At 53.5% G+C, this 521,918-nt stretch overlaps 20 protein-coding genes and 2 non-coding genes across 50 annotated transcripts; 11 read left to right on the forward strand and 11 right to left on the reverse strand.

The window, feature by feature from the left end:
- Positions 1 to 12,188: 12,188 nt before the first annotated feature.
- LOC102453535 (uncharacterized) lies at positions 12,189 to 44,317 on the forward strand. Its single transcript, XR_012896276.2, has 2 exons — positions 12,189 to 12,303; positions 43,850 to 44,317. It is a non-coding gene; the product is annotated as an uncharacterized LOC102453535 (transcript).
- PFDN1 (prefoldin subunit 1) lies at positions 25,876 to 92,280 on the reverse strand. Of its 2 annotated transcripts, none has more exons than XM_089769558.1 (4): positions 92,155 to 92,280; positions 90,760 to 90,926; positions 72,915 to 72,999; positions 25,876 to 28,983 (listed from the first exon to the last, which is right to left on the reverse strand). In XM_089769558.1, the coding sequence occupies exons 1-4, from the start codon at positions 92,185 to 92,187 to the stop codon at positions 28,855 to 28,857; spliced, it is 414 nt and encodes a 137-aa protein (XP_089625684.1). In that variant the 5' UTR covers positions 92,188 to 92,280; the 3' UTR covers positions 25,876 to 28,854. The 2 variants fall into 2 exon arrangements, with proteins under 2 accessions (XP_089625684.1, XP_075756210.1); XM_075900095.2 differs by lacking the exon at positions 25,876 to 28,983 and adding an exon at positions 48,637 to 48,908.
- Positions 92,281 to 102,071: 9,791 nt separating this feature from the next.
- HBEGF (heparin binding EGF like growth factor) lies at positions 102,072 to 114,153 on the reverse strand. The gene is made up of 6 exons (XM_075900093.2): positions 113,984 to 114,153; positions 113,549 to 113,728; positions 109,080 to 109,257; positions 105,028 to 105,183; positions 104,406 to 104,498; positions 102,072 to 103,290 (listed from the first exon to the last, which is right to left on the reverse strand). The coding sequence occupies exons 1-5, from the start codon at positions 114,024 to 114,026 to the stop codon at positions 104,426 to 104,428; spliced, it is 630 nt and encodes a 209-aa protein (XP_075756208.1). The 5' UTR covers positions 114,027 to 114,153; the 3' UTR covers positions 102,072 to 103,290; positions 104,406 to 104,425.
- Positions 114,154 to 127,067: 12,914 nt separating this feature from the next.
- Positions 127,068 to 160,880, forward strand: SLC4A9 (solute carrier family 4 member 9). Of its 3 annotated transcripts, XM_075900090.2 has the most exons (22): positions 127,068 to 127,387; positions 128,369 to 128,529; positions 129,961 to 130,116; positions 132,069 to 132,130; positions 132,292 to 132,449; positions 134,032 to 134,119; positions 134,527 to 134,681; positions 135,642 to 135,758; positions 136,558 to 136,732; positions 137,361 to 137,494; positions 138,460 to 138,731; positions 144,375 to 144,412; positions 144,892 to 145,083; positions 146,098 to 146,211; positions 148,223 to 148,384; positions 150,234 to 150,412; positions 151,749 to 151,821; positions 153,062 to 153,130; positions 156,265 to 156,438; positions 156,726 to 156,875; positions 158,505 to 158,590; positions 159,863 to 160,880. In XM_075900090.2, exons 1-21 carry the CDS (start codon positions 127,092 to 127,094, stop codon positions 158,556 to 158,558), a joined length of 2,979 nt encoding a protein of 992 aa, XP_075756205.2. In that variant the 5' UTR covers positions 127,068 to 127,091; the 3' UTR covers positions 158,559 to 158,590; positions 159,863 to 160,880. The 3 variants fall into 3 exon arrangements, with proteins under 3 accessions (XP_075756205.2, XP_075756206.2, XP_089625685.1); XM_075900091.2 differs by lacking the exons at positions 156,726 to 156,875; positions 158,505 to 158,590; positions 159,863 to 160,880 and adding an exon at positions 148,849 to 148,891 and having other exon boundaries at positions 156,265 to 156,401; XM_089769559.1 differs by lacking the exons at positions 151,749 to 151,821; positions 153,062 to 153,130; positions 156,265 to 156,438; ... (1 more) ...; positions 158,505 to 158,590; positions 159,863 to 160,880 and having other exon boundaries at positions 148,849 to 150,376.
- Positions 160,881 to 167,978: 7,098 nt separating this feature from the next.
- On the forward strand, positions 167,979 to 309,444 carry ANKHD1 (ankyrin repeat and KH domain containing 1). Of its 17 annotated transcripts, none has more exons than XM_089769560.1 (37): positions 167,980 to 168,496; positions 188,374 to 188,527; positions 212,789 to 212,945; positions 216,565 to 216,712; positions 218,392 to 218,539; positions 221,563 to 221,796; positions 223,317 to 223,411; positions 229,469 to 229,706; positions 229,992 to 230,183; positions 232,015 to 232,124; positions 242,915 to 242,974; positions 249,441 to 249,528; positions 250,240 to 250,367; positions 250,592 to 250,735; positions 252,139 to 252,241; positions 261,423 to 262,172; positions 271,848 to 271,993; positions 272,145 to 272,256; positions 274,212 to 274,357; positions 275,136 to 275,278; positions 276,466 to 276,679; positions 278,119 to 278,294; positions 278,661 to 278,823; positions 280,686 to 280,781; positions 282,316 to 282,432; positions 283,715 to 283,889; positions 285,897 to 286,353; positions 289,043 to 289,189; positions 290,674 to 290,784; positions 292,329 to 292,478; positions 292,771 to 294,377; positions 301,825 to 302,013; positions 303,424 to 303,675; positions 304,127 to 304,189; positions 305,778 to 305,950; positions 308,332 to 308,496; positions 308,945 to 309,444. In XM_089769560.1, the coding sequence occupies exons 1-37, from the start codon at positions 168,221 to 168,223 to the stop codon at positions 309,002 to 309,004; spliced, it is 7,887 nt and encodes a 2,628-aa protein (XP_089625686.1). In that variant the 5' UTR covers positions 167,980 to 168,220; the 3' UTR covers positions 309,005 to 309,444. The 17 variants fall into 17 exon arrangements, with proteins under 17 accessions (XP_089625694.1, XP_089625695.1, XP_089625686.1 ...); XM_075900076.2 differs by having other exon boundaries at positions 167,982 to 168,496; positions 305,775 to 305,950; XM_089769562.1 differs by having other exon boundaries at positions 167,982 to 168,496; positions 303,445 to 303,675; positions 305,775 to 305,950.
- Positions 309,445 to 311,647: 2,203 nt separating this feature from the next.
- EIF4EBP3 (eukaryotic translation initiation factor 4E binding protein 3) lies at positions 311,648 to 315,731 on the forward strand. Its single transcript, XM_089769575.1, has 3 exons — positions 311,648 to 311,839; positions 314,767 to 314,940; positions 315,461 to 315,731. The coding sequence occupies exons 1-3, from the start codon at positions 311,725 to 311,727 to the stop codon at positions 315,487 to 315,489; spliced, it is 318 nt and encodes a 105-aa protein (XP_089625701.1). The 5' UTR covers positions 311,648 to 311,724; the 3' UTR covers positions 315,490 to 315,731.
- Positions 315,732 to 317,906: 2,175 nt separating this feature from the next.
- SRA1 (steroid receptor RNA activator 1) lies at positions 317,907 to 321,056 on the reverse strand. Of its 3 annotated transcripts, none has more exons than XM_089769574.1 (6): positions 320,988 to 321,056; positions 320,905 to 320,952; positions 320,135 to 320,254; positions 319,027 to 319,226; positions 318,628 to 318,736; positions 317,907 to 318,423 (listed from the first exon to the last, which is right to left on the reverse strand). In XM_089769574.1, exons 2-6 carry the CDS (start codon positions 320,927 to 320,929, stop codon positions 318,167 to 318,169), a joined length of 711 nt encoding a protein of 236 aa, XP_089625700.1. In that variant the 5' UTR covers positions 320,930 to 320,952; positions 320,988 to 321,056; the 3' UTR covers positions 317,907 to 318,166. The 3 variants fall into 3 exon arrangements, with proteins under 3 accessions (XP_089625700.1, XP_089625699.1, XP_089625698.1); XM_089769573.1 differs by having other exon boundaries at positions 317,907 to 318,175; positions 318,224 to 318,423; positions 320,905 to 321,052; XM_089769572.1 differs by having other exon boundaries at positions 320,905 to 321,053.
- Positions 321,057 to 322,123: 1,067 nt separating this feature from the next.
- APBB3 (amyloid beta precursor protein binding family B member 3) lies at positions 322,124 to 339,413 on the reverse strand. Of its 2 annotated transcripts, XM_075900064.2 has the most exons (12): positions 336,965 to 339,413; positions 331,362 to 331,552; positions 331,105 to 331,181; positions 330,033 to 330,093; positions 329,576 to 329,722; positions 328,052 to 328,179; positions 327,518 to 327,632; positions 327,135 to 327,213; positions 326,370 to 326,453; positions 324,931 to 325,046; positions 324,142 to 324,327; positions 322,124 to 323,453 (listed from the first exon to the last, which is right to left on the reverse strand). In XM_075900064.2, exons 1-12 carry the CDS (start codon positions 337,011 to 337,013, stop codon positions 323,235 to 323,237), a joined length of 1,452 nt encoding a protein of 483 aa, XP_075756179.2. In that variant the 5' UTR covers positions 337,014 to 339,413; the 3' UTR covers positions 322,124 to 323,234. The 2 variants fall into 2 exon arrangements, with proteins under 2 accessions (XP_075756179.2, XP_089625702.1); XM_089769576.1 differs by lacking the exon at positions 329,576 to 329,722.
- A 47-nt stretch (positions 339,414 to 339,460) lies between these two features.
- Positions 339,461 to 340,688, forward strand: SURMIR (SLC35A4 uORF mitochondrial inner membrane regulator). The gene is made up of 3 exons (XM_006110359.5): positions 339,461 to 339,615; positions 340,110 to 340,208; positions 340,491 to 340,688. The coding sequence occupies exons 1-3, from the start codon at positions 339,601 to 339,603 to the stop codon at positions 340,686 to 340,688; spliced, it is 312 nt and encodes a 103-aa protein (XP_006110421.2). The 5' UTR covers positions 339,461 to 339,600.
- Positions 340,689 to 341,337: 649 nt separating this feature from the next.
- On the forward strand, positions 341,338 to 344,160 carry SLC35A4 (solute carrier family 35 member A4). The gene has a single exon (XM_014578003.3). The coding sequence runs from the start codon at positions 341,338 to 341,340 to the stop codon at positions 342,313 to 342,315; it is 978 nt and encodes a 325-aa protein (XP_014433489.2). The 3' UTR covers positions 342,316 to 344,160.
- LOC142818695 (uncharacterized) lies at positions 343,832 to 363,359 on the reverse strand. 3 transcript variants are annotated; one of them, XM_075900057.2, is made up of 17 exons: positions 362,605 to 363,359; positions 362,409 to 362,460; positions 361,468 to 361,553; positions 361,183 to 361,230; positions 359,681 to 359,821; positions 356,156 to 356,233; positions 355,176 to 355,258; positions 352,700 to 352,834; positions 351,949 to 352,062; positions 351,136 to 351,266; positions 350,018 to 350,235; positions 348,497 to 348,580; positions 347,710 to 347,830; positions 347,261 to 347,409; positions 345,773 to 345,919; positions 344,893 to 345,042; positions 343,832 to 344,026 (listed from the first exon to the last, which is right to left on the reverse strand). In XM_075900057.2, the coding sequence occupies exons 1-17, from the start codon at positions 362,707 to 362,709 to the stop codon at positions 343,832 to 343,834; spliced, it is 2,037 nt and encodes a 678-aa protein (XP_075756172.2). In that variant the 5' UTR covers positions 362,710 to 363,359. The 3 variants fall into 3 exon arrangements, with proteins under 3 accessions (XP_075756172.2, XP_075756170.2, XP_075756176.2); XM_075900055.2 differs by having other exon boundaries at positions 362,409 to 363,359; XM_075900061.2 differs by lacking the exons at positions 343,832 to 344,026; positions 347,710 to 347,830 and having other exon boundaries at positions 344,906 to 345,042; positions 362,409 to 363,359.
- Positions 363,360 to 368,953: 5,594 nt separating this feature from the next.
- On the reverse strand, positions 368,954 to 374,164 carry CD14 (CD14 molecule). The gene is made up of 2 exons (XM_025188077.3): positions 373,070 to 374,164; positions 368,954 to 371,446 (listed from the first exon to the last, which is right to left on the reverse strand). The coding sequence occupies exon 2, from the start codon at positions 371,434 to 371,436 to the stop codon at positions 370,090 to 370,092; it is 1,347 nt and encodes a 448-aa protein (XP_025043862.2). The 5' UTR covers positions 371,437 to 371,446; positions 373,070 to 374,164; the 3' UTR covers positions 368,954 to 370,089.
- A 3,171-nt stretch (positions 374,165 to 377,335) lies between these two features.
- TMCO6 (transmembrane and coiled-coil domains 6) lies at positions 377,336 to 388,239 on the forward strand. 2 transcript variants are annotated; one of them, XM_075900048.2, is made up of 12 exons: positions 377,336 to 377,491; positions 378,841 to 378,965; positions 379,252 to 379,361; positions 380,702 to 380,885; positions 382,373 to 382,477; positions 383,362 to 383,447; positions 384,145 to 384,261; positions 385,450 to 385,561; positions 385,662 to 385,842; positions 386,523 to 386,617; positions 387,361 to 387,528; positions 387,970 to 388,239. In XM_075900048.2, the coding sequence occupies exons 1-12, from the start codon at positions 377,398 to 377,400 to the stop codon at positions 388,135 to 388,137; spliced, it is 1,545 nt and encodes a 514-aa protein (XP_075756163.1). In that variant the 5' UTR covers positions 377,336 to 377,397; the 3' UTR covers positions 388,138 to 388,239. The 2 variants fall into 2 exon arrangements, with proteins under 2 accessions (XP_075756163.1, XP_075756164.1); XM_075900049.2 differs by having other exon boundaries at positions 380,747 to 380,885.
- Positions 388,240 to 388,624: 385 nt separating this feature from the next.
- Positions 388,625 to 390,699, reverse strand: NDUFA2 (NADH:ubiquinone oxidoreductase subunit A2). The gene is made up of 3 exons (XM_075900054.2): positions 390,561 to 390,699; positions 389,782 to 389,888; positions 388,625 to 388,833 (listed from the first exon to the last, which is right to left on the reverse strand). Exons 1-3 carry the CDS (start codon positions 390,665 to 390,667, stop codon positions 388,742 to 388,744), a joined length of 306 nt encoding a protein of 101 aa, XP_075756169.2. The 5' UTR covers positions 390,668 to 390,699; the 3' UTR covers positions 388,625 to 388,741.
- A 78-nt stretch (positions 390,700 to 390,777) lies between these two features.
- IK (IK cytokine) lies at positions 390,778 to 400,787 on the forward strand. The gene is made up of 20 exons (XM_089769577.1): positions 390,778 to 390,924; positions 392,032 to 392,098; positions 392,567 to 392,659; positions 393,075 to 393,134; positions 393,739 to 393,906; positions 393,992 to 394,106; positions 394,528 to 394,598; positions 394,705 to 394,751; positions 395,009 to 395,172; positions 395,300 to 395,408; positions 395,932 to 395,971; positions 396,480 to 396,705; positions 397,354 to 397,372; positions 397,936 to 398,013; positions 398,328 to 398,409; positions 398,655 to 398,712; positions 399,314 to 399,402; positions 399,644 to 399,752; positions 400,045 to 400,079; positions 400,494 to 400,787. The coding sequence occupies exons 1-20, from the start codon at positions 390,909 to 390,911 to the stop codon at positions 400,519 to 400,521; spliced, it is 1,674 nt and encodes a 557-aa protein (XP_089625703.1). The 5' UTR covers positions 390,778 to 390,908; the 3' UTR covers positions 400,522 to 400,787.
- A 2,986-nt stretch (positions 400,788 to 403,773) lies between these two features.
- WDR55 (WD repeat domain 55) lies at positions 403,774 to 414,074 on the forward strand. Of its 3 annotated transcripts, none has more exons than XM_075900051.2 (9): positions 403,774 to 403,841; positions 408,884 to 408,937; positions 409,111 to 409,262; positions 410,207 to 410,307; positions 410,704 to 410,791; positions 411,439 to 411,618; positions 411,995 to 412,094; positions 412,430 to 412,599; positions 413,247 to 414,074. In XM_075900051.2, the coding sequence occupies exons 2-9, from the start codon at positions 408,932 to 408,934 to the stop codon at positions 413,554 to 413,556; spliced, it is 1,107 nt and encodes a 368-aa protein (XP_075756166.2). In that variant the 5' UTR covers positions 403,774 to 403,841; positions 408,884 to 408,931; the 3' UTR covers positions 413,557 to 414,074. The 3 variants fall into 3 exon arrangements, with proteins under 3 accessions (XP_075756166.2, XP_075756165.2, XP_089625704.1); XM_075900050.2 differs by lacking the exon at positions 403,774 to 403,841 and adding an exon at positions 407,193 to 407,326; XM_089769578.1 differs by lacking the exon at positions 403,774 to 403,841 and adding an exon at positions 407,565 to 407,667.
- A 1,646-nt stretch (positions 414,075 to 415,720) lies between these two features.
- TRNAL-CAG (transfer RNA leucine (anticodon CAG)) lies at positions 415,721 to 415,803 on the reverse strand. Its single transcript has one exon. It is a non-coding gene; the product is annotated as a tRNA-Leu (tRNA).
- A 1,768-nt stretch (positions 415,804 to 417,571) lies between these two features.
- On the reverse strand, positions 417,572 to 422,444 carry DND1 (DND microRNA-mediated repression inhibitor 1). The gene is made up of 5 exons (XM_075900053.2): positions 422,253 to 422,444; positions 420,477 to 420,594; positions 419,121 to 419,582; positions 418,242 to 418,661; positions 417,572 to 417,806 (listed from the first exon to the last, which is right to left on the reverse strand). The coding sequence occupies exons 1-5, from the start codon at positions 422,274 to 422,276 to the stop codon at positions 417,790 to 417,792; spliced, it is 1,041 nt and encodes a 346-aa protein (XP_075756168.1). The 5' UTR covers positions 422,277 to 422,444; the 3' UTR covers positions 417,572 to 417,789.
- A 2,773-nt stretch (positions 422,445 to 425,217) lies between these two features.
- On the reverse strand, positions 425,218 to 437,453 carry HARS1 (histidyl-tRNA synthetase 1). The gene is made up of 13 exons (XM_075900045.2): positions 437,212 to 437,453; positions 436,916 to 437,005; positions 435,340 to 435,459; positions 434,932 to 435,027; positions 433,845 to 433,970; positions 433,351 to 433,458; positions 431,142 to 431,240; positions 428,884 to 428,977; positions 428,432 to 428,559; positions 428,099 to 428,341; positions 427,297 to 427,413; positions 426,433 to 426,579; positions 425,218 to 425,740 (listed from the first exon to the last, which is right to left on the reverse strand). The coding sequence occupies exons 1-13, from the start codon at positions 437,302 to 437,304 to the stop codon at positions 425,681 to 425,683; spliced, it is 1,521 nt and encodes a 506-aa protein (XP_075756160.1). The 5' UTR covers positions 437,305 to 437,453; the 3' UTR covers positions 425,218 to 425,680.
- A 1,312-nt stretch (positions 437,454 to 438,765) lies between these two features.
- On the reverse strand, positions 438,766 to 450,130 carry LOC102457549 (histidine--tRNA ligase, cytoplasmic-like). Of its 2 annotated transcripts, none has more exons than XM_075900044.2 (13): positions 449,995 to 450,130; positions 448,777 to 448,866; positions 447,252 to 447,371; positions 446,886 to 446,981; positions 445,802 to 445,927; positions 443,917 to 444,024; positions 443,578 to 443,676; positions 443,301 to 443,394; positions 442,849 to 442,976; positions 442,516 to 442,758; positions 441,811 to 441,927; positions 440,912 to 441,058; positions 438,766 to 439,750 (listed from the first exon to the last, which is right to left on the reverse strand). In XM_075900044.2, the coding sequence occupies exons 1-13, from the start codon at positions 449,995 to 449,997 to the stop codon at positions 439,667 to 439,669; spliced, it is 1,455 nt and encodes a 484-aa protein (XP_075756159.1). In that variant the 5' UTR covers positions 449,998 to 450,130; the 3' UTR covers positions 438,766 to 439,666. The 2 variants fall into 2 exon arrangements, with proteins under 2 accessions (XP_075756159.1, XP_075756158.1); XM_075900043.2 differs by lacking the exon at positions 449,995 to 450,130 and adding an exon at positions 449,758 to 449,986.
- Positions 450,131 to 450,176: 46 nt separating this feature from the next.
- Positions 450,177 to 468,892, forward strand: ZMAT2 (zinc finger matrin-type 2). Its single transcript, XM_075900046.2, has 6 exons — positions 450,177 to 450,314; positions 459,864 to 459,957; positions 460,428 to 460,551; positions 461,206 to 461,279; positions 465,642 to 465,787; positions 467,826 to 468,892. The coding sequence occupies exons 1-6, from the start codon at positions 450,231 to 450,233 to the stop codon at positions 467,967 to 467,969; spliced, it is 666 nt and encodes a 221-aa protein (XP_075756161.2). The 5' UTR covers positions 450,177 to 450,230; the 3' UTR covers positions 467,970 to 468,892.
- A 21,008-nt stretch (positions 468,893 to 489,900) lies between these two features.
- LOC102448446 (protocadherin alpha-C2-like) lies at positions 489,901 to 497,914 on the forward strand. Its single transcript, XM_089769579.1, has 4 exons — positions 489,901 to 493,110; positions 495,708 to 495,766; positions 495,864 to 495,952; positions 496,305 to 497,914. The coding sequence occupies exons 1-4, from the start codon at positions 490,609 to 490,611 to the stop codon at positions 496,553 to 496,555; spliced, it is 2,901 nt and encodes a 966-aa protein (XP_089625705.1). The 5' UTR covers positions 489,901 to 490,608; the 3' UTR covers positions 496,556 to 497,914.
- The last annotated feature ends 24,004 nt before the right edge of the window (positions 497,915 to 521,918 follow it).

Here is a 521,918-nt window from a genome sequence, read left to right on the forward strand (position 1 = left end):
TGGATTCAGTTTCCTTGTCTCCTTGACCCTCGATGGGGCTTGGACTCCTGCCTGGCGAATGTCCCACTAGCATATGAGGGAGGGCTGAGAGCATGCGCCCGCGTTTCCCTCGAGTGCAGTGCTTGGCAGAGCCGCTGAGCCGAGCCTGCCCTCGGTGTTTGGTCGCCCCCAACCCAGCCAAGACAAAACTAGGCAGCTGCAGAAGCCGCCCTGACAGCCTGCTCAGGAGCGCTCAGCCCAGCTATAACCACGTTGCCTGCCCTTGGATCTTTCCAACGCACAGACAGAGCAATGGCTTCCACCTGGCAGTCAGGCTGCACCGCCAGGACGGGGCCAATCCTGCCCCCCTTGGGTTTTCAGGTGGGGGAAGGCGTGTGTGATAGGCTCTGGGGGCGGAGCCAGAGCAGGGGGCGGGGCCTGCTGGGAGAGGCAATTGTGGGGCCTCAGCAGATATTGACAGCGATCACCCAGCTGGGTGGCCTGTGAGGTGAGCCGGGGGGGAGGTGGCACTTCCTTCCTACCCCCCATGAGGGTGGCACGAGCCGCCTGGCATCCCACTTGCTCCCCCCGCAAATGTTCTGCCCCACAGATTGAAAAGCTCTGCTCTAACCGTTCACTCGAGCCAGGATGTGAGCCCGCCCCCTGCTGGACGCCACAGAACCGGCTCCATTCATCCCAGGGCCCTATTGGTTCAGAGCGGTGGATCCCAGGTTCGCGCCCCGCTTGCTCCCACTGTGCCGGGTGCAACTGTCTGTTCAGAAGAGTGATTTGTGATGGTTTTTTCTCTGGCCACGAGGGCTGCAGCCCGTTCCTTGCTGCACACCGAAGGCGAAGCCCAGGAGCGGGCGGGGTGAAAACGGGCATGGAGCCAGGCTACTACACGCCTGCTCGGCCTGTCTCCGGGGGTGGCGGCTCCGGCCCAGTGAGACCGCACGCGTCAGTGGGCACAGCGCCGGCTTCGCTTCGCATGAGCCAGCACCAGAGTGGGTCACTGGAGCCCAAGTTTATTGCCGCCACGGGGCCATGCGGTAGGCCGAGCTTGCCTTGCGATACGAGCCACAGAGGGCCTGTCGCCACTGGAGAGAGCCTGCCCTCGCACCCGCTGCCATGGCTCGCCGCTACTCAACTGCGGCGCCGTTACTGTAGGTTTGACTTTAATATCACGAGTGCTGCAGCTTTTCCTTCCACCGTGAGCCTGGGGGCTGGAGAACGGCAAAGAGCAGAGGCGAGGGTGCGTCTCCTTCTCCTCTAGCCTGGTGGGCCCGGTTCAGGCCCACTCCCTCCCCTCGCAAGCCTGTGCCCCTGCTTAGCCCATGCCACGGGGCGGCGGGGACAGCTCAGCTATCGGTCCCGCTTGGCCTGCCCTCTAGCATTGGACTCAGATAGGGGCCAGGGTGCGAGGGTTGCCAGGTGTCCGGTATGTTCGCCTCCTGTCGAGTAAAAAAATTCAGAAAATACCAGACACCTAAAATATCCAGTACTTCCTGATTGCTTTTTCCCTGCCCAGGAGGCGAAAATGCCGGAGACAGCCTGGCCACCCTAGTGCTTACCGAGTTCCTATCTGGGAGCAGGGAGCTGTCCGGCCCCGTGCAGGGAGGCAAGATGGCGGGTGGCCACTGGCAGCCTGTTAGGGCCAAAAGGCCTCACCACATGGTTTTTAAGGGGCCACGGTTAGGGCCGACTATCCATTAAGCACAGTGCCTAGGGCCCACGATACTTTTAGGGGCCCACGAAAATGTTTTAATTTCTTTTAAAATCAGAAGAAAAAAAAGTTTTAATTTTTTTCTCACGTCAGGAAAAAATGAAACTTTTAGGGCCCACGAAAATCTATTACATTTTGCCTAAAAGGGAAAAAAGAAGTTGAAGTATTTAAAGTTATATAAAAAATAATTGTTAATATTGATATTATGGTGGGAGGGGCCCACGAAGGCAAAAGTGCCTAGGGCCCACGAAAGTCAGAATGCGGCCCTGGCCACGGTGGGTTTTTTTGTTTGTTTTTTATTTTGCTCAACAAACTTTTTCCTGGCGTGGGGTTTTTTTTTGGTTCGGTATTTTTTCTGAAACGATCTGGTAACCCTACCGGGGGGCGCTGAGAACAGGACTATTTCAGCTCACGTGTTGATTCCACAGGCCCAGGTGGAATCCCGTGGAGCTAGACTCTGCTCCCTTAGCGCTCGGCCGTGGCTGCTCACACGGGGTCCCCCACTGACTCCCCCAAGCATGCGACCCCCCCCTGCCTGCGAGTCCCAGTTCTCCTGCACGGAGGGGAGCGCATCCCCGCATTTCTTTGGTCTCCTGCGCCCCCTGCTGCCTACACAACAAGCTGAGCAGAGGGAGCTCTGGGTTTGTGATTCATCTTCCCTTCCTGTGTGTTCAGAGAACGCGCTCGTGGGCCCTCTTGTCCCACCTCCTGCCTTCACGGGACACGTCTGTGAAAGGCAGCTCCCACCTGCGCCTCATGATGCACGTGGCTGGGGGTTAGATCCTGCCCGACTCCTGCAGTTCCCGCTCTGTGCCCAGATGCATGAGAGGGGTTGGCTGATTAACGTCTCGGAGCGGTCGCCGTGTTCGTCCGCCTCTGCACAAACAACGAGGAGTCCCGGGGCACCTTGCAGACCAACGGAATTATCTGGGCATCTGGGCTGGCCGGTGGTTTTCATTACACCCAGTCGAAAGCACCGCAGGCTGATGTTTGATTTCAAGCTGTGATTCTCTTGCCCAGCCAGCCTAGTTTAGATTTTAGCAGGAGCGAGCCCAGAGATTGGTGCCTCTACCCGTGGGCTCGTCAGTCTCACGGAGAAAGGGCTACGCCATGCAGCGCTGGAGTTACACCAGCTCAGGCCGGTACATTTCTAGCAGCGAGCGTAAGGAGCCGCTGGAACAATTTACGAAGGGGCCGTGGTGAGGTCATACCCACTAACAATCTTCTGGCCAAGACTAGCTGTTTTTCTGAAATCTTGGCGCTGATCAGTGGTCCCATCTGCTGGACCTATGGCCCCTTCCTTTTTATTCTTATGTGCGAGAGAGAAAGAGGGTGCACACGCACATGCTCCCATGCCCCAACTTCCCTTTTCAGCCCACCATGCCTGCCGGCCCCATTCGTTCCCAGAGAGCAAGAAGAACGCACTTCGCCACCCTCGGCTTGAAAGTGGCTCTGGAATTTCAGGCTTGAGCTATTCAGTATTTCATTTTAGTGGTGTGGTTCTTTGCAGCCTATGGAATTTGGCTTTATCTGTAAAGTGGCCTCCTTTCTCCCTCACGTGCTCACCCTGGTACAACACTCTCTGGTCCAACAACCTTCGTGGTCCAGCATGATTTGAGTGAGCCGGATGTCCTCTTATCATGGGTGTAGCCGGGTTTCCTGCCATCCCATCAAGTTTGTTTACAGCCACCAGTCCTGGCTCTGTGTCCGGCGCTGTTACTGAGCTCTAACTTACCCCACATGTCTTCTCAGAGTCCAGTAAGCAGTGGCAGTGCTGGTAACGCTGCAAGACAATACTGACCTCCCGTGGTTTGGTAAATTCTCTCGCTCGGCACCAGTCAGGTCCTGAGGGTGCCGGACTAGAAAGGTTCAAGCTATAGTCAATGTGCTAGATTTCCAGGTCTGTGTATGCAAAAACGATGCATTCATTTTCACACTTGATCTGCCAGCACCATTACCACGACGGCACTCGTGAATTGCAATCGCCACACAACCAGCTGCCCTGCCAGGAGTCTTCCTGGTCACGTGCCCCATCACAGTCCCTGTGTGCACAAAGCAGGCTCCCGGGGCATGTGCACTTCCGGGTGGAGCTCTGTAAACCTCGGCAAAACGCACAGCCAATCCGAAGCTGGAATTCCAACTGTCATCGAGTCTGCAAGTTACCCTGCGAACAGACACGGGTAAGTGGCCTCGAACACACTCTCTGCCCCCTCTTGACGTGAGGAGTGGCAGCTCTGGCCAATGTGCCGGCTCATGCAGCCTGGCCAGGTTTCGTGGGGGGCGGTGTGTGGAGAGTCCAGTCGGCAGCGCCGTGGAGCCCAGCAATCAGCAGTCGGGCCTGTCGCCGGCAAAGGCCCCACCCACATCCGAAAGCAGAGTCCTGGGTGGGCCGCACACTTCAGGCTCCATCCTTTGAGTCCTGCCTGTGGTGGGCAAATTCAAAGCCTAAACCCAGCACGGGCAGGCCAAGAACTGGCGCCGCAGGGCAGGGGAGCTGGAGCAGAAAGCCAGCCTGTTTCCCTTCATTGCAGGGGAGGCTTGGCTCCAGGCTGCTCCTCCAAAGGGTGGGCCAGCGGCTCGGCAAAGGGAGAGGCAGCTGTTATGGGGCAGCCGACTCATGCAGAAGGAGAGCTGGCCCTCTAGGCTGCTGAGTGTGATGTGTGGATTGCGGAGGGACCAGCCACGCGGAGATGGAGGGGGGAGAAATGGAGCCCCCGAGCAGTTCAATCCCCACAGGACGGAGCCTGCTTCCAGAGCCGCCGTCAGTAGAGTGCGATAGGAGTGACTTTCCCTGGACCCCGATACTACGGATGAACACAGTGCGGCTCCCAGACACATGGCCCTGAGCCTGCCCCGGCGCGAGCGAGGCACAGACGGTAACCCTGCCGCCTGCGCAGCCCTGGGGAGCCAGGTCGCTCTGCCTTTCCCTGCCCGTGAGCGGCAGGGACCAGCCCGGCAAGCCAGGGCCGCGGCGGCACTGCAGGGATCTAGCCGGCAGAATCCCCCTCCGGGGCCTGGAGCCATGTCAGGTGACAAACGGGTCTGGTTCAAGCAGTGGCGGCCCGCCCATAGGCGCGAACTAGGTGGTCGCTTAGGGCACCAAATTAAACGGCCGTTGAGGGGTTGGAGGCGGGGGCGCCGATCGCGCGTTTGGCCTAGGGCACCAGTTCCCGGCAGCTCGTCTAGGGCCGCTCCTGGGTTCAAGGCAGGCCCTGGCTTGTAGGGAAGAGAGGCCGGGGGGGGGCACAGGAGGAAAAGAGCTCCAGGACTGGCGTGAGGCCGAAGAGCACGATGAGAGAAGGGGCTGCAGAGGCCTTCCGTTTTGGGAAGAACCTTGTTGCCAGCCCCAGTGGAGCCGGGCAAAGGGAATTTGAAGGGGCCAGTTGGATACCCCAAAAGGGGTTTAAACTCTCATAGTGACCAGCCAGGGGGCTAAACCATGTCAATCACTGAGGGAGATGGGGAAACTGAGGCAGGAGTGCCGCGGCGCTGCCCTACACCACCAGGGGGTGCTTGGGGGCAATGTAACCTGTCACTTCCATAAAGCAGATCAACCCAGATGTGGACCAATTCGCCTTTCAGCTGCTCTGGTGTAAATCTCGTGTAACTCCACTGATCCTGACTGAGTTCCTCTCAATTTGCAGCGGTTTGAATAAAATCAGAATCTGGCCGTACTGTCTTCTAGCTCCAGCTGGCCATGCCCCCTTTCCTTGAAGCTGGGCCTCATTATGCACGTGGCTGCCAGTAATGCCAGCCCCAAGGGCTGTGTGCTCTGAATCATCCACAGCGCCCAGCCATTACCCTGGTTCCAACAGCTCCCCAAACCAACCCAAAGTGCCAGCTACCAGAAGCATGGTGGGGGCGCTGCACTATTGTAACACCGCCCGGCCTTCCCCCACCGGTGGCAAGATCCTTCGGGAGTATTTATTTCCTTCCTGCAGTGCGTGGGAGACATTCTGGGTGGCCCGTCTGTCGTCAGCTCACCCCAACCGAAAGTGCGGGCAGAGGACAAAGGTTTGTGCTCACTATCCGCTTGCAGGTGCAATCTCTTACAAATCGGTCCCTCTGGGGGTGGGGGATCAGACCACTCCAGGGAGCTTAAAGAGGAGACCCAAAGGCCTGAGGGCACAAGGAGAGTAGTGCCCTTCCAGTAGTTTTATTCCGTGTATATATCACCAGCCAGAGAGAAGAGCACTTGCATGTAATGTGAGAGATTCTATTCCCCTTTCCGAGCATCCAACGTCCTGACCAGGTGGCCAGCCCTGATAGGAGCTGGAAGAGGCTGGAGATCTGGCGGTGCAGGCGCTGTCCCGGCCTCTGTTGCTTCGTCTCCACGGCTGCCCCAGCGTGAAGGACCCTTGCACACTTCTAATCCGTAGCTCTGTCTGGCTCACTGAGGAACTGCTGTGTACAGCTTTCCTCCGAAACAGCTGCCAAGGACTTTCCTCTGGGTGTCACGCCTGAGCCGTGCTTGTCCCATGGCCACTTTGCACAATTGGGTCTCCTGCTGTTTTGCCTCTTTGCCTTTAGCCTCTGCTGTCCACTCCACAATCACACCCCATCCACACCTATTCTTAATCATTCTTACCCCGACAGGTCATTGGAATCAATACATAGCTCAATAAAGTGTGTGTGAATCCTCCCACTCCCTACAGCACAGGCAGCTGCAAGATTGCTGGGAACTGTTGCTGAGAGGAAACCAGGCCAGGGACAGGAACCCAAAGCAACCCACGAGAGGGCAGTGCAGGCTGGAAAAGCAACCCGGCTCTGCGCAATCTCATGGGCAGCGAACTGGAGCATGGAAGGGGCAGGTGCAGGAAGAACCATTCACGTGGACGGGCTCAGGGTCTGCTCAGGACAGACACTGGACGTGACTGGGAGACTGTCTGGGCTGCTTCCTCATGGGTAAGACACTGACGTGGAAGTGGAGTGAATGAAGGAGGCCAAAGCAGCCTGTGAAGAGCTGCGAAAAGATCTCACCCAATTGAGTGGGCAACAAAATGGCAAATGAAATTTCATGTTGATAAATGTAAAGTAATGCACATTGGAAAAAATAATCCCCACTATACACACAATGTGATAGGGACTAATTCGGCTACAACTGCTCGCGAGAGAGATCTTGGAGTTGCTGGGGGTAGTTCTCTGAAAACACCCACTCCGTGTGCAGCGGCAGTCAAAAAAGCAAACAGAATGGTAGGAGTCATTAAAAAAGGGATAGAGAACACGACAGAGAATATCTTATTGCCTCTGTATAAATCCATGGGACACCCACATCTTGAATACTGCGTACAGATGGGGTCGCCTCAGCTGAAAAAAGATCTCCTGGCATTGGAAAAGGTTCAAAAAAGGGCAACAAAAATGCTGAGGGGTTTGGAACGGGTCCTGTATGAAGAGAGATTAAAAAGACTTGGACTTTTCAGCTTAGAAAAGAGGGGGGATATGATAGAGGTCTATAAAATCATGACTGGGGTGAAAAGTGAATAAGGAAAAGTTATTTACTTATTCCCACAACAGAAGAACTAGGGGGTCACCAAATGAAATTAATAGGTAGCAGATTAAAAATAAACAAAAGGAAGCTTTTCTTCACTCAGGGCACAGTCAACCTGTGGAACTCCTTGCCAGAGGATGTTGTGAAGACCAGGACTTTAACAGAGTTCCAAAAGAGCTAGATAGATTCATGGAGATTAGGTCCATCAATGGCCATTAGCCAGGCGGGGTAGGAATGGTGTCGCTGGCCTCTGTTTGTCTGGAGGTGGGAGACGGGGGAGGGATCACATGAGGATTCCCTGTTCTGATCCCTGCCTGTGGGAGCCACTGCCAGAAGACAGGATACTGGGCTAGATGGACCTTTGGTCTGACCCCGTCTGGCTGCTCTTATGTTCACACAGGCTACTGGCCTTGTGCCCCTACCGCATGGCCACCTCACTGCACAGCCTCCTGGGAGCAGGGATGGCTACCCACCTTCTCACCCAGGGGCGCCCAAAGGGAAGAGAACTGGGGGCTCAGTCCACGCAGCCACTTTTTTGCAACAGGCTTCCAAGCGATCTGTCCAGATCTGCTTTCCCTCGAGTTGTGGGGGAGCTGACACCGCCGTGCCTGCCTCGCTTCCCAGTGTCCTGACCTGCTCCCACGTTCCCCCCGGAGGAGGAAGCCCTCGGAAGATGCTGCCAGGGCCTTGTCAGCCTGGGGATTTGCCCCAATTTCAGCCAGCAGGCTCGGCCGCCCACTGATGTCACTGTCCTGAGCAAGCAGGAAGGACAGGCCAGGTAAGCCACTCCGCCATGGAGTGCATGGGGACAACATGCACTGGGGCAGAGTTTGCACCAGGGCTGCGAAAGCAGGGACTCCCCAACAGGCAGACTCAGGGTGGATCCCAGCAAGGACAAGGCTGGGGACCACTGGGGTTTGTTCCCAGAGAAGGGGCTTGAGGAAAGGGGATAAAGCAGCTGTAGCCAGGAGATGTCCACCCTGCTGGGCTGCTCCTGTGCTTGAGTTCTCATTAGCATCTCTGAAAACCCATCTCCTTACCCAGGAAGGGACAGCAGAGTGGTCTAGTGATCAGGGCAAGGGCTTGGCCAGGGGATGGGTTGGAGGGTGAAGGTAGGGCTGCGGGAACCTCTACCCAGGCCCCTCCTCCCTGGGAGCCAAGCCCCTATTATACCCACCACCCAGTCTGGACCTGGCCTGCTTTGTGTCCTTGGAGCGGTCGCTCTCTGCACATTGAGGGAGCTGGTCTGATCATGCCCACCTACCTCCTAGGCAGTTTGGGACTGTGGCTTAGGACCGGCCCCCTTAGACCTCAGCAACATGGTATCTGAGGGCCCCTTGGAGTGTGAACAGCACAGCCCCAGGGCAAGGCAAAGCCTTTAAAGGGGATGATCTGAAATGGGAGCAGGTGGCACGGAACATTGTACCAGACAGTGGTACTCAGCACGTCAGCGTGGCAGGGGTGATACAGATAGGGAGCAAGTCTGGGAGTCAGCATCACACCCAAACCAGCCCAGCACTGTGCGGTTAGCCTGTGTCACAGCCTGACTGCCCAGCTGTGGCTCGGGGTGGGGGAGGGAACAGAAATGCAGAGGGATCAAAGACTGTATCTCGCCTGCAGGGGCAGAATGCTGCTGGTGGGACAGAAATTCATGCACAGCCTGAGTCTTCCAAACCCCCAACCCAGGGCTCAGCGGTGTTCGTGCTGTAAAGTTTGGAACCCCTGGCTGGAAGGGGCTGGCTTCCCTTCACTTACTAGTAAGTTATCCTAGGACAGGCCCCAGGGCCCACGCAATAATGACAACCCTAAATCATCAGCAGAGCAAATGATGCCAAATAAAATCAGGCTCCCAGGAGGACAGCTGTTAAACAAGGGCTTCCACAGCATGTGGGCGTGCCCTCTTCAGGCTGGTACCTCCCACGTCTCAGCCACGTTCCATGTCAGGTAGTCGCAGCAATCCCCGCAGGACCCAGGATTCTTCTTCGCTGCCAGGCCTGGGTGGCTCCGTGGAGCAGTTGGGTCCCACCCCAGAAACAACTAATTTCAGCCAGGAGTGAAACGAGCCCTGCCAATATCCAGCGCAGTGGCGGTGCTGGGAAGCTTGATTAATGTATGGAGATTTGGACAGCACCCCAAGATCCGTGGGCGGAAAGGTTCTTAAGTGCAAAGTGCTGAATCTATTGCCTGTTCGCTCTCGTCTGCCTTCCATGAGCTGGTTGCTCTGCGGTTCTGGCCGTGGGCATCTACACATCCAGAATTCTCTGAAGGATAATAATTTGCATCCAGGCCTGCAACCTTCCTCTCCACCCCCTACCCCTGCAATAATTGTTTCTTATCGGGCCTTGGAAGTACCCAGACACCTGAAATCTCTTAGCTCAGTGCCACTTTGCACCAACTTCTGGCCCCAGACAGTAACTACATGTGGGTACTAACGTTCCTCCCCACACACGGTCCTGGGAGTAGTGTGTGTAACACACCACAGGAAACAAAGGCATGGGAGAGCTGTGGTTGCCAATCTTCCCCCACTGAGACCCTGACCCAGGCCCTGATCCCCACGCTGAGATCCAGCCCACATAGGGCAGCACAGGTGCCAGGGCAAAGGGCCATCAGTAGGGGCCAGTCCTGCCATAGATCCTCATTTAGGGTTGCCCTGCAGCTCCACCAGTTAGTGCTGCCCAGCTAGCGGCAATCCAAGGGGACATGCTGGCCCAGGGCCGGGCAGGGAGGGAAGAGCGGCACAAGCCCTGCGGTTCCCGCAAAGGGCGCTGCACTGGTCCAAGGGGTTGGACTTTGCCTGGCCAGCGAGGGCTCAGCCCCCCCCCACAACTGGGCCCCATGTGTACAAGCCACACAAGCCTGGGGTGTACCAAGTCAGCACGTTGTGTGTCTGCGCCTCAATTTGGAAGAGGAAATGCCACTCCAGGCTTGCGGTTCTGGCTGCTGCGTTCCCTGCTTGCAGGCGGGGTGTGCCGGGGCAGGCAGGGGACACACGCTGAACATGTTCCCAAGCATGTACGGACAGCTCAGCACCATTCTCTTTAAAGGGCAATGTTTTCCCTCCAGGGCTATGTCTACACTGGCCGGTTAGTGCACAAGAACGGCCGTTCTTCCGCAGAGCATCCACACCGCCCACCCTCTCTTGCGGAAGAAGATTTACAGTATGGCGGTGTGGTAAAAGAGGGCTTCTTGTGCAAAAGCGCCCCTCTTTGTTAACAGGTGTAAGCCCTCTTGCACAGGAGCTCTTGCACAAGAGGGCAGTGTGGACGCTCAGCAGGGATTTCTTGCACAAGAGAGCGTCCACACTGCCATGGGCACTTGCACAAAAGTACAGCTCGCACGTGGCAGTGTGGATGTGTTCTTGTGCAAGAAGCCGCCAGTGCAGAGGTAGCAGGTGCTACGGGGAGCAGGGGCTATCCGCCACCCTGCCACACAGAGTCAGAGCAGAGAGCAGGGGCTCGCACCCTGTGCCCACACACGTGCAGACACGGCCAGGAGTGCGGAGCGGAGCCAGAGTGAGCCATAACCGCACAGCCCCTGGCCTGAGGAATGCCTCCCCCCCCCCATAACCGCACAGCCCCCGGCCTGAGGAATGCCTCCCCCCCCCCATAACCGCACAGCCCCTGGCCTGAGGAATGCCTCCCCCCCCCATAACCGCACAGCCCCTGGCCTGAGGAATGCCCCCCCCCCCCCATAACCGCACAGCCCCTGGCCTGAGGAATGCGTCCCCCCCCCCCCATAACCGCACAGCCCCCGGCCTGAGGAATGCCTCCCCCCCCCCATAACCGCACAGCCCCTGGCCTGAGGAATGCCTCCCCCCCCCATAACCGCACAGCCCCCGGCCTGAGGAATGCCTCCCCCCCCCCATAACCGCACAGCCCCTGGCCTGAGGAATGCCTCCCCCCCCCCATAACCCCCCCCCCATAACCGCACAGCCCCTGGCCTGAGGAATGCCTCCCCCCCCCCATAACCGCACAGCCCCTGGCCTGAGGAATGCCTCCCCCCCCCCCCCCCCCCATAACCGCACAGCCCCTGGCCTGAGGAATGCCTCCCCCCCCCCCATAACCGCACAGCCCCTGGCCTGAGGAATGCCTCCCCCCCCCCCACAGCCCCCGGCCTGAGGAATGCCTCCCCCCCCCCATAACCGCACAGCCCCTGGCCTGAGGAATGCCTCCCCCCCCCCATAACCGCACAGCCCCTGGCCTGAGGAATGCCTCCCCCCCCCCATAACCGCACAGCCCCTGGCCTGAGGAATGCCTCCCCCCCCATAACCGCACAGCCCCTGGCCTGAGGAATGCCTCCCCCCCCCCATAACCGCACAGCCCCTGGCCTGAGGAATGCCTCCCCCCCCCCATAACCGCACAGCCCCTGGCCTGAGGAATGCCTCCCCCCCCCCATAACCGCACAGCCCCTGGCCTGAGGAATGCCTCCCCCCCCCCATAACCGCACAGCCCCTGGCCTGAGGAATGCCTCCCCCCCCCCATAACCGCACAGCCCCTGGCCTGAGGAATGCCTCCCCCCCCCCCATAACCGCACAGCCCCTGGCCTGAGGAATGCCTCCCCCCCCCCATAACCGCACAGCCCCTGGCCTGAGGAATGCCTCCCCCCCCCCATAACCGCACAGCCCCTGGCCTGAGGAATGCCTCCCCCCCCCCCATAACCGCACAGCCCCTGGCCTGAGGAATGCCGCCTCCCCCCCCCCCCAGTGGCAGGGCCCCCCCCCATAACCGCACAGCCCCTGGCCTGAGGAATGCCTCCCCCCCCCCATAACCGCACAGCCCCCGGCCTGAGGAATGCCCCCCCCCACCCCTCCCCCCCGCTCTGACCTAGGGAGCTGGGCAGCGCGGCCGGCCCGGGGAGCGCACGAGGGCAGCTGTGCAGCGGGGGGTGCACGCGCGCCCCCCCGGGCTGGACACGCGCGGGGCGGGGCGGGGCGCTGCACCAGGCCGGGGCGGCTCGCGCCCTCCCTCCAATCCCCTGCTGTGACGCAGTCGCCTCCAGCCCCCTCGCTTCCAGGCAGTCAGGTGACTCCACCCCCCTTGTGACGTCAGCTCAGCTGCAGCGTCTGTGGCAGGTGGCGAGAGGGCGAGTGAGAGCGAGGCGGCCGGACGCGCAGGTACCGCGGGGGCGAGGTGGGGGGTCTGGGGGAGGGCGGAGACTCTGGGGGAGCGCGGGGCAGGGGGGGGGGAGCTGGGGGAGGGGCGAGGTGGGGGGATGGGGGAGCGTGGGGGAGGGGGGGGTGGGGGGAGCTGGGGGAGGGGCGAGGTGGGGGAGGGGGGGAGGGCGGAGGCTGTGGGGGAGGGGAGGGGTGGATTGGGTCTGGGGGAGCCATGGGCAGAGGGGTGGGGTGGATCTGGGGGAACTGTGGGCGGTGGGGCAGGGTGAGCCCCGGGGAGGGCAGGGCGGGGTGGGATGCAGGAGTTACTGGCTGAGTGTCTGGCAGGGAGTGGGTCTTTTCTGGGAAATCATTCTGGTGGCTTCTCCCTATCCTGGTAGTAAGCTGGGCGGCATTCCTGGGAAGAGGGGCTCCTCAGGGCTGGTGGGAGTCCCTCTGCCTGTCAGGAGTGGGGCAGAGAAAACAAAACCCATCTGGATGAAATATCACAGAAAACTTTATAGCTCTAGCAGCCGCTCAGCAGTGGATCTTGCTCCCTCAGGACACTGGTGTCACGATTCTGGAGATCTCAGACCAGTGTAGACCCTTCTTAGTTGGGGTGCCTTAATCAAATAAAGGGTGCCATGAGGGAAGGCGGGGGGGTTACTGGTCTCAGAAATCCTATGATTGGTCTGCCTCATCTTCCAGCTTTAGTTATTTACATGCTTTACCATATTTACGCCTTTCCTGTGTGGGGAGACACCCTATGGCATCACTTCACTATTTCTTTGTGCTGTGGTATGTTCTGTCAGGGTTAATAGCATTTATCTCAAATGCATTTGTTTGTGTATATATATGGCAGACACCATGCAAATGAATTACTAGAGAAGCAATGTATCTTAGACACCTGTTATATGCACATTAGCATTGTCTGAGTTAACATAAATAAATAGGCTCCTGAACTTTTGTGGGTAAAACCCACTTCATCAGATGAGTTGGGGTAGAAATAACTTAATCCAAGGTATATATTTCTACTCCAACTTATCTGAGGTCTGTGAATCTCTAAGGTGCAACTGGCCTACTTAATTGTCTTTAAAGTTACAGACTAACACAGCTGCCCCTCTGAGTTAACAGAGACATTCATACCATATCACGTGAGAGGCCAGCAGAATAAGTCCTGGATGTATGTCCCTTGTCTCTAACCGTCCAGATGAGGAATTTACTTGTTTTAAATGTTTTAGTATTATATGGAGACACTTGGAGAAAGGGGACTTCCTACTGACACTTCAGTCCTGATTTCAGTTTCTGTAGTGAAGAGTTTCTGCTTTATGCACATCTGGCTAAACCCTAAATATCCATTTTATATGTTCCCAAATTGATGTCTAGCTTTGTATCTTAAATTCAGTTAGAAACCAAAATTAATTGTTTGCATATCCCCATTTTTATAAAGGCTTCTGTTGTGCTATCGACAGCTGTGTAAATTATAGGTTTGTATTTGTTTAAACACTGTACATCTTCACAGCCAGCATAATAAATCTAGGTATGTTAGAAATACTTTTCCAAGCAACTGCTCACTGAGGCTGCATAGAGGTGAGGTGAGAGGAGGAGGAGGTGGTCTTATCTTGTAAAACTCATAAATAATGACTTCACTTTTTAGAGAAATGGCTAGCACGGAATGTCTGTGATGGGTTGATAACTTTTATGTTATATTTTATGCAGTAAAACTTGTAGAAGGTACTAAGTTTTTTGGTACACCAATCTCTTGAATTAATAGTCTGCAACAAAATGTCTCTAAATCTCTACTGAATTATGCCTCTACTTCAGCTTTATTAAAAGATCATCTGTATTAAGCAACTGATTTTGTCAGTTTCTTTAGTGAGTTTTAACTGACATTGAAAATCGTACGTAACCTATAAATGTTAATGTAGTGTTTCCATTATGATATCCATGGATATTTCATAGTATCCCTGCCTAACATGGAAGATGTTGTAAACCTACATTCCAATGCAGTTGATTCATTATTTACTATTGTGTTGAAACTGTTTTGCTGAAAATTTAGAGAGAGATCGATTTGATAGGCTAGAGAGTCATAGGGACTCTTTTGTAAATAGTTAAATGTCTTGTTTGCTGCTGGAGAAACAAAGTGGGTGAGGTAATATCTTTTGTTTGATGTTTGTAGACTTGTTCTAATTCAGATAAAATAAAATAAATTACTTAATGCTATGCCTCTTGTGGAGCATAACTGTTCCTGTGTGTAGAGTTTTGGGGTTTAACTGATTGTCCAGTATTATTTGCATCTTGTCTGTCTTTTTGTTGTGCTATAAACCCCACTTTAAACAGGCTATATACTTGCCCAATCTGCCTTGTTCAATATAATGATTCCAGTCTATGTAAAAGAGTGATACTGGAGTTAGGCGCTTACATGAGATTGTTTCCATGTGTGTTTTGGAAATGAACAAATGACTCTATATGGTCAGTGAGAGGAAAGGAAATTTCTTTGTCCAGGGAAATGGAGCAAGATACCAAAGCAAAAGTGAAACTGGATTCGAATAAATGGTATTGTTAGGGTCAGGGTTTGGGGCCATGACTTCGAGTCGTGTGCTCATTTGGAACAGACACTGGTTCATTAGGAGGAAGGCTCTGAGGGCTCATCATGTGATGAGAGAGATCACTTCCTCTAAGGCTTTAGATTTAATTAAGATCCACTTCATCTGCGTAAACAAAAGTAAAATTTTAGTATGAGCATAACTGTTAAAAATGTGACTAAAGGTCAGTATTAGAGATTCTGTGGTAGTTGTACGTCCTAACGACAGCATTGTAACATTAGCAATGTACTTCACCACATATCCATCAGTTCAACTGATACAGCATTAGATGGCAAATTGTGAGATTCAAAATCAGATATAAACTTTGGCAGTTTCCATACCACAGGGCTGAATGTTGGACTAAGCTGCCGGCTTTGTCAGTTTCATTCGTTATGTTGGATGTAGGAATTGTTACAATATTGTTACTATGGATTTACCTGCACTCCTATGCCATGTGACTTCCTGAGGTGGTTTAGCAGAGGAATCTTGTGTCCTTCTCTGAGCTGCAGATAAGACACATGTTGCAACTGATGAGATTTAAGAAATAGTAACAGGAAAGCAAGGGGCAGGAAATTCCATTCCAGTGGTCAACCTGACAAGGAAATTCTGCTTTAAGGAATGTGAGTCCACAAAGATGGAGAGAAAAGTCATTGCAAAGACATGTCCTATGCAAATGTCTTTCGTTGTGTGCAGTTGGCCTTAGGTTAGGGCTATGTGCTAACCACATTTACTGCCATGAGAATTCCATTGTACACCTACAGCAGTAAATCATCCCAGCAAAGCTTCAGTGTTACTCACTGATATGCATGCTGCTGCTCTGTGCCAGGGGATGCTCTCAGGTTGTTGTATAAGTAATAAGCAGCATATTTCCTTGTATTTTTAAAAGGATTTGTAGTTAACTTATATGTCAACATATCACCTCATCAGCTTGATCAATATGGCTGTTCAAGTCAGTTTTACTCGTATCATTAGTCTTAGATTCTGGTTTTCATGCACTGTTTGGGGTTGCATGTGAATTTGGAAATTCAAATCCTAGACGGTTTTAAACAAAACCGGAATTTTAGGCTCCAGCTTCTCAAGTGTGTAATGTGGGAGCTTGCAACATGAATATAGTGCAAGTGTCTTTGTAAAAGAAAGCATTAAAACACAAAAGTTCTGCAGAAACAAACAAAATTATGTTCAGGCCACAATTTTTCAACGAGCCCCACACAAGTGTAGGGTCTGCCTTTCGCTCCTTGGCAGGGTTGTGGTAGAAGTATGTTCCATTTTAGAGACTGATGTCAGTGGAGCTGTGCGTTTTCACTGGCTGACAGTCTGCTCCTGTGACTTTTCTTGTATCAGTGACTTTGATGTCCCTGGTAGCTAGCCCCTTTTGGTTTATAAAACATACAGCATGTCGGAGGAACTTGAGTTTTTTATATGATTGCAGGTTAGATATAATTACAACACACTGGATGTAATTTACCTTGATTCAGCAACGCTTTTCCTATGGGAACCACATACCACAGCTTTCCAGCATCTAGCTCTTGTTTGTGTGAACAGAGACAAACCATAGAGGCTCTTGAGAGGTCATCAAGTCCAGTCCCCTGCCCTCATGGCAGCACCATCGTTCTAGATCATTGCTGATGTTTGTCTAACCTGTTCTTTAAATATCTCCAGTGATGGTGGTTCCATAACCCCTCTAGGCAGTTTATTCCAGTGTTTAATCATCCCAACAGTTAGGAAGTTTTCCCTAATGTCCAACCTAAACCTCCCTTCCTGCCATTTAGGCCCATTGCTTCTTGTCCTAACATCAGTCGTTAAGGAGAATTTTTCTCCTTCCTCCTTGTAAACACCCTTTTAAGTACTTGAAAACTGCTTTCATGTCCCCTCTCAGTCTTCTCTTTTCCAAACTAAAGAAACCCAGTTTCTTCAGTCTTCCCTCCTAGGTTGTGTTTTCTAGACCTTTAATCATTTCTACACATCTTTCTTGAAATGTGGTGCCCAGGCCTGGTCACAGTACTCCAGCTGAGGCCTAATCAGCGCAGAGTAGAGCGGAAGAATGACTTGTGTGTCTTCCTTACAACACTCCTGTTAATGCATCATGTTTGCTTTTTTTGCAGTGGCGTCACATTGTGATGACTCATCTGTAGTTTGTGGTCCACTCTGACCCCTAGGTCCCTTTCTGCAGTATCCTTCCTAGACAGTCACTTCCCATTTTGTATGCTGGGGAACAGATAGCCAGCAGTGGGAATTAATAGTGCAGCCTTAAACTAAGGGAAAGTAACAAGGGGGAAGTGGAATGTGCTTTGGGTCGTCTTGTGATTGTGTTCTCTGCTGACCCAGAGGAAGCTGAAGTTGCCTTATGAATTCCAGCAATGGAGCCCAGGAGCTTGTGGGGGTGTATTGTGAAGTCTAGAGCAGCAAGCTCAGCCTCTGCAAATGTGCCATGCTTCACAAATGGGAAGGGCATGATCCATGTGACTTCAGTAGAGCTGGCCAGAATATTTTCAGCATCACTTCCTTCCAGTGACATGTACCATTCCCTTGCAACTGCCACCTTTCATGGACAGTTACTGGTTTGGGGGCATGGGAGGGGCTCAGGGTCCCAGATCGGGGAGCACTTATCTCTGGTGGCCCCCCACAAGCAGCTTCCCACCCCTACCCCTCCTGGCAGAGGTGCAGCCAAAGGCTGTACTGCAGGCAGACACATGGCTTCCATCTGTACGTGCTGCCCCCCTGCAGCTCCCATTGGCTGTAGTTCCCAGCTGATGGGCTGGGAGCCACGGAGTCAGCACTTGGGGAGGGGGATGGAGGTAGCATGCCTGCAGACTCGCCTTGTGACACCTCCACCACTGACAGCAGGGTTGGGGAGCCGCTCGTGAGGACTGTCGGAGGTGAGCGGCACTCCAAGCCACGCTCCTGGACCCAAACTCCCTCCTCTTCCTTCCCCTCCCCTGCCCTCACTTCCACTCCCACACCGCTGGTCCATCCAGCCCAGCGTCCTGTCTGCCCACAGCGGCCAATGCCAGATGCCCCAGAGGGAGGGAACGCAGCAGGTAATCCTCATGTGATCCCTCCCCTGTCACCCATTTCCAGACAGAGAGGTTAGGGACACTATTCCTACCCACCCTGGCTAATGGCCACTGAGGGACCTGACCTCTGTGAATCTAATAACTTGGTGATGAGATATTGAATTGATCATCATCCGCTCATTCCTGTCTCCTAGGTATGCTCTTTGGACAATTCCATGCATGTTAGCAAAGTTCTTTAATCACCACAACTGCCATGAATCGTGAATTGTATCCAGAATGGTTGAGAAGCCCAGCATGACTAAAATGGCCTGCTGTCCCCAGAAGATCTTTCATGGCACTTACGGGTGTAGTACTGAAGCTTCAGGTGATAGCCGAGTTAGTCTGTACAGGAAAAAACAACAAAGGGTCTGGTAGCACTTTATAGACTAACAAAACGTGTCAATGGGATCAGGTTTTGTGGGCACAGCCCACTTCTAGTCCTGACATGGAAGGAAGACTGAAGCCGTTGAGCATATCAGTAGCTTGTCTTCTCAATTGACTTCTCTAGATCACAGACCTGTAGGACTGGCCTAGACCTCAGTAGCTCTCGAGGAGTTCTGAGTCTGCAGAGTCACTGGCAGACACGTCAGAGTTACGGGACGGCTTCTTCAGGAAGAAACCGATCCTTTGCTTGTTCAAGAGTGGTTAACGCTCTCTGTTTGCTAAGTGAGGCCAGAGCTTTGTGGCCACTGCCTAGGCTCGAGCTCCCTTCTGCACCGCCTGCCTCCTCCTCCCCCAATTCGTTGCTGGCCCCTCCTGCCCTGTGGTCAGACCTCCCCACACCTGGGCTCTATGGTCCAGGTAGGACCACAGATGTTGCTGGACTAGAGAGTCCCGGTTAAGGGAGGTACAACTTGTACTTCCTTTTGTTTGTTTTAAACCTGCTACCTATTAATTTCATTTGATACCTAGTCCTGTGGCACCTCACAGACTAACCGTTTTATTGGACCATAAGCTTTTGTGGGCAAAGACCTACTTCGTCAGATGCATGTGGTCTTTGCCCACGAAAGCTTATGCTCCAATAAATCTGTTAGTCTACAAGGTGCCACAGGACTCCTCGTCGCTTTTGCAGATTCAGACTAACACGGCTAGCTCTCTGATATTTGACACCTAATTCTTGTGTTATGAGAAGGAGTAAATAACACTTCCCTGTTTACTTTCTCCAGGCATGATTGTATAGACCTTGGTCATATCCACTCTTTTCCAAGCTAAAAAAGTCCCAGTCTTTTTAATCTCTCCTCATAGGTAAGTTGTTCTGTATCCTTTATGCTCTTTTTTTGAATCTTTTCTAATTCCAGTATATCTTTTTTGAGATGGTGTGACCACATCTGCATGCTTTAAGGTGGTCTTTTGCATATTTGTAGGGGCAGACAGCTTATCTGGTGTACAATTTAGTACGGAAGGTACCGATTCTTTGTGGCTTATCACTGTTGTCCTGAAATGTAATGAGGTTCAAGGCCCAGGCCCAGACAACAGTTAGATATGTAAGGGGCAAATGATCTCACACTAATGACAGTATTGGGGCTGACTGGGAAGTCTTGACATTTCAATGAGCTTCATGAAAATCTGTTCACGAAAACGTTAGAATCCAAACCCCATGGTAGGGAGTGTCTAGGCAGAGCCGACCACAGCTGCCTCTGGGCTTTGTGTGGAAGGGATATGCAGACTGTTGTCTTCCTCTCGCACAGGGCTAGAAATGATGCTGTGGAGTATCCTGGAGGAGAGCATCTGTGAGAGTTAAGTGCAGAATGGTGGCTCTTCACCTCACTTCTCCGTAGTCCTCCTCTGCCTGTCAGACTGGGCCCAGCTGTAAAACTGCATGGAACATTGCTGCGAATAAGAAAAACGTAGAAGCCATGAGGGCGGGGACTGGACTAGCTGACTCCCTTCCAGTCCTAGGACTCTGAGTGCCATTTAGAAAGCAGACCCTGTGTGTTAATTTCCTGGAGATACTGGGAGACACAATCTGAGTGGAACATAATTTAAATTCTAGGCGTGTTGCCAAGAGCTGGGATGTGTTGATGCTAAGTGCACTTTCCATCAGAGCGCTCTACTGGAAAGCTGTCTCCTTGTGCCATCGGCATTGGCGAGTGCTGCTTTGCTACAGTGGGGTGCTCCAGTTGCCGCTCGGAGGACCCACGTATCTCAGAACGCTCTGCTCCATCTTGATCTGTGGGAAGGCCCATTTCTGTGGCACATCGCGTAGAGAGAGCTACATCTCCTGCTGATTGCACTAGCCTGTCTGTAGTGCAGAGGCAGCGCTCTGCGCTGCGTATCCAGACTGGGTGTGGTATGTCGCCTCCTAGCCGACATTGCTATCTGGGAAAAGGCTGGGTCCCCTTGCTTAGTCATTTTTACTGATCCATAGAACCTCTTCCGACCCACCCTCTTCTCCCCTCCCCTTTCATTCCCAAAGAGCTGGCTGTGATGTTTCTTATCGCTGTCTTCTGTGCAGTCGGAGTTTTCATCCTGACTCCGCACGCCAAGTGATTCCCGTTTAAACAGACATAGGAAAAAGGATAACAGTGGGGGTGGAGACAGGCTGTGAGCATTTCTTCATTGAATGGGAGGAGGGAGGAAAGTCTTTGACTTGCCAGACCGCATCTGATTATTTTGCTTTTCATCTTTAGGAAGCTAGATTGGAAGCTGTACATCCTCCCCATTAATAATGTATCTCGCTCACTCATGTTCATGTTCTTTAATGCTTTCTCTTTGGCTGAGGTGGCGGGGGCTGCCTAGTCTTGCCAAAGCGTGAGGGCTAACTCATGCTGATTTCTAGTCTATCAAGGAGAAAAACCTGCTGATGTCAAAGAACAACTTGTGATAGGCCTGCTTTGCGGGAGTCCCCCAGGGAGAAGCGGCTCTGGAAAGTTGAGTGCTTGCTTGGCAGGTGTTGCTGGCAGGATGAGGAGGCTGCTTTCACTGGGTTTTCATCATGAATCCCCTTAATTGAACCAAAGACGGGATCGTCACTTTTTCTCACCTCAAGTCTTCCCCTCTGTTCATTCCTCCTTTTCCTTCCTTTCTTGCACTTCCCTTCGCTTATTTCCCCATCGTCAGTTTATTTTTCTTCTTCCTCTCAGACCAGAATTTCATGTGCAGATGCTCTGGGGTCCAGCCTCAGTGCAGAAATCTGGTGTGTTGAAATCCCACAATTGTTGATAGCTCTGTTGTGCTGCAGCCAGCCTCCTGTTCTCATGTGATTCACTAAGAGATTTGGCTGTAGGAAACATCAATGAACATTACGACACAATGTGAAGTGCCAGATCTTGACCACCATGCAGCCCAAGCAGAGTTAATAAACATTGCTTTAAATAGCTAGTTTTTGGTGTGCTTTGATTGGCTAACGTGTCTGGGACCCAACCATGCTTAAATATAGTTCTACCAAACAGTGTTAAAATTGATTAGCTCGATCAGTGTCTCTTCATAGATATTAATACAGACCTCGTTGCTGTAGTAGAATCCCTGTGCTTTTAAACACTGATTCCCAGCTTGGTTTGAAGGTTTGTTCAGCTAGGCTTTGGATTTAAAGGAGAGAACATCTCAACCTATTTATCAAAGTACTGCAACTCCTGTTTTGATGCAGGTGAAACAGAAATATCCTCCAGAATGAATATACAGTAGAACTTCAGAGTTACAAACACCCTGGGAACAAAGGTTGTTTTTTACCTTGAACAAAACAAAGTTCACAACTGAACATTGACTTAATACAGCTTTGAAACTTAACTATGCAGAAGAAAAATGTTGCTTTTAACCATCTTCATTTAAATGAAACAGGCATAGAAATAGTTTCCATAGCTTGTCAAATCTTTTTTTTAAACTTTCTTTTTCTTTCTCTTTAGTAGTTGACATATAACACAGTACTGCATTTGATTTTCATCTCTGCTGCTTCCTGATTGCGTACATCCAGTTCCAGACGACGTGTGTCGTTAACTAGTTAGATAGTAACATGGTGTTCATAACACTGAGATTCTACTGTATTCTCGGGGCCTTAAGAGAAGCATATCTCTTCTGGCTTCATGGCCTTGGCCAGTTTTGTTCTTAAACAATCTCTTACCAACGGACACTTAAAATCCAAGGAGGAGGAATCCACCAATGCTTATTAAACAAAGAAGCCCACAGCTAGCTAGTAATGGGTAGCCGTGCGTTATGTACCGTTGAGGTCGATGTGGAAGTCTCCCTCCTCTTCCTTGGGGAGAGGCAATAAGAACATATTTTGATGGTGGTTTCTGTCGGGTGCATGAGTAACATTTCTGTTCTTTACAGCAAATTCCAACTAAAAAGACAAGGCAATAGCTCAAGGGAACAATCCAAGCTTTTGTGATCCTAGGAGTAGTTTGGAGACCTTAGCGAGTGTGGTATTGGCTGAAAGGTCAGAGAAGGTGGGGGCAGGAGAAGAGGAAGCTTTCTTTGGATACAGAAATCCTCTCCTCGTTCCTCACTCAGTGAAAGTGGACTCCATGCTGCCTTATGGGCAACATCACTGTAAGACTGGCTCCATTACCGAATGTAATGGGTAAATAAGACCAGGTAGAACTTCCCACCGCTGTCTGTTTACTTATGAAAATCAACAGTATGAACATATTGTTGCCATCACAACAGAAGAATCCATGTACACTTAATAAAGGGCCTGGATTAAAAATCACAGTTCACTTTTAAAAAACAGCTAGGCTCCCATATCTGTGTCACAGATGACACTGCACATCATTAAAATAGGAAAACCCAGAAAAATCTCACCTTAAGTGGAGACAATTAAATATGCATGTCCTCAACTTTGGATGGTGAAATAGACCAAAACTCCACATGGGTTTCTATTTTTCTTTGTTTCATGCCTTAGCACTTTTGTGCAATGTTTGTATAATTTAAAAACTATTATGAAATCTATATCAATAGATGCTGAACAATCTTTTCTTGGCAACCTAAATTCAGTGCCTAAACTACTTGTGTCCCTTTTATATATCAAACCTAGCAACATTTCATAAGCAAATTTTACTTTTGTTTGAGAGATAGGACAACCATCATGCTTTATTGACTCTTTCAAAAGGGAACCATTTCCGAAGTAAAGCAAAAAGTGACGTCACGACAAAAAGCCCTTACATTTTTGTTTTTGATATTATACAAATTCAGAAGGTACTAGCTGGGAAACCCAAACAAGATACAGTATATGTATGAAGTTAAAATCATGTCGCTCTTTAAATGATCTTGCATTCTGGCTGCAGCTAGAATGAAATGATTGGTCATAATGAGGTGGCAGCATGTAGTGCCTACCCTGACAAGTCAAAGCTTTAAATTCCTAATGGCTAGGTTCTCAAAGGAAAGGGGGTTTGTAGGATGGCATCTGTTACTGAGAAGTACCTGCTTAGTTAACGAAAGCTCCAACCCTGCTAACACCTGGCTTAGCTTAGAAATATAAAGCGTGTTCTCTCTCCAAACCACCCCATAACTATTAACTCAGCAGAAAAGAGAGCATAGCAAAATAGCACTGCTGAAACCTGAGTCAAATTACTGTTTATTACAGGTGATGTAATGGCTCATTTGGAGTAGGTGCTTTTAAAAGCTGGTTTGCCTCAATGGCAGGGTTTTAAAATAGCCAAATACAACTGCAGGATAAGATCAGATCAGTGCACTGCCCTGACACAATACCCATCTCAGGGTGGATAAGACAAGAATGCCCCAAAATTGCCTTTTGCAAAGCCTGAATCAATCTCTGTGGCCTGCATGGCAAAGTAGGTGTTGGAATGAGTTCTCAGATGTAAGAAGCCGCTACTGTAGTCTGGCTCCCCCAGTCCTTCCCACCCACTGAGAGCCCAAGGCTTTCCAGCGCTGTGGTAGGTGGGATTTGAAGCGCAGTATCTCGGGGATCACATTTCTGACATTGTTTGGGGGTTGGTGCTGCAGAGAAATGAAGCAGGGTAAGCTGGGACTCCATCAGCATGTGTATGGAAACTAATATTGTACTGATTGGTACCCAGGTACGGGTAACCTGTAAATAAGCAGAGGAGCCGGGGACCAAGCCTTGGGGAATGCCGCACGTGTTCTATCTCTGAGATGATGAAATACTGGTGATGTAAACAGCCCTGGTTGTTTCTGGTTTGCTCTGTCAGGCTCACAACAATTAAACAGACAAGCAAGGAAACACAGTGTTTATGGTCTCTTCACCTGCATGCTGTTCTGGCAGGGGCTGGTTCCCCATTGCTTGCTCGCTCAGATTACCCTGAATACAGTTTACTTTGGTAAATATTATTTCAGCTGCTGTTAAATATAACCTGCAAGCTCTTTCATCCGCTTGCTGTGTGCTCTCAGACAAGTAATTTCACTTTGCTGCATAGGTAAAATGGGAGTGATGCTCACCTCCTTTTTAAAGCACTTGGAAGCTGTCTGTGAGATGTGCCAAGCACGGTGTAAATGTAATTTAGATTATACATAAAAGTATTTCTAGTTTAGATCAGTGTGGTGTATAGATGGGGCCCCTTGGAGCAGGGGGGTAGGTAGGGCATTGGCTTAGCCAACAGGAGATCGGAGTTACCTGCTCTATGAGCGTGGGGAAGTCAGTTCTCTGCTGTAGTCTAATACGAGTTATGGGGCTTCATAGAATTTCATCCAGTTAACTCTATATGGTCTGTCATGCACCTGTCCCCAGACTGGACCATCTAGTGGTCTCTTAGCCTCAGCTCTCCAAGTCAGTGAAATCTGGTGCATAATATTGAGCATGCACCTTCGTGTTTTTATCCATCCTCCATCTCTTCCCTTTGCCAGGCCCCCAGGGAGAGAATCTTGGAAGTTTAACGTCAGTCAGTAGTCCAATCACATTTCTGTGGTGCCAGCAGCAATTCTCAGTTAATTAATCATATAGCAGAGAAACGCCAGGAGCCGGTGGCATGTGGGTATGAGGAGACGCCTAGGACGAGAGTGGTGAAATTCCTGCTGTCCTCTGTTAAAAAGGCAGTGTCAAGGGAAAAATCCCTTTGGGAATGTGGGATGACTTTCATGCACAATCCTAAGAACGCTTTTTGGATTTCTGAAACTGGGGGAAGTTTCCACACTCTAACTTTACGCCATTTCTGCTGTTGACTTTTCGCACGCCCCTCACACTACTCTGATTTCATTTTCTGATCAACATGTGCCAGTCTAACGAGGCATCATGTTTGAAGTACATCCTTCAGTTATGGTAATCAGAAAGAGGCTGGTCAAAGTCCAGTGGCAACTGCTGTGTAATAAAACAATGAGATACCGTTTGTGAACTTTTAGCCCTCTTTAGTGATGTGTCTGTATGTGGCCTAAAACCCAAGGTGTGATCATTTGTGATCCAAGGGTGTGTTTCGGAAGAGTAGGTTTGTTTAAACACTGCAGTGTGACCAAATCTCAACAACACTTTCTTCTTCTGCCTCTGTGTCTGTAGAACTTCACCGTGCTAAGGGTGTTCACAGGAGGAGTGAAAATGTAGTTTTGCTGTGTTCCTCCCCCGAAATGGCTGAATTTCAGTGAGAGATGAAGTGACCCTTTGTTATCCATTCTCGTACATACTTGAGGCTTAGCATTAATAACCAATGGGGGAGTACTTTGGGTGTTCTAGAAAAAAAACTGATAAAGTGCAAAGTAATATTGGTAATGGTTTTGTTGTGATTGGTTAATCACATCAACGGAGGTTTCTCCGATTACTGTCCGAGCAGATTACGTTTCTGTAAGGATGACTTTGGGGCCAAAGCATGGTTCTAGGGAATCTGAGTTCATTCCCAGCTCTGCCCGGTCTTATGGTGACCTTAAACAACTTCCTCGTTAGCCTCTGTAAATGATTACCCGGTGCCTGGGAAGTATTAGAGGGGAGAAGCCTGGCTGTCTGATTTGAGTTTTGTGCACCGTGCTGGTAAGAAACTCAACCGTCACAAGCAGAATAATGTCTTTGCTTTTTTCTCTCCCTTTAGGAAAAATTTTGCATCCCACATGAATTACGAAAATCCTCCACCATATCCAGGCCCAGGTCCAACTGCCCCATACCCACCATATACACAACAACCAGGTGGTCCTCCAGGCCCCACCCCGTACCCTGGCTACCCGCCAGGGCCTGCTGGGCCGTATCAACCAGGCCAGCCGGGTTATCAGGGCTATCCACAGTATGGATGGCAGAATGCACCCCCACCTCCTGGACCAGTGTACGCAGATGGACCGAAAAACACAGGTACGCTAAGCAGCATGGTGCCTTAACCGCATTCTACTGCCGCACTCTGTTTTGCAAGTTAATTACTTGGTAACGTGCTTGTATGTTTGAAATGAATAAGCCTGTTCATCCTGGAGAGAGGGGGAGCGCTCTTCTCTGGCCTGTAACCCTGCTAAGGGGGTAGGTGAAGCTGGGGACTTCTGGAGGGGAACTGCTGGTTTTGGTTTCAGCTCCAATGGCGGCTGTCATTTTCAAACTGTTTGTTTTTTCTGCTGCAGCTTCTGTTCATGGCTCATTTTCTGACCAGAGACTTGTGCAGTGTCCCTAAGCAGCCTCGCTGGGGGCTCCTGAGAGGACTGCTTCTAACAAGGCATGTTCACAGCCCTTTTCTGCTGAGCGTTAGCCTCTGTTCCACCTTTTTTCATTTTTCCTCGCTTACCAGCCAGGCAGGGCTAGGCTGAGACTTTTAAAGCCTCCTAGGGGATTTAGATGCACAGTTCTATTGAAACAGTCGGAGTTGTGCATGTAAATCTCCTCAGCAGCTTTGAAAACTTTAGCCCCAGCGTTCTCCTCCATGTGGCTCTGGGTGACTTTCTAGCCCATTAATCTCCTTGGGCAGTCACCACTGTATTTCCCAGTATGACTCCTGAGGGAATTGTGCACCACTGCGCATGTGCTGAATGCATGCTCCTCCCCCAGATTTCTGTGCTTCCCTGCAGAAAAATAACCCTCCCCCAGTTTGTTTTGGGTGCCCAGGACAGCTGGCACTGAGAGAAACCGCTGTGCGTAGGACTGGGGAAGACCTTGCTGGTGGTTCCTACCCTACTCTGGGCTCATCTGCTAGTCCTGTCTGGGCTTGGAGGACAAGCCTCTTTTCCTGCATGGCATCTGGAGCCCGGTCAGGTCCGCCTCAGACTTCTCCCCCAGGTCCAGGGAGCTCTGCGAACCCTCCCTGCCTCCTACACCCGTCGTTCCTCAGCTGCAGGGGAGGGATCCCTGTAGAGGGAGCTACTCCCCACCCGCCCCGAGCATCCAGACTCTCTCGGCCCTAAACCCTTCTGCCGAGCCTCACTGCCCCCAATGAGCCCATCTCCCACTGAGTCCCAACCTGCTGCACCTGGATCCCCGGTCCTCCAGGCGTTGGACCCCTCACCAAGCCCCCTGCCGAGCTCTTCCCCTCCAGACCCGCCTCCTTCCCACTGCCTTTACCTGGACCTCTCTGCAGAGCCCCGTTACCATGGCACCCAGAAATCCCCTAAGCCCCCCGATCTCCTCACTGAGCCATCCCCAGCGGATTACCTTGCACAGCCTCAAACCTCTCAACCCCCGTCTGGATCCCGCCATACTGTCAGTGTGTGTACAGGCAGGTCCAGCACCGCCTGCCTCCTCCCGGAAAGACTCTTAGGGGCTTGGGATTGTTTCATCTGTTCCTTCAGCCTTTTCCAGCGCACGAGCGTGTTAACAGTCCTGTGCCGGAAAAGGAAGCCCTCTTCTGCTACTTGCATGGCCAAACCCGGCAAGTTTGGCACGAGCTGGTGAAATCGTTTGCAGCTATAGTTCCCTGGAAGCGTTTTTACAGATTGCCTTACAATTACAAAGTGATTAGACCGAGCAGGGTTTGAGAGAGCAATTCTCTCCTGCAGCGAGCATCTCCGCTGCTACCACGATAGAGAGGTTGGCCCAAAAGCAGAGCTTAATGTTTCCCAGTTGTAGGCGATGGGGCAGTTTTGTTCTTCTGCAGTGCTGGGAAGGCCCCAGAAAACACAAGACTCTGGGGAAATGGTATTTGCTCATCGTTTGTTATGAGACGATGAAAATATCAGAGTCTAATCTCTGTGGACCAAACAGTGGAAAATCTGGCAAGTGAATAGGAGTCAGTGGATAAGCTAGTGAAACCTGGAACCTCGTTTTGGCCATAATGTATCTTGTAAATCGAAGTCCTGGAAGAAGTCCTGCTGCCAGACATGTCTAGAGGATATAGCACAGTTTGGATGCTTTTTAATAACTCTCGCCCTCTGACAAGATACCTAAGCTAGTTTCCTGAAAACCCTTGGGTTGTAGGTGCTAGAGCGCCACGGAACTGAAAGGATGTGCGTGTGCTACAGCTCCCAGGGACTGAAGCGGATATCGATGTGCTTTGCTTAGGCCTAGAACGCAGCGGTGACCTGTGTCCTGGAGCTGTTGCGGGATTGTTGTGTGTCCAGCTGTTCAGATTGCTGTTGCTGTCTTTGGGCTCACATAGAAGCGGCGTTACTGCTTGTGTTGCTTTAGCCTAGAAATGCTCTTTGCCGGTGCGGATTAGCGGATGAATGTTCTCATTAGTGAGGCCTGCAGTTTTACTTGGATAAGTGGCCAGTGCCGTAAGTGCCCACGTACTGCGGACTGCTGGGAACCCCCCTGCTCTGTGTGAGCACAGAGGCTTCTTGTTAAATCCCCACGGCAGTCCTGGCTCCCAAGCTGCTACTGCCACACAAGAGCCAGGAGGGGGGCTCTGTCCCCCAGGGCTGGGGATGGGGAGAGACTATCAGTGGGACAGAGGGTAGGGTACTGGGGTCCCTCGGCACCGTCAGAGGGCTGGAGTGTCAGTATCTTTGTGTGTGTCGATGTAACAAGCCCCCCCCTTTACAGGACCGCGTCAGCCCTGTTCCCCCCGCTGGGGCCTGCGTTCATGCGTTCCCCGTTCGAGTGGCCAGATGCAGGCTGGCTCCACTCAAGCTCACGTGCTAAAAATAGCTCCGGTGAGCCGGCCGATGGGTGACGCCATTCCGGTGAGACTTACTCACGCTGCCGTTTTAGTCACAGGCGATGAAAACAGCATCTGGAGGTTTGCTCTGCCCTGTGATTTCCCAGCAGGTGGGGGACCTGTTCTGTACATTTCCCAGTGTCCGGATAGCCAGAGGTTACTGACCTAAGGAACAAAAGATCCAAAGAAGCGGCTAAGGCGTTGCAAAAGTGCCAGACCCACGCCTCGAAGAGGAGGGAGGGGAGCGGCTTTGAGGGTTAGGCTCCCGGAAGAAGGGGAATTGGAGTGACCCAGAGGGGCCCATGCGTTGGGCTGGCGCCGGAAGCAGTGTAGTACTGCAGGGCAGTCAAGTATGAGAGCAGTCGTTGCTCTCACATTGTTACACATTTCAAAGTAGCCTTCCTTCAGCACCTGTGAAACTGCAGGGAATGGTGATGAGGGTGCCCGGCCGCAGCAAGAGGCGTTACCCGACGCTGGGCAGGTTGGTCTAGCCTTTGTGAGCGTTCTGGTTTCATTTTAAACTAAATCTTTGCAAAGCTCCTCCTCCTCCTGACTCTCTGGTACAATAAATCTTGTCCTCTCGCCCTGTCTGATTTCCAGTCTGATGGAAGTGTGATTTGAGCAGGACGACTGGACCGGGCGGCCTCCCACTTCCCAGGTGGGCGCCTTAACCCCTGGACTAAAGAGGCATTCCCGCTCTCCAGCCCGGTCACTCTTGCATGATTTATACACAGTGTAACAGCTTCCACAGGAGAGGCCGAGGCAGCCCCACACCAGAATACCCCATAGCTCAGTGGTAAAAGCACCCCTCTTCCGATCCTTTCTCCCCCCTACTAGAGAGGTGGGAATTCCCAAGCATAGAACAGGCTATTTCACAGTGTTTACCGTATGTATATTTAATACCTGCTGTATTACTGAGGGATGTTGTGACAGTCTTGTTCCAGTAAAGACAATCTGCCTTTCAGAGAATGTGGCCTTTCAGGAACTGGCAGTCAAGAAAGATTGCAAGACAATGGCATTTTGCAACTCAAATTCATTTCACCAAGTCTCGTGACCTGCCTGTAGGACAGTAAGGGTACGTCTAGACTACGTGGCTCCGTCGACAGAGCCATGTAGATTTGTTGTTTTGGCAAAAGCAAATGAAGCCGCGATTTAAATGATCGCAGCTTCATTTACATTTACATGGCTGCCGCGCTGAGCCGACAAACAGCTGATCAGCTGTTTGTCGGCTCGCGCGCTAGTCTGAACGTTACCCCTGTCGACATGAAAGCCCTTTGTCGGCAGCCCCGGTAAACCTCATTCCACGAGGAATAACGGGGCTGCCGACAAAGGGCTTTGATGTCGGCAGGGGAGCGTCCAGACTAGCATGCGAGCCGACAAACAGCTGATCAGCTGTTTGTCGGCTCAGCGCGGCAGCCATGTAAATGTAAATGAAGCCGCGATCATTTAAATCGCGGCTTCATTTGCCTTTGCCTATGTGTCTAATCTACATGCCTCTGCCGACAGAGGCATGTAGTCTAGACACAGCCTAATAGAAGTAGCCTGGAAACTAGGAAGGCTTTAGTATTGCTGTTAGACAAAACTCCTGCTTGGCTCTCTGTGGCTGGGACTTGTGGACGCGAAACTGCTGGCTTAGGAAACAGAAAAATGTACGGCTCACTACACTACTCTTCTGGCCTGTGCTACTGAATGGCTAGTAAAAGCCCCTGGAAAACCATTACGTCACTGAGAAGTCCTTAATGTCAGCCCCTCAAATAATATTGCCACCCACCACATCCGCTTTCAGTAGCATCACTTCGGTCTACGTGTAAGAAGAACGAATAACAGGAATAGCAAGTGGGTTGTGCCCACGAAAGCTCACGATTCCATCTACATGTTCTGTTAGTCGTTAAGGTGCTGCTAGACCGTTTGTTGTGTTTGAAGTTTTTCCAGGTATTATAGTCATGTTCATGGTCAGCAGAACAAGATTCACACTTCCTCTAGGGATAGAAATTAAGAAAAAATATAACCCTGCAACTGAGCGTGTGCGGCGGGGGGTGCATAAGAATTGGGCAGGACAGCAGGATGTCATCTTGCAACATGTAAGAATGCCGATGACACCAGATGGGAATCCTCAGTGATGTTCACGTTTCATCCTTGCTGCGTCAGCCTCCAGAGGTGAGGTAATGCTGGTGAAAATCACTACAGCCAAAAATTCTACCATAGACCTTGCTCATCCCCCAAGTACCCATAATTTCATATCAACAACTGCTATTCGTGAGAGTAAAATATTGTTGTTTCTTGGCCTTCCCAGCTCATCAGCTTTCACCCTGAACCAGGAAGGGTGTTATCCGTGAGCTGTCTGAGTTAACCTCCTAGCCCAGTGCAGTAGCTTAGGTTATCTGTTCACATCTATCTCTTGTCCCTCTTCAAGATCCCCCTAGACCAGTGGTGCTTAACCTTTTTTAATTCACGACCCCCGGGGGATGGACACTCTTTTTTTGAGCAAAAAAACCACCAGGAACATTTTTTGCAGTCCCTTTAATTTAAAGCGCCGGTACTCTCCCCTGCAACATCCCCCACCACGCATATGTAGGGCTCTGAGCTGGGAAAACAAAATGGCAGCCAACCCGTCGCCGTGAACCCCCAGGAAGACACGGATTGCGCACCGCTGCCCTAGACCGTCTGTCTCAAGGATTTTCCATTCTGGGGAATTTCATAAGCACTGCAGGTTTCCTTTTACCTTCATAAGGACACTGTGCCACTGGCAACTGTAAGACCATGGGATACTTGGGACAGTTACAGATAGAAAAACCTGGCTAGGTCAGTGTGGCTGTAAGAGATGCTGGAGCAAATCTAGAACAGCTGCCGGGAACAGAACATAGGCAATGTGTAGTGAGACCTATGAGCCACACGATAACGCTTCAGGAGGAAAACGTTTCCCTCTCTTTTCCTCAGGACTAGCTCGCAGGGTCCGTGGGAGCACAAAGTAGAAGTGCCTGCACTGATTAGTTAACAGACATCTTGTCAGGACTGCCGATGAATTGCCGTTGAAATACAAAGAGATCCCGCTGTCTCAAACTGAGCGAGACCAGCCAAAGTACAAAGTGCCGTACGGATGTCGAAAGTGCTGGCTGATACTGGCCACTTGGTCTGCTCCAGTAACTTGCCTCCGTCCGAACATAGGGACATCCTGGGTCAGACCACAGCGTAGCAGAACTCGTGTCCGGCAGTGGCCGAAACATCAGAGGAAAGCAAATAAAGCTCTGTGGTGAACGTAGGCACGTAGGCAATGCTGTGCGAAAGGGCGGATTTCCTTCCGTGTGTTCTTATCTTAGCCTGCATATCTACCAATACTAGTCATGAACTGCTCCCGCCCTCCTTTGCAGGTCCAGTGATTGCGTTTATCTGGCCACTTGCAGGAATGAGAGCAGCTTTGTGTTATGCAACTTGTGCACTGACCACGTGATACATGTGGCTCTATTCTACACTCCCAGGCTGCAGAGATTGTATTGAAGCTAAGTGGCCTGCCTTTTCTTCTCACCGGGTGCTCGTTGTTATGGGGCAGGATGAAAAGACCAATCCAATTCCTTTCCGGACTAAGTAATCAGGTCTTCTGAAGCTCTTTATGTAAAACCCATTGTGACGGCGTGTTGAATAGAGGGAGTTTATTGCTTCTCCAGGGTACAGCACAGCACAGATGTAATCTGGTTACAGGAACTGGGGCTAGGAGGCCTCAGTGCCCCCCCTTGAGATGGGGGGTGGCTGGGCCCTACAATCCCAGCCCCCTCCCTAGCTCCTTCTCCCCTGCTTCCCAAACCGAAACTAACTCTCTTCCAGCCCTGCCCCCCAGCCAGGGGCTGCATTCCACCTTCCTTTGTTTCTCTCCCTGGGGGGTAGCTGGTCGGACAGGTTGAGAGACCCTTTCCTAGTGACTCATCCCGTCCTGCTGGGCCGTGCTACAGACAGCAGCCAGTGGAGGTCACCCACAGCCCACTGCCCAGCATAGCAACCAGCAAGGTACCCCCCACTGTGTCACACCCACCATGCTGCTAATTATGTTTGTTGCCTTTTTATGAGCCTCTCTGATCTGTTGGAACTTTTTTCAGTTGTGGAAACTGGAATCGGACTGTGTTCTCCAAACCAGCATTTTTCAGTAGGTTTCATTTTCTGCTCTATATTTTATCACCTTCTCAGTGTCCACTAGCATGTTATTTACTTTAACTGCTTCTTCGTATCAGCTCTTCAAGACTGTGCAACTCCAGAGACAATCAGCACTTCGGCAAATGTCCATTATCTCCTATTTATCATCGCTAAATGCCAACTATCCTCTACATTCCTAGCCGGCGTTAATCTAACTAGGGAGGGGGTTAGTTTTCCACAGTTACGAACCAAAGCCTTTGAATATTATTGGCTAATTTCAGTTTGCTCAATAAATAACTGGTTATTTGTTCACTAAAGAACAGTACTCGTCCCAGTGCTGCCTTGTGGGGCTTGCCCGAGGATGGAATACTCTTCCCGCGGAAGGGCTAGACAGCAGAGGGGAGTGAAACAGAAAGCCTGTCATGTTAAAACAAGCCTGGCTCCGACCAATAGTGACTGAAAGTTACCATCCAGTGGCTGTTTGGTGGCCTGTTTGGAGTACGGTACGGACGTGTGGCCGCCACAGAAGGGGCAGTGCTTGACTCTGGAGGCCAGTCTTCATGACCCAGAGTTAGGGCCTACCAGATTCATGGCCATGCAAGACATGTCCTGCACTGTGAAGTCTGGTCTTTTGGTGTGCTTTTGCCCCATACTGGACCGATTTCATGGGGGGGGTGTGAGGAGGAGAGACGAGAGTTTCTCAGTTTGGAGGTCCTGACCCAAAAGGTAGTTGCGGGGGGAGGGGTTCCAAGATTATTTTATGGGGGATCCTGGTGATTGCCGCCTTCAGAGCCGGACAACCAGAGAGCGGCAGCTGCAGACCCAGGGCCCCGAATGCACATTATGTAACCTGGGGCTACTCCACTTTGGAAGCCCCGGGGGCCACAATGATACTCACAGCACATGCCGAAGGCCGCAACTAAACATCTGTGCAAATATATGCAAATAGCTGCTTTTACACGGACGGGCATGAATACAAAGATTAAGGCACAACTACACAACACGCAGGCCCCATTTGAGTCGGTTCTGCTGATATTAATCAAATGCAGTATTTACCCGATTGCTACCCATTCATGAGCAGTGACAAGCCAGAAATTGAACTACTAAAATGCACATCAACAGAAGACCAGTCTATTGACTCCTTTTTTGGTTTGGCTCCCGCCCGTGGGCCGCATGTTGAGCCCCATGTAAACCCAAACCGCACCGTGGGCTGCAAACAAATGGGCCACGTGTTGAGTAGCCCTGATGTAACCCTTCTAAAACAGCGCCTGGCTCTTCCAGCACATACGGAAAACTTCTTAATTAGAGCCGGTCGTATTGCTTACAGCAGGGTTTCCAAGCATCTTCAGATAGAGCCCCTATAAGGTCCTGCAAATTTAATTCAATGGGGACCCAAATAAATAGACAAAGCTTTGAATTCTATTTTTATTTCTTGTGTATTTCTTATGCATTCTTTCAAAAAAAAGAAAACGATCAGAAAGTTAGTAACAAAATAGCAGGGTCATATCACTATCATTAATATTTTCTCACAGCGCCTCTGGACCCATCGCGTGTACACTTTGAAAACCCTGCTTCAAGTTTTAGTGTTGCTTGACTGGAGAAGGCCCGTCTGTAACTGCTAAAGGAACTCGAGGTAGTAATTCTCACTGACTGCTTACTGTGTGCCTGTTATAGCCACACACTGTTGTCACAAAGAGGATTTTCAAAGGTTTGGGAAATTATGCTTCAGTGCCTTGGGCTTTCCAAGCAGTTATTTCTGCATTTCAGAAATAAGCCCAGCCAGTTCGAAACAGATTCAGATTTACTAAATGTTTCTCTGAAAACAACTTTTGAAATGCTCCTATTTCCAGTTCCCCCCAGTGGGAGAGCTGACTTTCTCCATCTTAGCGATGGTGCCTTCCTGTTTGAGCCCCTGGCTTTACCGTAGGATGTAAAGCCAAGTTTAATGTGGGTGGCTAGAAGGCTGCTTGCAGAGGTGCTGAACACCCGCATCTGCTATTGACATCAACAGGAGGTTTGGATGTTCTGCTCTTCTGAAAGCCTGGGAAATCGTGCATTCGGAAATGACGTACTTTGAACTTGAATAGCATGTGCCATGCAAGGGCCTCGGTAAACTTGTTACCTGAGCTTCCTACAGCTCCTGTGAGACAGGGAAGTATCATTCTGCACCAGGATACAAGCCTGCAGCGGAAGGGGACCCAATGAATGGGGAAGACTCTGCTACTGACTTGCAGTTCATTTCCCTAACCCATAAGTAAGACGGTCGTTTGTATTTATCAGCTGTTTGGAATAGGAAGAGAGACCTGAAGCCACGGAAGTGTCTCGGGAAATCATGCTCCAAGTCTTGGCACAGGTAGTGGGAGATGGGTCCCTTCTCCTTCACAAGCCAGGAGTGACTGTGGGGAATGGCGTATTTGGGAGTGAAATTAGCTGGCGCTGCGTTTCACTGGCCATTTGCATGCACAAATCCTTGCATTGCCCAGGTTGTCATAGTAACTGCACTGGTCCGTGAGGCGGGTGATTGCAGATCCACATTTCACAGTTGTGTGAGCTGAGTGGTGGGGCACCTCCTCACCCTTTTCCTTCAGATGAGGTCAGTGTACATCCACCCGGCCTGCTCTGCCTTGATGTCTGCACCCTCCTGGGGGGTCTAGCCAAGTAACGTGTGGGTGGATTGTTGCCTTCCGAAGCAAATCTGAGCTGGTCCCTTCCTCACTTGGAGTTGACATCTCCCAGTTCCCCCAGCACGTCGTATCAGTGATACTCAGTGCAGAGAGCTGAACCTGACAGCCGGTGTCCGCCTCACCAGAGCCTCGTGGTCTTTGTCAAAATACAGCCTGTGGCCTGATCCAGCCCTCCACGATCCTCTGGGCTGGACTGCCACGGCACTCCCACCGCACCGCTCCTGCCTGACCCAGGGAACCACCCAGACCCTCTGCATTCCCTCCTGCACCGCCGGCCCTCCCAGCCCCCGCACTCCCTCCTACATGGCTTCCTCAGACCCGAATCCTCTCTACCCAAGCCCCCTCTGACACCCCAGTTCCTTGGTACAGGACACAACCCCCTCCTGCCCCTGGTCCCCTAACCTGAGCTCCTTTCTCCACCCCAGCGCTGTCCCGGCCCCCGCAGCCCCTCCATTAGTATCACAAAAAGGTGCGCCCTTTGGCCACTTACCCAGGTGTTGGAGTGGCCCCTCCCTTTAAAAGCGATTGCCTGCCCCTGGAGTAGACACCCAAGCCTGCCCCAAACGCTACCTTTTCCCAGTCAGGGCAAGGCCATGACGAGAGTCGGTCACTTCTCTGCTCCATCCCCACTCCCAGGGTGATGCCCCCCCGGTGTTTTAGGATTCGTGTCTCTCCCGATTGCACTGAAGGGTCCTGTGGTGTGTTGGCCTCTCGCTCTTGGGGGACTCTGGCCATGATGGAGACCGATGCTTCGTTCTCCTCACCTGCCTCGGGGCCTAGCTCTGTTCTGGGTCTGTTTGCGGCTCTGTCTGACCTGCGTCAGGGGAGAGTTGAGGTCCATGCTACAGTTTACCTAGCGGTTGGATGCGAACCTTGTATTCCCATTAACCGTGATGCCGGGGTTCACTTCCTTCTACTTCCCTAGAAGCAGCTCAGAGCTATCAAAACACCGTTTCCTCCTTAAGAGCAATCCTGCAAACTGTGAAGATTTTGGCTTCTTGCCGGGTTGTTAGTGCATGTCTCGCGCTCCAGCTCCCCGTTGTGTCTCGGGTGTGGGAGAAGCGCCATGTTGCATTGCACGGTATCCTTGTTGTTTCTGTCCTTTCTGTTGCCACGCCTGGGCTGTTGGGGACTAGAAAGCTAGCGCTGGGAGGGACCCTTTTCCCCGGGGTAAAAGTTCAACTTGAACTGAGAAGTCGGTTTGTGTGTGTGCCTAGCTGTGGTTCTGTAAAACGCCACCAGTATGGGAACTCGTCCCAGGGGCAGTCCTCATTAGATTATCTTTCTGGCCAAGCCCCGTTCCTCTTCCTTTTTCTCTTAGCTGGACGTCAACTCCCCTTGCCTCTTGGGAGCCTTTTTGGAGCCTGCGAGAAGGCTGTAACGTCAGCTGGCGAGACTGAGGTGCTGTTCCACGTTCCCAGTCTGCAGGCAAAAGAAAAAATACTGAGTGGTCTGCTCTGCTTGTCATGCCGCCTCCCTCTGAAATCGCAGGAGTTACTGGGATGTTGACAGCCATAGGAAGGGGGTGTCTGTTCATGCCGGTCCCTAGTCCTGTCTTCGTGCTAGGGCAGGAAGCCAGTGTCCCTCAGGCAGTGAGAGCTGCTGTGTCACTGCTTCCCAGAAGAAATCCAGCCTGGGGTAAGATCACAACAATCTCCCCTCTGTTGTTGTGACCCAAGTGGGAATCTGACCTGCCAGAAGAGATGTGGCCTGCTCTGAGTCCACCTCCAGGAGTTTGGGCCTCTCTGCTCTTGTCTATAGTCTTCTCGAGATCCTGTTGTCTCCGATACTTTCTTTTCAGATAGCCAGGAACCAGCGTAGCGCCCACAGCTGGGAATCCCGCCGGGACTGCATATTTGTAGTGCAGAGAGGACCGCTTGCCTGTAACTGTTCTCTGCAGATACACACACTATTGAGTCCAAGGCAGATTTACAGTAGTCACATTTCAGTACTGCTAGTCAAGGTAATAGAACATTCCTGCGATGTCTCTTAATCAAAATATGACCGATTTACTCAGCTAAAGGTGCATTTTTATTTCTTGCTTGATAGGTACATATGCTAAACTGCCTCCGCCAAACTGTCTGAGGAAGGACCTGGCCCCACTGGCTTAGAACTGATCTGTGGGAGCTCCATGGGGATTTAATTAGGGCAGATTTACACTTACCAGGAGATCTGCAGTGCAGCGATCAATCCTTTGGGAGTTGATTTAGCACGTCTAGTAAAGACCCAGTAAATCAACTGCCGATCACTCGCTTGTTGACACTGGTACTGCACCGGAACGAGGAGCATAAGGGAAGTCAATGGGAGAGTTTCTCCTATACCTCGACCTACAGTACATCGACTCCAGCTTTGCTATTCATGGAGCTGGAGTTGTGTATCTTGGGCCGACATTGCCCTATAGTGTAGACCTGCCCTTAGTTTCTGTAAGTTACCTTCAGAGGACAGATAAGTACCAGTGCCCTAATGCTACATGCTGTTGTTTCCAAGACATTTATTAGGTATAGTATAGCCAGCCTGTCCACAGCCTGAGTGTGCTAGTGGGCTGTCATCCGTTCGGATTCGACTACAAAGATTGAGCCCATCCCAATTTTTAATGTTAGTGTCGTAACACCAGTTGTAGCGCTGAAGCAGGGGAAAGGTTCTGAATACTGTGCATAAAGCCATTTCTCCATGGAGTTAATCAGCAACACATGAATCGAGCAGAAACCAAATGTGTGTGCTTAAGATAAAGGCCGTTTTAAATAAAAGGTGATGTAGTATTTGCTTTTAGAACAATACGATATTGACTGTTGTTTGCGCTGGATTGTACTGACTGGTACTTCATGCGATTAAGAACACCAAGATAATATAAAATCATGGTCCACTTTGTCCTACTGCTGAGTACTTGGAGAATAAACTAGATCTTACAGTTGATCAGAAAAAGTCTTTTTTGTGGAAAACGTTAGGTTTTTATCTCCGCAGACGCTGTCGTACGACAATTCAGCGAAAAGCTGCTATTTCGACTCTCACATGCTGCCATAATGCTCACTGGGATTTGTCGTTCTGGTGGCTCATGTTCCCGTTCTCCTCCATGGGCCAGGCGCACGCTCATGCTTTATGGTGTCCCTCTGTGAGGAGGAAAGTCGTTTTGTCCTTGGCCATGATCTATCCCGGGACTCTGGGGATGTTGAAGTAAACTGACAAAGTTTCCACATAAGAATGTTGACCAGCCCTACTGGATCTATTGACAAATCTCCCACTCTTGTGCAGATTGGGATAACGCACATTTGGTTAGTGAGATTCCACCCAATGAATGATTCGGCACATTTACAGTAGTCCCATTTCAGTACTGCTAGTCAAGGCTCTTCGGTAATACAACATTTCAGACACCTGGGATGCTCTAGATGGTGCTGGGTCCTGCCGTGAGGGCAGGGGACTGGACTCAATGACCTCTCAAGGTCCCTTCCAGTTCTAGTGCTCCGTGATTCTATGGTTGTACTTGTACTTAACCAACCTGTTTTCACCCAAGCAGTCATTTGCAAGAAACACGGTGAATTGGATGTGCATTCCTGCCCGCTACATTTAATGGGTTCCTTTAAGAGTTTGTTGTTTTATTTGTTAGGAAAAATACTGATGCCCTGTTCCGAGACAGTAATGGACAGTCATCAGTGTGCTTATAATATTTACGATGATTAGTTTTCCTGTATTTTTTCCTTTGTTTGACAGTAATTACAAAGCTTTAAATTAATAAAGGATCGAGACCATAAATTGATAGGAGATGATCTGACAACTTCACGAATAGATACTTTTTCAAGAATGCTTTTAAGTTATGATCACATTTTGTTGTAATATTTTTGCCTACCATTCAAAAGTTAGACGTAAGTTACTAGTACTGGGAAGAAATTAGAGAACATATTTTTGTCTTCTGAGTCTGTTTACTCTGTGCACTGGAATAGCTCTGTTAAATAGTCCCTCGCTTTGTCGCCTTGGACTCAGTTTCCCATAGCATGTGTGGGCCATCTCCCCTGAGAGAGGGAGAAGTGGTGTTCTAAGGATTAACACACAGCCAGGCCGTAAACGCTCACAATGGCAGCATGTCAGATGTCAATTGCAGAGCGAAGCTTATCGTAAAATTGGCTTATCTTCGTATTGAAACTCTTTACAACCCAATATTTAAAATCCGTTCTTGTACCACTCATCTGCCTTAGGCCCAATGCGGCTCCCTTGGAGTCAGTGGCAGCTGGGTTGCATCCCATAATCCTGAATTCAACCCTTTTGGATTGATTTCCCCACAGTGCTGACCTACCATCCACCTAGGACAGCTGTCCTGGCTGCACTGTTCGGGCCATTGTCTCTGGTTGCTGAGTCAGTCCACGAACCTGAGCCTCTGAGAGTAAGCAAAGGAGGCGCTGGCCTTTCGGAACGGCATCTAGAATGTATTTGTACGAGAATCCGTGCAGGTTCCCCGGGACTGATCAGACCTGGATACCTTTCCAAGATCCCCTTCCCAGGCCTCTCTGACTAGTGCTTCCCATGCTAAGGCTAGGGGCTCCTGAAAAATGACCCTGTGATATTTGTGTTTTGTTTCTTTGAATCCCAGTAGTCTCCGGTTCAGTTCTGCTTTATTTTCCATCAGCTTTGCAGAGGAAGGTCCAATGGAAGAGAGCGTCTCGGCGCCTTAGGGTTTCAGCTTCCCAGTGTTTGAAACCAACATATGTTAGGCTTAAAAATGTCAGTTGGATCAGGGTTAAACAGTCACATGCCTCGTTCTGAGCTGCCACCCGGGGGTGACATGGGCGTCAGGGAGCCGCTTACCCAGTGCACTAAGGGATGGTTCTACCATCCACGCACCCCCTTCCCCGGCGCGCCACAGGAGACGAACCTCCGGGGCTGGTATTTCAGCAAGGGAATGACTAGGCCAGCGTGATCTGTCCTGCATGCGCCGGTCCCACGGTAATATGTGGCGCACGGTGCTCTGGGGGGTCTCCAGTTCTGCTCGCCGCATGACCCGCCGCGCCTGACATCACCGTTCACTTGCAAGCAAAGCCCCCTCCAGTGGACTTTGCAGGGAAACTCGTGGTCATTTAACAGGCTGCCACACAAGGGGTGCAGCCAGCGCCCGGCTGTGTCTCCGTGGGTCAGCAGCCGGGGCCGTTGCTTTCTCTGTGCTTCCCGGGGCGGGGAATGAACCCTCAGAGCTTGGTACCAGTGTAGCAGAGACAAACACCGATTCTTCAGGCTCCGTAGGCCACTTCCCCTTGGCAATAACAGACAGTTGTTCTGGTCTTCATCTATTCGCCGCTGCTTCCTGAATGGTCTCACAGCCCTGCCTTTCTGTAGCACCAGCCTGGGTCTCTGTTGTCTCCCTCTCCCTTGAGCAGGCCTAGGGAGGGAGATGGGCCAGTACGTGGGCCTAGAGGCACAGCTGTTTGCAGATAGACGGACCCGGCTACCCCTCAAGTTAGGTGGGGGAGGGGTAACACCTTTCAGTGGACTGACTTCTGTTCAGGCCCAAGTGCAGCGTCCAGTGCGCACGGCGCTGTGCTGCGTACTGTCTCGTACCGGGTGTCCGCTCCTGGCTCGCTCTCCCCTTCAGAGTTGGGTTTCCTAAGAGAGGCTGCAGCTTATCTAAGGGTGGTTTTGTAATGTCCGGTGTGGGGGAAGCTTTGGGTGTTGCTGTAAACTCCGTTGTGGGAGCCAAGCACTTCTCTCCATCCAGGGAGGGTCGGTATTATTAGCGCCATCTGACCGATGGAGAAACTGAGGCACGCTGGTTGTGACTTTGGCAAGGGCTCCTAGGAAACTCTGTCACAGGACTGGGAGTCAAACCAAGGTTCTCTGATGGCCAGTCCTGTGCCTGCTGCAAGACGATCCTCCCTCCTGCTTGTGAAGCGCTTCACAAGTGCTGCTCAGACTGACGTTTGCTAAGCAGGGGGAGAACGAAAAGCAGCAGGGGGGATGTGCTCCCACAAAGAGAGGGAGCAACCCCAATCCCCGGGTAGCAATTGGGCTTTCTTGGGGTGCCCTGGCCTCCCGGGGGTCGGGGAAAGCGAAGCCGTGCAGGGGTTGGTGTGTTCTCGGTGCAGAGGGAAACTCGCCTGCTGGTAATGCCTGTGAAAATCTGGGGAAACGTGAACCCCTCTGGGCACAATCGCTCCGGTGCTGTGTGAGCAGCTGGGACAGGGCAGCACCTTGGGAAGGGTCCGCGCGGCCCCTGGCTGGGTTGCACTGAAAGCATGTGACGGGCAGGCCCGTTCCACTGGCCGGGGTAACGTTACACGCGCACCAAGGGGAGCGGGCTATTTCTGGGGCTGGGCGGGGTGTAGGGTTTCTGACCGGCTGCGGAGAGTTGGATGGGACTCCGTCCAGCGAAATAGTTCACCATTTAGTTGGCAACGTGTGCTGATCACTTGGCCCTCTTGGGAGAGAGCCCTCTGCCGGGTGTGCTCCTGGGCGGCGGGGCTAGATCCAGCGGGCGCGAGGACCCAGGGAGAAGGCCGGGCGCCGTGCGCACCGCTGCAGAACGCCAGATGCAGCCGGGGAGCTGGCGCCGGCCAATAAGGCGGCCAGGAGGGGGGTGGAACAACCCACTGGACAGATAGGGCCAGCGACACAAATTATTTGCATATTCATCATTTGCTTAATGAATATGCAAATAAATGTTACCAGTCCTCCAAAAGCTTGTGAATGGGTTTACTGGTCCCCAGTATGAAAAAGATTGGGAAGCAGTGCCCTAAGCCAAGCCCGTGGCCTGCTCCCACGGCAGCGCTCCCCTCCGTGGATGGCATTGTGGAGACCAGCAGCTGTTTTTAACCCGTGCCCCTCTGCGCTGACGCGCGGATACCGACCCTGGGCTGTTTCCTCCCGCACAGGCTAGCCAGGCAGCGCGTCTGCCTCGCTCCCCGCCGTTTGTGGGGGCGACAGCTGGCCAGAGGGCGCGGAGCATGGGTGAGCCGGCCCACGCAGGGGGGTGTCTCTGCACTGCTGCTGCCCTGCCCTGTGAGACCGGCTCCCGCTAGCCTCTGGCTCTGGGTTCCAGCTCCGGGCCCTGCGGCTAGCAGCAGGCGGGGGCCGTCCCGCGAGGACTGGCGCTAAGCCGAGGGAGTTCTTACGCTCTTCCCTCCCCGCAGGAAGAGCCCCTCCCCCGTTTCCTGTCCTGTGCACCCTAACCCGCAGCGGGGGGGGGGAGTTTTGAACTGGCCCCCCGGGCGCTTGCGAGACACTGGCCCCTGTTCTCAGTGGGGCTCAGCCCATTAGGTGGTCCCGGCTGGAGGCGGAGGGCAGGCTCCGCCAGTCGAGTGCCAGCAGCACAGCCCCCCGCGAGGGCGGCTCCATCCACACCCTGCTCTCGGCACCGGGGGAGCCAGGATCAGGCGCCTGCGGCCGCATTAGAATTGGGCTGGAATCGGAGCATCAGTAAAAGCTCATCTCCCAAGGCACCGTTCAGCCGGGACACGCTGCGTGTGGCACGGGCCAAATGGCCGTGCCGAGCTAGCTGGCGAGCAGCGTGCCCTGCACGTGGCCCTGCCCCGTGAGCTCCATGTGAAAGCTGCGGCCTGGGAGGGTGGGGTCTGTGTTTTCCCCACACAGAGCAGCCGATGTAGCAGTCCCTGTGTGTGGCTAAACAGCAGTGATGTTTACTCAACTCTCCACCTGGCTGGGCAAAGCAGAGTCCTGCTGCATTCCTGCTAAGCCAGTTTTCTTGCTCAATTAGTGTAACGAGAGACCGGCCCTGGCTGGTCGGCGCCTGCTGCCCCTTGGCTTCAGAGCCGGGATGTTGGTAAAGGGGCTCGAGGAAGCTGAGTCTGTGTGGCTGGGGCGCAGTGCTGCTCCGGGGCCAGTGGGGCTGGGCCGAGGGGCCTTGGGAGGAGGATGGAGGCCAGGTTCTGGTCCGGATGCTGCTGCGGCGAGTCGCTCACCACCAGGCTGCCCGAGAGATGCCGGCTTGGTGTGAAGGAGCAAGTCTCCACGTTCCTCCCGCAGGTGCCGCACTCTGACCCTCACGGTGCGACGGGGAGCCCCGTAACGAGCCCCGCCCTCGCGGATGCGGCCCTGCCAAGCGTCTCCCCGGGGCGGGGGGTTGGGTGTGCGGAGGGCTTCGCGTCAGAGCCTGCCCCTGCTGTGCCCGCCCGCGTGACGGAGGCCAGAGCTAACTGGCGGGTCTGGCCGAGATCTCGGCCCTTGGCCAGGCGATCTGCTGCCCAGCCCGCACTCAGCCCTTCTGACCCTCCTCCTTTTCCCCGCAGTGTACGTGGTGGAGGAGCGGCGAAGGGACAACACGGGGGAGAGTACCTGCCTGACGGCGTGCTGGACCGCTCTGTGCTGCTGCTGCCTTTGGGACATGCTGACCTGAGCTCCGGGGAAGGCCCCGCTGCCAGCACCTCCCTCAGGGCGCCCTGCGTTCTCTGTCCTCTCGCGCTGCCGCCCCTCACCATGTAATCAATGAGCCGCTTTGCACAGCCGCCAGCCCCTCGCGGGGGTCGCGCCCCTCGCCGTAGGGGAGGGAGTCCCTTGTCACGTCTCTCCCATTTGTATTCTATTTTAAAGAATGTGCTGAATGATACTTTTGGCCGAAGGCTCCCTTCTTACCCCGGTGTGTGTATCCTTTTCCGTTTCACCTTTCCTGGTCATGGAGAAATATGCAATAATTCAAGCCAATGACTGATTTTCCTTTGCTAGCTCCCACTTCTGGTTCAATAAATTTGTCAGATACAGCTGGGGTGTGTGTCAGGTACGTGGCCTGTTTTCTTTTTGTTCCCCAGGACCCCTAGCGCCTGCTCTGGGAATCCACCATGGCTAAGCTCCCAGGAGCGCCTGCTGCAGGAACTAGTAATTGTCTCCCTCGTGGCGGAGCCGAGTTCTAGGGCGTGAGATCCGCAGAGACACAATTACCGCGGCACCGCGCCCACTCCCGGCAGCAGCATGGCTGTTGTGTACGTAGGACGGCTCAGCGCTTCCGCGGCCGCTTGGAAGACTCCTGGCCGCTGGTCCCAGCAAAGCTGGGGAGGGGGAGGCGCGGAGAGGGAGCTGGGAGATGCTGTGAAGCTGCCTGATACGACACCATACAGATTCCGTTCCCGTCGGGCCTCTTTGCGGGAGGCTGGGATGGAGGCATCTCCCACTGCTGGATGGGCCCTGGAGACAGCCGAAATCCACGCAAGCTGTCTATACTGCGCTCTCTTGCATCAGAAAATATGCAAATGAGGGAAGCGGTGAATATTGCTGTGCCTAATTTCATACTTAATGAGCTGCTATTTTGTGCAAGGGGCTTTTGCGCAAGAGCTGTTCTACTGCTTTTTCCAGGCAGAACGGCTCTTGCACAAGAGGGGGGTTTTGTCCAAAAAAGGAGCTGTGTAGATGGCTTTTTGCACAGAAGCCCCTTGTGCAAAATGGTGGCTCATTATGTATGCAAACGAGGAGTAGCCATATTTACCACTTTGCCTCATTTGCATATTTTCTTGCACAAGTGAGTGCAGTATGGATGTAGCCCCCATGTCACCCGGCCTGGGGGAGGCTTGAGAGCCACAAGCATGCTGCTAGATCTGCCCTGGGGAATTCTCCCCCGTGTCCTTCCCCCAGCACTGAATTCACCCAGCGACTGTTCGCCCAGCTGCCCTGTTCCCCCTGCATGGAATTAAATCACCAGCCCCAAGAGCAGCGCCTACGGATGCAGCAGCCGCTCACAGACCCCTGGTTCGCTGCCCTGTGTCCTCCGCTCCTTGTAAGTGGAATTGAGTCAAATTCCTGAAGACTTTGTGCGGCAACATCCTTACTAGAAACTGACTGGTGAGGGTGAAGTGGCAGAGACTTGTAGAGGGAACAGATCGGTGCTTTGAACCCTCCTGTGTCAGCCCCCTGGGCATGGCTTCCCTGCTGCTGCCTCTCGCGGGCCTGTCCCTATCCACTCCTTGCAGCTCAGGAGGCTGTAGAAACCCACGGCTGGCTCAGCCTGAGCCTTGGGAGCTAAAGAGCCTCTAATTGCAGGGTGATGGTCAGAAGGGGGGTGGGGGGGGTCAGGAATCTAGGACCTCGTGAGGTGGAAGGATCTCAGAGCTCAGGCTCCCTGAATATCTCCACCTGGTGCCCCTAGACTGAGCCTGCGGGTGTAGCGTAGCGTAGGGCAGACAGACCCTTCCTGCCACGTTGGCTGGGGGCCTAGCGCAGCGGGTTCCAGAGCAGGGCTGGGTACTCCCACAATACAGACGAGGCCTGTTTAAAGAAGCTGTCACCTGATGCTTGGAGAACAGGTCATCTCCACCTGGCCCACCGGACTCCTTGCTGCTCTGGGTCTGAGTAGCGATGAAAGCCTGTAACCTCCCCTGGGGAGGCTGCACTTGGCCCCGATTCGCACCTTGAGCCAATGTCCCCGACAAGACTGTTAATCGTTCCCCGGCCGGGCAGGGTCGGGCCGGGTTAGCGGGACCCGGGGAGCCGACCTGCCCCAGCCGGGGGCCGTGCCTGGCGGTTCAGTTCTGCTCCCGGGCAGCCCAAAGGAAACTCCCCAGCACAGACGCGGTCCGAGCACAAGCGACGGGGCCAGAGGCGGCGCTGAAAGGCCCCGAAGCCAGGCCCGGGCCCCGCTCCGAGGGGTGCGAAGCTGCCTTCGCTTCCTGCCGCCCGCGTTTACCGGCCAGGCCCCCGGCTGCGGGCGCGCTGGGTCCAGCCTGCAGCGCGAGGCATGTGGGCGGGGGGGGGGGTCTATTTATAGCCCCCCCCGACCCGCGTGGGCAGCCCCCCCCCCGGCGGACACGGGCGGACACGGGCCCGGGGCCGCGGCGGGAGGGGGCGACCCGGGAAAGCCGGGCCCGGCTCCCGCAGGGTCCGCAGGGTCCGCAGGCTGCAGCCGGGGGCGGGGCCTGCCGGCATTGCCCCGCCCCCGCCGAGCCTGCGCGATTCATCCCCGCGGGCCAATCAGGCGCGGCTGCTCTGCCGAGCCGGCCAATAGGGGCCCAGCAGGACGAACCGGGGCTCGGGGCTGGCAGCCCCCTGGCACCGCCCCCGGGGGGGGGGGGGGGGGGGGGCAGCCCGGGCTGGAGCAGCGGGGGGGCCGGTGGCTGCGGGAGCCCAGCGCGAGCACCCGCCGCTGCTGCCGCCACGCGTGGGCGGGGGGGGGGGGGGCGCGCGCTGGGTCCCGCCTCGAGCCACAGCCCCTCCCCCCAGCTCACTGGGCCCGGCCCTGCAAACAGCCAGTCACCCCCCCCACGCCCCAGGGCCCGCTCTGCTCCCCGGGGGGGGGGGGGGGGGGAGGAGACGCCTCCCGTGGCCTCGCGGCTGGTGCCGGCCTTTGGGCGCGAGGGGCCCGGCCAGCGCCCGACCGACCCAGGCCATTGGGCCCCCCCCGGCAGTAGCAGCGCCAGCTGGGGCCGCGCACGCTCGTGCCTCCCTCCAGCTCTCAAGCCACAACCCGGCAGCTCAGGCTCCTTAGTGCCCAGCTGCCAGCCGGGCCCGCCGCGCCACTGGTCGAGCAGCGACTCCCGCCCCTCTGCCCGGGGCGGGACCCCCGTGGGGCCGGGTTAGTGTGCGGGAGCCTGCGTGGTCAGACCGGACACTGCCAAGGCACGAGGCGAGTTAGCAATCGCCTGGCTCCCCCCAGCCCTGGGCCGCTGGGCACCGCTGCCGAGCAAGGGCCGGCGCACCCCGGACAACGCCCTTAGCTCTGCTCCCATCCTGCCCCACTGGCCTAGGGGTCCCTTCGCCGCGGCTCGGTAGCTTTCCGGTTATAGCTCCAGGGCCCACCCAAGGGGCTGTCGTGTGTCAGCCGCTCCTGGGAGGAGGCACCAGCATATCCAGCACCTTAACCTGCCCCGCCCGCCCGCCGGGCACTGCCAGGTGAGGCGAGACAGGAGCCAGGAGGAGCAGGGAATGGAACCCACAGGAACTCCCATCCCCGTGCCCCGCCCTCGCGTCTCTCAGGCGTGACAGGCCCGGGGCCAGGCAGGCCACGCAGGGGGAGCAGAGCCGGGGACTGCAGCCATGGAAGCAGCGCCCTGGAGTAACACAGCCCCAGGGTTTTGCTTTGGCAGAGTGGGGTGCATCCTTACACACGTTATCCACAAGGGGGCACCAGCCCCGCACTCTAGTGCAGCTAGTGGCTAGAAGTCCAGAGAGCCGGGCCCTGTGGCTCAGCTCAGACGTGCAGGTGAGCGCTGACCCGCTGGCATGGCCCGCCCTGGCATGCCGCGCTGCGCCAGCCTCCGCAGCCCTGGCGGCCAGGGTGGTCTGGAAGCTCTCTGGGGACAGGACCATCCTTGACTCCACTGGCCAAGATAACTGGAGCCCTTAGGCACGACTAGACTCTGACCAGCTACCCCAGCAAAGCAACTCTCGGCCAGCCGGGCGTAGACCCTTTTGCTAACAGCTACACCCACAAGGGAAAGGGGCAAGTGATCTCACGCAGCCAGGGCCAGAGCCAAATTGAAGTGTACCAACGACTGAGAAGCCACACCCCCCCCACCCCCTTTTCCCCTCCCCAAGTTAGGAGGGGACAGGCCCTGCTGCACAGGCCCATGTGTGGCTCTGCATCTCCTCCCTTGACGCAGCCACTGGTTGCTGCCAGTTGTTTCGGTTTTCAAAGCACCATTAGCAAGGAACACAGAGTGCTTTGTTGCCCTGCAGCTCTTTAGGAGACAGCATGATGCTCATGCCCCAGCCTCCAGCTACACCCCCGCTTTGACACAGACAGGCCTCCCCCTGGTGCACTGCCTGTGTCCACGTCCCACTGACATCACTCCATGCGAGGCCTGGGAGTAGCCACTGGCTGCACCAGACCTGAGCTCAGGCCTCAGGGCCAGATTTTCCAGTGAGCGCTGCACGCTGGGTGTACCCTGGGTGGTGCCAAACATCCAGCCCTAAGTATCCAAGCGGGAGCTGCTGAGGGACACTGGGCCTGACAGGGCTCTGGACTATTAAACTCTGAGCCAGTCGGAGCAATAAGGCCAATGCCTGAAGTAGCAAGTGGGTTCCTGCACTGAAGAGCCAACAATGAACAAGGCAGCTTGCATAAAAGCCAAGCTAGCCTGCTGAGAGCAGGAGCTGAGTAACACAGGAAGGAGCGTTTATTACAACATCCACATGCAGACATCCAATGCATTCACCCACAAACTCCTCCCACCAGAAGGTGGCAGCAAACATCACTTCTCAAAACCATCCCGGTTCTCGCTAATCCGGACAGGCACCGGTGAAATGGACCGACTCAGCTGAGGCTCCGGGGGAGCCGAGCCCCTACTGTGCTCTTCGGGCCATCAACATTTCTCGGATGTTATCTTCAGCGTCTTTTACACTCCGCTCCAGGTACGATTTCCTCTGCTGCAAAGTAGAAAATCAGAACAGACTCAACAGCCGAATCCCCCGGGCACCACGCGCTGGGTTGGAGCAGGAGCTGAACCACTTCCCGTGGTAAGTTTAGTGCTGGGAGTGAATCCTCCCCCATGGAATCAACACTCCTCACCAGACACACGATGCGGACATGAGAGGGGGACGGGGAGGGGGAGGGGATCATTTGGGCTCTATGCAGGACTCAAGTGACAGTTAGTGAAAAAGGTCCCAACACAGACGGATTGAAGAGTAGAACTACTCAAAGAGCCTTCCTTACTCATATTTTGGCACCGCACCTTTACGTGGCTAGCGTGCGTTTCATCCCTTTACAAACCTCGCATTTATAACTGTCATTACATCAGGAACAAAGGACTGAGAGGAGATTGTTTAACTTGACTGCAGTTTGTCAGACATTCATAAACCTCACATCCTGAGCATGAAACAAAGGAAAGGAAAAGAAAAAGTACTTCTGTATTCCTTTCCAAAGTACTTCTGTGTATTCAGTTATAGACTCACCTGGCAGAAACCCCCCCAAGGCCCAAAAAATAATCTATTCCCACTCGGATAACACTGGATTATCTATAAAACCCTCTTCTGACCTAGTCACGTTTTCACAGATTGGTGCACTTTTTCCACATTTTGGAGGGCGGGGATTAAGGACTGTGGAATATGGTTATTGACGTGACTTGGCGCAGAGCCAGGAACTAGCCTGCTTTAGCATGGACACCAGAGCCCTAAGCTTGAGCACGGCTGAGGGAAGCCTTAGCACCGGGTCAGTCCAACACAGGACATGCGAGTCCAACGTTCCCTACGGCTGTCAGCCTCCTCCAGTCTGACACGCTGAGGGGCACCCCCCAAAGGAAACACGGGGCGCGCGCTCAGAGGCTGGGAAAAGCTGCCAAAAGGCAGGAAATTCCAGGGTAAAGCTCCAGACCAGACAGTCTCCTGTCAGGCACTGCCAAGACCGGGGGGACTGGGAGCTCAAAGCAGCAGGAAAAGACATTAGAATGTGGTGCCGTGACACAGCCCTGCCTACACACCTTGGCTACATCTACACTGGCCCCTTTTCCGAAAGGGGCATGCTAATTTTAAACTTCGGAATAGGGAAATCCGCGGGGGATTTAAATATCCCCCGCGGGATTTAAATAAAAATGTCCGCCGCTTTTTTCCGGCTTGGGGAAAAGCCGGAAAAAAGCGTCTAGACTGGCCCGATCCTCTGGAATAAAGCCCTATTCCTACTTCAAAGTAGGAATAAGAGATCCTCCTTTCGAAAAAGGGGCCAGTGTAGACGTAGCCCTTGTGTGCAGCTCTCCCAGCCAACAGCCGCTGCCGCCTGAGTTCAACCAAGTACAAGTCTGCAACCCGCGAAGGACAGGTGTTAGCCGCAGCAAGACAGAGAACCAGTGCCCAGTCCTCTAAGTCTATTCCAGCCATGACACCCGGAGCCTCTGGGTTTCCCTCCACCCACCACCACTGCGGAGAGCCCAGGCATTAGCTGCACTAATCCTTAGCACGTGTGCAGCCCCTGCTCCGGAAGCGAGGTGCTTGTACCAACGTGGAAGCAGTAGGGGAAGGGCGATGTGAGCAGCCCACGGGCAGACACACAGTGTGTGTCAGAGCTGTGCTCAGAACTCCACATCCCATCGCCCCGGTGCCAAACCAAGGTGGATGTGGCTGGCTTCAGCTCACACGATCCACCCTGAGGAAGTTACTCGCTAATCAACTGTTGTGTTAGCTGGTGGCTTACGCAATCCCAATTTGTTTGTCCTCAAGGCAAATTTCTATGAGAAAATTTCATGCTTGAAACCTGCCCTCAACAGATGCCAAGTGAGGAAATGGGAGGGGGGGGTCATTTCTATCGCTGTCATTAAACACCCACTTCATCGCAATGCCACCGCTGTCTTTCTGTTCGTGGGATTCAAACCTGCCCTTGAGAAGGAACCCAACCCCCCTTTAGGTCTTGCTTCCGCTGAGTAAAAGCGCAAGGGGCGCTGACCCTGCTGCCATCGCTGAAGCATGCACACTTGGGTGCTGATGAGAAGGCACGTTTCTACGCTCCCCGCTCAGGGCCTCTCCTCCCCCGCAGTGGGGCTGCCCTGCTGGTGAACACACGAGGTGGAGCTGAACACCAAAGAGCCAGATCAGATCAATTCTCGGGTCTTAGGAGCTCTAGATTCAGGTGAGCACAGCACAGGTGAGATGGCTGAACACACCTTCGCTGTGCTCCCACCCGTCACGTGGCTTGCAGGATCCAGTCCCATACCTCGGAGGGGCTGCTCCGCGTCCCTAGTCAGTGCTGAGGGGCCTTGGTGTCTCTCCAACACAAGGATGGCTTAGCACTAGTCAGTCCTCTCCAGGAGGCCTGTGCTCTCAGAGAGGGCGACACTGCGATCACAATGGACAATGCCAGCAATGGAGACCTAGGACTCAGCAAAGTGGAGGCTTGTGCCCCTGGAAAGGGAGATGGAGGAGGCTGGGGAAAGAAGGAGCCAAGCGAGTCCAAAGAGAGCGCTGCAATGTGCTCTCGAGGACACGGGTCGCTCCTCCCCCCCATGGAATGGGCTCACCGGCAGGGGAAGAAGCGACGCACTAAAAGCCCAGCCAAACGAGGGTAACGTTCCCGCTACCTCCACTGAGGCGCAGCCCGAAGAACCAGGCCGTGGCAGGCTCGTTACGTTCTAAGGGCCAAGCTCTGTGGAAGGGAAAGAGGTGTCCTTTCGCCTCAGACTGGCGAGGTCATCACAGGAGCAGTATCAGGAACTGTGTAAACCCGCCTCATTCTCCCATTCCTGGGGCCTAAAGAGGAACTTGGTGCAACTCTCTGGTCCTCTCTTCTGGGGACAGCAGCAGAGCATTATGCAGCTGAGCCGAAAAACCATTTGCCTGATCAGATCAGTTTGAAAATGAGTGTTGAGTGTACAGAGACACACTGCTATTAATGAGGTCCAATCAAATAAGTGAATTTGCATTATCAGAAACTCGACTGCCCTCCTGCGACGATGTGCCCGTTATCAAAGGCGCCACCGCGGAGATCGGTGCTTCCTAAATCGATGGAAGGGCTTTTCCAGCCCCTCCCCCTGCAGCAAGAGCAAGGTCGACAGAATTATCCTGTTGCTCTAACAGCCTCCATCCTGGGGCCTAGGCCCGATAAACTAGGCCCAAGATCATTTTAAGTGTAGACCAGGCTCAGCTGCTGAGTTGCAAGGGGGAGGGAGGGACAATAAAGGGTTATGTAGCATGAAGAGATTGGGTGGCCAGCTGATATCTATGTCTGGAACAGAAAGGCTCTCCCCTGCCCCAGCCAGTGAGTGCAAATGACTCCTCATTTAGCTAAGTAAGGACTTATCAGTCGGGCTCTGCTCCCAAGATAGAGCTTTGTCGGTTTAGTGAAGTGGGTCAGCGCAGGCTACAGCGGGTAGTGTCTGAACTGCAACACTCAGCAATCCCGGAAAAAAGCTTCTATCCTGTGTCCCACAAACGAGTCATCCAGTGCTCCAAGTTACAAGGGATTCCTGGGCATGTGGATCCCAGCGCCTCCCGGGCTTCGTTTGCAAGGAAACGGTTTTCAGCACTTTCAGAAGGGAGTTTGTTTTTATGGCACTTGCCTTTCACTGATATTTACAGGACATCCGAATATGGAGGAGTGACCTGCTATTACACCCCTCTGGCATGTGGAGTAGCCTGTTAATTATTGCCCAGCTGAGGAACGGAAGCAGACGGCTGCCTTGACAGCAGCTGAATGCACAAGGAAATTATTTAATGAGATCTGTAGTTCTAAATCTTTGGGCATAGGGCATATTTCATGTTTGATTAAAAACCACCTCGCTGAGTCAGAGCGGGGCCAGAAGAGGGGACTGTGAGGAGCAAACCTGAAAGGCTGCATTTGCCAGTATTGCTCACTGCACCACTCACCGATCTTATCTAAAGTGCTCCACATTCACCCCACCGGCTCCTTCACCACCGCCTGCCTTCCCTGTGAGCTGAGCGCTTGGGTGACCACCCAGGAAAGATTCAAATGCCGCCCAGCTGATTAGCAGAGCACCTACCACTAGCAGCAGATGTTCCTACTGATGATGCACAATCTGCACGTGCCTCAGTGCACATAAAAATTCATTCTGCACATGGATGGGAAAAATTAGAGGGAACACTGACCACCTCCTACGCTAGCATCTGTGTGGGAATCTCCCACCATGACACTATCACCAGTGCTATTTAGAGCAGGTCTAGACCAAATGGTGGAAACATCTTGTCTACACTAGAACTCTCACCATGCTACAACCAGTGGGAGATTCCCCAAGATGCCAATGCCCTCTCTTTCACCTTCAGAGACTGAGTAGCTACAGGGCCTTCCTCCATCTATACTGCTACCTGGAAGGTATCTATGGATTGAACTTGTCAACCCATTTGCCAACTCTCTTATTTCCCTACCACATACTGGTGCATACTGGGTTAAAACTAGAGCTGTCAATGAATTGCAGTTAATTCATGAGATTAACAAAACATTAATCATGATTAATTGCACTGTTAATTCCAACTGAAATTTATTAAACATTTTGGAAGTTTTTCTGCATTTTCAAACATATTGTTTTCCATTACAATGCAAAATACAAAGTGCAGTATTCACTTTATATTACAAATATTTACACTATAAAAATGATAAACAAAAGAAACAGTATTTTTTCAATTCACCTCATAAGTACTGTAATTCAATCACTTTATTGTGAAAGTGTAATTTACACAGATTTTTTTTACATAACTGCACTCAAAAACAAAATATAGAATTCAGCACCTACATGTCCACTCAGTCCTACTTGTTGTTCAGCCAATTGCTCAGAAAAACAAGTTTGTTCGTATTTACAAGAAATAATCCTGCCTGCTGCTTATTTACAGCATCCCCTGAAAGTGAGAACAGGTGTTCACATGGCACTTTCGTAGTTGGCATTACAAGATAGTTACATGCCAGATATGCTAAACATTCATATGCCCCTTCATGCTTTAGCTGATGACTGATTCTACTTGATAACAATCCAAAGCTGATCATACTGACACATGTTCATTTTCATCATTTGAGTCAGATACCACCAGTAGAAGGCTGGTTTTCTTTTTTGGTTGCTGACATTCTGTAATCTCCGCATGGGAGTGTTCTCTTTTAAGACTTGTACGCTCCACACCTTATCTCGCTCTACTGGACCTCACTTCAGATTCAGTACATGGGCTGAGCGCTGTAGAAATCTCACACTGGTCTCTTCTTTGTGTTTTGTCAAATCTGCAGTGAAAGTAATCTTAAAAATGAACATGGGCTGGGTCATCATCCAAGACAGCTATAACACGAAACATATGGCAGAATGCGGACAAAACAGAACAGGAGACATACAATTGTCCCCTAAGGAGTTCACATGAATATGTTCCAGATGCACTGAAGAAATAACTTGTGATGCAGACTACAACAGTGCCATGCAAATGCCTATTCTCACTTCCAGGTGAGATTGTAAGTAAGAAGCAGGAAGCATTATCTCCTGCAAATTGTAACCGAACTTGTTTGTCTGAGTAATCAGCAGAACAAGAAGTAGGACTGAGTAGACTTGTAGGCCCTAAAGTTTTACATTGTTTTGTTTTTTAATGCAGTTTTTATACATAATTCTACATTTCTAAGTTTAACTGTCATGATAAAATAACTATTATAGAATTTGTATTAGGTGAATTGAAAAATACTGGTAATTTTGTTTTTTACAGTGCAAGTATCTAATCAAAATAAATATAAAGTGAGCCCTGTGCACTTTGTATTCTGTGTTGTAACTGAATTCAATATATTTGAAAATATAAAAAACATCCACAAATATGTTAATCTATTATTGTTTAACAGCATGATTAATCATGCAATTAAATTTTTTTAATCGCAAGATAGCCCTAGTTAACACCCTTACACTGATTAATGAGAAGACACCTTTCTTTCAGTTTGAATGTAAGAAAACACTGCAGTCTCCAAGACAAGCCACATTCCCACGGGAATTCCAACCACGCAGGAGATTTTCACTGGCTGTTTTTTTGGGAATAAAGGTGTGCAGGCATGGGACAGCACAACAAGGAGAGAGGCACGACAGGGACACACTGACAAAGCAGGAAAGAAAGCCAAGTGGACACCACCTGGAAGCCGGGTGTCTAGCCCTCGGAGAAGCCTAGTAAAAGTGATGGCTGAAACTACGGGGCAGGAGCAAGGGAACAGGCTCCTGTGTTTGGGGAAGCAGGACTTTGTACATTCCTTGTGAATTAACAAAAGTGCATCAAATACCTGACTCCCATGTCAAATTCTCCTCCCAACAGTAACAGAAGGGAAACAAGGGAGTTGGCAGCAGGGCCCTACATTCTGACTTGCTGCTCAGGTTAAACAAGGTAACAATCCATTTTGCCCTTTCGTTGCTCCTCCTCAACCATACCCTCCAGGCCTTGTTCTACGTTACTTCTCTTAGCTTTTCCCCTCATTCTTTGACTGCCTGTCACAGCCCTGGTGGGATTTCACTAGGGCTGTCGAGGAGAACTGGTACCTCCTACGTGATCAGAGGTGCAGCCAAAAATAGCACTGGCTGTTCATGCATCCTTGTCATACAAAGAGCTCATGTTAACCTCTCTGGCCTCAAGAGCTGGCTTCCCTTCTAAAGCAGACAGACCACAAATGGACAGACTCTTCCTCGCTCTGGCGCTGCTTTGCCTTGTCAGCAGTACAACCAGAAGGCTGTTTTAAATACCTACCATTGCACCTGGGTCTACTCTTAAGAGGTGACCCTGTGTTTTATACCCCCTTCTGGTAGCATGCTGCCACCTTGTTTTGTGATCTAACTACCCTGGCTTGTTCCTCAGCAGCCGAGGGCACTGTACTCTATTTAATGCAGAGGCTGCTGCAGCCGATACGCCCTGAGAGGAAAAGAGCCGCAATTAGCACAGACTCTCTCTCTTGGCAATCCAGGAACGTTTCCTGCGAGGTTCAGGTAAATGGAGTTCAGTTGCACATTCCTCCCGTAAGTTTGATGACACCATCTTAGCAAGAATAATTAAACTGGTGTCATTCGGAATCAGGTATGCTGCCTGCCACAAAGCCATACATTCCTAACAGGTGAAAGAGGTAGCATTCAGGTATTCCACTGGGAGGGGAAACGCTATGACTCAGAGCTCACAGACTAGTTTTAGAAGACTCAAGAAACAGATTTCCTGCAGGCTTGTGTCTTAGATACTGTCCCTACATGGAGAGAAACCAGGATGGTTTTTGGCTGGATTTTTGCCTATCTATGGAGAATCCCAAACTCTGTCCTCAGGAGAGGATGTACTACCGATGTGTCCACTGGGCTTCTGCCTCTGGGCACCCAACCTGTGTGGCATATATTCTTTTTTCCATTAAAAAGCCCATATTACCCATCTCCTCTTAGTGATGAGCTGGGCAGTGAGAGGCAGAACTCTGGATTACACATCGGATTTAAAGACACGGTCTTATCAAATTGCTTATCATTCATTTTTCACCAGTTTTGATGTTTGCATTGTGCTGCTCTCCGATTAGATGAGTAGCCAGTTTCAACCTCTGATTCTCATGCTCTAGTCCAGTGTTTCAACACGTGGGCTGCAAATATTGCAAGGGAACATTTAAATCAAAACAAAAAGCTCTTCATAGAAATTCAAGTCAGTCCTAGAAACATTCTGCCTAATTTTAGGCTTTGAAAACCCTTGTTCCTACAAACCCTAAATGATGGGTCTGAAGCAAGCTGGCAGCTTGCTCCACAAGCCAGATACATAGGGAAGGACTGGAATCACAGTTCATCCACAAATTCAATTCACACGCTAATGGACTCAATCGTGATATGGGCTGGCTAGGACATTACCTACATAACCACTGAGGGCATGTCTAGACTACATGGCAATTTAAATAATCAATTAAATTCATTTCAATTAAAATGGCTGCCGCGCTGTGCTGATCAGCTGTTTGGCGGCACAGTGCTGTAGTCTGAACACTTCGCGGTTGACATCAAAGGCATTTGTCGACCTCCCTGGTAAACCTCATCCCATGAGGCATAACGGGGAGGTCAACAAATGCCTTGGATGTCGACTGCGGAGCGTCCAGACTACAGCACTGTGCCGCCAAACAGTTGATCGGCCCAGCACGGCAGCCATTTTAATTTAAATGAAACGGTGATTATTTAAATCACCGCTTCATTTCCCTTTGCCTACAACCCTCATCTACATGGCTCCATCGACGGAGCCATGTAGTCTAGACATGCCCTGAAGGTGCTAACAGCTCTCTGAGGGTACGTCTAAACTACATGGCTCCGTCGACGGAGCCATGTAGATTTGTTGTTTTGGCAAAGGCAAATGAAGCCGCGATTTAAATGATCGTGGCTTCATTTACATTTACATGGCTGCCGCGCTGATCAGCTGTTTGTCCACTCAGCGCGCTAGTCTGGACGCTCCCCTGCCGACATCAAAGCCCTTTGTCGGCAGCCCCGGTAAACCTCGTCCCACGACAGAGGCATGTAGTCTAGAGACAGCCTGAGTGGTATCCTTCCTGTGTTAGCAACCTATCTATTGACTCTGATTTTTATCTGCTTAGGTTTAAGTACCCATTCTCCAGATATTTAATGATGCTCGGTCTCACCCCCCCCTTCCTTTTTTCTTTTTCTCCCCGCTTCACCTCCCCTCTCCTATTTATTTTGAGTTTTCATATCCCCTACTCAACACTCCAGTCATCTGAAGAAGTGGGCTGTGCCTACGAAAGCTCATGATCCCATCTAGATGTTTTGTTAGTCTATAAAGTGCTACTAGACCATTGGTTGTTTTTCCCCTTTCCTAAGGATGCTCTCTCCCCATGTCTGTTCCCAAGCACTGCATCACATGCTAGAATATCAGCCTGCCGGTTGCCCGTATTTTATTCTCATGACCAGAAGCCTTTCCTCAAGGAAGGCTCTGAAGTCTTTGGAGATGACTCGGTGCCTCAGATAGTGCCCTGATGTCACTCATCTTGTGACATGGCCTTTATAAACTTTTTGGCCAAGAGTTTCTGTGGCTCTAAAGTTAACACGTGTCATTTTTGGCATTCCTCAGCGTCTGTGGGGGAACGCTCTTCGGGAAAGTGATCAGCTCCCGAGATAGAGTTGGGCACACACACTTGTCTGGAGAAAGATCTTCCCCAAGTGGGAAGGAAGGAAGTCCTCCTGCCCCCCAACCAGGAGCCAGACAGGAGCGGTGTGAGGTTACCCTTACTCTGCAGGGCTGCAGCCGTCATCAGAATAGCTGAAATTGTCCACATAGCCCCGGCTGGAGGGAAGGAGACTTTGCTCTCCTCAGAAAGCCGGCGACCAAGTAAAGCGTGGAGTGCTCTGTCATCTTGTCACTTACTTGGCCAGAGTGAGAGCTAATTAGCCCAGCAGTGTAGCCCATCGAAGGCTGGACGGGGCTTCTGCTGCGACATGTCCAGCTAGGGGCAAGTCAGAACACTGCAGGCAGCAGGCTCCTTTTAGAGCAGCTGCAGGGGCACACCCCAGTTCCCACATTACCCTGGGCTGGCGAGAACCCCACCGCACAGGGCTGCCTACGGTTCACACCTTACCGCAGGCTTCTCGACCTCATTGCCCTGCGACCCCCCTTCTGACAACAAAAGCAGCTATTTGACCCCAGGCCAGGGGACCAAAGCCTGAGCCCTCCCGAGACCTGCTGCATTGGGGGGCGGGGGAGAGCTCCAGCCACTACAGGCAGGGGCCCAAAGCCAGAGGGCTTCAGCCCAGGGAGGGAACTGAGCCTCAGCTTTGGCCCTGGGCCCCAGCAAGTCCATGCCGGCCCCGGCAATCCCATTCAAATGGGAATCATGACCCACAGCCTGAGAACTGCTGCAGTACTGCAGCCGATGAACAGTGAGACATTCACCACCGGTCTGCCCAAGCAGCAGATGAATCTCAGGAAATTCCACTGGAAGCTGCTCAAGGCAGAACACAAGAATCCAACTAGATCTGTCCACTTTGCAGGAAAATATTCGACCCCATCCATGGCTAGCGGCAACAACAGAGCACGGAGGCCGAGTAAAGGGTGCCGGTTTGCATACAGCCGCTGAGATACTGCGTCCAGAAGGGAATGGCATGGACACAACAGGGGAGTCCCAGTCATTTCCAAGGAACCTGCTTCTTTAGAAGGGGACAGCCTGGATTCATTCCTATGATGCTCATCACCAGAACTTCCAACCTAACAAGAGCTGCTCCATGCCTGGGAGGTGTGGTGGTTTCTGGAATTAGTCCGTGCCCTATTTCTCGCAATACCACCACTAGCACAACACTGGCACTTTGGCTTGGCTTGTTTGTGCAGCTGGCAAATTTCTCCTGCACTAAGAGATGCTGAAGCTGTTCTACCTAAAATGTGTACTGATCCCCAAGTCCCACTGCCTCATCCCACATGCATGCGCATAATGTGCTTTGTAAAACGGCTACAGGAAAATACATACAAGAACAAAAAATAGACGACAGACTTCCAGGATGGGGAACTTTATTCTGGGAGGCAACAACTCTGAAAAGATTTGGGGACCATGGTAGATAATGAGCTGAACATGTGCTCCCAGTGTGACATTGTGGCCAAGAGAGATAATGAAATGTTGGGCTGCATAAACAAGGGAACCATGAGTAGAGAGGTTTTTTATCTCTATATTTGACACTGGTGTGACTAATGCAGGAATTCTGTGTCCAGTTCTGGTACCCACAATTTGGGAAGGATGCTGGAGAGGATTCAGAGAAAAGCCACAAGAATGATTAAAGGCTTGGAAGACATGCCTTAGTGATAAACTCAGAGTTCAATTTATTTAGCTTAACAAAAAGAAGGTTAAGGGATGAATTGATCACAGTCTGTTAATATCTGCAAGGGGAATAAATATTGAATAAAGGTCTCTTCAATCAAGCAGAGAAACATACACTGAGATCCAATGTCTGGAAGATGAAACTAGAAAACTTGAGATTGGAAATAAGGTGTACATTTTTAACAGTAATTAAACTACTGGAATAATTTACCAAAGGTTTTGGTGAATTCTTCGTCACTGGCAATCTTGAAATCAAGATTGAATATTTTCTAAGAGCTCTGCTCTAGGAATTATTTTAGGGAATTTCTGTGGCCTGTGCTATATAAAAGGTCAAATTAGATCAGTGTTTCTTAATCTTTTTAAGATCAAGGAACACCAAACAATTTTTTATGAGGAATACCAAGGATTTTTTTTTGTGGGGGAAAAAAAAGGGTTGGGGGGGGAGGGAGTTATTGAGCCCAGAAAAGGGGCGGGGGTCACCTGCCACAGAACACAGTTTAAGAAACACTGAATTATATTATCACAATGGTCCCTTGTGGCCTTGGAATCTAAGAATCTACCCCAGACCAGCTGACATGGTCCAGAGAATAAAATCAGGAGAAAGATTCGGCAATGTACGAAAACATGCGCTCGCCTTCTCTTTTTGCCCTGGCATTAACACACAATAGCAGTCCCGTAAGAGGAATTATGATGAAACATCATTCATGTCTGTTGATGGGCACTGCTCTTATACTTGGAAGCACAACTATAATTTCATCTGAACAACAAAACTTAGAGGTATTTGGGAGTATGGATGAAGCCTTCCTCAGCTGCAAGGCAACAACTATGCTGCAGAACTTCTGCCCCAAACCTGAGAAAACTGACCAGAGCAGCTTCAATATATGGGGCAGCAGAAATGTCCTCACTCTGGACTCAGCAGATCCCTTACTGGTTATACTAACCCCCCTGATAAACTCGAGGGTGGGATTTTCAAAAGACCTCACCATTGATCTAGTTCAGTTCCAGAGCAGTCAGGCCAAATTCAGAGTGCTTCTGAAAATCCCACCTTGTCATCTGAATTTCTGCTTGAATATTCTGTGCAGAAGTCCTTTACAAAACAGAGTCCTGAAAAATGTAGTAAATTCCTCAGTTTTGCACTTTGGCTCCGAAAATAGTGCTATGGCTCCAGTCAGTAATGCTGTCAGAGCAGTTCCTGTCATGAAGACCTTGTTAGAAAAAACGTTACCACCTCTCACGGAGGGAGGGGTCAGTAGGGTGACGGCAGAACCCTTCTATTCACTGCCATGCATGTCCCCGGTGAAGCCCTGCAGCAGCACCACTGTCGCTTTGTAAGTGTAGAGACAGAAATAATGGATGACTCCAGGCAAGGTAAAGCGTGAGAAAGGGAAGGCATGTGCCAAGAGGCAGTTACCCCAACACCCTTGTATTCCTGAGGACTGAGGTGTGGTTTAATGATGCTGACTCAAGGCTGGGTCAGTTCGGGGCACAGGTAAGGGCATGCAGAGTCATCTAGACAACAAATAATTATTTCCTGTTCCCACCTGGGCCGGGGGTGGTGGGGGAGGAAGCACAAATTGCCCCTGCAATAAAGTCATGGAGTAAGGAGCAGTGAGGCGCGGCTGGACGGGCCACAGTGACTCAGAGGTGAGTGAGTGCAGAGATATTAGTCCCATGAGTAAGAACTGCCTGGGTGACTAACGCTATCCCAGGGAAGGCCCTGAGGAGTGCTGCCCCCTGCCTTGGACACCGTCTCTGCCAATTCCAAACTCTCCTTTTAATGTGCCGGTCCTCAGCTTCCAAAGCACACAGAATGACTGTGCAACGATGGCTTTGGGTAAAAGACTGTCGACTGATTCATAAAAGCAGGCTCCACTCCTATCAGAGGAAATGGCCATTACTCCTCCGCTATCACCACTTCCCTTCAGAAGCTAAAAATCATTTTAAAAAAATGTGGCCAGAATTCTTAAACCTGGGTCCAGGTCCTAACTCTGGACCAGACCCCTAATTGGAAGCAGACTTCTTTTGTTTCTAGCCTATTTCACATTTCAGCTCTCCTGCACTAGAACTCAAGGCTGATTTGCAAACAATGCAGAGATGATTTCCTAAGAGAGTTATAGAAACATTTCAATTATACAATTTTACAAAATCTAAATTCAGGGACAAATGTGACCAGAGACCATCCCGTCAATAAGCTATCAGAATTCTTTTGAAATTAATTTATCAGCACATCCTTTTCCTAGTTTCAAATTTACCACATTTACACACCTAAAAAAATAAAGATAGGAAAACCATCAAAGGTCCTAAAGATAAAACAACAGTGAAACTATGAAAGGGAGTGGAATCTCAAACTTCTGACTGCATAAAACCTACATGTTTATTTTGTACCATTTACAGCTCAAGGGAAGGCTGGCTGAGTGAATTATTAATATGATAATCAACTTGCAAAATTTTCCTTACAAAAATCTCTATTATAAATGTTTATTCCAAATGAAAGGCCTCACCCTGCAAAGACATACATACAAGTAATTGTACAGATATTGGTCATCCAACTGAATTCACCATGGCCAAAAACAACATTTAAAAGTCTAGATCTCATGATCTCCCAGGGCTAAGCCAGATCCTATTATAAAGATGTAAGTCTCCTCTTTTAAATGATCTAATTCTCCTATTTCTATCCCTGCTGGATTTAAGGTCTAATACCTTGCAGCCTGTTACTTGCATACCACTTACTATAAGCCATGCTTTGCTGGCAATTTTAAAAAGCCAGACATGCTTTTCACCTGTGCTCTGTGTTTGAGACCAGAAGTGATCTAATTCATCAACCCCATGACAGCAGGCCAGAGAAACTGACCTCCTGGCTGCATCAGAATGACTATGGAGCTGCTGAGTCCCTTTCAATGCAAGACTGTAATCGTGCAGTAGGATTGCTCATCATTACATGGATCGCAGGTAAAGCTACCTCTACTTCGCTCATCCTGCTCCTCCGGGTACCTGGACACAAATCTGGAGGACACAAGCAATAAAGAACTCAGTGCAGCATTAACTTTTCCCCAGCTCTTGCAGCACTAACTAGAATTAATCCAAAGTTGTAAAGCAGCAACCGAATGACACACATGCTCTGTAAAAGGGAAAGCTTTGCTCTTTGATCATGCTGCTTTCAGAGTCCTCCAAATTCCCCAGCTGGTCACAAAAACATTAAGACAAAAAAGTGGCGAGGGGTGGGGCTGCGGCGGCTGTGCTTTTCGGTTGGGCTACAAGGGCTTTTTGGAGATGCTCTGAGTATTTAATTTTTAAAGGGGAGGCTAGAAAGTGAGCTCCCCTCCCCACTTTACAGATTCTTATGTCCTGGAATAAACTTCAGCTGCTTTCTTCCTGAAAACCAGCAACTACGTTCAGACTAGATTCCTGCTGGCAGCTCTCCCGGCATGATGAGCAGGCTGCCCTTCCATAGGAGATCCTGCAGCGGTGGGGACTTACAGGTGGCACCAGGGACTAGTGCAGGCCATTACCACTGGGTATATAACTCCACCCTCCTGACGGAAGCACAGAAATGAGAGCAGGCCGTGAGGGTGCCACTCTCCATATGCAGAGAACCGCGACTAAAGCAATGAATTAGTGCGGTGCTGCCCCGTAGGTTCTTCTCCAGGAGCTGCCTGACACAGTGTGGACGGTGTAGGGAGGAAGCCCGGAACGGGGTGAGCACAGGGTAGCTGAAGCCAGGGACACCACGTCTGTGTGTTCTACAGTCTCACTGTCAATGTCCAGCAGTGGCCCAGGTGCGCTTTCCTAGGGAAGAATTCTCACGGGTGGACATAGTTCTGTTACCAATTTTTCTAGTCAAGTGGAGCAACCCCAAGACAGAAGCCTGCATCCATGTTGGTAACAGCAGGTGGGAGTCAGCAACGTGTGCTGGCGTAAAGGGCTCCGAGCGAGCCCCAATGCCCAAGATGTACCTGGATGAAGTCAGTGCTGAGAGCAGCAAGACGGCCACTACAGACACTTGGAACAAGTTACACAGGGCTTCCACCAGCCCCAGGTGCATGAGCCAGCCAGGCCTCTCCGACCAGTCAGGTACAACACAGATAACCTCAAATACCAGTTGAAGCCAGTTCAGCCAGACCACCACAGCCCTGACCAGCTTCCCAAGGGCCAAACAAGTCCAGACTTTGCCTAGCCATGGAGTGGCTCAGCTGGGGAAGCTTAACAATTGGGAGAGGCAGAATTCTTCCTGGAGCCTTCCACAGCACCATCATAAATAGCAGACGTTGGGAAAGTCTAGAAACAATACAAGATATTCCCAAAGACGTCGAACAGCCAAATGCTGCAGGCAGCATTGCCAGGACCTGCACAGGCTTGTCTATGCAATGGCTATATGACAGGCTGGTGGCAGCACCAGTTCTGCTCCATCTGCATTAACAACACTGGAGGATGCGGTGCTCAAAATACCAGCAGGTCCTCCCAATGTTGCTCAAACTGTAACTGTACTGGTGTTAGCTCCGGTGGGAAGAAGCATTTGCAAGATGTCCATAATGCAGCTAGGGCCAGAACACAGTGCTCAAGCAAACCAGCACTTCCAGGCACGCTTGGAACTGTTCTTAAAAAGGACAGCCTGCTTCTTATGCTAAAAAGGAAAGGTGTGCTCTATATCCACTAGAGAATAAAACCACAGAGATGGCAATGCTAGAGAGGGTTGTCCCCACCCCCAGAAGAACAAACAGGGACAGGCATCATTCTCCTCGGTTTATTTTGAAAAAGCCCACACACCCAGACCACTGCCCTGCTCCATGGATCAACAATGGGATAAGCAGCTTGGCAATGGTAAATCACAGGATTAAGCGTGGTCCAGCTCAGCAACTGACAATCTCTGCATGGAAACCAAGGGATTGCCCAAAGCAGAGAGACCAGGCTCCCCTCCCACTTCTGGAGGTGGCCCCTCAAGAGCAGAGTGGAAGCATACTGCCAGGTGTGGGAGAAGCCATCACTGCTGACAGAAAACTTCAGGCCCCAAGGGACCTGTCACAGCACTACATGTGCTGTTGGAATTAAAAGAGCTTTGTTCCCATGTAGCGTGGAGTAGCCCTGGCAAGATCAGAGACTGCTTAATGCACTTGATCCATAGAAAAAAGACGCTACTAGTATCTTATACTTATCTTAGGCCATTCTTTGGTCCAAAAGCCCTGAGGTGTCATCAAATATAATGGACCCAACAGCGATTCTGGTGAGGGATGCCTGATGCTTCTTTTACAGAAGACAAACGTGAGGCACGGAGAAGTGCTAGTCTGCCGAGATCACAAACTATGCCCATGGCAAAGGCAGGAATAAAACTTCTGAGTCATCACATTAAAGCTCCCTATCCGTTAGATCCCGCTGCGGTGGAATCACCTTTTCCCTTTTATTCTACCCTAAAGGAGCCATGCAAAGTCCCACTCACCCTCTTGCTCAAGGAGACTAATGGTAGAAGGTGAACAAATACTAGGTTCTACATCATCATCATAAGGGGGGGGGGGGGTGAACAGATCTTGAGCATGGTTTGGGCAAGCAATTTTACATGGCTTCTCAGAAGCCACACCCCAAAACTTCCAGCCTGTGGTCACCCTTTTAGAATGCTTTTTTATTTTCCTCTGGTTTTCCAGGCTCATCGCTTTTGCTGCCGACAGACTCTGAAGAGTTCGCTCTACAGCAGCAGTCAGCTTCCCACCTCTTGTATATGTGCATGGACTATTCATGGTTGGGAAATGTGAGACACACAACAATGTTCTTGTCAGCACTTTAAAAAAAAAAAAAGAAATCCCATTCAACAAGAATGGAAGCAGGTTGCTTGTGCCCTTTCTATGAAGGAGCTACATTCAACAAGTGGCACACACTGGAGAAAGCTGTCACAGGGCAGCCTCCCCCGTATTTGTTATTTTTAGCAATTTAGTCTGACAACGCCTGACAACTAAACATGCCGAGAATAGCGGGAGAGAGGGGATTATCAGATACTACCAGTGAAAACACACAGCAGTAATCACTTCCTCCACACTGAAGGAAGAATCATTTTCCATGTCTTTCTAACATCACAGAGTTTGGTCTTTTTAAAATGCCACATTTAAAAACAGAATTCATCGAGCCAGACAATGGAAACGGATAACATTTCCTGAAACAAAGCATTGTTCCACCCCTAGCATATCGTGTTTCCTTAAAAACAAGGGAAGAAAAACATTACTAGGTTTTTCTCCTAATACTGCACAAACATTGCTGAACTAAAAAGAGCCTGTGGTCACCCTTTTAGAATGCTTTCAAAATAGATTTCACACACACCAAACATAGTTAAACGTAATAAGAGAATTGATATCATCCAGGCTGGAAAAATCCAATTGCTACTGGTGAGTAGGAAGCTCCTCTCGCAAGCTTGTGAGCCCAGGGCATCAATCGCAGCAGAATTTAAAGACGCTGGTTTGGTGTTTTATTGCCTTTTGGTCCCAACCTTGCAGGCACTTACTGTACAAGTCGAACCATGGAGTTAAGCTCCTCAAGCGCTTGCAGGATTGGGCCCTTAATGCCAAAGATCATTTTCAAATGTCCACTGAATGTTCACAGCCGCCTTTGGGTGTGCAGAGTCAGGTCTAGTTCCCCTGCCACAGCTCACAGCTTTGCCCTGCAATAGAGCTGTCTGAAACGCACAAGAATCCCAGCAGTTCCATGAAGCTCTTGGGCTTCAGCTTTGTTTCCCCACCACCGCCTGGAGCAGCGGGGCTCGGTGGGCTCAGGCTTTGGGCCCCCTCCTGGGGTCATGTAGTAATTTTTATTGTGAGTAGGGAGTCATAGTGCAATGAAGTTTGAGACCTCCTGCCCTAGAAGAATGAGGCACCCAGCTCCCCTAGACTTTCACTTTCAAAAGCACACGCAAAATGAGCAGTGTTTTAGCATGCAAAGTCTCACCAAAACGCAACACACCAGAATTACTATTAATTACTGAATGGAGCTAGGAGCACTGCCTATTTAGGTAGCCCAGCACTCATTCAGAAGACCGATTTCAGTTACTTAAAAAACATTGCCAACTTTGGACTGACTTTGCCACACCAAGCCTCAGGCTTACCTTTTTTTGGGTGGTTTTTTTTTGGGGGGGGGGGGGGGGGCATTTCAGCCAAACTAATTCAGCTGTTTCCAATGTTATTGGAAATGGGTTGTGCTGGGTTTCACTCCCAGCTCTTCCACAAATAACAGTACCAACCACGACAACACGAGAACAGTGGTGTAGATGTTTGCGAACATGCTAAAGTATCATTTTGTAAATAATTAATTATTTTAAACACACATGTCAAATACGCAGCCCCCACAAAGTTACACTGTGGCCCTCAACTGTAGGAGGCTCTGGACCGAAGGCAGGCAGTTGAGGACAGTGTGCACTGAAGCGCAGGAGCTGTGCCGCTGTCGTGGGGATGGGTAAAGAAAGCACCAGCTGGCATGGAAGGTAAATCCAACCTTTGAAATCGATTCACATGTAATGACCTGAAGGAGGGGATTTTCACCTCACCACGTTTCTCTCAGTCTGATATTTTCTTTAGGATAACTTAGCTGAATCACTAAGATCACTTAAGTTTCACATTCTTTCCTGCCTCCATCATGGGCTGGTTTCAGGAATAAGAGAAATTCCCTCAGATCACTTATCGCTGGAGTAGATGGAACGTGGATTCAGGCGTTTCCCTGGAAATTCTCAGCTCACAGGAAGCATCAATGTAAGACTTCAACCTTTCCCCCAGGGAATCCCAGGGCTCTCCATGGAACGGCCAGCTTGAAGGGCAGTTAATAGTGGATATGAATCTTCATTCTAAACTAACTGTAGGAAGCTGTAGGGAATCTGACCCCTGTATCAACAGCTAAAAAGGAGAGCGCAATGTAACAGGCAGCCACTTTCCCACCCCCACCTCTTACTAAGACCAGTCGCTGCTTTTGATAAAGACGCTTCAGTGCCAGTAGCCCTTGGCCAAAGGCAGCTGTAAGCTTCAAAGAAGAGAAAACATCCATCAAGCTCTGCCCAAGTACAGTAGAAGGTTGTAATTTATGGGGAACTCCACCCACTCTGCTTAACCCAGCAAGTTGAGAGTTCAGCAGGTTCAGCCCCATTTCCCACGAGGAACAGGAACAGATGGAGACCTGCCACTGAAGGTTATAGTTGCTGAAAATGGACCAAAGTCTGGCAAGATGAGAGCCTGCCACTCAAACAAAGGCCTATCAACCACATTCCATTCAGCTGCAACACTAGGACTGCATCTAACCAGGGACTTTACCGCTGCCTTTTCAGTCCCATGAGCTTTTGGGGATAAAATCCACTTCATCAGAGGAGTTTTACCCATGCCAGCTCATGCCCTATGCATTTGTGAGTCTGTAAGGTGCCACAAGACTCCTCGTGGTTTTTAAAGTTACAGACTAACACCGCTACCCCTCAGACATCTCAGTTCCAGTGTAACTACACCTATCAATGGTGAAATGCTCAGGGAGCAGTAACAATGCTTATGTCCTGTAGACACTAGAGCTTACCCATCTGAAAGCACAACTATTACCAATGACTTAAACAAAAAATAGTCTAGCAGCATCTTAGACTAACAAAACATGAGCTTTCGTGGGCACAACCCACTTCTTCGGAGGACTGGAAGAATTAAAAGTCTGGATCCAAACACCTTCCCTTATTTATTCTTGGATCGGAACTTTTAATACTCCAGTCCTCTGAAGAAGTAGGTTGTGCCCACAAAAGCTCATGATCCCATCTACATGTTGTGTTAGTCTGTAACTGGAAAAACTTAAACAACGAATAGTCTGCAGCACCTTAAAAGCTAACTCAGCTACCCCTCTGAAGCTTTATTACCAATGAGGTTAGTCTGAGAGCATGTGGGCAAGATAGAAACAGAAAGTTAAGGGAGGTGTCACTTGATCCACAGCAATCTACAGAATTCAGTGTGTTCCCCTCTGATGTGGTGGGCGGACTCGCTGTCCCCGGTTCCCAGCTCCAGGTATTCCGCTTGGCAGAAATGTTCATACTATAATGTGACTAGAAATTGGTCAGGTTGGGTAACATTGAACCTCTCTAGTCTGGCACACTCCGGGCCTGACCGCTGCTGAACCAGGGAATTTGCCGAACCCCGGGAGGTCAGTATTGTCTGGCAGCATCACCAACAATCCCACTGTTTGCTGGCTCAGAAGACATGTTGAGGTAAATTAGAGCTAATAACAGCACAGAACACTGAGAGCCTGGACTGGTGGCTGGAAACAAACTTTATGGGGCTGCAGGAAACTTGGACACACACACCCATGATCAGTGAACATCCGGCTAACTCAGACCATGCCAGGCCACAGATGTTGCTGGACCAGAGTGTGCTGGACCAGAGAGGTTCAACCTGTATTGATTATCAGCTTGGTTTATTATGACAAGAGAGTTGTAATGAGGCACTGATTAAAACATCAGCACGCAACCAGAAATTACTGGAATCCATTGGCAAACAGTACATAGACAGTTACACAATAATGTTATGTAATGTATGTTCATTACAATACTAATATTATTTATGACAAAATCTTTGTTTTTAGTTTAATCTTGATCATTTTTAGATACCTATAGGGATATCAAGAATACCAATTAGTAGCTGAATCTTTAAAAAAAATCCCCTGCAGAGCCCTCAGTTGCAACTTACATGCTGTAAGAAGTGCACCCATAAAATGAAATTTGCAAGGCTGGAAAGAAAGTACAAGAGAATTTTAAAAAAGTCAAAGATTTCAGGACAGATGCCGACAGTAGGTGAGACTTGCCTTATTCTAATTTCCACGGCATGCATTTGGAAAAGAACATCTGCGTCTTCTGCAGTGAGCTGGAAACCCAACGATATCCATTCAGCAGAGTTTCAACACATGAGATACAGCATGAAGCAGTCACTCAGTGAGATAGCTCCCTTTCCTTGACAACCCACGAACAGATTGCAAATGAAACATGGAGGGTGGCTGGAATGACTTCCCTAGAAGTAACCAAGCACTGTCTGAGCGTATTAAGTGCTGTTAAATACCAAGAAGGAGCAGTTTCAAAGCTACAGGTGAGCCGACCAGAGCTCATTAATATGAAAAAAGCATAACATAAAATGTACCACTCAAACGGATACTCTGGGTCATGATTTGTATGAAGCCTTCAAAACCCAAAAACGTATCCAAGGGTCCATCAGTCTATGGGATCCCGTTAAGAAAGACAAACGATATGCTTGAATGCAAAGAAGGAAGCCCAAGTAAAGGTGACAAACTATTATAAAGCTAACTGCAGACAGGTTGGCAAAATGAAGCTGTCGTCTCCCCGTGGTCTCTGGAAATTTCTTCATAATTATCATGAGGAAGCTGACTCTAAAACTCCCTTGTATGCCATCAATACCACCCAGAGTTGCTACTAAACTCTAGATTTCTGAGTGCTCTCTGTGAAACACTCCTTAAGACTTCCACCAGATGCTGGTTGTGTGTCTGTTGCTGGGGAACAGAATTACTGATTATAACTCAGAAGTGGTTTCTATCACTTAGATCATTGAAAATCACCATACTGCCAGCTACAAAGATCACACTCTCTTACTGCATTTGATTCAGCCCCCAAAGCCTGATCTTGTCCTGGAAGAGCTCAGAACAACAGAGAGTCACTGAGGAAGTGATAAATCACTGGAGCGTATCATGACACATTTACCATTTAAAGATCAACATTAGACAGAGGAATGCAGGTGAATGTTTTCCATGATGCAGAAAGAGAAAAATTGCCACCAACAAGGGATGCATTTTTACCTGCTACCAAATCGATAAATTATCAAGCAAGGGAATAGCTTTCAGAATCGGAAAGTGCATTCAAAATAACCCTTTAATAACTGCTAAGCCAGCACGACAGCAGGATGGGGACTCATTAACATCACTGACATTGGGTCTCATCACTGTCGAAGCAATGAGGTCACCCTTGCACCCTGGCTCAGAAATGACAGCTGAAATTTGCAAGTGCATCTCTCACCTTATTCATTGGGGGGGGGAGGGAAGAGAAGAGAGAATATGTTCTATAAATACAGTGTTCTATAAATACAGAAGCAGGAGCATATAAGGGAGAAGTTGTGTGCGTTAATGAAACTAATCAAGTCAGGGTGCAATTGGGTGGTCAGGTCAGTGACCACCTTCCATTCTGACCGAATTAGCTTCATTAACACAAACAACATCTCCTTTATATAGTCATGCATCCTTCTGCAATTTCCATCTGATGAAGTGGGTTTTACCCATGAAAGCTGATGCCCTAATCAATCTATTAGTCTCTAAGGTGCCACATGACTCCTTGTTGCTTTTGCAGATACAGACCAACACGGCGACCCCTCAGACTTTTCACAGTGTCAATGTTTTTCTCCAGAGCATAGGACAGCACTGTTCATCTGCAATTCTCTTCTGCCCTTCACTGCACAACTAAACAGGCACAGACCCAGCTTGAACAGACCTGACAACCCTGCCCGCCAATGTCCAAAATGCAGTCAAAATGTTACCTTGCCTTTCATCAGCAACCCAGCTAGACTGAGCTGTTCTCTCCTTTCTGCTGAAAACTGTCAGATTTCAAAGGTTAGGCTGTCTCTCTCAAGGTGGATGCTACCTTTATTAGGATACTACTATAAGAAAAACATGCGCCCACATTAAAGAGTGAATCATGGTGCCTTACGGCTGCAGGCATATCTCTAATTGGAGTGTATATTTCTTTTCAAAGACATTATAGTTAAAATATCATAAACATGAATGCCAATACCAAGGAAGTGCAGATTTAAGGTTTTTCTATGCAAACGTAACAGCCACAGCTACTTTAAATTTGCCCCATCCTATCTGCCATTCTTTGGATAAAAATGCCCTTTACCACATTAAATTCTGTCTTTAAAAGGAAAAAGACCTAAAAATGGCACATTCTTACTCTTCCACTCTGCTCCTTAGGTCTGTTCTGAATCATCCCCAAGTACTTTACTGAATGAAACACAAGAACCTGATACTCAAAAGTAAGGAACGGATGCCACATCCTCGGAGTTTCATGGGAGTTGGGATTACTCAGCAACTGAAAAACCAGGCCACACTTTTTTTTTTTAAACACACACTCTTTTTAGTGCTACATAAGGCAGATATGACAGTTGGATTCTTTTCCATCTCCCACTACATCAGCAGAACTGCTAACTCAGTTTTGACTGCAGATTGCATCTCTACCAGTAAATAAAAGACAGACCTTGTCTTTGATTCTAAATTGCACTTTCAGAGCACACAGAAGAAAGGTTTTGTTTTAAAATTCTTTGCTCAAAAAACTATAGGGCAGGGTTTCTTATTATTTGCATATCAGACACAAACAAAAGACAATGGTAACACTATGGAGCATTTCTACTCGCACCCATCTGAAGAATTAAATGCAAGGAGCAAAGCAGTTGAATCTGATCCGTGCCCAACAGACACCGGCCAAGATTAAATGATTACTAGATCCTGTTGCAGCCGTTTGGACTTGCAAAAGGAAATTAACTGAAATGACTGTGCATTTCCTACATACTTCTGTATCCCTCAAACACAGACATTAGGTAAAATGTCTAAATCTTCTTAATTACTTCTAGACTAGATAGGTATTTTTCTAGCAGGAGGGCCTGTTAATATTACAACCCTGACAGCTGCTGCAATCTACTCGAGAGAGCAATGTTTCAGCAGTGGGTAGAAGTTCTAGTGTTTTAAGACCCTTTAAAGATGAACAGCTCTATATAAATACACATGAACCTCTTTAATCTGGCATACCCCGGGAAACAGAGTGCTCCAGATTAAAGATTTTTCCAGGCCAAGGAAGGAGTGAGGGGGATAGGGAAGGGCGCTTACCTGGCGCTCCGAGTCCCCTGCCACTCCCAAACACCACTCCCCCTCCCCACCTCTGGCCACTGCAAGAGCAATGGGGAAGAAACGTCTAGTCGTGCAGTGATGTGCTCTGCCATTCTCCCAGCTGCAGGGGAGAAGGGGTAAGGAACGAGAGGAGCAGCACACAGTCGCTTCTGCATCTGTTGGCCAGGGTCTGTACCACAGGTGTTCCCAAGTTAGGGACACCCGGGGTATGGAGGTTGTAGTGTATATGTAAGGGAAGCAAAAGACTATCATGTTGAGTTTTCTTAAGGTACCACTTTTAATATCACCTTCATTTACCTGTAACTCACCTCAAGTTCTTTAATTTTCTCTTCTGCTATTTTCTGCTTTTCTAGGAGTTGGTTGTGAATAACTCCCTTGGACTGAAGAATAAACCTACAAGTGTAAAAGAAAAGACGTCAGGCAAGTTTACTATGGTTGCAGAGAGCTAAACTGCATCAATCAAATGTTAGTCTCTCTCCCTGTGCTATATACAGAGAGACTGCAGACAGATTCATTTACAGAACAATAAAAGCTAATGGAATTGAACACTCAATGGTTTAGTGAAAGTGGCCCAGACTGTACTCAATTCTAGACAAACTAAACACTTAAATGTAAAGCGTAAAAGTTGATGCCAACCTTTTCTGTCCTGCGCATTGTTACCAGCCTATCTATCTATCTAAATGGTCTTAACATTTAGCGAAGACACTGTAGTCGCGCAGCCTATAAATGAAATACTGAAGATTTCAACCACAGACATGTCACAACTGCTCACACATACTAATGGGGGACTCTCGGACACCAGCTAACTTTTAGGTTTCCATACATGTTCTGTATTTTATGATCTCCGTTTAAGTGTTTGAATTCAGAGATACACGCTGGTTCTGTATGTCATGACACTTGGATATTTTATGGCACATGGACGATCTTCAGTAGGCTATATATCTAAGCAAGAATCATTAAGGACTTCTTCCTCGAATTTGTTATGCCTGGAATCTGACTGATCTCTATGGTTAAGATTAGATCTGGCAAAACTCAGAATCTCTATTCCGTGGGAAATTCTGCCATTTAAAAAAGTTTGCATTTTGATTCAGTTCAGTAACTTTCAGTTTCCCACAGAGAAGAAATCCTAAAAAAAAAAAAATTGTTTTTACACATTAACCATTTCGGTTTCATTTTTCTAAATGAAATGGAGCAGCCAGTTGCCTTCGCCTCCCAGGCGGATGCCATAGGATGCCAGTGAACTTCCCACTATTAAGCAGAGATCCTAAAGCCCCAGGAGCCATGACTCCAGCCGGAGCCCAATCTTGGGGCAGTCCTTTCACCTGAGCCACAAACTTAGAAGCCCTGGGGTCCCTGGCCTTTGGACATTTGCCATGGAAGGGCTCGGCCGGAGCCAAAGGAATCCTATCTGTGTTTTGTCAGAAGTTCCTTGAACCCAACCCATTTCTGAAAAATATTTCAGGTTCCATGTACTGGCATTTTCCAATAACCCTTGTCCCTGACCGGTTCTAGTTAAGAGTCGGGTATAAATATTTTAATGGTAATGAATCTGTGTAATGGTTGGGATAAGGCAAACCCTGGCTGTTCTCACGGTGGAGACAGATTTATGCCTGTTTGGGTGCCCTTAGCTGTGTTTCACAGTTTCCATTGTTTATTTTTTTTAAAGTGAACTTGGAATTCCAGTGCTTTCTAAAGTTCAGTTTTGTCGCATTCATTTTTCTTTAACAGAAGCTGCAGTCACGAGTGTCTATTTCTTCCCATTTCTACATTTATAGTCAAGTTATGAAGAAGTTTCGTATGAATTACAGATGAAAGTCACAGCAAGCTTGTACAGCCATCAAAAGAACGCTGCCCCAAATTGCTCAGACACATCTGAGTAACCACGTGGCTCGTGTCTACTCTCAGAATAAGACGCCGACTGACAGCCTGCGAAGAGGTAAAGGCTAACTGAGTTCAAATAAATTTTAGGAACCTGACATAGCTTCCTCCGGCCCCTCCTCTCACACACAAGGAATGCACAAGCAACAGATTAGCCTTTTCCTTACTTAGAAAGTCACCCAGAAGGATTAAAAGGAGCCTCCATAGTTCATACCATTGTGTGCAAGGTCCCTCCCAGGGCTAACTAGTGTCTGGGACCACGTCTTCGTGCCAGGTGACAAGTGCTCATGTGGAACAGCTAAAATGAATAGCTTTAGAGTGGACCGTGCCAGACTACATGCCTCCTCTGCACGAAGGCTTGAATTGAACGTGTGGCATAATCTCCCATGACTAATGGGTATTATTAACTTGTTTATTCAGGGCCTGGAAAATGAACAGATCAGAATCAAAGAGAAATGAGGATCCCCCAGCGCATCTTGAAAACGGTACCCAACACCGGCAACCTGAGGATTAACCCTAGGTGAACAATGCCTGCCGCCATCACAGCCCTGCAGTTACAGGAACAGCTGCATGTAATGTTCACATTTTGCAAAATCATGCTTCCCTTAATGTGATGTTCAACCGCACTTCATGGTGCTTTCCTTGATTGTGTTACACGTTTTTCCTTCCGAGCTTTATAATTCATGTGGCAGCTCTTCCTTCTTATGTAATCCTCAATATCTTCCTCACCTCGCCCCTTTTCTGTCCACTCATGTTTGTGTCGTTCCTCCCTGGTATCATCTTTGCTCCCCAAAAATTCCAGCTCTCTCTTTTTATTTAATGTATCCCCCCATTTTCTCCCTTTCTCCACCTCACAGCCCCAACCTCCCCATCTGCTCAGACACTGGTAACAGTTTCAGGCCCTAACATTCAACAGCCAGGTAACTAAACAAAAAGGAGGCCTCTATCTCTCGGTGCAGTGTGCCTATGAGAAGTCCCAGCTGCCCCTGCGCTCTCTGGGAAAGGAAAGGCCACAGCATTTGCAACGGGGCAGCCCTGGATCCTGTAAATGATTCCATTTCTCACAATCTGAAGCTCTCTCACATCCCTTGTAAAGTTGAAGACAGGGAGAGCACTGCCCCTGCTTTTTTCCCCACACTGCACTCTTTGAGGCAGGGACTCTGTGCTGGGTTTGTACAGAGTCCAGTAAGATCCTTGTCCATGCAACTCCTAGGCACTACTGCAATATATACAAATGCTCTTTTGCACTGGACAGCATCATGGCTACTGTAAGGGTGCTATGGGGGGGTGGAGTGGCTTCACTTCCTTACACTCTTTTTGGGGTAGACCTCACCAGTGAATAGATCCAGTAACTGCTCATTTGCTGTACATAGCTTTCCCAGGTTGGAGTAGTTCAAGCTGGTCATCTTCTCTGTTTCACTGCTGCCCACTAGGTTCTAAATAAGGAACAGTGAAAACTGACATGATTCTGGTCAATTTTCACTGTGATGCAACTTGAGAAATCTTTTGAGAAGCAGCAGCAGAAGCACTGAAGTTGTCCAGTTAGACTGAGGAACACTACAGAGCACTCTAGAAGATCTTTGCAGCTATAAGGAGTAGAGGATTTCTTTGTTTTTAAATAGAAGCTTTGATTCTACTGCTGTCAACACCATTCAGCTGAGAAAACATCCTCCCTGGTTCCTTTCCTCAAACTAAAGCTTAAGAATGTATATTGGCTGCTATCAGTGAAGTACTAGTAACCAACAACCAACATTTTCAAATTGAAATATTAAAAATAGAAAACTATATCTACATTTGTTACTATATCTATTTGATCTGAGGAAGTGGGCCTGGCCCACGAAAGCTCATCATCTAATAAACCATCTTGTTAGTCTCTAAAGTGCTACATAGTCCTGTATTTTGTTTCAGCTACACCAGACTAACACGGCTACATTTCTATCACTATATCTACATTTGGCCACCTAGCTGGCCTGATTTTCAGAGGTACCAAACCCTCAACAACTGGGTTATTGATGTAGGTGCCTAACTTGCAGAATTCAGCTTCAAAAATGTTGGCTAAAGTTTTCAGCCAATTGAGGCCACCAGAGAAAACAGGGAGGCCTACTCTATGCAGCCATATAAGGAGTATTAGATTAATTTAGCTACAGGTTGAACCTCTCTAGTCCAGCACCCTTGGGACCTGACCAGTGCCAAACCAGAGAATTTGCCGAACCACGGGAAGTTAATATTTTCTCGCAGCATTACTAACACTTCTTTAAGTGACCACGTGAAACTTACCCACACCCATGATAAGTGGACATCTGGCTAGCTAAAATCATGCTGGACCACGGATGCTGCCGGACCACAGAGGTTCAATCTGTATTAGTAAATTAGTAATATTGGCCCCAAGTTTGCAATTTCAATTAATCCAGCTAAGCACTTAGCTGGATTGTTCATTGTTAAGTAGGAGAGAAATTAAGCACTAATGTTTTTGTGCAGTACCTGCTGTAGTGGGGGACACTGATTTGTATTGCTCCACTTTAGATAAAAGTTCAAGAAATGTAATACGTGTAAGTAATGTCAAAGAAACCTAAAAAGTACGGACAGGCACTTTCTTCTGTGTGTATATAAAAAGAAATATTCTAGACATGTTAATTCAGTGCAGAGTATATGAAGAAATGAAAGAGCTGGTAACACTGCAGGAACTAGAATATTTAGAGTGTTTTCACCTAGCATATGATGTAAGGCCATAGAGGTGTTGTTGGAAAGCAAGGGACAGATTCTCAGCTGGTGTAAGTGAAGTTAATGGACCCATGACCGTTTACACCAGCTGAAGATGTGCTCTCCAGAACATGACAGAAAAACAAAGCCAGTGAAGCTGACAGTTGCCTCCTTTGGAAGTGTGAAGTTGAACTTGTGAGACTGAACCTGACTGGTATTAGCTAGGCAGGGGGAGGAGGCCCTGAGCAAGGCTCTGCCCCACTCGTATCTAGTGTCCTTAGGTGAGGTCCCACTACTCAAGAGTTCTTAAATGTGACAGTGATGACTGGTAAATGCCCGGGCATGCATGTTGCTGTACAAGACAAATATCACGCCAAACCCTGCCCCAGAAAGCCTCTTACCCAAACATGGGTTCATTAGGAACTGGGAGGAGGACATGCTCATTTCACTGGTTTCTTTCTCCAGAAGCAAAGCTTTCTGCTCCTGATTACTGAGCACCCAGAGCAAAAACCAATACACACTGCAGCCAAACAGCCACCCAAAAAGAGTTGTGGATTTCCCCTTTTCAGCTTAACTAGCTGTTAATTATAAAGCCTACTAACTTCTACAACTGCTCCTCTTACAAGAAATATCCATCGCTCATGCAGTAGGATAGATTCATCAAGTACTGATGTTCCATTCATTTGGTCCAATAAAAATAAGGCTGCAAGTTTTTAATAGAAAAACAGCTAAGTGTTCTTGTGATGATTTGGATACATAAATTTTAGGAACCTGACATAGCATTGCTAAGGCCCTTAAGAACGGATAAAAATTAGTAGGGAGTCAGTTTAAATATACAGTAAACGTCCGATAATCCTGCACCTTTAGGACCCAGGGGGTGCCGGATTATCAGATATGCCGGAGTACTGGAAGGGAGGCTATGAGGGATCTGAGGGGGGTCGGCGGGGACCTGCTCAGCATGGGAGAGGGCGGTGCTGCGGGACCAACCCGGTAGCACCCCAGCTGCTCTGCCTCCGGCTTCCCCAAGTCAGCGGCTGCTGAAACTGACCAGCGACTGACTTGGGGAAGCCGGGGGCAGAGCAGCTCCAATTGTCCGGCTGGCCGGAGCACTTCCGGGTTCCAGTTGCTGTCGGACCACTGGATGCCAGACAATTGGAGTTTTACTGTATTAGGCTTTTCTGGTGCGAGATTCTGTGCACTGTTCAACACAATCTAGACTGCCAGCAGCACAAGCAGCTCTTTACTAGCGTGTTTGAGTGTGACACACACATAATCTGAGACTGCTCGTGAAGCTGGCTCTAAAGACATAACATGTATCAGAGGAACAAAATAAAGTAATATTCTAGCACAAGCAAAAAGAGAAACCACCAGAGAATCTTTAAAAATTCCCCACGGATTTATGTTTTCCTTCCAATAACCCTCTGCTAATCCCAAAGGAGGATTTTTGTGTCTTTAAAATCGGGTGGAGGTTCCACATTGCCCTTAGGATTCCTGCTGATGGTCTCCTCCGGACAGTTCCCCCCCATTTCCAGATGTGACATTTCCAGCATATGTCTTTCCATTATTTAAATCTGTAAAGATAATTTTATGTCCCTCCCTCTCCAACATGGTCTTCAGGATCCAACTAGTCATCAACAATACTATAAACTCTCTCATCTGCAGGCCTCATGTCATTCGCACATACTGGCAAACACACCCCTCATATTGACGTTCACACAGAATATTTAATTCCATAGCCCACAGTGTGTTTGTGCCAGGATCTACTATTTGACTTACAAAACAGCATTACATCTTAAAATATTTAAACTGTTGCTAGATGAGGTTATGGGGACACATGTTCATCACAAATCAGCGCAGAGTGTACTTTTCACAGCATACACGTTAGCATGAGTGGACCATGGTGACACTATAGGTAAGTTTGCCTAACGCTTTCCATTATGAACCCCTGACTTCAGTTGCTTATAATTCTGCCATCTTCTGAAATGTTTCATGCCTCAGGGCAGATTTCTTTTTTAATTTTACATTCAGTAGAAATTATTCAAGCTAGTTCTCAGAACGAGCTAAGGGAGGCAATAAGTAGTGCTGCCAATCTTTAAAATATTTTCTACCGGCCAGGCCCCCTTCTGTCTCCTCCCCCCCCCCCCCGCCCCCCGCAGATTTGGAGTAGGAATCTGAAATTTAGCAGATGGGTTATCCTGGCATCAGAGAGGTTCCTTTTGTTGTCCGAACGAGAACCCATTCATGTGTAGCCAAATTATAGACCTCTAAAAATTACCATTTGTACATGCTCAGTAGGGCGTGGTAATGGTTTGGGATTAAGGTCACTGAATATTCTGTCCACACTTAGCATAACTTCCAACCACACCGAGCATGCTCCTGGGTTAGAGACAATACGGCAGCTGCCACCCCCGTGGCCTCGACAAATGCAGACATTACGGTAAGGAGGGGTGAGGGGGCATGCAGCTCTCCTTCCTGGTTTGGGTAAGCTCCTCTTTCTGCTTCAATCTGCTCTCATCGCAGGGACAGTGTGCACGAGGAGAAGGTGAGTCCTAGCCTTTGTCTACACTAAGTATTGTGGAGGAAAAGTGCCTTTTGGCAACAAAACCACATCCACACAGCAACAACTTTTGTTGGGGAAAACAATCATTTTTGTTGACAAAAAACTTCCAGCCCCACAAGGGACTTTCTTCTTTTCCCTCCCTTTGTTGCTGACAAACATGCACAATAGACACCTTGCAGTGGATGAGGCACTCCACACAGGCTGACCTTACTAGGCCTAAGCACCTGGACATCCCCTGCCCACTCCGCCCTTTGGGCTGACTCAGCATGCAGTGGCCTCATGGCATCTTCCCAGGTGCCCATGCCTGGATCACACCGAGCTCTCCCGCACCTGGAACGCCATGGAGTGTACTGGGAAAGGAGTCTGTTCAATTCCAGCTGTGAGCGACCTATAGGAACTGGGACACGTACAGACATTTCTCCATCCTTGTGTGACAAGGGGTGAGAGTGGGACATTCTGCAGTGCAGAGCAAAGATTAAAGAACTCAGACAAGTCGGTCACAAGGCCCGGGAAGCGAACCGATGCTCTGGTGCTTCACTGAAGACCTGCCGCTGCTATGAAGAGCTGGACGCTATCCTCGGTGGGGACCCCACCTCCACTGCCAAGAGCTCCTTGGATACTTGGAGAGCACAGAAGGCAATACACAGAGGACCTAACTCAGGGGATGAAATTGTAGACGAAGAGGTCACAGTAGATGAGGACTGGTTAACATTCACATCCCTAAGCACTAAGATTCCGACCAGACCACTGATTCATGCAGGAAGACAACATAGTTCCATAAAACAGGAGTTTGAGTTATTCAATTCACTTAAAAAAAATCTAAAAAGTTGCAAATAAAAATATTCAAAGAATGTTAAGACTACGAAGGAAAAGTTGGGAAATGCCAGAATTAACCATCTTATCTCAGTCCCCTGGTGTATACACAACCAGAACGTTCTTTAAACACAGCTTTCTACATGTAATATATAAACATATAATGCAGCAAATATATTATGGTATGCCACGCAAATGTGTCATGTCTGACTAAAATGCTTTGCCTGACATGTGTAATGCTGTAGGCCAAGATTTTTTTCAATCAGCCCAAGCAATTTGAAAAGTTGGGCTAAGCCCAGTCATGCCCTTATCTATTTAAAGATGCTTTTTAATGCTGAAGTCGTGCTGCCATTCAAGCTTGAGAGTAACCCAGTGTGGGATTAGTGCAAGTGCTGTTCAAAGCCAATGGAGGAGAGGGTTTCTAAGGAGCTAACTCCTAAACAATCCACCTTGACTGGAACAGAGATCGTCTGAACAGATCCCTCTCCCTTCCCTACATACGTCCATTTAAACACTAATAATAATTTGCCTGTGTTAGATACTAGTTATACACCCAGCAAGCTTCAGTTTTATCTAATAGAGAAACAACTACGAGTCGTAAATTCAAAGACAACATTAAAAATATGGTAACTCATCAATATACATGCTTTAAACACTTTTATACAAGCTCCCTCTTCATATCTAGATCTTTCATATTTTGTCAGCCTGGTTCTGAATATCTTATTAAGCAGCTTAATGTTCCTTGGCTGGTGCACTTGAGTCATCTCAAGCAGATTAGATGGGAAGTTGCTTCTGTGTTTGCTGCTATGAGACAAGAGGCAGCTAATAATCAGAGAATTCTCAATACAGCTAGACTCCACTCCACTTTAGTCCAGTTAGCAAATATTTTGGAGTAAAAATTCATATACCATATCAATCTCCCATTACAGGCTAACAAACTTTAGCCAAAGAAGTTTCTTTGCAATTCTCTACATTTGTGGGTGGAAATCAGATGTTTTTATTTTACTACTCTATCTACAGACAGGCAATCAGATCCTTATATACATATCAAGATTAATGAGCTATTTGGCAGTTTTAATTTAAGTAGCGTTGGGGCAATAACATTCACACGGGAAGTAATATCTGTGCCCCTATATTTGGATTAACTACTGGAAGTGCTCCAATTTTACTTCTATGGGGACAACAATGAAATTGTGTATCACTGTAAGTGATAGCCTATTGCTCTTAAATGACTTAAAGTGAGGAACAGAAAACACCAAACTATTTACATTTTCAAAACTATGTGAGGTACGTCAGGAACAAGCATACCTGCCCTATCTGATGTGGGAATGTTATTTGTCTTACACCTGTACCATGTTTACTTTAGCTTTCACTTTATTTTGGATCTATCAACAGTTCCAGCATATTAGATTACTTCATACAGAAATAGTATCACAGCTTCCAAACTGCAGTTTCTGCATTGCTAGACACTTAACTAGATGGTAGATTTATACCATTGTTCATACTTAGTTTCTTTAAAAAAGCAAGTAGCGGTTCACCTCTAAATTGGTGATAAATATAGTACGAGCAAAAATAATGCTACAGTAATTAGGCTCAGCTTTTTTAAAGGGCACCATACATTCTTTTCAAAAGCTAAATCAAGATTTACTGAAATTGACTAATTTGTGTTTTCCTGTGATGGGATATATATACCAAGCCCACACTGAATAGGCAAGGGTTAATGAACTGCTATGGGCCCATTCAGCCAAATCCCACTACACCTGCATTTACTGCCAGGTAACGAAGGGACAGTTAAAAAGGAAGGAAGAGAGCTCAATTACTGGCGGAGCAGCAAAGAAAGCAGAACTTGCATGTCCTTTGAGTCTGGAGGAAAGGACCAGCCCTGCATTCACGCAGGGACTGAACTGCCAGAGCCCTTGGAAGGATGGGAGGCCTGGCACAGGACTGGTGAGTGTGTTTCAGACTGTTCTCCTGGTTTTGATGATAAAAGGTTATTGGCCCAGGCTGGTCTACCTGGCAGGGGCCTGAGACTGTTATAGGGGGTCCACTACCCAGGAGAAGCATGGGGAAACGGCTTCAACAATTTCTTTCACCCTGTAGTTTTTCTTGAACACTACATGGTCACACTTCCTTTTTGTAGTATATTACCTGAACAAAGATAAAAAGATAAATCTGTGTTGGAAGTGGAAGAAGATCATTCCAAACAATACAAACAACAATTTTTAGCTAATTAAGCAGAGAAAATGTAACATACTTCAGATAGGTTATGCAATATGCTTTGGTACAGACATCCAAAACTACATGCTACCAGAAAACATGCCTTTTTCTCCTTGGCCATAGGATAGATTTGACAATATAAAAAAGGAATTCACTGTGAACAGTCAGTGCTGCATCTGACTTGGACTGTGGGGCTGGGATTAGCAGCTTTCCCATCATCATTTCTAGAGGTGCTGCTGTCATGTATCCTAATTACAATAAAAGCCATTTGAGAAAATTTGTATAATTTTCCAAAAACCAGCAAAAACTAATATAAATGCCTCCTCACCAGCACCTAAACACTCTCAAACAGTGTTTCCCATGAATTAATCCATCCACATATTGTAGAAATGTGCATCTGTCCGTCTGTGAGTTTGTTTGTTCAAGAACTCCTCCTAAACTATAAGAGTTAGGACCACCTCACTTGGTATGAAGCTTCTTCTTGGTTTGGTTAGCCCAGGACAATAGGATATGCCTGGAATTTGATTGTTCCTCGTAAAACAGAAAGGGAAGGATCTGGTAGGAGGGAGTATGACTGTGGAATGACCACAGGAGAGGTGGCAAGCGCCGGAGCAGAAAGCCACTGGCCATCAACAGCCGACACCCCAGCCTGCCCCAGAGAGCAGCTGCCGGCCGCTGCACAGCCCCTGCAGCCAGCCCCAGGGAGCCCAGCCCCCAGGCCAGCCTCAGGGAGCATCAGCAGGTGGCCTGCGCACAGCCCCCCTCTGTGAGAGTGCTGGCAGGAGGCCTGAACAGCATCCCTCTGCCCCTAGGTCAGGTCCCGGGATAAAGCCAGCATCTAGGGTACACACTTCCTGCCTCCCCCGCCCCCCCCCCCCCCCCGCCCCTGGGGCTGGCACTGGGAAGAAGCCAGTGGCCAGGGTGTGCTTTTCCCCTCCTCTTCCCCCCCCCCCCAACCGTCCTGTTCACCCAGGGAGAAACCAGTGGCCAAACCCAGGCAAGTTTTCTAGTATATAATGAATACTCCTGTGATAGAAAGAGAATGAATTTGAGAGAGTAAAGTATTTCCATTCCACTACCCATTTAGGCAGCTCAACATCTACTGCACCACTTATCACAGACTTAGAGCTAAATATAATTAACTGTTCTTTTGGCTCTAGAATGTTAATCAACATAACAACTGATACATAAGATGTGTTTAATCACCAGAAGAAAACACACTAAAACAACCACAGACTAGGTACCTAGTAACTTAAAAACAAGCCTCCTAGAACAAGAATTTGTTCCTGAACATCAAAAAAACCAAGACTGACCACTTCCTCCTCACTCAGCAATCAAGATCTATCCCAGGGAATAACCACCATGAAGATGACAACTGAGGAGATTCACAAACAAGGATCCCACAGGAAAGAGGCAGCTATTTTTGACAAGGTGACACTCCCTGGGCAGCTGGCAAATCTGCATCCCCAGGAACTCAGCGATGCACAGGAAAAAAAGCCTTCAGAGCTTGGGCATTCTGTCTGGTTCATGTGTATGTTCCCACAGAAGTGATATTTTCAGCTCAGAACTAACAATCCAGCCAGGAAGAGACATACATTGATGCTGTTGCATGTTCTCAATGCTGCCACAAGGCCAAAAATGGACAATGACGTCCAGTCACTTGACCGATGTCTTCCTGGACACACCTGCATCTTCAATCGGGTTAATTCCTTTAACAGAGAACTCAACTTCATGACCAGCAAAAGAACCAACTCAAGAGCAGTTTGTATAAAAAAAGCTGGTGCCATGTTCTTTATTCTAGAAAATGAGCAGGCTTCCTTGGGTTCCAGGCCTTTTGCTCAAACAAGCAATGTATACGGTTTTCCTAACAGAAACTGGATAAATGTTTTTAGTTATGGAATATTAAAGTGATGGTTTAGATGCTTCCAGGATGAAAAGTCCAAGCAAAAACATTTCCCTTGCTCCTGTTTTAAATACCCTGAAAAGCCTTCTGACACACACTGGAGCAAAGGCAGCAAAAGACCTGAAGCAGGAACACTGCAAGGTTAGAGTTTTGAAGAGAAGCTCACCCAATACTTTGTGCTTGCCTAACTACATGTCTCAGAGGCCTCTCTGGGCAGGACTGCAACAGCCCACAAGGGATGAGCTACATTTGATGACAGCCTGCAGATGGGCACGACTGGGGGACTGGATATAAGGGGAGAGCCAACGCTAGGGAGCTTGCTTCCTGAAATAGTCTACCACAGCACTAGCTGCTGGCCTTCAAAGTACAAGGCAAGACAATGTTTGTGTTCAAGCATTTACATGATGATACACTGTCACTGGACTACTGGTGAGCACTCAGCACTTCTACAAATCAAACCGTAGGGTCTCATATTGGGTACCCAGAAACTGAGGAACAGTTAGCGATGACCTGTGAAAAGTTTGATTTAAGTGACTAGTCTATCATCATAAAGGAAGGCATGAACTCAGCTTCTCCAGAACAACATTCAACTGTCTTAACCATGCGATTCTCCTTTCTGTTCCTGCAGTCTCCTGCCTCAAAAACAATACACCTTCCAACTTCTGCAACAAAGGAAGCAGGGCTCTTACTTACACACTACAGTCTGCCTGATCACCCAACCATGATATATATCCCTACAGACTGTGCTGGAGTATTACGGAAAAGATAGCACAGTAAAGACTGTATCATGATGCCTATGCACAAGGGGGTCCAAACTAAGGTGATCTGTGCAACCTCAATTCTAACTACCCAACTTTTTGGTGCCTGACTTGATAACCCTCATGTTCTTTGAATTTAAAGAGGGATTGTGTAGTATTCATAAAATCCAGGTATCTACAAATCAGCTACACACACACAAATGTAAGTTAAAACTACAAAGTCAACCACTCAGTCAGGACAGGCCAGAACTGCAATTGCTACTTGCCAGTGACAAGCCGATGCAGTTTGCCCTGGCAAGCACAAGTAGCTTCGGCATCATTTTTTGCTGAAATTAAGTTTTACACACACACAACTTGGAAAGATGCCATGAGGCTGGGATATCTTCTAAGCCACAGAAACTTATAGTAGACAGCACTTCATCACCTCCTCTGTGGCACTGGCTTTCTTTGTGTTAAATTAAAAATAGCCATCATAGAAGTAAATCTAGCACTACTACGCGCTCCGTGCTGAAGAGAGGTAGGGCTGCATGTTACACAAATTGCAGTGAAGAAAATCCAGGCTTGGGAATGACAAATTCACTTTCACACTATAATAATGCAGAGAAGGCACCTCAGAGACACAATGCAGTGGAGAACAAGAATCACAATACTCAGTCACGGAGTGACTGTGAAGAAGGGAAAGAAAAAATTGATACGTGTTGACCCAGAAGCAATTTCACACAGATGTAGCCAAAGTAGGTCACAGGGCTAGCCTTCTAATTGCAGCCCTGTTCCAGAACCCCTGATGCTGCTCATATCTTTTCCAAGCAGAAGAGTGAAATTGGCAAGACTCAGGTCAATTCAAAAAATCTGTGGGCAGATAAAACTGATAAAAATCATGTCCACTATTCTCTCTAACTTGCAAACGCTACCAGAAACGGAAGCAGTAGGCACTGAAGTAGTTCCAAGAAGCTGAGGGAGTAGAGAAGAGCAGATGACACAAAAATCACCAGTCTATGAGGGGAAGGAGGAAAAAGGGGGAAAATAAGCTCCCTGCTCTCCCTCAGCAGCAAGATGGGAGAATTTCAAAAGTAGCAGGTCCTACTGATCAGAGGCATTAAGATGCCTGTCCCTGTTTATTCTTGCAAACTTCCCAATACACTCTCCCTGCCCAGCATCTGGCATTCAGGGCTGAACTTCTCACCAGAGTACAGCCCCTGGAGCTGGATGACAGGCACCCTCCTCATATTTACTATGCTTACCTATACATAGTAGGCAAATGGTAAATTGAGCCCAGCTTGTCCGGCAGCTCTTTGTGAAATAGGAATATACAGTCAGCAAGAAGAACCAGATTTTGCTATTGTCTGTGCTGGCAAAAACACTTTGATTGTTGCTGTATGCAGGAGTATCCCTGTATAAGAGCGACATACATTAGTGAGGAGACAGAGACTTGTCTTCACAGCGGCTGAAAATAGGGATCCTGCTGCTTTATGATTTTTTACTCTCACTAGGAATAGCACTGAAAGTAGCAACATGGTCAAAGCTCCAGGGAAATGGATTAGATTGGCTAAGGGGGAGGAGAGACACTTTGGCACCTCTCAATTCTGTTAACATCAATTTTCATTTGTGTGATTAAAAAAATAAATCAACCCACAATTCAAAGCTCACTATTAAAGTCAGATCATTCTTGTTAGTTGCACTGCAGATAGAACATTTCTCGGGCACAATCTTGAAAATGAAGTTGTACGAGGTTATTGAATGTTTTATTCTCAGACTGTTCTTCAGGCACACAACTTCTAAGAAAGCGTCAAAGTAGTAAAATTGGAGACACAACCTACATAACTAAATATTAATACATGACCAAACACAAAAAATCACCTTTGGCATCCCACAGCAACAAGAACTGCAGTGAACCCTATATTGTGTCTGGTGTAAATAAATGTTTTCCCTTACAGCTCTGACTGGATCTATTAATTATCTGCATGTTAAAAGTATGTAAGAGGAAAGATCTTAACTATTCAGACAGAGAATTCTGCAGTTTAAACTTTCATCATAGTTCTCAAAGCAATACAATGATGTCAGTTCACAAACAGCTTAAGCAGCAAAACTAGAAGTTAGTGGTAGTTGTATCAGGCTACATAACAAGTCTTTCAAAAGAATATGAAGTAACATAACTAAAATGTACTTGGCAAGATGCCACGAGTCTAGGATAACTTCTGAGCAACAGAAACTTACAGTATACTGCACTTCATCACCTCCTACTATTTGGCACTGACGTTCCTTGTGCTAAATCAAAAATAGCTCGGGTAGAAGTAAATCTAGCACTACTAAACTCTGCGCTGAAGAGAGGTAGGGCTGCATGCTACACAGATTGCAATAAAGAAAACGACAAATTGGCTTTCACATTACAAAGAAGCAGAGAAGGCACTTCAGAAAGAATGTGCTCAAGTTCAAGCCACTATACTTACTCATGTAGTAGTTAGAAAACAATGAAAGATTAAAATTGATTGCCTTCTGGGTAGCATGTATTTCACACAGATATAACCAAGATGTTCCATAATGATTGACATCTAGAAGATGAGTTATGCTTATATTGACCTTTAAAACAACAAATGCATCATTTCCAAAATGCTGCAGGCTCAACATTTTGTCAAAGTCACAATTCAGGTCCCAATGCCAGCCTTAACTGTGCTTGGTATCTTCATTCACCTCTACCCAACCCCTGGAGACCATTATCTGCCACAAGTCTACCCACAATTCCAACTGCATGCTCTTTATTTACAAGGATATAACCCATGCCAACCTTTTCAGCCCACATTGGGAACAGAAAATCTCTATCAGGGGACAAGAGGTGGCCAATGTGGACCAACAAAAAAATCTGTGTGTCATTGGGGTATAATCCCCATATGGAAAGAGATCCAACCTTTGTCAGTATGAAAAAGCAAATTTCAGAGATAGCAGGTACTTGGCCATCAGCAACAAGGGCAACAGAACAGGCGATATTGCTTCAGCTAAATTCCCTCACAATGAAACTGAACTTGGAATTAAGGGTAGTTGGAAGCCATTTAGATAGTAAACTCTTCAGGGAAGGAATTGTCATGGTGCACAGAGAGAAAGGGGTCTTTAGACTGTAAGTGGAAGATGGGCAGAGAGAGGAAGCAAAAGAATTGAAGTGGATACTGGAAGGCATGGGATGCGTAGTACTAGGGATGGGTGTTCCGCGACCACCACCCCCAAAAGACAATGATGGGTGGTGGTGGTCAGGGACTTCCTCCTAAGAGGGACTGAGCCATCCATCTGCCGTCTGGACCTGGAATCTCGAGAGGTGTGCTGCTTACCGTGACCTCGAATTCAGATGTGACTGAGAGGCTTACCAAACTGATCAAACCTTCGGATCACTACCCCTTCCTGCTTCTCCACGTGGGAACTAACAATATGGCCAATAATGACCTTGAGCAGGTTACTGCGGATGATGTAGTGCGCGGAAGAAGGATCCAAGAATTCGGAGCACAAGTGGTGTTCTCGTCCATCCTCCCTGTTGAAGGGAAAGGACGGGGCAGGGATCGTCGAATTGAGGAAGTAAATATGTGGTTGCGCAGGTGGTGTCGCAGAGAGGGCTTCGGTTTCTTCGACCATGGGACTCTGTTCCGGGCACAAGGATTGTTAGGAAGAGATGGGATCCACCTAACCAAGAGAGGAAGGAGCATCTTCGCGGGCAGACTTGCAAACCTAGTGTGGAGGGCTTTAAAATAGGTTCGTTGGGAGACGGTGACCAAAACCCTGAGGGGAGTGGGAAAGTTGGATACTGGGAAGAAATGCAAAGAGGAACGAGCAAGAAAGGAGGACCCCTGATTCGAATGGAGAAGATAGGGCGATCAACTGGTTATCTGAGATGTTTGTACACTAATGCGAAAAGCCTGGGCAACAAACAGGAAGAACTGGAGGCCCTGGCCCAGTCCAAGAAATATGATTTAATTAGGATAACAGAGATTTGGTGTGATGACTCGCATGATTGGAGCGCTGTCATGGAAGGATATAGACTGATCAGGAAGAACAGGCAGGGGAGAAAAGGAGGAGGAGTTGCACTATACGTAAGAGAGCACTATGATTGCTCTGAACTCCAGTATATAGAGGGAGAAAAACCTGTTGAGAGTCTATGGGTTAGGTTTAGAGGTGCAAACAACAGCAGTGATGTTGTGGTTGGTGTCTACTACAGGCCACCGAATCAGGTGGATGAGGTAGATGAGGCTTTCTTCGGACAACTGAGAAGCTTCTAGATTGCAGGCCCTGATTCTCATGGGGGACTTTAATCACCCTGACATCTGTTGGGAAACCAATACGGCAATACACAGGAAATCCAGGAAGTTTTTGGAGAATGTTGGGGATAACTTCTTGGTACAAGTGCAGAAGGATCCAACCAGGGGCCGTGCGCAGCTTGACCTTCTGCTCATAAACAGGGAGGAACTAATAGGGGAAGCAGAGGTGGGTGACAATCTGGGAAGCAGTGATCATGAGATGGTAGATTTCAGGATCCTGACCAAACGAAGAAAAGAGACTAGTAAAATACACACCTTGGACTTCAGAAAAGCAGATTTTGACTCCCTCAGACCTCTGATGGGCAGAATCCCCTGGGATGCTAACATGAAGGGGAAAAGAGTCCAGGACAGCTGGCAGTATTTTAAAAGAAGCCTTATTGAAGGCACAAAAAGATACCATCCTGATGAATAGCAAGAGAGGCAAACATGGCCATTTAGGGATTTGGGACAAAAATTCATCAGGGATGGTACTTGGTCCTGCTGTGAAGGCAGGGGACTGGACTCGATGACCTTGCAAGGTCCCTTCCAGTTCTAGGAGACAGGCAATCTCCATTATTAAAGTCTCACTTACCGAAGATCCATTGAAATGATAATTAAAAATGGGATAAGGTGACACCTAAGCAAACACAGTATGATACAAAAAAGCCAGAATGCTTTTCAAACAAATAAGTGACAATGAGAGCCTCTGTCCCTGTATTCAACAACTTACAGGAGATAGAAAAGCCCTGCAGATGGCCAAGAGTGAATTTCCCCTGTGCAGGATCACCACTATTCTAACTGCCACCTCTGGATACGACAGTTTCCCATTCCCATACAAAGAAGGTATGTTTTGAAAAAGAAGAGTAGAGGTATAGCAGGTAAGATGTAATACAGAAGGCATCTAATATTTACAAACCTGGTATTGCTTCATTGACTGTAGAAAGAAATCTCTCAAAGTGGCATAATCTACATGCAATTAATTACAGCAGGTTTTATTGGCAATGGGGCAGAGTGTAGCCGTAACCTTCTCCATCAGTAAAAATTACTCACATTCTCCCTACACCTTCATACATGCGAGTCTCATCCACCAGAGTCATAATCTCCGCATCCGTGAGGTGTGCGTGCTTTTTTGTCCTGTTGAGTTGTTCAATTTGTATATCTGCCAGCTTCACCTTTTGCTGCGTGTCGATAACTTTGGCCTGCAGTTCAGTAAAAGCCTAATGGGAGGGGGGGGGGGGGAGAGGGCCCGTTACGGCTTGGGAAAGGATGCTCTCGAGCACTACGGCCATAGCACGTTGGGCTGCTGTTTCCGTTTGGAGCAGCAGGGGCTTGCAAGGGAAGGGCCCCCAGAGATACAGGCCAAGGCCAGGGCTAGGGCCAGGGCCCCCCCCCAGTGACACGGGCCAGGGCCAGGGCCCCCCCCAGCGACACGGGCCAGGGCCAGGGCCCCCCCCCCCACAACACGGGCCAGGGCCAGGGCCAGGGCCCCCCCCCCCCGCGACACGGGCCAGGGCCAGGGCCAGGGCCCCCCCCCCCCGCGACACCCCCCCCCCCCCGCCAGGGCCAGGGCCAGGGCCCCCCCCCAGGGCCAGGGCCCCCCCCCCCCGACACGGGCCAGGGCCAGGGCCAGGGCCAGGGCCCCCCCCCCCGCGACACGGGCCAGGGCCAGGGCCCCCCCCAGCGACACGGGCCAGGGCCAGGGCCCCCCCCCCAGCGACACGGGCCAGGGCCAGGGCCCCCCCCAGCGACACGGGCCAGGGCCAGGGCCCCCCCCCCAGCCACGGGCCAGGGCCAGGGCCCCCCCCCCAGCGACACGGGCCAGGGCCAGGGCCCCCCCCCCAGCGACACGGGCCAGGGCCAGGGCCCCCCCCAGCGACACGGGCCAGGGCCCCCCCCAGCGACACGGGCCAGGGCCAGGGCCCCCCCCCAGCGACACGGGCCAGGGCCAGGGCCCCCCCCCCAGCGACACGGGCCAGGGCCAGGGCCCCCCCCCAGCGACACGGGCCAGGGCCAGGGCCCCCCCCCCCAGCGACACGGGCCAGGGCCAGGGCCCCCCCCCCAGCGACACGGGCCAGGGCCAGGGCCCCCCCCAGCGACACGGGCCAGGGCCAGGGCCCCCCCCCCGCGACACGGGCCAGGGCCCCCCCCCCCCCCAGGGCCAGGGCCAGGGCCCCCCCCAGCGACACGGGCCAGGGCCAGGGCCCCCCCCCAGCGACACGGGCCAGGGCCAGGGCCCCCCCCAGCGACACGGGCCAGGGCCCCCCCCAGCGACATGGGCCAGGGCCCCCCCCAGCGACACGGGCCAGGGCCCCCCCCGAGAGACTCGGGCCGGGCCGCGGGCGGGGGGAGGGCCAGGCTCGGGACACCCAGCAAGGGCGGCCCCGGGGCCTCCGGCTGCAGCCCCCGAGCGCCGCCCCCAGCGCCCCAGGCGGGCCCGGCCGGTACCTTCTTCAGCTCCAGGTCCACGGGCGCCGCCATGTTGCCGCACTCTGCGCACGCGCATTCAACGGAGCGGGAATTGCTCCAGTGCGCGTGCGCAGCCACAAGAGTGGCTGGCTCAGCACCCAGCAGCACGTGCTGTGACCAGCAACCCGGGAGCGGGAGGGGGAGGGGCAGCCTTGCACCACCCCAGGGGCAGCCTTGCACACAGAAGCTTTGCATCCCCCCAAGGGGCGGCCTTGCACACAACCATGTAGACTCCAAGGCAATCCAGGAGGGTTGTCAACCCTACCAGCAAGACAACCCCCCCCTCCCCCCATTGCACTGCAGCAGGGATACCACCCAGATCCACTTCAGGCCATTGGAGCTAACGGAGAATCACCATTAGAATCTGCAATATGGGGCTTTTGACACACAGTGGAGCAGCTCTAACTCCATCCCATAGAAAGTGGTGCCAGTACATACCAGCCCAGGCCACTGCAGAATTGTAGTGGCTGGAAGTCTGCACTGTTGCAAATCGATCAAGAGGCCACATAAACATAATGGATAGCTCATCACACTATATAGGTGGACATGTAGCCTGTAATTATAGGTTGCCAACCAGGGACCAGAAACAGTATCACGTGACTGTACATGTAGTTATTAATTAGCATTATTACATAACAGGTGTGTTTGGCATTTTATCAGCCAATATGAAGATAAAGTCCTTGCCTGAGGAGCTGGGCATCCCAGGAATTATTCCGGTTCCCGTGAAAGTCAACAGGAGCATGCCATTGACGTCAGTGAGGGTAGGGCCAGGTGTAATTACACTGGAAGATTTCACAAGGAATGACGGGAGGGTGAATCAAAGGGAAAGGAGAAGCTGTTCTTGAGAGAGCATTGTCCACCAGGATTCAGATCAGTTCACTAGTGACTGTTGTGGGTTTTAATTCGCATTGGAATTAAAGTTATGGAGCCGTTTTGTTTCCCAGAGTCTGAGCCTCAAGCGAGGAAGCATAAAATCCCACAGCACTTGTAGTGATCAAATGCAATGTGGAAAGTAGGATTTAATTGGAACGGTTTGTAATGTTAGATCAGATTAATTTGTTGATGTGGGTGCAGTGCTTTAAACATGTAGGCTATGTCTAGACTGGCATGATTTTCCGGAAATGCTTTTAACGGAAAAGTTTTCCGTTAAAAGCATTTTCGGAAAAGAGCGTCTAGATTGGCATGGACGCTTTTCCGCAAAACCACTTTTTGCGGAAGAGCGTCCGTGGCCAATCTAGACGCGCTTTTCCGCAAAAAAGCCCCAATAGCCATTTTCGCGATCGGGGCTTTTTTGCGGAAAACAAATCTGAGCTGTCTACACTGGCCCTTTTGTGCAAAAGTTTTGCGCAAAAGTGACTTTTGCCCAAGTGGGAGCAGCATAGTATTTCCGCAAAAAGCACTAATTTCTTACAGTAGGAAGTCAGTGCTTTTGCGGAAATTCAAGCGGCCAGTGTAGACAGCTGGCAAGTTTTTCCGGAAAAGCGGCTGATTTTCTGGTAAAACTGGCCAGTCTAGACACAGCCGTAAAGCATCATAGGGCTAATCTTGAGAAGTGCTAAGAACCTGTGGCTTCTGTTGGTTTTAATGGAAACATTGGCCAGTGCCTGACCACCCAGGTTCTTATACCCCATGCAAGAGAAGATATAAACGCCCTGTAATCCATTTGTGCAATACTACACCACCAAGCAAAATTCATTCCTGAGCAGGCAGTGATGAGCTTACAGCCTGAAACATGAGGATTGGCAGCTCCTCTAATTTACTGTCATTGCAGACATTCATAGAAAGGGTTGTTCTTTTTACAAAGCCTCTCCCAGCCTTTTTGGAAACGTACCTAACTATATACAGCCGTTTAAGGAGACATTATATTAAAATGCATTTCCCTTTGTCCATTTAAAATGTGTTGCTTTCCAATTTCATTGAAAGGATTTCTGCCCCTCCGTTGCAGGCAGCCTCCAACTGCTTCTTAATTTGAAGAAATAGGGAGGTCTCAATCCTGCATCCTGTGGACAAGTGTCCTCATCACAGAAACCATAGCTACAGTAGGGACAAATAGCCAGTCTTATTGGAACCTCAGCAGAGAGCCAAGGACTGAAAGAGTCATAGGAACGCTACCTAACGGAGCCCTCCCAGGTCAGAGTCCGGGTTCATTGGCATGGCAGGGCTGGCGAGCTGCCTTCGGCTGCCCACTGTTCCAGTCCCGTGCAGGGTTCTCAGCCCAGCACCTTGCACTAGCAGGACAGGTGCATACAAGTGGGATTTTAAAGAACTGAAAAGCCTGCCCCGTACATCAGAGCGAGGAGTCCCAGGAACTGTCCCCTTCAATCCACGAGCTCCAGGGTGGCCCAGTGCTGATCCAAAGCACGTCTCATTCAGCAGGGCTGCTGCAGTGCGTGGGATGAGCACTGGAGCACAAGCGAATGCGTTGTGAAAGGGTTGCTCTCTTCCAGCTTAGGGGGAGTCACATGCTGAGCAGAACCAAACACAGGGATCCTAGAATGACACAACCCTCAGGCTGACTCTCAGTTTGAATTCCCGAAAGGGGGTGTGCAATGCAAAAAGCTCGCAAAATAGGCTCCTGGGCTGAGGACTGGAGCGGCTTTGTGCGACTGTTGTTAGCAACCAAATTCCTTTTTGCTAATGGTGACCAGGTGAGGTCACCTCTAGAAAAATGTGCAGAGCAAGGAAGTGAGTTATTCCTCCTAGCCAGAATGCTGGCGCTGGATTTGCTGTGTTGGTTTAAGCAAACCGCCCTTTCACATGCCGTAGTGGGAGCATTTGGTATTGATTTGGGTGATCTAAAGCCGTGTGGCAGACACGGCGCAGGATGGCATGCGGGTGTGGGCTGTTTGTCTCCGCACCCATTAGTGAGAGTGAGGAGATCCCTATGGCCAGAGGAAAATGGGTAACTAAGGCACAAAGTCAGAACTATCGCTAACAACAGAGGCAGACTGATGATTATTAAGAAGACCTTGCTGTGACATGGGGCCCCTCATCCAGGCAGAGCCTGACTTGCTTTACAAAAGAGCTTTTGGAAACGTAAGACATAAACCAGAAGTGAGCCCCAGGGCTGCTGAGCCGTGCCCCAACCATCCCAGGGAACCCCAGCCTACAGTCACACACAGAAACACATCCAGCTCTCTCCTGGATATGTATGTAGTCCAGCCACATTATAACATGTCCCCTTCTGTCCGCATAAGGGAGAATACCACATCCTCCCACCCTGAGAGATACGGTGGCCTATACCACGGCTATGATATTTTCTTTCTGGCCACACAGTGAAGGATAAATCATAACGAGGTTGGGCCATTACTGGGTTAAAACAGCCTAGTTTATACCTGGTTATTTGTGCTGTGTAGACATGGCCTAGTGTAGGGGTAGCCAACCCATTAAAGGCAAAGAGCCACAATAGTTGGGGATATAGCACAAAGAGCCAGGGGGGGAAGTTGTCGAGCAAAAAAAAAGGGGGGGGACACTGCGCCTTTAAACAGAACTCTGGGTGGCAGTGAGCACAGAGAAACAGGGGACGGGGGCCATTTTTAGGGGCACAGGGTTAGCCTTGTGAGCCATGGGGGAGGCTTCCTGAGCCACACTTGAAGTGGGGGGAAAGAGCCGCATGCAGCTTGCGAGCCGTGGGTTGGCCAGCCCTGGCCTACTGTATGAATTCCATAGGGCTTCTGTCCACACTACGGTTTGGATGGGACTCTGTCCTCCCCCCTTTCTGCCTTCAGGGCAGCTGAGAGCGATGGCGAGTGCCCTAGTGTGGACGTGGCATCATGTGCTTTTAGCACGGCATCAACTACACTTACTGGCTGTGTCTAGATTGGCCAGTTTTTCCAGAAAATCAGCCGCTTTTCCGGAAAAACTTGCCAGCTGTCTACACTGGCCACTTGAATTTCCGCAAAAGCACTGACTTCCTGCTGTAAGAAATCAGTGCTTCTTGCGGAAATACTATGCTGCTCCCGTTCAGGCAAAAGTCCCTTTTGCGCGAAACTTTGGTGCAAAAGGGCCAGTGTAGACAGCTCACATTTGTTTTCCACAAAAAAGCCTCGATTGTGAAAATGGCGATGTGCCAATCTAGATGCTTTGTTCCGAAAATGCTTTTAACAGAAAACTTTTCCGTTAAAAGCATTTCCGGAAAATCACGCCAGTCTAGACGTAGCCACTGTGAGCTAGATGCCAGCAGCTGGTCTCTAGTACCTCTCTCACCCCTGTGCTGGCAGCCAAGGGAGATCTCTGTAACGAGCTCAAGGCAGATGCAGCTTTTCTTTCCCAGAAGGCCTTGTACACCTCAAAGACCCACGCATCTGTAGATGCTGAGATGCGGGCGCTGAAATATCCAACAGGGGCAGGATTTCATACCATGGTCCATGGTTACGGCTGCAGCAGGAAGGGACACCTGGAGCACCCTGTGCACCTCGGTGCATCTCGTGCTGTTGATCCAGATGATGAATGCTCTGGAGCAGGACGCAGGTGACACAAGTGGAGAGATGAGCAAATGTGAAAGAGGCCCCAGGGAGACCTGGGAAAGGTGAGAGAATGAACGAGCGAATAATGCGCATAGTCATGCGTTAAACACTGCAAGCGAGCACACACGCTCCCTGTAAACTGCTGTGAGCTGTAAGCTGTCTACCCGCAGCTGCCAATCCCACCTCTGACCTCCCCAATCTCCGCCCCAGCTTTCTAAGATGCTGACCCCTGTGGCTCGAGTCCCCACCAGCTTCAGCTGCCTGTCCCTCTGCTACAATGCACACAGATCCTGTTGTCTCCGGAAAGGAAAACTTGAGCTGAATAGCAGGAAAAAAATTCTTGGCAGCAAATTCTATAATATTGTGGCATAGTCTCCCGGGGGAAGCAGTAGAAACCCTATTGCTTGAGTCATGAGCAATTTATAACTGGCGTGGACAAAAGACTGAAGAATGCACAACGGGAAACAATTCAGCACTAGCCCCAGGGCGTGGGGTAGGGGACCTATGGGGGGATTTCCATCTCTTATGGCTAGGATCTCTGAGAAGCCCTGTGTGGCAAAGGGAGTGGAGGAAAGCTGGGCTGGCAGACTCAAACCCCACCAGTGCACATGGCGGCTCAGCCATCAGTAGAAATGCCTGTCACTGGTTGCAGCTTCAAAGTCCATTTCCAGCTGAGATGAGTGGAGAAGGGTTATTTCTCTCCTGGATGCAAAGGGCATTACCCTGCCTGACTTCAATGGGCCAGGAGTTAGCCCTTAATACCAGTGACAAGCCACTCGACCCTGGGAGCAACATGGCCACAGTGACGCTACAAACCAACTGGTTGTGTCTGCGCCTGGCTCTCCCACCAGACCTGGCACCCTGTGGATACTGCACGTGCCCAAAGGCAGCTCTGCCTCCTGGGAGCAAGGTGATTGTTTTGGAACGCTCTCTAGACCTGCTCCTGCCCCATCCTGGCATTGCCATGGCAGGTCCAGGCTGAATCCTGCAGCCAGCTGGCAGTTCTCCTGCAGCTTGGGAAATATTCTCAGCCACGGGAATGTGCCAGTGGAGTTCTGATTGTTAGTCTTTTGGCTGTTCAATCAAACCCTCGCGGGGGGTCCCCCCACCTAGCAAGCTGCCACATCCATCCTGGGTGGCCTTATGGGAGACTGTCAGCTGTGTTGTGCCATACACCCTCGGCTGCTGGCTTCTAGTCCCCTTCTTCTAGCTGCTGCTGCCTTTTCACGGTTGGAAGAAAGGTGGAAGGAGGGCCTAGAGGAGGGGACAGAGCATTCAAGGAAAGCCCAGAAAAATGGATGGGAGCAGGAGCCTGACGACAGCTTTTTGTACCATCAACTTCCAGGCTGATGATGCTTCACCTCCAAGGCCAGGAATGAGGAGCAGGCTGCAGGGTCTGGCCTCGTGGTGAGGAACTGAGCTGGTGGCAAATTTTCCGAGATAATGCGGAGCTGATTAATTCTAAACGTTGACAAGAACGTATCCGTTTTGTTAACATTTTCAATGGGAAGGTATCAAACTGTTTCCTTTTAAATGTGTTATATTTATGAGAGGAGATGAGATATGAAAAGAAAATCCAGATATTTTGACTTTTTATCCCAATTTGTCCCAACAAATTTCAAAATCTTCAAATTTCCCAGGACATCCTTCTGGTTTTTGGCCTTCTCTAGCGAGAAGCAAGGCTGCCAGGGAAGCACCAGCTTGTGGCCCAGCTGGCAAGCTCCTGGAGAAAAGGAAAGCGCCTGCCGTTAAGTGGCTAGAAGTGACCCACTGCAAGCAGGAAGAGGCAGGCGTGGAGCACAAAACGGCATCCAAACGCCGCAACAATCCCGAAATCAGGATTTCTGTAGCCCGAGGGCCCCAGGGTGGATTTCTGCGGGTGTTGCCCCCCTGCAGCCTGCAACAGCAGAATTCGCAGGACCTGTGTTCTAGTGAGGCAAGTCCAGCTGCTGCTGGTGCTTTGTGTTTGTGACGTGGACAGTGCCGATGCTGTAGGAAGGGGTTCCGAGCTGCCTAGACACCCAGCCTGCTGTGGTACCCTGAGAGCAGAGCCCAGGGCGGGAGGTGGTCATTCTCTGGAGCATCGCCCTTTCCTGAGGCGCTGGCTGATGCTCAGCACACAGGACCAGGTGAGACTGAGGCGCGGAGAGGTGAAGGGAATTGCCCAAGGTCCCCCACCGAGTCAGTGTCCAGACCACATCCAGGCTCTGCTCCCGCCTGGCTGTTCAATTTGCCGCTTTCAGCAGGAAATGCTGCGGCGGGTGACACACAGAGGGTTTTGTTGTGGGCTTGGCCGGGGCGGGAGAGAGCAAGCGTGGGGCTCTGCAGCGTGGAGGTGGCGGGAGGCTGGAGTCTGCATTCCTGAAGGCCTCAGTCTGCATAGTTCCACAAAGCACACACGCTTGGCAGGCTCCCCTTGTATTCAGCTCCTGTGCTGGCAGCCAGAGCGCGGGTGGGCGTCAGGCGGACGGGAATGGCTGACAAAGCAGTGAGGGGCGTGAACCCAGGCTAGTCGGGATGAGGCTGAGGCGATCAGGGCCCAGCTGGGCCAGGCTGGCACCCACAACCCCAGGGTTTCCAGGGCCCTGGACCCAGGTGCACACTGGCACCTGTAGCTCTGCCCTGCCCCCGGGACAACTGTTGGGGGGACTCCCCATGCGCGGCCGCTGGGACAGTCCAGAGCAGGGCTGGCTGCCACACAGCCCCCGGCTCGGTCGCCATGGAAACCAGACTCCCCACAGAAAGGTCACATAGTTGGTGCAGCTGTAAGCGGGGCCTCTCCACAAACGGACCATTTCCCCCTTTTTGACGCCACTGGCCCATTTTCCAGAGGGGAAATCTGTAAGGAGGGTGGCTGCCGGGAGCCCGCCCTGACCCAGCTGGTGTCGTGGGGGGCGCGCTCCCCCCCAGAGACAGTGCAGCACAGAGCAGGCGGCCGAGATCGGGCCAGGGCGGGATTGAAACGTGCTGGCTGTGCGACTCCTCTCCCTTGCCGCCGGGGTGCTGGCGATGCTCGGGCAGCTTAGCTGACAAACGCGGAGCACGGTCCGGCTGGCGCTGGCGGGTCGAGTGTTTCCCTGCAGAACACCTGCCTTCCCCGCTATGCTAGGGCATGGCACAGGGACGCCAGCAGACTCTTAGAGCAGCCTCAGGGAGCCAGCAGGATCGGGGCTCGATCTCAGGCTAGCGCTCCAAAAGGGGCTGTGTTCACGGTGCTTCGCTGTCGCAGGCTTTCCAGCCCCTCCGCAGCATCCCCGCTGCTGTTCTTAGAGCGCTAGCACAGCCCACGGCCGGGGTCTGCGGAGCGGGGCCGGCGCTCTCAGATGCTGTCTAAGCAGCGCCTCGCGTGCTAAGAGAGTTAGGACAGTCCTAATACAGAGCACAGCCCGTCCCCTTACACACGCCACAGAGCCGCTCGACGGTGTGGAACCCACACGCCGACTGGGTGTGGTACTGTCCCATCCCGTGCTGAGACCACTTCCAGAAGGAATAATGAGTCTGCTCTACAGCCTTAGCTGGGCAGCTGCAGGCTTGTGCACTAAGCTCCAGAGGTCCCAGGTTCAATTCTGCCTGCAGCCAACTGCGGTTTGTCAGGGATCCATGGGCACCCACAACAGCAAACCGCTTTCTGGGCCAATGCCTGTAGGCCCATGGCCCTCACCCAGGCCTGCTTCTGTGTCTGTGTTTGTGCTGTGGCCCATCTTGTACCATAGGACAGCATCACCACCACTGTAACTGAGTGAGGTTACAGGCTGGCTGATGCCCCCCACAGCTTCTCGGAAACCCAGTACAGACCGAGCTGACCTGAGTGAGCTAGCAGGGTGTCTCCCGGGTGCTGTGATTTGGTACCAGGCCAGACCCGCCCTCCATGCACCCGGTCCCAAGCAGCCCTATGCCAGTGCTGAGCAAGGGAGGGGAGCTGGTGCACAGATGCCTTTAGGACCAGGAGGTTGGCATAGAGTCTTTGTGCCATCTCTGTGCAGGGCAGGGAGCATCCGGCACTAGGGAATCCAACTCAGAGTCTAAGAATACCCAGCGCTTGGCATCGGAAGCCCCCTCCCCCGCCGCGTGGACAGAATGGGATGCCCACTGAGGACACAGCTCCATCCCACTCTAGAGCGGCCGGGTGGTCTGTTCAGCTGCCTGCCTGTCTTGTCCCTGCTCAGGCTGGCAGTCACGAGGCGTTTCTGTGACTGCTCCCTTCACTTTGCATTGGCTCCTCTTAACCACCCTTTGTGGCCATTAACCAGGGCTGGGTTTGACCAGTGGAAAAAGGCTCCGTAGCCTGTTACTAATCTTCCGAGCCCTTCGTTGTGTGAGCCACCCACAGCAAACATCAACAGACACATTCCAGCTGCCTGCAGCAAGCCATCCCCTTGGCTACCCCAGTGGCTTCCCAGCCCGCCAAACACGGAGTCATTGGGCAAGCAATGGCCTCAAGGAGGACTTGTCCTGGGGAAGACAAGCGAACAGAGGCAGCTAACCGTGGGCAGAGAGGGAACCCTAGGGATGCCCCGCAGCGATGATGCTCTGAGACATGGCAGCGGATGAAAGGAAAGACGTGACTCGCCCTGAGGAAAGGAGGCAGGAGTGGAGCAGCGGGGGAACCATTACATCAGTAACCCAGGAATGTCAGCCACCGCACGAGAGGCCGAGGAGAATGAAGGAGCAGCCTTCGACCTGCAGGCGTTACACAAAGGGCACCCAGAGCGCTTGGAGGAATTCTGAGTCCCAGCGAAGGCAGCGGGCAAATGCGTCACTGGCAGGCTCCCACAGAATTCGCTATTCTTCTCTCAGTCAAAAGGAGACCTCGGTGCTGGCTACGGGGGCGTCTCCGAGTCACTGCCTAAGCACCTGAGTGTGTCGTTCATCTAAGAAAGGAATAAACACTCGATCGGGCACAGTCCAGGACTTCCCAGCCAGCACCAATGTGCCCGGTTATACTAAGGCAGTGGTCTCCAACCTTTTTACACCCAAGATCACTTTTTAAGTCTCAGAACAGGTGAAGATCTACTGCCCCGCCCCTTCCTTGAAGCCCCGCCTACATTACATGAGGAAATCTAATGTAAATGCACTGTGCAGGTGCGCAGTTCAGAGAGGGCTCAAGAGCTACTCTTAGAGCCCCTGAGATCTACCGGTAGATCGCGATCTACTGGTTGGTGACCACGGGACTAAGGAATGGCATTAGGATCGAAGATCTGGATTTCACATGAAACATCAAATATCTGGGCCCAAAATATCTGGGCTTCTCAGCTTCCCAAAGGCACAGGGCTTTTCTTTCTTTCTACACAGGCCTTAATGCAGCCAGACAAGTGAGAAAAGCAGATTTTCTGTGGAAAACCGCCCGCTTTCTCGGCTTTGACATGCCCTACGCCTCACTTTGCTTTCCAGGGGGTCCCAACCCAGGGCTCAAGGAACAGGACACACAAGTGAAATTAAGTGGTTTTTATTTCGATTGTAACATCTGAACCAGTTCTGGAAGCACAAGGTGCAACAGCCCGAGGGTCCTGACTGCAGCCTCAGAAATCTGACCTGCGGAAGAACCCAAACTTCTTCTAAGGTGGGAACTTCAGGAATCCCCGTGAGGGAAGAAAGCCCATAAGACTTTCTTGGGGGTTCAGACCAGGTGGAGCATCTGGTCTCCTGCACCTCTGCTGCTGGGCCTAAGCTTTGTAGCCACTACCCCTTTATCCAACCGCAGAGGCTGGAGTAAGCACCAGGCGAGTTTGGTTTTAAACAACAGAAATGTTTGGGCAGAATGGACCAGCTCTAGCGGTGCTGCACTCACACGCAGTTTCCCCCATACAGAGGATTTCCCATCATTGGCTGCGTCTCAAGAGGGGAGAAAAGTCTTGAAAATTGGTATTTAATGTCTCAAGCTGCCCATATTCCCCCCCCCCCCCCACCAGTGCCACGTGGAACAGCAATGGACAATAGTTAGTAAGGACACATCGTCGCAAATCTGCCACATTAAAATGATCTGAATCATTTTCCAGTTCTCAGTAAGTACTAGCTACACATTCGTAACAGTGTTAATTATTAGAACATTAATGTTGCACTTTAAAAAGGGAAGGGGCCAATCCTGCTGTCTGAACACAAAGCAAAACTCCTGTGGAGTTTCAGACTGCAGGATCAGCCCCTAAATAAATACTATGTACAGTATATCTAAAATAAATATATAATTTAACATGAAAAATCTCTTGTTAAATAGTTTCTCTCCCCAGCCCTGTCTAATAAAGCTGCAAAGTCCGTCTCTGGGGAGTCGCAGTCTTTCACAGTTAGTTCCTCAGCGTGAGTATGAAGGATCCAAATTCAGCCGGTTTTTGTTACTCTCCTGCCCCTAGCAAAGCTCGAAAGCTAAGGTCCAGATTTTCATCCACAGCAGGAGCCTTCTCAAGCAGCTGAGACTCCTCAAGGAATTCCACTGCCTACGGGAAACCATCCCAGCGAACGCTGCTTCTCCTGCCACTGTCTTCCCTGCCAGAGGATCAGGTTGGCTCATTGAGTGTGTGTTTCAGTGAAGCGATTCCCTGACACAAGCCCCTTCCACTCCAGGAAACTCCCCTGTGTCTCAGGACGTCCGATAAACAGAGGTTCACTGGCTGAGGCTGGCTCCTCGCTGGAGGGAGAATCGCTTCACTGCTGAACCCTGGAAGACAACACAAGGCTGGGTCATTTCACGTCACGGCTGGTGCCTCGTGCAAGGTGCTCGGGGGTGGTGTGCATCCTCGCACAACAGCGCGCACGGACGCACTGATGGAGGAACACACTCCTGCCCAGGCCTGGAACTCAGGCTGTGCGTGAGTGCCTCCCTGGATCCAAGCCTGAGCAAGTGTCCCACCCAGCAGGATGCGGAGTCCTCTGACCTCCCACCGACCTCCCTGCAGCCACTCAGATCTTGCGGGATCAGGGGTGCAGGCAGGTAGCAACAACATCCCGCATCTTCTCAGGCACGATCACCTGCAGCTCCTGACGATCCCGGGGGAGCCGCGCCAGGGTCGGACCCAAGTGCCTGTATTTACCCAGCCCCTCTCTGCGGCGCCACGATCACGTGGGAATCGTGGGGGGGGCACTGGGAGGCTGAGCATTCCCAGAGACGATGCCCCCGCGCCCCAGCACAGCACCCGCCCTTTGCAGAGACGAACCCGCCCAGCCGGGAGCCGCGAGGTTCTCTCGCTAGGACGCCCTGGCAGCGTGTCTGGCGCCAGCGTCCAGACCAACCGAGGGGCATTTCCCCTCCCCCGCCAACGCGCAGTCCCCCGGGGCGGGCGCAGCCGCAATTGCGGTCGCAGACCAGGCCCCGTGGGCCACACACGCCGGGGCCTGAGTAGTCAGGGCAGAAGGGAGGGATTTTCTAAGGCAAGAGCTGAAGAAGGGGGATGACTCAGTGGGGCGGAGGAAGGGGAATCCCCGAGGGACAGGGAGGAACAGTAAAAAACAGCTCCCAGTTATGGCGAGGGGAGGCCAGGACCAGAGGGGGGAGCCAGGGAGACAGGAGGCTTGGGGGGCAGAGCAGAGGAAGGGGGACGCATAGAGGAGCAGCAGCCAGAGGGGGCTGGGGGCTGAGCCAGAGAAGTGGGGTTTGGGCTCAGTCCTAGGAGGACACGAGGCTGCAAGAGACACTGGGACTGGGCTGGTGGGTTCTCCAGCCGCTCTGCCACACGGGGATCCAGGCCCACTCCCTGCGCCTTTGCTGCCCAGCAGGGCCACAGGCAGCCTCGCGCAGGCAGCCCCGGCGTGCCACAGCGCCCGCGCCAGGCTTACCTTGCAGGCCCCCAAAGCCGTCAGTGGTTTCCGGTGAGGCCCAACTTAATTTTCTCTTCGTTTTCCACATCGTAAACCCCTCGTTTGTGACACCTGCAAGCCCAAGAGACGGACTCAGCAGCCTGCGCTGGCGAGGCCCCAGCAGGAGCCGAACGGGGCCAGGCCTGGTCTCACCCTGGCCACGGGATGGACCATCACATGTTCCGGCGCGGCCCCGCCCTGGGGTGCAACGCGCGTCTCTGGGGTCTGGAGAAAGGGGGGCACTGCAACTGCTTCCCACCAGCACCCCTCTTCCCCGCTGGTCTGCCACTGCCGGGCCTGCCCCCAGACCAGGGCTGCGCTGGGAACACACCGAGCCCTCCCCACAGTACCCCGGGCCGGGGCAGAACTGGCTAGCAAGGCCAGCCCAGGTATAACGCCATCGGGCAGCCAGTCCCGTTAGAGGAAGGCCACATTCGCCAGGACCATCTGCCGTGGTGCCAGCGGCAGCAGTTCTCCCCTCCGGGCTCAGGCTCAGGGGATGTGTCACGGAGCCTCCTTCCTCCCACCCCGAGTGGCAGGCCACGGCCTGAACTCCTGCCGTCTGTTCCCCCCCCCCGGCGCAGGGCAGCCCCCCCCTCACCTGAGCAGCAGCAGCAGGGCGATGAGGAGGAGACACAGGGACGACAGCACCACCGCGACGACGGCCAAGGCCGTGGTGTGGTCGTAACCGGTGGAGGGGTTTTCCACCGGGAGCGTGAGGCCGTGGCATCTCTCGCCGTGGTACCCTGGCTGGCAGCTGGTGGGGGAGGGGAGACAGCGTCAGAGACAGTGGCCCCAGGGCATTCCAGGCAGCTGTGCCGGGACGTTAATCATCTGTGGAACCGCCCTCCAGCCCCACGCGACACAGCAATGCCCGCCCCCCCCGGCCCCACGCCGGGGGCTCCACCCTTTGCTCAGCACTTCCATGCTCCAGGCCCCAATCTCCTCCCACGCCAAGGCCTGTGTCCTGGACAGGTCCCAACATCGCTGCTGCTCTCTCTGTCCCCAGTGCAGCCTGGGGCGTTGCTACTGGCATGGGGCTGGCATTCGGGAACTGGCCCTAGAGCCCCAGAAAAATGGAGTCAGTCCCGTGCGAACACACTAGACTCCAGGCAGCCAGTCCCCTTGCCGCCTTCCCCGGAGGGCTTTTGAATCCCGGGTCTGTGGGGACATGGGAGCACGGTCCGTGGAAATGCCGTGGGATCTCCCAAGCATCCTGCTGGCACGCAGGGGCTGGGGTCCCTTTGGCTGCTCCCCAGAGCTGGCTGCATTTCACCGGGGAGTAGGACACTGGAAACCTTCAGGGCTTTGGCAAAGGAGACGTGTCAGAACAGCTGCCCTGCGCTTCCAGCCTCGTCCAGTCACGTCTGCCCCGCACCGGGGGCGAGTGTGGGCGAAGGGAGCAGGCTGCAGGGAGGGACCGGGGGGGCTTATTCACCCCGACCAGCAGGATCAAAGAGCTTGGTCGCTTGGTAACGTGAGTCACCCGGCTCCCGGTCGGTCCAGGCTGAGAGGAGGCCGTTAAAATAGGAACAGGACTAATCGCTACACTTCCCCTCCCTGGCTTCTACCAGCACGTCGGGGACTCGGCCGGGGACTCCCTCTTCAGCTCCCCGGCCAGAGCCCGGAGCCCCGGCCAGGTCTGACCCACGCCGGGTAAGGCAGAGGAAAGGTCTGAGCAAGGCTCTCCCCCACAGGCGCCCTTCTCAAACCGGAGCAGAGAGACGCCCCCGACACGCGAGCCCCCCCGGCCAGGTGATCACTCGCGTAACAGAAATAAGATCCGCCTCAGAGCCAGGAGGCTAATTACCCCACCGCCCTCGCAGGGACGCAGAGGAGAATCACGTAAACAGCCAAACATCCCCCCCCCCCCATGAGCCCCAGGCCCCCCCCCCCGCGAGGGACGCGCGTCTCACCAAACGTGGACGCATTCCAGACTCAAGATCAAGTGTCCCATGTTTAGAGCGAGCGAGCGCCGTGAAAGCCAGCGCATGCCGCGGGGCTGGGTCATCGCCAGCCTCCGATGCTCACGTTACACGCAGGAGCGGAGGGGCCAGAGGGCCCTCGGCAGAACAAGGTGCGGTCAGTGGGCACCGGGGCCTGGCACGTCAACCTTCTCCCACGACCACTGTGGGCAAAGGGCACAAGGCAGCTCACAGCAGCGGCCCCAGCTGGGCCGGAAAAGCCGGCAGCTTGGAGCAGGGCTGGACTGTCACAACCCCTCCGCTTTCCCCACAGGTACCAGGCACAGCACCGGGGAACCTTGGATTCCTCTGAGCTTGTTTAAGGCCTGAGCATGGCCGTAGTGAGCCACCTGGGAGCCCCGGCTCTCGCCGGGGAAGAAGGGAAACTGAGGCAGGGAGCGCTAGAGAAGCGAGCTCATGGGATCAGCAGAGTCGGCCTCCAGATGCTGAGGGAGCCCTTGCCCTCTAGCCACCTCCTTCCAGAGCTGCCCCTGGGCCTTGTCACCACAGGACGCGCGGGGCAAGGAAGAGCATCCAGGAGTGCGGTCAGAGGCCTGGCTCTCCGGAGACTCCTCCGCCCCCAGAGGCGCTGGGTGCTCTGCGGTAGCCCGGGCTGCCAACGGCCTGGGGCCCTGACAGCAGACTGCCCGACGCCGGGGCTGGGAGCAGCTCGCTGTGCTAGGAATTCCCGCAGCTGCAGCGTCCGGCTGAGAACGCTCAGAGGCTCCCAGGGCAGCACTCGCCCCGGGAGGGTGCACACAGCACGGGCCAGGGCTCAGCCAGATCCCTGGACAGGCCGGGGTAGCTCAGGGGGCTGGTTCCAGAGGACAAAGCCGCTCCCAGCCCCTGGCTCGGTCGCCGCGCACGTCAGCAGTGGCCAGAAACCTGCAGCGTCCCGTCAGTGGTTTGCGGAGGTGGGGGAGAAAAGGCCTCAAGGTTCAGGCCAGCATCCCCACTGCCCACACTCTCACTGGCGTCAGCTGCAGCGGGCGAGGGGACCGACGCTTCCCTGCTTCCGAAGGCCGATGCAGAGGCAGCCCCCCAGAGAGGCAGAGGACGTTGAATTCGCAGCCCCAAGACGCGGGCACACAGAGGAATGGCTCGTACGGGAGCCGCTTCCACAGGAGCCTGGCAGGACGCGGTTGTCTTCAGCCCTGGCTGCTTGGGACGGGGACAGCGACCGCCCAAACGCCACGTTCTCCTGCCGCTCGCACGGCTGCCTCCCCGTCGTGGCACTGGCGCGGCAGGCAGGACTGCTGCAGTCGAAGGGATTGTCTGTCCCCTTCCGGCCTCCCAGCTGAGCCCTGTCCAGACGCACCAGGACAACAGCCTTGAAGGGAGCTTCTCAGGAAGCGGCCTCAGGAGACAACCCGCCCCATCGCCAGGGCCAGACAAGCCGAAGGGAGCGCGCTCTGCTGCCGAGGGAGAACCTGCCGCTCTTGCGCCCAAGGGATCGGCTGAAGCAGGAGAAGCCTCGACAGCAGAGATGGAAGAGCCCAGGTGCATCTCGCCCATCTCCCCCGGCCAGCGCCACGTCCTTCCCGGCCGCGGGTGCTCTCCAGGGTTCTCGTTTCAGTTCCCGCGGCCGGTGGGCCTGGCTGTCGGGCTGCGCGATGGCAGCCAGGGCGTAAGCGGACGCTGAACAAAAGCGCAGTTAAGTCTCGTGCTCGGAAGACGTCTTCAAGAGGAAGCTGTTGGTGTGGGAAGAATACGCCGGCACTCTGCAATGCCAGGGACCAAGCGGCTCCTTCCAGCTCCCCGTGACTCTTCATTGATCCTCTCCCCTGCCTGCACAATACGCTGGGGACACGCTAGCTCGAGGAGCCTCCGGAGACGGGACAGCCACGTTGGAGAGCAGCTGCTGAGCAGAGCTGCCGCCGGTGCTCGGTGCCCAACTGGAGACATCCACGGCCAGACCGGCAGGAGAGCTCAGCCCCTGCCTTAGGGCTTGCTCTTCAGCGCGGCAGAACATCTCAGCTCCTGCGGGCCCCGGCGGGAGTCGCGGTGGAGGGGCGGCACTTCCGAAGCCGCTTCCTGAAGTTGGCTCCCACTTCTGCGGGTGTGACGGGAAGGGCGACCGAGCGCCCTGCAGTAGCCCAGCAGCAGCGAAGGGAAGCCGTGTCATGCGGGCTCCCTGCAGGCTAAGCTCAGGGCCCACGCAGCTTCGTGTGGCACCCCAAAGGCAGATGCCTGGGCAGGCCTGGCTAAAGAGTTTTCAGGGCCCAGGGCAGCGAGTGAGGGGCCGGGGGGGCGGGAGGGCGGAATCGGGGTAGCGCGGGGCCCAAGGCAACCGCCTCACTCGCCTTGCCCCAAGGCCGGGCCTGCGGCTGGGGAATTCCCAGGAAGGCGGAGGGTTGTGCCCTAGGGGACCCGCTTCTGGACCCTGACTCAGCGGAGTCCAGGGCTGGTCACCGGGTGCCGGAGCCATGCACAAACCCACCCAGCCCACGACCACAGAACAGTAACCTCCGAGCGGCAGCTGGCACAGGGCTCTGCAAGCCGGCAGCTCCCTCGCTCGCCGAGTCCACAGAGCACAGAGCACAGAGCAGACGCAGGTTCAAGCTCTGTATGCGCAGGGCTCTCCGCGGATGCACTAAAAATACCTCCGACCTCTTCCTGTGTGTGGCTTAGAGAATGCAAGGAACAATGACTAAGGCTTCCCCAGGACAGACACACGCTGATAACTTACATGCAGCTCGGCGCTCTCAGCTCCCGCAGGTATCTGCATTCTCCATGAATACAGAAGTCCTTGTACTTCCGCAGGCATGGGTCTCTCTTCTTTCCCTTGCCTTTGCCCTTCCTCCTTTTCATCCCATTCCCTTCTTTCTTTGGAGTCACCAGACCTTCCGGCTTGGACAAGAAGGCAACTGGAAGACAATTTGAAAGAAGAACAGCAAGTCAACTCAACTGAAGCCAGCACGGCGCTTTGTCAGGCATCTGCCCCGAGGGAAAGCTGCCTGCCCCCAGCTAGAGGGGTCACTACTGTGGCAGATTTCAACATGGCATTTATGATCCCTAAAGGAAATAAGGGAACAAGTTAGCGCCAATTCAGAGACAGACACAGGACGATCCAGATCTCACCTGTTGCTATTCTGTGCTGTGCTGTGATGAGGGGAGGGGAAGGGAACTCTCTCTTTCTGGACACTCCAGCTGTTCCATTAACTGCCATTAAGGGTTAAAGCACCAGGACACGCACGTGGCTCAAAGGAAATTGCAAAAAGCAAACCGCTTAATCCTGCCAGGTGCTGATCACGAATTGTGTGTTCCGTGGGAGCATACAACATCCAGCACCACGCAGGAGGCATTTCGCCTGCCTCACTGGGGGCTCTGAAACCAGAGCAGGAATGAAGGGACAGGAAGTTTGGACAAGCTCTCAGGGGCTGTGGGGCTGTCAGTGACCCAGCGAAGGAACCTTCGCCATGTGCCTTCACCACTCCGCCTCCAAACATCGCCCCGTGCCCGGACATCGGCTTTCGGGGCTGGATGTTTTGTCGTAACCTACTTTGCTTCCTCAAGCAGGCTCCGAGGAAGTACGATTCCTCCCTGAAAATGGGACAGCCCCAAACAGCACTGGACATGTGGCAACCATGAGTCAGGGTGATGCCGTGGCCAAAAAAGGCTGATATCATTCTAGAGGGTATCAACAGGCATTTGGAAATAAGCAAAGGGAGAGAACGCGTCCTGCGTCACTCAACATTGGGCAGCCTTCAGCCGGAGCACGGTGCCCCGTGCGGGGCATCTCACTTGCAGAGAGATGTGGACAAAGTGGAGAGCTAAAACAGGAGACAATTTAGAAAATCTGACGTGGGAGGAAAGGTTACAGAAACTAGGCAAGTTGAGAAAACAAGACCAGCAAAGGGGAGGTGGGGGGCTGAGAACAGTCGTCAGCTCCGTTACAGAGGACAGCGATCAGTTGTCCTCCACGCACACTGCAGGTAGGACAAGTCTAAAGGGTTTAATGTGCAGCAAGGGAGATCCAGGTGAGATATTGGGGGAAACTTTTAACTCTAGGGGTAGCTAAGAGGCTTCCAAGGGTGGGTGTGGAATCTCCGCTACTCGGTGTTTAGGAGCAGGCTGGAGAAGACCCTGCCAGGGATGCTCTGGGTAGCTTTGACCCTGGCTCGGTACTGGGCTGGGCTAGACGACCTCGCGAGGTCCCCTCCAGCCCCACGTTTCGAGGCTGACAGGCCCGGTTCCAATACGCTCCCTCGCTGGCAGGAAGACCCGAATCCCCAGCAGCCCTCCGTGGGGAGCAGAATCTGGCCTGCGAGCCCCACGCCCAGGGGAGGGCTGGGCGGTACAGGGAGGTTGAGCCCCCCAGGGTTAGAGAAACAGAAGCAGGAGCTGCCTCGGGCAAGGCGGGAGCTGGACACGTTCTCACGTGCCTGGAGGAGCCAAGCGACAGCCAAACCCGAAGGAGAGCGTGTCCGGCGAGCGCCCCGCTGGCCTATCTCCCTGCTGCAGGCACAGGGACCGCAGGGCAGAGGGTCACTCTCGCAGGGAAAGGGAAGGATGCGCCAAGCCGCACTGTGCTGCTTTCACTTCTCCTCGCCCCCGCCCAGCTCTTGTGCCTCGAATCCCTCGCTTAGGGGAGCGGAGAGCAAGGGGCCCTGCAGCGTGGGATGGCATCGGGGAGGGAAGCCATCTCCCAGGTCGGTCGCTCCGCCCTGGCCAGCAGGCCGACAGGCACACCAAGCGGGAAGGGGGGTGGGAGACGGCACAGCCCCCGAGCACAGAGAGCGACTTCCGGACTGGCCAGTGCCCCGGCCAGCTGCCTTCCGCTGGGCGTGACGCAGCGGCGAGAGGCACGAGGAAGAGGGGGGTTGAGGGAGGCGTCCAAGGCCAGGGAGGAACAGAGGACGCCCTCCAGCTGTGTGTGTCAACCCATCCCCCCGGGCCACCCTTCCTCAACTAGTGTCACAATCCTCTTGGTTGGCGCCAAGGGCGGCACCGACCAACCCACGTCATTTAGCGAGAGAAAATGCCCAGCGGGGGGGCCAGGCCATGCGGGGCGCCAGGTGTGCCCTCTGTCAGCGACTGCTCCTCAGGACCCTCCCTTCCCTTCCCCAGTGGGTGCAACCCCCGCCCCCGAGAAGCGCTCTCCTAGAGAGCATGGGGGGTGCGGGGGTCGTATCCAAGCGCCCCTCCTAACGAGACATCTCTGGGGCTGCCTCCGGACGGAGGGCTGGGGGCTGTGAGAGCCGGCGGTGAGAAGAGAATGGGCAGGAAAGGAGAAGTGAGGGGCAAGGCTGGGGATGAGGACAGGCCGGGAGAGGGGATGAGTCTCTCCAGCCCAGCCCCTGTGGTGCAATAGATTAGCCTGGTTTTGCAAAGCTGGGCCCACGTCAGAGCTGGAGAGGAACCATGACAAGGCGGGGAAGGAGGAAAAGTGTCAGGGTGCGGCAGGCAAGCGGCCTGCGTGGGCGCAGTGAGTGACCTCAGTGGGGTCACACTGGGAGCACCAGGTCCGAGCGTGTCTCTGTTCAAATCCTGCCCCCGACCACGCTGCCGCCCCCTCTGCTGCTGGATTCAAGGGGAGTGGCCACCCAGAGACCCCGGACACGAATGGGCAGAGCCCAGCAGGGCGACGCCGGACCCGAATGCCCCCCGCTCAGTGACTAACCCCCGGCTGATCGGAGGGGTGTGGGCGGCAGGGAGTGACTCCCGGGGTGACCGCTCGGAGGGGTGGCATGCAATGCTCTCAGCTGCATGGAGCCACGCGGAGTCCCAGACCTTCCTGTGGGGACCTGGGGACCATCCTGCCGAGGCGGGAAGCCCACGCCTGGCACAGACTCCCAGGAGGGGTGCGCAGCGCCCATGGGACCCCGGGTTTTCAAGCCATTACACGTTACCAATGGCTGCCCGTGGCCAGGGACTGAGTGCTGGGCCTGGGAAGGGGCCCCAGGGCATAGGGGGCAAAACGGCCTCCGCGGGCCCACCAATCAGTTTCATCCAGCCCACGGAGGCCCTGCCGCTCCCCCACTCCCCCGGCCAATCAGAGCCTAGGGCCCCGGCAGCGCTTTGAGTCCGCCCTGGCGGTCGACAGCCCCACACACCTGAGGGCAGGAAGCGAGAGACTTCGTGCTCCCCCCCTCGCCCCCTGGCCAATCGGAGCCCGGGGGAGCCTGCGAAGCCTCCTCCCGCCCTGCTCCCGTCCTAGACGGGGCGCACGCTGCTAAGAAGCGCCACAGGACGGGGGCAGGGCGGGAGGAGACATCGCACATTCCCCCCCCCTCCGGTCGATCAGGGCTTGGGGGGGACCCCCAGTCTCCTCCCGCCCTGCCAGGGGCTCAGCAGTGGAAGTTGGTCACCAGCTGCGCCTGGGGGGTGACTCTAAGCCCGGTGCCCCCTTGCAGGGTGGGGCAGGGAGCAAGAGACTTCACATGCTCCCCCCTGCTGCCCCCAGGTCAGTCAGGGCCTGGGGAGGGGGAGCCCCTGCAGTCTCCTCCCACCCCAGGGCTGTTCAGAACAGCTGGCGGGGCGGGGGACGCACTGGGGGTGGGCAAGCAGGGCCCTCTGAGGCAGCCCGGCAGGGGGACGGGAGAGGCGGTGCTGGGCTGGGGGGTCACCGGGAATGTAGCGGGGGCCAGGCAGGGGCAGGGGCAGGGCACAGGACGGCAAAGAGCCAGCGCCCAGGAACTGCTAAAAACAACCGAGCCGCACAAAGCAAGGGAGCAGGAATTTCCGTGGGAACGTGCTGGCCTGGCTCCCTCCCCCGCCAATTCCCACCGGCAGGGCAGTGCCACATTAGGCAAAGCCTCAGCTCGCCCCCCCCCCCCCGGCTACCCTCGGGGCCGCTCCTGCTCGGGCAGAGCCCAGACTTACAAGACTTTCCCCCTGCCCCCGGCCCGGCCCCGCCCCGCCCCGATCTCCCAAGCCAGGCCCCCGTGCGAGCCCCCCAACTCCACAGCAGCGCGGGGAGCCGGCGGAGTCCCGGGACACGCGGGAAGCGAGGCACCTGCTTGTGCATTCGGCTACGTCCGACTCCCTCCCCGGGGGCCAGCGGGTCCCTCCCCGCGTAGGGAGCCCGGCGCCCAGAGCAAGGTGGGGTCCATGACGCTCAGGCCCCCACCCCCGGATCCGGCCCGGCTGCCCCGCCCGCCCGCAGGGAGGCCACCTGGCTCTGCCCGTCCCGCCCCCGCGCCCGCACACACGCACCTCTCGGGAGCTCCAGGAAATAATCCCCCGACGAGACCCTGCCGCCGTCCGGGGCGCGCTCCTCCTCCAGCCCCTGCCCGCTGCGGAGCTCTGGGGCCACGGACCGGCCGCCGCTCGCCTCGCTGGAGCCCGGACCCCGCAGCACCTCGAGCGCGGCTCCGGGCGCCGCTGCGGAGCGTCCTGCGGAGGGAGAGAAGCGCTGCTGAGCGGACAGCGCCGGGCACCTCGCCCCGGCCCGGGCATTTCTGGTGCGCGCCCCGCCGCCGGCTGCGAACGGCTCCCGCGGGGCCCGGCCCGGCCCGTTACGCGGCCTCCCGCCCGCCGGGACCGTGGGCACCGGCCGGGGACCGGGCTGCGGCGGGGCCAGCGCCCGGCGCGCCCCGGCCCGGCCGGGAACAAACTTTGCGCGCAGCCGCCGCTCGCCCCGCTCCTCACCTGCCGCCAGCAGGACGCCGAGAGCCAGGAGCAGCCGCTGCATGTCGCTGCCCTGCCCGGCGCGGGGCTCGGCCCTGAGATCGCCCCGGGAGCTCGCGTCAGGCGCCAGGCGGCTCTGCTCGGCCCGGGCGCACACGTGTCCGTTCGCCGCAAGAGCGCTCTGGGCCCGGCCCCGGCCCGCGCGGGGGGTAGAGGCTGGAGGGTGGGGCCCGGCTGCTGTCACGCCCACGGCTGGGAGGGGAATTCCCTAGTGAGCTGGCGCTGGGGAGGCAGCGGGTTTCCTGGGGGACACTCTGCAAGTGTCAAAGACTAATCAGGCCAGGAAAGAAGGCGAAGGGCAAGTAGCGAAAGACGCAACACGGGGGGGGGGGCGGTTAGTCTGTAACTTAACACAATAAAACCCACCCTGGGTCCTAGCACCCTAGAGACTAAACCAATTCCATCAGCAGGGCGCCTGCGCCACAAACAGTGGAGAGGCCCCTGGAGAGCGGGTGCCAAAGGGACTCTCGAGAAACTCAATTCTGTGTTCTTCCCCCCCAGGATGGCAGGAAGGGGATCCCCCGGAGCCTCTCTTGTTTGGTGAGGCATGGGGGAACCGCCCCAGTCAATGACAAACCGAACAGCGATCAGTCACCAGGACCAGGTGGTATTTGGAAAGGACTGAAATACACACTTGATGAAATAGTGGCGCTGGTATCTCGCCTGTGCCTTACGCCAGCCTCTGGACCGGGGACTGGAGGTATCTGGTGTGAGAGGGATTTTTGTTAAAAAGGCACCAGAATCCATCTGACAATTGCAGGCGCGTGAGCCTAACTTCAGGAGCAGGCAAACTGGTTGAAAGGAGAGTAAAGATCAGACTGATCAGGCACATGGATGAACACACTATTTTGGAGGAAGACTCATCTATTTTTTTTTAAAGGGAAAGCCTACCTCACCAAGCCATGAGAATTTTTTTAGCAGCCCAACAAATATGTGGCCAAGGATAAGCCAATGGATATAGTGTACTCAGACTGTGGGAGGGTTCCCCCCCAGAGGCTCTTAAGCAAAGGAAGCTGTCTTGGGGTCAGAGGGAAAGTCCTCTCCTGGATCAGTAACTGGTTAAAAGACAGAAAACAAAGGGTAGGGATAAATGGTCAGTTTGCACAATGCAGAGAGGTCTCTAGCGGTGTCCCTCGGTGATCTGTACGGGACTGGTGCTGGCCAGCGTATTCATACACAATTTGGAAAAAAGGGTCAACGGTGAAGCAGCAAAATTTGCAGACAATACAAATGACAGAGGATCGATAGGTCCAAAGCAGGCTGCAAGGAGCTACAAAGGGATCTCACAAAACAGGGTGACAGGGCAACAAAATGGCTGATGAAATTCAGGATTGCTAAATGGGAAGTAATGGCATTCACCAGGGTGACCGAGCCAGCCAGGGAGAGGAATGCCGCAGCGTCGTTTACTTGATCCGATCCGCTCTCTGGAGCAGGCGAACTCCAAAGACACTTTGTGTGGCTGATGGTGCTGATTCTGTAGGTAACAGCAGCCTTCTTCCCAGTGAGTTCTGAGCCATGCCCCAGTGTGGGGCTCACAGGTGCTGTTCGGTTACAAGTGTCATCTTACGTATGATGCATATAAAACCTTGGCTTGGGTGATCAAAGAAATTACTGCCCAACTTTGGTATTTAGCTTGGCCCAGCCCCAGCTACCAATCGGATTGGATTTTATACCCTGTTTGCACTCCCTTTCCACCAATACGAATGACTCCACAAGGGGTGGGGATAATAGAGCAGCAGGATCTTGGTGTTTGTTCACTTCCTGATAGGAATTGTTTCTGTTAGTGGTCAGACAGCTGTGGTTCTCTACCCAAGAAGGCACTGCAGTTCACTGGTGGGTAAAGGAGATGAATGCACAAATCAATCCCCAAAAGACTGTCGTGAGGCTTAAACTGTTAGTCCCAGTAAAGCGCTGTGAGATCTTTGCATGAAAAGATGCTAGCAAAGCACAGAATGGTGTTAATGGCGAGTCACAATGTTGTTAATTGTGCAGAGCAGCGAGATGGCTAGCTCTACAGGCGGCTGCTTCGGCCATGCAGCCTGGGGACCACTGTCGGCAGCTCAGTGGGAGCCTCTGTTCGCTGGGCAGCTGCAAGACATTCGATAGCAGAGAGAATGGGATAGAGAACTAGGGAGACTCATGACTTTATGTAAACCAACGGTGCAGCCTCGTCTAGATACTGGGTGCAGGTCGGATCGTCCCAGCTCAGAAAGATTCTGCAGAATTAGAGGAGGGTCAGAAAATCCCCACAAGTCTGACTCAGGCCTGGAAAAACTCTCCTGTGCGGAGTTTGAAAAGCGAGGGACTGTTACCTTAGAGTGGCACCAACAGGAGAGGTTGTGATAAAAGTTTCTAAAATACCGAATGGTCTAGAAAAGGACGATAAAACCTCGTGCCTCAGGCAATCGCTAACTATGAGACCTAATCGGGGGTCAAATTATTCTACATCTGCCAGGTTCCTGCACCTTCCACTGAGGCCTCTTGCACCAGCCATCGCTAGAGACAGGATCTGGACTAGAAGGACCATGGTCTGATCCACTCCGGCATTTCCCATCTTCCCCTGAGCATGTTGACGTTGGTGTTTTTCTTGCCATTGCAAATGTCATGTTCATAGACTCGGGGCTCGTCCTCATGTCTCCCGAGATCCACACGCCAGAGATCCATCTCCTGGGTTCGATTTCGGGGGTCTCGTAAGAACCCGCTAAATCAACCGCTGACGGTGCACTCGTTAACTCCAGTTCTCCACCAGGCTGCGAGGAGTAAGGGATCTTGATGGGAGAATTTCGCCCATCGACCTCCCGCAGTGGGGATGCCGCGGAAATTCGACTGTTCTCGGAGCGGAGTTGTGAACCTTATTCGACTTTCTCCCGTAGTGTAGACAGGGCCCCAGAACGGCAGTCTTCCTGCCACGCTTCCCGAGAAGCACAGCCGGGGGCAGGACAAAGCGGGTTTTACACCACCCCTGCACTGCGGGAGCACAATTAGCCCCAGGGACCGGCTGCAGAATCTCCAAAGCCCTCAATGGGTACCTCCCCTTCAGCCTTCAGACACAGCCCTGCCCCCGGGCTCCATGTTGGCTCTGAGCTGCTCCTGCGGCAGAGAATTCTTCCCCGAGCCCGGGTCGCCCCTGCCTGGGGGTCTCTGCAGTTTGTATGAAGTGCGCAGTGGGCGCTTGGCTCACATGACGTCACCGAGTCAATGGAACAGGACTCCAGCGACTTTTGCCCCTGAGGCCCCACAAACTCCCTGGGCAAGTGGCTCCCTCTGGAGAAATAGTGGTGATCCTTCTTGCCCAGGGACCAAACTCCTGTCCCCAGCTCCATGCCTGGATGAAGAGCCCTTCCAGAGGGCTGTCCATATTGACACCCCATGTTCATGGCTCCTTCCATGTCCAGCCCCCTCCCTTTTGGCTGCTTCCACTGTGCCCGACACGTACTCAGGATCACTGTCTGTGGATGACCCCAAATGTGTATGGTCCAGCCATGGGTGCTGGTGCTAGACCCTGCGTTTGGCCTAGATCCCATTCTGGGAGGCTTATCAGTGAACCCTGCAGAGGCTAAGCGCTGGGGAAGCAGAGCTGCTTTGCATTGTCCTGAGTCATTCCCTGACCCCTCGGCTTGTTCCTGGAATTCCCAGGCCCCAAACCTGGGTGTCAGTTTCGGTGCAGAGAGGCCCATTAAGAGTGTGACTACGAAGCCCTACAGTTGCTGTCGTCGTCTCTAAGGAATACAACCGGATTTGGCAACTCCCGTCCACGCCCTGTGTCTTGCCCAGACATGAGCGTTGTAATGGTTTGTTTGTTGAGTGCTGTTCCTTCCGGTCCCTCCTCGCCACATCAGGGCATACAGACTGGCAGCCAGCGCCTACAACGCAGAAAAGCCCATTTCATCACCGCACTCCCGTTCCAGCAGCTCTGCACTGGCTTGGCCCAAAGGCTCCGCATGTTGATTTCCCATGTTATGTAGCTGCGTCTGCGGAGGCTCTTTCCCCAGCGGCTTGCTGCACCGCTCCGGTGAAATCCCAGTGGAGCGTGTGACATCTTTGACAGGTGGGGTTGGGGGCAGGTGTTCGGGCTGCCTGCCCTGGCACAGGACACAGCGTGGGACACAAAGGAGCTGCCCCTTTGATTTGCTGGGCATGGCTCTGCCGCTCTGCTCCCAAGACCCTGAGTCAATCCTGGTCTCTGTGTGTGAACGTTTGCTGCTGCTCCTCACGTGTAGTCCGCACCTGCTTGCGCTGGTCAGAGTCCAAAGCAGCATTGCATGCTGGGGCTCGGAGTCTCCGCGGTTCCGCGCCAGGCTGGGCAAGGACGGAGAGATTGGAAGGGCTGATAATTTGCCAAAACATCTCAAGTGTTCCACCCGCATCCAGGGAGCCCAGCAGCAAACCGGGACTCAAAAAGTCTGCACGGAAATCCCCTCCCCTCTCCCTTAACCCGCCGTCACCTCCCTGGGAATTACTTCCTGTGGGGCACCCCCAAGCTCTCTAACTTCCCTGCACAGAGAGCTTGAAAAACACCCAACCTGTAATTTCTTCATAGTTCACCTTTCGGTCTCAGGCATGTGCACACAGAACCTCCTGCCTTCTAGGACACAGGGATCGGCTCACAGCCTTAAACCGGTGTTTTGTTCATAAAAGCAGTGTATTTCGTAAAGCAGACTTGCTTACTAGGTGTTCCAGAGCCACTGAAAAAAAGCAGATTGAAAACACAGAGGCTACGTCTACACTGGTGGGTTCTTGTGCAAGAACATCTTGTGCAAGGGTTCTTGTGCAAGAAGTCTTGTGCAAGAACACATCCACACTGCCATGTGCGAGATGTGCTTTCGCGCAAGAGCATCCATGGCAGTGTGGATGCTCTCTTGCGCAAGAAAGCTCCGATGGCCATTTTAGCCATAGGGCTTTCTTGCACAAGAAACACCTGCCACGCGGCCACACTGCCCTCTTGCACAAGAGCTGTTGCGCAAGAAGTCTTACACTTGTAAAAAAAGAGCATAGCTCTTGCGCAAGAAGCCCTCTCTTCCCACGTCGTACTGTAAATCTTCTTGCACAAGAGTGGGCGGGCAGTGTGGACGCTCTGCACAAGAACCCGCCAGTGTAGACATAGCCAGAGAGTTGCTTTCCTGGGATTCAGTTTAAAAGTTTGGAGCTACGTCTACACAGTAGGCTTCTTGCGCAAAAACTTGCAGAGCTTCTACATAACACACGTGTTCTTGCGCAAGTAAATTTACAGCACAGCGTCGGAACAGAGTACTTCTTGCGCAAGAGTTATTCTTCTCCCCAGGACGAATAAGCCCTCTTGCACAAGAGCTCTTGTCCAAGAAGGCAGTGTGGATGGGCAACAGAGGTTTCTTGCGCAAGAAACCCCTATGGCTAAATTGGCCATCAGAGCTTTCTTGCGCAAGAGTGTCCACACTGCCATGGATGCTCTTGCACAAAAGCACATGGCCGTGTGGACGTGTTCTTGGGCAAGACTTTTTGCACAAGAACTCTTGTGCAAAACAGTTCTTGCACAAGAAGCCTTCAGTGTAGACATAGGGGGTACCTGCTCAGCACAGAGGAGTTCAACAAACCCAAAGTAAAGAAAACAACCTGATAGCACCTAACTAAACGTTCCCTGTTTTGCTTACATCTCTGTTGTTCCTGGTTTAACTCCTCTCTCCCAGCTCTTGGTCTGCTCACCCAAGAATACTGCAGCCTATTTCAATTTGCATCTCTCACTCTTTTCACTTGCTCTCCTGGCTCCCTGACAACACTTCCTCGAGATTCAAGGACCCACTGTCTCTGAGTTTATCCCTTACAGGCAATTTAGATAACTGACTAGCTGGGGTATCCAGAAAAGGATAGTAACCCTCCCATTCATCATCGTCTTTAAGGTGCTAGAGGACACCTGGTAACAGGGTGTTTCAGAGTGCCACAAATGGGTTCCCTGACTCCCTGACTCCCATTGTGCTTTTGCACATACTTGTTTGAGTATTTGGAATGGTTTCCTTCAGGTTGCTTTGCAAAAGACCCTCCACAAACAATTGTGGAAATTGACTAGCTAATGAATTCTGCACGGAAACCTGTGAAACTGACCATGCACGATGAGCTGTCGCATGCAGTAAATTGTAAAGGCAGCAAGTTAAAGATCCAGCCAGAAGTCTGATTTTCATGTCTGCCTCCATGCATGTGTTACAATGCTGTAATTAATTCCCTGGTGCCATATTACCTCTATGCAAGTTCCTGCCCCAATCAGTGCACAGAGTGGATTGAATACAATGAACGATGTAGCTGTTTAATATTTATACTTGTCCTCACACACACGTTTGAGTCATTTAAAATGAGGCCGGACTCCTTCCGGGAGAGCTTTGTCCCGTTCAGCATCCTCCCATGCACTCATACTCTGCCTGCACCACCGATGCACTACAAATGCAATTCCATCCAGCTCTCTTACGCACCCCTGTGTGTGGCACAGACCCTGAGAGGTTCCACTCCGCTCCCAGCACAGGCCTGGGCAGTGCCACAGCCCACGAGACGCCCGCTGCGGAGTCAAAGCGAGCACACGCAAGCATGGAGTACGGATGGGGGTTGCAACGCCACGTGGGAGATTTGGAGGCCCAGTTCCCCGGGCTCTCAGACCCTCCTGCGGTGCAGCACTAGGAATTAGTGGCCAGGGAAGGAGCTGGTTGAGGGGAAGCAGAGCGAGGGGTGAGCTGTAAAACAGGCGAGCAATGCGTGACTGATTGGCTAGGTATCAAATCGCCCCAAGCCCCTCGGGGAGCAGATACACGAGACACGGCCAAGTGACGGCCAGGCCGGAGATCAATCCCATGCTGCAATGCAAACCCCGAGGAAGATTCCCTCCGATCCCTAGTGGTCTGGAGTCGAGATCCCCAGAAAGCGTTGGCCAATAATCGGTCAGCCCACGGGCGGGGGGCATGGCAGGCCAGAGGCTGCTGCGGAGGGGCTAGTTGGGGCAGGGGGCCCACGACAGGGCCTCTCGCACTGGGTGACCCTGGGACTGAAGGTCTGAGGCGTTGCAGTGCAAAGCCCCGTCCCTGGGTGCAGCGTGTGGAGAGACTCCCTCCTGTGGCATGATGGAGAATGACGTCCGGCTCCAGCTGCAGTGACAGGCCTGGCACAGGAGGCAAAGTCCAGGCCGGGCCCACCAGTCCTGCCACCTCGTGGCTTGTGCCAGCCTCAGATCACCCGTGTCACCTTCCCTCGTCGGCTGTCGCCGTCTCTGGCACGTAGCAGAGCCCTGCCCTGCCCTGCCAGCAGCTGCCCTGTGTGTTTTCCATACAAAATGAACCCGCTTTGAACTCGCAGGCAGCCCTGCACGTGCCTGCCGCGCCGGCGGGAATCCAGCCCCGGTCTCTGTGGGGCGGGGAGCTCTCGCCTGGACCCTTTGTTAACCCGGCCGAGTCGCACGACCCCCGCAAAGCAGCTTGGTAGAAGCTGGACTCGCCGCAGCGAGGCTGGAGCGACAGCAGAGCACTTGTGATACTGGGGGGCGCAGCAAAGCACCTGCCAGGCCGGGGGGCTGCGGAGCCAAGCCAGCCTGTCCCGGCGCAGGGCGGGCGCTGAAGAGCCCAGTGCTGGGATAGGGAGAGCATCGCGTTCTGGGCACCGCCAGGGACGGACAAACCACCTCAAACGACACCTGAATCTGGGCCAGTTCCTCCCGTTGGTCCCCTGGAAAGAATGGCTCCAGGTTGGGACTCTCGCCCGCATGAAGAGGCCCGATGCAACGAATCCGCTGAGTTTCTCTGCTGTGGCTTTACCGTCCTGGAGTGCTCCTGGAGCGTCTCCGCCGTCCAGCAGCCCCACCGGCTGCTTAGCAGAATTCCTGCTTCTGATTCCTTTTGAAAAACTCTTTGCGGGTTTGGGTAGCTGTTCTTCAACTTCTTTTTTGGCCTTGCTACTTAGAACTGGACACGTCCCTCGCCAGCGTTTAGGCGCCTTTCTAGTTTCCTCACGCAGGTCTCACTTCCACTTTCTAAAGGACGTCTTTTTACCTCTCACTGCTTGTTATTTGTGTAACCACGGTGGCACTTTGGGGTTTTACCTGGGGGGTGTACAGTGACGTGGGGCTCTGGTTGGGGTCTTTACAAAGTTCCCATGCAGCTTGTATCGTCCCGTCTAGTGGCACGGAGACCATTTCCAGCGAGAGGACTGAGGCAGCTGGACAATCTCAGCTCCCAGCCAGCTGGCTTTCAGCGCACATGCTAGATGCTAAGCTCCAGAGGTCCCAGGTTTGATTCTGCCCACCGGGTCTGGTGGCATTACATTTGCATTTCCTGGTTGCCATTTTGAATTGCACACACTGGGGGCGGAGGGACGCCAGGACACAGGTGCACAATCTGCCAGGTATGTGCTGCTGGCTGGGGCTTGCAATAACTTTAGTTTTGGTTCCCAGAGTGGAAATCCCGCCCATTCCTGTTACAAACATTAAGGTGGAGCCAGAAACTCGCCAGTCTCTGGGGGGGCGCCCGTGTCTGCAGCTGGCCCCATGGCTGGCTGTTGCTTGGGGGGGCACAAACAGCTCCCCCGAGGACGGCTGTGGGGCGTGCTGCTGGTTCAAAGCCTCTGAGACTGGTTTCAGCAACAGTCACTTTGCTGCTGGCCTCACGCTGCATCTGCTGCTAGTCCCACCCGTCTCAGGCTGGATTCTGGGGCCAGCAGAGTCACCCTCCAGGCTGGCCAGGTCACCGTGTGCCACGTCTGGCTCCAGGCTGGGCACCGTGCCCCGCACCCGGACACAGGCCTGAGAACCAGGCAGGAGGGTGAGGAGTTGCCCCCACGGAGAAGAGCCTCAGCTCCATTCCCCTGGTCTGCGCTGCTGAGCGCCCTGTTCCCCGGCACACAGGCCCTTCGCTGGCCCCACGCCTGGCCCGGCGCGGGGAGGAGCCTGCGGGGCACCGTGCCCTCCGGGGACTTGCACAGGGAACTTGCGTTAGAATATCGGGCAGCTCCCGTCCGCAGCGCCCAGGGCTGAGCCCAGCTGTGGGCACTCAGCCTGGTGCTGCGTGAGCGGCTCATTGGGAGGCTTGGACGTTCGCTCCTGCCCTGCCGCTGTGGGCGAAGAACCAGGGGTCCAGCGCTTTCCGCACGGACGGGCGCCTGCCCGCTGGGCTCCGGCCGAGTGACAGCTGTCGTGGTCCCCAGATGTCCGTCAGAGCCCTGGAATTGCCAGGGTGTGCGGGGGTAGCCAGGCGGCTGCGCTGGAGTGAGAGTACCCTGGCTATAACCCTCCTCCCCCATTGAAACCTGACACCCCCAGGCCGGCTGGTGACAGTACAAACAGCCCGTGTGTGCTCTTGTGCCGGGGGTGCGCTGCCGTGTTTGCACTGTACACAAGGAGCGGGCCTGTTTGGAGAATTGTAGCCAAATGCGCGTCCTGTCCTGCTGAGTCAGTGTGTGGTGACAACACGCCCCGGGCTCCTGGCGCCAGCGTGGGGGGCACGGCCACCGCACGCCGGACTGGTCCCCAACGCCCGGCTGGCTCCCCCTTGGCCCCGCGGGGGGCGCGTGTAGCCTTCTCCCAGCTCCAGCCAGGGGGCTGGGCTGCTGCGGGCGCCGGCGGGGAGGTGGGAGACGGACGACGCAGCTGGGCAGGGACCTCCCGCCCGGCTGACAGCTCGGTCCAGTGGGCTCCACATCCCCACACGCCCTGGGGAACGGGGTGGCAGGGAGCCCCAGGGACTCTCCCCCTCGCCTCTGGCTCCCTCGCTGGTGGCCCCTTCTGGCCAGCGAGGCCACGACTCCCCAGGGCACAGGCAGGCCTCGCCTGGAGCCAGGGGGGTGCAGTGTAGGTCCCAGGCCTGGCAAGGCGCAGGGGGCTCTGCACGTCTCCCGGGCAGTCCGGAGCCGGGGGGCAGCCCTGGTCCAGCCCGGGGTCTCCGGAGCCGGCTGCGGGGGTTGAGTCCCGAGGAGGCGCCTTGGAGTGGATGCGGCTGGGCTGGCAGCTGCAGCTTCCGCCATGGGGCTCTGGCTCTAGGGCGGCCCCCTGACCTGACTGGCCCCGCATTAGGGGGAGAGGGCGTTTGGGGTCAGGGACCTGCTGGGGATCCGGGGTCTCAGCCAGAGGCCGGTGGGGACCGGGGGGGGGGGGTTGTGCTGCGGGCGCTGAGAGGGGCCGGCAGATTTCCAGTGTTCCCAGCCAACAGGGCCAGGCACATGGCTCACCCCGGCGAGACTGCGGAAGAGGGGGCGTCGGCGGGGACGCGGGGCAAGCAGTGGCCGGGATTGAACCGACGGGCGTTACCTCCAACCGCACAGAGGGGCCTTTCCGGGGCCCCCCCAGGGGATTTCGGCCTCGCGGGCTGAGGGGAGCAGCCGCACCCTGGGCTTGTCCCCAGAGAAGGGGAAGCAGGAGCCGCCCAGCGTTTCCACGGCCAGGAGCAGGGGCCACGGGGAGCCCAGAGCAGGGGTCCACCTGCCGCCCCGGTACCAGGACAGGGGAATGGGATTTACGGCCCAGGCCGGGGGCGGGGCTCGTCCGCTCGCACGGGGGCTGAGGATGAGCCGCAACCTGCCCTGGTCCTGGTGCCTTTGACCCTGTAGGTCCGGGCCCAGCTCTTCCTTGTGGGACCTCAAAGACGCACCGAGACCCCAGGGGGCCCTGAACTCTGGGGCTCATTCTGCGAGGGGCTGAGCGCTGTGCCCGCCAGGGAGCTGCGAGCGCTCGGCAGCCTCTCCCGGGGCGCCCGGCCTGCGCCCTGCCCGGTGCCTCGCTGCTTGGGCCCAACCGCTGGCCTGACGCCGTGGCCAGAGCCGCGGGGGCTGGGTTGTAGGCGCAGTGACCGCACATGGGAGTGGAAGGAGAGTCCCTGGACACAGGCAGAGCCTCCTGCCAGTGCGGATGCCCGAGAGGTCAAGCCGGGCCGGCTGGGGATGCTGGGTGGAGCCAGGGCGTTCGTACCCCGACCCCGGCACGCTCCACCTCGCCGATTGCGCCCCGCCCCTCGGAGAGCTGCTCCCGGGGGCTCTGCCCTCCCGTCTGAGAGCCCGGCTCCAGGGCGGGCCGAGCGCATGGCACCAGGATCTGCCTCTGCCGGCTGCCACCGCTCTCCAGTTCAGGTGCTTAGGGTGCGTAGGGTTGCGGGAGCGGCCCCCTTGCGCCGGCACAGACCTGGCCCGAGGCACTTCCAGGCGGAGCCCCTGGCCGGCTGCAGGGCGGTGGGGTGGCAGGCACAGGGACCGATGCGGAGGCAGAACGTGGCTTCAGAGGCGAGTTGTGAGCGTGGAGAGGCCTGGTTCTGAGCTCAGCCGCGGGTCCCTCTCCCTGGGTACGTCTACGCTTCATTCCGAGAGGGAGAGGAATGCAAATGCAGACACCCGAAATTGCAAATGAAGCGGGGATTTACATATCCGGTGCTTCATTTGCATAATCGTGTTATGGCACTATTGCGAAAGAGCGCTATTTCGAGAGAGAAAACGGGCTTATTTCGAGATAAAACCCTTCCCTGGAAATAGCCCTGCTTAACCCGCCTCCCGCGAGCCGCCGATCTCCGGGCATCAGGACGGCTCTGCCTGGCAGCTGCAGGGCCCAGGGCCGTTCACAATGCCCACGAGCCACGCTCTGCTTCTCACAATAGCAGAGGCCAACACGCCCCAAGCGGCACCAGCAGGATCCGGTGCAGGCCGGCCTCCCCGCCCCCGTGTTTACCCGGCACGGCACCTGCTCACGTGCTGGGCTCGGGGGACTCGGCCGTGGCATTTCACCATGCTGCTCCAGCGCCCGCTTCCGCCTCCTCCAGCAAAGAGCCAGCAGCTCGGCCCGTTCCCAGCCAGGAGCTGGCAGTGCTCCGCCCTGGCGTGGCTCCGGCTTCTCCGGGGCCTTTGCCCAGCGCCGCGCCTTCTCCAGGGCCTGCTGCAGGCCCCCAAATCGCGCATCTTCCCCGGGAGCTTCTGGGGAGCTGCCGGGCGCAGCCGGTGGGAAATGTGATCCCGGAATGGCCACTTGGGTATTGGCAGCTGCTGTGCTTGACTGATGCCAGGGCTGAGGAGACCTGGCACCTCCGGCTGGGCAGCTCCGGGCTTCTCATGCCAGTTACGAAAATTAAAAGATTGTTTGAGGCGTGGCCACTAGTTCCTTGCAAGCTGGGCCCCGATTGGCTCAAACCCTCCACAGGCCGGGGTTACGGTCCGTGCGGCGCAGGGAGCTTTGGAACCGTTGTCTTTGGTTTCTCCGCCTGGCACCTTTGAACACCCAGGGGTCCCTGGCCCTGCCCCTCGGGGCTCTCTCAGGGGGTGGGGGGGACACTGGCCCGATTTGGGTGTTTTCCTTCATCTCAAACCAAAGCTGCTCCCGGGGGACGTGCACCCTGCTGTGTGTGCGAGGGAACCCCCTCCCCGCCTTCCCCAGAGTGAACGGGGTGGGGGCAGCGGGATGGCTCAGGGGCCTTTCAGCTCTTGGATCTGTCTCAGGATGGAGCGTCTGGTGCGGGGGGGCCTGTGGGTTTCGTGCGGGGGTCCTAGTCTGGGCTCCGCAGGGTGTCCGAAACAGGGCTGTGGCCGGCTGTGAGCTCTCCTCCAGCCAGGGGAGCCGCTCGGAGGCAGCCGTTTCTGTCCAGCTGGACAGGCAATGAGGATGGCGAAGGGGCTGGGAGGAAGGGGAAGAGGAGGGAGACAAAGGAAGCGGGGGGGGGCTATTAGGAGTGTCACGCCCGCCGGGGATCGGTTCGGGGTCCTGGGTAATTGTAGACACCTGCTGAGCCTGTCTCCTCCAGGGCGCTAAGGCCCCCCACCCCCGGGATGCCCTGCCCCCCTCACTCTCAGCAGGGCCGGAGCAGGCTGCTGTTTCCAGGCCGGCACGGTTGTACACACGTGTCCCCAGGCTCAGCCCGAACGCTGCGGCCCCCCCAGACAGGGCAGGCGGCGCGGGGCGGCAGGAGCGAGCCGGGGCCGGTGCTGATGCCGCGAGGCTGCCTCCTTATTTTGATAACGCTGTTTGGGGCTGGGTTCCCGGGGGCTGGGCTGGGCTGGCCCGAACAGGCTCAGGGCTGGATAAAGGCAGGGTGCCTGGCGTCGCCTCCGCACTGCCCAGACAGGGACGGTCGGGCGCAGGGGCTGCAGGCGGCTGGCGATGAGAGTGCAGGCGGACGAGGGCCTCCGCGCCCGGGGGGAGGCAGGTGCTGTGCCGGGGGGTCCAGGCAGCCCCCATCCGGCCGGCCCAGAGGGGCCCCAGAGCCAGAACTCCCTGGTTATCTGCCAGGCCGTTGGGCGAAGCATCTTCACCCCCGACGTCTCGGGGGCAGCCGGGCGCGTGGCCTTCCTGCTGCAGAAGGGGGAGGGGAAGGAAGCCAGCTGCCCGGTGCTGTTCATACAGCTCAACGAGCTGCTGCCCACCCCTGACGGCCCGCGGTGGAAGCAGACGGCCAGGTAGGTGCTCGGCGGGGGAGCCCAGGCACCGGCGGGCGCTGCCCCTGTGAGGGCATGAGGCCAGCCTGCCCTGCTCGCTCGGCAGGGCTGGCCGTGGGGGCAGCAGGAGGAGGAAGGCGCTTGGTGGGAGGGGACACAGGGAAGCCTGCTGGGAGGGACCTCGAGAGCCATCGAGTCCAGCCCCCGGCAGGACCCAGCACTGAAAGCAGCTGGAGGATGCTGCAGTGGGACTGGAGGGAGAGATCAGGAAGGGGCAGATGTCGGCGATGCCGAGGGGCACGAGGCGACAGGATTGGGAAACGGCCCCGCCGAGAGGGGAGTTGCCAACGGCCCTGGGCCAGGCTCCCAGAACCGTTCGGGGCTTCGCTCTGCCGGACCCCGGTCTGCAGGGCGCCCTGCGCCAGGCCTGGGCTATCAGGGACCCGCTTGGCTGCCTGAGCCGGCCGGCCTGCAGACAAGGGCGCCTGTGTGCTGCCGTCTGAATGCCTGGAATGTGGCGGCACGGGCAGGCCCTTCCCGGCAGGCAGCGGGGCTCCCCGGGGGGCAATGGGGGGCACCGGGCCCCGGCAGCCGCAGGAGGGGCAGAGAACACCTGTGTCTGCAGGAGGAAAGCGCCTTCGGGCCGTGGAGAGGTGCCCGGCTGACAGCCCGGGGCCAGCTCTGCTCTCTCTGGCGTGGCTGATGGGGGGCCCTTTGCTTCCTGGGGGGCTGATCCAGTCCTCAGAGCCCAGCCGGTCCTTGGCTTTCCTGCCAGTCTGGAGCCCAGGAAAGGCCCATTTTGAGGGTCAGCGGCTGAAGGCCTCGGGGGGGAGGGGGGCCTCGTTCGCACTTGTTTAGTGTCCCCCCCCCCCGCGGCGAGTGAGCCGAGTGCCTGGGGCCGGCCCTGCCCTGCCCCCACAGGGGTCCGCTGTGGCTGAGCCCGGGCGTTGCCCCCCTCGAGGCAGGGCGGCCGCTGACCGGCCCTGCTGTGTGTCTGCGCAGGTGGGTGAAGTTTGAGGAGAAGGTGGAGGACGGAGGCGAGCGATGGAGCAAGCCCCACGTCACGGCCCTGCCCTTGCACAGTCTGCTGGAGCTCAGGACGTGCCTCAGGAAAGGGACCGTCCTGCTGGATTTAGACGCCCGCAGTCTGAAGCAAATAGTTGGTGGGTGGAGAATGTGGGACGACCCCTCCCTGCCCCCGGGCCGGCTAAGGGCCCTCTGAGCCGGGCGGCGGGAAGAGGCCCGGTCCCACCGCAGCTGCCATGGCTGGGGAGAGTGGCCCCGAGAAGCTACGGCAAGAGAGGGCTGGGGGAGTCCTCCCTCCCTGCCTCACCCCGGAGCCCACCCCTTGCCCCATCCCTGAGCCGCCTCCTGCACCCTGAACCCCTCGTCCCCGGCCCCACCCCAGAGCCTGCCCCCCAGCCAGAACCCCCCCAACCCCCTGCCCCATCCCTGAGCCGCCTCCTGCACCCTGAACCCCTCGTCCCCGGCCCCACCCCAGAGCCTGCCCCCCAGCCAGACCCCACCCCCCCCCAACCCCCTGCCCCATCCCTGGGCCTCCCCCTGCACCCTGAACCCCTCGTCCCCGGCCCCACCCCAGAGCCTGCCCCCCAGCCAGAACCCCCCCAACCCCCTGCCCCATCCCTGAGCCGCCTCCTGCACCCTGAACCCCTCGTCCCCGGCCCCACCCCAGAGCCTGCCCCCCAGCCAGAACCCCCCAACCCCCTGCCCCATCCCTGAGCCGCCTCCTGCACCCTGAACCCCTCGTCCCCGGCCCCACCCCAGAGCCTGCCCCCCAGCCAGAACCCCCCAACCCCCTGCCCCATCCCTGAGCCGCCTCCTGCACCCTGAACCCCTCGTCCCCGGCCCCACCCCAGAGCCTGCCCCCCAGCCAGAACCCCCCCAACTCTCTGCCCCATCCCTGGGCCTCCCCCTGCACCCCTCGTCCCCGGCCCCACCCCAGAGCCTGCCCCCCAGCCAGAACCCCCCCCCCCCCAACCCTCTGCCCCATCCCTGGGCCTCCCCCTGCACCCTGAACCCCTCGTCCCCGGCCCCACCCCAGAGCCTGCCCCCCAGCCAGAACCCCCCAACCCTCTGCCCCATCCCTGGGCCTCCCCCTGCACCCTGAACCCCTCGTCCCCGGCCCCACCCCAGAGCCTGCCCCCCAGCCAGAACCCCCCCAACTCTCTGCCCCATCCCTGGGCCTCCCCCTGCACCCTGAACCCCTCGTCCCCGGCCCCACCCCAGAGCCTGCCCCCCAGCCAGAACCCCCCAACCCTCTGCCCCATCCCTGGGCCTCCCCCTGCACCCTGAACCCCTCGTCCCCGGCCCCACCCCAGAGCCTGCCCCCCAGCCAGAACCCCCCCAACTCTCTGCCCCATCCCTGGGCCTCCCCCTGCACCCTGAACCCCTCGTCCCCGGCCCCACCCCAGAGCCTGCCCCCCAGCCAGAACCCCCCCAACCCCCTGCCCCATCCCTGAGCCGCCTCCTGCACCCTGAACCCCTCGTCCCCGGCCCCACCCCAGAGCCTGCCTAGCCCCCGCCCGGCCCCGGGGCAGTGAGAAGCTGCTGCCTCCTGCTTTGCTCTGTTGCAGAGGCGGCCACCGCGGCGCAGCCGGAGCCGGACGCCCGCGCCCTGCGGCCGGAGGAGAGGGCCCGGCTCACGGCCCTGCTGCTCTGCAGCCCCCAGCACCACGTCCCCCCGGCCCCGCTGCGGAGGGCGGCTGAGCTGGGGACCGCCTGCTGCAGGGGTGAGTGGCGGGGCTGCTCCTCGGCGGACCCGCCCCCGGGCAGGGCGGCGCTGGGCCGGTCCCGGCTGGCAGGGGGCGGGGAGGGGCGGGGAGGGGGGCGAGCCGGGAAGGCTGGGGATGGGGATGGGGCTGGCTTCAGCGGGGAGGGGAGGAGGTTGCTAAAGGGGCGGGGCCTCAGGTGGAAGGGGCGGGGTTGGGGCTTGCCTGCCACCCATGACCACTTGTAAGAAATGTGAGTGTGGGCTGGCACGTGGGGGGCTCAGGGAGGGGGTGGGGATGTGGGAGATGCAGGAGGTTGGGGGGCAGGAGTCAGGCCAGGGGGTTGAGTGTGTGAGGGTCTCAGGGCAGGGCTGGGGATGTGGGGGGGCAGGAGTCAGGCCAGGGGGTTGAGTGTGTGAGGGTCTAGGGCAGGGTTGGGGATGTGGGGGGGCAGGAGTCAGGCCAGGGGGTTGAGTGTGTGAGGGTCTCAGGGCAGGGCTGGGGATGTGGGGGGGGCAGGAGTCAGGCCAGGGGGTTGAGTGTGTGAGGGTCTCAGGGCAGGGTTGGGGATGTGGGGGGGCAGGAGTCAGGCCAGGGGGTTGAGTGTGTGAGGGTCTAGGGCAGGGTTGGGGATGTGGGGGGGCAGGAGTCAGGCCAGGGGGTTGAGTGTGTGAGGGTCTCAGGGCAGGGCTGGGGATGTGGGGCTGCAGGAGTCAGGCCAGGGGGTTGAGTGTGTGAGGGTCTCAGGGCAGGGTTGGGGATGTGGGGGGGGGCAGGAGTCAGGCCAGGGGGTTGAGTGTGTGAGGGTCTCAGGGCAGGGCTGGGGATGTGGGGGGGCAGGAGTCAGGCCAGGGGGTTGAGTGTGTGAGGGTCTCAGGGCAGGGCTGGGGATGTGGGGGGGCAGGAGTCAGGCCAGGGGGTTGAGTGTGTGAGGGTCTCAGGGCAGGGCTGGGGATGTGGGGGGGGCAGGAGTCAGGGCAAGGGGTTGAGTGTGTGAGGGTCTCAGGGCAGGGCTGGGGATGTGGGGGGGCAGGAGTCAGGCCAGGGGGTTGAGTGTGTGAGGGTCTAGGGCAGGGCTGGGGATGTGGGGGGGCAGGAGTCAGGCCAGGGGGTTGAGTGTGTGAGGGTCTCAGGGCAGGGCTGGGGATGTGGGGGGGCAGGAGTCAGGCCAGGGGGTTGAGTGTGTGAGGGTCTAGGGCAGGGCTGGGGATGTGGGGGGGCAGGAGTCAGGCCAGGGGGTTGAGTGTGTGAGGGTCTCAGGGCAGGGCTGGGGATGTGGGGGGGCAGGAGTCAGGCCAGGGGGTTGAGTGTGTGAGGGTCTCAGGGCAGGGCTGGGGATGTGGGGGGGCAGGAGTCAGGCCAGGGGGTTGAGTGTGTGAGGGTCTCAGGGCAGGGCTGGGGATGTGGGGGGGCAGGAGTCAGGCCAGGGGGTTGAGTGTGTGAGGGTCTAGGGCAGGGCTGGGGATGTGGGGGGGCAGGAGTCAGGCCAGGGGGTTGAGTGTGTGAGGGTCTAGGGCAGGGCTGGGGATGTGGGGGGGCAGGAGTCAGGCCAGGGGGTTGAGTGTGTGAGGGTCTAGGGCAGGGCTGGGGATGTGGGGGGGCAGGAGTCAGGTCAGGGGGTTGAGTGTGTGAGGGTCTAGGGCAGGGTTGGGGATGGGGGGGGGGCAGGAGTCAGGGCAGGGGGTTGAGTGTGTGAGGGTCTAGGGCAGGGTTGGGGATGTGGGGGGGGCAGGAGTCAGGGCAGGGGGTTGAGTGTGTGAGGGTCTAGGGCAGGGTTGGGGATGGGGGGGGCAGGAGTCAGGGCAGGGGGTTGAGTGTGTGAGGGTCTCAGGACAGGGCTGGGGATGTGGGGGGGCAGGAGTCAGGCCAGGGGGCCGGGAGGTGCTGGGGGCTGAGGGAAATTCTAGCCAATGGCCGCAGGCCGGCCTGGTCCCTCTGCATCTCCGACCTGAGCGTCTTTCCATGCATTACAGACGCCGCTCGCAGTGGGCTGGAGCCAGGAGCTGAGATTTCAGAAGCCCCCCTCCCGGAGCAGGTATGGCCGGGCAGCCCTGGGCAGGGCACCCCCTTTGACCGGGCTCCAGGAAGGCCGGAGGCGCCCGGGGCGGGGGAAGGGGCGGCCACATGCCAACCGGGGAGTCACGCGCGCGGCCCGTTCTGGGCGCCAGCCTGGCCTGAGGCCCCGTCTCCTGTCAGCTCAGAAACCGATTGCGGAAGAAGATCCCAGCGGGGACCGAAGTGTCCAACGTTCTGGTGGGGGAGGTGGATTTCCTCGAGGGGCCGTTTATCGCCTTCATCCGGCTGCAGGAGGCCGTGGGGCTCGGGGCCTTGACGGAGGTCGCCTTCCCCAGCAGGTAGCTATCAGCAGACACCATCCCTTCGGGCAGGGAGACGGCACCGGCGCTCCCCAGGGCTGTGGGCCAGGGCTGGGGTGAGGGACGCTCTCCGGGGGGTTTCGGACACTTGCTGTGCAGAGCTGAGCCAGAGCGGCGGGGGCCGGGGTCCTACCAGCCTGCACTGGAGCCAAACCACACAGAGGCCTGGTACCGGGTCGGGGCCGATGCTCCGCTGCCCTTGGGACCTGGGCTGGCTGAGACCCGCGGGGACGTCTCCTCTCTGCCGGGCAAAGCCCTGGGCGGGGCCGGTGGGGACTAACGCTGCCCTGGCCCCAGGCGGGTGGGTGCTGGGACTGGGTGGAGCCTGGCTTAGCAGACTTGCTGCTGCTTTCTCGCTGCGGCGCCCTGGGGCAGTGGCCACCAGCCTTTCTAAGCATAAAGTCACTTTTTGAATGTAAATACAATCCAGGGTCTACCCCAAAACCGAACACCCTGGCCCCGCCTCCTTCCCGCCCCTTCTCTGAGGCCCCGCCCCTGCTCACTCCATCCTCCCTCCCTCTTCTACCCTCACTCACTGGGGACAGGGCTTGGGTGCAGGAGGGGTTCAGGCCGGGGCTCGGAATGCAGGGTCCAGCTGGGCACTGCTTCCCCAGGTGGCTTCTGGGTGGTGGGGCAGGGGCCTAAGGCCGGCTCACCCCTGCCCTGGCCCTGCACCCCTCCCAAAAGCAACCAGCAAACTCCCTCCATCCCTGCCCCCCTCTGCTCTGTGGACATGGGATACAGGGTGGGGGAGGGACACCTGACAGCAGCACCCCTCCTCTTCTTCCCGGGCCCTGCACAGCAAGCGGGGGGCTCCCAGGGGTGAGGGGCAGCTCCAGGGCGGAGGGCAGGAGCCGCACGGCGGTGCTGGGAGGCGCAGAGAAGTGCCGGCACTTGAGAGCCTCCCAGCCAAACCTCTCAGGATCCCCTGTCAGAGGCTCCAAGCTCTACCGGTCGGTCCCAATCGACGGGCTGGTGACCCCTGCCCTGGGGGCTTTGGCTGCAGCCCACGGCAGCCGAGCTGCCTCTGGCTCTGGGCTCCCCAGCCACCCGCCCCGGTGCTCTCGCAGGACGCGCTCTTGCCATGCGCGGGGCGGGAGCGCGGGACGTGCCGGGTGGCAGAGCGCAGTGTGAACGCCCGACAAACCCGCACAGGCCCGAGGGGGACCTAGTGTGAGCGCAGGCACCAGCGTCCTGTCTTGGGGCTAGCGTGCCTGCGCCTCGCACTTGCCGAGTGTGATTTGCACACGCCTGAAGCTCTGCAAGTCAGTGGCCAGCTGCTGCCAGCAACTCCCCCAGGAGTGTTATCATCAAGTGGCTGAAATGAGGGCGGGGCCGCTCTGAAAGCCCCGCCCACTGGCCACGGCGAGGCAAGGAGCAATACGTTTACCCCGACCTCACCATGCCTGCAGATACCAGCTGTGTCGAGCCCTGCACTGCCCCGCGTGGCCTCCTCCACGCCCACGGCCAGTTCCAGGAGCTGGCAGCCTCGGCCCTCGGCCACGCCGGGAGAGCTCGCTCCAGAAGTGGGCGCATTCTCACTCTTTCTGTGCTTCCCCAGGTTTCTTTTTATCCTCCTGGGCCCCAGAGCCAAAGTGAAAGCCTACCACGAGATCGGAAAGGCCGTGGCCACGGTGCTCACGGACGAGGTGAGCCTGGGGCTGGCGAAGGGTTTGGGAGAGAGAGAGCTTACAGCGCTGTAGAGACGCTGGCGCCATCTCTGGAGAAAATAGGGGGGCAGGCAAAGCTGACGGGAACTCATTCTCACCCCTCGCCAGCCTTCGGATCCTCTTCCGCAGGCCCCGGGCGGGAAGGAGGCAGAAATGGGTCGGCCCTTCGCCCGGCCCAGGGTTAGCTGGCAGTGATCTCAAGACTGTGCGTTCCAGAGACGAAGGGAGTTAGGAGCCGGAATCCCAGTGACACGCAAAGGGAGTTGGGCGTGGGACGTGCTGGTTCGCACAGGGCGCGGGGGGGTCCTCAGCGTTAGCAGGGACCTGTCTGTCATCGCCTGCGGCGCTCAGGGCTCCTGGGGTAACACGGCCGCGTTTCCCGCCAGCTCTTCCAGCGGGTGGCCTACCAGGCTCAGGACAGAGACGACCTCATCGCAGGGGTGGACGAGTTTCTGGACGAGCTGACGGTGCTGCCGCCAGGCAAATGGGACCCGACCGTCCGAATCGCTCCGCCGAAGTGCCTGCCCTCGCCGCACAGGAGGTACCCGCGGCTTCCGGGGATCCCCACCAAAGAGCGGAGCTGGGCCCAGGGAACAGCGCTTCAGCGCAGGGCCGTCCGGTCCAGCCCCGGCTCTGCGGATACGGCGTAGACGGGAGGGAGCTGGCAGGGACAGGGAGCTTCACACAGACAGAGTGGCCTTTCCCCCGCCCCACCCCGGGGAGCAGCCGGAGCCTTTCCCCCGCCCCGGGAAGCAGCCGGAGCCTTTGCCCCGCCCCACCCCGGGGAGATGCCGGAGCCTTTCCCCCGCCCCGGGGAGCAGCCGGAGCCTTTGCCCCGCCCCACCCCGGGGAGATGCCGGAGCCTTTGCCCCACCCCGCCCCGGGGAGCAGCCGGAGGGGGAGCTGCCGGAGCCAGGACATTGTGGCTCTTTCTCACAGTGGCCTGCCCGAGAGGCTCCAGCGCACTCTCCATGGGGCTGACCTTCAGCTTGCGCAGATGCAAGTCACCGTGCCGGGGGCCCAGTCGCAAGCAGCACCTGGCACGGACGCTCCCTGCTCTGCACTGGCTCCTGCGGCCGGCAGGTCACCCAGCAGGGTCAGTCCCATCTTCCCATGAGCGGGCGGGACCCGGCTAACAGGGCTCGGCCTCGCTCCCGTATCCCATCCCTGTGGCTAAGCTCCGGGGGCCAGTCGCCGGAGCAGCAGGGCCCTCCGAGGCGCGCTGCAACTCTGCAAATTATTCCAAGTCTTGGCTAAAACCTACGTGCTCTGCAGGGGCCCCCCGGCCCCCAGACCTTCACTCTGCCTGGCTATAAAACTAGCATCCCCCCCCCTGTGCCCTGAGATGCAGCTGGCTCTGGGGGGGAGCGGCAGCGGCACTGAGACCCCCAGAGAGCAGTGGGGCGGAGGATTCAAGCCCCAACATCGCCCGGGGAAGGAGCCTCCCTTAACGAGGTGGTTGTGGGCCGACTCCCGCCCACCGGCGTTTCTCTGGTTGCAGGATCTCCATGCACCTCCGGGAATGGAAACCTCACAGCAACGGGGCCGGGCCTGCAGCTGGCGACCGCCAGGCCCACGGGCACCAGCTCGTGAGCGAGGAGCTGCAGAGAACGGGACGGTGAGTGCCGGGCGGGGGAGTCTCGGCAGCGCCGGCGTAGGGAGGGGCGCGTCCGAGTCGGGACGGCGCTGTTCACACCGGGTCAGTCGGGGGTGGAGCCGGGCTCTGGCGGGTGCCCTGCACTGACGCCGTGGACCCGGTGCCCTGTGGGCAGCCACGGGGCAGCTGCAGGCGAGGCCGGAGTTGGGTTCCTGGCCCCCGACCTCTCGTTCTGCAGCGCCGGGGACGGTCTCCTGGCAGCGCCGGCCCAACGTCTCATCTCGGGCTGCTCCAGACGGGCAAACCGGCTGGGGCTCGGTCCGGGGAGGTGCAGACGTGGGGCAGGCGTATCCGGACTCTGTCTGTAACCGGGAGGGCAGCGCCTGGGCTGGCTCTGACAGGGTCTCTCGGGGCAACTCTCGCCCCCACTGCCGGGCTTCCCGAGGGTTCCTGGCCAACGTGGGCGGCCGCTCCATACGCAGGGACCTGAACCGACCCCTGGGCCCAAATTCTGCCCCTACCCTCAGATCTGGGTCGCATCAGACTTGGTGCGAATTGAACAGACCTGAGCTTGGCATTTCCACCCCCCCTCCGGTTTCACATCCGCCTGGAACAACTGCGGGCGCAGACCCGGCCCAGGCTCCAGACCTCTCACGGCGTGGAGTCGATATCGGCTTTCACAGGCCCTCGCGTGGGCCGGCCAGCAGGGGGCAGGCTGGCGCTGGCTTTGGCGGCTCCCTTGAGCCCAGAGGAGCGGGGCTGCGCCGGGGGGTGGCGCCTGCTGTGTCTCCAGCCCCCTTGCTGCCCCCTGGCTCTGCAGGTTGTTCGGCGGGCTGGTGAAGGACGTCCGGAGGAAGGCCCCTTGGTACTGGAGCGACTTCTCCGACGCCCTGAGCGTCCAGTGCCTCTCGGCCGTGCTCTACATCTACCTGGCCACCGTGACCAACGCCATCACCTTTGGCGGCATGCTGGGGGACGCCACCGACAACATGCAGGTGTGTGCCCGCCCCGTGTGGCGCCCCCCGCTGCACTGCGCCACGGGCCTTCCTGCACGGGCGGCCGCTGGGTCCCCGCCGGGGCCACCGCATGTTCGGAACGGGGCGAGGGGCAGGCCACGTGCGGTCCGGCTTTCTTGGGACCGTCTTGCGGGGGGCCACGCGGGGGGTTCCGCTCTCAGGCGCCGGCCCTTGGCGGGGCGCGTCCGGCTGCCGCGCTCTCTGCTCCCGGCGCCTCCATCTCACGCCCCTTGTGGTCGCTTTGAAACGGAGCCCCCCGATTCTAGGGCGCTGAGAACGTCCCTGCTTCTCGGGGGGGCCCGGGGCGGGGGCGGGGCTGTCGGAGCCCGGTAACGCAGACCCGCACATTTCGCTGGAGCTTTTCATCCAGGGCCCTCCGAGCACGTGAGCTCCTGGGGGCGTCTCTGCCTCCCGCCTTGGAGGGGCCTGGGCGCGCCCGCTCCTGTGTCCGTGGGCAGGGCGGGGGTTACCGACGCGCCTGCCGGCTGGCATCGCTCCGGCCCCATGGCTCAGCGGCGCCCGGCAATGCCCAGAGTGCGCCCTGTGGAAGCCAGGCCCTGCGCCCGCCTGAGGGGAGCGCGCGGTTCAGTGGCCCCCTGCGTTTCAGGGCGTGCTGGAGAGTTTCCTGGGCACTGCGATCGCGGGAGCCGTCTTCTGCCTCTTTGCGGGCCAGCCGCTCACCATCCTGAGTAGCACCGGCCCCGTGCTCGTCTTCGAGCGGCTCCTCTTCTCCTTCAGCCGGTGAGTCCGGCCCCAGGCCCTGCGTGGGGGAGGCTGCCTCCAGGGAGCTCCCGGAACCGCTTCCTGAGACCCGGAGCTCTTCCCCCACCCTAGGCCCGGCAGCTTTCCTAAGGGGTCTGCTAGGGAAGAGGGATGGCTGCTGGGATTTTGGGGGAGAGCTAGCCCCCCATCCGGCCTTGGCCCCCCCGCAGGGAACCCCTTTGCCCCCAGCCACTGGGGCAGTGTCCCAGGGACGAGCCCCAGGGACTCGTGTCTCACATCCTGGCATGGCCCAGTGCCGGCATTGCACCTGCAGGATTCCCGGCCCGGCCTGGAGCAGAGAGCGGGAGCCAACAGTTTTGGGGTGATTCCCTGCACACGTGGCGCTTGGCTCACCCCTCTCCTCCTCACAGCTCAGAACTGGGCTCTGTGTCGCTGTTCCAGGACCCTGGCACCAGAAAGGCCTCTGGGGGCTCAAACACAGGCTGGGTGGTGGGAGAGCTGGGCCCTAGCCCTGCTACTGACGCACGGCGTCACCTTGGGCATGTCTCTTAGTACGTGCGTCTCGGGGCTGCTTCCCAGCGTGCGGACGGGGCGAGTGATGCTCAGCTGCCGCACAGGCTGGCACAGGGCAGAAACAGGCGTGGCGGACACCAGACTGGGGGAGGTGACTGTGTGCTCTGCACGGCGCCTGCACTGCGGCTGGTGGCCACCTCTGGGTGCCTCACCTTGGGGAAGAGGGGCTCAAACTAGAGTCCAGAGGGCGCAGTGAAAATGGCCGAAGGGTTCGAGTGCCTGGCCTGCAGGGAAGGTGAGAACCTGGCCGGGACGGGCGGAGCCCAGAAGCCTTGGCCGGGGGGCGGGATAAATGTCTCTCAGGGACGGTCTAGAGTATTCGGACCTGCCGTGAGGGACTCGGCGACTCTCGAGGTCCCTTCCAGTCCTAGCGCTCTGTGATTCTATTCCCCGGCCCATCCCTCCGCCAGGGACCACGGCCTGGATTACCTGGAGTTCCGCCTCTGGATCGGCCTCTGGGTGGCCTTCTTCGGCCTGGTGCTGGTGGCCACCGAAGCCAGTCACCTGGTGCAGTATTTCACCCGCTTCACCGAGGAGGGCTTCTGCGCCCTCATCAGCTTCATATTCGTCTACGACGCCGTGAAGAAGATGCTGGGCTTGGCCGACAGCTTCCCCGTCCACTGGGATTACCGGATCGACGAGGTCCCCTTCTACGGCTGCGCCTGCAACGCGTCCAGCCCGGGTAGGAGCGGCTCCGTTCCCCCGGGCGTGGGAGGGCCGGGCCGAGGGCCGGGAGGCTCCGTTCCCCCGGGCGTGGGAGGGCCGGGCCGAGGGCCGGGCGGCTCCCTTCCCCCGGGCGTGGGAGGGCTGGGCCGAGGGCCGGGCGGCTCCCTTCCCCCGGGTGTGGGAGGGCTGGGCCGAGGGCCGGGCGGCTCCGTTCCCCCGGGCGTGGGAGGGCCGGGCCGAGGGCCGGGCGGCTCCGTTCCCCCGGGCGTGGGAGGGCCGGGCCGAGGGCCGGGCGGCTCCCTTCCCCCGGGCGTGGGAGGGCCGGGCCGAGGGCCGGGCGGCTCCGTTCCCCCGGGCGTGGGAGGGCTGGGCCGAGGGCCGGGCGGCTCCCTTCCCCCGGGCGTGGGAGGGCTGGGCCGAGGGCCGGGCGGCTCCGTTCCCCCGGGCGTGGGAGGGCTGGGCCGAGGGCCGGGCGGCTCCGTTCCCCCGGGCGTGGGAGGGCTGGGCCGAGGGCCGGGCGGCTCCGTTCCCCCGGGCGTGGGAGGGCTGGGCCGAGGGCCGGGCGGCTCCGTTCCCCCGGGCGTGGGAGGGCTGGGCCGAGGGCCGGGCGGCTCCCTTCCCCCGGGCGTGGGAGGGCTGGGCCGAGGGCCGGGCGGCTCCCTTCCCCCGGGCGTGGGAGGGCCGGGCCGAGGGCCGGGCGGCTCCCTTCCCCCGGGCGTGGGAGGGCTGGTCTGAGGGCCGGGTGGATCCGTTCCCCCGGGCGTGGGAGGGCTGGGCCGAGGGCCGGGCGGCTCCGTTCCCCAGGGCGTGGGAGGGCTGGTCTGAGGGCCGGGCGGCTCCCTTCCCCCGGGCGTGGGAGGGTTGGTCTGAGGGCCGGGTGGATCCGTTCCCCCGGGCGTGGGAGGGCCGGGCCGAGGGCCGGGCGGCTCCGTTCCCCCGGGCGTGGGAGGGCTGGGCCGAGGGCCGGGCGGCTCCGTTCCCCCGGGCGTGGGAGGGCTGGGCCGAGGGCCGGGCGGCTCCCTTCCCCCGGGCGTGGGAGGGCTGGGCCGAGGGCCGGGCGGCTCCGTTCCCCCGGGCGTGGGAGGGCTGGGCCGAGGGCCGGGCGGCTCCGTTCCCCCGGGCGTGGGAGGGCTGGGCCGAGGGCCGGGCGGCTCCGTTCCCCCGGGCGTGGGAGGGCTGGGCCGAGGGCCGGGCGGCTCCCTTCCCCCGGGCGTGGGAGGGCTGGGCCGAGGGCCGGGCGGCTCCCTTCCCCCGGGCGTGGGAGGGCTGGGCCGAGGGCCGGGCGGCTCCCTTCCCCCGGGCGTGGGAGGGCTGGGCCGAGGGCCGGGCGGCTCCCTTCCCCCGGGCGTGGGAGGGCTGGGCCGAGGGCCGGGCGGCTCCCTTCCCCCGGGCGTGGGAGGGCTGGGCCGAGGGCCGGGAGGCTCCGTTCCCCCGGGCGTGGGAGGGCCGGGCCGAGGGCCGGGCGGCTCCCTTCCCCCGGGCGTGGGAGGGCTGGGCCGAGGGCCGGGCGGCTCCGTTCCCCCGGGCGTGGGAGGGCCGGGCCGAGGGCCGGGCGGCTCCCTTCCCCCGGGCGTGGGAGGGCCGGGCTGAGGGCCGGGCGGCTCCCTTCCCCCGGGCGTGGGAGGGCTGGGCTGAGGGCCGGGCGGCTCCGTTCCCCCGGGCGTGGGAGGGCTGGGCCGAGGGCTGGGCGGCTCCGTTCCCCCGGGCGTGGGAGGGCCGGGCCGAGGGCCGGGCGGCTCCCTTCCCCCGGGCGTGGGAGGGCTGGGCCGAGGGCCGGGCGGCTCCCTTCCCCCGGGCGTGGGAGGGCTGGGCCGAGGGCCGGGCGGCTCCCTTCCCCCGGGCGTGGGAGGGCTGGGCCGAGGGCCGGGCGGCTCCCTTCCCCCGGGCGTGGGAGGGCTGGGCCGAGGGCCGGGAGGCTCCGTTCCCCCGGGCGTGGGAGGGCTGGGCCGAGGGCCGGGCGGCTCCGTTCCCCAGGGCGTGGGAGGGCTGGGCCGAGGGCCGGGCGGCTCCCTTCCCCCGGGCGTGGGAGGGCTGGGCCGAGGGCCGGGCGGCTCCCTTCCCCCGGGCGTGGGAGGGCTGGGCCGAGGGCCGGGAGGCTCCGTTCCCCCGGGCGTGGGAGGGCTGGGCCGAGGGCCGGGCGGCTCCGTTCCCCAGGGCGTGGGAGGGCTGGGCCGAGGGCCGGGCGGCTCCCTTCCCCCGGGCGTGGGAGGGCTGGGCCGAGGGCCGGGCGGCTCCCTTCCCCCGGGCGTGGGAGGGCTGGGCCGAGGGCCGGGCGGCTCCGTTCCCCCGGGCGTGGGAGGGCCGGGCCGAGGGCCGGGCGGCTCCCTTCCCCCGGGCGTGGGAGGGCCGGGCTGAGGGCCGGGCGGCTCCCTTCCCCCGGGCGTGGGAGGGCCGGGCTGAGGGCCGGGCGGCTCCGTTCCCCCGGGCGTGGGAGGGCTGGGCTGAGGGCCGGGCGGCTCCGTTCCCCCGGGCGTGGGAGGGCTGGGCTGAGGGCTGGGCGGCTCCGTTCCCCCGGGCGTGGGAGGGCTGGGCTGAGGGCTGGGCGGCTCCGTTCCCCCGGGCGTGGGAGGGCCGGGCTGAGGGCCGGGCGGCTCCCTTCCCCCGGGCGTGGGAGGGCCGGGCTGAGGGCCGGGCGGCTCCGTTCCCCCGGGCGTGGGAGGGCTGGGCTGAGGGCCGGGCGGCTCCGTTCCCCCGGGCGTGGGAGGGCTGGGCTGAGGGCTGGGCGGCTCCGTTCCCCCGGGCGTGGGAGGGCCGGGCCGAGGGCCGGGCAGCGCGGGGGCTGGCGCGGTTCCGTGTGGGGTGGCAGCCCCTCGGAGCCGTGGGTGCAGGCTGGGACGCTCTCGGGGGCAGGGCGTGCGCTGTCTGGCTAGCACACGTGCACTGTGGGGACAGAGCGCGCTCAGTGCAGCTGGGATCCTTTGCCCAGTGGGGCTTGGCACCTGGCCCACCCCGCCCGGTACAGACCTTTCCCCGGACCACCAGCCACCCCTCCCCGTGAGGACACATGGGTGCTGGTGGCGGTGTGGGGTGTGGGCAGCCCTGCTGATGGGGGGGGGGGGAATTGGGCAATTACCATTGGGCCCGGCCATTCAAAGGGGGCCCCAAGCTCCTTTGAACTGTTGTGGGAGGGCCAGTCCATGTGGCTTTGAGGGCTGGGGGCAGGGTTACCAGACACCTTCACAAAAAACCCCGAACAGGCAGGGAAAAATTGGTTGACCAAAAAAAAAAAAAGAAAAGAGGTCGCTGTGCCTTTAAACGACCATGCTCCTAGCTGCCCCGGCCCTCGCAGATGCCACCGGCCATCCAGCCGAGGAAAACAGAAAATACTGGACATTTTGCATGTTCGGTATTCTCGCTCTCGCTCTCGCTCTCGCTCTCTTTTTTTTTTTTTTTTTTTACTGGACGGAAGGCCAAAATACTGAACTGTCCGAGTGAAAACCGGACACCTGGCAACCCTAGCCGGAGGGGGGGGCAGTGCTGCAGGCCAAGTGACGCTGGGCCCCACTTTTTCTGGGGGTACAGAGCTGCTCCCCAGCTTGCCCTAGGGCCTGCTGTGACTGTTGGCCCTTGTGGGTGCAGGAGCAGGCTGGGAGGTTGGGTGGGAGGGAGGGTGCAGGAGTGGGCCGGGGGGGGTCTTGCTGACACTGCCTCCCCGGCGCCAACACTGGGGACCAGCCCTGCTCAGGTCTCGCCAGCCCCAGGCCAGACGCAGGGCAGCGGGAGATGGGAGATGCTGGCGGGGGGCGGGAGATGGGAGATGCTGGCGGGGGGCGGGAGATGGGAGATGCTGGCGGGGGGCAGGGGGCGGGAGATGCTGGCGGGAGATGAGAGATGCTGGCGGGGGGCGGGAGATGCTGGCGGGGGGCGGGAGATGGGAGATGCTGGCGGGAGATGAGAGATGCTGGCGGGGGGCGGGAGATGGGAGATGCTGGCGGGAGATGAGAGATGCTGGCGGGGGGCGGGAGATGGGAGATGCTGGCGCGTGGCGGGAGATGGGAGATGCTGGCGGGGGGCGGGAGATGGGAGATGCTGGCGGGAGATGGGAGATGCTGGCGCGTGGCGGGAGATGGGAGATGCTGGCGGGGGGCGGGAGATGGGAGATGCTGGCGGGAGATGAGAGATGCTGGCGGGGGGCGGGAGATGCTGGCGGGGGGCGGGAGATGGGAGATGCTGGCGGGAGATGAGAGATGCTGGCGGGGGGCGGGAGATGGGAGATGCTGGCGGGAGATGAGAGATGCTGGCGGGGGGCGGGAGATGGGAGATGCTGGCGCGTGGCGGGAGATGGGAGATGCTGGCGGGGGGCGGGAGATGGGAGATGCTGGCGGGAGATGGGAGATGCTGGCGCGTGGCGGGAGATGGGAGATGCTGGCGGGGGGCGGGAGATGGGAGATGCTGGCGGGAGATGAGAGATGCTGGCGGGGGGCGGGAGATGCTGGCGGGGGGCGGGAGATGCTGGCGGGGGGCGGGAGATGGGAGATGCTGGCGGGAGATGAGAGATGCTGGCGGGGGGCGGGAGATGCTGGCGGGGGGCGGGAGATGGGAGATGCTGGCGGGAGATGAGAGATGCTGGCGGGGGGCGGGAGATGGGAGATGCTGGCGGGGGGCGGGAGATGGGAGATGCTGGCGGGAGATGAGAGATGCTGGCGGGGGGCGGGAGATGGGAGATGCTGGCGGGAGATGAGAGATTCTGGCGGGGGGCGGGAGATGGGAGATGCTGGCGGGGGGCGGGAGATGCTGGCGGGGGGCGGGAGATGCTGGCGGGGGGCGGGAGATGGGAGATGCTGGCGGGAGATGAGAGATGCTGGCGGGGGGCGGGAGATGCTGGCGGGGGGCGGGAGATGGGAGATGCTGGCGGGAGATGAGAGATGCTGGCGGGGGGCGGGAGATGGGAGATGCTGGCGGGGGGCGGGAGATGGGAGATGCTGGCGGGAGATGGGAGATGCTGGCGGGGGGCGGGAGATGAGAGATGCTGGCGGGAGATGGGAGATGCTGGCGGGCGGCGGGAGATGGGAGATGCTGGCGGGAGATGGGAGATGCTGGCGGGGGGCGGGAGATGAGAGATGCTGGCGGGAGATGGGAGATGCTGGCGGGCGGCGGGAGATGGGAGATGCTGGCGGGAGATGGGAGATGCTGGCGGGGGGCAGGAGATGAGAGATGCTGGCGGGAGATGGGAGATGCTGGCGGGGGGCAGGAGATGAGAGATGCTGGCGGGAGATGGGAGATGCTGGCGGGGGGCGGGAGATGGGAGATGCTGGCGGGAGATGGGAGATGCTGGCGGGGGGCGGGAGATGGGAGATGCTGGCGGGGGGCGGGAGATGGGAGATGCTGGCGGGAGATGGGAGATGCTGGCGGGGGGCGGGAGATGGGAGATGCTGGCGGGGGGCGGGAGATGGGAGATGCTGGCGGGGGGCGGGAGATGGGAGATGCTGGCGGGGGGCGGGAGATGCTGGCGGGGGGCGGGAGATGGGAGATGCTGGCGGGGGGCAGGAGATGCTGGCGGGGGGCGGGAGATGGGAGATGCTGGCGGGGGGCGGGAGATGGGAGATGCTGGCGGGGGGCGGGAGATGGGAGATGCTGGCAGGGGGCGGGAGATGGGAGATGCTGGCGGGTGCCGTGGTGGGTGCGGGCAGAGGAGGGTCTGACTCTTCCTTCCTTGCAGGCAACGCCTCGGTGCGGAGCGGGACGCTGCTGGGGTGGGTAAGGACTGTTCTCTCCAGCCGCTGGGCCCGGGTCGGGGCAGGGCCAGTGTCCCTGGGCAGGGAAGTGAGGGTTCTGGGCCCTGCATGGGGGATCTGCCAGGTTCCTGGGGCCCTTGGGATGGGAGCGAATGCTCCTTCCCCCCACCCGCCCCTGGGTACAGCCTGGCAGCCACTCACCACGGTGCCTCTCTGGTGCCAGGGGGCTGGGCGCGTGGCCGCCTGGCCTGGGCAGTTCCAGGATGGGGCCCAGCGAGCCTGCTGGGGGCAGGGGATGGACAGACGGCCAGACGCAGACGGGCGAACGGCCAGCACCAGCTGCCTCCGTCTGTTGTCGGACCAGCCAGCCGCGGCTGCGCCCTCCTCCCCCCGGGCTCCACCCGGCGGCAGGGTGGATGCCCAGGGCCACCCGCCACCGACCAGCGGTGCCCGCGTGGCCCGACCTCTCCCTGCTCTGCATCTCGCCCTGTGTCCCTGCAGCAGGCGCCGGAGGCGGCCAACCGGTCCCTGCTCACCCGGACGCAGTGTTTGCGCGAGGGAGGCCACCTGGTGGGGACCAGCTGTAACTACGTGCCCGACGTCACCTTGCTGTCCTTCATCCTCTTCCTGGGGACCTTCCTGTGCTCCACGACGCTCAAGCGCTTTCACAGCAGCCGCTACTTCCCCACCGCCGTGAGTGTCTCTGCGGGCGCCGCGCGGCTTCCCGTGCAGGGCGCTGTACGTTTCCCTGGCGCTGTGCGGACTCCCCCTGCTGGATGGCGGCAGCTCCGCACGGGCCGCGTGGCTGGTACCGGTCAGCCATGGCGGGCGCGCCGTAGAAATGCCCCGGACAGCCGGGAGCATTGCTTTCAATGGCAGAAAATCGCCCGGCGCTGGTGCCCTGCTGGGCTCCCTCCGGCCCGGTGTATCGCACTGACACGACCTCCCCTGCCAGCTCTCAGAGCGCTGGCACCAAGGGGGTAAGCGGCAGGGTTCCCATTGTACACAGGGAAACTGAGGCTGGGAGAGGCGGAGGCCCCGGTTCCCAAAGGGGTTCAGGCCCCTTACGTCAGCCCAGGCCGTGGCAGAGGGGTGACGGGGCAACGTTCAGGCCCCAGTTGTGCATGGGGGCTCACATAGCCGCCGGGCTGCACAGCGCCCCCGGGCAGGAGAGAAGGGGGGCGAGGCTGGGCACGCGGGGGAGACGGGCTTTATAAGGGAAGGCAGAGAGCCGGGCCTGGCTGCCCTGCCTCGACACTCGCCAGAAATAGCCTCCCGCAGCTTCCCAGAGAGCGTCCTGCGCTGCCAAGTCCTATGATTAGACCTCGCGGCACGGGGCTTTGGAAACCTGGATCGTCTCACCTCCCGCGGCCCTCCATCCCAGGGCAGGGGGGGCCACCTAGGTCTCTTGTGCGAGCTGGAGCAAGTGCTGGCTTCCTCGTGCGAGGCCACTCGCTTTGCACGGGGGGTGGGTTCTGGAGGAGGAGGCCAGGGGTCTGGGACGTGCCCCCAGAGGGCACCACTAATCAGCATGGCCCAGGCCGGGTCCCAAAGAGCAAGGGGGACACTTTTCCCGGGGGTGGGTGCTGTCGTGCCTAGACTAAGCCCCCACCAGTGGGCCAGTGCGGGTACCCTGGGCCGCCTGGTCGCCCTCGCGGGGGTGCCTGCTGCTAACCCCCCCCCCCGTTGCTTTCTTTACTCGGGCAGCTCCGGAAACTGGTGAGCGACTTCTCCATCGTCCTGACCATCCTCCTCTTCTGCGGGATCGACGCCCTGCTGGGGCTGGAGACCCCCAAGCTCCTGGTGCCCAGCGAGTTCAAGGTGAGCCGGGGCCCTGCGGGGGAGGGGAGCAGCGCCGGAGCGTGGGGGCGATGGACGGGGAAGCACTGTGGCCCCGGGTAGGGAGGCTGCTCGCGGAGCCCAGGAAGCCGGGCCGCCTGCGCCCATCTCCGCTGCCAGCTGGGGCAGCCTGCAAGCCGGGAACCGCGTCCTCTCCGGCCCGGCCCCACCGCGTTCCCACTGCGCTGCCTTTCCTCCGGCGGCGGCGCAGAGAGCACGGATCGGTCTGGGCGTGCACCTGCCTCCCGGCCCAGGTGTGTGCCCAGCGGAGCCGCTCGGGGCTGCCCCGGAGCCGTGGGCTCCTGCACCGCGGCCGTGGGGTGCTGCAAAGGACGCGCCGTTCCCGCCGCAGCTCCCGGCAGAGCTCTCCCATGGGGCCCCTCACCCTCGACCTGGCCTGCCAGCCACGGCCCTGCCCCCCTCCCTGCTCTGCAGGCCCCTGGGCCAGCCCTGGGCTGCATGGCCTGCTGGTCCCATTCCTTCCTCGCAGCCTCGGCCCAGCTCCCTCGGCTGGAGGGCTGGAGGCCCGGCTGGCGCGGGGGCCCGGGGCCCGGGCTGGCAGGGCGTGTTGAGCCTCCTCTGCGGCGCTGGCCCGGGGCCTGGGATCGGAGGCAGCCGCCAGCGCAGGAGGGATTCCGAGGAAGGGGGGCTTTGTGCCAAGTCCCTCCGGAGGCCGGCTCAGCCCAGGGGAGAACCAGCGGCCTAGGCCCCGCGCTCCTTCCCCAGAGCCGCCCAGCAGGGAAGAGATGCACCTGGGAACTTGCCGGGGCGGTGGCGGTGGCATGACACAGAGCCCTGCCCCTGCGGCGCTGAGGGGCCCACGGAAGTCACGGGCCACCAGGTGATAGTGGCTTTGCCTGGCCTCTCCTCCCCCCGCCGGCCGCTCAGCTGCAGGCCCCAGGGGAATCGGGGAAGCTTGGCCCAGTGGGTTTCACGGCCCTTCGCTCGCCCCGGCTCTGCAGCTGGCTTCCTCGGAGCTGCCCTTGCGAAGCGGGAGGGGGAGCTCCCGCCAATCCCTTGATCTATAAATAACTGCGGCTTAGCAACCGGACCCCGGCGCGCAGGCCTGGGATCAGGCAGGGATGCCGCGGGGCAGGAGACGCCGGCTCCAGTCCGGGCTTGGGTTTCCCGCCCCGGCCGGGGAGCGGAGGGAACACGCGCGCTGGCTCCGGGGAGCCCGCAGGGGCCTCGCAGGCCGACCATGCCCCGGGCACCCACCCGCTCGCACGCTGGAGGCAAAGGCGGCGCTGGCTGGGGCTGAACGGGCCGGGGGCCGGGGGCCGGGGGCCGGGGCCGGTGGAATCCTGGATGAGTAGGGAGCGTCCACCATGGCTCGCCGGGGCGATTGCTCAGGGAAAGCCAAGGCTGGCAGGGCCGCATCGCCCCGTTTTAGAGCTGCTGTAGCAGTTGGCATCAGACCCTGCTTCGGCAGTGGGGGGGCTGGGAATGGGGAACGGGAGAGACGCCCGCCGCCCTGCTCTAACCACTGTGCCGCGCTGCTCTCTCCACCGGGGTATTTGACGCACTGGCCCCTTTTGCATTGCGGATCTTTCTTGCGGCTCCCCGGCCTCTCTCCTGACCAGCGTGTGCCGGGGCGCCTGCCCCCAGGGCCTGTTTCAGACCCTGTGGGCTGGTAGAAATGTGCCCCGGTTTGGGCCTGCTCCGTGTATGTGCGGAGGCAGCGGCACGGATCTGGATTTGCATGGGCACTTGGCGAGAGAGACCGGCAAACGGGCCCCCATGGGGATGTGAAAACCCGGCCCACGCAGGCTGCCATGAAACTAGCGTTCCCAGTGCTCACGACTGCAAAGTCAGCCCCAGCTCCTGGAGTCCCGGGGCGGTGGGGCAGGCCCCCAGGGGCGGCCAGTGCGGGTCAGGGGGCCGTGGCCACTGCGGGAGGCTAGTGGTCTCCCAGCCCACCCCCAAAGCGTGCTCAGGAAGTGCAGGGCAGCGCGCCAGCCTGGAATGTACCAGCTGATCCCTGTGTCTGCAGCCCACCAACCCCCAGCGTGGCTGGGTCGTGTCTCCCTTCGGAAGCAACCCCTGGTGGGTTTGCCTGGCGTCCGCAGTGCCTGCCGTTTTGGTCATCATCCTCGTCTTCATGGACCAGCAAATCACCGCCGTCATCCTCAACCGCAGGGAATACAGGCTCCGGGTCAGTGCGGGCGGCTGGTGGCGTGGGGCAGGCCAGGCCTGGTGGGAGGATGGCGGCGCGGGGCAGGCCTGGGTCTGGCGGGTGGCTGGCGGCACGGGGCAGGCCTGGGTCTGGCGGGCGGCTGGCGGCGCGGGTCGGGCCGGCCTGTGCATAGCGGGAGGCTGGCGGTGTGAGGCAGGCCAGGCCTGGTGGGAGGCTGGCGGCGCGGGGCAGGCCTGGGTCTGGCGGGCGGCTGGCGGCGCGGGTCGGGCCGGCCCGTGCATAGCGGGAGGCTGGCGGTGTGAGGCAGGCCAGGCCTGGCGGGAGGCTGGTGGCGTGGGGCAGGCCAGCCTGGGTCTGGCGGGCGGGTGGCGGTGCGGGGCAGGCCAGGCCTGGTGGGAGGCTGGCGGGAGGATGGGCCGTTTTAGAGGGAATCATGCAGGCTTGTGCCCTATTCAACACTTTGTGGGTTTCCTTAATCCCAGGGCTCCAGGCAAACAGTGGTGTCTGCCCAGAAGTTGGCAGCCGGTAGGTTCAATGCCCTCTGTTTGGGGGCTGTGCGGGGTGGGGCTCCCAGCAGGCTCCGCTCTGGCCCCCCCCGAGGCGTGGGGCAGGGAGCCGGGCCACCCCCGGCATTGCAGCGTGAGGAGCAGAGCCGCGGGGGAGCCCAGCCCAGCCTCCATGCCGCTGGAGGCGCACTTGCGGCGCTAGGCCGTGAGGGGCCTGGCGGGTCTGTGTGGGTGGGGCTCTGCCCCCCGCGAGCCAGGCCCATGAGGGGGACGGTGCCGGCAGGGCTGGGGGTGGCTGTCACAGCTGCCCCGCACGAGGCGTCTGGGCCGACGCAACCCAAGGGAAGTGGGGGAGGGACGGCCGCAGCCTGTGTCCCTTAGGCCTCGGCGGGGCAGGGCGTGAGGACCTGCCAGGTGCGGGGCCGGCCCAGCCGTTCCAAGACTCCACTGCTGCCCACGAGCCAGACGGGCCCCCCGGAGACAGGGCGTCCCCAGCCCGCGGCCGTCCCGCGGGGCGGAACCGTTCCTTGTGCGCACAGCGTTGGGCTGCGGAGCCGTGGGGCCGGCCCAGCCTCGCACACCGGAGCAGGCGCATCTCTGGGTCATTAGCCCCTGGCCAGGCTGCCCGCCATGTGAGGTAAGTGACGAGCCCCCTCCCCGAATACAGAGACTAGAACGGAGCCGGCGCCCGGCTTGCGCCAGTCCAGGCGGCCCGGCTAATGGCTCCAGCGCCCAGCAGAGCCTCCGAGTGATCAGCGCGTCCGCGCCCCGGGGGTGCGCTCCCCAGCAAGCAGGACGCGTTCGACCCGACCCGAGCAGGCTCTGCAGTGACTGGCGGCAGCGCCAGCCCTCGCACTGAGAAACCCGCACAGTTTTCAAACAGAAACACACCCGGAAACCACAGGGAGACCCGGAGCCTCCCTGACCTGCCCCTGCGGACGGTGCTAAGCAGCGACCTTGTCGCTACAGGTGCCGGTGGCTGGAGCGGTGGTGCACAGGCAGAGACGGGCTCTCGTCCTGCACCCAGCCACGCAGGAGCTGGCAGGATCCGGGCCGGACACGTTGTCTTCTGAATTGTGGAGGGGCCCTCGGTCTCGGGGCGGGGGTTAATTATCCCCGGCTTGGCTGGTGGTGCCTGACAGGCCCCAGGGGTCCAGGTAGTCAGGCAGCTGACGGTGTCCACAGGCGGGGGCCTGACTGCTGCTGGCTGATGGAACCTCCACGCGGCTCCTGGCTGAATGCACAGAGCCCCCGCTGCAGCCAGCAGGACCCCCCGCACCGGATACGGGATGGGCCCTGGAGTGCCGGTCCCCTGGAGTGCCTGGCTGCCGCGCTCTGAGCGTCGACGTGTCTCGTTGCAGAAAGGGGCAGGGTTTCACCTGGATTTATTCTGCGTTTCCCTCCTGATGATCCTCACCTCTGTGACGGGCCTCCCCTGGTACGTGTCCGCCACCGTCATCTCGCTGGCCCACATGGACAGCCTGAAAAAGGAGAGCACCACGTCCGCGCCGGGGGAGCCGCCCAGGTTCCTGGGAATCAGGTACCGTGCCCTGCGCCCAGCGGCCGAGCCTCTGGGACGTTCCGGCCCTGGATTGCCGGGCGCTCGCAGGTGGGCTCTGCGCTGGACGCCTGCTGGCGACCTGGTGCCGGTAGGGAAATGCTCTGGGGCGGGGGAGCCGGCCGGACTCCAGGCCGCGGGAGTGCGGAGAGACGCTCCCTCCCCAGGTCCTCGGTGCGCACTTGGCCAGCTGCACTGCGGGGATTAAGTCCCGTGGGGTGGGGTTTGGTTACCGGTGTTCCCCCCGGCAGCGCCTCTGTGGAATTGGCGACTGTGGCCTCCTCTCAGGTTTGCTGCATGGTGAAGTGGCCGCGGAGCATTAGCAGAGGCCTAGGGCAGAGGTGGGCAAACGACAGCCGGGAGGCCGCCTCTGGCCCGTAGACCTGCTCCGGGGACCCCCCAACATCTCTGTCCCGGCCCGGACCACTCTCCTGCCCCCCCGAACGTCTCTGTCCCGGCCCGGACCACTCTCCTGCCCCCCCGAACATCTCTGTCCCGGCCTGGACCACTCTCCTGGCCCCCCAGACCACCCTTCCGCCCCCCTGAACATCTCTGTCCCGGCCTGGACCACTCTCCCGGCCCCCCCTGAATGTCTTTGTCTTGGCCTGGACCACCATCCTGCCCCCACCCTGAACATCTCTGTCTCCGCCTGGACCACTCTCCAGGCCCCCCGGAGCACCATTCCGCCCCCCAAACGTCTCTGTCCCAGCCCAGACACCCTCCCAAACGTCTCTGTCCCAGCCTGGACCACTCTCCCGGCCACCCCAAATGTCTCTGTCTCGGCCCAGACCACCCTGCCGCTCCCCTGAATGTCTCTGTCCCAGACTGGACCACTCTCCCGGCTCCCCAGACCACCATTCTGCCCCCCAAACGTCTCTGGCCCGGCCCTGATCACCCTCCCGCCCCCTGAACGTCTCTATCCCCCACTCCCTGAAAGTCTCTGTCCCAGCCCAGCCCACCCTCCTGAACGTCTCTGGCCTGTCCCGGACCACCCTCGCATCTCTGAACTTATTTCTGGCCCTACCCCAGAGCCTGCACCCCCCCCCCCCCCCCCCGCACCTCAGTCCCTGATTGTGTGAGCATTCGTGGCTGCCACCCCTTTCCATCCTGAGATGCGGCCTCAGGACAAAGTTTGCCCCCCTGGCTTCGGGGATCCTGCAGGCCGTGCTGCTTGCAGCTGGGGCCTCTTTGCGTGGTGCTGGAGCAGCGCCCTGGGCGCTCGCTCGCTCTGCCTCCCGGGCCGTGCAGGGGCTGGGCGAGCGGCGCCGGGGTCAGGAGCGGGGTGCGAAGGTCTGACCGCCGGCTCGTGTGTCCACAGGGAGCAGAGAGTGACTGGCCTGCTGGTCTTTCTCCTCACTGGGATGTCGGTGTTCTTGGCCCCGGTCCTCAAGGTAACTCCCTGCTCTGGGGCTTACGGCAGCATTGCTCAGGTGGGGTGGGCTGGGCCGGCCCGGAGCCAGCTCTGACTGCCCGTCCCTCTGCTTCCCAGAGAATCCCGTTCGCAGCCCGTGCTCTGAAATGGCCAGTCTGCTGTCCCCCATGCGCCCCTTTCTGGGCCAGCCTCACCGCCCGCCTTCCACACGCAGGCCAGGGACCGCCCATCCCGAGAGCAGAGCGTCACCTTTCCCCTCCTCTTGCAGGCCCCAGCCTTGGCCATGTGCCACAGCCCAGCGGGGCGGGGGTAACTGACCCCACTGCATGGAGCCAGGGCAGTGTAGCCTCCCCGAAATGCCAGGCGCACACTCGGCGCGGCTACCCCCTGCGCTTGGGCTGTTTCCAGTGCACTAGCGCCGCCCGCTGGAATCCCGACCTCCCGGCGGTGCAGACACACCCTCCCGTGCACCTCCCGGCGGTGCAGACACACCCTCCCGTGCACCTCCCGGCGGTGCAGACACACCCTCCCGTGCACCTCCCGGCGGGAGCGCAGCCTCAAGGCAACAGAACCCCACAAGGGCATGTCTTGCCCAGCCACCCTCTTTCAGCAAAGCCCACTGTTATGCCATGAGCTTTTCCCCCACAGGCGTGAGTCTGAGACCTAAGTATCTGCCCCCAAGCAGGTCTCCACCTGACCCCTTCTGGCTTAATGCTCGCCGCAGGCCAGAGTGTGTCTTTTTCTCAAGCCAAACTAGGCAGCCTCTGACTGCACCTAGTGCGTCTGAAGGATCGATGAGCTAAAAAACCTTAGTAATTCCACCTCTCGTTTGTCATCAGCTGGACATCAGTAGGATATGGGGTCAGAGTTAAGGGTGTTTTGGGAACCTTTACTCCGAATTTCCAGACATTCAAATATGTGTGCTTTGAAGCATTCTCTTACAGCAAAATTTCTCACTTTTCAAACATTTGGATTTTGATCACCACAACTATCAAACTATCTAGCCAGCTGTTTTCTGCAGTAGCTAATCCCTCTTTCCCACTGTCCCAAGTGTGCTGCCCACCAATAGATCCAAAGTTCGATTCTTTATAGCTGTTAAGCAATAACCATAAAACTAAACTGCAGCGTGTGAAATGAAACAACCAAATGCCCTGGCCATACCCGAAGGCTGATCTTATGGGAGATGATTACATTCCACAAGAGTTTTGTAAAGGAAAGTACATCTGACCATGCTGTCGCATCTCCCTTGCGTTCCCCAGTATATCTCCATGCCGGTGCTGTATGGTGTTTTTCTGTACATGGGTGTGGCCGCTCTTAGCAGTATCCAGGTGAGTACAGATCCACAACGGTCAATCCCCTTGACATTTCTGCACCTGTTCCTCCACGTTCTTCTCTGCGTGGGTTGAGTTCAGGGGCTGTAGCCTGGCTCCAGCCATGCGCTCTGGCCTGGGGGCTTAGTTATAAACTTGGTAGGGTCTGGGGGAGTGAGGGTGACACCCCAAATGTAGCGCATGGGCCATTCCAAGCGACTCCTGACAGATCCCCTCTCCCACCCCGGCGCGCTGTGGCCTTGTCCTGCCTGCGGCAGACACCTTCTTTTCAAGCATTTAGACACTCATATTTCTTGCGACGATTTTCGAAGTCCTCTCCCCAGGAAAGGTGGGGGGTCGGGGTACGTCTGCGCAGCGAAATCCCACGGTATCCGGTCTCAGAGGCTGGTCAGCTGGCTCGGGCTCACGCTCCGGCCTAAAGAGAGCCGGGTTGGCGGCCTGGGCTCAGAGCTGGGAGCAGGGTGGGCCTGAGGGCATGGCTCCAGCCCGCGTGAAACATCCCCCCGCACGTCGGAGGCCCCGGGCACGAGTCCCAGGAGCCTGGCTGGGTGCCTGGGCTTTGGTTTGCCGTAGACGTCCCCTGGGTTCCCGCGAGTCCATGTCCCCCACTGTGCAGGGCTCGGTAACCGGGGATACCAAATACAGGTCCCCGTGCCACCCAAGGGCTGGTCTCTCAGGGCTTGGCAGGCCACAAAGGGGCCGGGCCCGCTGTGCGTGGCCCAGAGCGCTCGTGGCCAGCCCTGCCGTGCAGCAGAGAACAGCAGGGCTGGCTTTGGGGCCCCGAGCCCCGGGGGGCTGCCATTTCCAGGCGAAAGTCCGTGCTGAGGGAAGAGGAGGGCAAAGCGCTGGAACAGGTCCACGGAGGGAGGCTGTTTGGAGCCGCGCCGGGGACCCTCAGCCGCCGGCCCGCGGAGGGGGTTGGAGCAGCGTGCAGGCAGCCGCGCCGAGTCCCGCAAGACGCTGCCGTTTGGCGCCAGCGGGCACCGCGGCCGAGCTGCATGGCGGGTGCGAGCGAGGAGGGGGATCCATGGGGTTGCTGAGAGGCGAGGCGAGGCTGTGCGACCGACTGCGCGTCTAATGCACTTTCCAATGCCCCTGCCCCGTCGCCACCCCCCGGGCCACTGCAGACTGCTCTGGGCTTTGGTGTGTGGGGAGAAAAATTCCTCCCTTCTCTCCCTCCCTCCCTCCCTCTCTTCCTTCCCCCTTCCGCCCTCCCTCCCTCGCCGCCTTCCCTCCTTTTTCTTTCCCTCCCTCCCTCCCTCCCTCCCTCCCAGCAGTGAGGGAGGAGCCTGGTCTGATGGAAGGGCGAGGTTCTAGTGGGGGGCAGGTCCGAGGGGGCAGAGCTCAGTCCTTGGATCACAGCTGTAGAGAAAAGCAGCTTCAGTCCCGGGGCAGACGCGTCTGACGTTCCCCTTGTTTGAGGGCAGTTGGCTCCCTGGCTTCACACCCAAAGACAGATCTGCGCTGGCGGCGCAGGGGCACCGCGGGTTGACTGGCTCTGCTTTGGCATGACCTGCATAGCTCACGTGAGGGTTCAGCACCCTGCTCTCCTGCCAGAGAAGCGCTTCTGTCCCCTCCGCTGGTCCCTGCTCGGGCCCCTGGGCATTGGAGACAGCTTGAGAGTGGCCGGTCCTAGCCCTTCCCTGTCTGCGAGGGCGGCAGGCGAAGCTCCCTCCTTCTGCTTTTTGTACCTGGCAAGCACCAGGGATGGTGCCTCTTGTCTGGGTAACTTGGGGCTGTGGCCTCGGGGCGCTCACTGCCCTGCGCCGGAGGGGCAGGTGTTCGGTCTCGGGGCGCTCGCTGCCCTGCGCCGGAGGGGCAGGTGTTCGGTCTCGGGGCGCGAGCTGCCCTGCGCCGGAGGGGCAGGTGTTCGGTCTCGGGGCGCTCGCTGCCCTGCGCCGGAGGGGCAGGTGTTCGGCCTCGGGGCGCTCGCTGCCCTGCGCCGGAGGGGCAGGTGTTCGGTCTCGGGGCGCTCGCTGCCCTGCGCCGGAGGGGCAGGTGTTCGGTCTCGGGGCGCTCGCTGTCCTGCGCCGGAGGGGCAGGTGTTCGGTCTCGGGGCGCTCGCTGCCCTGCGCCGGAGGGGCAGGTGTTCGGTCTCGGGGCGCTCGCTGCCCTGCGCCGGAGGGGCAGGTGTTCGGTCTCGGGGCGCTCGCTGCCCTGCGCCGGAGGGGCAGGTGTTCGGTCTCGGGGCGCTCGCTGCCCTGCGCCGGAGGGGCAGGTGTTCGGTCTCGGGGCGCTCGCTGCCCTGCGCCGGAGGGGCAGGTGTTCGGTCTCGGGGCGCTCGCTGCCCTGCGCCGGAGGGGCAGGTGTTCGGTCTCGGGGCGCTCGCTGCCCTGCGCCGGAGGGGCAGGTGTTCGGTCTCGGGGCGCTCGCTGCCCTGCGCCGGAGGGGCAGGTGTTCGGTCTCGGGGCGGGAGCTTCTCGCCGAAGGGTCTGAGACCGGCGTGAACAAACCCAAGGCAGAACTGTGCAAACAGTCGGAATCCAAATCCCTTCCCCCCCCACATACACACACAGCGAGTGAATCCGAGCTGCTGGGCGCGAGTGACACTGAGAGAGAAGAATTGTGCTTCTGACTGTTGCGGGCCCCCCTGCTAGCCCCCAGGAGCTGACGGCTGTATCTCCAGGGCAGCTGCTGGGTTTTGTACAGCCGCAGCTCCCGGAGGCATGTGAGTCCGTGAGAATCTGGTTTCAGTTGTAAGAAACTCACCCCTCTTCCTTGCAGAGAAGCTTGACCTCCTGACCCCAGTGTGACCCCAAGATCTCTCTTCACACTCTCCTGATCTGCCCACCACTTGTCTGATTTGGGGGGCCTGATCGTGAGCATTGAACACGTGGGCGGGCGGCACTGGCAAGCTTGGCCCCTGCCGCTCTCCCACGGGCGACGGGAGCTGGGAAGGATGCCGGTGGCGGTTACGGGGTGTGAATCGCAGAGCATTCCCTCGGGACAGGCAATATGTCTGGGACTACACTACCCAGAATCCTTAGCGGGACGCTGGGGTCAGCATTTGGCGCGTGAAGCAAAGCCGGGCGATTTGGGGGACTCGGCCTGGAAATAGACCCCCGGGGAAGCGGGCTCTGGGGGGCCCGGGTCCTGTCTCATCGCTGGGCTGGGGCCTTGTTCCGTTGCAGTTCATGGACCGAGTCCAGCTCCTTCTGATGCCAGCCAAGCACCAGCCGGACCTCATGTACCTGCGCCACGTGCCCCTGCGCCGCGTGCACCTCTTCACCCTCATCCAGCTGCTCTGCCTGGCGGCCCTGTGGCTCCTCAAGTCAACCGTCGCCGCCATCATCTTCCCAGTCATGGTGGGTGTCCTCCCGGCGGAGCCGCCCCGGCTGCTGGGCCCTGCGTGTGGCGGGGGGCGCTTGGCCATCTTCAGCCCCCCCCGGCCCCACTTTGGTAAGGCCCAGCCATGCCCCAGGCCTCGGGCTGCCCCGGACCCCCCCTCTCCCCTCTGGGAAGTGCTCATGGGCCCCATTAGACGCTGAAGGCATCTGCTCCCTGTGCCCGGGCTGTGGTTTCCCCTGACCCACGCTCCCTGTGGGTCCCTGGCCTTCGCCCCTTGCTGACTTGAGCCTCTGCTTTGGCCCAGCTGCTGGCGCTGGTGGGGATCCGGAAGGCGATGGAGCGCATCTTCTCCCGCCAGGACCTCGCCTGGCTGGACGACGTCCTGCCCGAAACAGACAGGAAGGAGGAAGAGAAGCTGCGGAGGAGCCAGGAGGAGGAGAGCGACGGCGAGGATGTAAGGGGGGGAGGGGGAAGAGCCGCTTGCCCCAAACGTTACACGGACGCGCCGGGGGAGGGCTCCTCGCGGGGGGCAGGGCCTGGCCTCTTCCGCCTGCTGGAGAAGCCCCGTCGGGGGCACCCCGCCCCTTCGGCCTCGGCCCAGCAGCCAGAGCTGATTGCCAGGCCCAGCGGGGCAGGCTGAGCCAGCGGGGAGAGCGGGAGGAGATTCTCCTTCCCCAGGGGGGCTCCTTGCAGAGCACTTAGCCTCCAGCACAGAGCGGCGGAGGGGCAGGGGGACTCTGGGTGGAGACTGCGCCTCCCCCAGGAGGCTGCCTCAGGCCCATTTCCGCGGCCCTGGGCCTGCAGCCCATCTGTCGGGAGCCCGCTGGCGCCGTTTCCACCGGAGAGGCGGGCCGAGGGCTGCGGGGTACACCCCTGGCCTGGGGAGACACGGGCCCCGCGGGAGTCCTGGGGTGGGCAGCCCTGGTCACGGCCAGCGACACGGGGGTCTGGCGAGGCGTCTCTGCAGCCCTTCCCGGGCTGGAGTTACCATGGGAACAAGCTGCCAGGCCTTCGGCGTCACAGGGGAGATGACAGCCGGTCGCAAAGTGGCCAGCGCAGACCTGCTGCGAGTGCCTGATGAAGCAGTAAATTATTTAGCATGTTCGCGCCAGATCTGGGCCAGGCCCGACGCCAGCCCTCGCCTCGGCGCGCTGAGCGGCTCTCATGCCGTCCCGCAGGACCGTCGCACGAGCAGCCCAGGGAAACCGAGCTAGCGGGGACGACTCCTGAGCACGTGCCCGGCCGGCGGGGAGAGTCGCTCCCAAGGCCTCTGTCCGGCTAGGCAGGGCACTAGTGGGGTCTGCGGGACTCAGTCCTGGGTGCACTACTAGTCACTATGTTCACGAGTGACGTGCATCCTGGAAGGGAGAGCACGCTCACGACGCCGGTGGATCGCCCCAAGCTGGGAGGGGGACAGAATAACCTGGACAAAGGGGAGAATTGGTCTGAAATCAGCAAGGCTGACAGCCGCCATGGGCTCCAGGGTAAGGGGAGGCCGGCTCTGTGCCCTGGAAGGGTCGGGGCCAGGGCTGCCAGTGCCCCCTCCCCCCCAGCCCTCAGAGCTGTGGGGAGCGGTGCAAAGGGGGCCGGGGCTCCTCTCGGGAACTCGGGTTCTGGGCGTCCCTCGGGGGAGGCCTGGCCCACGCAGACTGGAGCACTGTCTGGGTCCCCTTGGAGCGTGAGGGCAAATCTTGGCATGGAGAGTCCTTCCCACTTGGCAAGCCAAAACACCCGGGGGCTTCTGGGATGTTTTGTTTCTTTGCTTGGGGGTTTTGAACCCGATGGACTTAGTGGGGTGGACGTGGATTCCCAGAGGGGGCGGGGCCCCAGCTCTGCTTTGCCAAAGGCTGGCGGAGGCAGGACTCTGATCTTGGCCTGGCACCCCGGCTCCAGAGCGGTAGCGCCAGCCAACACGACTGTCTGAGCAAGACTCGGCACAGGTTGCCGTGGAGACGCCGTCTCAGGCGGGCGGCCTGGCTGTGCCGCGAGCGGAGGGGGCAGCTCTGTGCCCTGGGACGGGTGGGAATGACTCCACCGCGGTGGCCAGCCATGGTAACGCCGGCCGCCTGTTTCTCTCCTCCAGTCGGAATTCTTGTATCAGGAAAAGGGACCAGAAATCAACATCTCTGTGAATTAGCGGGCTCCCGCCGCGCCGGCCGGCCAGCACAGGTGAGAGACGAGCTCCTCTCGGCAGGGGGCAGCTCCTGGCCCGGGAGAGCCAGAGGGGGGAGCTGCGGGTGCGGAGCACCTCCACCAGCGGGCCCCTGGAAGTCCATGTTGCAGCGCTGCCTCCCCGGACAGGCTCTTCCAACCAGCTCACAGCCCCCTGCAGAGCCTGAGGCTGGTTCTGCTGCCACCTCGAGCTCTCCCGCCTCCCCACACACGAGGGGATCTACCCCGACGCCTAGGCCCTGCCGGTCCCACCCGGCCCGGGCGTGCCCCCGCGTTCCGCCAGCTTCCCCTGCGTTTGGCAGCGCCGTGAGCCAGGTGTGCCAGACCCCAGCTAGCCTGGCCGGTGACTGTACTCGGAGCGCGGTGTCCGGGAAGCCCTGGGGTGTGGTCCCTGCGGGGTACACGGTGCGTGCAGCAGCAGGCAGCTCGCCGCCCTGCTGACACGCTCGCTGCATCTTGCAACACCCGGGCCGCCTTGCATGGGAGGTGCCGACACGCCTCGCTCATCTGGAGCCTCCTGGCCCTTGCGCCCGGCTGCACGGGCGTGCCTCTCGCCTGGCCCAGGCCCTGCCGCGCGCCGCACAGGGACGCCTCGGCCACGCCTGCCCCGGAGGCAGCCGGGCAGGTGCACTGACACAGGGGTGCTGGGTCCATCGGGGGCACAGGAGGAATTCGCAGCGAGGGGACAAAGGTTCCGTGTCTGAACACTCCCGACTGCAGCAGCTGCCGCAGGGTCAGGCAGGCAGGGAGGGCGGGGCGTGTTCCAGCGCGCCCGGATCTCTGACAGTGTCAGAGCAGGAGCAGCTGGCCCAGGAAGGCCGGGCTCCGGGAGCAGGGACACGGAGCTCTCCTAGCGGCAGCTGCATGGGAGGGCCGGTCAGTGCAGCTTTCTGAAGGTCTTGCCAAGGTTTTCGAAGGACGCTCCTGCAGGACAGCTGCCGGCCTCCGGCCAAGGGAGGCGGGATGGGTTACTCCCCTCCCCTCGGCCGGCTGCAGGGAGGGAAGGGCCATGCTGGGAGCTGCGCAGGGGATGAGGACGGGGTCTCTGTGCGTCGTGCTGGGGGCTCCGGTCCGTAGGCGGAACTGAGCGGCAGAATGGGGCGGCCGGCGGCGCTCCGGGGTCACCTCCCAAGTGCCCAGGGCTGTAATGCAAACAGCAGAGCACAGTCGGCTCTGGTGCCAGCTGGGGCTCTGCGCGTCAAGCGCCTCCGTGTCCCTTGCTAACAGACAATGGGCTCTTGGTTGTTTTCTCCCTTCGGTGCTGGGCAGGGAGCGTTCCCCGGGGCCGTGCAGCAGGAAGCAGGCGCCTTGCACGTCTGGGAAGAGGCTGGACAGCAGAGCTCCGTGGGCACCCCAGGGCCCGAGCGTGGCTGGGGCCTGGCTGGTTGAAAGGGAAGATGCAACGCAAGTGATTTTAAGCCTGACGTGCTGGCCCGCAATGGACAAGGCTGTGTCTCTCTCCTGTCACCCGCTGCGCTGGCAGGGCCAGGTACCTTCGCCGCCCAGGCCCGGGCTGGACACGGGGAGCTGTCTGCAGCTGCGTCAATCCCCAGGTCTCCGAGACAAGGCGGGCGAGGTCGCAGCTGTTAGTCACCTTTGGCGAAAGCGACCGCAGGGCTCGTCTCTCTCCCATCCACCACGTCTCTCTGGCCCCTGCCGGCTAACTCCTGCCTGCCGGCGGGCAGCATAATGCCGGCAACGCGGCCCAGCACGGCCGCTCCAGCTCTTCAAGCGCTGTGAACGGGAGCTTTCTAGAATCCTGCAGTTAAACTGAAACTGGAGACTTTTCGACACCATCAGGCAGCCTGGAGGCTACGCAACGGGACTGGCATCTGCGGAATGTTCCTGGGGCAAGATGCCCACACCTGGCAAGGGAGAATAAAACTAAAATCCCAGCAGAGTCGGAAGGGACCGTTTTAACTCTGCTTCCTTGTTGAGCTGGGCTCAGTGAACTCTCCCCGGCTCCCGCTACAGAAATCGCACCTGCATGGCCGGACTCTTTCTTATCTGGCTGGGGTTCCTGACCTTAGACATGTGCCAGATCAAGGCAATTTCTATGCAGAGAAAAATTGTTAATAATTAGTTTGTAATATTGACAAAGGGAGGAAAGTTAATAGAAACGTGAACAAAAACAAGCTGACCAGTATTTGAGCCAGGAGCTGTGATGCTTCCTTCATCAGCCAGAGACTGAAAATTTTGAGCCAAAGCTCCTGAGATACTTTTCAAATAACTAGTGAAAAGAATCAGGCCAAATTCAACTTTAATAAATAACATTCCATGTGCCTACCCTCCTGGCCTTCCCCCGATAGTACTTTCTGTTGGGTGTACTATTCTTCACTTTCCATCCTAAATTGTTGTGTGGTGTTCTCTATGCTGTGAAACTGCTGATGAGTAGGACCCCAGAAGTAGCCGCATTTCAGTCCTGGGTAAAGTGAGTCTTCTGTATCATTTGTACCACAATCCACATATGACACCACAAATCCTTACTCACGTGGCAAATCTTATTCATGAGCAGTGCCCTTAACATGAATGAAATCCTCCTGTGAGTAAAGGCAGAGGGATGGGGAGGGGATTGCAAGATTGGGCTCTGAGTTTGTCTTTTATAAGATATTCCAGGATAACGTAGAGAAACGCTAATGTTACAGCATTAGATGGCCTTTCATTGGCCTCTGTTGATTTAGGCACCATCAAATCTTCTGCCATTTACCACTGCTGCAATGGCTTTTGCACAAAAACTTGCCAGCTGTCTATACTGGCCGCTTGAATTTGCGCAAGAGCACTGACTTTGTAATGTCCAAAATCAGTGCTTCTTGCGCAAATACTTTCCTGCTCCCGCTCAGGGATAAGCCCCCTTGCGCAAGAGGGCCAGTGTAGACAGGCACCTTCATTTTTTGCACAAGAAAGCCCAATGGCTAAAATGGCACTTTGGCAAGGATGCTTTTGCACAGAATCTAGACGATCTTTTGCGGAAATTCTTTTAACAGAAAAAATCATGCCAGTCTAGATGCAGCCTAAGGGTGTGTCTAGATACATCCCTCTGGCGCCAGAGGGGTGTAAATTAGACACACCGAAATTGCTAATGAAGCAGGGATTTAAATATCCTGTGCTTCATTAGAATAAAAATGGCAGTCTAGAGGGGGATCGGTCGACAAGGAAACCCTTTTCCGACCCTTATTCCTCATGCAACGGGATATTTAAATCCCCGTTTCATTAGCAATTTCGGTATGTCTAATTTACATCCCTGTGGTGCCAGTGGGATGTATCTAGACAGTGGTTCTCAACCGTGGGCCATATGGCTCCCCAGGGGCCACGCCCTACCTCTTGGGGGCCACGTGGAAAAAATGGAACATTTGGTAAATGATGGACCTTTTTTTTCCAACTAACAGCGGCTATGAGGGGGCCACAGAGGTAAACGAGGCTCAGAAGGGGCCATGAGCAAAAAAAGGTTGAGAAACACTGGTCTAGACACACCCTAAATGCCCCCGAAATGGGGCCCTTCTTCACGTGAAGTTTCGCAGGTGTGGAGTGGAGCCACTTGCCTGCAACGTGGAGGCAGCAGCACAGGTTCTCGGAGGGGAATGTTTGGCGCAGGCGCAGGCGCAGGAAGTCAGCCTGGGAGCACGTGGCTTGAATGCTAGTTGCAGTTGCAGCACCTGTTTTGATGTGAGGTGCGAGTCAGTGCACAGCCCGTGGGAACACAGCGCTCGGGGCCCTGGGTGTGGACAGAACACTGCATTTAAAGAGCTTCTCCTGGCCCGGAGCTCCCCAGCGCGTCGCCAGCAACATGCTGGTGCGAGGGAGCAGTGTCCCCGTTCGCCGAGGTTAAGGAACCGTCTCACGGCCACGCCGTCTGCGGCACGGCTTAGAGCAGACCAGCCCCATCCTGCGGCCCAGTTTGGCCCCACGGGCAGGTTCCCTGCAGCAGAGGGGAGCCCTGGGGAGCCACACGGGATAAATCTCTCACCCACATTGTCCACCTCATCACTGCCTCGAGGCCGACGCACCTCGCCACACTTCGGGGGGGTCCCCTGAGGATCCCCGCTCTCAGCCTGGCTCCTGTGTGTGGCACTTGCTCCTGGGCTGGGCTCTGCCGGCACGTCCCCCCCGCGGCCTGCCCTCCACGTGGCTGCTGTGGTGCATCTCTGCTTTTCTGGGCGTGGCGTGGCCGCCGGACGGTGACCTCGGTGCAACTAGCCACGTGAACTAGTCACTTCACATGCGCTGGGGCAGGTTGTCAGTGTAACTGCTCTCGGGAGAGGCGTCCTGGCCTCTGCTGCTCTGATCCCTGCTGATCCCATCTGCTGTACTTGCAGGAGCTTCCTAAACTGCTCCCCCGCACTGGTGGGGGTGGAGAAAGCCCTGTTCCTGTTGCTCCGTCTCACTATTAGAACTTCATAAGTTCTGGTCCCGGGGCTCCTGGGCAGCTACAAGATAATCTGGCCAGGACCCCCCGATGCTGCATCACGGGGCTCGTGCTACAAGGACGCACGTCACCATCGGTTACGCGGCGCGAGGACCCGCCCCAGGGCAGGACGTCGGGCCCGCTGCAAGGCTCCCATCAGGCCGACAGCGGGTACCCTGGCGTGCTGGCCAGTAACACAGTCTGAGGATCGCTGGCCTTAAGCCAGGGGGCACCAGCCAGTGCATGGGGATCTACCGGGAGAGCCTGGGGCCTCTGACAGATCCTGACGGGTTTGGCCAAGAGGCTATCGAGTGCCTTCAGCTGCCCCTCCCCCCACTGCTGTGCACCTCCTGCCCCTTTCCGTGGCGCTGTGCCTGCTTGTTGGGCAGGGAAGGGCGAGGAGGGGCCCCCTCTGCCACCCTGTAGCTATCTCTTCAGAACGGAGGGGGGCACAACAGGGCGAGGGAGTTTGCTGGCTGCCTTCGGGAGTGGTGCAGAGTCAGGGCAGGGGTGAGCCTGCTTAGCCCCATTGCACCCCCTCTCCCCTGGGGTAAGCAGTGTCCAGCTGGAGCCTGCATGTACCCCCTGCTGCACCGAAGCCCCTGCCCTAGCTCGGAGCCTCCCTTAGGAGCCTGACCCTCCTGCACTCCAACTCCTGCCCCAGGCTCAGCTCAGAGCCCCTCTCACACTAACGCCCAAGCCCAGAGCCTGCGCCCCAACCCTCTGCCCCTGCCTGATGCGGGAGGGAGGGAGGGAGGATGGCGTGAGAAGGGCGGGAAGGAGGCGGGGGCAGGGCAGACCCTGGATTGCAAAGGGAATCTCGTGTTAAGGAGGTGGGAGACCCCTGCCGTAAGCTCGGAGCCAGCAGGGCCCAGAAGCAGCCTCGGCTATAGTGCATTAGCAAAGCGTTCTGAGTGTGCAAGCTGGTGCGTGCCCCATCGTCTCCGCTGTTGTGTTTCCCAAGGGATTAGTGGCATCTGCCTGTAGGGGAGTCAAACTGGCTCGTGCCTCTGAGTGGCAAGGGGCCGATGCTCTGTGGGGTGGAGCGAGTGGGACAGGCAGGATGATACCGCGCCCCTAGACCTGCACAGCTGAGCGGTCACGACATCTCCCAGGACAGCTACTTCATACAAGGGTCGGTCCTGGGACAACCTGGACCGGTGGCAGCCTGAGTCCAAATGGGAGGGAGCGGCTGGCAGGGTGCCTCTCACACCGCACAGGGGCAATCCTCTGTGTTGTCAGCGTATCAGGCCCAGCTAGAGCTCCTGCTTTCCTATGGCTCAATGCCGAGTTGTAGGCACAAACCTGCCAGGTGCCCCACATCAGGGACTCTCTCCTGCATTTGTCCAGGCCCCAGCCGTGATGCAGACAGCGGGAACATCTCGGCCACAGGGAAAGGGCCGGCCCAGTTCACTAGGCCACAAGAGAAGGCCAGAGATGCACAGGTGAAACCTCTGCTCCCATCAGGTCTCCTGACACCAGTAGAAACTGTGGCAGTCGTGGCTGCCTAGGGCCCAGCTATATGCACGTAAACCCTTCCTGTCAGCCAAAGAACCATCCCCGATTCCCTCCACAGTGAGATGTTTGTGGTAGATGGGACATTAGCTATCACCAGCCGCGCTTGGAGCACGACTCTACGGCTCCGCCATCTTGGAGCACGACTCTACGGCTCCGCCATCTCTCTTCTGACAAGGCAGGCGAGTTTATTAGACCAACTTCTTTTGGTGGCCGTTGGGCTTTTGAGCCTCACAGAGCTCTTCTTTGGATCTGGGGAAGAAAACGAGCGTCCTTCCCCAGAGCAGAGCTTGAAAGCTTGTACCTCCCATCCACAGAAGCTGGGCCAGCATCAGCTATCACTTCACCCACTTGACTGTCATGTCCTGGGACCAGCCAGGGTGTTTTAACAATGGTTTTAATGCTGATGTGTGCTTTCCTCCAATGCGTCTGCACTTGTAAGGTAGTTGTATTTTAATAACAATGTGGGCTTTGTGCACTTTAATTTAAATTGAATTTCCATTCAAATAGAGCTTGACACAACTCATGGGTAAAAAAAGACGTCTAGGAAGTAAGAAATGTTCCATTCGCCATGTTCTAATGGAATACACTTAAAAATGAAGAAGCTGCATAAATGTTAAATTACATAATGGCATTAATAAATGGGCATAGATATAGCGTGCGCTCATGGTGAGCAAAAAGAAGCACCGCAGTGAGTGGACAGGCTGGCTGTAGCTGAAAGTCAGCCTGCTTTAGGGTTATCAACTACTGAGAAGCAAACTAAAAATATAAATGAAAAACATGATTCCACTAGAATTAAATCAAGCTTTCCTACCTGCTGTGACTGGAATCATTCCACGTTGGTGTCAGGGTACATGGAGATGTGGGGCAAGGCCATAGTTTGCCAAGGGGCTAGATGTGGTTGCCGCATGTTATCATACAAAGCCCCACAAACCATTAGGCTGTGTCTAGACTGGCCAGTGTTTCCGGAAAATCAGCCGCTTTTCCGGAAAAACTTGCCAGCTGTCTACACTGTCCGCTTGAATTTCCGCAAAAGCACAGACTTCCTACTGTAAGAAATCAGTGCTTCTTGCGGAAATACTATGCTGCTCCTGTTCAGGCAAAAGTCCCTTTTGCGCAAAGCTTTTGCGCAAAAGGGCCAGTGTAGACAGCTCAGATTTGTTTTCCACAAAAAAGCCCCGATCATGAAAATGGCGATCGGGGCTTTTTTGCGCAAAAGCGCATCTAGATTGGCCACAGACGCTTTTCCACAAAAAGTGCTTTTGCGGAAAAGCGTCCGTGCCAATCTAGACGCTCTGTTCCGAAAATGCTTTTAACGGAAAACTTTTCCGTTAAAAGCATTTCCGGAAAATCATGCCAATCTAGATGCAGCCTTAGGGTCAGAACTCTATAGAGGTCCCTCCATGTCAGAGGCCTGGGCCACACACTGGTTTGGGATATCCCTGTGCTGCACTTTGGACAGAGGCCAGCCTTTGGCCTCTGCAGCGGGTACCTTTCAGAGTCACACGCAAAGTCATGTCACCTCTCCAGTGAAAGGCAGCTCTCTGTTGTGCCAGTGCACACCCTGCAGAGCGGAGCATGCTGTGCTCTCTCCTGCCGTCATGGGAGTCACTCTCATGTGCGCTGCCCGGGTCCCTGAGAGGAAGACTGGCTGAGTTCCTGCAGAGGTCCTGCTGCTGGACCCCTTGGCTTGTGCTGGCAAGAGGCAGAATGCCGCTACTGCAAAGCTAAAATAGCCTTTAAGTAGCATACGATGGCACATTTGGGTTCTGAGATTTTACAAAACCCCCCACTGGGACATGTCATGTTTGTGGCAATGTGTTGTGATTGGCTTTTCTCTTTCAAGATTTCCTGCAGCACTTGCTGTCCAAATACACACAGTGCTGGGGGACTGGACCCAAAGGGAAACTGATTGGAAAGAAAAGTGAACCAGATTTATCTATTTTACTTGGTGTTTGTGTTTTTAACAGATGATTAAATGGTCTGAGCAGTAAGAAGAACATGAGATTTGTAAAATCACTGCAGTTTTGGTCACCACATTTTTATCAGTAGCACAGGTAAACAGATATACTGTGTTTGTAACAGATGACTTTTAACCTGAGCGTGTCTCTTTTAAACAAGTTCCTTTTCTGTCACGACAGCTGGCAGTAAATCCAATTATTCAGTCTCTTCGCATGCAATTATTCAAGAAAAACAAATGACACTTGTGTCTTCAGCAGGAATTCAGCCTTTCCACAGCAACCAAACAGTGACCCGATGTGGTCCATCCTCTTGGGGGCACCATGGTGCTCCAACCACTAGGAACTCCTCCCTTCAACTCTCAATTCTGCAGGCTCCTGTGACTTATGGTAGAAAGGAATTTGCTTCTGTCCCTCCCCCGCCCCCCAGTTTTCTCATGTGCTTCTCTTCCCTGTGAAGCCCTGCTGGCTAGGGCTGTTTGGGTGACTCCGCTGCCACTTCTCCCCACTGTGCTGCAGCAGGGAGTCCCACAGAGCAAACCAAGTGGCAGCAGGCAGGGAGAGCCAGAGGGGCAAGGTGCAGTACAGGGGGAGACTCCAACCTATCAGGATCCCTAGGTCAGGAGATGGAGCCAGCGAAGTTGGACTAAGGTCAGAAATGTGGATGAGATCCTGCTGAGCTGGGGCAGACAGCTCCTGAGGAAGGCAAGCCGGTGCCCGTCGTCGCTCTCAGCCTCTGTCCCTCCAACTCCTGGGCCGCGGGAAGGGCCGGCTGGCTCGCTTCTCCTCTGCGGGCCGGGGGTGCGAAGGGTGCAAGCACCCCGGGGCGGGCCGGGGCGGGCAGGGGCAGGCAGGGGCGCTGTGTGCTCCGGGGGGGGGGCTCAGCCCATGGCCCGCGGGGCAGCAGCTCCCCGGGGACCGGCCGCCGCCCCTGGGCCGGGCGCGCGGGGGCACGTGCGTGCGAGGAGAGACCGCATCAGGGGCAAGGGGAGGGAGCATCGCGGTGGGCGGGGCCCGCGCGGCTGCCAGCCGCGGCCGCTTGGCCTCAGCGTGGGGGCGGGGAAAGAAAGCAGACGGACTGCAGACTGAATGATTGACAGGGAACTCATCCAATCACCTCTCTGCTACAGGCTAGGCGGCGGTAGGCTGCTGGGACAGGAGGGCCGAGGCTTCCGCATTGACAGACACGCGTGTCGTCCAATCCTAGAAGGGGGCGGAGCGTGGTCTCTGTGAGCGAGACCTTCAGGAGTCAAAGGGGAGTGTGTGACGGATTGGGACACACAGCCAATCATCCGGCGCCAAGCGCGGAGGGCTCTGACTGATGCGCTGTCTGAGCAATCAGAGTCCGGGAACCTCGAATTAAAGTTGACCGACGGATACATTGTCCAACCAGTCTCCAGTCTTCCCGGGAGGGGCTTGACTGACGTGCCCACTGCCCAGTCAGATTTCCACAAGTTCAGGAAGAGACCGAAAGAGAACGGGGCGGGGCTGCGCGTACAAACCGCCTCGGCGTGTGCTCTCAAGGCAGCATGCTGGGAGCGCGTGACGAAGGGATGAGTGGCGGGGGTTTTGCCCACTGGAGCTGAGGCGCAGGCCCAGCGCGACCAATGAGAGTGGCGGCAGCGGGCGGGGGAGGCCGGACGGCGCTCCTCGGCCGGTTAGGTTGTGAGAAGTTAGTGGCGCTGCTGCTGGTGCTGTGAGGGGACGGAGACGGCTGGGCTGGGAGAGCAGCGGCGGCCCCGGATCAGCGCGATGCTCACGGACGGCAGCGCTGCCCCTGTCGGCGACGAGGAGATAGACTCGGTCACTCCCCGCGCCCCCCCCACCGCCGAGGCCCCCGCCGCGGCCGGGCCCGCCCCGCTGGGGCTGCGGGCCGTGCGCCTCTTCGGGGAGGCCGGGCCCGGCGGGCCGGGCGGCCCCGGGGCGCCCGACGCTGGAGAGGCCGCCCTCGACTTCAAGCTGGCGGCCGCCGTGCTGAGGAGCGGGGGCGGCGGCGGCTCCGGCAGCGACGAGGACGAGGTGTCCGAGGTGAGAGACCGTGGCCGGGCCCGGCTTCTCCCCGCTTCCTGACAGGCCTAGGCCGGCGTCCGCCCCGCGGGGCCCAGGGCTCAGGCTCGGCGGGCCCTGCGCCTCCGGTCGGCGCGAGCGGGGCAGCGTCCGGGTACCAGCGCTGTGCCCGCCGAATGGGGGCGGGGCCCCGCGCCCAGGCGCCTCCATTGTGCCCCCAGGCTGTGGGGCTCCGCACCCCACACGCTCCCCCCCACAGCCAGTGTGCGGGGCGGGCATCTCGGCACCGTGCCCTCCCCGGCTGGGCGGGGGATTTGAGCAGCTCCTCTGTGCGCCCCCTCGGGCAGAGGGGGCCCGGCGCCCACTCTGGTGTATTCAGATTGGTGGTAGGGGTGGGGGAGAGATTCGTGGTCTCTCTCTCTCTCTCACGAGTGTAGGTGCGTGCTGGCTTCCAGTACCTGCCTACCATGAGCCTGGTCTGTGCTCAGGCTTAAGGAGGGTCTGAAGTTTCAACACCCACTTATTTTTATTTCAGTATGAGGGCACGTGGGGGTCCTAACACTTATTCTTTTATGAGAAAAGAAGAATCCCAATCTCCCAAACAAGTGTCTGACTTGAACGTGTGTGTATGGGGGGACAATATCCATCAACATCCTATCTGGTGGCTGTAAGGGGGGGGGTTCTAAACGTGTAGTTAACACTGCTCCCTCTGGTCTAGGGAGGGAAGAAAAATCTAAGGTTTCATCTGCTTACCCCCCACTGTGGTGGAAACTGAACTCATTCCTCCTGTCACCTAATTGGAGGAAAGAGTTTCAAGGTCCTATACTATCACCTCCACCCAAGCAGATGTTTCCTAGCATCCAAAGCGTATGTCTTGCATCTCCCCAACCTCTGCACACCTTTGTAAGAGGGCAAAGGTACAGTTAACATGCTAATATTTTCTCCCTGAACCAGAATTAGAGGCCTGCAGTGGAGTGATGCTAGAACTTCTCTACAATTTTTCCTGGCTGGATGACAGGAGGGGTCCAGCACCTGTTGTCTAAGCACTTCATTGTGTATGTGTCCACTCACCCCTAGATGTGGTGAATTCTGAATTATTAGGTCTTGTCCATCTAAAATTGTGTTAACTTAATAAAAAGTACATATTTTTAGTCAAATGGATTTAGTTAAACTTGTGCAAAGGCCTGTATGGAAACCCTACTTAAACTGACCTATTTCAGAAGGCTGTAAGTGTCCACATCAGGATTACACTGGCTAAATTCTAAATTAAACTGGTGGAACTTCTGTATGTGAACAGTCTCTCAATATTTGGCTACTGTCCATAAATATGCATGTTTTTGTACATATTCAACTGAAATATGTTCCAGTGGGATTAGGGGTTGTTTGTAAAATACTTGAGTCCCCTGGCCAGTGGAGAGAGGGGAAATGCTAATTGCTTCTCTGTTGGCATGTATCAAGTCTACTCATTCACATGTCAGTGTACTTCTGTTTTGCAGCAGTGTTTACAAAACACAGGCCTAAGTGAGAACCACTCTGAGAATGTCGGCTAATTATGAAATCAAGAAAGATCTAAGACATACCTACAAAGATTCTGAAATAGTACCTTTATTCTGGTATTGGTGGCATTTTGAAATATATCCTCTTTAGGTATCTCTGTGATGCACATTAAGAGATGACTGTAGCATAGGTAGACATACCTGCACTAGCTTTACTTATTGTGGGTGCCAGTAGTATGAAAATGTGGTGGTTGGGTTTTCTGCCGGGACCAGCAACCAGAGTAAATGACTAGGATCATTGGCAGGCTTGTATTGGGTTGGGTATCCTGTGCTGAAGGCCATGCCATTATGTGATCAGTGGGAGTCGCATATGAGGGGTGGGCAAATACTGGCCTGAGGGTTGATCCAGACTGCTAGGGTTTGCCCCTGGCAGGCCTCCACACTGCTGTATTTACCTGTGCCTCTGCAGGTACTGGGGATGACAGCTCCTGTTGGCCATGGATCATGGTTCCCATCCAGTGGAAGCTGCGATTGCCCAATCCTGCAGAGGTGCAGGTAAATATAGCAGCAGTGGTCCACTAGGGGATAACCCTGGTGAGCCGCTGCTGTTTTATTGTCCACCTCTGAGCTAGATTAAAGCTAGTGTGGGTATGCCTACCCATGCTACAATCATACCTTAATTTACATGTACCTTTAGTTATTTGCTTCTCTGTCACAAGGGAAGTGGGTGTCTAATTAGTGTCTGTTAAGCACCCTTGTTGAGATCCTCTGATGAATGAGGCTACATAAAGGCAAAGTACTAATTATAGTTGATGTCTGGTTATAAACTGGTGAGGGCAAAAAAGATGAGGAGCTTTTTACAATTACTTGCTTGGAGGCTGGAGTTTGGTAAATAAGGTTTTTCTGTGAGAACAACTTTCTTGTTTAAAACATTTACAAAGGTGCTGCTAAATATATATTCAGAGATTTCCAGAATGTGTACATAGATAGGTGGCCTATTGTTTTTGCCTGAGCGTCATCCTGAATGTACTTGTTTCCTCCTGAAGTAACCTCTACCCAATACTGAGCACAGGTAACATGACAGAAGGATAAATCTTTTAACCGTGATTCCCCGCTAGATTATTATGGAACAAAGTTGACACTATTCAGGAGGAGCTGTCTCTTTAGCCATAGTCTCTGTGGGAGCATATTGGAGGCACCTGCTGTTGGGGTGTTCTGTCCCAAAGAAGCAATTATAAGATCTTGGAATGGAAAACTGCAACTTCTGAATTAGACCACTTTGAAAACTTAGCAAGTGTCTGACTTATGGTCTCAAGTCATGAATTACTACGTATTTGCTTTGAGGACTACTAGTGTTTGGAATTAGAGAGCACTTGAAGGGAGACTTCTGTTTATCCAAACAGCTTGGCTGACAGCAGAGTTTTGGATAAATGAGTTTTCTGTAACTGACTTAGGGTTTCATGTAGCTTCGGGTAACTAGGATTTTTAGATAGCTGGAATTATATTGTACATGAAATGAAAGATGGCCATATCCCCTTGATATTGGCTCTTTTTTTAGTTGGCTTCTGTAATTCTAAAAAAACTCCATATTGAAATGGCATCAATAACAAGAGTACATGCTATATTCTTGAATATTTTGTATTTGTATGATTTTTTTTATAAATAGTAGTATAACTAGAGTAGGATTAGTCAATGACAGATGAAGAAAATAACCAAATCGTCTTGGAGGTGCAGAAAATAGAATACAGCTAGTGTAAAATGGATACAGGATTGAAAAATGAATGCAATTTCACAAATGCAAGATAAATAATATTTCTTAGCTGAGATTTCAAAGTGCTTTAAAATGGAAATGTTATCCCAACATTGCAGATGAGGAAACTAGCACCGAAGGGGGAAGTGATTTGACCACAGTCACACAGCCAGTCAGTGGCAGAGCTGGAAACAAAACCCTATAGAGATGTAAAATCCCATTTAATTAACGGGTTTAAACATTGTTTAACTGGTTAACTATTAAAGAGAGGCACTTCAGCTGGAGCACTCCCCTGTTACCCAGCTGTGGACATGGGCTACTCCAGCCTAGCTGGATCAGCCCATCTGCAGCAACAGGGCCAGGCCTGCCATGAATGGGCTGCTCTGGCTGGCCAGAGCAGCCCCTGCCTGCAGTGGGCCTACCAGGGCTGGAGGAACCCTCTGCCTGTGACAGGCAGGGAGCTGCTCCAGCTTTGACAGGTTAACCATTCACATCGCTATAACCCAGACCTCCTCACTTACAGTCCATTGCCTTATTTCCTGTATTATTCTGCATCCTATGAGACAATGGAGGGGGGAGGGCCCAAACAGCTGGGGTGGGGCTCAGGAAGCCTCTAAAGTAGGAACAGTAATTGGATATAACTTCTGAGCAATATCTTTGTCCGAGTTGTTTTAAAGCAGTGTTAGACCTCAGTGGTTCAGGAACCAAATTAGTGATTAGCATTACTCAAAAGAGCTGTAGTAGTGTGTATTTATTGTTTTGTTTACTATATATCCTTCTCACAGCAAAATTACTGACCCAAGTATTATTTTTGTCAATTACAATTGGTTAATTACATAGTAAAAGCATCCTGAATAGTTATAACTTATATTGGTTAATAATTCAAGCCCACAGTTTTTTAATACCATGTGCTACAGAGAGCTGGAGAAGACACATTAAAGAGCCGTTTACAGCTCACGAGTCTCAGTTTGGGTATCACAAGACATCTTTTAAAACAGGATGGATGGGGGCAGAGAAGATAAGCACCAGAAATGGGAAAAATTGAGGAAAGAAAATAGCGAAGACGAATTTATTTTGCATCAGCACAGGCCGAGAAGCAGGACATAGGGGGAAGGAGTAGGAAACCTTAGGTATGTCTCCATTTTAGTTAGATATTAATGGCTGGCCCCTGCCAGCTGACTCAGGCTCACAAAGTTGAGTCTTGGGGCTGCTGAATTGCCATGTAGAGACTTGAGCTGGAGCGTCTAATCTCTCTCCTTCCCCTGCCCTGTAATTCAACAGCAATGTAGCCCAAGCCCCAGGGACCTGCCATGAGTGTCTCATTGCAGTGGAGCCATCAAAAAGGTTTTCTACTCTTTCTCCCAATGTCTCCACTGCAATAAGATGCTCATGGCTATTCTGTAAGCTGACTCAGTTACATGGGGCTTGGGCTAAGGGGTTGTTGAATTGCAGGGAGCCCAGAGCTCAGACTTCAGCCCAAGTGTCTACATGGCAATTCAGTAGCCAGGATCCTGAGTCAGCTGGTGCAGGCCAGCTGCAGGTTTCTAATTGCAATGAAGACCTACCCTTTGAGAACATCTGAGTTCAAAGGAATAGTATAGACAGGAGAACCATACTTCTGAAAATACTTCTGAAGCTAGTGGTTCAGATTAACTAGGGAGAAGTTAATATGGTGAGAGTTAGAGGACATTTGAGAAACTGAATGTATGACCACCAGTAAAAATACATCTAGTAAAAATTGACCAACAATTATAGGTGAATCAAGCATGACCTGTGAGAATCATATGAAGTAGAAAATCTTTTTGCTGCTACTACTGAAAAAATTCAGAGGAAATCTGTTAATTCTCCTGTACTTATAGAAGGCAGTGCAACTTTGGAAACACCAGATTGCCCACAGGTTTGGTAACAATAATGAATGTCAAAAGATTTATATATTATCTTAAATTTGGTCTGAGTTTGTGGTAGGGTTATAAAATCCTGTTTCTTTAGTTAAGTGGTTAAATGGGGGAGGGTGGGCAGGGGCTGCTTGTGACCACACATTGGGATGCTGGCTCTCAACTCATGCAGGTTTGTGGGATAGGAGTCGGCAGTCACACAGGAGGTGGAAGGAAGTTAGCTGCTCCTCTTCCCCTGCCGCTTCTCTCTTGTTTGGGCTACCTATTCTTTGGCTATAGAAGACTGTTGTGTCCAGGGCTATCCATATGTGACTCTCTTTTTACCTTTCACCAGTATTGCATTAAGCAACTTATATTTAGCTGAAGGTTGCTTTTTTTAAAGGGGAAAATTGGGCTGCAGAAATAGAAATACCAAATTAGTTAGACTATATGGTCAAAGTATTTGCAGTATTGTATGCCTCGCTGACCTATACTAAAATGAAAAAAACAAGTCTGAGGTCATTCACAATGATAAAGGGATCTTAGGCCTCAGAGTGGCATCTGACTGCAATCATATAAAATTTAAGTATGCCTCTTGTGTTCTTCCTTATGTAGTCCTGACCCTTCAGAGGAAGTTGGAGTTCACCCCTTCTGTGAAATGTCAATTATTCCATCTGCACCCTTTCTGAGAGTGGGTGGCCTACCAGCCGAATTGCCTTAGGTATACAATTTATCTGTTGCGCAATCCTCTGGATATATTTACATGAAACATAATTAAAAATCAGATCCAATCCACCTTTTACAATAAGTAGCATTTAACGTCCCTATGGAAAGCACCCCAAATCCTTCTTAATGCTTAAGGATTTCTTTAGTATGGATAAAATATAAATGATTTTAAAAAATCAAATGCGATTTTTGATCAATTTTTTAAAATGTAAATTTCATTTTTAAATACAGATTTCTTCTTAGACCCTAAGAAATGACAACCTATGTTAAATACCTTAACCTGATCATGATTAAAATATAAGAACTTAAGTGAATTAAAGGGTGCTGCTGTCTTAATTATATACTGAATCAGGGAGAAAACATCTGTAACTTGAGACCAACTCAAGCTTAAGTGCAAAAGTGTCATGTAGTGCATTATTTTGTTGATAACAGAGCCAATACTGGTACTTAAGTTAAGCAGGCTTCTCTTGTGTTCATTATTTTGTAGTCCGGATTCTTTTTAGAATTTGTAAATACTTTGAAGGACACTGGGACAGACTTCTAGAGGTATTTAGTCACCTAAAGATGTGATGCCTTCTGAGATTCTCAGCAGTGCTAAAGCTAGGAATACAGTTACCTTTTTAACCAACTTTCTACATAACAGCTAAAAATCTTAAATAAGCTTTACACTGCAGAGCCTGCAGCAAAGCCTCCCTGGGCTTGGTCCTGGGGAGAAGGCTTCCCTGCAGTCTTCGCAGCTGGCTCCCCAGGAACAAAGCAGCAGTCCCCGCTGGCCCTGCTCCTGTGAAAGCCAGCTTCTGGGCAGAGTTGAATAGATATCACTAACCAATAAACATCAGCTTATTGGTTAAACTCTACCATCCCTAGCTAAAACAGACTAAGTGCCTGTGTACTTTTGAAAATCCTAGTAGGCACTTATTTGTATCTTCAAGCACCTAAAAATACCCTTATTTCTGGCCACCATAGAACAGGTTTTCCAATGTCAGTTCACGGACTATAAATAATACTTCCTTTGTTTAATCAGTTTGCAATCTAAAACCTTTTTTGATTTTTTTTTTCTCGAGTATCTAGTATATTTAAGGTAGTTTTTATTAACAGATTGCAGATGTGGTTTTTATGCATTTTTTAATAGACTCCAATTTATACATAAAAGCAGCTTGACACATTTGAGTAAAATTAACTAGTACACAGGAAATGGTGAATGACATTTTTTAACCTAAAATAATAAAAATTACAAATCTGAATAAATGTAGCGCTCTATAATTGTTCATACTGTATTTACGTTTATCTGTCTTCCTAGTTAGCAAAAATTATCAAATTTAGTGTAAAAACTATATTTAGTTGCAAAACTTGCTTGTACCAACCAATAAGAGGAGGTATTTTCATAAAGAAAAATTAAGTACAAATCTAAAACATAAATAGAACTAATGATTTTAACTTAAGATTTCCTGCTTGCTGATGAATGACTTCACCCTTATTTCTTTTATTCATTTTACACTAAGAGGACGCTTTGGTTAAAAAATGAGTCTTGCATATGACAAGTCACTTTTCCCGTTTGACTTCAGACACTGATTATGGGGGGGGGGGAGCGGTGGCGAAGTCTTCTGACCAAAAAAGTGCCCTTCCTGGACTCATTCCCACCTCCAAAATTTTCACCTGAAGCAAGTTAGATGTAATTTCTCTTATGAGGACTACCAAGCAGGCCTCTGTGGTATCAGCTAATGTGAGAAATACTGTGTCCTAGGGAGTAAGTTCTGATTGTCCTAATACAGACATCTATATTTTCAAAAGTGATACATTGCTTCAGATATCACACAAACTTCTCTTACCTCCTGTGATTTTTTTTTTTAAATCTTGATTTACTAATGTAAATACCCATTTGTGGAATGGGGAAAGTAAACTAAATAAACTTTTAATGAGTTATACTAATCAAGTGCTTTTGTAAATATAGGAAATTTAAAGGAATCAGTTTTCAAACAAAACATGATTTTTGTAGGAGTTAAGGATATCATGTTTGATACTTCTCCATTATTATAGTCTAAATTATTAGAACAGTTGGATTCTAGTTAGATTGTTCTCAGTGTAACACATTTCTTATCTGCAAACCAGCTTTTAAAACTACACTACCTCTGATGTGTAGGAATAAATGAGCTGCAGGGAATCCTTTTGAAGTAGTTATTAAATAATGAGAAAATGGATCAAAGTACATTGATTAGTGCTTGCTCAAATTAGGGATGTTAAATATTGGTGAATTGAGTAGTTGATTAACCTCATGAATTCTTATAGGTTACTCAACTATTCTATAGTCCTTGGGGGTCAGAGGAGCCCCCTGCCACACCATGCTGCTGTCTCTGTATCAGAGGTGGTAGCACGGGGTGCCAGGTGGGAGCTGGTCCGCAACTTCAAGGGGAGCCAGTTTAAAAACCAAAGGCAGCAGCCCATCTGGTGGGGAAGAGGAGCTGAGCTCCCAGACCTGGTGCAAGCCAGGACTGACCCAAGCTGCTGGCCAGCCTGCTAAAAAATGTACTGGTGGGGAGTAGGGAGAGAGAGAATGTGTGTAGTCTATAGTATTAACCTATAAGCTTTTCTTTGTAAGTATCGACTACACTGTTACATCCCTAGCTGAAATATACTTGAACACATATAATGCTTAACAACTATAGCTTTTTGCCCTAGACACTAAGGCATTTGTGGGCAACCTGTGCCCCACATATCCTCTGTCTGCCCTCCTCCCCCACTTGCCTCTTGCGCACTGGAACCCCCCACTTGTTACTCCTCCCCCTTCCTCCCAGCACTTTCAGAACACCGTGAATCTGCTGATTCACGTTCTGTACCTGCTTCTCTCCTTCCTTCCCAGAACTTGAACAGCTGCAAACAGCTGTTTTGGGGTGCTCAAGCTCTGAGAGAGGGGGAAAGGAGCAGTATGGAGTGCAAACCAGCAGATTCATTGTGCTCTGGAAGTCTGGGGCCCCCATAAGCAAGAAGCTTAGGGAAGGAGAGCAGGCCATAGGTGGAACCTCAGTGGGCCATTGGCCATAGGTTGCCCACTGTGGGCCAGTCATGTGGCCCACAAAGAGACAGGAGGGCCACTCATCTGGGCCACTCATTAGTCTTGGTTGCCCATCGCTGAACTAAGACCTAGTCATTTGTCTAAGACCTTCCTTAGGCACAAAATTAGTCTGTTTTTCCTTTGTGGGCACTTAACTCCCATTAGGATTCATGTATTATGAATATATTTTGAGAATAGAATAGATGGCATTCAGAAGCAAGGAATCACTTAAAACTAAGGTTAAAACTTGCTCATTCTACCTGGCTGCTAATCAGTCCTGTTTTCAGTATTTTTGTTTTTATAATTCTTGAAGTAATGACTGAAATACATACCAATCTTGCAGCTTTCTTATAGGCAATTCAAAGGAGTTTTTGCACTTGTTCTGTTTTTCTGCTATCCTTATTTAACTGCCACAAAAGTATTGGATTACAGGCACATGTCCTATATTTTGAATTTGTTGCCTTTCAAGAATGTTAATTTCCTGTTTTGTGGTTAAACTTCCTCAAATCACACCATCCTACTCCAGTACTGCCTTCATCCTTAACTTTACCATAGTTGTGTTTCTAGTATTCTTGAACTATTCAGAGGTATTGATTCATTTTAAATACATATTTTGGTTTAGAGTTCAGTTGAATATCTAAGGGAGGGGGGAAAATAATGGTGAGAAATCTACTAATGTTTTATATGGAGGACTGTCTGTCCAACTATTTTTCCAGAATATCTGGCCATAGAAGTTGTGATGTTAATTTGTTAGCATATGAAATTTCAAAGCTTAGGACTTGGGATGTCTAGCTTTATATTGGAGTGAATGGAGGAATATTCCCATGCTACATTTCTGCCTTGATGTCTCAGGGATGAGTTTGCATATGCAAACATTGGCCTAAATTTTGAGAAGTGACTTGTGATTTTTGACTGTCCAGCATGATGGGGCTTGACAATATTGCCTAACCTGCAATATCTTAATTGTTGATTACTTCTGAAAACTTAAGCCAGTGTATTTTATAAATGGCTTGCATTAGTAAGTCACCTAATGTTAACTTAGATTCCAGATGACAGTACTATTTTGCATTTGGGTAGTAGTCTTTCTTAGGTGCCTGGTGACAGTCTAAATCTAGGTGTGGTTTTTTTTTGTATGCATCTACAGCATGAATTTTTGACAGACTACATTTTGAAATCAACATATTAGAGCCCAGTTTCATGATGATTTTCACTTCCTGGTGACAGCTTAATGTAGTGGAATGCTGGTGTCTTGGAGGGATTTTTCTTCCCTTAAAAGTATGTAGGTTGTGTGTGTGGTTTTTGTTTATTGGGGCAGAATTGGGTGTGTGTGCATGGTTGGTGTGGTGTGTGTGTTTGGTTTTTTTGTACAAGTGCAGCCTTAGCTCCAAATTTTCTGAGCTGGTAAACTGTGTAATGTTGAGGTAATATACACTCAAAAACGATAGGTCTTCAACCTCAGATTAACATGGGCATTCTTCTTATGTTTGTTGGAGGGTTAATCTTAGTTAAGATTACTGGGTGTTTAAATAGGGCCTCTGGTTGGTGTTGGTAAGATTCTTGAACAACCCTTTTTAAGGCTTCTAGAGGCAGTGTGTGTGCAAGTACAATAATTGCTTATCAGTTAATCAACTACTCTATTACATCCATAGTATGACCACCACCCTACTGCAAGCCTAAAAACAAACGCTTATAGATTAATGCTATAGACTACATACATTTCTCTCCTCCTTTCCCCCCCACCCCTCCCATTTGCCAGGCTTGCCAGCAGCCCAGCTCAGTCCTGGCTTATGATGGGTCCGGGACCTACCCCTGCAGCGGCTCTGCATTTAAAGTGTATTAGGAGCCAGGCAGGCAGGCAGCCCAGCTCCATTCTGGCTCGCCCCAGGTCTGGGAACTCAGGACCCCCCCCCCCTTGACGGGTTCCTGCCACCCTGCACTGCTACTTCATCAGGCAGCAGCACAGGGGAACAGGCAGCCCATCTGGTCCACTAGGGGAACTGGTTTTTAAACTGGCTTCCTTTGCAGACCAATTCCTGCCAGCATTCCATGCTGCTTCTTTCGATACAGAGGCAGTAGAACAGAGTGGCAGGGGGCTCCTCGGGAGTGAGGCCAGAGCGTATTGGCTGCCGGCCTTGCCCTGGGGACTATAGATTAGTCAACTAACCAATAAGAATTCATGAGGTTACTCAACTATTCAATTAACCAATATTTAATATCCCTAGGTCACACTCCCGAAGACTTTCAGCAGGCATTTGTGTGAGTTGGAGGGAGACAGAGGCAGATGTGTTAGGCAGTGCACTGATGAGCCTCCTACAATGCATAGTAATATGGAAAATTGGTTGCGTCCTTGTGACCTCCCATTCTCTGTTGGAACTGTGGGTACCCAGATCTATGCACCCCCAGATCTATGCACCTTCATGTGTCTCTGCCTGTATATACCTCTTGTAGTTATAAGATTTATAGGTAATGAGCATAAAAGTCCCCAGAAGAAGGTTACTGGAGTTAATAAGAGGTAGAGAAGAGCCGGGAAGTGTTGTCCCATCTCTACACTACTTTGTCTCTGGCTTTGTCTATACCACTCATGTTGCTAAGTCAAGCATTGCAAAAGCTGTTTGTCAGCACTTTTGCTGTGGCAAAGTTGTTCAATTGCCAGAGTAAACAAAACCTTAATTTAAGCTATGTCTACACTGGCATTCACTTTGTGCTTAGCCTTTCTGTTGTCCCCACATTCTTGAGCTATTCTCTTGTGCTCCTCCTTAGCAATTAGTCCATGTTTCCATAATTTGTAGGATTCTTTTTCAATTTTTCAGGCCATTAAGGAGTTCCTGGTGGTGCCATATTGGCCTCTTATTATCTTTCCAACAAATTGGGATAATTTGTAGTTATGCCTTTAATTTTGCCCCATGAAAAACTACCATCTCCCCTGAACTACTTTATCCCTTAATTCGGTTCCCTTTGGACTAGGGATTGTCAATGGTTAACTGGTAAGCCTCACCCATAATGTAACAAAATGAAGCCTTGAGAACTGTGAGCCTCTGTATTTATGGTGCAGTAATTCATGTCTAGTTCACGTATGTAGTCACAGCAGCTACTCTCCAACTATGCACTTTAATTCAACCAATCCTTTCTAGAGAAGAAATATTGGTGGTGGTAATTCTTACAAATATTTGCAACACTATTTCAAAAATACTGTTTAAAAAGAAACTTGGTAAATTAAACTTCTGAACAGAATAAAAATTAGTTGCTGTCCAGTGGGCTTAACTTTGCATAATTTATTGGATTCTTTATGAAATACAAATAATTCAAATTGTACAGTGACGTTTCTTCATGTACTTCAGTTTTATGTACAAGATAGCAAAGATTGAGAATAATTTTGTGACTAAGAGCCTCAGTCATTGACAAGGACCCTATTATGCTTGGTGCTATACAAACACACAATATGAAAATAATCCCTGCCCATATAAGTTCAGTTTTTTGGGGGTGTATATGGAAGACTCATTGTGTATGAATCCATGATATGCCCACATCTTGAATACTGTATGCAGATGTTGTTGCCCTATCTCAAAAAACGTATATTGGAACTTTAAAAGGTTCAGATAAGGGCAACAAACTTGATTATGCTTACGGACTAGTTGCCATATGAGGAGACATTAATAAGACTGGGATTTCTCAATTTGGAAAAAGATGACATGATAGAGGTCTATAAAATAATGACTGGTGTGGAGAAATTTTTTTTTCTTAAAACAAGAACAAAGGGTTACCAAATTAAATTAATAGATAGCAGTTTTAAAACAAACAAAAGGAAGTGTTCTTTTTTGTACAATGTGCAGTTACCGTGTGGAACTCCCTGTCAGAGGAAGTTGGGGAGGCCAAGACTATAACAGGATTCAAAAAAGAACTACATAACTTCATGAAGAATAGGTTAATCAATGGCTAGCCAGGATGGACAAGGATAGTTTCTCTAGCTTCTGTTTGCCAGTATTTAGGAATAGACAGGGAATGGATCACTTGATGATTACATGTTCTGTTCATTTCCTCTGGGGCAGCTGGCATTGGCCACCATCAGAAGACAGAATACTGGGCTAGATAGACCTTTGGTTTCACTCAGTATGGCCATTCTTATACTCTTAAAGAGTAAAAGGTGAAAGGTTTATGCCATCTGAAAAGACACCAGAGTCCCCTTTCCAATACAAGGCATGCATTTTATCATTTTTGTCACTTGTGAATTCTTGTTGTAAAGGTGCTGTTTCTAGGGGTCAGTTTTCTCTCCCATATCTATCTGTTAGTCTAATCTAACCGTAATTTTGCTGTATAGCTAAGAGTTCATTTGCTAGTTTAGTTAGATTGCTTTCCCTTAGCAAAATAAGCTATGCTAGCAAAAGTACTCTTGCCAGTATAACTGTGTCTATCCTCAGGCTTTTGCTGAAATTGTGTGTGTGAAATCTTCCCCTCCCACAGCTCCTGACTAATATAAATATACCAGCAAAAGTTTAGTGTAGACTTGGCTTTAGTCTGTTTGTTTCTGTCCCTTAGTTAATTGCCTTTTAAAGCAAGCTAGTATTGCTCTTTTAAAGCTGTCTTGGGTTTAAAGCCCATGTTGTTGATTAGTAACACACACCCCTGACCTGAAATAAACCCAATCTTGTTACTGACTTATGAATATCTATATAGTTGAAACAAATATTTGTGAATGCATCTGCTATAAGAGATGAGTTTGTTTGTAATTGGATCTGTAAACCTATCAGCTGCTCCAATCCTTTGGCAGTACTTCAGCGAAGACAGAACAATGCTAAGTGTGCCAGTGTTTTAATATCCCTGCTCATGTCCTTGTGACCAGTTGCTTGTTGTCCAGTAGTAGTGGTTTGCCACATCCTGAGTTTTTGTTGCCTGGGAATTGCTGAACCTTTACAATGGATGTTGCAATTTTATTGAGCAGCTATATTTTAAATAAGCACTTTCACATCTATATCTAATGGGCTACCAAATAAGATGCTTATTAGCTACCCAAAGTAACTCAGAAAGTAGTCCAAAAATAGTACAGTGACTAGTTACTGTCATTTCACTACACTTCTGATTGGGTTAAATCAGAGAGCCCAAATTTTGCTAGTGCCATATTAACTTTCAGGTGCTTAAGGGCTCAATCTAGTTTGAACAAACTTAATTTGTATTTAAAAAGTTAAAAAGTGCACCTGTTTGATCCTTAACTTCAGTTTGATGGTTGATTAAATACATAAATCTAGTTTGAGTTAATATAATCGTGTCAACTTAGATTTTTCTGTCCCTACCACTGTTGGAGAAAAATACCTGTTCATTGACTCTAGCAGCTGTGTCCCCAATGTTATGTAGCCAATTTTTGGTGGTAAAATTTTGCATAACTTGTCTTCAGTAACACCCAGGAACCCTGGAAACCACGTTTGTAATCTGTATTTTTAAAATTTTCATACTTAAAGGGTATGCCTGGTGTAGGGTTTTTCAATGCTGTCCCAAGAGAAGCAAATTTATAAGTGCATATATAAGAAATTATTTTGAATGATAGATCATAGCCTCAATCTAGGGTGCACATTTTTTTTACATTGTGGCAGCAACTTCTTTGTTCAGCCCTCTTTAATATAGGTATGCTTTTTTAAACACTTCTTAGAATAGGCACTGAATTGTGTTCAACTTCAAATTAATATAATGATCTAGGTAGTGGTCTTTGTCCTCTCAAGTTGTGTGACAAGCAGTTTCCATGTTGCACTAGGGATATGAATGTTTAATCAGTTATGTGGTGGGGGCTGAAGTGGCTCTCTGCCTGCTGCTGGGGGATTAGTAAAGAACAAGTATTGCCATTGGTAAAAACCAGGAGGAGTCCTGTTGCAGGCCCTTCTTTTGGCAAATAAGAATGAGATTCATCTACACTAGAGTTAGGACTACGTAAAATAGCTTACGTTGACCTAATTATGTCCTTGACTACACTACAATGCTGCTTTGCCACTGTAAGTGGCCAACTACACAAACATAGGGACTAAACCTGTTGGGAGGTGAAGTTAGTATGTCGGTGTAGTTAGGGTGATGCGGTGTCTGTGTAGCCACTGTTACTTCTCTTGGATGGAACCTTCCTCTGATGCTAGTGCTGACAGCCTGAGTTCACAAGCTGAGCCTTCCCTCCCTCCTGTTATTGCTTGGGCTTTCCTTCTCCCAAAACTCTCAAGTCCCCTCCCTGCCCAGGGGCTGACAGCCTCAGGTATGAGCTTGCCAGGGGCTTACTTTAACAGGGAGCCTACCATCACTGAAACTAACGTTCTTGTCAGTTTCATGGCTGCTATTTCTGTTTCACATCTGACTCCAGCTGTCAGCCTGTGTGAATCTCATAGCTGGAACCCATTCCAACTCTGCCCCAAGGGCTCACAGCCAGGAGTTGGATCTGAAATATTGAATAGCAGCCATGAAACTGACAAGAATGATAGTTTAGCTGATGGTGTGCTCCCTGTAGTGCTGTGGAGGTGGAGTCTTCATGCTGTTGAGCTATGGCTGGGCTTGGTGTGAGTCCTGGGACTGGCTGCCCGGCTCCAGCTGTCAGTGTCCCACAATGCCTCATTTTAATCTGTGGAAGTGCTCCTGGTGAGGACATGCACCATTGACTGAAGAAGCACTTGTGGATATAAACCGTTGCTTTAGTTACTGTGGTGTCTTAAGTCGATGTAATGTTGCCTGTTAACCTTCAGGGATGTCTTGCGGCATTCAGTGCTTTAAATAGAGAAAAAGGAAGCTAAGAAGAGCTACGGGAGATGCAAGTCAGAACAGAATCCACTGAGCACATGCTAAAGCTTATGGAAGACACAAATGAAATGCTGGAGTGTCTTATCAAGATGCAGAGCGAATAGAACTTACGGCCTCCCTCCAGAACTCTTCACAGCAACACTCCCTCTACCTCCCCCCCCATTTTTCACAATCAGATTTTTTTTTTTCCCCCAGCACACTCCACTCCCTGTGAAAGCAGCTATGATTTTAATTGCTGGATGTTAACTGACTGTTCTTTGCGTGCATTTGTTTTCAATGGGGCTTATTCCATAATTAAGTAGAGAATGGGGTTCCTTTGGGAAATCTAAGTAATGCTCAAGTAAAATAGGAAATAGACTTACGACTTCTAGTATTCTGTGATTCTAGAATGGTGAACTGAATGGGACCTCAAGAGGTCATCAAGTCCGGGCCCCTGTCCTCACAGCAGGACCAAGCTCTTAGATCATCCCTGATATTTACCTAACTTGCTGTTAAATATCTCCAGTGATGGAGATTTCCCCAACATCCCTAGGCAGTTTATTCCAGTGTTTAAACACCCTGTCAAAGTTTTTCCTTATGTTCAACCTAAACCTCCCATGCTGCAATTTAAGCCCATTGTTTTTTGTCCTTTCCTTAGTGGTTAAGAATAATAAATTTTTTCCCTCCCATGTAACATCCTTTTAGGTTCTTGAAAGCTGCTATTATGTCCCCTCTTTCTCTTCCCCCCCCCTCCCAAACTAAAAAAACCCACCCCAGTTTCGTTTATTGATCATGCTTTCAAGACCTTTAATCATTTTTTTGCTCTCCTCTGGACCTTCTCCAGTGTGTTCACATCTTTCTTGAAATGTGGTGCCCAGAACTAGACATGATACTCAATTTGGGGTTTACTCAGTGCAGAGTACAGCAGAATGACTTCTTGTGTCTTGCTTTTACAACACTCCGGTTAATGCATCTCAGAATGATCTTCCAAAAGAAGAGGTGTTCCTTGAAAGCTGAGCTGTTGGATGGCTGCCCAGAACAGATTCAGGTACTGCCCAGCTGATGAACAGAGCACCCACAGCCGGCAGCTTGTTTCTGTTGGTGGTACACATCCGCACATGCTTTGGCACACACCATTTCTTCCATACATGGGTGGAATAAATTAGAGGGAATATTGACTGGTAATTCTAGACTTCACTAACTGCTGCTTTCTGTACTCTATACTTGGGCAATAGATTCTAAACTTAGTAACTAATTAAACAACCCAAAAGGATTAGCTAAACTAAACTTTTTCTAGCAAACAGCTTGGGAATTGACTTGTTAAATCACGCTTATTCTTGAGGAATGATACAGTGCAAAGTTGATTAACGTTCTTCAGACACATCTACATCATCTTCCACATCATTGTCTCCTAATAAGCAACACATTTCTTCAGAATACTCCAAGATAGTGTTTCTCTTACCTCCAGAAGCCATGGAAGTTTTTCTATGGCGGAAGAGTAGGGGACTATAGGAAGCTGTGTGTGTGTGTGTGTGTGTGTGTGTGTACCAAATGTCTTCCCTTTTTCTGTCTAGTCCACTCCACTGTTTTATTTCTATACTGCCTCCATCCTTTCCTTTATATTATGTCTCTTGTCGTTAGACAATATCTTAACTAAATCTTCTGTGCTTGGCCCAGGTCCAGCACTATATAAGCACAGAAGAAAACCAATCCTATGTACAACCTATCTCTGTCTTTGCACATGTTAGTATGATAAGAAACAGAAATTGAAGACCTAGAACTTTCAAGAAACAAGCTGGTTGTTAGGCTGGGCAGACTAGAGCCATTAATTCATTTTTATGGTACTAAGTGTATAGGTAACATCTAGGTGATAAGATGTAATTGAACTAATTTTTAAATGAGAAATTTAATATTTAGAAAAAAATTAAATTTTAAAAATCCGATTTTTATTTTTTTCAAATTATAAATTGTCTCCAGGGTGGATAAAAATCAGTTTGACCTACCTGTCTCTGCCCAAAACATTGTCAGCCTATTTGTTAAGACTGAGCAAACTTGCCAAAAAATACAGAGGTCGTTTCAAGGCTTACTGAGTAGGCACAAAATGCCATGCAGGGTCACTGAAGTGAGTTAAATATATTGTTTTTGTTGTACAGTTGCTTGTTTTGCACAAATTATGGATTTCTTCCTACAAGTTACAGGGACAGTTGAACAATACTTATTCTTGATGCAAGCTGATTGATACAAGTCCCCTGTCCAAGGCATAATTATTTTTGTAATGAAGTGTGCTAAACAGGAGTATTCTCTGTAAGTGTAAAGAAGATTCCCTCAGGCTAAGAGAGCTGTTAACCAGAGTCCTTAAGTGAATATAATGTGGAATTGGAGTTGTTGCACAAAAATCTTAGTGTAGGAGTATATTTTGGAGTCATAAATTGCTTGTTTATTTCATTCACCGTGATGTATATCACTGGTTCTAGTCACTAAGCTCTTACTACTTTACCTCTCAACTCTCTTTCTCACAATAGTATTATTTTCTCAATACTAGTAGTGTAACTGTATTAGTTCTGATCTGTATTAGAACTGTATTAGTTCCCTGTAAGCTGGGTGCTTGGGCAACTGCTCATGGGTGGCATTTGAATCTCCCCTGAGCGGAGCAACTACAGCAGGGCTACTCAACTTTGGAAGTCCTGGGGCCACAATGATACCCTCAGCACATGCCGAGGGCCACAACCAAGTGTGGTTGCATATACATGCAAATATATATGCAAATAGCTTTCATACTGATGGGTGTGAATACAAAGCACTTCCCACAATGCCCCGGTGCTCCTGACACCTTCTCCCTTGGGGCTAGAAATGCTGACACCCTGTACCCGTTTGTTCCAGCCCGCCCACCCACGTGCATCTTTCAGTGCTCACCCCGCCTGTGAGATGCCTCGTCGTTGTAGAGCGTGTTCAAAGGATCCCACCTGCGAGCTGTATATTGAGCCCCATATAAACCCAAACTGCACCATTTTTAACAGAAGATCATGTCAAGTCCAGTAGTGTCAACATTTTATCCATCCATTCCAATAGTGGTGTTAATGGCACATCAATTCTGCAGAATACAAAGTTTAGTTTAAAAAAAATCTAGCCCTTATGTTGTACTCTTACGCTTTTCTTGTAAGAGTCTGCAGATTGTCTGAAACAATGGTTTTGAATGATGAATTTTCTCATCTTCATTAATCTTAGTGGGATGTTACATAATGACACTGTAAATGTAAGCAGTAACTATAACTACTGATCATTTTAGAAAGATGGAATGGGGTGTAGGAACTGGGAGTTAGAAGAAAATGGAGGAAAAAGAGGGCTGAGATGAGCATTCATTCAGTAGGAATGCACCAATAGGGTAATGAATAGATAAGGAAGTTATTACTGTCTGAATGCCATACTTCATTGTAAAGCTCTCATTCACCTTAATAGAGAACCTTCAGATCATATCTAGAGATCACCTATAACAGTGGTTCTCAACTTGTTTACCTTTGCGGGCTGCATATTCAACTCTGCTCTGTGGTCCTGAGGATTTCACATGAGTCACAGCTGTGTGCTGATTGGGCTGTGAGTTGAGAACCACTGACAGAGTTGTAGGATGGCTGTCTTCATCTTGTCTAGTCCTCTGCCTCCCCAAGGTAGCCCACAACAGGAACGTAAAGCCTCATCTACACTTAAGTTAATGTTTTATTGGTGTCGTTGTGTTCATTAAGGGTGTGATCGTACATTCTTAACAAACAAAGCTATGCAAATACGTCCTAGAAAGGTGCATTTAGACCAGCATAGCTTGTCACTTCAGTTATGTCTACATCCACATACTGAGGATTTTGCCAGGTTTAGCTATACTGATATAGCTATATCTGTAAAATTCTTAGTGTACAAAAAAGGCCTAACTGTGGATTTTGATGAGGGCATCTCTCCGTTTCAGGATTTCAACTGAGATGGCAAAATCAGTTGTTAAACACCACTGCTGATCTGGGCCAGATTTGATCAGGTGATTTAGAGATGAAAAATTCTGTTCCTTTATTAATCCTTTAACCTATAGAGTCTTCAAAACACTTTAAATTCCATAATCTTACGCTTGATGGTGTTGTAGTTCTAGTACCATTTCATTTTCTAACAAAACAGTTGGATAGAAAAAAAACTGTTTAAAATAAAATGCTACGATATTTCTTTTGAAAATAATGTATAGTATTTTTGTAGTTTCATGGTGTGTTTTTTTTACTTTAACTTTAAAACAGGTTGAATCATTTATTTTGGACCAAGAAGACCTGGATAATCCGGTGCTTAAAACAACATCCGAGTTATTCTTATCAAGTGCTGCAGCAGGAGCCGATTTAAGAACTGTGGATCCAGAAACACAAGCAAGATTAGAAGCCTTGCTAGAAGCAGCAGGTACTATATTTTGTATAGTCTTTTCTTGTAACTGGAAGCTCTAACGTCACAAAGTCATTTGTACTTTGTGTTCACATGAAACATTGACCAGATTTTACATGTTTTGGTGGTGGAGAGTCTGAGAAGTAACAATTCATAGTTTCTCGTTGAAGATGCTTTCTGATGAAGTTTTATTTTATTTATAATGTAAGAAACCATTAAGTGAAGTAAGTAGTCCTCAAGCTAAGAGTAAAAGTAATTTTAAGGGTGAGGGTTGAGGGAGTAAGGAAAGGAAGCTGGTTTGCTAAATTGCCATTTTCCCCTTCACTTGGTCGTGAGATGCAATCCTGAACACTTTATTTCAATAAACATACAAGTGAAACATTGGTGTTCTGATTTGGCTGTCAAATACAGCTATAGTAACTTGAATCAGTCATTAACCTCTATGCAAAATAGTTTATCCTCTGTGCTCTTGTCAGGGACTCATTGGTGCGTGCTAGCTTTTTATAGTTAAAATATTTTCATATTTGTAGTGACGCTTGTCAGTGTGATAGGAGAAAAATGCAAGTTTTAGAACCTGAATAATTAAAATCAAATTATTAATGTTACCTTTTAGTATTTTCAGTCAAATATTTGCAGTGTTGTACTAGTGCATGAAAACCAGAAAGTGAAATTGGCAAGCTAAGGAATGCAAAAAAAGTATACAATGTAAATAGTGCAAAGAAAACATAAGCCTTTCAACACACCATGGTGGTGGTTAGTGTTACTTCAAGACACATGCTCAAACTGGTTCCTGGGCAAATTGCCTTTAGAAAAATTCAAACTTCAATGTGAAATACTTTAGAATTGGGTAGGACAGTGACTATTTTAACAACATAAGCAACCCTCCACCCAAAATATGTTTCATATTTGGGCGAAGGCTGTCATTCATTCAGGCTTTAGGCAGTATTTCCAAATTCAGTTTCATAATGGAACACCCTAAACTATGTTGACCCACTTTCTTTTCTAGCACCCTGTCCAAACTGGGACAGCTTTGTCCCCCATCACTGAACTGGTAGCAGCTGCTTTAAGGAGAATGGGTTAAGAGTGAAAGTCAGAGAAAGGGGCATGAAACAGCAGAAACACCAGATCCTGTTGATATGAATGAATTCCTGAGAGTCATCTTCTAAGGACAGATGCTCCTGGCCATCGGGAAGATGAGAACTGTCTCCTTCAGAGGATATGTTTAAATTGAGATAAGGGGTGTGTGCGGGTTTAAATAACACATTTTCACACTAGAAGTTTAGTGTACATAGGACAAAAATACTTTTGAAACACCTCAACTCAACTTAGATGGTTGAGGCAAGCCTAAGGTATATCATGACTAGCTGCTGTGCTAAAATACAACCTGTCTTGTTTATAGTCTAGTTTTTAAAATGTTAGTTAAAAATGGCCCGTTTCAATGTAAATCTGTCCAAAGGGGGAATAGAAAATTACCCTTGTTTTAAAGTGAATTTTTAAAAAACTGATTTAGGTAGTGGTAGGAGACCTTGTTTAGATACTTATTCAGTTAAGAGTAGTTTCTTTTGACTTAGCTTAGTTCTATTCATTACTGACTTAAGCTAAACCAATCTAAGCCCTGTTTAAACAAGATCAGAGTGTTTACACAAAGTTTTGCACTAGGTCAACTAAAGTAGTGCTTAAACCTATTTAACTTACAACTGCTACAGCTGTCTTATGGACAGACCATTGGCTTGTGTGGAGGAGAATATCCCAAGGCTTCTTTTTGGGAATTGAAGTATTTGATCTATGTGAGTTGCTCCTTTTTGCCAGAGGAGTATAGGGAAGAGATTGTTAGCAATGTGCTTTATCTTGAAGTTTTCTGGAGTCTGTTGCTATGGGTATGTATTTGGCACGGTAAGGGGATCTGCATAACTGGTTGTATGAAGTTTCTTGTTCTATAAGGTTTAGCGTTTGGATGCTACAAGCATAGGTGTAAAGTTATTTCATGGTGGGAGTGGGGTGGATGGGCGGCTTCATGGGCACCGGTACTTGTGAGCAGTTGGCTTGAAAACCAGCTCCTCATGGGTACTGCCCCACTGCTTCTGATACAGAGGCAGCAAGAGGGGGCAGGTGCATGTAGTAGTTAGGATTAACCAATAAAACTAAGATTAACCTTTTACACAACTATATGCTAACATTCTTATCCCAAACGACTGAGTTTTCTGGCCCAAGGAAGTTCCTCCCTGCTGCCCCCAGCTCTGCTGGGGCTGCACTTCCCAGCACCCTGACTCTGGTTGGGGCTACACTCTCACCGTCGGCCCAGGCAGTGCTCCTAGGCACCAGTCCTACTGCCTCTGGCCTGGACGTAGCTATGCTTCCCACCATGCCGGCCCAGCTGGGACTGTGTTCCTGCACAATGCCAGTCCCACTGCTGCTGTGGCTGTGCTACCAGCAGGGCTGTGGTTCCCTCCCCATACTGCTTCCTGCTACTGCTGGAGCTGCACTTCCCACCACCAGCCCCTGCTAGACCAGAGTGTGTCATATTTTAGAGGTGTAACCTGCATCTGTTTATGTGCTGTCAGTACCAGCGTGTGAAACCAAGCATGTGTAAAATCATTTTGGAATGTTAATAGTAAGATGACCAGCAGGGCTTCATGCCTGACTTCTTCAAAAATCCCATCTATGCCATAGCCTTATAGGAAGGGACTAGAGGCCTCTAATGTAGAGAAGCTAGTGGGGAAACTGGGGTGTTTTGTGTGAGGGGAAACAAAGAATCTGTTCAACTAAGGAAATGGTCTTTGTCTGCTGATGTAGAAATTTGAGATGAGTCCAGTTTAGAATTCAAACTGGCAACAAAGGATAGAGGAGAGCTGTAATCAAGCAGATAAGAAAAAGATGCAAAATTGAGGAACAATGTGAATTAGGGGTGGAATAGTATAGTCAGTTACCTGATAAGCAAAAGCTTATAGGTTAATGCTGTGGACTACATGCGTGTCCCTCTTCCCCTCTCCTTGCCAGTAAATTTGTTAGCAGTCTGGCTCAGTCCTGGCTTGCAACGGGTCCAGGACCTACACCTGCTGCGGCTCTGCATTTCAAGTGTATTAAGAGCCGGGTGGTCAGGCAGCCCAGCTCAGTTCTGGCTTGCACGTGTCCAGGAGCTCAAACCCCACCCAAACGGGGCAGCTGCCACCTTGGGCTGCTGCCTCTTTCTCAGAAGCAGCAGCACAGGGCAACAGGCAGCTGCTCTGCAAGGGAGCTGTTTTTTAAATTGGCTTCCCTCGCGGGCCAGCTCCCACCTGGCATCCCGGGTTGCTGCCTCTGATACAGTGGCTGCCAACCCCACCCCTGGGGACTGTAGAATAGTCTATTAACCTATCAAAATTTCATGAAGTTGCTCGACTATTCAGTTAACCGATATTTAACATCCCTAATGTGAGTCTGGAGCTCTTGGCACATCTGCATAGGTTGATCACATTATTTGTGTTGAGGTAACCAGAAATGGTAGAACCATCTGTCTGTATTTAATGCCGGTTGTTGATTGATTCTGTCAGAGTTGAATAGCTTGCTGAGCAGTGAGTGCTTGATGGTGTTTGTCAGTCTTGGTGGGAATAAAGAGCACAGTTAGTTACATGGGTGGGCAATGTTTTGAGGGATAGAGTGGGTACAGAATGCCCCATGTTATTCCCTCCCTAAATGAAGCACAAATCAGACCCTGCTAATTTTATTTCTTTCCAAGGTCAATGTAAAAGACTGGATTCAAAATATTTAATGGTAGTAAATAGCCACTATTTAGTTCAGTGGTCCCCAGCCAGTAGATGGGGATCTACTGGTAGATCTTGGAGCTCCTGACGGGTGATCCTGTTTGGTTTGGCCAAGAGGCTATCGAGTGCCAGCACTTCAACTGCCCCTCCCTCCATTGCTGTGCATCTCCTGCCCTTTGCCTTGGAGCTTCCCCCCAGGAACCTTCTGCTTGCTGTGCAGACCAGGGAAGGGAGAGGAGGGGGGGCACTGATGTCAGGGTGCCCCCTCTCCCATCCTGTATTCTGTCTCCACAGAATGGAGGGGGGCACAACAGGGCTTGGGATGGAGGGAGTTTGCTGGCTGCTTTTGGGAGTGGTGCAGAGTCAGGGTAGGGGTGAGCCTGCTTAACCCGTCTGCACCACCACCCAGGGGCTACCTGAGATAAGCAGTGCCCAGCTGGAGCCAGCTCTGAACCCCTGCCCCAGTCATGAACTCCCTCCTGCATCCCAACCCCCTGCCGCAGGCTCCACTTAGAGCCTCTCTTACATTCCAGATCTCTTAGCCCAAGACTAGAGTCTGTGCCCCAACCCTCTGCCCCTGCCTGGTGAAAGAGAGGAAGGATGGGGGAAGGGAGGGAGGACAAGAGTGAGCGGAGTGGGGCCTCAGAAAAGGGTCACAAAGGAGATGGGCCAAGGGTATTTGGTTTGAGGTGGATCCTGGATTGCACTTAAATTCAAAAAGTGATCTTGTGCTTACAAAGGTTGGAGACCGCTGATTTAGTTTCACTAAGAAATATCCTGTTGGATCAAGCTAACCTGCTGGGATTTAGCTGACGTAGAGGGGTCTGCAGACTGGTTTGAGATTAGTAATGCTTTTGACCAGACGAAGGTTTGCAATTGGGATGTAAACAACTAGTCGACTACCCGATAAGCAAACGCTTATCGGGTAGTCAAGTAGGAACTCAACTAGTTGCTTCCCCTCCCCCCTTTGTCGTCTATCAGAGAGGCAGCAAAGGAGGGTGCACAAGTTGGCTTAAAAGCCGGTTTCCCCCCAGCACAGTCTCTCCAGGAGAGGCAGAGGGCAGTGAGGAAACTGCTCTCACTGGTCCTCTGCTGCTCCTCTCCCTTGGAAATGTACAGGAGCCATGGGTGGCTCTTAAACATTTCAAAGGGAGAGGCACAGCGGGATAGCAAGTACCCCCTACTACTACTCAATTTAGCTGATTAATAGAAATTTAACATCCCTAGTTTGCAATCCAGAATTGAGTACATATTTTGGCTAGTCACTTGATCATGGCAAGATAAATTTGCTAGTATATTGCACAGAACTTGACTTTTCAAAGGTGATGTGATGAATACCCTTGGATTTCATTGATTAAAACTGAAGTCATAGGTGCTTAGCCCTTCTGGAAATCAGGCCATAATTGAGTTAAAGCACAATACGATGGAAAGTGGTGTTTGAAGTAGGCCCATCACATTTCTGTTTCTTGCAAGACTGTAGATTCTGGCCTGCATTTGTTTTAATGAATTGGTACAAAATTGTGCTTAAAGAAAAAGACAGTACAATTTAAAATGTATTCCATAAGTGATGAATGAAAGTAGATGTTAATAATTAGGGGTAAGGATCTAGTGTGGTTGCTCACGATACATTTTATCAGAAAATGACTGAGTTTTAAATTCACAGTGTATGTATTTGTACACTGAGTAAATTGGAACATATTTAAAATGAAAGGGATGTTAGCAGAAACAAACAGGAATTGGAACATGCCCTCACTGATGAAGAATCGAATTAGGTATATCTCCATATAGACACACACACACACACACACACACACACACCCCTCTCCTAGAACTGGAAGGGACCTTGGGAGGTCATTGAGTCCAGTCCCCTGTCCTCACAGCAGGACCAAGTGCCATCCCTGACAGATTTACCCCAGATCCCTAGATGTCCCCTTCAAGGATTGAACTCTCAACCCTGGGTTTAGCAGGTCAATGCTCAAACCACTGAGCTGTCCCTCCCCCCATTAATAATTGGACAAGTGCATCACTCCTTGGTAGTATTACCAAGGTCATATTTTTGCTTGGTTATAGTGAACTCCTGCAAAAATTGATGTACTTCATTCAGCACCAGTTCTCCCGCCCCCCCTTTTTTAAATACAAATTTTCAATGTGTGGCGTGATGGAGGGAGAAAAATTCAGTGCAGCAGAAATACTTTTATTGATATTTAGGTTGTGGTGTAATTCCCATGAACATTGAAAATATTGTATTACAAGTTAGTTTGACCAAACTTCAGTGTGCTGACGTGTGTAGTATGTGTTTCTAAACTGCCAGGAAGAGCTGTCTGTCTTGCAAGAATGACTCTGAAGTCTGCTTAAACTAATTTGCAAAAATATATTTCTACGTTAACTTATTCTGTGACATAGTACTTCTGCGTGCTGTTATGGAACAGTTTGTTTCAAAATAAATATAATTTTGAAGCAACCAAATAATGAAACAATACTTACCAATAAAAATCTAGCAGATATAATTCTAATAGTTCTTTTGAGTACCTGGGCTGTGCAGTTAAAATACCGTTTTTGTTAATTGTACTTTGAATATTTCTGCCTTTGGCGATACTGATCTATTATAGTGACTCTTTCATTCTCTCTCTTCACTATCTAAAGATTCAGAGTGGGAAGGAATATATGGTATGTGATATTTTAAAATGTTTGCTTTATTGTATCAAAAACAATCTGAAGTCTCTTGCATGTAGTATAATTAATCTTCCACTTTTGTAAGTAGTTTACAAGTTGATGCATGATTAGAAACCTTTAGCATTTAATGTGAGGGCATTTCTGGCATAAGTCAAATTAACGTCAATGTTTGGAGAGTGTTCTGAAGGCTACATTTTTACTTATAAAATTCCCTTTCAATATGCTGCTCCTTTGAAGAGAATTTAAATTGTGAACTGGTAGAATTTATGGAATATGCAGTAGGTTTGAGCAGCATTATTTCCTTGTAATACACTGCTCTTTTCTTGTAATCCAGCAAAGTGAAGGTGTTGAGATCTTGAAATAGTCCTAAAGCTTCCACCTTTTGAAAAAGAAATAACCCCCCCCCCCCAAATCTAAATCACCCACAACCTGAAATGTTACAAAAGCTAAGTTTAACTTTCTCATACCTGTTCTGGTATATACTTCTTTAAGGGATCTGCTCTTCTCAGCATACTTTTTATTTGAAATCTGAAGATAAAATGCTTTTTTATCTCACTTCAAGTGTAGTGTAACAAGTGTTGTCTGGTGGGACACTACTGAGAGTATCTAGCTCAGAACTAACTGCTTAGAAACAGGGCTGACACAGATCCTTCACTTACACCATGCCCCAGACCAGCTAAAAAGAGAACTTTTGTTTCACCACACTGGCTAACAATCAGTCATACAAGCAGTTCCCTCAGTTACTCCAGTTCCCCTGTGTCACCATCAGCAGCATGAAAATGAGTATCCCCAATTAAAGGTTTTTTTATTCCAAAGGACTAGCCATGATCCCAGGTCAATATACGTACCTCAGGTTTTACACAGAAATCAGGCTGTTGCCAATCCTTTATTTAAAATCTAAAGGTTCGTTTATAAAAAGAAAAAGGTGAAAGTCAGCATTGTTTAAAACAGGGATAGGGAACCCTCACTGACATGGCCCCGTCTGAGAAGGAAAAAGACATTTCCTTTGCACAGCAGAGCCTAGGGGAGCCCAGGCTCGTAGATTTTGTGTGCTCCAGCCCCTTGGCGGGTGGGGAGGGTTGGAGCACCAGTGAGGGCTCCCAAATGCTGGTGGGTAGCCATGAGCCTCAGGAACTGGATTCAGGTGAGCTGGGGGCTGTGTGCAGCCCCCTGAGCCTGAAGTTGGCCATCTCTGGGTTAAAGGAATCAAATACATACAACAATTGCAGAGTGGGTTGGTTCAGGCACATAGCAGAGATGGAATAAACTGCTGGCTTAAGTCTCTCGAGTGCATCCATAGCTTGAATGGGTCATGCAGTCCTTTGTTTAGTGCTTTGGTTTATTGCAAAGTTCCTTTAGAGGCAAGAAGCAGCAGACCAGGCTTTTGTTGTGGGACGCCTCGGGTAGAGTAGCTGGGGTGCTGCCGGGTTGGTCCTGTGGGAACCTACTGGGCAGCGCCCCAGCTGTTCGTCCCAGGCTCCAGATTCAGCAGCTGTTGAAACTGATCAGGCTGCTTCTAGGAAGCTGGGGGCAGAGCAACTCTGCCTCATGCTCCTGTAGTCAGCCCCTGGTCAGTTTCAGTGGCAGCAGCTGAATCTGGAGCCAGTTCTGACTTACATACAAATTCAACTTAAGAACAAACCTATAGTCTCTATCTTGTACGTAACCTGGAGACTGCCTGTAGTTGTGATCTCTGTAAAGTACATCTTTTTATTAAGGTTTGTACCTTTCCATCCCCAACCCTTTATTGGTGCAAGTAATGAAAGACATTGGGTTAGGGGAAAAGCCAGTCTTAGTAGTGATTCTTAACTTGTTCAAAGAGATCTTTATTTGAAGCCTTTAGATTCTGTAGTTTTCTAATCAAAATGCCTCTTTACAGGCATTTAAACTAAACCTCCTTTGCTGCAGTTTGGATATTAGGAAAAAATTCCTAATTGTCAGGGTGGTCAAACATTGGAGTAAATTGCCTGGGGAGGTTGTGGAATCTCCATCTCTGGAGATATTTAAGAGTAGGTTAGATAAATGTATACCAGGGATGGTTAAGACAGTATTTGGTCCTGTCATGAGGGCAGGGGACTGGACTCTATGACCTCTCGAGGTCCCTTCTAGTCTTAGTGTTCTATGATTCTAAGAATGCCCTTCAATCTGAAAATTCACCCAGCTTTTCTGAAGCTTTAAAATAACCGTATTGGCCAGAACATATGTTGTTTTTTTGGTGTCTACATTGATGACATCTTCATCATATGGACCCACGGGAAAGAAACCCTTAAAGAATTTCATAGGGATTTCCACCCCATCATCAACCTCAGCCTGGATCAGTCCACATGAGAGATCCACTTCTTATCAATACAGTACAATTAAATGATGGACAAATTTCCACTACCCTATATTGGAAACCTACTTTCTGCTACACTTACCTTCATGCCTCGAGCATCCATCCCAGACACATTTCTCAATCTGTTGTATACAGCCAAGCCCTAAAATACAACCACGTTTGCTTCAATCCCACAGACTGAGACAAACACCTACAGGATCTATATAGAGCAGTGTTTCTCAACCTTTTTTATAGAGTACCCCTTAAAAATAAAAAAGTACCCTCAGTACTTAGTTTTCAGACGCACACAATTTTGTCCTACCATTTGCAACTCATTTGTTTAAACAACTTAATTGTAGCCAGACGGGTGGTGAAATTTTTGGGTGTAAAAAGTACAAAAATAATAGTGTTATAAAACTTAAAACAAAAATTCAGCTTTCTCCAAATTTCAGTTGTTGATGTACTCCCCAGACTTCTCTCGAGTCCCCCTTAAGGGTACTTGTACCACTGGTTGAGAGATACTGATATAGAGCATTCTTAAAACTGAAATACCCACCTGGAGAAGTGAAAAAACAGATTGACAGAGCCAAAAGAGTACCCAGACATGAACTACTTCAAGACAGGCCCGAAAGAGAAAACAGAATTCCACTTGTCCTCACCTACAGCCCACAACTTAAACCCCTCCAACTCATTATCAATAATCCACAACCTATCCTGGAAAAATGACCCCTCACACTCAGATACCTTGGGGGAAAGGCCAGTCCTCACCTACAGACAACCCCCTAACCTCAAATAAATTTTCCAGTAACCATGCAACACACCTCCATCATAATCATCCAGGAACCCACCCCTGCAGTCAGCCCCAGTGCCAACTATGCCCACACATCTACAATTTTTCCCGAGATAGAGTAGTTTTGTTAACTGTGCTTGTGTATCTGACTGAACCATAGCAGTGCTTTGGATGCAGAGGGAGAGCACAGCTCTCTGTAGATGTGTGTAATCAGAACATATCTCACTTCACCTGCCCTTCCTTTATGCGCGTGTCTCTTTAGTTTTTGGCTGACTGCTAATGGAAGACCACAACATTAGAATATGCTTTGAGAGTGGGCTAGACCTGAGTATCTTTAACGACACCAGAACCAGAAAGCAACAAAATGATTTGCAATAGAAGTATTTTAAAAAGGAAGTGGTGACAGCTGTAGAAATTAAAGAATCTTTTGTTGCACAGAAAAGTTGTCGTAAGGTGGGGGAAGAGAAGTAACACAAAGTACAGTTCTTTAAGATTTTTCTGAAGGTTCTGAGAAGAGATTTGTAAAATGTAAGCATTTGAAACTCTTCGGTAATTCTGTATCCTTTTCATCAATTTAAACTATTTCATATTCCCAATAAAGGCTTTTTGCCTTTGATGAAATATTGAACAATTGACTTTTGTACATTTCATATCTGAGCATGAAAGGTTATAAAGCCAAATTTGAAGGAAAACATTTTAATTTCCATTAGATTTTCTGGAGTGCACACATTTTGCACAAGATCTTAAATTAATCTTTTGAAGACTAATTAAAGGAACATATCTTAAACATTTTAGGATTTGGAATTATAAGCCTACGAGTCACAGGATTACTATAACTGAAAGAGAAGTTTTATCTGTTTACAGCACTCTTTAGAGAATGTTTCCACCATTAATTTTAGTCCAGCAAGAGGAAAGGAAAAATAAACACTTTTAATAATTTCAGGTGTCTGAATAGGGAAAGAAATCATCTAATATACCTTACACTATTTGTGCTTCTCAGTTTGAATAATGAAAGTGGAGAAACTAGAAACTGGTTAAACAAGTGAAAATTATTAATCTTTCACTTTCTGGTTCTCTTCTACATAGCAAATGGTTGTATACATGACAAAGAAATATTTTAAAATCTGTCCTGTTGAAATTTTAAGCTAAGACATTTCAGTGTTAATTTTTTAGAATGAGTCAAATTTGACTTCTAATATCCCTTTAAGTTCCCTATTTCTTTGTATAGTAGGATCTCATTAAACAGTAAAACAAAACAATGTGTTTTCCATTAGGAAGCATTGATAAGACATTGAAGTGTGAAGAAGTAAATACGGCACTCTGAATGTCAAACAAGTTTATGCTTTTTGTGATAAATTCTATTCAGTTATGGTCTTGCAAAACACTTTCCTGAATAACATTTAATAAATTGTTCTAATTGGTTTGTATGTTAAGTATTCAAAAGTGTTCTCATTATGAGAGAGTATAAATTATTTGTGCAGAAAGGACTTAAATCACAGATCAGTATAAATACTCACACTTTTATTTTATAACAAACTCATGATTTATGTAAAAAAGGCGTTGGGTATAATTCTGTAGTTTGATATCTTTACATGCAAATCTTCATGTTTTCGTACTAAGTTTTGCACAAGTGAGACCCAAATGGTGTTCCAAGGACAATACTAATACTTTGAGATTGAGCTTTTCATCATTTTAATTTTCAGTTAAAATACATGTATTTTTGTGAACACCTGGGTAATTGTTTCCTTCATTATAAAAATGAAAATCTCCAGTGCATTGTAGATCACTTTGCTGAAGCATTAAAATTCTTAGGCCCCACAATCAGCCCGGAGAAAGCTATTGTTGCTTCAGTCACCTTCACCACTCCATGTCATATTTTCCAGAGTATCCCTTAGTGGTATCCAACTCTAGGAAGTTGATAGGTAAAATTATCTTGACAAACATCCCCGGTGACAAATGTCTTTAGAAATAGATAATGAACAGAATACACAATCTTTCTCAGTCACTAGAAAACTTGCATAATAAAGTCCAGAAATCCCACATCAGGTATAAAGTGCTTTTGTGTTCCTGTCTGTCTTCTATGACTGACACACCTGGGCACCATACAAATGGCACATGAAACAGGTTATTTCTACACCACTTTTTAGGAAAAAGGTATGCAAATTGCACTTTTTTTTTTTTTTTTTTTTTTTGGTGTCCCTCCCTTCCCCCCTCCCTCCCAGTAGAGGCTTTTCCGAAATTTGGCCCGTTTACACTGGTCTGAATTTTGGAAAAACCTCCTTTCAGAATAGTCCTCCTTACTCGTGAGACGAGGTTTACAGGGCTTCCAAAAGAGCGCATCTGCTCATCCTCAAAAAATGTCGGAAGAGCAGACGTGTTCCTTGGATGCGGCCACAGTGAGAGGCCTTCCATATGCTGTTTCTGCATACCGTTATGGGTATCTGCTAGCAAGGCAATTACCAACCTGGAGGTTCTGCCACAAGCATGAAGACCATGCTGATAAAAGCCTAACTATGCTGGATTGACCATGTCACTAGGCTGCCTCTAAACATCAACTCCCTAGATGAGAAGAATTAGCATAAGGGTATTGGAGTGAAGGTCACCCCAGAAAACGCTACAAGGGCAGCTTCAAGAAGAGCATACACTTGCATACAATAAAACAGGATGATCTTGAACGCAGTGTCAAGTAGATCAGCGTGGCAACACAACACCCAGCTCTTTTTCTAAACCTTTGAAGAAGACAGAAATCGATTGTTTGCCACAAGTGAAAGTGTCATACCACTGCTATAGGTACTAAGATGCTCCAATGGCTGCACATCATGTTTTGGACTTCAGTTCCTTCAGAATCCATAAGACGAGCAAGCATGTAACATTATCAGTGAACCAACCCACTATGCAAAGAATGGAAGTGCAAATTGAATGTCCACCCCAGTTAAACAGGAAGATGACCATAAAAAGCAACCCTTTCCAAACAGAGTAAAAAAGGTAGTTAGGATAAAAATACAACTTTCAAAATTGGACGTCAGATCCTGCTGAGGAAAACAGAAGTGAACATAAACTATGGCAAGTGAATTGTAAAAGTATATAATTAGGCCAGAAAAGAATTAGAGAGCAATTAGCAAAAGACAAGTTACACAGGGATTTCACAAAACTCTGACAGGGCAACAAAATAGATGAAATTTTGTGTTGATAAATGTAAAGTTATGCACACTGGAAAACATCCCAACTGTACATATAAAATGATAGGGTATACATTAATTCTTGCCACTAAAGAAAGAGATCCTGTAATCATTGAGAGTAGTTCTCTGAAATCATCCACTCAGTGTGCAGTGGCAGTCAAAAATGCTAATAGTGTCGGGTCTCATTGAGAGGGAAAGAGGAAATGAGCAGTTTAAGGAAATGATTGACACCCTTGCCCATGGTTTCATTCCTTCAGACACATTTAAAGCTTAATACAGGAAAAATAAGATTCAGTGCTAATATTAATACAGGCTGATAGTTGGCACATGAAGAATGTCCCAGTCATGAGTAAGTCAAGCATCCATTCAGAAGGAAAATATTCTGAATCAACACTAGCTGTTGATTCTGAAAAGAAAACTTAAGTATTGTGGAAGATGCCAGGCAAGAATGCAGACAAGTATGACAATGATGCTTCTGCTCCCCCCCCAAGAAATTTAAAATGAGAATTATGTATAAAATACGAACATTAACATTGCAGATTCAAGCACTCCAATGTTAAATGCCAAAGTTAAAGTGTTCTGTGCAACCTTAATTTGGCCCTTTTGTGCATATGCATTGCAATAGTATTTAATTACATGGCTGCTTTCTTTTTTTTCTTTTTTGGGCCCTAGTTAATTCAGTGTATAAGATACAAGATGCTCAGAGAATGAATTAGGGTTGTATAGTAAAAAAGACCTGCCTCGCTTATTGCACAAGTTGGAAAGGAGAATAATTAATGAGACCGGAGACTGGAAGGAGAGAATGGAAGGTCTCGCAGTTAAAGCTATAGAATGCAGCCTTGGATTCTGTCCCTGTCTTGGCCAGAGAAGTCCTTTGCAGTGCTAAGTCAGTCACCTCACCTGAACCAAAAATGTCAGATAGCTTCTGTGTTCCTCCTTTTCTGCATGTCAAAGGCATCTGGGGCCTCATTTGCAGAAATGCTGAGTACTCACCCCTGCAAATGAAGTCAGTTGAAGCTAAATAGTTTATGCTTTAAATGATAAAGTACTATAAATGTGAAATACTCTAATTTTTAAAGGGGGTTGGGGAAGATGCCTATGGTCTGATGGCATTTTCTAAGGACTTTCAAATTTGGAGTTAGTTGGGGAAAAAAATAATACCCAGCTTGCCAATGAAAATTGTTGAAATTTTCAGGAAGACTTTTTGCTTTGTTTCCAACTACCATAAGAGAGTTACTTGGAGTGTAAAGGGATCATTTAATAAAATTCTAGTCTGCGTTTTACACACAGGCACTAAGCTTAGAAATGCATTTGACAGCTTGTATTCATACAACTCTCTCTGAAACTGACACTCTTGTGGCAGTCGGAAAGGAAATCCTGATCAGTTTAGTTACTGAAGAAATTAAACACATAAGAATAAATTAAAAGTATTTAGATAAATATTGAAAGAATATGGGAAATGGAATGTAATGCAGAGTTGCTTCCTTCTCACCAACTCTATGAATTTGAAGATCCTAGATTTGCAAAGGATATTGTCAGTTTATGGTATCAGAATTGTAGAAATAAAATCACAAAGGACAGGATAGGCAATTCAGAATTGTAAATTTTTAAGAACTTCACTCCTGTCTAGTTAGCTCAACATCAATAGTATTTTTAGCCTATTCAGTTCAGTTTAGCGATAATTTTTTTTAACATACTTGGTAAAAATGTCACTTATTTGGGCAGGTACAAAAGCATGATAGTGTCTCTTATCATTATCCTTCTGATTTAATTACAAAATTTAACTTTTATGACAATGTGCCTTTTTATTTTTTCTGTATAAACATGGTTAGATCTTAAAGTATGTGGTTTTTCATTTAATAAAACCTTTAGTGGGTTTTTTCAGGTTGAGGGTTACAAACTGGAAGGCTGCAGCGTTTATGAACACTCAAGTTCCTTGGATTTTCAGGCTTGGTGCACTTGGCATATCAAGAGTCAGGGACTGTTGGAATAAATGAAGCTTTTATTTAGTGTCTTAGTGAAGTCCAGAATATGTAAGTAGAAGAGCAGATGATAAATAGGTAAGAGGGTACAAAAAATACAGACATTGTGTATGAACAAGTGCAGTGTTTTTGTTTTAGAGTTTCACGGGAATTCAATTCACTAGATTCTTCCCTGACCAGATTTACTAGAAAAGGATATTTGACACTGCCTAGTAGCCAGTCAGAGGTAGTGATTGATTGAACTGAATAGACCTATGTATAAGATCTCATTAAGGTGTATGCCAAGCCCAGTCCAACTATCCTTCTCCATCACCTTGACCTGTTTCAGGCAACTGGGCAGAAGCTATTGATTCCCTCCATAGCAGTGGGTCTCAATCTGCAGGCTACTTGCAACCCAATCAGCGCACAGATCAGCCCACATAACTTAGAGAGCTGCATGGTGCGGTCCACAGGGGTAAATAAATTGGGAGCCGCTGCTTCGTCTTCCAACTCAACAGTAAGTCTAAGGACCTGTCCGCTCAGAAGTTAGTGGCCAACTTTCACGATACACAGTGTGAGTCGATCAGCTGTGGGCCTCTGATCATGAGAGATTAGAAAATCATAGTTTATGCTCTTCATGGTCTCAAAAAATTTCTCTCTGCTAGTGTGTGACTTTATTCTTTTGGCTACCAGTAGCTTTGTGGGCAGGAAGATCTTTTAGTTAAATGCATGGCAAGCTATGTTTCTGCAAAACTTCTGATTTGCTTCTTTTCAGAGGAGAAACAGTTATTAAAGCCTTAAATCAAGCTTTGCTGAGCTTGCATGCATGACAATCCCTTCCAGTTAATAAGTTTTACCATTGCATTGGAACAGAGGTAAAATAATTTCTTGCTAAATCTGTTCTGTTCTAGATTCCACAATCATCAACCCAGAGCCCTTGTAAACAGGAAAAATCAGGCAGACATTGAGGGAGTCAAAATAAACCTTTTCTTGGAAACAGGACTTTTTATCACTGCAGAACCTGTTAGGTTTATATTTCCTTACATTGCTGTTGGATCCACTAATGGCATTTGTAGCCAGCTGTTACCACTAGTGCAGGCCACTGCTCTCTCTAGTATGCGGCATGCTTGGGGAAATTACTACTGTCTCCTTCAAAGGATAATTGTTTTCTTGTGGCTTCTGTCTTCATCCTTCCCCAGCTGGTATAGACAATGAAATCATGAGTTGCTTCAGAAAAAGTTTTTATAGTTTTATTTGTTTTACATACAATCCTATCAGTCTAACCAGCTTTCCCTATGTTGGAATACTGGGCATAATGTTTGACTTCTGTTTGAGCTCCCTGTATTGAGCAAATAGAGATTGAGAAATACATTTGTTACATTGGAAGCTGGTATACTTGCATGTGACTTGGAGCCTTCTAGAACAGGAGTATTTGAGGAAAACTAAGTCTTGATCTTGGAAAATGATTGTATGGCGGGCATTGGGAAATCTTCTTCCAAGGGCATTTTTCATGGGACATTAGTGTGGTATAAATTGATGAAAGTCATGGAGCTACTTGAGAGACTCAAATGCAGTACATTGGCTGTGTTGTCCACAAGATCTGAAGGAACTGCGTGTGAAATAGTGGAGATAACGATTAGCCTAAGTCATAAGTCCTTAAAAGCAGTATTACTGCATCAGCGAATTTCTAGTCCATCGAAAAGGATCCAGAGGAGACGCTGTAAATTAGATTGTGGAACTTTACCTTTGTTTTAGAAACATAATGTAGTACAGTATATTGTTGCTTCACCTGTTATGGTAAAACAGGATGGCTTGTGAATGGAAAAATCTTGCCTTCTAACTGGAAAGGGTAATAAAATAAGGGTGATGCTGCTGTTCACTGACTTGGATTAGACAAGTTTTTAATAAATTCTTGCCATAAATGCAGAAGACAAGAGAGGGGGGGCTTGTGTGAGTGGAGAATGAAATGGTACTCTTTACAAGGATTAGTATTTCCAGGAGAGAGATCTTTCAGGTGAGTTAAAATAGAGGATTATGGAAAATCTCCTATCAGTCTTGGCAAAAACTAGCAAAATAAAAACTGGTCATATGCTGATGAGCTGTAAATGTGGCAGGAAGTGGAGTGCCTTGGGGTGCTCTGATTCCTGCTGCTGTGGTGAAGGAGAGAGCAGAGCAGAACACTTGATATGCATTGGGTTTAGTGTCAGAAGGTAGTCATTGATTGGAATGACCAAACTTGAAGAGGGCTTCAAAATCTTCAGCAGCTGGGCTTGGCATGTTTGCTTTGCTCTGTTTTTGTCAGTGACACACTTTCCTGCACTGTAATGCAGGGGAATGTTCTAAGAGCCGCTGTTCCAGGTGTTTGGTTTTGTATGGTGCTCTAGCAAGGCTATTACTTGGCTCTAGTAGGAAGGTGAGATGAGATGAAGATGGCCCTGTGTGGATAACCAGAAAATACTAAGTATGATTGTGAGGAGACATGTGCAAAGACATCCTAAATTTGGTAGGAGAGTGTGAATATCCTTAGAGGTGAATGAATTTGTCAGATGTCTGCTAGCCAAATTTAGATACAGAAGGTGCAGGTAGAGTTTACAAGATTGTACTGAGATGCCAGCCTCCACCTGCTTGGGATAAGGGTGGATATTTTGTACAAAGTGCAGTCTTTCATCCTACAGTGCTCTTCTGTTCTCTACCTCTGGCTGCAAATAAATTTGATGCTCTGCTCACATCTCTTCAGCTGCTGAAAGGGAAGAGGAGCGCACTTTTTCTTTTCCTTCACACCTCCTGACTGCTGTGAGGAACATAGGAAAGAAGTGTGTGCTCCCTGTCACCAGTTTTTTTGTGGCTACTTCTGATAAATATCTCCAACATTTGCCTGTTTGGCCATTAATACCTATTCTGCTGCCTAGCAAAGCTATGTTTCGTGAGATAGTTGCACACAAGATTCTTTAGTAGCTGCACAGGAAGTCTTTGATATTTTTGCCAAAGAGAAAGAAGCAGTATGAAATTATCAACTGTATAGCACTAAATATATCTTATGTGCAGATTCAAAAAGAAAACAACCCCGTTGGTTTAAACTTTGAAAGTTCTCTGCAGTTGTAACTTCCTACCTTGGAAGGTAAGAATAGGAGAGAACTGAGTGAGCTGGCAATATGACTTAGCAGCTGGAAGCAAGCACCAGCACCATGTTAGTAGTCAGATTTCTGCAGTCCACCAGCATATTAGTAGTGATCAATAGGTTTGACAGCTGCTACATTGAATACTCCAGTATAGATAATGGCTGTCTGCAGGATTAGATAGACTAGTGGTCTGATCTTGCATCACAAATCTTGTGACTAAGATTAATTGAAAAAGCAAAAATCTGTGAAGAGGATTCTAAAGGTAGATGCAATGAAACAGTGCGGGTCTCTTGAGAGATAAGGCATGTAGTAAGAGATCAGTTGCATATTACTGGAGAACTATCTTCTAGCTCACCGATAACTAAGGAGCATGCTAGAAATAGGTGTTTCCTGTGGGCAGGAGATGAAAGATTATTGAATTGAAGAGTAACACTAGAACAGGTAAAAAGAAGCAAAATGCAGGACAATGTAGCACTTTAAAGACTAACAAGATGGTTTATTAGATGATGAGCTTTCGTGGGCCAGACCTATATTTGATCTGAGGAAGTGGGTCTGGCCCACGAAAGCTCATCATCTAAAGACTAACAAGATGGTTTATTAAAGTGCTACATTGTCCTGCATTTTGCTTCAACTACCCCAGACTAACACGGCTACATTTCTATCAGGTAAAAAGAATAAACTAATAAAGAATAAACATACCAGGTTTCATGGTTAAGCACCAAGCATTCCTAGATAATAAATCACTGCTATTGGGGGTTTTCTTTACAGTTTTGATAGTTTCTCTTTAGTTGCCAAATAATTAGATTTCCAGAGAACTAACATGATGCTTTGAAACTTGATTTAAGATTGGACCAGGGAAACTAGGTACATGCAAAGCTGATCATAGTATGGGATAAGGTCTAGGACAGAGTTTCTTAAACACTGGTGTTCCATGAACAACTTGCAGGTGTGCTGTGACCTCTTCTTTGTTTTTGTCTTTTTTGTTTTTGTTTTTGTCTGAGTTTTTTAAAGAGAATTTTCATAGGTCTTCCGCATAGGTCTTGTGTCTGGACTCAGACTTGTTGCTTTACACATCTCATCATGCATCTAAAGTTGCAGTGTTCTACTCTGACAAGGATTCTGGGCTAAGGATGTTAACGAATGAGTAATTTATTATTCGAGTAGTCAATGGGCACTTCTGCATTTCTTCATTGAATGCGGGGCACTTGTACATTTCAAAGGAGGAATGTGGAACTCCGCGTGCAGCCCAGGCCAGCAGGAAGTCCCGCTGACTCCGGACTCCATGAGGGCACTTAACCTTTGAAATGTGCAAGAGCTCCCAGCCTAGGGACTTCCTGCTGGCCCCAGGCTGCACGCAATGTGCCAGCTTTGAAATGTACAAAAGTCTCCAGTGGGAGCTCTTGTGCATTCAAAGCAGAAGCGCCCTCATGGAGTCTGGGGTCAGCAGGGAACTGACCCCGGGCTCCATGCTGTGCTGCCACTTTGAAATGCCACACGGAGCTCAAGTTCCATGTCGCATTTCTGTAGAAACTGGGGTCAGCTGCGGACTCTCTAGCTGACCCTGGATTCCCTGTAGCATTTCCGCGGAACCCAGAGTCAGGTGAAGTCCCCAGCTGATCCTGGGCTCCATGCGGCACTACTGCTTCGAAGTACCTTCTCCCCACCACGCTTGCTGCCTCTATTATATAGAGGCAGCAAAGGTGTGGTGATTGACTAGTCCTTAACATCCTTATTCTGGGCTTGTATCTATGCAACTAAGTATTCAGTTGCAATAGCAGCATAGGACCCAACTGCAGAAATTCTAGAGCTGTGCAAGATAGTCCAGTGTGGTCAAGTTATATGTTTGACCTAGGTCTAGCATAAGCCACCCTAAATTGGTTCCAGTTTAGAGAAATTTGGAAAGACACTCATGTATAATTGTGAATCTCCATACTGGTGAGGCGGTGAATTTCATGAGCTTAATAGGTTTCTTTTATCTCTAATTTTTGGTTGCCTGTTGCATTGAACTCATTGTAATTAATGCTATGCTCAGGGTTAGCACGTGACACATAGAAAACATAGCTGAATTTCAAAAGAATCAGAAGATGTGCATATGGCAAATCTTAAGGTTTCACCGGTGTTTTTCTAGCATGATTACTTCTGCAGTTAAATGCCTAACTGAGCCATTTTAAAAGATGACTCTGTTGCTTAGCTTATTGAAGATGACCTACCTTTGCTATTCTTGAATCATTGTTAGTTTCCAGAAGCAAAATGCAGGACAATGATATCTGTTTTGTGGGCATTAATCCTTTGTCATCACCTACAACCCCCAACTTAAACCTGTCCAACACATTATCAATAAACTACAGCCTATACTGGAACAGGATACCATACTCCAAGAGGCTCTGGGAGACAGACCCATAGTCTCCTATAGACAACCACCTAACCTCAAGATGATTCTTACCAACCACCACAGGACATACCACACTAATACCAACCCTGGTACCTTCCCTTGCAACAAACCCCATTGCCAGCTTTGTCCACATATTTATTCTGCTGATACCATTATTGGACCTAACCAAGTGAGTTATAAGATCAAGAACACATATTCCTGCGCATCCAGAAATATAATCTATGCTATCATGTACCGAAAGTGTCCGTCTGCTATGTACATTGGACAAACATCTCAGTCACTTCGCCAAAGGATTAATGCCCACAAAACAGATATCAGACAAGATCACAAAGAGAAAACAGTTTCTTGCCATTTTAACCAGAAAGGACACTCTCTCAATGACTTAACCACCTGCATTCTGCTACAAAGACCTTTTACATCTGCACTTGAAAGGGAATCCTCTGAACTGTCATTCATGTTAAAATTCGACACTCTCCAAAGAGGATTGAACAAACACTTGAACTATCTTACACATTACCAAGATAGCTTCCCCAATTATCACCTCTAATACCATTAACTCACAAACATCCCACTCTCCCCACCTCTAATATCGTCAATTCACAGACACTTACCTTCCTTCCTCCCCCCTCCCCCTGCATCCCCCTCCTGTTCTGAAATGTGATTTGTCCTTTTCATATGTGTTCATTTTTTTTAACTGTATCCTTTGGTATATATGGTTGTGACTACTTTCTTCCACTGTTTGATCTGAGGAAGTGGGTCTGGCCCACGAAAGCTCATCACCTAATAAACCATCTTGTTAGTCTTTAAAGTGCTACATTGTCCTGCATTTTGCTTCAGCTACCCCAGACTAACACGGCTACATTTCTATCCCTGTTAGTTTCCAGTAATGTGTAGGCTAGTGGTTCCCACATTGTTCCTGCAGTGGTGCCCGTTATCACTGCTAGTCTCATGACTCTCCTGGCACCTTAGTATTCAGGTTGACTTTGCATAAAAGAATGCTTTGTCTTAAGAATTAACTTGGAAAACTTTGAGTGGGTAGCCAGGCCACCAGTGTGCAGTCACAAAGGGCATCCAATGGGGGCCCTCAACCTTTCCGACCCTTGTTTGGTCTGATGGTTGAGGTCGCATCCAGCCCACTTTTAGTTGGCCTGCTGCCCCATGTGCTGGAGGAAAGGGATTGCATCAGTCTTCCTCTCTTTCCCAATCTCCCCACATTGCTTTTGCATCCTCCACAATGAACTTGTGACCTGCTGCTGGCCATAGGAAGGTATGCTGCTGCCACTGAGAGTTACATTGCTCTGGCAGCGGGTGGCGCTTCCTAGGTGTCCTGCCTGGTTTCAGCTGAGAGTGAGTGCTTTGAGCTGCAATAGGCAGCATTTTGGAGCAAGCCTCCTAGCTGCGGTCTGCAGGTGTAGGCTAGCAGGAGTTCAGCTCTGAAACCCAGACTCCGATTCTATGGAAGAGGCTGGGCTTCAAAGCCTGAACCTTCGCTGGAACCACAGCTTCAAACTGCTGCATGTAGGGCAGTCTCCACTAACCCAACTCTCTGAATTCAGGCTGGAAGGCTCACTTCAAAATGCTTTGTAGCCATATCCTAATGCTCCAATGGTAGATGGCACTACCCTTGTAGCTGTTTAGGAGCTTTCTTGCATCTTTTTATTCCCTTATCTGAAGACCTTCCTGGTCCTCTTTCAGGACCATACTGTGGGTAATGACGGACAGTTTGGGACCCACTGCTGTAAACACTTACACAGTAAGTCAGTGTGTTTCCTGACACTTGACTAGTTGAATGTTTGTACTTGCAGATTTGAGTTTATGCTGCAAGTACAGTTATGCCAGAGCATTTACATGTATAGAATAGACCATACCTAAACTCAGAGTGTCCTTGGGTACAATCAGTTAAGTGGTATAAACTTAAGAGTTGTTCTAGAATTCACATCAGCAGTGAAAATAACTGCATTGCTGGCATTTGAGTGACATTGAGATATGAGAGAAGTGTCCCTTTCTTTTGGTGCTGTTGTATGCCAGTCTGCAGATTCAGAAGTGCATCACCTTATTCTAAAGGTCAGCTTCACAGCTGGTGCTAAACTACCTTTTCTTTTTAAATAAACTGATTCAAATTTCGCTGGGATTAAAAATTACTGTCCACAGTTGGGATGTTAGCATATAGCCATTTAAATGAGTAACCGATAGGTCTTGACTAGTCAGTTAATCCAAACGACACAGTACACCCCCTCTTTGCTGCCTGTGTATCAGACAGCAAGGTTGGAGGGGAAGCAGGAGCTGGTGCCCGTGTGGAGCTGGCTTTTAAGCCAGCTTCTGGTGTGTGCTGATTCCTGTGGAACCACCCCTCTGTATCAGAGGTAACAGTGCGCTGAGGGGCAGGCAAGATGCTGGCGCAGCCTCTTCTGCAAGGTGTTCAGTCCCCTTTCAGACAGAGGCTGCTGCCACCCCACAGCTGGTCTGCACAGAGAACCAATTTTTAAACTGGCTCCTCTTGTGGACTGGCTCCACGTGCCACCTCTTGCTGCTGCCTCTGATACAGAGGCAACAATGTAGGATGGCAAGAGGCTCCCCAGGTGTGGGGCCAGAAGTGCACTGACTGCCAGCCCCAGGAAGTATTTTAGTAACCGTGTATCTGCTACAAATGGTTGTGGATACGCGATTACTAAAATACACAACATGTAACATCCCTAGTCCACAGTCATTCAAAACATTACCTTTTGACGACATTGTAAGATACTTTATTGAGGCTTTAGGTGGTTCTCTGCACTTGAGTACATTAATCTATTGGAAGATCAAACAATTACAGGCAGTCCCCGAGTTACGCAGATCCGACTTATGTCAGATCCGCAGTTACGAACGGGGCTTTTCTCGCCCCGGAGGACGCGAGCGGCGGGACACCCAGATGCGCCGCGGTCCTGCCGCCCGCGTCCTCCGGGGTGAGAAAAGCTGCTCCGTGTCTCCCTGGTCTGCTGGGGGAGGAGCTCCCCCTCCCCCCCCCCCCCCCAGCAGACCAGGGAGACGGGGAGCAAAGCCTCGGAGGACGCCGTCAGCAGGACAGCCGCATCGCGTCTGGGCTGTCCCGCTGCCCGCGTGCTCCGTGGCTTTGCTTCGCGTCTCCCTAGTCTGCTGGGGGGGGCTCCCCCCAGCAGACCAGGGAGACGCGGAGCAAAGCCGCGGAGGATGCGGGCGGGACCGCGGCGCGTCTCGCTGGTCCCGCCACCCGTGTCTCCCTGGTCTGCGTGGGAGGGGGGGGGGCAGCTAGTGCGCTCCCGCCCCCCCCCCCCCCCCCCCCCGCAGACCAAGCTTTTCTCGCCAATGACGCCTGGGGTAGAGCAGCTGGGGCGCTGCCGGGTTGGTCCCGCAGCGCCGCTCCTCGGCGCTACTGGACCAACCCGGCAGCACTCCAGCTGCTCTGCCCCAGGTGTCCCCAAGTCAGCTGCTGCTGAAACTGATCAGCCGCTGACTACAGGAAGCCCAGGGCAGAGCAACTCTGCCTCGGGCTTCCTGTAGTCAGCCGCTGGTCAGTTTCAGCAGCGGCTGAATCTGGACGCCAGTTCCGACTTGCATACAAATTCAACTTAAGAACAAACCTACAGTCCTATCTTGTACGTAACCCGAGGGCTGCCTGTAGTTTGTTAAACTTTTTCAAGCTTGTTAAAAGCATTTATCCTTGTTGATAACTAAACCCACTGGAAGCTTTGATTTTTTTTTTTATAAAGTTGTAAATTGTGGAGCAGAAAATTGGAGTGGAAAAGTATTTCTCAAAACAGCCTAATGGCATTACCTCAACGTTTCCCATACATTAACTTGTTTCCAATGCTTGTTCTCCACCTCAAGAGTTTTTCAAAAGGTATAAGCTTGAAATTGGGGGCATATAATACAACTGCAAATGCAAATGAACATATCTTTGCTGCTTTGTTATAATGAAATTTTCAGATTATAAAGACACGTTAACAATTATTTTAAATATATTTGGTTTTTCCAGCATGTTTGCAGATCAGTTTTTACTAATAGTGCATGTGACTGAAATTTAAAATAGTATTTTTGCGTTTTCTTTTGTGTGACTTTCATACTAACCTGATTGATGAACGAACATACACTGAAGGAATTGGTAAATTGTCCACTGCCGATGGTAAAGCCTTCGCAGATCCTGAGGTGCTTCGAAGACTGACCTCCTCTGTTAGCTGTGCATTGGATGAAGCTGCCGCTGCATTGACACGGATGAGAGCAGAGAACAATCACAATGCAGGACAAGTGGACAAGTATGTAATGACTTCCTTTCACTCATTTTAAACTATAATCTCTACATTGTAAACTTTCAAATGAATTTTTTTCCACTTTGTATTTAATTATCTTTTCAGTTTCCAACTCTGTCGCATAAATCCCTTGCTAGTGGCAGCAACCATGTTCTCAAATCCCAGGGCATTGCACACCTTACCTCAAGTTGTTAGCTGGGGACAGTAGTAATAATGCACTGTAGCATCCTTCCTTCTCTTACCTTTTGAGAGAGTTGCTTTCCTTCCCATTTGGTATGTGATGTCAGTCTCTCCTGAACAAAAGCTTCTTAAAAAAAAAAAGCTTCTAATGGAAAGCCAGCCTTGCCATTCCCACAGAGGGTATGTCTACACTGCAGCTTGACACCTGCAGCTGACTCAGACTTGCAGGGCTTGGGCTTACTGGGCCACAGCCCGAGCTCTGGGACCAGTGTTCCCTGTAATCTGTGCACTTGTGTGGCCACTTAGGAGAAATTTAGATGCTGCCCTGATGATTAGCAGAGTGCCCACAGCTAGGCCTTTTGTTTCTACTGATGGTGCATGTTCGCACATGCTTTGGTGCACATAAACATTATTCTGTGGAAGGGAGGAAAAAATTCTGGGGCCCTTCCATCTTGCAGGGTCCTAGAATCTGAGCTCAGATGTCTGACCGTAGTGAGCCCTAGTCATCTGGCATATGACTATCTAATTGCGAGGTAAACAGACCCAGAAATGCTAGTGGTTTGCTGTAACTACTGCCTCAGCAGCTTCAGGGGTTGCAGTTTATTGAAACTAAAAGATAGCTCATTGTCTGGGACAGTACTGATGGGACAGTCATCTGCCAGACGCTATTGCTATAAGGTTTTGGAGGAAAAAATAAATTTCCTAGTGCTTGTCCACAACACACCTGTTAGCTTGATTAACCAGTAGAGCATGGCTGCCTCAGTGCCCCCAGAATCAAGTGATTGTCTTGTGTCCCGAGGAAGCATGCTTTCACAGCACTCCTTCAGTGGGAAAGGGAAGTATTACTGTGCGGAGCTTGAAGCATCAATATTTCCTACTTTCAGCTTTTGCAAGTTGAGGCAAGATGTCTGTCAGCTTCCACTCAGCTACTTGACATGCAAGTGGTCCTGTGGAGGGGGGGCTGGAGAAAATGTGTTGAAATACTATGTTGTGCATATCTCAGATCTCCAATGCGCGTAAGATTTGAGGTGCTGTTCCTGGGGAAGGGTTTTTCAAGGAATATAGAAATGGACATAACATTAATTAAATCACAAACTGTATTCCTTTGGCACAGGAGCAGGCAAGATCCTTGAGTATTCTAGGATACATTTCTATCAGGCCGTAGTGTCTTGAAGACATCTAACTTTTCTAAGTAACTTCTGATTGGTTCTTTTCTTATTTTAACTTCTGAACCTACCCGACTTTTACTGGCATTCGCTGTGTCCAGTCTCTAACAACCTTCTTGATGAAAACAGAAACAAAGTTGTTAAGCACCTCTGCCATTTCCCCATTTTCTGTTATTGTTTTTCCCTCTTTGTTGCTTCCCTACAGAAAAATCCCTTTGTCAGGGAGGCCAAGGGAAGCTGCAAGAGCAGTCCTGCACCACTCTCTAACAGTGCGGGTACAGTGTTTTAGGTACTCAGCGCACCTGGCAGAGAGGTAAATCATCACAGGGCTGGAGACATCCAGCCGGTGGCTCCTACCCTGAGCTGGGGTCAGCTGCTAGTTCTGACTGGGCTGGAGGTAGTAGAGGACAAGATTTCTTTTTCTCTTGCCAGAAACAGCTGGGGCTGTGTCCTGCCCCCATCGCTCATCTGTGGGGGGGGCGGGGTGACTGTATGGAGAGCTGCTTCCCCCGCCACCCAACCCCTGTGTATTCAGACCTTGTGGGAGCAAGTTGGCTTAACCTGGCTGAAGACTAGCACAGAGGGCTATGACCCCAGGGAGTTTGAGGCAGGCCCAGGCCTTGTGCTGTCAGGGTCAGGTGCTGCCTCACCACTGAGTCAATGTCCTGGGGGTGTGGGTGCTGCAGGATGATCTTCCACCCCTCGTGTAGGCCTGTGCTCCCCCCGCCATGCTGGAGCCTCTGTATTTATGTATTAACAAATAAAGCTTGCAGAATTTTTAGCGCAGCATTTTTAATTTTTGGCACAGCATGCCCTCAGCAGTAACCCACTCCTGACATGTCGGAAGTGGGTTGTTCATTAGAAGCCAGGGCTTAGCTTGAATTTATCGGCCCTTTGAGTTCTAGACTAGTGGGGAGGATTCTTTATTTCAGTTTGCAAGAGATCCCATGTTCTTGGTTTTTCGTCATCTCTATTCTCCGAATTGTCTTCTGTTAAGAGACTTTTCTATTTAAAGACTAAGTAAACTGCCTTTATAAAGGTAATATCTTATTCAGACCCAACCCTATTCTCACATATTCTCTTGAGTATGTTAGTTTAAGGTATCTGAGGTCTCTCAATCAACATATCTGTTTTTGGAAGATGTATTAAGTACACTAGACTCCACTGCAGTCCACCATAGCTGCTGTTTAAGGTAATGGTTAAGTATTTCTTGACCCTTTTTATGATGACAAGAGGTGGGGATCCTGTCTCCATATTAGAGGATAGTAATATCACATAAGGACCTTTGCCCTTTTGTATCATCTTGAATTGACACATCAGTCAGTTTCCAATATATTTTATACTTCTACGTTGGTACTTTCTCATTTTGGAATGAGAGGTACAGTGACTTCACTAGACTGCCTACATTTTCCTTAGATTGTGAATGCGATTCCACCTCCTTTCCTTGCATTATTAATCTAGGTATCCTAGTATGAGGGAATGTTAAAAAATAATCAATCTATCCAATAGGCATATTGTAGTAATGTTCTATTGCAGATAGTCTGCAGACATCAGTGGCTTGAGTTTCTTTGGTATTTTCAAGGATAATTTCTGTCATATGAATGTTTTATTTAAAATGGTTTACTTAATTCCCCCTCTCCCTTCCAATAAAATAGTTCAGGCAGTAGCAGAGAAGTCAGATGGCTAAAGTAGAGAATTGTCAGATTGGAGGTCTGGTTTATTCCTAGTTCTGCAACAGAAGTCAGTGTCATCTTAGGAAGGTCACTTAAGCATTGTCTGTCCTGGGGATTTACCAGGATTTACCATTCTTGCAGTCAGTGGCTAGCTGCTGTCCAAGCTGCCCCAGTGTAAACCTCAGATGTAAACAGGAAAGCTCCAACTTGCCCTAGTGGAGCTACTTTGCTTTACACTGGGAGGAGCTGTGCTAGTGCATGTTATAGTCTTACTTGTCTGGACTTGGGATTTGCTGCAATGAAGCTGTCAGTTGCTAGCCACTTAATTCAAAATCAGAGCAAATTCCTGTTGTAGATGGATCCTTTCTCTCTCATTTAGGCCATCTGTGAACACTCCAACACAATGTTCAGGTGGTGTTTTGAAAAGCACTTTGCCTTTCTGTATCATGTTCTGGCAGACTTTCTTGCAAAGTGCTAAACAGAAAGCTAGCATGTTATTGAAGCAGAAGTTTTTCACTGTATAACTTGACTTTATAGTTTATCAGAAAGTTCACTGCCTGCTGCTTGTAGAATTATTCCTGTGTTCATTGCATGATACTCTTCCAGTCGCAGTTTGGCAGAAGCATGCTCAGATGGGGATGTGAATGCTGTCCGGAAGCTGCTGGATGAAGGAAGAAGTGTAAATGAGCATACTGAAGAAGGGGAGAGTCTCCTTTGCTTGGCTTGTTCCGCTGGGTACTATGAATTGGCACAAGTAAGTACAGTCACTTATGGCCGAGACTTTAAATACAGAGTACTGTATGCTTGAAATTCTTTGGAAGTCAAACATATTAATCCTTTTGATTTGAAATGGATTTTGTACTCTAAAAGGACTATGGACTAAAACCTAATGCAATTCACTTTTATTGCATGTTCAATAGTCTGTTAGACAGTTTCCCACTAAATATGCTTTACAAACCCTCAATCTAAAGAGGAGGGGGGTAACAAATTAAGACATGCCACAACAGAGATGGACTAGTTTGAACAAACACATATACAAGGTGCAACTTTCAATCTGCCTCTAGTTCCCAGGCATATCACTCCAGAAATATTCCAGCTATGGTGCCAAATAGACATTCTGAGATTCAGTCCCTAAAGGTGACTACACAGCCACAAACAAAAAACCACCCAAAAAGGCTGGGACTTCTTTCTGACTAATACATCAACATTGTTAACTAAATTGTAACTCCAGTGTGTCTGAATTCTTCCTTCAGTTACACCTGTGTATCTCCATTAAAGGCTATAGGAGTGGTTGTGGTGATTCACAAACCAGAAAGCAGCTAGCTTGACTTGGTGATCCCAAAAGACATTGATTGGGAGAAATCTCAGAGAGAGTGCTACAACTGAGATATTTTACATTTGTGCATTAATGATTCCAGCACAAATTTGTTCAATTTACCTGCAGAGGTTTATCCCAATCTGAAGTATTTGACAATCTTGATTGTATGTTGCAGTCTTTGCTTATATTTTGACTTTAAATATTGTAATATGCAAAAAATGTGGAAGAAAGAAGCATAGTGCTCTACTTGGGTAGATTCAAGTAGCAGTCATGACTGGCTCTGGACAGATCCATAACTGGCTCTTTACCTGAGGTAGGATCACTGTGGTATAAAGCATTTTAAAAATAGCAGGGAGGGGAAAAAAGGAGAATAGTTCTTAGGTATGGTCTCTGCTACACAGTTAGATGGGCATAAGGCAGCTTATGTTGATGGTAATTAAGTTAGTGTCTACACTAAAGCCTTCTTTCCAATGGATATAAGTGTTTTAATACACTGACATAAGTCTTATGCCTCTCTTGTGGAAGTGGAGTTGTCACTGCAGTTATGGCAATGCAGTGTCTTAGGCTGTTTTGTCAATGTCACAGCAGGAGCCATGAAATTGAAAAGAATGATACTATTCCCCTAGAGAGATGGGCAGCTGGACTCTGCTTCTGGGTAGGAGCTGTGGTAAGAAGCCTTGGCGACCTTTGGACCCTGACCCTAGCTGGAAGTGGGGATGAAAAGCCAGAGTGTCTTTGAACCCCAATCTCAGCTCAGAGCCTGGAAGTTTTGTGTATTTCAGGGCTTGGTAAGCTGTGAAATTGACAAAGCTACTTTCTGGTAGCAGGTGCGGGGGCTAAAAAGCCCACCAGGAGCAGGAAGGGCAGCCAGGCCTGTGGCAGAGAATAGTCAGTGGAGCTGAGGAGCAATGCTTTGAGCCCCCAAACTGCTCCTCTTAGGTTGGTGGAAGTGCTCCTGGTGAGGACTTGCCCCACCAACCCAAGGAGAGTAATTTTTGTGGTGACTAAGTTAATCTAATATAGGGCAGCTAAGGTTAGTAGTTAGACATATCCTGGGTCCTTCAGAATTAAAAGTAAAACATAACATAAAGGAGTTTTAACTTCTGTTTGTTTAGGTGCTACTCGCGATGCATGCGAATGTTGAAGATCGAGGGAATAAAGGAGACATAACCCCATTGATGGCAGCTGCAAGCGGAGGCTATGTAGACATTGTAAAACTGCTACTTGTTCATTGTGCCGATGTCAATGCCCAGTCTTCAACAGGTAGGCATGGAACAGCAAAATGGCTGAATTGCGTAAGATTAGCACTTATCAGTCCCAGCCTGTTTGCATGTTTTGAACTCTGCTTTTTTTAAGTATTCCGTGCTTTCATTTAATAGAAAATACAGTAGAAATTACTTCAGTTCTAAGGGTAAAACAATCATAACTGTTACACAGCACCAAACAGGAGCCTTCATTGTTCATCTGAAACTGAACACCAGAGTGAAATCAGGTGGCTCTTTCTTAGTCCTTAATTCTGCTGCAAAGGCATTTTATCCACTGAAGACCCCTGTGAAATAGGGTCACCAGTAAAACAAATGGGAACAAATTAAGTCTGACCTTTTGAGATAATTCAGTAATTAATACCAGAGCTGCAGTAATTGACATTCTTTGAAAAGAGTGGTACTCCACTGCCTACCCTCCTCTACTCTACTTTCGCATTTGGAGGGGTCTCTGTTGTAGAGAAGGAAATAAGGAGATTGGCTGCACACACACACTATTGGGGCACCATTGGTGTATGAGTCAAGCACAGCGTATGTGCGGCCCCTATGGTCACTGCTGCAGAAATTTGAGTGACAACGTAAGGAAGTGCCAACAGCTGGAGTAAAGTACCCACAGAGGACACATCTTGAATGTCAGTTACTGCCCGGTAAATAGCTTCCTCTTTCACTTCACTTAAAACCTCTTGCTTACAAATCAGATATAAAGATACCAAAGCATCACTGCACACACCAAAAATTGCTTACTTTTCATTCTACCATATATAACTAGGGGGCTGTGCCCCCTGCTTGCCATGCTCGCCAACCCCCCCTCTCTTTGGGGTAAGCAAGCCTGACTCTCCCTCTTTGGGCCATGCTAGCTCCAGCCTCAAGTCCATCCACCACAGCCCTCCCCTCTCAGCCCCCCCATCACCCTCCCCGGTCTTCCCCCCTAGGCTCTCAGGCCACCTCTCGCCACAGCAGTGCTCATGGTTCTCTGAAAGCCACCTCTGGCACAGAGCCTCAGGGTTTTCTCCTCTCCCCACTACCCTATGGGAAGCTGGCACTAGCGCACTAATCATGTTGGGGGTGCGGGGGCAGGATTCCAGGCTGGAGCTCCAGGTATGTGGCAGCCCCAGTGTACCTGGTCCAAGCAGCCGGCGGAAGCAGTTCCCCATTGAGTCCAGGAGTGTCAGGGCCCGCCGCACAGCGGGGAGCTGCTACTGCTGCCCCCGGCCCTCCTTCGAGGGGACTGGGGGCCAGCAGGGAGCCCCAAGATGGAGGAGAAGAACCCTGAGTCATTGCCGCCTCTTCCCTTTCTGGGGACTCCCAGGCTAGGGGAAGGGGTGATATAGTGATGTGGTGATGTCACTGTTGCCCTAAGGAAAAACTTTCATGTGTATATATATAGAGATATTAAATTCGAATTGATTTGATAAATACTGTACTTTTGTTTCACTGTATAGTCTGTAGAGCAGTATGAACAAGTCATTACCTGTATGAAATGTTAACTTGTACTGACTTCACTAGAGCTTTTTATGTAGCCTGTGGTAAAACTATGCAAATTATCTAGGTGAGTTGATGTACCCTCTGGAAGATTTCTGCATATCCCCAGCAGTGTCTGTACCACTGATTGAAAACTAGGGATGTGAATGGTGGACAAAAGGGCTGCCACAGCCCTGTGGAGAGGCACTCTACCCCAGCTGGAGCAGCCCCTGCCTGTCCCTGTTAAATCGGTTAAACGTATAACATTTAACTAGCTAACTGATTAACTGGGATTTACAATCCCTATTGAGAATCCGTTGTCTAGCAGAATGAAAGAGGCTGAAGTCCTGGCAGGTGACTCATTTGCACATTAAATATTCTATGCCATAATTAGGAAGAGGTGTTTATAACTGAAATTTGCTTAGAGGGAAAATGAGCTTTTCTGAATAGCATAAATTGAATCTGTAGTCTGCTGAAATGGACTCAGGTGCTTGAGATAAACAAGGTGCTTTCCTGAAAATGAAATCCATAAGTTTTCAAGGATACTATAAATCAGTGGTATAAATAGTGAGTTTGGGCAAGTAAACCAGTGGTTTACCATCCCTCTTCCAAGGAAAAAAAAGAAAGAAAAAATGGCCTTTGAATGAGAGATAAGATAAAAGGGTTGTTGAGTGTCTCTCTAGGACTCCTAGAAAAGTAAAATGTTGGAAGGTTTGGAAAAGTGGTACTAAAATAAGCCACACATTTCATCTGGGCAGTGGGTAAGTTGGCGTGGGCAAATACCAGCTCTCTGGACAGATCCAGTTTGCCAGGGCTAGCCCCTTGTGGGTCCCTACACTGACCACCGGTATGTGGGATCGCAGCTCCCATTGGCAGTGGACTGCTGTCCCAGCCCACCTCTGTGCTTAGTGATATTGCTAATAGACAAAATGTGGTCAGTTTCCGAAACCGGATAATGCGATGACCTTAGTGTCCTTGCGAAATACAGAAAGCTTTTGTAACAGATTCTGTATAGGAAGAAGGTGGTGGGTGAAGGCAAAAATGGAAGAAAATATAGAATGAAAGGTTAAATCACTTACATGCCTACCATTTATGGTGAAAAATGCTGAGGGAGGTGTGAGCTAGTTAGTCAGAACTTGACTGTCTTGGCTGAGAGAGATTACCAAGATATAGTTTACAGAAGACCGAGGCCACACAAAGCAGGAATAATGGCCTTTGCATGAGATATAAAATAAAAGGGTTGTTGAGTGTCTCTCTAGGACTCCTAGAGAAGTTACCGTAGGCCAAATAAAAGGTTTTTACACTGATAAAAGGAGTCCTGGAACTAGTACACTGTTTGATGATCATACTTATGTCTAATTGTTAATCTGTTTCTGAATCTTCTACCTCCCCTGAAATCATAGGTGAGAGAAGTGCAAAGGTCTGCTAGGTTGATTTGTTATAAATACTTAGGAAAATTAAAATTCTATATGTTAAACTAAGCCAAAACTTTTAAAATTTGCAGCTGGGGTTAGGTGAAGGAGGAGGGAGTTATTTACTGTATGTTCTTTTATTTTCTCTTAGGGAACACAGCACTCACTTATGCCTGCGCTGGGGGATTCGTTGACATAGTGAAAGTGCTATTGAAAGCAGGTGCTAATATAGAAGATCATAATGAAAATGGACATACTCCTTTAATGGAAGCAGCCAGTGCAGGTCATGTTGAGGTTGCGAGAGTACTTCTGGAATATGGTGCAGGAATCAACACTCATTCCAATGAGTTCAAAGAAAGTGCACTTACACTAGCTTGCTATAAAGGTATGGTATTAAAATCTTGGTTTGTGTGGAAGTGTTAAGTGACTCTTCACCTTTTGTATTTTTTTTTTTAAGTTTCATTGTATTACGCATGTGACATTGTTAGAGTTTATGCTTGGAATCTAACTAAAATACCAAGACAATTTTTGTAAAAGTTTAAAAAAAATACCTTCAGGAACCAAATTAGAGTGCTGGAGTTTAAAGAAAGCTAAATGAAGTCAGGAAATCTGGAATTATTTGCAACTTAACTTTCTCATATCTAACACATACTCTACCCTTGCTCCATCCAATCACATTAAGACACAGCATAAGAACAACTCCATTCCAACTCATCTGAAGAAGTAGGTCTTATCCATGAAAGCTCATGATACTATATATTTTGTTAGCCTCTAAGGTGCCAGAGGACTACTTTCTGGTTTTAAAGTTACAGACTAACATAGCTCCCCATCTGAGACATAAGAACAAGTATGTGTTTAGTCATGGCCATTGCTGTTGCCACAAAAACTGCATCTTTCTAAACCCTGGGGTATGTCTACACTACAGATCTTTTCTGAAAAAACTTCACTCACTTCCACACTGCAGTTGCGTTCTTTCGATTTCTCTTCTCCCCCCCCCCCCCCAAAAAAAAAAAAAGAACAGAGGGGTTTTTCCAACATTGGGAAACCTCTTTCTACACGGAAGAATCCTTTTTCCAAAATAACTCTTTTGGAAAAAGGCGTGTATGGACAGGGAAGAGGGAGTCCTTTCAAAAGAAGAGGAAAAAGCACAGGTGCACTGGTGGCTACTCCGTCCGTAGTAATCACAGCTTAAATGCGAGAGCGTCCATTCAGTGTGGACGCTATCTTTCGAAGAAGCAGATCACTTTTTGATGCGCTTTGGCAGTGTGGATGCTCTTCTGGAAGCTTTTTCGGAAGAGCTTTTCTGGAAAAGCTTATGAAAGAAGCCTGCAGTCTAGACGTAGCCTGAGTCTTGTTGCAAATGGTGTTCTATACACATGCTTTCTGTTTCTCCTTTAGAGAGAGAGAGTACTAAAATCCCAGTTGTGAATGTGGTACGAAGGCATCTGTGGCCATTGTGTTGTAGAAGACCAGAGTAACAGTGCTTATCTGTAATGTTATAAATTTAACCTGTTATAACTTCATATTCTTTTCTGGAAGGGTTTTTTACCTTCTAGGTTGATTTTTCTCCTTTCCTCACTTTTTTGCCAATCCATGTAGTACTTAAACTATGTGGGCAACTAGAACGCACATGCTATTTGTTTATAGTTTGAAGTTTCAAGGCAGGATTTTAACAGGGTTTTATTTAACAGGGATTGGTTTTAAAAGAATAAACTTTGCATAGCCAGAAGTTAAAATCTTAACTGATAAGACCGCTCGTACAGTGTTATAATGTTGAAGCCTCTCTTGTGTTCTGCCAAAATAGCAGTGTATTTACAAATTATAATACCTACAAAAATCTAAATTATATTTTGACTAAACCCTTTATTAATGTTTGTAACACATTGTTTTCTTTTGTGTTTGAAGGCCATTTAGATATGGTTCGTTTTCTGCTTGAAGCTGGAGCTGATCAAGAACATAAAACAGATGAGATGCACACAGCCCTAATGGAGGCCTGCATGGTAAATAGTATTTAGTGAATCAGTTTTGTTTGGGGTGACAGAGAAGAGTCAAAGAGTTGGTAGAACAAAGCAAGCCTTTTTTGGCTAATGGGACTTTTTTTTTTTAATGCACTGATCCAGGAGAGAAAATGTTTTAGGGTTGTCTTGCTAAGAATACCATTTTAAAGTGTGGCTTCTCAAAAGACAGCTTGGCTGTCAGATTTAGTTCTGAGTGGAAAAAATAGTTCTTTTGTTATAGGGAGCCTGTGCTTTGGGTGCAACTGTGTCCTTTAGTGTTGGAGTAAGAATTTAACTAAGTAGAAGGCTGAGCAACCAAAATCCTTCTCTCCTGCCTGAGGACATTGAGGTGGAAGGCATGTTTTCAGTCAGGATACTCAAGATTAACTGCAAGTTAACTTTCCTAGATGCAAGGAACATCCTAGCCTATATGCTGTCTTAATATGAATCAAAATCTGCACTGCAGTCCAGTTCAGCAAGATGCATATATGCATAATTTTAAACACACATAAGCAGTTTTTTTTAATTGAGGCCTAAAAGAGTGTGTGAGTGTCTGCCCCAATTTGGTCAATTTTTACTGAATGTGTTACTATAATATTGGGCACAAGCGCAACAACACTAGACTCATGCTGAGAGGTTGATCTTGAGGGAGGTGTGTTTTACTAAGAGAGGAAACATAATTTTGGACTCTCTGTTGTATCGGTCATATTTGGTTTTGTTTGAGTAATTGCTTATGTGCATTCCACAGTTGGTTTGCTTGCTAACCATGTGCACTGGTGCTAGAAGATTTTTCCCCTGGCAATACCCATAGAGGAACTCCTCTAGCAATTAGAGATGTGATAGTGTAAACAGTTAACTGCAGGGGAGAGTCGTCAGATGGAAGCAGAGTTGATGCATGCAGAAAGCCAGCTCCTGTGGAGCCACCTCCCAGCTGTGTATAAATCATAGAATACTAGGACTGGAAGGGACCTCCAGAGGTTATCGAGTCTAGTACCCTGCCCTCACAGCAGGACCAAATACTGTCTAGAGCATCCCTGATAGACATTTCTTTAACCTACTCTTAAATATCTCCACAGATGGAGATTCCACAACCTCCCTGGGCAATTTATTCCAGTGTTTGACTACCCTGACAGTTGGAACTTTTTCCTAATGTCCAACCTAAACCTCCCTTACTGCAGTTGAAGCCCATTGCTGCTTGTTCATCTTGGCCTCTGCGGATAGAACAAGTTTTCTCCCTCTTCCTTATGACACCCTTTTAGATATCTGAAAACTATCATGTCCCCCCTCGATCTTCTCTTTTCTAAATTAAACAAACCCAATTCCTTCAGCCTTCCCTCATAGGTCATGTTCTCTAGACTGTTAATCATTCTTGTTGCTCTTCTCTGGACCCTCTCCAATTTCTCCACATCTTTCTTGAAATGCGGTGCCCAGAACTGAACACAGTACTCCAATTGAGGCCTAACCAACGCAGAATAGAGTGGAAGAATGACTTCTCCTGTCTTACTCACAATACACCTGTGAATGCATCCCAGAATCATGTTTGCTTTCTTTGCAACAGCATCATACTGCTGACTCATATTCAGCTTGTGGTCCACTATGACCCCTAGATCCCTTTCTGTCGTATTCCTTCCCAGACAGTCGCTTCACATTCTGTATGTATGAAACTGATTGTTCCTTCCTAAATGGAGCACTTTGCATTTGTCTTTATTAAACTTCATCCTATTTACCTTAGACCATTTCTCCAATTTGTCCAGGTCATTTTGAATTATGGCCCTATCCTGCAGATTAGTCGCAATCCCTCCCAGCTTGGTATCATCTGCAAACGTAATAAGTGTACTTTCTATACTAATATCTAAATCGTTGATGAAGATATTGAACAGAGCCGGTCCCAAAACAGACCCCTGCGAAATCCCACTTGTTATACCTTTCCAGCAGGATTGTGAACCATTCATAACTACTCTCTGAGTACGGTTATCCAGCTAGTTATGCACCCACGTTATAGTAGTCCCATCTAAATTGTATTTACCTAGTTTATTGATAAGAATATCATGCGAGACCGTATCAAATGCCTTACTGAAGTCTAGGTATACCACATCCACCGCTTCTCCCTTATCCACAAGACTCGTTATCCTATTAAAGAAAGCTGTCAGATTAGTTTGACATGATTTGTTCTTTAAAAATCCATGCTGGCTGTTCCCTATCCTTATTGGATATCACCTTGCCACTTTCCAAGTGTTTACAGACTATTTCCTTAATTACTTGCTCCATTATCTTCCCTGGCACAGAAGTTAAACTAACTGGTCTGTAGTTTCCTGGGTTGTTCTTATTTCCCTTTTTATAGATGGGTACTATATTTGCCCTTTTCCAGTCCTCTGGAATCTCTCCTGTCTCCCATGATTTTCCAAAGATGATACCTCCTCTATCAGCTCCTTGAGTATTCTAGGATGCATTTCATCAGGCCCTGGTGACTTGCAGGCATCTAACTTTTCTAGGTGATTTTTAACTTGTTCCTTTTTTATTTTACCGTCTAAAACTACCCCCTTCCCACTAGCATTCACTATGTTAGGCATTCCTACAGACTTCTCGGTGAAGACCGAAACAAAGAAGTCATTGAGCATCTCTGCCATTTCCAAGTTTCCTGTTACTGTTTCTCCCTCCTCACTGACCAGTGGGCCTACCCTCTCCTTGGTCTTCCTCTTGCTTCTAATGTATTTATAAAAAGTCTTCTTGTTTCTCTTTATTCCGATAGCTAGTCTGAGCTCATTCTGTGCCTTTGCCTTTCTAATCTTGCCCTTGCATTCCTGTGCTGTTTGCCTATATTCATCCTTTGTAATTTGTCCTACTTTCCATTTTGTATATGACTCCTTATTTTTAGATCATGAAAGATCTCGTGTTTAAGCCAAGATGGTCTTTTGCCATATTTTCTATCTTTCCGACATATCGGAATAGCTTGCTTTTGGGCCCTTTGAAAAACTGCCAACTCTCCTCAACTGTTTTTCCCCTTGGTCTCGATTCCCATGGCACCTTACCTATCAGCTCTCTTGAGCTTACCAAAATCCACCTTCCTGAAATCCATTGTCTCTGTTCTGCTGTTCTCCCTTCTACCCTTCCTTAAAATTGTGAACTCTATGATTTCATGATCACTTTCACCCAAGCTGTCTTCCACTTTCAAATTCTCAACCAGTTGCTCCCTATTTGTTAGGATCAAATCTAGAACAGCTTCCCCCCGAGTAGCTTTTTCAACCTTCTGGAAAAAAAAAAGTTGTCTCCAATGCAGTCCAAGAACTTATTGGATAGTCTGTGCCCCTCAGTGTTATTTTCCCAACATATATCTGGATAGTTGAAGTCCCCCATCACCACCAAATCTTGGGCTTTGGATGATTTTGTTTGTTTAAAAAAAGTTTCATCCACTTCTACCACTTGGATTGGTGGCCTGTAGTAGACTCCTAGCATGACATCACCTTTGTTTTTGATCCCTTTTAGCCTAACCCAGAGACTCTCAACACTTCCATCTCCTATGTCCATCTCCGCCTCATTCAAAGTGTGTTCATTTTTAATGTATAAGGCAACACTTCCTCCCTTTTTCCCTTGTCTATCCTTCCTGAGCAAGCTGTACCCTTCTATACAAACATTCCAATCATGTGTATTATCCCACCAAGTTTCTGTGATGCCAACAAGGTCATAATTGTACTTATTTATTAGCACTTCCAGTTCTTCCTGCTTAGTTCTTCCTACTTATTTCCCATACTCCTCGCATTTGTATATAGGGCATCTAAGATCCTGATTTGACCTTGCCTCCCAGTTTTGCCCTGACTCTCCTTTCTCTCTGCCATTGTAGCCCACGCTCCCTCCCATTTCCGACCCATCTCCCAGGTCTCCATGTTCTCCACTTATCTGTGGGCTTTGCTCACCTGTCGCCATCGAACCTAGTTTAAAGCCCTCCTCACTAGGTTAGCCATTCTTTGTCCAAATAGGGTCTTCCCCCTCCTTGAAAGGTGGATGCCATCCCTTTTTAGCAGTCCTTCCTGGAATAGCATCCCATGGTCTAAGCCAAAGCCCTTCTGGCAACACCATCTTCGCAGCCAGGCATTCACCTCCAGGATGCACCTGTCTCTGCCCGGGCCCCTACCTGCAACAGGAAGGATCGAAGAGAATACCACCTGCGCTCCTTCACCCGTACTCCTAGAGCCCTGTAGTCACTCTTGATGCACTCCATGTCACACCTTGCAGTATCATTAGTGCCCACGTGGATGAGTAGCATGGGGTAGTAGTCAGAGGGCCGGATAATCCTCGACAGTGCCTCCATAACATCTCAGATACGGGCCCCCGACAGACAGCATACCTCCCAAGATGAAATGTCAGGGCAACATATGGACGCCTCCGTCCCCCTCAGAAGAGAGTCTCCGACCACCACTACCCTATGTTTCCTATTCTCAGTGGTGGCAGCAGACCTCCCCACCTTGTGGGTACAGAGCTTCTCCTCCTCCAGTGTAGGGGGTGATTGCTTATCTTCTGTATAAAGAAGAGCATAACGGTTTCCTAGTACCACGGTGCCAGAAGTAACCAGCTGCCACTGTCCACCTTGAGCCGTCTCCTCCTCCACCAGTGGTGTGTCCCCAGTCTTGTGTACCGGGACAGCTACCTCACCTGTCTCCTCATGAACACGGTCCAGGAATTTCTCATGGATGCGGGTGCTCCTCAACCTAGCTACCTTCTCCTGTAGCTCTGCCACCTGCTGCCTGAGATTCTACCAGCAGGCACTTTTTGTACTGGATGACCTCCCCAGCCTGGATATCAATAAGTGGGAATTGAAATCCACATTCCCTGCAAAACCATACTAGGATCTGGGTAGAGGCATCCATGCTCAGGTGCTCTTGTCTGGCTACAGGCGCTGGTGGAGGAGACAGAAGCAGTGCTGGCACAGGTGTTGTGGGTCTTCCTGACCATCGTAGGCCTCCCTCTGTCAAACTCTCTCTCCAGACTCCCCTGTCTGCAGCGCCTGTCCGCTTCGCTGAAAAATTCAACAGTTATACATTTACCAAAAACACATTTTAACATCCGTACTAGTGACCCCTGAGGTGGCACTTCCATGGGCATGGTATTGGGGCTATGTGCTCACCCAACCCTCAGTTCCTCCTTAACTGCCAGTGGCGATGCATGGAACTGGTTTTGCTTTAGATAACTCGTATAACCCTTTGTTTGATATGTTTGGTGTCTTTCATTACTAAACTCATGGGGTATGTCTACATTGCATTCCTCTTTCGAGAGAGGGTTTTCTTTCTTAAACCTCATTTTATAAGGAGTAAGGGTAATTTCAAAAGAAGGGTTTTCTTTCAAAATAACTGCATCTAGACAGCATTTCTTTTTTCAAAGAAGGTATTTCGAAATAGCGCCCGGACGCAATTATGCAAAAGAAGCGCGGGAAATTCAAATCTGCGCTTCATTTGCAATTTTGTTTGCCTGCATTTGCATTCCTCTCTCGAAAGAGGAATGCAGTGTAGACATAACCATGTAAATAGTTCCCTAGTAATGTAGTATCTATGGAAGTTAGCATGTTCTTTGTCCATACTGGTGATAAGCCAATCCAGAAAGAAATTTGCTTTTCCATGATTGCTTCCTGTTGGAGTATTCATTATTAAACTGTCTGGTAATTGTGTGCTGGATTATAATTTACTAGCTGTATTATGATAGTGCCCAAAATATGCTATACAGATACACAAGAAGGTGTGGTTCTTGCTCCAAAGCTCTTATCATATTAAATAAAGCATTTGGATCTAAATTACTAAATTTTATCTCCAATCAATTAGAAATTGTGCAGTTTTTGGATTATTATGCAAAAGAATTGCCATTATTAATGTTATGAGATTTATAGTTACGAAAAGAAAGCAGATTTTTTTCAGAGTGAGATAGATGCACTGTTACAATTCTCAGACATTGTCTTGGAAAGAGATCTTACCAGAGTCCAAAAATGGACGTTCATGAGAACATTTGTAACAGTGGTGTCTTTGCTACATTGGGATGTTTCTGACTTCATTTGTTTTTCAATTACTCTGCTCTTAGGATGGACACGTGGAAGTAGCTCGTTTACTTCTAGACAGTGGTGCTCAAGTCAACATGCCTGCGGATTCATTTGAATCTCCACTTACATTAGCTGCTTGCGGTGGACATGTGGAACTAGCCGCACTACTAATAGAAAGGGGAGCAAATCTTGAGGAAGTTAATGATGAAGGTTATACTCCGCTGATGGAAGCTGCACGTGAAGGGCATGAGGAGATGGTAGCACTGCTACTGGCGCAGGGTAAGAAAATGGTTTAATCACATGAATTACTCTACATTAAATCTTTTCTGGTGGTTATTCCAACTACATAGTCTTTCATAATCTCACTTTGAATGATTAAGTACTGATCTTGCAAGTTGTTAGTGTGTGATGATTTAGTACATGGCTATTACTTGATAGGGAAAACATAGAACTATCACACACTGACTTCTTGCGAAAGGCTGCGGGTGGGGGCAGAACAGGAAAATGAGTGCCCATCTCCTTGACTTGTCTGGCCAGACCATTTAACAGATCATTTTTCCCCAGGAGCAAATATAAATGCACAGACAGAAGAAACACAAGAAACAGCTCTTACTCTGGCGTGCTGTGGAGGATTTTCTGAAGTAGCTGATTTCCTTATTAAGGCAGGAGCTGACATAGAACTTGGTTGCTCTACACCTTTAATGGAAGCTGCTCAAGAGGGACATCTTGAATTGGTGAAATACTTATTGGCAGCAGGTAAGTTAACACCTCCCCGCCCGCCCACCCACCAGTTGACTTAAAGGAGATATCGCTTAAAAGATGCTAGTCTTAAAGAAAAATGTCTGAATTAGGAAATAGCCCTGTAGCGCTTTGCCCTGCCCCCATTGGAGGCGGAGAGGGAGAACTACCTGTCCCCGGGCTCTGGGGTGGGAGGAGAATGCAGACAGATTCCGTTTCAGATAAAGGGGAACACAACGCAAGTCAGGGAACCTCTGTTATAGTCATTTTCACTCTTTCCCAGGCCAAATTAAAATTGTCGTTCATAGTGGCAATTCATAGCCATTCTTGAAACCACAATAGAAAACCCAAATATACTGTGTGTATTGTTAATTTTTGTCATTTCAATGAGATTTTTACAGGAGAAAGACTTTTAACAGAAGATTTAAATAACAAACCTAAGTTTCGTGCAGCTGCTGCAATACCATAACATAGAGATCAGTTTATATTGTGGCTCATGGTTACTTTAAACTAAATTATTTTATTCTTCTTTGAGTGACTGCTCCTGCTCATTCTAATAGGTGTGTGTGCACCACATGTACGATCACTGGAAGGTTGTTTTCCCCTACTGATATGCATCGGGCTAACTGAGGAGACTCCTGTAATGGCACCTGTATGGCATGGTATAGAGGACTCAGCCGGCCTTCCACCCCTTCAGTTCCACCTCTGCTGGAAAACTGGCAAGAAGGAACTGAGAGGGTAGAGAGACGGCTGAGCCCCTATATACTGGGGTGTACACGCGCCACTCTAGGGAGTGCCATAGCCTGCCCCACAGTTACTGCTAGTGGAAAAAAGTCTTCCACAATTGTGCATGCAGCACACATGTCTGTTGGAATGGATGTGAGCAACACATCTAGAAGAACATCAGTTACAAAAGGTAAATGAGCGTTTTTTCTCCTATAATACACTTAATGTTAATAAGTCACAGAATAGTTGGTGCTAGAAAAGGAAGTAGTTCAGCTGTGGATAAGGGATAATGGCAATCAATAGCCTTTATACTAAAGCACAACCAATAGACTTTGAACTAGCCTCACCCTTAATGGTACTCTGTCTAGCTCAGTTTGCTTTGTCTACTGAAATTGTCAAAGGATACGTGAGGTGTCAGTCTTTGGCATAAGAATAATGCTCTAAAATATCTAATTGTTTGTATTCCGCTAGCAAACTGGTTAAATGCAGTTTGGAAATATGAAAACAGTCACTGGTAATTTATCGCAACAAAATTAATTATTGGAGCAATATAAAGATTAAGCATAAATACTAGTCCCATTCTTCTGCCGAGGAAAAAGAAAATCTGTCCAATCAAAATATTATACCCTTGTAGTAATAGTACTACTGTATCCAACTTCTTTTTAAGCACTGTTCCATAAGGTAGAACCCCCTTGGCACAGTTTGCTGTAGAGCAGGTAATCTGCATAAATTATAGTCTAGGTTGTTGAACCAGATTGCAAAAAAATGAGAGAGCCCCGAGTTCCTGGATTTAGGAATGAAAATCTTCAGCACTGGGGAGTGGGAGCTGTTGCCAGTTAGCACTGCAGTAAAGTGAGTTGACTGGTTTTGTCTAGCAATTTAACTGCTGTCAAATGTGCCACAACCTTCCTTTGCCACAAACTCCTGGCTCTTCTCCCAGATCTCAGGTCTCCTCCTCTATTAGGCCCTGTGCTATTGGAAGCCAAGCCTTACTTACTGCCGTTACAACAGTATGAGGATCAGCTGCTTTTTTAAGTTTAACTGTTGGTGGATTCACTCAAATAAAATATTTGGCGGGAGAGAATGTCTGCAGTAACCCTTAGCATGTATGTTGCTTTTATAGGAGCGAATGTCCATGCAACCACCGCTACCGGAGACACAGCTTTGACCTATGCCTGTGAAAATGGACATACTGATGTTGCAGATGTATTGCTTCAAGCTGGTGCTGATTTAGTAAGACTTTTCTTGTGTATCTTGTGCATGAAAGTGTTTAATCTGCAAGCTTAGCATCTACTTCTCCCTTTCTTACAGAAAAAAGTTATGCTTCATAAAAGCAAGTGTTGAGGGTATCCATTTGAGGTACTAGTCAAAAGGAGAGATCAAAAGTTTGCAGGGGAATTGCACTAAATATTGATACAGCTATTAGTTTAAATACTTAGCTGATTCTTAGATTTTTGTAATAGTTCACTCTCTTGCCCTGGGCAGAATGCAGTAGATGGTTCAGTATTCTCTAAGGGATAGTTTTTACCGATTCTTTTAGTTCTACCAATGTTCTTCAGTGTCCCAGAAATCTGTATTTCTACTACTGGATTAGAAATGTTTGGGTCTTCATCTCTCTGCTTTTTAAACTTTACAAACATTAATTGCTACTGCCCATTTATATTAATTTTTTATCATCTTGATCTTTGGACACTTTGTATCATTTTGGTATTCTTTCTCCAGCACAGCTTTGAAAACTTAGACTGAATGTGCAACAAATGTCTTCCCAAAAAGCAGAATAACTTGGAGTTGTATTCCACATCCCTGCTTCCACATCCTTGTGTGGGTTTGCCTTTTAGGCTACTTCCATGGTTTTCCCATGTTACTCCCGGGTTGAGTTTTGCTTAGTGTAAACAGTAAGTTAGGTTGCTGTTTTGAGTTTGATGATCGCTGCTGCCAGTCAGTTTGGAGGCTTAAAAGTGCTACTTGAGTGTACCATCAGCAGCAGGGATCTAACCATTTATTTTGCTTTTTAATAGTCCTCCTGAGGTGCTCTAGAGCATTCTTTGGGAACCTCCACCCATGAACCTTTTTAAATTGCCATCCTTCTAGGCTGGACCTATCCTTGGAGAACATCAGCACTGCTTAGTATTTGGCTTACATTTCTTCAGTAGGCTTAGTGTCAGATTTCACCCTCTCCCACTACTTGTAGTGCAAAGGAGTGGAATCCTGAATTACACTCAATTTCTGAAGTTTACTTACAGTAACCTTCTAAAACCTTGAACCTGGATTTAAGTTGTGGCTACAACACAGCCACACTTAGCTGAGTAATACAGTGATTGTGGATGCTACTTACATTGACTTATTTGTAGAAAGACAGTATTAAAAGGTAGGTTAAAGAATATCATCACAATAACTTGTCTACCAGTCCTTAGTGTCCTTACTAAGCTATTTGAACACTTAAATGCTTATTGAAGCCCACACTTGAAACAGCAGTTTTTAAATTACATTTGTTTAAAAAACGTAAACTGAAAATCCTTTGCTGCTGTAATAGTGAATTACAAACGCAGACCCGGGCTTTTTCTGTCAGCAGCAGACTCTTGTCTAAGAATTGGGATGACCCCTATCCATGGTCATACCAGCAAAGAAAATATAAGCCTTTGAATAAACTCACTCGTATTTAATAGCTTATCCTAATGCATTGACATGAATGTAAACCTAGTATGCAGGCTATTTTAGTTACTAGAGTAATGAGACAATATAAAAATCTGAGAGAATTGTAGTCTTGCAGTATGTGTTTTCTCATAACCTCTTGGAGATAGGGATGTACAGAATCCCCATTTTTATGGATGAGGCACAGGGACACACAGTGATCGAGTTTGTGGCCCCTTTCAAGGAATTGAGCTTTTTTGGTTGCTTTAGTTTTGGATGAATAGGTTGTATTGCATTCTGTAGCCCTATCATCAAGTGATAGATTTTGCCAGTGAAAGGGGGGCAGAGTTTTTATTTACCCACCCAGTGCCCAACTTCTAGCAATGCAAGTGGCTACGTAGAAGTCCAGGTAACAGAAACACACATTCACCCCCGCTGCCAAGAGTGCCAATTTCCTTGACTTCTAGGAAAGTGAAGTATTTTCATGAGCTGGTCTCCAGTTTAGAGCTGCTAACTACCAGGTATAGGAGAATATAATTTGCTAACTAAATTATTCCAAATTGCTGAAGTTCAGAGACAAACTTCCTTAGGTAGATGGGGCTCAGTTCCAAGTCTTCGTCACCAAAGGCAGTCTGGTGGCTAAGATGTGACTTCAGCTGTCAGTGGATGTACTGACATTGCATCTAAAGCAATCACCACAGCTGGAATCGTGAGGTGTGAATCACGGCTGTTCTCTTCAGGCTTCTCCGGGGAGGTCCAGAATACCATCAACAATTTTGACTTTTGAGTGTAATCTCTTCAGTGAGAAAAGTCATACTACTTTCTCCCGGACTCTAGGATAGCCCTCTGCTCCCTGGGTGTTTACACCCCAACCACAAGCAAATCTACAGACCCACCCAGACCTCGCCCCATGCTCATGCAAATAACTATGCATGCAACACATTTCAAGACGCATGTATGTGGTTTCTTTCACTTCTGTGACAACTACCCATCCCCTCCCTCTCTCCAAGGGCTTCTTTTAATGGGATGTTATAGGACTAATATCAGTAATTCTGTCCCTGGTGGGGACTAGGAAGTGGCCTAGCTTCTGTTACCAGAAGATGGGAATAGGTGACAGAGAATGGTTCGCTCGATTACCTGTTCTGTTCATTTTCTCTGAAGCACTTAGCAGCTGTATTAGCTGCTGTTGGAGGACAGGATACTGGGCTAAATGGACCTCTTGGTCTGGCCCAGTCTGGCCGTTCTTAATACATGGTTTGTAGCCCTGACTTGAAAGATGCAATATTTTACTCCACTTTGACTCCCACTAGGGCTATAGGTTTCATAGGACTCGACCTGCTAGGCTTACCAGGAAAAACCTATCTCCCTTCAGGTTTCCAGCTATGAACAGCCTGATAAACCAAATCCTCCTCAGACCTTATACCCCAGTTGGGGTCTACCTACCCTACTAGGCCACATGGTTCTGAGTATATAAAAATGCTGTTCACTGGACCCCACATTCGTTATCTGCAGGTTTGGCTTTGTTCCGTTTAGTCACTGGATGAGGACAACATGAATACATGGGTAACTCCCCCCCCAAAACAATGGATGTTAGGTCCATCAGTGGCTATTAGCCAGGATAGGTAGGAATGGTGTCCCTAGCCTCAGTCAGAGGCTGGGAATGGGGGACAGGAGAGGGATTACTTGATGATTACCTATTCTGTTCAGTCCCTTGGGCATCTGGCATTGGCCACTGTCAGTAGACAGGATACTGGGCTTAGGTGGACCCAAGCTTAGGTGGACCCATTCTGACCATTCTTATGTCCCTCGGATACAGTGGACCCAAGTGCAAATTGTCTTTCGCCTATCTGCCTCCATCACAGCCATAATCACAGATGAAACACTCATAGGCTGGGGAGCACATTAGGCCAATCACTGCATAAGGCACATGGCCTCCATGGGAGACCAGAAAGTTTGTCTCTTGGAGTTCAGGGCAGTTCCTGTAGCTGCATGCAACACATTCCTCACCTCATGCTAGCCAGTGTCAGACCACACGACCAGGTCTCTCACATAAACAGGATGGCATGAGGGTTGAGGAAAGGCAGCAAACTTATGGAACTGGGACATGAAGAACCACATCATGCTGGGACATGCCTTCTAGATGTGCAGAATACTTTGGCAGACTATATCTGCAGGCATTTCTCCATAGACCACAGCTGAGAAGTAGATAATTCTGTCTACTGAAATCTTCACTCAGTGGTGAGCACCATCTTTGAACCTATTTGCCTCCCAAACAAAAACTTCACACGCTCTGTTCCAAAACTGTTATCGCACAGCTGCAAGGATGATGACCTTTTGTTATCCTGGATGGACTCTGAGGTACGGTCCTCTCCTCCCCTTCCACCTCAGGTTCTCCACAGAATTTGCAGTGACAGGGCCAGGTTTATTCTCATGGCATACAATTGACCCCAATATTTTTTATTTCCTGAACTTCCATCTACATTTTAACCATTTCAATATCTGTTCACTCAGGGCACATGCAGGGCCAGATAGCGCAGCCAGCGCCTCAGTAGCTCATGGCCTGGTATTTGTGTGGGTATCAGATCTTGAACTTTTATGTTTGAAGGCCATCTGACCTATCCTTATTCGCAGCGGAAACATTTCTATTAGAAATGCTATTTAGCTAAATGGAGGCATTTCTCTACCTGATCATGAAGGAATCAGTTATCACCAAAATCAGCAAGTGTCCCTGTCATTATCAGTTATCTCCTGTGCCTCAAACTATTAGGGCTTTGTTAGCTTATTGAAAGTCCATTTGGCGGCAATCCGTCTCTAGCATCCTCTCATTCCACCACATTTACTAGCTCTACCATGATTCAGTTCTTGAAGGGTCTAATGACGACCTTCCCACCAGTGATAAAACCTTTGCCACAATGGGACCTCAACTTTGCATTCCCTACGCATTTTTGGAACCAATAGCCATGTTTTTTCATGGTTGCTTAAGTTGCCATCAAATCAGCCAGATAGGTGAATGAACTGGGTCACTTGTGACAGACTCAGTGGGGACCATATTTCATAGAGAAAAGGTCTTCCTTGTAGGGATGTAAGCAACTAGTCAAGATCCCCATGGCGCTTCCGCCTTTGAAATGTAGCAAGAGCCAACTACATTTCAAAGGCGGAGGTGCCATTATCAACTGCATCCACAATTCGATTACAGTGCACGTGCAGACCAGTGGATGCTAATTACTACGAGTGTCCAGTTGCAGGCCTGTGGCCCACATGCATAGAGTCTTTTGAGGATGCAAAATTTGTACCCATGTCCAATCTGCAAAATGACCTTGCAGATATTCTTGGATTTGCAAGGCTCTAGGTATAAAATTTGCATCTGCATCCAACTGTGAGCCACAAACATGGTCTGTGGATCTCTGCAGATAGCTGCAGGTTTGCAGGGCTCTACACAGGCATACCAAAATGTGGAGTACAGAGGAAGATTACATGTCTGAAAGGCCCTCAGGTACAGCTAACTTCCATTTACCCTTAAGTTTCCCATGTAACTAACACATTACCACTACTTTTAAATGTAACTTTGACAATATTAGGTTATAATTAGGAAAATATATATATAATGGCTTATATTCCAGTCTATTTAGCATTCTCTTGCTAAAAAAGCTGACATTTTACATAGTATACAATGAATCTGAAACTCTGCTATGTTGAAGCTTCGAAAGGACACTACATGATAGGGTACAGGAAAGGTGGAGGCTCTTTACATTATTGAAGCCACAGCCATTTTACTAAAGTTATCAACCCTTTCAGTGCCACACTTGTCAGCTTGTGATAAGCAGACAATGTGACAAATGACCATAATGTGCAATACATACCTATTATTTGCTGAGAGTTACGTCATCTGTAAGGGTATTTTCCCAATGAGGAATCCATCTTTTTCAAAAGGTAACTTAGAATTCCTGTGTTTTGCCAGTTGCAATAAACTCACGGTATCCACAGCAGAAGTAATAAAATGCTGTAAATGTGGACTCCTGGATTTATCTCCAGCTCGGTGAGAGGAGTGTGAGCTGATGGACAGAGGAGTGGTTACAGATGGCCTAGCTACTTAGATTCGACACGTTATTCTGAGTAGCAGTGGTTCTGCATGGCATGGAAGATAGCCCCGATTTTGTTAAAATAATCATGTTTCTCTCAGTCTTTAAAAATGTGACCCAGGAAAAAATTCTGTGGATGAGATTGGGATCTGTGCCTCATGCTGCTGACAGTGACCTTTGGCAACCCCTGTTATCTTTATTTGTAAAATTACCCGAGTGATACTTGAGAAACCAAGTGGGTGAGCCTTTTTTTAATTATTTTTTTTAAACAATTTCTGTTGGTGAAAGAATAGCTTTCAAGCTCTTCAGATCAGGAAAAAGTATTCAGTGTCAGCAAAATACAAGATGGAACAGGCTATTTAGCATAAGCAGTAATCTGTACTAGAAGAGACCATTTGTGGTGAAGTGTCCAATTGACACCTCTGCAGTCCTAGGACAAAAAGAGGGTTTAGTGGATTACAGGTTGTTGTAATAACCCACAAATCCCGTGTCTTTAAATCCATGATTTTTAGTGTCTAGCAAAGTTGTTAATGTAAGGTTCCAGGCTTCTGCTTTGAAGGTATGCAAGTTTCCTTTGAGGATGAGGATTGAGAGGTCAGATATGGCGTGATCACTTGATGAAAAGGATTCATCCACAGATAATATGGTGTTACTGTCTTTTTACAATTTTTCGGTGTGAGTTCATTGAAGAACAGTGGTGATTGTCCTGTTTCACCCACATCTGTGCAGCAAGTAAATATCTATGGTTGGCCTGTGTCTGCTGACTTGGTCTTGTGGAGCTGAAAAATTGCTGTTTAGACCAGGGTCTGGGACCCCTTGGGCAGGGAGAGCCCCAGAGCCTGGACCCAAGCCCAAATGTCTACACTGAAATGTTTAGCCCCGTGAGCCTAAGATAGCTGACCCAGGCTAGCTGTGACCTTGCCATGAGTCTTTTAATCCACAAAAATATGTGCCCTTAATGTATTAGGTAAGGTACACTACATGTTGTGATAAGTGTATGTAGAATCCATAGATCTTGAAATCTGTATTGTAGAGGGATATTGATAATCGTAACAGGAGAAATGCATCTGCAGATTTTGCTTCTGTTGCAGTAGGATCTGGGTGCTGCTTTCAGTTGGTATGTCTTGGTTTGAGAGGACCTAGCTGCTGCTTCTGATGAGGCTGGAGAAGTGGCCCGGGAAAACGTTCTGCCAGTATGTGGCCCCCTGGGTATGGGTTGTAATTGTTTAATGATACATTGTGTATATTCCAGTGTGGGGTGTCTGGAGGCTTTTTCCATGTTGAAGCATGTACTTGAGTGGCATGTTTCACAATGCAATCTACTTCTCCAGTGGAATGTCCTCTTATGTTGGCATTTTCAAGAGTGGTATATGGGGTATCTTGGACTTTCTCCTGGGTGCATAGTCTGTGGTATTGGTGTGCTTGGCTGTAGATCACTGGTGTGTTTGGGGTGTCTACTCAATCCTTCAAAGTAAGTGTGGTGATCTGGGGGGTTTTTGTACATAGCTGTTTCTAGGGTTCCATTGTTGAAGCTGATCTTGGTGTGCAGGACATGTGGAGGGTGGTGGTAGTTGGAGTTGTGGTGGAAAACTGTAAGGAAGTTCTGCTCATCTGTCCAGAGCAGGGGTGCCAGACTCCCATATTGGGGGCTCTCAGCAGCCCAGACTCTTCCCCAATCCAGCCCATGAAATATTTTGAAAAGTATTTATCAGGCCTGTTCACCTGCTGACTTGGGGGTGGGAACAGCACTCATGGGACTCACCCTTGCACATTTCCCAGTAGCACCCAGGCTCCCAATGCCCACGTTATCCTGGCCTCAGAGGGCACTGCTCAATCTGGGATGCTGCCTCTGCCGTGATGTGAACTGTGCTGGCCAGGAAGCCACCCAAGCAGATGTGCTTTAGAGCCACTGGTTACCCGGGTGAGGGTGGGGGAATCCAGGGTGAGGGTGGGGAAATCCAGTGTGAGGATGTGGGTTTTAGCGAGCGTAGCAGGGGCGGGGAGGATTCCAGTGTGAGAATCTGAATGTTAGCTGGGGGGGGGGGGGCATATCTCAGCTCTAGTACATGGAGGCGTCAGGGTGAGGACTTGGTTTCGTGTCTTCTCTAGGATCCTAGACTGTGTCAGTGTCTCCCACTGTGTCCAGGAACCCAATCAACTTGAATGTACTGCCAACCCCAAGCATTCAAAACCCATGAATCAGCCCCCTCCCCCGGCCCCGAAAGAGGACTCCTTGAAATCACAGATGAGTTTGCCAATGTATTTGTGTGTTTGAGGTGTCAGATATTAAAGGCAGGCAGCAATGCCATCACTGTAAGGGATGTTAGTCCATAGGGAGGGGACCTCAGTAATAGCAAGAATGGTGTTCTGAGGGAGGTTGCTAATGTTCTAGAGTTTTTTGGAGGAAGCTGGTTGTGTCCTGGAGGAATCTGACCCTGTATGCAGTGAGTAACTTGAAGATGGTTTCTGAGTCCTGATAATGCATCATTAAAAGTGCCATAACTGGCTATGATGGGTTTGCCCTGGGTTACCTTGTTTGTGTACCTTGGGGAGCATATAGACAGTCTGTGGGGGACAAGGTTGTTAGTTTCTTTTGGAGTTGAGTGGGGGAACAATTTGATGATACCTGTAGATTCCTGGGTGAATTGTGATGTGGGATTGTCTGAGTTTTTTATAGTAGGTGTCAACGAATTGTTGGCTTGGTTAATGAAGTCATCCCAGTTGAGAATTGGGATGGCATTCCATTTGTTCACTGATTTAATTACTATCTGGTAGCAGGTTTTCAGGGACTGAATAGCTGTCCTCTCTGCAATGTCGATGAGAGTGGATAGGCATGTGATTAAGGATGTCAGTCAGTTTAATGATCAAGAATGTGGTTTTGTCTGTAGTTGGGAGTAAAGTGATTTTTTTTTTTTCTTGTGACAATGGGAAGGTGGTGGTTCTGATGGATATTGTTTTGAAACAATTATTTGAAGTGGAGTCAGTGAAGAAATTCTAGTTCTCCACATTAGTACTACTATATTAAGTTCTATGATTGAGTAGAAGCTAGATCCCATGGAGGGCACAGATAAATGAGCTCCAGTTATGGGTGGTCATAATAAATTTGAGTATTGTGTTCAGTTCACATTTCAAGAAAGAGGTGGAGAAATTGGAGAAGATCCAGAGTAGAGCAATACAAATTATTAAAGGTCTAGTAGACATGAGCTATGAGGGAAGACTGAAAGAATTGGGCTTGTTTAGTTTAGAAAAAAGAAGACTGCGAGGGGACTTGCTAGCGGTTTTATGGTGTTACAAGGAAGTGAGAGAAAAATTATTGTTCTTGGCGTCTGAGGATAGGGCAAGAAGCAATGGGCTTAAATTGCAGCAAGAGAGGTTTAGGTTGGACATTAGATAAAACTTTCCTGCCTGTCAGGAGGGTTGAACACTGGAATAAATTGCTTAGGGGGAGGGTTGTGGAATCTACATCTCTGGAGATATTTAAGAAGAGGTTGGATAGACCTCTATCAGGGATGATCTAGACAGTGCTTGGTCCTTCTGTGATGCCAGGGGAATGGACTTGATGACCTCTTGAGGTCTCTTCCAGTTCTGGTGTTTTTTATTCTAAAAAATTGTTGTTAGGATGTCCATGAGGTAGCTTTTGGTGCTGTAGTTTCTCCCAGAGGTGGTGATCTGTAGTTCGTGGAGTTGTTGCAATTCGTTCCCCTTTGCTTTTGTGTTAGACAGCTGTCATCAGATTTTGTCATAGTTTTTCTTGTCTTTTTACACGATCTCCAGGTAGATTTCCTGATTTTTTTTTTTCCCCCCCCCCCCCCTGCTCCCCAGGAATAGGAGTATGTGATGATTTCCAGAATGAGATGGTCTCTTAGGGAGTATGTGAGCTGCAAGAGTTGGTTCCTTAGTTTTTTGGAAGTCATTCTGCATAGCTGTTCTGCTTATTTGAAGTTGTATGTAGGGGTTAGAGATGGTGAATCCTCTGGAGATGTTTTATTTCTTGCATTTACTCGGGATGTAGACATTGCTGTTTAAGTTTTGCTCATGTTTGAGTTTCCATTTCAAGTGGCAGAACTCAGTATCCTCCATTGTTGCTTGCAATGTGGTAGCCATATTGTACGGGACACTAACGAGATAAGGTGGATGAGAGAGGAAGCCTTTGAGCTTACACTAAGTTGCTCCTTCAAATCTGAGAGAGGTACTTAGCTCTGTTGCTTTGGTCTCTGCAGCCTGTGTAGTTCCGCGACTTCAGCAGAGGCTGTGCTGTACTGTTCTGCCACTCTTCAGAAGGTGTAAAGCACCAGGGAGATCCCCCGTCCCCCAGGAATGTGGGCACTTTTGTGCTGGAGGTCAGGAGGATAAGGAGAGACCTAACTACAATAGCACAACATCCATACTTCCTTCTCATCCCAAACACCCATGCTTCCTCAGAACCATACTCTGCTTGCATTTAATACCCAAAGACATTCTATGATCTCTGCATTTTATAGGGAATAGGGTTAATTGAGCCACCCAACTCAAACCCTGGAGAGTAAGAAAATGCTAAACTAAGGGACATCTCTTAATCATATCCTCGTAATTATGCAAGTTTTCACTAGCTGCACCATCATATGACACTTTTTTTGCCTCCAACTGATGATAAAACATAGTATACGTTCATTTCCCTCACACCACAATGCAAACTTTTAATAGTAATCTTATGTATTCCTCAGAAACCTCACACTGCGCACTTAACCTCTGTACATGTCAGACTGAATTCTTGCTAATGTTGTATAGGTTGTAAATAGGACTTTGCATTATACTGTGAGGGAGATAATATCTTGCTGTCAGTATGAGGGACTAAAAAGTAATTGGGTTTTCTCAGTGCTGGTTCTAGAATATCTGGAGAAGATGATAGAGGGTCCAAGATGATTATTATGGATGTGTATGTTGTCTGTTTAATCAAAAAAACTACAAGACTGCATCCAGGACAGAGAAACTGAATTATTGCAATCATATTTTTGGCTCAATCAGTCCTCATTCAGATGTTGCAGAATATGTGCTGAAATCCCCCATCTTCCTCGCTGGGTGTGAACGAGAAAGCATCTGGTATTTTGCACCAGTGGCTATTATGTGTAATTTCCATTCCCCATTAGTCTGGGTGCTTTAGGTTGAAATTATGATGAAGTTGTGTTACTTGGTTTAAAGACTAGTTTTGTCCTCCCTAGGATAATTCAGCTGGTGATGCTGACCAACTGAAATTGTAATCACCAGGTCTTCACGGCCAAGTATTCATTTTATTTGTAGAATAAGATCCGTGAGTTCTTCTTTTTCCTTCCGCAGGACAAGCAGGAGGACTTAAAGAAGACTATTTTGGAGGGCATAGAGACGGCCAAGCATCAGGTGAGGTTGGCCTTTGATGCTTGTAAGCTAAAACCTCAAAAATAGATGCTCAGAGCAAGCATGGCTTAAGGCATCTAGATTTCATCAGAGATGCAAAGACTTGCTACGTAGCATATTTGATAACTTCATCATTGCTCTACTTTTCCTTTTTTTTTGGTTTCTTTCTCTGTAATCCTTTAGGTTGATTTCTGATCCCTTTCTTAATTACTGCCCTACTGCCTCCCTATGTAGGAAAGGGTCATCTTATCAAACCACTTTTAACATAGTGGTTGCAGTACCATTTACAAATAATAGGGTCAACATATCACTGTAGGGTCTTATAATCTTCCATTCATTTAATCAGAAATTCATGTGGGTTTTAAATGAGTTTTGATCTGTGTTTATGTCCATCTCATAAAATTTGTCTGTAAAGGACAGGTTTTGTTTTATAAAACTGAGTCTTGTAATCAGAGTTTAGTCTTGGCAGTTATATAAAAAGGGGAACAATCAGTGAAGCACTCAGTCCAATTTTCAGCAGGGGAAAAAAAGACAAGAAAATATTCAAAATTGTGTTACTTAGAAATTGTTCAGAACAGTGCAGTAGAATATTTGCCTTCAGAGGTTTTTAGCCTTTTCATAAGAATTAGAACCCTGGTAATCCAAAGGGAGTGGTTACAAAATAATTCAAGGGAAATCTTTCTATTCCTTATCAGATCCACAATAAAATCCAAATCTTGTAACTCGTTTTGTAGTTATGTCTAATGATGGATGGTATAGCTCTTAGAAGTTTGAACACAGCCGTCCATTTGATCTTTAGAAAGAATATTGGTGTCATATGTATCCAGGAATAATTAATTAAATTTGAAAGAGTTCAAATAAGAACCGAAAGAGTTCAAATAAGAACCAAAAGAATGACTTTATAGTGGTAGATTGAACTCCTATAGTCTATTAATCTTAACAAAGCGAAGGTGAAAGAGTGACTTTTGATCAATTGCTAGAAGTACCTACATAGAGAATAAAAATTTGGTAATGACCTCTTCTGTCTCAGACAGACATATAACAAGAACCAATGTCTAGAAGTGAAATCAAGGTGTAAATTTTTAAGTAAAAGTAGCTTATCGGGTAGTTTTTTTTAATGAAAGTTGGATATTCTAAAGAAATGTTCTAATTCAAACAGTAATTAATTCAAGGAAGTCATGGCATTTATTAGGTAGGAGATCAGACTAGTGTATCACACTGGTCCCTTCTGGTATTGCAATCTTTGTTGTAACAGCTAGAGTCTAATAGTGGATATGTTTCATGAATTTAATAATTGGCTAGTCAAGGAGCTAACAGTTATTTTACCAAGTTATTGAAGCCACAAAATCTTAGTTTGGAATCTATATTAGCCCTGTTTAACACTTTGCTATAAAACCTCTCTCTAGTACATGTGTGGCCAGGCTACGACTGTAATGACATTTAAAACCTACACCCCATCTCTACTGTTATATTGTCACTTGTGCCACATATCTGTTAAATTTACTTAAAACCTTTTTGAGTAGAAATAGGTGTTGTAGGTCAGTAGACCTCTTTCTGTAGGGTTCCCATAGAATGCTCTTGGCTTTCTATAAAATAGGAACCAGTAGCTCAGTTACCAGTAAAGTGATTGAATAATATTTCACATCCCAATCCATAGTGGAGTAATGTGCTGAAATAATTAAAAAAACAAAAACACACCCTACCCTGTACTAAATTGATTCTTAGGACCTCAGGTTTTTCAGAGAGACTGTTTTTGCAAGTAGCTTTACTTGTAGAAGCTGTGGCCTTTGGCTGCTTGTTATGATCCTTTCTACAACAAATTATAAAGAAATTACATGATTTTTGAATGTGCATCCAGAACTTCTTCTAAGGATCTCATGTGGCTTCTGTCTTCCTCCTACCTTCATGTTTTGCCCCATGGCTCCTTGTTCTATAAATATTGAAATGAATTCTAGAAGGAGAATTTTCTGACACACATAGTTGTACAACTTCTTTTGACAAAAGTAGGTTAAACATTCACTTGAGAATCTACAGGAAAAAAAAATCCTAATTTCTCTTTATTTTTGTTGTCATGTTAAAGCCTGTTCCATGAATAGACCTTGGTAGTGAAAGTCAGTGTTGTGGTTTGAAATCTATAAAGCCAGCTATAGGAGTCTTACTGTAGCTTTACCAAGCATTAGTATTCACTAACTTTTAAGGTTTGGCCCACTGTATAGGTGCTACATTGGCAGTTCTAAAACACCTTTGTGAGAAGACTCCCTTAACCCTCAAAAACCAGCAGCAGAGCACTTCAGTAACACTCAGTAACAGACTTGAAAGTTGCCATACTTTGGGGGGGTGGGGAGGACTTCAGAAAGGGTTTTGTGTGAAACTGCAGAGCTGGAATTCATATGCAGACTTGACACTATCAGACGGGGTCTGAACATAAAATGCGAGTTACTGGCCCACTGTAAAAAGTCATTTTTCCTCTTTTGGTATTCACACCTTTTCATCAATGGTAGGGAATGGGCCACATCCACCTTGATTGAATTGACCTCCTTAGCACTGGCCCACCACATAGTAATGTAACACGCCCAGCTTTGCATGTGTACACACACCTGCCAAACCGACACTTCTATGTCAGGCGCCTGAAGTGGGATCCAGCCCACAAAAGCTTATGCCCAAATAAATGTTAGTCTTGTGCCACAGGACTTTCATTGCTTTTGCTGAAATAGACTAACACAGGTACCCCTCTGAAACTTCTCTTAAGGCAAGTCATCTTTGGTATTCCTTTGTCGTGTATTCATCACTGGGACATCACAGCATGGAAAAACTATTGCAAACGCTGTGTGTTGTAATCCGTTTCATGAGGGAGGGTTTTCTTACATCAGTTGAGCTAGTTGTGTGAAATAAAACTAGTTGTAGGTCTGTTATTTCTAGCACATGTCCAAATCCTAGCTGCCTCATGCTCTGTATCTTGTCATGCTATTTTGTTCTGCTTGAATTCTTTGTACTTATTTCTCATTTTTAAAAAATACCCGTTTTGCCTTTATAATGGGGTATTTACTTGGTTTTATCCACTTGTTTTACTTCATTGTATGTTGCTTAAGGCTCCAATGAGAGACTTCTGTTTGCATCCCTCTTTCTCTTTACTCTCTAAAGCAGGAGTGGGGGACCTTTTTTGGGCTGGGAGCTGCTGACCCATAGAAAATTAGTTGAGGTCCACAAAAGTGAGAAGGAACCCCCCAAACTCTCACTGATGTTGCCACTGACAAAAGGAGAAAAAGACTCCCCACATTTCCCTCACACCCCAGAGCCAAAGGGGGGCCCAGACTAGTAGATTTTTGTGTGCTCCAGCCACATGGTGGGGCGACAGGGCGCTGGAGTGCCAGCATGGGCTTCCCAGTGTTGGGGGGGGGGGGAGGAGCCCTTACCCTCGGGGGACTACATCTGGCCCCAGGCCTTAGGTTTCCCACCGCTGCTCTAAAGTATGGATTTGTCCCTTGGGAGTAAGTACATAGTTATTTGTAGCCTGTACAAATTCATCTCTCTGACGCTAGTATTCATTCCTAAAGTAGTTATTTTGGGATTCAGTATTTGAATAAACAGACTATTGTTATTGGAGCTGTTAGTTTATGCAAGCTTCCTGATTGCCCATGTCTGTTAGTCCAGACAGAATACAGTGCTGAAGCTTCGTTGGTCCCAAGGTATTAGTGTTAAGGTGCTTGCGGCATTATCTTTTATTGGACCAACTTATGTTAATGAGACACAACCTTTTGAGCTACACGGCACTCTTCCATTTCTGGGTGGGTGTCAAACCACAGCAATCAGACACACGCATTTGGCAGGCTCATAAGTCAGACTAGGCAGTCAATGGGCATAGAATGTAGACTGCCTTCTCTCCCCCTGGAGAGGATGGTGTTCTATTCTAGTTTGACCTATATGTTGAGAACCATGTGGGCAGTGCTACTGCTGCTATACCTTTGCTATGGCTAAATGTTGGATTGCAGTCTCTACAGATGGCTGGCATCTTATAACTGCATTCAGTTAAGTTAAATAAAATATTGCGTACAGTTCTGGTGTTTGATAGAAAACATATTGTAAAAGTGGAATCAAATGGGAAGAGCAACCAAAATGAGTAAGGAGTAACTACTGAAGACCTACAATAGATAAAATTAACCATTTCTGTATAGATACGGTATGTATTTGGTACTCCTGCAAGTAAAGTTTGTAAACACCAAGGAGGATGAGGATTTGATTTCTTGAGGAAGTAAGGATTAATCAAATGGATATATATATGGAATAATTGCATAAAACTGAAGTGAAGGAAAACTTAGCATGGACATCAGGAAGTTTCCCCAGCAGTGAGACTTGTTAGACTCCCCAGCAGAGTACCAGTAGTCCTATTGCTAGCCGTCAAACTAAACCAAACACTTGAATATACTGCAGGACGCAAGCTTGTTTTGTTTTAGACAGAAAATTCCAGTTAACTCAGCTTCTCTCAATTATTTTGATTCTCGTATGAAATTTTGAAATCTCACATTAGGAATTGAGTTTGGACAACATTGTTTTTGCTCATATTGAAGTTTTGTGTATTTTAACACATAGTGTGTTGCATCCCAAAGTACATTTTACAATCTGTGCACAGTACAAATTAAATGAGTTCTGTATGTGGAATGGACGATAGTTGTATAACAGTTGCAGGCGGGGGAAATTGTGACCAAACCACTGAGACAAATCCCAGATCTTAAATGTACTATAGGTCCATGCAGAACACGCATTATCTTTATTGTTAAGGTCTCATAGAAAAGGGCCTTCCACAATAAACTCCATGGAACTCATTGTCTCTATCTGAATAAAAAAGGACTGAATAAAATCTGTTTATAAATTGACTCTGGTACCTGATGGGAGTTTAGACGTCTGAGTTGAGGGTCAGATCTTCAAGGCATGTCTTAATAGATTCTACATATGTAGCAGCATCAGGCAAAATAAGTTAGAGGATCAAGACCCAGATTACAAGAAACACGTATTCATCTTAAAGCAATGTACAATAAAACTATTGCATCTTTTAAGAATGTCAGAATGCTTCTGCCCTTTTTCAAGTAGTGAGAGCAGGTCAGTTTAGACTCTTCATAATGGGTTGATCTGGACCACTAGACTTCTCGACAGGTTTGGATTTGCAGTTGCTAGATTGCTCTTCTCAAATGCATAACTGGAAGGTTAACTTTCACTAGACACAGGCAACCTATCAATGGGTATGAACAGGGCTTTTGATCAGTTGAAGGAAATAAGTGGGGATTAGATTCAGCTGTCATAAATCCAGAATTAAGCCTCCTCAGTCTCAGGAAAGAGAATAAGAAAGGTATTCCTATTGTTTTTAATAATCTCTATTAGGTAGTCCTAGAAAAGTGGCTGTGCTCATGAAAGCTCATACCACCAGCTACATTTTTTGTTAGTCTCTTAGGTGCTGCAGGACTATTCATTTAAAAATTTTTTAAATGGAATTACATAAAGGCCCTAACACATTATAAGGGTACTATTGCACATTCTCTTGGAGAGGAGACTTAATCCCCTTCCAATGTGGGGTAGATATCCTACACTTGCCAGCACTCTTTATGTGGTGTCGGTCATTCCTGTGTAATTGGCTAGTTCTTTTCCCACAAGGCTTGTATCATCTTAAGGGGAGAGAGAATTGATTACTAACTTCTGTGTTCGTCTCTTGTCAGTTTTCTGAGTGTAGCATTGTCTCTTTTTTCCAAAATCTTTCATGTCACTTATGCTTTAACGTGAGCAGTCCAAATAAAACTTCCAGTTCTAGAGACTGTGTCTGCTTGGCTCTGAAGAGAATGTTTCACCATTGACATTCAGATTATTTTTCTTTGGTCTTTTCAACTCCATGTTCTCCAATTCTTCTTTGAGACAAATTACCCTCTCAGTATGGCTCATAAGGCTATTTGATCCAAATTTGTTGCATATAATTGATTTGGTGCGATTTTGTGGATGACAAGAATTCAAATGTTACCATTCAGAAGATTCAGATGTTGGCTGTTCTCCATATAGTGGTTTAGTTAAGAGATTTCCTCCATTCTCGCATCACCATATGTCTGTGTTCTCAGTGTTCTTTTCTTGAAAAAAGAGCCATTTGAATAGTGTGTATTAGAGAAATGTTGGTGCAAATCCTTTGTTTGGAGATGATGAAACTGAACACAGATAAATATCAGGAAACTTTCCAGTGAGATCTATAAAATAGTAAGGGCAATGATGCGAACTTAGTGATATTTTCCAGAGGAATTCACTAACCAAAGACATTCATTGAGACCTTTTCAGAAAATTAAATGAAAATGCACTGATTAGGATTTATATAGAATATCCATTAAAATTAACAGAGGAGTCTGTATTGATAATCTGAAACTTTCAGCCACTAAGACTCTTGGTTGATATGTTTTGCCAGTATGTATAACACTTTTTAAAATATATACTTTTATAACAGGAGCATGAATCTGAAGGTGGAAGGACACCGCTAATGAAGGCTGCACGAGCTGGTCATTTGTGCACTGTACAGTTTCTTATTAGCAAAGGTAAAATATTAATATTGACTTCAGGGGCTGAAGTGTCACTTAACTGTCCTTTTAAATTTATCTGTTATGGGTTTAATTTCCTACTAGAATAGAATTTTTCCTTATGTCATGTATTTGGTTTACAGAGGTATGTGCTTAGTGCTCATTTTGGGTGAGATGATTTTTATTTCCGTTAACTCACGTTATACAGGTTAATTGCTCACTTTTGAGAGCTTAAATACTTTGCTACTGAAAATGCCCCCCACCAAATTGTACAGATTAGGAAGGGGAAAGTATCAGTACCTGGTTATTGAATATTTCCCATATGATTTTCTAAAATGTTTTGCATTCACTTCTTGTCCAGAGTACTCGTCTTTTTAAAAGATAAATGAATAACCCCGTATTATGAACAGATTGTGATTCTGGGAATACAAAAACCAATTTTCTAACATTTATTTTAATCTCCTCCCTTTGCTCACTTACACTTCAGTATTACTGTACATCTTTTTGTGAAAGGATTAGGAATTTGGATGCAAATTCAAATGATCTAAAAATCTTCCTGTTTTCAGTTTTGAAGTCTTTGTTGTTGCTATCTTCATTCTGATTTTTTTTATTGTAATTAACTTGCATCTTAGATTTGACACTCAAAATCAGAAAATACACCAGGTTTGTTTTTTTAATTTAAAGACAAAGAAATTCCTGTTAACTGTGCAAGAGATGTTTTCTTCCTAGGTGCCAACGTTAATAGGGCTACTGCTAATAACGACCACACTGTGGTATCATTGGCATGTGCGGGGGGCCACCTTGCAGTTGTTGAACTCCTTCTGGCTCATGGTGCAGACCCTACTCATCGACTTAAGGTATTCAATTTAAATGCTCAGTCCTTTTGATATACTCATCCTTCATAATTGCTTATCCTTATACATTACTTGAAAGGAAAATTCTGCAGAGTTTGCTTTGATTAAAAGGCAAGTCTAAACAATTTTAAACCTAAAAATGAAGAGACTTTTCTGTGAAATTATGTACCTCGGAGAATTGAACTCACCTTATTGTTCCATTTTCTCTCTCCAAACTCTCACTCCAGGATGGCTCCACGATGCTCATTGAAGCTGCAAAGGGTGGACATACAAATGTTGTTTCTTACTTACTGGATTACCCCAACAATGTTCTGTCAGTTCCTACTGCAGACATGTCTCAGCTCACACCACCTTCTCAGGATCAGTCTCAGGTAAGGCATGAAGAAAATTATGTCATTAAACCTACCTTTCCACAACAGAAAAGACACCTTTCTAGTAAGCGTCTCTTTTAATATTTAACAAGTGCAAACAAAGTTTAATGGAAATAAAATACAGATCAGAGACATTGACTTTTCCAAGTTACATATTTAGAAACTCTTATTAAAAAGGGGGGCGTAAATTAAGCTTTGTTTACTTAATTCCTGGAAAAATACATGTCTTACTTTTTAGTAATTTCTGCTCCCTAATAAGCCAGTCCAGATACAGACTTTCTAAGTGGCTCTTCTGCTTAATTGAAGTAACTCAGCCTTTGCCCTCTTGTCTCAGCATGTGTAAAGCCACATAGAAATGCACTGGAAATACTGCTGCTTGTTTTCCTTAAGCATTGGACTCTTCCATAAAGTAAAAGGCAGCTTATTGCATGTACCTGGGACTGTCAAAGTGGCCCATAAGAACTAGACTCCCTAAGAATGCTAGGAAAACCCCAGACTACAAAGAGATCCAAGAATCAGTCACTCAGGAAAAGAAAAGTTGCAGACAAAATCAAGTTATATTCAGAGTTTTGAAAACTGGATATATAATGTCTAGGCTAGTACCGTGTTCGAAGTACTTGCAAAACTGGCACATTTAACATGAAGTAGTTTTAAAGGCAAGAGCTTTTATTTAAAAAAACACAAGTATTGATTGCACTGGTTACTACATATGCAAGTTCAGTGTATGATTAATTTTCTCTGAGCAATATCAGTTGTCAGTAGGGGCACATATCACTTGAAGTGGTAATGGTCGCTTTTTAAAAATAGATAACCTCCATTTAAAAAAACAACTTTCCCAACAGTGTTTGGATGGGAGGCTCTAATAGGTCCTTACTTAGAACCAATAAGTGAAGAATTACAGCTGCAGTAGCAAGTGTTGTGTTAGGAGTTCTTCACTGGTTTTCATACGCCTCCTTTCATGCATATGATTTGAAGAGGATGTAGCTAATGGAATTCCAACCTGGTGGCTTGTATTGGATCCCAGTTTACCTGTGGGCCTAATTTCCTAACTCTTTGTGACTGCTGGGGCCTCTCTTCCTCAAAATCCTTGGGACTCCCCAACACAGGAGGCAGTTTGTTTACCTTTTTTCTGGGTATGAAGTTTTAGGTAGTTCTACTTCATGGACAAGTAAATGCAGCGACTTCACCACTTTGGAGGTAGATGAAGAGAGAGAGTATGGCTGACTTTGCAGTTAATTTAGTATACTAAAAAAAGTTACTTTTGGAAGCGGGCATGTTAAGGAATAATGTGCAGCACACAGTTGGAAGGGAATGTACGCAAATAGGAATGTGCTTCTGGATTAAGTTATGAAACTCTTATGTGTATAAAACTGAGATGAGTTCTTTTTGAGTTGATTTTTTAGGTTCCACGTGTACCAATGCATGCACTTGCCATGGTTGTACCTCCCCAGGAACCTGATAGAGCTCCTCAAGAGAATTCTCCTCCACTCTTGGGAGTACAGAAAGGTCAGTATGTGGCCAGTTGAAAGTGTCTTGTTTTAGCATCTTGCAGGATTGGGGAAAGCTTTATTATAGTACTTCTGAAACTAATGTGTAGGTCAGTCCTCACTCCATCAATCCGAAACATTGGTAATAGAGATGTAGTTCTAACAGGTGTGTGGTGTTCTTGGGAATGTAATTCATATGTATTATTGCATTGTGTAGTATAGAACATTGATTTCTGATCATGCTTATTGAAAAATTACTTCAAGAAAACGATCAATTACTGAATTTCCAATTAGTGTATTAGTAAGTGTGGGTGCAACCTTACAAAGACTTATGTACTGAGCACTGATCATTCTAAAATAGTTGCAATGAGAATATGGAAAATAATTACATCAGCCCAACTTTGGTTTAAACTAGTGACGTGAGTTAGGTATTGCCAAAACAATTAACTGTGAAACTACTTGTAGGAGATTCCTGATAGTGCCCAGTTTAAATTGTGGTTATGTCAGGGCTTTCATGATAAGCAAGGCTAAACTCGTTTTCAGAAAGAGAAAATAATTTCAGTAGCTAAATGGCAGACATTTGGAAATGGATTTTGCTTTGAAATCTTTTGGGTCTGTTAAGCTAGTTCAGCGACAGAAAAGCATATATTGTGGAGGGTTCCAGATGGAGGCTCTACAGGCCTGCTAGCTCAGAGCAGGGCTGGGCAGACTTCTTGGCCTGAGGGCCACATTGAGGTTCAGAAGTGGTATAGAGAGCCAGATAGGGAAGGCTAGGGGAGGCTGTTTCCCCATCCCTGTCCCCCCAAGCAGCTAGGTGTGACCTGGCTACTGCCTGTATCTAAGCCCCACCCCCTGGGACCTGCCTGCCTGCCCATCCTCTCCCCCTCGCCGCCATCCAACCCTCTCTGCTCCCCACCCTCTGACTGCACCACTAAGCGCTGGGGCTGGCAGTGCTATGGCTGTGTGGCTCAGACACTGAGGGAGCTGAGACTGCAGGGGTGGGGCTGGGGATTGGGCTCCCTGGGTGGAAACTGGACAGAATAGTCTGTTGGGCCATGAGCTGTAGTGGGTCCCCATTCCTACCACTCACTCACTCACTCACTCACTCTTACTTTAGATGGTGGTTTTTGTTTTGTTTTTGTTTGGGGAGGAGGGAAATTAAGAAGATTTTAAAATAGAAATGTGAAAGTTGCAATAGATGGGAACCATATTGGCTAGGCCTTAGTCATGTATAATTTGGACTGTAGGAAGGAGTTAATGCCTCAGTGGCAGACTCAGTACAGGAAACTGGCTAGAAAAAAGGTTTGAAAACTAAGGTTAAATATGCAACCCTAATTCTCCATTCTGTGAAAATGTGATATGTCTTGATTCTCTTCTCATGATAAGTTGTATTTGTGAAATAACATCATAGGGTTTTTTTGGACTACTTAAGACACATGTATAACTGAAGTGGCCTAGTGGGTTGAGACCAGACTGGGACTTAGGAGACCTGGGCTTTCTTCCCAGCATTGCACCTGGTCTGTTGGATAACTGGGCAAGTCATGTTCCTCTCTGCACCTCAGTTTCACCATTTCACCATAGAGATGCCCATTGTGTATAGCACTGAGATCTCATGAAGAAAAAAAGCACAGTATAAGAACTAGGAAACATTATTAACATTTGCAATCTCAAAATCTATTAAACTGATTTAATAGAACACAAAGCAAACATAAGCATCACAGTGAAAAGTATATACTGGCATAGAAAAATTTACAGCTAAATTACAATATTGATGATCAGTGTCTCAGTGATAAACATATGGCTGAAAAATCACTAACCTCTTAATTGGCTCGTGGAAACACATTTTTGTATCTTATGGAGAGCTTGGTTTTCATTTTAATCATTGGAGAAATTAGACATATTGATTGCATACTGATTCACACCAGTACTTGTGGCCTTCACTTTTTAAAACTAAATTTTAAAATTTGGATGCAATTTGAGAATAGGTTGCATGAGAAAATAAAAATGAGTCCTGCTCATACATAGCTAGGAGAAGCATATTTTCAATGCTACTCAAGGATTTCTCTGAAGAGCAGCATGTTACTCAAGTTGCTGTTCAGAAGTGTATTGGTCCTCCAAAGAAAATATGCAGTTTTATATGTTCTGATGAAAGTAAAATGCATAATATCTGTGAGGAGTAAATATGGAACATTACAGTGAATGTAGGGTGTATAACCTCTTCTGTGTATCTTAGATTGTAGAAAAATATTTTAAGTAATATGTTGTCATATAAATCATCTGTCCTTCCCCCCTCTCTCTCTTTTGTGTGTGTGTGTGTGTGTGTGTGTGTACACACACACACACACACACACACACACACACACACACACACACACACTATTTAGCTTTTATCTAATAGAAGTAGAATAAGAGTTGTGTATTACTGTAAAATTTTCACTTCTAACTTTGACTTATGTAACATTACTGTTACATTTAGATTTTTTTTTTTTTGGTGTGGATTCTTTTGCTGGGGGGTAGGCAGGGCATTTGTACTAGAGGGTACAAAGAGGGGCCTGCTTGTTATTCCTGTGAAGAAAAATGCAGTGACTTGGTCAGGTGCTTAGGTCACAAAATTCACTTGCAATAGGAATATAGACTTTTATACCCAAAAAGCTTTGACCAGATCTCTGACAAGGTTTACTCAAACTCTAACTCAGCTATTTCAAAATGAGAGGGTGTGATTTTTTCCTATTGGTATATCCATTAACTCCAGCACTACCAAGTTTTTTTAATTGATGTATTAAACTTTTGCAGCAAAATATTATAACACTTTTCATAATGAGGAGTTAGCAAATCAAATGTTGGGCTAGTGAAATCAGAGTGTATGCTGTTAGACGTGGCTTTTAGGCTTGAAGTGGACTCTACTAGGACTTCGAAAAAGCAGTTGGATTTAGGTATCTCAGGCAGATTGCCAGATTGGAGATGTAGGAGAAGAGTAAGGTTTAACATGTAAATAAATGGCCATTATATAACTAAATTGTTTTGACAAATATCAGATTAGAACAGCAGTATTTCGGAGAAAATTAAAACAAGTGCAAAAGTGACAACTGTCAAAAAGAAAATGGAAAATATAGATAATTATGCTGTCAGAATAGAAACTGGGTGAGCAAGAAGGTAAAGAATAATCAAAAGGAGTAAAATAATGTTTACTTTGAATTCTAATGCTTTCTACAAAACTAAGTGGAGAAATTACGAGTTACTACTTTTAATTTTTGTGAGTTGTAGTACACTTGTTAATGTCTGTCACTGCCCTCAACCTACTGAAATCAGAATTGCATAGTATAATAAAGAATATTGACATAACCAAAGAAGGGTTTCCTTTAGCTAAAGTAGTGAGGAATGTATATCTGGAATTGAAGGACCCACACTATCCATGCATCAGCTTAAGTCTTTGCTGGCTATGGGTGTATGGTACAATGTTGACTATGAAATCTTAGGTGGTCATGGATCTGTTACACAATGAAGCTCTTATGTGGTGATGTTGCAGAACTGTAGTGACTTGCTACACAGTGCTCTGGAGTAGTCTCACGAAAGTTTCTCAGCCAGATCAACAATCCTACTTCTGACCTTGATGAAAAAATAACTATTTTTTCCCTCACCAAAAAATACTGTCCTTCAGTAAGAAGGCAGATAAAATTTGGCAAGGCTAATCTAATGTGAGATCTTTTAAGTCTTTAACGGTAGTTTAAGTATCTTTTAATAAACAACTATTTTTCCTCACATGATATCAGAATTCAGTCTTAGACTTTTTCAGCCCAGAGAACTTTCTGTTCATTCCTCTGCAAATGTAACCTGTTAGTCTCATGTGTTACTATAGCGTAGGCTGCATCAGCTGTCTGTCCCCAGCAGGTGTAATTCTCAACATCACAATGTATGCATCTAATCCTCCTTCCGTTTTTTGAATGCACACTTAGACATGTTGCAGTACTGGCTTTACAAAGAATATTAGCAGTACTGAAGTCAGTCTTGTGTTACTATCTCTATGGTAGATTTCAGTTGCACAAGTGTACATACTTATCAGATTACAGTTCTTTGTACACGTATTTAAAATAACTTGCAATAACTGATATATTAAAGCTAAAAAAGCAAGATAAACATAAAATTGTATAATATGGAAATAAAATTTACAAATTAGGGGTCATGCAAACAAATTAGCCCACTTATAGTAACTGTGCTAACTAACCTCTACAGTTCTTATGATTTTATTCATGCAATTATAAAATACAACCCATTAATGTAATTTTTAAAAGGCACTTTGAGTACCTAAGTATTTCTTTGTGATATGAATAAACTATTGCAATGTTATGATTTGGGTTCTGTTTTTACACCTATGAATTATCATGCATAGTGTGTATTCAAATTGTAACCCCTCTTGTTCAGCACAGGGGGTGCGAGGGGAAAGCACTTGATTGCCTGGTCTGGTTAATTCCCTCTAGGGCAGCTGGCATTGGCCACTGTCAGAAGACAGGACACTGGGCAAGATGGACCTTTGGTCTGGCCCAGAACGGCTGTTTCTACGTTCTTAACCATCATATGAATATGCATGTTAAAGTATCCCAATCAATTCATATTAGCCAATGGAATTTTATTACTCTTTGTACAAAGGTGTTAATGTCCACTGATGTCTTCTAAAAGTTAAGCTTAAAAAGGAAAAGAAACATTTAAATACTTAATTCTAGGTTGCTGGATGTCTGAGGTTTAAGCCCTGTTGAACCTGTATTTCAAGAATTAAAATACATAACTTTGCCTTGATTTTTTTTTAGAATCTACAATATGTGTAGGTGCAGTGGGTGTTAAGGATGCCATTGCACAACCTTATCAATAAATTAAGAAAATATTATGTAGATGAGGCTACTGTAAGGTGGGTACTGTAAGGTGGTTGGATACTCAGAGTAGTTATCTACTATCACAGTCATACTGGAAGGGCATAACAAATGGGGTTCCACAGGGACCGGTTCTGTTCTATATCTTCATCAATGAATTAATGGCAGAGAGATTACGTTTATAATATTTGTGGATGATACCAAGCTGAGAGGGGTTGAACATGCTTTGGAGGATAGGATTATAATTCAAAATGATCTGGAGAAATGGTCTGAGGTATAGATGGAAATTCAATAAGGACAAATGCAAAATACTCTACTTAGGACGGAACAATCAGTTTAACACATACAGAATGGGGGGAAAAAAAACTATCTAGGAAGGAATACTGCAGAAATGGATCTCAGGGTCATAGTGGACCACAAGCTAAATGAGTCAACAATGTGACACTGTTGCAAAAAAGAGCAAACATCATTCTGGGAGGCATTAACAGGAGTGTTAAGACACTAAAAGTAATTCTTCCATTCTTCTCTGCACTGATTAGGCTTCAATTGGAGTATTGTGTCCAGTATTTAAAGAAAAATGTGGAGAAACTGGAGAAGGTCCAGAGAAGAGAAACAAAAATGATTAAAGATCTAGAAAATATGACCGGGGGAGGGGAGACTGAATGAATTGGATTTGTTTAATTTGGAAAAGAGAAGGCTGAGAGGTGACATGATAGCAGCTTTCAGGTAGCTAAAAGGTTATTAGAAGGAGTAGAGAGAGAAATTATTCTCCTTAGCCTCTGATGCTAGGACAAGAAGCAGTGGGCTTAAATTGCAGCGAGGGAGGTATAGGTTGGACATAAGAAAAAGCTTCCTGTCGGGGTGGTTAAGCATTGGAATACATTTCCTAGGGTAGTTGTGGAATCTGCATCTTTGGAGATATTTAATGGTGGGTTAGATAAACATCTGTCAGGGTGCTTGGTCCTGTTGTGAGGACAGGGACTGGCCTTTATGGACCTCTCAAAGTTCCTTCCAGTTCTAGTGTTCTAGGATTCTGTGATATATATCAAGAAGATCTGAAAATAATCTGTTTATTTAATTTTGCATTAAGATTTCCTCCCTCAGTCTGTCTTTTCATATGATGCTGTAGTGAAGGTAGTATTGTTACATTTGATATTAGAGTATTAAATATTGGCATTGTCACAAGTATAACTGAATGTGGCCTCCTGTAAAATGTTATTGTGGGAATCATGAAATCCATCATAAATTTGACTCTTTTGGACCTGCTGTTAGGAGCAAACATTTAAGGCTGTGCTTACCTGAAAGTCTGTAAATCTTTGCAGTTAAGCCTTTTTAAAGTGTGAAGTGAATTATCCCAGAAAAACAAATTTTAGATATTTAAAAATTAATATTTGAGGATTGTAGTTACTAACAAACTTTATTTACAGTGTAAACTTCAAAGTCTTGATAAAGTCACTTAAGATTCAAACACTCACCTTTATTCTTATTTACCCCCCTCCTTCCATCAACAAGATTACAGGCTCAGATATTTACTGTCTTAGAAAAAGTTATATAGTGTCCTGAAAATGTGCAGTTGATTAAACACCTCCCTGCTCTCATCATTGCTGGTGGAAAACATGTACAGGAAGACCCCTACTTAGAAATGGGTTGTGTTCCAAACGTTTGTAAGTTGGTTGGTTGGAACTTGGAACACACATTCTCCCAGCAACAATGTTATAAATGGTAGTTAGGTTCCCAGGCCTGCCCACAAAAGCCTATTTAACCCATAATGTAGCTGAAATACTGTATATTTGCAATGAAAAATAGTAGAAATAGTTTATTTAACCTTGAATGCTGGTGCTTGAGGAAAGGCAGGTTTAATTAGAGGGGGAGGAGGAGGATGTAAATGGAGTTTCTGAAGGGAACTTCTTGGCACCTCCTAGCTGTCACCGCTATCACTACCCCTTGAGTTCTATGGTGGCTGCTGGCCTACCCCTCATCCCCCCCGCCCCCAGTTGCCATTTCTCCTCCTCCTCCTGTCCACCTCCTGTGGGCTGCATGCAGCCCTTGTTCACCAGGAGACGGCAAGTGGGGGCTGGTGGGGGGGGGGGGGAGGAGGGGGCGAGGACAGGGGAAGGCTGTGCAGCCAGCAGCTGAAGAGAAGCATTGGTTTCAAAGGGCCACTTCTCTCTAGCCTATGGCTACGTGACCATCCACTGCTTCTCTGGAGTCCTCTGGCCAGCAGTTGTGCTGCTCACCACCACCTGTGCCTCTTGCCTGCTGCCCTGAGGCTGCAGATGAGCTTTTGTTTCTATGTAGGTGTTTGTGAGCCAGATGTTTGTAACTGGGAGTGCCTGTATCTTGTTACCCTTCACATATTGTCCACAGTACCATGCCCCGATCTGCCCGACAGCATACTGTGTGCTGGGTTCATTTTTCCTGTAATGGCTAGAGACTGAATGCTCTGGATTCATACCACAGATCAGTTTTTCCCATGTACCCCTTGACCATGTGAACCACAGACATCCACGCACCATTGGAGAATGGGCCTAAGAACCTCCTGTGCCTCAGTGCTAAAACATGAAAATGGCCTAGTCCAGTAACTTGCTCTGAACGAAGACAAAGCATACAAATGTTCAGTTGCAAAGGGGTTTTGAGTTAAGTGGGCACAAGGAGCTGGGCTGCAGGTCAAAAAGGGACTAAGAACGATCCCTGTACTCACTATCTGAAGCAGATGCTGAGTGATGAAGTTAGCTGTTAAACACAGTGGTCTCAAGCCATAGCCCTGGTCCAGCCATGTTGAATTGTGGAGGATTCTTCCTATTTTTGATGAGGATTAAGTTATTCTGAATGTAATTTTTCCAGTTTTATCTGTTGTATTTTTCAATATATTAAATGACAAGGAATGTTGTGAGCAAGACATGAGAAGTCATTCTTCCGCTCTACTCTGTGCTGATTAAGCTTCATTTGGAGTATTGTGTCCAGTTCTGGGCACCATATTTCAAGAAAGATGTGGAGAAATTGGAGAAGGTCCAGAGAAGAGCAACAAGAACGATTAAAGGTCTAGAGAACATGACCTATAAAGGAAGATTGAAAGAACTGGGTTTGTTTAGTTTGGAAAGGAGAAGGCTGAGAGGGGACATGACAGCAGTTTTCAAGTATTTATCTAAATGGGTGTTACAAGGAGGGGGGAGGAAAATTGTTGTTCTTGGCCTCTGGGGACAGGACAAGAAGCAATGGGCTTAAATTGCAGCAAGAGAGGTTTAGGTTGGACATTAGGAAAAACTTCCTACTTATCAGGGTGGTTAAACACTGGAATAAGTTGCCTAGGGAGGTTTTGGAATCTCCATCACTGGAGATGTATAAGAACAGGTTGGATAGACATCTTTCAGGGATGATCTAGATAGTGGTTGGTCCTGCCATGTGGGCAGGGGACTGGACTTGATGACTTCTTAAGGTCCCTTCCAGTTCTAGTATTCTCTGACTACTGTTACTGTGAAAATTGGTGTCCAGTAAAGTAAGCTAGAGTTTTTACTCCCCTTTCAGTTTTTTCATATTAATATTACATTTGGTATATAAATACCTAGTAGATTTATTCTTGAGATTGGTCAGTTCCGACTATCACGTAGCAGTATACAGTTCTTTTGTTGTTTCCTCAAACTAAAGCTGGCCTTCTTGAAGGCTCTGATTGCTTTTAAGCACCTGTGAATGTGCACCACCAATGAAAAAACAAAAACTTAGCTGAGAGCACTCTGCTAATCAACTGGGCAGTATTTGAATCTCTCGAGTGGTTGCACAAGCACACAGCTTGCAGGGAACACTGTTCTAGATACAAAATTTGTATCTGCACCCATATCTGCAAAAATGAGCTGGGGATATCCACAGATTTGCAGGGTTATAGAAATGTGGTCTAGAAATAAAATGCTAATGTTAGTTTCCCTTCAGTATAGACAGCCTTGTTTTTACCTTTATTTTGGAAGTTACCTCTGTGTAAAAGGGTTTGTCCTGTTTCTGAGTTTAGTTTGCTAATTTTCTTTTCTTAGAGCAACTTCATTCAAACCACTCAGTAAGTTATTAAAACAGTCATGTACTGCATCCTCTGAGCAATTTCCCTGATACTCACTGTCATGAGTCTGAGGGCCTTTTAAGCTTAAAATATCTGTATTGTAAAGGAGTTAAGGATCAGTATTTAAAATTCCAGGTATATTTTTCCATCTATCTAATCTGGAGTGTAGCCTTTAATTTAATTCATGGGTTGACGGATGTGCAGTTTTAGTTACAAAGTTTTGGGTCGGGAGAGAGGGGTGGTGTGGGGTAACTTCAGCATGGCATTTTTTCAAACATTTTTCATGTGCTTAGGTACATCCAAGCAGAAGTCAAGTTCCCTGCAGGTAGCAGATCAGGACCTACTGCCACCTTTTCACCCATACCAGCCTTTGGAATGCATAGTTGAAGAGACTGAAGGCAAGCTGAACGAACTTGGACAAAGAATTAGTGCTATTGAAAAAGCACAACTTAAATCATTGGAATTAATTCAAGGTGAACCTTTGAATAAAGATAAGATTGAAGAACTTAAAAAGAACAGAGAAGAACAAGTACAGAAGAAGAAGAAAATATTGAAGGAGCTACAGAAGGTGGAAAGGCAGTTGCAGATGAAAACACAGCAGCAGTTTACCAAAGAATATTTGGAGACCAAAGGTCAGACAGACACACCACTTCCCCTGCAGCAGCAGTGCCCACCCACAGGTGTCTTCCCAGAAGTGGAAGGAGATGAGGGTCTACCAGAGGAAAACTTTTCAGAGTTACCTCAGGTTGACACAATCTTGTCTAAAGATGACGAGCAGCAACAGTCTTCACCACCTGCTGAGCAAATAGAATTTGTCCCTATCCAGGCATTGTCAACACCTCAATGTAATTTTTCCGGTAATTTAGGTTATAATGGGACAGATTCTCTTGACCTTCAGAAAGTACTAGGTAATCAGCAAAATGTAGGACAGCAGCAGCAAATTGCTGGACATGGGCAGGGGCTGTTAGTTCAAGAACCAGACGGATTAATGGTTGCCACTCCAGCACAGACGCTTACCGACACTCTTGATGACCTAATAGCAGGTGGGTTAAGAAATATACATATTTTTGCATTAACTTGTGTGCTCCGTTTCCTTTTTTTCTGTCTTCCCCTCAAAAAAGACATCTTATGGTTTTCCAATTTGGGAATACTTGCTTAGGAATATTTAATTTATTAGTGCTATTAATCTTTAGACACTTCCAAATTCTAACATGAGGGTTTTTTCCTATTTATTTTGCCAAATTGCAGAAGGCAAAGAGCTAAATTTCATTTTATTAGAAGCCTATTATAGCAGCCCTTGCAGTCTCATCTTTTTTTAATATTTTAAAGAAATATTATTAGCAATTAGTAGTTGCCATTAGGAAACTTGAAATCATGACTAGTTTTACCTACATGGATTTACTTAATGTGGCAGTTGTTTCCAGTGAAGTAGGAAAGCCTTTGTTTTGTCACTTGTACTGACAAATGTACCACTATCTTTCTTCTGGAAGCACTGATACAGATTTAAACACAATCTAGCCTCTTGATACAGATTCAAGACCATCTGTCCCTTAGTGCTTATTTATAAAAATTCAGTTGTGTTTTCAGAATAAATTTCAAACATCACTTATTAAAGTAATATGATTACTGTTTCACAAAATTTAAAATGTCACATACTATGAGGGATCAAATGGTAGTGGACCCACAGGATGAATATGCTACATTTGGCTGTCTGGATGAAAAGCAAAAATCAAAACGTTCCTGGCCTTGCAAATAAGTGTATGAAGATACAAGTAGAGATGAATCAAGGTTTCCCTACGTAAGGTTATACTTGCCTCTTTCCATAATGTGGCTAGTATTATATTTGTGGTGCTCGCTTCAGGTATCTAGCCAGGATTTTTATTTTTTGGTGGAGGTGTGAAAGATCTAGCCACAATTGTATGCATAGGCAGGTCAGTCCTGACTGTCCTATTTTTATTAGTGTTTTTAATCTAGCATCTCTCTCACCTCTTCTCAACTATTTCCGTCTGTCCCTTAGTCTTTATTCTCTTGTCTTTCTTCCTCCTCAGTTAGTCGCTGCCCTATTCTCTTAATTTCATCTCAAGCTTTTTAGAATTTCTGACTAAGACTTTTTGCTAAATCTCACAGGAGTCTCCAAACTAGTAACTTGCTGAAGTACATGTATCAGGACACACTGCAATTTTGCAGTTTTCCCTCAAGCCCTATTAGATACTGTGGGATAGTTGTAATAAGTGTTACAAGATCAACTGCTTTCAGATGGTGATGTATAACTTCATTCAGAGAAACTCTCTGTAGCATGTGAGGGAGAGAGGGCTATGGGTCCTGCTTCCTGACATTTTTGTTGTCCCTTGTCACCCCAAGTCATGTTTCTGCAGAGCATAAAGAGGAATGAATTTACTTAAACATGAGTAAACCTGGATTATTCTTAAATGATCTTATGGAAATTCTAATTGGAAACTTTAGAATATAGTGAGGCAAACATTGGGTTTAATGCAGATGATTTACAAGATCTGAATTTTGGGATGGGATATTATTGCTATGACATGTTGTGTATGCAAGTCTGCCACAAATCTCTAAATGGGTCGTACAACGTACATTTAAAAAGCTGATGGTCACACTTTAAATTACTAATTGTATGGTCTTCATTTATATCTAATGTAACTGCAGTAGTAAAAGGAGAACTTGCAGTGATCATCCTAATAGTGGAATTTAGCTCTTGTTTATACTAATGTTGCATTGTCTCACATGAAATATCTTAACTAAATTCCCAAAAATGTTAACGATAAATAGTTTAATCTTTTAAAAATGAATCATTTTGTGCTTGCATTTCCTAAATTTAGTTAGCTTAAAGTCAGATATGAGACACAGAAGATTTACTATTTAAACGCTTGAATTTATTTACCTGACAGATCCCTAACACATATTTCATCTAACCTAAAACCCTGGTGACATATTCAGCAATATGATCATGAAAATCCTGCATGTTATCCATTAAAATCACAAAACTGATTTATTACGATCTAACCAATTTAATGAAAATTATATTTTTATAAAAATGAAGTTTTTACTTGTATTTCTTTATTAAATTTAACTGGCACTAACAATATCTGAAGTGCCTCAAGTATATCTCAGGGATGGGCAACCACAGATAGTGGGTGCTGTGCATGAGTGGCCCTTCACCTCAGTGGCCCATTGGGGTTCTACCTGCAGCCCCATGGCCCAACTGCTGCCCCCTTTGCACGCCTCTCACATTGGGGCACCAGTGCCCGACACTTACCTGCTCCTTCCTCTCCCTTCCAGCACTTTTGGAACATGCAAATTGCCTCATTTGTGATTGTCCTTGCTCCTCATTCTCCCTGTCAGCGATGGCATGCTGCAAACAGCTGATTCATGGCATTCCAGCTCAATTTGCAATCAGGCAATTTGCAGCTCCTCAAAGTGCTGGGAGGGAAGGGAGAGGCGTAGGATGTATGGAGCTCTGGTGCCCCAGTGCAAGAGGTGCATAGGAGAGGGGTGTACCCAGGCGGTTTATGGGTTGCAGGTAGAGCCTTAATGGGCCTCATGCAGCCCATAGGTCAAAGGTTGCCCACAGCTGATGTTAATATATTTCCAATAATGCAGCCATGAATGGACTTCAAAAATCCCAGCTAAGTATGTTGTTGCTACTGAGAGTAACTGAAAGTGGTGGTATTCCACTCATGTTTTTCCCCCTGATTTTCTCAACTATAACTTAAACTTTTTGGCTACGTCTACACTGGCCCCTTTTCCGGAAGGGGCATGTAAATTTCACTAGTCGTCGTAGGGAAATCCGCGGGGGATTTAAATATCCCCCGCGGCATTTAAATAAAAATGTCCGCCGCTTTTTTCCGGCTTTTAAAAAAGCCGGAAAAGAGCGTCTAGACTGGCCCCGATCCTCCGGAAAAAGTGCCCTTTTCCGGAGGCTCTTATTCCTACTTCAAAGTAAGAATAAGAGCCTCCGGAAAAGGGCACTTTTTCCGGAGGATCGGGGCCAGTCTAGACGCTCTTTTCCGGCTTTTTTAAAAGCCGGAAAAAAGCGGCGGACATTTTTATTTAAATGCCGCGGGGGATATTTAAATCCCCCGCGGATTTCCCTACGACGACTAGTGAAATTTACATGCCCCTTCCGGAAAAGGGGCCAGTGTAGACGTAGCCCCTGAAGATGATCAGGAAAGAATTGAGTTACTTTGCACTAGTTGTCAGAATCCACACTGACACGTCTTCTAGTAGAGATTGAACCTTCAAAGTAATGAGCTCACATCTCATCATGAAGTTACATTAAAAAAATCTTCAAAGAATCTTAAACTTGTTTCACCTTAACTTCACATTTTATCCACATTCAGGGTGCTCTTGAACACTGCACACTGGCAAGGTTGGGCTCAGATTATGGTGCTGTTTAATATGGGAGGAGTTTTGCAGTAGAAAATATGGAAATGGAAATAAAGAAGTCTTAAATACACAAACTACAGTAGTAGATTTTTATATATAATGACAATTGCTACCAGGTCCATTGTTTCTTGAAAGCCTTGTCTTTTTTTCTTAACAAACAAAACAAACTAAATTTTCAGAAAGCCTTTTGGGAGAAATGTCCCATGATTGCCCTACCTCTGGTAGAACTGCACCAATGACCGCAACTGTGGGAACATTAGTGTAGAAAGGGCTGCAGCATTTTTACTACTGTGTATGATAGCCCAACCCAAATGGTACACAATGATAAAAATACTGGCAGTAACTAGTGTTCTTTTGATACTAATGCTTCCACTATCCCCTGGAGTCGTGCAACAGTGGGCAGACTTCTCAGATGTCCAATTTAGACAAGACTTAAGTTTTATAGCGTGAACTTCCTTAAATCTCTCCAAGGAATGTCTTTATTGAGCAATTTTGATATTAAACGTCATTATAACTCTTCATTATTGACCAGATTGGTAGTTTATCAGCTAAAAGAAGTGCTATTGTGACTAACAGGGCAATTGATGTTACTGAAGGTTTTGGATTGTAATGTAGAGTTGGAGGTCTTAAATTTTGTAATCAGGGAAATTTATGGTTAAAACTACCCATTTTGTGAATTCACCTTAATGACGTCTGTGATCCTGTATACCGTCTCTGCTGCAGTAATTAAGCAGCATTTGGAAAGTTAAGATGAACTCCTAAATTTAGAGTGAATGTGGTTGCATTATCCTGAATGATAAAACATAAATTGAATTTCTTTAATTCTGTAGGAAACATGCATCTAATTCTGAATCCCTTCGCTGAAGTTGTACTATACTAGTTGCAGGGTTTAATTGGATTTTATAAAGGTGAATTAAACTATTAGTTCAGTGCGTAGAATGTTAACAATTAGTGCTTATTATATCTTCTGAGACTTGATAGGTAAACCTAGGTTCACAGTTTTCTGACTTCATTGTACAATGACTGCAGTTCTAATTTGGCATACAAGACATTACATGCTATATAATAGGAGGTTTTGTAGTTTATATTGCATGCATACATGTATAGCTTTGTCATTTAACCACATAAGTTAAAAACTTTTTGGTGACTTCCTCGGGACATTGTTACATCCCTTTGTTGCCAGTTTCTGTATATTATCCAATTTGCTGATTTTTTTGCTCTTGTCAATTTGTGCTGGTCAGTCATCCTTTTCATTTGAACAATAGATCTTTTGTACCTTGCTTCGGTCTGGAATTCTTTCCTTAGAGTTGGTTAGTGACTGAATCTGAATTTATAAATGTAAACTTTCAGTTTACTGAATGCTTGGTGCATTAATTTTGCTAATTTTTGTTTGGCTCTGAAATCTATGCTTGTGAATGGTTCCACAAAATTTGACATGTTCATTTTTTATTTCTAGAATCATTCATAAAAATGACTCTGGGCTATTGCCCAGAATAATTCTGGTCACCAATATAATCTACAGTGGAAAATGTTGACACGATGTGAAAAAGTAACAATTATATCTCTGCACATTCCTTTTTAAAATAACACAGGTTAAAAGTTGTTTAGTCTGAACATTAACAGATTGTCATTAGTTTTTAAACGATAAATAGATCACAGTGTGATGGTTTATTGCTAAAATAGGATTTTAAATTATTGGGGGTTTTTTAAATTCTAGGGAGAGCTCTTACAAAAGAGACCAGACAATACTCAAATATTACAGATTTACATTCATGGAAAAATCAAAGTAAATGAACCTACGTTATTAGTCATACTGTCTTTGGATAGGTAAAATTCTTGGTGGCAACTGTCTTTATTACAGTATTTTATATACAGTAAAATGAAGTAGATTTAGTAGTTCATAAATAAAGTAGTTGGTAATCTAATTTCACTTTCATACTGCAACTGTCAGATCAGTGTCAATCTCTGCTCGCCTTAACTCCTTGAAATGTTTTAATGCTTAAAATGTGCTATGGACCTTGAGCAAAATGCCAGATTATCAAAGCAGTAGTTCCTAGTCTGGTTCCCTGTAATCTGCCCAAATTTAAAAAATACCAGTAATATTTTTAATATCTCAGAGGATTTTTCTTAACATTACTAGTGATTATTAGAGTAAAATATATTTTGAAAACGTTTAGGGCCTCCATAAACTTACAAAGAACGAATGACAAAGCCCTAAAAAAAGTGAAGTCATTTAAACTTCGGACTTATTTAGGCAACAAGTTCATTGAATATGTTGCGAATAACAGTGTTCTTTAAATATCTTCTTAGTATTTTCTGTAGGGAAGCATCTAAAACCAGTTTTGTCACAAAATATTATACAGAGCCCAAATTCCATGTGGTGAAACACTAATTATTTTTAATTCTATATATTGATAATTGTGTTTAGCTAATCTGTATACTTGCACTTCTGTCTTCTCATTAGGATCTAATCCTCTCAAGTATATTGTGTGCCTACATGTCTTTGTTTCGGAGGTTAAGCAGCAAACTTGGCTTTCATGTCAGTATGAGTTTTTGTGTTTGTGTGATATTGCACTGCACCTTGTAACTTTAGTGCATAAAGAAGTTATTTACTTGTTCCCATAACATAAGAACTAGGGGTCACCAAATTAAATTAATAGGTAGCAGGTTTAAAACAAACAAAAGGAAGTTTTTCTTCACACAGTGCACAATCAGCCTGTGGAACTCCTTGCCAGAGGATGTTGTGAAGACCAGGACTTTAACAGAGGATTCAAAAAAGAACTACAGTAAAACTCCATTGGTCCGGCATCCAATGCTCTGGCACTCCTGATGGTCCGGCACCATCGGGAACCCGGAAGTGCTTCAGGAAGCCGGACCATTGGAGCTGCTCTGAGCCCGGCTTCCCCGATTCAGCCGCTGCTGAAACTGACTAGCAGCTGAATCGGGGAAGCTGGGGGCAGAGCTGCTGGGGTGCTGCCGGGTTGGTCCCGTAGCGCTGCCCCTTGGGGCTGCGGGACCTACCCGGCAGCACCCCAGCTGCTCTTGGGGATGACTGGGGCAGAGCAGCTGGAGTGCTGCAAGGTTGGTCCTGCAGCGCCAAGGGGTGGCACTACGGGACCAACCCAGCAGCACCCCAGCGGCTCTGCCCCAGGCGTCCCCTATTTAGCTGCTGCTGAAACTGACCAGCGGCTGATTCAAGGAAGCCTGGGGCAGAGCCGGACTATCAGAAGGGGGGGCTATGAGGGGTCTGGGGTGGCATCCACCCCACCCCAGGCCCCTCATAGCCTCTCCTTCTGATAGTCTGACACATCTGATAATCCGGCACCCCCTGGCTCCTAAAGGTGCCGGATTATCGGAAGCTTACTGTAGATAAATTCATGGGGGTTAGGTCCATCAATACTTATTAGCCGGAATGGGTAGGAAAGGTTTTTCTAGCCTGTTTGTTGGGCTGGAAATGGATGACAGGAGAGGGATCACTTGATGATTACCTGTAGCTGTTCATTCCCTCCAGGGCATCTGGCATTGGCCACTGTCAGATGACAGGATACTGGGCTAGATGAACCTTTGCTCTGACCCAATATGGCAATTCTTATGTTGTTTAACTTTTCATGTCATGAATGGAACATACCTACTCCAATGGAACCATGCACATTTTCCCAAAGGGAAGGGGGACTTCATTCTCATGGTTCAGTACCACACAAGTTTACTGAAGTACATCAGTAGAGAGCTCCTTCAGGTTTCCTATTTCATTCTTCAGGGACTAAAGATAGCAGGTCGGGATGTAAAATCCCCTTTAATCGATTAACTGGTTAAACATGTTTAACCAGTTAACTGATTAAGAGGGAGGTGCTCCTTCCTCCCATCTGGAACAGACCCTGCCTGCAGCGCAGTCACCTACACGTGGACAGGGTCAACTCTGGCCAGGCTGGTGCACCTGTCACGGCTGGTTTTCTCCCCCCCCCCAGCAGACCAGGCTTTTCTTGCCGACACCTGGGGTAGAGCAGCTGGGGGGCTGCCAGGTTGGTCCCACAGCACCGAGGTGTGGTGCTACTGGACCAACCCAGCAGCACCCCAGCTGCTCTACCACAGGTGTCCCCAAGTCAGCTGCTGCTGAAACTGATCAGCGGCTGATTCCAGGAAGCCTGGGGCAAAGCAGCTCTGCCTCGGGCTTCCTGTAGTCAGCCGCTGGTCAGTTTCAGCAGCAGCTGAATCGGGGACACCTGGGGTACAATATGTACCAGTTCTGACTTACGTACAAATTCAACTTAAGAACAAACCTACAATCCCTATCTTGTACGTAACCCGGGGACTGCCTGTACATCAGAAGGATGCTGTTAGCTTATATTAGGGGGAAATCGATCCTTAGCTGGATGATTTAGTGTATTACTGTTTTGCAAAACACGAATCTTTTTAAATCTACTTAACTTAGCACTTAATAGTGTTTTGAACATGTAAAGCACTATATTACATTAACTGTCAACACTCTGCTGAGGTAGTAAGTATTAATCCATATTAAAAGTATGCAGCATAAGACCTTTGTATCTAGAAACTCATATGAACCTGTTGTGTTCACAAGGTGCTTAGCTTTTGAGGCCAATTTAGAATTGTAACTAACCTTCATTGCTCACTTTTGACCTGTACGCTGCAGTGAGAGTCCTGACCCTAAACGGAATGCCTTTGGAATGTAACTGAAAACTTCCACCTCAAATGCTTGGGTTTTTTTTTTTTTTTTTTTTTTTTTTTTTTTTAAACAAATTGTCCTGGCTTTAAGAACTCAGTTTGGGTTCTTCAAAAATCTGTTCCACTTATGAAATAGGTATGTGAACATATTTGTATCACCTAACCAGAATATATTTTGACTGACTGACTGGGAGTGCCCTACTGTCTCTGATCTAAGATCTTTCCAATAATTTGACTTTCATCCTATATCATGAATTGATGCTCTCTATTTTCAATCAATGGTTCAATTTTAAATCCATTCCATTAGTGAATAACTGCTCAGGGGAAAAACTGCTGAAGTTTCTGTTGAGAAACCATTCTTACCGCATTTTTTTCTCTTCCATCTTCCATTAGTACAGAGAATATTTACATTGAAACAAAATAGTCCTGCAGCTTATTTGCCACCTGAACTCTTCATGAACCTTTCTCATAATTGCTTGCTCCAGAAATACTGTAAAATATTACATGATTTAGATTAATTTTGCACTGTCTTACTGGTTTGAATAAATCAAATATTGCTCTGGCCAGTTAGAGAAGCTAGCATACAATACAGAAATCTGGTAGTACCACAAGATGCGAATTTTGATGTCCGGATGTTGTTTTCATGCCAGTTTTTTTATTCTCTGGGTCATCTCTTTTTACATTCTAATGAAAGGTATTGAAATTTAACTAGAAACAAGGTCATTAGGGAACTTTCCTGTCAATCTGATTTTTGTCAGAGCCATTCCAATTTGTTTGGATTTTTTCTTCAAAAATACTATGTATGGATGATCCATCAGTGTGCCTTGAGGCTAAGGCTGAGCTCGGAGCCTAGAAAATACTTACAATGGTGTTTCTGGCATTTCTGCTTGTGGTTTCTAGTCTTTTAATTGTAGCTCTGTGTAAATACAACTAATTCTTAGTTACAAACCTCAATTCAAATAGTGAAAAATTTAGAAAATAGTCTCGCTATTTGTATGTTTTTAAAGTAACATTCTTTTAAGTGGAGATGGAGTTTTGCAGCCCTGTCATGAAAACCTGGATCACAGCGCACAATTTTAGAAAGAAAATACTTACTTGTTTATGTGCCTGCCTTGTGGACTGCCATCATCTTCCTATTTTTCCCTATGTCCTTAATTTGCTGTAGCCAGAATTATTTCTGGAACTTACTTTTACTCTTCTTGCTTCAGTTGTCTTATCTAGAAATGTACATTATATGAAATAGTTCTTACTTATTCCTTGTTTCGTAACTTTCATAAATCCTTTACAATTGTTTGCCTAGGTGGAACATATAAGTAAACTGTCACTCCTGAGGTTACAATATTAGGTAATTTATTATCTTTGTGGTTGTATGCAGAAAAATGATTTGCAGCCTAATCTGTTAAAATAGGCTTTCTGACCCAAGTACAGTTTGGATATGATGCCTTATGATCTTCAAATTACATTAAAAGTGGCAGAGGGGTTTTTAGAGACATTTAAAACTAAACTCTTTTTAGAAAATGCATTCTTATTGTATTAAGATTCTGTAGTACAGTATTTTCTCCCCTCCCCCCCATGTAAAGTGCTCAAGTAAGTGTCAAGAGTAGAATAACCGTCTTAATGTTGTTTTTCAGCTGTGAATAGCAGAGTGCCCACTGGCTCCACTAGTTCCTCACACACTACGGAATCCCCTACACCTGAGCCCTGTACACAAACACCAAGCAGTGCTGGTTCTCAGTCTGTGCTCCCCATGTATCCTTCAGTTGATATTGATGCGCATGTAAGTAACTTGTCTACAAACTTACCTGCTTTACGCTGGCTTGTTTTAAAATTGACAATTATATGTCAGTCTAGCAGTGATGTGATTATTCTATACTAAAAATACTTCCCTTTTACAAATGTCAACTTTTTCTCCCGCCTCCCCCATAAAGACGGAGAGTAATCACGACACTGCACTGACCCTTGCATGCGCAGGAGGCCATGAAGAGCTTGTATCTGTATTGATAGCACGAGGTGCTAATATTGAACACAGAGACAAGAAGGGTAAGCTGCTAAAAACTACAGTTTGAACTCTGATTTCATGTTCAAGTGGAGAGAATGCTCCATTCATCTCAGTGAATGTTCTCGTTCCTTCCCCTCCAGCCCTTCTATCCACGCTTGAGAGCCTGTGCCATGCAGCAGATCTGCCCATTCTCAGCTCCTCACCCTGCCTCAGTACTGCATGCTTGAAGCATGCCTAATCTCAGTTCTCCACCCAGAGGGGCAAGGATGCTCTATGCTAGCTCACAAAGGGGTATGCAGGAATGGGGCTCAAGTCCCATCCTCCCCAAGGGGCAGAGCATCCTCAGAGCCTGATGCACATACATAGGGTAGTTGGGAGAGCAGATCAGTCTCCATTGCCCAGCTTTCATGTGGGGAAGGGCCAGGGGTTATAGCCATTCAAACCCTCTGAGAAGGATTGGAGGCCCCAGATCCTTATGTATGTATGTAGGAGAGGAGAATGTAGAATTGCTAGGCCTCCCACCTTCTTGGGCACCCACTCTGAGTCCCACAGAGCCTCCCTTTCATTGCTCCCCAAACCCATTCTCCTTCCCTAGCTGTGAACTGAGAAACGGTACAGGATCTAATGAGATTATGAGCACCTCATGTTAGTAAGCTGTTTATCAGGAACATGTGCCGTGATATAAGCACTTGCAGGTCCCTCATTTAGGAAACATGATTACATAACCCTCCCTGCCTTTCTTCTTCCTTCTGGTTAATCTATGCCTAACTCATGAGTCAGTGCTGGTGGGGCAGTTGTACTAATACCCAATGTGGAAGGTACTTATGGGCGCAGCAGCTGTTATTGGGTATCTGTAATATTATCTTTCAAAAAATAGTTAAAACCATTTCTAAATCAGCTGTATAATTAGTAGGTTCCCATTTCCCAAAAGTAAAAACCCAAAACCAGGCTCTTCAGAGAGGTGCCTAGTAGCATGTGCCACAGGGCATTCTCCGCTTCCAGCCAGAGCAAGGGTTGAATTTGCAATGTGACAGCGTAGCTAAGATTGTGGTTGCAGCAGGTTTCCTGGAACCACCAACTTTCTGTGACGGAGTGCTGGCTACAAGCCCTCTTGTTGAGGCTTGCTGCAAATTCAGAGTCTCTGGCTCCTGAGTGTTTAGCACAGGGATGGGGAACCTTAGGCCCGGAGGCTAGATGCGGCCACCGACTTGCCCAGATGCAGCCCCTGAGACTCATGGGCCCCCCAGCATTGGGGAGCCCACACTGGCGCTCCAGCCCCCCACTAGCCTTCTCTGGGGCTGGAGGACACAATCAACTAGGCTGGGCACCCCTCGGCTCCGGGGCTTGAGGGATGAGGAGGATGTGGAGAGTGTCCTTCTCAGTTGGGGGCCACGTCAGCAAGGGTTTGGTTTTGGGGGTTTTTCTCACTTGTGTGTGGCCCCCAACTGATTTTTTTTTCTGTGGATCAGCTGCCCCCAACACAAGAAAGGTTCCCTACTGCTGGGTTAGCACATACTGTTAGAGAGTCAAACTCTTCTTTGGGGGAGCAATGCTGAAAACGTCAAAGTGGCAGTGGGGTGCCAGGCACTAAAGTTATAGGAATCTGACTGTGAAGTGTGGTCTTGGGGACTGTATCTGAGGACTTCTTGCTTAAATTACTCCAAATTTGAGGCCTAGTACTACTCACCATCCCCCAGGAGACACAGCAGAATTTAGACAATCCAAAGAAGAATATGGATTTTAGAGCTCTTAGGAGCCATCCTTCAAGCAAAACTCTTCTCTGCCTCAGTAACAGAAGAGCTAGTACTGTTCTAAAATACAGTACCCTAAAACTATATTGGGATACATTTAGAATTCATCTTCTTGTCTGTGGATGATCGCTCTGATATTTGACCTAGGTATTTATTGAATCAAGCCATTCATATGTACTTCCCTGCTAGCTATTATATTTTGAGTTTTTCAGAGCTGCTTCCAATTGTGATCCTTTTTGCATTAGGTTTTACACCGCTTATTCTGGCTGCAACTGCTGGACATGTTGGTGTGGTAGAAATTCTTTTAGACAAAGGTGGGGATATAGAAGCACAGTCAGAGCGCACAAAGGACACTCCACTTTCGCTGGCATGTTCTGGAGGACGCCAAGAGGTACAGATACCTTGCTTACCATTTAGTCTATAGATTCTGAAGTGGGTAAATTACAGCTTTCATTTCTTGTTCTTTACCCTCAAATTTGCTTCTAAGCTGTTAGGTCTTACCTACTTGTGATGTCAAAGGCAGAGAAACTTAAAGGAAAACGTGGGAAACTGTTGTAGCCCAAATGCACGCATGAAAAATGCCAGGATCTCCGGAGATAATAAATGTAGTAATTGCCAGGAGAATTAATAAATGGAAATGGGGTCATAAGTGGGGAAGTGTCCTTTCCACCATTCCCTCACTTTCTTTTAACTCCCATCATGATTTGGGAATCCTTATGCTTTTTGCTGGCAATGTAAACATAACCAAAATTGGTGTCGGTCACTTTTTTATCCAAGTTGTGGAAAGCACCACAAGGGAAACCCTCACAAACTCCAACTATCTCCGACTTCCTATGACTGGACTATGTCCTAAATATCAGACTTCCATACCGAGGAAGGAATTCCTTTAAAGAGGCCTGTAACTTCAGTTAGGTAAAGTAAGCCTTTTGGAGGAAAAATTCTGCATTGGTACAGCCCACACACATTGTCTTAGGAATAGAATGAACTGTGCAGAAGTAAAATTAAAAATCCTGTAGGGAACTTCATCACTCTCCAGCCTGCCTCCTGACCATGGACATTGGCAGTGTACTTAAAGGTTTGAGGGGTGTGTTTTCCATTATCCAGGAAGTAGAAGAAATTGACGGCTCCAGTCAAGTATTTTTTCTCACTCTTTATACTGTACATTTCAGGTAGTTGACTTGCTGCTGGCTCGAGGAGCAAATAAAGAGCATAGGAACGTGTCTGACTACACACCGCTAAGCCTTGCTGCATCTGGGGGATATGTCAACATCATTAAGATTCTGCTTAATGCTGGAGCAGAAATTAATTCAAGGTAACATACTTTCCATGTCCTAGACCAATTGCAGTGTGAGACAGATGGATGTTCCACCTTTGGTTCTAGATCAAGGCATAAATTGGATCTTGGAGTGTCTTCAAATCTCCATGTTAAGTTTGCGCTGTTCAAATGTTATGCTTTTCTGAAGGGATACCTTTCAGGAAGCTGCTACAGGTGATCACCTGCCACCAAAAAAAATGCCTTCAGTGTTTAAGTTGCTCTTGTGCCTGCATTCGTGTTGCATATGACCCTGTGTACATGCTCCTTTTCTCCATATTGGAATCTAGCACTCGAACAGTTTGTTTCCAGTTGAATTAAATAGGGGAATCAGCCAAAGCTCACAATGGAGCACACATTTTTGAAGCTTTCAGTGGCTCTGGGGCCCATACAAGGAAGAACTAAAACACATGCTACGTCTACACTGGTGGCTTCTTGTGCAAGAACAACTGTTCTTGCGCAAAAACTTGCCAGGTGTCTACACTGCACGAGCGTTCTTGCGCAAGTAAATTTACAGTACAGTATCGGAAAACAGGGCTTCTTCCAGAAGAGTTATTCCTCTCCCCACGAAAAATAAGCCCTCTTGCGCAAGAGGGCAGTGTAGACAGGCAACATGAATTTCTTGTGCAAGAAACCCCTATGGCTAAAATGGCCATCAGAGCTTTCTTGCCCAAGAGAGCATCCGCACTACCAGAGACGCTCTTGTGGAAGACTTTTTGCACAAGAACTCTTCCGCAAAACCGTTCTTGTACAAGAAGCTGCCAATGTAGACATAGCCATGGATTTGTTACATGTTAAATAACAAGTTCACGTATTGTAGAAATGCTAACCTGTCTGATATAATCAGAATAGGTTGAAATGTAGACTTCTGAAGATGCAGGTCTTTGACTTAAACACAGGTCCTTCAGTCTTTTTAAATGGCTTAGAATTAATATAAATACATACTTTAGAAGAATCTATTTTTTCTATTAAAAAAAAAAGGTTATTTTAGTGGGCTTTAAACTGCAAACAACCTGAACCCTGCTGGCTTTCACTAATCTGTTTTGAATTACAAATACTTTAGGTCAGTGCGTATATACTTGGATAAAATGTTGTTACCCTCCAGCTGAAATACATCATAGTTCCTGGAGGATTCATCAAGAGTCATCTTGTTCTATAATCTGTAATTATTTTCTCTCTCTCTCTAGGACTGGAAGTAAGCTAGGGATTTCTCCTCTGATGTTGGCTGCTATGAATGGCCATGTACCTGCAGTGAAACTGTTGCTTGATATGGGTTCTGATATTAACGCGCAAATTGAGACAAATAGAAATACAGCCCTGACCCTGGCCTGTTTCCAGGGTAGAGCCGAGGTGGTCAGTCTCCTTTTGGATAGGAAAGCCAATGTTGAACATAGGGCTAAGGTAAGCAGACAGAATAGGTTTCCCTTCACATTAATTTCAGACAAGTGAATTGATTTGTCAGGTTTTTTTGAAGTTTCTCTGTTAATATAAATCTTTGAGCCCATTAGCTTATGTTTACTTCACTGATTTAAAAACTACTCCGTGGGATAGGTGGCCATATTTTTGACCACTCTTGTTCAAAACATCTCAAAGTTCTTTTAAAAAGCTCTACTACTCACAAGGAACTGCAAAACATAAAACTTTACCAGAATGTCATCATTATTATTCTGGAAATAAGCACACTAGCTTTTGTTTATGAATATTTTTCATGTGCTGAAGGTAAGTCTCACTGTTCTAGCTTCTGCCAGTGTGTCAGGCTTTTTTTCATATACTGTAAAATAAGCATTATATGTGAAAAACAAATGTGACTGTTTGAGTGGCATTCATCTACTTTTTCCAAAACAGTTAATTCATACTTTCTGAATTGGAAACAAAATTGGTCCTGATACTTTTGGTCTCTTAAAGATCATGAGATTATAAATTTCAAGGTTAACATGACTAATGTTCATTAACAGAATACACAGGAAGAGTCCAGAAAGCAAAAAAGGAAAAACATATTGCATGTATTTTGATGGTGATGCATAAATACAGTATTGTATGCACTCAAAAAAATGGTTTAGATCAAACCTTTCGTTTCTTAGGTGAAAACTGTTCTTGTTGTTTGAGGCATGGTTCAGTATCACTGCTTGTTCCTGTTCCTCTGACATCCCATTCTTTGGTGCAATGGAACAACTTTTTTGCCTCATTCCTGTAACACAGCAGATCGGAAGTCATACCCTGGGATTTCCAGCACTGGGGATTTTTTGGTAAACTCTAAAGCTGCAACTTTGGTGGCTTCTTTGCCCCCTTTCTCAGCTGCTTTTGCTTGAAATGTGACTGGAAAAGGGTATGTGGCAAGTGTTTCCTTGTACCCAGCTTCTACAGTGGTCACTCAGGAATGTTGGCAGCCGGTCTATATTAGAACATCCTGACCTGGGGACTGGACAGATACCAGGACAGCCCCATTGCTACAGGGAATTTAAAGGTGGTGCGGAGCTATTTGTTTGACCCACACCCACACCCACCCACCACCACCCCCCCCCCCCCCCGTGTTGACTGCTCATTGTTTGCATTTGGACCTATATTTCCCTCCGTATTAAGGGATACTTTAGTAAACTGTAAGCTCTTGCAGTTGAGATTAACCTCTGATGGGGTTTTGCCATCCATTTGTCTAGTCCCCTATAAAGCCTGAGACCAATGGTTAAACAATTGCCTAGTTAGACTCCCCTAACTGAAACAAATGGGGAAAAAGAGAAGCAGAGGCTCATAATTAAGGGGCCTTGTTTTTGACTGCTGAAACCCTCAGACTATATTTTGCATCAGTTGCAAATATTATAACTTGTTTGGTTGGGTTTTTTCAGACGGGTCTCACCCCTTTGATGGAAGCTGCTTCTGGAGGGTATGCAGAGGTTGGAAGAGTTCTCCTTGATAAAGGAGCAGATGTCAATGCTCCACCTGTGCCTTCCTCAAGAGATACTGCTTTAACAATTGCAGCAGACAAAGGCCATTACAAGTTCTGTGAGCTCCTAATTAATAGGTGAGATTTCTTATTTTATCAGTAGCGCACTTGTTCTGTCAGCTTCCCCCTGCTGACTAATCACAGGGATTAGGAATAGAGTTTAAATTCTGTGTTGAAATAATTGCTTAATTCTGACTGAGATTAATGTAGATGGGAGAGATGTCCATAGGTCTCGTTAACGTCATGCATTTAAGTCTTTTGCTTAAGTTTATGCTATAACTTATGTTGGGAAATTCTTTTCTATTTAAGTTTTTAGTTTCCCAACTTGCCACTGAAGGTTTGTCAGTGACAGAAGATATGAACTTAAGTGCTGTTTGAACAGCCATTTTTTTACCTTTTTCTGTCAGCCATATGTGACCTGTGACTTGCATTCCTCTTTTTTAGAGGAGCACATATTGATGTTCGTAACAAGAAGGGAAATACCCCACTCTGGTTGGCAGCTAATGGCGGTCACTTTGATGTAGTGCAATTACTTGTCCAGGCTGGAGCTGATGTGGATGCAGCAGATAACCGGAAAATTACACCTCTTATGTCAGCTTTTCGTAAGGTAAGTTAATGAGGCAAACATTGGTCCTGTGTCTTTCAGTGCTGAATACTTTCAAAACCAGCTTTAAATAGAAATGGGTAGTCTTGAAAGTGGCAAGAATACAACTCATTTTTAAGGCAACTATAAAAAAGGGCCAAAATATGACTCAGTATGTATGCCTGACCTTTGAGGGGTGATCTGCTTCAGTGTTCTGTGTTCATCAGAGCATATATAACTTTGCTGCTGACAGTGGTTGAGGGTCTGGTCTTGGCATGAAACCATTTCACCATCGCAGGTCTCCAGCCCACCATCCTCCTTTCAAGTCCACCACAGATGTCACTCTCAGAGGATGGCCCACTCTGCTCATCTGGATGAACACCCGTCTGTTACCCTGTTCCACTTGCTGGATCTATGTCTGTATTACCTGGATCTGGATAGTGGCTTGTCACTGTTGCTAGCTCTGGGTCTTAGCCTTCCCTCCCTCCCTTCCCTCCCCCAAATGCACATTCCATGTCAGACGTGCCACAGCACTCCCAAGTGCCTAGTAGCTTAAACGTGTTAGTCCAGAGTCCATCTTTGAGGGGATTGACAAGTAGGTGGACAAGGGGGATCCAGTGGATATAGTGTACTTAGATTTCCAGAAAGCCTTTGATAAGGTCCCTCATCAAAGACTCTGAAGCAAAGTAAGCTGTCATGGGACAAGAGGAAAGGTCCTCTCATGTGTTTTAACCAGTTATCAATCCAGGAAACAAAGGGTAGGATTAAGTGGTCAGTTTTCAGAATGGGGAAAGATAATTAGGGGTCTGTCCTGTGACCAATCCTATTAAACTTATTCATAAGTGATCTGGAGAAAGGGGTAAACACTGAGGTGGCAAAATTCGCAGATGATACAAAACTGCTCAAGATCGTGAACTCAAAAGCAGACTGCAAAGAGCTTCAAAAGGATTTCACAAAACCAGGCAACTGAGGAACAAAATTGCAGATGAATTTCAACAAAATGTTGCTAAATGCAAAATAATGCATATTGGAAAACAATCCCAACTTTGTTTAAAATGAGGACTAAGTTAACTGTTACCACTTGAGAGAAACCTCAGAGTCATTGTGGATAGTTTTCTGAAAACATCCACTCAATGTGCAGCGACAGTCAAAAAATCAAACTGTTAGAAATAATTTAAAAAGGGATAGAGAATAAAAAACAGAATTTATTACCTCTATATAAATTCCTGACACACCCATATTTTGAATACTGCATGCAGATGTGGTCACTTTCTCTCAAAAAGGATATATTGGTACTGGAAAAAAGATCAGAAAAGGGCAACAAAAATTTAGGGGCATGGAACGGCAGCCATATGAAGAGAGATTAATAGTCCCAAGACTGGGACTTTTCAGTTTGGAAAAGAGACTACAAAAGGGGATATGATAGGTCTATAAATCATGACTGTATGGAGAAAGTAAATAAGGAAAACTTATTTACTTTTTCACATAACACAAGACTTAGGGTAATGAGTCAAGTGATATTATTGATCTACAAAGTAGGCTACAACACAAAGTAGAGCCCCTGTCTCAAAAAGGAGTACACAGTTACATCCTCAGAGCCAACAAATGTTGCTTATTTAAATTTAAGAAATCTCTCCCTACCTGTCTTCCCCTTTTTCTTTTAGACTTGGGGCTGTTTAGGGAAGAGTCTATCTTGGTTACTGTTTTGTACACCACTAAGATCATTATCCATACTTAACAAACACTAATAGATGTTGTGGTACTTGACAACATTTTATTTTAAATTACCTGTTCAGATGTTAGCTTTCAAACTGTCATGTTAGCTAAAACTGCCATACACTCACTTCAGTATTTACAGGAGACTAGAATTTTCTTTTCTTTTACAGGGTCATGTGAAAGTAGTTCAGTACCTTGTGAAAGAAGTTAACCAGTTTCCTTCAGACATCGAGTGCATGCGATATATAGCAACCATAACTGACAAGGTGAGATGAACTGACTTTTGAGAATCAACTTGACTTAGTGTGCTAAGGGTGTTTGAAAATATGTAGATGACCATACCCCAGTCTTAACTAGGGATGTTAAGTAGTGATTAATTTACTAGTCGAGTAGTTGATGGAATTTCTATCAACTACTTGACTACTTGATAAGCACTTTCACGTTCCGCCTTTGAAATGTACAAGAGGCTCTTATGCATTTCAAAGTTTGAACTCCACGTGGAGCCCAGGCCCAGTGGGAAGTCCCACTGACTCAGGGCTCCACGCGGACACTTCCACTTTGAAATGCATAAGAGCCCAAGTGGGGGCTTTTGTGTATTTCAAAGCGGAAGTGCCCACATGGAGTCTGGGGTCAGTGGGGGACTCAGAGTACACTTCAAGCTGGCATGCCTCATGGAGCCACATGGCTGCCACTTTGAAATGCTGACCCTGGGCTCCGCGTGGCATTTCAAAGCATCAGTGCTGCTTTGAGCCCAGGATCAGCTGGAGACACCCCAGCTGACCCCAGGCTCTGTGCGGCACTGCCACTTTGAAGTACCCTTCTCTTCTCCTCCCCCCTTGCTGCTCTGATAGTCTTAGCAAGTATATGAAATTGAAACTGCATGTTGTTAATGTGTTGTCGAATTAAATATTTGCTTAAATGGTAGATCGAAGGCCATTTAAAAACTAAGTGGATAACTGAGCTTTGTTACAATGTGATGCTTTCTCTTCTCACTATTAGTAAATGGGCTTTTCCTTGCCCAGAGCACCATCAGCTGCTGTTTTCTGAGTGTATGTGAAATGCTATCCTTGTCACTGAAAATCCTGTCGCTAAAAAATTTCTTGTGGAATCTTAATCGATATTTAAATGTCACAAGAATAAAACAATAACTTTATTCCCGTTTTTGTATAGCAACTTATTTAAATCTTTCCATTGTGGATTCATCACCTTTTTCTCTTAAATCATATTAAACTCTACAAGTCGAGCTATAGAAAAATGAAAAATTTTCAAAAACCGAGTTACAGCCAGCTAGTCTGTGTCACTCTATCAAAGTGAGCCATATGTAACTTAGTTATTTTGTTCTGAAGAAGATGGAAGAATATTAAGGAGTAAGGCCAACAACAAAATCACTTGAATATTATTTTCTTGTTTGTTAGAATAGTTATTTAAGTAGTAAAGTACTGAAGGAAAGGGGACTGAGTTAACATGAATTTATTCCTAATTTTTTAAAAGACTTCATACCTATTAGAGGAACTTCTGAGATCCTCATGAAATTTTATTCCTCCCAATTTGGGAAATGTGCTTTCTACAATGCAAAACTATCAAGGAAAAAAATCAGTTATCACCTGAATTGTTATGCAGAAAGCTGTGGTAAAAAAACAACTGCTTTTCATATACTGGCACTCTGTACCTTAGTATATTGGAGTACCAGTAGTTATATGTTTAAGTACCAGCGAGCCAATCGTACTCTTGAAGAGCAAGCTGCAATGATTCACTTCAGATTTTTAGGATCACTTTAATAAAATGACTCTTATTCTTCAGGAGCTATTGAAGAAGTGTCACCAGTGTGTGGAGACAATTGTGAAGGCTAAAGACCAGCAAGCTGCAGAAGCAAATAAGAATGCAAGTATCCTGCTGAAGGAGCTTGACCTGGAAAAGGTGAGTGGAGAAATCTGTCATCTTAGATTGGTTTTTGGCCAGCGTATCTTCATATAGCAACACTTTCTTTCAAAGGTATGTCAACCACGGATGTTGCTGAACCACAGCGCCCTGGAGCAGCCTGCTTGCTGCTGAGAGCCCTGCACACGGCAGGCTGGTGGTGGCAGAGCCAGGCCTCAGCAGCCCAGTGGAGGTTGGGGGCTGTGGTAGCAAGAAGGAGGCAACCCAGCTGAGGTTGGGGAAGCCCATGCGTGCTGGCCTAGAAGCAGGGTTGTGCCGTGGCAGCCCAAGTGGGGTTCATGCTGGCCATTAGTGGGGCTGGTGCTGCGGCAGCAGGGCCAGGTTGCGTGCTGCTGTGCCAGCAGTGGGGCTGGAGCAGCAGCTATGGCAGTGGGGTTGGGACAGCCATATTGCCTGGCCAGCAGCAAGGCCAAAGAAGATGACGGCAGGGAGGGGCAGCAGGCTGAGGGGGCCGGTGGCAGGGGACCTTCCTTGGTCTGGCAAATTTCCTCATCCGGGACCACTCAAATCCCAAGGGTGCCGAATCAGGGAGGTCCAACCTGTAGAGTTTCCTTGGCCTGCAGCATGCAACCTGGAGGTTCTGACACTCCTACTTCAGACTGTCTAAAGTTGCAAGCTCCACCATCCAGCTGTCCTGACCTGCATAGGCAACAAGCTGGAACTTGGTTGTGTCCGTTACTATCCCCACTGGTTTCTTGTAGGAGATTTTAAGCTTTTGACACTCGGTGAAACTTACCAGAATATTTTTCACTTCATGGGCTAACTTACAGTTTAGTGTTGTTACTATTAACTGACTGCCTTGTATCCAAGAAGGAACTGTATTTTAGCTGTTTGTAAAATGACTATACTGTATGTAGCGCGCACAGTACTTTCCTAGCCTTCTGAGTGATTAGCTCAGATTACATTGCAAAAAATTGTTGAAAAAACCTGAGGAGATGGAAGATTACAGTGGTGTCCTATGTAGATGTGAAATTGCTTTAACACTCATCTTTATTATTCTGGTGGCACGGAACTTGGTGACCAATTTTTTTTTAATCTGCAGTTCTACCTAGTTCTCCACTACTTCTATTTAATTGTTGTTCCATCTGCTGTCATTACCACCGCTTTCTGCTTAATGATTCAGGTCATAACAGAATTTTTCTTGAATATCTACTCATTGGACAGGTTTTTCCATTGAAGCCCTGACTTTGTAAGCATAAGATTAATATTCTCTTCAGTAATAATGAATGGTAGAATTAAATATTAATGCTTTTTCCTATAGTCAAGAGAAGAGAGCAGAAAACAGGCTCTTGCTGCGAAAAGAGAAAAGAGAAAGGAAAAGAGAAAGAAGAAGAAAGAGGAGCAAAAGAGAAAACAAGAGGAAGATGAGGAAAACAAACCTAAGGAAACTTTAGAGCTGCAAGAAGATGATGATGAAGAGGAGAATGATGATGAAGGTGAAGAAAATCAAATGTTTTTCCTATTCTATGGAGAAAAAGCACTTGTTGGATTGTATACGTTTCTAAATCATTCTTGATGAAAAAATGTTACGTCCATTGTTTCCTTCATATTGGAAGGGTTTATTCATACTGGTCAGTAGGTTTATTCACTCGACAATATTCTTCCTACGCATCTGCAAGAATTCAATATAGAAAATAAATATTTAAAATATTTGAAACAGTGTTACTCTTGGGGCGAATTCTGTTCTACTGCAGATATGCAGAATTCATATCCCCTACAGATTTCTTTTACTCAGTGCAGGAAACTCCCTTTCTGACAGGGAAGCAAAGGGAAGCCCATAACCAGCTAAGTGCCCCACCAGAGCAGTCAAGGACAGGCTGGGCAGTCAGCAGGTGGGGAAATGGGAATGTCCTGATGGTTTCTACCCTTTCCTGGGCTCAGCTGCTATTCCTGGTTGGGCAGGATACGTGGGAGGATGAGTCTTGCTCTTCCCCGAAATGAGGGACCAGGACCAGGCTCAGGGCTGGGTGAGACCCACCCACAGAAACCTCCTTCAGCTGTAAGAAGTTCTACCCTCCCCCCCACTTCCTGCCCCTGGGGAGGGGTTACTGTGCAGAGAGCTACTCGCTTGTGCATTGACACACATCCCAGTATCACCACATGCCTATGCTCTGCTGTCCCACTGACCTTCACCTTCTGCATCCATAGGCCCCCCAGCTAGCCCTCTGCACCTAGACATCTAGTCCAGCGGCACCCAGAACCCCGCCCTGATGAGCCTGCTGAACCCCACACACAGAATCCCCCATCCCACCTAGCCTCAATCGCTGCATCTAGAGCCCCCTCCCGCTAAGCCCCAACCACCTTCACCTGCCCCCCCACCAAACCCCGTGCGTCCCGATCCCCCTGCACCGATTTCCCATCCTCCCCCCCCACCACACACACACACTAGCCACCTGCACCCACATTGCTCCACGCCTGGATCAGCCACACGTGCTGAGCCTATTTGCCCCCACTTCATGCATCTGGCATGGAAGGGCAAGGCCACAGGGTATTTCTGTGGTAGTCCTGGCCCTGTGCTGTCAGCATTAGGAGCAGCCTCCCCACCAAGTCTGTGTCTCCAGGCAGGTAGCTGCAGGATGATCTCCCACCTGCATGCAGTCAGTGGCTTGTGCTCCCCACTGCCATTCTGGAACTTCCACATTTGACACATACTGTACACATTTTCAGAATTTTAAAATATGCATAGAAAACATTTTGGCAGAGAATTCCCTCTGGAGTAAAGGAATATTCTGCCATGGCGAAATGCCTTCCACTATGAAAATGTTCATCTAGTACTAGTGATGTGATGGGGATTTTTGTGTCTTGTGTATGCACATATGTCTCAAATGTTGTGTTTTTGAGGGAATTTTAATGGCAGGCTGACTACATCAATTGACTCTGTGCATAGAGACAACTGTGGCTGGAGTAGTGTGGCATACAAAGCAAAACTCATGGAAGGATAACTTTTTAAAATGTCACGTTTCTTAGGCATTGTTTTGGGCCCAAGTTAACTTGTTTGGGGATTTCGGTGCAGATAGTGAATGTGCTCATTCTGTGCTAAATGAAAGGTTTGGACAGAAATGATCTTTTTAAAACTTTATTTAATTTAGTTTCTTAAAATGTCTAATTTCCCATAAGGGGAGATAAAATATTTAACCCAGAAAGAAATGAAAGATCTTGCTGAGTTGACTGGTCTGGCCTTTTGTCACTGCAGTGTTTCGGAGCTTCTGCTCTGCAATTAGTTTCTCGTGCAACTGTCATTGTGGCCAGTAAAACTAGTTTTGTTGTCATCACATCCCCTCAATCAGCATCAAATCTAGGATGTTTTAAAATCACCAGAAGGGCTGAATTAATTACTCTAGTGACAACAGATAGAAATGTAACTTGAGTTGTAATGTCCTTGATGAGACTTTCTTGTTATGTGAAATATGCTTTATCATATATTGTCTTTTTTTTCCCCCCAGTGGAGCAAGACGTTCCTATTGAGCCGCCGAGCGCAACCACTACAACCACAATTGGAATCTCTGCAACGTCAGCTACTTTCACAAATGTCTTCGGGAAAAAGAGAGCCAACGTGGCAACAACTCCTGGCACAAACAGAAAAAATAAGAAGAACAAAACGAAGGACACTCCTCAGAATGTGCAGATAATTTTGCCAGATCAGCATATATCTCTAGCACAGCAAAAAGCAGATAAAAATAAAATAAATGGAGAGCCACGAGGTGGCGGTGCAGGTGGGAATAGCGATTCGGATAACCTGGATAGCACAGATTGCAATAGCGAGAGTAGCAGTGGAGGTAAAAGCCAGGAGTTGAACTTCACTATGGATACAAGCACTTCTGGTGATAGGGGATATGCCTCATTACTGCTCCCTTCTCAGGAAGAAAAGACAAGCACCTCAGCTTCAAAAATACAAACGAGGTGAGTCTTTGGTTTCTCCACCCTGCCCTCTCTTGGCTGTGGTTTGGTCTATGCCATTGTGAATCTGTTTATTGGCACTTAAATGTTATAGAATCTAGTAAATTCTCTCGTTTCGTTTTAACTTTGGAACAGTTAGACATGACCGAAAGTCAAAACAATCCAGTGGCTGCTTGCTAGGCTTTGTGAAGTAAGTTAGAGGTTCAGTCCAGTTCTTGTGAACATACTAACCACACAAAATGCACTGATTGGCATTGACTAGCACCCATATTACAGAGGCTGTAACCTAAATAGGAGCTTGGAGAATTATCTCTTTCCCCTATCAGTGTGGTGTAGTCCTTCTGGATCGTGTTTGGGATGCATTTGCAGGACCAGATGCAAGAATCTTATATTGTTGTTGCCCCTTGTTTTGCCTCTTTCTAGACATGGAGAACATCAGTAACCAGGGACACATCTGGAGTACTAAATTAAAAAATATTCCTTGACACCTGATTCAGTACTGTTTAGTTTCTGAAAGCACTGAATTCTAATTCCATTGAGAATAAAGTATGTAAATGACAGATCAGGATATGCCTTACAGATGTATCCGTGCCTGCTGTTGAAGATTATAAAGCCACAGCAGTAACAAGCATGCTTTGTATAATCAGGAACAGTAGAAGTTTAGCTTCTCCTACACCTGTAAGGATTTTGCTTTCTCTAACTTCTGTGTTTTTTACATTTTAAAACCAACTGCCATTGTACAACATATTAGGTTTATTTTTGAAGGCTTGCCAATGAAATGACTTTCCTGTTCCTAGACAAAGGGCTTGTCTGTACTGCAGTGGCACAGCAGCACCGATGCTGCTATGTTGCTGTAGCAATTAGTGAAGATGCTGTCTTCTCTGAAAAGAGAGCTTCTCCCATCATCGGAGGTACTGCACCTCTCCAAGATGGCAGTAGCTGTGTTGACAGGAGACGTCGTGCAATTGACAGCATTTTCTGTACCATAAGTTAATCAGGAGTGTGGGTTTTCCACACCCCAGTGTAGTTACACTGACACAAGTCTAGTGTAAATAGACCAAGCCTAAGTCTTGAAAAAAAATCCCAATGTCCCACAGGCCACACTGTATAGCACTGTATATTGCAGTTCAATCTTTTAAGTAAATAGCAACCTTTTGTATTAGTCAGATACATTTTACTTCTCCGCATGTTCTTTAAATAAAGGAAGTGCCAGGATCAAGCTAAGGCATCTTGCCACAGTTGATGGGTGAAACTTGGTCCATGTACCAGCCCTTTAGATGCTGTCATCTCCCTGTTCAAAAACTTTTCATTTCTTAAAATGCATCTTCTGCATCCTCTTTGCTTTTGCTGTTTTTATGAGAGCCTGTGCATGCTGTGCATGTGTAGGAGAAACATCAACCATATATGTGCATTGAGACGACAGCTTAACTCAACTCACTTTTTTTGGAGGTTGAACGGTCTCTTACATATCAACTAAGAATTACCAAGTCACTTTGCGGTATAGACCTAAACACATCCTTTCAGTTTTACTCTGTGTATTTAACATCAATGTTGTAGTTTCCTCTGCTTTTGTGTTTTCCATACACATGCCTGTGCAACAAACGTTTTAATTGTGTAGTTCTCAGACAGTATTCTGAGAACCAGTAAACCTCTGTAGAGGACTTTCTGGGGGTCTGTGGAATTGCTTCAACACATTACTGGATTATGTAACAGACAAAATTCTGCTTTCCCAAGCACCTGTCTTTAAGCAGAGCTCCCTTCATGTTTGGACTGTTTTACAAGTATTTGAAAGCTCTTTGTTTGTTCAGTATTAATTAAAGCATAAACAAATTGACTGATACAATCTCTGAAGGCATTGCAAATGCAGAAAGACCCAACGTGTGATGTGCTATGGAGAAAGTAGAACAAAGGGAACTGCGGACAGTGAAGAAATTTGGCATTAGTGAAAGAGAGGATGGATGTTCTCATGCATAGGAAGCTAGTTCAGAACCAAGAGACCTGGGATACATTTTTCTTCTCTGCCACAGACTCACCTCCATTTTACTCAAGGTCACATAGTATCAACACGGGGAATTTGAGCACCCAAGGTTGATAAAAGTCGAGAGAATGGATATGACCAAGCCATCACATGCCTCCTATTAAAATGAGCATTTTAATCTGATGATGATGGTACTCTTCTCCTGTTAGTTCGTGTCATTTGGCGCTGTAGCTGGCAGAGGGTGGGCTCCGGAATAAGAAGTGGGCGGTTGTCTCTTAGAACAGTCGTTCTCAACCTTTCCAGGCTACAGTACCCCTTTCAGGAGTCTAATAGGTGAAACGTGGGGCATTCAAGACCAAACTTAAAAAATATTTGGTTAGAAAAATAGATGTAAAAATTTAAAAGGGTTGCAGCATGCTGTTAACTGAAAAATTGCTTCCTTTCTCATTTTGTCTGTGTGAAATGTTAGTTTGTACATAAAAAGCACTACAGAAATCAGTAACCTGTTGTAAAACTAGGCAAGTATCTAGATTAATTGATGTACTCCCTAGAAGACCCCTGGCTGCAGACTGCTCTCTGAGGACATCTTTCAAGTGGCCACACTCTGAATAAAATTGACAACTGTTTTAACTGATAATTTTTAGAGATTATTTAAAACTATGCTCTGCAGCTACTTTTTGTTTATAGTCTGTAATCCTACATTTCTGTTTCCAGACTTGAAGGTGACACTAATCCAAATTCATTATCGGCAAGTTATAAATCTGTGTCCCTGCCTCTGACCTCTCCAAACATAAAGCTGAACCTCACTAGTCCAAAAAGAGGCCAGAAAAGAGAAGAAGGCTGGAAAGAAGTGGTTAGAAGGTAAAGGTTTTCAATTCTGCGTTTTCTAAGTGTGTCTAGCCCTTTTGACTTATACACTGCGCACTTACCCAGAACATTTGCAGCTGTTGATAAAAGCCTTTCTTCCTGGTGCTTGTATTTTGTTTGCAAAACACTGCAACTATTATGGGTGATAATTACCCTAAAAACTGATGCCAGGTTTGGCTTTTTGAATTGTAAGAGTGGGATCCTTGCCAGGGCCTCTCTAAACTCCTTTGGGTAGGGGAGTTTGTTTTGGCTTTTCTTTAAGTGGGGAGGGATAGACCAAGGCTCCATTGGGAATGAAGGAATACAGCAGCAAAAGCTCAGTCACACTTGAGTTCCACATGGGATCTTTCAAAGATGGGTGGGTGTCAATGAAGATATACAGGAGGTGGTCCACAGACTGAGACATGGAGCTCATTGTGTTCTGTTGGCTCATGTTCTGGTAACTGATTTAGCTCCAACTCATTCATGGCCTAAAATATAATTGGTTGTGTAATTGAGGAATGTCCGTCTCCAACATGGCTGCCTTTTCTCATCCTTGAAAATGCATGTGCATCACTTTGTTACATTGGGTGTCCTGTGGCCATATTGCAGCCCGTTTTATTCTGTCCACATGTAGCTGGAAACAGTTGTTAGCACTTCCTGTCTTTTTTTTATTATTCAGTTGAAGTGAGACTTGTGAAAAAAGTGTTTTGCCTTTAGCCCTGACTTAGCATCTCATGCTCTGCAATGCAGTATTTTAACTAAATGCTCCTTTTAGAGCATCTTTTAGTGAGGACTCGAAGTGTGAGGTTTGGGGGAAGCTATCTTATTCTAGCAAATGAAAAAATCTATGCAATTAAAATCTAACTTTCTAAGTTTTCCTATTAGCTCACCAGTTAAAATGTGCAGTTTTTCCCTACTTCAGTGATTGTAATACTTACTAGTCCATGGTATGGAGTGTGCCTAATAAACAGCCAGAGAGTCCCCCTCCGAACTTTTTGTCATGCAGGCATGGAACTGTTAAAAAGCAGACAGATGCCTTTACCAAGGCTGCACACAGACCCCACTATTGATCCTGGAGCAACAAACCCTCTCCAGACAGGTCTCTTGAGTCTCCTAGTTTAGTCATTTGCTTTGCTTTACTGCGTTTGGCATCCTGTATCTGCTCTGCCAGAACAGCTGGATTCTAGACATTTTCTTTCTAAAATGGTGGATTTTGATAACCATAAGGAATGTGATCACAAAATGTCTACTCTGGGTCAGAACTTGCTGAGCCCTGCCCTTGAAAGACAGAGCATGCATATAGCCTGAGAACCTTGTAGCAATCCATGTACTGTTTTCAAAGTGACTAGGTGTTGCACATGTCTACTTCCTGAAGCCTGTCCCAGTTCCAAGACCAAGAATTGTGTTAACGCCCTTTCCCTCAAAGCACCCTATTGGGTAGAAGGGATGTCTGTCAAAGAAATAACCAATGGAAACATCCCTTGTACCCTTGACAGGCAAGTAGGCAGAGTTTTGAAAGACCCTCCCACTAACAACACTCTGCAGCCAACACCAATTGAGCAATTTCAGCTGCAGAGAGGAGGGCGCTGCTGTTCAGGAGCAAAAAGGTACTATTTTGGGCATTTTTTCAAGCTAAAAACAATGAGTTTGGGAGGTGTCATTGGGGTGGGTATGGAGTGGGGTGCTGGGTGCTATTTAGAGTTCATGTGAGGATGGAATTCCTCAGTGGGTGGTGACAAGGATTTCTGAGTGTGGCTAGGGACTCACTTTGGAGGATGGATTGAGGTGGATTAAAGAAGGCTGGAATGAATCATGTGGAAGGATGTTGGAAGCTGCATGGGCAGGGGGAGATTGGGCGCTCCAATAGAGAAATATTTATACTAATGCAGATCCAAAGGGGAGGGAGTTGGAGCATGAGAAATACTGGGGGTGAGGGCATAATATCATAAAAGATTGTTTATGGGGATTGGGATGCTAGTGTGCATGGGGGGGCATGGGATAGGTAATATAAGAAAATAAGTCATTTTATAATAATTTCAGAGATTAAGTGTAAAAATGATCTATTTTACATTACACGTTGATTAACTGAAATACATTTCCTGTATCATTTCTGATTAGTCATCTAAAATGCTACATATGACTAAATTTAAAATGTAGGAGAAGCTGGCAGCAACATAAAGAGGTGCAGAGTCTCTGTTCTGTTCTCATTCTTGAACCTTCATCACAGTGCCTTCTGAAACCCCTTGGAATGCCTGTAATTCCAGTTCAACTTGCCATACACCACTGTTATGCTTGGAAGCCATGGGCTTGAAAGGTCCAGCCTTTAAAGTCCGGGAGCACAGGTGGCCTGGAAGGACCTTGGCTGGGGTCTGGAATGCAAGCATAGCTGGTGTCCTAAGGCTTCCCGTTGCCGTATGCCTGCACTGACCCACCAATGCCATATGAATTTGAAAATCCTAGCAGGTCACTTAATATATTCATTCATTGAGTGTTTGGGTTGCAATGTCATGGCCTAAAATAAATGTGCTTCTGAAAATCTTTGCTGCCTTCATGGTGGCTTCTAGCATCCCTTTGGATCCTTGAATTGCACAATTGGCCTGCTTGCTGTACACCACTGCGTAGAGTCACTGGCAATCTTCTGCAGCATTTAAGTCTGGGCGATGTTAACTAGGGTGTTGGATCAAGACCCAGATTTTCAAGTGTTGCTCAAGTAGGTGGTGGTTCAAAGATACCAGTGTGGAACAGTTTAGCAGTCTGACTATAAACCAGTAGAAGCAGCTTGTGTCCAGTGGCTAATCCCTGTGATCCAAAGGTGCCTGATACTCATTAACATGTAAAGTAAGTGTTGCATAGAATTTCGTCCCGCATAAGGGACGAAAAAAGACGAAGAACAGGATGTCCAAAGTAGCAACATGGTGTGATGTGATATGCTTGGCTGAGTAAATGTTCTGAAGAAGTTGCTCAGGATGACCAGTAATTTCAGTGGGGAAGTTTTAGAGGCTCCAATGGGTGAATTCAGTACGGGCAGAAAACCACTTGCTGCCAGGAAATGTAAAAATATTGGGATGTTCAGCTGCCAAACAAAACAGATTTGGGCACTTTTTATATTTCTGTAAAATGACTTCCCAAATTTGCAATCTTTGTGATTTAGGTCTAAGAAATTATCTGTCCCAGCTTCTGTGGTCTCACGAATAATGGGAAGAGGAGGGTGCAACATCACAGCGATTCAAGATGTCACTGGTGCTCATATTGATGTGGACAAACAAAAAGATAAAAATGGAGAGAGAATGATCACAATAAGGTATGGCACATGGAAACCAAATAATTTTAAGTTGGTACAAGTTTTTTAGTCTCTACTTCAAAGGTAGACAAATTGGCTCTTTGCACTAGTGCCTATATTGCTGATAGCAGGATGTGCTTGAAAGTCTGATACACAAAGTTAAACCATAAAATAAGCAAATACAAGAAATAAAACATGGCTGTTCCACTCAATACTGTACTGATAGAGCCAGAATAAATTGTTTAGTTGAAGTGTTGCAACAAAGTGAGAATTCCATTCCAGAAAGAAGATTAATACTTGTTCTTAATTTCAGGGGTGGTACGGAATCAACAAGGTATGCAGTGCAACTCATCAGTGCCCTTATTCAAGATCCTGCTAAGGAACTGGAAGACTTAATTCCTAAAACTCATATAAGAACACCTGCTCCAAACACCAAATCAATCCATGCAAACTTTTCATCCGGAGTCAGTACCGCAGCTGCTTCCAACAAACCCTCGTTTCCGCTTGGAGCCCCGCCACTCGTCACCTCTCAGTCATCGACGCTTTCTACTCTCCAAACCAATAACAAGCTGAACAAGAATGTTCCAGCAAATGTGCGTTCTCCTTTTCCAGTGTCTCTGCCGTTGGCTTATTCCCACCCTCATTTTGCCTTGCTGGCTGCTCAAACTATGCATCAGATTCGGCACCCTCGCTTACCTATGGCTCAGTTTGGAGGAACTTTTTCACCTTCGCCAAACACTTGGGGACCATTCCCAGTGAGACCAGTTAACCCTAGCAGCACAAACAGCTCTCCAAAGCATAACAGTTCCAGTCGTGTGGGTAACCAGAATGGGAATCTTTTACAGACAGAGTCTACTGGATTAGCTACTGCTAGCTGCCCTATTACTGTCTCTTCTGTAGTTGCTTCCACCCAACCGCTCTGTGCGACAAGTGGTCGGACTCCCTCGTCGGTCAGGAAGCAGTTGTTCACCTGTGTTCCGAAAACAAGTGCGGTGGCAACAGCAATTTCAACTGTGACAAGCACCTGTAGTACTCTGCCTTCAGCTTCCTCTGCACCTGCAAACAATGGGCAAGTTCCCACAGCATTTCTGCCCTCTAATGTTCCACAAACCCAGCATTCTGCACTTAAAACGGACTCTTTCTCAGCACCCAAAGAGAAGGTGTCAGCACCAGACCAACCTACTGGAAACACTTGTGCACCATCTTCGGCTGCAAGTAGTTGCAATATGTCAGCTAGCAGCAATCCTGGAGTCCTAGAAACTCGCTCATCGAGCAGCCCTGAACCTCTAAATAACGTCCAAGATGAGATACTGCCAACCAGCATGTCAGATATAAGTTCCTCTGCGTCCATGCCTTTTTCATCTAGCTCAGAACCCACTCCATTAAGCTTAGCTTCGCCCAGATCAATTGCTGCAGATAATCAGGACAACAGTAATTTACCTCAATTAGCTGTACCAGCACCTAGAGTTTCTCACAGAATGCAGCCTAGAGGTTCTTTCTATTCAGTGGTACCAAATGCAAACCTACATCAAGATCATCAGTCTATTTTTGTTACGAATCCAGTTCCTTTAACGCCATCTCAAGGCCCACCTGCTGCAGTGCAGCTTTCATCAGCCATGAACGTTATGAACGGTTCTCAGATGCACATTAACCCAGCAAACAAACCATTGCCTCCTACGTTTGGGCCAGCAACACTTTTCAATCACTTCAGTAGTCTTTTTGATAGCAACCAGGTGCCAGCCAACCAAGGATGGGGAGACTGTCCAATGTCCACGCGAGCAGCAGCCGACCCGTCTTTCACTGTTCAGTCTACTTTTCTGAGTAACTCTGTGCTTGGACACATAGATAATGTGCATCCTGATAACTCCAAGGCTCCTGGATTCAGGCCACCTTCCCAGAGAGTTTCTACCAGCCCTGTAGGTAAGTCCACAGCATTTCTACGCTGGCCGAAAGAGACAGTCCTTCAGTTAGTCTTTGACCCTATTCTCAGATTGCTCCAAAAATATTTTACCAGGTTTTATGCCTAGAACTTGAAGGTGAGAGCTGAACTTGACAAGTTTAATTTCGGAAACTATTTACAGTTACACGCGTGCAGTTCTCTTTCAGGCACTGGGAATGCTGCAGAAGCTGGCCCTGTTAGTAAGTAAGGGTTGTGTGGCACTTGTTGGAGTTCCACCCGCAGGTGTCTAATATAGATTCCATCCAAAGGAAGGATGGATTGTGATGGTGAGAGGCCAACAGTATTAGGAGATGGGGATCCTTGGTCCTGTTCGCTTACAGTTTTGAGTTTGCTCTCTTAATGTTCTCAGATGTCTGAAGTCAACAGTCTGAAAGTGTTTGCCAGGGTGTCTCAGAGTTTCTGAAGCTTTAACTAATTGGCTGCATTCTGAATATCACAAGCAGGTAGGTTGCCTGTGATCTGTGCTCCCAGTGCAGCAAATAGACCCAGATGCAGCCAGAAGTGTTCATTCATCCTGTCCTCTAGCCGTAGAATTGTCAAGTTCTGCTCCAGTGACTCCAGAAACTCTGCCTTTTCGGCAACTTGTCCTTTTCTCATGGATGGTCAAAGATGACATCCAACTATTGTTCAGGAAGATGTAGTAAATAGTCTGTCAGATCACTCCTATCCCTTGGATTATGCACATAGAAGGGCTCTGAAGGCAGTTATGCAAATAAAGGGAAATGGAAATGCCTTCACGGGGGATAATTACTCTATTTAGTATCTAAAGTCATCCATTTTTCATAAAATGTTATAAGATCTATAAAAACTTAAATTTTCTCACACACGCATGATACGTTTTTTTGGATCAACTTCTGTTGATGAAAAGAAACCAATGTTCTTTCAAATTTACACAGAGCTGGTCTATTTCATCAACAGTTGGTCCAATAAAACATCTTACCTCATCCACTTTGTGTGTCCTACCCTGGCACTGACGCATCTACAACATTTTAAATGCCTCACAATTATCTACCACATTTCATTCAAGATATATTAGCAGGGCTTGCTGAACCACGGCGAGCCCCGCTCGCCAGCCGCACTCCGGCGATCTGCGCATGTGCAGATCACCTGAACCCAACTCTTCCGGGTTGCAATCTATTTGTCGAGCCCTGTATATTAGGATGCTTTTGATTCTACATAAACCATGAGTTCAAAATGGTTGGAAGTATGCCCCAACATGGCTTACACTCATGTCTTCTAGGAGAAAAGTGAGGAGTGGTTTTTTCAATAAAATGAGATTTTGACAATGTAAGTTATGCAAGTTGGAATTTGGCTGAAGCATTTAAATACTGATTTATTATGCTTTAAAAAATACTAAATTGTGCCACCTCTTCTCCCCAGTCCTATAGCTACAGCCTCATATATAGAAGTCTGTTACACCCTCTAACCACAGAACCAGGAAGCAAAAGTTAGTTTCAGGTCTTGAGTCTATTACATAACCTGCCTCCCTGCCTGGAATCTGAGCCCTTCAGATTGTGTTGTGAAAGGGAAATGTTAACCACTAACCAGTGGGGGTTGAAGCTGCTCCAGCCAGTGGGTGGAGTTCCAACAAGTGCTCTCATTCGGAGCAGCCTCTGTCCACGGGGAGCCTAGATGCCCCACAGGCAGGGGCTGTTCCAGTAGGGACTGGCAGCCAGCAGCCAGCAGCCAGCCCCAGAATGGTGTTGGGAGTGGGAGTCCCCATCTGGGGCGCCTGCCTAATCTGTTAACTGGTTAAACATTGGGTTGACCTAATATTAAACCAGTTAACTGGTTGATGGTGGGTAATGAACAACAGTGTCTGTTGTACAGGTTGTCCAGGTCTTGGTATCTAGAAAGCGTGTCAGTAGTCTATGGTCTGCTCCAGGGTCCAGTTCTGCTTTAGTGAGACCCTGCAGACTGCCTTTTAGATGAAATAAATCAGTGTGGATTGGTTTAAATCAAGATTAAATTACCAAGCAGGGAGTCTAGAGTTAAATTCGTCAATTTTAATTGTTTTGTATTTGTATTTTCCTAGAGAGGTTGACTTTCATTGGTGATAACCATTAAAGCCAGATCTATGCTGAGATCTTTATCATTTAAGTACATTGCTCCAGGGGCTGAAAAATGCACACGCATGAGTGACACAGTTATACTAGTCTAGCCACCCTTTTAACAGCACTGTATCGGACAGCTGCCATCTCGTGTTGCGTGGATTAACTATGCTGACAGAAGAAGCTCTCCTGTTTGGTATAGTAGTGTCTTCACTAAAGTATGTGAAGACAGTCGCTAAGACATTTCAGTTGCAATGAAATAGAACATTTACACTAAATATGCTTTTTGAAAACCAGGATACACATCTGTACATGTTTGTTTAAGCAATGATAGAGCTTAATTTACATTTATTCCAATTCCGAATGTTTCCTGCGTTAGAAGATGGTGAAAAATGCATTTCTTAATTACTGGATTTTTTATTTATGATTTGTCGAATTCTGTTTGGATGAGAATTCAAATTCAACTTCACTTTTATCAAAGATTTTCAACATGTAACGGCTTTAGTAAACAAAGGAAGTATCTGCAGTTTAGTGAATTGAACTGATTGTGTCTTGTCACTGTGTCCTTCTGGATTTTAACACTTGTAGGTTGTATCCTCACATTCAGATTTTATTCATAGATTGGAGAACAAACTTTCCTACTCTTCTTTTCAATTTTTGATTGGTCTTTAACTTTGAGTGAACTCCTCATTGAACTTATTGTACCAGTTAAACTGAAATGAAGAAAATATTTTCTCTGCACCTGTAGAAGAGGCTGTTTTAGCACTTTAGCAAAATCTAGCTCCAGCTGTTTAGCCCGTGCACCCTTGAGTTCTGTGGTTTGACTTGGAAATGGTGGCAGTAAATGGAATACTACTTAACTTTTTTTATTTAAATTAAATTATTTTAGTAGATTACAGTAAATGTAGGAGTTAGCAGAGGTTGTCATATTTCCAAATTTTAAATAGTCTTATTTTTAATAACAAGCCTGTGTTTAAATTAAAAATCCAGTTTCACATCCATTTTTATTTATCCTAGGATGAAGTGGGGTGTGCTTCTCGGGTGCATATCCAAGACTAAAATGACAGATTAGCCACACAGGAGACTACTGCTTTCAATCAAAATTGAAGCTGGTTTGCATTATGGGATATAGTTGAATCGTCAGTTCCTCGTAGTTCTGTGCAGTCAAAAAGTCCCATTTGTTACTGGCTTACACTACTTTGCTGGGGAGTGCAGCAGCCCCGGGCCTTAGACAGTATGACGGCCCTTGCCGGTGGGCCGCTCTGTAGTAACTTCATATGTTGTCCCAGTAAGGTGAGATTTGTCGCTTCTGGCTATGACATTGCACCTGTAACACTGAGCAATGGTTTGTTCTCCAAATGTCGTCTTTATTTGAGGCTTTGCTTGTACCTTTGTGGTACACTTAGAAATACTTGGATTTCCACAGACTTGATACCTTGGAGTTCACTTAAGTCAGTTTGCAGCAGAGAATTCAGTTAGGTTCTTCACTTGCTTGAGTCTTTTTTTTTTTTTGACAAGCACCTCCATGTCCTAAGCGAAGTTTGAGTACTTTTCTCCCTTTCCACGGATACCGAAAATTCAGGTTGAAAGCAGGGATTCCCAATTCACGCAATTTCTTTTCAGCTGCTTGTGGTTTCCTGACATGGCTTATGGCTCTGGGTTCATTCCAGAAAACTGTCTTTTTCCTGCCTCCACTTTTCATGTCTGCTAAGCCTCTCCGTTTGCAGAATTGGAGGCAGACATGCATGCTTCTCTTAGAAGACGCCAGACAAAACTAGAAGGAATCTATTTCAGTCACTGTAAAATGTATCAGAAGCATAAGAGGACCCAGTCTGTCTCTGCTAGATGAAAATGCATTACACTAAGCTGGCATACCTTGAGCTGAAACAGTCCTGATGCCTTGAAACCGCACATAACAGCCACTCTTATAATGGGAATCTGATTTTGAAAGTCTTTCATGAGATCTGGATTAACTATGGGCCAGGTTAAGTTAACCCTTGCAGTGGCAGTCTACACAGAAACATCTTGGAGCCTTAAGAAACGGGGCTTTGAGCATTGGTAGTGTCTGGACTCCACTGTCTCATGCGATGGATCCTCATTATGGAAACTTGTCAAATGAGCCAGTGAAATACGTTTGAAATGCTTTTGTAACAGCATAATAGTATGATGCAGTCATCAAGAAAAATATTTAAGTGAGAAGCTAGTGACTAAAGCCAGTTCACATGCTGCTTAGGACTGCTGTAGGCAACACGCTTATTGGTATTAGATATGTTGTCTTTCCTCTAGTATTGTGGGGCAAAGTATTAATAGGAAGTGGCATCTTTTATCATGTTAGCGTACCTGAAACTGACAGTGTGGGAAACTGAAACTGACCTGTGCACTTCAGAAGTTTCAGGCTGGTAAAATCAGGCATCCCTTCAGCCTCTTCATTCCACTTCCTGCAGAAACATTCCCCCTTGCTCTCAGAAGTGTACAAAATCCAACACTGACATTTCAGTGGCTACGTAATCATTGTGCTTTAAAATCAGTCCATTGGGCACTTGTCCAGCCAGCCTCTGTTGTTATTGAAGACCCAGGCTCTGTACACCATGAGAGCAGGACAAAGACCATTTTCTTCATCTGGTGGAAGCTCAAAAGCTTCTCTCTCTCTAACAGAAGTTGGTCCAGCAAAAGATTCCCTCCTCCTCCTCCTTCTCTCTGATCCATCATCGCGTGCATCACAGCAGAAAAGGAGCCTTTTTGATTGGCCTGCTTCTGAGCTTCATATGAGGAGCAGGGAATTGGCAAGTGAATATCAGTAGTAATGCCACAATGAGGGAGGCCCCGGTGGGGGATATTAGAGCAGTCACACGCTTTATAAGTCATTTATTACTAACCACGTCTCTAGCACAATTTCTGTGCCAGTAGACTTGCCTATATCAAATATGTTCCAGCATATGTACTCTTCAGTCACACTAGCAAAGCACTGCCCAGTCCCTTGTCCATGGAAATTGAATCTCAAGTCCAGGTGTATTCACTGACCGTTGAGCAAAGCATTGCAAAGATGGCCTTACACTCTGCTCTCCCTCATAAGCACCTTGTGCTTCCTGATCCAAGCAAAGAGGTGCCTCTCCTTGAACTTCTCTCCTTTCAGTGTAGTGGGAGATGATGATGCTATCCAGCGAAGGGTCTCTCTCCGACTTCCTAGGGTCTCACCTCCACCCGAAGTGGGTGGTTCCTCTAGTCCCTTTCTCCCTATTTTCTTTCTTTACAGGCAGAAGTGTTTTCCATTGTGTCTTTTGATTCCTGTCCTTGGTGTCGTCTTTGTAGGGGGAGGATTTTTTAGAGGAGTCTGCAGGAAACTGGTATTTGAGGAGAAAAGCCCGTGTAGATCAGCGATGGGCAACCAAGACCTATGAGCTGGCTGCATGAATGGCCCTCCTTCCTCAGTGGGCTACATGACCAGTGGTGGCAAACCCATGGCCTACGGGGATTCTAGTCTGCGGCCTACGCAACCCTCCCCGCCCCACACGCCTCTCACACACTGGGGCCCTGTGCTCCTCCCTTTGCCTCACACCACTGAGTACCTCTAATCCACTGATTTGTGCTCCTTCCTTCCCTCCCTGAGCTTGAACAGCTGATTGACGGCATTCTGGGAGGGGACCGGAAGGAGCAGGGACAGTGTGAATCAGCGGATTTGTGGCACTTGGAAAGTGCTGGGGGAGGGAAGGAGTAGGAAGTGTGGGGTTCCAGTGCCCAGTGTGTGAGGGACAAGTGGTGGAGGGAGGCAGAGGGGATGCATGGGCCACAGACAGAACCCCAGTGGGCCGCATGTGGGTTGCAGGTTGCCCACCACTGGTGTAGATCGAAGGGGTTCCTGCACACAGCCCAGCTGCACAGTAATTCACTGCCTCCCTCATTGCCTGGTGCTTCAGCAGCAGGTCTTGACTTGGCAGATTCTCCAAGCCAGCGGTGCCTGGCTGCTGAGTGCTCCAGCTTAGCTGAAGTGTGGTGAGCAAGTCTCAGGCTGCTGGACGCAGAAATTCAGCAGCAGGACCTAACATTTTAGAAGGCCAGAGAGCCTAGGTTAGTTGGATTTTTTTTTCTGTTCCAAATAGGATGCAATAGAGTAACCAAAAAGGCTTCCAAGTGGTGAGTCAGAGACAGGGAAAAACCCATCGTTGCAGGATCCATCCTGTCCAGCAACCACCACCCCTTTTCTGACTCCTGTAGCCAGGTATTTTTGTCCCAGTGGTTCCAGGAAGGGTCTTAGTTCATGCTGCTTGTGATTATTACCTTGAGCCCCTCAACAGTTCTGTCAGCCCCCTTCTCTGACAGCTGTGGTTCCCACAGGTTCCAGAAACCACCACCAGTGAAAACCAAAAACCCCTTTGACTCCCTGTGCTTATTACCAGAATTGTAATCATCAAGCTGTGATGAAGCCTTGGCTTGGTCAGTGAATTCATCACCCCATGCCAGTTGTCTTAAAGGAGACTCAGTTTCACACCTATTTGGAATGCAGCCCTGTGCTGAGAACTGCTTCCAACCATTATGCTATACAAATACCAGCATAACCTTACTTCTTGGGGACCAGTAAGCTGTGCGTGCTGATTTGGACCTAGTTATAAGATAGGCAAAAAATATACAGGCTGGACCTCTAATCTGGACTCTTTGGTTCTGACCACGGATATTCCTGGACCAGAGAGCCCCAGTGGCTGAGTCAGGTGACAGGAGGGCCAGTGGCTGGGAGCCCAGCTGGGCCGGCAGCATTGGGGATGCCATTGACCTTCTGTGGTCCGGCAAACTCCCTGGTTGAGACTAGTTAGATGCTGAACCAAGGAGGTCCAACCTGTGTTATGAATGACAGCCCTGGTACTAATTAAAAATGTTCAGTCTTTCTTTCTTGCATCTGCTTACTGTTTTGTTGGTTTTGATTTACATTGTACTTGAATTCTTGGTTAGTTCTGGAAAACTCTAGATTGGGGAGTGAGTTGAAATTACTCTGTGGTAAGCTTGTCTTGGGTTTGCCGCCTTAGCTCATGGCTGGTAAAGGTAGAACAGGATTGTCAATAGGCAGAGCACATCTGGATCACCCAATGCTTTTGACTTTATTTGTTCTGAAGTCTGGACTTTGAATATGCCTTGACAACAAATAATCGATTACCCCTGAGGTAGTGATGTGTGGGGATAGCAGCTGTAGGCTGACAGAGCAGTATGAAATTCTCCCTTCACCTGTAACTGCACAAACTCATTGCACATGTAAGTAAAAGGGTAACTGGGCACTAAGTTTAAGTTTTGTTTGGAGCAGTGAATCTTTAGGGTGCCATGAAGTCTTTTCCCAAACAGGTGTATTTCATAAGTTTTATATTTATTTCAGGCTTGCCCTCTCTAGATCCATCCAATGGCTCTGCAGCTGCCTCTGCAGCTCCTCTGACAGGTTTTTCAACAAACATACAACGGGTTTATCTTCAAGGGCCAGCACCTGTTGGGACTCCCAGCTTTAACAGACAGCATTTTTCACCACATCCTTGGACAAGCGCCACGAATTCATGTAGGAACTTCATGGGTCTGTCTTAATTATCTCTACACTTTTAGCATGTTAGTGATTGTCTCTGGTGACCAGTTGATTTGTAACTTTGGTGGGAAAGCCACCAGTGGCTTTAGAAACTATCACTGGGAATTGTTTTTAGCTCAGTAAAGATGGGAAATGTGAGAAATGGCAGCCAAAACCAGTGTGGATATCGTATGTAAAATGCCATCGTTACCTGTCTTAACGCAGCTTCAGGGAGCTTAGGGAATGTCTACACTGTTTAAAAAAAAGCAGCAGCAAGTCTCAAGCCCAAGGGAGCGGATTCCAGTTTGTGCCATGGGGCTGAAAGTAACAGTGTAGATATAATATATGGAGATATACCTATCTCCTAGAACTGGAAGGGACCCTGAGAGGTCATTAAGTCAGTCCCCTGCCCTCACGGCAGAGCCAAGTATCATCCCTGACAGATTTGCCCCAAATCCCTAAATGGCCCCCTCAAGGATTGAGCTCACAACCCTGGGTTTAGCTGACCAATGCGCAAACCACTGAGCTATCCCTCCCCCTGTTCCCAGTGAGGCTGGACCTCATCTCTGAAAAGCAGCAAGGGGAGAATGGGGCTCAGAAGCCAGACTCCAGTCGGAGAGAACATCTGCAAGCAGTTGTCAGCCCAGCTCTGCTGACCAGGCTCTGAGGCACACTGCTACAGGGGCTTTGTTCCAGAGTAGAGGACCCTTACTCTATGAAGAGAAACTTAATCGCAGCACTGGCTGCTTTCTTATAATGTAAAAGTGCATCCGAGGAGCTTGGCATGACATTCTCAGATTGAGTCATGCTTTATTTTAAACATTTTAAAATGAGACCTGAGTCTTAACATTCACAGTAGTTTTTCACGTGTCTGAAATGACAGTGCAGAGTTCTCGTTTTGTGATGTTTGGACTTTTGTTGTTCAGAGCCTTAGTGGTGGCAATTCCCTGAGCACAAAGGCCAAAATGGCAACCAGGCTTAAAACTAAGGGTTGGATTTTCAGAAGTTCCTGGGACAAATCCCACTAAAAGTTTAGGTCATTTCAGCATTTTTAGAAAACCACAGCCGGAGTGCATGTCTCAGCAAGCATATGGGATGCTCTGCACCTCTGAAAACAGAGCCACTTGGATCCCCAGAAAATTTGGGCCAAGATTTGCTGATCTCTTCATAAAATAAGATGCAAAATCGTTGGTGGAGAAACTTTCCAGTGGGCCAAACAGCAATCAGTTCAATGACTATTCTGCCTCAAATATCTTAGTTCTTTCACTAACCCCAAAAGATTATAAGTCAATGAACTTTTACGCCTTTTGTAATTTACATTCCAGCAAGCAGACTGGCAGTTTAGATGGGACATTGTGGGATTAAATATCCCTTAATAAGTGTTCCGTGTATGATAAAGCAAGAGAAATATTTTGTCACCAGGTGAATCTCCTATTCCATCAGTTTCATCGGGATCATCTTCACCCCTTTCAGCTGCTTCTGCACCTTCTAACTTGGGCCAGCCAAAAGCAGGCAACACAAGTCAAGACCGAAAGGTACCACCACCTATTGGGACGGAAAGGCTTGCACGAATTCGACAGGGAGGTTCCGTCACTCCTACCCCCTTGGGAACTAATTTTACGGCTCCTGTTGGACATAGTGGTATCTGGTCATTTGGAGTTAACAATGTATCAGGTAAGTCAATCTCATACACAGTGAGTAGACTTTTTCTGTTTAAAAAACAAAACTCAGATTTTAGGGAGATGCTACATCCTGAGAACTAATGGAGGGATAACACAATCTCTAGTTTATGCTTTTTGGGGGATCAAGTTTGAAACAGTAAAACATGGTAGTCATGTATAGATGTTACCTTCTAAATCAGGGAATAATAAATGTACATTATCAACTGCATGCAAGATTACTTTAAGGGAACGCCACAAACAGCTGGTGGGGACAGAGAAGAGTTCAAAAATTGCATACTCTGATCCTTTTAGGGGAATATATTGGGGAAAGTCTTAAGTTCCTCATTCACTGAGGAGCTGGCACATAAGGACGACAATTACAAAGGAAGGTTAAGGCAAAAGGAAGTGATTGATTTGTAAAGCTTTACGTGGGTACAAATCCAGAAACGTACTCTTCTTTACAGATGGGCTGTTAATACAGCCTCAGTATCCCACCTGGGATGGGCTCAAGTCTCGGAAGAACAGAGGTATTTCTTTAGGTTTTGTTTCATGATTGCTTTTCTGTTCATTTCCTGAGCTACTCTGCAGGATTTTCAGAGATAAATACCTCTGATGTTCTAGCTGGCAGACCAAGTTTTTCATGATTGATCCAGAAAGAATTTGTAACCCACCCACAAGAATGCCAAAGAATTCTTGATAAAGCTAAGGTGGACTGACTCAGATTTTCTTCAGGCCAAATCTGTTTGTTACTAGAACCATTGCAATTTACTCTCATCATACAGATTTTTTGCACCAGACTTAGTTCCTGCAATGGTACAGAATAAATAAATGCATCATCTCTGAGAGAGTGATTGAAATCTTCCAAACTGTTGCAGCTATTGAACGGACATGTAATTTTTAGAATGAGAACAAATACGTTTTTATCTTTTTTTCCTCAAAATGTCTCTTTTTCCTCAAAACGTGGTCTACAAATTTAAAACTCGGTCTGAAAGCTGTGGTTTCATTTTATTAATTAGTAGCTTGTCACTATTAAAATGTGGTTATAGTTATAACAAGCAAATAACTGAAACATCCAGATTCAGTGCTGCTATTCTTAATTTTTTTTCTCTTTTCTCCTCCATAATTCCTTTTGAATAATATGAAAAAGGTTTTGTTCCAGGCAACAGCAATTTCCTTTATTTAAAAAAAAAAAAAAACACAATTTCTAACCAACTGAAGGTTTATAGTCAGTTTTTGGTAGTTCCATTTTCAAGTTCTAATGGCTAATCACAAAGTGCGGTGTTTGAGCTGCAGGTTGTTTGCATTTGGACTTGTGTGTGTAGCAAAATGAAATGATAGTTTTAATTGTCAGTTTTGTAATGCTAGGGGTTCCTTTGAGGCTTAAATTTTTGATCGGATTTTGTCCCCTTAAACTTTGGTGTCTCATCCTGACTGTTTTTCAGACTAAATTGATCAAATTGTCAGATAAATTGGGGGTGTTTATAGATTACGGTTGTGTTAAAGCTTAACTCAGGATTGGGGGCATCAGAAATACCAGTCTGGTATTTGATGCAGACTCCAAATTTGTGGAGGAATATACAAGCATGAGGGGAAATGGATATCAGGGCCTGTCTCACACCTTCAGACTTCACCATCTTCTCCCACTTCAGTCAACAGAAAGTTCTCTGCTCTCATACAAGCTCCTGCCCTAAGCGTGATTCTGTGAAGCCTCCCAGCTTGCATTGCCATAGGCACTACAGTGCTTTTCATACCTAAATCGCTGGGTACGGGGAGGGGAAAACATGTTTGCATGTGGCAGGGCCTCAGGTGGGCAGTGCGTTCTACAGCCAGTCTGTGAGAGGGCCATGTAGGCAGAGCATAACACTGCGGCTAGGAGGCCTGTGTGCATAGCTTGTTAAAAACCGGTCCTTGGGGTGTGAGGGTAGAACACACGCGAGTTTCGGGGAGGTCTGAAAGTGGTTTGCACAGAGCAGTGCCCCAGCTTATTTTGCAGCATTGTGGTGCTTATTTCCAAGATCTTTACCGTGTGTGGTGGTCTTTGCAGCTGATTGATGTATTCCAGAGTGCTCTCCATTGGTCAGAACCAGCCACTTTTAATCTCTTCCTTTCCAGAAGGCTTGTCAGGCTGGTCCCAGCCCATCATGGGGAATCATCCAATGCATCAACAGTTGTCAGACCCAGGCACGTTTTCCCAGCATCAGCCAATGGAGAGAGATGATTCTGGAATCGTGGCTCCCTCAAACATTTTCCACCAACCTATGCCAAATAGCTTTGTGGATTTTTCTAAAGTAAGTGATGTTTGAAAGTTGACTTTGTTGTGAGCAGCTGGTTGGCTTTCCCTGGCTGCAGATGACTTGCCTGATGGTGCATATCCAGAAACGATCGGTACAAACTGCATTCAAAGCTCTTTCTCTGCAACAAGTTGGAGCCACTTTGCCAGGAAAAATTAGTTCAGCTTGAATGTTCTGTAGCTCAGGGGTGCCCGGCCACATGAGCGTAAGCAGCCTTGTGTGGGCCCAACATCTTGTACACATGTGGATAAGATTTCAAGTCAGCTATATTGATTGATATTTTAAACTTAGCTTGGTTTGTGTGTCTTTAGATGTGTGTGAAGAACCAACCTGTGGGAAACTAAAATGATGTAACCATGGTGACAAAATGCAAATGAGTCTGCTGTTAGTATATTCTGTTACACAGGCCAAGGGTGTTCTCGGCTTGTGTGCACCCCACAGGCCATCGGTTGGGCACCCTTCCTCTGTCAGATATGGGGATTCCTATGGCCTCCCGTCCACGGCAGCCACCCTCTTGGGCACGTGAGATGCTAGTCGAACTGAGTCACGTAACTGAAATTAAAAACTAGCCGTAGTTGTTTATATCTCAGCCGATCCCCGGACTAGTTTGGTGACACTCTTCACTCTTCCCGGCCGTGTTTGACTCTGGATGCCTGCCTATCCTGGAACTAGGTCACCTCTTCAGGCTGGTTAATAGTTAATGCTTCTAACACAGGTTCCAGGTGATAATTGGGCATTTGACTAAGACATGACTTTCTCCAGAACACATGGCAGGAGGTTAGGAGACTGTTGAAATGTGCACATGGAGAAACTAGCACAAGGCAAAGACTGAATTCAGCCCTGGCATAATTCAGTTTTGGCATTTGAGGAGTATTGAGGATCAGGTACCTGGAGTGGAGTCTTCCCAGAACATTGCGATGGCTACATCTGGAGAAGGTGCCTTGTTGTAGTCCTTGTTCGTTGGGAGCGATGGTCATTTTAAGGCAAGGTGAAGATTTTTCGTATCCTATGCAAAGACACACCAGACCCTTGCGGGAGGTGTCGAAAGAGCTGTTGCCTATGGTGGTTATGAAACCTACGACTTTAGCTCGACCCTCCTCCACTCGACCCTTTCCCCAAGTCTCTGCCCGTACCCGCCTCTTTCCCCAAATGTCCCATACTCCCTACTCCTCCTTCCCCGGGGTCTATGAACCCTGCAAAATAGCTGTTTCGCAGCAGGCAGGAGGGGGCAGTAATGGGCAGCCAGCGGCCCGAGGACCACAGACAGGCCATTGGGTTGTATGAGAGACCTGCGAGAGATTCTGTTGACAGTTGCTGCTGGTTTCCATCTGCATAGTTTTTTCCTACCAGTGTTGCTAAAGTGGCACATGTGAAGGGAGGTGTGGGCTGATCGCACACAACATGAACTGAGAGCACAGTGCTGCTATGGTTCCCTCAACACCAGGTACTCCTGTGCAGTTAGTAAAACCACCCTGTCCTGGAAGACCGTCGGCTTCGACAATCTTGCGGCCCGTTGAGATGCAAGGGGCCCTCATGCGGCCCACTGGCTGGGTTGCTCATTGCTGCTCTAGGCTAAGGGGGGGAGCCTATGGTTTGTCACGTTGGAGGCCGAGTGAGTCTGTCTAAAGGCCACTCCACCTTTTTATGAACGGTTATGGATTCCAGTTGGCCATGACAGTATCGTACAGAACTGTCCTTCTTGAAGGAACCCACTGTGCTTTCAAATGACACGCACGGCATCACTGCCACTCCGTTTGGATGACAGCGGGCCTATCGATAGGAAGGCGAGCACGTCCCAGGTACTTTGTGACTTGAAATCTGTGTAGAACAGGCAGTGTCTGGCTTTGCAGACTCACCTGAAAACCACTCCCAAGCCATGGCAGTACTTACGATGGAGGATGATGGGCTGAAAGCCTCTGGTTCTAAGGCATCTGACCTTTCCAACCTTGATGCTTAGACCACCATGTGTTCCTGGCTTTCTCACAGAATGCTAAGCTGATTAAATGCTAAGCTGATTAAATGCAACTTCATGTTGCAGAAGAATTTGAAGTTTGACCCCTTGAAGTAACGCTCATTCACACTGCGCAGCACATCGGAATGGGGAGCCTTAAAAATTCCAACAGTAGTAAAATCAGTTGCCTTTTGCCTTCCTCTGAATTGTCCCTGGACGTGGCTATGATATTCTCCTGTCTCCTCAAACGCTGCTCTGGGCAGTGCTGATGTGTAGCGCCACTCTTTGATGTCAGTGCTGCAGGAAGTGATCTCTGGAAAGTGCTGTGGGATCTCGGTGATGAAAGCAGCTACTCTGCGTACGAGATACTAGTCTTGTTGTCTGTAACCACTACGCTGGTCACTGATTGTCCTTTCTGCTATTTTAGGGTCTACCAATTTCCATGTATGGAGGCGCTCTAATACCTTCTCATCCTCAGTTAGCTGATGGCCCAGGAGGTCCTCTCTTTAATGGACTTCATACTCCAGATCCAGCTTGGAATCCTATGATAAAAGTTGTCCAAAATTCAACAGAATGTACCGATGCTCAGCAGGTAAATTCATTTGCATCTTCTCATATTTAAAATACTTTCCATCATATTACTCAAATGAGATTTTATGCTTAGTAGAAAAACACATGCTTAGCTGTCATGTAATTGAGAGCCTGTTTACGTGATTTTTTTTCCGAGCATGTATGTCAGATATATTGGCACTAGACTTTACAGATTAGTAAACAGGCCAAAACTTTTAAACCTGAGTAGTAATAACACGCTGACTTGTTCTACATTGCCATTTACCACTCCCTCACAAAAACCTGGCCATCACTGAACACAGTTAAAAGCCCCTCTGAAAATCTGACCACTCTTATGTTGGAGTTGAACTGTAGACACTCATATTTTAAAAAATTGGCCACAATAAGTCTGAGTTTGTAATTGTATCTCTTATAGAATTTAACAGTTGAGCATATTCTTAATGTTCTGGGTTTTTTTCTGTCCACTGCAGATTTGGCCTGGCACCTGGGCACCTCACATTGGAAACATGCATCTCAAATACGTCAACTAATTTAAGAGGGTTGATCCTTTTTAGCCTTGTTGGGAAAACCTATGACCTTGGAAGAACCCTGGGGATTTTTTTAATGTGCCTAACTAAGCAATTTTTCTCTGTGGGCTGTAACAATGAAAATTTGATTGCCCATTGTGTAAGAACAAATTGATTTACCTATTCAACTGATTCTGTTCTCCAGTTAGTTTAGCCATTTTGAACTTAAAATCAGATGAACCTAGTGCTTTTGGCTAAACACTACTGAATGCTACTTGTATGCAGCAGAGAACTAGATGATTACATGATTTCAACCTTTTACGGTGGTAAATACATGTATAATTGTTTACATACTTAAAAGGAAAAAAGTTGAGTAAATTTCATGTCGTATAGTGGCTCCACTTTATGTAGCCTGTATTAATGTGAAATATTTACCTGAATATTCAATAAAAAGACGAACAGTATTGATAGGTTGTGGTGTGAATTTTGGGGGGAGGGGGGGCGGCGCACATCTTCCTATCAGGATGTCCACAGTTACTTTGTGAAATGGCTTCAAAAAGACAGTCAGCTACTCAAGTGAGGTATAGAGGGAGGATCACTGTCATTTGTAACAGCCTCTCAAACCGGAAAATACTTTTGGTCCCTCTTAGCTTTGTCATTTTCTGGTTAGTGAACATTCATATCGCTGCATTTTGAATACCATGCAAACCAGTGTGGCTCTCAAGTTTTCATTGTTTGGATATTTTAGTGATGTGCCAACTATGGTATTGAGTACCACTCAGGGCTTGGGAATATGCTTTACCTGACAGCCAAAGTCCGTATGAAAGAACAGAAAACACTGGATAGCTCCTGCACGCCATAGGGGCTTGTAACCTAACAGAGGCTTTGTAGATCCCTCAAAAAATCTGAATGGAGGTGCTAACCTTTTTGGAAAACTTAGACGTAGCCTGTAGACCCTTGGAATGCTGCAGACCATAGATGGAAAAACAACTGGTCTAATATATCTTAGTGACGGGCAGATTTCTGAAAATAGATATCTAGAAATATTGGCCAGTATTTGATTTCAACACTTTTTGCTCCTTAAACAGGTTAAGAGTTTAACACTTCTGTGAGTCCGAGCGGGTTTTGCAAGCTCCTTTGAATAGCATATTAAAACCTATATTCGCTCTGCGTGCAAATGATGCATTCCCCCGTTTGGAAATGTCACACTTTTGCCTTAAAATCATACTTTCCTCTGGCGCAGTAATGACACTAATTATAAAGGGAAGAAGATCTGATCCACTTCTTCAGCCAGTAACTACACAGATGAGTACCTAGTGTCATGGACCACTTTTTTGACAGCATCAAAGACTAGAGTGTCAATATGGCATCCCCCCTCCCCCCCCCCGCCAGTCCCCTGATGCAGCAGTGCAGGTTTTGAACACGGCCTGAGAACAGCCACCAGAAGTAAGGATTTAGTGGGTTTGCCAAGAATTCACTTGCAAACCATGTGGTGACATTTCTGCCCAGCTGCTTTTTAAATGTTTTGACAACATAAAATGCACATGCAGTATCCAAGAACTGGTAAGTGATCAGTTCAGTCCCCTTTGAAGGTGCTGAGCAATTTGTAAATTGAAGAACGGAACATAAATGTCTGTAGAGAACACATTTCATTTAGAATCCTATTTTTCCCCCTAACAATTTGCCCCCCTCTACTGCAGAGTAGCTGTTCTGTTTACTAGAGCATCTTAACCTGATGAAAATGCGCTTATGCTCTCAGGCCCCAGCCAGTTGTCCCTGTAAGCTGTGGCCTTGTGTGGCCACTCCTAGATTCAAATGCTTAGCAGAATGGCCACAGCTCGGTCTTGTGGTTCTCATGATGGTGCACATAAGAAATGATTCTGCATGTGGATGGAAAAGCTGCCCAGGTAAGCCATAGCCCCACCTTCAGTCCTAGCTCCAGCCCAGAGCCTGCATACCCTGCCCTTGTACCCCAACCTCAGCCACCCCCAGCAAGAGCCTTTAGACCCGTGGTCCCCAACACAGTGCCCGCAGGCGCCATGGCGCCCGTGGGGGCATTTGCATGCGCTTGCCAGGTGCTCGGGGCTGGCCTGGCCCGGGGCACATGGCGCACGGTGAGCGCCGGCCCTGGGTGCGTGGCGCTTGCGGGGGGGGGGGGAGAGCGCCGGCCCTGGGCGCACAGCCCTTGGAGGGGCACCAACCCGGGGCATGCGGCTATGGGAGGGGCCGCCCCAGGCGCCTGGCGGGCGAACGACCACGTCCCCTGGCGCCTGACAACCTCGAAAGGTTGGGGACCACTGCTTTAGACCACCCCTTGACCCCTGGCCCAGCCCCATGAATCAGCTGGTTGAGGGAACAGTGGCTGGGACCTGCCAAAACTCAGCCCCTCGTCCCAGCCCGCTTGGCTGCCAGGTTCCCCGGCGCACGCTGGCTCTGCTGCGGGGCTTGCTCAAGCCTGCCTGAGGCTCGGCTACGCGCCGGCACTTCGTACAGGGTCTGCCAGGCCTTCAGCCCGGGAATGGGGCGCGCGGGCCGGGCCCGGGGCGCTTTGTGCTTCTCGGCTCTGTGGCCGCGGGGGGCGGCACTTCCCGGAGCTCTCGGGGAGCCGTTTGCGGGGCCGCCTCGTGCCCCATGTCCCGGTCCGGCGGGGGGGCTCTGCGGGCGGGGCCGCCCCTTGCGGGGGCCGGGCCAAGGCGGGGCCCCGCCCCACGCTCCGACGGGCCCGCACGTGCCGATCGGGCTCCATGGCCGCCGCGAGCACCACGAGTTCCTGCCCCATCCCGGGCGGCCGCGCCCTGGGCTCCCCGGACGGCTACAGCTGCACCCCCGGCGGGACGCTCTACTCCACCACCCCGGGGGGTAAGGCCCCCCCGCGCGGAGACAGCCCGGGCCGAGGCGCGCACCTCAGCGGCTCAGGCTCGCTCCTGGGCTGGCGGGGAGCCCCAAAGCGTGCGCCCCGCAGGCCCCTTGGCGCGGGAGGAATCGGGATCTGCAGCGGTTCGGTAGCTTCGTTCCGTCCGGAACTGCCCGATTCCTTGACCGGAGGCACGGAGCAGCCGCAGCCCCTTGAGCCGGGGGGGGGCGCTGTGAGGCCCCCCAATACAGGGCAGATTAACAGCAGCCGGGCTGGATTTCCCAGGGGGTTTGCCAGTGAGCCCCAACCCTTCCCATCCGCGTGCAGAGTAAATGTGCGCGCACCCGGGCACGTGCGAGTGTGCACCACCAACAGAAACACAAACCCAGCTGGGGCGCCCAGCTCTCGGGCAGGCTGGTCTGGCGGAGCGCAGGCTTGTGTCCACCCTGCCTGGGGATTGCAAACCCTGCACCAAGGATCCCACTTGAGTTTGCAGAACCCCAAGGAAGGTTTCTGCCTGTCTGGGCCTTACCCACGCAGCTGCGCCCGCCTCAGGGGAGCCCCCAGCCCTGAGAACCGGCCGGTTCCCTTGTTAACTCCCAGGCACATCTCCAGAGCAGGGGGCGTTTACTCTCCCTGCCTAGATCCTAGAGCCACCTTCTTACCTGTGTCCTGCCCCACACAGTGACCGGACAGCCTGCTTTGGCCAGGCCAGGCCTTCTTTACACCTTTGGCTCAAGTGGGTACTTGCCCCGTTCTCTTGCCAACTGATGGGTTGTCAGGAGCAACCGGGACAAATGCCCACTTGTGTCAAACGGTGGGATTCCAGGGGCCAAGCGGCAAAACCAGCCCCATGCCGAAGGGGGGCAGGGCTCGGGGGAGCTGCGCAGCTTGAGCCCCTCTGAATGTTGCAAAACTTTCCCTTTTGTGAACAGACCTTGAGCAAGGTGGGGTTGGGGGGTTGGGTGAGCAGCTTGAGAAACAGGGTCACCCTGGTGCCGACGCCCTCTGTTGTAGTCGTGGAGGCGGGCAGGGCCGGGGTGGCTGCCAGCAGCTTGTGACGGCTCCTAGGCCCTGCGGGCTGCTGCGGCGGGGCGAGGCCCAGGCGAGAGCTGAAGGAAACGCTGGGGCGGGCAGCAGGAGGGATTTACGTTCCACGTGGGGCAGAGATGATGCCCTTCCTGCTGCGTGGCCCAGCTTCTCCACCACGCGGCGCTTCCTGGCCTCCGACTTTCCTGCCGCTCCCAGGGCTCGTCCTCCCTGAGAATCTCCCCTTGTGGGTGCTGAGTAGGAGGGGCCCAGCGGCTCCATGTGCAGACAGGCCCAGGGAGCCGGGAGCCTGAGGTTCCTGTCCAGCTGCACTCTCATGGGGGGGGGAGGTTGGGTTCTGTCTGCACCAGCTGCAGCAGGGGGCGCTGGTGTGTTCCCAGGCAGCCTCCCAAATGGCTGCGTCACCTCTGGGTGCTGGGGAAGAACTGGCTCCCAGGGCCTCCCAGTCGCATCCCTGGGGAGCTGCTGCAGCGGGACCCGCCTCTGAATGCTGAAAAACTTCCCATTTGATGGAATTTTTCCACCCAACTGCAGGGGCCCTCGCAGCCCTGCCTCTTGCGGAGCACCGCTCAGACCCCTCAAGGGAACGGGGGCGGGGGGTCATGGGGGGCGCTCGGGTACCCTCGGGCTGGGGCTGGGCGCTCTGCTGGGCGTGGGTGTCCGGGCCAGGCAGACTCCTGCCTCAGGGCTCTTGGAAGGCCCCCGGCCTGGCTGGATTGTCCCTATTTTTAGAAAGCGGCTGCACTTGGCCTGGTGCCTGGCACTGCCTGGGCTGGATGCCTCAGTCGAGGTGGGGGGGGTCAGTTCAGCCGCAGGAACCGCCCTGCCAGTGCTGGTTTCCAATAAGCCTGCTCTCGGGAGGGGCGGGAGCTGGGGCAGGTGCTGGCGTCGAGGTTCCTGCGCTGTCTGCTGGGCCCGCGCTAGCCGCCTTGCTGGCAGGGTGCGGAGGGGGGCGTTTGCGTGGCAGCAGCTGGTGGCTAACGGGTCCCGTGGCTGGGTGAGCTGGTGTTGCCAACGGGCCGGATTCTACTCCCCCCCAAGCTGGAGGGGGCGTCAGTGGGTACAGAACTGCTGCCCGGGGCCGTTCTCCGCAGGGCAGGGTGCAGGCGGGGGAAGCGGTGCTGTCAGTGGATGTGGGGGGGTCTCTTCCCCTCTGTCCAGGATGCCGGGGGCTCTGCTGCGGGCAGGGGGTGGCAAACCTGCGCGTACAGGGACTGAGGAGCGAGGCTGCCGCCGGCCCAGCTCCATCAGTGCGAGAGACCAGCCGCTGGCCCAGACCCAGCGGGGCGTCTGGTGGCGGGCAGAGCAGGGCCAGGCGGGGGTAGCTCCGTCGGGCAGTGCCCCAGGAGGGAGAGGGGAAACGAGAGGCTGGGACAGACAAGGCCTCCGTGGGAATGGGAACTTGGCCACGCCCCTTCTGCCTTCGTGCCAGGCCCAGGGAACCTGCACGGCTCAGCGCCAGGGCACTTGGGAAGCCAGAAGGAACTAGGTTCAGACCTGAGAGGGGCCCATTCCTGGCTCCCTCAAGCTGGTCAGGGAGGCAGCTCCGTGCTCGGGGGACCTGAAACCCTCGGCGTGCCAGCTTGCTCCCTGCCGTCCCTGTTCTGGGCAGGCTCCAGGAGGGGACGCTGTCAGGCCAGGTCCTGGGCAAGGCGGCCCATGTCCTGGCCCAGGACTGCAGCTCTGATGTTCTAATGCCTGTTAGTTACTCTTGGCAGCTCTGCTGGGCCCAGCTGCTCCCCGGAGGTCACGTGGCCCAGCAGCACGGGAGATGCCGGCACACGTCCGGGCTTGGCGCCTGCTCTGGGGCGGGCCGAGGCCGTGAGCGGCGGGGCTCACGGAAGAGGAGGCCGGGGGCTGACTTTCCTGCTGGCTTTGACAGGTACCAGGATCATCTACGACCGGAAGTTCCTGCTGGAGCGTAAGAACTCCCCCGTGGCCAGGACACCCCCCCGCTGCCTGCCTCACATCCCTGGCGTCACCTCCCCCTCCCCCACGGCGCTCTCCAAGCTGGAGGATCTGAAGGAACAAAACGAGACGGAGGAGGTCGTCCCAGGTAAGAGGCCTTGGCACCTGCTGCAGCCCGTGGGCCCCAGAACCCCAGGCAGAAGGGCTGCCCCTTTGGGGAGCCACTGGCCTTTCCCTCCCGGGGCGGGGCTGGACCCTCCTCCGCTCCCCTGGGGAGTCTGCTCCCATTGTGCAGGGGGCTGCATGGAGCGCCCCTTGTGGACAGGAGGGGAACTGCAAGCAAGCAGGATGCTTCTGCCTGCTGCAGGCTCTGCCTTTGCCCCCCTCTCTCTTCCCCAGGGCCTGGGGGCCGCTCCCCGTGGGCTCTGCTCAGCTGCCTTGAGCTGACATGGGCCCTGTCCACCGTCAGCTCACACAGCTGCCACGCAGGCCCTGGGCTGCCCATTGCTGGGAGACAGGCGGCTGTGCAGAGCCGTGACCCAGAACTCAGCCTGGGGAGACGGGGCCTCGCTCTGGTCTCCTCTCTGTGCTGCTGCAGGGCGCAGCCGCTCTCCTGTCCCGGCTCCCAGAGCGCTGCCCTAACCCAGCCCTCCTCTCTCCCCGCCCAGACGAGGATCAGTTTGCCATGGACATCTGAGGTCCCAGCTGCTGGCCTGGGTCGCCCGCCTCCCCTCCCCAGCTGTCAGCCCCGAGGTGAGCCAGGCGCTGGGGCCGGTTTCAGGCTGTTCCCTGCTGTTGCGTGTTCTCCGTTCTCCTGCCTGAAATGCTGCCCAGGTTTGGTGCCCGGCGGGGGCTGGCTTGAGCGGCTGCTCCCCCCGTCTGGCGGCGCCCGGCGGTGCTGAGCGTGTCTGAGGCTGCGCAATAAACCGCCTGAACGCCCTTCCGCCCTGAGTGTCTTCTGTGCTTCGCTCCCAGCTGGCAGCCCGGGGCCGGGGCACCACAAGGGCCTGCTGTGGTGGGGGGCAAGGCCTCTGCCCCGTGGAGCAGGGGCCCCCTCACCCATGTTGCATGGATAGGCCTGGCGAAGAGGTGCCAAGGGACTGGAGCCTGGGGCCCATCCAGCTTAGTCGAAGGAGTGGGGGGGGGGTCTCTCCTTGGCTCGAGGCCAGGCAGGAGAGTGACTCCAGGGCTCCTGCGCATTGGCAGCCCTTATCAGCTGTTGGGGCTGGGATCGGCCGTATCCTCCGGTGGGGTGAGGGGCTGAGCAGCCCCACTGTCTCCATGGCTCTCGGCCTCTCCAGGAGCCTTGCGGGGCTGGGCTGTGTGGGGCACCAGTGCCAGGAACGCAGCACCCCCCGTACCCTCTCTCCTCCTGCCTTGCTGAGCCGCAGTGGCCACTGCCCAGAGGCTCTGGGGGCTCTTCCTGCCCCACAGCTTAGGCCTGGCGGGCGTTTGGAGTGAGTCTGCTGAGAAATCAGCCCTCCTTGGCCGTTCCTTAGCTCCACGGGGAGGCATGGCCCAGAATGCCCACAAGAGGGAACCGCTGGTTGGGCCTAGACCCTTTGTGAGCAGGGGGGAGGGGGGCAGCTGGTGGCAGGCGCTGGGGTGATAGTGCAGGGCCCCAGCTGACTCAGTGTTGCTGCTCCCCAGAGTGAGCTGCTATCTGGCCCCTGCTGGGCTGGGCATGTTCTGCTGCTTGGATGGTTTTATGCACTCGCCCCATGTGCAGGTGGGAGCAGCAGCAACTGAGCGGAGCGGGGGAAGGGCCCAGCACGGAAAGGTGGCAGGCGAGGGAGCATACAGGGGCCAGACAGCAGACAGAGGAGCGGCTCAGTGGCTGGGAGGAGCGAACGCGCTTGCAGTGCATGGAGCTGTACCTTTCCCTACAGATCAGTGGGGCCAGAGCAGACTGAGGAGTCCCCGGGTGACTGGGAACCAAAGGCAGGTGAAATGCAAAGTGATGCATGTTGGGAAATACAATCCCAGCCAGACCTACAAAACAACAGGACCAGTTCAGCGGTTTCCATTCACGCAAGATCTTGGCGTCACTGTGGGGAGTTCTTGGCAGCCAAGCGGGGAGTGAGCGCTACCAGAGGAGGGCTGGATAAGTCAGCACTCCATGGGACGCCGCACTGGGCCCGCGGGCGGGTCTGGGCACCTGTGTGAAAAGGGGGGGATGGGGACAGAGGAGGACAAAGGATGAGGGGGGCGGAGCAGCTTCCAGACGAGGCGGGATCGGGACAGTCCAGTTTGAACAGAGCTGGCTCTGCTCCGAGGTGTGAGAGCCAATAGGAAAGTTACTTCCCCCTTCGCCTAACCAGAGACCTAGAGGCCACCCCTGGTGTTACTGGGCAGCCTGTGGCGAAGGCCAAATGTGTTAATTGGGTTCCAAAAAGTCAGCTGCGTTCCTGGAGGAGGGGGGACTGGGGACTGTTCGCCAGGCTGGTCAGGCGCAGCCCCTGCGCTGAGCATCCCTGAGGCTCTAACTGCTACACACCGGCCCACTGGATAACTGCCCCCCGCTGCTCCCTCCCTTTGGGCGACCCAGTGATGGTCTAAAGGGAAACAGGGCCCTGCCTGCCCAAACCCGCTCCCTGCTGTTCTGCACCCCCCTTGAGCACTAAGGTGACGGCGCCAGGCAGCGCCACGCAGCCAGGACCGGGTGAGGAACAGACTCGTCAGTGTCCCTGGCTCAGAAACAGCAGCTTGGGCTGAACCAAGACTGACACTGTTCAGAATCTGCTCCCAATTGAAGGCCAAGGCCAGTTGGGGGCATTTCCAGAGCCTGTCTCCCCCACGTCCCCGCTGCCGCTCCAGCTGTTGGGTTTGACAAACTCCATTTTCACCCAAGGAACATCACCCCGCTCTAGGGCGGCTCCTCTCCGGGGCACGGGACGGACTGAGCGCTGATCCCCAGGCCCCGCATCAGACCCATCGCCCACCCCCAAGTCCTGCCGTGCCCAAGGAGTCTGGGAAAGAACAGCAGTCTGCCGCCCAGCCACACTCACCGCGCCCTGCTTGCTCACAGGACTGCGCGTGCTGCCCCCCAGCGGGGCCCGTCCACAGCAGGCTGCAGACCAGAGCTGGTGCTGGGCTTGCACATGGGCTTGGGACTGGAAAATTAGAGATTTTTATTCAGTATCATGCAGCAAACTGCCCCATGATCCACTGGTGGTAAAAAAGGCTCCCTGGCACGGAGCCCACCTGCATGGGGCATTGGCGGCAGGACAGCAGACGGGGAGAAGCCAGATTCCCCCGGGCTGGAGGAGTCTCGCTGTCCCCCCCACTCCAGCAACGAGAAACGCTCCCAGTGGCCAAGTGCTCTGTCCCTCGGGCACAGCAGGGCATGGGGGCACGTCAGGCCCCCACACGGCTCACGGGGCCTCTTCGGCTGCCTGCTCCGGGGCCTCTTCGGCTGTCTGCTCTGGGGCCTCTTCGGCTGCCTGCTCCGGGGCCTCTTCGGCTGCCTGCTCCGGGGCCTCTTCGGCAGCCAAGTCCTCCCGAGGCAAGTGCCTGGCTTCCGCAATTAACCGTTTGATTCCCACCAGCCACTGGCTGACCTCATGGACGTGGTCCACCATGAGCGAGCGATGGATGTCATCAGCTGCGTCCCAGTGCCGCTGCTGCAGCTCTAGGGATAGGGAGAGAGCAGCCCCTCAGGTGGAGGGGAGAAAGAGAGCTGCACCCGCACCCCACCACAGCTGCCCCGGGGGTTCCGGCTGGGAGAAGAGGGGCCTGGCTGCACGGGGATGGGCGCGCCAGTCAGACAGGGACATGGGAGCTGTGTGCAGGCCGCAGTGCAGACCCCTCCCTGGCCCCCCTTTGCCCTGCTCACCCTGCACCAGGACAGTCATCCTCTTCCGCACAGGGGCAGAGAGCTTTCCCTGCAGCCACAGCGCCCGCAGCACGGCCAGGCGTCTGCCGATGTCCTCGCACACCTGTTTCTGGAAGGCCAGAGGGGAGCCTGAGCAAAGAGCTGCCACCAGAATCCCCCCGCCCCTCCCCGTGCTGAGGTAGGGAAGAGGGGTCACTGGGAGGGCCCCCTCAGAACCGCCCTCCCGTCTGCAGAGGCGGCAGGGAGCAGGCCACAGAACATCCCTGTTCAATGGGCTCTTACCGGCTGCCCCCACCCTGAGGGGACCCCAGCGGCCGAGCGAGCGGGGGACAAGCACGGCGGCCGTGCCTGTGGAAAGAGGAGTCGCTGGCGATGGCGCCGGGCACAGGGGTAACTCACCTGCACGGTGCTCCTGCACTCGCTCAGAGTCCCCGCCAGCGGGCCTAGAACTTCCTCCACGTCCACCTCGCACTCCTCCTCCGCCGGGCTCGCAGCCTGCCTGGGCGCGTCTGGCCTCAGAGCAGGGCTGAGCTCAGCAAGGGGGGGCGGCCCCACAGGCTTTGGGGGCAGGGCTGCTGGTGCAGCCAGAGGAGCCGGGGCTGAAAACACAAATGTGCAGTCAACAGCCGCTGCCATTGTCCCGTCCCACCGCTCAGCCCACCTGTGCTCCGGTGCCCTGAGGGGGCAAGGGTTCGGGGCGGTGGGGCTGACAGCAGCGACTGGGCTCCAGTGCCCACTGCCGTTACCCGCCCGAGAACCTGGGCTCAGACTCAGGGCTGGGGCGTTCCCTACGGTGCGGGCGTCCCCGGGGCTGCGTTCCCTACGGTGCGGGCGTCCCCGGGGCTGCGTTCCCTACGGTGCGGGCGTCCCCGGGGCTGCGTTCCCTACGGTGCGGGCGTCCCCGGGGCTGCGTTCCCTACGGTGCGGGCGTCCCCGGGGCTGCGTTCCCTACGGTGCGGGCGTCCCCGGGGCTGCAGTTCGGAAGAGCCTGTGCCCCTCTCGGCACTCGGAACAGACCTGCCAGTAGGGCTCTGCCGAGATCTGCCGAGGCTGGCAGGGGCTAGCAGGCTTGTCCCATGGTCGCTGCTCCGGGGTCTCAGCCCAGCGCTGGTCGCGGCGGAGAACAGGCAGCATGGAGCCAGCTTGCAGGGCCTACTCCCCCCCCGCTGTCCCTGGGGCAGTGAGTGTCCCTCAGCGCAGGGCTGCCTGTCTGCCAGGCAGGAAAGGAGGGGACTGCAGCCGGGCGGGCAGCGGGATCGGCTGAGGGGCCCCCTCACCCACCCAGCCGGCTGCCATCGGCCCCAGGAGCGGGGCTGGGCCGTGGGGTGTCTGCTCCCACAGCAGGAACGGGACTGGCTGCGGGGGGGGGGGGGCAGAGCCCCCCAGGTACTGGCGGGGAAGGTCCCTCGGGAGCCGCAAAGCCTGAGGCGGGGGGGGGGGCGTCTCTGCAGGGACCCCGCGGGGCTGCGAGCCAGACACCGGGACCTGCCCCGCGGGCGAGTCTGACCTGGGGGGGCGCCGTGGGCCGGGACCCTGCGTGTGAGGGGGGGGCGCTTCGGGCCCCCGCCCTGGGTCTGCAGCCCGTAGGAGAACTGGGGCGGGTCGTTCCAGCCGCGCTGCGTGTTCCCTGGGGAGACAAGGGCACCGGTCACCCGCCGGCCTGCCCCCCCCAGGGCTCCCCGCCCCCCCGCCGGCCTGCCCCCCCCCCCGGGCCTCCCGCCGGCCTGCCCCCCCCCGGGCTCCCCGCCGGCCTGCCCCCCCCCCCGGGCCTCCCGCCGGCCTGCCCCCCCCCGGGCTCCCCGCCCCCCCCGCCGTCCTGCCCCCCCCCGGACCCCCCTCCCGGGCTCCCCGCCCCCCCGCCGGCCTGCCCCCCCCGGGCCTCCCGCCGGCCTGCCCCCCCCCGGGCTCCCCGCCGGCCTGCCCCCCCGGCCTGCCCCCCCGGGCCTCCCGCCGGCCTGCCCCCCCCCGGACCCTCCTCCCGGGCTCCCCGCCGGCCTGCCCCCCCCGGGCTCCCCGCCGGCCTGCCCCCGCCGGCCTGCCCCCCCCCCCGGGCTCCCCGCCCCCCCGCCGGCCTGCCCCCCTCCGGGCTCCCCGCCGGCCTGCCCCCCCCCCCGGGCTCCCCGCCCCCCCGCCGGCCTGCCCCCCTCCGGGCTCCCCGCCGGCCCCCCCCCCCCCCGGGCTCCCCGCCCCCCCGCCGGCCTGCCCCCCCCCGGGCCCGGCCCCCCGCCGGCCTGCCCCCGAGCGGGGGGGTCGGGGGGGGGGGCTGCGGCACCTCACCCGGTTTCACGTAGAGTTCCGCCATCGCCACGTCACTGCCGGGCACGAGGCCCCGCCCCTTCCGCAGCGGGGCGGGGCTCGGGGGCTCCGCCCCCCCCAGCTGAGCCCTGGGCCGGGGACACGTGACTCCTTCAACCCAGGGCGACGGGTTTACAAAGCGGCCGGGGGGGGGGTGTGGAACGTGACCCCCCCCCCGGCCCCTCCTCCTGCCCCTCCCCCCGGCCCGGCCGGCGCGCGGCGAGTCCCAGCGCTCGTGGCACCTGGTCCCGCGGGGCCGATTCGGGCCCGGCCCGTTTGTTTCAGCCCCGGGGGGGGGGGGGATTTCCCAGCTGCCTGTCGCGGGTGGCACGTGACGCTTCATTTGGCGAGGCCACCTGGCCCCCCCCCCCCCCGCAGTCCGAGCGCCGCCCCCCTGACCCCCCCGGGCCCGGCAGGGAGCGAGCGGCGCGTCCATGCGCCCTCCGGGGGCTTCCTGCCCCGGCTTAAAGCAGAGCCCGCCTGTGACTAGTGGGGGGGGGGTGACGTAGTGGGGGGGGTGACGTAGTGGGGGGGGTGACGTAGTGGGGGTACTTGCTGGGCTGTGGTGACCCCTGCTGTCTGGAGCAAGACCCAGCAGGGAAAGCCTCACTAGGCAGAGGTAATGCCAAACTTGTTGAACCAGTGGCCAGACACCCCCCATGGAGAGGAACAAAGGAAGGTGGATGCTGCCCTGGCTGGGGGGCAGGGCTGGAAGAGGGTTAGTTAGTTCCTGGCTGGAAGGCAGGGAAGAAGGGGCTGGGGAGGGGGCTGGGACTCCCCTATCTCAAGGGGGGCCTGAGGCCTCTTAGCCCCAGTTCCTGTGACCAGATTACATCTGTGCTGCGCTGTGCTGGAGGAGCAATAAACAACCTCCATTCTACTGGCTGGTGCAGTCTGTTTGTGCCATTTCGGGGTGCAGGAGATGGGGGACCCCCAACACGCCGTCACACCGCCCCCCGCAGGGGTTCTGCCGTAGGCAAAGTAACCCCCCCCACCCCCCACAGTGCTGAGGGGCTGGGCCTGCCTGCCCAAGCCAGGCAACTGAGCGAGCCGGGCCGTGAGACAGCTCCAGTCCGGCCGGCCGTGCCTACCCACATGCCTGGCTAGCGGACAAGCCCCCCCCCCTCCGCCCTGGCAGCCCCCCGCCCTGGCAGCCCCCCTTCCATCGCAGCAGGAGGGGCACAAAGCACGGGGGCTCGTGCGCACTGCACGGTCGCATTTATTTGCACAAATGATCAGATAGAAAGTCACTGAGGTAGAGTCAGTCCAGCGGCCCAGCAGGTGAGCGACTGGCTGGCGGCTGGAGGGAGCTGCTCCAGCGGATGCCTCCGCACAGCCCCAGCTGGGGACACCAGGCTTGGTGGGACTCACCACACACACGATTCACACCAGCCCTGACTCCCAAGAAGCCCGAGCGGGGTTTTCTTGTCCTGCAGGTGGCAAGCGGGCCGGCCGGCCCAGGCACAGGCCGTACGCAGCCAGGCCGGGGCCTCTCCCGCCACACGTGCTGCTCTGTCCCGGGAGCTGCAGGCACCCGAGGGTGGCGGTGGGGCTGGGTAAGCGCTGAGCGGTGCACGCTGCTTTGTGCGGGTCGGGTTGCGGCTGCCGGCCCTGATGGTTTTGAGAGCAAAGGAGGCAGGAGTTTGCTCCGAATTAAACCCCCCCCCCGGCCTCCTGCCCTTCCCAGCAGGGTGTTCCCAGCTACTGGAGGGAGCGGTGGGAAGGGAGCAGGGCGGGGAATGGTTAGTCAGTTGCCTGGACAAGGCATCTCCTCCTGTCTGCAGCCGGCAGCCCCAGGGACCCGCCTGCCCTCCGTGCTGCCACCAGCAGAGCAACGCCGGCTCCCAGGGGCTTGGGGGAAGGGGCCAGGGAGGTGGCTCTGTGGTTCCCAGGGACCCCAGCCCTTCTTGCGGGGGTGGTAACGGCACCCCAGCAGCCATTGCGCTCCCGTTCCATGGTGACCCCTAGGAGCAGCCCTGGCTGGAGCGTCTGCGGCCCTGGGCCCCGACAGGCAGGGAGGACAGAACTTGGTGCCTTTGGGCCTGGGTGTCACATTCGCGTCTGGCTGCTTGGATGCGAAGAGCCGTTCCCGGCCTGGAACCGTACCCGGCTGGGTCAGCGCTTCTCCCCCGAGGGGCTTGTCAGCAAAGCAAAGGGCTGTGGGGTCCGGCCTTGCCTGGGTGACCAGTGGGCTCCCCCTGCCGGGAAGGGCCTCGCACTGGGCTGTGGAGCCGGAGCAGCAGGGAAACGGCGCCAGAGCCGGCTCCGCGAGTTACACGAGCCAGCGGGAGCCCGCTGCCTCGCCCATGGTCCTACAGGGTGTGCAGCACGGACTGCTTCTGCCGGAACGCGTCCAGGAAGGAGAACACCCCCCTCTTGCGAGCGCCGCCGCCGCCGCCTTTCTGCAGGGAAGGGAACGGGCACCCCGGGGAGTCCACGGACGCTGTCCGCTTCATCTTCAGCCCCGCGCGGGAGCCGCCCTTGGACTTCAGCCGTGAGGTGGAGGCCACCAGACACTTCTGGTACTGAACCTGCGACGGACAGAGCCGCGGGTCAGCGCGCTGCAGAGAGACCCCTCTGCGGCCCCTCGCAGGGAAGGGTTGGTGTCATCCCTGCACGGTGGGTAAACTGAGTCACAGAGCGTCGCTGTGCAAAGACAGACCCTGGGAATCCTGACTCGGTTTGCCCCTTCAGCTAGCTTCTAGACCGGCCCCCTTCCCTACTCTGACCACTAGTCTCCCCCACCTGGAATCCCGCAGCGCTGAGTCACCCATGTCAGGCAAGGGCTCTGAGCGGGACCCGGGCCTGGCTTCAGGGGCACGTGGCCCCACATGAGGGAAGACAGCAGCATGTGCCCTTCTGCAGACCTGGACTGGCAGGGCCCCCCAAGCAGCCTTGGGAGCTGTCAGTCACCCCCACACATGCCTGTAGGGACCTTGCTGGCTCTGGGGTTGTTAGACCAGAGCCCGCCCCCTGCAAGGTGGGGCAGAGCCCGGCCCGGGGACAGCTCGGGGGGAAACAGCCCACAGGGCAGGGCAGGGCGGAGGACACAGAGCTGCGGTGCCAGTCCCAGCAGGCGGGTCAGAGCTGCGCCAGTCGCTAGGTCTCCGGTCACTGGCTGGTGCTTGCAGTAGAGCAAGGACCCAGGGTCTGCCCTCTCCCGCGCCAATGGGAGCTCTCGGGCCCTTTCCCCGTGCGGTGTCCCCAGGGGTCACTCACCATGCAGGCGGCCTGCACCCCCTCGGAGATGGTGCCGGCGTCCGGCTCGCACCAGAAGGCCGCGCACTGGAAATGCTGCTGCCCCAGGTCTACGATGAGCGCGAACGCGTGGGCGTCCCGCCCCACCCCGATGAAGGTCACGTAGCGGACCTGGCACTCGAAGATGTGGGCGTCCTCCGGGCCAGCCTCCAAGGGACACGAGAGCAGGGGTAGCCTCGGGCGGCAGGAAAGGACCCGCCTCCGGGGCCCCACGCGGGGCGCTCGAGAACCACGGCCGGGAAGACCCAGCTTTGCCCCTTGCTGGCTGCTCCCCAGGACAACCAGGCACCCGCCCGCCCTGCACGGTCCGATGGGCGTGAGCCCTCCCCAGCCGCCAGCCCACACGCCCCCCCCACTTCACCTCGTTTCCCTCAGCCCCCCACCCGGCCCCTCCCCCTCCCTGCGCGCCCACGGCAGCTGGCCTGTGCCCTGCTCATGGCCACGCTCCGCCCAGCACCATGGGCTCTGCTGGGGCCCCTCCCTGCTCGCTGCCCCCAGGATGCTCGTGCGGTGCCCACACGTTGGCTCAGGGCCCGGGCGCTGCCCAGCAGTGCTAAGGCACGAGGGGCCTAGACACGCAGGCCAGGGGCTGCTGCTGGCTACTGTGCCACCAGGACCTGGCTCTGGGCCGCTCGCCCGGCCGCGGCTGCTGTGGGCCCAGGGCAGTGGGGCCGTGGCGGAAGCCCCCAACCCCGGCGCCCTGCGGCAGTGGGGCTCCGCCAGCCACCCCGGTCCCCCAAAGGGCCTTACCTCTGTCTGCTGCACCATCAGCACCGAGTCGGAGACGCTGACCAGGGAGGGGGCCCACTGCTCACGGCCGTGGCTGCTCATCAGGGTGGCGATGGCCTCGTTCAGCACGTCCATCCCTGGGGGCACGCGCAGCGGGGATGGGCCGGGCCCTGCGCTCCGGCACAAGGGGGCAGCTCCCCCCCCCCGCAGCTTCAGCCCTGCCCAGGGGGCTACAGGCAGCAGCCTCCCGCCTCAGCCGGGGTGGGGCACGGGCAGCGCCTTGTGGCCAGTGGCAGGCCGAGCTCGCAAGCCGCCCCTCCCCCCAGGCCAGCCCAGCTGCGCCCCACCTGTGCAGCCAGCCCCGCGGCACTGCCTGAGCCCTGGCCAGGGACTCTGCCCCCAGCGGTGCCCCCTCCGGGCCCAGCAGACACGCCACGGCAGCGAGGTGCCCAGGAGGCCCCCAGCTACTTCTGCAGCCTGGCTGGGCTTTCCAGGAGCTCTCGGGGGCCAACGTAACCCTGCTCCCGTTCAACCCCCAGCTCCGTTCAGTGGGCGCTGCCCCCTGAACGCAGCCCCCCCAGCCAACGCAGCCTCCCCAGCCAACGCAGCCCCTCCATGAGCGCAGCCCCCCCAGCCAACGCAGCCCCCCCAGCCAACGCAGCCCCCCCATGAGCGCAGCCCCCCCAGCCAACGCAGCCCCCCCATGAGCGCAGCCCCCCCAGCCAACGCAGCCTCCCCAGCCAACGCAGCCCCCCCATGAGCGCAGCCCCCCCATGAGCGCAGCCCCCCCAGCCAACGCAGCCCCCCCAGCCAACGCAGCCCCCCCATGAGCGCAGCCCCCCCATGAGCGCAGCCCCCCAGCCAATGCAGCCCCCCCATGAGCGCAGCCCCCCCATGAGCGCAGCCCCCTGTGACGTAGTGGGGGTACTTGCTGGGCTGTGGTGACCCCTGCTGTCTGGAGCAAGACCCAGCAGGGAAAACCTCACTATGCAAAGGTAGTGCCAAACTTGTTGAACCAGACACCCCCCATGGAGAGGAACAAAGGAAGGTGGAGGCTGCCCTGGCTGGGGGGCAGGGCTGGAAGAGAGTTAGTTAGTTGCTGTCTGGGAGCATGGAGGAGACAGCCTAGGGAGAGGGGCTGGAGTTTAGGGGCCCAGTCTCCCCCCAACTCAAGGGGGCCTGAGACATCCTAGCCCAGCTCTGGGACCAGACTACATCTGTGCTGTGCTGTATCCTGGAGAGGCAATAAACTTCCTCTATTCCACCGGCTGGTGCAGTCTGTTTGTGCCATTTTGGGGTGCAGGAGACGGGGGACCCCCAACGCGCCGTCACACCCCCCCAGCCAACGCAGCCCCCCCATGAGTGCAGCCCCCCCAGCAAACGCAGCCCCCCCAGCGAATGCAGCACCCCCCATGAGCGCAGCCCCCCAGCGAACGCAGCCCCCCGGCGTGCCTACTCACCCCTGGCTTGGGGCACTGGCATGCTGCCGATGTACAGGGCTTGGTACTGCTGGACAGCCGGCCTCCCGGCGTCCAGAACATCCTCTGCCGGAGACAAGAGCGAGCCCGACAAGTTCGCCGCAACCCCCGGGCCGTGGGGCTCGGCTCGGCTTGTCCCTCCCAGCACCCGTCGCTCCGCTGGCGGGTGACAGGAGGGGCCGTTCTGCACGTGCAGCCCTCTGCTGCCTGGGGCTGGGGGGGATTTGCCTTCTCTTGAAAACCCTCCAGGACCCCCCTGCCCGGAGCCCAGCCCCTCGGCCTGTTCTGCACTTTAGGCCGTTCCTTCCCAGGCAGCTTGTGTGGGGCTGGGTCTCCTCCCCCACCCTGCTCAGGGCAACAGGCTGCATGAGTCCCGCTGGGCCGGCCACAGCAGGAGAGCCCCGCAAGCCCTGGCAAATAGCCCAGAGCTGCCCCCTAAAATGGGGGGATCGATTTAAAAGCAGAGATCTCAGCCCTTCTGGCTGCAAAGGGGGCACCTGTGCCCTGGAGCGGGGAGCTCCCGGCTGTGCCCGGGGCCAGGCGAGGGGTTTCTATCCCTGGTGGGCCAGGCAGGATGGGACCTTGAGCCTGTCCCTGGTCCGGGCTCGCTAGCGCCCAGCCCGGCATCATAGCGGTCGCGCACACAGATGCCAGCGGCAGGGGAAGGCAGGGGCAGGGGCAGGTGTGGGGCAGGGGCAGGGGCGGGGCCAAGCTGGCGCTCGCGGGCGGGAGGGGAGCCCCGAGTACCTGGCAGCAGTAGGTTGTCTGGCTGCAGCGTGACGGATCGCGTGAGGCTGGTGCTGACCACTGCCCGCTCGGCCATAAGCTGCACGGCACAGAGAGACGCCATCACGCCGGGCCTCCCCGCGGGCCTCTGCTTCCCGCCCCGCCGCGGGCACAGGCAGGGCGGCCCCAGCGGGGAGAGGGCAGCTCCAGGGAACGGGCACCGGGAGGTCTACAGGCTGGTGGCGAGAGCTGGGTTCTAGTCCTCGTGAGCGGTCTCTGCCTCAGTTTCCCCACCCTCCCTTCGACGGGAACCTGGCCTGTGGGAGAGGCCGTCCGGGCTCGGGACTCCCTGGGAGCCAGGCTGGGCCAGGCCCTGCGCGCGGGGCGGCGGGTCCCCCACGTACCTGGGAGCACATCTCATGCAGGGCCTTGGCGATGGCTTTGGCAGGCACGTTGCAGTGGAAGACGTGGCACTTCAGCATGCAGGTGTCCTTCTCGCTGGCCACGAAGGCAAAGTCCCTGCGGGGAGAGCGGAGCCCGGGGTGAGGATCCGGAGGTGGCTCCCCCCCGCCCCCCACCCCTGGAAAGGGAGCTCCGTTACCTGTCCCTGCAGCCGGCGGGGCAGCGTGCGGAGAGAGGAGACACCAGTGAACGGCTGGTTCCTGCGGGAGCCGGGCCAGGCCCCTGCACACGCCCCTGCCTGTGGCTCCCGGCAGAGAACCAGCCGGAGGACCAGGCGATGCCCAGCATCTACGGTGCAGGGGAGCCGGGCCAGCCCCGGGCTCCAGGCACACGGCGTCCCACTGCCGGGTCACCAGCCCCAGGGCGTCCCCGGGAGGCTGTGACAGACCCGGGCAGCCCTGCCCCGTGCCAGGGCGGTGAGGCCCCCCCCCCCGAGCGGAGCTCCGGCAGCCCCGCCCACCCCCTCGGCCACTCGCCTGCCGTTGTTGCACCCCACGCCCCAGACGCGGATGCTGGTGACGGGCTGGCAGTGGATCAGGCTGCGGTCCAGGGGGTCCAGCAGGCTCATGGTGTCCTTCTTCAGAAGCATCAGCATGTTCTGGCCCTGCCCGGAGAGCGGGCGGCTCAGAGCAGAGCCCAGAAGCAGGGGGGTGGGGAGGGGTCTGGGGCGGGCACCGTCCTGCCGCTGGCTCGGAGCCCGGGGGCGCCGCGACGCTCACTCTGCCCAGGGACCCCGAATCGGGCAGGCGCGAGATCCCCGCGGAGCGCCCCTACCCAGGGACCCCGAATCGGGCAGGCGCGAGATCCCCGCGGAGCGCCCCTACCCAGGGACCCCGAATCGGGCAGGCGCGAGGTCCCCGCGGAGCGCCCCTACCCAGGGACCCCGAATCGGGCAGGCGCGAGATCCCCGCGGAGCGCCCCTACCCAGGGACCCCGAATCGGGCAGGCGCGAGGTCCCCGCGGAGCGCCCCTACCCAGGGACCCCGAATCGGGCAGGCGCGAGATCCCCGCGGAGCGCCCCTACCCAGGGACCCCGAATCGGGCAGGCGCGAGATCCCCGCGGAGCGCCCCTACCCAGGGACCCCGAATCGGGCAGGCGAGATCCCCGCGGAGCGCCCCTACCCAGGGACCCGAATCGGGCAGGCGCGAGGTCCCCGCGGAGCGCCCCTACCCAGGGACCCCGAATCGGGCAGGCGCGAGGTCCCCGCGGAGCGCCCCTACCCAGGGACCCCGAATCGGGCAGGCGCGAGGTCCCCGCGGAGCGCCCCTACCCAGGGACCCCGAATCGGGCAGGCGCGAGGCCCCCGCGGAGCGTCCCTACCCAGGGACCCCGAATCGGGCAGGCGAGATCCCCGCGGAGCGCCCCTACCCAGGGACCCCGAATCGGGCAGGCGCGAGGTCCCCGCGGAGCGCCCCTACCCAGGGACCCGAATCGGGCAGGCGCGAGGTCCCCGCGGAGCGCCCCTACCCAGGGACCCGAATCGGGCAGGCGCGAGGTCCCCGCGGAGCGCCCCTACCCAGGGACCCGAATCGGGCAGGCGCGAGGCCCCCGCGGAGCGCCCCTACCCAGGGACCCCGAATCGGGCAGGCGAGATCCCCGCGGAGCGCCCCTACCCAGGGACCCCGAATCGGGCAGGCGCGAGGTCCCCGCGGAGCGCCCCTACCCAGGGACCCCGAATCGGGCAGGCGCGAGGTCCCCGCGGAGCGCCCCTACCCAGGGACCCCGAATCGGGCAGGCGCGAGGTCCCCGCGGAGCGCCCCTACCCAGGGCCCCGAATCGGGCAGGCGCGAGGTCCCCGCGGAGCGTCCCTACCCAGGGACCCCGAATCGGGCAGGCGAGATCCCCGCGGAGCGCCCCTACCCAGGGCCCCGAATCGGGCAGGCGCGAGGTCCCCGCGGAGCGCCCCTACCCAGGGCCCCGGGCCAGCGTCCGACCCCGCGAGCCAAGCGCCTCCCCCAGGCACCGCGCGCACGGGGCCCCCGCCGGGCCGGGGACTCACCTCGCCCCAGCTGCCCGCCGGGCCCCGCCCCTGCCCCTTGCTCTGGGAGAGCTGCTGGATGCAGTTATTCACCGCGATGCTGCTCTTGCCCGGGGCCAGGTCCTCCTCCGGGATCTCCACCCAGCCCAGGGAGCGCACGACGAAGCACTGGGGGGCACAGACGGGGGTCACCGCGCAGGCCCCACCGCCCCCCCCGCGCCCGCCAGCGCCCAGCCCACAGCGACCCAGGCCGGGCAGAGGCCTTAGCGACACCGTGAGCAGCTTCTGCCAGGCAACCCGCTGCGGCCCCCCCGGCCGGGCCAGCCCCCCAGGACTCTGCCCATCGATCACCGGCCTGTGCCTATGGGGCCCTGCGGGGTGGAGCCAGCAGAACACTTGGTGCCACCCCAGGGCCCAGCCCCCTCCAGCAGCTCCGCCCATTAGCCCTGCTGTTCCCCAGGCCCCCTCGGTGCGGTACCTTGGAGCCAGGCTCGGTGCCGCCGGGATGGAGCTCCGGCCCGGGCCAGGGCCCCGAGGACCTGCAAAGGAGGGGGCGGCATCAGCCATGGCGGCGAGCGGGGGCAGGAGCCTGCAGGCTGAGGGCCTCTGCCGCTCCCTGCCTCGGTTCCTCCCCGAGATGCTGCCCCGCCTGGCTGCTCCCCACAGCCCTGAGCCGGGCCCTGGCCGCCCGCTTCCCGCTTCCCCGCCAGGCAGCGAAGAACCAGCCCTGGGCGCCCAACCAACAGGCTCCCCCGGGAGGGGCGTGGCACGCGCCCACTGCACCCCCCCCGCCCCCCCCCCGTGCCCCAGGGCTTCACGTTCCCTGGGATCCGGGTGAGCCCTCGTCCCCCCCACGCTGCGGACACAGCGACAAGCCCCCCATTCCCACTGCGACGGGCACGGGGCGGGCCTGGGGCACCGGCCTGCGCGGGGGGCCCGGCACGAACCCAGCGCCGCCTCCTGCAGCGCCTGGAGCCGGGCTCTTCTGCGGCAGCGGGAAACAAGAGCCCCTGGCCCAATGCTGCTGGGGGGGGGGTTCCCTCCTGACCCCGGCCCGGGCCCTGAAGCATGAGGGTTGACTCGCGGCTTAGCAGCCTTGGCTGTCGGAGTCCCTCCGCTCTACTGGCCCAGTGGCTCCGGGGGCTGCCCACGCAAAGGCCTGGCCTCCCGGACAGAAGGGGCACGTCCCTCCCTTCAGGGCTGGTGGCTTCACCCATCCCTGGGGGCCCGTGGCCGAGAGCCCGGGGCGAGTTTCGAGAGGGGACGATGGGCCCAAGAGGCTGGAGGGAGCGGCCGGGGGGCCCAGCAAGGAGCAGCGCTCCTCCAAGGAGGGTGGAGCCTGGAACTTACAGGACTGGGATGAAATCAGGAGGGAAACCTCGTTGGCGTGGCAGGAAATGGCTCCCGGGCTGCGAGGCTCTGGGGGACCCAGACCAGGGATGAGAGCTGGGCCGGGCTCGCCCCGGGAGGCGCCAGGGGGCTCCCCAGGGAGTCAGCCTAGCCAGGCCTGCGGCAGAGCCCTGGCCAAGTACCCGCGGTCCCAGCCCTACCTCCTGGGCAGCAAGGCCACCGGGCTGGGGACGGGTCTCTCCTCCGACGCCAGCTTCACGGCGGCCGCCGGCAGCCCCTGCGCAGACAGAAGAGACTCGTGAGACGCCGGCGGGGGCCGTGGAGCGTGCGCGGGCGAGTTCCCGGCGGGGGCCAGGCCCCGCATAGCCCGGCCTGTCCCCCGGGCCCTCGCCAAGCACATCCCGCCCCCACACAACGGGGCTGAGCCCCGAGCAGCCGCCGTCCCGCCGGCCTGTACCGGTTCCTGCACCGCAGCTTCTCCGCTAGCCACCGGGCCCCCTGCCGAGCCGGACGCGCACGACGGCCGCTGCCACTGCGTGGTGCCCGTGGGCACGTGCCAGTAGTAGGTCCCAGAGGAGTCGTGAATTTTCCTCCATCCGGGGGGAAGGTCGGGATCTGCCTCCAGAGTCTGGTCACTCCACAGATTATCTAGGGACAGGGAAAGCATCAGGCAGCTGGGGCCGGGGCCACGCTCCAATTTGTCCCTCCACGTGAAGAATAAGTGTTGTTCACCAAAGCACGTGCGGATGTGCACCACCCATAGCGAGACACGCCCAAAGCGCTTGTTCAGCTCTGGCCACCACGCTCCTCTCCTGGGACTGGGGCGAGCGTCTGTCCCGGTGCACAGACAGAGGGTGGAAGATGCTCAGATCACAGAGCAAATGGAATGGACCCCACGCGTCTGGCCGTGCCACCCCTGCTCTAGCCACTAGCCCACACTCTCCATGCGGCAAGCCCCTCCCCCCTCACCATGAGCACCTGTGGCTACTCCAGGGGGTGACTGGCCGTGGGCTTTAAGTAAACCGGAAAGGAATTCAGTGACATCAAGGCAGCAGCTGGGACTCTTCAAAGCCAGGAAATTCAACGTGCTGCCCTGGCATGAACCGGGGGAGGGGTCAGGTTGCCATCTCTAGCACTGCACTCGGTAGCCAAGCGGCCGGCCCCCGGTCCCGTCTGTGGTGCAGTGGGGGGGGGGGCGGTGTCTGCTCTGTGGCCCGGGTCCTGTCTGAGGCGCGGGGGGGGGGGGCGTCTGCTCTGTGGCCCGGGTCCTGTCTGAGGCGCGGGGGGGGGGGGCGGGGTCTGCTCTGTGGCCCGGGTCCCCCTGCGCTGGGCTGTGCGATTCCCTCTGACTCCCCCACATGTGGATTGGCCCAGACACCCCGACCCAGCCTGAGCGATAACAAGGCTCTAGGATGGGAGGCGGAGTCGGCCACCTGGCTGGGGGCAGGGCCTGGGAGCTGCGCAGTGTGCTGGGGGCTGATGGACCCACCCCAAGGGGCCTGAGGCCGCCTGGCCCTGCCTCCTGTAGCCACATCACGTCTGCGCTGGGCCATGTCCTGGAGCAGCACCAACCCCCCTGTTCTCCAGGCTGGCGGGGTCCCATCTTGCTGCAGATGGGGTGCAGGGCCGGGGGTCCCCGCCTCCCGCTGCAGGAGCCAGGCTGGAGGATTCCTCCCAGCGAGAGAAGCCCCCGTCTCGCCACCGGGCTGGCGGGCCGGGGGATTCAGCTCAGCCTGCGGCCCGCCGAGGATGCTGCCAAGGCCCCCTGTGGCTGGGGCTGGAGGCCCCAAACTCCAGCCTGAGCATCCAGGCTACCAGCTGAGGCAGGTGCCCACCAAATCTACTAGGCTGGCTCTGGCGCGCGGGGATGCGGGCGCCTCTCTCTGCTGTCAGGGGCACGTCAGCGACGGGTCGGGGGTGGGGGTGGTGGGGGGGGGGGTTGGGGTCTCACTTGTGTGCGGCTCCCGACTGATTTTTCTGTGGCTCAGCGGCCCTGGCCCTAAAAAGGTCCCCCCCCGCCCCCCCGCCCCCCCTCGTTCCCCCGCCTCCATTACCAGCCAGTCCCCCCCCCCCCCCCCCCCGAGACGTGTGGCGCTCGCCGGTGGGGGGCGGGGCTCAGGTGCACCAGACCAGCTGCTGCTTGGGGGGAGGAAGAGGAGGAAGGAAAGTCAACGGGAAAGGGCTGAGACTCAGAGGCCCTGCCCCCCCCCCCCCCCGGAAGCCGGGAATAGCTCAGTCCCTGCCCCATCGCCAGAGGGGACAAGAATCGGGCCCCGCAGCCCAGCACGTCCAAGGTGCAGCATCTGTAACCGGAGCCGCCCCCGAGAGCGCAGCTAAAAATAGCCAGAGGGCAGCGCGCCCGCCGGCGCTGGGAGCCTGCTGCTGCTCTCAGCCTGGCCAGAGCCGGCTCCCCCGGCAGCACTCGGCGGAATCGGGTCCTGCCCAGGCAGCGCGGCTCCATCCGCAGCTGGGAGACGCAGCCAGCGCCCCAGGCCAGAGCGATTAACGCCCCTCCCCCGGGGAGCTTGCAGCAACGCCGCCAGCCCAGCTGCTTCCTACCTCCTGAGCCCCCTCCACTGCCAGCCCCGCAGCCTCTGTCCCGGCAGGGCCCTGCGCTGGGAGGCCAGGCCCAGGCCCCGATGCTGCCCCAGCCCAGCCCAGGGCTCCATGCAGCATCTGCCCCTAGGAGGGACGCAGGGGCGGGCCTTGGCCCAGGATTCCCCCGAGGGTCCCTGCTCGCCCGCAGAGGGAGTGGGATGGGCGTGGCCTGCACTCGCCCAGAAGGGTTCGCGTGGGCCAGAGGGGCTGCAAAGGGGCGGCGGGAGAAGCCCCAGCCGAGGGAAGCTCCAGGACAGGCAGGGCCTGGAGCAAGGCAGGGAGCTGGGAGCTGCAGGGGGAGGGTCAGTTGCTCTGCCTGGGACAAGGGATCGTCCGGCGACCCAGGAGATCTGGGCTGGTTAGACGGGGACAGGCCGCCAGGCTGGGCTAGGGGAGCAGGGAGCGGAGCCCCCAGGGGGATGGAGCACTGAGATTCCTTGGCCCAAGGCCGGTCCCGAAGACAAGGCCTGCACAGCAGGAGAAGGGCCTGGCGCGCTGGCGAGACGGGCCCAGGAGCCTCAGGCTGAGCGAGCGGCAGGAGGCGGCATCCCCGGCACTGGGCGGAGGCCCCGTGACCGAGACCTGGCTCCTCAAGAAGCCTGTTTTGAAGACAAGTGTTTTCCCGTCTTTCATTCGCCGCCCAGAGTCTGTGCCGGAGCCTGATCTCATCGGCCCAGGCCTCCTGCCTCTGGCCCGGGGAGAGGGACACCGGCTCATGCGACCCAGGGAGAGGAGGTGCCCTGCAGCCCAGCCTGGTGCCCACACAGGCCTGGGGCAGGGCCCGATTCAGGGGGCGCGGCAGCACCAGGCTTGGCAGATGCTCTCCATCGAGGGCACCAGCACATTGGCCGTGTCCCCGTCCTGTGTAAGCGGACTCCAGTCTTCCAGTGGTGGGGGGCACACGCCCTGCCCGCCAGCCAGGGGCCGCGCTGGAAATCCCGACCCAGGAGGACACGGCAGGATAACAACATTGCTCCCAAAGAGACTAGGCCGCTCTCAGACCCAGGCCGACTCTGGGCATTTAACCAAGGGCCTGCAGGCTTCCAGCCTGGGGATTAATCTGGTCGGCTCCACGCAGCCTCCCCCCGGCGCCAGCTTCGCCCCCCCCACGGCCCAGTCCTCGGGGCCCAGCTGCGTGAGGCTGGGGGCCTTCGGCTGGTGAAATCCGCCTGCTCTGGCGGGGCAGGGAACAGCTGGGCAGGATGCTCCGGGAGCTGACGTGGGAGGCGTTGCTGTAGCAACACAGGCGCGTTCGGTGCGTGTTCGGCGTCACACACTCGGCTGTCGCGCTGCAAAGGGGCCCCGCCGGCTCCTCTCCGCAGCCACAGAGCAGGTGCAGCCCTGGCAGCGGCAGCTTCCCCCTCTGCCCGGCGCGGGAGTCCTGAAGGAGACGGGCCAAGGCGGGAGCACGGGGCAGGGGAGCTAGGAGGAAGATCAGGCCTGGGGGAGCTGGAGGATGCCCATGGTAGCAGGGGATGATTTCCTGCCAAGCCCATGCTGTGCCCACCTGTGCCCAGCCACCTGCGGGGGCCCTGCAGCCCAGCCGCCCCACTGGCCCGCTCCTCATTCGGGATGTAAGGGGGCGACCCCAACACGGTGTAGCAGGCCCTGCCTGGCCTGGCTGGAGCAGACCCCTGCCCATAGCGTGCGGAGCCAGGCCCGGCCCAAGCAGCCCCCATCCGTGGCACAGCTCGGACCAGCTTGGCCAGACACCCCGCCCGGCCCCAGGACCCCGGACAGCCATTAAACCAGCCGTTCACTCCTCCCGTCGCCCAGTTAACTCCTGGTGACTCCCCCGGCTCCCCCGCCCAGTCCTGGCTGCAGTATCCCCAACTCTTCCTGCATGGACACAGCGTGCTGCCGCGGGCCTGGCACCGCCCCCGAGGGAGCAGGCTGGCCTGGGCCTGGCAGCCGCACTGTGCCACACTCTGGGCCATTCTGCCCCCCCCCCCAGCGCTGCCCCCCCAGCTCAACAGGCTCAGCCACGACTCAGTGTGCGGGGGGGGGGGGGCTGCATGTCCTGCTCGGCCCTTGGCCCCCTGCTCAGCCTGTCCATGGGAAATGGGCTGAAACCCACCAAACCGAGTCCTACAGGCCACGGCCACTGCGGGTAACAGCTCAGAGGGAGGGCGCAGTGGTCGGGGGGGGAGCCGTGGCCAGGCGGTGTCTGGGCCCGGTGGTGGGGGCACCGGCCTGGCCAGAGCTGCGGGAACCCCCCGGCTCCTGTCCCCCCTCACCAGACACTCCCCAAAGGAACCAGGTGCAGCCACCAGCCCCAGGGTGCGCCTGGCTCCAGCAGGGAACCGCTGGCCCGTTGGCTGCCTAGGGACGGCTCAGGCAGGGCACGGGCCTCGCAGACCCAGCTCGGAAGAGGAAGCTCCAGGCCCCGAACCAGGGGGCCCTTGGCAAGCGGAACAGGTGGGCCACTTGCACCCAGGCACCCAGCTCGCTCCAGGGGCTGGGATGGGCGCGGCACCTGCGGGCGGAGATAAAGGCCGGGGACCCCCCAGCCCGGCCCCCCTCCCTTTGCAGGGAGCAGCTGGAGCTGCCCCCCCCCCCGATTCCCTTTTCCTCCGCACGTTCCGCAGCAGGGAAGTTGAGCCCGAGGAAGGGCGGGGAGTCCGGCTGCGGCGGGCGGGGCTGCGGGCGGGCAGGAGCCGGGGTGCGGGTAGGCCGGGCCCGGCCAGGGCGGTGCCCGCGTTCAGCACCATGGAGAGCGCGGGGCCGTGGGGCGCTCGCTCCTCCCTGCAGAGCCCCCCGCAGACCGCCCGGCGGGCGCCGGCAACAGGTCGGCAGCCAGGCCCGCCAGCGTCAGAGCGCAGGGCCACGGCCCCTTCCCCCCCCGCCTGGCCACGGCTCCCCCCCCGACCACTGCGCCCTCCCTCTGCCCCCCCGACCGGCCACGGCCCATTCCCCCCCCGCCTGGCCACGGCCACGCCCCCCCCCAGCCACGGAGCCCTCCCTCTGCCCCCCCCGACCGGCCACGGCCCCTTCCCCCCGCCTGGCCACGGCCACGGCCCCCCCCAACCACGGAGCCCTCCCTCTGCCCCCCCCCCCGACCGGCCACGGCCCCTTCCCCCCGCCTGGCCACGGCCACGGCCACGGCCCCCCCCAACCACGGAGCCCTCCCTCCGCCCCCCCCGACCGGCCACGGCCCCTTCCCCCCGCCTGGCCACGGCCACGGCCCCCCCCAACCACGGAGCCCTCCCTCTGCCCCCCCCCCCGACCGGCCACGGCCCCTTCTCCCCGCCTGGCCACGGCCACGGCCACGGCCCCCGCCAACCACGGAGCCCTCCCTCCGCCCCCCCCCCCCGACCGGCCACGGCCCCTTCCTCCTATGCCCGGTCACAGCCCCCTCCCTGCCCGGCCATGGCTCCCCCCCCGCCCCCCCCCCCCGCCACGGTCCCTTCCCCTTCTGCCGGGCACAGCCCCCTCCCTGCTCTGCTCAGCCCCCCCGCTCACCGTCGCAGTTGACCAGGATGATGGCCAGCATGTAGTCCTTGCCCAGCATGGCCTCGGCGAGCCGGGCGCCCGGGACTGGACGCGGGAGCGGCTGGCGCGGCTGCAGGGCGAGCGGCGGCTGGAGCGTGGGGCGGGGCAGAGGCGGGGCCGTGGGCTGGAGGGGAGGCGCAGGGGCGGGAGGAGGGTCTGTGGCGTGCGGGGGGAGCCTGGCCCAGAGGGGCTGGGGAGATGAGGGGGGCCAGGCCAGATTGGCTGGGGGCTGCCGGGGGGGAGCCAGCTCCACTCGCGACCGCTGCAGTGGGAGGCGGAGGCCTGCCAGGAGGAGCTGGGGTGCGCCCCCCCCGTCTGAGCCCCAGCTCCCTGGTGCGGGGAGGAAGCAGCTGCCTTGCTCTGCTCAGCAGAAACCCAGGTGCAAGGGATCCTGAGGATCCCTCCAGCCCCAGCTCCACCCCCCAATAGCTGTAATGGGACCCGCCCCCCTGCCACTTTCTCAGTGGGGCCAGGAGAACTATTGGGCTGCGGAGACAGCGCTGGAAGCAGCATCTCTCCCCGTTGGGAGCAGACACAGGCCAGCCCCCATCTCTGCCCTCGGGCCTAGGAGAGAGGTTTACAGGCTGGGGAGCTGCTTCCCACCCAGAGCTGGAGGCTAAAGGGTTATAGCGGGCAAGCCACTGGCATCCGGAGCTCCCCCTGCTAGAAACACCTCCCCCAAGGGGCAGAACTTGTGCCGTGGGGATGGGTGCAGGGCCTGGGGTTCCTCGGAGAGGGGCACTTGGTAGCTAAGTGAAATATAAAGGGTTCCAGCTCCCCCATGCTACTGCCTCCTCCCCTGAGCAATGCCAGGTGCTGTTGCTGCCAGCACCAGGCCCCTGGCTAACTCCACAAGCCGCCCTGGACCCTGCATCCCCCTGAAGATCATGGCCCCCAATGTGCAGGGCATGGGCGGTTGTCCCGGTCCTTCCTAGGAACAGAGCAGCTCTGTGTATCACCCTGGCTGGAGACATGCCCCCAAATAATTCCTAGAGCAGATTTTTTTAGAAAAACATCCAGTCGTGATTTAAAAATTGTCAGTGATGGAGAATCCCCCGTGACCCTTGGTAATTGTCCCAGTGGTTAATTACCCTCACTGTCAAAATTGTACACCTTATTTCCAATCAGAACTGTGTCTAGTTCCAATTTCCAGCCACACCCCAGCAGGGATGAATGAGCTTGCCTTGCCTTTTAAGGCTGAGGGGCTCAGTGTTGTTCTCATACGTTTTATGGATTTGTAGAGTCCTACAAATTCAGGGATATCCACTTGACGTCTGTGGGTATCCGCATCTGCAGATGTCAATGAGCATATCCTTGGCTCATTTTTGCAGATACAGATGTAGCTGTGGATACAAATTTTGTATCTGCACAGGGCTCTATGAATTTGGTCTCCCAGAAGGAAACAGCATTGTCCCCGTTTTACAACTGGGCAAACTGAGGTAGAGAGTCACAGCAAGGCCACACAGTCAGTCAGAAGCTAACCCCGAACAGACCCCCAAACTGCTAACTCCAGGGCTATGTCTACACTCGTGGCTTCTTGCACAAGTACAGCCTTTCTTGCGCAAGAACCTGCAGAGCGTCCACCCTGCCCACCAGCTCTTGCGCAAGTAAATGTACAGTCCGGCGTGGTAAGAGGGGGCTCCTTGCGCAAGAGGGCAGTGTAGACGCTCAAGGGATTTCTTGCGCAAAAGCACAGCTCGCACACGGCAGTGTGGACGTTTTCTTGCACAAGAAGCCGCGAGTGCAGACACAGCCCCAGTGTCCTGCCCTAGCTATTGGATCATTCTGTGTTTCTAATGCTCTCTAAAGGAACTGGAAATCCTGTCTGGGATCCTCCCAAGCACACAGCGATGAGAGGTGCGTGACCTTGGCCCCAGATTAGACTGGATACCAGCGGAATGAACTGGGCAGCGTTAGCAAGGTGCTGCCCGGGTAGCTGAGAGCCAGGGGCACCCCTGGGATTGCCGCGTGCACCCTGCAGCTGGCACTACGCCTGGGGACAAGCTGCCACCTGTGTGCAGGGGGCTCGATCTGCACGTGCAGCATCCGGGACTCGCGAGAACTTGAGGTGCCCGGTGCGCGGCCTGGGCGCCCCAAAGCCATGGGGGGGGGGAGCACGGGGTGGCAGCACGCGCGTGCACGAGGCGCGTCCTGGGCGTGCAAGGTGGTGCGCGTGCACGCGGGGCACGGGACTTGGCCGAAGCAAGCGGTACACGTGTCCGGGGGGGCAGGGCCCGCGCGCTCTTCCCGCGTCCCCTCCCCCTCCCCGGGCAAACGAACACGGGCCCGCCCCCCGAAGCGGGGGGCGCGGGGGCAGGTGACGTGGCGCGAGCCGGACGCTCCCTCCGTAGCCTTTGCGCCCGCGCGCCACCCGCCACCCTCGAGAAGGAAGTGGCTCCTCTCCGCGGTTTCCGGTGGGACAGTGACCACTTCCGCCCCGTTTAAAGATGGCGACTGCGCCGCCTTCGTTCCTTTCCCTTGTTCGGGCAACGTCCCGTGACGCCTCGTGCCCAAAGCGCCTTTCCCGGCTACCAATACGCATGCGTGGGCTCTAGCGCGCCCGTGCTGGGCGCTGCGCATGTGCGCACGGAGGCCCGGGCCCGAAGATGGCGGACGACAAGGTTAGGGCGCCGGGGGGCTGGGCTGTGCCCGCTGCCCGCCCCCCCCCGGGCATCCTCCCCCCCCCGGCATCGCCCCCCCGACATCCTCCTCCCCCCCCCGGCATCGCCCCCCCGACATCCTCCTCCCCCCCCCCCGGGCATCGCCCCCCCGACATCCTCCCCCCCCCGGGCATCGCCCCCCCCCGACATCCTCCCCCCCCGACATCCTCCCCCCCCCGGCATCCCCCCCCCCCCGACATCCTCCCCCGCCCCCCGGCATCGCCCCCCCCGACATCCTCCCCCCCCCCCCGGCATCGCCCCACCAGGGCTGGGCAGTGACCAGGCTGAGGGTTGCGCCGGGCCCGTAGCGCTGCTGCCGGGACTCCAGGGGGTCGCCCCAGGGTCCAGCCCCCCTACTGTCCCGGGGGAGCCAGTCCCGGCGGGGGGAGCCGGCTCCGGGGCAGTGTCCAGCCGCCTGTGCGCTGCCGCGCTGAGACTTTGTTTTCACTGTGCAGGACTCGCGGCCAAAGCTGAAGGATCTTGCGTTTTTGAAGTCTCAGCTGGAGAACTTGCAGCAGCGCGTGGAGGACGAGGTGCAGGCTGGGGTGGGCCAGGTAAAGCTGGAGTTCTTTAACCCTCCGGGTCGCTTTGCTCTCCCACGTGATCTTGCTGTTCTGGAATGGACGGGAGAACGAATGTCCCACGGGAATGCTAGTTTCACTTGCTTTTCTTGGCAAAATACTGAGGTTCTATTTATTTCTTCTGCAGGGATGAGGTTACACAAACCTGCTAACAGCACTCCCGGGAGATCTGGGGGAGACACTGCAGTTTTGTGCATTCAGGTACAATGTTGTGCGAGAGGCTGTTTCATCCCCTTGTTTCTTTTTTCTCTGCAGGATGGCTCTTTGCTGGCATCTCCATTTCTCAAAGGGTTTCTGGCAGGTTACGTTGTAGCCAAACTCCGATCTTCTGCAGTCCTAGGATTTGTGGCTGGGACTTGCACTGGAATCTATGCAGCTCAGGTCTATGCCGTTCCCAATGTCGAAAAGACAATCCGAGACTATATCAGCTCGCTGAGGAAGGGACCAGACTAGAGGAGAATTCTTTGGACAACAGTGCACTCCAGAAACATCTCTCCTCACCTTAGACCTCCTAGACAACTCTGACATGATCTTAAGGGGCCCCCCGGACTGCAGCTACATGTGTCATTCTGGCCCATTGTAAAACATGTTTAATACCAGATCAGTGTGAAATATCAGCCGGTCTGATTACAAAATATTAATCAGAATACCCTGAAGGTAGCAACCGCTGCTTTCAGCTGTCCATTGTTTGAAGATTTGACTCTTGACAACTGCCTTTCTTAGAGAAGTTTTTTCATCCTGCTTTTTCCCCTAGTAGACTGGAAGGGTGGCGGTGTCAGATCATCTCACACGCTTTTTTTACATTCCTCCATGTATCAATGCCCTTGCCCAGGAAATGTGCGTCGTCTGATTCCTAGGGAAACCTCCATTTCTCTCCCCCGTGAAGAGCAGACGTGTTCCTCTCCTTGCATTGAGCACGTGGAGAATAGTGCAGTGTCTTCCTAATCAGACTGTCCTTAAGTATATGGCATTTGTTGTCTCTCTCTTTCCAAGGAGCTGACTTGATTTTTAGAAACATATCTACATCCTGGCGTGATTTGGCATCTCCTGAGGCGCTGACCGTGAGGTGCTACCCTTTACCTCAGCTGGGACCCGCTGCCTCATGGGAATACTTATTGAGAATGGTAGTCCTGCTGGCTCCCAGCTCCGCCCTGTGACTGGTGGGCTGAGGAGAGGGCTGTGGGCACTGATGCTGGTTCTGTCTGTTACTATCTATGGCTCCCATGCTCCCCTCCTGACTCTGTGTAAAGTGGATGGGAAGATCCCGTTCAGCGCCTCGTCTGTTGTGGTTCTTACCGAGCTGACCAAGCTGGTGCTCTGCTTCGTGTCCCTGCTGACCTGGGACCGGCGGCAGCTGGGAGTGTCTCTGTCCTGGCGCCACGCTGCCCCCTTTGCCCTGTCTGCGCTGCTCTATGCTGCCAACAATAACCTGGTGGTTCACATGCAGCTCTTCATGGATCCCAGCACCTACCAGGTCCTGAGTAACCTGAAGATTGGCAGCACTGCTCTCCTCTACAGCATGTTCCTGCACCAAAGACTCTCTTTGCACAAGTGGCTGGCCCTCTTCCTGCTGACAGCCGCCGGCGTGAGCTACGCCTATGGCGGCCTCCAGGACGTGCAGCACGCCCCCAGCTCCTCAGACATGCAGCTGCACGTCACCCTGCTCGGCTTGCTGCTCATCTCCGTGTACTGCCTGATTTCGGGCCTGTCTGCTGTCTACACCGAAGTCATCCTGAAAACCCAAGGTCTGCCCCTGGCCCTCCAGAACCTCTTCCTTTACTCCTTCGGCGTCCTGCTGAACTCCGCGGTCCATCTCTTGAGCAGCGGCGGGGCTGGGTTCCTGGACGGCTTCTCTTTCTGGGTGCTGGTAATCGTGCTCAGCCAGGCCCTGAATGGCTTGATAATGTCTGTGGTCATGAAGCACAGCAGCAACATCACCAGGCTCTTCGTTATCTCCTGCTCCATGCTCGTCAATGCCCTCCTTTCCGTCCTGCTCTTCAGCCTGCAGCTCACGGCCTTCTTCTTCCTCGCTGTCCTGCTGATCGGCATGGCCGTTCACTTGTACTACGGAGTCAGATAGATAGACTCCGCTTTGCAGCTCTGGGGGAGATGCCTGGAAGGGAGGCCACAGCTGGGCTGTTGGGGGGCAAGTGCTTGTTGCTTTTTTTAATCTCTTTTTTATGTAACATGCATCAGTCTGGCCTGGATGCTCCTAAACGGCAGATTCCCTTCGGAGCCCACCCCCTGAGGTCAGGGACAAGCAGTACGCTGTAGCTGAACGCGACTGGCTATCCCAAGCCGCTAGCTTGTGCGCTGCAAGGAGTTGCACGATCGCTGTGTGGCACGAAGGAGATTGGTCGCTGCGGGACAGGACGTGTTTGTGGCACGGGCTCTCTGTCCTGCGTGGTGCTGGTCTCTGCAGCATCAGGCCCAATGTTTCCCTTTTGGGGGAGGGGTGAAAGGGCTTCCTTGTGAAGGCTAAGCCAGTGGCAGTAACAGCTGTTTAACGAGGTCCTCTGGGCCCACCCCCCATTTCCCCTGGTTGCCTGAGCTCTGGGCCTTGGGTCCTCTCTTGGAGGGCTCCGAGCGACTTGCTACAGCTGAGCAGCACCGTTCCCAGCTCAGGGACCCCGTGTGTGATGCAGGCTGCTTCCTTCTCTCTCTGGCTGCTGATCCGGCCTGCACAGATCCAAAGTGCCTTGGGACGGGGCCTAGACCCGGTCTGCGCAGCCCTGTGCAGTGAGCTGCCTGGAGCCCTTGGTCTCATGCAGAGCCGGGCGCGTCTCCTCTCTGCTGCTCTCACCTGTTACAAAGCACCAAAGCCCTCCTCTGGCAGCGGCCATGCTCTGCAGCTGTTCCTCCTCTCCTGGCGCGCTGCCCATCTCCCTCTGCGCAGGCCTCTGCTTGCCCCTGGGGCACAAGCAGCTGGAGCACGGCGACTGCTTAGCCTGGACAAGTGGTGGGTTGGTGTCTGGATTTGTACCGACTCAGGTTTGACCATGGTCAATTCGTGTCCCCCCCCCCAATGCGCCAACTAGCAACGCCTGCTCCGGTGCTGCCTGTGGTATTAAACCTGCACTTTCCCAGCCCTTGTGCCTGTCTCATTTCTGTCTGCTGGAGGGCAAGGAGACTGGTTGCACCAGAGGCCCTCGTCTGACCTTTAAATACCCCTTAAAACAGTTAACTGGCTAATGAGTGCCCTATATGTTACCTGGTGGGGGGCTGGTACAGAGCAGCTGGGGCTTGGATCCAGCTGCCGCTGTGGGGCAGGGGCCCCGCCAGTCGGGCTGCTCCAGGTGGCCATCATAGACCCCTCGGCTTGGAAGAGACCTCGGGAGGCCCTTGAGTCCAACCCGCTGCGCAGACGATAACCAGTTCCCGGGAACCCTGCTGCTTCCCAGGTACCCAGTTAACTTTTCCCATCCCAGCCTCCTCGGAACCTCTGAACACGCTGGTGACTGGGAATCGCGTTGGTTTATTTCAGCCGGCCCTGCCTGGGCTGTAAGAGAGGCTGGCCCAGGGTTACCCAAGTGGCCTCTCCCTGCCCTGCTGCCGGTGGCTCCCTCGGGCAGATACGTCTGCCCAGTGCACTGGTGCTATGGCCCTGCTCGGCCTCCTGGCTCTGTCTGCACGGCACGCTCGGTGCTGCCCGGCTGGCGCTGTGCCCGGAGCTGCTGGTTCTGCGCAGACAGGGAGATGGAGTCCTGGAGTGTCTCCTGCAGCAGCTTCCGGTACCGTCGCTCCCGCGCCTCAGTCTGCTCCTCCGAGAGCCCCCGATAAGCCCGAAACACCTGTGGAGAGCAGGGGGCCCCTGAGCCGTGGCCTGCCCCCGCCCTGCCTCAACACAGGCATCCAGAGGGCTGGGGCTGGGGCAGGCTCAGGGCCTGGGGCCGGGTGTCTTTCCCTGATGCCTCTGCAGCAGGGACCAGCTGAGGCGCCATCCCTGCTGCCCGGGGCGGAAGCGGGGGACGATGGTGCCGTTCTGAAGAGCCAGTTTCACAGGAAGTATCCCCTGCTCTGTGTAAGGGCTCAGCCAGCCACCTGCCCGGGCGCGGCGGCTTCTTGCTGCCTGGCCATCTCACACCCAGCTGTCCGCTGGGGATTTACTAGCCAGGCCTGGGCCGGAGGCCTGCAGGCCCTAGCTGGCTAACTGGCTTTCTCAGCAGGCTGGGAGAGGCTGTGAAGACCCAGGCTAGTTGGCCGTGCAGAGAGGGAACAGTGCTATGGGGCTGAGGGTGCCCCATATGTTTTCCTGTCCGTGTGTGGAATAAATCGGCTGTGCACTCAGCCATGTGTGACTGTGCACCACCAGTACACAGACCTGGCTGTGGGCAGTCTGCTGAGCAGCTGGGCAGCACTGGCCTTTCTCCTGCACGGCCGCCCAAGCGCCCAGCTTACAAGGAAGCCTGGCCAGCACCCCGATATATCGCCCTCGAGCCAGGCCCGAGGGGCTGCCGGGTAGAACTCAGCCCTTGCTCTGCTGAGTCTGCCCACAAAGGGGGCGCCTGGTGCCAGCCGGTTCTGGGGCGGGACTGGCCAGTGGGCGACAGGCTGCCCAAGGCGTTGCCCGGGGAGCCCCGACCCCCCCGCTGAGGGGACTGGCTCCCAGTGGGCTGCCGGGGCCGGACCCAGGCCGTTGAACCCTGTAGCAGGTGACCTGGAGGACGTGGTGTTTGTGAGTCTCCGCTTCCCAGCGCTGCTGCTGCCACAGGGCCTCCAGGTCCTTCTCCGCCTCGGCCTGCTCCCGCCGCCGCGCCTCCAGCTGCAGGGCCAGCAGCGCCCTCTCCTGCGGCCAGCGCGGCGCGTCCTGGGGGGGGGCGAGAGCCCTCGGGCAGCTGTGGGGAGTCGCCCTGGTCCCCGCAGACGGGCTGGGGCCCTGCCCAACCACCCGGCCGGGAAGGGGCCCTGCCTCTGGCTGTCCAGGCAGAGCACCCAGGCGCTGGCCTCCCCTCGCAGGGCAGCCCTGGGAAGGCTCCTTCCCCGCCCCGCATGCACGCCGGCCTCTTCCTGCCTGCGCCCCACTTGCCCTTCAGTCTGAGCTGGGCCCAGGGGAGGGGCAAGGCAGGTGGCAGTTCAGTGCCTCACCTGGACTAGCTTCCCCCGAGCTCCGCAAGGTCCCCTTTGCCCTCCCCAGCGGCTTATTGCCCCAGGGGCCCTGCTCCTGCCTTGGGGCTGTGTGTTCCCTTCTCTCCGAGCTGGCAGGCGGTTGCCCCCGAAGCTGCCTCCACGGCGGGGCCAGGACCCTCCCTGGGTCGGTGCCACCATGGCCCCCGGGCAGAGGCTGCCGTGCAGTGGGAGAGCCTGCGGATCAGGGCAGCAGCTCCAGGGACCCCTGTGCTTGGCTGCCCGCGTCCTGCTGCCACCAGAGCCTGTGCCTAGGCCCGGGGTGCGGCCCCTAGTGCCACCAAATGCCTGTTTCCCTCCGCGCCGGCCCGGCAGCCTGGGCTGGCCGGCTGCAGTTCTACGGCCTGGCCCTGGCCTGCCAGCTGGGACAACGGCCCTGGGCCCGGGCCCTGGCCACCCCATCCCCCACTCACCTCCTGGCTCCCCGCTTGCTCCTCCAGCCTCAGGGCTTCCTGCTGGATGAGCCGCTGGTGCTGCTCCTGCAGCCGCTGCCTCCTGGCCTTGGCAGCCGCAAACTGCTGCTCCATTGTCGGGCGCGGCGCCAAGGCCCAGCTCCCCGCCTGGCAGAGAGCAGCCGGTGTCCTGCGGCCGCAGCGCTGTGGGGCAGAGGGAGCCGGGCGCGCGGCCTGGGCCCCTCCGCCTTGGCACGTGCGTGCGTGGGGGGCGCTGAGTGTGGTGCCGGAGGGGCCGCGGCCTGGCCCCAGGGAGAGGCAAAGTAGGGAGCGTGAGACGGGGATGAGCCTGCCTGTGTCCCAAGCTGCGTGTCTGGGGGCTCCGGAATGGGTGACAGGGCCGGGTGGGGCTGCGGGGGGTGGGGGGGTCTCTGCCACGCCTGCCCGGCACACGCAGGCAGGCGCGTGGCCCTTGTGCTCTCAGCCCAGCCCCCGAGCCAGCCTGACTGAGGCAGGGAGCTCAGCTGGGCCCGGGGGGAGGGACAAGCGGGGCCTCACCAGCCTGTCCCCTCCTGTGACTGCCCTGTGGGTCCCCTCTGTGCTCTGAGCGGCTTTCCCACGGGCTGGCCACCTCCCCAGCGCTCAGCCTCCCTGCGGGGACCCCTGGGAATGGGTTGTCTGAGGGAGGGCTGCAGCCTGGCGCCGAGTGGCTGCAGCCCCTGCTTCTCCCAGCAGGGGGTGCTGCATGGCCGGCTGCAGGAGCACTGGCTGTGGCTGGCTTCTCCCCGGGGTGCGGCTGTAGGATCAGCGAGAGCAGGGCCCCCGGGGCGATCGCTGTGGCCCAGCCCGGCGTGGCAGTGCTGGCCGGGCAGCGAGATGGCGCTAGAGCAGCGGCCTTGGGGAGCTCAGTCCCAGCAGAGGGCAGGGGGTCAGCTCCCTCCCACCGCAGACAGCTGCGATTGTGAGCCCGGCTGGGGCTCCCAGCAGGTGCAGGGAGCTGGGGTGGCTGCACCCACAGCCCATGCAGGGTCAGGCCCCTTAGTACTACCCAGTGTGGGGCAGGGAGGGGGGGCTCGATGGGGCATGACCCCTGGGGTACGTGGGAGATGCACCTCTTCCACCTGAACCGTGTAGCACCGCTGGGTGCAGGCGGCTGCCACATCCCACCCCAGAGGTGGGCGCATTTCAGCAAGTGTTTATATTGTTCGTGAAGGGCCTCGAGTTCCTGCAGGAGGAAATCCAGCCTGTAACAGAGGCCAGGCGTGGGGCTGGTATCGGGTGGGAGGAAGAATGGCTCCAGAGAAGCCACATCTCCGCAGTGGGAGCGCTGTGGCAGGGTCGGACAGAGCTCCTCCTCCTCTCTCAGACAGACAGACGCTCTCTCTCCCCGGCAGAGGGCACGGAGGTGCCGCCAGCCCTGTGACCGCGAGGTGAGCGTGTCTGGGGGATCACGCGCCAAGCTGGGCGGCAGTGGCCGTACCTCTCCCCTCCCCCGTGCCTCGCACTCACCGCGCCGGCCACGCCAGCTGTGCAGCTTGGCTCCTGTGTTCTGCTGCCTCCACTTTGCAAAGGCTTCCCCCCTGGGGCTGCTCCCTCGCTGGCGGAGAGTCCATCAAAGCGCCCCGGGCTGCTCTGGTCACTGCAGAGGGGGCCGACCCCTGACGGAAGAGGGAGGGGGAGCCGGCGATAAAGAAGCAGACTCCCCGAAATAGCCACACCAGCCCTTCCAGGCCTTTCCCTGCCTAAGGAGGCCTGGGCCCGGCAGTTTCTCTGCTTTCCAGCCAGCTGGGGTGCACCCAGTCTCCCTGTGCCCTCTGCGCTGGGCTGGGGTGAGGCTGGCCCGAAGAGAGGCCATTTGCCAGGGATTTAACACGTGAGCTGAGCCTCGGATACTGTTAGCTGCCAGGCCACCCCACGGCTGGGCCAGGATAGACCCAGCCCTGAAATTGCTCCTGCACCTGATATGTCTCCGTCTGGCTTGGGGATGCCTCTGTCCGGGACCTCCTGGCTTCTCAGCACGTCTGTCAGCACGTGGTCTGTGAGCGGCTCATCCCCCCCCAGCTGCAAAGGGATTCGACCCTGGAGAGTGGGACATGAGAACGGCCGGACTGGGTCAGCCCAAAGGTCCATCTAGCCCAGTATCCTGTCTGCCCACAGTGGCCAGCACCAGGTGCCCCAGGGAGGGTGGACCAAAGACAATGATCAAGCGATTTGTCTCCTGCCGTCCCTCTCCAGCCTCTGCCACACAGAGCCAGGGGCACCATTCCTACCCCCTGGGGCATGTCAGATGAGGCTCAGTCAAAGCAAAGCAGGGCCAGGAGCCGCTGCAGCACCGGGGACCTCTGACAAGGGTTCCCCTAGGCCAGGCCCCCTGCACACAGACTGCGTCCCAGCCCCACGCGGTCTCCTCCAGTGCTGAAGCACAGCCGTCCCCAGCCCGCCCCAGCCAGGCGCAGTGCAGGGCCCCGGCCGTTCACCTCCGACTCAGCGCTCAGTGTGGGCTTCCCGACTGCGTGGCCCAGAGCCTGAAGATTCCCACCCTGGCAACGCAGGACATGCTGGGATGAGACCCAGGGAGGGCTTGGCCGGGAGCTGCCTGCTCACAGTACAAGGCAGCTCCCTGTTGGCTTGGGGATGGGTCTGACGTTCTCTGTCTCCCCAGTGCCCATTCCCATGACGGCTGCTGGCAGAGCCGCTGGTCTGCACACACAGGGCAGCGCCCAGCAGCCAGAGTCCCGGACTCACCTGGGCTTCCGGAGGCTGGCTGCTACTTCCTTCACATGCCTCCGCCATTGCCTTCTTCTTCTCCCAGCTCTGGCTCTTCAGCACCTGAACAACAGGCCCAGGAGACATCAGTGTGTTATGCAGCACCACCACGGGGCCTGCGCACACCCAGCCACGGGCCTGCGCACACCCAGCCACGGGGCCTGCGCACACCCAGCCACGGGCCTGTGCACACCCAGCCACGGGGCCTGCGCACACCCAGCCACGGGGCCTGCGCACACCCAGCCACGGGGCCTGCATGCACACCTAGCCACGGGGCCTGCGCACACCCAGGCACGGGGCCTGCGCACACCCAGGCACGGGGCCTGCATGCACACCTAGCCACGGGGCCTGCACACACCCAGCCACGGGGCCTGCGCACACCCAGCCACGGGGCCTGCGCACACCCTGCCACGGGGCCTGCGCACACCCAGCCACGGGGCCTGTGCACACCCAGCCACGGGGCTGCATGCACACCCAGCCACGGGGCCTGCGCACACCCAGCCACGGGGCCTGCGCACACCCAGCCACGGGGCTGCATGCACACCTAGCCATGGGGCCTGCGCACACCCTGCCATGGGGCCTGCGCACACCCAGCCACGGGGCCTGCGCACACCCAGCCACGAAGCCTGCATGCACACCTAGCCATGGGGCCTGCGCACACCCTGCCATGGGGCCTGCACACACCCAGCCACGGGGCCTGCGCACACCCAGCCACGGGGCCTGCGCACACCCAGCCACGAAGCCTGCATGCACACCCAGCCACGGGGCCTGCATGCACACCTAGCCACAGGCCTGCGCACACCCAGCCACGGGGCCTGCATGCACACCTAGCCACGGGCCTGCGCACACCCAACCACGGGGCCTGCGCACACCCAGCCACGGGGCCTGCATGCACACCTAGCCACGGGCCTGCGCGCACCCAGGCACAGGGCCTGCACACACCCAACCACGGGGCCTGCGCACACCCAGCCACGGGGCCTGCATGCACACCTAGCCACGGGCCTGCGCGCACCCAGGCACGGGGCCTGCACACACCCAGCCACGGGGCCTGCACACACCCAGCCACAGTAACCTGGCTTTTCTTGCAGCAGTGTCACAGTGTTGACCCATATTTAGCCTGTGACCCACAGTCACTTCCCATGTTGTGTGCGCAACTGATGGTTCCCTCTGCAGGGGAGCGCGTCTGAATTCCATCCTGTTTACTTGTCTGGATCATTCTGAAGTTTAACCCCAAAGCATTTGCAGCCCCTCCCAGCTTTACATGTGGCTTCTTGGGCATCAGCTAACTCAGTGGCTGCTGGCTGTGCTGGGCAGCGTGGGGCTGGGCAGGGGAGGGTGGGGCTGGGCTGGGCAGGATGGTGCTGGGCTGGGCAGAGTGGGGCTGTGCTGGGGGGAGCTGAGTTGGGCAGGTTGGTGCTGTGCTGGGCAGAGGAGGGTGGGGCTGTGCTAGTAGCTTGGCTACGAGAGCCCATCCACATGCCAAGCGGCTGCTTCTCCCACCTGCAGCTCCCCCAGCGCTCTCCCCAGCTGGCGGGCCAGGCTCTGCTGGGTGGCGTGGTGGCGGCTGGCGAGGAGCTGGGCCCTCAGCTCTCGGATCGCTGCCCTCTGCCTCCCAGCCGCCTCCGCAGGGTCCCAGTGGGTCGCCGAGACCGTCTTGGCCAGGCCCCTGGCCTGCTCGGCCAGCGAGAGGGCCGCGAGGATCTCTTCTCCGGAGGCATCTGCCGGGGGAAGGGGGGAGGCGGCGTTCGGCCGAGGTGCTGGTGCAGAACCAGTGGTGCCCACTTGAGCACTGGGCTCCTGTTGGGACCCCCCCCCGCAAGCCCCCCAGGCCCCCCCGCCCAGAAGCCGCTGTGCACGTGTCACGCCAGGCAAATGCTGGTGGCACCGCAGGTCGGGGAAGTCGACGGCTTATGTCCCCCCTTCCCCCCCGCAGAGGGGCCTGGCGGCGCCCTGAGGGGCCCTGAGCCCTGCACTAGAGGGAGCAGAGGCCGGGGCTGCAGGAAGGAGAGGCTGGGGGAGGGGAGTTTGCCAGAACAACCCGTCCGTTAGCTGGGCCTGAGGCGGGCTGGCAGCGACCCCTGCAGCCCGGCCTGGCACCTGCCATAGGCTGCCCGCGCAGGGCCCGGGAGCTCTGGGGAGCTCTGAGCAGCCGGGAGCCTTCCTGCCCTCCCAGGGGGATGTGAGACCACGGCCACGTTCAGGGGACGAGTGGAGAGACGGCGCGGCAGAGACGGGCGGGGACTTAGACGTACCGGGCAGGGGCCCTGTGGGTGCTGCCTGTGAATGCCAAGCTCCCCTCCCGCACGCCGGGCGCCCGGGGCAGAGCCGAGCCGCCGCCGGCCAGCGGGAAACCTGAAACCAGCTCGGCCCTCACCCTGGACTGGGGGGTTGATCCCACCCCCGTGTGCCACGGCTCCTGGCTGCACCGAGCCGGGCGCTCGCTCTAGCTGCTGCCTCCGGCCAGGCTGGGCTCCCGGCCGCAGGCCCGTCCTGGCGGTGTCCTGGGGGGCCGGCCGGCGGCTGAGCGTGGGCAGGGCGTGGACTCAGCACCAGGGCAGAGCCCTCGCTGCGCGGAGGCCCCATCCCGCCCGGGGCACGGGGCACCACGGGGCTCGTACCTGGCAGGGCCAAACACAGCAGCAGGAACGTGAGGTTGTTTCCTTCTAGCGTCCGCTTGAGAACCCAGGGGAGGGATCCTGCATCATCCGGGAGCTCGCCCGGAGCCAGAGCTCGGCGCAGGGGCGCCAGCCTGCAGAGCCGGGGACGGGTGAGAGCCCCGGGGGGCAGGCCCACAACAGCCCTGCTGCCCTCACTCATTAGCGTGACGTTTACAATGCGGGCGAAGGCCGGCCCCACCCAGCCTGGGGCCTGTCCGTGCTAGGGGCTGCTGGCGACCGGCCAGTTTGGTCACCATGGGCCTGTGGGGGCCCCCGTCTTGTCCCCGGCTAGTGACCAGGCAGCGTGTACAGCACCTGGCGCAATGAGGCCCTGAGTCTGGCCAGTGCTATCGGCAGGCACGTACGTAACAGCGAGGCTGGGGGCTGTGAGCCCGGCTGCCATTGCTGCTGCTCACACACCGGCCTCAGCCTCTTTTTCAAATGAATGGCATGATGGGCCTCATTATCCTGCAGCAGGGAGTTCCGCAGGACTCAGTTGTGCCCAGGCTTTAGCTCTGAATGCCGCACATGGTCCCCTCGAGGCGTTGCGCTGGATATGCCATCCCAGCTCCAGCAGGGGGCGCCAGCGAGCAGGAGGCCCGACAGGCTCAGGAACTCTTGGGGGGTCTGATTTGCCCCTTAGTTTCACCCCCTTCAAAGCCGCTGGCTGACAAACTCAGACCCAGAGACGTGTCCCTCCCTGCACATTGTGACGCCCAAACTGCTGGTTCCTGGCGCCGCAGCGCGGTCCTGCCCCCCCCCCCCCATACATACGGCTCCACGCAGGGCCCAGCCCCTCGGGGGAACTCCACGATCCTGACGGCCGAGCGTCGGTGCTGGCAGCCCTCCAGGTCCTGCTCCAGGGTGAGGGTGAAGAGGCTGGCGCACCTGGGGCAAGGCGGGAGGTGAGGGCTGCGTGGGGCCGAGTGGCTGGCGCAGCAGGGCCTGGCTGCCAGTCCCCGGACAAATAACAACTTCCCCTCCCTCCCCCCCGCCAACCCAGTGCCAGGAAGCAGGGCAGGGTCTGCGCCTCCCCCCCCCAACCCAGCGCCAGGGAGCAGGGCAGGGTCTGCGCCTCCCCCCCCCAACCCGGCGCCAGGGAGCAGGGCAGGGTCTGCGCCTCCCCCTCCAACCCAGCGCCAGGGAGCAGGGCAGGGTCTGCGCCTCCCCTCCCCCCCCAACCCAGCGCCAGGGAGCAGGGCAGGGTCTGCGCCTCCCCTCCCCCCCCAACCCAGCGCCAGGGAGCAGGGCAGGGTCTGCGCCTCCCCCCCCAACCCAGCGCCAGGGGCCAGAGGGCCAATGCACAGACCCTGCCAGCCAGCAGCTTCTCCCCCTCCTGGCTTTGGGAAAGCCCCTTCCCCCGTCCCAGCGCCCTGCCGCTGCGCACACGGCCCCTCAGCCTGGCCTGGGGCTCGCAGGGGGCAGCCAGCGAGTTCACCCAGCTAAGCAGGGCCAGGCCTGCTTGGGACCGGCTGGGAGGCCTCCCCTCATGCCCCCAGGTGCCCTCCCCAGCCCCGACCCTTACGCGGCTGCCTGCTGCTCCGCCTGGGACTGCTGCGAGCACCCCTGGGGCAGTGCCGGACCCGCCAGCCCCTTCGCGTAGATGCTGGAGGCAGCTGCAGAGCTGGACACGCGGATTTCACTGGCCTCTTGCACCATCCTGGACGCAGAGAGAGGTGGGGGAGCGAGGGGCAGAGCAAGGAACCCGCTAGACCCCCTCCGCAGAGCAGGGCCTGGCTCCGTTTTAGCCCAGCGGGGGCGGGCAGCCTCGGCCGCTCCAGGGAGCAGCGGTCTCTGTGCGGATGGGGAGGCTGCCCTGGCCCAGGCGGCGATCCCCCCGGATCTACCAGACCACGTGGTGAGCGGCGCCCGGGCCTCGGCCGCGTGGTGTCAGCGTGCTGCCCTACAGCAGAGCGGCTAACGCCCCGTTCCCTCTGCCGGCCCCCGGCACGCCCCGCCGGGCTCCCAACCATTCCCAGGGCAGGGCAGCTGGCCTGCGCCCCTGCCCCTCGGCTCTGCCTGGCGCCCCCTGCTGGCCTGCGCCCCCTGCTCTGCCTGGCGCCCCCTGCTGGCCTGCACCCCCCTGCTCTGACTGGCGCCCCCTGCTGGCCTGCGCCCCTCTGCTCTGCCTGGCGCCCCCTGCTCTGCCTGGCGCCCCTTGCTGGCCTGCACCCCCCTGCTCTGCCTGGCGCCCCCTGCTGGCCTGCGCCCCTCTGCTCTGCCTGGCGCCCCCTGCTCTGCCTGGCGCCCCCTGCTGGCCTGCGCCCCCTGCTCTGCCTGGCGCCCCCTGCTGGCCTGCGCTCCTCTGCTCTGCCTGGCGCCCCCTGCTGGCCTGCACCCCCTGCTCTGCCTGGCGCCCCCTGCTGGCCTGCACCCCCTGCTCTGCCTGGCGCCCCCTGCTGGCCTGCACCCCCTGCTCTGACTGGCGCCCCCTGCTGGCCTGCGCTCCTCTGCTCTGCCTGGCGCCCCCTGCTGGCCTACGCCCCCTGCTCTGCCTGGCGCCCCCTGCTGGCCTGCGCCCCCTGCTCTGCCTGGCGCCCCTTGCTGGCCTGCACCCCCCTGCTCTGCCTGGTGCCCCCTGCTGGCCTGCGCCCCCTGCTCTGCCTGGCGCCCCCTGCTGGCCTGCGCCCCTCTGCTCTGCCTGGCGCCCCCTGCTGGCCTGCGCCCCCTACACTCACCTGCTCTGCCTGACGCCCCCTGCTGGCCTGCGCCCCCCCCTGCTCTGCCTGGCGCCCCCTGCTGGCCTGCACCCCCCTGCTCTGCCTGGCGCCCCCTGCTGGCCTGCACCCCCCTACACTCACCTGCTCTGCCTGACGCCCCCTGCTGGCCTGCGCCCCCCCTGCTCTCCCCTGCTCTGCCTGGCGCCCCCTGCTGGCCTGCGCCCCCCCTGCTCTCCCCTGCTCTGCCTGGCGCCCCCTGCTGGCCTGCGCCCCCCCTGCTCTGCCTGGTGCTCCCTGCTGGCCTGCACCCCCCTGCTCTGCCTGGCGCCCCCTGCTGGCCTGCGCCCCCCCTGCTCTGCCTGGTGCTCCCTGCTGGCCTGCGCCCCCCTGCTCTCCCCTGCTCTGCCTGGCGCCTCCTGCTGGCCTGCACCCCCCTGCTCTCCCCTGCTCTGCCTGGCGCCCCCTGCTGGCCTGCGCCCCCCTGCTCTGCTTGGCGCCCCCTGCTGGCCTGCGCCCCCTGCTCTGCCTGGCGCCCTCTGCTGGCCTGCACCCCCCTGCTCTGCCTGGCGCCCCCTGCTGGCCTGCGCCCCCCTGCTCTGCCTGGTGCCCTCTGCTGGCCTGCACCCCCTGCTCTGCCTGGCGCCCCCTGCTGGCCTGCACCCCCCTGCTCTGCCTGGCGCCCCCTGCTGACCTGCACCCCCCTGCTCTGCCTGGCGCCCCCTGCTGGCCTGCACCCCCCTGCTCTGCCTGGCGCCCCCTGCTGGCCTGCACCCCCCTACACTCACCTGCTCTGCCTGACGCCCTCTGCTGGCCTGCACCCCCCCTGTTCTGCCTGGTGCTCCCTGCTGGCCTGCACCCCCCTGCTCTGCCTGGTGCTCCCTGCTGGCCTGCACTCCCCTGCTCTGCCTGGCACCCCCTGCTGGCCTGCGCTCCCCTGCGCTGCCCCGCTCTGCCTGGCGCCCCCTGCTGGCCTGCGCTCCCCCGCTCTGCCTGGCACCCCCAGCTGACCTGCACCCCCTGGCTCTGCCTGGCACTCCCTGCTGGCCTGCGCCCCCCCCCCACTCTGCCTGGCACCCCAGACCTAAGCCACAGTTCCCCAACCCCAGGCCAGCCCTGAGTGCCACACACAGCTCTGCCACAGGTCCCTCCTGGTCCTGCCCTCCCCCGTCCAATGCTCCCTGCTGAGCCCTATTGCCTGTTCCAAGCCTGACCCCCACTCCTAGCTCAGCTGGGGCACCCCCAGCCCCACTGCCCCAGCCTCTGGCCACAGCCGGGGTGGAGCTCTCAGAGACGGCACCGATCCCCACCCAGGAGAGCAGAGAGGTGGGATCCGCTACGTACAGACCCAGCGGGGGCACGTCCAGCACGGGCAGGGCCTGGTTCCTGGGGCACAGCAGGTCCCGGGCACGTCCATCTGCACAAAGCTACAGCAGGGGCAGCATTAGAACTGAGTCGGGGCCCCCCTGGCACGGAGCCGTCCTGGCACTGAGCCAGCTCGGGGGGGGGGGGCGCCCTGGCCCGGAGCAGCGCTAGCGCCGTCCACCCCCTCCCAGCTTTTGCGTCTTTTTCTTTGGTTCTTCTTTCTGTGGGTCACGGTCACGGCCCAGCCCTGCCTCACGGCTGCCTTGGGGGGGGACCCAGGAGAGAGAGGCCGGGGTGGGTCCTGTGGTTCAACCCGCAGGCGCCCCTGGGGGCTGGGCAGGGGCAGCTCAGAGCCGCCTGGGCGCTGGAGGCTGCTCTGGCGCTGCTGGGAGCAGGCTCATGCCCTGGGACACTGGGGGAGCAGAAAAGGGCCCTCAGTGCCCATGGGCCGGCTCTCAGGCACCCCAGCTCGGCCCTCGGGCTGGGGCGTCCCCGGCCGGTTTGCAGCCCCTGCCCGCAGGGCGGTTCATGGCGTGAGGCTGCCCGGAGACCCGGGGCCCGGCTGCGCCTGGCGGGGTCGGTGCCGAGTGTTAACGCGGTGACGCCGTCTCCGTCCTGCGCCAGCAGCTCGCGGCGGGAGCGCAGGGCCAGGTGGGGAAGCGGGAGGAGGCTCCCACGGGCCGAGCAGCTGCGCCCCGAGGTCCACGGGGGAACGGCAGGAACAGCCACCCCGGCAGCCGCTCAGGGCGGGGACGTCCCGGCTCCCCCACGCCCAGCAACCCCACAGTCCTGCAGGACGCTCACCCCACGTTGGGGCTCAGACGCAGGCCCCAGGGTCCGCCGTGGGCAGGGGGGCTGCTCCAGTGGGGTATTCTAGCATCACTCAGTGGTGCAGGCCGGGGGACAGGCAGCCGGGCACCCGCCGGCCAGCCAGGGATGGAGCTCCGCCCCCGTCTTACCTGGACGAGGCTGACAGTCCGCAGACGCTCCCCGCCAGGCCCCGGGGGCTCGGGCTCCTGGAAAAAGGCTTCTATCACCTGGGGGGGGGGGAAAGGCTTAGATACCCGCTCCCTGGGGCCTCTTCTGCCACTGGGATCAGCCCTGCTGCCGTCAGCCAGGCAGGGGAGCCCCCCTCGACTTCAGGGTCCGTCTCATTCGCTCATGGAAGGGCAGGATCGGGCCCTTCGGGGGGCTGGGAGCTCAGAGCCACCCTGCCATGGGAGGGCGAGGACGGACGCAGCCCCCCAGGCTGCCTCCCTCCCCCGGGGATACCAGAGCCAAGGGATCCCTGGCTCCCATGGAGGCGCCAGTGCTGCCTTCAGTGGATGGAGCAGGGCGGGTATCAGCAGTGCCCAGAGACCCCTATGCCGCTGGAAACCTGGACTCCCGCTTTCGGGGAGCGAGGCTCACGGGGGGCGGCGGGAGGCCAGGCCGTGCTCGGAGATTAGTGTCAGCGGATGGAGAAGTGCCTCACACAGCAACAGAGGCCAGGCATGTCCCAGGGCCCCACTGGCACCTCTCTGCCCCGGACACTGCGCCCAAAGGGGACCGGCTGCCCTCTGCCCGCACACTGCACCCAAAGGGGCCCGGCTGCCCTCTGCCCGCACACTGCACCCAAAGGGGCCTGGCTGCCCTCTGCCCGCACACTGCACCCAAAGGGGCCCGGCTGCCCTCTGCCCGCACACTGCACCCAAAGGGGCCTGGCTGCCCTCTGCCCGCACACTGCGCCCAAAGGGGCCCGGCTGCCCTCTGCCCCGCACACTGCGCCCAAAGGGGCCCGGCTGCCCTCTGCCCCGCACACTGCACCCAAAGGGGCCCGGCTGCCCTCTGCCCCGCACACTGCGCCCAAAGGGGCCCGGCTGCCCTCTGCCCGGACACTGCGCCCAAAGGGGCCCTGCTGCCCTCTGCCCCGCACACTGCACCCAAAGGGGCCCGGCTGCCCTCTGCCCCGCACACTGCGCCCAAAGGGGCCCAGCTGCCCTCTGCCCGGACACTGCGCCCAAAGGGGCCCGGCTGCCCTCTGCCCGCACACTGCGCCCAAAGGGGCCCGGCTGCCCTCTGCCCGCACACTGCACCCAAAGGGGCCCGGCTGCCCTCTGCCCGCACACTGCGCCCAAAGGGGCCCGGCTGCCCTCTGCCCGCACACTGCGCCCAAAGGGGCCCGGCTGCCCTCTGCCCGGACACTGCGCCCAAAGGGGCCCGGCTGCCCTCTGCCCGCACACTGCGCCCAAAGGGGCCCGGCTGCCCTCTGCCCGCACACTGCGCCCAAAGGGGCCCGGCTGCCCTCTGCCCGCACACTGCGCCCAAAGGGGCCCGGCTGCCCTCTGCCCGGACACTGCGCCCAAAGGGGCCCGGCTGCCCTCTGCCCCGCACACTGCGCCCAAAGGGGCCCGGCTGCCCTCTGCCCCGCACACTGCACCCAAAGGGGCCCGGCTGCCCTCTGCCCCGCACACTGCGCCCAAAGGGGCCCGGCTGCCCTCTGCCCGGACACTGCGCCCAAAGGGGCCCGGCTGCCCTCTGCCCCGCACACTGCGCCCAAAGGGGCCCGGCTGCCCTCTGCCCGCACACTGCTCCCAAAGGGGCCCGGCTGCCCTCTGCCCCAGACACTGCTCCCAAAGGGGCCCGGCTGCCCTCTGCCCCAGACACTGCGCCCAAAGGGGCCCGGCTGCCCTCTGCCCGCACACTGCGCCCAAAGGGGCCCGGCTGCCCTCTGCCCCGGACACTGCGCCCAAAGGGGCCCGGCTGCCCTCTGCCCCGGACACTGCGCCCAAAGGGGCCCGGCTGCCCTCTGCCCGCACACTGCGCCCAAAGGGGCCCGGCTGCCCTCTGCCCCGGACACTGCGCCCAAAGGGGCCCGGCTGCCCTCTGCCCCGCACACTGCGCCCAAAGGGGCCCAGCTGCACTCTGCCCAACACACTGCGCCCAAAGGGGCCCGGCTGCCCTCTGCCCGCACACTGCGCCCAAAGGGGCCCGGCTGCCCTCTGCCCGGACACTGCGCCCAAAGGGGCCCGGCTGCCCTCTGCCCCGGACACTGCGCCCAAAGGGGCCCGGCTGCCCTCTGCCCGCACACTGCACCCAAAGGGGCCCGGCTGCCCTCTGCCCGCACACTGCGCCCAAAGGGGCCCGGCTGCCCTCTGCCCGGACACTGCGCCCAAAGGGGCCCGGCTGCCCTCTGCCCCGCACACTGCGCCCAAAGGGGCCCGGCTGCCCTCTGCCCGAACACTGCGCCCAAAGGGGCCCGGCTGCCCTCTGCCCGGACACTGCGCCCAAAGGGGCCCGGCTGCCCTCTGCCCGCACACTGCGCCCAAAGGGGCCCGGCTGCCCTCTGCCCGGACACTGCGCCCAAAGGGGCCCGGCTGCCCTCTGCCCCGCACACTGCGCCCGAAGGGGCCCGGCTGCCCTCTGCCCTGCACACTGCACCCAAAGGGGCCCGGCTGCCCTCTGCCCGGACACTGCGCCCAAAGGGGCCCGGCTGCCCTCTGCCCCGGACACTGCGCCCAAAGGGGCCCGGCTGCCCTCTGCCCGGACACTGCGCCCGAAGGGGCCCGGCTGCCCTCTGCCCGCACACTGCGCCCAAAGGGGCCCGGCTGCCCTCTGCCCCGGACACTGCGCCCAAAGGGGCCCGGCTGCCCTCTGCCCCGCACACTGCGCCCAAAGGGGCCCGGCTGCCCTCTGCCCCGGACACTGCGCCCAAAGGGGCCCGGCTGCCCTCTGCCCCGGACACTGTGCCCGAAGGGGCCCGGCTGCCCTCTGCCCCGGACACTGCGCCCAAAGGGGCCCGGCTGCCCTCTGCCCCGGACACTGCGCCCAAAGGGGCCCGGCTGCCCTCTGCCCCGCACACTGCGCCCAAAGGGGCCCGGCTGCCCTCTGCCCGCACACTGCGCCCGAAGGGGCCCGGCTGCCCTCTGCCCCGCACACTGCGCCCGAAGGGGCCCGGCTGCCCTCTGCCCGCACACTGCGCCCAAAGGGGCCCGGCTGCCCTCTGCCCCGGACACTGCGCCCGAAGGGGCCCGGCTGCCCTCTGCCCCGGACACTGCGCCCAAAGGGGCCCGGCTGCCCTCTGCCCCGGACACTGCGCCCGAAGGGGCCCGGCTGCCCTCTGCCCGGACACTGCGCCCGAAGGGGCCCGGCTGCCCTCTGCCCCGGACACTGCGCCCAAAGGGGCCCGGCTGCCCTCTGCCCCGGACACTGTGCCCGAAGGGGCCCGGCTGCCCTCTGCCCCGCACACTGTGCCCGAAGGGGCCCGGCTGCCCTCTGCCCCGCACACTGCGCCCAAAGGGGCCCGGCTGCCCTCTGCCCGCACACTGCCCCGCACACACACGTATATTCCTGTTTGCCCCATTCAGTGCCAGGCCGCGGGGCTCCGCTCCTCGAGGTTCGTGCCCCTGGGTGGGTTGGGCCACCTCAGCCCGGAGCCTCGAAGGGTGAAACCGGCCGGGGAGGGGGAGGCAGGCGCCAGCAGTAACCTCTGGGCCACGACTCACCTGCTGGATGATGCTGTGGTGCTGGCCAGCGCCCTGCGGCTTCGTCCCGGCCCCAGGAGCCTCCCACAGCAGCAGGGACACGCTGTAGCCAAGGGGCACCATGGCCAGCAGGGGTCGCACCAGCTCCGAGAACACCTGGTCCTGTGGGGAGAGTCGGGGCACGACCCAGGGCCCAGCCAGCCCAGGGGAGCCCGGGTGGATCTCAAACACGGGCCAGGCTGCTCTGTGCCACGTCCTGACCCCAGGCCCCCCAGCCCAGCCCCTAGCACAGGCAGCCCCCAACTCCCCCCTGGCGCTGGCCCAGCTGGGGAGGTAGCAACCCCACAAAGGCACCCAGCCATGCACAGCTGCGGCCATTTACCTGCTGGGCTGGGGCTGTCAGCTCCCCAGGCTGTGCCAGGGGCAGCATCCTAGAATCATCCTGTTCATGCAGCCCAGAATCACGTTTGCTTTTTTTGCAACAGCGTCACACTGTGGACTCATATTCAGCCTGTGGTCCACTCTGACCCCTAGATCCCTTTCCGCCGTGCTCCTTCCCAGACAGTCGCTTCCCATTCTGTGTGTGGGAGACTGATTGTTCCTCCCTAAGTGGAGCACTTTGCATTTGTCCTTATTAAACTTCATCCTGTTTTCCTCAGACCATTTCTCCAGTTTGTCCAGATCATTTTGAACTCTGACCCTGTCCTCCAGAGCAGTTACAGCCCCTCCCAGCTTGGTATCATCTGCAAACTTAATAAGCATCCTCGTTGATGAAGATATTGATGAAGATATTGAACAGAACCAGTCCCAAAACAGAACCCCACTTGTTACTTGTTTCCAGCAGGATTGTGAACCATTAATAACTACTTTCTGGGAACGGTTATCCAGCCAGTTCTGCACCCACCTTATAGTAGCCCCATCTAAGTTGCATTTGCCTAGTTTATTGATAAGAATATCATGCGAGACTGTATCAAATGCTTTACTAAAGTCTAGGTATACCACATCCACTGCTTCTCCCTTCTCCACAAGACTCGTTATCCTATCAAAGAAAGCTATCAGATTGGTTTGACATGATTTGTTCTGTACAGATCCATGCTGGCTGTTCCCTATCACCTTATTATCTTCCAAGTGTTTGCAGATGATTTCCTTAATTACTTGCTCCATTATCTTCCCTGGCACAGAGGTTAAACTGACTGGTCTGTAGTTTCCTGGGTTGTTTTTATTTCCCTTTTATAGATGGGCACTAGATTTGTCCTTTTCCAAGGGGCCTGGCCCGAGCTGGACATTATTCCAGGTCTCCGGTTCCCTCAGGGCCCGTAGGCAGAGTGGGGCTCGTGACAAGCCCCCTGGCAGCCCTTCCTCCCCGCGGGCCCACTCTGGGGGGAGGCCTGGGTCAGCCGGGGGGTACGGAGCAGGGATCGGGCCGGACCCGGATCAGCCCCTGGCTGCTGCCCCGAGCCTGCGGGGAGGCGGGAGGCCCCAGGCTTCCCCTGCCCAGCGCGGACGCGCAGACCCCACCGTACCTGCCCCGTGTCCAGGCTAAAGACGCCATCGAAGGTGAAGCAGCCCTCCTGGAACGACAGCGGCAGGGTTAGTGCCCTGCCCACCCTGCCTCCCCCAGCCCCTGCCCTGAGCGCCCCCAGCCCGCAGGGGCGTCTGGGGCTTCGTGCCCCCGGGCAGCCGGGCCCCGCCAGCCCAGGCACTACGGGAGAGGGCTGTGGAGGGGCTGAGAGAGATCCCTGGGCCCCCCCCAAGGCCCTTCCCATCCGAGTCCGGGGTGAAGACCCCCCCGCCCCGCCCAGCCCTACCTGAATGCCCTTGTCGGCCTTATCTACAAAAATCAGCCGGCTGGAGTCTTCATTCACCACCCGGAAACTCTCCTGCAGCCCCGAGCCTGGAACGCGGCGCGAGGGACCCGTCAGGGCCGGTTGCACCCGCTCCAGCCGGCTCCCGGGGGCTCCTGTCCGCCCCCCGGGGCCACGTTCCCCCCGGCGCAGGGCAGCGGGGCGGCCCCGCCCTCACGCCGCCAGGGCACTGGGCAGCTCCCGGGCCTGGCAGCGGAGGGCCAGACTGAGCCCACAGGCCGGCTGGGAAAGGGCCGAGGCGAGAGCTGAGCCGGCGCTAACCCTAACCCCCCACCATGGCACCGAGCCAGGCTGCCCTGGGCCCGGCCCCCCCGCCCCGCGTGGGGGAGCCACAACAACTGGGGCTTGATCCCAGCCCAGCCTCCCCTCGGGCTGCTCCTGCCATCGGGGAGGGGCTGGGGCGGGAAGCCAGGGCCCCTGCTGCTGCTGGCCCTGCCCCAGGCTCCCTGCAGGCGCCGGCTTGGCCACGGGCCCAGGCCCGAGAGCTGGTTGCTAAGGGGACCGGGCTTGCAGCCAGCTGAGCAGAACTGCCTGCAGGTTCCTGTTGCACTGGAGGGTCCTTCTGGCCGGCCCCGACCGACCGCGGGACACGGCCCATCGCTGCCAACTCCCAAACCACGGCCAAGGGCTGCCCCCCAGGCCTGGCCCTTCACCCGAGCCCCCCAGGACGGCCTCCCGAGGGCCCCCTGCTGCCTCCGCCCACGGCCCACTTGGGCACCAGCAGCCCACGGCGTGGCTTGGGGCGCAGCGCTGCGGAGCTTTGCCTGCCAACTGGGCCCCCCAGGCTGGGCGGGATCCATCCCCTGAGGAGACGGCACAAAGGGGCCTGATGAATTGCGGGCCCCATCCCCGGCCCCCCAGCGGCTGGCTGCCCAGCGCCGTACCTGCTGCCCGCCGGAGTCCCACGGCCGCCCGCACACACGCCTCCTGCTTGGCCTGGGAGGGAGGCACCGGAGAGGGGTGAGGGCTTCTGCCCAGGCCTGGCACTTCCAGGAGCCGCTGCCAGGGAGCTGAAGAAGCCCAAGGGAAGCCGGTTCCCCAGCTCCACAAGCGCCTGGCACTTGCCCACCACACACTCACCTGCCCAGCCTCCATAGCCGCCCCAGCTCTGCGCCCTCCAGCCAGCGAGCTCCTTTGCCACGCGAGGCGGGGGGGGAGCGGTGCAGGGATGAAGTTACCATGCATCTTTCATCCCTCTGGCCAGCCGGCCGGAGCAGCGGTAGGTGCAGGCTGTGGGCGGGGGGGGGGGAGCGGTGCAGGGATGAAGTTACCATGCATCTTTCATCTCTCTGGCCAGCCGGCCGGAGCAGCGGTAGGTGCAGGCTGCGGGCGGGGGGGGGGAGGGGAGTGGTGCAGGGATGAAGTTACCATGCATCTTTCATCTCTCTGGCCAGCCGGCCGGAGCAGCGGTAGGTGCAGGCTGCGGGCGGGGGGGAGCGGCCAGCCCAGCCTGCGAAGGGGACAGGTGTGGCCAGGGGGAGCCCAGACACGAACGGGCTCCGCCTATATCGGCACGGACCCAGTCTGGCATGTAAAAGTCAGAAGGCGTTTTGGACTCAGGCTCGCCGAGAGGCCACGTGGGAAGGCGCGTGCGGCTGGGACGGGGACCGCTCTCGCGGGGGGGCTAGTGAAAGGGGGTCTCTGTAGCCCCGGGAAGAGGAGAGAGACGCAGCTAAAGCACAACAGGAAATGGAAGAGCAACCGCCCCGTGAAAAGAGCAACTGCGTCACACGAGGGCGGCCGGGGAAATAGTGACACGTGTGTGAGAGCCTGTGCACCAGTGCGAGACGTCTGAGCGCTCGGCTGGGTGAGCGTAGTGCCTGGGGAAAGGAGGACATTGCTACAATAGGCAGCACCCAAACTTGGTCGAATGATGCTCATCAATGGGACCCGTAATACCTGGGGGCAAATGGGGTAAGTGGTGCTGCTGGGGGAGCGGCGATGGGTGAAAGCAGAAAGCCCCAGGACGTCAATCGCTTGCACGGGTCAGACTGTACCACAGCGTCTCCCCGGGCGGAAAGGCCCTGCTCGAATAGTGGGGGTTCAGCAACAGGAAGGTGGGTCTGCCCGGCTGCCCGGGATGGAACCGTGAGGGTGAAATGCTCCGGAGACTAAAGAGTCTACAAAACAGAGTCAGTAATACGGGGATTTCGAGTGTCCCCTTGTTGCCTGGTAACGTGTCACCTCAGGACGGGTGCAGACATCCCATTTCTAAGCGCTACCAACGGCTGCTTGGAGGGGCAGCTCGTCCCAGAGCCCCAAGGGGAGAAACTATTCTCGACTTGGTCCCAGGAGCGGATGCAGCGGAAGCGCTTGGGAATAGAGACCATAACGTAATTCACTTGCACATCTTTGGAGGGGCGATGCCAAAGAAACCCCTTCAAACAACTTCAAAAAGAAGAACTGCACAAAAACAAGGAAGTGGAAAATCAAGAGGAACAGTAGCCACAGAAGTGTAATGTCTTGGAAGCTGCAGGGAGACTCTTTACAAACACCATAACAGAGACTCAAACTAACTTTATAACCCCCTTGTTTGGTCAAAAACAAACAAACAAAATGCACACACACACGCATGCACACAGGCACACACGTACACACGCACGCACGCACGCACACACGCACGCACACAGGCACATGCAGGCACACACACGCACGCACGCACACACGCACGCACACAGGCACATGCAGGCACACACGTACACGCGCACGCACGCGCACACACACGCATGCACACACGCATGCACAAACGCGCACACGCATGCACACACGCATGCACAAACGCGCACGCACACACACACACATGCACGCACACACACACGCACACACACACGCACGCACACACACACGCACACAGAGCAAGAGGGCCAAAAAGTTTCATCCTGGCTAACCCACAGAGTAAATGAGACTGCGTCAAAAGGGCACCTTTTGAAAATTGCATGTCAAATCCTATGGAGAAAAATAGAAAGGACCCTAAACTCTGGCAAGACACGTGTCAAACCCTAAGGAGGCAGCCAGAATAAAAATGTGACGAGCATCTAGCAAAAGACAGAAAAACGAAGGGCACTTTTTAAAGTCCATCAGAAGCAAGGAGCCTGCCAAGCAACCACAGGGCTGATGAAGCAGCAGCTCAAACCTTTCCAGACTCCGGTACCTTCTTAGGAGTCGAGAGTCTTCTGCGTCCCCCTTGTTTTACCTCTCTTAACAATTTGCTCCCAACCTCAGACTTACACATACAAACGTACCCTAGAATCAAAGGACTGGAGGAGACCTCAAGAGATCGTCTCCGGCACTTCTGGCAGGACTAAGCGTTACCATTCTGAATCATTCCTGACGCGTGGCTCTAACCGGCTCTTTGATATCTCCAGGGATGGAGATTTCACAGCCTCCCTAGGCAATTTATCCCCGTGTTTAACCAACGGGACTGGAAGTTTTTGCTAAGGTCCAACCTAACCCTCCCTTGCTTAGGGTTGCCAGATGCTTTCATGAACAATCCCAAACATGGCAGGAAAAAAGTTGGTTGAGGAAAACATAAAAAAGGAGGCCCAAAGGTCACTACGCCTTTAAGAATCCCCGTGCTCCTCGCTCCCCTCCAGACACCGCAGGGGAAGAACATCCCCGCCGGCCTTCCTTGTTTTACTGGACAGGGGCCAGAAATACCAGACTGTCCAGCTGAAAACCAGACACCTAGCAACCCGGCCCTTGCTGCAATCTAAGCCCATTGCTGCTTGTCCTGTCCTCAGAAGTGACAAAGAACAATTCTTCTTTCTCCTTGTAACAACCTTTTAGGTACTTGAAAGTTGTTATCACGTCCCCTCTGGCTGCTCTTTTCCAGCCTAAACAAACTCCGTTTTTTCACTCTTCCCTCCTAGCTCATGTTTTCTAGAGCCTTGATCATTTTTGTCGCTCTTCTCTGGACTCTTTCCAATCTGTCCACATCTTTCCTGAAATGTGGCGCCCAGAACGGTACACAATACTGCAGTCGAGGCCTAACCAGCGTGCAGTAGAGCAGCAGTCGTGTCTCGTGTCCTGCTAATACGGCCTAGAATGATTTTCACTTTTTTGCAACAATGTTCCAATGTTGAGTAATATTTAGCTTGTGGTCTGTTGTCACCCCACGCTTTCTGCAGCGCTGCTTCCTCGGCAGTCATTTCCCGTTGTGTACGTGACACTGATTGTTCCTTCCTATGCGGAGTAGTTTGCATTTGCCGTTATTGAATGTCATGCCGTTTACTCCGTCCATTTCTCCAGATCAGTTTGAATTTTGACCCTACCCTCCAAAGCACTTGCAACCCCGCCCAGCTTGGTAGCATCTGCAAACTTTATAAGGGCAGGTCTATGCTATGGGGGAAGAGCAGCTTAGGGTCTGCAGTCCCAGCTGTTATTTATGGAGCTGGGGTCGACGTATCTCAAGCTGAGCTCGGGCACCGTCCTCACCGCGGGAGCTCAGCAGGAGAAACGCTCCATCGTCTGCCTTGCTCCCGTAGCCTCACCACCTCCCCTGCAGGGCAGACGCTGGTAGGCCCTGCTCCCAGCACTGTGCGGAGAACCGGCCCCTGGTCCAAGCACTCAGCTCACCCACAGCCTGGCCAGCATGCTCCTTCCTTCCCCCACTGCCTCTGGCTGGACCGGTGCCCTACCTATGCCGAGGAATGTAAGGCTTTTAGCAGAGAGGGCTGAAGCAGCTCAGACCCCGGAGTCTGTCAGAGCAGTCACTGGTGCTGTTACTGCAGCCTGTTTTCTGTTATAAACCACCTCAACCCAGCACCTGCTTATTATAACTGCTGGGTTGGTGTGTGACCTGCATGCACAATGGGGCTATGGTAACGGGACTGTGCAAAACGGTTCCCCCTCCCCTCTGAAAGCATCCACTCCGTGCGCAGCGGCAGTCAAAAAGGCAAATAGAATGTTAGGAATCATTAAAAAAGGGGTAAAGAATAAAACAGAACATACCTTATTGCCTCTATATAAAACCATGGTGCGCCCACAGCTTGAATACCGTGGACAGACGTGGTCATCACATCTCAGAAAAGATGTATTGGCATTAGAAAAGGTTCAGAAAGAGGCAACAAAAATGACGAGGGGTTTGGAACGGGTCCCATCTAAAGAGAGATTAAAAGGACGGGGACTTTTCAGCTTAGAAAAGAGGAGACTAAGGGGGGAAATGAGAGAGGTCTATAAAATCATGACTGGTGTGGAAGAAGTGAATAAGGAAAAGTTATTCCCACAATAGAAGAACTAGAAATGAAATTAACAGGCAGCAGGTTTAAAACAAACACAAGGAAGTTTTTCTTCACTCAGCGCACAGTCAACCTTTGGAACTCCTCGCCAGAGGACATGATGAAGACTAGGATTTTAACAGGGTTCAAAAAAGAGCTAGATAGATTCATGGAGGTTAAGTCGATCAATGGCTGATGGCCAGGATGGGTAGGAATGGGGTCCCTGGCCTCTGTGTGTCTGGAGGTGGGAGACAGGGGAGGGATCACGTGAGGATTCCCTGTTGTGACCCCTCCTCTGGGGCATCTGGCATTGCCCACTGGCGGCCGACAGGACACTGGGCTGGATGGACTTTTGGCCGTTCTTATGTTCCCGGAATCTGATCCCCGGCATCTCTGAGACCCAGCCACTCAAGTCGCATGGCTCTTAACCCTTTAAGAGCCAGAGCGGCTTTGGGAGAAGAGCAGGAGTCCATCCTTCTCGTGCGAGATCAGCGTCACTGCCTGCTGCAAATCCTTCCCTCTCCGGGCGCTGAGCAGCTGAGTAACGGGGCAGGAGCAGGGCTCCAATCTGCCACACCCAGCAGCCCTCCACGTTCAGCCTGGGCTGCTTTGCCTGTAGGTTGATCAGTAACAAGGAAGCAAAGAGTAAAGTGCCATGAGACCGCCCCCATGCGCCCCCTCTCGGGTGCACTGCCCCAAGCTCCACACACAGGTACCAGGTGCCCAGCTCTCATCCACTTCAGTGCGAGTTAGGCACCCAAATCCCAATGGCCGCCTATCTCGGTAAACGGCAGAGCCCTTGGAGATGTAAAGGGGCAATACACAGGACAGACAGGCACAATAGCCAGCGAAGGCATGGAGGGTTTGGAAAATAGTTGCTTGCTGTGCCCCCAAGAGCAGAATCAGCTCCCTTTTCTGTAGGTAGCACTGACGCCTTGTCTCCAAGCAGGCTGCATCCCCTGGGCAAAGTGAACAGGTGTAACCCGCGCTGGGGATGCAGTTGTACTGGCACAGTCGTGCTTATCCTGGTACAGGGTGTCGTGCTACGGGGAGAGGAATGAACTACAGTGTTGGAACTGAACGTTTTATTCCTTCTATATTTGTGTGTTAGGGTTAGTAATCTAGGAATGTAGTTGAATGATGTAATATTAAATTAAGCCCTTTTAGTTAAATGTCTATTTCTGTGTCCTAAAGTTTAGTGAGTTTAGTAAATGGGCCTAAGTAAAACGATAGTTTTGGTATTGTCTCGGTGTGAATGAGACGAAAGGGATGTGGAAGGCTAAGGCCTTAATTGTTTGACTTACAACGCCTCTTTGCTTTGCCCAGTGCAGATACTGATGTTATGCTTCCTTGAGAAGTCCTTGTAAAAGATTGTTTGTGTGTGAAAGTGGCACGTATGCGCCTGCTCCCCCCTGTGTTCGATCTAGTGGCCACTCGATTGATACAGACTCTGGACTGGTAACTATGACAGCGACTGGTGGGACTGTGCGTGCCTGGCATCTGTGTGTGTGAGGGATAATGTACAACTGTTGTATTCTCAATAAACGCGGCGTGCTGCCTTTTCCCCTCTAAAAGACCTCGGGTGCTTCGTTTAAGCAGATAACACAGCAGTGAGCACATTCATACCCACTCCGGCTGGGTCCACACGAGAGACCTGTATTGGTTAGAAACAATCTCCCCTCTGGTCAGATGCCACAGAAGTGGTGTTTGGCAGGTTTCTTGCTCCATCAAAGGTTGATAACAGTTCAGCTGTGTGTGTGTAGTGTGTGTGTGTGTAGGCTGATAGCAGTTCGGCTGTGTGTGTGTAGGTTGATAACAGTTTGGCTGTGTGTGTGTGGTGTGTGTGTAGGTTGATAGCAGTTCGGCTGTGTATGTGGTGTGTGTAGGTTGATAACAGTTCGGCTGTGTGTGTGTGGTGTGTGTGTGTAGATTGATAACAGTTAGGCTGTGTGTGTGTGGTGTGTGTGTGTAGGTTGATAACAGTTCGGCTATGCGTGTGTGTGTGTGTAGGTTGATAACAGTTCGGCTATGCGTGTGTGTGTGTGTGTGTGTGTAGGTTGATAACAGTTCGGCTGTGTGTGTGTATAGGTTGATAACAGTTCGGCTGTGTGTATGTGTGTGTGTGTGTGTGCATGCGCATGCTCCCTTAGTGTGCTGCCCTGGCTTTGCACAGCCAGTCTGCATAGAGAACCCTCAAGAACTCCAAAATCAGATAAGGCGCGAAGGCGGCAGGCCAGGTTTATTATCAAACGAAGCGCAGTAATAGTTGTCTACCGAACCACTAGGCATATATACCCCCGACAATGGACACAGCTCTCAGAGGTGGGATTTTCCACCACACCCTAGGCTGGACAAGAACATCCATCTTTGTACCTGGATACAGACAAGTTACGCATCACTCTGACATACCAGAATGCCACCCCCGCCGTACCAGGTGCCGCTCAAAACCTTATATGTGTTAGTTTCATCAAAATATTTCTAGCCACCATGCTGTCATCCTGACCCTATCCTGAACACAGGTTCGAGAGTTCCTGTTCTCTATGGGGAGTGTGTTGGCACTAAGATGTTCCCGAGCGACGTGTTTTGGTACCACCCTTCTGGACTGTGTTACATGACTTGGGCCTAGAACCACCGAGGTCTGTGTGTTTCTGCAATATCAGCCCTGTTCTTGCCAGATTCTGTGAGCAGGGCCTGCCTCTTGCTCACAGCTCAGCTTTGCTTTATATTAGCAAAGTCCTGACGACTTTCATCGAGGCCTGAGGCACAGCAGGACTTGTGCTTTTGACCCTCTTCTTACCCTCAAGCAATCTAGTAACGCATGCCTGGACACAACCTGTGTGTGGATCTGGACCAAGCGAATGGGGCAGGAGGGGTCCAGCCACGCCCTCCTCCATGTGGCTGGGAAACAGAGCATGCAAGTGGCTTGTGGAGGCTACAGGTGAGTCTGCTTGAATGAGGAGCTTGGTCTCCTCTTCCCAGCTTGGCCGCTCTGCTCAGGGATCGGCAAGACCGCATGAAGTGGGAGCCTTGTAATGTCCGTGGGGCACAGTCGTGTTTCTGATCGCTCCTGGGCTTTAAAATAATGGCAACAACCTGTCTGGAACCTCAGATGTCTGCAGCCAGCCAGCGGGGCGGGGCAAAGCGCACAGATTCCCCGAGGGACCCGCCTGCCCTTGATGTCTCTGGCAATGTCGTCCGGAGGACCTGTCCCCCCTCGCCCAATAGGCTGAGTGGCAGAGGCCGCCGCCCCCTCCGGGGCATCCCGACCACCCGCCCCTGCAGGCAGGGCAATTCCTCAGCCCCTGCCCTGCTGCGCGAAGGGCCCTGCCCTCATGCCAGAGCCCAGCAGCTAACCCAGCCAGGCCCTAATTTGTGCCAGGCAAAGGGTCCCAGCCAAGCAGCTCAGCAGGAGGACGGAGACGGGAGCCATCGCGCCGGCCGTGCTGCACTGCAGCTCTGCAGCCAGCGCGTCCTTCAGCAGGGCGCCCCGGTGCCGAGGCGGAGCCGCACACCTGTAGTCCTGAGGCCAGTCAGGCACCAAGGGCCCCCTGCTCGCCAGGGCGGGGAGCTCGCAGGCCCCCGCACAGGAGCAGTTGTAGAGATTCCCACCTGCCCAGAGGCTCTGCAGGTGTCTCAGCGCCCGGAGCTCGCCTCGGGGGAGGCAGGAGATGAGGTTTCCATCCAGACTGAGGGCTTCTACGGCAGGATAGTTCTGGGGGGAGGGGACGGCCCGCAGCCTGTTGTTGGACAGGAAGAGCTTCTTCAGGAAGGGGAGCGCGTGGTCGAGGGCGTGGAGTTCATTGGAACTCACGTCTAATACTTCAAGGCTGGGGGGCAGAGGCCTGGGGACGTGCTCTAGGCCCGTGGCGGACAAGTTGAGGATGCGGAGGGATGGCTGCCACTCACAGGAGGAGGAGGGGGCGGCCAGGAGGCCATTCTGGCTCAGGTCTAAGTGGCCGAGCTCCTCCAGCTGGTGCAGCGTTTCACACGTGGCGAGGAAGGAGCTCAGGTTGTTGTGGCGGAGTTTTAATACCTGGAGCTGTGGGAAAGCCCCCGGGCAAAACGAAGGCCCCATGCTCTGGTCCTGGAGGCGGTTTTCTGACACATCCAGGTAGCGTAAGGTCCTGAAGACCTTGCCCATGCTGCATGGAATGTAGGGGACCTGCGACTGCGTCACCGTCAGATCCCGCAGGCTCTCCAGCCAGCTGCTCAGGTAGGAGAAGTCTTGGCCTCTGTCGGCCAGGGAGCTGGAGGTCACCTTGTGGAAGCGTAAGGAGGAGACCGGCAGAATCACCCTGTCCATGGGGAGCCAGCTGGCTTTTCCCAGGAAAGTGCAGTTGTCAAACTGGAGCTCGGTGAGGCGCATGTAGGGCATGAACTTCATGACAGCGGCCACCAGAACCTCCGGCACGAGGAGATCTCCGAAGACAATCTTGGTCACGTTCAACATCTTCAGGATGCCGATCACCGATTCGTCCACCGAGATGGATGCAAAACCTGCAAATTGCTCCAAGTTTCCTCCTCGGAGCTCCAAGACAGAGGCAGAGAAGCACTGGAAGAGGTTTCCTAGCTTGTCCTGATCCAAAAGCGAGCAGGAGCAGTGCCTCTGGGGCTGATTGAAGGAGCAGGAGGCTGCGACCTCAGAGAGTTGCAATCCCATGAGCAGGACGACCGCAAACGCCTGGCTGAGTTGCATGGTGAATATCCTAGAAAAGAAAAGGACACGAGGAAAGCCCAGGCCTTTGCTGTTACAGAGCAGGGGCTGTCGGAAGCCAACGGTGGGGCAGGCTGGCCCGAGAGCCTTTGCCCCGCACAGTGCAAGCACCAGAACAAAGCTCGGGTGATTCGCAGCAGGCTGAGTCCAGCCCTGGGTGCCAAGGCGAGTGCCCCTGAGCGTTCCCCCTGCCCAGCAACCTCGGGGGGCATGAGCGGGCAGCGAGCGAGCCAGGCTCCAGAGACAGCCACCGCCTTGGACTCAGGGACTGAGCTGCCGTTTGCTGGCGCTGCTGGGCAGCCTCGAGCCAGTGCCGCTCACACGCCTGCGGGGTGTGGGTCATTGCCCTGCACGGTGGCACTTGGCCCGCCCACCGCGGGTTAACGAGTCTGCCGGTCGGCCTCCGCCAAGCGCCAGCTGGCGTGGAGCACTGTGGGAGAGGCTCGTGCACTGAGCGCCCGAGGCCCAGCTGGGTCCCGTGTTCCGCCTGCTCCTACCGCTCCCCCAGAGCTCGCTCAGTGAGCGCTGCCGGCTCAGGCGCTGCCATGGCGGCGGATGGCGTCTATGGCTAGTCACGCTGCTCCCCAGTGACGGGCTGGAGCTGGGGTTTCACTCACCTGGAAGCCACTGGAGCTCGGCCGAGGATCAGCCCCTCGGTTTAGGAGCTGTCGCAGCCACGTCCACAGATCGGTCTGAGCCCCAAAGTTCAGGCCTGGCTCCGGCTTCGGATTTGCCCCGAGGCCAGAGGAGAAACTCGGCTCCATGGGGCCTGGTTACCGAGTCTCTTCAGGAGGATTCCCCTGGGGGGCTGGTTTTGGGATTCCTCCTCACCTCTCCCCCCCCCCCCCCACAGTGTGTGACAGCCAGTGGAGGAGAGTCAGTGTCTCACACCAGATAAAGCCTGTTCCTCTTCACAGGAAGAGCTGCTCCTCGCCCGGCCAGCAGTCCTGTTGCTGGGTGCCGGGGGGGGGGGGGGGAGGAGTCTGCCCACCCCCCACTCAACGTTCCCCCCAACAAAGGGAGCTGCTCTGTCCCACCCAGCCACCTATGTCCAAGGGCGCCTCAGTGCTCGAGTGCCGGTTTGTACCCCATGCACCCAGGGCTGAGCCACCCCAGGCTGGGGAGTCTCCTCCTAAGTGCCCTGCAAGCCCAGGGGCACAGCAGGGGAGACGCTAGAAAGGGCAAATCACACAGGAGAGAATATGGGCTCACAGTCAGAGCACAGAACTGCGGGTCAGTGGCTCCCTCCTTTGATTCAAAGCCCCGACCCTGGCTCACTGTGCAGCCTTCAGCAGGTTACGTCACCGCTCCATGCCTCAGTTTCCCTATCTCAGCCTGGGCTTTTAACAACTACCAGCCTCATGTGGATGTACTGGGGGATCATTCGGTGCTATCCAGGCAACACTGGGAATGTGTTCACTGTGGGGCATAGTTATTTTCTGTGCCCAGGTTAGGACAGTGGATGGGCAGGGCGAAAAGTGCCAGCGGCTAGAGGGTTAACAGCTGCGAAGCATGCCTTCCTTGTGTTGCAAAGGTGCATTTCTAGGTGCCCCGCATGCCTGGGCGCTGGTCACTTTACAGCAGCACTATCTGGGGTTGGGGTTAAAGGACCCACCTGCGGCGTTGGAAAGGCAGGCTCCTCCCGCCGGTGCAGGGACTCGATTCCGTTAGCTTTCGGGCGTCCGGGATGCAGATGTCAGTGGTTGTCTCTTGGGAGCAGCTCTCCTGTCCTGGCGGGTCCCTCCGTCCCCCCAGAGCGCTGCTCCCTGCCAAACAGCCTCTCAGCTGCTGCTCCCTTTTGCACAAGAGCTCTCTCCTGTTTGTTTCCTGAAGCAGAACTGCAGCTGGGAGACACACCACAGGGGCTGACTAATGGCTCAAGATATTTCACAATCCTGCCTGGAACCTGCCAGCCAGAATGCTGAGAAGCCAGCAGCGGGCCCGCCCAAGACACAGAAAGGGGGAGAACTGGGTTTCCTGTGCTCGGATTGCCCACAGAGCGATGGCACCATTGCTTTGATCGCCTTAGAGCCTGCTTTCCCTCTGTCCAAATGGCACTGCAGGGCCCTAGGTTTATCTGACTCCAGATCCAGTCTGCTCCGCTTGCACGTAAACAGGGAGTTTTTCTAAGTCCCGGCCCTGCAAACTCTACCACAGGGCAACAAGCGGGCTCATGTGTGCATCCCTGTCAACTGCCCATGAGCAGGGCCCACCAAAACTATCTCGCCCTGAATTACCTTGCCTGGGTCAGGGTCTCCTGGCGAGGGTGCACCCAGAGTGTGCTTGATTCTAAGGTCCTGCGGGGAGTCCCAAAATTTACACCACATAGGCTAGTGCAGTGGTAGAACAAGCACACCCCAGGGCTAAGTGATAACACCCCCACTGTGAATCTGTATCCAGACTCAGTATCCACTACTATACTGTATCAGAAGTGTCAGAGGACAACTGCATCCTATATATCCCTATGGCTGCGTCTAACCTGGCAAAAACTTGCCAGCTATCTACACCGGCCGCTTGATTTTGCGCAAAAGCACTGATGTGCTACTGTCCGAAATCAGTGCTTCTTGCGCAAATTCTTTGACGTTCCTGTTCGGGCAAAAGCTCTTTTCCGGAAATATTTTTGCGCAAGAGGACCAGTGTAGACAGGTAAAAACTGTTTTGCGCAAAACCGCGTCTAGAGTGGCACGGATGCTTTTCCGCAAAAAGTGCTTTTGTGGAGAAGTGTCCGTGCCAATCTAGACGCTCTTTTCCACAAATGCTTTTAACGGAAAAACTTTTCCATAAAAAGCATTTGCAGAAAATCATGCCAGTCTAGACGTAGCCACTGTGTATATATATATATATATATATATACATCCTCCTGGGGGAGGGATAGATAGATAGATAAGCAGTGACCTATCCTAAAGAGTGGAAGAATTGGGCCCACAATTAATTATAACAAAGCCCGGTAGAAGTAGTGTATATAGGTGCAGAACTGCATAGTCTGTAGCAGCTAATACTAGGGGGCTACGTCTACATTGGCACCCTTTTCCGGAAATGCTTAAAATGGAACAGTTTTCCGTTATAAGTATTTCCGGAAAAAGCGCGTCTACATTGGCAGGATGCTTTTCCAGAAAAGCACTTTTTCCGGAAAAGCGTCTATGGCCAATGTAGATGCGCTTTTCCGGAAAAAAGCCCCGATCGTCATTTTCGCGATCGGGGCTTTTTTGTAGAAAAGACTACTGTGCTGTTTACCCTGGCCCTTTTCCGGAATAGTTTTTCCGGAAAAGGACTTTTACCCGAACGGGAGCAGCATAGTTTTTCCGGAAAAACACTGACAATTTTACAGTAGATCGTCAATGCTTTTCCGGAAAAGCAAGTGGCCAGTGTAGACAGTTGGCAAGTTATTCTGGAAAAGCGGCTGCTTTTCCGGAATAAGTGGCCCAGTGCAGACACAGCTGAGCAGATTAAACTCCTATCAGGTTAGACTCATTACTTCCCTATCATTCCAGGGAGTCAGCATAGGAGCAATATTGGGCTTGATCCTATTCTCACGGAAGTCAAAGGCAAACCCTCCGTTGATTTCAGTGGGGCAGAAATAGGATGTTTATGGGCCCATTGCTAACCACTGAAGCGGAGCCTGCAGAATGTGCACATGTGCACCTAGGATTCTGTTGTGGATAATTTCAGCAAGTCACAGACAGATCACAGGCAGTCACGAAAAATTAATGGAATCCCGTGACCTGTCCTTGACTTTTACTAAAAATATCCATGACACAAGGGGAGCCGGGGAAGCTGCAGGTGGCTCTAGGAGCCACCTACACTTGTGGAGGCTCAGAGCTGCAGGGTCCCCCTCCTCTGCTCTGGGGAGTTCCCCCTGCCATCCAGGGAAGTGAAGAGCTCTGGCAGTCCCCGTCTCCCATGGCACTGGAGAATGGCAGGGATCTCTCTTGCCATCTGCATTAGCTAGGAGCTCTGAAGATCCTCCTTGGAGCACACAGCAACCGGGAATGACAGGGGTCCCCTGCTGCCTGCGGAGTGGAGAACGCAGCAGATCCCCTTGGGCCAGAGATCAGCAGCAGTCCCTCCCTGCCACCTGCAGCAGCTGGGAGCTGCAGGGATCCCCTGCCACCCATGGAGGTGGGGAGCTGCAGTGAGTGGTGGGGAGCTGCACACAGTTCTGCACGTGTGGCCAAACAGGAGCCAGGCCTGACTAAAGGCTGAATAGACTCAGCAGCAATACAGCATATTCAGCAGGGGTAGCCTCTCTGCCATACAGGGAACTAATGTAATTGAATGACTCTCATAAGTGTAAAATATAATTGTGATGAGAACAATTACTGGCAAGTGCTAGAAATAATATGAAATACCCATAGCACCCTTTACACAGAGCAAACAGCCAGAGCCCTCCTCCATGATCACCAGCTGTCTGGGAGAATTTATTTGACCAAAGAGTTGCAAGGAGCGAGTCAAATCCCTCAGTTCCATAGTTAGGACACTACGAAATTCCCGGGCCATTTTATGATGTCAGCTATTTAACTCTGAAATGTCATTGTGTTGTAACTGTAGGGGGCTTGGCCCAAAAAGGAGTTATGGGGGGCTCACAAGGTAGTTGTAGGAGGAGGGTTGTGGTTAACCTGGCTGACGTGAGATCTTCAGTGTGACTATTGCTAGAGAGACTGTGTCTGACCAGTCGCTTATTAGTGGCTTCCTGCTGAACAGGAGATGTGGGGATGTTTGGCACCAGGTACAGGACAGCTCTTGAAATCTTGTTCCCAACTGATACACTTCACACACCCGAGGCCCCCAACCCTCCAGGAGCCCCTCTCTTGGGACCCAACCCTCAACTCCCTGGAGACTCCAGTCACTGATGCCCAGCACCCCAAAGCCTCTTGGGGACCCCCTCACTGACATTTTGGGTCTGCCCATCTCCAGGGACCACCCTCACCGCCACTGGAGACCAGCCTCAGGAAACCTCCCTTACTAACACATGCAAGGCGCTCAGTCCCCTTGGACGCCCTCTTCGCAGTCACTGACACCCACAGGACCTCCCCAGCCCTCCTGGGACCCCCTCACTGGCACACACACATCCCCAACTCCCTTATGACCCCCATCACTGGCACCCTCCTCACTGACACACACAGGGCTTCATCCCCCTCCTGAGCCTCCTGACACCACCCCCCCCCCCAGAATACCAGGGCTCCTGGAATGTCCCCACTCACACCCCGGAGCCCCTCAATCCCCTGGGTCTCCCCCACACCCTTGGAGCGCCTAAATCCCCTGGGCTCCCTTACCTACAACCAGGAACCCCTCAATCCCCTAGGGACCCCTTTACCTACACCCCTGGAGCCCCTCAATAACCTGGGACACCCCACACCCCTGGAGCCCCTCAATCCCCTGGGACACCCCCACACCCTTGGAGCGCCTAAATCCCCTGGGCTCCCTTACCTACAACCAGGAACCCCTCAATCCCCTAGGGACCCCTTTACCTACACCCCTGGAGCCCCTCAATAACCTGGGACACCCCACACCCCTGGAGCCCCTCAATCCCCTGGGACACCCCCACACCCTTGGAGCGCCTAAATCCCCTGGGCTCCCTTACCTACAACCAGGAACCCCTCAATCCCCTAGGGACCCCTTTACCTACACCCCTGGAGCCCCTCAATAACCTGGGACACCCCACACCCCTGGAGCCCCTCAATCTCCTGGGCCCCCTTACCTACAACCAGGAACCCCTCAATCCCCTGGGACACCCCACGCCCCGGGCCCCCTTACCTACAACCTGGAGCCCCTCAATCCCCTAGGGACCCCTTTACACACACCCCTGGAGCCCCTCAATCCCCTGGGCCCCGGACGCCCAGCCCCCGCGGCTCCTTCCCCCCGCCGCTCGGACCGGGGCCTCTCGTAGACGCGGCGCCGCGGCGGCTCGGGCCCGGCCCCGGAAGCGCGCGGTCCCCGGCCGCCATGTTCCCCTCCGCCATGGGCATGTGGGGCCGGCGGGGCCGCGGCGCGGGCGGCCCGGAGCAGCTGCGGGCCCGGCGGCGGGAGCAGGAGGCAGGTCGGTTCCGGGCCGGGGCGCACCCCGGGGCAGGGCCCGCTGGGCTCCGAGCCGCCCTGCTCCGGCTGGCTCCGCCCGCTCCTCCCGAGGAATCGCGAGCGGCCGCGGCTGGGCTCCGGCCCGGGCACCGCGCTAGCACGGGCCGCGTGGCGGGCCAGGGGGCGGGCCCGGCTCGGTTTGATTTGTCTGCAGGACGGAGCCTGCCTGTCCCGTGTCCGGGTCTGTCTCTGCGCTGATCGCGGCCTGACCCGCTGGACCGCTCCATCCTGCTCTGCATGTCCGGGCTCCACCAGCACCCCGCTCCCGCTCCCTGTCTCGGGGCCGAGGCGCCCGCCTCTTCTCACAGCCCCAAATGTTCCGCTCTTGGCCCTCGCCTCCTTCCTTTTCTGTCCTTGCAAGCTCAGCGTTGACCCGAGGTTACTCGGCTTTATTTCCTAGTAGACCCTTAATGAGAGCTCTTGACTTGAGCAGGGAAACCAGCGGCTCCATCTCAGCCTCCCTCACCCAGATGTCTAGAAGTCAGAACACGCTGCGGCTGCATCTTTAACCATTCCTCCATGTCCTCTGTTTTCCGTCTGGTCCAGAGCTTCCATTTGCCTCCAGGGTCATCCCTGAGCTTTGCTTTCCCTCCTGTGCCTAGTGGCCTTCCCCAGCTCCACATCCCCGGCCATGTATTTCCACTGCCTCTGCTTCACCTCTGCTTCAACTCCTCACCCAGGCCTTTTCCGCCTTTGACTTGCAGCTTCCAAATCTATGGCCAGTGTAAGATCTCCATCTCCAAACTCCATTGCATGCACAGTATCCATCGATCTGTCATCAGTCTGTGTAAAATCACCACAGTTTGGCTATGTCTACACAGGCGGGTTATTGCGCAAGAATCCGCAGAGCGTCTACACTGCCCACCCGCTCTTGCGCAAGGAAATGTACAGTACGGCGTGGTAAGAGACGGCTCCTTGCGCAAGGGCGATGCTCTTTTCTAACATGTGTAAGCCCTCTTGCGCTGGAGCTCTTGCACAGGGGGACGGTGTGGACGCTCAGCAGGGATTTCTTATTGCTAAAATGGCCATTGGAGCGTTCTTGCGCAAGAGAGCGTCCACATTGCTCTTGTGCAAAAGCACAGCTCGCACATGGCAGTGTGGACGTATTCTTGCACAAGAGTTCTTGTGCAATAAGCCGCCAGTGTAGACATAGCCCTAGTGTCTAGATGGTTTTCCTGTGACGTGCATATACAGTCACAAGAAGAGACACAGCAGGTTCTTTTCACCCCAAAAGAGAGCAATGGGCTGAAATTGCGTCTTGACCTGAAAAGCCCTGTTGTTGTCAGTAACCGGAGGCTGGTTTGTTTGCAGCTCTGAGGAAGGCCCGGAGGCAGCAGCAGCTGGTCAGTAAGAGACTTCTGCGGGAAGACAGCCTGGTGAACGGAGATGGGCAGGCTGGAGAGGAAATAGCAGCAGAACCTCTGTCTGACCAAGAGGTGAAGGGCTTAAACCGTTTGTCCCTAGATATTCACGGGGGGGGGGGGTCTCCCACTGCCCCGGGCTCTGTTAATAATAATGACACGAAGTTTGTAGAGCTGGTTGGATTCCAAAGTGTTTTACAAGTGGCTCTAAAAACTCTACTGGCAGCACCTAGAGGCCAGGGTCAGTACCACAACCCTTCGGAAAAGTGCACTGGGATCTTGAATGACCATAAACCATCTTGCTGTGGTTTGTACCCTGGAGATCGGTTTGACATCTGCCCTGCTGTTTGTTTTCCACCAGCTTTTGCAGCTGCTGAGAGACGTCCAGAGGGGAACAGATGAGAGGAAGAAACTGTTGAGTCGCCTTCGACAGGGACTGCAGCACAAAGAGACGCAGCAGAAATTTGTCAGGTTAGCCAGTCTGGGCTTCCATGCTATGCCCAGCCCAAGGCATGGCTAGTCTGTGCTCCTAAAGGCTCAAGCTAGCAGTGAGCTCTCCGGTAGTGCCGCTACAAGGACATGGGTGTGGGCATTCACTTAGATGAGTGGGCCCACGTATTGTCTGGAGCAGGGGTTGCGGTGGCTGTTTCTCTGCCGTGGGCGATTTTACTATGGCTGGAAGTGTGGTCATGTATCTGCATTAGAAAGTGTCTCCATCGCGTTCTGTTTGGTGACTCCTCCTTTTCCCACTGAGAACAGAGCTTGTGTTGTGTGGTCAGTGCCCTAGCTAGCCTGGTCCGAATGCCTTGTGCTCTGCTGGGCTGTGGAGGAGCTGGGAGGGTCCCATGGGAGCAGAGAGGGAAGCTGGACAAGTAGCTGCTCTAGAATTTCAGCGGGAGGCTGAGAGCTTGCAGGACGTGACTCTACTCACCTTCAGGGGAGTAGATTGCCATGGATTCCGGGGAGGCTCTTCGCTGTGGGCTGTACTTTCCGGTCTGCGTGGTTGGCCTGAGACTTGTTCTGCACGTGTTCTTACAGGAAGAGCTGTCTGGCATCTCAGTTCCCTTCTGGCTGGTCTGGGGCAGCTTTGTTAGGCTCTCTGCCATGCCACAGAGCAGTGGCAAAGTGACTTCCGAAGGCAGCAAATCTGGCTGCTCAGAGAGAGGAAAGGAAAGAAGGAGAATTGTTGTAAAAGAAGGGGGCAAAGTCAGTATCCAAACTGGGCCAAACCGAGCCCTGCGTAACTGCAGAGCTGTGAGAGCAGGAATGAACCTGGCCCTTTCGAGCCACGTGGTCTGCAGAGCGGCCAGGCCAGGCCATGAACGGGGCAGGTTTTAGTGCCTGCTCCCTGAGGGTGCGTCTACACAGCAAAGTTATTTCGGAATAACGGCTGTTGTTCTGATATAACTATGCGAGCGCCTACACAGCAATACCGTTACTTCGAGATAATTGCAAAATAACGGACGGCTTGTCCCAACTTCCCTAGCCCTCATTCTGTGAAGGGTAATGCCGATTTCAAAGCAGTTATTTCGGAGTAGCGGCTGTGTAGAGGCTTCATTTCCGCTATTTCGAAATAGCCCCTCAGCAGGGCCATTCTACGTTATCCCTCCCGGGGCTCTAAGTGGAGATGGCCTGTCTCCATTGGGGAGCCGGCCTCGCACTCGTTTTGAGGCTCCCCTGCAGTGCAGACGTACCCTGAGACTCAGCCTGCCTTCCTGGCCCTTGGGCACCCTGGCGGGAGGAGTGTGTGTCTGTCTGGGGGAGGGGCTGGGGGCAGCAGGAAGAAGCAGAGTCCTGGTTTGCTCTTACAGGCTGGAGGGCAGCATGCGGGTCTTGACCGGGCTCTTCACCAGCAGCTTGGCCGATGTGCGGATGGAGGCCGCTCGCTGTCTGCACGAACTCTCCCACTCCAATGACCCTGCGGTGGCTGAGGCGTGTTTGCCAGCGACCTCCTACCTCCTGACCTATCTCTCAGGACACAGCGTAGAATTCACAGTAAGAGGCGGCCCGTGTTTCTCCGTTGTTCTTGCATCTGCTGGGTTGGACTTCAGAGATTGAGTGGCCAAAATGGGGGCTGTTGGCCCCATGCAGCCCCTAGGGGTCTCCAGAGAGCCCTGCTACTGCCCCCCCCTTCAGGACAGAACTACTCCTAGTGCCCCTGTGCAGTGCTCCATCCTGGACCCGGCCTCCTGGCTGAAAGTAGAACCGGGCGTGGTGGGCCCGTGGGATGCCTCTCTACCGCGGACGAAGGAGAACTCTTGACACAATCTATTTAGACGTTAAAAAGGTTTTGACAAAGCCCTTCGGAAGAGGCTGCTAGCAAAGTTAAATAATGGGGGTAAAGGCAAAGTATTGTCATGGATCAAACATGGGCTGACAGGAAACAGAGTAGGACTGAATGGTGGCTTTTCCTCGTGACGACGGCTGACGTCCGAGTGGCTCCATGTTAGGCCGGGGGTGGTTTAATGTTGTTGTTGATGCCCAGGAAAGGGGGGTGAATAGTAAAGTTGCTAACTTTGCAAGTGACACTAAGCTATTGAGGTTAGGCAAGTCCAGATAAAACCGTGAGGGACTTAACTAAGTTAGGGGCTTGGCAACACATGAGCAGTGCAGCTAAAGCTGAAGTAAGGCACGTTGGAGGGCAAAGCGTATCCTCCTCACACATCTCACAGGGTCTAACTGAACTGTCAGCTCAGGAAAGGGGTAGACAGTACAATGAAGACAGCTGGTCAGTGTGTGGCTGCAGTGCAAAAAGGAGCAGGGCCTTACAATGCAGAGCGAGTGGGCTAGAAAATAATCCAGAAAATAATCGATGTCTTTATATAACTGGATGGCACATCCCTATGTGGTGCCTGGGTACAGAACTGGTCACCCCGTTTCAAAAAGTTTGTTGTAGAATTAGGAGGGGCTCAGAGAAGGGGGATGAGAATGATTCTGGGCTGGAAAAACCCACCTTTGAACAGGGATTGGAAAGACTGGGATTGTTACCGTCAGGAGACAAGAGGGAACATCTATAAAAGAATGAATGTTGCAAAGAAGGGAGCTTGGGGCTTCTTTTCCCTGGCTCATGACACCAAAACAAAGAGACACTCAGGCTGTGTCTAGACTGGCAAGTTTTTCCGCAAAAGCAGCTGTATTGCAGAGACTGGCTACACTTTGCTCCAGCAAGCGTGTCCTTTGGGCGCCTGTGGTTGCTGGCGTGGCTCTCCGATGGACTAAGTTTGGGTGCCTTGTCTGTCTAGGCGGGACCCTCCCGCCTGTGCAGGGAAGCTGCGCTAGGTGAAGCGTCTCACTGGAGTTTCCAGTTAGCATGAGAGTCTGGCTCCGCTAGTCCGGGGGACACAGCTCCCCCACCGTTAGCACAACTCAAGGGGGGTTGTGGCTCTTGTGGCAGTATCCCCGAGGCCAGTAGGGGGCGTGGGTGGGTTGGTGGGGCAGTGCTGGCGTGTCAGGAGGGAACTGCTCACCCGTGTGTGTTCCAGGAGCTGTGTGTGTACACGCTGGGGAACTTGGCAGTAGAGAGCGAGACGGTGAGGAAGCAGCTTTTACCTCAAGGCATCATTCCAGCCCTGGCCTCCTGTCTCCAGGTGAGTGTCGCTGGCCTGGCCTCGGCTCTTCCCACGGGCTGTGCCAAGAAGAGGGGGCGTTTCCCTGCTGCCGTCTCCTTGTGAGTGGCCCAGCGCCACGTCCTGCCCGCCGCAGGCACGTGCAGGAGCCCTCCGCAGGGAGGCCAGCCCAGGAGCAGGTGGGCATACGCCACGTGGCTGCAATTGGAATTCCCTTTTGACACTGGCTGACGTGGCTTCTTTGCTCTTCCCTGGCTAGATGTCTCTTGAGCACAAGAAATCCCGGGCCTGTCTGTTTGCAGGCTCTCTGGGGCTCTGTCTACACTCATGGCTTCTTGCGTGAGAAATATGCAAATGAGGCTAAGCGTGGAATATCGCCAAGTCTCATTTGCATACCTGATGAGCTGCCATTTTTGCAGAAGAGGCTCTTGCGCCAGAAGGAGCTGTCTACATGGCCCCTTCTGGTGCAAGAAAGCCCCTCTTGCGCAATGCCGCTACGCTGATTATTTTCAGGAATAACGGCGTTGCGCAAGAGGGGTTTTCTTGTGCAAGAAGGGGCCATGTAGACAGCTCCTTCTGGAGCAAGAGCCTCTTCAGCAAAAATGGCGGCTCATTAGGTATGCAAATGAGGCGTGGCAATATTCCATGCTTAGCCTCATTTGCATATTCATCGTGCAGGAAGCCGCGAGTACAGACATAGCCTGGGGGTCCTGAGACTCAGGGAAATGCTTGGCCATCACATGTACACATTTCACATTAGCTCGCTCGCTCAGGAGCTGCAGTGAGGCCAGGCTCAGCCTCTCTGCTTTGCACTGAGTTGTATCGCGTGGCCTGTGCCTGCCTCTGCCCCACCGATCCCGACTGGGATTGCTCTACCGGCTCAGCGCCACGCTCTCTGATTTCAGTCCCCTCACGTGGCCGTGCTGGAAGGCCTGGGCTACCTCCTGTCGCAGCTCCTGCAGGCCACGGAAGCCCCTGCCAAGATCATACCGTAAGCACCCCCGGCAGTGCGCTGGGCCGGGCGCGGGGCATTGGCAGGCTGGGGCGGTGGCGCTGCCCCCGGCATAGGTATCTCCGTGACGTTGGTGTGTCGGACAGCGCCCGGGCGCGGGGCATTGGCAGGCCGGGGCGGTGGCGCTGCCCCCGGCATAGGTATCTCCGTGACGTTGGTGTGTCGGACAGCGCCCGGGCGCGGGGCGGAGGGTTTGTGCACTCAGGACACTTGTCCCTGACCCTGCAGCTACTCAGGTTTCAGGAGCTGTCCGGAGTGCAGGAAGCTGAGCGGGCCAAGAGGAACACTCTGCACGCGGCTTCCTGTTGGTCTTGGCACCTCTAAAGGGAGCTGGCTTGACCGCCCTGGGGCGAGGGGCACTGTGACACCCCGGCCTCTCCACAAAGGAGGCGATATGTCCAGTGGTGGGCGTGCTTGACCCCAGCCTCAGATCCCCACCTCCCATCACGTTACTAGTGCCCTGGCCTCCACTGCAACATCTCCCGACAGGTCCCCCTCCTCTCCCCGTGCTCAGAGCCCTGCCGTCTGGGCATGTTGTCTGGGCGGTGTGTCTCCCTCCTGGGGCCGTGCAGTATCCGTCCCCAGCCAGCCTGGGCTTCCGCCCTGCACGGGGCAGTGTTGTGTGTGCTCCCGTTTAATCCCACTTTGAAAGCCATGTTTCTCTGTCTGGCCCCAGCCTGGTTCTGGACTCGGCTCTCCCCCTGCACATGCTGCGCCTGGTTAGCTCCAACCTGGAGCTGGGAATGGGCGTCGCCGTGGAGTTTGCGTGGTGTCTCCATTACGTCGTGTGCAGGTAAATGCATGTAGCGCTTGGCTCCCTGCGGCTCCCCAGAGCCAGGGAAGGAAGCAAGACCCCGGTCCCCAGAGCGTAGGGACACAAAGGGCTGCTCCTTCGCAGCCGTAGCCACCTGCCTTAGCCTCAGTCAGTGTATTCCTCTTCCTGCTCCCAGTCCCTGGGGGAGATCCCCGAGGGAGAGCCAAGTGTCGGGGGCTGTCCCTCGCGTACCCCAGTACCAGCCTCAGTTCGGGGGTGTGCTGAGAAGAGACTGGCAGGGTGGTTTGCCTGTGGCGTGGGGATCACACACAGGAAATCCTCACTTAGTCAGTTCCCTGCCAATGCAGGGGTCTCGGGCATCGATGCGCCCTGGTCCCGCCTCGTCTCTGCCTGTGGCACAAGATTTGAGTTCCCTGGGGCTAATCTGGCTGCTGGGCTCAGCGTGCAGGTGCTGGGTGCGGCCTGTGGTACTCCAGGGCTGGACTAGACAGTCTGGGAGTCCCTGCTCGCCTGGCCGTCTGGGGCACCCTCAGGCTCGTGTTCCTGACACTGAACGGCCGGCTGTTCTTCTCCCTTTGTCCCGCAGCTCTAGGAAGCTGCCCTCCCCTTTGAGCTTTGCTGCTCCTCGTCTGCCCTCCCTGACTGGGTGCACGGCCGCCCGGACCCCGTGCTTTGGGAATCTGCTGCCTGGGTTGGTTTGCGATGAAGCTTTTCCCCAGGCCTCCTTGCAATCTGTGATCTTGGGTTGCAGTCACATGACAGCTTGTGCCAGGTGGGGGGAGGCCTGGACACTCCCAGATGAGGGATGTAAACGAGTTGTCTAACCAGTTAAAGGGCGGGGGAGGGAGAGAGAACTGGAGCTGCCCCCTCCCCCCCCACAGGCACCTGTCTGCAGCAGACAAGGCTTATAGGTCAACCCGTTAAACGTTCGCAACCCTACCCCACACACCTGGAACCCTGTTTCCACCTGCTCTGCACTTGCTGGAGTGTTCCCCTTTTGGACTGAGATGGCCCAGAGTTACCTGCTGCGTTCCCCGCCCACTGTGCCGCTGTCAGTTTTGCCTTGAGAGGGTGTGAACCGACATCACCCTCCCTCTTGGTTGGAGTCCAGCCAAACCAGCTGGTCCGTGGCCAGGAGCAGGCCGAGTGGTGCTGGCTGGCTTGGGGTTCGCTGCATGAATTCACCGTTCCTCCCCCTTCCCGTAGCCACGTGAACAACGGGCTGTTAATCTCCCAGGGGATCGTGTCCACACTCGTGCTGCTTCTGCTGGACCTGGCTTCTGCGGTGGTGGAGGGAGCGACCGAGGGCCTGGAGTTGGTAAGCAGGGACATGCTGGTCAGCAGGGCCAGGCCCCCGCTGCCTGAGGCGTCGCTGTGCAGGAGGGAGGTGCCCCACGCTGCTGTTCTTGCTCTTTCAGCTCCTCTGTCCTGTGCTCCGGTGTCTCAGCAACCTGCTTGCGGAGGATGAGCCTGAAAGCTGCAAAGTGCAGATGCAGGATGAGCGCCTCCTGGTGGCTGTGTTTCTCTTCATGCAGCGCTTCCTCCAGCAGCACCCCTTCCTCGTGCAGGAGTGCCTCTGGCTTCTCAACAACCTCACAGGTGACCCCCCCCAGGCTGGACACAGCCGGACGGGAATTCCCCTAGGGCAACAGGAGCAAGTAGGGCATGGAACAGCTTCCACCGGAGGAGATTAGAAAGCTTGGACTCGGTGTCTTAGAAAGGGGAAGGGGAATATGACCGAGCTCTATGACTGCTATGGGGGGAGTGTTTTGTGCCTTCATGTACAACAAGAATTGGGAGTCACCCCTGTAATTTATTGGCAGCAGGCTTAAAACCACCACGAGGAAGTACTTGGCCACGCAACAGCCAATCTGTGGAACTCCCTGCCAGGTGATGTTGCAAAGGCCAGAGTATAACTGGGTTCAAAAGGGAATTAGCTGAGTCTCTGGAGGATCAGTCTGTCAGTGGCTACAGCCCCATGCCAGGGCGTGCCTTCATCTCTGACTGCCAGAAGCAGGGCCTGGATCACTCAATGCTTGCCCTGTTTTGGTCATTCTTCGGAAGTACCTGGCATTGGTCGCTGGCGGCCGGCAGGATGCTGGGCTAGATAGCCCATCGGTCTGACCTAGGATGGCTGATCCTATGTAGAGTCTCCTTACATCTAGCAGCAGCCGCTGTGGTTCTCTACCTCAGTGCATGTGCCCAGGGGCCTTCCCGGAAGGGGGCTCTCAGTAATCCCTCTGGGTTTCCTTAATAGCTTTATCTCCTGATCTTCCCAGCTGACGAGCCCATCTTCTGCTCTGCCCTGCTCACGCTGGACCTGCTCCCCGCCCTCCTGCAGCTCTTGCCCTGCTCCGGCACGGTGACCCTGCTGGTAAGGAATCTCTCGCACCAGGGGATGCTGCGTCCCCTAGAGCAGCCAGGCTCCTGTACAGGCGAGGTCCAGGGGTAAATCAGAGGTTTTATCAGCCCATGGGGAGGGGAGTACCCAGTGCCTCACCCTTGTTACTTGACCTCTGCCCGACTGGGTTCTTTATAGCCAGTCCCCTCCCCCGTTCCGTACTGGCTTCTGTGTTCACACCTGCGCACGGAGGGCTAGTCCATTGAAATGCTCTCGCCCGTCCCTGTGCCTGGGGTGGCATCGTGGGAGGAGCTGGCAGGGTAGGAGGTGGGCTAGGGTTAGGGTTAGGGGCGAGCTCTCGCCCTGCTCGTGTGTTGTGCCAGCAGGAGCCTGCTTTGGCTGCGGCTCCCCCCAGGCCTGCAGGGAGCGAACGCAGCGGCCGTGGTGCAGCCCGCAATGGCACCGGGCACACACGTGCTAAGTACAGGGAGCAGACTCGGTGTCGCCCTGCCCGGAGCCATGCAGACAGTGGCAGGCGAGGGGCTTGTAGCTGGCCAGCCTCTGCCTTCGAAGCTTTGCTGCACTGCAGGGCCACTTCCCCATGCCCCGGCGAGAGCTCCCCAGCCTGCACCGTCCTGGGCACGGGGCCTACAGGCCAGCGCCAGACGCCTGCTTTCTCTCAATATAAAGCTTGTGGCCAACTTCAGTTCGGTCAGTTCCCCGGGGCTCAGCCCCTGAGCCCTGCAGCTGGGGATCCTCACGCCAACCCCCTCTAGGCTCTGACCGTGCTGTGCAACGTCGCCGAGAAGGGCCCTGCCTACTGCCGCCAGCTGCACCAGAAGGCCGTGCTGCCCTCGCTGCTCAGCACCCTCGCTCTCTCCGATGCCCAGGTCGTGGGCCAGAGCCTCGAGCTGCTGCATCTGCTCTTCCTGCATCTGCCAGAGGTAGGGCTCGGCCAGGCCTCTCGCTGCCCTGCGGTGTGCCTGGCCGGGGAACCGCGCTGGTGCCAGAAAGGCTTCCCCCACCCTGAGCCGGGAACAGCGGCTGTGCTGTGGAAAGGTGGCAAGGCAGCCCTGGTCCCTCCAGGCCTCTGTATCCAAAGAGCAGGGGGAGCGTAACCCATGGGAACTGTACCGTGTACCAACCTCACCTCCAGCTCCCTGGCTCTAAGACGGGGCTAGACAAACGGCCGCGCCAGCCAGTCAGCCGGCCAGCGTGCCTCCGGCGGGAGGTGCCTTCCATGTTAATCCTTCAGCCCCTCCTCCCGGAGCCAGGCGTGATGGGTTCTGTGACCGAGACCTCGACCCCGTCCTTCCTCCGGGGCTGCTCAGCCGCCTGCATTAGGCCGGGCCTAGCTGTAATCTGCTCGCTCTCTCCTGCAACAGGCTGCTGCCGACTTCCTCAGCCAAGCAGGCCTGCAGGCCCTAGCACAGCACCGGGACAACCCCCCACTCCAGGAGCGGGTGAGGGCTCTCGAGGAGAGATACCTCCAGCCAGCTGCAGCCACTCCGGTCTCCCCCATCGGTGCCTCGGCTGCTGCACTGCCCTCCTAGAGACACTGCAGCCCCCGCGTCCCTTCCCAGTGCCACTGGCTCTAGCCCATGGACTTTGTACAGTGAGAGCTACTTTGGAATTGAATAAATGTTTACACTGCGCCCTCTGCAGTCACAGCGAGGAGTCAACTGCACCGGCCAAGCTCTCCTCGGGCAGTGTCAGCTGTTTTACTGCTCCCCCCAGCTGCCTACGGGCGGTTCCCTGGAGGATGGCAGCCTAACTCAAGCCATGCACCACCAGCGGGTAGCCCGTCCTTCTCGGTACATGTACCCCCCTTGCCTCGCACACAAGCTGTGCTGCTGCTGAGCCTGCTCAGGCGGGGAGCAGAGGTGGGGCTCAGCCGAGGAGGAGGAAAGTGGCTAAGTCCTGGACAAGACGTGGGTGTAACCTCAGTGGCTTTGCTCCCTCCTCAGTGACCCCAACACTGCGCTGGAGTCTGAGGAGCCACCTCCCAGGTTAGCACCTTGCTCAGAACAGACTCTCCAGCAGTTTGCAGACACGCTTTTATAGGCGATTAATAAGTTACAATTACAGGTGTACAGCTGCTCCAGCCACCCCATTCAGGCGAGGGCCCCGCACGTGTGGGGTCAGTTCTCTTGGCCTTCATGCTTTGCTGTGAACAAGGGTTTCCAGGGCCTTGGCCACTTGGTCCACATTGAGATTGTTTAGTGACACGCAGCTCTCTCTGCCGAACTCTGGGGGAAAGAGAATGACATGAGGCGGCCACCTTGTTCCTTCCCCAGGAGAGGCAGGGCCAGAGTTGTTCCCTAGTGCAAACGGTGGGTCGTCATCCCTTTTGAATGGAGTCACCAGCACTGGCTTAGGCTTGCTGGGGCCCGGCCCTGACGCCACAGGGCATCAGTCCTGGGCAGCAGCGTACAGACAATGGGAGCTGCAAGGGTGTTGCTGAGGGGGGCAGTGGATGGTGCCGGCTGGCTGTAGAACCAGCCAGAAAGGGGACATGCTGCTGCTTCCAGGAGCCACGTAGAGCCACAGCATTCAAGGAGCAGGACCAGCCCCATAGCCCACTTCTCAGTGGGAGCTTCAGGGCCAGATGCAGCCCGTGCCCTCCTCTGGTTTGAGCACTTCTGAAAGGCAGAATCACTACTACTGCAAATACCCTGATTTCTGCACTTCCTAACGAGTTAAACCCTAACCCACTTCCATTAGTCAAGGTTTGCCTTTATTTTTACAGTGTCTCTTTGCTTTCACCTTTCCCAAGGCAAGCAGGCCCTAACCTCATCTCTCCACTATGGAAACTCCCCCACAATGCCATTTGCACTGCTTTCCTGGACTGTGACCAGCTTATTGCTGGAAAAACGTAAACAATGAACAGTCCTGCAGCACCTTCAAGACTAACAAAACATGCAGATGGGATCATGAGATTTTGTGGGCACAACCCACTTCTTTAGTGCCACCTGAAGAAGTGGGTTGTGGCCACAAAAGCTCATGATCCCATCTATATGTTTTGTTAGTCTTGAAGGTGCTGCAGGACTGTTTGTCATTTAAGTTTTTCCAGGTACAGACTCACTCAGCCACCCCCTCTGAAACGTCGCTGAATTTCTAGTTGATACAGGCCACAGCATTCTAGGCAACCTCAGAGCTAATGCCACCGGCGAGGGCAGGGCTCGCTCCCCACTCACCGTATCGCGCCCAGAGCTTGGGTTGGACATCCGAGCACTCCCGGATCAGGATGGGGAAGTCTGGGTTTGCCTTCTTCAGAGTCACGTAGTGCTGGTCAATGAAGTCCCTGCAACAGCAGCGTCAGGCCCCGGCCCCTTGGCACTTCCAAGGACAGCCGCGAATTGCTCCTGCTGCCCGATCTGCCTTACTCCGGGCCCCTCCCCCCCCCGGGTCCCACCCACGCCGGCCCAGATCCCGCCTTCCCCCCCACTTCCCCCCCCGGCCCGAGTCCCGCCCCCTCCCCACTTCCCCCCCCCCCGGGTCTCGCGCCCCCCCCCCCGCATCTCCCCCGGCCCGGGTCCCGCCCCCCCCCACTTCCCCCGCACCCCCCCGGCCCGGGTCCCGCCCCCCCCACTTCCCCCGCATCCCCCCCGGCCCGGGTCCCGCCCCCCCCCCCCCCTGCCCGGGTCCCGCCCCCCCCCACTTCCCCCCCGGCCCGGGTCTCGCGCCCCCCCCCCGCATCCCCCCGGCCCGTCCCGCCCCCCCCCACTTCCCCCGCATCCCCCCGGCCCGGGTCCCGCCCCCCCCCCCCCCCTGCCCGGGTCCCGCCCCCTCCCCACTTCCCCCCCGGCCCGGGTCTCGCGCCCCCCCCGCATCCCCCCCAGCCCGGGTCCCGCCCCCCCCGCTTCCCCCGCCGGCCCAGATCCCGCCTTCCCCCCCGCATCCCTGCCCCCCGCCCCGGATCCCGCCCCCCCCCCCGGCCCGCCCGCGCGCCCCGGGGAGGCGGCCCCGCCCGCACCTGGCGCCCTGGCTGCCCGGCGCGCGCGGACACAGGTGGACCCGCAGCTCCCTGAGGTTCCTGCCCAGGCCGCCCCCGAGGCTCCGCACCGCCGCGGCCGCCGCCATCTTCCCAGCGCGCCGCCCCCTCTCCCCGCCAATCGCGTAGCCCGGAGCCGGGCACGGGCTGCAGCCAATCACAGCCCGCTCCGAACCGCGCCGGCCAATCCGCTGGCGGCAGTGCGGCCAGGTGGGGGCGGGGCCTCAGCTCCGTTCCGCTGCCTGCGCGGGGCATGCTGGGCCGCTGGCGCGCGGGGCATTGTGGGAAGTAGGGTCGGTGCTCGGCTGTGGCGTTGGCTGTGCGGGCAAGATGCCGGAGCGAGACAGTGAGTGTCGGGCCGGGGGGCGGGGCTCGGGCACGTCACGAGCCGCCGCGGGATCGGGCCCCGCCCGGCAGGACTGACACGGCCCCTCGCCCCGCCCGGCCCCCTCGGGGGGGGCCCGGGTCCTGTCCCGGGGGGGGCGTAGCGCCCGCCCCTCCCCCCCCCGGGGTCCTCGCGCGGCCGATCGGTTCCCGGCCTGCCCCGCTGGGGTCGCTCGGGGAGCTGCCCCCCCGCCGCTGGGACCGGCTCTGGACGGGGCCCTGTGCGGGGCGCTTCCAGCCACCGCGACTTCTCCGCTTAGACAGAGGCTGGGGGGGTCGGGGTCTGTAAATCACGAGGGGGGCGGATAAAGAAAAGTTCTTCATTAGGTCCCATGACGGAAGGGCTAGAGGACACCAAATGAAGTTAATGGGGAGCAGGTTTAAAACGAATAAAAGTGTCTTCACACAGCGCGTAGTCAACCTGTGGAACTCCTCGCCAGAGGAGGCTGTGAAGGCTAGGACTAGCACAGAGTTTAAAGAGAAGCTAGATAATTTCATGGAGGTTAGGTCCATAAAAGGCTATTAGCCAGGGGGTAGGAGTGGTGTCCCTGGCCTCTGTTTGTCAGAGGCTGGAGAGGGATGGCAGGAGACAAATCGCTTGGTCATTGTCTTCGGTCCATCCTCCCTGGGGCACCTGGTGCTGGCCACTGTTGGCAGACAGGCTACTGGGCTAGATGGACCTTTGGTCTGACCCAGTATGGCTGTTCTTATGGCTGCTTCTGGCGCTAAAATCACACGGAGCATTCCCTTCCCCAAGTGCTGGCCTGCCTCCAAGGGACTGGGTGCGATTCCCGAGCAGTAGCATTGACTTCTTCTGAGCTGATATAGCCTGTGAGGATCACAGCTGAGAATGCTGGTTGGTCTGGTGGTGCGCTCTCTGAAGGGATGAACTGATTGCACTTGGGGGAGAGGGGAACTCTAGTTTTCTGTGGACTCCTCGCTGAAATCTGATTTTGATTCTTGTGTGGTTTGGTACCAGTAAGAGGCAAGGAATAGGATAGGTGTGGGCTTGGAAGCATAACATTCAGATTGGTAGGCATCAACTGCTCTCTTTTTTCCCTTCTCTAAGGTGAGCCGTTCTCCAACCCTCTGGCCCCAGATGGCCATGAGGTGGACGATTCCCACTCCTTCCATCAGTGAGTATAAAAGCTCTTTCTCTCTGTAGAGTGTGCTGTGGGAAGGAAAGATTTGGATACTGTTTCTGTGGTGCAGTCCGTCTCTTAGCACCCCAGAAACAGTTCATGCTCATCTAGTTTGACAGGCTGCATGATGCAGATAATCGATTTCGCCAGTGTGCCTAAGCCCAGTCACTTGTACCTAAACAAGGCATCACTTTAGAGAGTGCTCTGGCCTTGATTTAAAGACCCCAAGTGATGGAGAACATACCGCATCCCTTGGTAAGTCAGCCTCCCTGTTTGAAAATGTGCGTCTGATTTCCAGTTTGAATGCTGTGAAACTCCAGTGAATACGGGCAATCCAGTGCAGGCTGTAATGTCGCAATCTGGCCAGGCACCTGTGGGGAAAACCAGACAAATGTGCTCTCTGCAGGAGTGTGTGATGGTCTCGTTATTGTTACAGTGAAACACGATTCTTCCTCCTGCTAGGTCCAAGCTGACAAATGAAGATTTCCGAAAGCTTCTTATGACCCCACGGGCGACGCCAACATCTGCGCCGCCCTCCAAATCTCGCCATCATGAGTAAGTAGATTTCATGAATCTTTCACTGCTCTTGGACTGAACATGAGCTCCTCATTCTCAATCAGCTAGTGTACGTCCGACTCTCTTCCTCGCTCTCCGGTACCGACCTACTTGCTTTCTATGTTGTATGTACATTGCGGGTGGGGAAACCATAAAATCAGGAACACCGCGAATGAGAGCTTGGAAGTAATAGACTTACTCAAACCTGCATGGGAACCCCGAGGACTCTCATGTTGAGTCCTTCCACTTTCCCCCTCACTGTTGGTACAACTGAGTTAGGTGTAGATGTAGCTTTGGACACTAAGCAATTGACCTCTGAGGCCCAGATCCTGTGATTGCCGCCTCTAGTGCCTCTTGCTCCTGTTTTGTGGGTGTTGGCCGTTCGTGGTGACTGTGGTTTTTCTGTTTTCGTCAGGATGCCCCGGGAGTACAACGAAGATGAAGATCCAGCGGCTCGCAGGAGGAAGAAGAAAAGGTGACTGGGGAACGTGCTGTGTTGTATCAGAAGCCTCCTTCACCTGCCTGTCAGCCGCCGCTTTCTTTAGAATGCGGAAAGGGACCATAAGTGGCCTGGAATATCCGTGGGCTCTGGGCTGACAGGAAAGGACGCCCGTGATGTTAGAAGCATTCTATTAGGGGCGTTGTCGTTTTCACAGCCACCCCAGTGGCTGCACTAGGGGAGCAGTAGGATGCTACCACAGATAACTTAGCTTGCCCTTAGGAGGAGTGACGTGGCTGCTTTTTGTGGGGGTGTTAGGACAATGTGGGAGCGCTTACCCCATTCGGTATTTCCCTTCAAGTATTGAACTCATGGTGCATTTACGCCAGTGGTGGGCACCTGCGGCCAACTGGAGCTCCACCTGCAGCCCGCAGACCCCACACACCTCTCGAGCACTGGGGCACTGGAGCCCCACACTTCCTCCTCCTCCTCCCTCCCAGCGCTTTTGGAGCACCATGAATCTGCTGATTCGCCCTCTGTCCCCTCCCTCCCAGAGCTAGAACATCACACATCAGCTGTTTGCAGCTGTTGGTGTTGCCTGGCCAGTATTTTATAAGCACAACCCTGTGTCTGCCCCCAGCTACTATGCAAAGCTGCGTCAGCAGGAGATTGAGCGCGAGAGGGAGCTGGCTGAGAAATACAGGGATCGAGCCAAGGAGCGACGAGACGGAGTCAACAAAGACTATGAGGAAACAGAGCTGATTAGCACGACGGCCAACTACAGGGCAGTGGGCCCCACTGCAGAAGCGTAAGTGAGCGTGTGTCCGGGCAGTGGCCAGGGAGCTCCGGCCCAGAGAGGAACTTGAGTAACATGCTCCCTCCTCGTTGCACAGGGATAAGTCGGCGGCTGAGAAGAGGCGGCAGCTGATCCAGGAGTCCAAGTTCTTGGGTGGTGACATGGAGCACACTCACTTGGTGAAGGGTCTGGATTTTGCGCTGCTGCAGAAGGTGAGTGCAGGCACGACGTCAGTAGGGCTTTGCTTCTCTGCAGCAGCGTCCTCGTCAGCAGGCTGGGCCACTGACCTCCACCCCCAGTGCAGCAAACAAATACTGGCCCCCGTTTACGTGGGGAAACCAAGTTACAAATTACGTCGGTCTGCATAATGATGCGGTGGCTGAAACCGGGAGTTCTTCTCTCAACCCCTCGCTCCCGTCCAGCAGTGGAACTCAGTGGGAAACAGCACGGCCAGGGGCTGCTTTGCACCCATTTGGCTTGTTCCTGGGTCAGGTTGCTCTGTGTGAGGCTGGGGCGGAGCACGGTGGGTCCGTTGAAGGTGCTGGAGCCCGGGGAAGGGCTGGATGTTGCTCTTCTGCAGCGGGAGAAGCGGCTTGACAGCGTTTCCCCTCCCGTCTGTCTTGTTCTGAGTAGGTGCGTGCTGAGATTGCCAGCAAAGAGAAGGAGGAGGAAGAGCTGATGGAGAAGCCCCAGAAGGAAACCAAGTGAGTAAGAAGGCCGAGCCCTCCTCTGAGTGCAACGTAGCAGCCTCCGTAGGCCCTGGAGCAGGAATGGAAATGGCTCTTCTGACTCTTTCCTCTCTCCTTTCAGAAAAGATGAAGATCCTGAAAATAAAATCGAATTCAAGACTCGTCTGGGTACGTAAAAAGCCGCTGTCCTGGGGCGTGAGACCCTGGTGTGCAGAGAATAGGGAGGGCTGGGGGGAATCATGCTCTGGAGGACACTTAGCAGGTCAGCTGGGGGCTTGCCCTTGGGCCGGTTGTGTAGGACTCAGTGGATTGGCGAGGGGCTGGCAGATCGGTTGGGTTCTCAGGAGGCAGGTGGAGTCTCTGGGCAGCAGTCAGGGGGTGTTTGGTTTCCTCCTCTGGAGCCGCTGTGTGTGACGCTTCCCCAGGTCGCAACGTCTACCGCATCCTGTTCAAGACGAAGGCGTACGAGCGGAACGAGCTGTACCTGCCGGGGCGGATGGCCTACGTGGTGGATCTGGATGACGAGTACGCAGACACGGATATCCCCACCACCCTGATCCGGAGCAAAGCTGACTGCCCCACCATGGAGGTAACTAAGCCGCTCGTGGGCCCTGCCTGCCCTGGCTCTAGCTTGGGAGCCTGGCAGCACGGAGGGGCTGCGCTTCCCAGGGGCTCTCTTCCCGGAGAGTCAGTCCTCTCGGCGCTTTCTCCTCCAGGCACAGACCACGCTGACCACAAACGACATCGTCATTAGCAAGCTGACTCAGATCCTCTCCTACCTGAGGCAGGGCACCCGCAACAAGAAGCTCAAGAAGAAGGACAAAGGTAGCCCAGAGGGGCGGAAACGTCGTAGCTAGAAAAGTTACTGGCCAGGCTGTGGCCAGCTGCCCGCTGGGGCTTGATCTCTGTGAAATTACAGAGGAGCGAAGGGAGCGGCGTGGGCCGTAGCAGGGCTGGGGGGCGGCTCCATGGGGCAGGGTTGTTAGAAATGAAGCGATGGCTCCTATCAGGCCATAGGGGACAGAATGAGGCGGGCGGCGTGGTGTGGCTCCCGATGGCGTGGTGGGCCCCCTGCGGAGAGCCGGGGAATCACTGGTTAGTCAGAGAGAGCAGGCTCTAAATGGGGGTTGCACGGGGCCTTTCGGGCTCAAGGGAGTCCCCATCCCTGGCCACGCGAGGGGGGGGGGAGTTGTAGGGGGCAGCTCTGCCTGCGAAGAGGTGTACACGGGGCCGGGGGCCGGCTGGAGCCCTGCTCTCCAGAGCTCGGTGGCGGGTTGGCCAGGGCAGGGGTGCAGAGAGAGCAGGCCCCGGGCGGGCTGACTTGACGGCTGCTGCCTTCTGCCTGCAGGGAAGCTGGATGAGAAGAAGCCCCCCGAGGCCGACATGAAGTAAGTGACCCCTCGGGGGTGCGGGGCTGGCCTCTGGCTCTCCCTTGGCCGCTCGCACTAGGGAGGTGGGGGTCAGGGAGCTGCTTGGTGTTTCTGTGGGGAGAGGCTGGGTTGGTTTGGGGAATCGGAGGGAGGCCGGGGGCTCTGTTGGGCCCGTTACTTTATACAGGGCTTCCCAACGGAGAGTTCCCCCGTTCCCTTCCGGCTGGGGAGAGCCCAGGAGACCCAGATGAGGGGGGGAGATGGGTTTGGCCGAACCGTGAAATGCCTGGTGTGCCTGCGGCGCCCTCAGCCACAGGGGAGGGGGGTGCGGGTCCCGGCGTGCCGAGCGCAAGGCTCTTGTGCGGAGAGAAATGTGGTAGATGAGCACAGGGGAGCAGCTGGCTGGGACTTTGCAGGTGCTGTAGCCGTCTCTGGATTCATGCTGCTTGCTCCCGGTTAGCCTGCCGCTCCGAGGGGCCGGTCTGTGGCCTGTACCATGACCCCAGTGCTAACATTTCACCTGCAGTATCTTTGAAGACATTGGTGACTACGTGCCAACCGCGGCGAAGGTGCCTCGGGAGAAGGACCGGGAGCGGTACCGGGAGCGAGACCGGGAGCGCGAGAGGGAGCGAGACCGGGAGCGGGAGCGCGAGAGGGAGCGGGAGCGGGATCGCGAGAGGGAGCGGGAGCGGGAACGGGAGGAGGAGAAGAAGAGACACAGCTACTTCGAGAAACCCAAAGTTGATGACGAGGTGAGTTACAGAAGGTCCCACCAGGCTTCCGCTTCGCCCAAATGGGCCAGGCCTCTCCCAGCCCCGGGGGCTCCGTACCGCGCCTCGCTTCCAACGCGGGTACGGCCTAGGACCGTCGTGGGCAGCGGCACCTGCCTCTGCAGGCTGCTCATGCTGCAATGAGCGTACCCCTCCCAAGAGCCCTGGCAGCCTGCTCCATCTCCCCGTGCTGTTCTGCGATGGAGGCTGAGCAGGGATGCGCTGTGGGAAATCCAGGCTGATGCGCTCTGGAGGACGTGAGGTTTTGAATTGCCCCGGCCCCTGGGCGGAGGTCGCCTGTTTGGGGCAGGAATGGGCTGGCTCAGCCCCGCCCCGCGAGCGCAGGTGGATCCGAGTGCCTGTCTGAGGGGTGTTGCTGCTGCCCAATAGCCCAGCTCCCTTGTGCCCAGTGTCTCGCTGATCAGCCCTTGGTGGGAAGGCCGGGCACCGCCACCTTCCTGCAATTGCCTGGGCAGGCGGGGCCGAAAGGCGCTTCTTCCCTGGCGCGAGCTGAAGGCTCAGCCCTGCGACCCTTGCGCGGCTGGGCTGGGCCGGGCCAGGCCGGGCCCCAGGGCCTCTGTGTGCTGTTTCCTCGCCCGCCCCAGTAACGTTCTCCTCTTCCCTTTGCAGCCCCTGGATATCGACAAAGGTGAGTTGCTGTGTGTGGCGCGTGGCAGAGGGAACTGAGTTGCAGCCCACAGGAGGGGCCTCCAGGTCCTACTGGCTGCGTGGCGAGCCGAGCTCCTGGCCCTGCCAATCCAGGCCCATAGGCCCCGAAGCCTCCAGCAACTGGGGCCCGTCTGGCTCCGGGGGATTGGGAACGGGCTCAAGAGCATTTTGCTCTGGGGCTCAGGTGCGACTCTGGCCAGGGCTGCCGGTGCCTGACATGCATTCCCACCGGGCATGGCCGGTCAGCTGGGTCTCTGCTTGAACGGGGCCCGTCCTGCTGGCATTAGTCCGCAGGTCCCAGCAGGAAGGCCTGACTCGGTGGGCCCTGCCTGGACTGACCTTTACCTTTGGGGCGGGGTTATTTCCTCCTTGGTGGGTCTCCCCAGTGGCCCCTGGCTCACCCGCGTGATTCCGTTAGCCGCCAACGGCGCCTCTTCCAGGTGCTCTCGGCGAGGTCTCCGGCCAGCCTGTGCGCTGCGCACGGGGCCGTGCCCCTGGCTGCCCCGGGGAGGGTGAAGTCTAACAAGTCGTCTGTGTCCACAGGGCCGGGCTCGGCTAAGGAGCTAATTAAATCCATCAACGAGAAGTTCGCTGGAGCCGCTGGCTGGGAGGGAGCGGAGTCATATCCTTCACGCTCGCGTGTCGCCTGGCTGGTGGTGGGGCCCCGGGTGTGTCTCGCTGGGTGTGGCTGGGCGTCTGCGGCAGGAAGGGACTCCCCCTCCTCCCGGGGGGTCACGCTCGGGGAGAGGAGGGCTGCCTGGGAAAGCCACCCGCACGGTGTGTCCCCTGTGGTCCGTCGGATCCAAGCCTTGCGCCTCGCCTGGTACGGCCCAGCATGGCGGGGCTCCAGTGGGCGTGGGCCTTGCCCTGCCTGCCGCCCACGCTGGCTCTGTCCGCGTGGGCCGTTCCTGCTGCCTTTTCCTTAGCACGCGGCACGCTGAAGAAGCCGGAAGACAAGAAGCAGTTGGGTGACTTCTTTGGGATGTCGAACAGCTACGCCGAGTGCTACCCTGCCACGTAAGGGCTTCCTGGGGCCGGGGCGCCATGCGCTGGGGCTTGGGCGGAGCTCGGGCTGTGAGCGGCACTTGCCAGGCCCTGCCGGCTGGTGGGCGCTCGGCTTGGGGAGGGAGCCGATGCTCCGTGCGGCCCGGCCAGCGGGCAAGTCGCGTGTCCGTAGAGTCCTTCGCTGCCGGCCCAGAGTCTGAGAACCGCGGTTCAGAGGGCCAGCCTGCGTCTGCCCTGCTCACCCCCTCTTCTTTCAGCATGGACGACATGGCTGTGGACAGCGACGAAGAGGTGGACTACAGCAAAATGGACCAGGTATTCCCGGGCTTTGACTGCCAGCCCCTGAGGAGCCGGCTCCAGGGACAGGCTCTGGGCAGGGTGGGGCTGGATGTGGCCGCCTGGCTCCACAATGTAACTTTGTGTTTCTCTGCTCCTGACCTGTTTGCTGGGGGGAGGGGGGGATGAAAATGACCAGCCCTGGCTGCAGGGGGTTCTAGTTGGCTCCTGGCCTGTCACTCCTCTTAGCTTTGCTCACGGGCCTTTGCTTCTTGCTGCCTCCAGCCTTCCCGCCCCAGGGGGTGGGGGAGCAGGAGCCAGCCAGTGAGCAAAGATGAACCAGAGACTCCAGCTCAAGACCTGCTGCTCCTGAGAGCAGGAGCCGGGAGAGGGACCCCACTGGGTTCAGGGACTGGCCTCTCGGGGCAGCTCTTCCTAGTTCTGGGCGTGTTCCTGGAAGCCTCTCCCATTGGAGCTGCGACCCGAGAGGCGGCCTCCAGGAGCTCCCAGAGCCCTGTGGCCCTGCTGTGGGGAGAGGAGACTGCTCCCTGCTCCCCTGCGGGGTTTGGAGTGAGATCCCCCAGCCTGTGCGTCTCCCCTGGCCCGTGTTCTGCGCACCCACCCCTCTCTCCTGCTGCAGGGTAACAAGAAGGGGCCCCTGGGCCGCTGGGACTTCGACACGCAGGAGGAGTACAGCGAGTACATGAACAACAAGGAGGCTCTGCCCAAGTAAGTCGGCCTTCCCGGGAAGCTGTGCGGGGGAGGAACCCCCGGGCGGGCAGAGCAGGGTGCTTAATAGGGGCACAGCTGCTGCCTTGGTCCTGGGGCAGGACAGTCCTTCGGCAGTCGCCCTCTGAGTCGTGCCTGGCCTGGGGAGATGAGCCCTAACTTGGCCCAGTAGCAGGCAGCCTGGCTGGTCTGCAGCCACCTGGCCAGTTCTCCGCGCTGAGCTCCCCTCTCTGTGCCCCAGAGCGGCTTTCCAGTACGGAATCAAGATGTCGGAGGGCCGGAAAACCCGCCGGTTCAAGGAGACCAACGACAAGGCTGAGCTGGACCGGCAGTGGAAGAAGATCAGTGCGGTGAGTGGGCCGGGGGGGGTCGGTCCTGCACTTGAACAGTCGGTGCCAGAGAGGCTCCTGCAGGTTCTGTGCCCAGTTCAGCTGTCTCCGGTGTTGGCAGATGTCCAGGGGCTCCGCCCTCATTCCTCCAGCTCCCCCCCCCAGGGCTAACGTGCACATGGGCTGGGTCGCGCACAAGGATCCCTGAGCCATGTGCGCTCCTGCCTCTCCCGGCCAAAGTACCCTCAAGCTCCCTGCCCCGGGGTCTCTGAGCTGCTCCTGTGCCCTAAGGGGGCCTGTGCTCTCTCTGCAGATCATTGAGAAAAGGAAGAAGTTGGAGGCTGATGGGTGAGTGGAATCTCCTCCGCGTTCATGTGACGGGGTCACCGGGGAGTCGGGCAGCACCCGCCCTGGGCTCTGGCCGGCTTTGTCCCCTCCACAGGGCCCAGCTGAGCTGGGTGGAGGAGGGGCCGAGGTTCTGCAACACACCGCTCCCCCCCATCTTCATCCCTGAGCGACTAGCTGTCTTGCTGCAGTGCCCCGCGGCTCAGCCAGGCTCTGTACAGGAGAAGGCCCTTCCAGTTGCTACCGCTACACTGGCCAGCCCTCGCCCGCTGCTCCTCCCCGCTCCCCAGACGGTGGAGCCCCTGGGAGAAAGCTGCCCTGAGATGCACGTCCTCCGGGCTGTGGGTCAACCCCATCTGTCGGTTGGGCAGGGCTGCGTGGAGTCTGACGGCCGCCCTCGGGTGTCTCTGGTTTCAGGGTGGAGGTGAAGAGGCCGAAGTACTGAGGGGCCAGCCAAGTTCCCGGCTTTGCCTGGCAGCTCTGGGCCTCTGCTTCCTGGACACTTTGGCTCTTGTTTTTATGAAACGCTGCAGCTCTGGATCCTGTCGCAAGCTCTGCTCCCTGCTCTCAGGAAGGAACAGGTGGGGGGGGGGGGATGTCTCCTCTCCCGAGGGACCTGGTGCCAGCAGCCTGGTAGTGGCTGTGCACCCAGGTTGTGCCCCTCCCTCTGGAGTAACCTTCAGGCTGCAATAAAATTGCGCTCAGTGCGTGTGTCTGTCTCTGGGTTTGTCTTTCGGGTTGCAGAGGTGATGGGGGGGCGGAGGTGGGCGGGGCTGTCTGGGGGAAGCTTGTGAGGTTTCCTTTCCCTCCTGTGGGGGCTCTTGGGGCCTTGCCCATTTGGAACAGCTGGGGGCTGGCTCGTAAGACAAACCTTGCCATCGCTATGGGTCCAGAGTCAGCGCCATGCGGGCCTACAGCCACGTTCGGTGGAGCTCGTTGAACCTCTTCCATGGGGCCAGCCACACTCCAGCCTCCCCAGGGGTGCCCCTCACTGGCCCCCAGACAATCCCTGGGCCCAGTGTGTTTGGCAGGAGGAAGGGAAATGCCCCCTTGGAATCTGGGCCACAGTGACCCAGTACTGTGCCAGACGGGCAGACACCCCCTAGAAAAGAGGCTTAAAAATATGAACTCTCCCCCCACAAGAGAACGGGGCCCAGAACCTCGCTGTGCGATTTTTTTCAGCCTTCTGCCAGGAATTGCTTTCCAAGAGGAGGGATGTTTTGGAAGCTTTTCGCTGGGTCTCTGCCCCCTGGACTGCTGCGTGGCAGCCACGAGCATGCGCTAGCTCCCACAAACTAGCACAGTGTGGCCTAGATCCCAGCAGCGGGGAGGAGGGGACAAGTGCTGGAGAAGCTCTGGGTCCTGCTTCTGTATCGGCCTGACACCGCCCCCCCACCTCCCCGCAGTCTTGCAGGCAGAGCACAGACCAGCCGGCAGGGCGGGGGCCAGGAGAAGACGGAACCAGCTTTTCAATCCGTGTTAGCGGGGGAGAGGGGGCGCAGAGCTTGGACACAAAGCAGCCCAGGGCGCCCGTGCCTGGCTGGGGAGGGGAGAAGCCAGGGGAAGCGAGCAAGCCCCATGGCCGCTCCCTTGGGGTTCGGCGTTGGCCGCTGCAGCCCTTGATCGCCGGGCGGGCGCTGATTCTAACCCAGCTGCTCGGGTTGCAGCCAGGAGCCGAGCGGCAGCAGCCTCCCAGCGCGGGGGACAAAGCGAAACGCGCCCGGCTAGAGGGGAGGCGGGACCGTGTCCCGCGGCGGTAGGACACTTAGAGGGGCCGCAGCCCCCACACATGGTGCCTGGGCTGCCCCGCCCCCAAGGGGCTCAGGGAGGGGAGTGGGACTTGCACGCTGCCCCTCCCCCCCCCAATGGCTCCCCCAAGTCAGCCGGGGGCCCCGCACCTCTGGCGCCGCCGCTCCCCGCGGCCCGGCTGGACACGCAGCTGGCACCGAAGGCGGCGGAGCCTCCATGGCCGTCGGGGGGGGGGGACCCCGCCTGGCGCTTAACGAGCAGAGCGCGGGGGCGGGGGGCGCGCGGGGACGCCCCGGTCCGTCCGTGGGGAGCGGCCCGGCACCGCGCCCCGATCCGGAATCGGCTGGTGCTCCCCTGGGCGCGGGTCGGTCCTGGCAGGGGCCCCCGCAGAGCCGCTTGCGGGGCGGGGCTTGCCCCTTAAAGGGTCCGTCTTGCGTCACTCCTGGCCCCGCCCCGAGCAGCTCTTCTGGCTCGTGGCAGGCTCTTCCCCTCGGGCCGGCTCTAGCTCAGCGGTTACTTCGTGATTCTAACTTGTTGGAAACCCAGCCACTAGGGTTCGAGACCCGCGGGCGCTGCCCGGCCTTTTGCCCGCGGCTGCCACTGTACCCCTCGGCACACGGCCCGAGCTCAGCCCTGTCGCTCCAGGCTGCCCCCTGCCACCCATTTGCCTGGACTAGCCATGGGGGCCGTGCCCGGGAACACTGGGAAAGTTTGCGGATGATACGAAACTGTTTAGGACAGTCAAGGCAGAAGCAGACTGTGAGGGACTCCAAGATGATCTCCCCAAGCTCAGTGATTGGGCAGCAAAATGGCAAATGAAATTTAATGTGGATAAATGTAAAGTAATGCACATCGGGAAAAATAACCCCAACTATACGTACAGTGTGATGGGGGCTAATTTGGCTAAGACAAATCAGGAAAGAGATCTTGGAGTTATCGTGGACAGGTCTCTGAAAATGTCCACACAGAGTGCAGCAACGGTCAAAAAGGCAAATAGGATGCTAGGAATTATTAAGAAAGGGATAGAAAATAAGACCCAGAATCTCTTACTGCCCCTGTATATAACTATGGTACGCCCACATCTTGAACACTGTGTACAGATGTGGTCTCCTCACCTCAAAAAAGATATTTTGGCCTTGGAAAGGGTTCAGAAAAGGGCAACTAAAATGATTAGGGGTTTGGAATGGGTCCCATATGAGGAGAGGTTAAAGCGACTGGGACTTTTCAGTTTAGAAAAGAGGAGACTGAGGGGGGATATGATAGAGGTCTATAAAATCATGAGTGGTGTGGAGAGGGCGGATAAAGAAAAGTTATTTATTAGTTCCCATAATGGAAGACCTAGAGGACACCAAATGAAATTAATGGGGAGCAGGTTTAAAACTAATAAAAGAAAGTTCTTCTTCACACAGCGTGTAGTCAGCCTGTGGAACTCGTTGCCAGAGGAGGCTGTGAAGGCTAGGACTAGAACAGAGTCTAAAGAGAAGCTAGATAATTTCATGGAGGTTAGGTCCATAAAAGGCTATTAGCCAGGGGATAAAATGGTGTCCTTGGCCTCTGTCTGTCAGAGGCTGGAGAGGGATGGCAGGAGACAAATCGCTTGATCATTGTCTTCGGTCCACCCTCTCTGGGACACCTAGTGCTGGCCACTGTTGGCAGACAGGCTACTGGGTTAGAAGGACCTTTGGTCTGACCCAGTACGGCCGTTCTTATGTTCTTATGTCCTAGTGGCGCCACCCTCCCCCATAGTCTGGCTCCTGAGGTGGCCGCCTCAGTTGGCTTCATGGTAGGGCCAGCCCTGGGGGTGGCACCAGCCGTAGTTAGGTTCCAGAGTGCGCCAGTCTAGCAACAGGGGCGGCTCTCAACGGATTCAGTAACCCTTCATGGAGCCTAGTAGCCCTGCTCTTCTCTTTATGCCCCATGCAGGACTCCTGGGCATTTTGTCTTTCCTTTGGCCTGCTGTGAGGAGAGCTGCGGTCATAGGGCAGCTGCACCTGTATTCTCCTGTGCTGCTGACTGGTAAGACTTGTAACCTTCAGGCTGCAATATAATTGCTCTCAGTGCATGTGTCTGTCTCTGGGTTTGCCTTTTGGGCTGAAGATGGGATGGGGGAGGACTGCCTGTGGGAAGCTTGTGAGGTTTCCTTTCCCTCCTGTGGTAGCTCTCTGGTCCTCACCCATTTGGAACAGCAGGAGGAGCTGATCCCCAGCTGGGGGCTGGCTCGTAAGACAAACCTTGCATTCGCTATGGGTCCAGAGTCAGCGCCATGCGGGCCTACAGCCACGTTCGGTGGAGCTCGTTGAACCTCTTCCATGGGGTCAGCCACACTCCAGGCTCCCCAGGGGTGCCCCTCACTGGCCCCCAGACAATCCCTGGGCCCAGTGTGTTTGGCAGGAGGAAGGGAAATGCCCCCTTGGAATCTGGGCCACAGTGACCCAGTACTGTGCCAGAAGGGCAGGCACCCCCTAGAAAAGAGGCTTAAAAATATGAACTCTCCCCCCACCAGAGAACGGGGCCCAGAACCTCGCTGTGCGATTTTTTCAGCCTTCTGCCAGGAATTGCTTTCCAAGAGGAGGGATGTTTTGGAAGCATTTCGCTGGGTCTCTGCCCCCTGGACTGCTGAGTGGCAGCCACGAGGAGGTTCCAAAGAGGATGGAGAGAGGCTGTTCTCAGTAGTGACAGATGGCAGAACAAGGAGCAATGGTCTCAAGTTGTGGTGGGAGAGGTCCAGGTTGGATATTAGGAAAAACTATTTCACTAGGAGGGTGGTGAAGCACTGGAATGGGTTACCTAGGGAAGTAGTGGAGTCTCCATCCCTAGAGGTATTTAAGTCTCGGCTTGACAAAGCCCTGGCCAGGTTGATTTAGATGGGATTGGTCCTGCCTAGAGCGGGGGGCTGGACTTGACGACCTTCTGGGGTCTCTTCCAGCTCTATGGTTCTAGGATAAGGGGATGGTTGGATGAAATAACATGATCTTGGTAACTAATTGACCATTCATTATCAGTTGGAAATAGGTCAATGGAGGGATGATAGGAGTTGCTATAGGGAACTTTCTGGGTGTCTGGCTGGTGAGTCCTGCCCACATGCTCAGGGTTTAGCTGATCGCCATATTTGGGGTCGGGAAGGAATTTTCCTCCAGGGTAGATTGGCAGAGGCCCTGGAGGTTTTTCGCCTTCCTCTGTAGCATGGGGTGCAGATCACAGCTGAAGGACTCTCTGCATGTTGGGTCCTTCAAAGTATTTGAAGGCTTCAATATCTGAGACATAGGTGAGAGGATTATTCTAAGAGGGGTGGTTGAGATTCTGTGGCCTGCACTGTGCAGGGGGTCAGACTAGATGATCAGAATGGTCCCTTCTGACCTTAAAGTCTATGAGTCTATGAGCTCCCACAAACTAGCACAGTGTGGCCTAGATCCCAGCAGCGGGGAGGAGGGGACAAGTGCTGGAGAAGCTCTGGGTCCTGCTTTTGTATCGGCCTGACACCGCCCCCCACCTCCCCGCAGTCTTGCAGGCAGAGCACAGACTAGCCGGCAGGGCGGGGGCCAGGAGAAGACGGAACCAGCTTTTCAATCCGTGTTAGCGGGGGAGAGGGGGCGCAGAGCTTGGACACAAAGCAGCCCAGGGCGCCCGTGCCTGGCTGGGGAGGGGAGAAGCCAGGGGAAGCGAGCAAGCCCCATGGCCGCTCCCTTGGGGTTCGGCGTTGGCCGCTGCAGCCCTTGATCGCCGGGCGGGCGCTGATTCTAACCCAGCTGCTCGGGTTGCAGCCAGGAGCCGAGCGGCAGCAGCCTCCCAGCGCGGGGGACAAAGCGAAACGCGCCCGGCTAGAGGGGAGGCGGGACCGTGTCCCGCGGCGGTAGGACACTTAGAGGGGCCGCAGCCCCCACACATGGTGCCTGGGCTGCCCCGCCCCCAAGGGGCTCAGGGAGGGGAGTGGGACTTGCACGCTGGTCCCCCCCCCAGTCAGCCGGGGGCCCCGCACCTCTGGCGCCGCCGCTCCCCGCGGCCCGGCTGGACACGCAGCTGGCGCCGAAGGCGGCGGAGCCTCCATGGCCGTCGGGGGGGGGACCCCGCCTGGCGCTTAACGAGCAGAGCGCGGGGGCGGGGGGCGCGGGTCGGTCCTGGCAGGGGCCCCCGCAGAGCCGCTTGCGAGGCGGGGCTTGCCCCTTAAAGGGCCCATTTACGTCACTCCTGGCCACGCCCCCTGGTAGCTCTTCTGGCTCGTGGCAGGCCTTCACCCTCGGGCCGGCTCTAGCTCAGCGGTTACTTCGCGATTCTAACTTGTTGGAAACCCAGCCACTAGGGTTCGAGACCCGCGGGCGCTGCCCGGCCTTTTGCCCGCGGCTGCCACTGTACCCCTCGGCACACGGCCCGAGCTCAGCCCTGTCGCTCCAGGCTGCCCCCTGCCACCCATTTGCCTGGACTAGCCATGGGGGCCGTGCCCGGGAACACTGGGCCCCCAGGGGCTTGCAGGGGAGCCCCCCACAGCCCAACTGACGCACTGGGGTGGGTGGGCAGAGCCGAGCCGGGTCTAGAGTTCTGCTTCACCCCTGCGGGGGGCACTGTCAGGTGCTTCCCCCTGGCTCTGGTTTCTGCCGCCTGGAAGGGGAGCTGGCTGGGAGACCGATGGGCCCTGTAGGTCAGGGTATAAAGGCAGCTGCTTCTCCCAGGCCTGGCCAGAGCGGTTCTCTGGCTGGGGCTGGGAGAAGGAGCCACTGAGCTTCCTGAGCACATTGCACGTGATGGGCCAGAGCCCGCCTGGCTTGCAGAATAAGGCGGGGGGATGTCAGGGGTACAGTGAGTGCAAGGCCCGTATCCGCCATTAGCCCCGCTGTCAATGGGGGGTAGGGGATGCCATTTGCCTGCTTCCCTGGGCCAGGCATACTGACCCCAGCCATAGGAAAAGTGGCAGGACAGCCACGGCTTGGAGCCTCTCGGCCTCCCCCTGGAAGCTGCCGCTGGGCAGCTGAGCTAAGCCTGGGCCACTGGCCAGCTGCGGCTCCCCATGGCCAGCTATGGAGCCTTAGTGCCAAGCCCACGGCACCCCGGCGCTCAGAGCTCCCTGCAGGGGGGGGGATCTGGTGGGGTACGGCCTGGGGCTGCACCGGGCTTGTGGGAACGGTGACCCCGCCCCCGTTTGCGCCTGGGCTAAGCCGGCCCGCGCGGCAGGTAAAACAAGCCCCAGCGTGCGAGGGCCCAGCCGGGCGGAACCCGCGGGAAAAAACAACAGGCGGCCCGCGGGTCTCGAACCCCCGACGCGGGCGCTGGCAGCGGGATTGGCGAAGGGACCCCTGAGCTAGAGCCGGCGCGAGGACGCCCCCTGTCCGCGAGCCCTAAGAGCTGGGAGCGGGGCGGGGCAACCGGACGTAACAGGCCCGCCCCCCGGCGCGTCCTGGCAGGGGAAAGGACAACCCGGCGCCGGCTGCGGGCACCGCTCTGGGGCTGGGCGCGCCTCTACTGCACCGCTGCCAGGACCGCCCCGCGCCGAGATGGCGGCGCCCGGAGAGGTGAGCGTGAGTCTGAGCCAGGTTCCCCCTGGCGGCCCCGTTCTGCAGAGCGACCCCTGCTGCGGGGGGCGAGAGCTCGGCGCTGGGCCCCAGGGCCGCCCGCAGCACGTTGGCGGCTGGGCGGGAGCTCCAGTGACGCCGCCGGGCCCCTCTGCCCGGTCTGAGCTCTGCCTCCTTCCTGGCCGCTCCGCTCCCCGCCTCTCGCCAGCAGCGCACACCGTGTTCAACGCCCTGGGCCAGCGCTGGTGGCGGCGCCGGCCGTCGTTAGGTTCCAGAGTGAACGCGCCAGGAGTGGCCCGTGCCCGCGGGAGCTGGTGGCAGGCGGGGCTGCGCCTGGCCAGGTGCTGTCATTGGGTGGCGCTTGGGGCTTTTGCCTCCCCCCACCAGGCATCCGCGCTAGTGACCTGATGACTCGGTCGTGCTGGTCCAAAGAGCAGCGCGGGGCCCAGGTCAGGCTTTTGCTGGGATCCGCCGGCCCGTCTGGATCCACTCGGTTCATCCTCCGCTCCAAACGTGCGCCAGTCTAGCACGGGGGCGGCTTTCAGTGGATTCACTTACATCCCAGCAAAGCCCTTCGTGGCCACACGGAGCAGGAGAACCCTGGTTAAACCACGCTCCTCTTCCCCTCTGTGGTTACACCACTCCAGTGTCTGTATGTGGAAGAGGCCTAAGGCTCTGTCCCCAGGAAACAGAAGGGCTGTGCCACTCGTTCCATTTTTATAACAGAAGGGCTGTGCCACTCGTTCCATTTTTATAACAGAAGGGCTGTGCCACTCGTTCCACTTTTATAACAGAAGGGCTGTGTCTACACTGGCGCCATCTTGCGCCAGAGATTTGCAAATGAGGCTAAGCGTGGAATATCACTGAGCCTCATTTGCATATCGAATGAGCCGCCATTTTGCAGAAGAGGCTCTTGTGCCACAAGGAGGATCTACACGGCCCCTTCTTGCGGAAGAAAACCCCTCTTGCGCAACGCCGTTATTTCTGAAAGTAATCAGCGTAGCCACGCTCCAGAGCTTGCCCCCTCGCTCCAACAGGGCTCTGACGAAGTCAGTCCTTCAGACCCACAAAGGGGGTTTTCGGTGGCTATCCGTTCAGAACGGCTTCGGCCGAGGATATCGCTTCACAGGGCTTTCCCTTAACGGGGGGGAGGACTTGCTAGAAATTCCCCCTTTGACACGCTCCAAGAGCCCATGCCAGGCCCAGTATTCGGTTAGTTTTTTGTCGTTCCTGACACTTCCCAAGGCCCCCATCCCATCTCCCGCAAAGGGGCCGCCTAGGAGCCCGGCCCATGAGAACACCCCACCTTGGCATGTTCCGGTGGCCTCCAAAGATCCGTCGTTCACTAAGGGTTTTCCAGGCTATCGCAGGAAATAGCCACATGGCATCTCCCAGCTCCGGGCCTAAGGGACGTGTCTGGTGGGGCTGGAGTAGGTGCATTGCCTGCAGTGGGTGTCTTTGGTGGCAGCTGGGTGGAGGCCACATCGCCTGGAACTGGCTCCCCAGGGTGCTCCTCCTCCCATTTAAATCCGATGGTCTCGTTCTCCCCCTGCCTAGGAAGCGTCTCAGGAGCTGGAGGCGGACGTGGAGGAGGACGCAGGGCACATGCAGGTGGGCCCCCCTGTGGGTGCATGTCGGACGGGCAGTGGGGGGCTCTGCTGGTGTCCCCTTGTAGGTGGGGAGGGTTCAGTGGTGGGGAATCACAAGCCCTATTGGCGGCCTGTCTGCATTTGGGGGAGTGAGCCCCTCGGTGCTGACCTTTCCTGTATCCCGATCCCACAAAGGCAGATCCAGAGGAGGAGCCGGAGCCAGAGCCAGAGCCCAGGCTCCGAGACACCCCAGAGGACATCTCCTTTGAAGCTGCTGCCAACACCATTGCCTTCCACCCCAGCCAGGACATCCTGGCCGCTGGCGATGTGGAGGGGGACGTCTACGTGTGAGTGGGCGCTAGCTGAGCGGGGAGCGCTGTGTAGTTCATCAGCCACGGGCCCTCGCGGAAACCCCCGGAGCCAGCACTGCTCAGGAGGGAGAGGGCCCGTGAGGGGTGTGTACCTGAGGCCCCTCCAGCCCCTCCCCACCTCTGTCGCTAGGAGCCGGACTCAGCTGCTGGGGGTGTGGCCCCAGGAGAAGTGTGGGGAGAGGCTCCCCGTGTGTTCAGAGGGGTTTCTCCAAGCTCCGAGGCTGAGTTGGTTGACGATCCTGCTTGTCTCTGGGAAGGAAGGTGGGGGCTGGGCCAGGCCGTTTCTGATGTCGGGCTTTTGGGATGCCCGTCCTCCTTCCTCCAGCAACGGCTTAGCCTGGGAACAGGGTCTTGGCTGGCAGCGCGCCATTTCCCACCGGCAGTGCCTCCGCTCGGTCCTTGCACGCTGTCTGCCACGGGGGTCCCCGATCCCATGACCTCCCTGGCACCCCACTCCAAGGCCCTGCACCAGCCCCAAGCCGCAGTGGCAGCGGTTCTGGGGCCTCTCCCCCCGAGCACCGCAGACTGAGACAGGGATGTAGCACAAGCCATGGAGCGGCCGTGGGGCCATGCTTTGACCTGTCCATGACTTGCTGGCAGTGAGGGGTGGGAGCAGGGCTCTCCCTGGGGGGGGGCTGAGCCTCCATAGCACCGCTGGGGCTCCTGCTCCATCCGGGTCCTTGTTCTTCCGTGTGAGTCCAGCCCCTCCGAGCTCTGGCTCCTGTTTCCCCTCCACCCCGGGGAGCGGGCAGCGCCCCTGCAGGTCCCGTCCTTCTCCAGGCCTGCATCAGGAAAGCCCCCTCAGGCACAGACCTCCCCAGGCCTGCCCCAGGGCCCCCAGCTGAGGATCTGAATGTGCGTTTGGCGTGACAGGGAGCGAGTCCCCCCGGGTACCCCTTAACCCAGCTGCTTGCGTTCAGGTATTCGCTCTCCTTCCTGGAGGGGGGGAACCGGGAGCTCTGGTCCTCAGGACACCACCTGAAATCCTGCCGGGAGGTGGCCTTTTCCCACGACGGACACAGTGAGTGACCTCCTCTCCCCACCTGGTGTCTCGCAGGGGCGGGGTGGGGGTGCAGGCCAGCCAGCAGGGAGCCGTTCTCTGCCCAGCGTGGGGCAGCCCCTCTGCTTGCACCCTGGCAGGGTCTCAGCCGTGTGGCATGGGGAGGAGCGCGCCGGCTTGGCCGAGACGTCTCGCAGTCACGTGCTGAGCCGGCCTGGCTCTGCTCGGCCCAGTCCACGCACTGAGCTCCCAGTGTCCGGACGGGAACCCCGCGACCGGCTGTGCTGGGGTCCCGAGAGCCTGGGGCGGGCGGAGAGGGGAGCGAGCAGCAGAGACAAGGCAGCCGGACTGTTGCTCAGGGCCGGGCAGTCGGTCCCTGCCAGGGGGCTGAGTGTACACGGAGTGTCTTGTCCACAGAGCTCTTCACCGTGTCCAAGGACAAAGCCATCCACGTCCTGAGCGTGGAGCAGGGCCGGCTGGTGACGCGCTTCTCCAAGGCCCACAGGTGCGTGTCTGCAGGGGGCTCTGTGCCCCAGACCCCCCAGCACAGCGAGGGCCCCTGGGAACCGACTCCCCACGCTCCGGAGAGCAGGGCGTGGTTCCTCCTGAGCTAGCTTTGGCTCCACATTTCCACCGGGGCAGGAAGCTGGGGTCCCGTGCGCTCCGTCCCCTGTGCCCGTCCGTGAACACGCGGCGCTGCCCTGTGCGGGCTGGGCCGCGTGTGGGGTGGGCAGGGGGGAATCTGTCCCCGTCTCAGACTCGTGGGAGCAGCGGGAATGACCAGGAAGCTGGAGCCGGCCAGGGGGCTCGGTTGCCACCAGCCACCCCCAGTGATTCCCCTGGCTGAGTCGGGCTGTGGGAGCTAGCTCTGGAGGGGGCTGGTGCCGCCCGCCATGCTGATGGGAGGCGCTGCGCTCTCCAGATGGCTCGGCCGAGAGGGCCCAGAGCTCCCTGCTCCCGAGGATGGCTCCTTCCATGCTCCCGCACCTGAGGAGCGCCCGGCGTGCTGGGGGAGCCCTGCCGCAACGCCGCCCGGGCTGGGTACCGTGGCGAGAGCTGCCCTCTCCCCGGGGCACAGCGGGAGCGTCCGCGAGGCCCCTCGGGCAACCAGGTCTCTGTGCCAGGCGGGTGACCGGGGCGGGGTCTCCGCAGCGTGGCCCTGAACAGCCTGCTGGTGCTGGACGAGCAGCTGCTCGCCACGGGGGACGAGGGCGGGACGCTGAAGCTGTGGGACCTGCGCCGGGGCGCCGCCGTCATGAACCTGCGCCAGCACGAGGAGTACATCGGCGCCATGGCCGTGGACCAGCACAAGAGACTCCTGCTCACTGCCAGGTGGGCTTGGCTCCGTGGTGGCGCCGGGCAGGCCTGCAGGCCCGTGGGGCAGCAAAGATGGGGGGGTCACACCCCACTGGCTCTGCTAGTCCGGGCTGCAGGTACCCTCTCCCCACCCCTGAAGGGCATCAGCAGGCCCCGCCCCTTGGGCATCGCTTGAGTCTGTCGCGCTTCTCATCCCGGGGGCCCTGCCGGGGAGATCGCTCACCATGCGGCCGGGTGCGCGGCCATGCTGGGGGGTGACGCTGGCCGAACCGGGGGTCGGGGAGCGTGAAGGTGACTCTGGCCAGGGGGCTGGGTGAAGGTGACGCTGGCCGGGCTGGGGGGCAGTGAGGAGTCCCCCGTCTGAGTGGGATGTCCCGCTTTGATCCCGCAGCGGCGATGGCACCATGGGCGTCTTCAACATCAGGAGGCGGCGCTTTGAGCTGGTCTCGGAGCCCCAGAGCGGGGACCTGACGTCCATCGCGCTCATGAAGGTAGGAGCTCGCGGGCGCCCTCGGGGGTAGCAACACCGACCCAGGCTTCCCAGCCTCGGCGCTCGGCTGTTCCAGACGCAGGCGCCCTCGGGGGTAGCAACACCGACCCAGGCTTCCAGCCCCGGCGCTCGGCTGTTCCCGCCGCGGGCGCCCTGGGCAGTTTAAGATTCAGCCAGATGGTCCCAGGCCCCTGCTGAGATAAACGCGGGAGCCCGGCCGGTTCTGGCTCTCCCTGCTGATGGGTGCGCCCCCTGCTGGAGAGCCCGTCGGGGGTGGGGCCTGTCCCACGCTGCTGCTTTTTTCAGCTCCGCCTCTTTCTCTTCCTGCTGGCGCAGCGGGGGAAGAAAGTGGCCTGCGGCTCTAGCGAGGGGACCATTTATCTCTTCAACTGGGCCGGCTTTGGGGCCACTAGCGACCGCTTCGCCATAAAGGCCGAGTCCATCGACTGCATGGTCCCCGTCACCGACAACGTCCTGTGCACCGGGTCCACGGACGGCGTCATCAGGTGAGAGTGGCCAGTGCCGGCTCCCGGCAGCGAGGCTGGGAACGGGGGGGGAATGGGGCTGCCTTGCTGCTGCCCGCCGGGCTGGGGGGTGGCGCTGAGCTGCCCTGGGGTCTCCAGGGGATGGGGGGGGCCGGGGGCTTCAGGCAGCCAGCTGGGCTGGGTCCCAGGATGCCACCCAGGGTCTGTTGGTGGGAACTCGGGAGCCGAGCTGCTAACGCCTCGGAGGCAGCGGAAGTGGAAGGAATGCCCCCGCCCCGGCTGGGCTTGCTGTGCGTCCCCACTGCCCTTGGTGCTCGGGCTGCGCCTGTTCTCAGTGCACTTCCCTGTGGCGGCCGGGCGGGGCCTGGGCTCCGGGGTGCTCGCAGGAACTCCCGGCAGGGGGTGAGGCCTTGTCTCCTTGGAGACGGGTCTGTTGTGCCCTGGGCTTGCCTGGCTCTTGCTTCCTAGGCCCCGTTCCGCCCTGAGCTCCCGGCTCTGAGGCCCCCGTTGGGGGCGGGTGGTGGCGGATTCGAGGTTGCCCGAGTGTTGGCCCCGTGTTAGCCTCTTAACTTCGTGGGGCCCCAGGACCCTCCCCGGGGCGGGCTGGCTGAGCCCGGCACAGGACCCGCAGCGCTGGCCTTGGCTGATCAGGCGCCTGCTCGTCCCAGGGCGGTGAACATCCTGCCGAACCGGGTGATCGGCAGCGTTGGGCAGCACGTGGGGGAGCCCGTCGAGCAGCTGGCCACATCCCACACCGGGCAGCTGCTGGCCAGCTGTGGCCACGACCAGAAGGTGAAGTTCTGGGACATCTCGGCGCTGCCCGCGGTGGTGGTGGACGATTACCGCCGGCGGAAGAAGAGCGGGCAGCTGAAGGCCCTGAGCCGCAAGGCCCTGGGCGGCGGCGAGGACTTCTTTGCCGGCCTGAGGGAGGAGGCCCCCAAGGAGCAGCAGGAGGGCGACAGCGAGGACAGCGACTGAGGGACGCCCCGCGGCCGGGAAGCCCTGCAGGGACGCTGGCTGTGCAGCCAGCAGAGGCTGCGGCCGCGCCATGGTGGGAGCAGCTGGAGGCCGCGCACCGTCCCCTGTAGAGGCCCGGCTCTCCTGGGCGCCTTCCCTTGGCCAGCATGGCCCGGCTCTCCTGGGCGCCTTCCCTTGGCCAGCATGGCCCAGGCAGGGGCTCCCCCGGGACCATGCACCTCAGGAAGGGACGGGGGGAGGGGCATACTTGGTCCTGCCACACTGGCATGGTAAAGCACCACGGCAGTTACAGCCGCTGGGCAGAGCTGCGGTGCAGAGGACACCACGGCGCGCAGACCCGGCTCTTCGGCAGCCGGATGGGCTGGGTAGGAGCGGCAGAGCCCCCAGCGCGTGGGGATGGGATTGGTGCAGAGCTCGTCTGCAGCCGCTCCACACGAGCTGGCGCAGGACGGAAGGAAACAGCGAGGGGGGAGTTGAGCCCATGGCTGTTGATAATAAAGCGCATTGGCTGCCTGGTACTGTGGGCCCCGCAGGGGCCGTGTGCAGTGACCTGCTCTGTCTGCTCCAGGGGTCCTAGGACAGGAGTGGGCAAAATGCAGCCTCAGCCCCCCAGGCCCTCCTGTCCCTACCTGCTGCTGCCTGCCCCCCACTCGGCGTGCCTGGGGCAAGTGTGTCCCCGCCTGCCCCTTGGGTGAAGGGGTCACTGGGTTCCACGTGCTGCTTCCGCTCTGGCACCACCCTCAGCTTCCAGCCCGGCCAGTGGGAGCTGGGGGGGTAATTCTCAGGGATCAGGACAGTGCAGAGATGCCCTGCCTCCCCCTCTCCCAAGACACTCTCCCCCCCTCCCCCGCAGAGGCTGGTGTGTGGCCTGTGGGGTTACCAGCTGGGAGCCATCTGTGGTAAGCACCTCCCGCCCAGAACCTGCCCCCCCAACCTCTGCACATGCTGACCCCCATTCTCCCACACTCCTGCCCCCCATTCTGCCCAGAGCTCCCTCCTGCATCCAATCTCCCTCCCAGATCCAATGCGTACAGCCTGGGATAGCTTGGAGTGCCCCCCCCCCCCTGCATTGCTCTGTGGGGTGCTGGGCCCTTAGCCTGGGGAGCTGCTGCTTGGGAACTCCCGGTAGTGCTGGGGCAGTGGGCTGGCTTAGCGGCTGGGCACAGAGAAGGCCAGTGTCCTCCCCTGGACAGCACAGGCAGGGGAGCAGGAAGAGCCCCCACAGCTGCCAGTGGTGGGCCAACTGCGGCAGGGAGGGGCAGGGCTGGCACCCATGGGTGGCACCTTGTCCAGAGGGGCCTGGTGGGCGGGTTCTGTTGGGCCACTAGCCTGAGCTGGAGCAGCTGCCCGGCCAGGCGCTCCAGGGGCCCTGCTCTGCCCTCCCTTTCCACGTGTGGAGCTCCCCCCAGGGCACAATTCCTGGGTCCCTGGCCAGTGCATCCACTCCCCTGCTCTAGTCACCCCGCAGCAGCTCTGCCTGCCTGCTGCCTGCAGCATCTGATGGAAATAAGGGGGAGGGTGATGCTGTTGCTCCACCCCCTTCCTGCTGCCACCCCGAGGGCTGTGGGACACCCCACCCCCGTCCCTCTGTCCCATGGGGGCGCAATTTGTACTCTGGGTTACAGCTGCAGTGAGGCCGGGGGCTGGAGGCCCATCGCTCCCCCTCAGCCTGCCACAGGCCCGTCTCCCTGGGCCCCTGCATGCTGAGGGAGCCCCATAGGGCCCCCCCGTGCCCACCCCCATTAGCCCAGAATTGCTTCTAGGCCTGCACCCTGGTGGTTTTTGCCTGGGGCCAGCAGCAGGTGGGGCCCAGTGGCAGTTCGGAGGTGGGGGGAGCAGCCCACTAGAGGGGGATGCAGGGGGTGGCACGGCCTTCACCTGGCAGATCAGCCTCAGCCCCTGCCTCCCTCAGCCCAGACCCCCTCTGGACACAAGGGGCAGGACAGCTGGAGCAAGCGACCCTGCCATGACTGCAGGCCACGGGCCCTGCTTCCTGGTGACCCTGGATCTCTCAGCCTGAGACCTCAGCATTCGCCTTCTGAGGGGACCTGGGGAGAGTGAATTGCTCCTGGGCACCCCGGGGCTGCACGGGGCTTTGGGACAGCAGCCGCATCCAGACATTTGCCTCAGTGGTGCCAGCGCCCAGTTTAACAAAAACAGCAGTTGTCAGAAGTGGGATTCGAACCCACGCCTCCAGGGGAGACTGCGACCTGAACGCAGCGCCTTAGACCGCTCGGCCATCCTGACGGCTGGGGACAGGCGGGGCAGGAAGCTGTGGTAGTTCTCAGCCAGCACCAGGCAGGAGTTTGCTCCACTTGGCTGTTGCTAGCTCCGCGTGTTTCCTCCCCTGGCCCTTCCCCAGGGGCCGCAGGGCCTGGCTCCGCTTGTGGGGACCTGCCAGCCTGCGGCTAGTCTGAGCCACAGCCGTTTCCCTCACTACCGGCCATGGCAGCTGAGGGGGGGCCAGGGCACCGTGGCTCCAGGCAGGGCTGGCCACGGCGTAACTGGCGCCGTGTAGGAGACAGGGCTGCAGCCATGGGGGCGAATTAGCCCAGGAGGGGGAGTGAAAGACAGGATGTGGCCTCAGACTGTCAAAGGGATTTAGGCACCACCCCAGCTGCTTAAAAAAAAAAAATCAGAGGCCTCTAAATACCTTTACCAATCGAGTCTGCCGCTTCCCCCCCCCCCTCCCCCAGCCTGGGGCCCTGACCCCTGGCAGCCACTGCAGCAAGATGGGGACGGTGGAGCGTTTGTTTGTTTGCCGTTCCTATTATGCCCTTGGGCCTGTGAGCTCCAGAGCCTGCCCCCAGCCTGTCGGTCCCTCGTGCAGCACCCGGCGCCGCTCTACCCTGCCCAGGCCCCGGGGCAGCCACACTCACCGAGCCGGGATTCAGCCGCCTGCTGCGCCGTGCTCGGAGAACGAGGGGGAGGGGGCATTATGGAAGGAGCAGCACATGCACCGGGGTGAGGAATTAACGGGGCCAGGGGGTGCCTGGGTGGGAGGGGAAGGGAAGAGGGAACGCGCAGTGCATTGGCTTTGGCAACTTGGTAACTGAGATGCCCAGAGCCCCGTTCATTCTTCAGGGGAGCGGCAGGTTCTGGGGTGGAGCAAACCTGGGGAGTGACAATGCAGGAGGGGACTGTGTGCAAGAGGGAGGGAGGGGTCCAGTTGTGGGGGCACGGGGGGGAGGGGGCACCACACACCAGGCGACAGGACACGGTATTTGCCTTTCAGGCTATTTTACTAGAACCCCCCCCCGAATGCCCATTCATACACAGCAGCCAATGCCACTGCCCTGCAGCCCCCTGCTCATAAATACCTCGCGGCCTCAGAAAGGCGTCACTTCTCATTAAAAACCGCTCCCGTCTGCGCCAGCCACGACCCCCTCTGGGCAGGAGCCCGAGTCTGCCCCCAGCCCCGCCCAGGGCCCACAGGGCCACACCTGGGCCCGGAGCAACGCACCCTGGATTCTCCCCAGCAGCGCAGGCAGCATCGGGGGGGGGGTCTCCCCCTCCCCAGCACTTGTCCTGTGCTCTGCCCCACGGCACGGGACAGTCCCTGGACCTCACCGCCCGGGCCCAGCCAGGAACTCAACCAAGCTGCTAAGGCAAAGGAAACAACCTTCAACGGAAACAAAAAGTCAAGGGACCAAGGTCTAGGCCCAGGAATTTAAACAGAGCAGCTCCCCCAGCTGGGGGTGGGCAGCTTGTTCTGCACCTGCAGGCCCTGGGCCGATCCAGCTCTGTGCTTAGGTGCCAGGGACAGTCATCGACTGGCCAGTCTAGTGGCAGGAAGTTCCCCAGTCCCTCTCCAAACAGCACTGAGCGGCCCCCTCCCCTACCAAGCTGGCGGGAGCATTTAGATACAACCAACCCCCAAACTGAACTAAAGACAAATCTTTGCACCATGCAGGCTCTGGGAGGCGGAGGGGTTCCGCACTGCCTGGCCAGCAGAGCCCGTGGGACGCCGCACGACACCCGCCTCCCCAGTCCCCCCACCCGGGCACAGCAGGAGCAGAGCCCAAACATTTAAAACCTACAACAAACACGCTGAACAGAGAAACCAAACCGAGCGGCCGGGGGCGGAGGCGGCTGCTCAGCACCTCGCCCTGTAAGACCAGCTTACAGCACGTCCGCACACCCGGCCCCCGCCCCGGCCCAGCCACAGGAGCCAGAGGAGCATCCCCCCCCCCCCCACGAGGGGCAGCGTGTGGCTCTGTCGAGGCATCCAGCCTACACCGCCAGGCACCCTGTGGGGGAAGGAAGAGCCAGTTAGAACCAGAAGCGCCACAGCAGCCCCCCACTCCCCCTCCAGCCTTTCCTGCAACTCTCGGCTCCTTCACCCTCAGCTCACACCCATCCCCTCCAGCCACGGGGAGCATCTCACCCCCCTTCAGCAGGAGACCTTCCCTCTCCCCCTCCCCCAGGCCCAGAGGTCCCCCCCAGCTTGGAGGGCGCTGCCAGGACCAGCCCCGTCTAACAGCAGCAGGGGCTCACCCCCAGGACTAAGCTGCTCTGGCTGGTCTGCAGGAGACCGGCTCCCGCCCCTCCCACCCCCCCCCCCCCCCCCCCCAATGGCTCTGTGGTTCCGGCTGAGGCTGGTCCGACAGCATCTCTCCACCAGGAGGTGTTACCGTCCCGGCGGCCGAGACCCGGCACGCTCAGCCTCCCGCCCAAGGACTCACCCAGCGTCCGGAGCAGCTGCAGCGCGATGGCGTTCTTGGCCTCGGCGTGTCCATCCATGCCCGACATATCCGCTTTGAGCCACAGGAACCCGCTGAAGGGGGAGGGGTAACCGGGAATCACCACCTGATACCAGAACCGCAGCCAGCCGGCCGGGGTGGCTTGGACACATTTGGTCAGGAACACGGGGGGGCCCAGCTGCTGCTTCTTGCACAGGGCGTTCAGACGGTCCAACACGCCGCGGGCCGGCGGCAAGGGGCACGTCTCGGCCTCGCCCGGCACCTGGCTGGGGCCGCCGCCCTCGAAGACACCAGGCTGCAACCTTGCCGGGACGGCGCTCGCCAAGCTGGCCCGGAGCCGCTGCTTCACGTCCAGCTTCAGCCAGTCCACTTCGATCTCCTGTCCGCACAGGCCCAAGTGACCTGTGCGCAAGAGGAAGCGGGTCTCCGGTTCAGCGCGCCGTCCTGGGGCGGAGAACCCGGAGGACACACGCGAGACGCAGGCAGGCGACAGGCGGCAAAAACGCACCCGGATTCCTTCCTCCCCCCCTCCCCAGGTGTGAGCTCCCGCGAGCGAGTCCCTGCAAGGAAGGGCTGGGGTCGCACCCAATGGCTATCGGCCTAACCAGAGAAAGACCCACCCCCGACAGCAGTGGCCGTGCGGCTGCTCTGGCCAAGCTCCCCTTTCTGTCCCGGCGCTTTCTACCCCACGAGGCCGGGGCAATCGGTCAAACAGAAGCAGCTCAACAGCCTCAGGGGCGTCACCGTCGCAGGACAAGAGCCCACCGCTCCCAGTCTAGTGCTCCGAGAAGCCAGAGCACTGGGGTGATCCGCAGGGCCCCTTCCCCTCCTGCCCCGGCCCGGCCCCCCAAGGCCCAGTACCTTCCACCAGGGTTTTCTTGGCCATGGCCGCGGCTCGGTGCGAGTTGTATTTCAGCACGGCGAGCTGCCCCCCTTTCCGGGAGGGGCTGGGATACAGCGAGATGCTCAGGACGCCCGCAGTCATCTCCTGCAGCAGCATCCGCAGCTGGCCCTGCTCCACGGCGGCGGACAGGCCGTCTACGCACAGCTCGCACTTCTCCGTGCTCCGGCAGACCGTGATGGGGCAGCCCTTCTGCACTTCGAAGCTGTTGAGCGCGGCGATGGCGATTTGCGCGCCGCGCCGGTTGCCGTACTTGGCGTAGGCGAAGCCGCGGTTCAGCCCGCTGAAGGTCATCATGAGGCGGAACTCGTACAGCTTGCCCACGCTTTGGAAGAGCGGAATCAGCTTGTTCTCGTAGATGTCCTGCGGGAGCTTGCCAATGAACACCTCCGAGCCGGGGGGAGGGGGGTCCCCGATCCAGCCTGCAGAGGCCCAAGGGAAGCCAAGCAGTGAGACCGAGACGACTGCGCCCCCCAGGAGCTCAGCGCGACAAGAGGCGTGACATCGGGGTGCAGAGCAAACCGGGCCTCGCCAATCAGAGAGGTGGCAGTGAGGGCGGCCTGCTCGGGGCCCCTCCGCCGGGGGTTTCAAAACAGGGTTTATTGCTGGTTGTTCAAGGGTCGCTTATAGGACAAACGAAATCCGATCATCAGACGACACAGCTCAACCGTTGCCAGTACAGACGTTGAATCCGCGCTTCTCTGAAACGCGCGGCTCAGCGCTGCCTTACGATGGGGGTGCTGGGGCGCAGCCGAGTGAACCATTAACCAAGAAGCCTGGGCCCGTGGGTTGATCCCATCGAATTCACCTCCCCCCCCCCCCCGCAGCTTTGCTGGGGCCCGGCTCACCCCGCCCCCCTGTGGGCTCTGCACCATGCAGCTCTGTGCTCAGAGCCGGCAGCGCGTCTGCCTGGGATTTCGCGCTGACACGGCTGCTGCGTGACACGACGGAACATCCCGCGTCTGCGCGAGGCGCCAGCTGCACAGACTTCCCCTCTGCACAACCCGCCCTGGCAAGCCCCCGACTGCGGCCGCGCCCCAGTGTGCCTCCCCTGGAGTAAGCTGTCCCCCCAGTCCTACTACCCCTCTCCCCCCGCCTTTGTCCTGGTCTGGCCAAGCCAGGACAGGTGGAGCCCCCCAGCACAGTCGCTCTTTCACACCAGCTCCCCTCCCGCCAGCATCCTCTTGTCCGGAGGCCCCGCGGTCAGCCCGCTGCCCCCCGCCCAGGGCGCCATTCCCTGCTACTTGCCGCAGAGCGCCGCACCAGGAGCCAGTCCACTGATGGCCCTGCTAGGCCAAAAGCACCTGGCGACGTACCTGGGGGAGGGCCTCCGTACTTCCTCTGGCCATTCACCTGCACCAGCTGGATGCCCGTCTCCTTCACCCAGGCCAACAGGGCTTGCTTGTTGGCCTGATTGACAGCATCGCTCCACATCTGCCAAGGAGCCAGACAGACACGTTTTCCAAGGGCCGCCCGGCTGCTATTTCTGACCTCACGTGGGAGGCGTTCAAAGAACCCGAGTGGCAGGGACCCATCCCACCAGGAGACAGATGCCCATTTGCCGCGGAGACGAGTCTTCCTGCTCGCCAAGGTCAGAGGACACCTGGCATGTGGATGGTTCAGCAGAACCACGGTAGATCCTGCGTCACATGGTGACCAGGACCAATGTAGCCGGAGCCCAGCAAAGGCTCCAGGACAAGGTGTCAGGAGAAACCATCTCAGCATTAGACACACACAGATGCCCAAGACCTATAAAGCTATGGGGGCACCTTTGGGAAGGGCAGACAACCACCAGCTCAGACTAAGGGCAGGCCAGGCTACCCAACGGGTGCCAGAGAGACTCTCATGCGCATGTGGTGGTCTCCACTTTGCTCACACCAGCCAGAAGCTGCATTTTCTAAGTCTCAGGTTACGTGGCAGCTGGAGAGAGCAGACTGCCCCTGCTGGCCAAGCCGCAGCCCCTGTACCCCCCCCCCCCCAAAGATCTGGGGATGCGGAAACTGCAGCAAGGAGCTTTTCAAGCCTTTCCCATGTTTGCAGGGCCAGGGACAGCCCAGGTCCCTTTCACCCTGCTAGCTAGTCACTCCCCCGTACAGCCACATTCAGCTCCCAAGCCAACCCCACCTCCCGCCCCCCAGAAGAGGAGTTGCTTCTGGGTTCTGCTAAGCCAGCCATTCCCTTCTCTCTGGTGGCTTAAGGTCCCAGGCCTGCCTGAGCCCCACCACTCTCTAAGGCAACCCCGAGAGGTGTGTGGGGGGGGGGGAAGAGTAACCACTTCTAAAGTGCTACATTGTCCTGCATTTTGCCACTTCTACAGCTGGAAGCCAGGAACCCAAGGAGGCAGGGAACCAGCGGAGGCAGGCAGGGAGAGACTGAAAGGGGGAGGGAGAATTAGGTGGAAAGCCGAGGCGGCTGGGACATGCTGAGGAGCTGCCTCCTTAGACAGCTCCCCTGCCTCGGGGAACCCAGGGCCCAGGGCTACTCCCCTATCCCGGTGCGGACTCAGTGGGGGGATGAAACGTGGCCACTGACAGAGGCACCGGGATTCCGCTCCCTGGCGCTGCGATCTGGACGCTCAGGCTTGGAGGGCGGAGAACTTGCTGGGGCCCCCGGCCCCCGGCCCCGCAGCGCAGCCCAGGGAAAGCAGCCGGGCAAAGGCAGGAACACACCGGGCCCAGAGAGGAACGAGAAACGCTCCTCGAGCCCAGACGAGCTGAGACCCGGGGGAGGCCAAGGTAGCGCCGAGCCTCAGCGCCCTGGGCAGAGCCAGGCCCCGGCCCGAGGACCCGGCTCGTTGGGCGGCAGCTCCACCCCACCCCGCGAACTGCCGGGTCGAGACCAACCGCGGGGAGCCCCTGCCCCGCACCCACATCTCGGCCCCGCAGCTCGGGGCGCCCCGCAACGAGCCCTCGGAACCGGCCACCGGGCGCCGACGGCCCCGAGCAGCGACGGCCACAGCCCCGCGAGCCCCCTGGCGGAGGCGCCGCTCGCAGCGAAGGGGGCAGCGGGGCAAGGCGCCGCCACAGGCTCCCCGCGCCCTCGGGGCAGGCGGCGGCCCCCTCGCACCTGCGGGCCGGGCCCCGGGCGCTCACCTGAGCCTCCAGCGCGCCCTCCATGCTGCGCCAGCCAAGCCCTTCGCAGCCGCGCCTCCGCCCTTTATACCCGCCCAGGCCCTGGAAGCTTCCAGCGCCCCGGCCGGGGCTCGCTCATTGGGCGCTGGCCCGGCTCACCCCGCCCCGGGCAGCAGGGTGGGGCCGGCGGCGAAGCTGCGGTCTGGGCGCATCCCACGCGCGGCTGCCCCGAGCCCGTCCGGCCGCAGGGCCAAGCACGCGGCAGGGGCCGGTCTCCCCGCGGCGGGACGGGCGCCCCCGCCGACCCCCGGGTGCAGCAACCGGCCGTGACACCTGCCGCTGCAGAGCGCGGGCGGGCCGGGGCCGGGGCCATGCACGTGCCCAGCGAACAGCCCCCCGAGCAGGAAAGCGGCTCCGCGCCCGTCGGGCAGGGGGCTCGAGTCTGGCCACACGCGGGATAGCCTGGCAAGGGAAAGGCGCATGCGCCGGCAGAGGCACCTTTACGTTGGGGCAGTTGTGCTCTGCCTCGTGTGGTAGCAGGGCCCCCCCCCCCCCCATCCTGGCCTGTCAGGTGCCCCTGCAGTGCAAGTCACCACGTGGTTGGGAGACACTCAACTACCATCCGCTCCACAACCGGCCTCTCCCGGCAGGAAAGCAGGCCCGGGAGTAGGGGTGGGCAACGCTTTTCGCTGGGGGGGGGCACTCCGAGGGCCACACTCTTCCAGGCTAGGGATGGAGGGTGCAGGGTCTGGGGTGGAGGCTGGGTGCAGAAGGAAGCTCAGGCTAAAGCACTGAGGTGTAGGGGCAGGGAAGGAGGTCGGGTAAAGGAGGGGTTGTGACCTGGTGCAGGAGGGGCTGCAGTTTGGTTTGTGACCTGGGACAGGCAGCTGGGTTACAGGAAGGGGTGGGGTGGGGTGGGGTGCCAGGTGCAGGCTCTGGCTGGAATACACTTACCTTTGGCTGCTCCCAGCCAGCAGCCCAGCAGCACCCTGCCTGTCATACCCCAGCATGCCACTCAAAGCAGCCAGCTGCAGGGGCCATGTGTCTGCAGACCACCCCCCCCTTGGGGGGCCCTCTGCACATTGCCTGTTGCCCATGGGAGCTGCGAGTGGCACTTAGGGGCACATGGCCCCCACAGCCACCTGCTTTGGGCAGCGTGCGGGGGCATGGCTGGCAGGAAGTCGTATTTTGCCACCCCTGCCCTAGAGGCAGCGAAACCCACCCAGTGAAGCAGCTCATGGAGAGGCGGAGATTCATTTCTTTTCTCTCAGAATTAACATGACACAGCTCCTTCCCACGGGGCCCTACCCAACCAGCACAGCTTTGGCTGGGTCAGAAGCAGCTGTAGCACCTTGACATCAGTACAACTGAATCAGGGGCACCCTTGGAAGTCAACGGAAGTTTTGTGACAAAAATGACAATTAGATCCTATTCTATTTGCTTAGGAACCTCAGTCCTTGGTCTACCCTCTCTTTCAGTGCCACTAGTTATCATGAAACTCCCCTGTACTGATAGCTAAGAAGAACTAAGGGTTTGCTGACAGTATGACTTGAATAATTCAGCACCATTCAAATGTATGCAAAAGTAGCAGCTCTGTAATTTTCTTACTTGCCAGGTGGAAAACAGTTGCCAGTTCCTACCCTTACAAAAACGTGCTAAGTGACTGTAACCACTCTTACTTTGGAGAATAAAAAGGAGCTGGGTTCTCATTAATTTAAACAATATCTGGCCTCTTGAACTGCACTTTTAAATACGCCATCATGACAGTCTGCTGAAGATGCAACATTTATTTTAAAGTGACTTGTCGCATTTCAATGCATGCAACTTTCTAATCCGTCTAGGATAGTTCCCAAAAGCCCAGCTCATTAGGCATTCAGCTTCCACTACATTTTGATTGGATTCAGACAAATCTAAACACGCGAGCAGTTACTAAAAGCCTGCAGCTAGCATTAGGGTTTGTACACAGAAGAGATTACAACTCGCCAATGTAGCTGTTTTACAGAATAATCTTGAGAGGGGACGTAAGACTGAGATTAGATGAATGTCTCAAGAAAACTAATGAACAAACAAGCTTGAAGGGATGTAGGGAGGCAGAAATGCCTAAGGGTTACACAGACTCTGGTACACTGATGGCAAGGAAATATTACAGTGAGAAGAGCGGATAAACACTCAGTGGACTTACTGTTAAACTAAGCCCAATGGGCAGCAGCCAAAGCAAAGGAGGCTAAGATGTTTATGAAGGGGACGGAGCGAGTTCATGGAGATCAGCAAGTGATACACAAACTACTGGGGACAGACAGCACAGAGCAACTCCACTAATGTGGGAGAAAACTGGAATTCTTTAGTTCTGGGAGCTGACTGCAGCACAGCAGCTAGCTAAGGGTTATTCTCCAATGCAACTGAATGTGCCTGAGGTCACTCGGTAAAGCAGAACTAGGGAGCACATGCTTAAAGGGTCCCATGTAAAACATTTAATTAGGGATTATTTTACAGACTGGTGAGGAGAAAACAGCAAAGGTGACAGTGACATTCTAATGTATTTACATCACAATGGGGAGACTAGAATTTTATACATTAAAGGGGGATTAGGAGCAGGGAACTGTGTTGATAACAGCTAGTTTTACAGGAGATTATGGATGATTGGCACAAAGTGAAATCCTTCCACGATATGTCAGGAATTAGGTAAGAGCAGAGATGGCCGAGACAACCAGGCTACCTTCTGCTATGTACAGCACCAAACTCACGTCTTCCCTGTGCTTTTTCTGTGATATTTCCAACAGGATTGGCTAGAGAAGTCTTTTCACTGCACACTGCATAATGCTGTCCCCAGAGCTCTTTGTGAAAGGTCCCTGGAACTCAAGGAACAGCTCAGCCGCAGCAATGACATTTAACAACGGGCTCTAGTCCTGGGGCTGTGCGGTGGGTGGGGTAGGGAGGGAACAGAGGCCCTGACATGCCCAGAAGCCAGGAAGAGAGGAGACAGGTGTGGGACTGTCAGAGGTTTATTGAGCTTACTTAGCATGTTGGACACAGAGACAAGGTCTCTTCCCTGCTAGGCAGGAAAGTGACTCTGTGCAGAACATTTATTCAACCAGAAAGGAACATGCAGCCGTGGCCACGACCCTCCGTGTCTGCAAATGGCCCTGGGGCCACAGCTCCGGCCAGGAACAGTAACGATTGCAGACACACGGCTGGCATTCTCCAGAAACGTCCTCTCTAGTGCGCTTCATTGGCTACGCCCAGGAGCCCAGCAGCTCCAGGAGGCAAAGCAGCACCTCTGCTCCCTCTGGGAAAAGGCATTTCACGATGAAAGAATAAATACAGCGTCCAAGACTCCTGTGCCACGAGCAGAGTAGTCAAGAACTCGGACATTTAGAGAGGAAATCTCGGCAAGTCTTGCCCTTCCCCAGAAGCCGATGAATGAGCGGGTGTGGCTGGCGGGAAGGGCGCTAGGGCTGGCACGTTCGCCTCCTGATTTCCTCCACAAGGTTTTCCCTACGAATGTCAACCTGAAAAACAAATTCAAAAAGGGAATTAATAGAACCGCTCCCTTCCTATAACCCAGCCTCCTCCTGGAGTCCATCCACACGCTGCCCTCCCAGGGAGCAAGGCAAAGCACTTCACAGCGGCTCAGCTGGAATCAGCGTCCATGCACACGTCTGCAGATCCACGCTCTAGGTAAGAGGCTCAGCTGTCTGACTCATCTCTAGCACAAGGCCCAATCTACACAGTGTCGATCGCTCCTTTCCTGAAGTTGTTCCCTTGTTTCTGAACTGGCCCTCCGTAGACTTGCTCCAGCCCATATGTACTAACTACTGGCACCAATGCAAGACCTCATCTCCCCTCCCCGTCTGCATCTTGCATCTGTGCCCCCTCAGTTCACCCACTGGTGGGCGAGCCGTCTTCTCTGCCTGCCGCATCAGAGGGCCTGCCTGTATCTCACTAAGTCAGATGAATGCGCTAAGCTCCTTTGGCTTCTTCTGCTAGTGACCTGAAGGCCCCCTCAGATGCAGCATGTGGGGAGGCCCAGCACTAATACAGCTGCATTGTATCCACAGCTGGGGTACAACGGACACCCCGATCTCCCTTCCAGCCTCCACCCCCCCAGTCTGGGGCAGCTTTGGACCATTCCATCTTTGGTCAGATAGAGCCGGTTCATTGCTTCCTTCAGCCCTTCCCTCTGCCGCCAGGGCATCCTCACCTCTTCCCGGGTAGCTACGACTCGCAGCTTGATGACTCCGTCCTTCAGCTCCTGCTCTCCCACGATGGCAACGAGGGGGATTCCCGCCTCCTCGCAGTACTGCAGCTGGCTCAGCAGCTTGGGGTTCTTCTTGTACAGCATCTCCGCCTGGAGGGGACCCACAACACAACCAGACACTGCACACCTGCTGCTTTCCCCAGTCCTGGTCTTCTATTTCCCTAGCTGGTTTGCATCTGTGCGGGGTGCCCTAGTTCTGTGCTCCTGAAAGGGGTGGGGCCAGGGCAGCCAGCCCCCAATGCCGCCCAGACCACGGCGTGTGCCCCCAGCCCGAGGTGCATGGATGGCAATCCAAAGGGCCGGGGATTCCCCGGGGAAGTTGCTCCTTTTGTTCTGCCCACTGCCTGGGAGGGCCTGGCTGAATGTGGAGAGCCTCTCGTACCAGTGCCAACGGCGGGCCTGGCAGCTGAGCCAGTGAGCAAAGGAGACAATATTCCCCAGCTGGACAAGGCAGCAGGGGAGTGGCAGGAGGCACAGGACTCAGTCTTAATTCCACTGTGTCAGAGGCAGCTGATGGCTGCCATGCTGGAGGTCAGCGATGGTTTCCACGTGTGGGGCTACGCTGGAGCCAAGCGAGAAGGACCCTTGCGAAAAGGATTCCTAGTGCTGCATGGTCCAGGGAAAGCAGGAAGTCGGGAAGCCACCTGCTGCCTGCGCATAGCGTCAGCAGAACTGCTCTGCTGAAACGGGTGTCTGCCCCCCCCCCCCCCCCCGAGGCTTTAGTCCATCCCCAGCACCAGGGGTGGAAGGGCTTGGAGCCCACCCGTTTCTCCCCCCACTCGGACTCTGCCCCCTGCCCAGCCAGACCTTGATCCCGGAGTCCCACAGCTCGGAGATGAGCTTCAGTCTCTCTTCCAGGAGTTTCTTCTGAGCAGCCGCTACAAGCACCTGTGTCTCTGTGGTCCGGATCTTCTCCTCGGAGGCCTGCAGGCAGGGGCGAGTCTTGTGAGAGCGGTCACCACCGCACGGAAACGCCCAGCCACGCCAAGCCATGCCCCCAGCCAGCCGGACCCTTCCCATTGGGAACCACCCCTGCTCTCAGCGCACTTCGCAAGCACGGACTGAAGGGAAGAGTCCCGGGGAACCCACGAGCAGAATCCCCGCAGCCCTTGGCTCCTTGGTGTTTCCAGCGCAGTTTCCAGTCTCCCTGCTGCAGCGCACGGGTGGAGCTTTCACTGGAGATGAGCCCCATGCACTGGGTGTGCTCTCCCTGGCCCCGCCGCACAGAAAACCATTCCCTGCGCCGCCGCAGGAGGCCCAGTAGGAGCAGCCGGAGCCTGGTACCTAAGCAAAGGATGCCACGCTCCTGAGAGCGCCCTTCTCCTGCCCAGCTTGCAGTAACGGGCGAGAGGGAAGGGGCGTTTCCTGGCTTGGAAGCTTTGAGTCCAGATCCGAAGCTGGGTGTCTGGGTGCCAGTTGGGGTTCTCAGGCCTGCCCAGCCATGACGGTGCTGAGCTCAGAGAGCTGCAGCAGTTTGATTTAGGGACCTAAGCGGGTGACCAACCCAGGCTGTGGGGCTGCGCACTGCCTGGCCCCGCAGCTTTCCAGCAGCCCTGTGCGCGCAGGGAGGGAGGGCAGGTGCCCGGAACAGGAGCCAGGTGGCACTCACCTCCGCTTTCTGCTCCATGATGGAGAAGATCCGCTCGATCCCGATGCTGACTCCCACACAGGGCACCTTCCGCCCCTTGGGGTCGAACATCCCCACCAGCCCGTCGTAGCGGCCGCCTCCAGCCACGCTGCCCACGCTGACCGGCTCCTCCTTGTGGGCGTTCTGAGGCTGCAGCAGGATGGCCTCATAGATCACCCCAGTGTAATAGTCCAGCCCCCGCGCCAGGCTCAGGTCGAAGGAGATCTGCGGGACAGGAGGGGAATCCCGTTACCAGGCACAGCGGGGCCGTGGGCTGCCCAGCCAGGCCTGGGTGAGCACCCCTCCCCCACTCACCTTCTCTGCAATGCCAAACAGGGTCAGGTACTCAAACAGCAGCTTCATGTCTCCCAGCCCCTCCCGGGCCAGCTTGTTCTGGGACAGCTGAGGGTCCTGGAGCAGCTGCTCAATCAGACCCAGCCCACCTGCAGAAATGAGACACCTGAAATATACCAGGCAGGGAGGGCCAAGCTTCCATTGACTTGTTCCACTCAGCCTGGCTCTCAGCCGCCCCCGCTCTCCTTCGGCCTCATGCATCTGCATCTCCCCTGGGCCACACGGGGTGCAGACAGCAAGTCAGGCTGGCACGGGAGGGAGCAGCCAAATGCCTAGGGAACCCTGACTCCCCCCATGCAGGGACTGAGCAAGCTGGACTGGCTTGCGGGAAGGCGAGGTGACCCACACGGTCTCTCAGCTGGCCTGGATGTGGCTGGACCGGGAACCGGATCTCACAGCTCCACAGAACTCACCATGCAGCCGAACGTATTCCCCGATGCGATCCGCAGCCTCTGGCGAGAGCCCCTTCTCCCCAACCATCTCGCTCCTCACGTCCTCCCATGTTGCCTGGGGAGGAGGAGATGTGTTAACGTTCTCAGCTTCCCTCACTGAACCCCTCGCCCAGATTCCCTCTCCCACAGCAGCCACCCCAGGGGTTCGAAACACCTGGCAGAAAACTGCAGGAAAGGGGAGAGCACTGCCTGGCGGCTGATCCAGTTAGAGAACTCCCATTTCTAACCTTCACCCCCATTCAGTGCCTTCAGCCTATGCTCAATGCTCGTATTAACGAGTTGGTAGGGAGGAACTGGGAAATCAGCCTCTAAAGCACCTTGAGGCCTCAGAGTTCCAGGATCCAGTCAATTTCTCTCATGTGAAGCAGAAGGGGGCCGGGGTGAGTGGGGGGGAGTAAAAGGAGAAACAAAGAACGGTTAGGAGAGAAATGGAGCACACAGCTAGAAAAGGTTGAGAACAGGAGGGAAAAGCCCTGCTGAGGAGGGGATAACAGGGAACACTCTGCAGACAAGCCCCCTGAACAGCACCAAAGTCAGTAAGTATTTATCACCCCCTCCCCATTTAACAGAAGGGAAACCGAGGCACACAGTGGTTACGTGGCTTTTCCAAAGTCCAGCACAAATCAGGCTCAGAGCTGGGATTAGCAGGTACCTGGGCCGGGCTCGCACTGCTACTGAGAGGCAGGGATGAAGAGGGACAGACTGAGTCACTAAGAGAAGTAGCCAGTTGGCTCTGGAATGAGGCAGGGTCCCACTTTTGCAAGTAGCCCACTCACCCCGGCCACTCACTGCCCTCCTAAGGGTTGTGTCTCTAGGGAGCGCTGCTCTAGCAAGCGTAGTCAGGGAGCATACTGGTCACCGATCTATGCGGCCCCTCGGGCCAAGTTACCCCTTGGCTTGCTGTAAAATCCTCGGGCCGGCAGCTCCTCTGGACATGGGGCGAAGCTCCAAGCCCCAACCCGGCCCAGGGCTGTGCTTATGGCAGAAGGAGACGGTGAGTGCAGGCCACCCCCCAGGCAACCACACTGCAGCTCCCAGGTCAAGGCGGCTGGACAGCTGGGCTCCGGCTGGTGCTCCGTGGGAGGAGGGGGCCATGGAGGTCTCACTAGCGAGGCAGTGGGGGGCCAACCCACCTTTGATCTCATTCATTTTCACCACCTGAGGAGGAGGTGACAACTACTTCTATTGCTCCCCTGGAGCTCCTGTTGAGCAGTGTGGAGTGTTTGGCTGTTATCTTGAACTTGCCTGGCTACAACAGAGCTGCACCCTCACAAGCCAGTGGGGCTGGCAGACACCTGTCAATCATGACAAATGGGCGGATCCCAGGAAGTGTGGCTACCAATCCCAGTACTCCCAGCTGTTTCAGGCTGGTCTCTGCTTCCACTGGACTGTGGAGACAACTTCCTGTGACATCTCACCTCCCTGAGCACCCAGACTGCAGCTCCTTCCTCCGGGAGACATACTTGCTGGGGAGGGGTGCTCTGAAGTGCCGAGTCCGCATATGACCCCAGCCCCCCACAGACAGGGCAGCCAGCAATGCCCAGCCTCCACAGACAGCCTGGCTCCTGCTTTGATGCTGGATGGAGACTTGTACTTCTCCCGGGGTTATATTTACAGAGCCATTGACAGGACAATGCTTCTCTATCCTAGTCATTTGCAAACGTACCTGCCAAAGCGAGCAGGCTGCCTGCAGGAGCCTGGCGTCTAACCCTGCCATTATACCAGATCCCAAGGGCTTAGAAGGGTGCTGGAGAACAGCTGAGCTGGGAGGAGGCCCCAGCCCAGCAGTGACCACCCATGGCCCCAAAACCACTGAATTAGAAAGAAAGCTTTTGAACATTCTGACCAGCAGGTTTGCCAGGTGGCCACCAGGCGAGGGGCGATGGGATCCCTGCTCAGACACCGCAGAGCGTCACCGCTCCAGGGCAGTAGGAACCGGCAGCTTGTCCTTTTGACCCTGTCATGGTGAATGAAGAGACCCGCAGAATCCCATGGGTTAGGGTGACTTGTGCTGCACAGCTCTTAGCTATGGAGCCACTGGCAATGTTGAGGGAAATAGTACAACTAGGTCTCCACAAAACACCCTATCTAGGTACCGGACACCCAATGCACAGGGAGAGGAAGAGAATTTACGAGCATCCTCCAAACAGACTCCACTGCCCTTCATCTGTCTGAACAGCCGGTGCTGACTGCGAGGGTTATGAAACTTCAGCCCTTACCTTGTCTAGTTTGTCCACAGTGGAGCAAATTGTTCGGAACTTGCTGTCTGGTACCCCACAAACTGCAAACATCCCATCAAGGATCCGCCGGTCATTGACCTGGAAGGAAGCAGAGTCAAGGAACCCAATGGAAATATCCCAGTTACAATGGAATTTTAAACTCGCTCCTCTAGGACACTGGAGTAGAGGAGAGGTGCTGCCCCCACTCCACAACAGCTCCCAAAAGCTAAGTTGTTCCTGCTGCAAAACAGTGGACAAGTGGGAACTGGATGACAATTTAGCTGGACTTTCAAAAGGCCTCCTAAGATACTACCTAGCAACCGAGAGTCATGGATGAGAAGTCAAGTCCCCATCATGGAACAGAAACTGGCCAGGACAGAGAACAAAGAGGAGGAAATGTTTGATTTTCAGCATGGGAAAAATTAACAGCACATGCCCCAAATTTCTGTCTCAGGACAAGCATTTAGGGTATGTCTAGACTACAAGCCTCTTTCAAAAGAGGCTTTTTTTGTTTGTTTGTTTTTTTAAAGAGAGACTTTCGAAAAAGCCTCTTTCGAAAAAGAGCATCTAGATTACAAGCAGATTTTTCGAAATAGCGAGCCGCTTTTCAAAAGGGACTCTAGACGCTCTTTTGAAAAAGCACAGTTTGCATTCAATAGCGCCTTTTTTCAAAAGTGTCCGTTTGAAAAGCGCTATTCCTCGTAGAACGAGGTTTACCGCGATCGAAAAGACTGCCGCGTTTTTTCAATTTCCTTTTGAAAGAACGCGGCTACAGTCTAGACGCAGGTGAAGTTTTTTCGAAAAAAGGCTACTTTTTTTAAAACACACCCTTAGTGAACACATCACACAGCAAAGTGTGAGGGTGACAAGCATCACAGTCAGCCAAGTCTGAGGAACTTCTGAGAGATCTCGTTAAAGTAGGTGTGTGGGCAGCACATCAGATGACAAATGCTGGACAATGCACAGCAGTGCAAATCATCAGACCCACTGCTGGGTTCCAGACTGATTACCAACACTCGGGGGGGGGGGGGGGGGACGACGACGACTTGAGCAATAATGAAAACCGGTTTACAGCCATGACCAACAACGAAAAGAGATGCCAAAGGAACAGGACGGGGAATATCCATTAAATGCCTCATTTGGAATACCAATGAGGGTTCTGGACCCCTTCTGTCAGTGGAATAAAAGCACAAAGAAGGGGGGTGCAGAAAGAGGGGAGAGCAGAGATCCAGACAGGAAGAGACAAACAACTGAAATTAATTCACTGACAAAACATTTCATTAACACCGAATTACAATTGCTGGGTGGCAGTGTGTGGCCTTGCAAAATGCCAACTCCAGCAAAACTCAAGACTTCTGAAATGAAGGAGGGATTAGCAGGAAGGTACAGGCCCAGGTCTCCTTCACCCTGCCCCCTGCGGCTGGCCGGAGCCCCTTGGAATTAGCTGCAGTCACTCCAGCTGTTTTCACTGACAGACATCAGCCGCATTGAATGGTGGAGGATAAGCTAGAGCAGACTGAAGAGCCAGGACTGAGATATGAAGCTCTCTCAGGGCTCCGGGGTGTGCGCCTCTCTCCCTGACCTGAACATGGGAGACGGACCTCATTTCAGTCTTACATTGCGTGGGCAGCAGGGATTTGCAACAGTCAGGCGGAAGATGCCTGTTGTCTGTGCGTTTCATGTGCCTATGGGTGAAGGGGGGTGTAACAGTTAGACAGCTGTGGTTTTCTTTCCATGGAGCTGAGGGTGGGGCGGGCATAGCAGCTCCTTCTCCATACAATGCCAGTGTGAGTTCTGGGCCCAGGGGGCAGAGATCTGGCTGTGTGGGCGTGTGCCTAACAGCCCATTGAGGGGTCTTTGCTGAACCCGAGCTGCTGTCTGACTCAGCCCACCTCCCCCGCAGCACAGCCTGCTAGACACAGCGGACTTGAGGCACAACACCCTTCCCCACAGGAGGCAGAGCAGCTGGGTGAGCCTGTCCACACCAGAACTCCCTTCCGAAGAGCAGCTTGAGATGGTGGCTGTGGGCGACGGCCTGATCATTTCCCTAGCACAGACAGAGCCAACGGAGGAGATGGGGTTCTGAATCAGGCTGCACTGAGCAATACAGAGGGAGCAGGCTCAGACCCTGAGCAAGCAGGAACCAAGAATACTTCACCTCACATCACCATCCACAGAAATCAGCCCGGGTGCCCAGCTTTGGTTTTACCTTAACGAGGAAGTCTCCAATCTGGAGCCCGCTCAGGATCTCGTGCACGATCTTCAGACACTCAGCGTCGGGAATCATGGGGTCAAACTGGCCGGCAATGTCAAAATCCTGGGGTACAAGCAAAGACAGTGAGACTCCAGGCAGCGTCTCCCAGCTGGGGGAGCCTAGCTGCAGCCAAGGACCCCAGACATACAGCTCCTGTGTGGGGCCCCCCCACCAACCCCAGACACACACAACGTCCTCTTCCTCCTTGGCCATTTCTTAAGTCCACAGTCTGGCCGCACTGCAGCCGTGTGGTCTGGCTGCTTGGCCCATCGGGGCTGGCGCGGCTCCTGTCCTGCCGTTGACTCCGGCGTTAACTGGGAAGGGCTGGTTAACCAATAGCTTCGTTCTTACCCGTTAACACCCCCACGTTAAGGGTCACCAGCGCTGCAGCCACACATACAGCATCATGCGGACCCTGGGCCCGCACGCAGCTCCGGGCCGGTACTCACGCACTGGTAGAACTCCCTGTAGCGGCCCCTCGTCATGGCTGGGTTATCCCGTCTGTAAACTTTGGCAATGTGGTAGCGCTTAATGTTGGTGATTTTGTTCATCGCCAAGTAACGCGCAAAGGGCACCTGAGCGCAAAGGGTTAAGGGTGAACATAAGACTTGCGTGGCTTGGAGGGCCCGTCCAAAAGGGCTTGCTGTGGACAGGGTCCCCCAGCTTCCCTGCACACTGGAGCAAAGGGTGTTCTGCCTCCTTCCCATGTGTTCACGCAGACCACTTATCACTGCAGGCAGCTGCTGGGGCACAGCGTGGTCTGGTTAACCCCTCCCCTGCTATCCAGGCTCAGGAGGGTGCACACCCTTCCCCAGCAGTAACAAGTAAGAGGCGCTCGCTCACTCAACGAAGGAGACAGCCCTGCAGCAACTACCACTGTCGGACATTCTGCTCCGTGAAGGCTTCCCAGTTTCATTACCCTCCGTCAGCACGACCAGACTGGGTCAGACCAAGGGTCCATTAGCCCGGCAGCCTGGTTTCCAACAACGGCCACCAGCAGGTGTGTCAGAGGGAATGATCAGAGCAGAGCAATTTACCAAGTGATCCATCCCGTCAGCCAGTCCTGGATTCAGAGCAGAGCGGTGTCCCCCGACCATCCTGGCTAATAGGCCCCGGGGGATCTATTCTCCTTGAACTTTCCTAGCTCTTTCTGAACCCAGGTATAGTTTTGACCTTAATTCAATGCCCGGTAACAAGTTCCACAGGTGGCCTGCCCACTGTGTGAAGAAGCACTGCCCTAGGTTTGTTTCCAACACGCAGCCTTTTTATTTCATTGGGTAACTCCCGAGTCTTGTGTTGCGTGAAGTGGTGAACAATAGCTAAGTGCAGTGACCTGCAGCAAGTCAGGCAAAACCAGGAGCAGAATCCAGGTCTCTACCCCCAGACCTGTGCTCTGCTGCACGACTCTCCCACCACTGGGCAGGGACTGCCCTTCGCGTCTCCCTCTCATGGTCACTGCATGGCAGTGCCATCAGTGAGTACACTAGGTAGGATGAAATGGCGGAGACTGGCACAACAGGGACAGTGGCAGGATACAGTCAGGTCGTAGCGAAGAGACAGCAGCTCTCCCCCCTGGTCTTTCAGGTCATAGATGAGCTTCGAGTCCTCCCCGTACTTGCCCGTCAGGGTTTCCTAGGAGGAACAGAGACACCCCTCAGGTGAGAAGGGACAAAGCGCAACAAGAGGCTCAGCGAGGAAGCAAGGAGATGCTACGTGTCCATATGAGGAGTCAAGGGTGGTCTATCCCTTCCCCCTCCATAGCTCACTTCCCACGGGAGCGCCTCACAGTGAGGTCTCACTCAGAGCGCCTGCCTGACACATCGCACTAACGCGGCTCGGACGCTTTCAAATGCAGCCCAGGACTCCAAGCAGCAAACGTCCCACTCGAGGAGCAGACCTTCAGCACAGCCACCCCCTCCCAGATGGCACCTCACGGCCCCTCACCTTCAGCTCAAACACAGGGGTGTCGATGACCTCGGCTCCATGGCGCTTGAAGCAGCTGATGATGATGTCGAAGACTTTCTCCCGAATGGCCATCTGCTTGGGGTTGTAGTCCCTGGTGCCCTGGGAGCCCAAGTCGATGGAATTGGGTGAGAAGGGCAGAGAACCGTGATCTGTGCTAGGGCCGTAAAACCCCACCTAACAGGTTAACCAGCAGCCCCACCGATCCGCTGCTGCTGGGCTGGAGTGCTCCCCCTGCCTGCTGTGGACAGAAGCTGTCCTGGGCAGTCAGAGCAGCCTCTGCTGGCGATGCTCCCGAGCCCGCCGTGGGGCTGGAGCATCCCCTGCCCACGGAGAGCTGCTCAATGGGCACTGTTGCCCAGGCTACCAGTGATGGAGTCCGGATGGCCACACGTGCCCATCGAGACACATGCCGCCAGCTGTCAGCTCCTCTGCTGGCACGATCACTGGTCAGGAAGGAGCAGGTCAATGGAGAGAGGCAGCCTGGTCTAGGGCAGGGACCCCACATGGCAGCTCCTCTCCCATGGGGCTGGCTGGGTTCTCTCCCTGCTCCAGGCACTGCAGCCTCCGGGGTTCCAGTGCCACTCTGGCATGGCCCAGGCAGCAGGACAACAGGCGTCCGAGAGGCCAAACGTGAGCAAGATGCTGGCCCCGAGGGCACAGCCCCACTCATGCACGTTCGATCCACTCGGGGGAGGGACCAAACCTGAGCAGTGCTGCAACCCCCCAGAGGAGAGCGCCATGCTCAGCCAGCCCCACCGCACACTGGCTGCAAGAACCACCATTGTGAGGAGAGTGCTGGGCAGGATCCGGCCCACCTAGGATCCACCCAGGGCCTCACCCCCAGACTATTACTGGGTTGTGACAGGTCAAATATTTACAACTGGCGCTCGGCCCAAAAAAGCCCCCCCTGCCCCTCCAGCAGAGATTTGGGGGGCTATACAACCTTCCTGCAGTGCAAGGTGGCGCTGTACCACCTCAGACAGATGTGGCTGGCAGCAGGGATGGGGGGCACAGTTGTCCAGCTGAGAGGAGCTACTGGCATGGGGCACTGGCTAATGGGTAGCGGTGGCACCACACTCCTCTCGTTAGCCGCAGCATCTCCTGAGAGTAGAGCCCTGCGGACCAGTGGATACTGATTTCTATCCACACGCCTGGGCAGAATGTGTGTCCTACGCAAAGGCACACTGGTTTAAACCAATAACAGGTTTCTAAACTGATGCAAGCTCTGTGCTCTGACTAACTTTCAGTTTTTGTTCTCTTTAAGGATGGGAGCGGCTGGTTGCCAGCTGTTTCACAGACTTGGCTGAGAACACTAAGGGCATCTTTAAAGACACAGCCTGGGAGGGGCACTTCAGACATATCTAGACTGCAGGCGTCTTTCGAAAGAACGTCTACGCAGCAAAAGCACAACAAAGCGATCTGCTTTTTCGAAAGACAGCGTCCACGTTCATTGGATGCGCTCTCGCATTTACATTTTGATTGCTGGGGACAAAGGACGATGGGAAGGGAAAGAGGCAGATTGTCACAGCCTCAGAGCCCATGGCTGAGGACTCACCTTTGGGGTCTTGAGAACAAACTTGTGCTTCCCCTCATCTGTGCCCAGCCGAGCCTTCAGCTCCAGCAGCTTCGCCACCTGCGCAGCCACCTGGGACAGGGACCGGACCACAGGTGAAAAGCACGAGAGGGAGCTGGATATCCCCCCCCCCGCCCCCCGCCCCGGCATCAACCCCCCCCCCCCCGCCCCCCGCCCCGGCATCAACCCACCCCCCCCCCGCCCACCGCCCCCACCCCGGCATCGGCGTCCCCAGCATCACCCCCCCGCCCCCCGCCGGCCCCCGGGGCGGGGCTCACCTCCTCCGCACTGGCCTTCTCCTGCTTCAGCCGCCGCACCGTGTCCGCCTGGCGCCGCAGCGCCTCGTCCAGCTCCGCCGTCCCGTCAGCCATGGTCACCTCAGCGTCCAGCCCGGCACGGGCCTGCACTGAGCATGCGCAGCAGCGGCCTCCGCGGCCACCGCCCACACGTTGCCTTTCCCTGCTCTCCGAGCACGCTTCCGGCGGGACAGAGAAGCACTTCCGGTCCCCCCCGCTAGAGGGGAAGCAGGAGGACTTCCGTTTAGCGGGCCCTACCGGAAGGAAATACGTCGCCTACTGGGCCTGGAGGACTTCCTGGTACCGTGCGTCTCCACTGGCAGAGGAGCAGAAGTGTCGGCGTAAGGAGGCGGGGCCTGAGGGTTGTGCGCAGGGGGCGGGGCTCGTTTGGAAGGCGGGAGAACGGGAAGGGGCTCGTTTCCGGCAGGCGGGCTCCGCGTGAGCCTCTTCCCCCCCCCCCCCCCGCGTCTCATGGCTCCCGCCGCTCCCATGGCAACCCAGCCAAAGCGCCCCCCGCCCGGCCCAGCGGGGCCAGGCTGGAGCTGCCGCCGGTGACCGGAGTCTCCAGAGCAGAGGGGGCGGGGGCTGAGTTTGGAGCAGGGTGGCCAGATGGTTTCCACCGAAACACGGGACGTGACATCACAATCGACATCCCCTCTGGTTTCCAGACACCCGACACTTCCTCTTCCCGTTTGTTTCCCGACCAGGAAGCTCCAAGCCTGGGCGGGCGGGTTCAGAACCGGCCCCCTACCTTGAATTTCCTAGGAGTAAGGGGACCCCCCACACACACGAGCACGCAGGGGAGGAAGCACAAACCCCCTAGACTTAGGAAATGGTGTCCTCAAAGCTGGGAGGGGGAACAGCCTCAGGGAGCCATGAGCCAGGAAGGGGCTTGTCCTCAACATAACTTTGTTTCTATGCCCTAAAGCTGTGAAGGCGAGTCAGTTCTACCTGTTTCACACCAATCTGGACACGTCCAAGCAGAATGCCCTTGTGGCTCCTGGGACGGGGTTTAAGATAATGTCTTACAGTGGAATAAGAGCATCCAGAAGGAGCGGGTGAGATGCAAATTATACTGGTGTGGCTGATAAGACTTTCCTAGTAGACCAGCTCCTCAGTGAAAGTGCTAAATGGGCTTTTCTCTCCACCCCTGCTAGAAGCTGGGACTGCACAACAGGAGTTAAAAAATTGCCCTGTTAACTCCAAAAGCATCTGGCACCAGCCTCTGTCACAAGGCTAGCAGGGATACTAGGCTAGATGGTCCATTAGTTTGACCATTCTTGGGTAAACACTGTACAAACCCCAAAACTTGGAACAGCCCACTATTTCAGTGCCTGCTGTTCAAATCTGTTTCACACATTTGAAAATCATCATCTTTTAAAAAAAAAAGCTGTTCTGCTCTAGCACGCTAGGGAAGCATCCCTTTATAAGTGACAAAATAAAATCCCCACTTGGGAACTCACAAAAGTAGATATAATGCTGATGTAACACATTACTGCCTTCAGCTAGAGTTGTAAATAGCCATCAACCATCCTCTGAAATCCACAGTAATTTATTTACATCATTTTTCCATGTTTGCATAGAATCCAGTCTTAGCAATAGCATGGCTTATTCACAGCCTCATTCACCTTAGTCCGAACCACTGGAGAAGATACGAGATCATTAAAACCTGGGTAGATGGGTTCATTCTCTGGGAGCAAGGATGTAATCGCTATGCAGCACTTATCCTGTCTGTCCTGGCTAGCCATGGCACTCCCATCCTGCTGAGCTGGGAAATAAAATTGCTAGTTCAGCCCCATGATTGGGGGGGGGGGGGGGTTGGGAGAGAACAGGAGTTATGTAGATGGGGACTGACATTTCAGCCATTAATAGCTGCCCTGTACAGGCAAAGGGCAGACAGATTCCAAGGCCTAGTTTCCACCGAGGTGTTGGATATGTGGGGATATTTATAAGACCACCCTCAGCATGTCTAAACAAACATTGTTGAGTCAACTTGCAAAGGCATCTGGACATTGTGCAGGACCCAGCAGGTATGAATTCCCTCCAACTAACAAATTAATGCTGCCCCAACTCCTAGGTCATTGGGAAGGGAATCTGCCTTACTGCAAATATAGGTGTTCTGGTTTGACCCGAGCTTGCTACCATAATATGTTAAAACAGACCCACTCCTCATGCTATGTAACCTGAAAGGGTTAACACCTGTTATCTGCCCTATGCCTTTGAGTCGTGTCTGCTCCCTACACACAGAGATGCTGTACTAAGTCATAAGACTGATGGAGTATAGTTGATCTCAGGGCAGCAGGAGGTGGCCAGCCTTTGGCCCAATCAGCACAGCCCAAATCCTCCCAGAACCAACACTGGCTTGGCAGTGCTGAGTTACTCCCCTGGTGCATCCTATGGCTGGAAACAATCCACATGGCAGGAAACAGGTCCTGAGTCAACCCTCTGTGCCTAGAAAGGTTCTAGAGCACTCCAACCTTCTCCTGATTTCCTCAGCAAGCTTCTCCCTAGGGATGTTGACCTGCAAAGCAAGGAGAAAAGAACTGGTCAGAGCAATACAATGGTCTCATGGGAAGTGCCTTGAGCTCCCAATAATATCAGGACACCCAGTTATCCCTTGCCGGCACCCAGGCCTGTCCTCTGCTCTCCCTCAAACCCTCCACTCCAGGAACTCCTTCCCCCCTGAAAATGCATCCGCTGACCACCACGGAGGGACTTGTGGAAGGAGTGGTGATTAGGGACTTTCTGTTCCACACCGGGAGGGACAGAATTCGACTGCTCCCTGACAGCTTTAGTGAGCTGTAACTTGGAGGAAGGTTCACTGTGGACTTTGACCAGTTTGTAAAGAGGATTCAATCCACACTGGAGCCTGGCTAACGCTAGCAATCTGGGATGCAAGCAAAAGCTCCCAAAGAGGCCCTAGAAGTCAGGGAGAACGTTAGCTAGAACTTTTCAGTGGGTTTTGGAGGCAATCTTTGGATCCTTTAGCCCAGTGGTTCCCAGCCTTTTTGATACCACAGTCCAGCAAACCCATTCACAAACTTTAACACTGTATTTGCATATTCATTATACAATGAATATGCAAATAAAACGTTACCTGTCCACTGAGATCCAACCCAGCCCCTTTCTTCCCATGCCTAACACCCTTTGGCCCCTACACCTCATGTCCTTTGTCCTTTTAGATCTGACCCCTACAACCAATGCCAACCCCCTCTTGCCCTGTGACCCCACCATACTCTCATGCAACACCCCTCTGCCCCCACCCACCCCCACACTCCCCAGAGCGAGGCTGCCCCCCAAGGAGTGTGGTCGTTACTGCCACGTAGGCAGGGGGAGTGGCCATTGGTTGTGTGCATGCCCTCTCCCTCCCCAAGCATGTCTTACACCCCCATGGCTGGAGGGAAACGGGGGGAGGGGGTGAGCACATGCAGAGCCCCGGCTGAGCTGCCGTTACCTAGGGCAGAGGAGGGAGGGAGGTCTCCTGCTTCGGCTTCTCTTGCTGCCACCTCAGTTCCAGCACTGCCAGCAGGCAAAATCCGCTACCACAGCTGCCGGAGCTGAGCCGCCACGATCAGCCAGCTCTGGCAGCTTCTGTGGCCTGGCAACCAGCAGTTTGTAGACCAGTGCTGGCGGTTGGGAACCGCTGCCTTAACCCATCCCCAGCATCCAAGGGCATCCTCACCTCTTCCCGGGTAGCTACGACTCGCAGCTTGACGACTCCGTCCTTCAGCTCCTGCTCTCCCACGATGGCAGCGAGAGGGATTCCCGTGTTCTCGCAGTACTGCAGCTGGCTCAGCAGCTTGGGGTTCTTCTTGTACAGCATCTCTGCCTGGAGGGGCAGGCAGTGGGGTTATGCCAAGAGCTTCCAGTGACCATGAGGTGACCAGCTCCCTAACTTATTCCTAGGGATGGCTGGAAATGCTCCCATGGTCTTCTGGAGGAGAATGCAAATGAATTGAAATCTAAACATTCTGTGGAGGTGGGTTTGCTTAAGCTGCAGTGGACCCAGACAAGTTTTGAAGCCCAACTGCTAGGCAGGTTTTCCTGTCAGCTTGCCTGCCTTGTGGGCTACTAGGGAACGCATGCTTCCAGACACTCAGTTCTTCTGCAGCCTATCTAGCAAGTGACAGGGCCAAGGCCCTGAGAGAACCAGCCACAAGCCCTGAGGCTCCTGGCTCAGCTGCAGCTCCCAGTCCCTCCCTTCACGTGGCAGGTGAAATTTCATCTGGGAATTAGGAAAGTGATTTTTTGGATTCTGTTTTCAGGGGGTTCTGTCATTTGGGGTTTTGTTCCAAACTGGAACTAAATCAAAGTTTGAAATTCCAAATGCCTCCAAACAACAATTCTCATTCTCCTCACTGCTCTAGCCACGAGCACCGAAGCCCAAGGGGCAGATGGGTCCAACAGGCTCAGTACCTGCAGCTGCCTTTCTCCATCAGAGCCAAGCAAAGAGGTTGGCACGTCTGGTCTTGCGGTGCCACCTCTCCCCGGCAATGCTCTCTGCCCTCCTCCCCCACCCGCTGGTTTCTAAGGACTGGCTTTGAGAAGCACAACTAGGCCAGTCCAATTGCCCAGTCTTACCTTGATCCCAGAGTCCCACAGCTCAGAGATGAGCTTCAGTCTTACATCAAGGAAGTTCTTCTGGGGGGTTGCCACCAGCACCTGTGTCTCAGTCGTCCGGATCTTCTCCTTAGAAGCCTGGGAGCAGAGACGAGGTTGAAAACGAAACATATGGAAACATCCTGCTGCTCATAAAGACACCAGGCTCCAAGGCACCTGACAATTGCCTCCTCCACCCTTTGTACCTATTAATGGAGAACGCCCCCATTTCCTAACACAGGCAACAGACAGAACCACCAGCTGTGTTTGAAGAGTATCATTTGGCAAAGTGAAACGTGTGCAAATGTAATTTATCTCCCCTGGGCACGTGCATCACGACACAGGAGCGGCTTAGGTTCTGGTTTTAACTCATTCTGAGCACCCACTGGACCTGCTCTGGGAAGGAGGCAGCTGTTCAATAATTTTTTTTGGGTCTCACATTAGTGAAAATTCTAATTCAAGTGACCAGACCAGGAAATCTCTAGCAGACAACTCAGTTCTCCTGTGGGTCGTTCAACCACAATAGCCCATTCTTTCTTTCACTGCATTCTCCTGCCTCATCTGCTACCAAACATCTGATCTGTGCAACAAATGGAGCAGGTGTCCTAAGAAAATAGCCTGCTTAGCTGCACCCCCAACTGGTTCCCACAGCCCTGGCCTTTCTGTGTACTTCCGAGTGGCAGGTACCTCCAGCGTCTGCTCCATGATGGAGAAGATCCGCTCGATCCCGATGCTGACTCCCACACAGGGCACCTTCCGCCCCTTGGGGTCGAACATCCCCACCAGCCCATCGTAGCGGCCGCCTCCAGCCACGCTGCCCACGCTGACTGGCTCCTCCTTGTGGGCGTTCTGAGGCTGGAGCAGGACAGCCTCGTAGATCACCCCAGTGTAATAGTCCAGCCCCCGCGCCAGGCTCAGGTCGAAGGAGATCTGCGGGACAGGAGGGGAATCCCGTTACCAGGCACAGCGGGGCCGTGGGCTGCCCAGCCAGGCCTGGGTGAGCACCCCTCCCCCACTCACCTTCTCTGCAATGCCAAACAGGGTCAGGTACTCAAATAGCAGCTTCATGTCTCCCAGCCCCTCCCGGGCCAGCTTGTTCTGGGACAGCTGAGGGTCCTGGAGCAGCTGCTCAATCAGACCCAGCCCACCTGCAGAAATGAGAAACCTGAAATATACCAGGCAGGGAGGGCCAAGCTTCCATTGACTCGTTCCACTCAGCCTGGCTCTCAGCCGCCCCCGCTCTCCTTCGGCCTCATGCATCTGCATCTCCCCTGGGCCACACGGGGTGCAGACAGCAAGTCAGGCTGGCACGGGAGGGAGCAGCCAAATGCCTAGGGAACCCTGACTCCCCCCACGCAGGGACTGAGCAAGCTGGACTGGCTTGCAGGAAGGCGAGGTGACCCACATGGTCTCTCAGCTGGCCTGCATGTGGCTGGACTGGGAACCAGATCTCACAGCTCCACAGAACTTACCATGCAGTCGAACGTATTCCCCGATGCGATCCGCAGCCTCTGGCGAGAGCCCCTTCTCCCCAACCATCTCGCTCCTCACGTCCTCCCATGTTGCCTGGGGCGGGGGAGATGTGTTAACGTTCTCAGCTTCCCTCACTGAACCCCTCACACAGATTCCCTCTCCCACAGCAGCCACCCCACAGGCCTCCCACCCACGTGTGCACAGCTGAGAACTGGGGCAGTGCAAGTCAGCTGTCAGTGCCTGCCAGCCAGGGCTGGGAAATCCACAGAGCATTACCTTGTTCAGTTTGTCCAGAGTAGAGCAAGTGCTATGGAACAGGCTGTCTGGGATGCCGCATTCTGCAAACACTCCATTCAAAATGCGCCGGTCGTTGACCTGGGGGCAGGAAGCAGAGTCACTCAATCAACCCAGTGGAGACTCCCCATAAGGTGGGCTCTCTTCAGCGGGACTTCTGTATAGCTGTGGAGGTCCATCAAGAAGTTAAACTCAGAATTGCCCCGTCCCTTCCTTCAATGGCTCTCTCATACGTAGGGCACACTAGGGGAGGGAATGGGTGGGAACATTCTGGCCTGGGTGGACGCTCGACGTTATGAAACCAGGGGGCTCTAGTTTTACCTTAATGAGGAAGTCTCCGAGCTGCAACGTGCTCAGGATCTCATGCATGATCTTTAGACACTCGGCATCAGGAATCATGGGGTCAAACTGTCCAGCAATGTCAAAATCCTAGGATACACGGAGATGCAGTGAGAATCCAGACCAGTGGTCCCCAAACTTTATGGGCTCCCGGGCGCGGGGCTGCGCGTCCTGGGGCACGCCCGGGCCGTGGCCGCCCGAGCCCCTTGTGCCGTGGGCCCGGGGCTGGCGCCGCCGCCCGAGCTGCGCGCCTGGGGCCGGCACCAGCGCCGCGCGCCCGCATGAACCCCAGGGCTGGGACCGCCCGAGCGACGCGCACCAGGTGCCGGTGAGTATCGCACGCCTGGGGCCGGCGCCTCCAGTGCGCCGCGCGCCGGGGGGCAGGGCCAGCACGGGTTGTCGGCGGGCGCATACAAATGCCCCGGCGGGCGCCATGGCGCCCGCGGGCACCACGTTGGGGACCACTGATCCAGACAGTGTCACCCTTCTGGTAACAAACGGGTCCCAAGATACACAGCTCCTTGTGCTGCACCAGGTTCCCTGCACCCCGAGGGAGCCAGGCCTGGCGTGCAGAGGCCTGCACTCTAAGCTGGCCAAAGGAACAGACGTCCAACCCAGCCAGTTACACAGAACTGTTTATGAAAGTTAGCACAAGTTGGAGGCAACAGGACTAGGATAAACCGGACAGTGGTTTAACTTCAACAGTGCTAAGGGGACAGCTCAGCTCCTGGTAAAGGCGGGGTGGCACGGGACATGTGGACTGGAAGATGGAAGCTTTACCATCATGGCTGCCACCTCCACCATCTCCTAGGACGAGGGATGTAAAAGCCCATTTAATTGGTTAACTGGTTAAACATTATGCTCCAGCCCACACCAGTTAACAGTTAAGAGTGACTAACTAGTTAACCTTTCACATCCCTGCCTGGGACCCACCAGGATACCACTGGGCTTTCAGAGGCCTGAAGCAGATCAGACTGGGCCACAGAGGGGGAACTGAGGACATTGCTGCCTCCACCCCAAATGTGAGATTTGCATTCATGCTGTCACCCTCTCAGGTGTCAATTTCCTTCCTTCTCCTCTCCCTTTCCTTTGTTTTCCTCATCTAAAGCATCTGGCCTACCTGGCCAAGACAACACTCTCTTTTGCAACGCTGCTTTGCGCTTGTGACCAAAGCAGCCAGCTAAAAGCAATGCCCCCAACAACCCAGCGCCAGCACACGTTTGCCAGGACTCTGAGCGTGCTGGGTCTGATGTTTGCCAGCAGTGAGGTTGGAATGAGAGTCAAACGAGGGACAGACACAGCATTTTCTAGCTTTACAATTCTGTTTTTTCAACCCTTGTCTTTTCTCTTAAAGAAACAGGATTGGACTTCAATAATAACTCTAGCCCATCTTATTTTTCCCGCCCTCTTTTCCCCCAAAAGGACACTTAGTAACTTATTTCATTTAATCTAAAAGTGTTACATGCGGGAAGGGTTCCCCTGTTTAGACACCACACGTAAAAAGGAATCAGGGACATTTTGAATTTCACTCTTTTCCTTCTTTTCCTCTATTTTTAATAAAATGTTGACAAGACTGTTATGGTGGTTGTTACAGTGGGAGTCTCCAATGATAACTTGACATAAAACCTTGGCCCACACTTAACTGATGTAACAGTAACAAGCGTTTTATTAATATTATATCTGTGAGACACCTCGCTTTGCACAACAGGCCCGACACACACAGAGCCCTCGTCCTCCCTGTCCACTTCCCCGGTGCTTTGTGGAGAGCCAGGACCCCAGACAGACCCTTCTCAGAGTTCACGGGGAACCCTGGGCCTGCACACACAGCTCCCACCGCTTGGAGAGTGCTCAGGCTGCTGGTACTCACGCACTGGTAGAACTCCCTGTAGCGGCCCCTCGTCATGGCTGGGTTATCCCGTCTGTAAGCTCTGGCAATGTGGTAACGCTTAATGTTGGTGATTTTGTTCATCGCCAAATAACGCGCAAAGGGCACCTGAGCGCAAAGGGTTAAGGATGGAACCTAGAGGCGGCCCAGAGAGCCCATGGCCAGTCATTCAGCCCCATTATCACTACAGACAGCTGCTAAGCCAGTACAACACAACACCACGGCAAAGCCCGCGCTAAAGGTCACCCACAAACTGTGGCCACCTGTCCTAAAGGACAGCAAAGTCCCTAGAAGAGCACCTTAGTCATCTCACCAAGTTAGCAGCCAGAACAAATAGCCTCTTTGGTGGGTCATTTGAACAGATGCTGCATTCTTTAGCTGCCAGGATACAAACTGGAATTATGTACATAATACAGTGAGGAGAAGGGAGCCAAGATGCTTTCAGGTGAAATGTGAACAGAGCTGCAGTCAGTTAAGCACAGAGGCCCTGGATGGATGACCCGTTAGGCAGCAGTAACAAAGGCAACGGCTCTTTCACTCAGAGTAGGGAGGCCATATGAAGAGTCAGAAAGGAGGCTGGCCAATATGAGCGCAGATCAATGTCCAGGGAGAACGCTGGAGCAAGCCCATGGACAGTTTCAACGTACAGATCGGAAGTCAGCAGGGAGCTAGTTTTGAGGACGGGGTGATGTAGTCACCACTGTGTGTCTAGCAGTAATTCTCGGAATGCTGGAGTTGGAAAGATTGGGACTTAGCTGCTGCTCCTATAGACGGGAGTTGCAGCAGGCTGTTGCAGGCGGGAGGGATGAAAGTCTGGCTAAGGAGGAGTCAAGACAGAGGTGTCCGTGGGCAATGCCATGGATGCAGTTACGAGGGAAACGCAGGGGAGGAATGGGATGAACGTATACAGGGTGGAGTTGGCAGATACATTCCTCCTCAGCTAGGTGGAGATGACAGATTCCAGCATGTCCTCACCTCCACCCCACCTCCATCCCACACACCTGCCTAAGAAACACCAGCAATCCTGGGATGAGATGGTGCTTCCCAGGAACATCTGGTAGGATACAGTCAGGTCGTAGCGAAGAGACAGCAGCTCTCCCCCCTGGTCTTTCAGGTCATAGATGAGCTTCGAGTCCTCCCCGTACTTCCCTGTCAGGGTTTCCTACAGAAAAGCAAGACAGCTGCGTCAGGTGAGAGGGGACGAGCACCAGAAACAGAAAATAAGAGCAAGAAGCTCCCAGAGAGAAAGCAGGGAGAATCCTTGTGCCTGACTTTAGAGGTGATCAGTTGAGTGAATCCCAGGCAGATGACTAGCAGCTACTGCCCCTTAGAATTCACCCAAACATTTCACGGGACAAAGCTATGGAGCACGTCTGACTCAGGGCTCAGCACCTCCAGCAGCACAGATGTCATGCTGCAGCCCTGCCCTCACCTTCAGCTCAAACACAGGGGTGTCGATGACCTCAGCCCCATGGCGCTTGAAGCAGCTGATGATGGTGTTGAAGATTTTCTCCCGGATGACCATCTGCTTGGGGCTATAGTCCCTGGTGCCCTGAGAGCAAACCAAAGGCAAGTGGGTGAGAAGAAAAATGTTAGCAGTGAAGAGCCACCTGAAGGGCCAAAATCCCAATAATATGTATGTAAGATCTTGACCACAGTCTCTGTTAAGAATCTTTCACATATGCCCAAACTCCGGGGGTCTGGTCTGAGGCATGAGGCCTAGTTAACAATGGACAATACATGGCTAAAGAAAGATTGAGATAAGCAAGAAACAGACATGTTTGTTTAACCAGCCATAAACAACCTAAGACAGAACAACCCAGGGAGCAGTAATTGGGCACTTATCATGAGTTACGGGCACATAATTCACAGAGAGGAACCTCGGAGACTCCGTGGTTCAGAAAGAGATAACAAGTACATACTCCCCGAACGCCAACCAGAGTTCAAGGAGAGGGCTAGCATGTCAGCCTGAGTTATAGCAACCTCATATAGATGCCAACCAGAGCTGAAGAGGATGCAGTGATAACTACACACAACTGTCGTTGCTGTGTACTGTTTACTGTTCTTTTTGCTTTAAGACCCACTAGGAATGTACCTGCGGCCAACCCATCTGGGAAGTGCCATAATCATTTCTATGGACCCGAAATCAGGATTTAACTTACACCTTGCAAGAGGAGAAGTGTGAGGGGTAACACCAGTGTAATAGCAAACATGTTAACCTGAGCTATGGGCGGAGCAATGATGTACCTTTTAGATTATTGGCTTATTGTGCTAATTGTGTCTTGCTGCTAGAACATATTCAGAGGCTCATTGGCACCCTATGTAATCTATTGTAATCAATTGTTTGGCAGTGTCTTACTGAGCCTAATGAGCGAAGTGATACTCTGCCGGCGCTGTGCATAATAAACCCTCGTGCTTGGATCTATACGGTGTCAAAATTCCATTCCTTCACCACCAACCTGCAACAGTAAATCCATCCAATATCTAATGTATTCTCAGCTCCTTCAGCTGCTCAAAGCTCCTGTGCTCAAAAGTTTGGTGCTATAATGGGTAGTTGGACCAAGAATACACGTTGATGATTCGCTGGAACTGCTGCTAGTTGAGAGATTAGGGAACTTTTAGTTCACAGAGTCCATACGGAGAGCTGGTGTACGGTAAATGTATGCCCCTGTTTGCCAGGCACTAATTTCTCATTTACTTGTGCTCTTAGCAGAAGAGTCAGTTGGAAAGAAGGAATGGAATGGGAAAAAGAGAAAGAATTTTAGGCTTGAGAATCTGGAGTTGAGGGAAACTGTGCATCCCACTGTCCCACAGAGTGCAGGATAACAAGCGGGAAAAGGGTAGTTTCAGGGATGGGAGCACTTACACCATATGCTAGTAGAGGAGATAGGGTGGGGGAGCCAGGAGAGAAAACAACCCAGGAGAGACCCACATCCCTGAAGGAGAAGGGAAGTTACCTTGGGGGTTTTGAGAACAAAATTATTTTTCTTTTCCTCAGGTCCCACCTGTGTCTTTGGCTGCAGGAGCTTTACCATGCCCTCTGCCACCTAGAAATGGAGAAAAGACTTTTGATAAACAGCATATGACACTGACTCCTGAGAGCCTGCAGACCTTTCTCCATCCTCTGGCAGCACAAAGTCAGCTCGATTGGGGGACACTACAAAGCCTACAGGAAGTTTCCTTCATTACTAACAGCTCCACTTTAAAGAGGTGGAGAGTTACCTTTAGGGGTCTGGGAATGAAATTCTTTTCCTCTTAATCAGTCCCCAACATATTTCCTTTCTGAGACTACAACTGTGTAACTCAAAAGCTTTGTACCTTCCACCAACTGCGGCTGGTTCAGTGCAAGGCATCTCTTCACCCACCTTGTCTCTTTATTATTTCAGGACTGACACAGCTACAAGCAATATACATAACAGCTCCACTGTAATAGGAGTTCTTGCTTCTACTAGTTTTTCTTGCATAAGTCATTTTAAATGGAAATCTGGGAGCCACTGACGCCTAGTGACTACAGAGTGGAAAGTACAGTGAGTTGTTTGGGCTTTTCAGATAAATTAGAAGACTCCCAAATCGGAATCATCACTTTCTACCCAGCCAGAACAGTCTCTACCAGTCCCTGCCGGACAACGTGCAGGAGACGCAACAGGTCTGCTGCCTCTGCCTCCCCCGTCCTGTAGCGGGGATCGGGGCAGAGCACTCCGCTGACGGCCCGATTGCGCTCACTGCTCGGTGCGCACGGGGCTGGACAGCGAGCCAGACGCGCTGCCGCCCTCGGACCCCACAGCAATTCCAGGGGAGGTTTTCACCAGCAGGGAGGATGGGAGCGACCCGGCGGCAGGATCCCGGCGCCAGCCCCGTGCTGCTCCCTGCTTCCCGACGGCCCGTCGCGGAGCCAAAGCCCCGCGCCCGGAAGCGGGCGGACCCGGGCCGGGACTCACCTGGTTCTGGGGGTGACCGGCAAAGGCGCGCAGGCCGCAGTGCGGCGCCAGGCGCGGGCGGAGCCGAGCGGCGAGGGGGCGCAGCCAGCTCATGGCTCAGGCGGCGGCCGGATCCCGAAGGCTCCCGGCGGGGAGGCCCGAGGCAGACGCGGGCGGAGCCGGCCCCGGCCCCCTCTGCCCTGACGCCCGCCCCGGAGGACTCAGGCTCGGGGCAACCATAGAGTAGCTGACTCTAACCATAGAGTCTCAGGGCCTCCTGTGCGTTTCCTCAGAGCTAGAGCGTCCGGGCCGGGCGGACCGAGCTGTTCCGGGTCGGCACGGGGACGACCCTCTGACCTGCAACCAGCCGCCTCAGGGGCCTTTCCCGAGAGGCACAAAAATAAGCTCAAAAGCACCCGGGCCACGGAGCCCGGAACATCCACTTCCGGTCGCCACCCGCCGCCGCTACGCTCTAGCTACGCGGCCGCCCCTCGATGGTGCTCGGGAGGACTGGCTCACTTTACGGCATCGTCTGGTTCCTTATTCGCTTCCCATCCAACATGGCGTCGGGCAGCGGGGTAGGTGCCGAGAGCGGGGCGCGCGGGGGAGCCCGGGGCTGCTGCCGCTCCCGGCTCGCACCCCGCGAGGCTGCAGGGCCCGGTGCGGGCCGGTCCCCAGGCGGGGTTCGCGGGGGGCTGCGCGCGGGGCCGCACGTGGGCGCGAGCCGCTGATCCCCCCCCATCCCGCGGCCCCCCCCATTCCGCTTTCTCCAGCCCCCCCATCCCGCGGGCCCGCGCCCGTCCGGGGCCCGGGTCCTGCCCCCGCGTCTCCTCCCGCCGGCAAGCCCCGTGCCCGCGAGCGCCCTCCCCCCGCGGCTGTGGCACCGGCCCCGCCTGTCGGGGGCCGGGCACTGGGCGAGTGCTTTGTGTGCGGCCGCCGGGCCAGTCCCAGGTGCCCCAGAGGGAGGGGTCACAACAGGGAATCCCCGTGGGACCCCTCCGCTGCCGCCCAGTTACAGACAAGCTAGGAAAGTACCTAGATGAGTTGATGTTCCCCCGAAGACCTCCGGGTGACCTGGCTGAGAACCCTCGATTCGTGCTCTGGGGGTTGATGTCACATCCTGACGGTTGTTGATGTCCGTTATTCTGGGAGACATTTCCTTCCTTGGTTGGCGGTTAATAGCAGGGATGTTAAAAAGTGGGTATTTTGGTAACCGTGTAACCACTGGAAATGTCAGCGGTTACGTGCACCTGCAGCATGGGGCAGTAGCCAGCTCCCTGGGAGCCAGTGCACACAGGCTTCCAGCTGCTGCCCCGCACTCCTGCTTTGCTTTCTGTGCTCTAATACAGAGCTAGTAGTGCAGGGTGGCAGCTGGTTCCCCAGGAGTGGAGCAGGAATGTGCATGTAACCATTCATGTAACCAATAAACTCAGGCTTATTGGTTAACCATGTAAACAGTTATTCTGTTACATCCCTAGTTAATGTTGCTGAGATCTGGGACTGGTGTTAATCCATTCTAAATACTTATTCAGGTTTAGATTTTGCTCCATTGCGTTGCAGTAGGATCATTGCTGCTTTAGTTGAGATCAAACCAGAAGTGCAGAGGCTGTTTTTTAGGTATGCTAACAAGGGCGGGGTTCATCTTACTTTTGTTCTGTGACTCCAATTCTTCTGTGCATGTGGAATTTTGTTTGTAGGACTGTAGGTGTAAGATTTCTATTTAAACTCCGTGAACACTACAGACCTGAGAGGCAGCCATGTAGTTGCTGTATGCCAGCAGGAGACAGTTCTCCCATCCTCTTAATTAAACCACCCCTCACGAGTGGCGGGGAAAGCATCTCCTGCCAACATGGAACTGTCTATACCAGTGCTTTTGTTGCTGAAACTTACTTGGTTGATCTGGTGTGTTTTTTCACACTCCTGCCCCAAAAAAGTTTTACCTACCACAGTGCAAGTGTAACTGAGCTGTGGGAGCCAAAGCATTCTGTATGCTTTTCTGACAAAGTTGGACCACAGATTTGCTCCCTTAATTAGTAGTAAAATGGGATGTGGTTGTATCTATCTAGTGGCTTCTTTGTGATGCAGTGCGTCCTGCAGGGGTGTCTCTAATTCTTTTATAACTACTTTGAAATCCCCTCAGCCACTTATTATCTAGCTTAAGTGTTTGTAATTTAAGCTGTTCTAAAACTAAAATTTAACTATAAAAACACTGTTTGATTTGTGACTTCTCCTGAATGACTAACACGGTTACCCCTCTGATACCTGAATGATTGTAACTTATTTGATCTTTGTTGACATTTACATTGATATGTTTAGATATGTTTCTAGTAGGTGTAAATACTTTGACAGATCTATGTGGATAACAGCATGCTTAGATCATGTGCATGAGTGTAGATTTGATCAGTAATTTCGTGTAAGTCTGGGTTCTAAGAATTGCTATAGTATACATTCGGCAGTAGGGATGTCAACAATTAATCCACAAGCAAATACTTATTGAATAGTTGACAGGATAGTCAACTAGTTGCTTCTTATCAGAAAGAGGCAGCAAGGGGTGAGGGAAAAGGTGGGGGTGCTTCAAAACAGCAGCGCCGCGTGCAGTCCGGGGCCTGCTGGGGAGTCTCCTGCTGACCCTGAGCTCCAAGTGGTGCTGGTATTTTGAAATGCTGCAGGGAGCATGGGACCAGTGGGGAACTGCTTGAGTAGCCCACTGACCCCGGGCTCCCGCGGCACTTTTGCCTTTGAAGTGGGGCAACAGCCCTGCAGCTGTTGCTACACTTCAAAGGGGAAGGTGCCTTATTGATTAATCAACTAGTCAGTGCATCAACTATTCGATTAGCCCATTAATCTAAATTTAACATCCCTATTCGGCAGGTTATAGTCTGTGTTGAAAGTGTTTGTGGGTAAAGGGGCAGATTTATGGTCACTACTTCTTTCTTCTAACATTACAAAAAGATACGTAGGGAGAATTCACCATGATCTTTTCCCTCCCCATAAAAACAAAATGAAACAAAATGGACCTAAGCAGAGGAGAGACACCATTCTCTGCCCCAAGCAAAGCTCAGAGAAACCCTGATCTTCTGAACCACAAATTGAAGGAGGTGGAGCGTCCCCCCTCTCTCCCTGCAAAATGTGCTTGGACAAATATCGTTTTTCTCCCCAGTAGAAGAGACTGTATTTACAGCTAAACTTCAAACAGAGAAGTTGGGAGATTTGACAATCTTATCCCAAGCCCAGAAAAAGAGAGAGACACTTATTCTTCTGAAAGCCCCTCAGAGGCGGGGAAGCTTTCCATGCAAATTCAAGAAGATCTGTTAGATTCTGAGCTGGATGAGGGGCTTTTGGGAGGGCATGAGTCTCTATCTCTGATTTGAAAATCTTATCCCTCAAATACAATGACATCGCACTTGGCTTCTCTTGTTCCTGCCTATTGTCCCTGGTCTTTTGTCCCCATTTTTCACACACAGAGGACAGAGGGGCTAAAGGTGACAGCTTCCAGATTGGCTGTTGTATTACTGTTATCCTGTACAAAGATCTTTGTTGTTCATTGGTCTAAGCATGTTAATTTGTAGTTAATTGATTAGTCGAGTAGTCGATGGAATTTTGATAGGCACTTCCGCATTCCTCCTTTGAAATGTACAAGAGCCCTGAGGAATGAAGAACTTCGTGTGTAGCCCAGGGCCAGCAAGAAGTCCAGCTGACTCTGGGCTGCCTGCAGGTGCCTGCTTTGAAATGTACAAGAGTCCTCAGTGGGAGCTCTTAGGCATTTCAAAGCCATGGATCCAGAGGTCAGCGGGAGACTGAGTCCACTGCCAACCCCGGGCTCCATGGTGTGCTGCAAGCCGCATGGAGCCTGGGAAACTGACCCCAGGTTCCCCCGCAGCATTTCTGAGGAAATGCCTCTCAGATCCCAGGGTTAGCTGGGGAGCCCCCAGCTGACCCCAGGCTCAACGGCGCTTTGGTGTTTTAAAGGGGCAGCCCCGCACAGCTGAGCCATGGCACTGCCGCTTTGAAGTACCCCTTCTTCTCTATCTGATAGAGGTAGCAAGGGGGGGAGGGAATCGAGTAATGGACTAGTAGACTAACTGTCCGATAAGTGAATGCTTATCGGATAGTCGACTAGTCCTTAACATCCTTACATTGGCTAGCACATTCTTGCATTGCCTCAAACTGCTGCCAGTTCATGTATCCCGGCACTCCGTTCGAGTTGCAGAATTCATGCTTTGTGGTTTTGAGGAGGCCATTCTGACTGCTTAAAAACCCACATCAGGGCTTCATGTTGAAACTGAATGAAAGTAGGCTTTAGCAAACAAAGGAAATGCCAAAGAAGCACCACTGGGACTTCTAAAGCTAGGTATATTTTTTTAAAGTGCGTCTGTTTGTCTGCGAGTCTGTTTGTTCAAGAGCTCCTTCTAAGCTCTAAGAACTAGGACCATCAAATTTGGAATGCAGCTTCCTCTTCTCTTAACTTAAAGCAAGGTCGGGGTTTGATTGTGCCAGGAAAACAGGAAGTGCCTGGAATAGGACTGAAGCAAAATGCAGGACAATGTAGCACTTTAAAGACTAACAAGATGGTTTATTAGATGATGAGCTTTCGTGGGCCAGACCCACTTCCTCAGATAAAATAGTGGAAGAAAATAGTCACAACCATATATACCAAAGGATACAATTAAAAAAATGAACACATATTAAAAGGACAAATCACATTGCAGAACAGGAGGGGAATGCGGGGGGGGGGGGGGGAAGAAAGGAAGGTAAGTGTCTGTGAATTGATGATATTAGAGGGGGGGAGAGTGGGATGTTTGTGAGTTAATGGTATTAGGTGATAATTGGGGAAGCTATCTTGATAATGGGTAAGATAGTTCAAGTGTTTGTTCATTCCTTTTTGGAGAGTGTCGAATTTTAACATGAATGACAGTTCAGAGGATTCCCTTTCAAGTGCAGATGTAAAAGGTCTTTGTAGCAGAATGCAGGTGGTTAAGTCATTGAGAGAGTGTCCTTTCTGGTTAAAATGGCAAGAAACTGTTTTTTCTTTGTGATCTTGTCTGATATCTGTTTTGTGGGCATTAATCCTTTGGCGAAGTGTCTGAGATGTTTGTCCAATGTACATAGCAGACGGACACTTTCGGCACATGATAGCATAGATTATATTTCTGGATGCGCAGGAATATGTGTTCTTGATCTTATAACTCACTTGGTTAGGTCCAATAATGGTATCAGCAGAATGAATATGTGGACAAAGCTGGCAACGGGGTTTGTTGCAAGGGAAGGTACCAGGGTTGGTATTAGTGTGGTATGTCCTGTGGTTGTTGGTAAGAATCATCTTGAGGTTAGGTGGTTGTCTATAGGAGACTATGGGTCTGTCTCCCAGAGCCTCTTGGAGTATGGTATCCTGTTCCAGTATAGGCTGTAGTTTATTGATAATGTGTTGGACAGGTTTAAGTTGGGGGTTGTAGGTGATGACAAGTGGTGTTCTATTGTTGGTTTTCTTGGGTCTGTCTTGAAGTAGATGGTTTCTAGGTATTCGTCTGGCTCTTTCAATTTGCTTTTTTATTTCTCCGGGTGGGTAGTTGAGGTTTATAAATGCTTGGTAGAGATCCTGAAGCTTCTGGTCTCTGTCAGTGGGATTAGAGCAGATGCGGTTGTATCGAAGGGCTTGGCTATAGACGATGGATCGTGTGGTGTGTTCTGGATGGGAGCTGGAAGCATGTAGGTAACTCTATGAGTCGGTGGGTTTTCTGTAGAGAGTGGTGTCTAATTTTCCATTGTTGATTTGTACTGTGGTGTCCAGGAAGTGGATCTCTCGTGTAGAATGGTCCAGGCTGAGGTTAATGGTGGGGTGTAGGTTGTTGAAATCTCTGTGGAATATCTCCAGTGTTTCTTGGCCATGCGTCCAGATCATAAAGATGTCATCAATGTACCGTAGGTAGAGAAGGGGTGAAAGGGGACGGGAGTTGAGGAAACGTTGTTTTAGGTCAGCCATAAAGATGTTAGCATACTGTGGGGCCATGCGTGTACCCATGGCTGTGCCGCCGATCTGGAGGTATAAGTTGTTCTCAAACTGGAAATAATTGTGGGTGAGAACAAAGTTACATAGGTCTGCTGTCAGGTGGCAGTAGTGTCCTCTGGGATAGTGTTTCTAATTGCTTGTAATCCGTCTTCATGTGGGATGTTGGTATATAGAGCTTCTACATCCATGGTGGCAAGGACTTTTTTCCATAATGTGGAAAGGGAGGGGGCTGATCAGAGGAGAGCAATACAACAGAGTGACCACTGGGGGCAGTTGCACTAGCAGGAGAGTGGTCAGCTGGGGATGGGCTCCACATGGCTGGCCATCAGAGCAGGTAAGTGACCCCCCCTGACCCAAACAGTGCCAGACAGGGGGCAGCCTCACTGCCCACCGTCCTGCCCTTGGGATCACTCCTGGGACTTGGCCGCACAGCCCTGCCTCCATCCAGGAGAGGCCCCCGCCCAAGAGGGCTGGGAACTGTGCCTCTCCCCTGAATAAATGTCCCTGTCCCTCCAAAAGGGAGTCCAGGGCTCAGAACTGCCCATACCTGGAGGAGATGTCTCCATCCCCCCATGGGAGGCCAGGGCTGGGAACTGTAGCCCAGCCCCAGAACAGTTAGAACAGCTGTAGACTGGGGAAGGAGGGGCTGGAGATTGGGGCCCAAGCAACTCCAGGTACTTCTGCGAGTGGCTCTGTGTATACGTATTGTGACGGGGGCCTCCCGGGGAGCTGACACGGCCCCTGCCACTCGCCTTCCTGCTCTCTGGTGCTCCTCACTGCCCGGTCCTGCTGGGCCAGCTCTCTGGTCTCCCCCAGCCAAGGCCCCGAGCTGAGGTCCCTGCCCCCACTGAGAAGCTGCACAGACACTGAACCACTTCAGGTCCGAGAAGAGTGCAGTTTAGGGCCCAGCCTCCCGAGAGAGCACTCCCCAGATGGGATCAAACCTGAAAGAATTAGGTAAGTGCCCTTTAACAATGAAAGGGGGAATGTCACACTGGTTGCCCCTCGGGTAACAATCACTTACACTGGGTTTGAAAGAAAATAAAAATGGTTTTATTAAGTTGAAGCGTAGGATTTAAGTAGTAATAAGAGAAAGTCGGCAGAGCAAAGGAGGTTACAAATAATCAAAAGAAACAAAACCGCTTGGCTAATTCTCCACTGAAACCTCAGTGCAAACTTAAACTCATCCTCAAACCTCTTTTCCAGCTGCCCCTCCAGACCAGGGCTCTCTTCCACACCCTGGGGTCCCTGGCTCCTTCCTTCAGGTGCAGCCCAGCCAAAAGACCCAGGCCTCTGCTTTCCTATTCCTTTTGTTAAGGAGTTGATGTCGCTCCCTACCAACCACTGCTTGGACAAAAGATTGTTTTACAAGTGGCTCATCTAGAAGTTGCAGGAAACACCTTCCATGTCTCCCATTCACACACTGGAAACTCACATATTATTCCCCACTCCCTTGCTATGTCTACATTGGCACCCTTTTGCAGAAAAGGGATGCTAATGAGACACTTCGGAATTGCAAATGCCGCGGGGGATTTAAATATCCCCCGCGGCATTTGCATGAACATGGCTGCTGCTTTTTTCCGGCTCGGGGTAATGCCGGAGAAAAGCGCCAGTCTAGACGCGATCTTTCGGAAAATAAGCCCTTTTCCGGAAGATCCAGGGATCTTCCGGAAAAGGGCTTATTTTCCACAAGATGCCGTCTAGACTGGCGCTTTTCTTCGGCATAACCCTGAGCCGGAAAAAAGCGGCAGCCATGTTCATGCAAATGCCGCGGGGGATATTTAAATCCCACGTGGCATTTGCAATTCCGAAGTGTCTCATTAGCATCCCTTTTCCGCAAAAGGGTGCCAATGTAGACACAGCCCCTGTGTCTAATTTTACACACACAAATGATACATACAACAGAGTAAGATAAACAGAACTAGCAAATCATGACATGAAGATTGATGAGTTACATGAAATAATTTGCCCAAACCACCTTTGAGTTATGTATGTTCACGTCCATGAGTCTAGTTCATAAAGCATGGGGCGGGGGAAGTCCCTCACACATATATATAAACTTTTCTGGTTTCTTGGCAAACCTTTCCATTGTTGGAACAAAAAACAGGACTATGTAGCACTTTAAAGACTAACAAGAGTCCTGTTTTTTGTTCCAGCTACACCAGACTAACATGGCTACATTTCTATTACTTTCCATTGTTGTGAGTCTCACAATGAAAAGCGAGCAAAACAAATGGAATATTCAAGGGACAGAATTGTCTAATGGTTAGTGCGGGGGACCCTGAATTCTATTTCTGGGGTTAGGAGGCTGTGATGTTCATTAGTTAGAGCAGAGAACTAGAATCAGGACTTGGATTTTATTCTTGGCTTTGTCTGCCTCTGTCTTGCTATGTCACATTCAGCAAGCCATTCAACTACTCTGTGCCTTACAGTGAACATAGGGCCTTGGGTACTTTTCAGTCCTTAGTGGATGTCATCTTCAGGGGAAATATCTGTAACCTCTAAACCATTCTTAAGTTAAAGATTTAGGGGTTAGAAGCAATCTCCATTCCCTGTTTTGATCAGTCTGAAAAAGCTCCTTTAGAATCACGACGTAAGACCTTGTTACAGATAGATCAGAAGTTGGATCTGATTCATTTCACTGTGTCTGGCCTGGGGATACTAGTAACATATCTTCAAAAGACTACATTCCTTTTATTATAAAAAGAGTGAAGCAGCAATGAAATTGCCTTTTCTTCAGGGTCCAATCAACTTTGATTCGTGATAATGCTTTTATGTGGGAGAATCTGGAGTCTGGAAAATACCCCAAAACATAATAATTTGCACTTTGTGAATTTCCCTTTTTCTTACACGGGGAGGCTAATAATATTCTTAGTTGTGACATGTTTAAAATGCTTAAAAAGCTCTGCGAATAAATGAGAAGTTTTCTACCATTTCCAAGACATTTTTATTCCTATCACTAGTTGTTGATTCCATTTTAAGGGTTGCTCAGAGGGGAAGCTTTTGAATGACTATTGTTTTATTATTTCAAATGTTGATTATTTTTAATTTTTAAATCATTGTGGGTAGATATGTTTCTTTTTGTTCCCTAGCTGTGAGCAGAGAAACCATCATTCACTGAATATTTTCTTTTTATCAATATGAAAGGAAGGACCAGGGATACAACTGTAAATGCAAAATGTTTACACATGGAAGATCTATTTTAGCTTATTCTCAAGGGGCCATTGCTCACCAGAGTTCTGTGCAGTCAATTCCGTGGTATCTCTGGTATTTGGCCTTTACAGTTGAAAGGGATACAAAAAATTCAGTGCCCGATTAAATATTTTTAAAGTGCTCAGTTCTTCTACAACTTCTATTCTGCGTATGCCATGCTTAGTTGGAAGATTCAGCAAAAACAATGAGGTGTCCTGTGGCACCTTAGAGACTAGCCGATTTGTTGGGACAGAAAGCTTATGCGCTAATAAATCTGTTAAGCTCGAAGGTGCCACAGGACTCCTTGTTGTTTTTGCAGATACAGACCAACATGGCAACCCCTCTGAAACTTTTGAAATGGTCTGTATGACTCACTTTGGCTTTATTTCTTGTGACTAGGGCATTCATCTCATAATCACGATTAAACCTGTATCCCCTAGCATCCCATACTCTGTAGACATGTGTGCACACCCATCTTTGTGTGCATTTATTTCTCGAAAGAATCTCAATCAGCATGATCTTTTGTGGATTCCAATTTTATTTACTTTGGTGAGAGAAATTTCATTTTTTTGGTATTACTGGACCTGGTGTTTGAAACACTCGTTTACAATATTAAAAAAAACCCTTATTTGTCTGTGTTTTCATAAATGGAAAATGGGGATGATTATCTCAAGAGCTCCCAACGCTTTGATTGTGCAGAGCCATAAAATCCTCTGCTAAAGGTGCTATACAACTGCAGAGTGTTATTTTCCTGCACCAGACCTCCTGCTCCTGGCTGTGGGTAAGGGAGTCATTGGAGTGTACGTTAGTGCTCTTGCTTGTCGCTATGGCCCAACAAACCACATCATTCCAGCCCTGTCCAGGGTCGGTCTCTGCTCGGTGCTACTGGAGTTGTGCAGCGAAGTCTGTTCTTTTGTTGCCCTTGCAGACTAAAAACCTGGACTTCCGTCGGAAGTGGGATAAAGATGAATATGAGAAACTTGCAGAGAAACGGCTCACGGAAGAGAGAGAGAAGAAAGATGGTGAGTAGTGCGCTGACTCCAGACAGACTTTCTTCTAGTCACTCCCCATGTCCCTCGAGAGGGAGAGCAGCTGGAAGCAAAATACTAAAGGGAAATAATCCCAGTTCAGGGCCCGTTTATTCTCTGTTCCTTTTCCTTTGCTTGAAATAGATGATAATCCAGTGTTTTGTGGTTTTGTTTTTAAAAGGTCGGGAACCGTGTTCTTCCAACTCCATGGAATAGAGCAGGGAAGGAATGTTCAACATTGGGCAATGGGAGCTCAAAGTGTCGCCCAGTTGGAAAACTGGGGATACTTCAGCAATGTTATTCATGAATGTTTGAAACTGTCAGATTTACTTTACCATTCCCTACCATGCAGGAAAATACTCCTTAAAATGGAATCCCAGCCTGAATGAGATGGGTCATTGGTTCTCATTGCTCTTCTCTGTGTGGGCAACTTGTGATCCGTTGGTTTTGGTTACGTTTTTTAGGCAAACCAGTTCAGCCTGTCAAAAGGGAGCTTCTGCGGCACCGAGACTATAAGGTGGATCTGGAATCTAAGCTGGGGAAAACCATCGTCATCACCAAAACTACCCCTCAGTCAGAGATGGGAGGGTAAGGCACCTTTTACTTTTCCCCCCCAGCTCTCGTGTAACTGTTAATAGAGAGAGTGTCTCGGGCAGTGTGACATGCAACTGGGGTCGTGGCAAAGCGAGGAACCCCTACAGCATGCAAGTCTCTGTACCGCACAGTGGAAATGCTTTATAGTTACAGCAGCTTCTTTATCCTGTTGCATCTGGAAATTAAGTTTTTTGAGTTGCGGCCAGAAGCAGAACAGTGCAGGCTTCCTCCATTACCAGCTCACATGAATATTTCTCAGCCACACTCTGGAAACATCGTCTGAGTTTGGGCTCCCCCTGCCTTGTACACCCTTGCAGGCTGCATCTGCACACCCTGGGTTCCCCATCCCTGCCCTATGTTCTAGATAACTTCCCTTTCCCAGAATCAGGCTTATTGTTCTGGTGGTCACTTACTGGAGAGCAGACCATCCACTTACATGTCCTGTGTACTGCTGGGCTCATACATACCGCGTTTCTGAATGCTCAGCCTTCTAGCTTTCTCGCCGGGCTGTGTTTGAGTCTAGGGCTGTTGTCTTGAATTGAACTAGTGGGCCCAGGCAAACTTCTCCATTTAGCATGAAAGGAAAATTCTTGCAGGGTGACTTTTGTCTTGTGCGCTGGAGCTGATCCCTTCTCTCTTTCTCCCCAGATATTACTGCAATGTGTGTGACTGTGTGGTGAAAGACTCCATCAACTTCTTGGACCATATCAATGGCAAAAAGCGTAAGGATAACTTATTTTCTCTGTGCCACGCTGCACGGTCGCTAAAGAACTACAAGTGCCACTACCCTTACCAAAGGTACTTCCTCTTCTGTGGCCAGGGCCTCCAGGGCCAGGTATTGGCACATATGGAAATAATTGCTTCCGGTACTTGGGGTTTACGAAATGTTTGCTGGGGAGGGCCATGGAGAATGCTGCCTGGTTCTTTCCCAGCAACTCCTCTACTGTGCTGGAGGCCGCTGGTGTGAATTGAGCTCAGGAGAAATTGCACCAGTTGTGCCCTTTGTTGGGCTGGGTGTGAGAAAATGCCTCAGATTTTCTGTTGCCAGAGAACCCCATTGCCAGCAAGCTGCACAGTTCCTCAGGGCACTTTGAGTGGGTGATAAATATCATTGGAACGTCCGTGTCAGGAGGAAATGGGATATATCGCCTCATGCCTGGCTCTCGTTCTTAGAGGAATTCCTGAGCTCTGATACCTCCTCTGATGTGGTCTCCCTCCATGGCTCTGCCTCATCTCTAAAACGTGGATCAAAAGCACAGGGTGTTGAGGGGATTAACTACCGTACGTTGATAAAGAATTGTTGAATTGCCTCGTAGAGCCGTACTGTGCAAGCCATGTGCTGGCTGCCGTTGATAGCGACACAGCCATTCAGAAGCTGCTTGTGCCTAGGCGGGATCAAAGGGTTTCCGGGCCTGAAGTATAAAAAGCTACCCCTCCCCCTCTGCACCAACTCTCTCTCCTTTTTCTACCTGTGTGACCATTTCTACCTGTGTGACCATTCATGGACATAGGGTCTCCTGTTCTCACAACTTCATCTTATGGTTAGTTTGAATGTAACATCCGCTTAGCTCTTCTGTTGTATAACTGGGCATAGCCAGAGTATTTCATTGTTAACATAAATCTGTGCCGACCAAGCAGTTCTCTTGATCTTGGCTCCATTGGAATTGTTGTGGAGCCATGAATGTGAGGCTGGATTCACAAAGCAGGCATCTTGCTGAGTCAGCTGGCTACTGCAGGTCAGCATGTTGGTGAGGAGAAAAGTACAGTCCCAGCAGGTGTTCATCCTATGTGGTTTGTCCCCCAGTAAGCGAGCTGAGAGTGGGGAAGGAGGTCTTCCTGATGGAGAAGGATTTGACTCCATGCCCTTGATTTTCAAAGCTGATGAATTTATCAGTGTGTGTCAGTCCTCAGGTGAGAGCGTGTGTTCTCTGCCTTTGAGGTCAGCAGTGTGCAGACATTTTCAGAGACCATCATCATCAAAGCTGCCACAGATGCTGTTTTATCCCTGGAAGCCAGGGACGGAGTTGGGATCCATCACCTCGGATGAAGAAGGAGGGCAAGAGAGTATGCAGAATCTTCAATTTCTCCATTTGTTGTCGTGGGAAAGGAAATCTCAACATCTTAGTCCAAAGGGATCGGGCAAAGAGTTCACAATCTAAGTAATCTTCAGAATCTGTCTGTTTTGAGGAAGTTACCAATGGTGGTTTCAAAACGCTAGGTTTAACCAAGACTGAATCCCAGACTGGAGCAGCCCCCAGAAGATTCCAAGGCATTTTTAGATAACATAATCTAGATGCCCATGGCTCTGGACTTCCCCTCTTTCTAGTCCTAAATGAAAAGTCTCAGAATGTTTTATACGGTTGGGGGTGTGCAGGGAGCAAAATGGTTGCTGACCTAGTAATAAAGGCTGTTTGGACATAGGTAGGAAGTTGTGGGCTCACCTCGCCACAGTACCCACACTCATAAAGGAAATGAATTGGTCAAATTCAGTTGTGTGTGGAGTGCTAAGATGATACAGTGCTCGGGGCCATCCAAGTGTGTTGATAGATCTTCAGCCTTCATGTTCTAAAGACTCCAATAGCAGTTGTTCATGTTTTCTCCCTTGGGTGGGGTCTCATGCATTTGAAAAGGAAGAGACTTGTAGCGTAAATCCCTTACGGCCCATATTCATAGAGACCCACTTTCTACCTCCCAGCCATTGTTCCTCTGTCAAAGCTCAGGTTTCCTGACCTCTCTAAAAGCCCCATGTAGTTTCTTTTCTCATCTGTTCTGTTTAGAGTACTTTGTTGGGGATAGGCTGCTTCATGTTTCCTTTTCCATGTCAGTCAGATGAATGGGTGCTAGAAATGATGATGGGAAATGGCAGTTGTTTTGTATTTTCTCTCTCTCTCTTTTTAGGGGCCTTTCTCACAAGGAGGTGCTGTGGGGGAAATTATTTCCCTTTGAAGATTGGTACTGTGGAAACAGTGTCTGAGTTCAAAGGCAAAGGCTGCTATTCCCTTTATTAATATTTTTCTTAAGTCCTTAAAAGAAAGTGAGGATTTTGTCTCGTCTTATAGCATTAAAAACTAAACTAATTAATTAAGAATTAAGTCTTGCGTAGTTTCCCTATCAAATATTCCTTTCATTGCTTCTCAGCACAGGTTTAATGCGCTCCACCTCAGACATTTATTCTCATAATTCTATCTGAAGACGACCCAGGAAACTTCCAAGGTTCTAGTTTAGTAACAAGCATTTCCAATACAAGGTATCGCCATTTTCCGAAGCCCTGGGGTGTTTATCTGTGGTGGCTCTTCACTTAAGAAAACAAAGTCTTTGGGTCTGGCTGCACATTTGATAAATTTGGCTTACTCAGCCAATTGGCAGCGTGGCTCGGGATCTCTTGCAATCTGCCTGACTTTCAAAGGCTGAGCAAATGTGGAAAGTGCAGTTGGAGCCAAGTCAAAGTCTGACTTTTACAAAGCAGTTCTGAACTCCTCAAGGGGCCTGGCATTGCTGCTGCTTGACACATTTGAAGCGGTTTTAGAGGCACTGCAGCTAGTGCATGAGCCAGATTCTCGCCTGGTGCTGAGTGTCATGGTGCCATGAATGCTCTTAACTCCTCGAGCAAGATTGTGAGTGACATCTCTTCGGAGGGGGTTACGTTCTGGACACAGTCCAAACTTACACAGTTTGAACAAGATTCTCTGTTTAATTAGGGGCTCGTTGAACCACTCCTCTTTCGTGCTGATGCTACTTTCTAGTCTTCTGCAGTGGGCAGTTTTAGAGCCCATCTTTGAAGGAGAAATGGGCATTATTCACCCAGTGACTTGAATGTGCTGCCTCACAGATGCCTGTTAATCCTGCCTCCTCCTTTGTTCCTTGGTGTTCCGAGTCAGCGGAGCAGAGTACAGGTTCTGGGTGCGATCTTTTTATACACTTGGGTTCTGGAACCTTTTTGTCCTATCTAGGCACTGGCATCCTGGATGAATTGCAGTTCGAGAACCTCTAAATTCAAAGCCACTGTGGAGTCATCAAAGTGTTTGAGTTGTCTATGGATCTGCTTCTGTGCTGTTGGTGGAGGACGTGGGGGGAAATGAGGCGATCCCACCGTCCTAGAAAGTTTCCGTTGTGCTTGCGTTAGCCGTGAGTGTTTTCACCCTGTGAGTTTGACAGCAGCTATATATAGTTAAGACTCTTCCTTGTATTGTGTAATAACACATCTGAGGTTTGTGACTTTTTCTGTTGTACGCAAAAGATAAACTAAAGGAGTGGGACTGTAGACTGGGACAATCTTTGGACCAGTTGCCCCATTCTGTGGAGTTAAAGAGGCACGAGAGAAAATCTTATGGGAATCCAGGCTGGAGCGGGAAGGGAGGAGACCGACCTAGGAACTCAAAGGGAAGAGAGATGGGTGGAAATGTGAGTGTGGAAAAATGAAGAGAATGCAAAAATGTGTCAAAATAAACCTTTTGGGGTGGGAGACAGGAAAAATGGGCTGTCTGCAGCATCTGGCCCTGGCTCTCGACCGACTGTGGCTCCAGGAAGGGAGGGGCAGGGCTTGGAGACAGAATGCTTAGATTGTGGGGATATTCCTTTAAAACCCATCCCGTCACACACTGCAAATGGCTCGAATATGGAAACCGGGGGCTGAGATGGAGACCAGAGCGGTCGCGTGCTGTCTGCGAGCACGGAGCTCCACTAGCAGCTCCCCGCTGGGGCCCTCTTTCCTTTACTCGATCTTTCTCCGGTTGCCCTTGCGCTCGCTGCCAGCGCTCCAGGTTACAGGCCGGCTTAACCGTTGCCTTGCCCCTTGTGGTGCAAAATGGGTCTGAAGTGCCAGTGGTCAGAGAGGCCGCAGCTGCTTTGCAGGTGAGTAATGAGCACACAAAGCGCAGGCTCTCAGGTGGCGCTGGAAGTGGGCTGAGGAGCGTTGGTGCCAGGGGATGTAGAGGGGGCTGAGTGAAGGAGGTTACAATGACACCGAGCGCTGAGACTTCTCATTTTGGGTCATGGAGTAGGCTGCCTGCGGGTGGTTAATGAGCGCCGCAGTAGAAGTAACAGGGCTGCGGCTGTACTAGGCCTCTCCGTTCCTGTCTCTTCAGATCAGAGGAACCTGGGCATGTCCATGCGGGTGGAGCGCTCCACGCTGGACCAGGTGAAGAAACGCTTTGAAGTGAACAAGAAGAAGATGGAGGAGAAGCAAAAGGACTATGACTTCGAGGAGAGGATGAAGGAGCTTCGCGAGGAGGTGAGGCAGTGGCTGCATCGCAGCAATCCTGTGAGACCCCTTCATTGGAGGAAGCCACCGTGCGCACGTCTAGACTACGTTTTATTTATGCACATTCCGATCGCTTTTTCGAAAGCAGGTCTTTCGAAAGTGAAAGTAGTCTGGATGCGGGGGTTTTTGGAAAAACACCCCTTTTTCGAAAAACCGCTTAAACCTCCTTTTTTAAGGAAGAGCGGTTTTTTGGAAAAGTTTTTTTTTTTTTTTTTCCAAAACCCTCCCCACGTACAGACTACTTTCACTTTCAAAAGACCCGCTTTCGCAAAAGCGATTGGAAGAAGATATGCTAATTCATCCTCTTTTGAAAATAATATGTAGTCTGGACATCCCCCATGTGTCTACCAGTTAAACAACAGGTTTAACCAGTTAGCCAATTTAACCAGGGTTTTACATCCCTACTTCCAATACACCAGAATCTCTACTTTGCAGGGTTTGAAGAGCTTCTCTGCTCCCTACCCCCCGCAAAAGTCCTTTCTCTCTCTGATTTGCCAGAGCAGTTGTTTTCAGACAGAACTGTCTTCAGTTGGTCTTCCCAGGCATAGTGAGACTGATTAGAACATGTTACATTCAATAGATCGCACTCCCATAACCTGTGAGTGATCCCAGGGCCCAGAAATTGGTCATTAAAGCCGATTCTTCATATAGTTCCTTGTGGTGCTGCCATGGCTTCTGGTGCTGAGGTGGGACAGGAACTTCTGCGTTGGTTCCTGCATGGGTGCTAGAGCTTTAGGCAGCTTCTTCTGGTGCTTGGCATGTGTACACAGGAACTTGGTTACATTCAAATGCCCCGTGTCTCCTCACTCCCTCTTGCACATGCTTTTAAATTGAAAAGCAAAGCCCTGTAATGAAGATTTGAGGGCAAATTCACTTTAAAATAACCAGGAAAGTTCTTGTGGGAGTTGAAAAGCATCTTGAACTGAGCTGTTTGATGCTTTCATTTCCTATGAACGGTTATTACCGAAACAGATTCTCCTGGTACACAAGGATCAGCAGTCACCTTGGTATCCAGAGTCTCTGTGCTTTATCTTTCAGCAGGGGTTATCTGCAGGGCCACAGATGAAACCCTAAAGCAGGGCCCCCAGCTGTACTTGGCTGGGACAAAGCTGGTCAACAGCAGGTTTTGTTGCTGATAAACCAGAGGAATTTTTATTCATCCGTTTAGGGGAACACAAACGCAGACACACGGTAGGGGTGCAGACAGCTCCTTGGGATTAAACATTGATGGAAATCTACATAGTTTAAAAACTATGCAGCAGCATGTAGGTGTCTCATGCTATAGGGTGTGGCTGTCAGAGACTAAATCCATCTGTTGGAGCTGCAGAGCCATCGAGGCAGGTGTTGATGGAAACGCTGAAAGACCATGAGCTCCAGCAGTAACAGGGACTGCTGCTGAGTTGGGAGCGGAAGTCACACTTGTGCATGCCCCCAGCACAGGTCTGGCGCCGTTCCAGGGCCTGCCATGTTTGTAGAATGAAACATTGTGATTAGAGCAATGCAAACCCTTTGAAGCCCAGCCCGCCCCAGGCCACTCCGAACTCGGCGTATGTTCCACTGAGCAGCTGTCACTCTGCTGCCTCAGAAACCGTCAGTGACATTGTCTGTAGCCCTGATTCGGCACCACAGCTATTGGAGCAGGGCGTCAGCGCGGGAGAGATGTCGCCTGTTCCAAACAGCGTTCCTTTGCCTGGGTGATTTCTGATTAAGTCTTTGGCATTTGTTGAACAGGGGAAGCTGAGGATCCCATAACGCTGTTGCAGTATAATCCTCTTAGGTGTAATATACCTGTTAGGATCACTGGACCACGGTCTTTCCCTGGGGGAGGCCACTGTCCTCAAGTCCACCATTTTCCTTCCATCCATTTCCTGTTCCTCAGTCCGAAAAGAATCCCATCTCCCAGTGCTGGAGATAGATGTTTGACCAGCTGACCTGTGCGCTTTCTCTCTGGAAGGCTTGGGGGGTAAGAAGGTTACAATCACGCGGCATTTCTTTCCTTGCGCTGCAGGAGGAAAAGGCCAAAGCCTATAAGAAGGAAAAACAGAGAGAGAAGAAGAGGAGGGCGGAGGAAGACTTGACATTTGAAGAGGACGATGAAATGGCAGCTGTGATGGGTTTCTCTGGCTTCGGCTCAACCAAGAAGACTCACTGATCAGCTCTGGACTTTCCCCTTTCTTAGTGAAGATTGTTTATACCCCCAGGACTCTGGAAAATTCTTTAAAGACTTGACTGAGAATTGGTATGTCATTCTCCCAGTCGACGTGGGCTGGCAGTGGTGGGAGGCGAGCCCACGCACGACCTGTGCTGCAGAACAAGGTCTGTCCCCCTTCATTCGCGCCCCACTGCCTGCAGAGATAGCGTCACCTTATCCTCGCTGGCAGCCCTCAATTCAGAGAGAGACCTTTCGATGAGCCTCTTCTCCGCACACTCCTCCTGTCCCCCCTGCAGGAAATCCTGCGGCCGTCTCCCGTTTCTGACTTCGATCCATTTCGTCTTTTGTGAGGAGTCTGCACGCTGAATATTTCTTCGGAAAACCCCATTGGCCTTTTGCAACCTCATTCTTTGAACTAGTCCAGGCTGCTTGTCACGCTGTGTTCTGTGGCCTTGTGTGTGCGGGGAAACATTCGGTTGGGTCCTTTCGTGTTAACCAGCTAGTACAGTTCTGTACAGATGGTTTGGGTCAGGAGTTCTTCTTCCATCTGAGAAGTGGGTATACTTTTTATTTGCTTAAAATACAGATCATTCTTTTAATTTTTTTAGAATGTGTAACCAAAGGAATGACACTGTAATGAATATTAAATATGATTTGTATAGGCTGAATTTTTATTTCTTTCATTGAGAAGAGCTTGAGGCTTTTTGGACCCTGGGTTTGCGGAAACTTTTTTGTATTTTGTCTGCAATGGACTCTCTCTTTTATTTTCACTGGTTTTCCTTCTGTTCAGTGGTGTCATCGGAGTTTCTTTAGCTTGGGTAAGGAATATCTTTCTGGGACTTACCTAGGATAAAACTAAAGAGGAAACAGCAGAGAAATGTGTGGAATTTGTCTAAAATAAATACATTGGCTGGAAACGACCAGATTGTTTTGTAGGGAATCTTGTTTTATTCTTTTGGAGTGAGGACTTGAGAACAGATAAGGGCTCTTGAGGGGTGTGTGCGTGTGTGTGTTTGTGGGGGAGTTTGGTTTTTGGATTGGGTCAGTGTGTATGTTGGTAGGAAGTCCCAGACTGGCGTTTTGTGCCTTGGCTGTAATACATGGACTCTGATAGTGAGTGGCTGTTGTAGTATGTCCCTAACTTTTTAGATGTTGCTTGGGACTTTTTTCCCCCATTTTGCATTTGGCTGGGGGAGCTGCTTAGAGCCACATCAACCCTTCATTGCTCCCCCTTTTATTCACTTCACTCCAGCCCTCTGTGACTCATCTGCTTTTTCCACTTAGGAGGCTCTACATCTCATGTCGCAGATTTTCATAGCACCATCCTTTTTATACTGATGGGGTTATTGTTCTTGCTTCTCTCTGTACCTTTGTGAAGTCTCAGACTCAAGGAAGGGCTGCAGTGAATTTAGCCTCTCTTTCTAGTGCATGCAGAATACGCTGGGTAATGCTTTTCTGCTGGTTTTAATTCCTTAATTTTAGACTGCTGACAGCTTCATTGCCTCGGCTGTTTCCACTTCAGTTCAGATTATAATCCCCATTGAAGATGCTATTGAAATGATATACAGCCAGTAGCTCTGCCGGCTGAGATACAACCGTCCTTGGTGATTTGACCCTTGAAACTCAACAATCCTTTTGCTCTGGCTCACAACCGTCCTCGGTGCACAAAGTGGAAACATGAATTTCATTCCAGCCACGTCCCTGTCCCTGTTCAAACCAAAGCATAAAACCACATGTAAATGAGCGAGAGAGAAGAAACCTGCGATCGTGCCCTGAGTGACGGGGGTGGGGGGGGAGGGGGGATTAGGCTGCCATGTGGCTGTTTCATGCACATTAAAAGTTTAGGAGGTTTTTAGATGAGATTTTTACCCTGGGTAATGGCTTTGCAGCCAGCAAAGGCCCTTCCATCTTGGCTCAGACGCGCTTGCAAGCAGCTCAGGGCTGCAGGCTGAACTCATTGAGTTTGGTTAGGGCTGATGAAGACAGCATGGTCCAGTGGGCCCTGGCTAGCTCTGGACACCAGGGCAGACCGCCTGTGTCCCTGATGCTGACTCTAGTCGCGATTTCCTGCACGACCTGGGGAAAAGTAAATTCCCAGCTAGGTGCCTCCGTGTGCCTGGGTGTAGAAGGAGCATGCGCTGCCGTGGGGCTTAGTGAGTGCGTGTCCACACAGTGGCTGAGTTGTACTCACTGCCCTGGAGCAGGCAAGAGGGAGTGGAGCAGGTTCTCGGCCGGTTAGACGTGGCCCCGCCCGGCTTGTGTCTCGGGTTAGCCCAGGGCAGCGGAGGCCTGGGGGAGTTCTTGACTCAGTTTGGGCCAGGCCCTGGATGTTACTTCGGCAGCCAGTGGGAGAACCGATCCCCCACGTCACCAGACCGGGCTGTGCTTAGGGGTGCTCTACAGGGCTGGGTCTGACTGTCCCCCGGAAATCCCTTGACAGAATCACGGGGGAGGGAGAAACTGGGTTTTATTTGTGTGATTTCTTCCCTCTTCTGCATTAAAAGCCTTTCACCTAAACCCAGGCCTGGGGCCATCTCCCTCTGCTGGGCCTAAGCTTCCGCCTACGCGTCCCAGGATCTCTGCCTGCTTCCTCAGTCCCCGTGCTGGGCTGCGCTCCCAGGGGAAGGCTCTTTGTCTTGGTTACTCGCTGGGAGCAGTGGAGTGTGCAGTGGCAGAGATACAGGCGCGTGCTGGATTCCCAGCAGCAGGAGCTGCCTCCAGCCAAGGATGAAAAGCCAGTTTCATGGGAGGAAATAATATTTAGCCAGAAAGAGAGAGAATATTCTCCTGCACTGAGCATTAACCCTCTGCTGCCCTCCTGGCCTGGCACTGAGCATTAGCCTGCACCTCTCCTGCCCCCCGGCACTGAGCATTAACCCTCTGCTGCCCTCCTGGCCTGGCACTGAGCATTAGCCTGCGCCTCTCCTGCCCCCCGGCACTGAGCATTAACCCTCCGCTCTGCTCTCTGCCTCCCTCCGATGAGTATTAAACCCTGCCCTGGCGGACGTGTCCCCTCGCAGCGGTATTCGGGGGCAGCCTCGCCTAGGAGACAGGAAATGCCGTCTCGGGCGGGTTTGGATCTAGCACAGAGCTGGACGTGTCCCTCCCCACGCCTGCTGGCTGCTCCCGCCACCTCCCCAAACCTTGTGTGGCACTCACCACCCCTAAGCAGGCTGGAAGGTCTGGAACGGGGGCTGGGCGGCCCTCTGCCCTCACTGCCCACCCTGCTCCTCCCAGAGCTCGGCTGCCGTCCAGGAGAACTCTCCCACCGGCTTGGACTTGGACATGGGGTGGGGCTGGCAGCAGCGTGCACAGCCCCACCTCCCCCATAGTTGCATGGAGTTTTCCTGCCGCAGCCTGGATGCCTCTCTTCCCCGGCTCCTGTCGTGCCCCTGGCACTTCCCGCTTCCTGCCAGGCTCTGGCTCTAGCCCAGCGGTTGGGGGAGATCTCTCCACCAGCAGTGGGGCCAAGAAAGGCTGTGTCCTTCCTCGGCGCAGCTCTAGCAACATGCAAGCTCCCGGGCCAGAGGAACCGCCGTGGGGAGAGGTGACTGTGTCAGGCAGGGTGACGAGCAGCTGCCCCTCCATGGGGTGCGATTGGAGCAGCTCAGGCAGAGCTGCCGTGGGCTTTGCCCAAGCAAGGACTCCGGGCGTCAGGCTGTGGCAGCTGCAGGGATTCTCGTTCTGCGCGGTGCAATGAAATATTGATAGGTGCACTCGGAAAAGCACAGCGGCTTTCATGTCAGTCCATGAGAAACACTCGGCCTCCGCTACCTCTGAGCCCTCCAGCCCAGCACTTAGTCTGGCCTCAGTCACGAGCGCTGCACGCCCTGCAGAGCCCTGGGCTCTGTCGCTGCTGGGGTTCTGTGATGTAGTGGGGGTACCTTGCAGGTTGCTGTGCTGGGCAGGGGGCTGTGAGTGACCCCCACTGGCTGCTGGCTGCAGCAGGGCCCAGCAGGGCAGGGGATGAGTCATTATGCAAGGGGGCTCAGAACCTGTCTGACCAGTATCTCCCAGGGAGCGGAACAATGGGAAGAAGGAGAGTGGAGCCCTGGCTGGGGGCAGGGCTGGAAGTGAGGGAGCATGGAGGAGACAGCCTAGGGAAAGGGGCTGGGATTTAGGGGCCCAGGCTCCCCCATCTCAAGGGGGCTGAGGCATCCTAGGCCTGCTCTGTAACCAGATGACATCTGTGCTGTATCCTGGAGAAGCAATAAACTCCCTCTGTTCTACTGGCTGGTGGAGTCTGTCCATGCCACTACGGGGGTGCAGGAGATGGAAAACCCCAACGCGCCGTCACAGGTTCTCCATGCACCGCAACACCTGCTCTGCCCCCTGGGGGAAATATTGCTGCGGGGGGACAGCCCAGGCCCCAGGAGGCCCCACAAAACACCAGCCCAGACTCAGACAGCTGCTGTGCTACACGGGCTCAACAGGCCTTGCTGCTACGGGGTGCATCTGCGTCTGTTTCATGGGTGTCTGTTCTAGCAGCCTGTAATCTCTTGGGGGCAGGGACTTGCTTTGTGTTGGGGGTGGGGGGTGGGGGTGTAGAGCCTTGATTCGACCCCTGGGTTCTCCCCAGAATAGACAGTGATAGCACGAAGTGTTTTCCCTGCAGGTGTTGTGACTCCTTGGGCAAGGGAATTCTATAGGCCTGAGCCATGGCCCAGCACGGCCAAGGGATTTAGGAGCCAAGGGTGGTGCCAGCCCATTGCGGCTCCTAGGCAGGAATATTTTCTCCATCCCCACTACACAAACTAAACAACCAACTGGGGGCCACCTTGCGCTGCTCTAAGCAAGTTCTTCGTCTGCGTTTCATTGGCTGTGCTAGGCGCATACCTCCCCTGGGACCTAGGCACCTAAATACCTTTGTGGGGCTAGGGCTTGTCATTTCATGCCTCCAACCCTCTTCTGGCCTTGATCCAAATCCCCAAAACCCTGCTGCCCCGGCGGGCGGCTGCGGAGGAGCCGGCACACACACCTCAAGCTTTACTTGGCAGCCTGGCTGCTAAAAGGGAAGGTTTGAGTATTTCACACCCGTTTAACTCCCACTGACTCAATGTCGAACTGCTTGGCCCAAGCTGCTTCCCATTAGACAGAACTTATGCTAATCCCGCCCCAATTAAGCACCAGCTATTGCCATTCACTATCAGGCTGAATTGCTTTCAGGGGAGACAGCCCCAGAAAACAGCCATCCTGATTTATTCTGTCCCACTAATGTCGCATGCGGCGTCTCTCTGCCACCCGCCAGCGCTTTGGAAGTTCCATATATTCAGCGATACGGAAACGTGGCAGCTGGGGTGGGGGCGGGAAAGGGGAGCGGATAATGAGCTGCTGAGACTCTGCCACGGTAGCACAGGGACCGATGGGCGGTTTCGCAGGCTTGCTATCTACACCGCAGACGGTCTGCATGCAGCACACGGGAGGGGAGTTGCACTGCACTGTACTCCGGGTTCAGTCCAGCCCCCCATGCTGTCTACACACACGTCTCTGCCTCGAGCCCGGGCCCCAGTGGTGGAGGGTACGTGCCCAGGGACTCGCAGCAGTAGCATCGTTTTGCAGTGTGAACGCAGCTCAAGCCTGAACTCCCACAGACGTGGGTCTTGCGAATCCACTCAAGCTACCCCATGGTGTGTGTGTGGGGGGAAGCTGCTCCAGCCCTGGCCGGTTAACTGTAGCTGGTAAGGATGATGTTACCAGTTAACTTACCCGGCTAACCATCCACATCCCTGTTCTGTATTCGTGTGCTCCCTGGGGAAGGCAAAGGAATCCAAGTCCTGCCAGTGGCCTGCCCAGAGAGGAAGCCCCGTTCCCTCAATGCCAATGTTTACTTAGGGCTGTTGGTTTTGCCCACTGCCTTTGGATAAACCACACGCCTGCTTCCCTCTGGGCCCTCTTCACCCAAGACTGACCCAGCGCTGACCTGCCTGGCAATTTACCTGTAGCCAGCTGGGCTGCCGGGTTCCAGAGTCCAAGCGCAGTGAATCTTGACATGCATCTTGCCGCTGCAGGGGTGAGGCAAGCCGTTCGCTAAGCTCCAGGCACGCAGCTCTTCATGTGGCCCCGCTGCTGGTCAGCCCAGCTGGGGTTGTGATAGTGTAGTCGGTCAACCGATTAACTGATCAGCAAAAGCTTATAGGTTAATGCTATCGGCTACCCGCATTTCCCTCCCATGCCCCTGCCAGTGCATTTGTGAGCAGGCTGGCCCGCAGCCCGGCTCGGTCCTGTCTCGCACCAGGTCTGGGACCTGCCCTTCCCCCACCGCCCCCCAGGCTCTGCATTTAAAGTGTAGTAGGAGCCAGGCGGGCAGGCAGCCTGGTTCAGTTCCAGCTTGGGCCGGGGCCGGGTGCAGGCCCTTTGAGTCTGCAATGTCCAAATTATCCTCCTCCAGCTGTCGGTAGGTCAGGAAACGTTATGGGAACGTCTCCTGAATGCCCTGCCCCTTGGTTGAAGGAGCGAAAGTGCCAGCAGGAGAAATTCTTCGACGGAGACATCTCCGTGTTGCTGGGTCTGGCTGCCGGGAGTGTGCAGACCCACCGGCCGCGTGCTGGATGCGGTGAGAACATGGCGGGATGTGGTGGGAACTTGGCGGGATGCGGCGGGAGCTTGGCGGGATGCGGCGGGAGCTTGGCAGGATGTGGCGGGAACTTGGCGGGATGCGGCGGGAGCTTGGCGGGATGCGGCGGGAGCTTGGCGGGATGCGGCGGGAACTTGGCGGGATGTGGTGGGAGCTTGGCGGGATGCGGCGGGAGCTTGGCGGGATGTGGCGGGAGCTTGGCGGGATGCGGCGGGAGCTTGGCGGGATGTGGTATGCTGGTGAAGCATTTTCCTACGCTGAGCCAGGAGCGAGCATGAGAGTGATTTGCCTTGGGTCTGCAAGTGCTTGTGTAGATGCTGGACCCCTGGCTTTGGTGTCCTGGCCCCACCATGGTAAACACTGGGTCACCAACGAGTGTGGATGCTCAGGCACTGGGCTTGCAAAACCCGAGACCCTCCAACCCTGGCCTGGTGGTGCTGTGCAGATGTTGCAGACAAACTGATTGTCTTGTCTGAAAAAGCCACCCCCCCGATCCATGTAGGGTTCAGCGCCTCTGCCCAGAGCATGAGGAGCTGGGCCAGCCCGGCCTGGATCGGAACGGGGGGCTCCATAAAAATGGGGTAATTGGGAGAACAACATCCCTACTGAAATATTTATCCGTTGTTTGCATTAGCATAGCACCTAGGAGCCCGACTGCTGTTCCGCGGCTCCTCCCTCCCTTCTCTTCAAAATCAGCCTCCGTCTGTGCAGAAAACGCTTCCCTCCGCTGCGGCTATTTGCATCCAGTCCTCACCGGCCGGGCCCCCCGCCCCCTCCCTGCGGAAGACTCTAGCTGTGGAGAAACGAAGGGATTTGGTTCTCTTGTGCGGAGCTGCTCCCAGCTGCAGGGGGCTCTAATCACTGTAGTTCTACAAGGCTCTGTGCTCACAGAGCTGTACAAATATTAACTAATTAATCCTCACTGTCCCTCCGTGCGGGTGGTAAATCAGCTTTGCAGACGCTGTAATTGCTGCTGCCTGCTCCTCTCGGTGACAGCCTCCTGGGCAGAGGCCTGCAGCTCGTGGGCCTGATTCACCGGCGAATCCCTCTCCTTTTACGTCAGCGCTGTTCCACCGAGCTAGGGCGGCTGCACCTGGAGTAACGCCCGATGCCGTGGAGGCTGACTGCAGTGGAGACACCGGCGGCTTGCGGAGGCTCTCAAAGCGCCTTACGAGGCTGGGGAAGCAGCAGGCCAGTGTCACAGGCAGGGAAACAAAGGCACGATGAGTTTGGAGTGTACTGCAAGCTGCCCAGGTGTGTGTCTAGCTGGGTTCCAAGGCCTGTCCAGCGTGTGTCTGTTGCACCTTAATCTCCATGGTAGGGATGTGAGCAGCTAGTCCCTCCTGTGGAGACTAGCAAAAGGATAGTCGACCATTGGATAGTTGACCATTCCCTTGACTAGTCGCTTCCCCCTCTTGCTGCTTCTATCAGAGAGAGGCAGGAAGGGGGGGAGCGGGAGCCTCCTGAAAAGCTGGTTCCCGCCAGCACGGTCTCTGGGAGGCAGAGGAGGAGCCGGGACCAGGCGCTGCCTCCCTGCTTTTTAAATGGATTCAGAGCCTACCTGCTCTTCTTAATCAGAAGCTTAGCGCGGGGCACCGGGTGTGAGCTGGGACAGCTGATCCCCGGCTTGCGCCAGATCCCCCCCTGCTGCGCTTCAGCCTTTTAAGCGTATTAAGAGCCAGTAGGCTTTAAAGGCAGAGCTGCAGTGGGGCTAGCTCGCGGGGCCAGGAGCCAACCCCACTGCATCTCTCCCGCTTATTGACCAATCGACGGAAAGAAACGTAACATCCCTCCTCCATCAGCCCGGCCCGGTTCTGGAGAGAGCCAGGTGCTGCCATGCCTCACTTCCAGGTGCCAGCCAGCAGTGGGACCCGCAAACCTGGGGGAGGCGCCTGGGCATCCTACCCCAGGCCCGGGGAGAGAGACGCGCCTGAGGATGGGACCTACAATAGCCAGCACATGGGGGCGAGGGGGATGCCTAAACTAGCCACCAGCAGATGCAGATGAGAGGAGCCTCCGAAGTCCCTTCCCTCTCAGGGACTTAGGCACCTCAGGCTGAGGAAGGCCCTTGTCTCCGCCGGGAGGGATTCCCTTCGGCAGTCGAGTGCTAGCGGGTTTCATTGGGGCGAGAGCACCCCCGGCCACCTGCTTGTCCTTTCCCCAGGCCATTTTGTATCCGCTCCCTTAGGGGAGGGAACTGCCCCAGGATGTGGGCGGCTCCAGCTCAACTCCCCCCCTGTCTGATGAGAAGGGAGTTGGACATGGGTCTCCCCGTGCCCAGTGAGGGCCCTAACCACTGGGCTGCACAGCCACCCTCACGCCCTCCCTGGCCCAGTGCATGTTTAGTTACCCAGACAGAGTGGAATGGCTTCACGAGAGGAGACTGAGCAAGCCCCATCTCAGAGCCCCCCATATCCTCTGGCTTGGGCGCTCAGCTGAGAGGGGAACATCCAGGGCCTGTCTCACTCTGGTGAACACAGCCCAAAGGTCCATCTAGCCAGTGTCCCGTCTGCCCACAGCGGCCAAGGCCAGGTGCCCAGAGGGAGTGACCGGAACAGGGAATCCTCACGTGACCCCTTCCCTGTCGCCCATTCCCAGCCCCTGACAACCAGAGGCCAGGGGCACCCTCCCTGCCCAGCCTGGCTAACAGCCATCGATGGACCCGACCTCCACAACAAGCCAATGTCTTTGTGGCTGACCTTCCTCAGCTCTCGCCCCCGAGCACCTTTCCTCCACTTACGATGACACCTTCGTATGGACCCCGAGGAGACCCCTGAAGAATTCCACAGGGATTTCAACAACTTCCACCCCCCATCAACCTCAGCCTGGACCAGTCCACAGGCAAGATCCACTTCCTCGACGCTACCGTACAGTTACACGACGGCCACGTTTCCACCACCCTACCGACCGTTACTCTTACCTCATGCCTCCAGCTTCCATCCCAGACACGTTTCACAGTCGGTTCTTTACAGCCAGGCCCCAAGATACAACCGGATTTGCTCCACTCCCACGGACGGGAACAAACACCTGCAGGATTTCTGTCAGGCATTCTTAAAACTGAAATACCCACCCAGGGAAGTGAAAAAGCAGATCGACAGAGCCAGACAAGTACCCAGGGATCAGCTTCTTCAAGACAGGCCCAACAAAGAAAACAACAGAACACGACTGGTCGTCACCTCCAGCCCCGCAGCGCATTATCGACGAGCTACAGCCTGTCCTGGAAAATGACCCCTCACTCTCACAGGCCTTGGGGGACAGGCCAGTCCTCGCCTACAGGCAACCCCCCAACCTCAAACAAATTCTGCCCAGTAACCACGCAGCACACCTCCATCACACCCACCCAGGAACCCACTCCTGCCATCAGCCCCGGTGCCAACTCTGCCCACACATCTACAGGACCTAACCACGTCATCCACCACATCAAAGGCTCATGCAACAGCACATCCACCAGAGCGATCTAGGCTTTCGAGTGCCAGCAATGCCCCTCTGCCACGGATATTGGCCAAACTGGACAGTCCCTCTGACAAAGGACAAATGGACACAATTCAAAAAGGTAACACACACAAACCTGTTGGGGAACATTTCAACTGGCCCAGGTACTCGCTCCTGGATCTAACAGTGTCTATGTTATTTCAAAGCAATTTCAAAAGCCAGCTTGAAAGGGAAGCTGCAGAACTTGGTTTCATTTACAAGTCTGACACCTTGAATAGACAGAGGTTTAAAACAAAGACCTGACCTGAATGAGACGCTACATCCCGCATCCTAATGACATATAAAGCCAAGCACCAGGTCCTTAGAATACTTAGAGCCCACTCTATTAGCCTCATTAGCACGGACACTCTAATTGACAATATTTTCCCCATATTTTCTCTTCTCTTTCCCTCCCTATCCTCTCTCTTTCTTTGCTATTTGTTTGGACCTTGGACCACTTAACTCCAGTTATCTGAAGAAGTGGATTGTGCCCACAAAAATTCATGATGCTATCTACATGTTTGTTAGTCTCTAGGGGTAAGTCTAGACTAAATGGTTCTGTTGACGGAGCCATGTAGATTAGGTTTCTAGACATAGGGAAATGAAGTGGCGATTTAAATAGTTGCTGCTTCATTTACATCAAAATGGCTGCCGCGCTGTGCCGATCACCTGTTTGGCGGCACAGCGCGGTAGTCTGGACGCTCGGCAGTCGACAAGGGAAGCCCTTGTCAACCGCCCTGTTAGGCCTCGTGGAATGAGGTTTACCGGGGTGGTCGACAAGGGCTTCCCTTGTCAACCGCGGAGTGTCCAGACTACCACGCTGTGCCGTCAAACAGCTGATCAGCTCAGCGTGGCAGCCGTTTTGATGTAAATGAAGCAGCGATTGTTTAAATCGCTTCTTCATTTCCCTTTTTCGAGTACACTAATATACATGGCTCCGTCGACGACCTTAGGTGCTGCCGGACTATTTGCTGGTTTTAAAGCTTTTTCTATCCTCCATGAATGTATCTAGCTTTTTATTTTTTACCTTGTTACAGTCCTGGTCTTCACAACATCCTCTGGCAAGGAGTTCCACTGGTTGACTGTGCGCTGTGTACAGAAAAACTTCCTTTTGTTTGTTTTAAACCTGCTTCCCTTGAATTTCATTTGGTGACCCCTAGTTCTTCTATTACGAGAAGGAGTGAACAACTCTTCTTTATTCATTTTCTCCAAACCAGTCGTGATTTTATAGGCCTCTATTATATCCTGCCCACCCCCCGCAGCCATTTCTTTTTGAAGATAAAAAAATCCCAGTTTTATTCATCTCTCCTCATATGACAGCTGTTCCAGACCCCTAATAATATTTTTTGCCTTTTTCTGAACTATTTCCAATTCCAAGATATATTTTTTGTGCTGAGGTGACCACATTTGCACCCAGTACTCAGATGTGGGCATACCGTGGATTTATAGAGAGGCAATAAAATATTCTCTGTCTTAGTCTCTTAATCTCTGTCATAATCCCTTTCTTACGGATTCCCAACATTCTGTTTGCTTTTTTGACTGCCGCTGCACACGGAGAGGCTGTTTTCAGAGAACTGCCAGAGTGACTCCAGGGTCTCTCTCCTGAGGGTGGTAACAGCTAATGTAGTCCCCATCATATTGTACGTGTAGGTGGGATTATGGTTCCAACATGCATTACTTTGCATTTATCTGTTGTTTTGTCACTCAGTCCCTTAGTTTTGCGAGACCCTCTGGAAGCTCTTTGCAGCCTGCTGAGGACGTAACTATCTTGAGCAGTTTTGTAGCAACTGCACATTCTGCCACCTCGCTGGCTACCGATCCTCCTGATCTCTCAGCGCTCATGTAAAGGGAGGTCCTCCTTTGCTTGCCTTCCATTTGTCATGGAGTTGGGAAAGCTCTGATCAGGCCTCCCAGGGCAGATGGGCCAGGCAATACCGCCCTTCGCCTGCTTTGAGGGTGTGACGTAGTGGGGGGTACCTTGCGGGTTGCTATGCTGGGCAGTGGGTTGTGAGTGACCTCCACTGGCTGCTGTCGGCAGCACGGCCCAGCAGGGCAGGGGATGAGTCATTATGCAAGGGGGCTTCGAACCTGTCTGACCAGTTATCTCCCAGGGAGCGGAAGAAGGGGAGTGGAGCCCTGGCTGGGGGCAGGGCTGGAGGTGAGTTAGTTAGGTTTCTGCTGGGAGCATGGAGGAGACAGCCTAGGGAAAGGGGCTGGAATTTAGGGGTCCAGGCTCCGCCATCTCAAGGGGGGCTGAGGCATCCTAGGCCTGCCCTGTAACCAGATTACATCTGTGCTGTGCTGTATCCTGGAGGAGCAATAAACTTCCTCTGTTCTACTGGCTGGTGGAGTCTGTCCGTGCCATTATGGGGGTGCAGGAGATGGGAAAACCCCAACGCGCCGTCACAGAGGGCCATCCTGGGGCTTAGGGACGAGGTAGGCATCCAGGCGCCTAGCTGCAAAAAATGAGGTGGGTGGCAGCAAAGCAGGGGTTTTGTGGATCACAAGAGTGCCCAGAGCTGGGCTTTGGGCTCTAAGTCCCTTTGTGGGCCTGGACCTGGTGGAAGAATGATATTTTCCTGCCTCACAGAGGTGGTCTGAGGCCCGTGGATATTACCAACATGTCTGTGAAATGGGAACGTGTAAGGCCACTCACTGGTAGAAATGGAAAATCTCAGTTGCTTCGGACTTCCAGTCTGTTCATTCAGGGCCACTTGGGAGGCAGAAGCAGCAGGACATATAGATACTAGAGATGAACTCCTGGATCTGGAAGTGCCAGTCGGTTCAGAGCAGCCCAGACCCTAAGCCCTTTTTACACAGCACACCCCCGTGCAACACTGTGGCTCAAAGGGCAACAGGGTTTTCTATTGGGCATGTGCTGGGCCACGCAGGCCCATGGACTGAACAGTCTTTGCTCAAAATCATCGTTATTTCCCACTTGTACTTCACGGGACAAGGGTGAGTGTTTTCTGTCTGAACGGCGATTGTTTCGAAAAGTTTTGAGCATCTGAAACGGGGTTGGGGGTGTCCAGGGAACTGGTGTGTAGCTTTAGCTACAGTTTCTGCTGCCAGATATGCACTAAAATCATTTTTCAAAACAGTGTGTATGTTCCCATTGGGTGTGTTTATTACTGTTCTTTAAAATTGTACCTAGAGGTCCCGTCTGGGATCTGGGTCCCATTGTGCTAGGAGCTGTACACACATATTACAAAGCTCTTATGATGGGACTCCGAGACAGGAGACAACCAGGGGGATACAGCAAACAGACCAGACATGGGGGCGTGGTGAGGAGTTCTGTTCTTTTTTTCCTGGCTTCCCTTCTCTCTCTCAGCTTCTTTCCTGCTCTTTGTCCATGTGTCTGCCTTGGTGCCCTTTGCCTAGATCAGTGGTCCCCAACCTTTTGGGGCTGCCGGGCGCCCGGGGGTGGGGCCGCACATGCGCCAGGCACTCGGAGCCCGGGGCACAAGAATGGCTTGGGCCAGCCCTCATTGTTCGGCGGGCACCGTGACACCCGCAGGCACCGCGCTGGGGGCCACTGGCCTAGATCTATGTGCCTAAATTACATAGCTACAAAAATCAGTCTCCTCCCCTCCCCCCCAGCTGCATCCCTATTCCATCGCTCTTCAAACACCACGTCCCATCAGCTTCCTTCCTTCTCCCACTCCTTTCCCTTGCATAGCTGCTTTCTAGAAACATGCTCTCATTTCATTTTTCTATTGACTTCCCTGTCTCTTCTCCCCTCCCCCCTCACTCTCTCCAGCCCCTCGTTTTCTCCCATTTCATTCTCCCACGTCCTCTCTCTCTGACAGTTTGGGGAGCTGTCTGTGTAAACTTATGAATTCCATTTGATTTTATGAACTCTATTTATTGGCGGAGAGAAGCGAGATCTTACACTCATCTGTAATTGTCTGCAGATCAAAGAGCCGGCTGATGGCAGCCATTAACACCTTCCAGCATTACAACCCCCAGTGCCCCGCTACTCAGCCTCCCAAAGGAGTTTAAGCTGTTGAACTGAACCATTTATCTCCCAGAGGGAAAGACGAGGAATGAATGGTGGGGGAGAAAAGCAGGGCACACAAACCCTCTGGCCTGGGGAAGAGGGAGAATGGGACTTTGGTAAACTGTAGAGAGAGGTGGGGGCAAGCGTGCTGTGACTCAGGAACACGAGTACTGAATCATTTGCTGTTAGACAGGCCAGCCTGTTAGGAACCAGGGTGCAAACCCAGACTGGCTGAATTCTGTGCTTAGATTTCGCCAGCCAGTCATCAAATGGAAACTCCTCTGCACTAAGGCAGCCTGAACATGGAGTCCCACACAGTCTCCTCGGGTTCGTCAGTCTCCAGATTAGCAGATCGTTGTGATAGCGGGTCCCTTCCACCTTGCATCCCAGCAATAGCCAGGTTACCCCCAGTCCCAATGGACCAGCCACTCGCCCCTGGCCAACTCCCCCTAAGCCTCGCCTCAGAGACAATGCTTGTAGCTAATCCCGTAGTAAAGCTGCCTACAAATATATTACTAGGTAAAAGGGAGGGAGAGTCTCTATAAGGCGAAAGCAGGTGACCAGATGTACACGGCATTGGGTCCCAGTTTGCCCAGGCGTTGCTGAGAGCTCAGGGCCTCTGAGTCCTGCTGGCTCCATCGCTGCTCCTGAACTTCATTTCCCACAATGGCTGCTGGCGTGTCCTGTCGGCCGGGGGCTCGTGGCACCGTCCACCTCTCTGGCCCCGCAGCATCAGCTGTTGCGTGTCGCTTCCCCGGCCGCTTCTCTCCCAGGCCACTGGGCGCCTGAGCGAGGAGGCGCACGGCTATGGACAGAGGGGACTCAGGCCTGCTGGGTGCTGAGCAGCTTCTGGTGGTTGAGGGCTCAGAGGGGAGGAAAGGGTGCTGGGCACCTCCAGCTGGGGGTCAGCCCCATGCGGGCCTGAGTGTGTGGGGCCAGGCTTTCTGGCCCCCTGGTGATAGTTCTGGCCAGGCTTTCTAAAGAGCTCCCCTAGAGCCCAGCCGCTTACACCCGGACCTAAGCAGCAGCCGAGCTGTGTGGAAAAGGTGGCCCTTGATCCCATCGCTCAGACCGTGGCATCTCATCCCTGCTCCCTCTGAGCACCATTCAGGGGCTTAATAACAAGCCCCGGGCTCTGATCGGTCTAGGCCCCAGCTCCCTGAGAGCATCCCCCCTGATTCTGCCCCATTGTGGGCGCTGAGATCAGCTGATCCTTTTTGCTGCAGGTAACTGGAAATGAACTCTCCAGGAGGGCACCCGCCTGCCTTGCAAATGTGGTCCCCGTGGCAGGCCTGCCAAAGCCTCTGCTTGGGGCCCTTCGGGGCACAATAGAAGGCATATTTATTTGCTTTCTCACTTGATTGCATTTCATTTCTGCCTTTCATCCCTGACTAGCTGGGTTATTATAGACCGAGCACTGGTGCTGCTGGCGTTGTCTGATGCGCACGGATTTTGCATCCCAAGCAATCTGCCCTACAAGAGTTAATAAATATAAATTCCCCATTGACACAGTCACCTTCCTCCCCTGAAGGCCCTGCTGCTTATTTCACCAATTTAATCCAGGGAGTCAACGCTCCTGGAGGGAAGGCTGGATGATTGGCTGACTGAGGCACCTACCTCCCCCAACAGCCACTTGGTGAATCCGCCCCTCCCCAGCCGGCACTGGCCTGCTTGTCCCTTGGCGACACACACGCAACCTGCAAGTGAGTCACCCACTTAATAGCAATATAGTGGGGCTCACCCATCAGCAGTGCCCTTTCCAACCTCCACAGCCCTGCTCCCCGGGCCGCAGCTGCCTTCTCGGCCAGTAGCCAGCTTTCCTCTGCCGATATTTCGTGGCCCAAGGGGATTGGGCACAGACCGTGGTGGGGCCGGCGGGTTTCGGGCCCACGGCGGCGTGTTCAGTGCAGGCATAAACAGGCAGCTTGTGTTTCGATTCCGCAGCGAGGCTGCCAGGGGTTTGCTGAAACAAACGATGCTCTAACGGCGGTGTGCACGGAAGTGGAATAACAGCCGGGCCAGGCGAGGCTGAGCGCCAGCAGGCAGCTGCAGAAGCTTCCCCCATGCAGCTTTGCCAAGGCAGCTCAGTCCTAACCTGCAGCCCCCTGTCCCTCGCACCGCTCTGCCAAGGCGCATCAATGCTGACCTGCAGCCCCCTGCTGTGCCAGCCCTGCCACCCACGCACAGCTGCCTGGGCACATCAGACCTGCCCTGTAATAACGGCCATCGGCAGGCGCAGCACACAGCTCTGCCAATGCTCTTCAGTGCTGACCCACAGCCCAGTCCTGGGCCTCTTCCAGGAGCGGGCTCGTGTCCTTCTGGGGGCAGGCAAACCCACCAGGAACAGGTGGAAGCCGGATCTCGTTGGGACCCAGCCCAGACTGGAACGTTAACGTCACAGGTGACCTGCAGGTGCCTGGAGGCAGCACGTGGCCCCGCTCCAGGCCCAGTCACCCCCTGCCTCCCCACCTCTGCGATGGACCCACAATCCGCAGCACCAGAGGCAAAGAAGCAGAGAACCCCCTCCCTCCCCCACAGCGCTCTGCCAACAGAGGCTCTTCCTGGAGCCTCCCACAGTCCAGAGCCCCCTCCCATTATGGTATGGAACCCCTGCCCCCCGCTGGGCTGATACCCTCCCCCTCCCCATGGGGCCCTGCTGCCAAACCCGCCTCCCGTTCCCCACTCTGTGCTGGAGCAGAAAGAGCCACCAGACCAGGGAGAGAAAGGAGAAGCCACCGGCAGACGGAGGGAAACCACCAGGGGACTGAGCCATCCAGAGCCCCAGGAATGAGTAGGCGGAGCTTCTGGGGAACCAGGGTGCAGAGCCAGCAGGGGGCAGGAGGGGAAGTAACCAGGTCCCACCAAACACAGGCAGCCCCAGGAACTGCAGGAGGAGGAGACCACAGGGGACCAGGAAAGAGGGGCCAAGGGGAGCTGGAGAGAGGGGGAGGGCCAGGGAGGGCTCCCAGCCCGGAGCCAGAAGCCTAAAAGATCCAGCCCAGAGAAGCAGAAAAGGAGGCGGAAGAGAGAACAAAGGGGGGGGAGGGAAAACGCCTTTGGGAAAGCAGAGAGATTGCTGCTCCCTGGGAGAGGAGAGACCCTGATTGCATGGGGGAGGGGAGCGGCACAGGGCAGTGAGGAGAAAGCGGGGAGCAGATGGAGGGGGCAGGAGGGGCAGAGATTTCGGAAGTTTTGCTAAGTCTGAAGTTGGGGAACACGAACCATCTGCGTTCCACAACCCCAGGAGAAAGGGGCAAGAGAGACCCCAGAGATCTGTCAGGGTGTGTGTGTGTGTGAGTGTGTCTCTCTCTTTCTCTGTGTCTGTGTGCCTGTGTGTGTCAGGGTGTGTGTGTGTGTATGTGTATGTGTGTCTCTCTCGCTCTTTTTCTTTGTGTGTGTGTGTCGGGGTGTGTGTCTCTGTGTCCGTATGTGAGTGTGTCTCTCTCTTTCTCTGTGTCTGTGTGTGTCTCTGTCCGTGTGTATCTCTGTGTCTGTGTGTGTGTCTCTCTCTTTCTCTGTGTGTCTGTGTGTGTGTGTCTGGGCGTGTGTCTGTGTCTGTCTCTGTCTGTGTGTCTGTGTGTCTGTGTCTGTGTGTGTGTCTCTCTCTGTGTGTCCGTGTGTCTCTGTGTGCGTGTGCGTGTGTGTGTGTGTGTGTGTCTCTCTCTTTCTCTGTGTCTGTGTCTGTGTGTCTGTGTGTGTCTCTGTTTGTCCATGTGTATCTCTGTGTCTGTGTGTGTGTCTCTCTCTTCTCTGTGTGTCTGTGTGTGTCTGTCTGTCTCTGTGTGTGTCTGTGTGTGTCTCTGTGTGTATCTGTGTCTGTGTGTCTCTGTATGTGTGTGTGTGTGTCTGTGTGTGTATCTCTGTCTGTGTGTGTGTCTGTGTGTCTCTGTCTGTGTGTATCTGTGTCTGTGTGTCTCTGTGTGTGTGTGTGTGTATCTGTGTCTGTGTGTCTCTGTGTGTGTGTGTGTCTGTGTGTATCTCTGTCTGTGTGTGTGTCTGTGTGTGTGTCTGTGTGTATCTGTGTCTGTGTGTCTCTGTATGTGTGTGTGTGTGTGTCTGTGTGTGTATCTCTGTCTGTGTGTGTGTCTGTGTGTCTCTGTCTGTGTGTATCTGTGTCTGTGTGTCTCTGTGTGTGTGTGTGTGTATCTGTGTCTGTGTGTCTCTGTGTGTGTGTGTGTGTATCTGTGTCTGTGTGTCTCTGTGTGTGTGTGTGTGTGTGTCTGTGTCTGTGTGTGTCTCTGTGTGTATCTGTGTCTGTGTGTCTCTGTGTGTGTGTGTGTGTATCTGTGTCTGTGTGTCTCTGTGTGTGTGTGTGTGTGTCTGTGTCTGTGTGTGTCTCTGTGTGTATCTGTGTCTGTGTGTCTCTGTGTCTGTGTGTGTGTGTCTGTGTGTGTATCTCTGTCTGTGTGTATCTCTGTCTGTGTGTATCTGTGTCTGTGTGTGTCTCTCTTTCTCTGTGTGCGTGCGCGCTGCGGGACGGGACAAGGCCAGGCGGTCAGGGCGAGCTGCGGCGGGAATAGCGGACTTGCAGCAAGCGCTCACTGGCTCGCTCGGCCTGCCCTAGCCCGGGCTGTGCAAGACCCAGGAGCGGGGCGCGGAGGGTCCCGGGGCTGAGCCGGCCGAGCGGAACGGCTGCGGGCGGGCGCTGAGAGCCCTGCCGAGCGCTCCCCGGCTCCTCGGGGAAGATGCTCGGGCAGGTGATTCCTTTTAACTCTAATGAGGTGCGAGGGCTGGGAGCGGCCGGGCTCTGCCCGACGTCAGCGGGAGGCTGCAGAGGCCTCGTGGGGGGGGGGGGGGGAACACCGAGGTCAGGCGGGCTTTGCTCGCTGGGGGGGGCACAGGCGGGCTTTGCTCGCTGGGGGGGGGGGGGGGCACAGGCGGGCTTTGCTCGCTAGCGGGGAGGGCACAGGCGGGCTTTGCTCGCTGGGGGGGCACAGGCGGGCTTTGCTCGCTAGCGGGGGGGCACAGGCGGGCTTTGCTCGCTGGGGGGGCACAGGAGGGCTTTGCTCGCTAGCGGGGGGGCACAGGCGGGCTTTGCTCGCTGGGGGGGCACAGGCGGGCTTTGCTCGCTAGCGGGGAGGGCACAGGCGGGCTTTGCTCGCTGGGGGGGCACAGGCGGGCTTTGCTCGCTAGCGGGGGGGCACAGGCGGGCTTTGCTCGCTGGGGGGGCACAGGAGGGCTTTGCTCGCTAGCGGGGGGGCACAGGCGGGCTTTGCTCGCTGGGGGGGGGGCACAGGCGGGCTTTGCTCGCTAGCGGGGAGGGCACAGGCGGGCTTTGCTCGCTGGGGGGGCACAGGCGGGCTTTGCTCGCTGGGGGGGCACAAGCGGGCTTTGCTCGCTAGCGGGGGGGCACAGGCGGGCTTTGCTCGCTAGCGGGGGGGCACAGGCGGGCTTTGCTCGCTAGCGGGGAGGGCACAGGCGGGCTTTGCTCGCTGGGGGGGCACAGGCGGGCTTTGCTCGCTGGGGGGGCACAAGCGGGCTTTGCTCGCTAGCGGGGGGGCACAGGCGGGCTTTGCTCGCTAGCGGGGGGGCACAGGCGGGCTTTGCTCGCTAGCGGGGAGGGCACAGGCGGGCTTTGCTCGCTAGCGGGGGGGCACAGGCGTGCTTTGCTCGCTGGGTGGGCACAGGCGGGCTTTGCTCGCTAGCGGGGGGGCACAGGCGGGCTTTGCTCGCTAGCGGGGGGGCACAGGCGGGCTTTGCTCGCTAGCGGGGAGGGCACAGGCGGGCTTTGCTCGCTAGCGGGGGGGCACAGGCGTGCTTTGCTCGCTGGGTGGGCACAGGCGGGCTTTGCTCGCTAGCGGGGGGGCACAGGCGGGCTTTGCTCGCTAGCGGGGGGGCACAGGCGGGCTTTACTCGCTAGCGGGGGGCACAGGCGGGCTTTGCTCGCTAGCGGGGGGGCACAGGAGGGCTTTACTCGCTAGCGGGGGGCACAGGCGGGCTTTGCTCGCTAGCGGGGGGCACAGGCGGGCTTTGATCGCTAGCGGGGGGGCACAGGAGGGCTTTGCTCGCTAGCGGGGGGCACAGGCGGGCTTTGATCGCTAGCGGGGGGGGGGGCACAGGAGGGCTTTGCTCGCTAGCGGGGGGGCACAGGCGGGCTTTGCTCGCTAGAGGGGGGGACAGGGACGCGGCAGGTACGACTGGGGCTCCCTGTCTCTTTGCATCGTGCCGCGCAGCGCCCCGGCAGCGGAGAGCTAGTGCCAAGGGACCCTCTCTGGGGTTGGGATTCTGGGGTGTCCCTGCACGTCCAGCAGCGGCTTGGCTCAAGGGAAGCTCTTGGAGCTCCCCGCATCTTACACCCCCAGCGGAGTCAGCATCTGTCCCACTGCGGGGCAGGGAACCTTCCCCTCGCTCCCTTGCTGCGTCCGCACCCAGCGCCCAGCCGGTGTCCCACCCCACCCCCGACAGCGCAGCACCACCCCCAAGGGGCCTGCGCGGCGCCTCTCGGGAGCCTCCCCCTCGCCCGTCTCCAGGCCTGCGGAGCTTCCCACCCAAAGTATTTGAAGGCTTCAATATCTGAGACACAGGTGAGAGGATTATTCTAGGAGGGGTGGGTGAGATTCTGTGGCCTGCACTGTGCAGGGGGTCAGACTAGATGATCAGAATGGTCCCTTCTGACCTTAAAGTCTATGAGTCTATGAGTCTATGAGACTCCGCTCCAGACGCTCCTTGCCCAGCCGCCGGCGGGGGGGCTATTACCAGCCCCCTACTCAGCTGAGCGGGCCGAGAGACCAGGAGGGACCGTCCGCAGCCTCCAGGAGATACGGGCCCATCCCCCGCTCCTCCCCAGTGCTCTGCCCCGCGGGGCCCATCCGCAGCCCCCCACCCCCTGCCCACTGAGCCTGCCAGCCTCCCCCCCGCCCCCTCCAACCTCCCTCCAGGCGCATTATTACCCCCCATCACCTGCCGCTCCTGCCCCACCCTTAGCACCCCGCAGACCCCGCCCCCGCCCAAACGCTTCGCCCCGGCCTGCTGGGTACTGTGGAGGGCGGGCGGCTCGGGGTCTGGAACAGCCCCGGGGACTGACCGCAGCAGCCCCCTCCCGAGTACCCGGCGCCGAGCTTGAGCCTCGGGGGTGGGGGTGCGGGGGAGGGGAGGAGGAACAGCTCCCGCCCGCAGAGAGAAATCCGCGCGGAGCCCTCACCCCGATCCACAGAAGGATCCGCCGCTAAGCGGCTTCTCGGGGCCGCACAATGGCCCCCACGGAACGGCCGGAGCCGCTGCGGCCGGCTAAGCGGGGCGCTCCCGGGCAGAGCAGCCGCTGTCCGAGAGGGCGCTGCAGAAAACCGGATAATCCAGCGGAGAAACCGGAGCTGGGCGCCGGGGGCGGGGCGCGTTTCCAATGCCGCGAGTTGGGCTGGGAAGCCCCCACAGCTGGGCGCGCTGCACCGTGTCCGGGGATCAGGGAGCCGCCGGGGCGCGGGTGTGTGAAGCCCGCAGCGGACGCGGCCTGCTGCTCCCGCCCCGCCTGCCCTCCAGTGGCCGCGGGCGGCTGGGAACCGAAGCGGCGAGGCTGGAGGGCACAAGGAACCCGCAGAAAGTTGGCCTCGGCCTCCCGCCGGCTGCGCGGCAGGTGCGCGCCGCTGAGGAAGGTTCACGCGGAATCTGCCCAACAGCCGAGCGCACGGAGCCCCTCGGGCGCCCTCCCGGATTAGACACTGTGGAAACCCCGCCGGCTCGGAGCGCAGGGTGTCGGGGGGCGGGGGGCTTTCTCCACGTCTCGGTGCGGAGGGGATCAGCCCCGGGCCGGCTGTCGCCGATGTAATCCTCTTCCCTGGTAATTAAAAAAGCCGCCTCGCACCGAGCGCGGCGCGCAGGGACGTGTAATCAATTCTGCGGGAGCTTAACCAGCTGGTAAAGGCTAAATCCACGCACGGGGCCGGGGGCAGGAAATTCATACGGAGGATTTGGCTTTCGGGGTGTTTCTGGCTCTTTAATCTGCGGCGAGGATGAAGCAGACATCTGTGGGGAAATCTGGCCGGTCCCGTATCCATCGGCCCGGGGCTCCAGCCTTCGTCGCCCCGTGACTAGCAACCAGAACTTCCTCTCTCCGGGCGGAGAGGCGGGGGGGGGCCGGGGCCGAGTCCCCGCGGGCGGTGGGAGCAGATGGAACAGGAGTTGAGCTCGTTCCGTTCACACCGGTTTTTTTCTGTGCAGTAAACTCGCTGGGGCGGAATCCGTCTGCGCCAGGCGGGTCTGCGCCCGGCGGGGGAGCGCCTGACCTTTTCCCGCATGGAAATGTTTGCGCCCTCCCGGGCATTCACCAACACGTTGCGGTCTTGCCTCCCTTCTCCCCTGGCAGCAAAGGGTTAACCAATCCGGCAGGCAGCGCCGCTCCGGCGTTCGACTCCGCTGTCCACCAATGCGGTGCTGAACTGCGGCGGGTCCTCCCTCCGCGCCTCCGTCTGCCAGCCCCGAAGTAGTTGGAAGTCCAAGTGTTGGGCGCACGCGAGTGGGGGAGCCGTGCAGCTGCCGCGGCAGCGCGCCCCGGCCCGGGCTACTCATCGCACCCCTGGCCCCGACGCCTTCTGCCCGGGGAGGCAGGGCAGGCTCCTGCTGGGGAGGAGGCGCCTTGCCCCGGGAGGCGCTGCAGCGCCATGGGGGCTGGAGGTTGGGGCAGCGTCTGGGCTTGGAGCCGGCAGCAGCAGCTGCTGCTACTGCTGCTGGTGACCGCTTGCCCGGAGCCGGCCCCAGCGGCCGGCCAGCTGCGCTACTCGGTCCCGGAGGAGCTGGAGCACGGGGCCTTCGTGGCTAACATCGCCGAGGATCTGGGGCTGGACGTGGCCAAGCTGTCGGCGCGGCGGTTCCGCATCGTGTCCCGGCCCGGCACCAAGCAGCACCTGGAGGTGAACCTGGAGAACGGGATCCTCTTCGTCAACGAGAAGATCGACCGCGAGGAGGTGTGCGAAGCCGGCGGGCCCTGCCTGCTGCACCTGCAGCTGGTGATCGAGAGCCCGCTGGCGCTGCACCGCGTGGAGGTGGAGGTGCTGGACATCAACGACAACGCGCCGCGCTTCCCCTGGCCCGAGTACGCGCTGGAGGTGAGCGAGTCGGCGCTGCCCGGCGCCCGCTTCCCGCTGGAGAGCGCGCAGGACCCCGACGTGGGCACCAACGCGCTGCGCACCTACCGGCTCAGCCCCAACGGCTTCTTCGCGCTCGAGGTGCAGGCCCGCAGCGACGGCAGCAAGTTCGCCGAGCTGGTGCTGGAGCGAGCCCTGGACCGCGAGCAGCAGCGCAGCCACCGCCTGCTGCTCACCGCCCTGGACGGCGGCCTCCCGGAGCGCTCGGGCACGGCCGCGATCCTCGTCACCGTGCTGGACGCCAACGACAACGTGCCGGCCTTCGCCCAGGCCTCCTACGCCGTGAGCCTGCCCGAGGACGCGCCGCCCGGCACGCTGGTCATCCAGCTCAACGCCACGGACCTGGACGAGGGCCCGAACGGCGAGGTGGAGTTCTCTTTCAGCGGCCACGCGCCGCCCCGCGCGCGCCAGCTCTTCCGCGTGGAGCCGCGCAGCGGGCGCGTGCGCCTGGCCGGCCCGCTGGACTACGAGCGCGCCCGCCTGCACGAGCTCTACGTGCAGGCCAAGGACCGCGGCCCCGCGGCGGTGGCCGTGCACTGCCGGGTGCTGGTGCACCTGCTCGACGTGAACGACAACGCGCCCGAGGTGAGCCTCACCTCCGTCTCCACGCCCGTGCTGGAGGACGCGCCGCCGGGCACCGTGATCGCCGTGATCAGCGTGCTGGACCGGGACTCGGGCGACAACGGGCAGGTGAGCTGCGAGATCCCCCGCGACCTGCCCTTCCAGCTCCAGGCCGCCGCCCGCAACTACTACACGCTGGTGACCGCCGCGGCGCTGGACCGCGAGGCCGTGGCCGAGTACAACGTGAGCATCACGGCGAGGGACCGGGGCTCGCCCGCGCTGCTCACCCGCCAGACCCTGACCGTGCAGGTGTCGGACATCAACGACAACGCGCCCCGCTTCCTGCAGCCCTCCTACAGCGTGTACGTGCTGGAGAACAACGCGCCGGGCGCCTCCATCTGCGCCGTCAGCGCCCGGGACCCCGACTGCCGGCAGAACGCCTTCCTGTCCTACGCCCTCGCCGAGGGGCGCATCCAGGGCATGCCCGTGGCCACCTACGTCTCCATCAACGCGGACAGCGGCCACATGTACGCGCTGCGCTCGCTGGACTACGAGCAGATCCGCAGCTTCCAGGTGCAGGTGCAGGCGCAGGACGCGGGCTTCCCCCCGCTCAGCGCCAATGTCACCGTCAGCGTCTTCGTCCTGGACCAGAACGACAACGCGCCCGTCATCGTCTCGCCCGTGCCCCGCAACGGCTCGCTGGCCACCGAGGTGGTGCCCCGCTCGGCCGACCCCGGCTACCTGGTGGGGAAGGTGTCGGCCGTGGACGCCGACTCCGGGCAGAACTCCCGGCTCTCCTACCAGATCCTGCAGGCCACCGACCCCGGCCTCTTCAGCGTAGCCCTGTACACCGGGGAGCTCCGCACCCTGCGCGCCTTCCTGGACAAGGACGCCACCCGGCAGCGCTTGGTCATCCAGGTGCGGGACAACGGGCAGCCGCCGCTCTCCGCCTCCGTGTCCCTGCTGCTGTCCGTGGTGGACAGCGTGCCCGAGACCCTGTCGGACTTCAACGAGCTCTCGCTGAGCCCCGAGCCCTCCTCCTCCTCCGCCCTCACCCTCTACCTCATCGTCTCCCTGGGCTCCGTGTCCTTCACCTTCCTGGTGGCCATCATCATCCTCACGGCCATCAAGTGCCACAAGGACCGGCCCTCCCTGCGCGGCTACGGCTGCCCCCTCCCCGCCGGCTGCTGCGTGCGGGCCCGGGCCTCGCCCCAGAGCTTCAAAAATTCCAACCTCAAGCCCCAGATCGCCTCGGGCAGCAAAGGGCCGCCCACGTGCTTGGACGGGGCGGGCGGCGGCCCCCCGGGCTACTGCTACAAAGTCTGCCTGACCCCAGAGTCCGCCAAGAGCGACTTCATGTTCCTGAAGCCCTACAGCCCGCGGAACAACGAGGCAGCCGCCGAGAACCCTCCGGGGCCGGGCCGGAAGGCGGGAGCGGCCAATAATGCCGCCAGCGCCGCCAGCCAGGTAACTGCGCGGCTCGGGGAGAGAGAGCCACGAAACGCCCCTCCCGGGGCTAGCCCGGCTTCCCTTCCCCTCCGCCCCGCCCCGCGGGAACGAGCCTTCCACCCCGCCCCGCTTTGCGGGGACAATCGCCGGCCCAGTGGTCAAGCGGCAGCGGCAGGACAAGCAACCGGCCGGCAGCGGGAAATTCCCCGGCAGGCGCCTGGCCCTGGGCGCGGAGGGGCCGGGACGTCGGGCTCGCCTGGCATTAGCCCCAGGAGCAGAGCCGCAGAAGCTCCTAGTGCGGCTGAAGCTGGGAGCGTGCCCAGGGCAGCCAAGGCCCGGGCTATCGGGGGGGGGGGCAGGGCAGCCAAGGCCCGGGCTGTCGGGGGGGGGGGGGGGGCAGGGCAGCCAAGGCTGTCTGGGGGGGGGGGGAGTCGTCTTAGCCTGAGAGCCCAGGGGGCCGCCCCAACAGCAAGCGGCTGTGTTCGCCTCCTGACATGCCCCAAGTCTCCAGGGACCCGGGCTTAGAGCCATGGAATCCAGGGCGGGCACCGAGTCCAGCCCCCTGGCCAACGCAGGCCCGGCCCCACTTAACGCTCCGGGCAGGGCGGGAGTCACACCCCTCTAGGGATGGAAACCCCACCCCCATCCTAAGGAACCCAGCCCAGCGCTTCCCCACCCGCCTCGGGAAATTGGGTTCCCTAATATCCAGCCTAGACCCCCCCCTCCACTTGTCAGCGCCTTTGTCTCAATACGAGCTCCAGGCAGCTGGCCCCGGGCTCAAGCCGCTTTAGACGCAGTTGCTGCCTGTGGCGGCGCATTGGGGTTTTCCATCTCCTGCACCCCGGTAATGGCACAAACAGACTCCACCAGCCAGTAGAACAGAGGGTGTTTATTGCTTCTCCAGGATACAGCACAGCACAGATGTAATCTGGTTACAGGGCAGGCCTAGGATGTCTCAGCCCCCCTTGAGATGGGGGAGACTGGGCCCCTAAATTCCAGCCCCTTTCCCTAGGCTGTCTCCTCCATGCTCCCAGACAGAAAAACTAACTCACTCCCTTCCAGCTCTGCCCCCAGCCAGGGCTCCACTCCCCTTCTTCCCATTGTTCTGCTCCCTGGGAGATCACTGGTCAGACAGGTTCGAAGCCCCCTTGCATAATGACTCATCCCCTGCCCTGCTGGGCCCTGCTGCAGCCAGTAGCCAGTGGGGGTCACTCACAACCCAAGCCTAGCAACCAGCAAGGTACCCACACTATGTCTCACTGCCCAATGCTGCATTCGCACCCAACCCCGGGGCTTCCCGGCTCCCTTCCGGCTCTCGCATTGCTGATAAATCGCCCAGCTTGGCGTGGGTGGAGGGTGGGGGAGGTTGCCTGTCGGGAGGAAAACCCTTCCCAAACTGCAGCCTTTGCCTCTTCAGCCACTGCACCTGAGCCTAGTGTCCCGCTGCTCTCTCCTGGCCTGTGTAACTGAGCGACTTCGCCCTCGGCCCATTTCCCAAAGACGCCAAGTCTCCTCTGGCAGCTATTAACATTGATGCTGAAACCTTGTCAGCGAGGGGGAAGAGCACTTTGCGGAGGCAAGCGCCTGACATTTCGGTGAACTGATCACTAGAGGGTGCAAAAGCCTCCGCTCCCAGCTCTGGGGAGGGGGAGGAAGAGATTTAAGGAGATTTTCATGTCAACATTTGTTAGGTAGTTAAATGAATAACGTCTAATTTTTTCGATGACATACTCTTGCAGTAAGGCGATTCCCGGGGATGATGGGGATGAGCAGTCTAATCCACTTACCAACATTTTACTTTCAACAAAACACCCCTTTTAGGAACAAGCAGGAGACATTCCGGAGACAGGTTTTCTTTTTCCATTCCCCTGGATCGTTGGACACGGTTGTCTAATATGTTAATGCGATTTTCCTCCCATCAGTTACAAACTCCCTCTAGTGACATTCCGCATCCGGCTGATTTGCCCCCTCCCCTCGGGCGGGGGTGGGGAGGGACAAGAGCCTGAGCCACCGCACTGGAAATATGGAGCGAGAAAGGCGCGTGATGAGGGAATGGGGCCAGGCCCACGGAGGGGGTGGGAATTGACTCAAGGCATGGACATTGGGGGGAGGGGGGCGAGGGGAGGACGGAGGAAAGGGGAATGATCTGGTAGGGGACAAGCTTAGCTTTGGTTCTGTCAGGGATGTCCTGGCTCTCTGTGCCTCGGTTTCCTCTCATAGAGATTCTGCGAGGCTTAGTTGTGGACTGGCTGAGGGCAGGAGGTGGGAGCAGTAGAGCCTGGCTCAGGAGCAGGTTCACGCCACTAGAAGGCCCCTTCTGAGTGCCTCTTCCCGGCCTGTTTTGCAGCAGGGTTAGCTGGTTCCCTAACCACAGGGATCCTGGGCCATCAAAGCAGGCAGTGCCCAGCCCAAGCTCCCCACAGTGAAGAAAGGAGCGAACCTACTTCACTCAGTGCCCTTTGCTGGGAGCATCAAGCCCTGCCTAGCCCTGTCTCTGCTAAAACCCAGGAGCTGGAGGGAAAGGGGGCTGGCAGATGGCAAACCACATGCCCCAGCACCCCCCCCCCCCACCTGCCTGATTGTTGCCTGTGTCCTGTGTCTTACAGATGAAACAGCCCAACATGGACTGGCTGCCTCCGAACTCACAGCGCTCGGCCCTGAAAAGGTACCAGGCCCGGTGCTCCCCAGGCATGGGGCAAGGGGGTGGGATGGGCAGGGCGGCCCTGGACCTGTGGGGAGTCTTCACAGCACCTTCTCTTTAGTTCGCAGAGTCTGGAGGACGTGGGGGGAGTCCGCAGAGGAGCCCAGAAGGAACACGCCAGGCTGCGCACGCTGCTCACCCCAGTGTCTGGTTAGTGCTGGGGACCCAAGCGCAGCGGATCACACACCTACAGCCCACCCAGGATCCCAGTCTGGTGGGGTGTGTGTGTGTGTGTGTGAGAGCCAGGCTGCCCCTAAGGCCCTGCCTGAGCCATTCATTCCCTCCTTGGTGCCTGGGCTGCCCAACCCAGCCTCGCCTGGGCCGTGTGCCACCTGGGATGGGCCGGAGTGAGAGGGACTGGTCCCAGTGCTAGTGCTGCAGAGCGCTGCCTTGCCCACGGGCCTGGTGCCTTTCCCACTAAAGCAGAAGGAGATGCACAGGAGGGGTGGGGGCTGGGTAGCTGGGGTGACTCTGGGTGCTGGCTAACCTTTGCTTTCTCCAGACTTCCAGAAGGCATCCGGGGCCTCCAGCAGCATGTGGGCCCCCAGGTACGGGCCCCTGTACCCGCCGCATCTCCCACCCCTGGATTACCAGCACAACGTGTACATCCCGGGCACGCCGAGCCTGCTGGCAAGCAAGGAGCGGCCGCGCTGCCTGGACCCGGAGGACAAGAGCAGCTTCTCCACCTTCGGGAAGAGGAAGAAACCGGCCACCTATTGCGACAGCCTGGTCATCAACAATGACCTGAAGTAGCAGCGCCGGGCAGGGCAGCTGGCCCTGTCCCTGGCAAGGCGGAGCTGGGTCCCTGAGCAGCGGCTCCTTCCCTAAGAACAGGGTCTTCCCTGCTGCTCTGCTGAGCAGTGACTGTCTGCAGCCCAGGGACTCTGCTGCTGCCCCGGGCCAGGCTCCAGCTGCAGCGGGGCAGGGAAGGAGACGGGGTTATGTGTAGCACCTGAACTGAGCGAAGGCGTGAAGTGGGAGAGCAGAGGAATGACAGGAGGAGAGGTCCCTGGTTGCTGTGCCGGGCAGTGGCTGGTCTGTGTGACAGCAGGCGCAGGGCCACCGAGGGGTGCGAGGGCCACAGGAAGGATTTGCCTTGCACTGAACACATCACCATGCAGACTTCTCCGGACAGTCCTCAGTCACGCCTCGTGCATTTCCGGGAGCCACTAGCAAGCTCTGTTTTCTAACTGTTGTAACTTCTGTTCTCTGTGGCTGTGTCAAGTACGCGCGTGTGTGTCTGACTGTGTAACGCACCAGGATCGCTGCCAAATGCCATGTGAAAGCCGAGGGGGCTGGGTGAGCTACAGAAAGCAAACACAGATAGTGCCTGGACAGGGAGATCTCTTGCCCATAAAGTAAGGAGTTATGGAACAGCAGTTTCTTCATCTCAGAGGTGTTAGTCTGTAACTTTAAAAACAACCCGTGGTCCTGGGGCATCTTAGAAACTAACCAAAATATATGGAAACATGAGCGTTTGTGGGTAAAACCCACTTCATCAGATGAATCAGAGTGGAAATAACAGACAGCAAGAGAGAGATATATAACAGCAGAAGAACCTGCTAATGAAGTGGGTTGTAGGTGGCCCACACATAGTTTTTGATGTGGAAATGCAGATGTCAAAGACAGGAGAAACTGGCTTTGTAGTGGACCAACGAGTTAAAGGCTTTGTTCAAGCCCAGGGAAAGGGTGTCAAATGTGTAGATGAATTCCAGTTCTGCAGGCTCTCTCTGGAATTGGTGAGTGAAATTCCTTTGTAGAAGAATGACTACTCTGAAATCCATGACTGAGTGACCAGGCAGGTTAAAATGTTCCCCTGCAGGTTTATGTGTGTGACCATTTCTGTTGTCTGACACGTTCATTTAGCCTTTGTCATAGAGACTGTCTGATTTGGCCGATATCCAGGGCGGAGGGGCATTGCTGGCACTTGATGGCATAGATCACATTCGAGGATGTTTCTTAGACTTGCATCTCAGACCTTTCACACGGGATGGGGGGCAGCGCACAGCATGCTGAAACCAGCCTGTTGCTTCTGCCTTCACGGGCAGTGACAAACATAACTGAACAATTGTAACGTTTGATCCACTCACCTGAAATGCAAATCTCCTCTGGTCAGGCTGTTTTTTTCTTATTAAAATCATCATGAAAAGTTTCCAGGCTCTGCTAAGAGTTTTTCAAGAGTTTGTTGGCAAGTCTCGTGTTCCCTGGCTGGGAGGGACCCAACCCTTGCTCCTCTTTGTGCAATGTGATGTGGAGGGGGATGGAGACTGGGCAGCCAGAGGCTGCACAAAGTAGGGCCATAGCATCTTTCCTGCCTCCTTCATGGAGTCTCAGGAGCAATGAGGGCAGAGTCCCCGGTCAGGGCATCATGGTCCTAATGAAGCCAAGTTGCCATGTAGCCAGGAACCCCGTCTGGCAGTCAGGCATGCTACAGGGATTCAGCACTTCTAGGTGGCTGGCGTTGGCCTAATGCAGGCAGATTAGGGAGGCTATTCAAATAAAAATACGCTCAGTAATAATGGGGGATTTTGACAGTCCCCATATTGACTGGCTACCTGTCACAGAGTTTCTTCACACCTTAAATGGCTGCTTCTTGGAACGGCTACTCTTAGAACCCACAAGAGCAGAGCCAAGTCTTGATTTAGTCCGAAGTAGAGCGCAGGATGTGGTCCAGGAGGTGAATATGGCTGGATTGCTTGGTACGAGTGACCATAATATCAATAGATTGAACATCCCTGTCCAGGCATGGAACACATCACAGCTGCCCAACACTGTTCTATTTAATTGCAGAAAAGGGGTTTACACACAAATGAGGAAGTTTGTGTGATGGGGTGGACTAGGCCTGAAGCTCCCTGCTGGAGGCTGGTGGTCTGGCTGCGCCCTGCCCCAGGGAGAAGAGCAGAAGATGGGACCTCCCGGCCAACTAGAGTGGCTGCTTCTTCTGCAGCCAATCAGGGCTCAGAAAGATGGTATAAAAGAAACTGCTGGGCCAAAGCCTGCCAGTTCCTTGGGGGAGTTCAACCCAGTCAGACCCAGGGATTGACTGGGAAGACCCTGGTACCTTGGACAGCTCCGAGTGTGAGCTGGGCTTCAGACCTGATTGAAACCCTGGTCCCGTGGCTGACGACTAGCTGTTAACATACTACAGTAATCTGCAGAACCCTGGACAGGGTGAGGTGAGACCTTGACCTCAGAGCCCGGAGAGAGAGGCCGGGACAGAACTTCTCGGGGGAGTAGCCCAGGGAGCAATGGACAGCAGTGATACTTAACAGGCAACTGCCACTTTACATGGTCCTTGGGCCGAGACCCAGAGGAACGGGTGGGCTTAGTTTCCCCCCAAACCCACAGTGCTAGAAATGGGGGGCGGGGGAGAGGGGTAAGAAGAAGCCTGGCCCCAGGTGGCTGACCAGAGACACTCATGATGGACACACACCCTTGACCACAAAGGAGTGCTGGTGAGACAGGGGCCCTCTACAGTTAGTTAAACAGAAGTGAAAAGGCACAGAACCAAAAGGAAAATCCCTGCAAGCTGCATGGGAACTTTTTACATGTATGCCCCAAACTGAAAGTATAGATAGTAAGAGGCCCCAAATCGTGCCATTGTAGCTAAGCAACCACGTGAGAGACACAAGGAGAGATCAAGAAGCACTGTTTGAAAAACTGAAGTTAAATCCTAGAGAGGAAAATAGAAAGGAGCATAAACTCTGGCAATGCGAGTGTAAAAATATAATTAGGAAGGCCAAAAAGAATTTGAAGAACAACCAGCAAAAACTCGCAAAGGGATAGCAAGTCTTCTAAGTACGTCAGAAGCAGGAATTCTGCTAAATGACCAGTAGGCCCAGTGGATGATGGAGATGCTAAAGGAGCACTCAGGGATGATAAGGCCATTGCAAAGAAAGGAAACAATTTTTTTGATCCATCTTCACGGCTAAGGGCATGAGGGAGATTCCCAAGTGCCAGGCTATTCTTTTTAGGTGACAAATGTGAGGAATTGTCCCCCATTGAGGTGTCACTAGAGGAGGTTTGTAGTAAATTTATAAACTAATCTCTTCTCTCGCCCCTCCCCCCCGCACTAATCCCATGTGGTTGCTGCAGCTTGGTCCATCCTGCCCGCTTGCACAGTGCCAAAAGGCAGCTTCCAGCTCCAGACTGTTGCTGGCCACCAACATAGCCCAGCCACCTCTTGTTCCCTGGGTCCAATGTGGGCAGGAAGGGGTTAAGCCCGTGGGTGGATTTGTGTTCTAGGGTCCAGGAACCTGGCTGCCAGGGCTTCAGTGCACCCAGCCAGAGAGGTGGCTCAGCAGAGGAGGGAGCCGAGGGACACACCAAGACCGAGGGCTGGGGATGAGTGGGGAGCAGGGGTGGGCAAAAGGGCCTCTGTGGGATGGATCTGTCCTGTCAAGTGGGTTGATCTGGCCCTTGGAGACTCTGCCACACCCCCACCCCGGCAGGGCCTAGGGAGCGGGGAGCTTGTGGCGCTTAGTCAGCCCTGGCGCTTGACTCTAAGCTCCACATGCCTGAGGGCAGGGAGCGAGAGACGTCACACTCCATCCCCCTGCCCCAGCCAATCACCGCTCACGTGCTGGAATACTGCATATTGCTAACCAACCCAAACCCACCTGGCTTTCACACTGGTCGAATTCAGGCGACTTCTAAGCACCACATGCTCCTCGCGGGATGTGGGCAGGGCAGGAGGAGACTTCGCATGCCCCCAAGCTCTGATTGGCCGGGGCGCTGGAGAGTGTGCAAAGTCTCCTCCCACTGTTGGGGCACGGGCACTTAGAGGGGACCATCAGCTATTCTCTGGAGGGGGGGGAGGGCAAAGACTTCATGCGCTCTTCCCACGGACCAATCAGGGTCTGTGGGTGGGGAGGCCTGGAAGTGTCCTGGTCCCGCCCCTTCTGCCCGAGTCCCTGCCCCTTCCACTTCAAACATTTCTGAAGTGACCCCTGGTCAAAAATGATTGCCCACCCCGGTTGTAGTGAGTGCTGAGCCTCTGCCCCAGGGACTGCTGTGGGCCCTGCTGGTTTGGGGTATGAACAGGCTGGAAATCACCCCCCTTTCTGCTATTCCAGAGCATGGCTGAGGGGCAGAGAGACTTCCCTGTGCCAGCTCTGTGCAGGGCTTGTGCCCAGACAGGCCGTGGCTCTTCCTGGCTAGAGTCCCAGGACACAGGGCCTTGGGCTCTCCCAGGGCACTGGCCCAGCCAGAGGCTGTGGGGGAAGGAAGGAGCCTGTCAGCCAGGCTGCTGCTGAGCTCTGTGTTTTGCTCAGGGGCTGGTTCTCTGCACTGCTCTAGGAGTGGGACGTATCCTGCCAGGGGAGATATGGAGGAGCAGCAACGTTGGTGGGTGGGCTGAAGAAGCAAAGCAGGGAGAGGACAGAAAGAGGGGAACCACATAAAGGACCAGTGGGTGGGCAGCAGAGGTGGCATGAAATTAGCTACTGCCTGGCACCTGCCCACACCCACAAACCACGGCAGCCAGCACCAGCTAGAAACAGGCTGTGGAGCAGGACACTGCTGGCTGAGGCGCACATGCATGGGGGGCTGCGCTGATGGTCTGGCAGAGGGAGCAGCTAGCCCTGCACACTGCATCTTTGCCCCTCCACCAGCCTTGTACACCCACACCCACTGCTGGCCACTGGACGCCCCCCAACACACACACTGCTGGTGGGCAGGCGGCTGGCAAGCAGGGATCTGGCCCCCAGCAGCAGGACCCTCCAGTGCTGATGGGAGAGGAGATAAAACCCGCTAATGAGCAGGCACTCATGTTCATCCCTGTGCTGTTTGGACTCTGTGGAGCAGGGTTTCCAGCAAGGGATCTCCTGGAGACAGAGCTTGTTGACTGTAGAAGCTTCTGTTACTTTTTGAAACTTAAGATTGTAATTCACATGTACGTACATTTTTACCTGCTTTAACCTTGTGACTAAACCTCTTGTTTCTTTTTCCTACTTAGTAGGTTCTTATATATTTTACTATAGGATTGGCTCTAAGGATTGTCTTTGTTGTAAGGTCTAAGCTGCAATTGACCTGGGAAAACTGACTGGTCCTTTGGGGCTGGTGGTAACCTGAAACTTGCGGTGATTCCTGGTGGAAGAGACCATCAATCACACAGGTATGCTCACCTGAGAGATCAAGTACCCAAGGGGCCTGTCTGTGCCTCCATGCTTAGGCTCTTGTAGATCCTGAAGAGTTTCCACTTGATAACTGGCTGTCGAAATCCCAAGTCTAGAACTCACAACTCATTTGGTGTTTGTGCCCTGGTTCTTAAGTCTGCCCTGAGGTTGGTCCTCATGCTCTTGAATCACCGCAGAGCAGCATTCAGGGGATATTACAGAATTCATGTGAACTTCCCTTCCCATGCCACCATCTAAGAAAACAAGGAATTTAATCTCATTAACTCGTCAATAGAAATAAATCATTCTCTTTATCTTGACTCATTACCTTTGAAATGAACAGTGTACACTATGCATTGTCATGTTGCTGAAGCATAGCAACATAGCAAAGATGTTAATCAGCCATCCCATCTCCTTGTAAATAAAGGACGATAAAAAGTTTCTTACTTTGGGATACTATTTCATCATCTATTATATTTCACTGTCAGGAGTCTTCTCACATATAGTTCTTTAACGAAAATTAGACCCATTATATTTTGTGCATCATATTAATTCCTGTCTAGACTTAAAGTGAGATGCAAATCCCTTCAGCAAACATATTTCAATATGTGTTACAGATTTCTTTCCAGGATGCCTTAATCCCATGGCTATCCCCTGCTCACTCTAACAACACAGCCTTTAATGGATTGCCAAGGTTACAACATAATGCTGGAAACTCCTATCTTGCCATACACTGAAAGCAAGAAGGGGCCAGCGCTGTGAGACAAACTCTGTTCTGAGTATTCTAGCTAACGTGGAACAAAAAGAGCCATCCATAATGGAGGTGCTTTGGGAACGAAGGGAGTAGCTGGATGAAAAGCCTTTTCATTATTGCTGAAAGTGAAGTGGCCCCTTTATGGAAGGCGGAAAGGATGCCTTCAGCCATGAACTAATTAAAGTTTCTCCTCGTCTCGTCACTTGAACTCAAGTGTTTTTCACGGCAGGTGCTAAGGCAATATAGCTTGGTCAGTTAAAGCAGAACCCTTTCCTTTCCGTTTTAACGGCGGAGTTCCAGTCTGCTAGGGAGCTGTGGTTCCAAGAATACAACATAATGCAAGGAAGGGGAAATGTTTGTTTATCACCTGCGCGGACTGGGCTTTTGCATGCTTTTATTCTTCATATTTACATCTTTGTACAAATATTGTTTCTTTGAGCCAGGTTTATAATTTCCTGAAGGTCAGGTAGCAATAGTGTTGGAAACTCCACTATCACAGAACCCCAATATCACAGATTCCAATTTATGTGATCTTCTTTTGTCTTGTAGATGGAAATCAAAATATAACAATGAAGGCTCAGTTCTGATCTATTTCCCACATTGGCATATTACAAAAGGAATAGCATTTGCTTTTGAGTGGCTGAAGAAACCTCTGCTTAAAACTGTGGCAGGCACCTGGTCAGACTCACATGTCTCCTTTGAAGATCTCCCTAGAAGATCTTAGACTTACAAACTCATTATTTTTGCATTCCTTCTTGACCTGGTGCTATGGTACATCTCATGAGCTTTAACTATTGTAGGTATTATTGCAACATACAATAATGCACCTCCTCAGAAATACAGTCAATAGAGTGCTGCCTTTGCATGTATAGTTTTGAACATTTTTCAGATAGCTCAGAGACCAAGAGGCAAAATCCAGCATTCAGGGACCTGAAAGACAGATTGCGATATGCTTTCCCCTTAGTGAGGAGCATGACACAAAGGCAAAACATTATAATCTAACTGCCAAATGTTGTAGGTCATAATAGACAGGTACACTGTGCTCCTGGGCTTAAATCATGAGAGGGGTTATTTTCATGTTCATGCTCTATTGAATGGGCGCGTTAAGAACACAGTCGCCATCTTAGGTTAGACCGAATGTCCACCGAGCCCAGTACCCTCTCTTCCAATAGCAGCCAATGCCAGCGCCACAGAAGGAATGAACAGGGCACTTGATCATGGGGGCTGTGTCTACACTGGCATGAATTTCCGGAACTGCTTAAAACGGAATACTATTCCGTTTTCAGTTTTTCCGGAAAAGGAGCGTCTACATTGGCAGGCTGCTTTTCCGGAAAAGCCCTTTTTCCGGAAAAGCATCTGTGGCCAATGTAGATGCGCTTTTCTGGAAAAGAGCCCTGATTGTCATTTTTGCGATCGGGGCTTTTTTTCCGGAAAAGACTACTGGGCTGTCTACACTGGCCCTTTTCCAGAACAGTGTTCCGGAATAAGGACTTATGCCCGAGCGGGAGCAGCGTAGCTTTTCCGGAACAGCGGCTAATTTTGTACAGTAGAGCGTCGTTGCTTTTCCGGAAATTCAAGGGCCAGTGTAGACAGCTCGCAGCTTATTCCGGAAAAGTGGCTGATTTTCTGGAATAAGTGGCCCAGTGTAGACACAACCCAAGTGTGCTATCCCCTGATGCCCACTCCCAGCGTTTGCAAACAGACTAGCGACACCGCCCCCCACCTGTCTTGGTTAATAGCCATCGACTGATCTATCCTTCATGAATTCATCTAGTTCTTTTTTTATTCTTTGGACCTGAACATTATTTATTCCTTTATAATTGCTTGGAAGCCTGTTCTGGATTGGATCGCCAACAGGAGTCCAGAGGCATATAAAAATGAGAATGTGAGAGAGAGTGGACGAGGTGTGCGTGTGACAGCCAGCACAGATGCCCAGGTGATCAAGAAGTGGAAATCTTGAAGATAACGAGGAAGCAGCCATTGTGTCCGAGGCTGAATTGAATTAGAAGCATTGACAGAGCCCTGGAGACCAGTAGGGGTCCCACAAGAGTGAGAGACACCGAGGGGCAGCCTGACAATCCCCATCAGAGGGTAACTCTGGAAAGCACAGATTAACATCTCCTAAGGACGATGGTCGCAGCCTGGCCCTGCAAAGCCACAGACTCCCATGGGGTCCCACATGTATCAAGTGGGGACCTCTTGCCATTAGGACTCTGGGTTGGGTCCCGCAAGCCAAGTTCCCAGAGGAACCCGGCTCCTCCTCACTCAGCCTTTCCTGGCCAGTAGGACTGACTTGAGCCACCACAGACTGGTAACTACCAGGGCCGACTTATCCATTAGGCACAGTAGGCACAGTGCCTAGGTCCCACGCTACTTTTAGGGGCTCATGAAAATGTTTTAATTTCTTTTAAAATCAGAAGAAAAAAATGAACTTTTAGGGTCGAAGAAAATGTTTGAATTTTTTTCTCACATCAGAAAAAAATGAAACTTTTAGGGCCCACGAAAATCTCTTACATTTTGCCTAAAACAGAAAACAAACTGTTGAAGTATTTAAAGTTATATCAAAAATAATTTTTAATATTTTTTTTATGGAGGAAGGGGCCCACGAAGGCAAAAGTGCCTCGGGCCCACGAAAGTCATAATGCGGCCCTGGTAACTACGTACCATCAGCTGGACCCGTGTGTGTGTCGGTGGGGTGGGCTGGTCTTCATGAAACAGATGCTGCTTTTCTACAGTATTCTCAATAAACGTGGTGTGTTGCCTTTTCCCCTGACACAGATCCCGTGTGCTTCTTATAAGCATACCAGGATCGTCACGTGCTGCTCTCTCAGCTCCTTTTCTTTTCTCTTTTACATACCTGAAAACATCTTATGCTGCCTTCCCCACAGGGATCAAATGAAGAAGCAGGCCTGAGCCGAGTGAACTGTGTAACTCCCAGTTTGCCTATAATGCATTTGCAGGCTAAGTGGTGGAAATGTCACCGATTCTGTTTTCAGTGTTCATTCTAGTGGAATGAATCTTTCTTGTTAGTGATAATAGGAATTAATCAGCTTAATTATTGTGAGAGTAAGCAGACACCTTTGTGTATTGAATAACTTATGACATTTTTGTTCAGAGAGCTCAAATCAAGTCTGAGAAAATAAATTAAATATGACCCCAGTGCTGCCTGCACTTTGCCTAATGACTTGTCTACCATGAAACTCAATGATGTACAAATCCTACAGTTAAATAAATGATATATTTTTTGCATGTTTTAAACAATAGGAGCAATTTTATTACAGCGTTCTGAATTCAAAGTATTTCTTCATTGCCAAGAAATAGGGCAAACAAGTTCATGCTAAACGGATTGAAAAATAAAATATTTGTGCAGTCGACTGTCAGAAATGCATTCAACAGCTCAGGAGGCCTGTGTGATGAGGTTTTTACTTCATTGCTGGGATATCTACAACAACAGGTGAAAAAAATGGCAAGAAATAAGGAGCGAGTGAAGACTCCTACAGGGTCAGTGAGGTCTCCATATCAAATCTGCTTATTTTAATAATGTCTACAAGAGGGAATATCATTAAATCGCTACAGAAATGCCTTAGCGTACCTTTTGCCTCTGCAGAAAATAAATCATGTTGATACAAAGGAAAGATAAGGGTCGAAAAGCAGGAGAAGCTTTATGAGTATTAGCAGGATTTCAGATAGGCTGGGATGCAGAGTATGTATGAAAAGGTGGCTGCAGCCCTGAAATACAAGAATTGAGGTTAAATTGCTATATGAACCTGAGGGAAGCGATGGGCTATCCTAATTTACTCTGTTCTTTTACCATGGTGAGTCACCACATTTCTCTACCCAAATCTTCATCTAAACAACACGGGAGTTCAACAGTTCCACAGTGGTAAAAACATGAAGGCAGCTATTTATGGAAGGATTTAACTCAGTTCTTTTTTAGTGTATCTGAAATCCAGGTGTTTGATGAACACCAGGAAATACAGCTGCATTAGTTTAATTCCTGCTGTGACCTGACAGGCTAATAAACATCTCATGGTGACAGAGAGTGATCTAAAAATGAAAAGTTAAAAGACCGAAAGCTTTGATGTGCTCATGGCATTAATGGGTTAGTCATCAAAATGAAAGTGGGTTTGATTCTGCTGCTTTTGTTCTAAAGTTTTATCAAACTTTTATCAGAGGCCTCATCGTGGCCCTGCTGAAATCAACAGGAGGTTTGCCAGTTGTTTTCTGGTGCTGGGAGCTTGCCCAGAGGTCAGCAACCTATGGCTGTTGAGCCAAATATGTCTGTGGAACAAAATCTGGCTTTTTTGTCATTCCCAAAATACATGCAACTTTTAAAATTAGAATGAAAAATTAATTCAAAAATGTAAAAACATGAAATTACGGATGCCACGCTGGTCTTTTTGGGTCTATTTCACCCTTAACCAGAGGGAAAGGAAGGCAGTGCACCCCTCAAGAATCGGCTACTCTCCCGCAGGAGCCGGCTGGGGGACTCTGCTTGTTTAAAGGGCCAGCTGAGGGCCTGTGGTAGGGGACGTGTGTGCTCCCTGCCGTGATAGTGAGGGGCTGGTGGTGGCAGGTGCCTCCATCTGGCTTCAGTGGCCCAGCTCCAGCCCCCATCTGATGGTCCTGGGGCAGACCCAGCAGCCTAGCCATAGTGGCCCTGCAATAGTCACAACAGCCCAGCTGCAGCGGCCTGGCTAACAAGAGCCCAGCTCCCATCTGGCCACAGCATCCTACCCCCAACCCCGATCCCGGGGCTGGCCCTGAGGTCTGGCCCCCGTCTGGCTGTAGGAAGGGTAGCCCCCCTCCTGCTGTGGCATGGGTAGGAGAGGAGGCCACGATCCCTCTGTGGCGATCCTGGTCCAGCCCCTCATCCAGCCACTGCTGCCCAGGTGCAGCAGCCTGGCCCAGTTTAAGTAAGGTAATCCAGCCCCACAGCTCCCCCCCATACTCTACTTCCCTCCCCAGTGCTCTGCCCTGCCTCCTGCACCTTCCACACACCCCAGCCCCCTGCCTGAGCCCCTCATACAACCCAACCCTGACTCCTGCATCCACACACCCACAAACTGCAGAAGTCCCATTACATAAAAGTCTGTGAGTACAATGGTTCATTCATGCTATTATTAATCATCATGTCAATTATCAATACTATTGGGCTGTATATTTTCAGTCATGCAAACGGGCATTCTGATACGGCTCTTTAGTTTGAAAAGGTTCCCGACCCCTGGGCTAGCCCCAGTCCAGCAAAACACATAACCCAGCGATGGGCAGTGTAGGCTGGTGAGCGGGCTCATGAACAGCCCTCCTTCATCTCAGGGCTGCAGGGTTGTGACCAAGCTGATCTCCCAGCCGAGGGTACTTTCTCTAACTGTGCGTGTGTACAGGTGGAGGTGCGGAGGGAGGCGGGTGCCCACTGAACTGTGGCAGCGCTGTGATTGGATGCAGAGGGAGCACACGGCTCTCACAAGGGCGTGTGCCATCACGTGCCCTGGCTTTACGTGTGTGTCACTTGAGCAATACCGCTGGGAGGAAAAAAACCAACGCCGAAGAAAACCAGCAGATTCTGGCAACACTGGGCAGGGCCAATGGTAAACAAAATGTCTTGTGGGCCACACGTAGAAGCCCAAAGGGCCGCAGGTTGCCCACCTCCGACGTAAGCGCTTGCTTAATTTGAAGCAGATGAACAGGCCCATTGAAGTCTGTGAGGGGGCGTCTGCCCCGCATTGGCCCTGCAATGGTTAAATCCAGCCCCGGGAGGGGGCTCTGGAGCCAGCAGCTGTGACAGATATTAGCCAATTAGGGCCCAGCTGGGGCTGTTCAAATAAAGGCTCCTAGAGAGGAGGAAAACTGGCTCTGGCTGTGGTGCAGGAGGGGCTGGGCTAGGCTAGGCTGGGCTGGGCTGGGCTGGGCTGGGGAGGGAAGGGAAGGGAAGGGAAGTGAAGTGAGACGTTTCCTGCCACAGAACCAGGCTGGGGCAAGGCAGGGGAGCTCTATCCAGGCAAACTCCCAGGTTGGGGCCTTGCTCTCAAGGCCTGAGTTGCTAGGGCTGCAGGGGGAAGCCAGGGCAGGTCTATACCCCTTGCCAATGCTGAGTGGCCATTCCAGGCTGCAGTTTGCCCCAGAGGTGGGGCTAGATGACAGCTGGCAGTGAGTCACTGAGGCCAGGTGGGTACAGGGGGTTGGGAGTTCTCGGAGGGGAAGGACTCTGGACTGTGGGGCGCAGCAGTAGGGCAGTGCCCAGCAGGACGCCACAGGCTGGGAGAGATGCTGGGCCCTAATGTAGTGGCAGAACCATTAACATGTACACAGGGACCAGCAGATGAGACACCAGATGGAAGAGGGTGCTGCAGGGCTGAAGAGAGCTAATTCCCTGAGTGCCCACCAGGAGGCGCTACAGCAGCGAGTCACCATGTTACCAGGTCAAACTTGTTGAAGTGCTGTGCCGGCTTGGGGCCTGAACGCTCCGTGCTCGCAGGAGGGAGTGGGTAAGTGCCAAGTTGTGCTGCTGGGTTGCAAAGATGCCCCCTTACTGCAGCTTTCCCAGCCACGTCTCACAGCTCCTGTCATGGGTTTAATCAGGGTTCACTCTTTCCCACAAACCCTCCGCTCCCTTTTGCTGCTGTACAATCATTGCTGGTTGGAAACACGTTCATTGTTTGCTTATGGACACTTTTTCCTGTCCTCCATCTTCCAAGAGGCAGGGAGCGAGAACAAACACAGGTCCACAGCCACCCTGGCTGGCTACCCCTGTATGTGCCTGAGCTCAGTGGGTGCCCAAATATTTGCTGTAAAAGTCTCTTGGGCACCTAAGTTTCTGCCTCTGAACATGGGCACAGCAGTTCACTCTAGGTATTCAGGTACCTAAGACCCCGTGGGAGCCTCAGATGACGTATAGACAAGTATTCACTGCCTATCTCCCCTGTGGGACTAGCTCTGGGCACCTACCCGCTAGCCTATTCCAAATCAGGCTGCAGGAGCAGGTGCTGGAGGCGGAGCCTCTGTTGTGAGTTTCAGGCCAGTGTTTAGAGCTCTCACCAGGGATGTGGGAGAACCAAGCTCAAGTCCCCTCTCTGCTTCAGGGGCAATAAGGAATTGAACAGGAGTGGGTCTCCCTTCTCAGGAGGGTGCCCAGCCCTCTAGGCGAGGGGGTACTGTGGGGTGGGGCTCTATGACGGGGCAGACAGACCCTGCATTGAAGGGCAGACAGTAGCCCAGGCCCAGCTGGCTGAGAAGGCCCTGCCCATCCAGCCCCTCCCAGAGAAGCCGGAGCATAAAAGAGGAGGGAGCCCTGCAGCTAAGGAGAGCAGCTGGGGAAGAAGGACAGGTGGCACCTCCCTCAGTGGTCCTGCAGCAGCTGATGCCACAACCACCGCCGAGCCAGCAGCCACCACCGCCGGGGGGAGACGCGCCTGCAACCCCAGCGCCAGCCTCAGGCAAGGGCTGGTCCCGGAGGCCAGCAGACCACAGGGGCGCCAGGGCGGGGTAGGAAGCAGCCCAGGGCAGAGGACTGAGAGAGGGGCTTGGTGTGTAGTGGCAGGAATCCCCACCGAGTGGGCAGGAGCGATTGTCTCTGCCTACAGGGCCCTGAGCTGGGACCTGGTGGAGAGGGAGGGCCTGGGTCCCCCTACCACCCTCTTCCCTCCCTGGACGCATCACCCCGGGCCTGGAGAGGCTTTCTGGCCTCAAGGGCTGTATGTATGCTAATAGAGGGACATGTACTTTGGGGTTGGGCTTGAGGGCTGTATGTATGCTAATAGAGGGATGTGTACTTCGGGTTGGGCCTGGGAGGCCGTATATACCCTGATAGAGGGGCCAATGCATGGAGATATTCACTGCTGAGGTGGTCCCCATACTGAGGGGCCGCACACCCCTCAACAGGCTCCCTCAACCTCTCCTGTGGGAGTGGTTCCACATTGGATAAGTACTTCAATAGCCGTTGGGCCAGAGAGAGGGAGTGACTGTATGGGCAGGCAGTCAAGACCCTCGTCTAGACAGTGGGAGCCCACAGGGCCTCTTGCTCTGAGGGTTGGTTTGTTATTCATTGGCAGTCAAACCTCTGTGTTGTGTGGCATTAGCAAAAGGAACAGCAGAGAGACCTGGCTCGGGAGATGGTGGCCTGGTTGTGGAGCACAGGCAAGAGGCAGCCTGGGCATGGGGCTGTCTGCTCTTCAGGTAGGCACCTGCTGCCTGCAGGGCCGAGCATTCGGACCCTCCCACCTCACAGGGCCCGAGAGCCTGGGCTTCAGCCTGAGCCCCGATATCTGCGCTTCAGTTAAACAGCCCCCCAGTGAGCCCCAGTCAGCCAGCACAGGCCCGCTGCGGGCGGTTCACTTCAGTGCAGACAGGCAATGGGCAGGGCTTCTGAGGCGTAAGAGCGGCCGTATGGGTGAGACCAAAGGTCCAGCTAGACAGGCCCGCTTGGGTGTCCGGAGAGGCCTGGCCGCTTCCAGCTTCTGAGGCCTCTTGCCGTAGTAAGAATGGAAAGTGACGACCCCTGGAAACGAAAGAAGGCACCAAAAAGAGGGCGACGGAATTTGAATATTAGCGTGTTTGACAAATGCGTTACCAGCCTTTTCCTCTGCCCACACCCCTCCTCCCACCGACTGACTCTGCATCTGGCCCAGTGTCCTGTCGGCCGACAGTGGCCAAGGCCAGGTGCCCCAGAGGCCGGGAATAGAACAGGGGGCCATTGAATGATCCATCCCTGTCACCCATTCCAGGTTCTGACAGATGCTGGGGACACCCCCTGGTGCCATCCTGCTAACAGCCATAGATGGGCCCTGTCCTCCATGAATCTCTCTCGCTCTTTTTGGAACCCTGCTCTAGTCCCGACAAACTCCTCTTGTTGGCATCTCCCAAGGGCTATATAAGACCTCAAGTACTGGTTTCCGTGGGCCCGTTCCTAGGCACCCCTCCCTCCGCAGGCAGTGTGCTGAGCGCTCAGACTGAGGCTTTGTGGCTTCCAGCGGTTTTCAGGATGCCTAAAAGCTTTCTTGATTCACTGACTCCAGGGCTGACAGACTCCAGTCTCTGACACGTGCTGCTCATGACTTATTCAGTTCAGTTCTTCGCAAAGGGCTGTCTCAAGTAAAGATGGGGCTGCTAGTGGAGCGGCCTGTGCAAAGCTACGCTGGATAGTGCCACCGCTGCTGTGGCTGATTCCCCTGGTGACTATGAAATTCTACAGCTGTGTGATCTCAGGCCGTTCAGAGTTGGTGGGGGGAGGGGGTGTGCTTTGGCTGGAAATAAGGAACCTTTCGCTCTCACTAGTCAAACAGGTAAATCCTCTGCCATTTGCCTCCCCGGCAGGGTTGGATTAAGGGTGGGCTAGCCAGGCAGCTGCCCAGAGCGCCAACCTGTGGAGGGTGCCTGATGGCAGCTGTAAGGGGCGCCATGCGCCCAGCCACGTGACGCCCCTTAGAGCTGCAATCAGGCACTGCGTGCCCGGGGCCGGGAGCTGCACGGCGCACCAGGGGGCAGAGCCGTGTGCCTGGGGCAGAGCCGCGCATGCATCACACGCCCACTGCCCGGGGTACAGGAATGGCTTGAGCCGGCCCTGCTCCCTGCATGTCTAGCTTGGCCCCTCAGAGCTCTGCTCAACTCTGCCTCTGGCTGGTTCTCGGCTGGTTTCTCCCCAGGCTGAATTTCACCTCCAGCCCCTTCCCCTAATGATTCCAGCCTCGCCTCACCTTCTTTTCCTTCTCCTGCCTCCTTTTGTGTCTCCCTTGTGCCTGGAATTAGCTCCCCATCCCAAAGACCTTCCTTTCCCTACCGCATTGCATCAGGTCCTGTATTATCAAAATCCCCACTGAAACTCTACCTCTTCCACACACCCTGGAAAGGCTACCTGGCCTCAGTAAAACCCCACTAGCACCCCAGTCAGTACCACAAATACTCTGAAACGATCACCATCCTGTGGCCTAGTCACTGCACGGATGGGTGCTTTATAAACACCATGGTTATGTAGCTAGCGAGATGGACAGACAGACAGAGCTAGATTATCTGGTTCATGCTGTTCTGGTCTGATCTCTGTGGAAAGCATCTATCTAGCTGTCTTGCACTTACGCCATGGTGCATGAGCGCCTCCTAGGGGCAAGAAAGTCAGCATCACGTAATGAATACAGTGATAGAGATGTAGCCGTGTTAGTCTGGTGTAGCTGAAACAAAATACAGGACTATGTAGCACTTTAAAGACTAACAAGATGGTTTATTAAAATTATTCTGCATAAGGAACCAGTGACCCCCAAAAGCCTGTTGCCACGTCCCTAAATGCTGCTGAGCTGTCTCACAAAGGACTGTAATGGGGAACAGAACTCACTGGCTATTATCAGACAGCCCCCAGGCCAGGAATTGGCCCACCTCCAGTCTTTGCAAACAAACTTTCTTCTCCGTTGTTCATTTTTATTTCATTTTCTTTTTATTCCTGAAGCATCCGTGGAAGGAAGCGCAGGCCGACGAGGCCAAAGGCAGTCTGCTGCTCTTCTGCCTGTTTGTTACAAGTGGCTATTCTTCCTTGAATTGCTCGTGCACAGTTCAGACCTGCTCACGTGAGCAGAACGATCCAAACCAAAACAACTCAGGACACAGGGCATTTATCAGTTCCGGGGTTTTAATTTGCTCCTTTCCCCCACACTCTTATATTTAGTTGCTTCTTTATCCCTTTCTCCTTGTTTACCCTTTTCTCTGGGGAATGGAACAGCTGAAGGGATCATAGAGAAGTTGAATTTCCCAGGTTTCAATCTGTTTGGCTCGGTAGCTCTTTGTGGTCTGTGTGAATAGAACCAGCCCCCATTTGGGAAGATCTGCTGAAGATCCAAAACAGGCGTTATAATTCTCATTAAAAGCAATGGCGGGCCATCATGCAGGGAAATTCCAGGGGTCGTGATTGACCGAGAAATGGAAATCTGCCATCTCGGATCTGAGTTCAGAAATTCACTGGTGCCCTGTTGGTGTTGGCATCCCGGGGTCTGAGGAAAAGCAATGCAGAGACTTTATTCTTAAATCATTGCGTGTTATACCATTTCGGTCTGAATTATCGGGGGAACATGGGACGGCTCCTTAAGGGAGTTTGCATTGCGTCCCTGAATCTCAGCAGCGATGTTGCACACAGAGTTATGGGTTTAATTTTGCTTAGTTTGAATTACAACAGGAAGCAGAGACAGTGGGAGGCGGAGGGGAGGGGGACACATTTTTCCAGTCGAGAGGCTGTAAATGAGTCCATTTATCCTGGTAAACGTCAAAGGGAAACCGAGTCCCAGCATTCTTGGGGGTTATTGTTAGCTGACGAGCAGTGATTTATAAAGCCAGTAACAAGGGCTGGAAAGAAAATACAAATTATTGGCTGATTTATTCATTAGGTCTGGGTGTCCGATTCCAGCCTTTGGCAGCCTGTTATGAAGGAAGCCTTAAGGTGAAAGTGAATGGGGTCGGTTAGTGCCATGTCGGTCTGTAGGGGGATATCTACACAGCAGAGCTAATGTCGAATTAAGCTGCGCAACTTCAGCTACGTCAATTGAGTAGCTGAAGTCAAAATAGTTTAATTGGCTCTTGGCGCTGTCTACACAGCAGGAAGTGGGAGGAAGAACTCTCTTCCTTTGACTTCTCTTACTCCTCGTGGAAACTGGACTGCTGGCATAGACCACAGCACCCCTCTCAGTTCAAATTAGTGTCTTCACTAGACCCGCTTATTCGAATCCTGGAAGATCAACAGCAGCAGCTTCAGTCTTCTCTGTAGTGTAGACATACAAGGGTGCGTCTACACTGTACCCTTAGCTTGAAATAAGCTACACAATTGGAGCTACGCAAATTGTGTATCTTAATTCGAGTTAGTTTCGAAATAGCTTATTTCATAATTTGGCGCTGTCTACACAGCACCAAATTTCGAATTAAGCCACTATTCTGAAATGTCCCTTAACCCTTCAGGAACGAGGCTTACAGGGACATCGGAATAGCAAGCCTGTTCTATTTTGAAATAACGGGCATGTTTCAAAGATGCGGAATAGCTATTTCGGGATACTCTAAGTATCTCAAAATAGCGCCGCAGTGTAGACATACCTTTGGTGTCTTGAGAACTGTCTTCTGGGGGCAGAAAGAGGGGGTTGAATGTGAAAATGGGTTAATTAAGTAAAGGCGTCGGACAGAATGCAAGGCAGTGAGGTTTCCTGGCTTTCCTCTCTGGGTGGAGATGTTGGAGACAGTATCTGACTCCCAGGTGCTGCAGGAAGGTGGCTACTCCATAGAAAGCATTGGTGACAGGATAGTACGGTGCGGGGCTGGGAATGTCTGAAGTCACATGTCCCAGCTGCTGGTCATTATAAAGTCATTGCATTTGTGCATTGCAAATTCCAGCATTATCCCATGCACCTGTGAAGATGTCCTGGCCGTTCTCTGGGTGTGACACCACAGAGAGCCGTTTGGATGTAGGCAGCATAATGCTTCATGATGCCCCAGGCCAGCAGCTTTACGGCCACCTCACCAAGCAAGGTTTCTAGGCTAATTCAATTCCGGCTCGGTATTTACAAACAGTCTTTGAAGTAAAGAAAAAACCGTAGACGGTGACTGCAGGAGAAGGGAAATACTTGGAGGGCAAGGATGTGGATGAGCACTTTGAATGTCGGGGTTTATGAAAAATGTAACAATTTCACTTGCTTTGACAGGAATCTCCCACCGTGTCCCTCCCTTGCATTCACACTAAAGAGAAATAGGTTTGTTTTCTGGGGCAACATGTTCTAATAATTGAGTGAACCAGCTTCTGTGGCGTCATAGTTCAAGTTGTTACAGAACTTCATTTTTAAACTAACGTCACTTACAACCTGTGTTCTGGTTCTCACGCCGTTGTATGACCAAACCCTCCCTCTTTGCTTTGTCCCCACCCACTAAGTCTTAACCTTAGGACAAGAAGCAAGGGGCTTGAACTGCAGCAAGGGAGGTTTAGGTTGGACATTAGGAAAAACTTCCCGCCTGTCAGGTGGTGAAACAATGGAATCAATTGCCTGAGGGGTTGTGGAATCTCCATCGATGTAGATATTTAAGAGCAGCTTGGACAGACACCTGTCAGGGATGATCTAGATAGTGGTTGGTCCTGCTGTGCGGGCAGGGGACTGGACTCGATGACCTCCCAAGGTCCCTTCCAGTTCTAGGGTTCTATAATAAACCTTGATCTAAACCCTCTCCCTTCCTGTAGGACTAATCCCACCTAGACTCAATTTATAACCTGGCTAACGCTGATCCTGGACCTTTATCCAGCACCTCATTTCTAAGCTAGACCCTGACCCTGGCCCCTATTGTAGAAAAGACCCACAGTGACACTGGCTGGGAACCAGCTGTTTGTGAAGTGCTGGGAAGATGCTAAATCTGCCCCTGTCACTCACCTCCGCACAGGCATCATTTTCCGAGATCAGATGATGTACGTAGCATTCTTCAGAGAGGCTTTTGGTTTATTCAGGAGCGTAAACCAAGTGGCTGCGTGTGGCTGGAAAAACCCGGCTAACCCATGAAAGTTTAACGTGCTGCTGTGAGTCCCCTGATTGGTGGCCCTGGGCTCTGAAGTCACTTGGTGGTGGGCAATGTGCCCCCCCCTTCCTTCAGCTCCTTTGCTAACAGCCCCTGGAGCGGTGAGGGGGGGGCTTGGGAGAGGCGCGCACAGGGACCGAGTCCTGGGGGGAGGCCCACGAGCACCCCGGGCTCTGGCTCTCGTGATGAACTGGTGTCATTTGCCATTGTGCCACAGGCCACCTGCTTGCAAACCGCTCCAAGGATTCACCCTGACTGTCACCCTGCGCCCCAGTTACAGCAGCCCCTGGGAAATAGCAGCCGACATGCCCAAACCTCCCAACCCTGGTAATTTCAATACGAGTCCCAGTGTGGCGCCCTCTTGGCCAGGCTGTGGCGTCCCAGTCTCTAGTGCACTGAATGGTGCATCTGGGGGCCAGGAAACTGTGCCAGGAGCCTGCTCCAGATTGGCTGGGAGGGGAAAGCCCCTTCCCTACACACCAAGGCCTGGCCTACTGTGACGAAGTGGAGGGGTTGCTATGCTGGGCAGTGGGTTGTGAGTGACCCCCACTGGCTGCTGTCGGCAGCATGGCCCAGCAGGGCAGGGGATGAGTCATTATGCAAGGGGGCTTTGAACCTGTCTGACCAGTGATCTCCTGGGGACCAGAACAATGGGAAGAAGGGGAGTGGAGCCCTGGCTGGGGGGCAGGGCTGGAAGGGAGTGAGTTAGTTTCTGTCTGGGAGCATGGAGGAGACAGCCTAGGGAAAGGGGCTGGAATTTAGGGGCCCAGTCTCCCCCATCTCAAGGGAGGCTAAGCCTCCTAGGCCTTCCCTGTAACCAGATTACATCTATGCTGTGCTGTATCCTGGAGAAGCAATCGAACTGGTCTATACCACACCCTTAAATCAAAGCCTGGAAGATCGACCGCAAAAGCATCCATCTTCCATGTAGTGGAGAAGTGCCCCCAGGAGACTGCAGAGATGGTGAGCTGGCTGCTCTGTGGGCCCTGGTGAAAATAAGGGCCAAGGCTCGTGGATTTTCTTGGACGTGGTTCAGCTTCTATCCGAACAATAACCCCGCTCACCAGGGTAAATACACCGGAGGGAGGGGTGCATTTCTGCTTATTCCCCAGAGCTGCAAGGAGAAAGCGGCTGAGTGCTCCCAACCAGCCAACGAGGCTCAGCTGGTCCTCTGCACAGTCCCCATCCATGCGTCTGGGACCTTCGCTGCAGAAACCTGCGTCCCCAGGTTCCTTTTCTGCCAGAGAGCCTGTGGAGTACAACAGAAGCCTGTTTCAGACAGGATGCTTCAAGTACCTGAGCAAGGCCTCCCTCTCCCGAGGCTGGAAATCGGGCACAGGGAAACAGAGCAGGAAAATGCTTCCCTTTCTTCCCGCTTGCCTGCCAGCTCTGCTGATGCTCATGTAAAGGTAGCAGAGCCCAAAGGTAAATTAGCCACTCTCCCCGGCCCCAATCTGAACAATTGGGCTATAATCTGTGTGCTGGGACGGCCCCAGCAGCTGGTAGGTTATTAATAAATTGTGTGCAAGCTGGGCAGGATGAACCTGGGACGAGAGTAGGAACCATCTGCTGCAGGGTGGTAATCCTAATGGTGCCTGGGATCGTTGGGAAATGGAATTAGAAAACGCAGCGGGGGTTAGTGTACAGGGCGACCAGCCAGCACAGCCTGCGAGCCGGGCTGGGCCAAGAGAACTGTGGGGCGAAAATCTGACTTGCCACTCGCAGCCTCCTCGAGTGTTGCAGAGCAGAGCACTGGCCATTGCTACTGCCCAAACAGGCTGGCCTGGGGGGACCGGCTGGCAGCTCTCCCTGGAAAGGCCGTAGGGCGGCGGCGGAGCCATTCAACGAATATTTCACATCGGAGAGGAAAAGTGCCCACCTCTGTGTGATTTACACGAGCAATAGCTGCTGAGAGAGGTGCTGCGCTTTGTCCTGCAAACAGGGAGCTCTTTCTATGCTGACCTTTGACCGGATCAAAATTCTGGCAGGGGGAAGGGCAATTTAAGCATTTAAATATTTGTCCAGAGTCTAAGAAGCAGAGAGGACTAATGGCATGCGACTGGCCTGAAATTAGGACCCTGAGAGATGCGGGGGGGGGGGGGGGGGGGAAGAGGGCTTGGCAATTTGTTCTCCCAGGCAAGTCATAAAATCTGTGACTTGAGTTTCCCCATCTGCACATTTAAGATACTTACTCTTTCAAGGGTTAATTAATTTTTGTAAAGCACAGGCTGTCTCTAGACTGGCAAGTTTTTCCGCAAAAGCAATTGCTTTTGCGGAAAAACTTGCTAGCTGTCTACACTGGCCACTTGAATTTTCCGAAAGAGCTCCTGGTTTGCAGGACGCAGCAGCAGCACCTACTTTCCTACTGTCTGAAATCAGTGCTTCTTGCAGAAATACGATGCTGCTCCCGTTCGGGCAAAAGTCCTTTTGCGCAAAGCTTTTGTGCAAAAGGGCCAGTGTAGACAGCTCAGATTTGTTTTGCGCAAAAAAGCCCCGATTGCGAAAGGGGCGATCGGGGCTTTTTTGCGCAAAAGCGCGTCTAGATTGGCACGGATGCTTTTCTGCAAAAAGTGCTTTTGCGGAAAAGTGTCCATGCCAATCTAGACGCGCTTTTGCGCAAATGCTTTTAATGGAAAACTTTTCCGTTAAAAGCAATTGCGGAAAATCATGCCAGTCGAGACGTAGCCACAGTGTAAAGGCTTTCACACTTCCACAGATGTGTGCTGTGTCGTTTGGAATGCTCTTCTTTCAGGGAGAATTGCCCTATCTCCATTACCCTTTTCTTATTAATTACACCCCTCAGATATAGAATCATAAAACATTAGAACTGGAAGGGCAGTCTAGAGGTCACCAAGTCCAGTCTCCTGCCCTCATGGCAGGACCAACCACTATCTATTCTAGATCATCCCTGAAAGATGTCTATCCAACCTTAAATATCGCCTGAGATAGAGATTCCACAACCTCCCTAGGCAACTTATTCCAGTTTTTAACCATCCTGGCAGGTAGGAATTTTTTCCCAATGTCCAACCTAAACCTCCCTTGCTCTAATCTAAGCCCATTGCTTCTTGTTCTATCCACAGAGGCCAGGAAGAACAATTTTTCTCTCTCCTCCTTGTAACACCTTTTTAGTGGGGAGGGATAGCTCAGCGGTTTGAGCATTAGCTTGCTAAACCCCAGACTGTGAGTTCAATCCTTGCTGACACATTTGGGGCAAAAATTTGTCAGGGATGGTAGCTGGTCCTGCTGTGAAGGCAGGGGACTGGATTCAAGGTCTGTTCTAGGAGACAGGCAATCTCTATTTAAATTTAGATACCTGAAAACCACTGTCATGTCCCCTGTCAGTCTTCTCCTTTCCAAACTAAATAAACCCAATTATTTCAGTCTTCCTTCATAGGTCATGTTCTCTAGACCTTTAATCATTCTTGTTGCTCTTCTCTGGACTTTCTCCACATCTTTCTTGAAATGTGGTGCCCAGACCTGGACACAATACTCCAACAGTGTGGAGTAGAGAGGAAGAAGGACTTCTTGTGTCTTGCTCACAACACTCCTGTTAATGCAGCCCAGAATCATGTTTGCTTTTTTGCAACAGCATTACACTGTTGGCTCATATTTAACCTGTGGTCCACTATGATCCTTTCCTGCAGGACTCCTTCCTAGACAGTTGCTTCCCATTCTGTATGTGTGAGACTGATTGTTCCTTCCTAAGTGGAGTGCTTTGCATTTGTCCTTATTAAACTTCATCCTGTTTTCCTCAGACCATTTCTCCAGATCATTTTGAATTCTGATCCTGTCCTCCAAAGCAATTGCAACCCCTCCCAACTTGGTATCATCTGCAGACTTAATAAGCATTCTCTATATGATGAAGATATTGAATATAACCGGTTCCAAAACAGATCCATGCAGAACCGCACTTGTTATGCCCTTCCAGCAGGATTGTGAACCATTAATAATTACTCTGAGAATGGTTATCCAGCCAGTTATGCACCCACCTTATAGTAGCCCCACCTAAGTTGTATTTGCCTAGTTTATTGATAAAAGGGTCATGTGACCCATATCAAATGCCTTACTAAAGTCTAGGTATACCATATCCACCTCTTCTCCCTTGTCCACAAAACTTATTATCCTATCAAAGAAAGCGATCAGATTGGCATGACATGATTTGTTCTTTACAAATCCATGCTGGCTGTTACCTATCACCTTATCTTCCAGGTATTTACAGATTAATTCCTTAATTACTTGCTCCATTATCTTTCCTGGCACAGAAGTTAAACTAACTGGTCTGTAGTTTCCTGGGTTGTTCTTTTTTCCCTTTTTATAGATGGACACTAGATTTGCCCTTTTACAGTCTTCTGGAATCTCTCCCATCTTCCATGATTTTTCAAAGATGATAGCTAAAGGCTCAGATACCTCCTGTATAAGTTCCTTGAATATTCTAGGATGTATTTCATCAGGCCCTGGTGACTTGCTGACATCTAAGTTTTCGAAGTAATTAATTTTCTTTTTTTATTTTATCTTCTAACCCTACCCCATTCCCACTAGTATTCACTATGTTAGACATTCCTTCATCATCAAATGTCTTGGTGAAGATTGAAATACAGATGTCATTAAGCACCTCTGCCATTTCCAAGTATTGTGTTTGTTTCTCCTTCCTCACTGAGTAATGGGCCTACCCTGTCCTAGGTCTTCCTCTTGCTTCTAATACATTTATAGAAAGTCTTCTTGTTTTCCTTTATGTCTGTAGCTAATTTGAGCTCATTTTGTGCCTTTGCCTTTCTAATCTTGCCCCTGCATATATTGTTTGCTTATATTCATCCTTTGTAATTTGTCCTAGTTTCCACTTTTTATGACTCCTTTTTTATTTTTAGACTATGCAAGATTTCCTGGTTAAACCAGGACTTTTTTTTGGCCATACTATAATGCATATTATAATGTGCTTCTTTCTAGGGGTTGCACAAAATAATGGCCTCCTTTAATTTAATACAGTGGCAATACTGCAGCAGTCCAGATGGGATTTAACAACTGTCATGGAGATGTCATTGTTTCATTTTTGCCTCTAATTAAATCTAATATGTTCTTTGCCTTTTACTGCAGCTGTGCACTGGTCAGCAATTTGATCCGATGAAGCTCTCATTCATTGTCAGATCAGAGTAATGCTGTGTGATTGCTCTAGTTAAGATACATTCATGTGATTGATTCTTTGCTTGGAGAGGGCCAGATTGAAGCTCACTTACTTTTCTGGGGGGCGGCCACCTCCATGGAAGCCTGTGTGGAACTAGTCCTGTGAGTCATCAAGGAGGTTTGTGAGACTGACAAACTATGGTAATCCTCAAGGAGTTCCCAGCCAGGGAGTGTACGTTTTACATTGTTTCAGCATGTAGCTCCAGTTGCTTTCTATTGCTAAATCCTTTAAATAGAAACATCCTTTTGTGTCCAGAACCCAGCATTTTAAAAGCTGCAACTGGCTGAACTGAGGGTGGTGCTCCTACAGCCTCTGTGTGAAAACAACAAAAAAGCACCATCTGGTTATTTACATAAAAGTGGTAAAAAGAAACAAAACATTCAGAATACAAATAAAATACCCTGAATTGGGGGTGTGCTATTTCCGTATGGCTTTGTTTGATAATGCTCACTTCAGGACTAGGGATGTAAAATGCAGTTATTTTACTAATCGAGTAGTCCATAGAATTTTTATAAACTAATCAATAGGGAAGGCAGCCCGCTCTACATCCGTATT

This window comes from Pelodiscus sinensis, chromosome 16 (genome assembly GCF_052426305.1).
Source record: "Pelodiscus sinensis isolate ZL-2025 chromosome 16, ASM5242630v1, whole genome shotgun sequence".
Taxonomy (NCBI): Eukaryota; Metazoa; Chordata; order Testudines; family Trionychidae; genus Pelodiscus; species Pelodiscus sinensis.

Excerpts from the sequence above, each read along its gene's own strand:
- PFDN1 (XM_089769558.1), bottom strand. The coding sequence starts at position 92,187 with ATGGCGGCGCCCGTGGACCTGGAGCTGAAGAAG. Across the intron at positions 90,927-92,154 it reads TGGACCTGGAGCTGAAGAAG|GCTTTTACTGAACTGCAGGC; the intron begins GTACCGGCCGGG and ends CCCTCCCATTAG. Across the intron at positions 28,984-72,914 it reads AGAAAATTAAAGAACTTGAG|GTCAGTAACCTCTGGCTATC; the intron begins GTGAGTTACAGG and ends TTTGTTCCTTAG.
- HBEGF (XM_075900093.2), bottom strand. The coding sequence starts at position 114,026 with ATGCAGCGGCTGCTCCTGGCTCTCGGCGTCCTGCTGGCGGCAG. Across the intron at positions 109,258-113,548 it reads TTTCCTGGAGCTCCCGAGAG|TTGCCTTCTTGTCCAAGCCG; the intron begins GTGCGTGTGTGC and ends ATTGTCTTCCAG. Across the intron at positions 104,499-105,027 it reads GCCCTGCTGCTGCTGCTCAG|GTGTCACAAACGAGGGGTTT; the intron begins GTGAGGGGGGGG and ends TTGGGCTTGCAG.
- SLC4A9 (XM_075900090.2), top strand. The coding sequence starts at position 127,092 with ATGAGAGTGCAGGCGGACGAGGGCCTCCGCGCCCGGGGGGAGGCAGGT. Across the intron at positions 128,530-129,960 it reads CAGTCTGAAGCAAATAGTTG|AGGCGGCCACCGCGGCGCAG; the intron begins GTGGGTGGAGAA and ends GCTCTGTTGCAG. Across the intron at positions 148,385-150,233 it reads GCAGGGAATACAGGCTCCGG|AAAGGGGCAGGGTTTCACCT; the intron begins GTCAGTGCGGGC and ends GTCTCGTTGCAG.
- ANKHD1 (XM_075900076.2), top strand. The coding sequence starts at position 168,221 with ATGCTCACGGACGGCAGCGCTGCCCCTGTCGGCGACGAGGAGATAGAC. Across the intron at positions 252,242-261,422 it reads ACTCTTGGGAGTACAGAAAG|GTACATCCAAGCAGAAGTCA; the intron begins GTCAGTATGTGG and ends TCATGTGCTTAG. Across the intron at positions 303,676-304,126 it reads TGGAGTTAACAATGTATCAG|ATGGGCTGTTAATACAGCCT; the intron begins GTAAGTCAATCT and ends TCTTCTTTACAG.
- EIF4EBP3 (XM_089769575.1), top strand. The coding sequence starts at position 311,725 with ATGGCCGCCGCGAGCACCACGAGTTCCTGCCCCATCCCGGGCGGCCGC. Across the intron at positions 311,840-314,766 it reads CTACTCCACCACCCCGGGGG|GTACCAGGATCATCTACGAC; the intron begins GTAAGGCCCCCC and ends TGGCTTTGACAG. Across the intron at positions 314,941-315,460 it reads GACGGAGGAGGTCGTCCCAG|ACGAGGATCAGTTTGCCATG; the intron begins GTAAGAGGCCTT and ends CTCCCCGCCCAG.
- SRA1 (XM_089769574.1), bottom strand. The coding sequence starts at position 320,929 with ATGGCGGAACTCTACGTGAAACCGG. Across the intron at positions 320,255-320,904 it reads GGAACTCTACGTGAAACCGG|GGAACACGCAGCGCGGCTGG; the intron begins GTGAGGTGCCGC and ends TTGTCTCCCCAG. Across the intron at positions 318,737-319,026 it reads AGTGCAGGAGCACCGTGCAG|AAACAGGTGTGCGAGGACAT; the intron begins GTGAGTTACCCC and ends CTGGCCTTCCAG.
- APBB3 (XM_075900064.2), bottom strand. The coding sequence starts at position 337,013 with ATGCTGGGCAAGGACTACATGCTGGCCATCATCCTGGTCAACTGCGAC. Across the intron at positions 324,328-324,930 it reads TGATGGTGCAGCAGACAGAG|GCTGGCCCGGAGGACGCCCA; the intron begins GTAAGGCCCTTT and ends TGTCCCTTGGAG. Across the intron at positions 323,454-324,141 it reads GGGTGCAGGCCGCCTGCATG|GTTCAGTACCAGAAGTGTCT; the intron begins GTGAGTGACCCC and ends TGTCCGTCGCAG.
- SURMIR (XM_006110359.5), top strand. Across the intron at positions 340,209-340,490 it reads TGCAGGCTGGGGTGGGCCAG|GATGGCTCTTTGCTGGCATC; the intron begins GTAAAGCTGGAG and ends TTTTCTCTGCAG.
- SLC35A4 (XM_014578003.3), top strand. The coding sequence starts at position 341,338 with ATGGGAATACTTATTGAGAATGGTAGTCCTGCTGGCTCCCAGCTCCGC.
- LOC142818695 (XM_075900055.2), bottom strand. The coding sequence starts at position 362,709 with ATGCATGGTAACTTCATCCCTGCACCGCTCCCCCCCCGCCTCGCGTGG. Across the intron at positions 355,259-356,155 it reads GGACTGTCAGCCTCGTCCAG|CTTTGTGCAGATGGACGTGC; the intron begins GTAAGACGGGGG and ends CCCCTGCTGTAG. Across the intron at positions 352,063-352,699 it reads GCGGAGCAGCAGGCAGCCGC|GTGCGCCAGCCTCTTCACCC; the intron begins GTAAGGGTCGGG and ends GCCTTGCCCCAG.
- CD14 (XM_025188077.3), bottom strand. The coding sequence starts at position 371,436 with ATGCAACTCAGCCAGGCGTTTGCGGTCGTCCTGCTCATGGGATTGCAA.
- TMCO6 (XM_075900048.2), top strand. The coding sequence starts at position 377,398 with ATGTTCCCCTCCGCCATGGGCATGTGGGGCCGGCGGGGCCGCGGCGCG. Across the intron at positions 379,362-380,701 it reads ACGCAGCAGAAATTTGTCAG|GCTGGAGGGCAGCATGCGGG; the intron begins GTTAGCCAGTCT and ends TTGCTCTTACAG. Across the intron at positions 385,843-386,522 it reads GCTTCTCAACAACCTCACAG|CTGACGAGCCCATCTTCTGC; the intron begins GTGACCCCCCCC and ends TGATCTTCCCAG.
- NDUFA2 (XM_075900054.2), bottom strand. The coding sequence starts at position 390,667 with ATGGCGGCGGCCGCGGCGGTGCGGAGCCTCGGGGGCGGCCTGGGCAGG. Across the intron at positions 389,889-390,560 it reads CCGGGCAGCCAGGGCGCCAG|GGACTTCATTGACCAGCACT; the intron begins GTGCGGGCGGGG and ends CTGCTGTTGCAG. Across the intron at positions 388,834-389,781 it reads CAAGCTCTGGGCGCGATACG|AGTTCGGCAGAGAGAGCTGC; the intron begins GTGAGTGGGGAG and ends TCTTTCCCCCAG.
- IK (XM_089769577.1), top strand. Across the intron at positions 395,173-395,299 it reads CTGACTGCCCCACCATGGAG|GCACAGACCACGCTGACCAC; the intron begins GTAACTAAGCCG and ends TTTCTCCTCCAG. Across the intron at positions 398,713-399,313 it reads ACTACAGCAAAATGGACCAG|GGTAACAAGAAGGGGCCCCT; the intron begins GTATTCCCGGGC and ends CTCCTGCTGCAG.
- WDR55 (XM_075900050.2), top strand. Across the intron at positions 409,263-410,206 it reads GTGGAGGGGGACGTCTACGT|GTATTCGCTCTCCTTCCTGG; the intron begins GTGAGTGGGCGC and ends GCTTGCGTTCAG. Across the intron at positions 411,619-411,994 it reads AGACTCCTGCTCACTGCCAG|CGGCGATGGCACCATGGGCG; the intron begins GTGGGCTTGGCT and ends TTGATCCCGCAG.
- DND1 (XM_075900053.2), bottom strand. The coding sequence starts at position 422,276 with ATGGAGGGCGCGCTGGAGGCTCAG. Across the intron at positions 419,583-420,476 it reads GTACGGAGGCCCTCCCCCAG|GCTGGATCGGGGACCCCCCT; the intron begins GTACGTCGCCAG and ends GGGCCTCTGCAG. Across the intron at positions 418,662-419,120 it reads CAAGAAAACCCTGGTGGAAG|GTCACTTGGGCCTGTGCGGA; the intron begins GTACTGGGCCTT and ends TCTTGCGCACAG.
- HARS1 (XM_075900045.2), bottom strand. The coding sequence starts at position 437,304 with ATGGCTGACGGGACGGCGGAGCTGGACGAGGCGCTGCGGCGCCAGGCG. Across the intron at positions 433,971-434,931 it reads CTCTTCGCTACGACCTGACT|GTGCCCTTTGCGCGTTACTT; the intron begins GTATCCTGCCAC and ends CTTTGCGCTCAG. Across the intron at positions 433,459-433,844 it reads ACAGGGAGTTCTACCAGTGC|GATTTTGACATTGCCGGCCA; the intron begins GTGAGTACCGGC and ends CTTGTACCCCAG.
- LOC102457549 (XM_075900043.2), bottom strand. The coding sequence starts at position 449,850 with ATGAGCTGGCTGCGCCCCCTCGCCGCTCGGCTCCGCCCGCGCCTGGCG. Across the intron at positions 443,395-443,577 it reads CTCTGGACAAACTGAACAAG|GCAACATGGGAGGACGTGAG; the intron begins GTAATGCTCTGT and ends CCCCCGCCCCAG. Across the intron at positions 439,751-440,911 it reads TCGTAGCTACCCGGGAAGAG|GTCAACATCCCTAGGGAGAA; the intron begins GTGAGGATGCCC and ends CTTGCTTTGCAG.
- ZMAT2 (XM_075900046.2), top strand. The coding sequence starts at position 450,231 with ATGGTGCTCGGGAGGACTGGCTCACTTTACGGCATCGTCTGGTTCCTT. Across the intron at positions 460,552-461,205 it reads CCTCAGTCAGAGATGGGAGG|ATATTACTGCAATGTGTGTG; the intron begins GTAAGGCACCTT and ends CTTTCTCCCCAG. Across the intron at positions 461,280-465,641 it reads CCATATCAATGGCAAAAAGC|ATCAGAGGAACCTGGGCATG; the intron begins GTAAGGATAACT and ends CTGTCTCTTCAG.
- LOC102448446 (XM_089769579.1), top strand. The coding sequence starts at position 490,609 with ATGGGGGCTGGAGGTTGGGGCAGCGTCTGGGCTTGGAGCCGGCAGCAG. Across the intron at positions 493,111-495,707 it reads CCAATAATGCCGCCAGCGCC|ATGAAACAGCCCAACATGGA; the intron begins GCCAGCCAGGTA and ends TGTGTCTTACAG. Across the intron at positions 495,767-495,863 it reads CAGCGCTCGGCCCTGAAAAG|TTCGCAGAGTCTGGAGGACG; the intron begins GTACCAGGCCCG and ends CCTTCTCTTTAG.